Genomic DNA, 576716 nt, shown 5'->3' on the forward strand with positions numbered 1-576716 from the left:
ATTAAAATTGTATGAAGCCTTCAGAGTCTGGCATGTCTCATGGTGCCTTGGGTAACGCAGAGTAGTAGAATGTTTATGAATTTATAAGCAGTTGAAGCCAATAGTATCATGGAGAATATTCATTCAGACAACATACAATTTTTAACTAAGTTAAAAAACAAATCCCAGCTGGATTTAGATTACCTTCAATGGGCACAGTTCCACTTTCATTTGTTTTATGCATCGCTTTGTTTCAAAATTAATCTTTGCCTACCATGCACCACAACTAGATCGATACATGGGTAAGGCACTGTGCGGTTTACATGAGCTTCCCTGTGCTTTTACTGTAATCATAGCATAAATAATGACATAAATCATGTGTAAACAAAATGATTCTGACAGTAGAATGTGTCAGCAAATAATGCTCTTGATGGTTGGCAACTCCAACTGCGTACTGGAAGCTGTATATTGGCAAGCATAATCACAACAATAAAAGTGATTAAATAAAAGATGAAAGCTCAAACAATGAACAAGCCAGGCCTGGAAAGGGGGGGGGACGAAAGATAAATTTGTTGAATGGACTCAATTAACATAATTACATTTTGTATTATGGATACAAAACACTGTGGTGACTAATTATACTTTAAGTGAAAGTCATTAGTAACATTTACAAATACAATGTGTATCTATTCATACCAATACCTGTACAAAAATAAAGTATTTCTCATTTTTTGTTGAATTCTTTCTTTCGTTCTTTTTTTTTTTTTCAGTAAAAAATGCCTACAAAACGCAAAGGCTAATTCAACAAGTATCATGAATAGTGTGAGAATGTTCTTTAAATGGTAGAGTTTTAAAGACTCAGCCACTCGCTTAACTTCTTTTTTTTTTTTCCATCACTTTTTATTGTTTTCTGGATAATTTCTACAATCAAAAAGTTATACAGAATGTGTCAAACAGCCCTTTTATTTGTAAGAATGGTAAATACAGTTGTGTGGTTCATCTGATAATCATTTGTACTCTTAACGTAATGGGTATTGTTAAAGGGTAACTCCACTTTCCTGGGGAAAAAACAATATAGCATATACAATTGTGACACAAATCATATTGTGGTTGAATGTTATTAAAACTGACCTTTCCTTTTCAATCTGCAGCTGTTGTATTTTTCTGTATTTTTCTGAAAATGCAATGCAATATGGCTACCTGGAGTTGTTCTGTATACAGAATGTGTACTGACCACACCCCAGAAACATTATTTCCTGGCTCACCAATTTCCCCAGAAGCCTGCCTAAGATACAAGTCAGATTTCTGGCATCCCCATCCTCGTCCGTATTGGTGATTCATCCAGACTTGATATCATTATCATGTTGATGGGCTTGTGACAATTTGATTTCTGTTGAGTGCAACTCTTAAGGGGAGAGGAATTCACTAGGTGAGGTGACGGCTTCAAATTCAGTTTCAGCTTCCTGCACCTGTGGTTGATTTCACCATTTAGAAACTATTCATCTTCCTCTTTCCTGGCTCATGTTATGGACTTTTCTTACATGGACTTTTTATTTTAATCATTTATTTTTCAGCGCTGCTAATGCTGAGCTTCTTTAAGGGAAATTAGCATCTTTTTATAAGTCAGGCAGACTTTACCTAGGCTCTCTCATTTTCAAAGGCTCATGCAGCAGAAGGTAGCCATGGAGTATGGGTATGACTACCCCTATGCTCGGGGGCAGACTGGTAACTTTTATCCCAGGGGGCTAGCAAAAACCAGAGGCGCATGGTGCAGCGACTCAGCTCCCCTCCCTCTCTCCCTCTTCCCGTCCTCCTCCTGACCCCCATTTCAGGCTGGAGCCTTGCTCCAGGTACTCTCTACTCACCGGCTAAATCCGGGTTACCAACCTGGCCAGCAGGGGCGGTAGGGGGGAGCTGGGACAGCTCGGTTGGGGCTGGCCAGGGGAGGAGAGTTTCAAGTGTGGCATGGAACTGGCCTCTGCTCAGACACAGTTTACACCATCCATGCTGGGGAGGGGGCCCGGCGCTCTGTCCTTGTCTTCATCCTGCACTCAGTAGGTCAGTGGTAGAGACTTTTTACTTCTCTTCACCAGGAATTCTTTAGGCTTGTCTGTGGCAAAAGCGGTGCAGCCTTTTTACAGGACATCAGAGCGGCCCAGGGGGCAATTGTCCCTCTGCCCCCTGGCCCAGTCCTCCCCTGCCTATGCTTCCAGGGAGATCATGAAAGTAATAGAGGCCAAGAGAGTTTCCTGGTGTGAGTGAGCAGTCTGGGACTTCATGTTCATCCCCAAGCCTTACCGCAACAAATCAAATCCCCAGCTTTGGGAGGAGTTCCTATCAGGCAGAGAAAATTGGAATCTGGGGAGATCCATCTATATTGAGTAGTGGTCAAACAGCCTGGGAGGAAGAATCTGGAGTGGTCCAGCAATATCTGGGGCCCAGATTGGAAAATCGTCCAGATACCGCACCCAGATTTCTACTTTTGAGTTATGTCTAAGTTGCTGCTACCCAGTGTAGCTGAATTTTTGCTGTGAGAGAGTTTTGACAAGTTTAAAGGAGGCTACTATGCTGGAAGCCCAAAAAGAAAGAAAAGTAAAGAAGAGTACCAGTTCTTTAATTGCTATGGTGCTGGAATAGCTGTTGAAAAAAAAATCACCTATGTAAAGTTAGCTAAAGTTGTTGCTGGGGGCAATCCCCCATTTCAAAATCCCCTTTCCCTTCTATCCTTGCAAATTAAAGAAGGAGCATCTGGGATTCATGGGAAAGGAGGATGCAAAGTCACTCTTAAACTTATTCTAATAAATAAACACTCCAAACACAAATTTATTTTTTGGCATTGAAATGGCCGCGGCACTTTATTGGTTTCTTTTATTTATTATATATATATTATCATTTTTATTTAAAATCTTTAAATTATTCATTCAACCAACAATCCATTATTAAATCAAACCAAAATGTACAATCTGTATATTAAATATAAATAAATAGATAAATAAATAAATCTCGCTTAGTCACAGAACTCAAGCGGTAAATATTTAACTCAATTATTAACCAAACCAAAAGTCCCCCCTTGATTCAAGGGTGACAATACCAACTAAAGTGCCTGCGATGGGAGAGGGGGAGGGGAGCTCGTCTGGCAGCGTCCTGTCAGGATGTGTGAGACCCCCAAGTGCGGACCCCCTTATATAGAGGGTGACTGAAGCTTCTAGAACGGGCGCGCGGACCCCCGCATTCCCGCCCGAACTGCGCTCCTCTCTTAAAGGGGCAGCGTCCCAATTTCAAAACCCATTTAACCCTTTATGTCCTTATTGAAATTTATCATATATATCCACTGCATTACTAGCCGCATCCCCTTCCCCATGTCTGCGGGCGTTAATTCTTCCGCCCGCTTTTCCTGGGAAAGGAGGATGCAAAGTCACTCTTAAACTTATTCTAATAAATAAACACTCCAAACACAAACTTATTTTTTGGCATAGAAATGGCCGCGGCACTTTATTGGTTTCTTTTATTTATTATATATATATTATCATTTTTATTTAAAATCTTTAAATTATTCATTCAACCAACAATCCAATATTAAATCAAACCAAAATGTACAATCTGTATATTAAATATAAATAAATAGATAAATAAATAAATCTCGCTTAGTCACAGAACTCAAGCGGTAAATATATAACTCAATTATTAACCAAACCAAAAGTCCCCAACTGCCGGGACTAGTTGGAAACTAGCCCCGGCCCACCCAAACCCGCGGCCATTTCTATGCAGGACTGAAGGCCTAAATTAAAAATGTCTAAACCCACTTCAGATAAATGCACCCCATCTTGCCTATATTGACCTGGAAAAAACCCTTTGAGGTCCACATGGCGAAAAGAAAGACCACCTATCGATGGCATGAATTTAGCCATCTCATGGTTAATCCTTCTCCTTGTTTTCTCTAAAGGCTTTAATTCGGGCAAAACCGACCACTTCAGACGTGGCACTATATCAGAAAATATTATAAAAGAATTAGGGAAGGACCACCTAAGCTGACACAAATCATTTCTCATCCTAAATAATAAATCTAAATATTTTAACACTCCAACATCATTCCCACCCAAATGTACAATCAATATGGATGGTGTTGGCCAAGAATCTGATAACCTGTGAATAACATAAGGCAAATTTGACCATCGCAAACCACAAATTCCTTTCCATAAAATATGAAATTGCTCCTCAGGTAACGATAAATTTTCTGTATAACATCTCTGCGACGCTCTCTTACGAGCCCAATAAACAAAAGAATGTCCAACCATCCATACAGTGGCCTTGGAACCTGAAATTAGACAAATAGATTAGGCCTGATGTAAGAGATAAACCTTTAGATTCCCATCTACCTAAACGTTTAATCATGGCTTCTTCAAGACCTAATCTGGCTGCTTCCGAGGCCGCTCCTATCCTGAATGAATGGGTAGTAATGTTTAGATGACTAAGGCCTAGATGATTCAAACAACGGTTTAAAACCGCTGAAAATTGGAATTTCGTCAATGGATGCAAATCTTGATGAACTAACAGTTTTCCTTGACCCATAGGCCTAATAGCTAAATATCTAGAAACCACTATGCATGGGCATATCACAGGATCCCCGCAAGCAGCCAGATGTAACCAACGCCCTTTCCCCAGTTGATCAGTTTTTGAACACCTAATAAAGATAGACACCTTATTAGAATCCAAAATGACTTAATTAATCAGAAGGCCCGTATCACTTGTACTACTGCTGGCTACTAGTTCCGATATCCGTAATGCCCCGAAAAAACATGTAACGAATGCTACAGAAAAAAGAATAGACTCAAAATCTGAAAAACAAACCACTCGTGTGGCCAGGCAAAGTTTCCTTAACAACTCGAATGAAACCGGCCTCCGAGTGTCCTTAGATAAAGTAAGCTTCCTATAACCTTTCAGGGCCTGTCGTATTGTGAAAGAACTATTGCAACTCTGACTGTTATTAATTTTTTGAAAAAATGAAATTCCTGCTAGCATTTTATTAATATGATTATAGGACAACTTAGCTCTCAATAAAGATCCCAGAAATGCCAACACAACTTGTTCAGAAGGAGGCGTGGGGGGTAGACCTAGCCCTTGGCAGAACAGAAACCATTTATGCCATGCAGCTGAGTAATCAGCCCATGTCTGCGGGGCCACCAACCATTTTATTGAAGAAAAAACTGTCTCTAAATCAGGCTCCATAAGTGGTCTGGACAAAGAGATCCCTCCAAATCTGCTGACGGGAGAAGTTCTCTGAATCGGCTGATCTGGAAACGAGATAAAGAATCAGCAATAGTATTTGATGTACCAGGGATATGCTTCACTTTTAACCAAATATTTAGCCTCAGGCACAGAAGGACCAGGTAGCGCAACAGCCGTATGACACATAAAGATTTCTAAGACAAACAATTTACTGCATAAAGAATGCCTTTATTGTCCGAATGCACCAGGATCCTTCTGTCCCTGAAGCTGGAACCCCAAAGTTCCAAAGCGACCAAAATTGGGAATAATTCCAATAAAACTATGTTTTTTGTCAACTTTTTTTCCACCCACGATGCTGGCCAAGAACCACAACACCAGTGAGTATTCCATACTGTACCAAAACCAAAAGCTCCTGCCGAATCTGTAAAAAGCTCTAGGTCAGCTGACGATATCCAGTCCCTTTGAAAAAAGGAATGTCCGTTGTAATCTGCTAAAAAACAATACCACACTAATAAATCTTCTTTTAAATCCGAATTCATCCTAATATGAGAGTGAGGAGACTTCAAACCTGACATGGCCAAGGCTAGACGTCTTGAAAAAACTCTGCCCATAGGCATGATCCGTGAAGCAAAAGCCAATAAGCCAAGCAAGGATTGAAGCTCCTTCAAGAGAACTTTTTTCCTTCTCAAAAAACTACTGATCAAAGCCTGAATCCTAACTATCTTGTCAACTGGAAGCTGAAATTCGTTCAAAACGGTATTAATAGCAATACCTAGAAAAACGATGGAAGTGCAAGGAAAGACTGTCTTGTCATCAGTCAGCGGGATACCAAAATATTTACAGATTAAACAAAATAAATCTAAAACTAACGAACAAAGGTTAGAATCCTGAGGACCGACGAAAAGAAAGTCATCTAAGTAGTGTAGGATGCCCTTGTAGTCTGATTTGTGTATTATGACCCACTGCAAAAAGGTAGCGAAGATCTCAAAATAAGAACACGATAGGGAACATCCCATAGGTAAACAACGATCGAAAAAATAACACCCTTCAAAATAAAAACCTAGGGAATTAAATGACTCAGGAGAAATCGGTAGTAATCTGAAAGCAGATTGGATATCTGCTTTCGCTAGCAGAGCTCCTGGGCCAAAACTCCTGATGAGACGGATTGCATCATCAAAAGTTGTATAAGATACTGATGACAGTGACGGGTCTATTTCGTCGTTCAAGGAATCCCCGTGTGGAAATGACAGATGGTGAATAACACGAAAAGTGTTGGGTTCTTTTTTGGGGACCAAGCCCAATGGAGAAATACAAAAATTCACAAACGGTGGGGAGAAAAAGGGACCAGCTACTCTACTTCAACTTCCTTAAAGATGTTCTCCCTAGCTATTTGTATATGCTGATCTAATGAAGATAGGTTCTTTTCAATCTTACAACCTATACCTTGAAAAACTGGCAGTTTAAAACCTTCGGAGAACCCCTCAATTAAGACCAGAGCTTTCTCCCTGTCTGGATACAACTCCAGCCAATGGAACATTCTTTCCAGCCTCACTGACGTGCAGGCTTTTTGAAAAAATATCCCTTGTTGGCTGAGTTTGTTGATTCACTCTTCTAAAGCATTTTGCTGCTGGATGAGTACCTGCACAAAATGAGCACTCATGCTTGTATTTACAAGCCGCCGCCCATTTACACTGCGTTTCGTTAAAAGCGTAGCATACTCCTTTGCGATAAGCCACATTAACACTATTAGTTGCTATCGGTTGTTTACTAGGGGTATATTTCTGAGGGATGATCAAATTGAGCCATAGGCCCACATCCTTCATTCCCCATCTTAAATTAGGGTAGACAGCTAGCTTCTGACGAAACGATTCGTCGTAATGGTACCATCCTAGGCCTCCAAAGCTTTTGTAAGCCTCTAAAATATGCTCAAGGTGTTGAAAAAGGCCGCTGCATTTTTCTGGGCATTTTTCGCCCATTACTGCTGAAAAAATGCAGTATGCCTGCAGCCAATTATGGAAAGACCTGTAAATCGGACGCCTGCGACTATCATCCCCTGTTTCGTCTGATTTTTTTATCACTTTTAAAAGAAAATTCTTTTGAAGATGGCAATAGGGACAATAGATCAATAAATTCGCCCTTCCAAATTTTTTCTTTTACCGATTGTGCAAGATGATATCCCAAAGGCGAGACATCACAGGGTAAAACCTCTTTTAAACAGGTCTCAGGTATACTGGTTCTATGAGACCCTTCCACATTCAATACACTAGGCATCACAGGAGAGGCATTACTTACCACCGCAGCCGTTTGCGTGTGAATTGGGGACCACACACTCACAGGGGAAGGAGATTGTAAAGGAACACCACTAGAAATAGAATTGTTAGTAATATTCAAAGAATTTGCAATTTTTGACAAAGAATTAATTAAATTAATTAAAATATTACCCTGTTGTAACTCAGCTACATTAGGCGGCAATGAGTCCTGCAAAGGTGTTGCACTTTGGACCTCAGGTTGCACAGGTTCATTCATGACTTGAAATGTAGTATTGGTTACTATTTCAGGTTGTACACCAACCTGAACTTGAGCAGGTTTCCCTGCTCTTCTATTGAGTGGCCGGGACCGTTCCCGCCTTTCGCCACTAGGTGGCGGTGATGGAGACGAGACTCGCCTCCTCTTCGGGCATCTTCGGCTCTGCCTCGGCTTCTCACCTTCTTCCATCGGTTCTTCCCCTAATGTGCGGCTGTGCTGTGAGTGACGCGCCGGCCGCTCCGGAGGCCGGCTCCTCTGTGACTGCCTCACATGTTTCTTCTTCACTTCTTGGGACAGCTGCGGCACTACCTGGCTCTGTGTTTCAGGCGGGACGAAAACCACCTCTTCCGTGGACACCGCACTATGGCCGGCTCCAGCAGGTAGGCACTCACTCTCGCTCAGGTCCTCTATAGGTACTGGAAATTCCCCTTCAAGGCACTTCAGCAGCCATTCCTCTCCCCCTTCTTCCGCCACTTTTTCCAGCATTCTGCGAACCAGGGTCTTCATTTTCAGAGAGCACCTGAGGGGAAGAAGCTGCAGTACAGGGAGCTCGTCTGGCAGCGTCCTGTCAGGATGTGTGAGACCCCCAAGTGCGGACCCCCTTATATAGAGGGTGACTGAAGCTTCTAGAACGGGCGCGCGGACCCCCGCATTCCCGCCCGAACTGCGCTCCTCTCTTAAAGGGGCAGCATCCCAATTTCAAAACCCATTTAACCCTTTATGTCCTTATTGAAATTTATCATATATATCCACTGCATTACTAGCCGCATCCCCTTCCCCATGTCTGCGGGCGTTAATTCTTCCGCCCACTTTTCCTTCTATCATCTGGGAGAAAGAGACTTCTGCTGCAGAGCACTTCTGTTTCATCCAGGGGCTGCTATCTGGAGAGGTAGTGAAGATTCTTTACTGATGGACACTTTGCGAAGATCTTTTGGCCAGTGGGCCACTATCTGTCACAAAGTCAAGTTTGTGTGAGTTACTGCCATCTATAGGAAAGCTTCTCCAGTTGTTCTACAAGTGAAGTGCCGGGGAAAAGGATTTCTATTGAAAGCTTCTCCAGATTCAATTAACTCTTTGTTGATTGTCTGCATGCAGGTGGGTGAGGCATTGCTGTAGGCTCAGGCAATGGCTTGCTCAAAGGAAGATGTGTTGCTCCTGATACTGCAGAGCTGGTACAATGCAGGAATCAGTTGACTGGACTCAACTGATACATTTCTTTATTCTGGTTCCTGGGTTTGACTAGGCAGGGTTCAGAACCCTGGAACTTAAAGGGACTTTTTGCTAAAAGCCTAATGTTTTCTCTAAACATGCTTAGCTAGTTAGATTAGGTAGATTATTGAAGCAACTGCAGCTCTGCTTAGGCTGGGGAGAATTGTCAGGAGTAGCGGAGAACACCGCCAGGGCCCCCATCTATAGGACCTTAGGAGAGCCCCATTCACAGGACCCCAGGAGAGACCCATTCCCCCAAAAGAGGACAAACCATCACCAGGCGCCAGGAGAGAGATCTATCCCTGGAACCCTGCAGTTATAACCAAACTCCAAGGCTTTCATACAGGAAAGTGACAGGTGAGAGGCCAACCACACAGTTAGGATGCCCCCAACTGTCCATCACCTGCACTTTCTTTAGAGATATCTGGTAATGCCTATTTGCATGCTTACCTTGGATAAATAATCATCACCAGCACCCAGCATTCGGCTTAGCACAAATTATTACCAGACATGGGAGTAAAGCCCCGTACACACGTACCGATCGTCGGCCAAACGATCGGCCGTCTTTTGTCCAGGGCTGTCGTTTCTGTTGAAAACTGCAAAAGACTGCACACAAATTTTGTCGGCCAACAACAGCCGACTGCAGAAGTGATGTCATGTGATGGTTAACTTTCCGTGTGTTTTTTCTTTTCTGAGCATGCCCAGTCTTGCAAATCTGCTGTCTGTCGGCCGAAATCTGTACTGACTGGCGAACAATCGGCCGTTCTGGTGTTGGCCAACAAAAATTTTAATGCTTGCACGACAGATTCTGTTCGGCCTAAAATGCGCTGTCGGCTGTCGGAAGCATCATACTAACAAGCCTACAATCGGCCGATCGGTCGTCGGCCGAATATTTACGGCCGACAATCGGTACGTGTGTACGGGGCTTTAGTCACACATGTGCAAGTCACAAGCAAGTCTCAAGTCTTCACCTTCAAGTCTCAAGCAAGTCAAAATACTGATCTACCCCAATTTTCACCTTTAAATCAGTTAAAAGTCAGTGGTCAGGAAAGGTTTTGTTTCATTTTCAACATTAACAAAACTGCTTAGTGCCTTTTTCTTGGCATATTAAAGAAACACTTTGAATGCCCAAACAGCTCAAAATCCTTTGTCCGGTCATCAACACCACAGTCACTAAAAACATGTTAAGTATTTCCATTGTTGAACAGCCAGTGTCCTAAAAATCAGAACACACTGAGCTGTTTTAAGTGACTGTGGTGTCAGAAACATAACAGGCACATTAATTTTGCTTTAATACTTCTTGAGAAAATGCAAATATTTAATAACTTAAAAAAGTAAAGTCATTTCGAGTCATATGTCTCAAGTCAAAGTCAAGTCTCAAGTCATGAATACCAAGTCAAAGTCAAGTTGAGTCTTTTATTTATTATAGTCAAGCAAGTCTCAAGTCCTCAAACTGGTGACTTAAGTCTAACCACCTCTGACTATTACTATCACAGGATCATAAGTGAAGAGATCCATGTTTGTTTTTTTCCATCCCTAAGATCACTCCACCATGCACTTTAGTTAAAATAAGTGACCATATAATATTATTTGTTCTTCACTGAGTCAAGCCATTTTGGCTCCTATCACCTGGGACAATTTACTGTATATTTCTCCACAAGACAAGACATTTTATTTATTTATTTTTCACTGTCAGCACTACTACTTTTTACACCTATATACCAACACAGGTATTGTAGTATGTATTCCAATTAATTGTCTATTATTTATGAATGATCCATCCCTTTGCACTAGGCACCTTTGGCTAAATTAGCATTTGCACAATTCTCTAGCACTTTATTGTTGCACTCTTATTATCTATTTCAGATTTCACAATATTTATTGCATACTAACTAGTATTACATTATGCCAGCCTTTTTTTTATGTATTTATGAGATGATTTACTTGATTTTTTTTCGCATATATCCCTCATAATTAATAGAGATATTTTTTGGTGATTTATATTTACTATTTGGCATACATTTTATATTATGCATTATTTATTAAGAGGTAGCGCAGCACTACCCCACATCTCCATCATTCTCCATCTAGTTTAAGGATATAAATGGTGAAATCAAACTGCGCTAACTTAATGGTCTGTGAAAGCTGCCAGCACTTCAACTTGACATAAGTAGTGATAACCAATCATAAATAGGATAAGTGCAGCGCTAAGGGGCTGGCATGTACATCGGGCAACTGTATGCTGTTTGAAGGGACGTGCTAGCATAATCTGCTCTGAATGACCCATATTCTATATGGAATCTTGGGTCCATTATTTCCGCTGAGCGCATTCATATTACCTTGCTGGTGTTGGAATTTATCACTATCATCACAATTATTATTTACAAAAGTCACCTTTTTACTTGGGACTCTTTGGTTAATATATGGATTTTTTCAACAAAGACTTCATTTCTGCTGTTATTTCAGTAATGAGGATTGTAGTTTTTTGTTTGTGATCATGTTTTGTAAGTTTCACTTTATTCACTTGATGTCTATTATGGTTATAATACAAAAAAGAAAAAAATATTTGCGCTCAAGATATAAATTCAACACAACATAAATGAAAACATATGAACAAGGCAGCAGCTCTATAGGAAGATTACAGTCCCATGGAGTACATTAACCACTTAAGCCCCAGAAGATTTTACCCCCTTCCTGACCAGGGGTTTTTTTGCGATTTTTTACTGCGTGACTTTAACGGACAATTGCGCGGTCGTGCGACACTGTACCTAAACGAATTGGGCGTCCTTTTTTTCCCACAAACAGAGCTTTCTTTTGGTGGTATTTGATCACCTGTGCGATTTTTTGATCATGCGCTATAAACAAAAAAAGAGCGTAAATTTTGCAAAAATAACAATATTTTTCACTTTTTTATATGAAATTCCCCCCAAAAAATATTTAAAAATCAAAATTTTTTAACATTTTCGGCCAATTTGTTTATGCTACATATGTTTGGTAAAAAAAATCGCAAAAAGCGTATTTTGATTGGTTTGCGCAAAAGTTATCGCGTTTACTAACAAAGGGAAAGGTTTTTGTCATTTTTGGTGTTTTTTTTTTTAACGAGTAATGGCGGCGATCTGCGATTTTTTTTTGCGGTACTGCGACATTGCGGCGGACAGATCAGACCCTTGACTGACATTTTTGACACTTTTGGGGTTACCAGTGACATTACTGCAGTAATCAGTGCTATACATATGCACTGTTACTGTAAAAATGACCCTGGCAGGGAAGGGGTTAACTGTATTGGACAGGGAGGGGTTAAGTGTGTCCTAGGGGCGTGATTCTTACTGTAGTGGGACATGGCTACTAGTGTAAAAAGAGAGATCAACGGTCCTACATAGTAGAACCATCTGATCTCCATTTTTACACAGGGGAGAATGACAGACGGCTTGTTTACATAAGCCGTCCGCCTTTCTCCCGCTCTACCGACGATCGTAGTGTGACCGGCGGACATCGGGTCCACCGGTCACATGCCCGGACTCCTCTGTGAACGAGCCGAGGCGGGCGCGTGCCTCAGCGGGAGCGTGCTCGCCCGCTATTGGCTCAAAACCCGGTGACAGGCTTGCGACGTAGATCTACGTCACTCTGCCTGGCCGGGGCTGACTGCCGCAGTAAATATACTGTGCGCAGTCGGCAAGCGGTTAACCACTTGCCGACCGCCGCAAGTATGTCACTAGCCTGTCACTCGCTTGTGAGCCAATAGTGGGCGAGCGCGCGCCCGCCCCAGCTCGTTCCCTAACAAGTCGGTGGGTGTGACTGGTGGACCCGATGTCCGCCGATCACTCGCGGTCGTTCGCCGGGAAGGGAGAAAGGCAGGCGGCTAATGTAAACAAAGCTGCCTGTCATTCTCCCCTGTGTAAAAATAGAGATCAGACGGTTCTACTATGTAGGACCGTTGATCTCTGTTTTTACACTAGTAGCCATGTCCAATCACAGTTAGAAGCACGCCCCTAGGACACACTTAACCCCTCCCTCTCCAATACAGTTAACTCCTTCCCTGCCAGTGTCATTTTTACAGTAACAGTGCATATGTATAGCACTGATTACTGCAGTAATGTCACCGGTAACCCCAAAAGTGTCAAAAATGTCAGTCAAGGGTCCGATTTGTCTGCAGCAATGTCGCAGTCCCGCAAAAAAAATCGCAGATCGCCGCCATTACTCGTTAAAAAAAAAAATGACAAAAATGTTTCCCTTTGTTAGGAAACTCGATAACTTTTGTGCAAACCAATCAAAATACGCTTTTTGCGATTTTTTTTTTTTTTACCAAACATATGTAGCATAAAACAAATTTTCCGAAAATGTTAAAAAATTTTGATTTTTACATTTTGTTTTGGGGAATTTCATATAAAAAAATGTGAAAAATATTGTTATTTTTGCAAAATTGACGCTTTTTTTTGTTTATAGCGCATGATCAAAAAAATCGCACAGGTGATCAAATACCACCAAAAGAAAGCTCTGTTTGTGGGGAAAAAAAGGACGTCAAATTCGTTTAGGTACAGTGTCGCACGACCGTGCAATTGTCCGTTAAATTCACGCAGTGCCGAATCGCAAAATACCCCCTGGTCAGGAAGGGGGTAAAATCTTCCGGGGCTTAAGTGGTTAAATAGATAAGGAGCTGCGCCAAATATTTGTAAAAACGATGATAATGAATAAAATAATCCAAGACAATAAAGTCCAAGAAAACAGTCTTTTTTATCATCCAATGCCTGTTTTGACCGCTCCGTGAAAAGAGGGTCAATCTCTCTGGTAAGAAGCCATGAGTGTCAGCACAGGGTGCAATTAGGATTTCTTGCTACGCACTGGTGATTGGTCGGCTGAGATCTGGTCTCTTTCTCCCTTTCCAGCTCTATTTATAAGACTGTTTTCTTGGACTTTATTGTCTTGGATTATTTTATTCATTATCATGGTTTTTACATATATTTGGCGCAGCTCCTTATCTATTTATTATATGGTTATGCATATATAGCCCATTAGTGCTGCACGTATCCTATTTATGATTAGTTTAAGGATAAACTATCAGTGCTAGCTGCAGCCTCCTACCTTCTATATTCTATTTTCTCATCTCTTATCATTTTCCCATAATGGCACGAGAGTCCCACTTTTGACAGTTTTTCAAGTATCCTGTCTGGTACTACTAATGCCTCGTACACACGCAACGATTATCGGCCGACCGATCAGCCGTCTTTTGTCCAGTGTTGTTGTGTTGGTTGAAATGAGCTCTAGAGCATGCCCAGTCTTGCTCATCAGATTTTTGTCTGCCGAAATCTGTACTGACTGATGAAAAATCGGCCGTTCTGTTGACGACCAACAAAAATTTTATAGCTTGCACACCAGATTTTGTTCGACCGAAAAGTCGGAGTCGGTTGTCGAAAGCATCATACTAACAAGCCGAAAATCAGCCGATCGGACGTTGGCCGAAAATTCACAGCCAACTATCGATGCGTGTGTACGAGGCTTTAGGAAGGCTGCCTTGTGTGTTTCATGGGGTCTTGAGAGTACAGACCTCCATAGATTGGTCATTGAAGATAACGAGCGGAAGAATTTGTGCACCTGGCTGTGCAACAATACCGTGTAACTGGCTGTGGATTAATCAGTGAGATACTGTAGTGTATTAACACAGACAAGCTATACAGGTTGCTTCTTTATTCACTGCACATCAGCATGCAACTAACCTCAGCCACACCCAGCTCCCAGACATATACATAATTGTAACATTTTGCAGACAGCAACTTAACCCGTTGCTTACCATACTACATTCCCTCCTCTCTTTGAATAAAACATAACATGCACAACGTATTAATAAGATTAACAAAATGCATGAATGAACAACTAAAAATGTAAACTATAAACTCCTGACTATACACATAGTCCTTAAGGTAGGCCGGTGGATTTGTTGCTCGTTTTTCTCTTGGCCATTCCGATGTGGATGGTTGTGGATTGAAGTCTGGATCACTGGCAGTATCATCACTACTCTTTGCCTGTTCGCCATCTTCCGATACTTGACCTTCTGACTCAATAAATTTCTTCACAAATGAGGAATTACGCACTTTTGTGTGTCCATCTAAATCCTCTAAAACCACTTGAGTACCTCTTTTCTCCTTTACAACATAAGGCTCAGGTTCAAAGGACGGAGCCAGTTTGTTAAACCGATCACTTTGAAGCAACACCTTATCACCCTGTTGAAGGCCACTAGGTTGACAATGGCGGCGGTGGTTTGCATACTGTTAAGCCCGGATCTTCCTTTCCTCATTAATATGCCGAAAAGGTTTCTGACTTGTAGGAGGCCCCCCAATGTCTGGCAATTTTGTCCTGAATTTGCGACCACAAAGAATTTCCGCAGGACTAACGCCAGTGACAGTATGCGGAGTTGTGCGATAAGCCAAAAGAAAACGCCACAGTTCCTTTTTCCAGTCTCTTCTCTCTAAATGAGCAATCCGCAAAGCTTTCAGCAAGGTTCGATTCTGGCGTTCCACTTCCCCGTTAGCCTGTGGCCAGTATGGAGTTGTACGATGATGTTCAATAGCATTTGATTTCAGATAATCCTGAAATTCCTGAGAAGTAAATTGGGCACCATTATCACTCACAATCCGTTTAGGCAACCCATGAGATGCAAAAATGCTCTCCAACCCCTCAATTACAGTTGATGATGTAGCTTTAGTGAGAACTACCACCTCTTGCCACCTTGAATAATAGTCCACAACAACTAAAAGATGGTGTCCAGATGGAATGTCGCACAGATCAATGGCTAAATCTTCCCATGGTCCCTCAGGTAGAACAGTGTGAGTTGCTGGTTCTGGTTTAGGTTTGCTGCCCACCAACTGACATGCTCGACATGAAGAAACCAAACGTTCCACATCCTTGTCAATTCCTGGCCACCAGACTTTCTCACGTAATCTTTGTTTGGTGCGTACAATGCCTTGATGGCCCTCATGTGCTAAATGTAATGTACGTTTCCGTAAATCTTTAGGCATCACAATACGATTGCCACGTAGAACTAGTTGTCCTGCAATACTCAGCTCTTGTTTGATTCTGTGATAGCTTGGGTCACAATCCACCCAAACCCCTTGTCTTACACATTTTCTCAACCGAGCAATTTCCGGATCCACAGATGACACTTCTTCAACCTCCCGCGGTGTCAATGCCTGAGGCATGGCGTTAGTAGCCACAAAACGAATGTACTCTTCTGCCAGGCTATGAACAGGTGCAGAAGACTGAGGCAATCTGGAAAGTGCATCTGCCGCATTAGTCGGTCCAGGTCTGTACCGCACTGTAAAGCGATATGGTAACAATCTGAGAACCCATCTCTCAATTCTGGCGGATGGTTTTGAGCGTGGCGAATATATCACTTCCAGAGGCTTGTGGTCTGTGATGATTTCAAAATCAAGGCCGTAGAGATAGGTGTGAAACCTTTCACATCCCCAAACAACAGCCAAAGCTTCTTTCTCGGTCTGAGAATAACGTCTCTCTACATCAGTGAGGGATCTGCTTGCATACTGAATAGGCCTGTAATCGCCTGTGCATTGTCTCTGAACCAAGATGGCGCCTAACCCCACAGGGCTAGCATCGACAATAACTTGGGTGTGTGCAGTAGGATTGAAATAAGCCAAAGTTGTGGCGCAAGTCAGCCGTCTCTTAAGTTCATCAAATGCACCTTGTTCCAAAAAGCCCCACTTCCACGGGACTGCTTTGCGAGTCAACACTCTCAAAGGTTCACTGACAGTCGCCATATCTGGAATAAACTTGGCACAGTAATTCACTAGCCCAAGAAAACTGCGTACTTCTGCAGGGTTTTCAGGATTTCTGGCATCAGACACAGCTTTAATTTTACAGTCCTGCGGACCAATGCCCCTGTCAGACAGCACATGGCCCATAAAAGTCATTTTATTCATTTGAAATGTGCATTTCTTCTCATTTAATGTTAACCCTTTCTCCTTCAAGCGATTTAGCACTGCACGGAGACGTTCGTCGTGCTCCTGTGTGTTTGTTCCCCACACAATTATATCATCAGAAATGTTATGCGTGCCTTCACAACCATGTAGCACTTGCTGAATCACATGTTGATAGGCCTCCGGTGCGGACGATACGCCAAACATCAACCTCTTGTATCTAAAAAGACCTTTATGGCTTGCAAATGTAGTGATGACTCTAGATGCTCGGGTCAATTCAATCTGATGATAACCCCATTTCAAATCCAGTTTACTGAAGACACTTGCCCCATTCATTGCATGCAGAACATCTTCAATAGTGGGAATTGGATGTCTCTCTCTCTGCACAGCTTGGTTAGCACATCTCATGTCCACACAAATCCGAATATCTGTGCCCTTTGGTACAACAACTAACGGCGATACCCACGGAGTGGGCCCTTCCACAGGTTCAATAATGTCAAGGTCTATCAGCTCTGCCAGTTTGTGCTCAACAGGTGATCTCAGGCTATAAGGAAGTCTGCGTACTGGCTGTGCAATAGGCTTCACATGTGGATCAATGTGAAGCTCCAACTGAAAATCCTTTAATTTTCCAAACCCAGAGAAGCAATCTTTAAATTCCTCTTTCAATGCAGAAATAGCAGGAGACACCATATTCACTCTTGCGCTGCCTACATCACGGCCAATCTGTAACACCCCTAGTGCCATTGCGGTTTGACGACCAAGCAGAGGCGACCCTGTGCCATCTACAACATAGAATTCGGTCTGCAATGGAGGACCAGTCTCATGTGTTTGAACAGAGGTATAAAATTTGCCTTTAAGTTGCAGTGGTGTACTGGAGCCATAAGTATAAATCTTTTTAGTGGTGTTACACAATTTAAGGTGATTTTCTCTGCCATTAAGACTGTGCCAAGAAGCCAAGTCCATAACATTGCATGTAGCTCCAGAGTCAATCAACACTGACACATCTGTATTTCCAATCTTAATGGTTAATGTCCCAGCTTGCAGAGAACACAGGGAGAATATAAATTCACAGTCAGGAGCACTCTCTTTATCCTCAGCTATAACATTTACTTGTGCATATTGTCCTTTGGTTTTGTTATCTCTGGTTGTACTTCTACACACAGCTGCAAAATGACCTGTCTTTCCACAAGCATAGCACATTTTATTCTGTACCACAGTGCAGTCCTGACTTGTGTGTCCCGCCCTGCCACATTTATTGCAGGTGATATGTAAAGTCCTCTTTGGAAAACTCTCTTTCCTACTCCAGATATTCCTATTATTATAGGTAGGTTTGGAGACTGTATTGACAGATGCAGTGTTCTTGGTTTCAATATGCAGAGCCTGGAGCTCAGACAGTTCAATGGCTCTTGCAATCTCCTGCAGACTAGTAAGTGTGAGACTAGGTTCTCTCAATAATCTCCTCCTGAGGTGCACAGATGTGCATTTCTCTATGACCTGATCTCTGATTATCTCCTCAGTTACAGTCCCAAAATCACAAGACTTTGCCAGATATTTCAGCCTAGTCACATAACTGTCTGTGGTTTCTCCCAGTTCTTGCACAGCCTGTCTAAACTTATATCTTTCATAGGGAATATTTTTCTTTGGCTCAAAGTACTCACTCAGTCTATTCATGGCTGTCTCATAGTCTGAATCTTCCCCTGTTGCTCCCAGGGTTTCAAAAATGTCCTGAACTTGAGGTCCAGCTAGATGCAGCAGCATGGCTCTCTTCTGAGCAGGTGCAGTCACTCCTGTGGCTATAACATAGAGCTGAAATCCCTTCTTCCACTTGTCCCAGCGCTGTGAGAGACTAGTGTGGTCTCCAGACACATCAAACGGTCCGATAGCCGGTAAATCCAGAAAGCTAGCCATCCTCATCGCCAAAATGTAGTGTATTAACACAGACAAGCTGTACAGGTTGCTTCTTTATTCACTGCACATCAGCATGCAACTAACCTCAGCCACACCCAGCTCCCAGACATATACATAATTGTAACATTTTGCAGACAGCAACTTAACCCGTTGCTTACCATACTACAGATACCCGGGCAAAAAAATTCAAGCGGCTCCTGCAAGAGTACCGCTACACTGTTCCCAAGAAGGGAACCCCCTCTCTTCCCCGAAAAAAGAGGGCTATATCAGACATCTCAAGTCTCCCGCAAGTCACGGGAGACTCCCGCTTTCCGCCCTGAGCTCACGGACACCCGCGAGCTCAGGGCAATATCCCGGCTCTGTGTGTGAGTCACAGTGAGTCTGATGAGATGACTCATCGATGCAGGCAGAAGAGTGTGTCAGCTGTCAGCAAGCCTGCACAGAGAAATCATGTTGGAGCCGAAGTAGTGCCAGCTCACAGGCGGAGTGATATGAGTCATGCACTCCGCCTGTGGGAGGAGCTGCAGAGAGCAAGCAGCGGCTTTGCTCTCTACTACAGCCACATCTTCTACTCCAGGAGGCATTTTAACGCGTGCGGGACCGATCACCAACTCTGTGACAGACAGTGAACTAACCTGAGAGCAGCACCAGAGAGCCAGCACCAGTGACCAGTACCAGCAAGTGACCAGTACCAGCAAGTGACCAGCACCAGCAAGTGACCAGTACCAGCAAGTGACCAGCACCTGTGACCAGTACCAGCAAGTGACCAGCACCTGTGACCAGTACCAGCAAGTGAACAGCACCAGTGACCAGCACCAGCAAGTGACCAGCACCAGTGAACCGCACCAGCAAGTGACCAGTACCAGCAAGTGACCAGCACCTGTGACCAGTACCAGCAAGTGACCAGCACCAGTGACCTGTACCAGCAAGTGACCAGCACCTGTGACCAGTACCAGCAAGTGACCAGCACCTGTGACCAGTACCAACAAGTGACCAGCACCTGTGACCAGTACCAGCAAGTGACCAGCACCAGTGACCAGTAACAGCAAGTGACCAGCACCAGTGACCAGTACCAGCAAGTGACCAGCACCAGTGACCAGTACCAGCAAGTGACCAGCACCTGTGACCAGTACCAGCAAGTGACCAGCACCTGTGACCAGTACCAGCAAGTGACCAGTACCAACAAGTGACCAGCACCTGTGACCAGTACCAGCAAGTGACCAGCACCTGTGACCAGTACCAGCAAGTGACGAGCACCAGTGACCAGTACCAGCAAGTGACCAGCACCAGTGACCAGTACCAGCAAGTGACCAGCACCTGTGACCAGTACCAGCAAGTGACCAGTACCATTAAGTGACCAGCACCTGTGACCAGAACCAGCAAGTGACCAGCACCTGTGACCAGTACCAGCAAGTGACCAGAACCAGCAAGTGACCAGCACCAGTGACCAGTACCAGCAATTGACCAGCACCTGTGACCAGTACCAGCAAGTGACCAGCACCTGTGACCAGTACCAACAAGTGACCAGCACCTGTGACCAGTACCAGCAAGTGACCAGAACCTGTGACCAGTACCAGCAAGTGACCAGTACCAGCAAGTGACCAGCACCAGTGACCAGTACCAGCAAGTGACCAGCACCAGTGACCAGTACCAGCAAGTGACCAGCACCTGTGACCAGTACCAGCAAGTGACCAGTACCAGTAAGTGACCAGCACCTGTGACCAGAACCAGCAAGTGACCAGCACCTGTGACCAGTACCAGCAAGTGACCAGTACCAGCAAGAGACCAGCACCAGTGACCAGTACCAGCAAGTGACCAGCACCAGTGACCTGTACCAGCAAGTGACCAGCACCTGTGACCAGTACAAGCAAGTGACCAGCACCAGTGACCTGTACCAGCAAGTGACCAGCACCAGTGACCAGTACCAGCAAGTAACCAGCACCTGTGACCAGTACCAGCAAGTGACCAGCACCAGCAAGTGACCATTACCAGCAAGTGACCAGCACCTGTGACCAGTACCAGCAAGTGACCAGCACCAGTGACCTGTACCAGCAAGTGACCAGCACCTGTGACCAGTACCAGCAAGTGACCAGTACCAGCAAGTGACCAGCACCAGCAAGTGACCAGAACCAGCAAGTGACCAGCACCAGTGACCAGTACCAGCAAGTGACCAGCACCAGTGACCAGTACCAGCACGTGACCAGCACCAGTGACCAGTACCAGCAAGTGACCAGCACCTGTGACCAGTTCCAGCAAGTGACCAGCACCAGTGACCTGTACCAGCAAGTCACCAGTACCAGCAAGTCACCAGCACCAGTGACCTGTACCAGCAAGTGACCAGCACCTGTGACCAGTACCATCAAGTGACCAGCACCAGTGACCAGTACCAGCAAGTGACCAGCACCAGTGACCTGTACCAGCAAGTGACCAGCACCAGTGACCAGTACCAGCAAGTGACCAGCACCAGTGACCTGTACCAGCAAGTGACCAGCACCTGTGACCAGTACCAGCAAGTGACCAGCACCAGTGACCTGTACCAGCAAGTGGCCAGCACCTGTGACCAGTACAAGCAAGTGGCCAGCACCTGTGACCAGTACCAGCAAGTGACCAGCACCTGTGCCCAGTACCAGCAAGTGGCCAGCACCTGTGACCAGTACCAGCAAGTGACCAGCACCAGTGACCTGTACCAGCAAGTGGCCAGCACCTGTGACCAGTACAAGCAAGTGGCCAGCACCTGTGACCAGTACCAGCAAGTGACCAGCACCTGTGACCAGTACCAGCAAGTGGCCAGCACCTGTGACCAGTACCAGCAAGTGGCCAGCACCTGTGACCAGTACCAGCAAGTGACCAGCACCAGTGACCTGTACCAGCAAGTGACCAGCACCTGTGACCAGTACCAGCAAGTGACCAGCACCAGTGACCTGTACCAGCAAGTGACCAGCACCAGTGACCAGTACCAGCAAGTAACCAGCACCTGTGACCAGTACCAGCAAGTGACCAGCACCAGCAAGTGACCAGAACCAGCAAGTGACCAGCACCAGTGACCAGTACCAGCAAGTGACCAGCACCAGTGACCAGTACCAGCAAGTGACCAGCACCTGTGACCAGTACCAGCAAGTGACCAGCACCAGTGACCTGTACCAGCAAGTGACCAGTACCAGCAAGTGACCAGCACCTGTGACCAGTACCAGCAAGTGACCAGCACCAGTGACCAGTACCAGCAAGTGACCAGCACAAGTGACCAGTACCAGCAAGTGACCAGCACCAGTGACCTGTACCAGCAAGTGACCAGCACCAGTGACCAGTACCAGCAAGTGACCAGCACCAGTGACCTGTACCAGCAAGTGACCAGTACCAGCAAGTCACCAGCACCAGTGACCTGTACCAGCAAGTGACCAGCACCTGTGACCAGTACCAGCAAGTGACCAGCACCAGTGACCTGTACCAGCAAGTGGCCAGCACCTGTGACCAGTACAAGCAAGTGGCCAGCACCTGTGACCAGTACCAGCAAGTGACCAGCACCTGTGACCAGTACCAGCAAGTGGCCAGCACCTGTGACCAGTACCAGCAAGTGACCAGCACCAGTGACCTGTACCAGCAAGTGACCAGCACCTGTGACCAGTACCAGCAAGTGACCAGCACCAGTGACCTGTACCAGCAAGTGACCAGCACCAGTGACCAGTACCAGCAAGTAACCAGCACCTGTGACCAGTACCAGCAAGTGACCAGCACCAGCAAGTGACCAGAACCAGCAAGTGACCAGCACCAGTGACCAGTACCAGCAAGTGACCAGCACCAGTGACCAGTACCAGCAAGTGACCAGCACCAGTGACCAGTACCAGCAAGTGACCAGCACCTGTGACCAGTACCAGCAAGTGACCAGCACCAGTGACCTGTACCAGCAAGTGACCAGTACCAGCAAGTGACCAGCACCTGTGACCAGTACCAGCAAGTGACCAGCACCAGTGACCAGTACCAGCAAGTGACCAGCACAAGTGACCAGTACCAGCAAGTGACCAGCACCAGTGACCTGTACCAGCAAGTGACCAGCACCAGTGACCAGTACCAGCAAGTGACCAGCACCAGTGACCTGTACCAGCAAGTGACCAGTACCAGCAAGTCACCAGCACCAGTGACCTGTACCAGCAAGTGACCAGCACCTGTGACCAGTACCAGCAAGTGACCAGCACCAGTGACCTGTACCAGCAAGTGGCCAGCACCTGTGACCAGTACAAGCAAGTGGCCAGCACCTGTGACCAGTACCAGCAAGTGACCAGCACCTGTGACCAGTACCAGCAAGTGGCCAGCACCTGTGACCAGTACCAGCAAGTGACCAGCACCAGTGACCTGTACCAGCAAGTGGCCAGCACCTGTGACCAGTACAAGCAAGTGGCCAGCACCTGTGACCAGTACCAGCAAGTGACCAGCACCTGTAACCAGTACCAGCAAGTGGCCAGCACCTGTGACCAGTACCAGCAAGTGGCCAGCACCTGTGACCAGTACCAGCAAGTGGCCAGCACCTGTGACCAGTACCAGCAAGTGACCAGCACCAGTGACCTGTACCAGCAAGTGACCAGCACCTGTGACCAGTACCAGCAAGTGACCAGCACCAGTGACCTGTACCAACAAGTGACCAGCACCAGTGACCAGTACCAGCAAGTAACCAGCACCTGTGACCAGTACCAGCAAGTGACCAGCACCAGCAAGTGACCAGAACCAGCAAGTGACCAGCACCAGTGACCAGTACCAGCAAGTGACCAGCACCAGTGACCAGTACCAGCAAGTGACCAGCACCTGTGACCAGTACCAGCAAGTGACCAGCACCAGTGACCTGTACCAGCAAGTGACCAGTACCAGCAAGTCACCAGCACCAGTGACCTGTACCAGCAAGTGACCAGCACCTGTGACCAGTACCAGCAAGTGACCAGCACCTGTGACCAGTACCAGCAAGTGACCAGCACCAGTGACCAGTACCAGCAAGTGACCAGCACCAGTGACCTGTACCAGCAAGTGACCAGCACCAGTGACCTGTACCAGCAAGTGACCAGCACCTGTGACCTGTACCAGCAAGTGGCCAGCACCTGTGACCAGTACAAGCAAGTGGCCAGCACCTGTGACCAGTACCAGCAAGTGACCAGCACCTGTGACCAGTACCAGCAAGTGGCCAGCACCTGTGACCAGTACCAGCAAGTGACCAGCACCAGTGACCTGAACCAGCAAGTGGCCAGCACCTGTGACCAGTACCAGCAAGTGGCCAGCACCTGTGACCAGTACCAGCAAGTGACCAGCACCTGTAACCAGTACCAGCAAGTGGCCAGCACCTGTGACCAGTACCAGCAAGTGGCCAGCACCTGTGACCAGTACCAGCAAGTGGCCAGCACCTGTGACCAGTACCAGCAAGTGACCAGCACCAGTGACCTGTACCAGCAAGTGACCAGCACCTGTGACCAGTACCAGCAAGTGACCAGCACCGGTGACCAGTACCAGCAAGTGACCAGCACCGGTGACCAGTACCAGCAAGTGACCAGCACCGGTGACCAGTACCAGCAAGTGGCCAGCACCTGTGACCAGTACCAGCAAGTGACCAGCACCAGTGACCAGTACCAGCAAGTGACCAGCACCTGTGACCAGTACCAGCAAGTGACCAGCACCAGTGACCTGTACCAGCAAGTGACCAGTACCAGCAAGTGACCAGCACCTGTGACCAGTACCAGCAAGTGACCAGCACCAGTGACCAGTACCAGCAAGTGACCAGCACAAGTGACCAGTACCAGCAAGTGACCAGCACCAGTGACCTGTACCAGCAAGTGACCAGCACCAGTGACCAGTACCAGCAAGTGACCAGCACCAGTGACCTGTACCAGCAAGTGACCAGTACCAGCAAGTCACCAGCACCAGTGACCTGTACCAGCAAGTGACCAGCACCTGTGACCAGTACCAGCAAGTGACCAGCACCAGTGACCTGTACCAGCAAGTGGCCAGCACCTGTGACCAGTACAAGCAAGTGGCCAGCACCTGTGACCAGTACCAGCAAGTGACCAGCACCTGTGACCAGTACCAGCAAGTGGCCAGCACCTGTGACCAGTACCAGCAAGTGACCAGCACCAGTGACCTGTACCAGCAAGTGGCCAGCACCTGTGACCAGTACAAGCAAGTGGCCAGCACCTGTGACCAGTACCAGCAAGTGACCAGCACCTGTAACCAGTACCAGCAAGTGGCCAGCACCTGTGACCAGTACCAGCAAGTGGCCAGCACCTGTGACCAGTACCAGCAAGTGGCCAGCACCTGTGACCAGTACCAGCAAGTGACCAGCACCAGTGACCTGTACCAGCAAGTGACCAGCACCTGTGACCAGTACCAGCAAGTGACCAGCACCAGTGACCTGTACCAACAAGTGACCAGCACCAGTGACCAGTACCAGCAAGTAACCAGCACCTGTGACCAGTACCAGCAAGTGACCAGCACCAGCAAGTGACCAGAACCAGCAAGTGACCAGCACCAGTGACCAGTACCAGCAAGTGACCAGCACCAGTGACCAGTACCAGCAAGTGACCAGCACCTGTGACCAGTACCAGCAAGTGACCAGCACCAGTGACCTGTACCAGCAAGTGACCAGTACCAGCAAGTCACCAGCACCAGTGACCTGTACCAGCAAGTGACCAGCACCTGTGACCAGTACCAGCAAGTGACCAGCACCTGTGACCAGTACCAGCAAGTGACCAGCACCAGTGACCAGTACCAGCAAGTGACCAGCACCAGTGACCTGTACCAGCAAGTGACCAGCACCAGTGACCTGTACCAGCAAGTGACCAGCACCTGTGACCTGTACCAGCAAGTGGCCAGCACCTGTGACCAGTACAAGCAAGTGGCCAGCACCTGTGACCAGTACCAGCAAGTGACCAGCACCTGTGACCAGTACCAGCAAGTGGCCAGCACCTGTGACCAGTACCAGCAAGTGACCAGCACCAGTGACCTGTACCAGCAAGTGGCCAGCACCTGTGACCAGTACCAGCAAGTGGCCAGCACCTGTGACCAGTACCAGCAAGTGACCAGCACCTGTAACCAGTACCAGCAAGTGGCCAGCACCTGTGACCAGTACCAGCAAGTGGCCAGCACCTGTGACCAGTACCAGCAAGTGGCCAGCACCTGTGACCAGTACCAGCAAGTGACCAGCACCAGTGACCTGTACCAGCAAGTGACCAGCACCTGTGACCAGTACCAGCAAGTGACCAGCACCGGTGACCAGTACCAGCAAGTGACCAGCACCGGTGACCAGTACCAGCAAGTGACCAGCACCGGTGACCAGTACCAGCAAGTGGCCAGCACCTGTGACCAGTACCAGCAAGTGACCAGCACCAGTGACCTGTACCAGCAAGTGACCAGCACCTGTGACCAGTACCAGCAAGTGACCAGCACCAGTGACCTGTACCAACAAGTGACCAGCACCAGTGACCAGTACCAGCAAGTGACCAGCACCAGTGACCAGTACCAGCAAGTGACCAGCACCTGTGACCAGTACCAGCAAGTGACCAGCACCAGTGACCTGTACCAGCAAGTGACCAGTACCAGCAAGTGACCAGCACCTGTGACCAGTACCAGCAAGTGACCAGCACCAGTGACCAGTACCAGCAAGTGACCAGCACAAGTGACCAGTACCAGCAAGTGACCAGCACCAGTGACCTGTACCAGCAAGTGACCAGCACCAGTGACCAGTACCAGCAAGTGACCAGCACCAGTGACCTGTACCAGCAAGTGACCAGTACCAGCAAGTCACCAGCACCAGTGACCTGTACCAGCAAGTGACCAGCACCTGTGACCAGTACCAGCAAGTGACCAGCACCAGTGACCTGTACCAGCAAGTGGCCAGCACCTGTGACCAGTACAAGCAAGTGGCCAGCACCTGTGACCAGTACCAGCAAGTGACCAGCACCTGTGACCAGTACCAGCAAGTGGCCAGCACCTGTGACCAGTACCAGCAAGTGACCAGCACCAGTGACCTGTACCAGCAAGTGGCCAGCACCTGTGACCAGTACAAGCAAGTGGCCAGCACCTGTGACCAGTACCAGCAAGTGACCAGCACCTGTAACCAGTACCAGCAAGTGGCCAGCACCTGTGACCAGTACCAGCAAGTGGCCAGCACCTGTGACCAGTACCAGCAAGTGGCCAGCACCTGTGACCAGTACCAGCAAGTGACCAGCACCAGTGACCTGTACCAGCAAGTGACCAGCACCTGTGACCAGTACCAGCAAGTGACCAGCACCAGTGACCTGTACCAACAAGTGACCAGCACCAGTGACCAGTACCAGCAAGTAACCAGCACCTGTGACCAGTACCAGCAAGTGACCAGCACCAGCAAGTGACCAGAACCAGCAAGTGACCAGCACCAGTGACCAGTACCAGCAAGTGACCAGCACCAGTGACCAGTACCAGCAAGTGACCAGCACCTGTGACCAGTACCAGCAAGTGACCAGCACCAGTGACCTGTACCAGCAAGTGACCAGTACCAGCAAGTCACCAGCACCAGTGACCTGTACCAGCAAGTGACCAGCACCTGTGACCAGTACCAGCAAGTGACCAGCACCTGTGACCAGTACCAGCAAGTGACCAGCACCAGTGACCAGTACCAGCAAGTGACCAGCACCAGTGACCTGTACCAGCAAGTGACCAGCACCAGTGACCTGTACCAGCAAGTGACCAGCACCTGTGACCTGTACCAGCAAGTGGCCAGCACCTGTGACCAGTACAAGCAAGTGGCCAGCACATGTGACCAGTACCAGCAAGTGACCAGCACCTGTGACCAGTACCAGCAAGTGGCCAGCACCTGTGACCAGTACCAGCAAGTGACCAGCACCAGTGACCTGTACCAGCAAGTGGCCAGCACCTGTGACCAGTACCAGCAAGTGGCCAGCACCTGTGACCAGTACCAGCAAGTGACCAGCACCTGTAACCAGTACCAGCAAGTGGCCAGCACCTGTGACCAGTACCAGCAAGTGGCCAGCACCTGTGACCAGTACCAGCAAGTGGCCAGCACCTGTGACCAGTACCAGCAAGTGACCAGCACCAGTGACCTGTACCAGCAAGTGACCAGCACCTGTGACCAGTACCAGCAAGTGACCAGCACCGGTGACCAGTACCAGCAAGTGACCAGCACCGGTGACCAGTACCAGCAAGTGACCAGCACCGGTGACCAGTACCAGCAAGTGGCCAGCACCTGTGACCAGTACCAGCAAGTGACCAGCACCAGTGACCTGTACCAGCAAGTGACCAGCACCTGTGACCAGTACCAGCAAGTGACCAGCACCAGTGACCTGTACCAACAAGTGACCAGCACCAGTGACCAGTACCAGCAAGTAACCAGCACCTGTGACCAGTACCAGCAAGTGACCAGTACCAGCAAGTGACCAGCACCAGCAAGTGACCAGAACCAGCAAGTGACCAGCACCAGTGACCAGTACCAGCAAGTGACCAGCACCAGTGACCAGAACCAGCAAGTGACCAGCACCTGTGACCAGTACCAGCAAGTGACCAGCACCAGTGACCTGTACCAGCAAGTGACCAGTACCAGCAAGTCACCAGCACCAGTGACCTGTACCAGCAAGTGACCAGCACCTGTGACCAGTACCAGCAAGTGACCAGCACCCGTGACCAGTACCAGCAAGTGACCAGCACCAGTGACCAGTACCAGCAAGTGACCAGCACCAGTGACCAGTACCAGCAAGTGACCAGCACCGATGACCAGTACCAGCAAGTGACCAGCACCGGTGACCAGTACCAGCAAGTGACCAGCACCTGTGACCAGTACCAGCAAGTGACCAGCACCAGTGACCTGTACCAGCAAGTGACCAGCACCAGTGACCAGTACCAGCAAGTAACCAGCACCTGTGACCTGTACCAGCAAGTGGCCAGCACCTGTGACCAGTACAAGCAAGTGGCCAGCACCTGTGACCAGTACCAGCAAGTGACCAGCACCTGTGCCCAGTACCAGCAAGTGGCCAGCACCTGTGACCAGTACCAGCAAGTGACCAGCACCAGTGACCTGTACCAGCAAGTGGCCAGCACCTGTGACCAGTACAAGCAAGTGGCCAGCACCTGTGACCAGTACCAGCAAGTGACCAGCACCTGTGACCAGTACCAGCAAGTGGCCAGCACCTGTGACCAGTACCAGCAAGTGGCCAGCACCTGTGACCAGTACCAGCAAGTGACCAGCACCAGTGACCTGTACCAGCAAGTGACCAGCACCTGTGACCAGTACCAGCAAGTGACCAGCACCAGTGACCTGTACCAGCAAGTGACCAGCACCAGTGACCAGTACCAGCAAGTAACCAGCACCTGTGACCAGTACCAGCAAGTGACCAGCACCAGCAAGTGACCAGAACCAGCAAGTGACCAGCACCAGTGACCAGTACCAGCAAGTGACCAGCACCAGTGACCAGTACCAGCAAGTGACCAGCACCAGTGACCAGTAAAAGCAAGTGACCAGCACCTGTGACCAGTACCAGCAAGTGACCAGCACCAGTGACCTGTACCAGCAAGTGACCAGTACCAGCAAGTGACCAGCACCTGTGACCAGTACCAGCAAGTGACCAGCACCAGTGACCAGTACCAGCAAGTGACCAGCACAAGTGACCAGTACCAGCAAGTGACCAGCACCAGTGACCTGTACCAGCAAGTGACCAGCACCAGTGACCAGTACCAGCAAGTGACCAGCACCAGTGACCTGTACCAGCAAGTGACCAGTACCAGCAAGTCACCAGCACCAGTGACCTGTACCAGCAAGTGACCAGCACCTGTGACCAGTACCAGCAAGTGACCAGCACCAGTGACCTGTACCAGCAAGTGGCCAGCACCTGTGACCAGTACAAGCAAGTGGCCAGCACCTGTGACCAGTACCAGCAAGTGACCAGCACCTGTGACCAGTACCAGCAAGTGGCCAGCACCTGTGACCAGTACCAGCAAGTGACCAGCACCAGTGACCTGTACCAGCAAGTGGCCAGCACCTGTGACCAGTACAAGCAAGTGGCCAGCACCTGTGACCAGTACCAGCAAGTGACCAGCACCTGTAACCAGTACCAGCAAGTGGCCAGCACCTGTGACCAGTACCAGCAAGTGGCCAGCACCTGTGACCAGTACCAGCAAGTGGCCAGCACCTGTGACCAGTACCAGCAAGTGACCAGCACCAGTGACCTGTACCAGCAAGTGACCAGCACCTGTGACCAGTACCAGCAAGTGACCAGCACCAGTGACCTGTACCAACAAGTGACCAGCACCAGTGACCAGTACCAGCAAGTAACCAGCACCTGTGACCAGTACCAGCAAGTGACCAGCACCAGCAAGTGACCAGAACCAGCAAGTGACCAGCACCAGTGACCAGTACCAGCAAGTGACCAGCACCAGTGACCAGTACCAGCAAGTGACCAGCACCTGTGACCAGTACCAGCAAGTGACCAGCACCAGTGACCTGTACCAGCAAGTGACCAGTACCAGCAAGTCACCAGCACCAGTGACCTGTACCAGCAAGTGACCAGCACCTGTGACCAGTACCAGCAAGTGACCAGCACCTGTGACCAGTACCAGCAAGTGACCAGCACCAGTGACCAGTACCAGCAAGTGACCAGCACCAGTGACCTGTACCAGCAAGTGACCAGCACCAGTGACCTGTACCAGCAAGTGACCAGCACCTGTGACCTGTACCAGCAAGTGGCCAGCACCTGTGACCAGTACAAGCAAGTGGCCAGCACCTGTGACCAGTACCAGCAAGTGACCAGCACCTGTGACCAGTACCAGCAAGTGGCCAGCACCTGTGACCAGTACCAGCAAGTGACCAGCACCAGTGACCTGTACCAGCAAGTGGCCAGCACCTGTGACCAGTACCAGCAAGTGGCCAGCACCTGTGACCAGTACCAGCAAGTGACCAGCACCTGTAACCAGTACCAGCAAGTGGCCAGCACCTGTGACCAGTACCAGCAAGTGGCCAGCACCTGTGACCAGTACCAGCAAGTGGCCAGCACCTGTGACCAGTACCAGCAAGTGACCAGCACCAGTGACCTGTACCAGCAAGTGACCAGCACCTGTGACCAGTACCAGCAAGTGACCAGCACCGGTGACCAGTACCAGCAAGTGACCAGCACCGGTGACCAGTACCAGCAAGTGACCAGCACCGGTGACCAGTACCAGCAAGTGGCCAGCACCTGTGACCAGTACCAGCAAGTGACCAGCACCAGTGACCTGTACCAGCAAGTGACCAGCACCTGTGACCAGTACCAGCAAGTGACCAGCACCAGTGACCTGTACCAACAAGTGACCAGCACCAGTGACCAGTACCAGCAAGTAACCAGCACCTGTGACCAGTACCAGCAAGTGACCAGTACCAGCAAGTGACCAGCACCAGCAAGTGACCAGAACCAGCAAGTGACCAGCACCAGTGACCAGTACCAGCAAGTGACCAGCACCAGTGACCAGAACCAGCAAGTGACCAGCACCTGTGACCAGTACCAGCAAGTGACCAGCACCAGTGACCTGTACCAGCAAGTGACCAGTACCAGCAAGTCACCAGCACCAGTGACCTGTACCAGCAAGTGACCAGCACCTGTGACCAGTACCAGCAAGTGACCAGCACCCGTGACCAGTACCAGCAAGTGACCAGCACCAGTGACCAGTACCAGCAAGTGACCAGCACCAGTGACCAGTACCAGCAAGTGACCAGCACCGATGACCAGTACCAGCAAGTGACCAGCACCGGTGACCAGTACCAGCAAGTGACCAGCACCGGTGACCTGTACCAGCAAGTGGCCAGCACCTGTGACCAGTACAAGCAAGTGGCCAGCACCTGTGACCAGTACCAGCAAGTGACCAGCACCTGTGACCAGTACCAGCAAGTGGCCAGCACCAGTGACCAGGACAGCACCAGTGAGCAGGTATACTAATTAAATTTTATTTCATTATTCTCTGGTTGTGTTAAATTGGGAAGGGGGGGGGGGGGCACCTCCCTGAAATGAATTTTTGCAGGTTGGGATGTCTGGCTATATATTTATATATCTCAGACTTCAGCTTTAAGTGACTTCTATACAAGTGTGTCTGACATGCAGCTGACAAACACTGACTTTGTTCTGTGGAGAAAAAAAACCCCAATATAAGCAGCAGTCAGTGTTCTCCGATCCGATACACAGCAATCCTACTGACAATGGACAGTCAGCCTGGGTCACTATGGGGAAAGCTGCAGCTAGGAACCTTAGTGGCCGGGTGTAGTTTCCGGGGGGAACGCTTTGCAGAACGGAGCGATTCTGTGTCAGAGATAGAGAGGGGTGTGATCGGTGTGCAGGTGTCCGGTGTCCCCATCCCCATACCCCACCCATGTGTACACTGTATATGTCAGCTCCTGACACTGACAGAGACGTGGCACACTGACAGGGGACAGTGACAGCACAGAGCCGGCCTGACAGCTATGAGAATCCTCTTCCTGGCCCCTCTGAGAGCACACACCGGGAATTCCACCACAGCCCTCCGGATCAAGTAAGATCACCCACACTGTCCTCACCCCATACACCACTGTCCTCACCCCATACACCACTGTCCTCACCCCATACACCACTGTCCTCACCCCATACACCACTGTCCTGACCCCATACATCACTGTCCTGACCCCATACATCACTGTCCTCACCCCATACACCACTGTCCTCACCCCATACACCACTGTCCTCACCCCATACACCACTGTCCTGACCCCATACATCACTGTCCTCACCCCATACACCACTGTCCTCACCCCATACACCACTGTCCTCACCCCATACACCATTGTCCTCACCCCATACATCACTGTCCTCACCCCATACACCACTGTCCTCACCCCATACACCACTGTCCTCACCCCATACATCACTGTCCTCACCCCATACATCACTGTCCTCACCCCATACATCACTGTCCTCACCCCATACATCACTGTCCTCACCCCATACATCACTGTCCTCACCCCATACACCACTGTCCTCACCCCATACACCACTGTCCTCACCCCATACACCACTGTCCTCACCCCATACACCACTGTCCTCACCCCATACACCACTGTCCTCACCCCATACACCACTGTCCTCACCCCATACACCACTGTCCTCACCCCATACACCACTGTCCTCACCCCATACACCACTGTCCTCACCCCATACATCACTGTCCTCACCCCATACACCACTGTCCTCACCCCATACACCACTGTCCTCACCCCATACATCACTGTCCTCACCCCATACATCACTGTCCTGACCCCATACATCACTGTCCTGACCCCATACACCACTGTCCTGACCCCATACATCACTGTCCTGACCCCATACACCACTGTCCTGACCCCATACACCACTGTCCTGACCCCATACACCACTGTCCTGACCCCATACATCACTGTCCTGACCCCATACACCACTGTCCTGACCCCATACACCACTGTCCTGACCCCATACACCACTGTCCTGACCCCATACATCACTGTCCTGACCCCATACATCACTGTCCTCACCCCATACACCACTGTCCTCACCCCATACACCACTGTCCTCACCCCATACATCACTGTCCTCACCCCATACACCACTGTCCTCACCCCATACACCACTGTCCTCACCCCATACACCACTGTCCTCACCCCATACATCACTGTCCTCACCCCATACACCACTGTCCTCACCCCATACACCACTGTCCTCACCCCATACACCACTGTCCTCACCCCATACACCACTGTCCTCACCCCATACACCACTGTCCTCACCCCATACACCACTGTCCTCACCCCATACACCACTGTCCTCACCCCATACACCCCTCACAGGGGACAGATCAGTGTATTCACCCCATACACCCCTCACAGGGGAAAGATCAGTGTATTCACTCCATGCACCCCTCACAGGGAACATATCACTGTCCTCACCCCATACATCACTGTCCTCACCCCATACACCCCTCACAGGGGACAGATCAGTGTATTCACCCCATACACCCCTCACAGGGGAAAGATCAGTGTATTCACTCCATGCACCCCTCACAGGGAACATATCACTGTCCTCACCCCATACATCACTGTCCTCACCCCATACACCACTGTCCTCACCCCATACACCACTGTCCTCACCCCATACATCACTGTCCTCACCCCATACATCACTGTCCTCACCCCATACATCACTGTCCTCACCCCATACACCACTGTCCTCACCCCATACATCACTGTCCTCACCCCATACATCACTGTCCTCACCCCATACACCACTGTCCTCACCCCATACATCACTGTCCTCACCCCATACACCACTGTCCTCACCCCATACACCACTGTCCTCACCCCATACATCACTGTCCTCACCCCATACATCACTGTCCTCACCCCATACATCACTGTCCTCACCCCATACATCACTGTCCTCACCCCATACACCACTGTCCTCACCCCATACACCACTGTCCTCACCCCATACACCACTGTCCTCACCCCATACACCACTGTCCTCACCCCATACATCACTGTCCTCACCCCATACATCACTGTCCTCACCCCATACATCACTGTCCTCACCCCATACATCACTGTCCTCACCCCATACATCACTGTCCTCACCCCATACACCACTGTCCTCACCCCATACATCACTGTCCTCACCCCATACACCACTGTCCTCACCCCATACACCACTGTCCTCACCCCATACACCACTGTCCTCACCCCATACACCACTGTCCTCACCCCATACACCACTGTCCTCACCCCATACACCACTGTCCTCACCCCATACATCACTGTCCTCACCCCATACACCACTGTCCTCACCCCATACACCACTGTCCTCACCCCATACACCACTGTCCTCACCCCATACACCACTGTCCTCACCCCATACATCACTGTCCTCACCCCATACACCACTGTCCTCACCCCATACACCACTGTCCTCACCCCATACACCACTGTCCTCACCCCATACACCACTGTCCTCACCCCATACACCACTGTCCTCACCCCATACACCACTGTCCTCACCCCATACACCACTGTCCTCACCCCATACACCACTGTCCTCACCCCATACACCACTGTCCTCACCCCATACATCACTGTCCTGACCCCATACATCACTGTCCTGACCCCATACACCACTGTCCTGACCCCATACATCACTGTCCTGACCCCATACACCACTGTCCTGACCCCATACACCACTGTCCTGACCCCATACACCACTGTCCTGACCCCATACACCACTGTCCTGACCCCATACACCACTGTCCTGACCCCATACATCACTGTCCTGACCCCATACATCACTGTCCTGACCCCATACACCACTGTCCTCACCCCATACACCACTGTCCTCACCCCATACATCACTGTCCTCACCCCATACACCACTGTCCTCACCCCATACACCACTGTCCTCACCCCATACACCACTGTCCTCACCCCATACATCACTGTCCTCACCCCATACACCACTGTCCTCACCCCATACACCACTGTCCTCACCCCATACACCACTGTCCTCACCCCATACACCACTGTCCTCACCCCATACACCACTGTCCTCACCCCATACACCCCTCACAGGGGACAGATCAGTGTATTCACCCCATACACCCCTCACAGGGGAAAGATCAGTGTATTCACTCCATGCACCCCTCACAGGGAACATATCACTGTCCTCACCCCATACATCACTGTCCTCACCCCATACATCACTGTCCTCACCCCATACATCACTGTCCTCACCCCATACATCACTGTCCTCACCCCATACACCACTGTCCTCACCCCATACATCACTGTCCTCACCCCATACATCACTGTCCTCACCCCATACACCACTGTCCTCACCCCATACATCACTGTCCTCACCCCATACACCACTGTCCTCACCCCATACACCACTGTCCTCACCCCATACATCACTGTCCTCACCCCATACATCACTGTCCTCACCCCATACATCACTGTCCTCACCCCATACATCACTGTCCTCACCCCATACATCACTGTCCTCACCCCATACACCACTGTCCTCACCCCATACATCACTGTCCTCACCCCATACATCACTGTCCTCACCCCATACATCACTGTCCTCACCCCATACACCACTGTCCTCACCCCATACATCACTGTCCTCACCCCATACACCACTGTCCTCACCCCATACACCACTGTCCTCACCCCATACACCACTGTCCTCACCCCATACACCACTGTCCTCACCCCATACATCACTGTCCTCACCCCATACACCACTGTCCTCACCCCATACACCACTGTCCTCACCCCATACACCACTGTCCTCACCCCATACACCACTGTCCTCACCCCATACACCACTGTCCTCACCCCATACATCACTGTCCTCACCCCATACACCACTGTCCTCACCCCATACACCACTGTCCTCACCCCATACACCACTGTCCTCACCCCATACACCACTGTCCTCACCCCATACACCACTGTCCTCACCCCATACATCACTGTCCTCACCCCATACACCACTGTTCTCACCCCATACACCACTGTTCTCACCCCATACACCACTGTCCTCACCCCATACACCACTGTCCTCACCCCATACATCACTGTCCTCACCCCATACACCACTGTCCTCACCCCATACACCACTGTCCTCACCCCATACATCACTGTCCTCACCCCATACACCACTGTCCTCACCCCATACACCACTGTCCTCACCCCATACACCACTGTCCTCACCCCATACACCACTGTCCTCACCCCATACACCACTGTCCTCACCCCATACACCACTGTCCTCACCCCATACACCACTGTCCTCACCCCATACACCACTGTCCTCACCCCATACACCACTGTCCTCACCCCATACACCACTGTCCTCACCCCATACACCACTGTCCTCACCCCATACATCACTGTCCTCACCCCATACATCACTGTCCTCACCCCATACATCACTGTCCTCACCCCATACATCACTGTCCTCACCCCATACATCACTGTCCTCACCCCATACACCACTGTCCTCACCCCATACACCACTGTCCTCACCCCATACACCACTGTCCTCACCCCATACACCACTGTCCTCACCCCATACACCAATGTCCTCACCCCATACATCACTGTCCTCACCCCATACACCACTGTCCTCACCCCATACATCACTGTCCTCACCCCATACATCACTGTCCTCACCCCATACATCACTGTCCTCACCCCATACATCACTGTCCTCACCCCATACATCACTGTCCTCACCCCATACATCACTGTCCTCACCCCATACACCACTGTCCTCACCCCATACACCACTGTCCTCACCCCATACACCACTGTCCTCACCCCATACACCACTGTCCTCACCCCATACACCACTGTCCTCACCCCATACACCACTGTCCTCACCCCATACACCACTGTCCTCACCCCATACACCACTGTCCTCACCCCATACATCACTGTCCTCACCCCATACATCACTGTCCTCACCCCATACACCACTGTCCTCACCCCATACACCACTGTCCTCACCCCATACACCACTGTCCTCACCCCATACACCACTGTCCTCACCCCATACACCACTGTCCTCACCCCATACACCACTGTCCTCACCCCATACACCACTGTCCTCACCCCATACACCACTGTCCTCACCCCATACACCACTGTCCTCACCCCATACACCACTGTCCTCACCCCATACACCACTGTCCTCACCCCATACACCACTGTCCTCACCCCATACACCCCTCACAGGGGAAAGATCAGTGTATTCACTCCATGCACCCCTCACAGGGAACATATCACTGTCCTCACCCCATACATCACTGTCCTCACCCCATACACCCCTCACAGGGAACATATCACTGTCCTCACCCCATACATCACTGTCCTCACCCCATACACCCCTCACAGGGGACAGATCAGTGTCCTCACTCCATGCATCTTATACAGGGCACTGATCAGTGTTCAAACACCTCACACAGGGTAACATCAGTGTATTCATTTCATACACCCCATACAGGCGAAGAGATCAGTGTTCTTGTCCCATACAAAAGTATAGACCAGTATCTTCACCCCCACATAAGACCAGCCACTGTGTCTTCACCCCCACATAAGACCAGCGACTGTGTCTTCACCCCCACATAAGACCAGCGACTGTGTCTTCACCCCCACATAAGACCAGCGACTGTGTCTTCACCCCCACATAAGACCAGCAACTGTGTCTTCACCCCCACATAAGACCAGCGACTGTGTCTTCACCCCCACATAAGACCAGCGACTGTGTCCTCACCCCCGCATCAGACCAGCGACTGTGTCCTCACCCCCGCATCAGACCAACGACTGTGTCCTCACCCCCGCATCAGACCAGCGACTGTGTCCTCACCCCCGCATCAGACCAGCGACTGTGTCCTCACCCCCGCATCAGACCAGCGACTGTGTCCTCACCCCCGCATCAGACCAGCGACTGTGTCCTCACCCCCGCATCAGACCAGCGACTGTGTCCTCTCCCCCGCATCAGACCAGCGACTGTGTCCTCACCCCCGCATCAGACCAGCGACTGTGTCCTCACCCCCGCATCAGACCAGCGACTGTGTCTTCACCCCCCACATCAGACCAGCGACTGTGTCTTCACCCCCCACATAAGACCAGCGACTGTGTCTTCACCCCCCACATCAGACCAGCGACTGTGTCTTCACCCCCCGCATCAGACCAGCGACTGTGTCCTCACCCCCGCATCAGACCAGCGACCGTGTCCTCACCCCCGCATCAGACCAGCGACCGTGTCCTCACCCCCGCATCAGACCAGCGACCGTGTCCTCACCCCCGCATCAGACCAGCGACCGTGTCCTCTCCCCCGCATCAGACCAGCGACTGTGTCTTCACCCCCCGCATCAGACCAGCGACTGTGTCCTCACCCCCGCATCAGACCAGCGACCGTGTCCTCACCCCCGCATCAGACCAGCGACTGTGTCCTCACCCCCGCATCAGACCAGCGACCGTGTCCTCACCCCCGCATCAGACCAGCGACCGTGTCCTCTCCCCCGCATCAGACCAGCGACTGTGTCCTCTCCCCCGCATCAGACCAGCGACTGTGTCCTCTCCCCCGCATCAGACCAGCGACTGTGTCTTCACCCCCCACATCAGACCAGCGACTTTGTCTTCACCCCCCACATCAGACCAGCGACTGTGTCTTCACCCCCCACATCAGACCAGCGACTGTGTCTTCACCCCCCACATCAGACCAGCGACTGTGTCCTCACCCCCACATAAGACCAGCGACTGTGTCTTCACCCCCCACATAAGACCAGCGACTGTGTCTTCACCCCCCACATCAGACCAGCGACTGTATCTTCACCCCCCACATCAGACCAGCGACTGTGTCATCACTCCCACATAAGACCAGCGACTGTGTCTTCACCCCCCACATAAGACCAGCGACTGTGTCTTCACCCCCCACATAAGACCAGCGACTGTGTCTTCACCCCCCACATAAGACCAGCGACTGTGTCTTCACCCCCCACATAAGACCAGCGACTGTGTCTTCACCCCCCACATAAGACCAGCAACTGTGTCTTCACTCCCACATAAGACCAGCAACTGTGTTTTCACCCCATGCACCCCATATAATATCAGCGACTGTGTCTTCATCCCATATAATATTAGCGACTGTGTCTTCACCCCTCACATAAGACCAGCGACTGTGTCTTCACCCCCCACATAAGACCAGCGACTGTGTCTTCACCCCTTCCCCCCCTATATACAGTGCATTGCGAAAGTATTCGACCCCCTTGAACTTTTCGACCTTTTGACACATTTCAGGCTTCAAACATAAAGATATAAAACCGTAATTTTTTTTTTTTTTTTTTTGAAGAATCAACAACAAGTGGGACACAATCATGAAGTGGAATGAAATTTATTGGATATTTCAAACTTTTTTAACAAAAAACTGAAAAATTGGGTGTGCAAAATTATTCAGCCCCCTTAAGTTAATACTTTGCAGCGCCACCTTTTGCTGCGATTACAGCTTTAAGTTGCTTGGGATAGGTCTCTTATCAGTTTTGCACATTGAGAGATTGATGTGCATTGAAATTGTGATTGAAATTGTTGCCCATTCCTCCTTGCAAAACAGCTCAAGCTCAGTGAGGTTGGATGGAGAGCGTTTGTGAACAGCAGTTTTCAGTTCTTTTCACAGATTCTCCATTGGATTCAGGTCTGGACCTTGACTTGGCCATTCTAACACCTGGATATGTTTATTTGTGAACCATTCCATTGTAGATTTTGCTTTATGTTTTGGATCATTGTCTGGTTGGAAGACAAATCTCCGTCCCAGTCTCAGGTCTTTTGCAGACTCCATCGGGTTTTCTTCCAGAATGGTCCTGTATTTGGCTCCATCTATCTTCCCATCAATTTTAACCATCTTCCCTGTCCCTGCTGAAGAAAAGCAGGCCCAAACCACGATGCTGCCACCACCATGTTTGACAGTGGGGATGGTGTGTTCAGGGTGATGAGCTGTGTTGCTTTTACGCCAAACATAACGTTTTGCATTGTTGCCAAAAAGTTTGATTTTGGTTTCATCTGACCAGAGCACCTTCTTCCACATGTTTGGTGTGTCTCCCAGGTGGCTTGTGGCAAACTTTAAACGACACTTTTTTATGGATATCTTTTATGAAATGGCTTTCTTCTTGCCACTCTTCCATAAAGGCCAGATTTGTGCAGTATACGACTGATTGTTGTCCTATGGACAGAGTCTCCCACCTCAGGTGTAGATCTCTGCAGTTCATCCAGAGTGATCATGGGCCTCTTGGCTGCATCTCTGGTCAGTCTTCTCCTTGTATGAGCTGAAAGTTTTTAGAGGGACGGCCAGGTCTTCGTAGATTTGCAGTGATCTGATACTCCTTCCATTTCAATATTATCGCTTGCACAGTGCTCCTTGGGATGTTTAAAGCTTGGGAAATCTTTTTATATCCAAATCCGGCTTTAAACTTCTCCACAACAGTATCTCGGACCTGCCTGGTGTGTTCCTTGTTCTTCATGATGCTCTCTTCGCTTTAAACGGACCTCTGAGACTATCACAGTGCTGGTGCATTTATACGGAGAATTGATTACACACAGGGGGATTCTATTTATCATCATTAGTCATTTAGGTCAACATTGGATCATTCAGAGATCCTCACTGAACTTCTGGAGAGAGTTTGCTGCACTAAAAGTAAAGTGGCTGAATAATTTTGCACGCCCAATTTTTCAGTTTTTTATTTGTTAAAAAAGTTTGAAATATCCAATAAATTTCGTTCCACTTCATGTATGTGTCCCACTTGTTGTTGATTCTTCAAAAAAAAATTACAGTTTTATATCTTTATGTTTGAAACCTGAAATGTGGCAAAAGGTCAAAAAGTTCAAGGGGGCCGAATACTTTCGCAATGCATTGGAAGATCAGCAACTGTGTCTTCACCCCATGCATCCCATATAATATCAGCGACTGTGCGTTCATCCCATATAATATCAGCGACTGTGTCTTCTTCCCATATAATATCAGCGACTGAGTCTTCAACCCATGCATCCGATATAATATCAATGACTGTGTCTTCACCCTATGCACCCCATATAAGTTCAATGACCGTTTCTTCATCCCATGCACCCCATATAAGATCAGTGACTGTGTCTTCACCCCATGCATCCAATATAATATCAATGACTGTGTCTTCACCCCATGCACCCCATATAAGTTCAATGACCGTTTCTTCATCCCATGCACCCCATATAAGATCAGTGACTGTGTCTTCATCCCATGCACCCCATATAAGATCAATGACTGTGTCTTCATCCCATACACCTCATATAAGATCAATGACTGTGTCTTCATCCCATGCACCTCATAATAAATACAAATGTTATAAATTGAGTTGCAGTTCAGTGAGTAAAAAAAGTATTTGATCCCCTACCAACCAACAATAATTCTAGCTCCCACAGACTGGCTACAGTATGTGCTCACGTGGTACACAGATTAGTCCTGTCAATTTAAGAAGGCGCTCCTAACGACAACTTGTTATGTGTATAAAAGACACCTGTCCACAGAATCTCTTTCTTCCATTCAAACCTCACCATCATCTGCAAGACCAAAGAGCCTCAAAGGACATCATGGTCAAGATTGAAGACCTGCACAAGACTGGAATGGGCTACAAGACCATCAACAAGAAGCTTGGTGAGAAGGAGACAACTGTTGGAGTGATTATTTACAAATAGAAGAAATACAAAATAACCATCAATCTCCCTCGGTCTGGAACTCCATGCAAGATTTTGCCTCATGTGGTAAGGATGATCATGAGAAAAGTGAGGGATCAGCCCAGAACTACACGGGAGGAGCTTGTGAATGATCTCAAGGCAGTTGGGACCACAGTCACCAAACTAACCATTGGTAACACAATATGCTGCCATGGAATGAAATTCCGCAGCACCCGCAAGGTTCCCCTCCTCCAGAAGTCACATGAAAAGGCCTGTCTGAACTTTGCCAATGAGCAGCTAAATGATTCAGAAATGGATTGGGAGAAAGTGCTGTGGTCAGATGAGACAAAAATTAAGCTCTTTGGCATTTACTTGACTTGCCGTGTGTGGAGGAAGAAAAATGATGACTATTGCCCTAAAAATACCATCCCTACAGTCAAGCACGGAGGTGGAAAGCATGCCTGGTCCTCAGTTGAAGTCTATATGGACGAAACGCATCAGGACACAGGCATGCTGTTTCCCTGGTAACCATAAGAGTTTTTGGCTGGCATCCGGTTCTCACCCCAGAGGAGGCTTGGACACCTTCATGCAGCAGTGGTGAGCTGGCCATAACCAATGGGTTACTACTATTTTGCTTGACAAGATCTGTTCATATGTAAGCATATTGGATTTGAGGTTTTTATCTTGGAGTGATTTGTGCAATAAATGTTGAAACGGTATCACACTATTGTGCCCCCATCTTTATTTCCATGACACATCCTAATCCATGATTGGAGCACGTATATGGAGGTCATCCGGTATTGACGGGAATATCCAAGGGTGTCAAGGGTCCAAGCAACCAATGCTTACAGGCGTATATTTATGATATTTCCGGTGAGTGCCCACAACTAGGGGGGTCACGTTTGGTGTGGTGAAGGTTGGAACCTGACTGTGGACATCATTACACCGGGGAATATGATTGTTATATGAACTGTCAGATGACTTTATGAACATTCCACTGAGTCTAAAGACAGTTATTTCCATTTGAGGACTATATGATCTAAGATATATGTTTGATATATTGAGCGCTGCTGGATGCAATTAAGTGCTGGACTATACTTATTTGTGTACTCTTCACAGTATTTTATTACATCATTTTCATAGAGTGTTTTCATTACAGCGGCTGCGATCAGCAAACTTTATGTGTTTTATTACGTTTTATATCTAGTGTGTGGTTTTATCCCTTTTATAAGGAGCGCTGGGCGAGTGTTTGTAGTCCTACATTGGTCTCAACCACTTTTTACCACGGAGGTGGAAATATTATGCTTTGGGCCTGTTTCTCTGCTAAAGGTACAGGCTGACTTTACCGCATTGAGGGGCCAATGGATGGGCCATGTATTGTAAAATCTTGGATGAGAACCTTCTTCTCCTAGCCAGAACACTGAAGATCGGTCTTCCAGCATAACAATTGCCCTAAACATACCGCCAAGGCAGCAAGGAGCGGTTTAAGAAGGAATACATTAAGGTCATGGAGTGGCCTAGCTGGTCTCCAGACCTTAATCCTATAGAAAATTTACAGGGGGAGCTAAAACTTTGGGCTGTCGCTTGGCAACTAAGAAACATTAAAGTGGATGTAAACCCTCACATATTCCCAGTGAAGTGAACAGCCTCAGATGATACACAGAGATAAAACAAATCTCCTTACATACGTTTTATTTGTATATGTGCTGTCTTCAGCTTTCTACACTGTTTAGAAAGTGCACAGCCTGTTAGAATATGTTAAAATGTGTGACAGTTGATTGGAGGAAAGACACCCACCCCCTCTCCACATAGGCAGACACATGAAGAGCTGTGCTGTAAATAGACCAGCTCTCTGCTAATCTACAGTTGTGCTCATAAGTTTACATACCCTGGCAGAATTTATGATTTCTTGGCCATTTTTCAGAGAATATGAATGATAACACAAAAACTTTTCTTTACTCATGGTTAGTGTTTGGCTGAAGCCATTTATTATAAATCCACTAAGTTTACTCTTTTTAAATCATAATGACAACAGAAACTACCCAAGTGAGCCTGATCAAAAGTTTACATACCCCAGTTCTTAATACCGTGTATTGCCCCCTTTAACATCAATGACAGCTTAAATTGTGGATGAGGCTCTATATCTTCTCAATTGGTAAAGCTGCCCATTCTTCCTGGCACAAAGCCTCCAGTTCCCGTAAATTCTTGGGCTGTCTTGCATGAACTGCACGTTTGAGATCTCCCCAGAGTGGCTCAATGATATTGAGGTCAGGAGACTGAGATGGCCACTCCAGAACCTTCACTTTATTCTGCTGTAGCCAATGACAGGTGGACTTGGCCTTGTGTTTAGGATCATTGTCATGTTGGAATGTCCAAGTACGTCCCATGCGCAGCTTCTGGGCTGATGAATGCAAATTTTCCTCCAGTGTTCTTTTGATAACATACTGCATTCATCTTGCCATCAATTCTGACCAAATTTCCTTTGCCTTTTGTAGCTCACACATCCCCAAAACATCAGCGGTCCACCACCGTGTTTCACAGTAGGAATGGTGTACCTTTCATCATAGGCCTTGTTGACTCCTTTCCAAATGTAGCATTTATGGTTGTGGCCATAAAGCTCAATTTTGTCTCATCACTCCAAATAACTTTGTGCCTGAAGGTTTGAGGCTTGTCTCTGCGCTGTTTGGCGTATCATAAGCGGGATACTTTGTGGCATTTGCGTAGTAATGGCTTTCTTCTGGCAACTCGACCATGCAGCCCATCTTTCTTCAAGTGCCTCCTTATTGTGCATCTTGAAACAGCCACACCACATGTTTTCAGAGAGTCCTGTATTTTACCTGAAGTTATCTGTGAGTTTTTCTTTGTATCCCGTACAATTTTCCTGGCAGTTGTGGCTGAAATTTTAGTTGGTCTATCTGACCGTGGTTTGGTTTCAACTGAACCCCACATTTTCCACTTCTAGATTAGAGTTTGAACACTGCTCATTGGCGTTCTCAATTTTTTGGATATCTTTTTATATCCCTTTCATGTTGTATACAGTTTAACTACCTTTTCCCACAGACCCTTTGACAATTCTTTTGCTTTCCCCATGACTCAGAATCCAGAAACGTAAGTGCAGCATTGGGTGAAAGATGCAAGGGTCTGTCAGGAGTCCAGAAACTCATTGACCTTTTATACACACACACACTAATTACAAGCAAACCGATCACAGGTGAGAATGGTTACCTTTAATAGCCATTCAAACCCCATTGTGTCAACTTGTGTGCATGTTATCAGGCCAAAGTCACCAGGGTATGTAAACTTTTGATCAGGGTCATTTGCGTAGTTTCTGTTGTCATTATGATGTAAAAAGAGTAAACACAGTTGATTGATAATACATGGCTTCAGCCAAACACTAACCATGAGTAAAGAAACGTTTTTGTGTTATCATTCATATTCTCTGAAAAATGGCCAAGAAATCATAAATTCTGCCAGGGTATGTAAAGCACAACGGTATTTATAGCACCCACCTTGACACAACATTTAGCCTGGTTTTATCTCAGTTGATGGAGTACCTGTCAGAAGTTATCATGCTGATAACACAAGAATGGAGCAGGAGAAAGCCACAGGACTTTGAAGAGAGATATGTAAACACTACAGATAGATGTGCCCAGGTCAATCTTTTTTTATGAATTTAGGCTTACATCCACAAAGAAGAGTGGTGAGAACCCGGTAACCAAATACAAGAAACGTCTTACCTCTGTGTTTGCCAATAAGGGTTTCTCCATCAAGTACTAAGTCATGTTTTGCTTGGGGATCAAATACGTATTTTACTCACTGACGTGCAACTCCATTTATAACATTTGTATTATGTGTTTTTACTGGATTTTTGGTTTATAATCTGTCTCTATCATTTAAAATATTCCTATGATAACAATTATAGATCCTTAATTTCCTTGTAAGTGGGCAGACTTATAAAATCTGCAGGGGATCAAATTATTATTTTTCCCACTGTATAAGATCAATGACCGTGTCTTCACCCCATATAAGATCAATGATCGTGTCTTCACCCCATATAAGATCAATGATCGTGTCTTCACCCCATATAAGATCAATGATCGTGTCTTCACCCCATATAAGATCAATGACTGTGTCTTCACCCCATATAAGATCAATGATCATGTCTTCACCCCATATAAGATCAATGATCGTGTCTTCACCCCATGTAAGATCAATGACTGAGTTTTCACCCCATGTAAGATCAATGACTGTGTCTTCACCCCATGTAAGATCAATGACTGTGTCTTCACCCCATGTAAGATCAATGACTGTGTCTTCACCCCATGTAAGATCAATGACTGTGTCTTCACCCCATGTAAGATCAATGACTGTGTCTTCACCCCATATAAGATCAAAGACTGTGTCTTCACCCCGTATAAGATCAATGACTGTATCTTCACCCCATAAACGATCAAAGACTGTGTCTTCACCCCGTATAAGATCAGTAATTGTGTCTTCACCCCATATAAGATCAGTGACTGTCTTCACCCCATACATGATCAATGACATTGTCTTCAGTCCATGCACCCTATACACCCAATACAGGATTAGTGACTGTGTCCTCACCCACGTACATCTCATTCAAGATCATTGACTGTATTCTTACCCCATACAAGATCAGTGACCATGTCCTCACCTCATGCAGGGGAACAAATCAGTGTTTTCACCCCATACAAGGGAACATATCACTATCCTTTCCCTATGCACCTTATACAGGGGAAGAGAGATTAGTGACTGTGTCCTCACCCCATATACTCTAGGCTGTGTCCTCACCCCATATACTCTATACAGTGTCCTCACCCCATATTCTCTATACTGTGTCCTCACCCCATATACTCTATACAGTGTCCTCACCCCATATTCTCTATACTGTGTCCTCACCCCATATACTCTATACTATGTCCTCACCCCGCATACTCTATACAGTGTCCTCACCCCATATACTCTATACTGTGTCCTCACCCCATATACTCTATACTGAGTCCTCACCCCACATACTCTATACAGTGTCCTCACCCCATATACTCTATACTGTGTCCTCACCCCACATACTCTATACTGTGTCCTCACCCCATATACTCTATACTGTGTCCTCACCCCATATACTCTATACTGTGTCCTTACCCCATATACTCCTATACTGTGTCCTCACCCCACATACTCTATACTGTGTCCTCACCCCACATACTCTATACTGTGTCCTCACCCCACATACTCTATACTGTGTCCTCACCCCATATACTCTATACTGTGTCCTCACCCCATATACTCTATACTGTGTCCTTACCCCATATACTCCTATACTGTGTCCTCACCCCACATACTCTATACTGTGTCCTCACCCCATATACTCTATACTGTGTCCTCACCCCACATACTCTATACTGTGTCCTCACCCCACATACTCTATACTGTGTCCTTACCCCATATACTCTATACTGTGTCCTCACCCCACATACTCTATACTGTGTCCTCACCCCATATACTCTATACTGTGTCCTCACCCCATATACTCTATACTGTGTCCTCACCCCATATACTCCTATACTGTGTCCTCACCCCACATACTCTATACTGTGTCCTCACCCCACATACTCTATACTGTGTCCTCACCCCATATACTCTATACTGTGTCCTCACCCCACATACTCTATACTGTGTCCTCACCCCACATACTCTATACTGTGTCCTCACCCCATATACTCTATACTGTGTCCTCACCCCATATACTCTATACTGTGTCCTCACCCCATATACTCTATACTGTGTCCTTACCCCATATACTCCTATACTGTGTCCTTACCCCATATACTCTATACTGTGTCCTCACCCCATGTACTCTATACTGTGTCCTCACCCCATATACTCTATACTGTGTCCTCACCCCATATACTCTATACTGTCCCCTCACCCCATATACTCTATACTGTCCCCTCACCCCATATACTCTATACTGTGTCCTCACCCCACATACTCTATATTGTGTCCTCACCCCATATACTCCATACTGTGGTGTAACCCTATACATGGGAATTGATAAGTAATCACGTAATGCTGTTTTCTGTTTTAAGTGTTTTAAGTGTATGTGTTGCCTCAAATGCTGATTGCAGTCTAATGCTGACACATGCACTTAGATGTCCTTGTCCTTACTATCGTGTGAAATGTTCCTTGGTGTTCTTTGTTGTTTGTTTCACAAAGGTTTTATTGAGTTTTCAGATTTTATAATATGGTTGAACAAAACAATCGTGTGCACAATAATACAGCATGCACAAAATAACAGAGGCAAGGATATATCAATGTTCTGTTTTTAATAATTATTGTTCCTGGACATCTGTCTGTGCAAAATGTCCTCTTCTTTTAGGGAATAGATACTGAGGTTTTAAAGATGCAGGCTGGCCATTTTTATAGCACCCCAGTAGGGATGAGCACACCTGTCAAAAGTAATTTTACTCAAAGTCAATAACTCTGATACCCTGGATTAGGCTTATGCTATATTGAACTGAACTCTGTAGATCTGTATACCAAGCAAACACATTTTTAGGTTAAAAAAAAAAATACACAAGTCCATTTACTTCAACCAACAGAAAAATAAAAAGTATGAACACATTGAAACCTCTGCACACAGAACCCTATACCCTCAGCTGATCCAGAGGAAGGCAAAACACCATTTAACCACTGCCTACCAGAAGGCTGTCGTATGACTTCCTGGACTTGAAGTGGTGATATCTGGATAATGCTGCAGGAATAGGGTACTTAACCACTTGTCGACTGCCCTTTAGCAGTTTTACTGCTACAGGGCGGCAGCTGTGCACAGGGTCCTGTGTATATAAACGTGATTCCGCACTTCTGGGTCACGGGCATGATAGCGTGCCACCGGCGCCTCACATCCGCTGTGATTGTGAACTGCGGCAACAGATCATTCTGTACATAGGCAGAATGGCAGTCTGCCTATGTAAACAAGACAGATCACAGTTCTGACAGAAGGAAAGGCATGGGTCATGTGTCTCTGCAAAGCAGGAACAGGGATCTATGCCTTCCCCTAGTAAAAGCACCTCCCACACAGTACACAAATACAGGCTAGGCACACAGGTAACCCTTTTATCGCCCCCTGATCAAAACAGATCAGAAAATACAAGGAAGAGCTCTTGCATCAAGTTGAGGACGACAGTCCGACAGATTTTTGGCTGTCAAAGAGTGACACTATTTATCACCAGCTAAAACCTTTTGCTTTAGACCTGCTGGCTATGCCAGCTTCTCAAGCCTTTGCAGAGAAGGTATTCAGTGTGACAGATGACCTCTCTAGAGGCCGACGGAATAGAGCAAGGGTCATTTTGGCACAAAGTGCTTTCCTTAAAATGAATCGAAACAAATAGAAGTGTTTTATTATTGTTATTTCTATAAGAAGCATAACTAATACTTGTGTTACAACAACAGTTGTAATTGTCAATTCAATTCATTGGAAAAATGCACACAGGCTACAAATGATATTAGTATGTGGAACGATAACAACAACCACCACTTATTAACTCCTCTCTCTCTTAGCATTGACAAATTTTACAATAGAGACAAATATCACACTAATGAAAAAAAAAAATAGATCGGTAACGGTCAAAAAGGGAATCCTTACTTCGGGGTTCTGCTGCAGTAGTCTTTTTAGTGTATTATTTACTTCTATTTTCATTGCGAATGCTAAGATTGAGAAAGAGGAGAGAGGAGTTGATAAAAAGTGGTGAGTTGTTATAATTCAGACCCTAATGGCATTATTGTAGACTGCACATTTTTTTTGAATACATCTGAGAATTAGAACTTTTAAAATAATAAACTGACACTGTAAATGGGTTCTTATTGTAGAAATAAGCATTACCTTCCTCAACTTACAGTATTGGTTTATTATGCTGTGCCAGTGCCAGACTGGCAGTGACAGTGCCTGTGCAGCTGTTCTTGGATGGTTGAGGCTGGAAGTTGTTCTCTCTGAGGATGTTTTTGTACCATTCTTTATTCATGGCTAATTGGCTATGTTCTTAGGCAAAATTGTGAGTGAGCCCACTCCCTTGTTGGCTGAGAACTTAGCAACCCTCACAGTACAGGTGCTGCAATGTCAGCGCTGGAACCTTTGTTGTATTTTCAAAAATCAAAATGTGGAGTTTACTACCACTTTAAATTCTGACTGTAAAAGTTACTAGCAGATAGAGTTTTTGACAGCAGGGACATTTAAAGTCTCTTTTGCCAAAAAGCTATCCCCCCATATTACTAGCATTTTTATTACTTGCTATGTACTGTGTAGTGTACATCCCTGCTCATTCTCAGCATGATGGAGATGAAGTTACTCCAGTGTACATTTGCAGGAGTTAATTCGTCAGTCGTTGTGGTAACTGCAACTGGACCCATCATCGCTGGATAAAGACACACTGAGAGGTGCAAGCATGTTGTGTACCTGCATACAGAGTAATTTAGCTCTGCTTTAGGTTATATAATTCCCAGTGCAGAAGAAACCAGGCCCGGCAGCAGTGGGGGCAATTGGTTACTGCTGCTGTTAATCAACTCCTGTGAGCAGAGAGAGGGGACAGGCTGAGCAACACTGTCTGTCAATAGACATACACAGTAGGGCTCGGGATTGAGCCTGCATGAGTGTCCATATAGCAAGCGGCTTCCTATAGGGGCACTCTGGGAAGAGGAGGAGCCAAGACCACTGGCAGGGGACCCCAGAAGAGGAGAAACGGGTAAGTATGACCTGTATTTCGTTTTAGAAGAAAAAAAAAAACCTTTTAGATTTTTAAAATGAAATCCGGTCACATTTTACATAGTGGTTGAGGTTGAATAAAGACAATAGTCCATCCAGTTCAGCCTGTGTAGGTGTGTGTGGCCGTAATTATTTCTCATACCCCTTAATGTTCTGATCCTTGAGATGTATGTCCAAGAGTCTTTTGAAAGTAGCCATACTTCCCGCAGAAACTACCTCTTATGGTAGAGAATTCCACAGTCTTGTAGCCCTAGCAGTAAAGAACCCCCTGCATTGCCCTAGGTTAAATCTCTTCTCCTCTAATCTCATTGTATGACCTTGCATCCTCATAAAATCCTTACGACTGAATAGTTTTTTTTTCTATGCTGAGATCTTCATTGAGGTATTTGTAAATTGCTATCATGTCCCCTCGCAGGCATCTTGTTTTTTTTTTCTTTTTTTCTTTTACCAATAATGGCGGCAATCAGCGACTTATAGCGGGACTGCGATACTGTGGCAGAAAAATTGGACACTAAGTGACACATTAACACTTTGTGGGAACCAGTGACACTAATACAGTGATCAGTGCTAAAAAATATGCTCTGTCACTGTACTAATGACACTGGCTGGGAAGGGGTTAACATCTAGGGCAATCAAAGGGGTTAAATGTGTGTCCAACAAGTGTTTTCTCACTGTGGGGGAGGTAATTTTACTAACGGAAGGCATGGATCCCTGTCCCTGCTTTGCAGGAACACAGGATTAATGTCTTCCATACTGAAAAAATGGCGATCCGCCCCCTTTTACATAAGCAGACTGCAGTTCTCCCTGTGTACAAAACGATCAGTGTGTATGGGCAGACATCGAATCCGCCAGACTCGCTGATCTGCTTCGATACCCAAAAATGCACGATCCCGTATATTTACATGATCCTGCGCAGCGTGACCACCCTTTAGCAGTAAATCTGCTATGGGGTGGTCGGCAACTGGTTAAGATCATCATCATTATGATGATGATCTGGCAGCCCCATGATGGGATCCACTTCCCCACTGTTCCTGCTGCTGGACACTGTCTGCTGAGCTCAGCTGCCTCTTTCTGGCTGTCGCCATCGTCGCCCGCCTCACAGTCTCTCGCGTCTCACTCTCCGGGCCCCGGCCACTACTGGGTGGGGGGCAAAGCTGAGCAGAGGAAGATCACTCCGCTGGGGAAGGCAAGGAGATAGGCAGGCAGGCAGGCAGGCAGGCGGCTTGCCGGGACTTGAGCCAAGGCAGAAGAATATGCAAGCGGAAGCGGAATGGGCATGAACCTGAAACTGAAGAAATATTCCCTCCGGCATCAGCACATGATCATCAGAGAGGGGCACAGATAATGGAAAAAATACACCCCCTAAGCTAGTAGGATCTGCGGATCGGGGTGTAATTACAAGTTTTTTTTTAAATTATGCACTTTTTGAAATTGCAGGGGCCCCTGTTCAGATCCAATCTGGGGACAGTCCCCGGATTTAGAACACTGGTCACCCTACAGTAAGTGCCTGCTTTCTCCACCACATGATTTTACTATTGTGTACCTATGCGCATACATTTTTCATTGCCCAATGTAGAGGTTTAGTGAACTAAAATGTTCATATGTGAAGTATAAATCCTGGCACTTGGGCTCTAAAATTCTAGCCCCATGCTGATTGGCATTGTAAGGAATTACTAGTTATCTAATTGTTCCACGTAGGTTTTTTACACAGTGCAACTTCCCTGTTCCTGCAATGTCTGGATAGCCCTTATGGTGGGGGTTGTGGCAGAAATGAAAGCACTTTGCCAAGTAGTATTTGCACATGCTTTTAAAGGGACTTTGTCACTGAAAAAAAGATTCAAAAGGCTCATGTAAATGTAGAAATGAATGTTAAAGAGGTTGTAAACCCCAATACCTGTAAGACAAAGGTATAATTAGCTAGTGTACATCGCATACTAGCTCATTATGAAATACTTACCTTAGAACAAAGCCTTCCAGCGGCGCCCGCTCATCGCTAAGACAGCTGACATCTTCCCCGATGTTTCTTCAGGGTTTGCAGGCTCTGCAGCTGTGAGTGGCCGGACCTGCGATGATGCTGCCGTTTACAGCACGGACTCTGAAGGTCTGGCACGGTAAGCCGGACCTTCAGAGTGCATGCACTGATGACATCATCGGCTGCATGCACTCTAAAAATCTCCTAAACTGTGTGAGTTTAGGAGATATTTACAGTACCTACAGGTAAGCCTTATTATAGGTTTACCTGTAGGTACAATTAAAAATGAAGACTTTACTTCCTCTTTAACAGAATCATGAATCGCTTGCTATGTTGTAAGGACTTCACATCTGACATGCTTCTGGATTGGATGCATTCCCCTGTAACGCTCCATGGTTCCGCTTGTTGGTCCCTATAGTGATGTAGACAGGTAAGTATAGCATTGGTTTCTTTTACTGCAGCCTTTGATTTTTCTTTTTTTTTTTTTTATATATCAACAGAAAAACCTTCATTTCTGGCAAACCATACTGATATATCGGTGGCAGTAAAGCAGATGAACTTTAGCCAGATGTTTAAAAAAAAAAAAAAGGCATTTGATGTGGTTATGTTTTCACAGCATCACTCAGACTGAGAGAGGGACATGACTAGGAGCTTATTTTATGGAACATGTAGTCAGGATGAGAGAGCATACTTGCCAACTGTCCCTTTTTTCCTGGGACAGTCCCTGCAAATAGGAGCCTGTCCCAGGTAATTTATATTGTCCCTGGAAGCGCCTGTTAACCACTTGCCGACCGCCGCACGACTATCTACGTCGGCGGTCAGCCCCTCACAGGCAAACTAACGTAGGGCTACGTTGCTTGCTTGTGAGGGTCTAGGGAGCGAGCGCGCGCCCCCCGGGGCGCGCTCCCGCGTGGTCACGGACCCCCCCGCGCGTGTGACCAGCGGACCCGATGTCCGCCGGTCACTCGGCGATCGGCGGGGGAGAGGGAGAATGTCAGGCAGCTTGTGTAAACAAACTGCCTGTCATTCTCTTCGCTGCAAAGACACTGATAAAACGGATCTGGTATGTAGATCCGTTGATCAGTGTCTTTACAGCTAGAGCCACAGCCAATCACAGTAGAAACCACGCCCCTAGGGACACACACAGCCCCTCCCTTCCAAATAAAGTTAACCCCTTCACTACCAGTGTATTTTTACAGTAACAGTGCATATATATAGCACTGATTACTGTAGAAATGTCACTGGTAACCCCAAAAGTGTCAAAAATGTCAGTCAAGGGTCCGATCTGTCCGCCGCAATGTCGCAGTACCGCAAAAAAAATCGCAGATCGCCGCCATTACGCGTTAAAAAAAAAAACAACAAAAATGACAAAAATCTTTCCCTTTGTTAGTTAACGCGATAACTTTTGCGCAAACCAATCAAAATACGCTTTTTGCGATTTTTTTTTACCAAACATAGGTAGCATAAAATAAATTGGCCGAAAATTTTTAAAAATTTTGATTTTTACATTTTTTTTGGGGGGAATTTCATATAAAAAAATGTGAAAAATATTGCTATTTTTGCAAAATTGACGCTCTTTTTTTGTTTATAGCGCGTGATCAAAAAATCGCACAGGTGATCAAATACCACCAAAAGAAAGCTCTGTTTGTGGGAAAAAAAGGACGTCAAATTCGTTTAGGTACAGCGTCGCACGACCGCGCAATTGTGCGTTAAATTCACGCAGTGCCGAATCGCAAAATACCCCCTGGTCGGAATGGGGGTAAAATCTTCCGGGGCTTAAGTGGTTAATCAGGCTGCCCATAAATGTTAGGCAGAAGTAGTGCAGCTGAATGGGAGACTTATTCTAACTCTGCTACTGTGGCCTTAGGTTTGAAATCCCCTTTTTAATTCCCTGTAATTCTCTCTATATTGAGTAGACTCTATAGCAGTGATGGTGAACCTTGGCACCCCAGATGTTTTACAACTACATTTCCCATGATGCTCATGTGCTCTGCAGTGTAGTTGAGCATCATAGGAAATGTAGTTCCAAAACATATGGGGTGCCAATGTTTGCCATCACTGCTCTATAGTCTGATAAGTAGGCGAGATTAATTTTGCAGAGTGGGCGGGGCTTTGGGGAAGTGGGTGTGGAAATTGATAGCTGTGCTACAAAGCGTCCCTGGAATTTTTTTTTAAATGTTGGCAACTATGAGAGAACAGGTGTGAATACCTAAGGCAGAACATTATTCTTTCAGTCAAAATTAACTATTTGTATGTTTTTGCTACGAGCATTAGTAAATAGATAGGGAGGTATATTATTTTTCCTTTTTTTTAACTTTCTGCGGTTGCTTCCTGGTTTCTGGCCTAGGCCAAAATGATGTTGTACATCCCAGGAGTCTTCATGGGATTTTTTTATATGGAGGGGAGGAGGAGTTTTGTCAGCTAAGCACACCTTCCTGCCTGCATGCTATAACTAAGGGTAGATGGATTCAAGGAAGTAAATGTACATGAATCATCTGGCCTTACTCAAGATGACCATGGCTAGTGATACTAGGGGGTGTTCTTCAAAGTGATTTCCCAATAAAATAAAGCATGGAGACATGGATGGATGGGGGAGTTTGTTTTCAATAATAAAAATGAATAAAACCGTGTATTCAGTGCTCATATACAGTTAAAGCGGAACTACACTGCATCTGAGCACCATAAACTAAAACTAAAAACGCTATTCAATTCATTTTGAATAGCTAACCACTTGGCTACCATATAAATAAATATATATATATATATATATGGGATGGAAACCAGGAAATACTGTAACTGAAGAAATGTAAAAAAAGTTTAAAACAAGTAAATATAATATACTTTACTATCTATTTATTATTGCTAGTAGTATAAGGATTACAAATAATCAATGTTGATTGAGAGCGTGAAGTTGCACTTTAACAATATACAAGCGAAAGTGCTAATGGTGTAATATATTTTTATTGAACAAAAAAAAAAACAATAAAAATAAGTATTTAGGTTACATTCCATAGTGCTATCTTTGAACCAGATACGGCACCCAATCTTCACGCTCCCTCGTTCTGACAGTAGAATGTAATAATATCACCGACTCCACCCTACGCATTTTGTCACTTCTTTAATTCCTCAGGATAACCTCAGAAACAGGAGTTCTGAAGAATACTCCAATGAAGAAGAGATTGTCTCCTGAATTCTTCTTTAGAAAATGCCTCTTCTGGAACTGTTGATACCATTGTTTCCCTACAGCTCTTGGTGGTTCCTCCATCTGAACTTCATGTCACTACTGTGGCCTATAGTGACATGGATGTTGGCAGAAGGAACCACTAAGCTTTACAGGTGGCCAAGGAGTTAGTGCCGGTTCACACTCTTGCAGCTGCAGCGATCGCATGTAATATCGGAGCGCCCTGCTCCTTCATTACATGCGATCGGCTGTGCGGTGCAAATTCAGCCATACACTTTGTATGGCTAAGTTCGCACTGCACCCGCACCAAAGTCGCACATGACCCTTTTTTTTCAGCCGAATCAGGATCGGATCGCACAGTGGTTCACACTTGTGTGATCCGATCCTGTGCGAACTGTAAAGATCGCACTGCGATATGCGATCAAACTGGGGGTGTCGTTAACATTTCATTGACACCCCCAGCGTATCGCATATGGCAGTGTGAACTGCCAAGAGTGCGTTTGCGATGCGGGAACAGGCTGCAAATTCGCAGCCTTCCCGCATCGCATAAGTTTGACCCGGGACTCAGACAACCCCAGAAGTGTCAGTTTCTAAATAAAGTCCAACAAAAATAAAGCACTGCTCCAGGTTGGCCCACATAATACCCCTTCCACCAGTTCTTACATTAAGATGCTCGTCCGGCTTGCACACTCTAGTAGGATGCTTCAAAAATCTTTATTATAGCAAATTCAAGATAAAAGACATCACAGCAGCAGAAAATTGAAGATACGATTTTTTTGTGTTTTATAAATAAGCGATTTTCAGCATGAAACACGTCAACAGATCTCCCGTGGATTTTGGTGCTGTGATGTCTTTTATCTACAATTTGCTATGACAAAGATTTGAGAAGCGCCCTACTGGAGTGTGTGGTTATCCACTTCCTAAATTTCAGTTTCTAAAGATTTCAATGAATAACTCCTTTTCGTTATTTCCATGTTAGAGAATTTGTCAATTTAATATTGCAATCTGTGTCCCTTCTGGGGAGATTCCCCCCTTTCCCGTTAATCGAACATCAACCCCATAGTAACACAGAAAAACATTTTTAGTAGAGGGGGACAGGGTTTGAACTTCTGACAGATGTTTTTGTTACTCTCCAAGATTTTCTATCCTGGTGACAACCACTTCTACATTTCTTTTATCAGCATTTCCAGAGTTAGGAAGTTAGAAAAAAATGTCTGTTTCGGTGCTGCAGACTATGGAAGAGTGTTTAGTACATTGGATGCCTCGGTCTACCATCGTGTGGCCATTGTAAGCTGGGGAACAGGTAGCAGGTGCAAAGCTCCCTGGGATGAGTAGTCTTTCAGGCACAGATACCAAATCCACTGAGGGAGTGACAAACAGTGCGGTGTTTATTGGTGCTATATACAAGTTTATAAACAGGTGCTGTACAGTGCTTTAAGGAAAACAAGCAGGAATAATAATAATAAACAAAAGCCTAGCCGTGTCCCGGCGCTTACTACACACAATGCAGTCCCTAACTAACACAGACTGAGCGAGCCTACAGCTTGTCCGCTTCCAAAGACACACACTGACCGTGTTACCAACCTTCTGCTCTCCTAGACAAAGGTTGTCTGTGTTCCCAGGCTGGGAGAGCACTGTTGTCTGTGTCAGGTGAGATTAAATTGGCCTGGTGAAGAGGATGAAGATCCGAACTGGATCATGGCTCAGAGATCCCTAAAGGTATACGAGAGATGCCTGGGTGATGTATAAACCCCGAACAGGACTTTTCCTGGCTCTCTCTGGGACACTCTGCTACACCATGATTCAGTCTCTTTGACCCCTATATCACTACAGGGCACAGAAGTGTCATAGTGGTCTGAGGAATAAACCACTTTGTGCAGCTGGGAACACAGCTATCCGACACTCCTGGGAATGTCGAAGGACAGAGGGATGGTAGGAGACAAGAGCTACTGGAGTATAAAATCTCTTCTACTGCAGGGGACTTTTAGTGGCTGACGTCTCTTTGGAGTTTATGTGTAGCCAAAAAGAGTTTTGGTTATACATACTTTAAAGTGGTTGAAACGGTAATAGGTTTTTCTCTTACGTCCTCCGACAGTCGCCGCCACTTCATATTCATCACTAATGGGTTATTGACCTTTGCTCCGCAGGAGTAGCTAGGCAACAAAATTTGTTAATATCAAAGCTTTTAGCATATCCCACCCCTAGGGGGTGGTCCCCTCAGTCAATACCTCCCTGCTTCCTGCATTCCCAACTCAGTTTCTAATGCCTAGCTTAGGAGTAGCAAGGCTGTTTCTGTGCTGGGGCTCAGCCTCTATTCGCTTTTTGATTTTATTTTGAGTTTTTTTCTCTTTCTTTTACTTAGCTGTTATTTTTCAGCATTAGTTAGCTTCTTCGGATGAAGATGATCATGCGGAGCTGGGTCTCGGACTGGCCACCCTGGATCCCAGGGTTCAGGGCCAGGGGCTTCCCAGCCTGCCATCGAGCGTTCAGCTCAGGTTTCCCTGGCATATTGAACGACCCATCCCTGTTCACTGCAGGGATGCTATCTGTGAGGTGGCTACCTCACTGGACGCCATTGCGGTTTCGCACCGCAGTTCCACTGCGTCCTGGCTGCGACACTCCCTGTCCTCAGTGCAGCGGTTTGGTCGCTGGAGAAGGCTCCCCACGCCATCCGGACTGGTAAGTGTAAATCTATGTGGGGACCTGTCTATTTGGGTGTCAGTCTGGGACTGTGTGACCCTGCATGTCTGTGTAAATGCTGAGCTCCCTGTCAGATTCCTGTGTGGAATAGCTGCCTGTCTGTGGGCTGCGAGGGGGGCTCTCCCGCTCTGCTGTGTGAATGCATGAAGCAGTCTGGGCTTAGACATGCGGTGCGGCGATCGCTACTGCGGCCCGCCATTTTTTTGCGGAGATTTTATGGTGCCCGGTCCTGTGTGGTATGGCGCGGCGTTTTGGCGCCAAACGCCGCCATTTTGGCGGCGATCGATCAGGCCACATATCGTCGCCATTTTCTCTTTGCCTAAGGAATCTTCAGCCGAGCGGCCATGTTTGTGTAGCCTTGCATAGGCTTTATAGGACGGTCAGTCATTGCATCACTTCCTTTTGCTCTGGGACAGCGATCGGTGGCAGCAGCCTGTGTGATCTCTCCAGGTTTTTACCTTTCCTTTTCCTGTATTCCTTGCCCAGTGTTCTTATCCCTGTGGGGGTCGTGTATTCAGTGGGGTGCGGTGGGCTACGCTCGCCGCGGTCTTAAAGGGGCAGTACTCCTTTTTTTCTACTTTTGCTGGGTCATGGATTCTCAGGATTGCAAGTTTCCTCCCACCTTGGTGGGGGGCCAAGGAGCTGCTGCATCCCCCGAGGGGGCTGATCTGGCTACTATTGTGGCGAACTTGGCTGCTCAGGTGCAGATGCTGGTGGCTGATCGATCCACCAAAAGGCCCAGAGTGTCTATTTCCTCTGATTCAAAGGGCGATGGGGCTGCTATGGCTGGAGTGCCCTTCTCAGGGTCTCCCTCATCTCTAGACCTTGTTGGGTCTGAGGGGGAGGCTGAGGTAGAAGGGGTTAATTCTCCCCCTGGCTCGTCTGAAGAGCTTGCACTCATGGATGAGTTGGTTGCTTCTATCAAGCAAACGCTGCATTTGCAGGATGAACCATGTCCTCCTGCTTTGATGTCCTCTTATGGGACGCAAAGGAAACGCAAAACGTCGCAGATTTTTCCTTGCTCTGCGAAATTTCAGCGTGCGGTTGATGAGCAATGGCGCAATTTAAAGAAACCTTTTTGCTGTGCCGAGTAGGTTCAAACTGCGTTATCCATTTACACCCACCACTGATGAGCGTTGGTGTGTGCCGCCTCAGGTGGATCACGCGGTGGCGGTTTTGAATAAATCCACTGCGATCCCTGCTGAGGATACCCCAGTGTTCCGGGACCCTACGGACAGGAGATTGGAGTCTCTGGCCCGTCATGCTTATACGGTTGCTGGTTCTATGCTGAAGCCTATTTTTGCTTCCATTATGGCAGCCCAGGCTATTGCGGATTGGACGCAGGTGCTCAGGCGCACCCTGGTGGCTGACTCTGCCTCGCTGACAACTTTGGCTATGGTGGATCAAATTCATCAGGGTGTCATGTATTTGTGTGATGCGGACTTAGATTTAGTCCCTTTGGCTGCGCGTCTTTCAAGTGTGGCGGTATTGAACCGTCGCCTGATATGGCTGAAATGTTGGTCGGTTGACCAATCTTCTCGCAAGACTTTGGCTAATTTGCCCTACGCGGGATCTCGCCTTTTTGGCGAATCTTTGGATACTCTGATAAAGGGAATTTCTGGGGGTAAGAGCACTCTCTTGCCCCAATCTCACAAGAATAAGTTTGTTCGTGGTAAGAAGAATACCTCGTTTAGGCCCTCTCAAGGGTCCTTTCGTGCCTTTCGGTCGCACTATAAGGGCAAACCCTTCAAAGGCCAAGGCTCCCAGAAGAAGCCGTGGACAGGTAAGCAGAAGTCCGGCCAGTCCGGGTCCGCTGCCCATAACAATACGGCCTGAAGGGACGCCCTCACCCGGTTCTGGGGTGGGGGGACGTTTGCTCGGTTTTCTTCAACCCTGGCTGGACCGCATTCGGGACAGGTGGGTTCAGGAAATCATTCGATCTGGATACAAGATCGAGTTTCTCTCTCGGCCAGCGAGCAGATTTTTCCCCTCAAACCTTCAGCTATCTCCGGAGCGCTTGCAGGATCTGCACCTGGCGGTGCGGGACCTGCGGGCCCAGGGAGTGGTGGTTCCGGTGCCTCATCGGGACAGATTTTGGGGGTTCTATTCCAATCTGTTCACTGTGCCCAGAAAGGAGGGCAAGGTTCGTCCGATTCTGGACTTGAAAGCTCTGAACCACTTTGTGCGGGTTCGCAAGTTCCGCATGGAATCCCTGCGCTCGGTGGTGGCTGCCCTGGTTCCGGGGGAATTCATGGCCTCCATCGATTTGAAGGATGCGTACCTTCACATCCTCTGGTGACCATTTTCGAGGGTCACCAGAGGTACCTTCGATTCGCCATTGCGGAGGATCATTACCAATTCGTGGCGTTACCTTTTGGTCTCGCTTCGGCTCCGTGGGTTTTCACCAAGGTGCTTGCGCCGGTTCTGGCTTTGAGAGCCCAGGGCATTTCTGTCCTGGGGTATCTGGACGATATCCTGATTCGGTCTGCGACCAGTCAGGGCCTGGTGAACGACCTGTCCATCACTATGCAGACTCTACAGGAGTTCGGGTGGACGATAAATTTTCCAAAGTCAACTCTGTGTCCGTCGGTTCGTCTTCCCTACCTGGGGATGATCCTGGACTCTGTTCAAGCGAAGGTCTTCCTGCCGGACGACAGGCTCCGGACGCTTCAGGACGAAGTCAAGTCCCTCAGGGACAATCAGTACTCGTCCCTCCGGACGTGTATGAGGTGTCTGGGATTGATGGTCTCGGCCTTCGAGGTGATCCCTTTTGCCCAGTTTCACACGCGGGGTCTCCAAGCGGAGATTCTGGCCGAGTGGGACGGGCGACCGCAATCTCTGGATCTACGGATCTCCTTGAGTCATCATACCAGAAGGGATCTTCTGTGGTGGCTCCGGTCCCCGGCGGTGTCGGGGGGCAAGTCTTTTCGCCCTTTCTCGTGGACGGTGATCACCACGGATGCCAGCCTGTCGGGCTGGGGTGGTGTTCTGGGCGTTCTGTCCGCCCAGGGAACTTGGTCGGAGGAGGAATCCTCCCTTCCGATCAACATTCTGGAATTGCGAGCGATAGCTCTCTGCATTCTGCGTTGGACAGACAGGCTACAGGGCCGTCCGGTTCGGGTGCAGACGGACAATGCCACAGCGGTGGCCTACATCAACCACCAAGGGGGCACCAGGAGTGCCCGCGCAGCTCGGGAAGTGACCGACATTCTGTCTTGGGCCGAGACACACGTCCCGGCGATAACGGCAGTTCACATTCCGGGGGTGGAGAACTGGCAGGCGGATTATCTGAGTCGCCAGACCCTGGACCAGGGGGAATGGTCCCTTCACCCGGATGTCTTTCAGATGTTGTGCGCGAAGTGGGGTTCACCAGATGTGGACCTGTTCGCGTCTCGTCTAAACAACAAGGTGGAAAGGTTCGTGGCAAGGTCGCGCGATCCTCGGGCAGATGCATTAGTGGCGCCCTGGCATCAGTATCGTCTGATGTATGCCTTTCCACCGATTCAGCTGCTGTCCAGGTTCCTTCGCAGGTTGGCCGCGGAACCGCACACGGTGATTCTGGTGGCGCCAGACTGGCCTCGCCGGTCTTGGTACGCAGACCTCGTGAATCTGGCGGTCGACGCTCCGTGGCGTCTGCCTCTTCGAGAAGATCTCCTGTCTCAAGGGCCGATATTCCATCCTGCTTTACAGTCGCTGGCTTTGACGGCCTGGCTGTTGAAAGCCAGGTGTTGAAGGATAGGGGTCTCTCCCCTGAGGTCATTTCCACTTTGATCAGGGCTAGAAAAGCCTCTTCGGGGAAGATTTACTATCGTACTTGGAAGGCGTATTTTGCCTGGTGTGAGTCCAGGGGGTATTCTCCTCGCTCATATTCGGTATCAAGAGTGTTGGCTTTCCTTCAAACAGGCGTGGACCAGCGTTTGGCGTTGGCCACGATTAAGGGTCAGATTTCTGCGCTGGCCGTTCTCTTTCAACGCCCTGTGGCGTCTAACTCTTTGGTTAGCACCTTTGTTCAAGGGGTGCGACACCTGGCCCCTCCTAGGAGGGAGCCTTTGCCTCCATGGGACTTGAACCTTGTTCTGTCCGTATTGCAACATGCTCCTTTTGAAAAGATCAGGGAGATCTCGTTGCCTCTGTTGTCCAAGAAGGTTGCATTTTTGGTGGCGATCACTTCGGCTCGCAGAGTGTCGGAGCTGGCAGCTTTGTCCTGCAGCTCTCCATATTTAGTGATTCACTTGTATAAGGTGGTCTTGCGACCTAACCCGTCTTTTCTTCCGAAGAGGATCTCGGATTTTCACCTCAATGAGGACATTGTCTTGCCTTCGCTTTGCGCGAGGCCAAAACATCCGAAGGAGGTGGCTTTACATTCCTTGGATGTTGTTAGGGCGATCAGGGTTTACCTGTCGTCGACTAAATCCTTTCGCAAGTCAGATTCCCTATTCGTCCTTCCTGAGGGACCTCGGAAGGGCATGGCGGCGTCGGCTTCTACCATCGCCAAATGGATCAGACAGACCATTGAACAGGCCTATGCTTTGAAGGGAAAGGTTCCTCCCGTACCTGTGAAGGCGCACTCTACCAGATCTCTGAGTACGTCTTGGGCCTGTCATCATCGGGCTTCTGTGGCCCAGGTGTGTAAGGCGGCGGATGCTTCCTTTGGCTGCGGCAGTGCCTTAGGGTCCCTTGTTTTGGGTCCTTGGCTGTTGGGATGTCTTTATCCCTAGGTTACTTGTTTTCCTGGGTTGTTGATCCTGTTGAGCACGTTTTTTTCCTGTTGCCCAGTTGGTTCTCTTACTTTGGTAAGGTTCCTTTCTCTGATGTGGGTACTGCGTTGCTTTAGGCGCGGCTGCGTTTTTTCCCACCCCTCATGTCTACACTGCTATGGGACTTCCCCATTAGTGATGAATATGAAGTGGCGGCGACTGTCGGAGGACGTAAGAGAAAACTGAATTTTTGTAAAATCTTACCTGTAAAATTCCTTTCTCTGAGTCCTCCGACAGTCGCCGCCCCCGCCCCTCTTTTGGGGTTTGTTTGTGTACTCTACTGCTATGCTACTGAAACTGAGTTGGGAATGCAGGAAGCAGGGAGGTATTGACTGAGGGGACCACCCCCTAGGGGTGGGATATGCTAAAAGCTTTGATATTAACAAATTTTGTTGCCTAGCTACTCCTGCGGAGAAAAGGTCAATAACCCATTAGTGATGAATATGAAGTGGCGGCGACTGTCGGAGGACTCAGAGAAAGGAATTTTACAGGTAAGATTTTACAAAAATTCCGTTTTTTTTTAATTTGATGCATTTTCTGCATTAAGGTAAAGTAACCTTTCTATGTCAGCTCCCCTAGCCGCCCCTAAATTCTTACTTGAGTCCGATCTCAATCCGGTGCTGTGCATGTCTGCAGCAATGCTACTATTCTCTCCCCAGTCTCACAGGGGGCTCCTGCTGTCCACCAAACCCTGTGAGAAAAGGAGGGGGTGGGGCTGAGCTACACCTACACTGTGTGTGTCAATAGATGCACACAGTGTGGCTCAGGATCAAGCCCCTATGAGTGCCCCCATAGCCACTTGGGGAAGAGGAGGAGCCAAACTGCCAGCAGGGGACCCCAGAAGAGGAGGATCAGGGCTGATCTATGCAAAACCATTGCACAGAGCGGTAATTATAGCTTTATTATTTTAGAAAAAAAAAAGGTAATCCTTAACATTTACTTTAATATTCATTAAGTTTGGTAAGCTATTTCCTTCTTCAAACATCTTGCATCATTTTTGCTTGGATCCAACCAGTTTTTTTTTACTCATTAGTAGCAAGCCAAGGCCGGAAGCATTAGTGGCAGTTTGTTAGTTACCATGGTAACTAATTACCTTTTAACAGGAAAAATAACATCATCATATCATGTAGTATAGTAAATAGCTTGATCATTATGGCATCTTTTTTTTTTTTTTTTGCAAATCTGTTATTTCACAATAACTTATTTTTATCCATTCTAAACTTTTCTTTTTTATAAGGGGATAGAAAAGTGCGTTCGGTAAGTCTTCTTTTAATAAATACAGCACACCATGTTAGAAGGTTGTAATGGGATCCCGTAGGTATTTGTACATAAAGTAAGTGTTTGTTGTAATTTACTTCTTCCACAAGCATACAACAAAGTACATAACTTAACCACTTAAGCCCCGGACGATTTTACCCCCTTCCTGACCAGGGCCTATTTTGCGATTCGGCACTGCGTAACTTTAACGGACAATTGCTCGGTCGTGCAATGCTGTACCCAAACGATTTTGACGTCCTTTTTCTCCCACAAACAGAGCTTTCTTTTGGTGGTATTTGATCACCTGTGGGATTTTTTGATCATGAGCTATAAACAAAAAAAGAGCGACAATTTTGCAAAAATAACAATATTTTTCACATTTTTTTTTATATGAAATTCCCCCCCCCCCCCAAAATGTAAAAATCTAAAGTTTTTAACATTTTAGGCCAATTTGTTTTCTGCTACCTATGTTTGGTAAAAGAAAATCGCAAAAAGAGTATTTTGATTGGTTTGCGCAAAAGTTATTGCGTTTACTAACTAAGGGAAAGATTTTTGTCATTTTTATTGTTTTTTTTTTTAACGCGTAATGGCGGCGATCTGCGATTTTTTTTTTTTTTTTTTGCGGGACTGCGACATTGCGGCGGACAGATCGGACCCTTGACTAACATTTTTGACACTTCTGGGGGTACCAGTGACATTACTACAGTAATCAGTGCTGTACGGAAAGTATTCAGACCCCCTTAAATTTTTCACTCTTTGTTATATTGCAGCCATTTGCTAAAATCATTTAAGTTCATTCTTCTTCCTCATGAATGTACACATAGAACCCCATACTGACAGAAAAACACAGAATTGTTGACATTGTTGCAGATTTATTAAAAAAGAAAAACTGAAATATCACATGGTCCTAAGTATTCAGACCCTTTGCTCAGTATTTAGTAGAAGCCCCCTTTTGATCTAATACAGCCAGGAGTCTTTTTGGGAAAGATGCAACATGTCTTTCACACCTGGATTTGGGGATCCTCTGCCATTCCTCCTTGCAGATCCTCTCCAGTTCTGTCAGGTTGGATGGTAAACGTTGGTGGACAGCCATTTTTAGGTCTCTCCAGAGATGCTCAATGGGTATAAGTCAGGGCTCTGGCTGGGCCATTCAAGAACAGTCACAGAGTTGTTGTGAAGCCACTCCTTCGTTATTTTAGCTGTGTGCTTAGGGTCATTGTCTTGTTGGAAGGTAAACCTTCGGCCCAGTCTGAGGTCCAGAGCACTCTGGAGAAGGTTTTTGTCCAGGATATCCCTGTACTTGGCCGCATTCATCTTTTCCCTCGTCCTGTCCCTGCAGCTGAAAAACACCCCCACAGCATGATGCTGCCACCACCATGCTTCACTGTTGGGACTGTATTGGACAGGTGATGAGCAGTGCCTGGTTTTCTCCACACATACCGCTTAGAATTAAGGCCAAAAAGTTCTATTTTGGTCTCATCAGACCAGAGAATCTTATTTCTCACCATCTTGGAGTCCTTCAGGTGTTTTTTAGCAAACTCCATGCGGGCTTTCATGTGTCTTACACTGAGGAGAGGCTTCCGTCGGGCCACTCTGCCATAAAGCCCCGACTGGTGGAGGGCTGCAGTGATGGTTGACTTTCTACAACTTTCTCCCATCTCCTGACTGCATCTCTGGAGCTCAGCCACAGTGATCTTTGGGTTCTTCTTTACCTCTCTCACCAAGGCTCTTCTCCCCCGATAGCTCAGTTTTGCCGGACGGCCAGCTCTAGGAAGGGTTCTGGTCGTCCCAAACGTCTTCCATTTGAGGATTATGGAGGCCACTGTGCTCTTAGGAACCTTAAGTGCAGCAGAAATCTTTTTGTAACCTTGGCCAGATCTGTGCCTTGCCACAATTCTGTCTCTGAGCTCTTCAGGCAGTTCCTTTGACCTCATGATTCTCATTTGCTCTGACATGCATTGTGATCTGGAAGGTCTTATATAGACAGGTGTGTGGCTTTCCTAATCAAGTCCAATCAGTATAATCAAACACAGCTGGACTCAAATGAAGGTGTAGAACCATCTCAAGGATGATCAGAAGAAATGGAAAGCACCTGAGTTAAATATATGAGTGTCACAGCAAAGGGTCTGAATACTTAGGACCATGTGATATTTCAGTTTTTCTTTTTTAATAAATCTGCAACAATGTCAACAATTCTGTGTTTTTCTGTCAGTATGGGGTGCTATGTGTACATTCATGAGGAAGAAGAATGAACTTAAATGATTTTAGCAAATGGCTGCAATATAACAAAGAGTGAAAAATTTAAGGGGGTCTGAATACTTTCCGTACCCACTGTACATATGCACTGTTAATTTAAAAATGAAACTGGCAGGGAAGGGGTTAACTTTATTTGAGAAGGAGGGGTTAAGTGTGTCCTTAGGGGCGTGATTATAACTGTGATTGGATGTGGCTGTGTGTGTAACAGCACAGATCTACGGTCCTACATAGCAGGACCGTATGATCTGTGCTGTTACACAGGGGAGAAAGACAGGCGGCTTTGTTTACATTAGCCGCCTGCCTTTCTCCCGCTGTAACGGATGATCGTGAGTGAACGGCAGACATCGGGTCCGCCGGTCACTCGCGCGGGCGGGTCCGTGAGCGAGCAGGAGCGCGCGCCCGCTCCCTAGAGCCTCACAGGCCTGTGAGGGGCTGACTGCCGACGTAGATAGACGTTAGGCAGTCGGCAAGTGGTTAAAGGGGTTGTAAAGTCAGAAGTTTTTTTTTATTATCTTAATGCAGTTTATGCATTAACATAAAAAGCCTGGGGGGGAAAAGCCTCCCTCAGACCCCAAATACTTACCTGAATCCCCTCTCTATCCAATGATTTTCACAAGTGCTTCAGCCATCTGGGACTCTCTCTCCTGATTGGCTGAAACACAACAGCAGCGCCATTGGCTCCCGCTGCTGTCAATCAAACTCAGCCAATTGGGAGAGAGAGGGGCGGGGCCGAAACAGCAGCTCTGTGTCTGAATGAATACACGGAGCAGCAACCCGGCTCGGGTGCCCCCATAGCAAGCTTCTTGCTTTGAGGGCTCTCAACAGGAGGGAGGGGCCAGGAACTCCATCCAGGGACCCGAGAAGAGGAGGATCAAGGCTGCCCTGTGCAAAACCACTGCACAGAGAAGGTAAGTATAAAATGTTTGTTATTTTAATAGAAAAAAACAAAACGAGACTTTAATCTTTATGTATTCATCATATTAAAAAACATGGATAATTTCTATATTATGCCTTTTAAATGTTGAGGCTACCTATTTTTGTTTGGATGTACAGTATGTAGCGATAGCATGGGTCTCTGTTATTAAAGGCCTGTGTTGATTTTTATTAGCCAATGACATTAAAACTGCACTATAAAATTACAGTTGGAGAATAAAACCTTAAGCTTGTTCGCTGTAGGGCAATAGTGAAAATTGATATCTTATCGCTGTAGGGCAATATTGAGAATTGATATCTTATATTTTTTTTTGACTAACAATCCTGAACTTGTGTATGTTAAAATGGAACTTCACTCTATTAGTCAACATTTACTATTTTTAATCTTTTTGCTCCTAGCATTAGTAAATGGATAGAGACGTATATCATATTCATATGTACTTGGACTGTAAGATTTTCCCCTTAATGACCAGGCCATATTTTGCGATTCGGCACTGCGTTATTTTAACAGACAATTGTGTGGTCGTGCGACGCTGTACCCAAATAAAATTGATGTCCTTTTTTTCCCACAAATAGAGCTTTCTTTTGGTGGTATTTGATCACCTGTACGATTTTATATTTTTTGCGCTATAAACAAAAAAATAGCGACAATTCTGAAAAAAAAAAACAATATTTTTCACTTTAAGCTATATAACATTCTAAAAAAAAAAATAAAAAATCAGAATTTTTTAACATTTTAGGCTAATTTGTTTTCTGCTACATATTTTTGGTAAAAAAAAAAATCGCAATAAGCGTATTTTGATTGTTTTAATCAAAAGTTATCGTGTCTACTAACTATGGGAAAGATGTATGTCATTTTTTTGTTTTTTTTTTTTTTACTAGTAATGGCGGCGATCTGCGATTTTTAGCGGACTGCTACTCTTTTGGTGGGTACCAGTGACATTACTATATTAATCAGTGCTAAAAATATGCACTGTTACTGTAATAATGAAACTGGCAGGGAAGGGGTTAACATTGTGGGTGATCAATGGGTTAAATGTGAGCCTAGGGAAGTGATTCCAACTGGGGGGGGGGGAGGCATGTGATCCTATATAGAAGTATCACAGGGGCTCTATGATCATTCCAGGGAGAAGAACGAAGAACAGTCAGCTGTGTTTACAACAGCCGACCGTCCTTCTCTCTCATCGGGGAACGATCACGGGTGTTAGACGGCAATCGGAGCCACCTGCCCCATGCATTGGCTTCCTAGCTGCAGGCGCGCGACCAACGTAGACCTACATCGGTTTGCGCAGGAGGGCCGCACTGCCACAGTAAAAAGGCTGCGGGCGGTCCAGAAGAGGTTACATTAAGTAGAATTTTTGATTTGTGGTGCTTAACCGCTTGCCGACTGCTCACAGTATATTTACTGCGGCAGTCAGCCCCGGCCAGGCAGAGTGACGTAGGTCTACGTCGCTCGCCTGTCACTCCCTTTTAGAGCCAATAGCTCGGCTCGTTCACGGAGGAGTGCGGGAGTGTGACTGGTGGACCCGATGTCCGCCGGTCACACTACGATCGCCGGTACAGCGGGAGAAAGACAGAGCGGCTTATGTAAACAAGCCGCCTGTCAGTTCTCCCTGTGTAAAAATGTAGATCAGACGGTTCTACTATGTAGAACCGTTGATCTTTGTTTTTACACCAATAGGAATGTCCCACTACAGTTAGAAGCACTCCCCTAGGACACACTTAACCCCTCCCTGTCCAATACTGTTAACCCCTTCACTACCAGTGTCATTTTTGCAGTAACAGTGCATATATATAGCACTGATTACTGCAGTAATGTCACTGGTACCCCCAAAAGTGTCAAAAATGTCAGTCAAGGGTCCGATCTGTCTGCCGCAATGTCTCAGTACCGCAAAAAAAATCGCAGATCGCCGCCATTACTCGTTTAAAAAAAAACACCAAAAAATGACAAAAATCTTTCCCTTTGTTAGTAAACGCGATAACTTTTGCGCAAACCAATCAAAATACGCTTTTTGCGATTTATTTTTTTTTTTTACCAAACATATGTAGCATAAAACAAATTGGCCGAAAATGTTAAAAAATTTAGATTTTTACATTTTTTTTGGGGGGAATTTCATATAAAAAAAAAGTGAAAAATATTATTTTTGCAAAAATTACGCTCTTTTTTTGTTTATAGCGCATGATCAAAAAATCGCACAGGTGATCAAATACCACCAAAAGAAAGCTCTGTTTGTGGGAAAAAAAGGACGTGAAATTCGTTTAGGTACAGCGTCGCATGACCGCGCAATTGTCCGTTAAAGTCACGCAGTAAAAAATCGCAAAAAACCCCCTGGTCAGGAAGGGGGTAAAATCTTCCGGGGCTTAAGTGGTTAAATGCAGCGTAGCTCTGCTTTAGAGACATGCCTTTTATTCTGAATATCTGTTTTAAAAGGTTGCATTAAAAATGGACCCACAGTAACCTGTCAAAGGTCAGCTTTTGTATTCTAAGCTGCCATGGAAAGTGTCCATAGGCACATGAATGTTTTCATTAAATAGCAGGTCCTGTATAAAAAAAAAAAAAATGACAACAATATTTTCAAGCAATAAAATGGCAGACGGCCTCCTGTAAAATACATTCCTGTGTATGCCCAATCCATGGTCTTATCAGCATTAATTTTAGACAAGTAGAAAACTCCAATTTTTTTTAATGCTGCAGTTATTCCTGCGGGAGTTGGAGCGTGTCTGAGCCTACTCCTATACCTGTCACTCCTACTGATGCGGAAAATGAAGTCTTTGTCCTCTTGCTGCAATTTCTGTAGTATAAAACAAAGGAAGAATACAAGATAAAAGGAGGAGATGCCTGCTCATTGTTTGTGAGGTGCTGATATCCTGCCACCATGGGGTTCGAAATATATAATGTGCCAGATTCAAACCTCTGGCATCTGCTCAAAACTTCAATATCCATCTTGTGCGGACTAACTCTTTTAAAAGCTAACATAATTCAGTGTTGTAAGGTCGTCTGGTGACAGGTTTTCTTAAAAACAGAGAAGGCTTTAGGGCTCATTTTCATTTACACTAGTCTATGAAAAGCAGTCCATGGTGGGTTGCTTTTTAGAGAGCGGCTAAGCAGTGTGGCTGTCAAGCATTCAGAATGTGACACTGCTTACTCCTGAATGTCTGTCTGTTGAACTGAGGTTTTAAAAGGGAGTGTGCGCCGACCCTATTCCCTTTAATCCGACTTTTTTGGACCCGATACCGATATCTGGCGTTGTGAAATCGCTGATACCGATACCGGAACCGATCCGGAGGTACACACAAAGCAAGCGGCTGCAGTACAGAGCAAAGCCGCTGCTTCATGTGTACGGCTCTTCCATTCACAAGCGGAGTGCATCTGATATCACTCCGCCTGTGAGCCGGACCTATATAGGAAGTAGCGGCTCCCATCCCATACTATTACTTCACCTAGTAAGGGATGGCTGAGCTGTTACCAAGCAAAAACAGGATCGGCCAGTGGATCGGTCAATGTTACCGATCCATCTAAAATGGCCATAACGGCGCAGATATCCAATCCGAATATCGGATCGGTTTTATCCCTACCTTTAATGCCATGGTTCCATGCCAAATGCAACACCGGATATCATTGTCACGACACTGTGACTTGGATCCTGCTTTGAGGTGGTTTGCATATTCTATAGGACCAAAATTATTATGGATTGGCACCAAAATAGGACAGAAGAGTTTTCTAAAAACACACCGAGCTGAGTTGCATTGATGTTAATGGGCACCATAGATAACAATGTGATTTCCATTGTCATGTGATTCTGTGTGACTCAAATTGTAGCCCTATAGCTGTCTAAGTTGTGATATTATCTGTTTTCTTTGCCATTCAGGAGTCATCTTGAAGCTGCAGGACATGAGTGTGATCTACGAGACGCCTCTGGTTTGGAGAGCCCATTAGAAGTGGCAAAACTTATTTCCCAGAAGAAGTTTGATGCTGGACTGATCATCCATTTGTACAAAGCTGGAAAATTATTGCTGGGTAACATATTACAGTTGTATTTACTTGCAAGAAGCAAAGTCATAACTACAGTAGTGTACATTTTTTATGCAGTTAAATCCCAACTGTAGAAAGAGTAAAAATCCTTCTTTGCAGTGGGGCTGCATCTGTGTTGTAAGAGGTAAATGATTGTTTAGTCTAGGGGACAGTAAAAGCAGTTTTACTTACCTGATCCTCCACTGCCCTGGCAATCGGTGCTTCCCTAGCTCCAGGCAGTGGACTGTCAGTCGGGGGGCTCATGTCCAATGCAGGGCTATGACCTCAGAGGCATTCGACTATCGATTGCAGGGAAAAAGAGGCTGCGGGAACCAGTATTGCAGTGTGGAGGATCAAGTAAGCAAATATGCTTTTCCTGGTCTATATGTTCTGCACTGATCACCTTTACATCTGTGTATTTCTCCACTGATCACCACTACATCTGTGTATTTCTCCACTGATCACCACTACATCTGTGTATTTCTCCACTGATCACCACTACATCTGTGTATTTCTCCACTGATCACCACTACATCTGTGTATTTCTCCACTGATCACCACTACATCTGTGTATTTCTCCACTGATCACCACTACATCTGTGTATTTTTCCACTGATCACCACTACATCTGTGAATTTCTCCACTGATCACCACTACATCTGTGTATTCTTCCACTGATCACCACTACATCTGTGTATTTCTCCACTGATCACCACTACATCTGTGTATTTCTCCACTGATCACCACTACATCTGTGTATTTCTCCACTGATCACCACTACATCTGTGTATTTCTCCACTGATCACCACTACATCTGTGTATTTCTCCACTGATCACCACTACATCTGTGTATTTCTCCACTGATCACCACTACATCTGTGTATTTCTCCACTGATCACCACTACATCTGTGTATTTCTCCACTGATCACCACTACATCTGTGTATTTCTCCACTGATCACCACTACATCTGTGTATTTTTCCACTGATCACCACTACATCTGTGCATTTCTCCACTGATCACCACTACATCTGTGTATTCCTCCACTGATCACCACTACATCTGTGTATTTCTCCACTGATCACCACTACATCTGTGTATTTTTCCACTGATCACCACTACATCTGTGCATTTCTCCACTGATCACCACTACATCTGTGTATTTCTCCACTGATCACCACTACATCTGTGTATTCCTCCACTGATCACCACTACATCTGTGTATTTCTCCACTGATCACCACTACATCTGTGTATTTCTCCACTGATCACCAGTACATCTGTGTATTTCTCCACTGATCACCACTACATCTGTGTATTTCTCCACTGATCACCACTACATCTGTGTATTTCTCCACTGATCACCACTACATCTGTGTATTTCTCCACTGATCACCACTACATCTGTGTATTTCTCCACTGATCACCACTACATATGTGTATTTCTCCACTGATCACCACTACATCTGTGTATTTCTCCACTGATCACCACTACATCTGTGTATTTTTCCACTGATCACCACTACATCTGTGCATTTCTCCACTGATCACCACTACATCTGTGTATTTCTCCACTGATCACCACTACATCTGTGTATTTCTCCACTGATCACCACTACATCTGTGTATTTCTCCACTGATCACCACTACATCTGTGTATTTCTCCACTGATCACCACTACATCTGTGTATTTCTCCACTGATCACCACTACATCTGTGTATTTCTCCACTGATCACCACTACGTCTGTGTATTTCTCCACTGATCACCAGTACGTCTGTGTATTTCTCCACTGATCACCAGTACGTCTGTGTATTTCTCCACTGATCACCAGTACATCTGCATATTTCTCCACCGATCACCACTACGTCTGTGTATTTCACCACTGATCACCACTACGTCTGTGTATTTCTCCACTGATCAGCACTGCATTCATGCATTTCTCCACTGATCAGCACTTCATCTTTGCATTGATCACTATTGCACCCGTGCATTTCTCCAGTGACCATCACTACATGCGTGCAATTCTTTACTAATCACCACTGCATCTGTGCACTGATAACCACTGCACCCAGGCATTTCTGCACTGACCACCACTACATCCATGCATTTCTGCACTGAACACCACCTCACCAGGTATTTCTGCACTGACCACCACTACATCCATGCATTTGTGCACTGATCACCACTGCATCCTGTGTATTTTTCCACTAACTGCTTCTTCACCCACACACTACTTTACTGTACCTCACATGTTTCTGTTGACTACCAATACACTGTCACGGTTTTTCACTGACAAAGAGGTTGCTTTCGGACTGATGTGGTGCGGGAGCAGGGCACTGTACTTGCAGGCCGATTTCCCATACAGTTCTGTTAGGTCCTTTGGTTTTGGTGCGCTTTCTGAAAGTACATCAAAACTGCATGCAGTATTTTTTGTTCTCTTTCTAAAAACCACAGGACCTAATGGAACTCTATGGGAAAGTGCAGCTAATTCTGCCTCTTGAAGGATCAGGAAGGGTTTTTTTCCCCAGCTGGAGCAAATTGGATCATACTTTGAGTTTTTTTTTTTTTCACCTTGCTCTGGATCAACTGTGGGTATAGGATTGTGTGTTTGGGGGTTTGTGTGTGTGTGTGTGTGTTTTTTTCCCCTCTGTGGGTTTAACTGGATGGACTTGTGTCTTTTTTCAACCTGACTAGTTATGCACTAAATCCTTGAGTACACTGCGCTGTGGTACGGTCAAACCACACTGCATTAGTCTGAAGGCACTGTAATGGCACAGTACCCCATTGCATCGATGTACTACAAAACCACTCAACAGCTGCACTGTGCTATACATTTTATTGCACAGACTGCTAAACTCTACATTAAATTTTATATTTGTAGCACTAGAAATTTTTTTAGGATTATAGACTCAATTTTGCTGGTAGTCTTATAAAGAAAATGCTAAGCTGCAATTTCCAAATTAACCTAAATAAGCAAGGACAAAAAAAATAAAAAATAGAAATGAACACGAAGGCCTGAATTCGATTTATTCAAATTACTGTTTGCTAAAGAAAGCCTGCACCATTAATTATATTAAGTATGCATAGGATAAAGGCTTTGATGGACAAAGTGGTAAGAGCACACACAGCTAACCAATGCAAAAATGTATTAATGACATTACTGCTCTCCTAATTGTGATTTACAATCTGTTCTCATGTCTATAATCATGTTTTGTCTCTATATTTGCTACACAGTCTCCCTTTAATGTGCTTGACGGTGCTAATAACTTTTAACATTTCTGCATGAGTACCTAAATCAACTTTTGTTTGCCAGTGCTTAGAATCTACTGCCACATATACAACAATCCACTCATAAATAACTCCTTACTGTAAATAAAACCTTGCTGTAGTCTGTCCTGTAAGAACCAGTTCTTCTCAGTGCTCCATCTTGGTTTTACATAGAAAAGGAAAGAAAAAAAAACAATAGTAGCTTTGCTGGTCCAAACTTGCTGCTTTCTTTGTACCTCCAGTTGCCATCAAGTGCTCACCCAGGAACACATCACTGCCTAGATTAAGCCTTTATTGGGGTTAGACACATTGTAGTAGGAAGTGGACAGGCGAGATTTAATGTTGTGAAGACCTTACCTACACATCCTAATCCTAAATCAGCCAATCAGTGCGGTTTGTACACCATGAATACCTGCATTGGTGAAGTTCTGATCAGGCTAAAAGGAGCTGGGGCTGTCCACATCTACAAGCATGTATACGCAAATGCAGTAGTTACCTGCAGTTATGGACAGATGTACAGTCCTGGACGCAGTGCGGTTGATTTACTAAAACTGGAGAGTGGAAAATCTGGTGCATCTTTGCATAGAAACAAATCAGCTTCCAGGATTTTTTTGCAAAGCTAAAAGCTGGTAATAGCTTCTTTCCTGCAACACAGCCATTGTGTTTTCCCTGGGGGGGGGGGGGGTGCGTGGTGAGCCATTCCTGCCAGGAGAACACAGTGATTACTGCTAGCGGCTATAGTAGCCGCTAGCAACAATGGCATGCAACATCCGACAGGCTGGTTGTACCCAAGTTGATCGATCAACTTGGCTACATTCAGTCTGCCCATATATGTTTCAAATCTCCGCCAGTTCCTGCCGACCAGGAATGGAACAGTCTAGACTGGCTTAATTGAACAAGCTGAAGTTGGAAGCTGATTGCCCATCATGCACAACTGCACCAGATTGGGCACTCTCTAGTTTTAGAAAACCCCAATCTGTCTGTGTGCAGGGTTGGACATCCCTCCCTAAACAAAAAAAGGAACACTGCCCTTCAAAAAAATGAACAGGCACCAGCCTGCACTCTAAAACTGATCTTTTTAATGTGCATGTTGGTGTGGACAGTGTTAAGCTGAACTGTTGCCACATGTTGTTTCTGTCTTTTGCAGCAGTGTGCCTTTTTTTTTTTTACAAATGCCTCACTCATACTTCAGCTAACTCTTCCCACTATGTGCCTCGGAAGTGCTGTAGATCACAAAAGTTGTTGCTTTACCGCTGGGTTGTGAGCCAACTGCATTCTCAGTGCCCAAGCTAACATATACCACCTTTTCTTTTTTTTCCTCATCGCACCCCCTGCGACCCACATAAGTGCAAGTAGCAGACCTCATTGTAGAAAAATCCATTATACCTGCTGGATAACCTTGTTCTAAAGTGGTAGCGCTCTGTGTCACTATTGGGTGACATGTAGATGCTGTTTAAATATTTTCACTGACCAACAAGGACTAGGAAGAAGATGGAGTTCTCCTGGTCATATGGTTACTATCTTAACTTGTCAATTTTGGAGGGTAATTGAAGACAAATTTGCCAATTAAAAAATAAAATTAGAAGATAATATGGGTGTTGATGCATGTGTTTGTATAGCTAAGGTTACCAATTAAAATGTTTTATTGTTGTATTAAAGGAAATGGAATTCCTTTTGGGGCGGTATTTGGTGGGACAGACATCAATGAAGATGTGAAAAATGAAGATAAATACAGGGTTATGGGAGCTGTCCTTGAAGATGCCAGGTAATTAAAGTTTTTTGTATTGCTCACTCAGCCCAATGGCTATGCTTCATGTTCAAGTAGAACATGCCATGCAGACTTTCGTTACACGAAGAATAAGCTGTGACAGATAAATTTCCCATTCTATGTGAAATGTCAAGTTCACTGCTGGTGGCGACATTGTTCACCTAGTCACTTGTGTTTGTCCCCATTCTGGTTTGTCAGTGCATTGATTTTACATTTATTATTCTTTAATTAAAAGTTAAAGCTGCTTACAATTCCCCTCTTTGACAGCAGACCAGATTACAATACTGGAGGCAGACTTCACTGAAGATGATGTCTGTGAGGCTATTGCTTCTCTAGCTCCTGGCAAAGCGTCAGGCCCAGATATCCTTCCATTGGAGGTGTACAGCCGCTATGTAGACATTGTGGCACCATTTTTGGTCCAGGTGTATTCAAGGGCCTTTCAGGAGGAGAGACTGCCATTGTCAATGTATTCTGCCACAGTTGTACTTATACCTAAACCAGATAGGGACTTAACTGAATGTGCATCCTATCGCCCCATATCATTACTGTACATAGATTATAAAAAGTTTGGCCAAATGTCTGAATCCAGTGTTCCTTATGCATCATTAACCTTGATCAAATCGGCTTCATGCCGGGGAAATCCACCTCCATCAATCTCCATAGGACCCAAATCATTGCACAACTTAAGGACCACTTACTTGACACATGTGTGCTGACCTCCCTGGACACAGCTAAAGCTTTTGATTCTATTAAATGACCATTCCTACAAGTTGCCCTGCGAGCTTTTGGCTTTGGAGAGAAATTTTGTAAAATATATGCCAACCCTACATCATATCTTTTAGTTAATGGTCTATGGTCTCCCTCCATACAGCTACACAGGGGCAAACGCCGGGGCTGCCCTCTTTCCCCGCTCCTATTTGGGGTGGCAATTGAGGCCTTGGCATTTAGACTTCGGCAGTCTCCCTCTCTCACAGGCATCACATTGGGCAATAGGACTGATCTAGTTGGACTGTATGCAGATGACTTATTTTTTATTTGAATGATGCTCAGACTTCCTTACAAGTGGCCATGCGTATAACTTTTGGATCCTACTCGGGTCTCCAGATCAATTGGCAAAAATCTGCTTTAATGCCTTTAAATGCACACACTCTTCACTCTGGAGTAACGCCAAGTCTCTTCTTTCAAATACCTAGGAATTGTCGTTACTGTTGTGGCTAATGAGGCCTTAAAAGTTAATCTAGACCCACTAATGAAAACAATTTAAACTAAGGTGGCTACATGGGCTAAGCTTCCGCTATCTGTAGCTGGTAGAATTAAACTACTAAAAATTATACTTTTGCCTAAATGCCTTTTTCTCTTACGTCCTCCGACAGTCGCCGCCTCTTCATATTCGTCACATATGGGGTATTAGACTTTGCTCCGAAGGAGTAGCTAGGCAACAGAATATGTTAACATTAAAGCTTTTAACATATCCCACCCTCAAGGGGTGGTCCCCTCAGTCAATACCCTCCTACTTCCTGCAACCATATCTCAGTTTTAATGTCTAGCTTGTCAGGAGTGGCTGGCTTTTTCTGTGCTGGGGCTTTCTGCCCCAGACTCTTTCTTCTTTTTGAAATTTTGTTTGAGTTTTCTCTCTACCTTTACTTAGCTGTTATTTTTGTCAGCGTTAGTTCTTCTGATGAAGAGGATCATGCGGGCTGGGTCTCGGGCTGATCCCCCTGGTCGCAGGTCGTGGGTCAGTGGCTTCCCAGCCTGCCATCGAGCGTTCAGCCAGGTAACGCTCCTGGCACAGTGAACGACCCATCCCTGTTCGGTGCAGGGATGATTGGTGAGGTGGCTACCTCACTGGACGCTGTGCGGTTTCTTAACCCCCATTTTGTGCGTCTTGAATTGCGACTCTCCCTGCCTCATGTGCAGCGGCTTGTTCGCCTGTGCGGGTCCCCCACGCCATTGAGAGGTAAGTGTATCTATGTGGGGACCTGTCTGTCTGGGGGGGTGTCAGTCTGGGACTGTGTAACCTGCCTCTATTCACACTGCTTGTCTCCCTATCTCTCGGCTGCATGCTGTGGGCTGCAAGGGGGGGGGGGGGAGCTGTGTGACACTGTGTGTGTCAGCCTGGTCAGTGTGAGAAGCTGTGTGCTGTGGGGCATGTTTTTTTGGCATGTTTGGGCATATACAGCGATCGCTGCGGCGATCTGACATGTATTCTTATACAGGGATGTCACGTGTGCATTACTGCACTGTGGAGCGGCGGTTTCGGCGCCAAACGGCGCCATTTTGCCTACACTCGCTCCGGCCGCATGTTTTTTAAATCAAAACAACTTTATTGCGTACTGAAACACAACAGGAGATATACAACAAGAAAAGGCTGCGAGATAGCCAACATAGAACAAACCAGTCCATAAATCTTGACAGTCAATGCCAGTTCACGAGAATACAGAGCAATTAGTAGAACAATGTACACAGATATGCGATAATTGAAACACAATGCATTAGGAATTACGATGTACAAGTAGTGGAAGAATTTAGCCATTTATCCCACACTTTATGGTATTTCCCCGGGCAACCCCTATTAACATAAATAAGTTTTTTATAGGGGAGAGTGCTATTGATCTCGCTAATCCACGCCGCCAAGGTAGGCACCGCCTGTTGGATCCAATTTCTGGCCAGCAATTTACGGGCCTGAAACAGGGTCTCCTGCAAGAACTGGGCCACATGCTTGTTAATCTCAACATCTGGAAGGAGTCCCAGTAAACACAATCTAGGGTCGAGTGTCACAGGCGCGCCCATCTGGTCGTGGAGGAACTGGACCACTTGGGCCCAGAACCCGCGCACTCGCGGACACTGCCACAGCAGATGGTCGAATGTGCCAGTCGACAGCAGACACTTGGGGCAATGGGACGCCTGGGTGGGACGAAATTTAGCCATACGTACAGGGGTAAGGTATGTACGGTGAAGGATACATACATGGGTAAAGCGATCCGACATTTTAGGGGAAGCACACTTAGCGCCCATCAGTACATCCTCCCAATCCTCATCCAGTATCTCTCCCAACAAAGGTTCCCATTTGGGTTTCAACGCATACGCGATCTTGGTGGCCGCGGGCGTAAGCAACATCTCGTACAGAAGGGCAATCAGCTTACAGTGGTCCGCGCCCATGAGGACCCTAGTCAAGTCCAAGGGTTCCACCATCGGACAGTCCACCGGGAACTGGGCCCGCAGCGCGTGAGCGAGCTGCATGTATCGGAAATACATATAAGATGGGAGGGCAAACTCCTGCTTAAGTTGGCTGTATGACTTCACTGCTCCCCGGTGCAATACATGGGAGAGCAGGAAGACACCCCTAGAGATCCAGACACTGGGATCAGGTATCTGTAAAAGTTCTGGTAGAAGTTTATTAAACCACAGCGGCGTATCAGCGTGTAAGGCCTCGCAGCCCATCTTCTGCATCGCCAGATCCCAGACACGTCTATAATTATGCAAGAGACTCCCACGTGGGGAGGACCCGTGGGATCCCTTCACCCCCCGAAGGAGGTCACAGAATGGGTGGGGAACCGGGAAACCAGAGTCCGCACAGACCAAGAGACGGCACCTCAGATTGTCCTGTTTGTCCAAGTGGTAGAAATGGGAAAGCTGAGCCGCCAAGTAGTACAGGGGAAGATCGGGGACCGCGAGACCGCCCAACGAGATCGGGAGGCGGATCGTACGCGACGACAATTTGCGCCTCGCCGATCCCCAGATAAACGAGTTCCAGAGGGCCTCGAGGACCTTAAAGTAGCGGAGTGGTATATAGACCGGGCAATGCCACATAACGTACAAAATTTTAGGGAGTAGAATCATCTTGAGGAGACCTATCCGCCCCATCACCCCCAGCGGGAGCTTAGCCCACGCCTGGAGTTTAGCCTTGAACAGGGATATAACCGGTTCAATATTGAGGGAAACGTAGTCCGAAAGATCCCGAGATATATGTATACCCAGGTATTTAATCACGCTGACACGTCGAAGGGGCAAGGAGGCCTGGGCAAAGGTAGGGGGAGAGGCATCCATGGGGAGAATCTGGGACTTGTCCCAATTGATACGTAGACCAGAGAACTTACCAAAGTGCTCGATGACCTGCAGAGCCGAAGCCAGGGAAGGACCAGCATCCGATAAATACAAAAGCATATCGTCAGCATACAGGCTAACCTTCTCCACCAGTGGACCAGCACGAAGCCCCTCAATACCCGGATGGGATCGAAGAGCCGCCGCCAACGGTTCCACCGCCAAGGCATAGAGTAGAGGGGAGATAGGGCACCCCTGACGTGTGCCTCTGGAGAGAGGAAACACGTCCGAGGTCCAGCCATTCGCCAGAACCCGTGCCCGAGGGGCATCGTAGAGGATAGTCAGCCACCTGATGAATCGCGGACCAAAGCCAAAGATACGCAGACAATGCCATAGATAATTCCATTCGACAGAATCAAAGGCCTTGGCCGCGTCAAGTGAGACCACCACCCGAGCTCCCAACTGGGCATGCGAGGCCTGTAGATTCATAAATAGACGTCTAGTGTTATAGGCAGTGTTTTTTGTAGGCATAAAGCCCGTCTGATCAGGGTGTATCAACGTCAGGATAACCTTATTTAGACGAATGGCCAAAACTTTTGCAAGGATTTTCACATCAGTCTGTAATAGGGAAATGGGCCTGTACGACTCAGGTTGGAGAGGGTCCTTCCCAGGCTTCGGGATCAAAACAACGAGGGCCTCACGCATAGAGTCAGGAAGGGCAGCGTCCTTAAAAATAGATCGATAGAGGGTCACCAACCTAGGAACAAGGGTAGACGAAAATTGTGTATAGAATTCCACAGGGAGCCCGTCTACGCCTGGAGCTTTGCAACGAGCGAAACTAGCTATAGCCGCCTGCACCTCCTCGGCGGAGATAGGGGCCTCAAGGGCCTCCACCTGAACCGCCGATAACTGAGGGAGGGACAGGTCAGCCAGCAGCCCATCCAGCTCGGAGGTCTCGTACGCCACCGTAAAGGAATAGGTGTCACGAAAAAACGACGCAAACATGCTGGCAACCTTGGCAGCGTCAGAAACCAGGGATCCATCCGGACCCGCTAGGGAAATGACCACCGGAGGGCGGGCATCCAGGTGCGCCAAGTGTGCCAAAAGCCTACCCGGGCGTTCTCCCTGTTCAAATATCCGCTGCTTGGCGAAAAATAATTTATGCCTAGCCCTCTCGTAACTAAGCTGTTCGGCCACCCGCGTCTGCAATTTAAGGCTCGCGAGCGCATCCGGAGTCGGTGCAAGAGCATACTGATCCTCCATAGAGGCCAAGTCCTCCAACACCTGGGCGTATGAAGCTCTAGAGTGACGTTTAAAATTGGAGATGGCATGGGAAAGTTTCAGCCTCACATGGGACTTGAACGCATCCCACACCGTCAGGACATCCGAGGTACCGTCATTAGTCGCGAAGAACGAGTCCCATTCAGCGTCTAGAGATTCAGTGTCTGGGATTAGGCCAAGCCAGAATGGATTAAGCCGCCAGTTACTGCGCGGTGGCCTGGACAAAACATCCAGGAGCACCCAGTAAGGGGCGTGGTCAGACAGGATACGCGGGCAAAAGCCCGCTGCCTGTAGCTGAGGAGCAAGCTGTGGGGAAATAAAGATGTAATCAATGCGAGACATGGTGGCATGAGCCGCCGAGAAGCAGGAGTAAGCCCTCTTAGTAGGATACAGGTGGCGCCAGGTGTCAATCAGCGAGAACTGGGACATTACCCGACCGAAACGGGTCAGACCATTCGAAGGCCGGGCCGGGAGAGTTGAACTCACCCTATCCAGCTCGGGGTCAATGGTCATATTAAAATCACCCAGCCATACAACAGGCACAGAAGGATGGCGTGCAATAAAGTCTAAACCGGCCCCAAGGACAGCCCCAGAAAATGGGGGAGGCACATAGTAGGCCAGCAACAGAATAGAAGAACCCGCCAGTGTAGCATGTAGAAGAACATAGCGACCCTGAGGGTCGGTCTCCACCGAACAAATAGCAAAAGGGAGGGACTTAGCAACTAATATTGAGACTCCACGGGAGTAGGAACTGTACGTGGCATGATATGTCCACCCCATCCAGGGCTTCCGTAGAGCGCGAACCAAGGAGCCAGTGGCATGGGTTTCAGTTAGAACAACAATATCTGCAGCTTGGGCTTTCAAAAAAGTAAATAGGGCCGTACGTTTGATTTTGTCCCTAATGCCACGAACATTCCAAACTAGCAATTTCAACGGGGCCATGGAGGTAGGTAAAAAAATGGCACCAGGATAGAAAGGTTCAGTGGAGACCGAGCCTGCAGAGAGGTACAGACTGAGACATGGCAAGAAAACATAGAAAAATGGCAGCATCGCAATATCATAAGGAACAGCACACAATAAACATTCTGTAAATAAACAACCCTAACCCACCCAGCTCTACACCAACCCCAACTTGTGCGAGCATACATCCCCGAACAGAAAAACCCAACAGTACCCACATTGAAACAGAGGGAGCACCAGCTGCAGCGGAGACCCGAAAGGGGCCCGCACACACACAGCCAGGACACCAGACATAGTATAGCAATAAACACAATCAAATTTGCAATCTGGGCACAGCGTAACGAGGGGGCAAACATCCTCTGAAGAGCAAAAGAGTTCCTGTAGTAGTGCCAGCAAGCAGCCCCCACAAGACAGGACATCTGGGGGGCCGAGCCGGCGGAGCAAAACAAAGGGAGAGCATACGGCAGTCTGTAAAAATATTTCCACGGTGCACATGGTGAATAAACGGTGTCCAGAACAGGGGGAGAAGGAAGAACAGGGGGGGGGGGGGACAGAGTGTCACAAAAAGGAGGGCAAATCCGCAGCAGTTCCTCACGTCTTGAGTAGGGATGGATGGAGCAGGGGATCAGGGTCAACAGTGACGGAGGGGCAGTATAAAAAATAGGTGGCTCACAGGGCAAATATGGGCAGTAAGGTGGGCACAGCAGGAAAGGTGACTGCGGACAAAAGTGTACTCACGCACTAGGCAGGTCTCAGTCTATCCAACCATGCCACAGCCTCTTCAGGATCCTCGAAAAAATGCACCCGGTCCTCGCCCACCACACGGAGCCTGGCAGGGAACAACATAGCATATTTCAGGTTTTGGGCGCGCAGTCTCCGCTTGATATCTGTAAACTTGCCTCTGCGACGCTGGACCTCTGCAGAAAATTCCGGGAATGCGAGCACCTGGCTGTTGAGGTGGGGAATGTTGCCCTTATCCCGGGCCAAACGTAAGATGGCATCCCGGTCCCGGTAGTTGAGGAATTTAGCTATGAACACCCTGGCGGGCGCTCCCGGAGGTGGCGACTTGGATGGCACCCGATGAGCCCGTTCAACCACGAAGGATTGGGAGAATGCGTCCCGGCCATAGGTGGTCACCAGGAGATCCTCAAGGAACGTGGCAGGGGAGGCCCCCTCAGCACCCTCAGGCAGGCCCACGAAGCGCAAGTTGTTTCGGCGCATCCGATTCTCAAGATCGTCCTGCTTAGAGAGCAACAAGGATATATGGCGTTCTGCCTGGTCAGAGGAGGCCTGCAGGGGGGGGACCGCATCCTCCACGCGGCCTAAGCGGTGCTCGGTTTCGGACACCCGGTCTCGCAGTTTCTGGAAATCCTGACGGAGGAGGGAAACATCAATTTTAACTTCCTCTATGCGAGCCGTCAGGGTCGCCTGGCAGGTGGATATGGCGTCAAGCACTTGTGCCAGATCAGCCGTGGATGCAGCCGGAGCGGTGGATGAGGCCGCGCCATTTTCCAGCGGGGCCTCCTTGTCCTTGTGCCGGAATTTGTCCAGCTTCGCAGCGGCCTCCGACTTCTGCCGGGGGGGAGACATACCACCGCGGGATCCGGGAGCAGGTAGGGGTCAGGAAGAGATGAGTTCTGGACTCAGCGATGAATCAGGATCGATAATTCAGGATAATGCCGGAGGAGCTCTCGTGCAATGCGACCTACTCCATTGCTCTCCAGGCCACGCCCCCCGGCCGCATGTTTTACATGCATGGCGGCCATTTTCTTGTAGCCTCCATAGGCTTTCATAGAGCGCCCTGGCAGCATCACTTCCTCTTTCCAGGAACACCGATCGAGGCAGCAGCAGCGGCGAGGGTCTCCTCAGGTTTTATCCTTCTGTTCTTGCTATCCATTGCCTGTGTTCAGTTTGCATATTCCCTGTGGGGGTCTCATTGTGCTTGAGTGTGGTGCGGTGGGCTGCGCTTGCCGCACTTGCTTAAAGGGGCAGTTAACCCTTTATTGTCCGGCATTACAGGGGCAATGGATTCTCAGGAGGGCAAATTTCCTACCGCCTTGGTGGAAAGCCAGGGGACCGCTGTTTCCCCCCCAGGGGGGGATTTAGCCACTATTGTGGCTGGCCTTGCTGCTCAGGTACAGATGCTGGTGGCTGCTCAATCTACTAAAAGGCCCAGAGTTGCTCTTTCCTCTGATTCTGAGGGTGAAGGTGATGGGGCTGTTATGGCGGGGGCCTCCTTATCGGGGTCCCGCTCCTCCCTAGATCTAGTGGGGTCCGAGGTGGAGGCTGAAGTTGAGGGGGTTGATAATTCTCCCCCTGGCTCGCCTGAAGAGCTTGCAATCATGGATGAGTTGATTGCTTCCATAAAGCAAACGCTGCGTTTGCAGGATGAAGTGTGTCCCCCCGCCGCCTTGGCGGCTTATGGGACGCAGAGAAAACGCAGGACGCCGCAGGTTTTTCCCTGCAATGATGATTTTCAGCGCGCTGTTAAGGAACAATGGCGCAATCTGCGCAAACCTTTTGCTGTACCAAGTAGATTCAAGCTGCGTTATCCTTTCTCGCCTTCCACTGATGAAAGGTGGTGTGTGCCTCCCCCAGTGGATCACGCAATTGCGGTTTTAAACAAAGCCACTGCGATTCCTGCAGAGGATTCCCCTGTGTTCCGTGATGCCACGGATAGGAGATTGGAGTCTCTTGCCCGTCATACTTATTCTGTTACGGGTTCTATGCTTAAGGCTCTGTTTGCTTCTCTCATGGCGGCCCAGGCGATCGCAAGTTGGACGCAGATGCTTAGGCGCGTCCTAGTGGCCGATTCGGCCTCGCCGGCGACCCTGGATATGGTGGATCAAATACACCAAGGTGTCATGTATCTGTGTGATGCGGACCTGGACCTGGTTCCGTTGGCTGCACGTGTGCACAGCGTGGCGGTGTTGTCTCGCCGCCTGGTTTGGTTAAAATGTTTGTCGGTGGACCAATCTTCACGTAAGACCTTAGCCAATCTGCCTTATGATGGGTCTCGCCTTTTTGGGGAGTCCTTGGATGTGTTGATTAAGGGGATCACCGGAGGTAAGAGCACTCTCTTGCCCCATTTCCCCAAGGCTAAGGGGGCTTCTGGGAAGAAGCATGCTAATTTTCGGCCCCCTCAGATGGTCCTTTCGTGCCTTTCGGCCGCACTACAAGGGCAAGCCGTTCAAAGGTCAAGGCTCTCAGAAGAAGCCCTGGTCTGGGAAACAGAAGTCCGGTCAATCCGGATCTGCAGCCCATAACAGTTCGGCCTGAAGGGGCGCCCTCACCCAGTTTTGGGGTGGGGGGGACGCTTGCTCGGTTTTCTTCAGCCCTGGTTGGCCCGTGTGCGGGACAGATGGGTTCAGGAGATCGTTCGATCTGGTTACAAGATCGAGTTTCTCTCTCGGCCGGAGAGCAGATTTTTTCCCTCAAATCTTCAACTGTCTCCAGAGCGTTTGCGGGACCTGCACCTGGCGGTGCGGGACCTGAAGGCTCAGGGAGTGGTGGTTCCGGTGCCTCATCGGGACAGATTTCGGGGGTTTTATTCCAATCTGTTCACCGTGCCCAGAAAGGAGGGCAAGGTTCGTCCAATTCTGGACTTGAAGGCTCTGAACCGCTCTGTGCGGGTTCGCAAGTTCCGCATGGAATCCCTGCGGTCGGTGGTGGCTGCCCTGGTTCCGGGGGAATTCATGGCCTCCATCGATTTGAAGGATGCGTATCTTCACATCCCCATTTTCGAGGGTCTCCAGAGGTTCCTTCGATTTGCCATTGCGGAGGATCACTACCAGTTCGTGGCGTTGCCTTTTGGTCTCGCCTCGGCTCCGCGGGTCTTCACCAAGGTGCTTGCACCAGTTCTGGCATTATTGAGGGCCCAGGGCATTTCTGTCCTGGGGTATCTGGACGACATTCTGGTTCGGTCTGCGACCAGCCAGGGTCTGGAGAAGGACCTGTCTGTCACGATGCAAACTCTGCAGGAGTTTGGTTGGACGATAAATTTTCCAAAGTCGACACTGAGTCCGTCGGTTCGTCTTCCCTACCTGGGAATGATTCTGGACTCGGTGCAGGCGAAGGTCTTCCTGCCGGAAGACAAACTCAGGACTCTCCAGGAGGAAGTCAGGTCCCTCAGAGACGTTCCGCACTCGTCTCTGCGGACGTGCATGAGATGTCTGGGATTGATGGTCTCGGCCTTCGAGGCGATTCCCTTCGCCCAGTTTCACACGCGGGGTCTCCAAGCGGAGATCCTGTCCAGGTGGGACGGGCGACCTCAATCTCTGGATCTTCAAATCTCGTTGAGTCATCGCACCAGAAGAAACCTTCTGTGGTGGCTCCAGTCCCCGTTGGTGTCCGGGGGCAAGTCGTTTCGTCCTGTCTCGTGGACGGTGATCACCACGGATGCCAGCCTGTCGGGCTGGGGTGGTGTTCTGGGCGTTCTGTCCGCCCAGGGAACTTGGTCGAAGGGGGAGTCTTCCCTTCTGATCAACATTCTGGAATTGCGTGCGATAAGTCTCTGTCTTCATCGCTGGACGGACCGGCTGCAGGGCTGCCCGGTTCGGGTGCAGACGGACAATGCCACGGCGGTGGCCTACATCAACCACCAAGGGGGCACCAGGAGTGCCCGAGCGGCTCGAGAAGTGGCCGACATTCTGTCTTGGGCCGAGACTCATGTCCCGGCGATAACGGCGGTTCACATTCCGGGGGTGGAGAACTGGCAGGCGGACTATCTGAGTCGCCAGACCCTGGATCAGGGGGAATGGTCTCTCCACCCGGCTGTCTTCCAGATGTTGTGCGCGAAGTGGGGTCTTCCAGATGTGGACCTGTTCGCGTCTCGTCTCAACAACAAGGTGAAAAGGTTCGTGGCAAGGACGCGCGACCCTCGGGCAGACGCGTCGGACGCGTTAGTGGCCCCGTGGCATCAGTACAGGCTGATGTACGCGTTTCCACCGATTCAGTTGCTGTCCAGGTTCCTTCGCAGGTTACACTCGGAACGCAGCACGGTGATTCTTGTGGCACCGGACTGGCCTCGCCGGTCCTGGTGCGCAGACCTCGTGAATCTGGCGGTCGACGCCCCATGGCGTCTGCCTCTTCGAGACGATCTACTGTCTCAAGGACCGATATACCATCCTGCTTTACAGTCGCTGGCTTTGACGGCCTGGCTGTTGAGACCGAGGTCCTGAAGGAGAAGGGTCTCTCTCCAGAGGTCGTTCATACTTTGATCAACGCGAGGAAGTCTTCCTCGGGGAAAGGTTTATTACCGTACTTGGAAGGCCTATTTTGCCTGGTGTGAGTCCAGGGGGTTTTCACCCCGCACGTACTCGGTTTCCCGTGTGCTGTCTTTCCTTCAAACGGGTGTTGATCAGCGTTTGGCGCTGGCTACGATAAAGGGTCAGGTGTCTGCACTGGCCGTTCTGTTTCAACGTCCCGTGGCTTCCAACTCCTTGGTTGTCACTTTTGTTCAGGGTGTGCGGCATCTGGTTCCTCCTAGGAGGGATCCTTTGCCCCCTTGGGACTTGAATCTCGTTCTGTCTGTGTTGCAACGTGCTCCTTTTGAACAGATCAGGGAGATCTCGTTGTCTATGTTGTCCAAAAAGGTCGCCTTTTTGGTGGCGATCACTTCGGCTCGCAGAGTGTCGGAGCTGGCAGCTTTGTCCTGCAAGTCTCCGTACCTGGTTGTTCATTTGGATAAGGTGGTCTTGCGACCTAATCCTTCTTTTCTTCCGAAACGAGTTTCGGAATTCCATCTTAATGAGGATATTGTCTTACCTTCGCTGTGCGCGAAGCCTAAACATCCAAAGGAGGTGAGATTGCGTTCTCTGGATGTTGTTCGGGCGATAAGGGTTTACCTTAAATCGACTGAGTCTTTTCGAAAGACGGACTCCTTGTTTGTTCTTCCAGAGGGTCCTCGGAAGGGCATGGCGGCTTCGGCCTCTACCATCGCCAAATGGATCAGGCAGACCATTGAACAGGCCTATGCCTTGCAGGGGAAGGTTCCCCCTGTGCCTGTGAAGGCGCACTCTACTAGATCTTTGAGTACGTCTTGGGCCTGTCGTCATGGGGCTTCTGTAGCCCAGGTGTGTAAGGCGGCGACCTGGTCGACCGTACACACGTTCACAAGATTCTACAAAGTAGATGTTCAGGCATCGGCGGATGCTTCCTTTGGCCGCAAGGTTCTTAGTGCGGCAATTCCCTAGGGTCCCTTGTTGGGGACCTCTGGCTGTTGGGATAAGTTTTGTATCCCCTGGTTTTTTTGTCTTTTCCTGGGTTGTTGCTCCTGTTGAGCACTTGTTTTTTCCTGTTGCCCAGCTGGTTTCCTTCCTTTGGTAAGGTTCCTTTCTTTGATGCGGAGACTGCGTTGCCTTTTCGGCGCGGATGCGTTTCCCACCCCTCATATTTGCACTGCTTTGGGACGTCCCCATATGTGACGAATATGAAGATGCGGCGACTGTCGGAGGACGTAAGAGAAAACGGAATTTTTGTAAAATCTTACCTGTAAAATTCCTTTCTCTGAGTCCTCCGACAGTCGCCGCCCCCGCCCCTCTTTTGGGGTTTGGTTGTATACTCTACTGCTATTCCACTAAAACTGAGATATGGTTGCAGGAAGTAGGAGGGTATTGACTGAGGGGACCACCCCTTGAGGGTGGGATATGTTAAAAGCTTTAATGTTAACATATTCTGTTGCCTAGCTACTCCTTCGGAGCAAAGTCTAATACCCCATATGTGACGAATATGAAGAGGCGGCGACTGTCGGAGGACTCAGAGAAAGGGATTTTACAGGTAAGATTTTACAAAAATTCCGTTATATTATGTCGCATATGCCGGGCCCAAAATACCCAAATCCTTCTTAAAAACCCTAGATGCTTTATTAACTACCTTCATCTGGGGCAAGAATAGACATACAGTGGGTACGGAAAGTATTCAGACCCCCTTAAATTTTTCACTCTTTGTTATATTGCAGCCATTTGCTAAAATCATTTAAGTTCATTCTTCTTCCTCATGAATGTACACATAGCACCCCATACTGACAGAAAAACACAGAATTGTTGACATTGTTGCAGATTTATTAAAAAAGAAAAACTGAAATATCACATGGTCCTAAGTATTCAGACCCTTTGCTCAGTATTTAGTAGAAGCCCCCTTTTGATCTAATACAGCCAGGAGTCTTTTTGGGAAAGATGCAACAAGTCTTTCACACCTGGATTTGGGGATCCTCTGCCATTCCTCCTTGCAGATCCTCTCCAGTTCTGTCAGGTTTGATGGTAAACGCTGGTGGACAGCCATTTTTAGGTCTCTCCAGAGATGCTCAATTGGGTATAAGTCAGGGCTCTGGCTGGGCCATTCAAGAACAGTCACAGAGTTGTTGTGAAGCCACTCCTTCGTTATTTTAGCTGTGTGCTTAGGGTCATTGTCTTGTTGGAAGGTAAACCTTCGGCCCAGTCTGAGGTCCAGAGCACTCTGGAGAAGGTTTTTGTCCAGGATATCCCTGTACTTGGCCGCATTCATCTTTCCCTCGATTGCAACCAGTCGTCCTGTCCCTGCAGCTGAAAAACACCCCCACAGCATGATGCTGCCATCACCATGCTTCACTGTTGGGACTGTATTGGACAGGTGATGAGCAGTGCCTGGTTTTCTCCACACATACCGCTTAGAATTAAGGCCAAAAAGTTCTATTTTGGTTTCATCAGACCAGAGAATCTTATTTCTCACCATCTTGGAGTCCTTCAGGTGTTTTTTAGCAAACTCCATGCGGGCTTTCATGTGTCTTACACTGAGGAGAGGCTTCCGTTGGGCCACTCTGCCATAATGCCCCAACTGGTGGAGGGCTGCAGTGATGGTTGACTTTCTAAAACTTTCTCCCATCTCCTGACTGCATCTCTGGAGCTCAGCCACAGTGATCTTTGGGTTCTTCTTTACCTCTCTCACCAAGGCTCTTCTCCCCCGATAGCTCAGTTTGGCCGGACGGCCAGCTCTAGGAAGGGTTCTGGTTGTCCCAAACGTCTTCCATTTGAGGATTATGGAGGCCACTGTGCTCTTAGGAACCTTAAGTGCAGCAGAAATCTTTTTGTAACCTTGGCCAGATCTGTGCCTTGCCACAATTCTGTCTCTGAGCTCTTCAGGCAGTTCCTTTGACCTCATGATTCTCATTTGCTCTGACATGCATTGTGATCTGGAAGGTCTTATATAGACAGGTGTGTGGCTTTCCTAATCAAGTCCAATCAGTATAATCAAACACAGCTGGACTCAAATGAAGGTGTAGAACCATCTCAAGGATGATCAGAAGAAATGGAAAGCACCTGAGTTAAATATATGAGTGTCACAGCAAAGGGTCTGAATACTTAGGACCATGTGATATTTCAGTTTTTCTTTTTAAATAAATCTGCAACAATGTCAACAATTCTGTGTTTTTCTGTCAGTATGGGGTGCTATGTGTACATTCATGAGGAAGAAGAATGAACTTAAAGGATTTTAGCAAATGGCTGCAATATAACAAAGAGTGAAAAATTTAAGGGGGTCTGAATACTTTCCGTACCCACTGTAAGTTAAAACTATCAACCCTGCAAAGACCAAAAGCTGAAGCTTGCATGGCACTTCCTACCTTACGCTTGTATTACCTTGCTGGCCAACTTCGACATCTGTCAGACTGGATAGTTCCCGTCACGCCATTAATGGTAGAATCCCATTTTGCATACATACCAAATGTTAAACACCTTTTGATAGCCTTGGAGATGCCTGTAATACTCCCCTTTATGAGAAACATACCAATTTTGACCTTGGCTCGTACAGTGTGGCGAGAGGCTAAATAAATTAACAAATTTACAGATACTAATGAAGATATCCCGCTGTGGCAAAATCCAATGTTCCCACATTTAGGACAATACTCAGACTATCGCTTTTAGGAAAGCAAAGGGGTAAGAACTCCAGCTGCAGTAAATGACAATAATGTTTTATGTTCGTTTGCAGGTTTACAGGGTCAATTTGAGTTAGAACGCACAGCCTTTTATAGATATCTACAACTTCACCTTGCACTCTTTGCACAATTTGGAAAATCAGGTAGTAGGTTTGCTACCTACCCTGTGATAGGGATCCTAAAATCACAAGGCTCTAAGGGTCCGATCTATTCCCACCTGGTACATGCTACCTTGATGGCTAACCCACTGGTGGTCTGAGATAAGTGGCAGGCACTCATTCCTAACCTTTCGGATGATGTTTGGGAGGAAGCGTGCTCTTCCCACTTGTTTGTGTCACCCGCAATCAATAATAAGCTGACCCAACTGTATATGTTTCATCAATCTTACTTAAAGCTGAAGTAAACCAATCAATTTGATAGTTTCTAAAAAACAGTTAACATTCCCAGCATGCCGGAAATGCTAGCTGTTACATTGGTTGTGTTCTCAACCAAACTGTCAAACCATCCAATGGCAAGTGTCATAACAGATCACATGTGCAGCATTATGGCAGTTGCAGATTAAACAGAGGCCAAGATGGCAGCTTCCTTGGCTGAAAATGATAGGAGGGTTTACTTCCACTTTAACACCAATTAGACTGCACGCTATGCATCGTATACCATCATCAAGTTGTGAAATATGCAAATACCCTAGAGCTGACTTTGTTCATGTAATATGGCAGTGCCCAATTATTGCTAGATTCTAGCAAAAGGTGGTAGAGGTTCTATCTACAGTATTGTCTATACAAGTACCCCTAATACCAGAGGTGTCTCCTGTGTATGCTTGATGAGGAGACCTGGCCCTGATACATGAGAACACTATTAAGAGAAATGCTTTTTCTGGCTAGGAAATCCATAGCTCTTAAATGGATTCAGCCCACCCTCCTTCAGTTCATGAATGGATTTAATCGGTCAATCAAATTCTGCCCTATGAGAAGTTGGTGTTTGAACACAGGGGATATCCAAAAAATACAACAAAATTTGGGACCTATGGACCTCTTTAACTTTGACTATATAGATTTATAGTAAAACCTTGGATTGTGAGTAAAATTTGTTCCGGGAACATGCTTGTAATCCAAAGCACTCGTATATCAAAGTGAATTTCCCCATAAGAAATAATGGAAACTCAGATGATTCGTTTCACAACCATTTATTTATAAGTCCCTCAGTTTATAGTCCATATAAAAGGATTATAGCAATGTGATAGGTTGTGTAACAATAAAATGTCCATCCACAAATGGCGCCTCCACAAGGGGATTAGAAGCAAAATCCAGCAGGAGATACAGAGTATAAAAGAGAAGAGAGGTGCCTCTAAGTGTAGCAATATGGTTACATTTCATGAAGGTTCAGCATTTAGCAACTCACATGGTTGATGATTTTGAATTAAAGTATGCAGGCATCCGGGTAAAGCTGTCCACATAGTCCATCCTCCTCACTGCCGGCTGTCAGTCTGCAATCGTGACCGGGAAGACTACCCTGCAGTAGAGCGATCTGAAAGCGAGGCTTGAAGTGCTCGTGGAGTGCAGTGTGGAAGGGATGATGTTGATGGTGGTGTGGAGGATGGTCTATGTGGACAGCTTTACCCTGGATGCCTGCATACTTAGATGTGCCGGTTTTAATCATCAACTGTGTGAGTTGATAAATGATGAGCCTTCAGTAAATGTAACCATATTGCTACACTTAGAGGCGCCTCTCTACTCTTTTATACTCAGTTGTGAAGCTACTTGTAGATCAAGACATCGCTTGTTTATCAAGTCAAAATGTATTGACCACTTGCCGACCGCCGCAAGTACATATACTGCGGCGGTCAGCCCCGGCCAGGCAAAGGGATGTACCGGTACGTCACTAGCCTGTCACTGGCTTGTGAGCCAATAGCGGGCGAGCGCGCGCCCTGGCTCGTTCCCTAACAAGTCAGTGCGTGTGACCGGCGGACCCGATGTCCGCCGGTCACTCGCGATCGTTCGCCGGGAAGGGAGAAAGGCAGGCAGCTAATGTAAACAAGCCCCCTGTCATCCTCCCCTGTGTAAAAATGGAGATCAGACGGTTCTACTATGTAGGACCGTTGATCTCTGTTTTTACACTAGTAGCCATGTCCAATCACAGTTAGAAACACGCCCCTAGGACACACTTAACCCCTCCCTCTCCAATACAGTTAACCCCTTCCCTGCCATTGTCATTTTTACAGTAACAGTGCATATGTATAGCACTGATTACTGCAGTAATGTCACTGGTAACCCCAAAAGTGTCAAAAATGTCAGTCAAGGGTCCGATCTGTCCGCCGCAATGTTGCAGTCCCGCAAAAAAAATCGCAGATCGCCGCCATTACTCGTTAAAAAAACCCCACCAAAAATGACAAAAATCTTTCCCTTTGTTAGTAAACGCGATAACTTTTGCGCAAACCAATCAAAATACGCTTTTTGGGTTTTTTTTTTTTTTACCAAACATATGTAGCATTAAACAAATTGGCCGAAAATGTTAAAAAATTTAGATTTTTATATTTTTTTTGGGGAATTTCATATAAAAAAATGTGAAAAATATTGTTATTTTTGCAAAATTTACGCTTTTTTTGTTTATAGCGCATGATCAAAAAGTCGCACAGGTGATCAAATACCACCAAAAGAAAGCTCTGTTTGTGGGAAAAAAAGACGTCAAATTCGTTTAGGTACAGCGTCGCACGACAGCGCAATTGTCCGTTAAAGTCACGCAGTAAAAAATCGCAAAAAAAACCCTGGTCAGGAAGGGGGTAAAATCTTCGGGGCTTAAGTGGTTAAAAACATTTTGCTTGTCTTGCAAAACGCTCTCAAACCAAGTTTCTCTCAATCCAAGGTTTTACTCTTACTTGATACAACCTACAATTTTTCTTGTTCAATACTTGCCGTTATACTAGTTCCAACTATACAGTAGTTACTTTATGTCATGTATGCACTTATTGTTGCACCTGACCTATTTTAAGTTTGATTGGTCTCTTTGATTTTTGAGACACAATGTTTTCACTACATTGCCTTGTTATTTTAATACCTTGTATAGAAATAATGCATTGTTTGATTTTGTATACTGAATTGTTTATCTCTTGCAATAAAAGGTTTAAAAAAAAAAGTTAAAGCTGCACTCTAGGCAAATGACTAAATACACAAATGAGGGACATATAGGGGAATTGTTTTACTTACTAGAGGATTTGTATTTCCGTTAATCCAATCCTGAGATTTGCAACACAGCACAGCCAGTCTGGACACCTGACTATTAAAGTGGTTGAAAACCTCATTCATGAAATATGAACAAAGCATATCCCTATATAGTATGTACTTGTCTCAATTAGGAGCTCATTTCTGTCTGCTGCTTCATTACTCTGCTATCAGCATGAATCACTTCCGACAAGTTTTCCTGACACCAAGAGAAAAATGGTGACAGAGTAGGGATCGCCAACTGATTGATAGCCTCAGCTCTGTTCCTGTGTGGAGGGGGTGTGTCTCTTCCCTCCAATCAGGTCTCAGAGCTCTTCTCACTGAGCCCTGAAGTGTGTAATTTCATCAGTCCACCCCCTTTCTTTTTACTCTCAGACAAGCTTTAAATCACTTGAGGCCAGTCACTTCACTGGGCATATGTAAGGGTTTACAACCACTTTAAACTACACAGCTAAGTAACCTCCGAACCCATACTTTGTGATTGGACAGTGCAGCAGCAGCAAAAGACTAATAAGGCCTTCCCTCTGCTCTCCCCTTCTGTCAGCATCATTTTTGTAAGGACATGTGAATGCAGAACACCTGACTGGCCCCAAGTACTGCCTTTTCTCTCCTACAGAGTGCTGTTGATATGGTGATTACAGGAGACTGAATTAAAACAGTATTAAACCCAAAAGCAAACATGTTTTATTGCAGCCTACCAATTGTTAGATGTAATGGCTTCATTCGTTTTCTTTTTTAGAATTTTTCTTTATTTTTATCTGGTGATCCTGCCAATAGGTCTGTTGTTTTTCAGCAGAATGAGCTCTCTTACAGATGTATCAGTTAAGAGTGTTGAGATAAACCAGTTAGCACTGACAGGGGTGCTTACAATGGCCAGCTTTATTCATGCAAAAAACTTTATCCTAAAAGGAAAAAAACTGTTGCTCTAACTGCTTTTGTAACTGCAGTGAGCTGGAGTTTGGCCTCAGTGTGTTAATGTATCTAAATCTGCTAGTACATGTAACACTTCCCCCTGACTGACAATGTCGCTGTCCAAATGTGCCCCCTGTGCGCCTTCATCCAGAGTGGGGACACTCTAATACTGAATGTATGTTACTGGCTAGATAACCAAGAAAACAAATGCAGCCACCAGATCTAAGAATTGGTAGGTTGCAATATATTATATTTTTTGTTTAAGACCCCGTTCACACTGGGGCGACTTGTCTGCCATAGAGTAGCACAGGACCCGTTCTAATAGGAGCGACACAAGTCGCTGCGACTTAGAAAAAGGGTCCTGTACTACTTTGGGGCGACCTGGAGCGACCTGCATTGACTTCAATGATATGAAGTCCATGCAAGTCGCCCGAGGTCGCGGTGCGCGCTGTGTACCGCGACTTCACAGGTTGCCCCGGGAAGTCGGGTCGCCTGTATGTGAACCGGCTCTTAGGGTTTTTTTTCTCAAATATAATTTTATTGAATGAACAATTGAAAAATGATGGCAGCAGTACAGTCTCCAGCTCAGTCAAAATACAATACAACATACAGATTTAAAAGCATAGAAGTATTACATCCATAGAAACATATTAAATCATAACCATTAACAGATACACACCTTGCATGAATATGCCCATAACCTCACACTCCATTACCAAGGGTAACCTTTAAAACCAATTCATAATTACCTTCTACCAATGACCAGCTGGTCCATAGTCAAGTCCACTGGTGCTAGACCAGGTGTGTCTAACCAAGGTGCCCATCGTTTATTGAATTTATTATAGCAGCCTCTGTGCTGAAAAATATATTTTTCTAATCGGAGGGTATCCCACAATTGAAATAACCATTCCTTTGAGGTAGAGTAGTCTGCAGAAATCCAATGGCGAAGTGGTGTTAGGTTTAATACTGTTTTAAGTCAAATGCTGGTCTTTACAGGTAGTAGTTGCATTTAAAAATACGACGATTTATATGAATAAATAACTGTATTCAATTGTGTTGTTTAAATATCTGACTAGGGTTCAGCTTTAACCGGTTCCGGACCGCCCACCGCATATATACTGCGGCAGGCTGGCCCTCCTGTGCGAAACACTGTAGGGCTACATTGGTTGCTCGCCGGCTGCTAGGGGGCGAGCGTGCACCGCCGCCGGCACGCTCTTGCCCCTACTCGGCAGCGGGGACTTCGATGCACGGGGCCGTCTGACACCCTCGATCGCTCCCCGCTGAGAGAGAACGGTCAGCTCTTGTAAACACAGCTGACCGTTCTTCTCTCTGGAATGATCAGAGCTCCTGTGATCCTTCTATATAGGATCGCAGGTCTCTATGGTCATTCCATAAGCCCCCATACAGTTAGAATTACTCCCCTAGGCTCACATTTAACCTATTAAAGAGGAAGTAAACCCTCCTCTGCAACTTGTACCTATAGGTAAGTCTATGAGAAGGCTTACCTATAGGTACTGTAAATATCTCCTAAACATGTACCGTTTAGGAGATATTTACTTTGCATGGAGCCAGTGACATCACTGGCGCATGCACTCTGAAGGAACGGCCCCGTGCCATGGCCGTCAGCTCGCATGCGCGGGAGTGACGTCATCGCTGCTCCAGCCAATCAGATGGCCGGATGCCACAAACCCGGAAGGACGACACAACATGTCACCCGTGAGAGAGTTGAGCGGTTGGCAGTTCGGGGCTTTGTTCTAAGGTAAGTATTTCATAATGAGCTAGTATGCGATTATGTATTTGTCATTATGTGTTTGTCTTTAGGTGTTTGTTTTTTAAAAAAAAAAATTCTGAGGTTTACAACCTCTTTAATCACCCACAGTGTTAACCCCTTCCCTGCCAGTGTCATTATTACAGTAACAGTGCATATTTTTAGCACTGATTACTGTAGTAATGTCACTGGTCCCCCCAAAAGTGTCAAAAATGTCAGTTAGGGGTCCGATCTGTCCGCCGCAATGTCGCAGTCCCACAAAAAATCGCAGATCGGCGCCATTACTAGTAAAAAAAAAAAAAATACATTAAAAAAGACATAAATCTTTCCCCTAGTTTGTAGATGCGATCACTTTTGCGCAAACCTATCAAAATGCGTTTATTGCAATTTTTTTTTTTTTTTTTTACCAAAAATATGTAGTAGAAAACAAATTGGCCTGAAATGTTAAAAACTTGTGATTTTTTAATTTTTTTTCTTGGGAATGTTATAGCAGAATGTGAAAAAGTTTTTTTTTTTCAGAATTGTTGCTCTATTTTTGTTTATAGTCCAAAAAAAATCGCAGAGGTGATCAAATACCACCAAAAGAAAGCTCTATTTGTGGAAAAAAAGGATATAAATTTTATTTGGTTACAGCGTCACACGACCGCGCAATTGTCTGTTAAAGTAAAGAAGTGCCGAATCCCAAAATATGGCCTGGTCGTTAAGGGGGAAAATCTTCCGGTCCAGAAGTGGTTAATACACTGTGTGCATGCCGCCACATATTTTACGTATGTCTTACTGAATGTGAAATGTCTGCTTGCTGTGAGAACATCAAGAGCTCCCTTTTATTCATTTCATTACTCAATTTTCACTATATACAATAACTTCTCCTTTTTTTTAACTTTTTGTCATTTCAAAACAATGTGACTGCTTCTGCTTTCAGGGACAGCGTACGCACTTGAAGTGGGAGGGACTGTATGACAGACTTATTCAGAACCACGGACTGTTTTTCAGTTTTGTTTATTTGTCCCTGGAGACTGCTAGAGGTCAGCATTTGCCTTCTTCTCATTCAGTTTTTTAATCCTTCTCCTTTTAATGATTTCATTGGCTGCCTCAGCAATGTTGGGTATGGTATAGTGAGAGGCAAGTATAAAGGGTGCAGATTCAGTAAAAAGCTAAAAACACTTTTCAAGAGGCCTATTTACCAAGGAGAAAACAAGTTCACAGGTCCCTGTATATGGACTTTTTGTTTGCTATAGAGAATGTAGGCTTTAACCAATTGACCTCCGGAAGGTTTTACCCCCTTTGTGACCAGGGCATGTTTTGCTATTTAGCGGTGTGTTACTTTTACTTGGCAATTGTGCGGTCATGTAACACTTCCCAAATTATATTTATATATTTTTTCACACAAATAGAGCTTTCTTTTAGCCTCGGTTCACACTAGGGCGACCTGTGAGGTGACCTGGTCGCCTCACAGGTCGCCGCAGGTCGCCTCCCATAGGGAAGCTGCGGACCCGTTCTAATAGGAGCGACACAAGTCGCTCCGACCTAGAAAAAGGGTCCGGAGTTTCTTTGGGGCGACCAGGAGGCGACCGCCATAGACTTCAATGTTATGAAGTCCGTGGCGGCCGCTCCGAGGTCGCGGCGCGCGATCTCGGGGGTCGCCCTGGGAAGTAGCGTCGCGGTAGTGTGAACCGGCGCTTAGTGATAATTGATCACTTCTGTTTTTTTTTATTATGTAAACAAAAACACAATATTTGCTAATTTATTTTCTATTATAAGGGCCGGTGTTTTAAAATTTAGTCGGACCCATGAAAATTCCGGACCTCGTCACTTCCGGCTGGTGCGAGCCCCGGTGCGCATGCGCACAAGGTCCGAGGAAATTCTAAGACTTAGCGAACAGCTGATTGAGAGGAGGAGGGGCTGAGGTGGGACGCACACACCGCCATGGGAAAATTACTGTCACGGGCGAACCAAAGCTGCTGGAGACCCCAAAATTGTATCGCAGGTAGCCAAGACGCTCCCTTACAGCTGATAAAAATGTGGGGTCTCGGGGATGAAAGGGCGCGAAGCAGTGACCCCGAGAACCGGGCCTCAGGGTCACTGCTCCGCGCCCTTTCATCCCCGAGACCCAATTTTCTATCAGCTGTAGGGGAGCGTCTTGGCTACCTGCGAAACAATTTTGGGGTCTCCAGCACCTTTGGTTCGCCCGTGACAGCAATTTTCCCACGGCGGTGTGTGCGTCCCACCTCAGCCCCTCCTCCTCTCAATCAGCTGTTTGCTAAGTCTTAGAATTTCATCGGACCTTGTGCGCATGCGCACCGGGGCTCGCACCAGCCGGAAGTGACGAGGTCCGGAATTTTCATGGGTCCGACAAAATTTTAGAACACATATGTGATGCAGGAACCCTGTGAAATCGCTGTGGGTTCCCGCATCGCACTCAACTCGCAGGCAGTTCACACTGTCCTATGCAAATCACTAGGAGTGTCAATACAAATTTAACGACACCCCCAGATCAGTTTGCATATCACAGTGGGAACTGTCAGTTTGGACATGAATCGGATCGCATTCTGGTGCTGACCAAAAAAAGGGTCCTGTGCAACTTTGACAATCTGTATGGCGGAATTCGCAACGCACAGACATCGCATGTGATTTGCAGATGTCTGTGAATCGCATATGTGTGAACCGGGACTTAAACATATCCAATAACAAAAAAATCATATTTCTTAATGAATTTTGGTCAAAATGTATTCTGCTACATGTCTGGTAAAAAAAAAAAATCCCAATAAGTGTATGTTGATTGGTCTGTGTGAAAATTATAGCTTCTGCAAACTATGGTGTGTAGATATACTGGAATTTCCGCAGCTATAAACACTATACTATAAGAGACGGTTCACACTGGGGCGACTCAAAGTCGCCCTGACTTTGAAGCCGCCCTGTGCAGCACGACTTCATCGCGGCTTGCAAACGACTTCTCTAATAGAAGTCAATGCAAGCCGCTCCAAAGTCACCCCCAAGTAGTGCAGGAACCTTTTTCTAAGTCAGAGCGACTTGAGTCGCTCTGATTAGAATGGTTCCATTGCACAGAATGGAGCGCGAATTGTCAGGCGACCAAGTCGCCTGACAAGTCGTGGCAGTGTGAACCGGGACTTATGGTGGATGGTGATCGGTCTGTGTGAAAATGAAAGCATCTGCAAACTATGGTGTATAGATATACTTGAATTTCCGCAGCTATAAACACTATACTATAATGGTGGATGGTGATCAGTGACTTATAGTGTGACTGAGATAGGGTGGCGGGCAATCTGGCACTAATAGACACAGACTGGGAAAGTCATTAACTGACACTGACGTTGCTAGTGACACTAATACAGAGATCAGTGATAATACTGTACCCTGATAAATGTACTAATGACACTGGCTGGGAAGGGGCATTCAAGTGGTTACCTGTCTAACAAGTAGGGATGTAACGATATCAAAATCTCACGGTACGATACAATTTCGATATTGACCTCACGGTACGATATTTATTGCGATATTTCAAAGTGATTTTTTATGTGGCTTACTGGCTTTGCTTTCACATATTTGCAAACTTATTTCTTCATTGAAGAAATAAGTTTGCAAATATGTGAAAGCAAAGCCAGTAAGACACATAAAAAATCACTTTGAAATATATACATTACAGTCACTCCTTCTCTCTAAGATTAGAAGACACCACATTTTGGGCCTCATGCTCTTGTCCACTCCCCCACTAGCACGGCACCTATGATACCTCTTCTCTTCTTAGCACTGTTCTGCTTACTCTGAAAACTATCCTCTCTTACTGTGTAAATCCGACCAATCCAGACCAGTAGTACATGTCATGATGACTTGAGTGGCGTCAGTGTGTTTTTTTTAATTTCTTTCACATTATTTATTACTCACCGGCGGTCCGGTGTCTGTGTCTTGCCGTGGTGCCACTGCCTGCCTGGGAAGCTGGCTCTGCTCTGCCGAATCCGCCGCTCTCATGCGCTGGCTCCGCCCGCCTCCGCCCCACAAGCCCGCCCACCCACACTGCTCTAACCAACTGGCAGCCGCTCGCCTCGGCTCGGCCAGTAAGCAAGCAGCACTACAGCATAGCATTAGAGGTGAGTGAGTGACAGACAGGAGCCGCCGACGAGACAAATAGAAGGCGGCCAGACCGTGCACCCACCACGACGGTATCGGGCCATGTAAAACACCGCGATACCGCGATAGCGGTAATATCGTTACATGCCTACTAACAAGTGTAGTGTGTGCTGCTTTTACTCTTCTGGCTGTTTTTTTCTCCCTGCTTTTCACACTGTACACAGAGTTCTGTGTGTTTGCAAAAACAGAACTCTGCGTGTGATTGGATTGGACACAGCCAATCAGCAAGTTTCAGCTGCAATCATTGGCTGAAATCTGCTGCCAAATTTGTGCTGTGTCCAATCAAGCCCAGAAGCAAGCCAACAACGTACATGTGCGTTGCCGAGCCCGCAACTGCTGTCCACATGCAGTATATTTTCTGTGAATGGTTGGCAGGAGGTTAAAGTGGAAGTTCAGTCAAATGCTAACTATTCTTAAAGTGGAGTTCCACCCTAAAATGATACTTACCTCCATCTTCTCGCTCCGGGTCACCTGAAAAACAAATGCATAATCGCATTTTTTTTTTTTTTTTTACTTACCTCGTAGAGAAGAAAATATACTTACCTTACTTCCTTCTTCCTCCCCTCGGCGGCCACGGCCTGTCGTCACTTCCTGGAATCATTGCGCCTGCACCGGCCCCGACGTCAGTTCCGGGGCGCGCGCGTTATTCCCTTCTAAACAGCTTCTGGGCATGCCGCGCGTGCATCGGAAGTGACGGCGGGGCCGGTGCAGTGCATCGTGGGACCGAAGAAGACGGAAGAGGACGCAGAAGAGGATCGCGCTGGCTTCAAGCTGCCCACACCTGAGATGGCAGCGCTGGACAATGCTTTTTTCAAGGTAAGTGTTTGTCCTAAAAGGTAAGTGCAACCCGGGACAGATCAGAGGCTAGCCATTGTGGAATGCACTAGACCTGACTGTCCCGGGGGTATTTTTATTATTAAGTCTACTCCCACCCCCTTTCTAAGCCTATTTTATTTACCCTGTAAAAGGAAAGATCTGTATACTTACCTATTCTGAGGGTGATCTTGTCATCTGATCAGCACCGTCTTCACTGTAGAGGAGGGACAGCCGACAATGGATGCCCCCCCCCCCCCATAGTAAACCTACGGGTGATGTCACCGCCTAGGTTGTCTGCAATCTCTAGTCACTGAAGCTGGTGCTGGGACTCAATCATGTGACCTGACCGGCGCACCCTCAGAATAGGTAAGTATACAGATCTTTCCTTTCTCAAGGTAGATAGAATAGGCTTAGATAGGGGGTGGGAGTAGATTTAAAGCGTAACTCCACTTTTGTTGAGAAAAAAACATTCCCCTCTGGGTGATCTATGAACATTACAAGGATTTTAACAAACTTTGTTCCTACCTTTAGTTATTCTGAGTAAATCATTGTTTGTTCCTCTGTGCTGAGTGGGTCAAATGGGAGTGGTTTTATAATTATCAATCAGCTGTGGTAGCTGCAGGGCTCTAATGAGGGAAGCTGCTGGGCCTGCATCCCTTTAGACGTGTTCCTATTGGCAGTATCTCACCAAAAATAACACTTTTGTGACAGGGGATGCCAGAAATCTGACTTGTATCTAAGTGCAGACGTTTGGGAAAATGAGTGAGCCAATCACACAAGTAGGAAATGTTTCTGGGGTGTGGTCAGTAGACATTCTGTGTACAGAACAGCTCCAGGTAGCCATATTGCATTGCATTTTCAGAAAATTACAACAGCTGCAGAATGAAAAGGAAAGGTCATTTTTAATAACATTCAATTACAATTTGATTTGTGTCGCAATTGTATACGCTATATTGTTTTTTCTTTATTTGCTGATATTTTCCCCACAAAAGTGAAGTTACCCTTTAAGTATAGCTTGTGTTTGACTGAACTTCCACTTTAACTCTGAAACTGCAAGTTGAAACTGGAAGCCTTGGGCTGCACATGTAAATAGCGGGCATCGATGAGGAACTGAAAGCGATTTAGTACTAAAGGGGACATCCCTCCCCTATTGTGAGATGACAAAGTAGTAAAATGTTTTTAATTTTCTGGTTAAGTCATATCTAAAAATCTGTGTTTGTTTTCTGATGGAGAGGTGTCAGATTGTATTTTTGTACCTTTTTCAAGAATAAATAGCAAAATATATATTTTTTACTTTTATTTTTGTATTTTTTTTTTCTTCTGTCTAGTAAATTAGTGACCACTCTAGCTGCATCTGTCTACAGCAGGGGTCTTCAAACTATGGCCCTCCAATTGTTCAGGAACTACAATTCCCATCATGCGTGGTCATGTCTGTGAATGTCAGAGTTTTACAATGGCTCATGGGATTTGTAGTTCTGCAACAGCTAGAGGGCCGTAGTTTTGAGGATCCCTGGTCTACAGGGATAGTTGTGTTCACTTGTGATTCTGTTTACATATAATGTATTAGATAGAGACATGCTTACCTACTAAGGGTCCATTCACACTAGCGCGACTTGTCAGGCGACTTGGTCGCCTGACAAGTCGCGGTCGGTCTCTCGACATTGAATAGTACAGGACCCGTTCTAATAGGAGCGACACAAGTCGCTCCAAATTCATGCACACCAGTCATACGTGGCTTGCTACTGCTATTACCATATACATTCTTAACAAAAGAAGATGCTATAAAGGGCCTAAGGAATCCTATGATGAGGAAATCTGTTGACTGTCATTGCGTACCGCTTTTAAAAATATTGGTTGCCTGGTTGTCAGACTGATTTACAGGCTGCAAAAATAATGTTTCTGCCTTTGAATATATTTACAGATCACAAGTTTTGGCTTCATCTGCTTCATATTTGTTGCTGGGTAGTAGTTCAAAGTATTGAAGCCAGAGAATCAACATGATAACAAGGCAACATGAATTTTCAGAACATGGTCATTTTTTTTCAGCACAGATTTTCTTCAAGGCCATGTCAGACCACACATCGCAAGTGATACAACAGCAGCACTTCTAATATAGTGGCCCCCTATCTGGGCCAGAAAGCTGCACAATTTAGCTTTTTAGTGAGGGAGCAAAGGGAGAGGGACATCTCTATGATCAGACTAGCCAGGGAGCCATTCCTTAGTAAAACATTATGTGGTGTTTGCAATCCTGTGGCTAATGAGTTGTTGCCATCAAGCAGGATCGCTTGTTCAAAATAGCCCTTAAAGCGGTAGTATACTCCGCCAATAAACTTTTACCTACAGGTAAGTCTATGATAAGACTTACCTGTAGGTAAAATGAATATCTCCTAAACCTGCACGGTTTAGGAGATATTCGCCCTGCATGCAGCCACTGACACCAGCGGCGCATGCGCTCCGAAGGTCCGGCGGACCTTCAGAGCTCTTTGCCGGCTCCTTGCCGGAAAGAAAACTCCCGTGCTCATGAGCGGGAGTGACGTCATCGCGGCTCCGGCCACTCACAGTGCCGGAGCCGCCGAACTCGGAAGAGATGCCGAGGGAAGATGACAGCTCCCTCAGCGGTGTCCAGACGACCGCGTCGGGGCGTAGTTTTAAGGTAAGTATTTCATATTGAGCTAGTATGCTATGCATACTAGCTCATTATGCCTGTCTCCTGCAGGGTATTTTTCTTTTTGTTTAGGAGGATACAACCTCTTTAAGGAGTCCTATTGTCAGAGCATCCACTTTCATTTTATAACAGCATTGTAATAACAATAGAGATAATAGTAATTTTTGAAGGATAAGTTTACTTTAAAAAAATCTCCTTTTCGTGTTGTGCGTTTTGCCTGTCTGCTGGTCATCTCTTTCCACAACATTCTGCATGCCCTGCATGCTTTGTAGCGTCTCCTCTATTGTTTAATTTTTTAAGGACTACATATCCCATGGTACCTTGCTGCCTGCAAGCAGTGCTTCCTGTACTGACTCCACCTCCTGAAACTCCTCCTCTCGGCACCTCTGTAATTCAGAATGCATGCTCTGTGAAATGTGTGACACAGCAGTGCCTATCCACAGGGCATAGTGCATACATGTCACAGAATGCAAAGAAACAAATGTGTGGGGATCTTCACAACGTAAGTTTATAGACTTCAGGATCATTCAAAGTAATAGCAGTAGACTAGAAATATTTGAAATACAATGTAGAAATGAACATAGGAGTTTATACTATGACTACAAATATACTTTATTGTAGTGGACCATGTAGTAAAGAAGGTAGTGGTAGCCTAGTCTGACAGAAATGTACGAAACTGGCAAAACATTAAATTGATGGAAACCTGAAAGTTTATTGATAACTGGTAAATAGGACTACAAGTTTTTAGCACATACAGCTTACCTTTACATTCACCTCTTCAGTGCTGTTTCTGATATTTATATGAGTAATGGCTTTTGAAAAGCAGCAGATTGCTCAAAGTGATTTTAAAGGTTTTTCTTGTTTTTTTTTTAAAAAAAAATGTTACACTTACCTACTTTGTGAAATGGTTTTGCACAGACAAGCCCCTATCCTTTTCTGTTTGTGTCCCCCTCCAACAGTCCTGGCTTCTCCCCCCTGTCGAGTGCCCCCAATAGTAAGCCTCTTGCTATGGGGGCACTCAAGCAGGTTTGCTCCCGGTCCACGCTCCTGTGAATGGGCATTGTCTTAGCTCACTGTCTGTGATTGACAGCAGTAGCAGCCAATGACTCTCGCTTCTGTGTCAGCCAATGAGGGAAGAGAGACCCAAGAGAGCCGATGCTCTCATGCACATCGCTGAATCGATATAGGGCGCGGATAAGTATTTGGGGAGATGTTGCATTCAGAAGGTTTTTTTACCTTAATGCATACAATGCATTAAGGTAAAAAAAAACCTTCTGCCTTTACAACCACTTTAAAGTTGATTTCCAGGGTAAGCCCCCTTATACTTACCTGAGCCTGATCTCGATTCAGCGCTGTGACCAAGAACAGCAGCTCTTTCTGCTCTCTCTCCTCACAGAGCAGATGAGCTCCTTTGTCAATCAAAGTCTGTGACGAAGGAGCAGGGGGTGGGGCCTAGCCGCTCTGTCTGTGTATATAGACGCAGGCAGGGCGGCTTGGGAGCGAGCCCCCATGAATGCCCCATTTGAAAGCAGCTTCCTATGGGAGCACTTGCAGTAAAGGAGGAGCTAAGAGCACTGGAACGGGACACTAGAGGAGGAGTATGGAGACTGCTATGTGCAAATGATTACACAGAGCAGGTTAGTATAACATGTTTATTAAAAAAAAAAAAGCTGTAAAATTACTTTAAATACAGTTTTCTTCTTTAATAAAGACCAATGATTGCTGCTCTCTCCCATTGTGCAGGATGACCGGTCTTGTCTCCACCCCCTCCTGTACTTTTCTGCAGGCAGCCTGTAGTTAGTGGCCTCTGCTGGGCTCCTTGCACAGCTCTGCTGTCTGCACAGGCTATGTGCTGCACAGTGATGATGTCAATGTTACTTTTACAAGGTAATAACTGTGTTTGCAAAGGCATTTGGTGCACATAAAGTAGATTTATATCTTTTGTGTCTATTGATAAATATTTTAAATGAAAATTTTTGTTCCTGAAGTTCAGCTTTAAGTATATGCACACACCTCTGAAGTGTCTAGGCTTAAAGATCAGTGCTTGGGTCCCATACTTTGCACGTGATGGGGCAGAGGATTGCCTGTACTTTACAATCAGGAAGGGAAGAAATTGCAGGGTGCTTTGTGTGGTGCTGGAGGGGGTAATGCGAGGGTATCTGCTGGGAGCTTATGATGTAAGCTAACAGACTCTGCTGCCTGTTGGAATTCGCCCCTTCACAAGTTAGTATTTGGTGAGTTAGAAGTGATAGATAAGTTATTACGCAATTTGATTAAAGCCTTAGAGCCCATTCACATTAGCGCGACTTGTCAGGCGACTTGTCAGCCTGACAAGTCGCGCTCCCTCGCAGTCCATTGACCGTTACAGGACCCGTTCTAATAGGAGCGACACAAGTCGCTCCGACTTAGAAAAAGGGTCCTGTACTACTTCAGGGCGACCTCGGAGCGACTTGCATAGACTTCCATTATGTGAAGTCCCTGCAAGTCGCTCCGAAGTCGTGGTGCAATGTAATGCACAAGTCGCCCCCGAAGTAGTAAGGAGTCATGTTGCGCTAATGTGAACCGTCTCTTAAAGTGATATTAAAGTCTTGCTTATATTTTGTTTAAAAATAACAAACATGTCATACTTACACGCTCTGTGCAGTGGTTTTGCACTGAGCAGCCCGGACCCTCCTCTTTTCGGGTCCCTCGCCGGAACTTCTGGACCCTCCCTCTTGCCGAGTGCCCCCACAACAAGCAGCTTGCTATGGGGGCGCCCAAGCCAAACCACTGCTGCGTGTGTCCATTCAGACATGGGGCCTCAGCTCTGCCCCGCCCCCTCTCTCTCCTTATTGGCTCACTGACTTTAATTGACAGCAGGGGTAGCCAATGGCACCTGCTGCTGTGTTTTAGCCAGTCAGGAGGGAGAGTCCCGGACAGCTGATGCTCTTGTGCTACATCACTAGATCGAGATGGGGCTCAGGTAGGTTTTAGTGGAACTGAGGAAGGCTGCTGCACACAGAAAGTTTTTTATCTTAATGCAAAGAATTCATTAAGCTAAAAAATCTTCTGCCTTTCGAACCCCTTTAACAGTAAGGCTGGGTGCACACTGTTGTGCTGTGGTGACACAGGTGTTACCATAATATGTGAAAACATGTTTTGTGCATTGTGGCACCATTCGTTTTGAGTGGAACCCCAACACACTTTGCTGACGGATGTTAGCACATCACAAAGCACAGTAATGCACTGTGGTGCAATGTTAAGCAACAAATGACATTCCAAATCAGTGGTCTGCCCTAACACAATGCACACTAATAGAGTGTGTGTTAAACGCACCTCAACATTGTGACTGCAACATAAAGAAAGTAGTGACTTGAGTTTTGCTCTATCATTTAACCATTTTTTTGCTTTTTCTTTTCTCCAGATTCGCTGTAGCATTTACCAACGAGATTAAAGAGATTGCAGCAAAACACTGGGTATGGCAAAGTATCCTTTTGATTTTTTTTTTTTCTTTTGTGATAAGTTGTAGGCTCCTAAGGGCTCTTTCACACGGAGCAGACCGCATTGCGATCCACTCCGGTGCTTTTTTTTTTTCTTTTCACGGAGCGGATGACACTTGTGTCATCCGCTTCGTATGTCCGCATATCATCCCATCCGTTTGCGGATGATATACGGACATAATGCATGTCTATGGGGATTGCGGATGTCAGCGGATGACAACGCTGACATCTGATTTTGCTTCCTTTCCGTTTTTTCAACGGAACAAAAATAGGATTCTGTTCTGTTCCAAAAAACGGAACAGAACTGAAAGGAAGAAAATCGGATGTCAATCCCATAGACTTACATTATGTCCGTATATCTCCCGCAAAAAAATAGGATGATTTGCGGACATATGGAGCGCCCGTGTGAAAGGGCCCTAAAGAGAACTGGTTGAAACCATCAGGTGTTATGTTATGCCAATCACTTAGGCCTCATGCACACTGGACATTATCAAAACGTCAGTAGAAAGCTGTAGCTGTAGAAGTTTTTCAGCTCTTTTTCAGTGCTTTTTATATCTTTTTTTAGCTGTAGCGATTGTTAGCTTTTTTTAGCAAAACTATATTCCTACAAAAGCTTATGGCTCACAAACGTTGATAAACACCGAACAGCTGCGTTTTTTAGTGTTTTTTGTGCGTTTTTAAGCTTTTATCAGGGTTACACGTTTTTACAGCTGAAAAACTCCTTCTAACACCCACTAGTTCTGGGTTTTCTTTCCAGCCAGAAAAGGCCCCTGCCAAAAACTGCTGATAACAGCCTATGTGTGCATGGACATATAGGATAACATGCTGGGGAGATTACTGGCTGCAGAAAAAAACGTCTGACACCAAAAACCACAGCTGTAAAAAACGTCCATGTGCGTGAGGCCTTAAGCTCGATTCACACTGCTGCAAGCTCATTGTCCTGAAACTATGCAGTGCGACTTGCTTACAACTTTCATGTGACATTTGAGTCTATGGGACTCTAAGTCGCATCAAAGTAGTGCTGGATCCTTTTCAAAAGTTGCTGCGACTTAGGTAGCATTAAATGGAGCTGCCACTATTGAAATCAATGTTTTTTACTTCAAGGGAGTAGTGTGGTGAGTCCTGCGCTGTCTAGGGAGAACTATTTAAAAGGGTTGGTGTAGGTCCCAGATGCTGCTAGTACCAGAACTGATAACCATACAGTGTCAAAATCATAAACAGGTGGGGGGTACTGCGCTTCTGGGTTGATAGTGTATGAACTGTGCTTAGTATAAATGCCAGTCACAATACAAGAAGGGAACTATAACATGTGTGGGTGATTTAAATGAATAAGATAAATCCGTACTCAAATAAAAAATACCACAGTGCTAAAATATTGACACGGCACTCTAAAAATATATAAATAAATAAGAAAAATAAAAAACCACTTATAGTGCTGATAATGTTATAGTGACAGATAAAGTGCTCAGGTGCATATAAATAAATATATTAGACAAAGTTAAAGTGTCCTCTGTGCTCCACAAAAATGCCTGGGTGAAATATAGTCCAAATGGTTAGGGTAAGTGTTCAAGTGGGGGGAATTATCCACAGGTGCTGCTCCTTCACCTAACACCGTGCTTAGGGTAGTGGGGTGCTTCTCCTCAACCCTTCTAAGTGTTCTAGCAGCTCACCTTAAGGTCTAAGGGTAAAGGCCTTATAGTTAATCCAGGGGGCTCCTCTCCAATCCTATATCGTGCTCCACTAGGGCCAGATATCTGGGCTGCTGCGGGTGGGTTGGCTCCCTCTCCCTCTCCAGGCTCCCAGCGGTCTCAGTGGATCTCAAAACAAAGGCTCGAAATAGTGCAAGTATGTCATGGATAACGGGGTGCTTTATTTTAAATAAGGTTAAAAACACTCACATTTGTTGAATAAAACAAGCGCATAAAGTAGCATCGGAGTGGGATCGCAGTCCTCACTTCCGCAATGTGCGTCACTTCCGGTCCGAACGTCCCTACGCGTTACGCCACTTCCGCGTCACGTGGCTTCTTCAGGGGTTCTGCAAAAAAAACGTCTGACACCAAAAACCGCAGCTGTAAAAACGTCCATGTACGTGAGGGCTTAAGCTCGATTTACACTGCTGCAAGCTCATTGTCCTGAAACTATGCAGTGCGACTTGCTTACAACTTTCATGTGACATTTGAGTCTATGGGACTCTAAGTCGCATCAAAGTAGTGCTGGATCCTTTTCAAAAGTTGCTGCGACTTAGGTAGCATTAAATGGAGCTGCCACTATTGAAATCAATGGTTTTTACTTGTCATGCAACTTTGTGTCGCAAGTCGCATGGCAATGTGCAGCGGTGTAAACCTGGGCTTAGAGTTAATGCCTTGTGCATTCACAAGTATATCCCTCCCCGCCTACAGCGCCAGCTCTGCCAAGTAGCCATTTCTGTTGCTCTTTAGAGAATCAATGATGCTGAAAACAGCATGAAGTTGCTGGACTTTTTCTTGTGAGTTGCAGCTCTACCTACACATGAAGACAATCACTTTTAACGAAAAAAACTTGTATTAGGCCCCTTTCACACTATCTGTCCGTCGGACGGATTCCGTTTTTCTCAGCGTGTGCGGAGACACAGCTGTCAGTTCCCCATGCATCTCTATGGGGGAAATCGGATGGGAACGGACCGTCTCTCCGTTCTCATCCGATCCCATCCGATCCGCTGGACGGATGGAAAATAGGGGTTCCATCCGTCCAGATTTGACGGATCGGGTTGGATGTCAGCGGACATGTCTCCGCTGCCATCCGATGCCCCATAGGAATGCATGGGGGGACCGTTCAGATCCGCCAAAAAAGCGAACAGGCGGATCTGAACGGTCCGCCTGTGTGAAAGGGGCCTTACTCTTGGTGTGATCTTACTGACTTCAATATTCTGCACTTGTGTATGCTCAAGATCTGCAGGAACAAGGGTTTATTACTGTGATTATTATTATTCTACAGGATTAATATAGCGCCAGTAGTTTTCACAGCGGTTTACAACATGAGGGCAAACAGTACAGTTACATTACAGTTTATCACTGGAGGAACCTCAATGTTAAAAATTGTTTCCAGCTTAATGTATGTTTGACTTACAGGTGTTTCACCTCTGCTTACTTTATCCAAAACCAAAAAAAATTTACCTTAGATATGCTTTAAAGCAAAACAGCACCCAGTAATAGACCATTGGACCCTTTGTAAAATGCTGTCATTAAACATACAGATTTACTGTTAGTGCATTGCAAGATCCACCTGCTGTACATCCAGTGCTGTCCTCCTTTTTACTATATATATATATATATATATATATATATATATATATATATATATATAATTACACTATATATAGTATAGACTATAGAATATACTATGTGTGTGTATGTATATATATAGATATATATATATATATATATATATATATATCTATATATATACATACATACATACACTATATTACCAAAAGTATTGAGACCCCTGCCTTTACATGCACATTTTGTTGGCTCCACCTCACTCTTCTGGGAAGGCTGTTCACAAGCTTTAGGAGTGTGTCTATCCATATCTTTATGGGGATTATGGTGTGGGGTTGTTTTTTAGGGACTCTTAGTTCCAGTGAAGGGAACTCCTAAGGCGTCAGCATATCAAGACATTTTGGACAATTTTTTTTTATTACATAGTTACATAGTTAGTGAGGTTGAAAAAAGACATCAGTCCATCCAGTTCAACCTATGATGTGTGTGTGTGTGTTTGCTTTTAACCGTACATCGTATACCCCTGTATGTTGTGGTCTCTAAGGTGCCCATCTACTAGTTTTTTGAAACTATCAATGCTCCCTGCTGATACGACTGCTTGTGGAAGAGAATTCCACATCCTTACTGCTCTTACAGTGAAGAACCCCTTACGCACTTTAAGGTTAAACCGCCTTTCCTCTAGTTTTAGTGAGTGGCCCTGTGTCTTATTGTATCTCCTTTCTCTGAATAGTTTGTTCCTTATGCTAGGGTCGCCAGTACAGTGTTTATACACTGATATCATATCCCCCCTCAATCGTCTCTTCTCCAGAGAGAATAGGTTCAGTGCTTGTAGTCTTTCCTCATAGCTGATGTCCTCCATTCCCCTAATCATTTTTGTTGCCCTTCTGCACTGGACTTTCTCCAGTTCCAGCACATCCTTCCTGAGGACCGGTGCCCAGAACTGGACAGCATACTCCAGATGTGGCCGGACCAGAGTCTTGTAGAGCGGGAGAATAATCTCTTTATTTCTGGAGTGAATCCCCTTTTTTATACATCCCAGTATTCTGTTGTCCCAAAATCCCTTTCCATCCTAGACTCACCCAGAGGTTCCCCCCCTAGTGAGTAGCTTGCTTTCTGGTTTCTGGCCCCCAGGTGCATTACTTTACATTTTTCAACATTAAACCTCATCTGCCATGTAGTTGCCCACCCCGTTATTTTGTTCAGTTCCGCTTGTAAGGTTTCCACATCCTGCATAGAAGATATTGGCAAGCCTAGTTTAGTATCATCCGCAAATACTGAGATTGTACTAGATATCCCCTCCTCTAGATCATTTATGAATAAATTAAACAGGATTGGTCCCAGGACAGAACCCTGGGGGACCCCACTTTCCACACCCGCCCAATCCGAGTACTCCCCATTAATCACCACCCTCTGGACTCTCCTCTGGAGCCAGTTCTCTATCCAGGTACTCACCTTATGGTCCATACCTACCTTCCTTAGTTTGTACAGTAAGCGTTTGTGGGGAACAGTGTCAAAGGCCTTTGCAAAGTCCAGATACACCACATCCACAGGCTTACCTTTATCTAGGTGGCAGCTCACTTCATCGTAGAAAGTTAATAGATTGGTTTGGCAAGAACGATTTTTCATGAATCCATGCTGATTACTACTTATAATACCATTTTCATTACTAAAGTCTTGTATGTGGTCCCTTAACATCCCCTCCAAAATCTTGCAGACTACAGATGTTAGGCTGACCGGCCTATAGTTACCCGGGATACATCTCGGCCCCTTTTTAAATATTGGTAACACGTTGGCTTTTTTCCAATCAGCTGGCACCATACCCATCTGTAAACTATCCTTAAAGATCAAGAATAATGGTCTGGCAATCACCTGGCTGAGCTCATTTAGAACCCTCGGGTGCAAGCCATCCAGTCCCGGGGATTTATTTATGTTAAGTTTCTCTAGCTTAGCTCTAAGTCTATCTTTGTGGGAACATATTGGGGATGGCCCCTTCCTGTTCCAACATAACTGCACACCAGTGCACAAAGCAAGGTCCATAAAGACATAGATGAGTGGGTTTGGGGTGGAGGAACGTGACTGGCCTGCACAGAGTCCTGACCTCAACCTGATAGAACAACTTTAAAATGAATTTTAGTGGAGACTGTGAGCCAGGCCTTCTTGTCCAACATCAGTGCCTAACCTCACAAATGTGCTTCTGAAAGAATGGTAAAACATTCCCATAGGCACACTCCTAAACCTTGTGGACAGCCTTCCCAGAAGAGTTGAAGCTGTTATAGCTGAAAAGACTGGGCCAACTCAATATTGAACCCTACAGACTAAGACTGGATGCCATTAAAGTTCATGTGCGTGTAAAGGCAGGCGTCCTAATACTTTTGGTAATATAATGTGTATATACTGTATAAAAATTTCTAAAACATTTTAAAAATACTTATATTATTATAGTATGTAGTGTAAGGAACTGTACTCAATGCAAGTATTATATACGATCATACCTAAATCCTACAAAATAAGTCTATTGAAAAGAAGTTTAGGGCAAAAGGATTTTTCTTTGTACCAACAAGGACATTACATCAAAAAGAGGGTTAAAAATATATAATCTTTATTACAAATGTCTTTTAATTGTAATAATTATATGTTTTTAACCCTCTATTTGCTGTAACGTTATCCTTGTTTGTACAAAGAAAAATCCTTTTGCCCTAAACCTCTTTTCAATAGATTATAGTACATGGTATTATTAAGGTGGTATTTACATTTTTAGACAATTACATTGTTTCTAATATACTGTAGTCTATTTTTTTTAAATATTACTACTTCCTTTTAAGGTTCATTAATTATTCTAGGGCAGTGATGGCGAACTTTGGCACCTCAGGTGTTTTGGTACTATATTTCCCATGATGCCCATGCACTCTGCAGTCTTGGTGAGCATCATGGGAAATATAGTTCCCAAAGATCTGGGGTGCCAAGGTTTGCCGTCAATGTCCCAGGGTGTACTTACACTTGGGTCAGTTTAACTGAACAATGCCAAGTTAAATTCTCTCCCCTCCCCACACCCTCGCTGGTTTGCACTCACACTGGTTTCCACGGAAGTGTTCCCGGGGAATTTGACCTGCGATCCCTGTATCACTGTATAGTTCTCTATGGAGAGGACTGTGCTCCGGCACAGTTTGTACTCACATTGCAGCCAACCAGCATTGGATCACAAGTGAACCACACCGGGGACCACCTGTTCTAAGTGGTTCTGGGCACTGTGCGGTTAATTGGTCCCAGGGGCAGTTTGGAGCACTCGCAATACACAAACAAACATGTCTTAGGGGTTGAACTATGCCTGGGGCTGGTTGAAAGTGCTATTGTGAGTGCACTTTAAGACCAGAAGGATATGCCCCCTTCCTGACCAGGCCCTGTTTTGCGATTCAGCACTGCGTTGCTTTACCGGACAATTGTGCGGTTCTGCGACGCTGTACCCAAATAAAATTGATGTCCTTTTTTTCCCCACAAATAGAGCTTTCCTTTGGTGGTATTTGATCACCTGTGCAATTTTTATTTTTTGCGCTATAAATTAAAAAAAAAACTACAATTTTGAAAAAAAAAAAAACTATTTTTCACATTCTGCTATATGACATTCTCAAAAAAAATGTAAAAATCTATTTTTTTTTTAACATTTTGGGCCAATTTGTTTTCTGCTACATATTTCTGGTAAAAAAAAAAATCGCAATAAGCGTATTTTGATTGGTTTATGCAAAAGTTATCGCGTCTACTAACTATGGGAAAGATTTATGTAATTTTTATTGTTTTTTTTTTTTTTTTTACTAATAATGGCGGCAATCTGCGATTTATTGCGGGACTGCAACATTGCGGCAGACAGATCGGACCACTGACTGACATTTTTGACATCTTTGGGGGGTACCAGTGACATTACTACAGTAATCAGTGCTAAAAATATGCACTGTTACTGTAATGACACTGGCAGGGAAGGGGTTAACATTGTGAGTGATCAAGGGGTTAAATGTGAGCCTAGGGGAGTGATTCTAACTGTGAGGGGGGCGTGGCTTCTGAAATGACCATATAGACATGTGATCCTATATAGAAGGATTACATGGGCTCTATGATCATTCCAGGGAGAAGAACAGTCAGCTGTGTTTACAACAGCTGACCGTTCTCTCTCAGCGGGGAACGATCGCGGGTGCCTGGCGGCAATCAGAGCTGCCTGCCCACTGCATTGGCTTTTCCGCTGACGAGCCGGGGCGGGAGCGTGCCCCCTAGCCTCCTGTGCGCAAGCAATGTACAGCTACGTCAATTTGCCTGGGAGCGGCTGCCTGCCGCCGTATAACTGCAGCGGGTGGTCGTAAACAGGTTAAAATTTGATAATTTATTATTGGTCCTACCTTTTTTCACTGCTTTTTTATGGTTCTAATACAGTTTTGTAAGATATAAGACGTTTTTGCAGCTGCTCCTAGTGGCTTCAGGCATTTATTTGTCCTGCCTATAAACTCGCCTGCATGTTATCTTATGTGTCCATGTCCCCAAAGGCTTTTAGCAGCATTAAGTGGCAGAAGCTTATAGATACAGGAAAATAATCCAACAGTCAGTGCATCCAGGAGCAGCAGAGTTTTGGCAGAAAACTGCTTGACGCTGCTAAATGCTTTTAAATGCGCCTAAACGATAGGCGCGTTTAGCACTTGAGCGTTTATTCATTTCAGTTGCTGGAATACATTTTTATTCTGGCCAATTAAATATACGCTTAAGCTCTTGACACCTGTAAGGCTCTGTTCACACTTGTATGACTCCAAAGTTTGCGGCTGACTTTGGAGTGTAACTTTGACGCAACTTTGGATGAGTGTAGGTTTAGTGCTGCCCGATAAAGGAGTAGGACACTAGGCAGAAAAAAAGTTCTGGCTACGCCTATGGGCAGTCCCAGGGTGTATACCCTCTCTCCCTGCTATAGGATGCCTGTTTTAATCTGCCTAATCAGGAGTGAGGACCTAGTTCCTTTGCTGGGATCTCTGATCTCTTCTAGATTATTTTTTCTAGATAGTTTTTTTTTCACCAGATATTTTTCCTGTGAGATTTACAAGCAACTAAGCCAGATCTGGGCGACGGGCTGGATATATAGACCCAGTAGTCACCCCAGCCGGCTAGCGAGCATGCGTAGACCCCAGCCGCGACATAGTCCCACCAGACGGGGACTGGCCCTGCGAGTTAAACGTCTCACCTGGTCGCATACGATTGGGTCTAGGCCCGAGTCGCAGCGTTCCTATCGGGCGACAGCCCACCCCACTTCGGCAGACAGGGGTTCTGGCAGGAGATGGCGCCCGCCTGTTCCAGGTATGGTGAGTAAAAGGTTCCCCCCTCTCCCCCTGGCGGGTTTAGGGGTGGACGCGGGCCCCTCCTTAGGACATTCGGACCCTTGCACCCCCGGGTTCTCTGTACTGTCACACACACCCCCCTTACCTATCCCCCCTCTCCCCCCTCACTATTGGTGCTATGGGACGCTTGAAGCTACTCCCTGGGGGCTGGGACCAGGCTTAAGGCCGACGGTGGGGGCAGGGGGCTGCGCCCCTGGCGACCGGATGATCGATCATGCAGGGGGGGATTCACCTGTCACTTCCAGGGCTCCCTTCCTGTCGATCCCATCCAGGAGGCTGGGGGGATCCCCTCGAGGCCCCCAGAAGCTCTGCAGGCTGCGCGGGGCCACCATTTTCATGTAGCCCATGTGCTGCGAAAGATGGGCAGCCATGTTGGTACACCCGGCAGCCATTTTGCGGTGGATTCCCAAATAAAATCTTGGAGCCCCTAGGGGCGTTTTTTTAATGGTGGAGCCCATCCCTATCCCTGGTGCTGATGCTGATCGAGATTGCTGCAGACATGTGCTGTACAGACGTTCTGGGCCTTCCTGGTGCATCTCTGGTGCGGGTGGTGAGTCTGGGGAGTCTCTCTCTCTCTCTGCTGGGGGTCTTCAGTGCATTCTGCCTGACCTCTTGGGGCACTATAGCGCGGTGGGACGTTCTTAAAAAAAAAAAAAACTTTTTTTTTCGCAACTTTTTGCTGAGGGGATGCTCTGGTGCAACATGGATCCTGCGGAACTTTCTTCCTCACCTGACCCCCCTCAAGGAGGCTGCAGGCCCCTCAGGATCCCAGCTATCCATAGATGCACTGTCGGCAGTCTTGGAATCCTTTGTGTCCCGGGTGGGGGTGGCCTGTAAGGGGCGATGTGCCAAAAACGCCCCCCACCTACCCCTTCCTCATCTGATGTATCAGATTCTGAATCTGATTCAGCCACCGCAGACGTAGGTCTCCCTGCCGGGTCTACTACCTTGCGCCCTGTCTCCTCTGATAGTGAGGATGATACCTCTCCCTCTGCCACCACGCAAGAAAAGGCGCTAGTGGACGCACTGGTTGTTTCTGTGTGTGAGACCCTAAAAATGGAGGGCGCAGCTGAGACTGAGGCGCAGGTTACGTTTGGCACTCACAAGCCATCCAGAGCGGCAAAGGTTTTCCCCCTTCCCGCGTATTTTTACAACATGGTCAAAAAAGAATGGGACCGCCCAAAGCATCCCCCTGGGGTGCCTAAGCGGATAGCTAGACGCTACCCCTTTGAGGAGTCCTTTATTAAAAAGTGGACTGTGCCACCTACAGTGGACCCTCCAGTCTCCAGACTGAATAAAGCTGCCATGATCCCAGTGGAGGATTCCCCGTCCTTTAAGGATCCCGCGAATAGAAAGGCGGAGTCTGTGGCCCGCAATATGTACTCCCTGGTGGAGTCTGCACTAAGACCAGTGTTTACTATTGCCCTTGTGTCACAAACCTTGACTGAATGGGCTAAGTTACTACTTCAGCGGAGCTGACGGACCAGTTGGTGCACGGGCTGCATTTAGTTTGCGATGCCTCGCTGGATGCGTCTCCAATATTGGCCGACTGTCGGTTTCGGTGATGATCCTCCGGCGTATACTTTGGCTAAAATGCTGGTCTGCGGATCAGATCTCAAAGAAAGCCTTGACTGATCTACTTTTTCAAGGTGATCGCCTGTTTGGGGCTACCCTTGATGACATTATCAAAGGTCCTACAGGGGGTAAGAGTACCTTTCTCCCACAGGCTAACAAGGGTAAGGACTCTCGTTTTAGACGAGGTCCCTCCTTTTCAGCACACAAAGTTTTTTCATCCCTCAGAGACAAGTGATAAAGGATCGAAGTCCTTCAAGGCCTCCTCTGGTGGCTCCAAGCAACTCCTTGTCTGGCAAACAGAAATCTGGTTTCTCCAGAACTGCAGATAAGACCCCTTCGGCATGAAGGTGCGCCCTCACCCGTGTCTGGGGTTGGGGGACATCTTTGCCAGTTCCTGGACCTGTGGCTATCCCGTATACAAGACAAGTGGGTTCATGAGGTGATACGGTCCGGTTACAAGATCGAGTTTCGATCTGTCCCACCGGTAAGGTTTTTCCCTTCCAATGCACGACTGTCCCCAGAACGCTTACAGGCTCTCTTTGGGGCGGTACAGGACCTGCTACAACAAGGAGTAATAGTTCCGGTTTCGTCTTCAGAACGTTTTCAGGGCTTTTACTCAAACCTGTTTACGGTCACCAGGAAGGCAAGGTGCTTCCAGTCCTGGACTTAAAGGCACTAAATTGCTTCCTGCGAGTTCAGAAATTCAAGATGGAATCCATTCACACAATGGTGGCTTCCCTACATCAGGGGGATTTCCTGGCCTCCAAAGACATCAAAGATGTCTACCTATACATTTCAATATGTGCAGGACATCAACAGTTTCTCCGTTTTGCCGTGGTAGAGGATCACTATCAGTTTGTGGCATGACCCTTTGGTCTTACTTCTGCTACTCATGTCTTCTCAAAGGTGTTGGCTCCGGCCCTGGTGTTGTTACGCCAGCGGGGGATATCGGTTTTGGGTTACCTGGAAGATCTACTTCTCTGTGCAGAGTCTCCCACAGTGCTGGTGACAAACTTAGAGATCACCATGAGAACTCTGGAGGAGTTCCGGTGGATTCTGAACCTTCAGAAGTCGTCCCTGGTTCCTTCCATGAGACTGGACTATCTGGTCCTGACTTTGGATTCGTCCTCAGCCAGGGTATTTCTTCCTCCGGAAAAACTTCCAGACTGCGATTCAGCTATTGCTGTCCAGCAAATGGTCGTCCCTTGGGACTTGTATGAGAGTTATGGGACTGATGGTGTCGTCCTTCGAGGCGGTCCTTTTTGCTCAATTCCACACGAGAATCCTCCAGAAGGAAATCCTTCTCAAATGGAACAAAGATCCAAATTCCCTGAACAACCAGATCCAGCTAGGCCAGGGACCAGGGGATCCCTGATATGGTGGCTTTGGTCCCCAAGGCTCAATCTAGGAAAATCCTTCCTCCCCCTATATTGGACAGTGATCACCACGGATACCAGTCTGTCCGGGTGGGGAGGTGTTCTAGGCAAGCTTTCTGCTCAAGGGGTCTGGTCTCTGGAAGAATCCAGGTTACTGATCAATGTTCTGGAGCTGAGAGCAATCGGGCTTTGCCTAGTTCACTGGACGGACTACCTTCAAGGCTGTCCAGTGCGCTTTCAATCGGTCAATGCCACGACTGCGGCTTATGTCAATCACCATGGGGGCACCAGGAGTGTCCCTGCGGCCTTAGAGGTGGCAAGCATCCTTTGATGGGTGGAACGCTTTATTCCAGCTCTTTCCGCCGATCACATTCCAGGAGTGGAAAATTGGCAGGCGGATTACATCAGTCGGCAGAAGGGGAATGGTCTCTCCATCCGGAGGTGGTCCAGCAGTTGTGCCTTCGTTGGGGCACTCCAGAAGTACAGTATCTTACAAAAGTGGGTACACCCCTCACATTTTTGTAAATGCAGGCGGTCCCCGGGTTACAATCAAGATAGGGACTGTAGGTTTGTTCTTAAGTCGAATTTGTTTGCAAGTTGAAACAGGTACATTTATTAAGTGTAGCCCCAGCCAAAATAAAATGTTTTAAGTTTTTTGGATAGCATAGGGAAGGGTTAACACCCTTGTACCATTTGTTTTGCTGTCTCTACCCTTGTTCAGAAGATTTCACCTCACTTTCTGTCCCTATGACAACTGGATTTTGAAAATTTTGGGTTGTTGTGGAAACAAGGATTGGTGATAAAGCTTCAGCGGAGACACCTTTTTCTCATGAGAACTCTTACAGGAGTGAATTTCCCTTCCTAGGGCTAGAATTCTCCTCACTTCCTGTTGTCTCCCTCCGTTTGTAAGTAGGAGTCGTTTGTAAGTCAGATGTTTGTAACCCGGGGACCGCCTGTATTTTATTATATCTTTTCATGTGACAACACTGAAGAAATGACACTTTGCTACAATGGAAAGTAGTGAGTGTACAGCTTGTATAACAGTTTAAATTTGCTGTGCCCTCAAAATAACTCAACACACAGCCATTACTGTCTAAACTGCTGGCAACAAAAGTAAGTACACCCATAAGTTAAAATGTCCGAATTGGGCCCAATTAGCCATTTTCCCTCCTCGGTGTCATGTCACTCGTTAGTGTTACAAGGTCGCAGGTGTGTTAAATTTGGCATTATCGCTCCCTCTATTTCATACTGGTCACTGGAAGTTCAACATGACACTTCATGGAAAAGGACTCTCTGAGGATCTGAAAAAAAGAATTGTTGCTCTACATAAAGATGGCCCAGGCTATAAGAAGATTGTGAAGACCCTGAAACTGAGCTGCAGCACAGTGGACAAGACCATACAGCCATTTAACAGGACAGTTTCCACTCAGAACAGGCCTCGCCATGGTCGACCAAAGAAGTTGAGTGCATGTGGTCAGCGTCCTATCCAGAGGTTGCCTTTAGGAAATAGACGTATGAAGGCTGCCAGCATTTATGCAGAGGTTGAAGGGGTGGAGGGTCAACCTGTCATTGCTCAGACCATTCGCCGCACACTGCATCAAATTGGTCTGCATGGCTGTCGTCCCAGAAGGAAGCCTCTTCTAAAGATGATGCACAAGAAAGCTCGCAAACTGTTTGCTGAAGACAAGCAGACTAAGGACATGGATTACTGGAACCATGCCCTGTGGTCTGATGAGACCAAGATAAACTTATTTGGTTCAGATAGTCTCAAACGTGTGTGGCAGCAACCAGGTGAGGAGTACAAAGACAAGTGTGTCTTGCCTATGGTCAAGCATGGTGGTGGGAGTGTCATGGTCTGGGGCTGCATGAATGCTGCAGGAGAAGAGCATTGGGGAGCTACATTTTATTGAGGGAACCATGAAGGCAAACATGTACTGTGACATACTGAAGCAGGGCATGATCTCCTCCCTTCACAGACTGGGTCGCAGGGCAGTATTCCAACATAACGACCCCAAACACACCTCCAAGACGCTCACTGCCTTGCTAAAGAAGATGAAGGTAAAGGTGATGGACTGGCCAAGCATGTCTCTAGATCTAAACCCTATTGAGCATCTGGGGGGCATCCTCAAATGGAAGATGGAGGAGCGCAAGGTCTCTAACATGCACCAGCTTCGTTATGTCATCATGGAGGAGTGGAAGAGGACTCCAGTGGCAACTTGTGAAGCTCTGGTGAACTCCATTTACAAGAGGGTTAAGGCAACGCTGGAAAAAAATGGTGGCCACAAAACATATTGACACTTTGGGCCCATTTTGGACAATTTTCACTTAGGGGTGTACTCAGTTTTGTTACCAGCGATTTAGACATTAATGGCTGTGTGTTGAGTTATTTTGAGGGGACAGTAAATTTACACTGGTATACAAGCTGTTCACGCACTACTTTACATTGTAGGAAAGTGTAATTTCTTCAGTGTTGTCACATGAAAAGGTATAATAAGATATTTACAAAAATGTGAGGGGTGTACTCACTTTTGTGAGATACTGTAGATCTGTTGACGTCTCGGATCAACAGGAAAGTGCAAAGGTTTGTGGCCCGATCTCGTGACCTTCTGGCAGATGCCACAGACGCGCTGGTGGCTCCGTGGGCTTAGTATCAGCTGATGTATGCTTTTTCCCCCTCTCAAGTTGCTGCCAAGACTTCTTCGCAGGATTGAGGCGGAAGGGATTCCAGTCATCCTTGTGGCTCTGGACTGGCCTCGCCAAGCTTGGTACACTGACCTGTTCAGGGTATTCGCTTGAAGACTTCATCTCAGGGAGGATCTACTTTCTCAAGGGCCGATCTTCCATCCTTCTTTACAGTCACTGGCTTTGACGGCTTGGCTGCTGAAAGCCAGGTGCTGAAGGACAAGGGATTGTCTGGTGCAATGATTCCCACTCTGCTAAAAGTGAGAAAACCGACTTCTAGAAAGATCTATCATTGTACGTGGAAGTCGTATATTGCTTCTGTGAGTCTATTGAGGTTCCCTCGCGCTCTTACTCCTTGGCTCGGATCTTGGCCTTCCTTCAGTGGGGAGTTGATCAAAAACTGGCCTTGAGTACTATCAAGGGTCAGGTTTCGGCCTTGGCGATTTTTTTCCAAAGGCTACTAGCCACCCATTCCCTGGTGCGTAACTTTTATACAGTTGTGCAGGGTTATTCAGTTAAGGGTCACTTTTCCCTGTTAGGGCGCATTCTACTCGGGCCCTTAGTGCTTCCTGGGCCTTTCGCCATCAGGCATCTGTGGTTCAGATTTGCAAGGCGGCTATCTGGTCGTCTGTTCATACCTTCACAAAGTTTTATAAGGTGGATGTGCTGGCATCTGCAGATGCCTCCTTTCCGCGCAAAGTTTTGCAGGCTGCTGTTTAAGGGTGTTTTTAGTCTCCCTTGAGGGTGTTTAATGTTTTTTTTAGGTGGGTCACATCTTGTTGTTCTGATGAGTCCTATGTTGCCTAGTTGGCTATGTTTCAGCCTTGGGGAATTATTTTCTGCTGTTCCCACCCCTCATCTTTAAGGCACTGCTTTGGGACGTCCCTACTGTTATGAAGAACAGAGACTGCATCCGTCAATGAACGATAGAGGAAATTGGATTTTTGTCTTACCGTAAAATCTCTGAAGTTCATTGACGGACGCAGTAACCGCCCCTTTATTTTCAGTTGGGTTGGTATTGTTTTCTCTGACACTGCTTTGATACAAAACTGTCATCCTTTAGCAGGGAGAGAGGGTATACCCCCTGGGACTGCCCATAGGCGTAGCCAGAACTTTTTTTTTGCCTAGCGTCCTACTCCTTTAGGGGGCAGTATAACCCTACTGTTATGAAAAACAGAGACTGCGTCTGTCAATGAACTTCCGAGAAAAGGATTTCACAGTAAGACAAAAATCCAATTTTTCAAGCCCAATATCTGGTGATTGGATTTTCTGATTTTAGAAGCTTTTATTTCTTAATTTGGCTGCCAATTATAAAATCTTTGCACATGCACCCAGTGCCATACAATCCAAGACCTGAATGTTCTGTTGTCATGGATTGCAATGTTTAATGCCAGGGGAAGCACAAATTACCTTGTAGTTTATTAGGTTATTATGAATTTTCTGCTGTATGATTCAACAGTTAGAGATTGGTCACAAATCTGCAGTTTAATGATGGCTTTTATTGTAAGCACAATAATGAATAATAATATCAATTTGCGGGATGTAATTACAGAATATAAAAGGCAATAATGCTTAGCTTCAGTAAAGATTGTAGTCTAAATCTTCAGCTTTATGTATACAGGTGGGCCTTTACTACATCTAAATTAATAAAATCTGGCATTGTTGCTACTAACACATTTCTTCTGGTCCAGTGTCAGTTACCTATCTGTGAGCAATCTCAGATCTGTTCACAGGGTTACATTGTAGTTTTCTGGTAAATAATAATTTCATCTGTTGCCTTTTCTTAATCCCAGTACACACAATGAGAAAATTGGCTGAAAAATACTGCTTTGAATGTGTACGTGAGATAATGTAATAATCTATTCATAAGTACACAGCTTTCGAGAGCCGATCACAACTGTTAATTTGAAATTATCTGAAGGAACAAACATGAAACTTTTCTCGTACATAACCAGATTGAACATTTTTCGCAGTACAGTATTTGTCCAAAAAAAAAAAAAAACCGCAAGAGCAATACTACGCATGCTCGGAAACCAAAGAATACAATACAACACATTACACATCACTTCTAAAGTCGTGTTCTGTCGTACAGGAATTTTTATAACTTCAGTACCCTAAGTAACCTATTGGTTTTTCGATATGAGACTAGCATGCAAAAAGAAGAACTGACGATCATTTTCCCAATATTTTCATTGTGTGTATAAGGCTTTAGGCAGGACTCTTAGTTTCCCATTTCGAAATCGCTGACGGGTTTGACCCCCAGATGAACTCCCAGTTTAAAACGGCTATATACATTGCTCAAAAAATGAAAAGAACACTTTTTATTCAGAGTATAGCATCAAGTCAGTTCAACTTCTGGGATATTGATCTGGTCATTTAAGTAGCAGAGGGAGTTGTTAATCAGTTTCAGTTGCTTTGGTGTTAGAGAAAGTAGCAACAGGTGCACCCTGACTGCCATTAGGCATTGGGATGAAATCCTTGGACCCATTGTCAGACCCCACACTGGTACAGTGGGTCCTGGGTTCCTCCTGGTGCAAGATTATGCAGCCAGTTTCTGGAGGATGAAGGAATTGATACCATTGAATGGCTCCCACACTCGCCTGACCTAAATCCAATAGAACATCTCTGGGACATTATGTTTCTGTCCATCTTACGCAGCCAGATGGCACCCCAGTCTGTTCAGTAGCTCAATGATACCCTAGTCTAGATCTAGGAGGATATACCCCAGGACACCATACGTCTCATTAAGAGCAAGGCCTGCGCTGCCCACTTATGTGCCTAGCAATTTGTGATTGGGCACTGAGGCTTCCTCTCATTTTGAACGACCGATAGGAATTGGAGAATAAAGAGCGTGTTGGAATAAAAAAGAATAAAGAGCGTATGTAGGCAGTGGTCTGTTTGCAGAGGTCAGACAAGCCCCTTGTTCAGTAAAACCTAAAGCTCACTTCATCTAACTTTCAGAGTGTTCTGAGATCGGTGAATCTTTTGGCATTTATATATACCGACTTATGAAAGAAAAGTCAAGGCCAGGGCTGCTCATTCCTGTGCCTAGGAACTTGCCAATGGACACTGAGGCTTCCCCTCATTTTGAACGACCAATAGGAATTGAAGAATAAAATGTCAAGAATTGCCCTGTCTTGTAGGGTAGGGAGCAGTGGGAGGTGAAGGGGCAGCATTTGACTGCTCATTCTGTGGTTGATATTTTCATGATTTTGAGCCCCAGAATTTAGGGTCCTCAGGACCTCGTGAAAGCTTCTTAGATGATAAATCTCAGGCTGACATTTCATTTAATATGGGGATTGTGAAGGGTCACTTTAACACCTTCTTCTTTAACACCTTCTTGCCTGGCCCACCATCACTTTAAAAAAGTCCTAAACACCCGGGGGGCAGGGAGGATCAGTGATCATGTGACCACTGTGATTGGCTGTGACAGCAGTCACATGACTGGGAGCTAGTCCTGCTGACTGCCAATAGTTAGTCAAAACTGAGAGCTGTCTCTAATAGCTCAGTTTCTGTGCTGAGTGTGCAGTGCGTGCGCTATTAGTACAGGAACATTGGAGGCCTAGTGATGCATATGTGCAGTGTGTGGACGTTAAAGCCCACCCTTTTGCTGACACATGTGTTGCGCAACAACAGGTTAAATATCTTGTTAGTAGGGCCTTTTGCACATGAGCATCTGAGACCATGGAATGTAAATCCCGGTGTATTTCCCCTGCCTGGGAAGCCAGGTGCTACGTACAGCTGCTCTTGGACACGAATGGCTGTGCCGTGGTGTATGCGGATGCCCGTGTAAACATGAGTATAACACTTTTCTTCAAAAGATTTCTAGATAAATAAAAAAAACATCAACATTTTATGAAAATGTGAAAATAAATTGTCACCATCACATTTATTGTTGCAGGTCTCAAACTTTCTGCATGACTGGCTTTCACTACAGTGCTAGTGGGAGAGTACGCTCTCCAATATATAAATTATGATGTTTTATTCTGTAATAAAAAAAGGCTTCTTTCTCTTTTGTCATTATTTCATAGCCGCAAGCAATCTATAAAATACACATCCAACCTCAAGGTAAGAACTTCTATTGTTATTAAATGCGACAGTTTCTATATAATGAAAAGATGCATGTATTTATCCAAGTTTGGAAATACAGTAACATTTGTATTAGCACATTTTGGTGCTTTCATTTTTTATTTGCTAGTTATGAGCATGAGATATTAATAATGCACCTTCAACCTGCCATCTGCTTTACTACTTAACATAACTAATCAGAAAGGATTAAAGAGTAATGTAGAAACCTCTCCAAGTTATGAGTGTTAGAGGAGGAGGTTCTGTCTTTTTAAGTCTTTTTTTTAATTTTTCTAATTCATCTGAAGTGTTCATATTTGTCAGTTTTAGATCTTTTTTTTTGTCTTGGCAGGAATTATGACAATGCCAAATGTATATTTTGATTGGGAAGACTTTCTTCAAAATGCAGGTAAACCAAAAGTAAGTTTATCATTAACCTGTCAGCCATTCAATGTAGTACACTTAATACAGGTTCTGTTTAGCACATGTCCTCCATAATGGCTCCATACCTTATCAGTGTCACCATGTTTCTCTGATGTGCCCCAGGAGCCCAATATAAAACATAGCGGAGTACTTTTCAGATGGTATTTGCCTATGATTTTCAGGGGGCTCACTGGGGAAGCATGGAGGTAATGTTGGCCTGTAAATTTTTCTTTTAACCACAGCAATCTCCCGACCTTGGCTTCAAGTGCATGTCTGGGCAAAATAAAAAGAAATGTGTGTGGTACATCTCTGTAATACATGTACATTTCACCATGTTTTCTTGCATTAAAGGTAATAGTAAATAATACAAAGTAATAGGATAGTAATAAGTAACAGTAACAAAAAACTACCTGTTGCTCTTGCCAGTGATCTCCTTATTTCCTGTTATCCCTGACAATGCTATGTCTGCTAGCTAGAAATCCCAAGCAGTGTTGCTTGTGCTGAACAAAAAAATAGGAGAGGAATGGGTGGCGATGCCTAGGGAGAATGTTTTGATTAGGTCTGGTGAACTACAACCAGCAAAAGTAAATTATAAAAAATAAAAAAGGTATAATTGCTGTTTAAAATGTGTGGGTGTCACACGTGATAAGATGCTAAATGGATAAATAAGGCTAAGTTCACATGTAGGCGTTTTGGGGCGTTTTGGGGCGTTTTTGGGGAGTTTTTCTGCTCTAGGATCAGCTCAAAAAACGCCCAACAAGACAAATCCTATTCATTTCAATGGCCCTGTTCATATCTGAGCATTTTGACGTTTTAAGCAAAACGCCCAATGCTCAAAAAAGTACATGAGCTTCTTTTTGGGCAGATTACAGGTGTTTTTATTTTTTTCAACCTAAAAACGCCTGCACAAAAACGCCTGTAAAACGCCTGAAAAAACGCCCATAAAAACGCCTGAAAAAACGCCTGTAAATAGCAACGCCAAGATGTGAACGTAGCCTTAGTATTCCTCGTATGAAAAGGATAGTAGTAAATAAATAATTAATAAATACATCAAAAACTAATATTTATATTACTAAAATGACATGTGCTAAAGGGTGAAAAAGTGTTAGTGACCACTGCAAAAGACAATAATATACACGGTAGTCATAAGTTAAAGAGTGAAAATGTGGATAAATGTGTACATACTGTATAAATAAATCCTGGATAAATAAATAATTTACATTAAAAGCAATCAATAAAAATCCTCCATTGACACTACTCCAGAATGTGACTTGGTGCTAAAAAGTGGTAAGTGCTGTAGATCACTGCACAAAATAATTTTTGGGTGATATGCCCAAAAATAATAAAGTGCTACAGGCACAGTGTGTGAATAAATAAATATAAATTGAATTAATCCTTAATAAAAATAGTTCATAGAAATGCCAGTCCCAGGCAAAACTTGAAGGTAGGTGGTGAAGTAAATGTGCTCGTGCTCCCCACTCTCCCAGGACCGCACTCACCAGAACGGAAAACCCCTGCAGGGGTGTCATGTCCCAACCACTGGATAGATCTAGTTGGTGCAGATAGGCCTGAGGTCCCTACAGGGATATCCCGTCCCAATCTCTGGATGGGTATGGCTGATGCAGGTATGCCTGAAGTTCTTAAACGTAGCCGCATAGGCCACGGATGCCCGTCCAATTTAGCAGACGCAGATGAATAGAGATGGAAAAGCCACATAGTGTAAATCCGCATGGGTAATTTTATTAAAGAAACCATGTAATATACTCACATACACAGATGTATAACAGGCGTAATAAAAAACGGCAATTCCGTAATGCAAATGCGTTCCACAGACCGAACGCGGAAGTGACGTAATGGCGCTCTACGCGTTTCATCGGTATGACGTCATCAGAGGCATCATCAGTATGCTTCTAAAGACATGGCTGCGGACATGGTACAGGAGATGCAGGGCTTCAGGCATGGTGCAAGAGATGCAGGGGCTGCGGGCATGGTACAGGAGATGCAGGGGCTGCGTGTATGGTGCAGGGGCTGTGGGCATGGTGCAGGGGCTGCGGGCATGGTGCAGGAGATGCAGGGGCTGCGGGCATGGTGCAGGAGATGCAGGGGCTTCGGGCATGGTGCAGAAGATGCAGGGGCTGCGGGCATGGTGCAGGAGATGCAGGGGCTGCGGGCATGGTGCAGGGGCTGCGGCCATGGTGCAGGAGATGCAGGGGCTGCAGGCATGGTGCAGGAGATGCAGAGGCTGCGGAGGGGTCTCACTTACCCTTTGGTGAGGTGCCTTACATTTAAAAATGGCACCGCCTGGTGCCATCTTGTCACCGCACATGTGCCGTCTGCCCGAGAATAGCCGAGTGTGTACAGGCTTTCCCGTGCAGTGGCGCATGCGCAGTGTACATGTCGGGCTTTTTACAGGTGTAATTGATTTTCAGCAAGCCCCAGGGCAAGGGGACTTGCTGGCCTACCTGGAAATTTCCTGGTATCCCGGTGTCCTGCAAAAAACGTTATCTGTGCTTGCGCAAAAAGTGTTTATTTCATTAAACAAAAAAAATGTTAATGAAATGTTTGAAAATGTTTGTTTACATGAGTGTGTGTGTGTGTGTATGTGTGTGTATATACACTGCTAAAAAAATGAAAGGATCACTTTGAAAGCACATCAGACCTTAAGGGGAAAAATATCTTGCTGGATATCTATACTGATATGGACTAGGTGGACTAGATTATGTTAGCAACGAAAGCATGCCACATTATTTGATTAAAATGAAAATGATCAACCTACAGAGGGCTGAATTCAAAGACACCCAAAAAATCTAAGTGAAAAAACCTTCTGGCATTGGCACGTATTGATGTGCCATCCTGAAGGAGTTGGACTGCCTGTGCAACCTCTATAGGATCCAGGTATTGCCTCATGCAAGTGTCATTGACCCTAGCCAAAGGTACAACTAGTGAAAAAACAGAAAAGAGGAGTAGGGAAAAAAAATATCCATGTCCTCCACCTGTAAAACCATTCCTGTTTTGAATATTGTCTAATTGTTGCCCATCTAGTGCACCTGTTGTAAATTTTAAAAACCCCAAAGGAGCTGAAACTGATTAACAACCCTCTCTGCTACCTAACTGACCAGATCAATATCCCAGGAGGTTAATTGACTTAATGCTACACTCTGACTAAAAAGTGTTATTTTAATTTGTTTGAGCAGTGTATTTGTGTGTGTGTGTATATATATATATATATATATATATATATATATATATATATATATATATATATATATATATATATATATATATATATATATATATATATACACAGTATCTCACCCCTCACATTTTTGTAAATATTTTATTTTCTCTTTTCATGTGACAACACTGAATAAATGACACTTTGCTACAATGTAAAGTAGTGAGTGTACAGCTTGTATAACAGTGTAAATTTGCTGTCCCCTCAAAATAACTCAACACACAGCCATAATGTCTAAACCGCTGGCAACTAAGGTGAGTACACCCCTAAGTGAACATGTCTAAATTAGGCCCAAAGTTTCAATATTCTGTGTGGCCATAATTATTTTCCAGCACTGCCTTCTTAACCCTCTTGGGCATGGAGTTCACCAGAGATTCACAGGTTGTCATTGGAGTCCTCCTCCACTCCTCCATGATGACATCAGGGAGCTGGTTGATGTTAGAGACCTTGGGCTCTTCCACCTTCCGTTTGAGAATGCCCTACAGATGCTCAATAGGGTTTAGGTCTGGAGACATGCTTGGCCAGTCCATCACCTTTACCCTCAACTTCTTTAGCAAGGCAGTTGGTTGTCTTGGAGGTGTGTTTGGGATGGTTATCATGTTGGAATACTGCCCTGCGGCCCAGTCTTCGAAGGGAAGGGATCATGTACTGCTTCAGTATGTCATAGTACATGTTTGCATTCATGATTCCCTCAATGAACTGTAACTCCCCAGTGCCGGCAGCACTCATACAGCCCCAGACCATGAGACTCCCACCACCACGCTTAAATGTAGGCAAGACACACTTGTCTTTGTACTCCTCACCTGGTTGCCGCCGCACACGATTGACGCCATCTGTCCATGAAGCCTAGGGATCTCTCCTGTGACCCGGGGAGCCTTGTGGTGTCACCACTTTGCTGTAACCTGTGTATTCCTATGCAGGGCGGCCATGTTTTTGTAGTCTGGTGGCCATTTTGTGGTGGTTTTGTCATCGAAAATAGCGGCGGGCATGACAGTGGAGCCCCGCGGGCTGCGATTTCAGTGGTGGGAGCCCAACTTCATCCCCTGGTGCTGACTCCTTGATCCTTTCACTTACTGATCACCGCACATGGAGTGTAGATTATCCTGCTGGCTGCGGGTGCCTGTTTCTGCTGGGTGGTGAGTCTGGTGAGGTTCTCTCCCTCTCTGCTCAAGGATCGCTTATTGCTTGTGCCTGGCGACTGGGTGGTGCTGCCAATGCAGTGGGGGTTGTGCTTTGCAGTGTTTTGGGGTCCCCCTGGTGGGACTCATGGAGTCTTTGGCACACATCACCCTATCTGACCCCCTCTCTGAGGCTGCAGGGCCCTCTGGGTCCCAACCACCTATCGATGCACTGAAGGCAGTCCTGGAGTCCTTTGTGTCCCAGGTGGAGGTGGTTTTCAGGCAACGGGCTAGCAAAAATCGCCCCCCTGCCTTTCCCTGCCTCATCTGTCTCATCAGATCTTGAATCTGATTCGGCTGCCGCTAACGTGGGTCACTCTGCTGCGTCTGCGACCACGCGCCTGGAATCAACAGATAGTGAGGATGATTCCTCCACATCTGCAACTGCGCCCGAAAAGGTGCTGGTGAAAGCACTGATTGTATCTGTGAGTGAGACCTTGAAGATGCAGGATGCACTTTGGCACTCACAAGCCATCCAGAAGAGCAAAGGCGTGTCCTTTCCTCCTCCTATTTTGACAGAATTGTCGCTAAAGAGTGGGGAAAACCAAAGCGTCCCCTTGGGGTTCCTAAGTGATTTACTAGGCATTACCCCTATGGGGAGTTCCTTTTTAAGAAGTGGACTGTTCCACCGGTGGTGGACCCTCCGGATTCCAGGTTGAACAAGGCAACTATGATTCCGGTTGAAGAGTCCCCGGCCTTTAAGGATCCAGCTAACAGGAAGCCGGAGGCTGTAACCTGCAATATATACACTCTTCTGGAGGATTCAAAGGAACCTGGTCTGGCAAGCCCGAGAGTGGGCTTCTCCAGACCCGTGGACAAAGCTCCTTCAGCATGAAGGTGCGCCCTCACCCGTATCGGAGGTGGGGGGAACGTCTTTGCTGGTGGTTTCTGGGCCTGTGGACAGTCTGGCTACAAGATCGGGTTTCACTCTTGTCCCCCGGCAAGGTTCTTTCCTTCCAATTTGCGCCTGTCCCCACACCGTTTACAGGATCTGTTTGGGGCTGTACAAGACTTGTTGCTTCAAGGGGTGATTGTCCCGGTTCTGACTTCAGAATGTTTTCAGGGTTTTTACTCAAACCAGTTTACAGTTCCCAGAAAGGAAGGCAAAGTGTGTCCAGTCCTGGACCTCAAGGTGCTGAACTGCATTGCAGAAGTTCAGGATGAAGTCCATTCGCACGGTGGTTGCATCCCTGCATCAGGGAGATTTTCTTGCCTCTATTGACATCAAGGATGCTTACCCTTACATTCCAATATGTGCCGGTCACCAGCGCTTCCTCCACTTTGCCGTGGGAGAGGAGCATTATCAGTTTGTTGCGTTACCCTTTGGTCTCGCCTCTGCTCCTCGGGTCTTCAAAAAAGTGTTAGCCCCGGTGCTGGCGTTGTTACGCCAATGGGTGATCGCGGTACTGGGCTACTTGGATGATCTCCTTCTACGAGCCCCCTACTGCTCTGGTGGAAAACCTGGATATCACCATACAAACTCTGAGGGAGTTGCACTGGATTCTGAATTTTTAGAAGTCTGCTCTGGTTCCGTCCACAAAGCTACTGGGTCTGACTCTGGACTCGGCCTTAGCCAGAGTGATCCTTCCTCTGGACAAACTCCAGACATTGCAGGCTGCAATTTGTCTCCTGCTGTCCAGCAGATGGTCATCCCTCCGGACTTGAATGCGGGCGCTGGGCCTGATGGTGTCTACCTTTGAGGCAAGTTCGTTTGCACAGTTCCATACGAGGTCCCTGCAAGGGAGATTCTGGTCAAATGGGACAAGACTACACAGTCTCTGGACAATCTGATCCGGCTGAGCCAGGGAACGAAAGAGTCCCTTATATGGTGGCTTCGTTCTCGGGTGCTTCGGCTGGGCAAATCCTTTCTCCCCTTTGTATTGGACAGTAGTCTCCACGGCTGCCAGCCTGTCCGGCTGGGGGGCATCCTCGGCAAGGATCTGGACACTGGAAGAGTCAAGACTACCGATCAATGTCTTTGAACTCCGAACGATCAGACTTTGCATTGACCATTGGACAAATCGTCTTAAGGGATGTCCAGTGCGCATTCAATCAGACAATGCCATGACCGTGGCTTATGTCAATCACCAAGGGGGCACAAAATGTGTCCGGGCGGCTCAGGAGGTAACCAGCATTCTCTCCGCCGTATACATTCCCGGGGTGGAAAACTGTCAGCAGGCATTGGACGAATGGGAGTGGTCCCTTCATCTGGAGGTGTATCATCAGTTGTGTCTCCGGTGGGGCATCCCCGAGGTGGATCTGTTGGCGTCTCGGCTCAACAGAAAGGTGCACAGGTTTGTCACGGGATCCTCTGGCAGAAGCCACAGACACGCTGGTGGCCCCATGGGGTCAGCATCGTCTGATTTACGCCTTCCCTCCTCTCAAAATTCTGCCATGACTTCTATGCAGGATCAAGGCAGAAGGGATTCCGGTCAGCTTAGTGGCTCCAGACTGGCCTTGCCAGGCTTGGTACGCCAATCTGGTGTGGCCAGTCCCCCACGTTCCTTGGAAGCTTCCTCTTAAGGAGGATCTGCTGTCCCAAAGACCAATCTTCCATCCTGCTTTACAGTCGCTTGGCTGTTGAACGCGAGGTGCTGATGGATAGAGGTTTATCTGAGCTGGTGATTGCAACGCTGTTAAAAGCTAGAAAATCTACTTCTAGGAAGATCTACCATTGTATGTGGAAAACGTACATTGCAAGGTGTGATTCTCTTGGGATTCATCCTCGCTCCTTCTCGGTGGCTCAGATTTTGACATTCCTTCAATTGGGAGTTGAACAGAAATTGACCTTGAGTTCCATCAAGGGTCAGGGGTCGGCTTTGGCAGTCTTCTTCCAACGACTCTTGGCCACACACTCCCTGGTATGTACTTTTCTTCAGGGTGTCCGACATTTGGTTCCTCCAGTGTGGTCCCCGTTGCCACCTCGGGACCTCAGTTTGGTGCTTTTGGTCCTCCAGAAGCCTCCTTTTGAGAATCTTCGGGATAATCTCTTGCTTACGCTGTCTCAGAAAGTGGCTTTTTTAGTGGTTATCGCCTCTGCGCGCAGGGTGTCGGAATTGGTGGCGTTATCCTGTCGTTCACCTTGGAAAGGGTTGTCCGCTTCCTCTGCGACCATTTCCAGATGGATCAGACAGACGGTGATTCAGACCTATTCCATCAAGGGTCAGGTTCCTCCTTTCCCTTTCAAGGTGTACTTTACTCGGGCGCTCAATGCCTCTTGGGCCTTCCATCATCAGGCGTCAGTGACGCAGGTTTGCAAGGCGGCCGCCTGGTCGTTGGTGCACACTTTCACAAAGTTTCACAATGTTTTTTTTTTTTTCAGGTAGGCTCCAGTTGTTTTGGTTGGCTACTGGTTGGCTACTGTTTAGCGTGGGGGGATTTTTTTTTTTTTTTTGCTGTGTCCCACCCCTCATGTTTAACACTGCTTTTGGATGTCCCAATAGTTATGAAGATCAGGAGCTGTGTCCATCAATGAACGAAAGAGAAAATATTTTTTTTTACTTACCGTGAAACCCTTTTCTCTGATGTTCATTGATGAACACAGCACTCACCCCCCTGTTGAGTTGTAAATCTTCTGACACTGCTTGTAACAAAACTGAGTATCTATAGCAGGGAGAGGGAGTATACCCCCTGGAAGTGCCCATAGGCATAGCCAGATTCTTTTCCTGCCTAGTGTCCTACTCCTGTAGGGGGCAGTATAACCCAACGGTTTTGTAAGATCAGGAGCTGTGTCCGTTAATGAACATCGGAGAAATGGATTTTACGGTAAGTCAAAAATCCAATTTTTTGCGACAAACATATCTTTTGGAATTATCGCCAAAAAATTCAACCTTGGTTTCAGCAGACCATAACACATTTTCCCACATGCTTTTGGGAAACTTCAGATGTGTTTTTGCAAAATTTAGCTGGGCTTGGATGTTTTCTTGGTAAGAAAAGGCTTCCGTCTTGCCACTACCCCACAGCCCAGACATATGAAGAATATTGTTGTCACGTGTAACACACAGCCAGTACTTGCCAGATATTCCAGCAGGTCCTTTAATGTTGTTGTAGGCCTGTTGGCAGCCACCCTGACCAGTTTTGTTCTTGTCTTTTCATCAATTTTGGAGGGAGATACAGGTCTTGGTAATGTCACTGTTGTGCCATAATTTCACCACTTGATGATGACTGTTTTCACTGTGTTCCTTGGTATATATAACGCCTTGGAATTCTTTTGTACCCTTCTCCGGACTAATACCTTTTAACTATGAGTTCCCTTTGATGCTATAGAAGCTCTCTGCGGACAATGGATTTTGCTGTAGGATGCGACTAAGAAATTGTCAGAAAAGACTTATGGGAACAGCCAAACTTTATTTGGGGTTAATCAGAGGCACTATAAATTTTTGCATGTGTGTGTATTGACTCCTATTTAACATGAGTTTGAATGTGATTGTTTAAAGAGGAAGTAAACCCTCCTCTGCAACTTTTACCTATAGGTAAGCCTATGATAAGGCTTACCTATAGGTTCTGTAAATATCTCCTAAACATGTACCGTTTAGGAGATATTTACCTTAAATGCAGCTAGTGACATCACTGGCGCATGCGGTCTGAAGGAACGGCCGCTCGTGCCGTTCCTTCAGAGCCCCGTGCCGTGATCGTCGGCGTAATCGCGGGTCCGGGCAATCAGATGGCCGGATGCCGCGATCCCGGAAGACGGGCGACTAAACATGTCGCCCGTCATACAGGTAAGCGGGCGGCACGGCGGGGGCTCGTTCTAAGGTAAGTATTTCATAATGAGCTAGTATGCGATGCATACTAGCTCATTATGTGTTTCTCTTTCAGGTTGGACAAAAAAAAAAAAATTTTTAATGAGTTCACAACCTCTTTAATTCTGAACACATCTACATTCCCAGTTATAAGAGGGGTATGCACACTTTTGCAACCACATTATTTTTTTTTTCTCTCCCCCCTAAAAGATTTCAATTTGTTTTTCAATTGAGTTGTACAGTTTTTAGGTCACAGTAAAGGTGGAAAAAGTTCTGAAATTATTTATCGTGGTCAGTTGACAGAGGGGAGTGAATAGCCAGGCAGGATCAGCCAGGTTTTTCCGGTAGAAGGGACCAAATTACACAGCAAAAGCACTGTGATGTATAAAATGCTTTAAGGGAACTGGATAATTTTTTTTATTTATTTTTTTTAGAGTAACAAACTCTTTAAGGCCTCATTGACATTAGATTTTCTCCGGATTCTGTGCGTCGCATGGGGCGGCCTATTCACTTTAATGGGCTGGCCTATGCACGTTTTTGTCGCTCGGAAAAAGAACCTCCTGCTCAGTGGCGTGACAAGGTCATCTAGAGCCTGGGGGGAACATGCCAAACTGCGCCCCCCCAGAGATGTATGAGCATTGTGTCAGCAAAATTCACCTCACCCCCCCCCCCCACAAAAACATTGAGCACTCTGAATGCTTACTCCCTAAAAATAAATTACCCCTACTCCAAGTACCAATATGCTCCCCTGCTCAAATCCCCCCCCCCTCAAAAAAGAAATTACCCCCTCCTAGCACAAATCCTCTACCCCTAAAATTTCTCACATCTTCTACCCCCACTTCAAATTACTCCCAGCACAACCCCCCCCCCCCCCAATTTCACCTCCTAGAACAATACTTACCCCCCGTTGAACCCAAATTGCCCCAACACAAACCCCCTCCCCCCCAATCTCTTTGTGGCACCCCCCACCTCACATGATACCACAGTGTCCAGGGCAGCCGTTCCTTCTGCCCATCCCTTGTTCTGGCCCTGCTCCTGCTCCTTTTCGGGCGTCTAGCTTTACGCGATTTGTAAAAAATGCGATTGTCACTCGACAATCGCGGCAAAATCACTTCGCTTTGAGGTGCCATTAAAGAATAATGGCACCCAAACATGTACAGTGGTTCTGCCCACTATCTCAGGACTCTTTTATAAGACGAGCAAATGTTTTTTATACATTTTAACTTGATAAATGAGCGATGTCTTGCAATACGAGTAGCAACTGACTAGAAGCATGCGGTCACACAGGGTACTCTTTAACCACTTGCCAACCACCCTGCGCAGATTTACTGCGGCAGGACGGCTCGGCTGTGCATAATCAGGTAGATCTACGTGATTATGTGGCAGCACTGATTGCCGACATTACTAAAAAAAAATAAATAAATAAACAAAAAGTCCAAAAATCTATCCCATAGATTGTAAACGCTATAACTTTGGCGCAACCAATTAATATATGCTTTTTGGGATTTTTTTTTTTTTTACCAAAAATATGTAGCAGAATACAAATTGCCCTAAACTGATAAAATTTGATTTTATCAGAGCAGTCCGCTCTCTCTATGGGGGATCGGATGAGTGCAGACTGCCTGTCCGCTCTCATCCGATCCCATCCGATCCAATCCCCTGGACGGATGGAAAATAGGGTTTCCTTCTGTCCAGATTTCACGGACAGGATCCGATACGGATGGCAGTGGGTGTCAGCGGACATGTCTCCGCTGACGTCCGCTGCCCCATAGGGATTCATGGAGGATCCGATCAGGTCCACCTAAAAAAACTGACAGGCGGATCTGATCGGATCGTTCGTGTGAAAGGGGCCTTTGGAAGACGCAGACATTTATTTGAACTCACATGGAACCCTCACATGGAAGGATATGTTGAGATTAAGGCTTCTTTCACACGGCCGCTCCGGATTTCTCCTCCGCTGCGGGACTTTTTTTTTTTTTCACGGAGCGGATGACATTTGTGTCATCCGCTCCGTATGTCCGCATATCATCCCATCCGTTTGCGGATGATATGCGGACATAATGTAAGTCTATGGCATTGCGGATGTCAGCGGATGACACCGCTGACATCCGATTTTCCTTCCTTTCCGTTTTTTGAACGGATGAAAAAATAGGGTTCTGTTCCGTTCCAAAAAACGGAACAGAACTGAAAGGAAGAAAATCGGATGTCAGCGGATGGTATTCCGCTGACATCCGCAGTGCAATTGACTTACATTATGTCCGCAAATCATCCGCAAAAAAATAGGATGATTTGCGGACACACGGAGTGGCCGTGTGAAAGGACCCTAATTCATAATTCTAGTTTGGTCATTTATTGTAATGCATACATGTGATTTGTACATTCATAGCAAATCTGTATGTCCATTGTGATGGAACACCTCAACCAAAACATATTTACCTATACAGTATGTACTGCAAATAATATATTATTTATATATATATATATATATATATATATATATATATATAAAATTTGTTATATAAAATGTACTGTGTGTACAGATACAATTTAATTTAGCTACATACAAACACTTGCCCAGCTTTTCTTGTGGTATGTAGCTGCCATATTTGATTGCCAGTAAAGCTGTGAGGGGGACAATCTTCTTTTTTCCTTTTTCTGTCTTGTGAGAGAACTGCAAACATAGAGAACCATGCCACAGCTTCTTGCTTGCCCTGGGCTAAGCGGGCTGATATCACATGTCATATGGCCAATATGTTTTGTAACTTCTTCCCTGGTCGGCTGAATCTGTGCTGTCTTAATGTTTTAGAATCCACTGAAGTGATTAGCAGCATTTTGTTCTCCACATTTCAATTACTTTGCAATCATAAGTGTGAAATGGAAATTATACACTTGAAATACAATTACATTTTTTTTTTTTGTGCAGGGTCTGTATTTTGTGTTGGTAATGCTTTTGTATTTAGGCGTGCTTTATCAAGTGCCTTGGTTCGCCCAAGCAGTTGCTACTTACATGAAAGAGTGGGTGTAGCAACAGCAGCAGAATAATGGCGCATCTGAAATTTCCGGAAACCCTACTGTTCTGCTGGTTGAAAAATGTTGTCATGCAAAATAAAGGTGAAGTTTATTGCTAATTCCCAGTCGGTGCTGTAGATTTTAATTTTCTCTACAGAAGGGCTATGCTACTTTTTGGACAGTGAAAGAACAGAATTGCTAACTATCAGGAATGAAGTTGTTAAAGGATGACTGCATAAATTTTCCCGTAATCTGCCTGACTAGCATTCCTGCTGTGTCTAACAAATGAACTGCTGCCACAGAGCAGGTTCATCACATTTTTAAGTACATGTCATTATTCAGTACGTGCATCCCAGTTTTAAACAGAGCAGTGCCAGGTTATAACATCCATCATAAATCACCGCACATGACACTACCGATTTATTCTTGGATTGAAATAATCTTTCCCTATGAGAACATGATTCTGCCAGGCTGACTTGGTTTTAACTATTTATGTACCTGGGTGTATTCATATGAGAGATTTCCCTAGAATCTGCTTTCAGCTGTCACCGACATGTTTTTTGATGGGTTTGTATAGAACAGCACAAACTGTATTTACAACTTGTAGTTGCCTTTTCCTTGGAATCAATGCAGTTAAAGTTAAACTTTAGTCTGAAAGTTAAGTCTTGATAGATCACTTTAGGCTGGCCTCATTGCAGGTATAGCTTTGTAAAAAAAGTTATTTTACTGTTTAGAATCCTGTAATGCGCTGTCTCATCCTGCACATGCTCAGTTGTTCTCTATTCTCAGCAATGTCTAGCCTAAAACTAGAGTCAATAGAGGACAATCAGCTGACATCTTTATGATTTACTGTCGCTGAAGGAAGAAGAAAGCAAGAGGAATAAGACAGACTGCATGGAGGGAACACCTATTAGCCTAGGTTTACACTGAAATTCAGCTGAACTCGCACAATTTCAAACCGGCAATTCAGTCCGAATTCGGGGGTGATTTCACAGACATCTGTGCAGGTTCCTGCACAGATGTCTATGGAAATCGCCCTCCCCCCAAATCGCCACAAAGTCTGCGTTGCACCGATTCGGACGGTGCCATTGCCGGCAATTGGCTCCGATTTGACATTTCAAATTGCATGTCAAAATGGACCAATGTGGACATGGGCTTAAGGGGAGAGAAAAAAAGCAAGAGAGGTGAGAAGACAAACTCTGCTGCCAGGGAGACCCAAAAGAGTTAAACTTTTAAGGATAGTGAGAGTGTGTGAATGTCAGCGCTGCTAAATGTGTAAACTCGGTACAATAAACAAATTATTAAGTTATCAAGTAAAATTACTATAAAGTGCTATAGTGCAATCTGTGCCACATATAGTGCAGAAATATCCTCCAAATAAATGAATAAAGTGTACACCAAAAATCAATATATGCTGTTCATAGGTGCAAATAGTTCTGTGCTCCAATCTCCAAATAGTGCTCATGCTCCCCCTTTGCTTTCCTACTCACCGGAACAACTTCATTATAGAGCCTGTATAACACAATAGACTTTGCGGGGCTGCTGTGCCCTCTCTGGAATGGTCTCTGAGCCAGAGTCTGTGTCCAAATGGTTGTTCACGTATGGGTATGCAAAGGCTGCTTATATGCAAATGCTGGCTGTGTTTTCCTCAGTGACACATAAAAATGAAATTCGCCATAGTGAAATACGTTTGAACAATCTTTATTGAAGAAATAAAAATTCACTTACAATTATACTCTTAAAAACAGCTTGTAATGGCACGGTGGATACTGCTCCTGCAGCATGCGTTCCACCGGCCAGGAAATGCCGTTGTATGCTCTACTTTGTTAGACGCGTTTCGCCCTCCCCTTGGGCGTCATCTGTAGCTCATATGGTGCTGGTTTGCTGCGCAAAGGGGGATTGCGGTCCTCGGTTATCTGGACGACCTCATGTTGAGGGCGAGCTTGTGTGCCACTCTGTCAAGCGATCTGACGGTCACGGTTCAGACGCTCCAGGGGTTCAGGTGGACCATCAATTCCCAGAAGTCGGCACTGACCCCTTTCAGTCCACCTGAGTTACCTGGGCATGGTCTTGAACTCCGCTCAGACAAAGTGTTTCTCCCGGAGGACAAACTTCGGACTATACAGGGCGAAGATCAGGTCCCTCAGAGGCAACGATCTCTCCTCCCTATGGACCTGCATGAGGTCCCTGGGCTGATGTTTTCAGCTTTCGAGGTGGTCCCATTTGCACAGTTTCACACAAGGACCCTGCAAGCAGAGATTCTTGCCAGATGGCACAAGGATCCACAGTCCCTGGACAGGATGATATATTTGAGCCGTCTCACGAGGTCGGAGCTTTCGTGGTGCCTTCTGTCACCTGCTCTGAGCCAGGGCAAGCTTTTTTTGCCCCTGTTGTGGATGGTGATCACCACGGATGCCAGCCTGATGGGCTGGGGTGGTGTACTGAACACCCTGTGTGCCCAGGGGACGTGGTCAACAGTGGAATCCTCCTTGTGATAAATATTCTGGAGCTCAGGGTGATCAAACTCTGCCTGCTTCATTGGGCGACTTGGTTGCATGGACGCCCGGTTCGGGTTCAAACCGACAATGCCACGGCTGTGACTTGCATCAATCACCAAGGGGGCACCTGGAGTGCCCGGGCGGCCAAGGAAGTAGTCGTGATTCTGACTTGGGTCGAGGCACACGTTCCAGCTATCTTCGCTGTTCACATTCTGGGAGTGGAGCACTGGCAGGCGGACTATCTCAGTCATCAGTCCTTGGATCAGGGGGAATGGTCCCTGCATCCGGAGGTGTTTCGTCCCCTGTGTGCCTGGTGGGGGACTCGTCTCCACAAAAAGGTGGGAAGGTTTGTGGCCAGGGCCCAAGATCCTCTGGCGGACGCCAGGGACGCATTGGCGGTGCCCTGGCACCGGTATCGGCTGATTTACGCCTTCCCTCCAATTCAAACTGTTGTCCAGATTCCTCCACAGGTTGGCGTTGGAACAGGTGCAGGTATTTCTGGTAGCTCCAGACTGGCCTCGTCGGTCTTGGTACGCGGACCTTGTGCAAATGGTCATAGAGCCTCCCTGGCGGCTACCTCTGAGTGAAGATCTGCTGTCTCGAGGGGCCGATCTTCCATCCTGCCTTACAGTCTCTGGCTTTAACGGCATGGCTGTTGAAAGCCAGGTGTTGAGAGACAGTGGTCTCTCATTTGCTGTCATTCCTACCTTATTGAAGGCTCGGAAGACCACCTCCAGGAAGATTTACCATTGTACCTGGAAGGTGTATATTGCCTGGTGTGAGTAGCAAGGGTTTCACCCTCGCTCCTTTTCGGTGGTTAGGGTTTTGGCCTTCCTGCAGGAAGGTGTGGACCAGATCAAAGGTCAATTATCAGTCTTGGCTGTTCTTCTTCCAGCGTCCCATGGCGACTAATTCCCTGATTCGCACCTTTATGCAAGGGGTGCGTCATATGGCTACGCCTTGGAGGGCTCCTTTTCATAGTTACATAGTTACATAGTTACATAGTAGGCGAGGTTGAATAAAGACAATAGTCCATCCAGTTCAACCTGTGTAGGTGTGTGTGACTGTAATCATCTAACATAGCCCTCAATCTCCTGATCCTTGAGATGTAAGTCTAAGAGTCTTTTGAAAGTCACCATACTACCCGCAGAAACCACCTCTTGTGGTAGACAATTCCACAATCTTGTAGCCCTAACAGTAAAGAACCCCCCACGTTGCCTGAGGTTAAAACGCTTCTCCTCTAATCGCATTGTATGTCCTCGAGTCCTCATGCAATTCCTTCGAATGAACAGCTTTTCTTCTAAGCTGAGATCCCCATTAAGATATTTATAAATTGCTATCATGTCCCCTCTCAGACGTCTTTTCTCCAGGGAAAATAAATCGAGCGATTGCAGCCGCTCTTCATAGGTAAGGTCCTCCAACCCCCTAATCAGTTTAGTTGCCCTTCTCTGGACTTTCTCCAGAGAAGGGCTGGTATGCAATACCAGTGACTCCCTAAAGGGGGATGTGGGGTGGATAACCCGATTGGAGTGATGAAAGTGTACATGGCAGTGGGAAAGGTGGCTATCACATCTGTTCGCAGAGTGTCTGAACTGGCGGCTCTGTCTTGCCGTTCGCCTGATCTGGTTGTTCATAGGGATGCAGTGTTCCTACAACCAACTCAGTCTTTTCTCCCTAAGGTGGTGTCGGATTCCCACTTCAACTAGGATATTGTGTTGCATTCGCTTTGTGCGAAGCCCAAGCATCCCAAGGTGTTTGCCTTGCATTCATTGGATGTGGTCCAGGCGATCAGGGTTTACCTGTCAGCCACGGAGTCTTTTAGGACATCTGAAGGGTTAGATTGCGTCCGCTGCAACCATTTCCACATGGATCAGACAGACTATTGTTCAGGCCTATTCACTGAAGTGTCAGGTGCCTCCTTTCTCTGTGAGGGCACATTCTACTAGAGCTGTGAGTGCCTCTTGGGCTTTTCGCCATCATGCTTCTGTGGCTCTGGTGTGCAAGCGGCGACCTGGTCGTCTGTGCACACTTTCACAAAAATTCTACAGACTTGGCGTGATGGCATCCTCGGATGCTTCCTTTTGGCCGCAAGTTTTGAGTGCGGCGGTTTTGTTGAAGAGACATGTTTTTTCTCTTCGTGGTGTGATTTTTGTTCTGGGGTTAGCTCCTGTTGAGCTTCTGTTGCCCTGTTGGCTACGTTTTCTCTGGCCTTGTTGACACGTTGCCGTTCTTTTGGTTGCGTCTTTTCCCACCCCTCACACCTGCACTGCTTTGGGACATCTCAATAGTGAAGAACATCTGAACGGGCTGCGACTGTCCAGAGGACGTAAGAGAAAATATAATTTTTGTAAGAACTTACCATAAAATTCTTTTCTCTGAGTCCTCTGAAAGTCGCAGCCCCCGCCCCTCTATTTTGGGGTTCGTTGTCTTTCTATACTGCTTGCTACGAAAATGAAGAGCAGCACTGAATAGCTGAGGGTAATGTCGAGAGGGACAGCCCCCTAGAGGTGTGTCTTTCTTTAACTTTGTTTGTCAAGTTTTTACTACCTAGCCTGCTCCTGCAGAGAGGGTGCATTACCCAATAGTGAAGAACATCTGAACGGGCTGCGACTGTCAGAGGACTCAGAGAAAATAATTTTACGGTAAGTTCTTACAAAAATATTTTTTTATATACCATTATATCTACAAATACATAGAGTATTAAGGACCAGGCCTATTTCTGACACATGTTTACAAGTTAAACATTTTTTTTATATAATGTGAAAGATAATGTTACACCGAGTAAATAGATTCCCAACATGTCATGCTTCAAAATAGCACACGCTCGTGAAATGGCGGCAAACATTGGTACTTAAAAATTTCCATAGGCGAGGATTTATAAGTTTTTACAGGTTACCATTTTAAAATTACAGCGGAGGTCTAGGGCTAGAATTATTGCTCTCGCTCTAACGATCGCAGCGATACCTCACAGGTGTGGTTTGAACACCATTTACATATGTGGGCGCGACTTGCGTATATGTTCGCTTCTGCGCATGGGCTTGGAGGGACGGGCCGCTTTAACCTTAGTATTATGTGTAAACATCCCTTGTAATAGAAAAAAGCAGGACAGGTCCTCTTTAATGTGAGATCTGGGGTCAAAAAGACCTCAGATCTCACATCTAAGCAAAAAGAGAAAAGCAAGTAGGATAATAACTTTGTATCATGTCATTTGGTTTATTTACATATTTTAGGAACAAAGAAAGAGATGTGTTGGGCGCTTGTGCCCACAAGTGGGACCCGTACTGGGATGTGGATAAAATGGAGAGAGGTACATAGACTCCAAATGTAGCAAAGTTCCGATGTTGATTCTGAGGGCAGCACTGTAGGCAGGCAAAAGCCGAAATCCCGCTGGCACATATAAAACCGAAGAGGACAGGCGCCACTCAGTAACAAACAAAGTTTATTGCACAAAAGACATAGCACACTTACATAGAAGTTAGGTTCGGGCTTCTCCTGATAGCTTCTCTATCCCTGTATGGCATGGCGCTTCTTCCTGTCAGCCGGACCAGCAGCCGGGAGATGACGCCGCTAGAATGGAATCCAATAGGGGAGCAGGATCAGACCACAGACGGCGGTGAACCGCTCGTCGGCTTGTGATGACGTAACTCGTTTCAGGGCATGCGTACAGCGCTCCTTCCTCATACAGGGGTAGAGAAGCTATCAGGAGAAGCCCGAACCTAACTTCTATGTAAGTGTGCTATGTCTTTTGTGCAATAAACTTTGTTTGTTACTGAGTGGCGCCTGTCCTCTTCGGTTTTACATTTTTTAAATTGCCGCTGGTTCCACCCCCCCCCCCGCGTCGCAATGCTCACAGGGAAGGGAACCGGAAGACAGGTGCCGGCATCGGCCAAGCACACAGCGGGAGGACAGCAGGAGGACGGCGGGGGATGGCAGGGGAAGGTGAGCTTTATTGTGGGGTAATCCTGAGTGTGGCTAAGGGTTACCGCTTTTGGTACTCTATATTAACCCCGAGCCACACTCTGCAATACCGCTAGGGAGGTTATTATAATTTATGATTTTGTGTTTCAAACTTTATCATACCTGGGATGTCTACTAGACTCTCGTTTGGACAGATTTAAGTGGGATATTCCTAAGAATTACAGGCCTAAAATATATAAAACAACATGTTTCCATGCAAAACAATGTACCGCATTTAGCACGAAAATTCTGGCACAATCAGACCGCCAGGGAGATTAACTCCTTAGTCTCCTTCTCCCTTCATCTATTTTTTTCCTTCTTTTTTTTGTTAATGTTTTTACACATTTAACATATATTAACACATTTTCCATAAATAAATAAATAAAAACCTTTATTTCATTTGTAAATAACATTGCAATGCTTTGTACTAGAATCATAGTTTTGGAATTTTTTGAACTAACATTGCTGCATTGTAGCATTTTATTGTCTTAGCATTGTGAAAGAAAATCATGAAAATAAAAAAGCCTTGTTTTGTCCTTAAAAAAAAAAACATTATATGTATTATTACACTGTTATCTTTAGTAATGACAACGTTATTGCTGAATAAACAGGTCCATAGCAGAAATGTAAAAATTGTTCTGATCCATAGGGAGTGAACAGGTGTGAGAAGTGAAGTGGTTAAAGGAGTACACCCAAAGCTCTTCTGGCTGTACTCCTTCTATGGATCACAGGAGTGCAGTAAGTTTTGCACTCCTATGACCCGTTTTTAGCTGACAGCGGGCTGAAGTCCGGTGTCTGCTGACGTCACACAGAGCCGGCTCGGGGAAGATCGCAACCATATGGTTGGGATCCACCTACATGCCTGGACCGGCACCCGGCTCAGCCTCCCAGTGAGCTGCTGAGAGCCTGAGCCAGCCACTCCCTCCACAGCCCAGCACTACTGGCGCAAGAGGAGGGGGGGCAGAGCAGAGAGCCGCTGACTGTCACCAGCACTTTGCTCACGGAGCTCTGAGAGCCAAGCAAACCGCGGTGTTGGATTGCTCAGTTCTCAGTGTTAGAGCTGGCTGGGGACAGATGCATCATCAGACCTAGGTAAGTATGATTCTACAAAAAAACTAAATTAATAGATATATTATTTGGCATTCTGGAGTTCAGCATTGATAACCTTTTATGGAATTACAAAGTCCTTGTAACATACTAAAGTCTTGAGACAGCTGAACAGCAATACTGTTGAGAGTCTCTTTGCATTGTTTAGCAGATCAATATTTCCAGGCTCTTCATTCAGACTCGGTACACAATTCTATGTAATCATTATTTCCTGTTTATGTTTTACTTTGTTTTTAAGCAATACAGTTTGTTAACTTCAAGTAGTCTTCTGCTGTTCAGGTTTGAAGTTCTCTGGCCTCTCTTACCTCTTCATAAACAATGAAATATTTGCTGATCAAAGTCCTGTGTACATGCCAGAGAAAATGTTCTTCTGTTGCTTACGGAAGTATGCAGGCGCATGGAAGCACGGATCTTTTATTTGAGCGCTCTGTCAGAAAGTAGATATAACAAGGCAGACTGAACTGTTTACAAATGTTCACTCTAAAGGCAAGAGAGCTCAAGGAAGTAATACACTTGTCAGTTTTAATCTCTATTAATGGTTGTGTTCATAAAAGAGCAACTCCATATTAAGCAGCTAAATAAACATTGGCAAAGCAAATGGATTCTAAACTGCACAATTTATGTGGATTCTAATCACAAAGCTCTAACTTTAACCAGCACTTTGTTTTCTCATTTTCTGAAACTGAATTTGCTGCCTATTTGCAAAATAGCTGATCTTTTATGCCAAAAAACTAGGAATAATTTGTGCCCACCACATTGCTCACTGTCCTGGAGACAACCTTTTTTCCTGACATTTTCTCCAGGAAATTTGAAAAATATCCCTAGCAGTGGACCTTCGCCTGCACTGCAAGGGTTAACTGCTTGTTTAATCTAGTGGAGAAGAGAAGCACTTTAAAGGAGTTGTAAAGGCAGAAGATAAAAAGCCTTCTGTGTGTAGCAGCCGCCCAAGCACCCCCTAATACTTACTTGAGCTCCATCTCTATCCAGCGATGTCTATGAGTCCCTAGGCTAGCGATGGCAAACCTTGGCACTCCAGATGTGCATGAGCATCATGGGAAATGTAGTTCCAAAACTTCTGGGGTGCCAAGGTTCTCCATCACTGCCCTAGACCATCCAGGACTCGCCCTCCTGATTGGCTGAGCCACAATGTCGCAGTCCCGCAAAATAAAATCGCAGATCGCCACCATTACTCCAAACACCAAAAATGACAGAAATCTTTCCCTTAGTTAGTAAACGCAATAACTTTTGCGCAAACCAATCAAAATACGCTTATTGTGATTTTTGTTACCAAACATAGGTAGCAGAAAATTGGCCAAAAATGTAAAAAAATTTTGATTTTTACATTTTGGGGGGGAATTTCATATAAAAAAAATGTGAAAAATATTGTTATTTTTTCAAAATTTACGCTCTTTTTTTGTTTATAGCGCAAAAAGTAAAAATCGCACAGGTGATCAAATACCACCAAAAGAAAGCTCTGTTTGTGGGAAAAAAAGGACGTGTATTTCGTTTGGGTGCCTGTGTATTGCGGACGGGTGGCCCATACAGGCAAAGCAATGTACATCGCTGCCTGCTTCTGGGTTTAGTGTGCACGCACGTGCCCCCCCCCCCATCGGCACCCGCTGTGATGTTACACAGAGTGATTCTGTCAGCAGGTCCCAGCCAATGATTCACACCTGGGACCTGCTGTTCAGCTGTGTATAATCACAGACCAGAGCTCTGTACTGAGGGAACGATCTCTCTGTTTCGTGATGAAAAACTAAGATCTTTTAGGAAAAGCAGCACACTTGTACACATTTATACAGTTAGGCACATATTTAACCCCCTTATTGCCCTAGATGTTAAACCCTTCTGAGCCAGTGTCATTAGTACAGTGACAGTGTGTAGTATTATCACTGATCACTGTATTAATGTCAGTGGCAGTTAGTCAGTTCCCCCCAGAGTCCATGTCAGATTGACTATCACGCTTTCACAATACCATTACAAGGCGCTGATCACCTCCATTACTAGTATAAAAAAATAAACAAATACAAATTTTAGAATATTGAAAAACACATAGGCAGCGCTAGCAGGTAAAATATATAAATAAGTGCTACATAATTAAGAAATCTGTATACTGTGAAAAAATGATTAAGATTCTTCTAAAAATTAAGTGCATACAAAATCAATAAATATAAGTTCATAAAGTGCGACAATAAATATGATCCAGTGTCCAAAATATAATCATATATAAAGTGCAAGATGTATTTAAGGTGCAGTCCAAACAAATATTCTTCCCAAGAAGTTGTGGTGCCAGAAAGGTGCTCAAAATCCAAAAAAAAAAGTGCCCAAGTGCTCTTCAAGAAAAATCCCCCTATGGGAATGCACTCACCAAATTTAGGATATGAATGAGCCTTAAGCAAATATGGTATTCCGGTTGAAAGGGTAAATGCAGCCTCACAGATACATAAGATCTCCCTTGCCCGGATGGATGGATGACTGCAATCTCTTACTTATGGCTCCTTATTAGCTCCTCTCCACTCTCTCCCCAATGAAGTAAATTAGAAGAAAGGGAAGAAGCCAAACATCGTGAAGCCCGTAAGGTATTTATTAATATAATCAAGGTTAAAAAATGGTACTCACAAAGGTAATGTGTAAATAGGCATTAGTCAGCATAAAACAGCATAACCCTTCGCCTCCGTGTCCGCTGCCGGCGTGCGGTCTACTGTGGTTCTCAGGAAATGACGCTGTAGCGTACCGCTGCCCGGCAGTGCGTCAACGCGTTTCACCCACCTTGTGGGCGTTATCAAAGACATCACTTCCGGTGAGGCGGCTCGTATTTATACTTATCTCGCTCCGCTCGCAACCAATCGGCCGGAAAGGGGGTGGAACAGTCTGACTATTAACTTCCTGCCAATGTTATCCCGAGCGTGTCCCTACAGGACTCAATTGGCAACTATGTCCCCAATGGTTTCTTTTAAACGAAAATATATAGCTAAACATTTTATTTTTGTCTTCAAATCAATAAAACAATCAGTGTAATGATTAACGCCACCACCTCATTTCCTGTTACCGATTCCATAAAATCTTAACATTTAATAACTAAAAATGTAATATTTAAAATATATTATACTTTTAAAATTGCTTTGTAGTTCAATAGCAATGGAAAATTATTAACACGTATAATAAAAACTAGGATTCTCTAATCCATAATGTATTTCATATCTCTAATCCATAATGTATTTCATATGGCAATTCATCTTCTACATGAACAATTCGCATTAAAACGTACAAATATTGTATAACAATTCCTCCGAATGCACTATTTGTAAAAAATTGTTATATCCTCTGAATATACTATTTTTTGAAAAAATAAAAATAAAAATAGAAATAAGTAATAAAAATAAATATAAAAATAAAAATAAATTAAAATAAAATATAAAATAAAATATAAAAATAAAAAATAAAATTAAAATTAAAAAAAAATAAAATAAAAAATAAAATAATAAAAATAAAATTAAAATAAAAATAGAAAATGAAAATAAAAAAATAAAAAATAAAAATAAGTAAAAAAATAATAATTGAAACAAAAAAAGTAAAAAAATATAAAGTAAAAAAATAAAAATAAAAAATAAAATAAAAAAACGAAAATAAAATAAAGATTAAAAATAAAATAAATACAAAATAATCTATGTTTCTATATTAATATTCAGATTACAAGAAAAGGGAAAAAGGAAAAGAAAAAATTATTATACAAAACCAGAAAAAGGTCACCAATTGGACAAAAAACAATTTAGATCCAGTTCTATATTGAGGCCCCGGGGCTGTAAAGTACCGAGGCGATGGATCCACTGTGTTTCATTTTTAGAGATTGCTCTCTTTAAATTGCCTCTTCGCCAATGTGGTTCAACCCTATCAATGGCACAAAAAGCCAACCCTCTAGGGTCCCTATTGTGGACCAATCTAAAATGGTTGGATACGCTGTGGTGGCGAAATCCCTTTTTTATATTGGTCACGTGTTCACGTAATCTGACTCTGAGTTCCCTCGTTGTTCTATCCACGTATTGCAGCCCACAAGGGCATGACAATAAATATGTCACATGGGTAGATGAACATGTGATAAATTTGTCTATGGTAAACTGTTTCCCATAGGCAAATGATCTAAAGTCAGAAGTTTTTCGCTTCCTATGCCTTGAGGTCTTACATATTGCACATCTCCCACAGCTGAAATAACCAACTTGGTCTAAAAAGGTACATGTTTTTACACGGGGGTTTACCACGTTATGTGCCAATTTTAGTCTTAACCACTTGCCGACCGCTGCACGACTATCTACGTCGGCGGTCGGCCCCTCACAGGCAAAGTGACGTAGGGCTACGTCACTAGCTTGTGAGGGTCTAGGGAGCGAGCGCGTGCCGCCGGAGGCGCGCTCCCGCTCCCGCGTGGTCACGGACCCCCCCGCGCGTGTGACCGGCGGACCCGATGTCCGCCGGCCACTCTGCGATCGGCGGGGGAGAGGGAGAAAGGCAGGCAGCTTGTGTAAACAAGCTGCCTGTCATTCTCCCCTCTGTATGAGAGATGATCATATGGATCTACTATGTAGATCCGTTGATCACTCTGCATACAGTTGAAGCCACAGCCAATCACAGTTAGAATCACGCCCCTAGGGACACACACAGCCCCTCCCTCTCAAATAAAGTTAACCCCTTCACTACCAGTGTATTTTTACAGTAACAGTGTATATATATAGCACTGATTACTGTAGAAATGTCACTGGTAACCCCAAAAGTGTCAAAAATGTCAGTCAAGGGTCCGATCTGTCCGCCGCAATGTCGCAGTACCGCAAAAAAAATCGCAGATTACGCGTTAAAAAAAAAAAAAAACAAAAATGACAAAAATCTTTCCCTTTGTTAGTAAACGCAATAACTTTTGCGCAAACCAATCAAAATACGCTTTTTGCGATTTTTTTTTTTTTACCAAACATAGGTAGCATAAAACAAATTGGCCGAAAATGTTAAAAAATTTTGATTTTTACATTTTTTTGGGGGGGAATTTCATATAAAAAAAAGGGAAAAATATTGCTATTTTTGCAAAATTTACGCTCTTTTTTTGTTTATAGCGCGTGATCAAAAATCGCACAGGTGATCAAATACCGCCAAAAGAAAGCTCTGTTTGTGGGAAAAAAAGGACGGCAAATTAGTTTAGGTACATCGTCGCACGACCGCGCAATTGTCCGTTAAAGTCACGCAGTGCCGAATCGCAAAATACCCCCTGGTCGTTTAGCAGCCAAATCCTCCGGGGCTTAAGTGGTTAAAGTGCTTGGTTTGGTATAAATAAATTTAGGTCTCTGAGGTAGAATGTTTTTTAGAATATCGTCTTTTAAAAGTAATGGCCAGTGTTTTTTTATTATATGTTCAACTTGTTTGAATTGCCTTGTAAAACCTGTCATAAAAGCCAAACTGTAATTGTCGGTATTGTTGGAATCTTTTGATTAGTCCTTCAGTAACTCTTTCCTATCCATCTTCCTGATATTTTCTTTGGTGTTGATAAGATCCTTGGAATTGTAGCCTTTCTCTTCAAATCTTCTTATTAGCATATTGGCTTTTTGGTCGTAGTCTTCTATTCGGTCACAATTCCGTCTTACTCTAAGTAGCTGGCTCTTGGGGACAGAGCTCAGCCACTTTGGATGATGGCAGCTCCCTGTTGGGATGTAACCATTCCTATCAACGTCCTTAAAATATGTACGTGTAAAAAGTTTTCCTTCAGATTTAAAAATTTCAAGGTCTAAAAATTGGATCGATTGATTTCCTATATTTTCTGAGAAGGAGATACCATACTTATTTCTTCCAATAAATTCTAAGAAATTTTTGAATATATATCATAGTTTGTGGACATTCTAAATTTAATGCAAACCAATCTATATACACTTATTGGGATTTTTTTTTTCCATCAAAGATGTAGCAGAATACGTTTTGGGCAAAATTTATGAAGAAATCAGATTTTTTTTTAAAAAAAGTATTGGATAAGTTTTATAGCAGAAAATAAAGATTTATTGTTTTTTTTTTTTTACATTTCCTATCTGATCAAAAACTGCCAAAAGAAGGCTCCATTTGTGGGAAAAAAACTCATATACATTTTGATGACAGCGTTGCATGACCTCGCAATTGTCAGTTAAAATAGCACAGTGCTAAATAGCAAAAATAATCTGGTCATGAAGGGGGTAAAACATTCCAGAGTTCAAGTGGGTAACCGCTTTAAGACCGGGCCTATTTTTGACACATGGTGTTTGCAAGCTATAATCATTTTTTTTTTTTGCTAAAAAACTATTTAGAACCCCAAAACATTATATATATATTTTTAGCAGAGACCCTAGAGAATAAAATGGAGATAGTTGCATTATTTTTTATCACACCGTATTTGCGCAGCGGTGTTCCAAACGCAATTTTTTTCTGAAAAATTTCACTTTTTTGAGTTGAAAAATAAGAAAACAGTAAAGTTAGCCCAATTTTTATTCCATAATGTGAAAGATAATGTTATCCCAAGTAAATACCCAACATGTCATGCTTCAAAATTGCGCACGCTCGCGGAATGGCGACAAACATTGGTACTTAAAAATCCCCATAGGCGACATTTTAAAAATGTTCACAGGTTACCAGCTTAGAGTTACAGAGGAGGTCTAGGGCTCAAATTATTGCTCTTGGTCTAACGATTGCGGTGATAACTCACATGTGTGGTTTGAACACCGTTTACAAATGTGGGCGGGACTTGCGTATGCATTTGCTGAAATTGCTTATAAAAAAAAATCGGCCCTTAAAACCGGTTGCTAGACAATGACGTTTGACGTCGCTCCTGTCCTCCAAGACCATAGAGTCGAGTGGGGGCAATCTTGCCCTCACTCGACTTCCTGTCTGTGAGGACCCGGGACCGGATAGTTTTCCCCGCTGCCGGCGAGTTCGGTAAGCCAGGAAAACGGCGGGACGCGGTGGGAGGGGGGGCACCTCTTCCGCTGCAGCGTGAGGGCAGTGAATCCGCCGCTGGGACCACCCTTATCTGAAAGCCGCCCGCCCGCCGTTTAAACAAATACTGGGTTATGGCAGCAGGTATTTAGCGTTAAAGGACCGACGTATAATGACGGCCGGCGGTTGGTAAGTGGTTAATCTTGATGACATCAGGACACTGCAGAGACTAGTCTAGAAATGTGGGGGATTGAGTAAGGAAAGAATTCCCACAGACTTAAACAAGCATTTACCCCTCACAGTGCAGGAGCAACACCACTTAAGGGGATGATTTATAAGTTTCCTTGAGTTTGGCTTTAGGTAGGGAAATGCTAGAATCTCTGTTAGCTTTTTTATTGTGGTCTGCTTACCTTGTGCAGAGTTTCCCCCAGACCAGAAACCTCTCTAATGGAGCCCCAGATAGCCCCAAAATTTGACAGGGCATACTGACCTTTCCCCATTGTATCCAAAACAACAAAAAAAAGTTGAATTCTAGATGCACTTTCAGTGCCGGTTCACACTTCTGCGATGCGGGAACGCTGCAAATATGCAGCGTGTTCCCGCATCGCATCCGCACATCTGGCAGTTCACACTGCCATATGCGATACGCAGGGGGTGTCAATTAAATGTTAACGACACCCCCAGTTTGATCGCATATTGCAGTGCGATCTGACAGTTCGCACAGAATCAGATCGCACAAGTGTGAACCACTGTGCGATCCGAACCTGATGCGGCTCAAAAAATGCCTCATGTGTGTGTTTGGTGCGGATACAGTGCGAATTCAGCCATACAAAGTGTATGGCTGAACTTGCATCCGCACATGAGATTGCATGTAATGAAGGAGCAGTTACATGCGATCTCGCAAACCGCACTAGTGTGAACCGGCACTAAAATCTAGTTTAACTAGAGTCTGTAGGGATGCAAACACTTGGATGTACAGGCTGCTGCCAGTGACTGCATGGCACATTTATCACTGCGGGTCGCATAAACACACACTTTAATCAGCTTTTATTTAATAAAGTAAGTTTTTAATCTTGAAAAATACATACAAAACACGTCACGCAGGACGTCACAAATAAAAAAAAAAAAAGAAACCTAAAACAACTCCTTAGAGCAAACAAACATATTGGTGGAGAGTTATAATTGCTAAATTGGATCAACTATAGATGACCATCAAAACAAAAAAAAGGATAATTTTCCATATTTATCGAAGTATAACATGTGCTTTTTCCTCCTGAAAATGGAGTGCAAAATGTGTGCATGTTATACACCGATATTTAAAAAAATGAAGCCAATAAGGGGAGGGTGCCAGGCATGGCTGATCCTGGGCGGGTGTGCCACACCCAGAGGTAGAGGGGGGGCACCCAGGGCCGGACTGAGGGGAAGGGAGGGCGAGCAGCACTGGATTACTGCCGCTTACTCGGCGGTCGCTGTCATACAAAGTCCCGCCTCCTATGATAGACTGCACACTGGTCCAATGCTGGGAGTTGTTACATCTCTCATAGTAGCCGGTCCAAGAGGCGGGACTTCAGATGACAGAGACAGACGGGCAAGCGGGATATTCCCGCTCTTTGTAATCTCCCCACACTGATGGGCACTGGTGAGGCTGCATTTATGGACACTGGCGAGGCTGCATTCATGGGCACTACACTGGTGAGGCTGCATTCTTGAGCACTGCACTGGTGAGACTGCATTCATGAGCACAGCACTGGCGAGGCTGCATTCATGGGCACGGCACTGGCGAGGCTGCATTCATGGGCACGGCACTGGCGAGGCTTCATCTATGGGCACGGCACTGGCGAGGCTTCATCCATGGCCATGGCACTGGCGAGGCTTCATCCATGGGCATGGCACTGGCAAGGCTGCATCCGTTGGGTACTTCACTGGCGAGGCTGCATTCATGGGCACTGGCGAGGCTGCATTCATGGGCTCGGCACTGGCGAGGCTGCATCCATGGGCACGGCACTGGCGAGGCTGCATCCATGGGCACGGCACTGGCGAGGCTGCATCCATGGGCACGGCACTGGCGAGGCTGCATCCATGGGCACAGCACTGGCAAGGCGGCATTTATAGGCACTGGTGAGGCTGCATTCATGGGCACTGGCGAGGCTGCATTCATGGGCACGGCACTGGCGAGGCTTCATCTATGGGCACGGCACTGGCGAGGCTTCATCCATGGCCACGGCACTGGCGAGGCTTCATCCATGGGCATGGCACTGGCAAGGCTGCATCCGTTGGGTACTTCACTGGCGAGGCTGCATTCATGGGCACTGGCGAGGCTGCATTCATGGGCTCGGCACTGGCGAGGCTGCATCCATGGGCACGGCACTGGCGAGGCTGCATCCATGGGCACGGCACTGGCGAGGCTGCATCCATGGGCACGGCACTGGCGAGGCTGCATCCATGGGCACAGCACTGGCAAGGCGGCATTTATAGGCACTGGTGAGGCTGCATTCATGGGCACTGGCGAGGCTGCATTTAGGGGCATTGCACTGGTGAGGCTGCATTTATGGGCACTGGTGAGGCTGCATTTGATTAAAAAAAAAAAAGTTCTGCGCTACCCTTATTTTGCTTCAAAGTTCTTCATTTAAAATTTAGGATTTTTTTCCTGGAACTTCCCTCTTAAAATTGAGGTGCGTGTTATATGCCGATAAATAGGGTATGTATAAACAGCAGTACTTGAGATACAAGTTAGCCTTCTCCAATAGTGGGGACATAAACTTAAGTCATTGTGACCAAATAGCATAAACACACACTGTATAGGCCTCTGTACCCCAGGTGAATGTTCCCAAAGTCAAGGAGTTCTTGGATGGCAGCCAAGTCCTTGGCTGCAAAACATGAACTTCTTGCAGCTTTTCTAGAAGGTAAGTGTGCCCTACCAAACATGCAATAATTGACATGAAAAACACCAACATTTCTAGAGGGCAGGAGGCTGACACCAATTAGTTACAGCATAAAATAGGTCTTCTATTCATTTAAAAGTGAAACTGTTACTTTCACTGTGCAAAAAGAAGCCACCACATTCCTCCCCATCGCTCGGCCAAAGAGGAAGCCTCAAGTTGTGATAGCACTGGACAAATCACCAAGCAAAGTTGACACATTGGAGAAAGGGGAAAGAGTCACATGCTCCACAATACCCAGAGATACAGAGTACTACAATATTTTTGCTGGATGAAGCAGCAAGGAAACATAGGTTGGGTGGCTATGTTCTACTGGGGAGGAGAGTAAACCTGTAGTTTTGCCCTATTTTGGAAGAAGACATGCTCACTGTAAGGTGGAGATAGATTATTTTAACGTTTTGTCTCTAAACTTTGCGTGAATGGAGATTTGTACCTTTTGACGTTTAGGAAAATATAATGTAACCCTCTAAGGGTCCATTTATGAATTGCATTGCATTGCGATACAGCATTAACTTGTGTTTCATTAACCACTTAAGCCCCGGAGGATTAGGCTGCTCAAAGACCAGGGCCTATTTTGTGATTCGGCATTGCGTGACTTTAACGGACAATTGCGCGGTCGTGCAATGCTGTACCCAAATGAAATCGATGTCCTTTTTTTTCCCCACAAACAGAGCTTTCTTTTGGTGGTATTTGATTACCTGTGCGATTTTTATTTTTTGTGCTATAAACAAAAAAAGAGCGACAATTTTGAAAAAATAACAATATTTTTCAAAATTTTTTATATGAAATTCCCCCCCAAAAAATGTAAAAATCTAAATTTTTTAACATTTTAGGCCAATTTGTTTTTTGCTACATATTTTTGGTAAAAAAAAATCTCAGTAAGCGGATTTTGATTGGTTTGCGCAAAAGTTATTGCATTTACTAACTAAGGGAAAGATTTATGTCATTTTTATTGTTTTTTTTTTAACTAATAATGGCGGCGATCTGTGACTTTTTTTTTTTTGCAGGACTGCGACATTGCGGCGGACGGATCGGACCCCTGACTGACATTTTTGACACTTTTGGGGGTACCAGTGACATTACTACAGTAATCAGTGCTATAAATATGCACTGTTACTGTAAAAAATACACTGGCAGGGAAGGGGTTAACTTTATTAGAGATCCAGGGGTTATGTGTGTCCCTAGGGGCGTGCTTCTAACTGTCAAAGGGCGTGGCTTTTGATGTAACCACAGAGACATACGATCCTACATAGCAGGATCATATAGTCTCTGCTGTTACACCAGGGAGAATGACAGGCGGCTTTGTTTACATTACCGCCTGCCTTTCTCCCTCTCCAGCGGGAGATCGCGAGTGACCGGCGGACATCGGAGCCGTTGGTCACTCGCACGGGGATGTCAGGGAACGAGCGGGGGCTGGAGTGTGCCTCCGGCGGTGTGCGCTCGCCCCCTATTGGTTTGTGGGCGAGTGACGTACCGGTACGTCACTTTGCCCAGGAGGGGCTGACCGCTGCAGTATATGTACTTGCAGCGGTCGGCAAGTGGTTAAGGAAGCCTATTCATTTTGCAATGTACCACAACACAGACAAAATTCGTCATGTCTAATTATTTCAAAGCACGGCATATATGTTGTGGCTCAATGCATTGGGGGAGCATTGTCTGTTAATGTATTAGTGCCTGAGGATTCCATTGAAAATAAATGAATGAACTTACTAAAAGTGTGGATGTTCAGATAGGAACTTTATAAAAACAATCCTAGAAATGGTGTAGTCTAGCACTGCTCATCTTTATGAATAGGTTCCTTACCATTGGTAATGTGGGGACATATTTATAACGCAGTGAATGTAACATTTACAAAACATTTACATGTGGTTAATCATTCTTAGTAATTTAAAATACAAACGCTTAAAATATCCACCTGCAGAGATTGGGTGAATGTCATATTAACTGCTTTATAAATGTCGTTTTCAGCTACCATCATCTGAAAGCCCAAAATGTGAAAGAAATGTATTTTTTTTTATTACTCTTACTGTATCTGAAGTGTGATAAAACATGATGTCTGGGGAATTGCTATAGGCTTGAAGCAGAGCTGTTCACTAACTCAAAACATATACATTAAGAATCTCTCAAAGAATAAAACCTTTCTTGCTCTCTTCTATTCCTATAATGGTTCATTTCAGTCTATTCCTCCTTTTCATTCACTCATGCTCTTACTGTATTGTAGTATCTTGCTTTATCTTCTGTTCTATACAGTAACTCTCTCCATTTGCTCTTTTATCCGCTTTGCTGCTCTTTCTCACTTTTATCACTTACTTCACTTTTTGCTTTTATTCATTCAATTAGCTGCTCTTCACTATTCGTTCCCCCTACATTACCTCCGTTTTCTTCTCTCCCCTTCAGCTGTGCTTTGCTTTTATACTTTGTTTTGCTACCTTTCTTTTTTTACGCTTTCCAGTCATTTGAATTTTACTAAAAGCACAGCTGTTCTTTAAAACTCCAGCTGTACTTTAAACCCCATTAGCTTTTTTTGTGAAGGAATATCCAAATTTATATCCAAACATAATGTATCATCTTTGTCTTCCCTGTACATTGAGAACCATTATATCGGGGCTCACAATTTCAAGTCCTGAGCTACTAGCCAGGCCTTAAGAGTTTCTTCCTACCAGTTGCCCCACCCAACCCTGCCCTGCTTTTAATTTCACCCCTAAACATGCCCCCGTAAATTATCTCATGAAATGACACTTGAAAGTTTTATGTAGAATTAAAGTGATTGTAAGGTCTAATTTTTTTCTTTAAAAATAACAATCATGTTATAATTACCTGGTTTTGCACAGAGCATCCCGGATGCTCCTCTTCTCAAGTCCCTCTTCGGTTCCCTCCTGTCGTGTGCCCCCACAGCAAGCAGCTTTCTGTGGCGGGATCTGAGCCAAGGTCTAGTTCTGTGTGTCCATTCAGACAAAGCCGTGGTTTGGCCCTGCCCCCCCCCCTCTCTCCTGATTGGCTAACTAACTTTGATTGACAGCTGCAGCAGGAGCCAATGGCGCTGCTGCTGTGTTTCAGCCAATCAGGAGGCCAGGGCACTCATGCACATCGCTGGACCGAGATGGGGCTCACGGAAGTATTAGGGGGCTGCTGCACACAGGTTTTTTATTTGAATGCATAGAATGCATTAAGGTAAAAAACCTTCTGCCTTTACAATCCCTTTAAGTTACAAAAATAAATATTAACAACAAAAACTTTAACAATACTAACATAAAGCATATTTCATTAATCTGACTGTGATAAATAAAATAAGGATAAAATGTTTGGCTACTATTGGCACTGTACACATCATTACTGCCTTGTTAAGTAAATATTTTAATGCTGTATTAAATATAGCATTGTAAAAAATTCAAACTGCTAAAGGACACTTTCTCTGATTTAGGATGCAGAGAGATTTACAATGGAGCACAGCACTGGACAGGGGAACAGGTGCTGCCAAAGTTAAGTTTTCCTATAAACAAGCTGGTGATTGGTTGCTAGGAGGTCCAAGCAACCAATCACCAGCTTATTAATAGGAAAAGTTAAATTTGCCAGCTAGCACTCTGTTCCGCCTCGCCCCTACCTCATCTAGTTCTTTGCTGACTTCTGCTATATGACATAGGTGGATGTGTACACTGCTCAGATGAGTAAACCAAAAACTTTCCAGCGTGGGTGCTGGCCCCGGCTCGCCCCCGTGTAATCGTAGATATAGAAGAAAGGTCGTTACTCACCGATGAATTTAGACTGTTCAAGGGCACTAGGCAAGGTTGTCCCTTGTCCCCGCTGCTTTTCAACCTAGCACTAGAACCCCTTTCCAGATACCTCTTAGAGGTTGCTCCTTTACACGGGATTTTGGTTGGACCACGAGAACTCTGCATCTCCCTTTTTGCGGATGACGTCCTAATTTTCACCCGCAACCCCGCTAAGGACATGCATACCATTATTACTACGTTTGATAGATTTAAACTATGTTCGGGTCTTAGAATCAATTATTCAAAAAGCAAAATTCTCTCCCTGGGCTCCACATCGAAACCACCTTGGGCTTCCTCCTCCCCTTTTACATTGGCCACGTCACACATCACATATTTGGGGATCAAGATAGGTAAACTTCCTTCCTCCATCTATACCTTGAACTACCCCCCTCTCTTTCAAAAGCTATATAAGCAACTAGATAGTTGGATGGATCTACCTCTTTCGCTCTTGGGAAGATTTGCCCGGTTGTTGTACCCACTACAAACTGTTCCGCTACTGATTAAACATTCCGATACAAATCAAATTAATAGTGCCATTTCCCGGTTTATATGGAAGGGCAGGCGACCACGCATCTCCCGTGATAAGCTATGTCTTCCCAGGAGCGAAGGGGGCGCAAATCTTCCTGATATTAGGATGTATAACTTGTCTTGCCTCCTTAGGATAGCATTAGACTGGATTTCCAACTCCTCCCACTACTCGAATAACGACTTGGAGACACAAATGTCTGCTCCTTACTCCTTGGCAGCGCTTCTTCACACTAAATGGAAAACTATGCCTCCCAGGCTACAACATAATATATTATTGAGAGACACGGTGATTGCATGGAGAGAAGCCAGGAAACGCCTGGGACTTCCCCTTTTTATCTCCAAATTCCTGCCTATGAAAGGACATCCTGCTTTTCTCCCGGGATTACAATCTCAGTTTACTGATCTATGGCAACAGAAGGGGCTAAATTACTTTTCGGATCTCTGTGACCCCACAACTGGTCAACCACGCACAATACGCGAAGTTCTAGATGGACACGATCTTCCAGGCTCCCATGTTTTTCATCTAATGCAATGTCGCAGTTTCCTCCGGGACTCGCGTCAATACACGCTCCAGAGATTCCTCGACCCCTTACTCGATCCTCTACTGACTGACGGGAATTACAGCATATCAGCAATTTATAAACCCTTTCAACGACTTGTCTCTTTCCGTCATGCTGGCAACACGACGGCCCACTGGGCTAGAGCCTTTCCGACAGAGGACATTGTGCCCAAACTCTATCTGGGATACCGCAGCGTTCTACGTTTAACTCCCAATGAGACATGGAGAGAAACGCAATTGAAGATCCTACACAGGGCCTATATTCCGTTCCTTCTCCTTAAAGAAGAAAGGTCGGCTGCACACCACCAGAGGCTTTTGTGAAGTGAAATCCTTTATTGTATAAGCCAAGCACAAACAGGATACATACGATACTGGTAGACGCGTTTCACACGTGTCAACATGTTTGTTCACTACAATCAACACTACAGTAGAAACGCGTCTACCTGTATGGTATGTATCCTGTTCGTGTTTGGCTTATACAATAAAGGATTTAACTTCACTAAAGCCTCTGGTGGTGTGCAGCCGACCTTTTTTCTATATCTACAACTCCTGCGGTATGCCAGGCCATGCTAAGAGAATGACAGGGGGCAGAGGCTGGGAGGAAAATCGGCTCCTGTTCAACCCCCTCCGATGCGGTTCCATACTTGCTTTCAGTCTGCCCACACATGCAGCTCAGTGTAGAATTTCGGCAATGCCAAGATGACTCCACTCCTACACGTGTGCAGGAGTGACGTCATCTTGCCTTCTCCAATTAAAATGACTGGGGATCGATACCCAAAAGCCGCTGGAGTGCAGATGTCAGTGACCAGCAGGGAGCTCCAGGACATGGAGAAAAGGTAAGTATAGCTCCACTTTAAATAGTTACAGCAAGAGTTTCTTTTTTCCTTTTTGGGATGACATTTTTACATATATGAACAAAAGATAAATATTGTATGCACCCCAGGCAGTGATAAGTGGTTTAACTCAAGACTTGGGCTCTTTTACAGTACAGCTGTTGGGGGGGGGGGGGGGCACATTAAAAGCACGCAGTTGAGCTTAATGCCTGGTACACACGATAAGATCACCGGACGAATGCTCATGCGGTTTCTTTTTGCATGCTGGTCTCATATCAAAATTGGAGAGTCTACTAAAGTCACGAAAATTCTCATATGACAGAATAAAAATTTGAAAGTGATGTAATGTATTGTACTGTATTTGTATTGTATTTTTGAAGGACAACTGTACTGACTAAACAAAAATCGTACATAAAATTTTCGTGCATGTCCCATCGGATGAACGGTCATGATCGCCTCCCGAAGGCAGTGTACTAACGATCAGATTATCGCACAATTGCTTTGAAAGCAGTATTTTTCGTACGTTTTTCTGGACGTGTATATGGGCCATTAGCTGGAAAGACAGACGCTGTAATGTAGCTTGATTTAATGAAGCTTGATATTTTTTTTATATACACTCACCGGCCACTTTATTAGGTACACCTGTTCAATTGCTTGGTAACACAAATTGCTAATCAGCCAATGACATGGCAGCAACTTAATGCATGTAGACATGGTGAAAACAACTTGCTGAAATTCAAACCGAGCATCAGAATGGTGAAGAATGGGGATTTAAGTGACTTTGAACATGGCATGGTTTTTGGTGTCCAACAGACTGGTCTCATAAAATTCAAAAACTGCTGATCTACTGGGATTTTCACTCATAACCATCTCTAGGGTTTAAAGAGAATGGTCCAGAAAATGGAAAATATCCAGTGGGCGGCAGTTGTGTGGACCAAAATGCCTTGTTGATGTTAGGGGAGAATGGCCAGACTGGTTTGAGATGATAAAAAGGCCAACAGTAACTCAAATAACCACTTGTTACAACCAATGTATGCAGAATACCATCTCTGAATGCACAACGCATAGAACATTGAAGCAGATGAAGACCACACCTGGTGCCACTCCTATCAGCTGAGAACAGGAAACAGTTCACACAGACTAATCAGAATTGGACAATGGAAGATTAGAAAAAACATTGCCTGGTCTAATGAGTCTTGATTTCAGCTGCAACATTCAGATGGTAGGGTCAGAATTTGGAGTAAACGACATGAAAGCATGGATCCACCCTACCTTGTATCAACGGCTGTGGTTTAATGATGTGGGGGATATTTTTTCGGCACTCTTTGGGCCCCTTAGTTCCAATTGAGTGTCATTTAAACACCACGGCCTACCTGAGTATTGTTGCTTACCATGTCCATCCCTTTATGACTACAGTGTACCCATCTTCTAGTGGCTCCTTCCAGCAGGATAATGCACCATGTCACAAAGCTGAAATCATCTTAAACTGGTTTCTTGAACATGACAATGAGGTCACTGTAATCCAATGGCCTCCAGAGTCACCAGATCTCAATCCAAGTCCACCTTTTCGGATGTAGTGGAAGAGGAAATTTGCATCAGGGATGAGCAGCTGACAATTTTGCAACAACTGCTTGATGCTATCGTGTCAATATGGACCAAGATCTCTGAGATATGTTTCCAACACCTTTTTGAATCTATGCCATTAAGAATTAAGGCAGTTCTAAAGGCAAAAGGGGGTCTAACCCGGTACTGTACCTAATAAAGTGGCCAGTGAGTGTATGTCACTTTAGTTCTACACTTTTCTGTTGTATGCATGAAAACCAATTTCTGTTGCATTCCTTTTGGATACACTCTCATTTAAAGGTACCTATACACCTGAGATGATCATTGCCCAGTCTGGCTGAACTCATTAGAATTTGGAGATGCTCCTCATGTATGGGGCCAGTAGAATGCAGTGGCCAAATCGGGACTACTCAGGTGAATGCTCCTCTGTCTGTAGGCATTGGACTGCAGCCGAACCCCCTAGCCAACAGTTCATGGGCTGCTTTTGCTTTCTACGGTTTTAAGCCAGCACCCGGGGTGGTTCTTTCTGGCATCCTGTGTTCATAAGCATGAACATGAATTCCAGGCCAGTCCTGAAAAAAATCAACTACCCATATAAAAAGAATATATAGCATTTTGCAACCCTTTAGTAGTATTTATCTGGCATTTGCCATATGAACTAGGCTAAGTTGGACAAGATTGCCTTGAACTTTTTTTTAGCCACCTGAACTCATTCTGTTAATCTGTTTTTCCGCTGCAAGCCAGAACTCATTATAGAAGCTTATAACCAAAATTGAAATCTGTTTATACAATTCACTGCCTTGGCACTAAAATAAATCCTTTTGTTCTGCAGGAATTCAACAGATTTCAGACAATTTGCATATTTTCCTCTTGATATGTGGCCTCCGCAGAGTTAAAGACCCCCTCTATCTGGTTGATACGTTTGCAGGTAAGCTCCATTCTGTACACAGCCTGTTTTAAGGAGAGGACATGTAAGCAGTTAAGACACATTAAGTATTAGGAACCACACTCTATTATTATTAGACATAAAAATATTCTAAGATTTAAGAATATAGGTTTTGAATTTCACTTAAAAGGCTTTATTTGTTTTCAGTTTAAATAGCAAAGCTGTACTTATTTTTTTATTGCAATTTTTTTAAATCATTTTCAAATGCAGTGAAATGAATTGCTCCACATGGCTTATTATTAAAACCTGTATTGTTCCATTTTAGTACTCACCTGTCACAGGCTAAAAACATAGTTTTTGCTATGAATGACTGGTGCTATTCTCATTATGAAGCCCTCAAACATTAGACAGCACATATTGTCAGGGACCGTAATTCCCATAGACAAAACCTAGGAAATTAGGAACAGTTGGAGAGCAGAGAAGAGGTGTTCATTTGTCATATTAAACTCATGAGTGTCATTTTTTTTATGAGATAGCTGAAGATGACTGTCAGTAAAAATAAGAATTTGTCTGCCACAGTATAGAGCTTGAAGAGTTCTTAAGCTGGCCACACATGTTACTTTGTGGATGTACAATCTGTTCATCTTAGATATAATTGTACAAACCTCCTAATGCAAGTGCTCACATAAGATCCATTGTAGTCATAAAAAACTAGATGAGGTTGATGAAACAGTAATTGATAAGCTAGAATATTCCCATTACTAAGGCCTAACGTAAAGTGGTTGTAAACCCTAGGGCTACAGTCATACTAAGCGTTGCCTTTTCAGGCTTTTTTTTAAGTGTTTTTTTTTTTCAGGCTTTTTTGAATTTTTCTGAATTTTTTTGTGCAGATTTGCAAATATTATATATAACAGAACCTCAACCCACATTGTACTTGTGGTCTTCCGTCAGTATACGGCTTCCTTGCAGTCATGAACATAGATATCAAATCCTAGCCGCCCTCATACAAAGCTAGCCAACAACTTAGCTTGTACAAGTTTTGGAACCTTCTCCTTTATTGAACAATTTCACGCTCAATTTATATACACATGAGCACATCCCCCTCCTGATCAAATGACTACACACAGGTCAGGGGTTACTTGACTACATTATCCTATGCATATGAAATTGTATACAGAAATGGAATAAACATATCTAAAGAACAGCCAACACAAACAGTATATTTCCACTTAGCAACTAATAGATGACAGTGATTCAATCAACCTGAGTCATTTAAGTAGCAGACGGCCGCCCTCGAGCTCCTGCAATTCAATACACAAACAATAGGTGTAAATACAAAACTTATTGTAGATAACAGGTGAGTACATCAGCATATTCAACGATGTCTGGAAGACAGGTGGTTGAGCTGATGATGATATTAGCATATTGACTGTCTTTCATTCCCAGTGACAGTGAGTAATGTCACATTATAGATGTTTTTTTTAGGCGTTTTTCAACTAAAAGGTGTGGAGTGCTGCTCAAAAAGAGGCGAAGAGCTGCTGTCTGAGCAGCAAAACGCTTGAAAAAACGCTCATGTCGGATTTTTTAAGCCGTTTGAACTTAGGTTTGTGGGGACAAAAACACTCTGAAGTATAGCTCATGTACCTTTTTGACACCTGTTTTGCTACAGGCAACAAAACGCTCAAATTTGAACAGGGGCCTTTGAAACGAATGGGATTTTGCTTGTTGAGCATTTCAGAGCGTCGAGCTTCGAGGTGAAAAACGCTCAAGTGTGAACAGGCTTTTACATATACCCAGTCAAGGGACTATGCTCAGGTGATACACAGAGATAAAACAAATCCTCCTACATTAGTTGTATCTGTCTATCTGCAGTCTGAAAAGTGTACTTCATATGTACTTATTACTTGTAGCGTTATAAATTTTTTTGTTTTGTCACCACCACAGCTATATTTATATGCATGTAATTGGTTAGAATAACTGTAATAACTGTAAAAATGTTCAGTTGCTAAGGATGGTATCCAATTCCATATTATTTGCCTGTATGGATTTACATCATCGAAAACATTGCAGCATCGCATTATTGTCCATGTTTTAGGATTTGTTTTTAGTTTTACTATGTCTGAATGTTTATATTTCAGTTGGTGTTGGGTCCAGCTTTGTCCAGGTGAGAGCTGATGAATCCTAAAATTTGGCTGAATTGCCGACTGCAAATTCAATGACTAAAATCAACCCAATCATCGTCAGTACTCTCACTAGTATGATTACTGTACTCTATGCATCATGGATGTGAATGTTGTCCTCAAAGTCACATAAAAAGACCCTCCCCATACTGTTATGTGCATATATATATATATATATATATATATATATATATTTTTTTTTTTTGGCATTTTTAAATGTCCCCTATGGCTGTCAGTCAAAGCCTGGGAGGGATCAGAGCCACTCTGTTTATGTGGGGCTTCCTGCGGTGGTGGAGAAAAGAGCGCTGGTGGGTGACCCCAGAAGAGTAGGTCCAGGGCCGCTCTGTGCAATGACCTTGCATAGAGCAGGTAAGTATAATATGTCCATGTTCAGAGTGTTTATAAGGAAACAAAATAGAACAGAACACTCTAGAGTAGAAACATAACAGGTATGACATGAGTCTACACCAGGAAACGCACAAGGTTGTGCATGGAAATTGTATACAGAATAAATTGACTAATAACAACCATAGCAACAGGTACAACATATGAATGTACCATTAGGGTCAGAATAATTGAATATAACCACAATAACTCTGGAACTAAACAAATACCCAGGGCTTTAAATATCCCTATTTATAGTTTGTAGGAAGAACATAGATCCAGGATTCAGAGAAGTCATTGGTAAACATATTGAGCATTAGGAGCAACATAGACTTGCGGTGGTGTCATGTCATTTAGTAACCGTACTAAGGTTTTATAGGAGTGGATAAAGCGGAGAAATGAAGACTAGAAAATAAATGGGGGTTGAAGAGAGAGGGAACGCAAGGGGGGAGAAGAGGAGGGGAAGAACCAAACCCAGAGTCCTGTCCACCATCTGGCTCTGCGGACAGGCCAAATTGCAGTATTGGGTGAGGGCCCAATTAGTTAATGGGAACAATGGGTTTAATCAGAGTGAGTAGGGAGAAAGTGTTGTTCCCACTGTAGCCACAGTTTGGCATAGTAATCCATTCTATTCAGGACTGCATTTAATTTGGCGTGGATCATGAATAAAACATCTGTTTTTATTTTAGTTAAACAAAAAAAAAAAAATACTTAAAACTGCTTTAACTTGCTTATGGCTGTAACTTGCACGGAGAACTGACAATTTTGCAAGGTGCATCTAGTGTTAACGTATTCTTTGGATATATAAGGCACACAGCCTTGCTATGGCCATTCTAGTAACCAGTCAATTTCAGACAGGTTGGTGGTTCTCCATGCATAATATAGAGCCAAGGGTGCAGTAGTCTGCGAGCACTTGCCAGGGGTAAGGTCATTTTTGAGTAATTTTTATCATGGCCCTGAACAACCTTTCCTCTGAAGAATAGAAATATGGGAGCTGCTATCGTTGACTTAGATTTTTAAGATTTAGGCTTTAGGATTATAATCCTTATCCTTGTTTAACTACTTAATCATTGACTTGAAAAAAGTACATAGTTGAGGATACCTGCTTTTGAATGCAGACCTATTCTGGATAAATTAAGCACAATAATGACTTTTGTTTGTGATTCAATTATATAGTTGGGTAGATTATAACAAATAAGAAGAATAAACAAGCATACCATTTGAGGGACCCCAACCAGCAATTACCTTTAGGCCTCTCGCACACAGATGTAATCATTTACTGATGTTTATACTGAGGATCTTGTTAACAGGAGAATCTTGAGTAAAATGATCAGTAGAGACCTTGCCTATACACATACACTATATTGTCAAAAGTATTGGGACGCCTGCCTTACATGCACATGAACTTTTAATGGCATCCCAGTCTTAGTAAGGTTCGATATTGAGTTTGACCATTTTTCCAGAAGCGCATTTGTGAGGTAAGGCACTGATTTTGGATGAGAAGGTGTGGCTCGCAGTGTCTGCTTTAATCCATCCCAAAGGTGTTCTGTCAGGTTAAGGTCAGGACTCTGTGCAGGCCAGTCAAATTCCTACATCCAAAACTCACTCATCTCTTTATGGACCTTGCTTTGTGCACTGGTCCAAATCTTTTGGTGCAGGGGGGGGGATTGCCCACTGGCAACATACTCCTGCTGTGATTGGAAACAGCGGGATCCAGTCAGCGGGTCCGGCGGACTTAATGTCTGCTGGGGCCCGCGGATCTTACAAGACACAGGCAGAACCCAGTCTGCCTATGTAAACAAGACAGACCGCTGTTCTGTGAGGGGAATTTACTGATCATGTGTTTCTGCTAAGCAGGAACACTGATCTTTACCTTCCTCCATTCAACGCACCTCCTCCACAGTTAGTAAGCACTCACCTAGGAACACATTTAATCCTTTAATTGCCCCTGATGTTAACACCGTCCCAGTTAGTTTCATTAGTACAGTGACTGTGCATATTATTTAGGACCTTCCAGACACGTAATTCTGCATGGGGCGGCCCTTCTGCATGAAATCACATTACTGTACTTGATTTTGTGCACTGGGTCTGGGGCGAGCGCCTCTGGTGACCCGCTCCCACTGTGATTGGACACAACAGGAGCCAATAAGCGGGTCCGGCGGACCCGATGTTCGCTGGCACCCGGCAATCGTTCTCAGGAGAGGCAGAACGGCGGTCTGCCTATGTAACCAAGGCAGACCACTGTTCTGTGAGAGGGAAAGATGTAGATCTTGTGTTCCTGCTAAGCAGGAACACGGATCTCTGTCCTCACCCCGTCAAAGCATCATCCACACAGTTAGAAAGCACTCCCCAGGAGCACATTTTAACCATTTGATCGCCCCTGATATTAACCCCTTCCCTGCCAGTGTCATTAGTACAGTGACAGTGCGTTTTTTCAACACTGATCACTGTGTTTGTGTCACTGGTCCCCAAAAAGTATCACTTAGTGTCAGATTTGTCTGCTGCAATGTCACAGTCCCACTAAAAATCGCTGATCGCCACCATTACTAGTAAAAAATTAAAATTCCATAAATATATCCCAAAGTTTGTAGACATTGTATTTTTTGCTCAAGCAAAATTAATATACACTTATTGGGATTTTTTTTTACCAAAAACATGTAGCAGAATACATATTGGCCTAAATTGATGATGAAATTTATTTCTTTTTTCTTTTTTTTTTTTGGGGGGGGGGGTATGTTTTATAGCATAAAGTAAAAAATATATATATTTTTTTTTTTTTCAAAATTGTCGTTCTTTTTTTTTTTGCTTATAGCGCAAAAAAAAAAAAAAATGCAGAGGTGATCAAATGGCACCAAAAGAAAACTCTATTTGTGGGAAAAAAGGATATTAATTTTATTTAGGTACAGTGTTGCACAACCGCGTAATTGTCAGGTAAAGTAACGTAGTGCCATATTGCAAAAAATGGCCTGGTCATGAAGGGGGGTAAACCTTCCAGGACAGAAGAAGTTAACACTGATCACTGTATTAGTGTCACTGGTCCCCAAAAAGTGGCAATTAGATGTCCGATTTGCCCACAACATTATCCCAGTCCCGCTAGAAGTTGCTGATCGTTGCCATTACTAGTGAAAATAAGAAATAAATCAAAATATCCCATAGTTTGTAGGCGCTATAACTTTTGCGCAAACCAATGAATATACGCCTATTGAGATTTATTTTTTACCCAAAAAAATTGTTGCAGAATACATATTGGGCTAAATTGATGAAGAATTGTTATTTCTTAAATTTTTGGGGGGGTATGTTTTATAGCAAAATGTAAAAACATTTCTTTTTTTTCAAAATTGTCAATCTTTTTTTTGTTTAGAGCACAAAACATAAAAATCCCAGAGGTGATCAAACACCACCAAAAAAAGCTCCATTTGTGGGGGAAAAAAAGACATAAATTTTATTTGGGTACAGCGTCGCACAACTGCGCAATCATCCATTAAAGTAACGTAGTGCCATATTGCAAATAATGGCTTGGTCATGAAGGGGGTAAACCTTCCAGAACTGTATTGGTTAAAACATGCTTGGGAACAAGATAAATCCATACTCAGACAAACACACACATGCGTAAATGTGCTTATGCATATACATGCATAAAATTGTTTATCTTCTTCAATGGTTCTATATTCATCACTGTATTACTAATCTTTATAAAGTTGTATGCATTGTTCCATAGGCAACAATGCCCCTAAATCGCACTGAATCGCATTGTGTTTGCTGTTGCCATTAAATGATAATGGCACCCAAACAGCACACAGCATGTTGTGCTGCTATTGCCATGCGTTTTGGGATGGAAGGCAGAATGACCATTATTTTGCCTGCGATCCCAAATCACCAGATATGAAAGGGGCCTAATGTTGATACTTTGCTACAAGAAAAAACAGATTTTTCTGTGTAAATTTGTTTGGAATAACCCATACAAGGAAAAGTACAAAGTGCACAGGCTAGCCCTGGGAGTGGAAACGTTCTTTGCAATCCAGACGCTGGAGCAGACAGTCTTGCGTTGACCAGTTCACACATGGATTCCCGTGCTTTCCCATGCAGTGCGTTTTGACAGCCCCTTAATATGAATGGGCTGCGAAATGCACTGGACTGTGCAAAAAGTACTACTTTTAAAAACACACTGGGCCACACCATGTGATTTGATGCCTCCGGTGCTGTTAACAATGCATTGGCACTCACATACAGATAGTAAGGGCAGCATGTTCGAACAGGGGGCAGTAACAACGCACAGAACTGGCCTTTCCTGCACCACTTTCTGATGTTAATGGCATTAAGAGACATTGTCTACAGAACACCCTATTTTTGAGATTACAGGGATGCAGCAAGTTAAACTGTAAGGCTACTTTCCCATTAGCGGACCAATTGGATCCGCCTGTCCGTTTTTTAGGTGAACCTTCAGTCTCCTCTATGGAGCGGCGGGTGTCAACCGACATGTGTCGGTTGACACCAGCCAACATCCGATCCTATTCGCTAAAAACCAACGGATGGCGGATCTTTTCCCCATCCGTCTAGAGCAGGGATCCTCAAATTACGGCTCTCCAGCTGTTGTGGAACTACACATCCCATGAGGCATTGTAAAACTCTAACATTCAAAGACATGACTAGGCATGATTGGAATTGTAGTTCCTGAACAACTGGAGGGCCATAGTTTGAAGACCCCTGGTCTAGAGTAACGGATGCCAGTCAGGTGTAAACGGACAGGCGATTTGTTTACATCCGACCGCCTACAGAGAGCGCCCTGTCTCTGATAGTGAGGAGGACATTTCTACCTCCACTGCCGTGCATGAAAAGGCGCTGGTGGACGCACTGGTTGTATCTGTGCATGAGACCCTAAAAATTAAGGACACAGCTTCGACTGAGGCACAGGTTACGTTTGGTACTCACAAGCCATTCAGAGTGTCAAATGTTTTTCCCTTTCCCGTGTATTTTGACAGCATGCTCAAAAAAGAATGGGACCGTCCTAAGCGTTTCCTTGGGGTGCCTAAGCGGATTGCTAGGCGCTACCCCTTTGAGGAGTCCCTGTGCCACCTACGGTGAACCCTCCGGGCTCAAGACTGAATAAAGCTACCATGATCCCAGTGGAGGATTCCCCTTCCTTTAAGGATCCAGCGGATAGAAAGGTGGAGTGTGTGGCCCGCAAAATGTACTCCCTGGCGGGGTCTGCACTTAGACCGGTGTTTACAGTTGCCCTGGTCTCGCAAACATTGACTGAATGGACTAAGTTACTACACCGGGACTTGGAAGGGAAACATCTTCCTCCTGCCTTTGTTGGACAAGTTGCAGGGGCTGCAATTTGTTTGTGATGCCGTGCTGGATACTGCTCCCATATTGGGCCGACTGTCGGTTTCGGCAGTGGTCCTCCGGCGTATACTTTGGCTAAAGTGCTGGTCTGTGGATTAGACCTCAAAGAAGTCCTTGACTGATCTACCTTTTCAAGGAGATCGCCTGTTTGAGGCTACCCTTAATGACATTATCAAAGGTCTCACAGGGATTAAGAGTACCTCTCTCCCGCAGGCTAAAACTGGTAAAGATCCGCGTTGCAGACGGGGTCCCTCTTTTTCAGCTCATAAAAAGTTTTTCTTTCCTCAGGGTCAGTCGATAAGGCAAAGCCCTTCAAGACTCCCTTGGGTGGGTCTAAGCGGCCCTGGTCTGGCAAACACAAATCTAGTTTCTTCAGACCTGAGGACAAGGCCCTTTCGGCCTGAAGGTGCTCCCTCACCCGTATCTGGGCTGGGGGGACGTCTTTGCCAGTTTCTGGACCTGTGGCTCTCCTGGATACAGGACAAATGGGTTCAAGAGGTCAAACGGTCCGGTTACAAGATTGAGTTTCGATCCGTCCCGCCAGTGAGGTTTTTCCCTTCCAATGTGCGACTGTCCCCGGATCGCTTGCAGGCTCTCTTTGGGACAGTTCATGACCTGGTACAACAGGGAGTAATAGTTCCGGTTCCGTGTGCGGAATGTTTTCAGGATTTTTATTCAAACCTGTTTACGGTCCCCAGGAAAGAGGGAAAGGTGCATCCAATCCTGGACCTGAAGGCACTAAATTGCTTTGTGCGAGTTCAAAAATTCTAGATGGAATCAGTTCGCACGGTGGTGGCTTCCCTGCAGCAGGGGGATTTCCTTGCCTCCATAGACATCAAAGATGCCTACCTTCACATCCCAATATGTGCAGGTCACCAACAGTTTCTCCGTTTTGCCATAGAGAGGATCACTATCAGTTTGTGGCGTTACCCTTTGGTCTCGCCTCTGCTCCTCGGGTTGTTCACAAAAGTGTTGGCTCCGGTCCTGGCGATGTTGCGACAGTGGGGGATATCGGTCCTGGTTTACCTGGACGATCTGCTTCTCCGTGCGAAGTCTCCCTCGTGCTGGTGACAAATTTGGAGATCACCATGAGAACTCTAAAGGAGTTCGGGTGGATTCTGAACCTTCAGAAGTCGTCCCTGGTCCCTTCAATGAGACTGGACTATCTGGGCTTGACGTTGGACTCGTCTTTTGCCAGGGTATTTCCTACTCTGGAAAAACTCTAAAAGCTCAAGACCTTGGTTAAGCTGTTGCTGTCCAGCAAATGGTAGTCCCTTCGGACCAGTATCAGAGTTCTGGGACTGATGGTGTCGTCCTTCGAGGCGATCCCCTTCACTCAATTCCACACAAGGATCCTCTAGAAGGAAATCCTTCTCAAATGGAACAAGAATCCAACTTCCCTGGACAATCAGATCCAACTGAGCCAGGTGACCAGGGGGTCCCTGATTTGGTGGCTTCGGTCCCTGATGCTCAAGCAGGGGAAATCCTTCCTCCCTTTATATTGGACAATTGTCACCACGGATACCAGTCTGTCCGGATGGGGAGGGGTTCTCGGCAGATTTTCTGCTCAAGGAGTCTGGTCTCTGTCCAGGTTACCGATCAATGTTCTGGAGCTGAGAGCGACCAGGCTTTGCCTAGTCCACTGGACCGAGCACCTGCAGGGTTGTCCAGTGCGCATTTAATCAGACAATGCCACAGCCGTGGCTTATGTCAATCACCACGGGGGCACCAAAAGTGCCCTTGCTGCCTTGGAGTTGGCAGGCATCCTTCGATGGGCGGAGCGCTTTGTTCCAGCTCTCTCCGCTGTTCACATTCCAGGAGTGGAAAATTGGCAGGTGGATTACCTAAATCGACAGGCCTTGGATGCAGGGGAATGGTCTATCCATCCGAAAGTGTTCCAGCAGTTGTGCCTTTGTTGGGGATACTCCAGATGCAGATCTGTTGGTGTCTCGGATTGACAGGAAAGTGCAGAGGTTTGTGGCCGCTCCCGGGACCCTCTGGTGGACGCTGCAGACGTGCTGGTGGCCCCGTGGGGTCAGTATCAGCTGATGTATGCCTTTCCTCCTTTCAAGTTGCTGCCAAGACTTCTTTGCAGGATCGGGGCGGAAGGGATTCCCGTCTTTCTTGTGACTCTGGACTGGCCTCGCTGAGGTTTCTATGCGGTTCTGGTCAGGCTAGTTGAGGACGCTCTTGGAGACTTCTTCTCAAGGAGGATCTACTGTCTCACGGGCCAATATTCCATCCTGCTTTACAGTCGCTGGCTTTGACAGCTTGGCTGTTGAAAGATAGGTGCTGATATATAGGTTCTCCAGAAACCTCCTTATTCGTGAGATTCCCCTGCTTACCTTATCCCAGAAGGTGGCCTTCCTGGTGGCTATTACTTCTGCGGTCAGGGTGTCGGAACTGGCGGCATTGTCCTGTCGTTCTCCCTATCTGCTGGTTCACGGGGATAAAGTGGTATTTCGTCCGGATCCGTCCTTCCTTCTGAAGGTGGTTTCCAGTTTTGATTTGAATGAGGACATCGTATTACCCTCTTTGTGTCCTAAGCCAAATCATCCTAAGGAATTTGCACTGCATACTCTGGATGTGGTTCAGGCAATCAGGGTGTACTTGGCGACTACTGAGTCTTTTCGGAAGTCAGATTCGCTCTTTGTACTCACCGATGGCCCTAAAAAAGGGCTGCCAGACAGCCGCTGGTGCGGGCTTATTCAATTAAGGGTCAGGTTTCTCCTTTCCCTGTTAAGGCGCATCCTACTCGAGCACTTAGTGCTTCCTGGGCTTTTTGCCATCAGGCATCTGTGCTTCAGGTTTGCAAGGCGGCTACCTGGTCATCTGTGCACACCTTCACAAAATTTTATAAGGTGGATGTGCTGGCATCTGCAGATGCCTCTTTTTGCCGCAAAGTTTTGCAGGCTGCTGTTTAAGGGGGTTCTTAATCTCCCTTGAGGGTGTTTAATGCTTTTTTCAGGTGGGTCTCATCTTGTTGTTCTGATGAGTCCTATGTTGCCTGGTTGGCTATGTTGAGCCTTGGGGACTTATTTTTCTGCTGTTCCCACCCCTCATTTTATGGCACTGCTTTGGGACGTCCATGCTGATGTGAAGATCAGAGACTGCGTCTATCAATGAACGATAGAGAAAATTGGATTTTTGTCTTACTCTTTTTCTCTGAAGTTCATTGATAGACGCAGTACCCGCCCCTCTATTTTGAGTTGGGTTGGTATTATTTTCTCTGACACTGCTTTGATACAAAACTGACATCCTATAGCAGGAAGAGAGAGGGTATACCCCTGGGACTGCCCATAGGCGTAGCCAGAACTGCCTAGTGTCCTACTCCTCTAGGAGGCAGTATAACCCTACTGATATGAAGATCAGAGACTGCGTCCATCAATTAACTTCAGAGAAAAGGTTTTTACGGTAAGACAAAAATCCAATTATTGTAATTGAATTTTATTAAAAATTACATTTTCTTTTCAATCTGCAGCTCTGTACTTTTTTGTAAAATGCAATGCAATATGGCTACCTGTAAGTGTTCTGTACACAGACTGTTTACAGAATGCCCCCCCCCCCCCCCCCAGATATGTAATCTCCTGCTTGTGTGATTTGCTCACTGATTTTCAGAAGTCTGCCCTAAGATACAAGTCAGATTTCACACATCCCCTGCAATAAAATTGTAATTTTTGATATGAAATCATGTCTAAAGGGATGCAGGCCCTGCATGTTCCCTCATTAGATTTTTGCAGGTGCAGCAGCTGGTTGATAAATATGAAACCACTCCCATTAGACTCACTTAGCACATGGATACAGAAGGTAAGTAGGAATCTGCAGCAAATTTTATTAAAATACTTGCAATGTACGTAGATAACCCAGAGAGGAATGTTTTTTTTTTTCTCAACTAAAGTGGAGTTACTATTTAAGCCTACACCTTTAGAAGCCTAAAAAGTAATGGCAGCTCTTTAATTTCTTTTGGGGCAAGTTATCAGCACATCTGCAGTATTTATAACAATACGATCTTTATCAATAAATTCAGACTTCAGTTATGTTATTATTCTTTAATCCATGTACTAGGTTAATTCATGTCAAGGCTTATGAATATTTAAACCTGAATGAAGAATTTGAACTACACTTAGTTTTGCCTAAAAATTCCCAGTGGCTAATATTAAAAATACATTTAGTTACAATTTAAAAAAAAGAAAAAAAAGTTGAAATTAACATAGGGAATGCAACGTCTCTGCCCGGAACCATTTTTTTTTATTCTGGCATTATTTATCAACCCCCCGAATTTCCAAAAATTGAGAAAAAGCAGGAAAGATTCCCCCTGGGTTTTTTTTGGCAGCAGTTCATTGATCAGACGTGTTTATAAAAGTATAAGGTTTTTATTAGAAAATAAATTAAAAACTTGTTCTATATGGGATGAAAATATGAGCTCTGGTTACAGTATTAGGATGACATCCAATAGCGAAGAAAAACAATATGTACATCGTTACATTCACTACCAAGACATAATGTGCCCAGACGCGTTTTGGCATAATGAAGTTACGGTCTTCTTCAGGGGGAATATTTATTGCATCTATATGATACATATGTGTCATTAGTGATACAATATATCATTTTTATTAATTCATTCAAACAAGGTAAGTATATTTACCACTGATGGATGAAAAAGCAGTTTGCAGCCAGAGGTGTCTGTCAGAAGTATTCCCTGGAAGGTCAAGGGAACCTAAAACGACAGTAAACAATTAAAGTAACAAAGACTGTTTTCCAAATATCAACAACAATGTAAAATATTAATCATGCAAAATCAACAATGTAAAATCTTAACGTCGTAATGATACTAAATTAATATTTTACATTGTTGGGGGGACCACAAAGCAGCCACTATTGTGGCTTTGGGCCCTGATAGCGTTATGTGGCGAGGAGACACCTGCAGCCTAATCTCCCCACATGATCCCAATTGTGCAAATTGGGAAACATAAATAACCTTCCTCCTTAGAAAGGCCCCAGTATTCCTTTGAGCCTTGCAGGAGAAGGAGGTTTCCAAGGGTGCTGTGATGGTTATTGTAAGTAAAAACATTCATTTGGCTTTGTTTTGAATTTCTCTTAACCTTTTTTTTTAGATTTTCTCTCCCCCCCCCCCCTCATTTTTCTTTATATACTTGATTGGGGGTTACAATAATCTACTAAATTCTAGGCCGGGTCACTTTGACTCACCTTTACAAATACATTTAATTCTTTTTTTTTTCCACTTTAATATTTACACACTCTCGTATATAGTAATTTTCTTTTTTTTTACAGTGTGCGCCTCATAACGTTCACATGTTTTACATGATATCTAGCTACACAGGTTTATCTGAAAGCATTGTATATAATTATTCACTAAATCATCAATGATTTACATCTCAGGTAATATAGATGTTTTTTAGTTTTTTAATTTATTTTAACCACTCTCACATTTTGCAAACACTATGTTTTTTTAATTTATTTAAACCACTTTTCCAATATGTAAACACTATCTTTTTTAGAGCACTTATTTCACCAGGCCTTTTGATCAATTTTATGGACTCTAACCACCCACAACACACCCTTGGCTCATCCTATATGAGCTATATGATATATTTTTTTTTTCTTGATTACAAAATTGTGATCCCTCGTAAGCCACTATTTTCTCATAGGCGCCCTATGAATTCCAGGGACCTTCCAGGGAATACTTCTGACCGACACCTCTTGCTGCAAACTGCTTTTTCATCCATCAGTGGTAAATATACTTACCTTGTTTAATTATTAAAAATGATATATTGTATCACTAATGACACATATGTATCTTTTAGATGCAATAAATATCCCCCTGAAGAAGACCACGACTTCATTAGGTAGAAATGTGTCAGGGCACATTATGTCTTGGTAGTGAATGTAACGATGTACATATTGTTTGTTTTTCTTCGCTATTGGATGTTATCCTAATGCTGTAACCAGAGCTCATATTTTTATCCCATGTTGAACAAGTTTTTAATGAATTGTCTAGTAAAATCTTTACAAACACATGTCTGATCAATGAACTGCTGCCAAAAAAACCCTGGGAGAATCTTTTCCTGCTTTTTCTCAGTAGAATTTGGGGTGTGCAGCCTCCTTAGCTTGTTTTTTGTTTTGTAATTTCCAAAAATTATCCTGTTGCCAATAGTCTAAAAAAGAGCATACACCTGCCACCCCACGATCTCATAGTGGGCGCTTACCCTGGCTCACCACGGTCACACAGCAAAATAGAGAAGCTTGGCTGCACACCACTGCTGTAGTCCATAATTAGATGAAGAAAGCTCAAAGAACACAGAGTATGCTGTGGTTTGTTGTTCTCATGCGACTTCTGAACCAGACCATTTTTTGCGATACGGCACACTGCGTTACTTTAACTGACAAGTGCGCGGTCGTGCGACGTTGTACCCAAATAAAATGTATGTCCTTTTTTTCCACAAATAGAGCTTACTTGATCACCTCTGCATTTTTTTTTTTTTTTGCACTATGAACAAAAAAAGAGCAACAATTCTGGGGCAAAAAATAATATTTTTTACTTTCTGATATAAAACATTCCCAGTAAAAAAAAATTAAAAAAATCTATTTTTTTTATTAGTTTAGGCCAATGCATTCTGCTACATATTTTTGCTAAAAAAAATCCCAATAAGTGTATATTGATTGGTTTGTGCAGAAGTTATCGCGTCTACAAACTAGGAGTAAGATTTTTATTTTTTTTACTAGTAATTAGGACTGCGACATTGTGGCGGACACCTGACACTTTTGGGGGTACCAGTGACATTACTACAGTAATCAGTGCTAAAAATATGCACTGTTACTGTACTAATGACACTGGCAGGGAAGGGGTTAACACCTGGGGCATTCAAAAGGTTAAAGGGGGGGGGGTGCTTTCTGTGTGGATGATTGGCTTGCTGAATGAACACAGAGAACCTGTGTTCCTAAATATGAGGAACACCGGATCCCTGTGTTCATTACTCACAGAACAGTGGTCTGCCATGTTTACAACCTGTCTCCACAGGCAGCGATCTCAGGTGCCTGGTGGACATCGGGGTCATCGGACCCGCTGATTGGCTCCCCCTGTGGCCAATCGATGCGTGCACACACCCCCAGTAGCTGTCCTACAAAACGACGTACAGGTACATTGTTTCATGGGACAGAGCCGACCTGCCGCCGTATAAAGTATGGCGGTTGGTCGGCTAGAGGTTAAACAGAATAAGAAAAACAAGCCACAGCATACTCTGTTCTTTGCGGTGTCCTCATTTGATTATGGAAAAAGGATTTGGTATCTACAGCAGTGGTGTACGTCCAATCTTCTCTATTTTGTCAATAGTCTGATGGTCTGGGGAGAAGTGACTGTACCCCATTTCTTCTTGCTGCAGTCTCTTTCCTCATTCATTGCTGGAAGATGCGTCGTCATATCCCAAACGGACTGTCCTCACTCCCTAACAGCCCTCCTGGTGCCCTTCACTGGCTGCCTGGCCCAGAAGAAACCCACATTTATAGGCTGCTAAAAACCCATAAACCTTTAAAGTTGTAGTGAATTCTGCCAATAAAAGTTTTCCCCCTTTGCAGTGTTATGCCATATTGTGCTAGTACTCACCGCACACTAGCTCATTATGGCAGACTTACCTGTTAAATGCAGCTCTCAAGCGCTGTGCTGTAACTGCACATCTGGTCCCGGTGCTTCCATATTAGCCCAGTCTTCCTAAGGGATCTGTCTCTTTGGCTGCTTAAATGCGCATGGGAGTCACATTCACTTCACACCAAAGGTGCCGTAATTGTGATGGATGGGGGGGGGTTGTGTCTTGTATAAATGATTTTACATACAACGTGAGCAAAGTAAATATCCTGACCTCAACATAGTTGCAGAGTTTTGGACCACTGTTAGTGATTCAACAAATGAGTTTACTTTTCTGCACTGTTAAAGACTGAATAATAAATTGTACATGTTGCATAATTCATAAAAAATATAAAGGATGCTTCCAATATTGATTTGTTTTACCTATCAGAAATGTACTGTTACCATCTGTAAATCTGGAAAATAAAATATAGTTTATGTAAAATTGAGCACAACAAAATTCACATTCTCTAAAGTTTTAATTGTAATGCTAATTTAATTATCTTTTGCACCTGTTGAGAAGTAATGAGTTTTTTTCTCTGCTCTCGTGACAAGCTGGTAAATAGCTGTAATATGTATGTATAGTATGGAAAATCCTTAACATTGGAATATTTTTGTCCATACATAGAACAGAAACAGATCTAAAAAAAACACTGTGATTTAAAATATATAAGAGCGATGGCATACTACATTTCTTGCATGTACTTTAAAACGTATACTTGAACAGGTGACCTACAGAAACACCAGGACACCTAAGGAGGGTTTTGATCTGTCTTTAAAGAAAGAATGTGTTGTATACTTTCTGAAATAACTATGTGTTGGCCCACTTTACAAGTCCATAATACGATTGATGACCAGTCATGTTATAGCCCTTGTGAATTGGGCCAACACCGTTGTTTCACAAGGTATGTAACACATTTTCTTTTTCATTTATTGAAGGACACATGATTCAAACTGTTGTGTTTATACTGCCACCTAGGGGAGGATGTTGATACTTGCAAACCTAAAAAAACAGACCATCCTGGTATATTTTCCCACTCCCAGCATGCCAATTTTTTTTTTTTTTTTTGCTATTGTCCTAGAACAGTCATGTCCAAAGTCCGGCCCGCGGGCCAGTTGCGGCCCGTCCTTTAGTTACATACGGCCCCCAGAGACACTGCTGACTTTTGTCAATATCTCTCTCTGAGACATCTCACATTTTATATATATATATATATATATATATATATATATATATATATATATATATATATATATATATATATATATATATAAATATGTGTGTGTGTGTATATGTATATATATATATATATATATGTATGGTCGGCCCTCACGCATGTTCACTTCATCAAGTCTGGCCCTCTTTGAAAAAAGTTTGGACACCACTGTCCTAGAAGAATGGACATCTTTTCTCTGTAACCATATTTGCTAGTCTTTTTTTCCTGCTTTCAAGATTTTTTTTGAATCAAGACTTCCCTACATGCTGCTTGTGCAGCTATATAGATTGGCATGTCCTCAGCTATAGCTTTAGAGGCTTTATCCCCCTGGACTGTGCGATTGCAGGCTTGCCTGAAATCAAAGGGCTTCATATTATGGCACTTTCCAAACATGAGTGTACTGTTCTGGTTAGCCAAAGAGCTCTTTTTGGGTCTAGAGCCTTAGAACAGTCTTCTGGGGTAACCATGTCTCTGAAGACTCACTTTGTGAGTAGGCAGAGCACCTTGCAAATCGGACTTTTGGACGTCGTTATTACCATTATTTTTCTGTTGGTTTACGGCAGAAAGGGGTAACAGTGAGGGACTAACCACTTCGTCATTAGGTAGAGTGCCGCATACATATACTCTACACTCTATTCAGCGTGTGGTAGCATCTTTGCGCCATTGCTTCTAATTGCAAGAGGCACACGGTTTTTCCTCAGTTGGACTTTGCTGTCCCCCTACTGGGACCTGGCCACCTCTGACCAGCTGATCCTCTCCTTCTACCAGCGGCCAGTTCGTGAGTATGCAAGACTTAGCCTTGTACCCTAAGCTGCATTGCTTGGCAGTGTGACATGTCTGATCCCAGACTCACGTCGAGCAGCTCTACTTTATCAGGTCCCTGCAATTCATGATCCACTAACAGTTTTGTAATGTCCTGCATTTATAGTTTTAGTGTCCTAATTCTCCTGTAGGCAGCTGTATAAGCCAACAGTCTGTGAATTCTGCGTCCCTCAATGAATTCCAAGAAAAGGAATTGTAGTGAGTACAAAAATACAGTTTAACTGTAGTATAAAATCTAAGGCGATTTTCTGACATGATCTTTAGGAATCTGATTCTCTAAAATGTAGCTGGCAAGCCTATGTTTTGTAATGTTTAATAGTCAACTTCCTTTAGGATTGTAATTATTTTCCATTAGGTGTATTTTGTCTCCTTGCGATATCCAGTTGGCTACAAATTGTAGTAGTCTACAGGTTTTCCAATATTATTCATACCTGCAGGAAACTCTGGGTGGTCCTGGAAGTAGCAGTGATGGCAAACTGGATATATTTGTAAACATCTGATATACAACTTTGAGAGTGACTCTAATGGTTGGGTGGCATTTAATGGATTGTTCTGCAAGGGAGAGGGGGAGAGCCAAGGGAGGAGAGAAAGGGGGACAGAGGAACAATTTTGTTCTATAGGTACCACATTTTTAGGGGTCTCATGAGTATACCACCTAACTATCCTAGCTAAGTGTTGGTCCTTATAATATTTATCAATGTTTGGGAGGCCAGTACCCTCATTTGATTTATGTAGGGTCAGTAGGAAAGACCCTATATGTCTCATATGTAGGACTGTAGCAAAGCATAAAGATGAGTAAAATACGCTCAGGTTATAGTTATAGAAAGTGTCTGAATAAGGTAAAGGAGCCCAGGGATGATGGTCATTTTGAATGCAATTTATCTCCTGAACCAGGTCAGTACAATTGGTGATCGTTGTTTGTCAGTTCACATTTTCCCTAATGAAGGGTGAAAATTGGCATCATAGAGATCAGAGGGGTCAGGTGTAAGTCTGACTTCTACAGTATTTAAGAGCCCACTGGTCACCTTTAAGTGTCTATGATGGAGGTATTCAGGGCTTCAAACTTACTATAGTTCACCTTGAAGTTGGAAAGCTCTCCGTATTGATGGAAAAGATGCAGAAGGGCATGGGCGGCCGAAAATAGGGTTAGAGATAAGAAACAAGAGAACGTCGGCATGGTAGATAACTTTTCAGAGGTATTTGATAGGAGGACTCAGAGGCATGTTGTCACTTTTTGGATGTCTGCTTTAACTGTTGAAAGCCTGCAGCATTGTGCCACAACCGCTTGCATTATACAAGGTTCTAGGGTGGATCACTCAAAGGGGTCATGTTTGCCAAACGTATCCTGCAGCAATGTGTACTAGCATGGCTCATGCTCGCATATTCAGGCTAATTTACTAAGACCTTGCTTACATGGGCAGTGGTAAAAGTAGGTGGTTTAGGCATGGGTTTACTGTCAACCCCAAGAAAGGGGGCGGGGGGGGCGGTTGGGGGTGATCGTAAAATCACAGCTCAACCATCTACTTTTACCACTGCCCATGTAAGCTAAGCTATTACATCACCTTTTATAAATCAGTGCTTCCACAATTTTGATCTCTGTAGCCCACTTTATGACTTATGACTTGTTTTACAGCAAGATCAGTTATAAAAGTTTAAAGGAAAAGCTGGTTAAACAGCAGAGAAAAAGGTAGGATAGAGTAAAAGCAATAGCTTTAGCGTATTCGCAAAAACCAAAATCTACTAGAAGACAGTGTAAAAAAATGTTTTTGCTCCAGCTGCCTGAGGGGACTCTGATGGCTGCACAATAAGTGCAGAAGATCCCAGGAGCCGCACATTAGAACAAGACCTGCTGTGTGTAGACAAGTGGCAGTCTCAGCCAGGACCCCCTCCAGTCCATGCCCCCAACGTGTTTCACTCCGCTTACTGGAGCTTACTCAGTGTACAATAAGTGCCAGAGGACTAAATGTAGCACCGGTCTGCAGGTTTGGCACCAGGGGTTTAAACTATTTATTTCATTGAGGTATGACTGCGTAAAATGCTGTTATATTTTGTTTACGTTTATTTGTTCATTATTATGATTTAGTGAAAGATCAGGTCCCATTTTTAGGAACCATTCATTCAGGAAAAATGCCTTAGGGTTCACATCCGTTTTTTTTTCCCTGTACATGCTGCTAGCGAGATTGTGAAATTTCAGCAGCCGCTACTTCTGTGTTACAAGAGCATAAAATATTAAAAGTGCATGCTGTACTCGCTGCCCCTAAGCAGCAGTAACATGCTTGGCTGCACAAATATTTGCCTAATCTGAATAACAGTTCTCTTGATAATATTCTGCTGTTAATTAAATTGCAATCATAGCAACTCACTGTAAGCTTTACTAATTCTAGATGCTTCCGCTCCATGCACATTATATTAAAATCACATTAAATCATTTAGTACCAATCTAATGCAAATCCTTTATCCTAGAGTGGCATAAAAGGGAGCCAACTGTTCACTTGGCTATTATTGGACCAATGGTAAGTACAGCTTTACATTTTTATAGATGAGTAACAATCTGAAATTTAAGTGCATATATTTTAATATAATACATTTTTCTTTGTATTGATTCTGCACTGGTTTTTCATATGTTTGGCTGTTTGTCTTACCATTTTTTGCTGGGAATTATTAGTAGGTCTGGGTGAGGGACAGACTTATGCTAACACACAACCCCAGTAGTTCCACTTGTGAGTTGTGAGCTCCTCAAAACAGTTGTTATATGAAACATGTTTCCTGAACCAGCATAATAATTTAGACTTGTACAGGTGTTCTATATACTGTATAGCAACAACAAGAGAAGGGCGCACCAACCTCGTGCATTACCACTAAGAGTTTATTAAAATCCAAAAAGGGAGCACACATTGTACTCATAAACGTTGAATGTATACACGCATGTAGAAATTAGAGACCAGTCGCCTTCAGGATACTCCTGAGCTGCTGGATAATTTGATAGTATCCTAAATGGTCTGGCTGACATGTTTTGAGGGAGGACCCTCTTCCTCAGAGCCAAAAGTGCTACTGATCCACCAACAATTCCCAACATGTTATATAGCCGGTCTACACCGCCCACACTCCCCCTGCGCCGCCCCGCCCCACCCCACAAAGGGGTAGAGGTCAGGAGTGTGAGTCTCTGGTGTGGGGTGTATAGTGTGTAAACAAGTGTCCACCCTACTCACATGATGAAGTGCCAGCTGACATCACTGTGCATTAGTACCTGCCAAAAAACAAATGTGAATGGTGGAAATGGCAGCAGCACAAAAATAAAAATGATAAAAACTTTTGGATGACGATGACGGCGATTACCCCTAGAGGCCTGGGAATTAACATAGATATTATACATCTGAACCTGCAGACACACATGATCCCCCCAAAAATAAATGAATGAATAACCTCCAAATGAAGATAGTGCACATAGTGATACATATAGTTGGGCAAAAAAGTATTTAGTCAGCCACCAATTGTGCAAGATCTCCCACTTAAAAAGATGAGAGGCCTGTTTTCATCATAGGTATACTTCAACTATGAGAGACGAAAAGAGAAAAAAAATGCAGAAAATCACATTGTCTGATTTTTTTAAATGATTTATTTGCAAATTATGGTGGAAAAATAAGTATTTGGTCAATAACAAAAGTTCATCTCAATACTTAGTTATATACCCTTTGTTGGCAATGACAGAGGTCAAACGTTTTCTGTAAGTCTTCACAAGGTTTTCACACACTGTTGCTGGTATTTTGGCCCATTCCTCCATGCAGATCTCCTCTAGAGCAGTGATGTTTTGGGGCTGTCGCTGGGCAACACGGACTTTCAACTCCCTCCAAAGGCTTTCTATGGGGTTGAGATCTGGAGACTGGCCAGGCCACTCTAGGGCCTTGAAATGCTTCTTACAAGCCACTCCTTCATTGCTAGGGTGGTGTGTTTGGGATCATTGTCATGCTGAAAGACCCAGCCACGTTTCATCTTCAATGCCCTTGCTGATGGAAGGAGGTTTTCACTCAAAATCTCACGATACATGGCCCCATTCATTCTTTTCTTTACACGGATCAGTCGTCCTGGTCCCTTTGCAGAACAACAGTTGAAGTGTACCTATGGTGAAAATTACAGGCCTCTCTCTCATCTTTTTAAGTGGGAGAACTTGCACAATTAGCGGCTGACTAAATACTTTTTTGCCCAACTGTATACCCTCCTCCCAAGGGTTTGAATAAAGAGATAGAGCTCCACTCTGTTATGTGACTTGGTCGCATTAGATCTGGGGGTCCTCTTCACACCATGCCCTGTCCGATTTGGTCATCAGTGGCTACGTGGTGGACCTGTTGCCACCAGTACATCATTAATTTAGGTAATGTTGCCACCCACTTCAAATCACGCCTACATCCCTGTGCCCATAATAAGATCAAGTGCTTAGTCACTTATCTATGACGTGTATTATGCATGTATGCTATCATGATCCCATGAGGTGGTGTTCCACTAGTACACCTCCACATGTGCATAAATATACGCTATAACACCACTGCACGTGTTCTGTTATATTGATGGGCATGTGTCTGTATGTACCCAGGGGTTGACCCTCAAGGACAGCCCTGCAGTGGTGTCAGGTTTATTGCAGCACTTTGGGCTCTGGTAGCAAAGGTCGGGCGTGCCCCACAGTAATATACATCATTATACCTGAGCCTAGCCAGGGAGGGAGGGTGTGGTCCTGAATTGTGTTCTACATGGTCCCGTATTATACGTTCTTTATACATAATAATCTCCTTTTACATAGTCTGCATGTCACATTAGTGCTCATTATTTGTTTTGTTTTCCTTTCCCCCCCCCCCCTTATTTTCGTGAGATGGGCAGGGGCTGACATCAGCGGCCGTCTGAGACGCCAGCAGGCCGTTGCAGGCGTTCTCGGGCGAAACCGGAAGTGACGTCATGGTACACCCGGAAGTGGCTTGTGGGGCTGTATTGTGCCTGCACTTTCGGGTGTACCTACGTGGAGTTTGTTCCGGGCTCCAATGTACGGCTTGGGACGCTGTTGCTGTGCCCCCCCCCCCCCAGGTCTGCATTATGTTCTCCTTCCCTGTGTGTGGGGGTGCGACATAATATAACCTGTTGCTAATTGTTGGTGGGTAAATAGCACTTTTGTCTCTGAGGAAGAGGGTCCTCCTTCGAAACACGTCAGCCAGACCATTTTGGATACCATCACATTATCCAGCAGTTCAGGAGTATCCTTGAGGCGATTGATTTCTAATTTCTACATGCGTTTCCTACGTTTGTGAGTACAATGTGTGCTACCTTTTTGGATTTAAAAAAAAAAAACTCTTTTAGTGGTAATGCACGAGGTTGGTGCACCCTTCTCTTGTTGTTGTTTTTCAGTATATTTGGATACCCTTGGTCCTGAGAGGGCAGCAAGACCACAAGTTTGTGTACAAAAGGCGTTCAGATCATTCACCTTCCCGCACATCACTTGAGTGCAGGAGAGACACTGTTTTAGTTCTAAATACTGTATATGACTTCTACTACCCCTTTGTTTCATGTGATGGCTTTTGGATGACCTGGTATCTGAGCAGTCTCATGAAATTCAAATTTACCTAAGAACAGAAAAAATCCAACATGGTGCATGGATCATGTGGACAAGTCAGAGGCCAATAAGGATGTAGTAAGAGTAGTTTGAGCAAGTTATGGAATCGCAGCTGCAGCAATAAGTTTAGTTTTGAGACAAAGTTGCAGCTTCCTAGTTTGTTTGTAGTGTATGAGTGTCATTTAATAGACAGAATGCCTCCTCAGACAAATGTGAATGACAAAAAGTTTAACTAAAGTAATTTGTTCTGCATTAAATGCTAAGCCATGGATATCTGTTGGCACAGCTGAAGGGGATAGTGGAGATCATCCAGGACAATTATCTACAAAGGCACCTTCTACCTTAAAAATGTTGGACAGGTCAATTTACGAGAATGACTTGGCAGGAGAGTCCACTGAACCTTTGGTTGCAGGTCATAGAGCGAGGTCTTATTCTAGAAAAGCTTTTTCTTTGCAACAGTAAAAATGATTACTTCAGCAGTTTGCTTGAAACTGTTGTAGGAATTTTTTTTTTTCCTTTTCGCTTTCTTATTATTAAAGCCTGCTGGCAGCTATATTTTTTTCTAGTTTTGGATAGAGTTGAGGTTTAGAATCTCTTTCATAATTTTATTATTTACAGAGTTATTTCTTGTCAGTTCTTGGGTGGTCCCAGGAAGTTAGGGGGACTCTTTCCAACAGGAGTGTTTCCTCTTGCTCCTTAGGTGGCTATAGGACATGATGGGGCCACTTTGCAACAGGAATATTTTCTTAGTCCCTGGGTGGTCGTAAGAAGTTAGGGGGGACTCTTTCTAACAGGTGTGTTTCCTCTTGTTCCCTAGGTGGTTATAGGACATGATGGGGACACTTTTTTTAACAGGAATATTTCTTCTTAGTCCCTGGGTGGTCGCAAGAAGTTAGGGGGGACTCTTTCTAACAGGGGTGCTTCCTCTTGCTCCCTAGGTGGTTTTAGGACATGATGTGGACACTTTTTCCAACAGGAATATATCCTCTTAGTCCCTGGGTGGTCGCAAGTGAGGGGATTTTTTCGCAGAATGGATATTTCCTCTCACTCCCTAGATCCCTGCTGTGGTCAAGAATTTTGTTTCCGTCTAGAGTTTCAGTGCCTTGTGAAATTGCCAGAACTTGGCTGTTTACTGACAGTGTTCATTGACAGCACTCCTGCATATGTTTAAAAGTCACTAACTTCCTAATACAGGAGCGTTGTCAAATCATTTGCGCACCTGCCCCTCCCCACATCTTTCTGCTGTCTATTTACTCCCTTGGCCACCTCCTCCCCAGACTGCTCCTGTTCCAGCAGCAGAAAGATGCAGATGTGGGGTGGGGTAAACATATCCTGCAAAGTCTCGATCTGACAACGCTCCCGTATTAAAGTGATTTTAAAGACAGTTTTTTTTACCTTCATACATTCTATGCATGAAGGTAAAAGAAAACCTGAGTGCAGCTCCCCCCGCAATCCCCGTTATACTCATCTTAGCCCAATCTCCATCCAGCAATGTGCACAAGAGCCAAGACTCCCTTGGCTCTCTTGCAGCTCATTGGTTTAAAGACTGCAGTGGGAGCCTAGTTAGCCCTGATAGCAAGCAGCTTACTATGGTGGATGCTTGGCGGGGAGTGGCCAAAAATGCTTGCGGGGGGACTTGGAAGAGGAGGATCAGGGCTGCTCTGTGCAAAACAATTGCACAGAGTAGGTAAATATGAGATGTTTGTTATATTTATAAAAAAACAAACAAATCACTTTAACAAATTGTTGGTATCTTGGTTATCTCTCCTCAACTACATAGTTACATAGTTACATAGTTACATAGTTAGTGAGGTTGAAAAAAGACACAAGTCCATCCAGTTCAACCCATGATGCGTGTGTGTTTGCTTTTAACCGTACATTGTGTACCCCTGTATGTTGTAGTCTTTAAGGTGTACATCTAATAGTTTTTTGAAACTATCTATGCTCCCCGCTGATACGACTGCTTGTGGAAGAGAATTCCACATCCTTACCGCTCTTACAGTGAAGAACCCCTTACGCACTTTAAGGTTAAACCGCCTTTCCTCAAGTTTTAGTGAGTGGCCACGTGTCTTATTGTATTCCCTTTCTCTGAATAGTTTGTTCCTTATGCTAGGGTCGCCAGTACAGTATTTGTACATTGATATCATATCCCCCCTCAATCGTCTCTTCTCCAGAGAGAATAGGTTCAGTGCTTGTAGTCTTTCCTCATAGCCGATGTCCTCCATTCCCCTAATTATTTTTGTTGCCCTCCTCTGGACTTTCTCCAGTTCCAGCACATCCTTCCTGCGGACCGGTGCCCAGAACTGGACAGCATACTCCAGATGTGGCCGGACCAGAGTCTTGTAGAGCGGGAGAATAATCTCTTTATTTCTGGAGTGAATCCCCCTTTTTATACATCCCAGTATTCTGTTGGCTTTGCTTGCGGCGGCTTGGCATTGCATGCCACTGCCAAGCCTGTTGTCTACCAGTACCCCCAAGTCCTTTTCCATCCTAGACTCACCCAGAGGTTCACCCCCTAGTGAATAGCTTGCTTTCTGGTTTCTGGCACCCAAGTGCATTACTTTACATTTTTCTACATTAAACCTCATCTGCCATGTGGTTGCCCACCCCGTTATTTTGTTCAGGTCTGCTTGCAAGATTTCCACATCCTGCATAGAAGATATTGGCATGCCTAATTTAGTATCATCTGCAAATACTGAGATTGTACTAGATATCCCCTCCTCTAGATCATTTATGAATAAATTAAACAGGATTGGTCCCAGGACAGAACCCTGGGGGACCCCACTTTCCACACCCGCCCAATCCGAGTACTCCCCATTAATCACCACCCTCTGGACTCTCCCCTGGAGCCAGGTCTCTATCCAGGTACTCACCTTATGATCCATACCTACCTTCCTTAGTTTGTACAGTAAGCGTTTGTGAGGAACGGTGTCAAAGGCCTTTGCGAAGTCCAGATACACCACATCCACAGGCTTACCTTTATCTAGGTGGCAGCTCACTTCATCGTAGAAGGTTAACAGATTGGTTTGGCACGAACGATTTTTCATGAATCCATGCTGATTTCTACTTATAATACCATTTTCATTACTAAAGTCTTGTATGTGGTCCCTTATCATCCCCTCCAAAATTTTGCAGACTACTGATGTTAGGCTGACCGGCCTATAGTTACCCGGGATATATCTCGGCCCCTTTTTAAATATTGGTACCACGTTGGCTTTTTTCCAATCAGCTGGCACCATACCCGTCTGTAAACTATCCTTAAAGATCAAGAATAATGGTCTGGCAATCACCTGGCTGAGCTCATTAAGAACCCTCGGGTGCAAGCCATCCGGTCCCGGGGATTTATTTATGTTAAGTTTCTCTAGTTTAGCTCTAAGTCTATCCTCTGTTAGCCATGGCGGCACTTCCTGAGGTGTATTATTTAGTTCGGCCTTACAAGCGGGTTTCGTGTAGCCCCCCGATTCCTTTGTGAAGACTGAAGAAAAGAAATTATTTAACACTTCCGCCTTTTCTCTGTCCTCAGTGGCCATTTTTCCTTTATCATCTTTTATGGGGCCAATGTGCTCTGGCCTGGCTTTCTTACTGTTTATATACTTAAAGAACTTCTTGGGGTTCTTTTTGCTCTCCTCCGCTATATGTCTCTCGTGTTCTATTTTAGCCGCCCTGATTTCATCTTTACATTTCTTATTACACTCTTTGTAGTGCTTAAATGCTGCCAATGACCCCTCAGTCTTGTATTTTTTGAAGGCCTTTTCTTTAGCTCTAATATACATTTTAATGTTGGAGTTTAGCCACCCAGGGTTTAGTTTTGCTCTTTTAAATTTATTTCCCTGTGGAATGCACTGGCCCACTCCCTTGTTAAGTATGCTCTTGAAGCACTCCCATTTTTCCTCCGTGTTCTTTGTTCCCAGGGTTCTATCCCATTTGATATTTTCTAGCAGCGAGCGCAGTTTAGGGAAATTGGCTCTTGTGAAATTCAGCGTCCTTATATTACCCTTGTGTTTCCTATTACTGTAATTAATACTGAAACCAATTGACCTATGGTCACTGTTCCCTAAGTTGTCCCGTATTTCTATATCCGTGAGCAGGTCTGTATTGTTGGTAATCAGTAGGTCAAGTACCGCATTGCTTCTTGTCGGTGCATTCACCATCTGACCCATGAAATTGTCCTGCAAAACATTTAGGAACTGCCGAGCCTTGGCTGAATGCGCGGTTCCTTCTGCCCAGTCTATATCTGGATAATTAAAGTCCCCCATTATAATGACATTTCCCATCCTTGCTGCCAATCCTATCTGTAACATGAGGTCCGCCTCACCCTCCTCCCTCTGGTTGGGGGGCCTATAGCATACGCCCAATATTACCTTCCCCGCCGTGCCTTCCCTTTGAAGCTCTACCCATAGGGATTCTGCCTCGTCCATAGCTCCATTATTAATATCATCCCTCATATTTACCTGTATACTGTTCTTAATATACAAACATACCCCTCCCCCTTTTTTACTTTCTCTATCTCTGCGATAAAGGGAATACCCCTGAATGGACGCCATCCAGTCATGAGAGCTGTCAAACCAAGTCTCAGTTATCCCCACAAAATCTAAGTCCTCCTCAAATATCAGCAGCTCCAGCTCTCCCATCTTGTTGGCCAGGCTTCTGGCATTGGTATACAAACCTCGTAATTTTGATCGGTTATATTTATCCTCTTTTGATGTTTTTAGGCTGCTCTCTTGATTTTTCCCCGTACCCACCCTGGGTATAGGAGCTCCGCACACCCTATCGCTAATGCCCCCATTTCTGCCCTCTGAAACTTGCTTTCCACTGGGTAATTCTACATCTGTACCCTCCCCCCCATTCCCTAGTTTAAAAGCCCCTCTAACTTTTCGGCCATCCTCGCACCCAGTACGGCTGCACCCACCCCATTTAGGTGCAATCCGTCCCTACCAAAGAGCCGGTGACCGACTGAGAAGTCGGCCCAGTTCTCCAGGAACCCGAAACCCTCCTTACTACACCAGCTCCTCAGCCACTCGTTAACTTCCCTAATCTCCCGCTGCCTCTCTGGTGTGGCTCGAGGTACAGGTAGTATTTCGGAAAATATTACCTTGGAGGTCCTAGTCCTCAACTTAGCGCCTAAGTCCCTGAAATCGTTTAGGACTCTCCGTCTTCCTCTGCCTATGTCATTGGTACCCACGTGTACCATGACAGCTGGGTCTTCCCCAGCCCCACCCAATACTCTGTCCACCCGATCCGCTATGTGCCGAACCCGAGCGCCCGGCAAACAACAGACTGTTCGGCGCACACGGTCTTGGTCACAGATTACACTGTCTGCCCTTCTAATAATTGAGTCCCCTACCACCAGCACCTGTCTTTCCTTTCCCTTTCTCCCAGCCTCACTGGAGGAGTTCTTCCCCTGGCAGCTAGGGGCGTCGCTCTGCTCCAGCAATGCTGGTCCCTGACTGGTTTCCCCAACATCACACAACGGGGCGTATCTATTGGGGTGCTCCAGCCCAGGATCAGCCTCCTTGCCTTGTTCCCTTCTACCCCTCCTAACTGTCACCCCTCTACTCTGCTCTGATGCCTGCACCTCCGATACTCCGCCCACCTCTGTGCAGACCCCTGCCTGCACCTGATTGGTACAATCCTGGCTCTCCTCCGGCATGGACACTCGTCTCAGTGTTGCCAGCTGCTTCCCTAGATTCAGGACCTGAGCTTCCAGGGAAGCAACGTGCTCACATTTTGCACATTTGTATTCGCCTTCGATCACATGACCGAGGAACGCATACATATCACAAGATGTACACCGAGTCGCATCTCCACACCCGCCGGGCATTGTACCTACTATCTAATCTAATGGGGATTCAGTAATTTAAGCCTATCCTATGTGGCTATTTCCTGGCTTCCTAACGCTACCTTCTCACCCTCTGGTATTCCGCTCCACTCACTTGACACTCAGTTGCACAACACTCACAATCTCACAGCCAGGTCAGACGCACAACACTGAGTCGCACCGCCCGGTCAGACGCACAACCCTCAGTCGCACAGCCCGGTCAGACGCACAACACTAAGTCGCACAGCCCAGTCAGACGCACAACACTAAGTCGCACAGCCCGGTCAGACGCACAACACTAAGTCGCACAGCCCGGTCAGACGCACAACACTAAGTCGCACAGCCCAGTCAGACGCACAACACTAAGTCGCACAGCCCAGTCAGACGCACAACACTAAGTCGCACAGCCCGGTCAGACGCACAACACTAAGTCGCACAGCCCGGTCAGACGCACAACACTAAGTCGCACAGCCCGGTCAGACGCACAACACCGAGTCGCACAGCCCGGTCAGATGCACAACACCGAGTCGCACAGCCCAGTCTCGGACTGAAACTCCTTCTGTCTTGGCAAGTCTTCCTCCTGTTAGACCGCTTAGCACCAGCCTTTACCATCTACCTTTTTAGACTGCTGGCCATCTACCCTGCCATCGGACCACTCCTCTCTAACCAAAGCTGGGTACACACTATAAGAAAATTGGAAGAAAAATTCCGTACAAGGAACGATCGGTCGATTATCTGATTGATCCTATTGTGCTTTCAACAGCTAATTCCGACTGTTCGGACAGAAAAAAAAAACAGCAAGGTGCAAGCTCTAAGCGCTGTGGTAGTTCATTGAGCCTTCCTGTCAGCGAGTATTGGCTTACCCGTACAGCCCATACACTGACAGTCTGCAGGAGACCTGCATGGCATCAGCAATCTGCTGATCACAGACCTGCATGGCATCAGCAATCTGCTGATCACTGGTCACTGATCACCAGCCTCCTGCAACAAAAATTCAAAAAAGGAAATTTTTTTTTTGTACCCTCAAACAAAATGTGCATTTAATATTTCTTTTTTTTCTAAAAAGTAAACTTATCCTTTAACGTACACAAAGCCATTCATGTTAATGTAAGAAAGTAAAATGAGGATATTTGTATCTCACCACTGTACTCAATTGAGAGATCAGAACTATAAAAATTCCAAGCACAAATTCATTCGTAAATGTAAAAAGAAAGAGATTATTAATACAGAAATATAAAATAACTTATTTGTACATTTTTTGCTTTTTTTGTTGTATTTTATTATTTGAGCTATTTTTTACAGTAAGAAAAAAGTCCAAAATGCAGCTTTAAAAAATAAAGACACTGGGCAGCATAGTATATATCACATGATTGCGGCGTGATAGTATGGTAGTTGTATCACTAAATCAAGCAGTGAGGAGCGGACACATGCAAGCATGGATGGCTTTTCAGAGGGGTGGCCATGTCTGGCGCACTTGTGAACGAGCCCTTAATTGTAGAGATTTATGATTAAGCCTGCAGGGTCAGAAATATTTTTGAGATGGTGACTCCAGGGCGGGTTTTGGCAACATGTATTGTCCATTTGAATAAAGTTTGACGGAAGGAAGTAACATTATTATTTTGTGGCCTCTCTGTTACCTGTACACAGAGAGCGGACAGGCTTCCAGGGTAGCCCATAGTACCTACAGCTGAGGGGATTTATGGAGATCGGAGAAGAAGATATTCTCCAGAACTGTACTAGCAAATCCAATAAAGTTTGAGAAGCAGTTTATTGCATTCTTCTTGCATCTAGAACACGAAGTAGGAGTAAGATTTCCTTATGCGGATACATTATGTATAACTTCATTTACCCACATGTTTTTTGCTATGAGATAAAGGATATCCAATGTTTTATGTGCAATTTATTCTGCTCTGCTGCACAAAAACATTGGTATGTTAAGCAGAGTGGAAGAGAAATGTGCAAACCTTACTGACACAACTTTTTATTTGAATTATATGCTTTCCTTCACAAATAACCATTGTAAATATATTGTATGTTAAATATTGAATATCACAGATAAAAATATGCAGAGTGCATTTTTCATTTAATCTATGGGAGCATATTATTGAAATCAAATATGCTGGTCATTGTAGCGGAATAAACAAAATTCATGCAGAACTTGTATATTTATATGCTGGCTTTGGAGTACAGAAAACATGACCTTTATCATGGCACAGATGTCTTCAGATAGGAGGGCATGCTATGACAGCAATAGTGTTTACTTCAAAATTAGCATGCTCTGAGTTTTCAGGCCTTCCCTTTTCCTTTTCCTACTTTTGTTTTAAGTGAAACTGCAATTTTGTTGAGAAAGAAAATCTCCTGTCCAGGTATGTTATATACACTGCAAGGGGTTTATCAATTTTGCAGTATCTGACCTGCTCCAGTTTCCTCTGAGTGTAAAGGGTATGCAAACTCCAACAATAAGAGCTGGTTCACACTACTCCGACTTGGGACGCGACTTGTGTACCCACAAGTCGCCCCATGTCGCTTGTCATTACAAATTTAATGTAAATGAATGAGAGTCGTCTTAATATGCACTACTGAAGTCGCTCCGCTTTCAGGAAAGGTTCCTGTACTACTTCAAGGAGACCTCTATCTGACTTGTGCACATAGACTTCAATGGGAGTTGCCTCTAAGTCGGATCCTTATCTATTTTCAAGCGACTTGTTATCAGACTTTCCAGGAAGAAGAAAAAGATTACCCAGGCATTCCCCACAGACAAAGTCGCCTATCATTCAAGTCTCTCACAAGTCTCTTCAAAGTCAAGCTAAAAAGTCGCTCCTTCATGGGGCGACTTTCTGGTCGCGGTAGTGTGAACCAGCTCTTAACCTCTCCTCTTAAATCTGTTACATAAACAATTGAAAGTGTTTTAATAAATCTGATCAATAAGTTCAACAATGCTTCTGCTGATCCTGGCAGAAGCCTTCTGAGCTAATAAATGTGTCCTTTGTTGCTGTCTTATCAGTTACATTATTATTTCTGATGACTACAGAACCCTCCCTTTTATGTTATAGATAAGAGCAGTAGATGTTTTGTGAGGAGGAAAAGCCCAATGTTTTTTGGGATGCAAGAACCCACTTTCTCAAGACACCTCATACCTTTCTCTTTTAACCATGCTCAGGCTTAGCTATCCTTTTCTCTAATCTATTCTAGGAACTGTAATCCTGTATATATTTGTGAGCATCAGTTGTTATAGGACTTGGTTCTCATTGTATGCCTACATGTATTTTTTGTTGGTTGCATTTGATAGTGGAGCAAATACCTATGCTGTATTCTGCCTAATGGTATATGGCATGCTTCGATATGTGTACCTATTGTATAATTATATGTACAGGCGGTGCCAGTGTTACAAACATCCGACTTACAAACGACTCCTACTTACAAACAGAGATAGACAACAGGAAGTGAGAGGAAGTCTACCCCTAGGAAGGTAAATTTACTCCTGTAAGAGTTCTCATGGGAAAAAGATGTCTCCACTGAAGCTTTATCACCAATACTTGTTTCCACAACAACCCAAAATTTTCAAAATACAGTTGTCATAGGGACAGAAAGTGAGGGGAAATCTTCTGAACAGGGGTACAGACAGCAAAATAAATGGTACAGGGGTGCTAACCCTTCCCTATGCTGTCCAAAAAACGTAAAAATTATTATTTCTCTTACGTCCTCCGACAGTCACCGCCACTTCATATTCATCACTAATGGGGTTATTGACCTTTGCTCCGCAGGAGTAGCTAGGCAACAAAATTTGTTAATATCAAAGCTTTTAGCATATCCCACCCCCTAGGGGGTGGTCCCCTCAGTCAATACCTCCCTGCTTCCTGCATTCCCAACTCAGTTTTCTAATGCCTAGCTTAGGAGTAGCAAGGCTGTTTCTGTGCTGGGGCTCTCAGTCTCAGCCTCTTTTCTCTTTTTGATTTTATTTTGAGTTTTTTTCTCTTTCTTTTACTTAGCTGTTATTTTTCAGCATTAGTTAGCTTCTTCAGATGAAGATGATCATGCGGAGCTGGGTCTCGGACTGGCCACCCTGGATCCCAGGGTTCAAGGCCAGGGGCTTCCCAGCCTGCCATCGAGCGTTCAGCGCAGGTTTCCCTGGCATATTGAACGACCCATCCCTGTTCGCTGCAGGGATGCTATCTGTGAGGTGGCTACCTCACTGGACGCCATTGCGGTTTCGCACCGCAGTTCCACTGCGTCCTGGCTGCGACACTCCCTGTCCTCAGTGCAGCGGTTTGGTCGCTGGAGAAGGCTCCCCACGCCATCCGGACTGGTAAGTGTACATCTATGTGGGGACCTGTCTATTTGGGTGTCAGTCTGGGACTGTGTGACCCTGCATGTCTGTGTAAATGCTGAGCTCCCTGTCAGATTCCTGTGTGGAATAGCTGCCTGTCTGTGGGCTGTGAGGGGGGGGGGGGGGCTCTCCCGCTCTGCTGTGTGAATGCATGAAGCAGTCTGGGCTAGACATGCGGTGCGTTGATCGCTACTGCGGCCCGCCATTTTTTTGCGCAAATTTTATGGTGCCCGGTCCTGTGTGGTATGGCGCGGCGCTTTGGCGCCAAACGCCGCCATTTTGGCGGCGATCGATCAGGCCACATGTCGGCGCCATTTTCTCTGTGCCTAAGGAATCCTCAGCCGAGCGGCCATGTTTGTGTAGCCTTGCAGAGGCTTTATAGGGCGGTCAGTCATTGCATCACTTCCTTTTGCTCTGGGACAGCGATCGGTGGCAGCAGCCTGTGTGTTCTCTCCAGGTTTTTACCTTTTCTTTTTCCTGTATTCCTTGCCCAGTGTTCTTATCCCTGTGGGGTCGGTGTATTCAGTAGGGTGCGGTGGGCTATGCTCACCGCGGTCTTAAAGGGGCAGTACTCCTTTTTTCTACTTTTACTGGGGCATGGATTCTCAGGATTGCAAGTTTCCTCCCACCTTGGTGGGGGGCCAAGGGGCTGCTGCATCCCCCGAGGGGGCTGATCTGGCTACTATTGTGGCGAACTTGGCTGCTCAGGTGCAGATGCTGGTGGCTGATCGATCCACCAAAAGGCCCAGAGTGTCTATTTCCTCTGATTCAGAGGGCGATGGGGCTGCTATGGCTGGAGTGCCCTTCTCAGGGTCTCACTCATCTCTAGACCTTGTGGGGTCTGAGGGGGAGGCAGAAGGGGTTGATAATTCTCCCCCTGGCTCGTCTGAAGAGCTTGCACTCATGGATGAGTTGGTTGCTTCTATCAAGCAAACGCTGCATTTGCAGGATGAACCATGTCCTCCTGTTTTGATGTCCTCTTATGGGACGCAAAGGAAACGCAAAACGTCGCAGGTTTTTCCTTGCTCTGCGGAATTTCAGCGCGCGGTTGATGAGCAATGGCGCAATTTAAAGAAGCCTTTTGCTGTGCCGAGTAGGTTCAAACTGCGTTATCCATTTACACCCACCACTGATGAGCGTTGGTGTGTGCCGCCTCAGGTGGATCACGCGGTGGCGATTTTGAATAAATCCACTGCGATCCCTGCTGAGGATACCCCAGTGTTCCGGGACCCGACGGACAGGAGATTGGAGTCTCTGGCCCATCATGCTTATACGGTTGCTGGTTCTATGCTGAAGCCTATTTTTGCTTCCATTATGGCAGCCCAGGCTATTGCGGATTGGACGCAGGTGCTCAGGCGCACCCTGGTGGCTGACTCTGCCCCGCCGACAACTTTGGCTATGGTGGATCAAATTCATCAGGGTGTCATGTATTTGTGTGATGCGGACTTAGATATGGTCCCTTTGGCTGCGCGTCTTTCAAGTGTGGCGGTATTGAACCGTCGCCTGATATGGCTGAAATGTTGGTCTGTTGACCAATCTTCTAGCAAGACTTTAGCTAATTTGCCCTACGTGGGATCTCGCCTTTTTGGCGAATCTTTGGATACTCTGATAAAGGGAATTTCTGGGGGTAAGAGCACTCTCTTGCCCCAAACTCACAAGAATAAGTTTGTTCGTGGTAAGAAGAATACCTCGTTTAGGCCCTCTCAGGGGTCCTTTCGTGCCTTTCGGTCGCACTATAAGGGCAAGCCCTTCAAGGGCCAAGGCTCCCAGAAGAAGCCGTGGACGGGTAAGCAGAAGTCCGGCCAGTCCGGGTCCGCTGCCCATAACAATACGGCCTGAAGGGACGCCCTCACCCAGTTCTGGGGTGGGGGGACGTTTGCTCGGTTTTCTCCAACCCTGGCTGGACCGCATTCGGGACAGGTGGGTTCAGGAAATCGTTCGATCTGGATACAAGATCGAGTTTCTCTCTCGGCCGGCGGGCAGATTTTTCCCCTCAAACCTTCAGCTGACTCCGGAGCGCTTGCAGGATCTGCACCTGGCGGTGCGGGACCTGCGGGCCCAGGGAGTGGTAGTTCCGGTGCCTCATCGGGACAGATTTCGGGGGTTCTATTCCAATCTGTTCACTGTGCCGAGAAAGGAGGGCAAGGTACGTCCGATTCTGGACTTGAAAGCTCTGAACCACTTTGTGCGGGTTCGCAAATTCCGCATGGAATCCCTGCGCTCGGTGGTGGCTGCCCTGGTTCCGGGGGAATTCATGGCCTCCATCGATTTGAAGGATGCGTATCTTCACATTCCAATTTTCGAGGGTCACCAGAGGTACCTTCGATTCGCCATTGCGGAGGATCATTTCCAATTCGTGGCGTTACCCTTTGGTCTCCGCGGGTTTTCACCAAGGTGCTTGCGCCGGTCCTGGCTTTATTGAGAGCCCAGGGCATCTCTGTCTTGGGGTATCTGGACGATATCTTGATTCGATCTGCGACCAGTCAGGGCCTGGTGAATGACCTGTCCATCACGATGCAGACTCTGCAGGAGTTCGGTTGGACGATAAATTTACCAAAGTCAACGTTGTGTCCGTCAGTTCGTCTTCCCTACCTGGGGATGATACTGGACTCTGTTCAAGCGAAGGCCTTCCTGCCGGAAGACAAGCTCCGGACACTTCAGAACGAAGTCAGGTCCCTCAGGGACAATCAGTGCTCGTCCCTCCGGACGTGTATGAGGTGTCTGGGTTTGATGGTCTCGGCCTTCGAGGCGATTCCCTTCGCCCAGTTTCACACGGGATCTTCAGGCGGAGATCCTGGCCAAGTGGGACGGGCGTCCGCAATCTCTGGATCTGCGCATTTCGTTGAGCCGCCTCACCCGAAGGGGTCTTTTGTGGTGGCTCCAGTCCCCGGCGGTGTCGGGGGGCAAGTCCTTTCGTCCTTTGTCGTGGACGGTGATCACCACGGATGCCAGCCTGTCGGGCTGGGGTGGTGTCCTGGGCGTTCTGTCCGCCCAGGGAACTTGGTCGGAGGAAGAATCTTCCCTTCCGATCAACATTCTGGAATTGCGAGCGATAAATCTCTGCCTTCTGCGTTGGACGGACAGGCTTCAGGGCCGTCCAGTTCGGGTGCAGACGGACAATGCCACAGCGGTGGCCTACATCAACCACCAAGGGGCACCAGGAGTGCCCGAGCGGCTCGGGAAGTAGCCGACATTCTGTCTTGGGCCGAGACGCACGTCCCGGCGATATCTGCAGTTCACATTCCGGGGGTGGAGAACTGGCAGGCTGATTATCTGAGTCGCCAGACCCTGGACCAGGGAGAATGGTCCCTTCACCCGGATGTCATTCAGATGTTGTGCGCGAAGTGGGGTTCCCCAGATGTGGACCTGTTCGCGTCTCGTCTAAACAACAAGGTGGAAAGGTTCGTGGCAAGGTCGCGCGATCCTCGGGCAGATGCATTAGTGGCGCCCTGGCATCAGTATCGTCTGATGTATGCCTTTCCACCGATTCAGCTGCTGTCGAGGTTCCTTCGCAGGTTGGGCTCGGAACCGCACACGGTGGTTCTGGTGGCGCCAGACTGGCCTCGCCGGTCTTGGTACGCAGACCTCGTGAATCTGGCGGTCGACGCTCCATGGTGTCTGCCTCTTCGAGAAGATCTCCTGTCTCAAGGACCGATCTTCCATCCTGCTTTACAGTCACTGGCTTTAATGGCCTGGCTGTTGAAAGCCAGGTCCTGAAGGATAGGGGTCTCTCCCCTGAGGTCATTCCCACTTTGATCAAGGCTAGAAAAGCCTCTTCGGGGAAGATTTACTACCGTACTTGGAAGGCGTACTTTGCCTGGTGTGAGTCCAGGGGGTATTCCCCTCGCTCGTACTCGGTATCGAGAGTGTTGGCTTTCCTTCAAACGAGCGTGGACAAGCGTTTGGCGTTGGCCACGATTAAGGGTCAGATTTCTGCGCTGGCCATTCTCTTTCAACGCCCTGTGGCGTCTAATTCTTTGGTTAGCACCTTTGTTCAAGGGGTGCGACACTTGGCCCCTCCTCGGAGGGACCCTTTACCTCCATGGGATTTGAACCTTGTTCTGTCTGTGTTGCAACATGCTCCCTTTGAGAAGATCAGGGAGATCTCGTTGTCTCTGTTGTCCAAGAAGGTTGCCTTTTTGGTGGCGATCACTTCGGCTCGCAGGGTATCGGAGCTGGCGGCCTTGTCCTGCAGCTCTCCCTACTTGGTGATTCACTTGGATAAGGTGGTCTTACGACCTAACCCTTCTTTTCTTCCGAAGAGGATCTCGGAATTTCACCTCAATGAGGACATTGTCTTGCCTTCGCTTTGCGCGAAGCCTAAGCATCCACGGGAGGTGGCTTTGCATTCCTTGGATGTTGTTCGGGCGATCATGGTTTACCTGTCATCGACAAAATCCTTTCGCAAGTCGGATTCTCTTTTTGTTCTTCCAGAGGGTCCTCGGAAGGGCATGGCAGCGTCTGCTGCGACCATCGCCAAATGGATCAGACAGACCATTGTGCACGCCTATGCTTTGAAGGGGAGGGTTCCTCCTTTCCCTGTGAAGGCGCGCTCTACCAGATCTCTGAGTACGTCTTGGGCCTATCGTCATCAGGCTTCTGTGGCCCAGGTGTGTAAGGCGGCGACTTGGTTGTCAATTCACACCTTCTCCAAATTCTACAAGGTGGATGTTCAGGCATCGGCGGATGCTTCCTTTGGCCGCAAAGTTCTTAGTGCGGCAGTGCCTTAGGGTCCCTTGTTTTGGGTCCTTGGCTGTTGGGATGTCTTTATCCCTAGGTTACTTGTTTTCCTGGGTTGTTGCTCCTGTTGAGCACGGTTTTTTCCTGTTGCCCAGTTGGTTCTCTTACTTTGGTAAGGTTCCTTTCTCTGATGTGGGTACTGCGTTGCTTTAGGCGCGGCTGCGTTTTTTCCCACCCCTCATGTCTACACTGCTATGGGACGTCCCCATTAGTAATGAATATGAAGTGGCGGCGACTGTCGGAGGACGTAAGAGAAAACTGAATTTTTGTAAAATCTTAGCTGTAAAATTCCTTTCTCTGAGTCCTCCGACAGTCGCCGCCCCCGCCCCTCTTTTGGGGTTTGTTTGTGTACTCTACTGCTATGCTACTGAAACTGAGTTGGGAATGCAGGAAGCAGGGAGGTATTGACTGAGGGGATATGGGATATGCTAAAAGCTTTGATATTAACAAATTTTGTTGCCTAGCTACTCCTGCGGAGCAAAGGTCAATAACCCCATTAGTGATGAATATGAAGTTGCGGCGACTGTCGGAGGACTCAGAGAAAGGAATTTTACAGGTAAGATTTTACAAAAATTCAGTTTTTGGCTGTAGCTAAACTTAACAAATGTACCTGTTCCGACTTACAAATAAATTCGACTTAAGAACAAACCTACAATCCCTATCTTGTTTGTAACCCGGGCACTGCCTGTATATGCCTAATACAAGATTAGCATTAAGTAATGCTGCGGGAGGGATTTCCCCATCAACACTGGTTATGTTGATAAGGGGAATCGAGCAGTTTTCTTTCCTGCAACCCGTGGCATGCCCTAAGCAGTCCATACACGGGTTTTAGGAAAGAAATTTGCTTGAATCCCCCAACAACACAGCCAGTGTTGACAGGGGAATCCCTCCCACCAGGCCATTGTATTCTCCCGACAGGGGGGCAAGGGAAGCAGTTTCCTGCCGAGAGAAGATAGTTATTTTTGCTAGTGGCTATAAAAGCAGCTAGCGATAGTCACTTGTAAAATCTGGCAGGCTGGTTGTACCCAAGTTGATTAATCCATCAACTTGGTATATTCCTGCTGGACCGACTGGGATTCAAAACGCCGATTGCCAGCCTTACTTACTGTCCCCATCCGACATTCTCCTCCCCAACCCTTCACAGTCAACATTGGTGACTTTTCTATTTATTGTTTAAACAACTCCATTCTCACCCAGGCTGTGTGCTGGAGCTCCCGCCCCTGTCATCTTTTTTCTCTTGATGTTAGGAAAACCTCCCAGAAGTGACTCATACAGATAGCAGAGGAATAAGGCAGCAGACAGAAATGACACTTAGCGCTCAGGTTTGAGAAAAGTACACTGTAAAGAGTTATTCTTTGTCAGAGGTTTCAAAAACTTTAGGATTGACCATCTTGGTTTGCTTCCCCACTTTTATTTTTGTAGGTCGACCCACTGTTTACTAATGAAGTCAAAGCCAAGCTCAGCAAGTAAGTATATTATGCCTGGTACACATGATGAGATTATTGTTTTTTTTTTTTTTTTTTATTGCATGCTAGTCTCATATACAAAGAGGTTACTAAAGTTACGAAAATTCTTGTCACGACAGAATAACAATTCTGAAATGATGTATTGCATTGTATTTGTATTGTATTTTCAGACGACAACTGTACTGATTAAATGAAAATCGTACGATCCGGTATCGTACGAGAAAAGTGTTTATACTTGTCCCATCAGATTATTTAGCATGAAGTGTTGTGATTGGCTCTCGAAAGCTGCGTACTAACGATTAAATTATCGCACAAGTGCTTCAAAAGCGGTATTTTTCGTATAATTTTCTGATCGTGTGTATGGACCTTTAAATCTGGCATTTCTTTCCATCTTTATTTAATTAGTCATGTACAGGCCAGATCTGCTTAGCTCTGTAATCATTTGCCTGCTCCTATCAGGATTAGGTCATATACCTGCATATTTGAACATGAGAACTCTGGTTGATGCAGGAATTGTAAACCTACTTCCACCAGTTAGTTAAACAGTTATGGCATAGACTTAATTTACAAAGTATTAACACAAGCATAACGAGGATTAGTTAAGCCACGTGACTGTAATTTTCAAATCTTACTGAACTTAGATAAAAAATTTAAAAAAATTAAAAAAGGATCCTTTTACTGGTGTGTTAGCTTTGTGAATTTAACCTATTAGCTGCTTTTAGTGTCCAATATGCTGTATTTGTTGGCATTTCATTATTAATAGAACTAGGTCATATTCAATATTAGTCATCCTTTTTTACAGTATATACTGTTAATTTAACCAGTTAGATATCTAGTGATGCAGCTTCAACCTAAAATTGCAACCCCTGGGAACGCTTTGACAAATAATCAATAGCTGTACTTGCTTTTTATAAAAATAGGTGTTTCAACTTTAACTGAATGTATTTGAGATATAGTTACGTAGTAGTTGAGGTTAAATAATAACAACTGTCCATCCAGTTCAACCTGTGTAGGTGTGTGTGTGGACGTATTCATTTTCCATACCCCTGAATGTTTTGATCTTGGAGATGTATGTCCAAGAGTCTTTTAAAAGTATACTGATCGCAGTTACTAACATTTGTGGAATAGAGTTCCACAATCTTATTGACCTCACTGTAAAAAAAAACCCTTGCGTAGCCTGAGGTTAAATCGCTTCTCCTCTAGTCGCATTGAATGGCCTTGTGTCCTCTTACATTCCTTGTGACTGAATCGTTTTTTTTTATGCTGAGATCATTGTTGAGGTATTTGTAAATCGCTATCATGTCCCCTCTCAGGCGTCTCTTCTCTAAACGCTCCTCATAATTTAGGTCCTCCAATCCCCTAACTAGCTTAGTTGCCTGTCTTTGGACTACTTCCAGTTCAAGCACATAGTGAAAAGAAAGGTTTGATTTACCATATCAAAAATACTGAATGGTCTCACACAGGGGCCCCCAAACTTTCTAAGGAAAGGGCCAGTTTACTGTCCCTCAGACTTCGGGGGGGGGGGGGGGGACTGTGCCAGTGGGAATAAACAACGCCTGATCTTTGGTATTAGTGGGAGAAATAGTTGGTGTTGTTGGAAGGAATAGAATAGCGCCCCATTTTTGTTGTCAGTGGAAGAAATTCTGTCTCATTGTTGGTGTTAGTGGCAGGAATCATGCCTCAAGTGCTGGATGAAGACAAGCAAAGGGTCACAGTTTAGAGACCACTGGTCTAATAGAACACTGATCATATGATCATGAAGGAAGTTGGAATACAGGTTTTGTTGCTTGTAAATCTTTAAAGCTGAACTCAAGGAATTGTATTTTTTATAAAACTTACATTGCTCCAGTTTCGTTATGGGCCGCTGGGGATTACAGAAATTCACTGTAGTAGCCTGTCCTACATATAGCCAGGACTAGTCTCTTCCAGGTGCTGCTCGAGTAACTTGCCATTTGTATACTTTTCTTGGTTGCTCACTCAGCACCTCAGCCACCAGTCAGAGAACGTCTTGTATTTGTTTTAATAACTATAAGGAGTTCTCTCATTGGATGATGCAAAGAGGAGGGGCAGGTGATGTCACAATCTCTGCCTCATCCAATCAGAGAACGCCTTATATTAATTAAAAATAATACAAGATGTTCTCTAAATGGTGCCAAGCAAGTGACCTGTTTCATCTGTGCCCATCTGTAACTTGTGTTCAGTATACAATGGCAAGTCACTTGAGCAGCACTCGTAAGATGTAGATGTAGCCAAGCTGGGCCAAAAAATAAATAAATAAAATTAGCCCTTTAATCTTGCAAGCATCAACAAACCTTAATGTATATTTGTTCTACTTTTTTTCCCCCTCAGATAGTTTTCTCTTTGCAAATATTACAGTATCACATTTTTTTAAAAATTATTTTATAGCATAAAATCCATATCTCAAATTGTACACTCTACTGGAATCAGTACCATTTAGAAAAACTGCTGCTTGCTGGTGTTTATTTTAATGGCCATATCATTATATTGATTCCAAGGAACAAAGAACTACATGCTTATTAGAATGTTGAGATATTCTGAAATGTTCTTCATTGATCTAACCCACTGTGCTAGAGTCAATGAGGCCTTTGCTGAAAGTCAGCCCTTGTCCTCAAGGTTTTCAAAATTTTGTAAAAAGAATCGTTTTATGTGAATAGATGCCTAATAAATGTTTTTAAACTAATTTTTCACTTAAAATATGTGTCCTGAAGAAACATTTTATAGTTGGTCAATTTAAAAGGTCGATGATCCTCTGAGCGGAACTCTTTTCCTATTTTGTCAGCCTTGATGGAGTTCATCTTATTGAAGAAATTCCACAAACAGATCTGCAGGCTTTAATAAGGAAAAGCTTTGCGGTGGTAAATAGTTCAGTGTCTGAAGGGATGTCGGCAGCAATACTTGAGGTAAGAGGTATCACATTTTATGTCCGAATTAGAAAATGAATATGGAAGACATTTAACCACTTCAGCTGCGGAAGGTTTTACACCCTTAATGACCAGGCCAGTTTGCGGTTCGACACTGCGTTATTTTAACTGACAATTGCGCAGTCATGTGACGCTGTACCCTAATACAATTGATGTCCCTTTTTCCCACAAATAGAGCTTTCTTTTGGTGGTATTTGATGACCTCTGCGGTTTTTAGATTTTGCGCTATAAACAAAAAAGCGCAACAATTTTGAAAAAAAAAAAGAAAACACAATATTATTTTTTACTTTCTGCTATAAAACATTCCCAATAAAAAAACGTAACCTCTTGCCAACCGCTCACTGAGCTGGTACTGCGGCAAAGTGGCTCGTTATCGTCCAGCGATGTAGACCTCCCACTGTATTCAGACACAGCGGGAGTAGGGCCAGGGGAGGAGAGGCTGTGATCACCGCCGCTCTTCCCCGATCGTCGGGGATCGAGTGTGGAGATCCTCCCGCTTGTGTAAACAAAGCGGGCGGATCTCCTATGTGACAGGCAGGGACAGATTACAGGATTCAGCATAGCTGAACCTGCGATCTGTGCCTGTGTCACACAATCCCCTCCCCCCACGCACATCAGTAAGCACCAGGCATACATTTAACCCCTTGATCACCAATAAAGTTAACCCCTTCCCTGCCAGTGTCATTATTACAGTAACAGTGCATATTTATAGCACTGATTACTGTAGTAATGTCACTGGTACCCCCAAAAGTGTCAAAAATGTCAGTTAGGGGTCTGATCTGTCCGCCGCAATGTCGCAGTCCCGCTAAAAAAATCGCAGATCGCCGCCATTACTAGTTTAAAAAAAAACAATAAAAATGACATAAATCTTTCCCGTAGTTAGTAGCTGCGATCTTTTGCGCAAACCAATCAAAATACGCTTATTGCGATTTTTTTTTTACCAAAAATATGTAGCAGAAAACAAATTGGCCTAAAATGTTAAAAAATTTTGATTTTTAAATTTTTTTTTTTGGGGGGGGGGGAAATTTCATAAAAAAATGTGAAAAATATTGTTATTTTTTTCAAAATTGTCGCTCTTTTTTTGTTTATAGCGCAGAAAGTAAAAATTGCACAGGTGATCAAATACCACCAAAAGAAAGCTCTATTTGTGGGGAAAAAAGGACATAAATTGAATTTGGGTACAGCGTCGCACGACCGCGCAATTGTCCGTTAAAGTAACGCAGTGCCGAATCACAAAATATTGCCTGGTCAGGAATGGGGTAAAATCTTCTGGTCTTAAAGCGGTTAAAATACGCTCATTGAGAATTTTTTTGTCAAAGACATGTAGCTAAATACATTTTGGCCTAAATATATGACAAAAATTGAATATATTGGATATTTTTTAACTGTCAAATTTGTTCGCAAAATTTTCACTCTTTTTTTTTTATTAATATCGCAAAAAATGAAAAGCGCAGAGGCGATCAAATACCACCAAAAGGAAGCTCTGTATGTGGGAAAATAAGGACGTAAATTTTGTTTGGGTACGGCATTGCATGACCGCGCAATTGTTAAAGTTGCACAGTGCCAAGTTGCAAAAAGTGGCCTGGACATAAAGCAGGAAAATCCTCCGGTCCTAAAGTGGTTAAAAAATCAATTTTTTTTTATCAGTTTAGGCCAATTTGTATTCTGCTACATATTTTTGATAAAAAAATCCCAAAAAGCGTATAATAATTGGTTTACGCAAAAGTTATAGCGTTTACAAAAGATGGGATAGATGTTTGGACTTTTTTTGTTTTGTTTTTATTAGTAATGGCGGGGATCGGCAATTTTTAGCGGGACTGCGACATTGTGGTGGACAAATCTGGCACTAAGTGAAAAAAATGGGTGAACCAAAAACTGCGCAAATGAATAGGATAAATAATCTAAACGTGATTCAGGTGGAATATCTCCCACAATGCAAGCTGCCACATAAACGTGAAAAAACGTGATAAGTGAAAATGAAGAAAATTTGTAGCGCTCAACAAATATAAATCACAATAATTCTCAATAAATAAAATCAAAATCAATCGTGCAAAAAATAATTAGAAAAGTCTCTAGTGTCCAAATCAATTGGGTCAAACAAACAGCCAATAATCGAAACACAGACTTGATAGAAGTGATTCCTTAGAAAAAGCCTTCACCTTCACACGATCACCCAGTGAGATGTATAGGTACCGCTTACCAGAGCCACTGGACCCCTTAGTTATAGGGGGTCAAACACTCTGTGTGATCCACATTGGAATCTTGTACATCCCATTTTCTCATAGGCATGAGTACAACAGCCAGAACGATGACACATTCAGGAACCAAGCCGTAAATGGGGAAATAATAAACACGCTCTCATGGTGCAGTATTACTCAATAGAAAAGCATTTATTAAGATATATTGCACTTACTACAAGCAGTGTAGATAAAAGCCTTGAAATTAGAATCGGTGCCTGGGAATAGGAGACGCCGCCTTACGCCTGCGCTCCTCAGACCCGGACGTGTATGGTCTCACGTTCCCTGAATGCAGGAGTCAGGTAAGTTTTGGGGAGGGGGCACGCAGTGGAAGGTTTTTTTTTTTTCTACCTTAATGCAGAGAATACATTAGGGTTAAAAACCTTTAGACCTACTTTAACCACTTTTAGGAAGAACGATCTTGTGACTAAAAAAAGAGAAGTCATTGTGGCTGTTCAGGTCATGTGTGTCTTTATTTCACTAAATGCAGTCTTTTTATAATTCTAAACACATTCTGTGATGTAATATGTTGGTTATCCCTGCCAAAAACAGAAGTAAGTAACATGAGCTGGCACCAAGGTTTAAAGTCTTTTTGGGCAAAAACGTAGCTAGAATAACAAGTGCCATGTGAATATGTTATAACCACAAATATATTTTATTATACTTTGTGTTTTTCTATGTCAAATGTCTTGCCAGCTAAATAGCAGAAATGTGACAATGAGTGCAGTTATATATTAAAAACATATATGTATTTTCAAATGTCAATAAGTAAGACTGTATTGGCATCAGCCTCCAAGAATACCATATACAACGACAGACAGAAAATAAGCTCTAGGTGGCAAATTACGGTAGGTTCTGCGACCGTGCACAAAGTGATAGGAAAGAGAATGGTGAGAAAGGAAATCATCTGTGTGCTGCTCCTCCTTCATTCTGTAACCAGCAGGCTGCTGGTGCATCTGCATCCTGGTTTTGTGCTGGAAGTCCCATACCTGGCTATGCAGTCTGGCATGGGTGGCTGCGTCACAAGACTAGTTGCAGAGAATTACAAATTCTTTGGAAGGTAAAACAGTATATATATATATCTATATATATATATATACAGTGCCTTGCGAAAGTATTCGGCCCCTTTGAACTTTGCGACCTTTTGCCACATTTCAGGCTTCAAACATAAAGATATAAAACCAATTTTTTTGTGAAGAATCAACAACAAGTGGGACACAATCATGAAGTTGAACGAAATTTATTGGATATTTCAAACTTTAACAAATAAAAAACTGAAAAATTGGGCGTGCAAAATTATTCAGCCCCCTTAAGTTGAATACTTTGTAGCGCCACCTTTTGCTGCGATTACAGCTGTAAGTCATTTGGGGTATGTCTCTATCAGTTTTGCACATCGAGAGACTGAAATTTTTGCCTATTCCTCCTTACAAAACAGCTCGAGCTCAGTGAGGTTGGATGGAGAGCGTTTGTGAACAGCAGTTTTCAGTTCTTTCCACAGATTCTCGATTGGATTCAGGTCTGGACTTTGACTTGGCCATTCTAACACCTGGATATATTTATTTGTGAACCATTCCATTGTAAATTTTGCTTTATGTTTTGGATCATTGTCTTTTTGGAAGACAATCTCCATCCCAGTCTCAGGTCTTTTGCAGACGCCATCAGGTTTTCTTCCAGAATGGTCCTGTTTTTGGCTCCATCCATCTTCCCATCAATTTTAACCATTTTCCCTGTCCCTGCTGAAGAAAAGCAGGCCCAAACCATGATGCTGCCACCACCATGTTTGACAGTGGGGATGGTGTGTTCAGGGTGATGAGCTGTGTTGCTTTTACGCCAAACATAACGTTTTGCATTGTTGCCAACAGGTTCGATTTTGGTTTCATCTGACCAGAGCACCTTCTTCCACATGTTTGGTGTGTCTCCCAGGTGGCTTGTGGCAAACTTTAAACAACACTTTTTATGGATATCTTTAAGAAATGGCTTTCTTCTTGCCACTCTTCCATAAAGGCCAGATTTGTGCAGTATACGACTGATTGTTGTCCTATGGACAGAGTCTCCCACCTCAGCTGTAGATCTCTGCAGTTCATCCAGAGTGATCATGGGTCTCTTGGCTGCATCTCTGCTCAGTCTTCTCCTTGTATGAGCTGAAAGTTTAGAGGGACGGCCAGGTCTTCGTAGATTTGCAGTGGTCTGATACTCCTTCCATTTCAATATTATCGCTTGCACAGTGCTCCTTGGGATGTTTAAAGCTTGGGAAATCTTTTTGTATCCAAATCCGGCTTTAAACTTCTCCACAACAGTATCTCAGACCTGCCTGGTGTGTTCCTTGTTCTTTATAATGCTCTCTGTGCTTTAAACGGAGCTCTGAGACTATCACAGTGCAGGTGTATTTATACGGAGACTTGATTACACACAGGTGGATTCTATTTATCATCATTAGTCATTTAGGTCAACATTGGATCATTCAGAGATCCTCACTGAACTTCTGGAGAGAGTTTGCTGCACTGAAAGTAAAGGGGCTGAATAATTTTGCAAGCCCAGTTTTTCGGGTTTTTTTTTTTGTTAACAAAGTTTGAAATATCCAATAAATTTCGTTCCACTTCATGATTGTGTCCCACTTGTTGATTCTTCACAAAAAATTAGTTTTATATCTTTATGTTTGAAGCCTGAAATGTGGCAAAAGGTCGCAAAGTTCAAGGGGGCCGAATACTTTCGCAAGGCACTGTATATATATATATATATATATATATATATATATATATATAAATTTTGTATTGTGCTAGATTTTTTTTTTCTACTTTATTCACTTTTAAATATCAAGTATCAATATACAATTTTTCAGGGCAAGCTTTCACGGTATGTCCCCTTCTTCAAAGTCCCAGCAGTACTAATTCACTAAAGTTCAAGGCAAAATGTTAAGAAAACACAATCTCTGAGGGAAAGGGAAAAAAAAAGGAAAAACAAACACGCACAAACAAATGTACATGGCAATGGTAAGGCATCTTACACACGATACTCCTGTTTGAGCATCTCCTTTTGGCCTCTTGCACACAATACTCCTGTTTGAGCATCTACTTTTTCCAGACGTTCTTTTTTTTATGTATTTGCGTGTATTTGCGCTTATTCCTGCGTATTTGCGTGCATTGAGGCTTAAATTTAAAATTACTGACCAAAAATGCAGAATTTTCTATTTTGTTCTTACTGAAGAATACACAGCGCTTGTTTTCACGCCTGTGTGCACAGGCACATTACAATTAATGGGCTGTATTTTAGCTCAGAAAAAAAAAAAAAGCTGTACTGAGCTTAGAGGCCTAATAAAACTAGCATAGGTAACGAGTAAGAAAACCCATATCTAAATTTAGACCATTATTTTTTGTGTCAAATTACCATTCTTAGTTCAAAAGTTTTCCTTTCCTGAATAGTTCTGAAATCCCCCTGGAGAACTAGGACATTGAGGTCTTCTATAGTGTGGTCCGACTGTGCTGGGACCTTGAAGGGGACATACCTCGAAAGCTTGTCCTTAAAAAATTGTATGTTAGTGCAAATAAAAAAAGAATCACAGACAGTACTCAATTGTTTCTATCAATGTTCTGCATAAAGCATGGCGGAAAAAGTTTCAGCATTGCTTCAGTGAGTAAATGGACCCTGTGGTCGTCCCAGCCACTTATAGATCTTTCTATTGGTAAAGTTCGACTTGAATCTTTTTTCACACATAGGTCTATTTCTCAGAATTGTATGATCAGTTTATTTTATGCAATGGCTGAAAAGGATTTGGGAGTACTGGTGGATCGTAGACCTAATAATAGTATGCAGTGCCAAGCTGCAGTTTCTAATGCAAGCAAGAAACATTCTTTCATTACAGGAGGTATGGACTCCAGAGAGAGACATAATTTCTCTATCGTTCATTGATGGACGCAGTTCTCTCTGATTCATATCAGTAGGGTTATACTGCCCCCTACAGGAGTAGGACACTAGGCAGGAAAAGGTCTGGCTACACCTATGGGCAGTCCCGGAGGGTACACCCTCTCTCTTCCTGCATAGGATGTAATTTTTTTTCAGCCTAGTATGGAGTAAGGACCTAGTTCCTTGCTGGGATCTCTGGTCCTGGCATAAAAGTATTTTTTTATGTAGAATTTTTTTTTTTTAGCTAGCCTTTTTTTTCTCCGGAACTTTTATTTCCTGTGAGATCTTCAAGCAATTATGCCGGACTGGGCGACAGACTGGACCCCCATATCCAGTGGTCACCCCAGTATGGCCAGCGAGCACGTGCAGGCCTTATCTCTGCGCTGGGTCGGCCGCGACATAGTCCCACTGGACAGGGACTGGTCCCGCGAGTTAAACGTCTTGCCAGGACGCACACGACAGGGTCTAGGCTGATGTCGCAGCGTTCCTATTTGGCCGTCAGCCCCCCTACTCCGTTGGCATGGGGTCCTGTCAAGAGATGGCACCCACCTGTGTTCCCGGTATGGTGAGTAAATGTCCCTGTCCCCCCCTTCCCTGGCGGATTTTGGGGTGGACGCGGGCCCTCTCCCTGGGACGGTCGGACCCTCACTCTCCTAGGTTTCCCTCTGTCCTATTGTGACCCCCCTCCTCTCCACCCCTCCATCCCCCCACGTTGGGGACTGTTTGGGCCTACCTGAGCCTGAGGCCTAGTGTGTAGGCCGCATGGGGAGCCGGGTGAGTGTGCTCTCCGCGGTACTCAATGATCGTGCAGGGGGGGGGGAGGAGACCTTGCTGGGGTTCTTCTGATGTGGATGGTCGTTTGGGGGGTCCCCCAATGGGCCCCAATTACCGCGATTTTTGCGCGGGCCGCCATTTTGTTGTAGCCTCTGTCTGCTTCTATGGAGGCGGCCATCTTGGTACACCCGTTTTCGGCCATTTTTCTGTAGATTTTTTTGCAGTGAAGGCGAGTGGGAGTGCCTGATGGACAGTGAGTCTTGAGGGTGGTCTCTCCCTCTCTGTGGGGCTCCATTAGCGCATGCCTGACCTCCCGGGGGTGCTGTAGCGCCGTTTAAAAAAAAAAGTAATTTTTTAATTTTTTTTTTTTAAAGTTGCTGGCGGGTTCCTCAGGTTCAGTATGGACCCTGCCGGCCGTTTTTTCCCACCTGTCTCCCTCACAGAGGCCGCAGGGCCTTCCGGATCTCCACTGTCCATCGCTGCCTTTTGGGCAGTTCGGGACGCATTTGGGCCCGGGGGGTGGTGGTAGGTGCGCTAAAACGTTTCTCCACCTACCCCTGCCTCTTCTGATGTCTTGGGGTCTGAGTCTGGCTCAGCCGCCACAGACATGGGCCTGACGTGGGCCTCCCTGCCGGGTCTGTTACCTTGCGCCTTGTCTCCTCGGATGATGAGGATGACGTTTCCACCTCCCCTGCTGCTACTGGCGCTGGTGGACGCACTGGCTGTTTTTCGGTGCGTGGCACTCTGCAATTTCGGGGTCGCAGCGGTGGCTGCGCCTAAGGCGCAAGTGGCATCTGGCACTCACATGCCACCCGGAGCTGCTCATGTAGGATGGGACCGTCTGAGACGTTCCCCTGGGGTGACTAAGCGGCCGTTAGCTGTTGCCCTTTTGGGGGAGTCTCTGGTACAGAGGACTGTTTCCGCCTTTGGTGGACGTAAGGTCTCTAGCTGAATGGGACTATCGTTGTTCCGGTGGAGGAATCCCCTTCCTTAATGACTTGGGGGATAGGATAAAAAAGAGCAAAATAAATATGGTCTGCCACCTTTTCTGTCCAGTTGCCTCCATCCCTAATTACATATGCAAAAAAACCCAAGGAGAAACCAAGGGAAAAAAAATGGGACTTTGAGTGAGGACAACTGGACTGTGTAATAGATAAATATTTAATTTAATTTGTTAAAAAGAGTCACATATACAACCGATGAGGACACATACAGAAAAATGGCATACAAAGGATTATAAAATTCACATTAAATAAGAATAAATACAATTTCACATGGATCAAACTGGGATCTCTAAAAAATATAGCAGATTTAATATGACATCACTCAAAGTCCCATTTTTTTTCCCTTGGTTTCTCCTTGGGGTTTTTTTTGCATTAGGGGATAATATGGCGTGGGCTGGGGCCTGTGCTCTGTGCTCCCTGGCGTAGCTGCACTGGGAACAGTGTTTGTTTGCCCTTGCCACGTAGACTCTGCCTGATGGGCGCAGACCCAACACCGCGATTTTGTATGGGGCATGTCCCTCTTGCCCTGGGGGAGCTGTTGGTCCTGCTGGCGCAGGGGCTGCATTTTGTTTGCACTGCCGCGCTGGTCGAGGCTCCCTTGTATAGCACCTTGTCGTTTTTGGCTGTGGTTGACTGGAGTCTACTTGTGTTGGTCTGCGGATCAAACTTCTAAGAAGGTCTTAATGGATCTCCCTTTTCAGGGGGATTGCCTGTTTGGCGCTGCCCTGGATGACACAGGCTGTCAAGGGTGAGGGCCTACGTCGCAGTCGGGGTTCCTCCCTTTTGGCTCACAAACAGTTTCTTCGTCCCTTGGGACAGTCGATGTGGCGAAGTCCTTCCAGACTTCCGCGTGGGTTCCAGACGACGCTGGTCTGGCGTTCATGGGTTTGTTTTCTTTCCAGACCTGCGGACAAGGCCTACTCGGCCTGAAGGTGCTTCCTCTCCCATCTAGGGGGTCGAGGACCTGCGGCTGGCCCGGATCCCAGGCTGCCTGCGTTCAGGAGGTCATGCGGTCCAGTTGCATGATCGAGTTTCGATACGTTTATTTCTAATTGGGGTTTTTCCCTTCCAATGTACGGCTGTCTCTGGATCACTTACAGACGCTCTGTGGGGCAGTTCAGGCTCTGGTTCAAAAACCTGGATCTACTGGTCCTTTGTTGGTTCCGTGCAGATCACAAATTCAAGTTGGTATTGGTTCGCACGGTGGTGGCTTCTCTACCTCAGGGGGCTTCCTGGCTTCCATAGACATCCAGCTGCCTACCTTCACATCCTGTTATGTTCGTGACAGCTACGGTTTTTCCATTTTTTGCCGTGGGGAAGGATCTCTTGGTTTGTGGCGTTACCCTTTGGTCTCACTTATGCTGCTAGGGTCTTCACGACGGTGTTGACTTCGGTCCTGGCGCTGTTGCGGCAGCGGGGCGTATGGGCCCTGGTTTCTTGGCCGCTCTGCTTCTCCGTTTGGAATCCCCTACGGTGCTGACAACAAAGTTGGCTGTCACTGTGAGAACTCTGGTGGAGTTCAGGTGGGTTCTGAACCTTCAGAAATCATCCCTGGTCCCTTCCATGAGACTGGACTATCTGAGTCTGACTTTGGACTCGTCCTCTGGGTCAAAACTCTTGGCACTTTAAACTGCGGTCGACTTTTGCTGTTCCACACATGGTCTTCCCTTTGGACCTGCATGCGAGTTCTGGGACTGATGGTGTTGTTTTTCAAGACGGTCCCTTTCTCTCAATCCCTCTTGGGGATCCCCCAGGAGGCACTCCTTCTTGAAGGCAACTGAAATCCAAACTCTCAGGACTTGTGGATTCGGCTGGGCCGGGTGCCTGGGGAGTCTTGCTCTGGAATCCTTCCTTCCCGTCTACTGGACAATTGTCACCACGGATGCAAGCTTGTCCAGGTGGGGAGGAGTCCTCGGCAGGTTTTTCTGCTTAGGAAGTATGGTCCCTGGAGGATCCAGGTTACCGCCTATTGTCCTGGGGCTGGGAGTGTTCCAGCTTTGTCTAGTTCACTGGATTGGGCACCTGCAGCTGTCCGGTGCACTTTCAATTAACTACGCCGTGACCGTGGCTTGTGTCATTCACCGTGGGGGCACCATAAGTGTCCTTGCTGCCTTGGAAGTGATGTTTCTTCGTTGGGCAGAGTGCCTTGTTCCGGCTCTATCCGCTGTTCCCTTTCCAGGGGGGAAACGACTTGCTTGGTAGGCAGTTTGCCTCAGTCGACAGGCCCTGGATGCAGGGCAATGGTCCCTTCATCCGGGGGCTTTCCAGAAGTTGTGCCTCCGTTTGGACACACTCTGGACGTGGGCCTGTTGGCATCGCATCTACAGGATAGTGCAGAGGTCGTGGCCCGTTCCCGTGACCCTCTGGCGGGTGCAATGGTGGCCTCATGGGTTCTGTCATGGGCAAGCACATTCGTTAGGTTCAACATGTTTGATGCTGAGATTTTTGGCATGGTCGCCTGTGCAAGGCTGACGCTGGCATGGTCGTGCCAGAGTGCTCGCGGATGGGCCGAAGTCAGTGTCCGCTGCTGTCTGCCTTTCCTCCTCTCCTGTTGCTGCCAAGAATCCTTCGCAGGATGGAGGCGGCAGGGATTTCGGTACGCTGACCTCGTCAGGCTTGCCGCTGACGCTCCATGGGTTTCTTCTATCCGGGGCCGATGTCCCGTTCGGCTTTTTGTTCGCCGGCTTGGCTGTTGTAAGCCAGGTGTCAAAGGACGGGGGTTGTCTGCTTCGGTGATTCCCACCCTGTGTAGCGTGGGCAGCATTTTCTATGATGATTTTTTTCATCATATGAGGAAGTCGCGTATTGCGTGGTGTGAGTCAAATTGGGCTCCCCCTCGCTCTTGCTCAGTAGCCGGATCTTGGCTTCCTTCAACGGGGGGGTTGATCAAAAGTTGGCCTTGAGTACTGCCAAGGGTCAGGTTTCGGCTTCTGATCATTTTTATTCCACAGGCCGTTGGCCACCGTTCCCTGGTGCGTAACTTTTTCTAGGGGGTGCGACACTTGGTTCTTCCGGTGCAACTTCCGTCGCCAACTGGGGACCTTGTTTGGTGCAGTCGGTTCTTTCAGACCCTCCTTTGTGAGTATCATGGGTGTCCCCTGCTTACCTTGTTGCAGAAGGTGGCCTTGGTTGCTGTCACTCTGCACGCAGGGTGTCGGCACTGGCGTCATTGTCCTGTTATTCTCCCTATCTGTTGGTTCATGGGGCCAGGTGGTACTTCGTTTGGATCTGTCCTTCCCTCCCAAGGTGGTTTCTAGTGTTCACTTGCACAGGGCCATTGTGTTGCCACCTTGTGTCCTGAGCCCCCTCATCCTACGGAATGTGCGCTGCATACTCTGGATGGAGTTCGGGCACTCGAGGGGTACTTGGTGACTACTGAGTCTTCCCCTGGTTAGGTTCGCTCTCTGTGCTCACGGATTGCCCAAGGACAGGGCTGCCTGTGTCTGCTGCGACTATTTCCAGGTGAATCGGACAGTCGGTGGTGCAGGCTTCTTCATTTTTGGGTCAGGTCCTACCTTTCCCTGTTTCGGCGCTTTCTACTTGGGCGCCTAGTGCTTCCTGGGCTTTTTGCCATACAGGCATCTGTGCTTCAGGTTGTTAGACTACTACCTGGTCGTTTGTTCACATCTTTTGCTACGTTTTATGAGGTGGATGTACTGGCATCTGCAGATGCCTCTTTTCGGCTGCAAGGTTTTTTTTTTTGCTAGCTGCTATCTGGAGGGCTTTTGGCCTTCCTTGAGGGTGTTTACTGTTTGTTTTCAGGTGGGCCTCATATTTTTTTCTGATGAGTCCTATGTTGCCTGGTTGACTGTGTTTGGCCTTGGGGACTTGTTCTTTTCTGCTGATCCCACCCCTCATTTTATGGCACTGCTTTGGGATGTCCCTACTGATATGAATCAGAGACAACTGCGTCCGTCAATGAACAATAGAGAAAACTGGATTTTTGACTTACCGTAAAATCCTTTTCTCTTAAGTTCATTGACGGACGCAGTACCCACCCTCTATTTTGAGTTGGGTTGATGTTACTTTCTGACACTGCTTTGCTACAAAACTGACATCCTATGCAGGAAGAGAGAGGGTGTACCCTCCGGGACTGCCCATAGGCGTAGCCAGAACTTTTTCCTGCCTAGTGTCCTACTCCTGTAGGGGGCAGTATAACCCTACTGATATGAATCAGAGAGAACTGCGTCCGTCAATGAACTTAAGAGAAAAGGATTTTAGGGTAAGTCAAAAATCAATTTTTTCCCCTCTACTAATCATTCATAAGACCTCATCTGTAATTCGCAGTTCACCTTTGGACCCTAGTTCATTATATATTTTCTAAAAGCAGAGGTCCTGTAAAATAAAAAGATGGTAGTTGCATTTTTTTTTTTTTTTTTATGTTGCACAATATTTGCACAACTGTTTATTTATTCTACACTACTGGGCAAACATTGTAGGCAGGTGTGAAAAAACACTGTAAATATAGAATGCTTTCAGAAAAAGAAGTATTAATAGTTTATTTTTATCAATTAACAAAATGGAAAGTAAATGAACAGAAGAGAAATCCAGATCAAATCAACATTTCGTATGACCACCCTGCGCCTTCAAAACAGCATCAATTCTTCTAGGTAATGAAAAAATACAAAAGTGTTGTGCTGCTCTATCTCTAAGTTAAAACATATACCATACTCAAACCCCCTCATTAACCACTTTAAGACCGGAAGGATTTGCCCCCTTAATGACCAAGCTCTAGTTTGCGATTCGGCACTGCGTTGCTTTAACAGACAATTGCGCGGTCATGCGACGCTGTACCAAAAAAAAAAATTGATGTTCTTTTTTTCCCACAAATAGAGCTTTCTTTTGGTGGTATTTGATCACCTGTGTGATTTTTTTTTTATGCGCTATAAACACAAAAAACGACAATTCTGAAAAAAAAAACTATCTGCGGTGGGCGGTCGTAAAGTGGTTAAATGAATTCAGACTTATCAATAATATCACAACTTATGGTGAAAACCACAATCCCCCACTCATACAATGCTTATACGAAACAAATCAGTAAAATGACGTGTAATATAAACAAAAAATCTCACTTTAATACAATGTTGCTAAACATAAAAATTGTGTTAATTAGTGAGTAAATACCAGTGTCCATTCACATTGATCCGACTTGTCAGGCTGACAAGTCGCGGTCCTCCCGCTCTCACTGTGTAGTACAGGAGCCGTTCTAATAGGAGCGACACAAATCACTCCGACTTAGAAAAAGGGTCCTGTACTATTTTGGGGCGACCTGTAGCCGACTTACATTGACTTCCATTACGTGAAGTCCATGCAAGTCGCGCCGAAGTCGCGCTGCATGGGACTTCACAGGTCGCCCCCTAAGTCGGAGCGACCTAATGTGAACGGAGCCTTAAAACAAAAGTTCTTAGTTTCAAAACAACTACAAAGCAGTGGATCTCAAATCCAAAGTGACACTTGGTGCCGGTTCACACTAGTGTAATGCCAGACATCGCATGTAATTGACACATCATTACAGTGCAGATCAGATGACATTTCTGTGCAATGTGATTTCAGCCATACAAACTGTATGGCTGAAATAACATCGCATTTGCACCAAAATGGAGCAGGACCCATTTTTTGGTTTACACTGGAATTTAATCGCATGGATGTTCACACCTATGCGATCAGATTCCTGCACCATTTCACAATTCGCACTGTGATCTGTTAACCAATCTGGGAGTGTCAATAACTTTATATTGATACCCCCATCGATTCGCAGATCTCAGTGTGAACCACTATGCGATTCTGGTGCGATGCAGGAACCGGCACTGAATCGCAGGGTTTCCCACATTGTACCAGTGTGAACGGGGACTTAGTAAAATATAAATCAATAGTGACTTCCTGTGATGATTCCTCCATCATCGGTAGGATTACCTACTCGCCAGTGATGTTTGCCTGTCTTTCTATAGACCAGGCTTAAAAAGCATGTGTCTCTTCCCTCCTGAGGTTATTATTATTCAGGATTTATATAGCACCAACAGTTTGCGCAGTACAAGATAAAGGGAGACAATACAGCAACAATACGATTTAATACAAGAGTGGCTCTGCTCCTGGCAGCTTACAATCTAATAGGGAGGGGCGAGTGGAACAGGAGGTAATAATTGTGAGGGAGAAATAAAAGATTCAGCTGCTAGCTAAAGGCAGGATAGGCTTCCTTGAACAGCTGAGTTTTCAGGGATCGCCTAAAAGTTGGCAGAGTAGGAGATAGTTGGCTAGATTGTGGTAGAAAGATCCAGAGGATGGGAGAGGCTCTGGAGAAGTCCTGAAGATGAGCATGGGAGGAGCAGACAGGGGAGCTAGAGAGCAGGAGGTCATAAGTAGAGCAGAGAGGATAGTTTGGGTAATATTTTGAGACAAGCTAGGTGATGTTGCTGGGGGCAGAGTTGTGGGTGGCTTTGTATGTTGTACAGTGCCTTGCGAAAGTATTCGCCCCCCTTGAACTTTGCGACCTTTTGCCACATTTCAGGCTTCAAACATAAAGATATAAAACTGTAATTTTTTATGAAGAATCAACAACAAGTGGGACACAATCATGAAGTGGAACGAAATTTATTGGATATTTCAAACTTTTTTAACAAATAAACTGAAAAATTGGGCTTGCAAAATTATTCAGCCCCTTTACTTTTCAGTGCAGCAAACTCTCTCCAGAAGTTCAGTGAGGATCTCTGAATGATCCAATGTAACAGCTGATTGGAGGAAAGGCACACCCCCCCCCCCCAAATGGGCAGAGGAAATAGGGAAAGTGCGTGCTGTAAATAGGAAAAAAAATCTATAAATAGACCAGCGATCTGCTAACCTATTTATAGCACCCCCCCCCCCCCCCCACACACACACACACACACACACAAATTCAGCCTGGTTTTATCTCAGTTGACAGAGAACTTGCCAGAAGTTATCATGCTGATAACAGAACAACAGAGCAGGAGACAGCCACAGGACTTAGGGCTGTCCAGAGAGATAAGAAAACACTGCAGATATATGTGCCTAGGTCAAATTTAATTAATCAGGCAAATTCACTGCTAGATCCACTGCCCTTCTAAACACAGCCAGAAGAGCAATCTGGTTGAAAACATGGCAAGGGGACCCAGCATCAAAAGCAAAACTCTGTAGTCTACCTTTCGCAGGTGAACTCCTATTTAGAGCACAGCTAGAATCTGTCTTAGAAAGGTCAGTGGATGGGAAAAAAGGATTTCCAGTGCCTAAAAAAAACAGGGGAATTTTTTTTTTTTTTTCGGGCTGACAAACTGCAGCAAAAGGATGACAAGAACCAGGACCCAAAGAAAACCTGGATCTACAGAAAGAGGAAAGAGAAGGGAGGATTCCTTTTTAACCCCAAAACACAAACCCCTATTCCAATGTCATTTGGAGCATTTGTGGGAGGAAGACTAGGAACATTGCTTCCACAGTGGCAAACAATCACTAAGAACCAGTTTATCCTGAATATTATCAGAAAAGGGTACAGAATAGAATTCATTGTGAAGCCCCCGTCAACGATTTTCTGCTACTTCCCTCTCGAGGGCTCAAAAGCATTAACGTCTATCTTGCAGGAGATGTTTACACAAGTAGTAATAATCCTCATACCGGAGTACGAAAAAAAAGGATGGGATTTTATTTCCACATCTTATTTAGAAGGAAGCTTTTGGGAAAATTTAGATTAATCTTAAACCCCAAAGAAGTAAACAAGTTTGTAAAATACAAAAGTTTCAGGATAGATTTGATTTATTTGACAAAAGAACTGCTTTCATGATGTAGCAGTATAATGGGCCTTGCGTGTAACTATCCAAGCCAGAAGTAAATTTACAGAAAAATCCTCCTCGGCGATATCCGTCCCAGGATCACAATTGGTGGATATTGCAGTAAAAAATAAATGAAAAATACATAGCGTGATACTGTATAATAAAAATAAAGATACAACTCCCGTGTGCTTCAGGAAAGAAAAGTGCTCATAAAAACCACCACCAGGACGCATACCTTCACATCCCAATAAGGGAATCTTCTAAGAAGTTCCTCATGTTCACGATAAAGGAGCCAGTGGGAATCGTACGCTTCTGGTTCAACATCCTACCATTTAGTTGGTCTTCAGCCACTCACATATTCATGGAAGTGTTGGCAAAGGCACTACAAAGCTTAAGAGCAAAGGGAATAAGGATTATTCCCTATTTAGACCACCCACTGATCTTCTCAAATTCAGAAACAGAATTGAAATAAAACCTGGACATCACAAAGTTATATCTGCAAGGCCTAGGATGGATAATTAACACAGAGAAGCCACAGCTCAACCCGAACCCGGCAAGGAGACTGCTGTTTCCGGGGGTATACAGTAAACTCTGTTGGTGCAAATATCGTCCTCACAGGGAAGAAAATCGAGAAACTACAAGAAGCCTCTTCACCAAATTTTTGATATCTGCAGAATGTTGAATCAGAGAAGCCATGAGCCTTGTGAGATGGATGACCGTGGCCATCACGGGAGTACAATGGTCGCAGCTGCATATGAGGCAGGTACATAATTATGTCTGGTCCCAGCTGGATGTCGACAGGAATCCCTGGACAAACTTGTAAGGATTTCAGATGAGGTAAAGGAAGCCATCAAATGGTGTGTGAACCCTCAATTTGCAGGAGGGCCACCTATGGACAAAACTAAAATCGGGGGTTAACCACAGATCTCAGCTCCTGGGGCTGCTGCGCATATCTAGGTGAACATCTAGCTCAAGGAAAATGAGATCCATATTGGGCTTTCAGCTCTTCGCACCTAAGAGTATTCAATGAATTGGGAGAAGCTTTGTTCGCATTCAAGCCTTTGATTCAGGGGATGCACATTCAGGTTCTGTCAGACAACATACCAGCAGGATCATACATCAACAAGTCACTCCAGCTAATTCAGATGGCAGAAGAAATAATCCTCTCAGGGTAAATGGAACCCACTCTCTATTACAGCAATTATTATTATTATATTACAGGATTTATGCAGTGCCAACAGCTTTCACAGAGCTTTACAGCATGAAAACCGACAGTACAGTTACAATTCCCTACAGGAGGAATCAGAAGGCTCTGCTCCTTAAAGCTTACAATCTAAAAGGGAGGGACAAATGATACAAAAGCTTATAACTGTGGGGGATGACCTGATGGAGAAAATAAAAGTACTTTTAAAAGGTGGGGGCAGGACAGGCTTCTCTAAAGAGAAGGGTTTTCATGGATCGCCTAAAAGTTGGCAGAGTAGGAGATAGACAAATTAGGGTAGGGATTTCCATAGGATGAGAGAGGCTTGGGAGAAGTCCTGGAGGTGAGCATGGGATGAGGTGACAAGGGGGCTAGAGAGCAAGAGGTCTTGGGAAGAATAATGAGAATGATTTGGTTGGTATTTTGAGACAAGGTTAGTGATGTAGTTGGGGGCTGAGTTATGGATGACTTTGTATGTTGTTGTTAGTATTTTGAATTTAATTTGTTGGGTGAGAGTAAGCCAGCGGAGGTTTGGCAGAGAGGAGTTGCAGACAATGAATGGTTGGTAAGGTGAATGAGTCTGGCAGTAGCATTCATGATTGACTGAAGGGGGGATAGCCTATGTAAAGTTAACCCAAAATGAGGAGGGAGTTGCAGTATTAGTGGTGAGAGATGACCAGGGAGTGGATTAGCAGCTTTGTGGTTTCGTTGGTTAGAAAGATGTGGATTTTGGAGATGTTGCGTTGTTTGAGGCAGCAAGCTTTGGACAGTGATTGGATGTAGGACTGAAAGGAGAGTTCGGAGTCCAGGATTACATCTAGCACCCTAACATGCGGAGACAGGTTGATAGTTGTACCATCGATCAGGGGAAGAGACATATGGAGGAGGAAATCATATGAGCTCAGTTTTTGATAGATTTAGTTTAAGGAAGTGGTGTAACATACACACTGATATGCCTGTTAGTATAATTAGTGATGCGTGAGGAGACTGATTGAGTGAACTGAGGGGTAGAGAGATAGATTTGGGTGTCATCAGCGTAGAAATGGTATTGAAAGCCATGGGAGGTTATCAGTTGACCCAGGTAGTGTAACGCTCTGGGGTTTGATTTAGTGAACTGGATTTGCAGCTGCAGAATTTCTACTCAGTAGTCTTGTAGAGATGTGTTGAATCACCTTATCCAACTCTCCTGACTCATCATAGTGTCTCAGCCCGCTTCAGTATGCACATACACAAACACTCAGATAAGATGTTGCTGGAGTGATAGATATCTATGCAATAGTATTGAGGTGATATACTGAAGGAATAGGCTTGAGTAGTGATAGCAATTAATGATAGGCACTCAGGTAGTAATGTTGCAGGAGCGGTAGCAGATGGTGATAGATAGTATGCAGGAGGGTTAGCAATCATGTACAAGTAACAGGTGGTAGGGGATAGCAGATGAAGTGTACAGGAGATGCTAAGTTAATGCAAGGATATAAGTTACAGGTGGTAGTAGGCTCAAGAGCTAGCAATCTAAGTAACGATGCAGGTGATAGATATTGTAGTGCATATATCCTAGAGTTTAGCAACAGTTCTTAATATGCAAGAATAGATAGCATGTGACTTGATAGGAAGGGATCCCCTGCGGGGTACTTATCACTAGCTGGTAAGCGAGGTAAAGGATCAGGTAGCGAGGTAAAGGATCAGGTAGCGAGGCTCCGGTCAATCCAGGTATAGGAAGATAGCTGGAGGATTCGGCAGCGTCAGACAGGGATGTATAACGAGCGGTTGCACAAACACCTTGTGAGTGCACAGCGTCGGTTGAAATAGCCGCTCAGAGCGGCGCCTAGTGATGACGTCATCAGATGTTAAAGAGACATGCAGCTATATGCGTTCCACCTACCTGAATGGTGGAACGCAATGCGGAAGTAAGAGGCTAGAAAGGTACTGAAAGTACCAGGATCTTACAGGTAGGACGTATTGATTGAGAATAGGAGAGGTCCAAAACAGAACCTTGGGGCACCCCGATGGAAAAAGTAGAGAATTCTAAGTGATGCTAAAGGTTCGGTGGGATAGGTAGGATGAAAACCAACAAAGAGTACATTCATGGAGGCTAAGTGAGTAGAGTTTTCTTTCTTTTTTGAGGAGGGAGTGGTCAGCTGTGTCAAAGGCAGCAGAGAGGCTCAGACGTAGGAGGACAGAATAGTGTCTATTGGTTTTAGCCCTTAGTAGCTTGTTTGTGAGTTTTAGGAGAGCAGATTCTGTGGAGTTTTTTTTTGGGGGGGGGGGGGATGAAATCTAGACTGAAGGGAATCAAGAAGGTTTTTGTCAGTGAGTTGGTCGCACGGTTGGTTGTAGACGAGGCGTTCGAGGTGTTTGGAGGAAAAAGAGTGCAAGGAAATGAGGCCTAGTGCATGTTTTAGAGAGTTGGGGAGGATTCCAGAAGAGAGGGAGAGAATAAAGATGTGAGTTATAGAGTGTAGGATAGAGCCAGAAGGTGACTGTAGTACTTGCCAGGGAACAGGGGGCAGAGGTGGTAAGGTGGGCTTTAGAAAAAAGTTTAGTAACCTTGTCTATAGTAGTTGAGTTGAAAGAAGGTAGTAATGTGTGCACCTGTGGACACGAAATGTTAAGTGAGGAAGGTATATATACAGTGGAAATCTCATCACAAATTGTATCAATCTTATTTTTGAAGTGTTTGGCAATCTCCTGGGCAGTGAGTGAGTTAGTGGGTGGAGGCAGTGGAGGATGAAGTAGAGGGGTAAAGGTAGAGAAGAGTAGACAAGAGGTTGCTGTCCAGACCTATTATCAAGGTATAGATAATCTTGCTCTCTCAGCGTGAGAAACAAAAGGGCCTTTCAGATAGTCATAAACACAATTAGGCACAGCAGTTGTATTTACAATCCAATAAATACAGGTGCATCTCATAAAATTAGAATATCTTAAAAAGTAAAATTATTTCAGTAATTCAATTCATAAAGTAAACTGGTATATTTTACATTGATGCGTTACACACCGAGTGATATATTTCAAGCATTTCTTTCTTTGAATTTTGATGAATATGGCTTGCAGCTAGTGAAAACCCAAAATTCAATATATCAGAAAAGTAGAATATTGCATAAGACGAATAAAAAAATTTTTTTAATACAGAAATTTTGGCTTACTGAAAAGTATGTCCATGTACAATATAGTATGCACTCAATACTTGATCGAGGTTCTTTTTGCATGACCAGCACCTGCAGATGATATGACTCCCCATATCATCACAAATTGTGGAAAATTTTGCATTTCATTTGGAAATCAAGGTCCCAGAATCTGGAGGAAGAGTGGAATTGCACAGTATCAAAGTTGCATGAGGTCTAGTGTGAAGTTTCCACAGTCAGTGATGATTTGGGGAGCCATATCATCTGCTGGTGTTGGTCCACTGTTTTTATCAGCTCCAAAGTCAGCGCAGCCCTCTATCAGGAAATTCTAAAGCACTTAAAGCTTCCCTCTGCTGACCAGCTTTTTGGAGGTGCTGATTTCATTTTCCAGCAGTACTTGGCACCTGCCCACACTGCCAAAAGTAACAATACCTAGTTTAATGATCATAGTGCTGTGCTTGAATGGCCAGCAAACTTGCCTGACCTAAACCCCATAGAGAATATGTGGGGTATTATCAAGAGCAAGATGAGAAGCCAAACCCAATAATGCAGATGAGCTGAAAGCCACTATCAAAGAAACTAGGCTTCCATAACACCTCAGCAATGTCACAGGCTGATCGCCTCCATGCCATGCCGCATTGATGCAGTAATTAACGCAAAAGGAGCCTCGACCAACTATTGAGTGCAAACTATAACGTACATAGACATGCTTTTCAGTAAGCCAACATTTCTGTATTAAAAATTATTATTTTTTTTTTTTTTATTGGTCTTATGTAATAATCTAATTTTCTGAGATACTGAATTTTTGAGTTTTCATTAGCTATAAGCCATAATCATCAAAATTCAAAGAAAGAAATGCTTGAAATATATCCCTCTGTGTGAAACGCATCTCTATAAAATATGAGTTTTACTTTTTGATTTGAATTACTGAAATAAATTCACTTTTTGATGATATTCTAATTTTATGGGATACACCTGTAATTCTGTTTTGAAGTTCCTGCAAGATGGAGCAGACCTAAAACTAGCAGCTAGCTCATTCAAGTAGTGGCTCTATCAAATTTCTTGGTGATAAGGTTAGCAGAGGAACCTTTAGTCAAAAGATTTTTAACTGTCATCACTAGACAGATAAAATACTCACAAAGTTTGATTTCCTACAGTCCTGTAAGGATACCAGGGAGTCCTTTTTAACTCCCTAGAGGAATGCTACCTGTAGCTAAATCATACCACACCATTGTCATGGAAAAAGTGGTGCTCACGCTTGACCCAGCTTCCTGGTTAAGGTAGTGTCTAATTTTTTATTGATCACAAGAAATCATAATACCTTCTTTTTGTGGAAACCCCAAAAAATCCAAAAGAAGCAGAATTCAACAAAATTGACATCCAAAGAAGCCTTATTGCATACATTAAGCGGATCAAGGAAAATAGAAATTCCAAATTGTTTATCATTTTTTGGACCCTAAAGGTCCAAAAAAGGCCACAAAAAAAACTTGATGGATGAGAAAGGTAATTGAAGAAGCATACAGAGCCTGGGAGTTAACCCCCTCACCAAAGGATTAAGGTGCATTTTACAAGGGCTTTGGCTACAATTTGACCTGAAAGGGCTGGAGCCTCCCTGAGTCAGATTTGCAAGGTGGCTACATGGTCCAGCTTCCAGACTTTTGTCAGACACTATCGCTTGGACCTACTTTCCAGCCCTTGCAGCTCATTGAGAACTACAAGCTGTCAGCCACAAAGGCTGGTGGTACTTGTAGGAACTCTGTGAATAAATGACTCCACTGTGTTGGCGGAGCCCCACATTGCTGCTTTCTTTTCAAATTATGACAGCAGATGCGGGGAGAAGATCCCTGGCTCACTGTCACAGGAAGAGGGGATTGTGGGGGTCAAGGGGAGAGCTGCAGGAGCTGAAACATGTTACATGTTTCACCCTAAAAACGGGTGGAACATGTAACATGTTCCCAAAAGTGAACTTATCCTTTAAAACCTGTTTTTAATGTTATATTCTCTATCTGTAAGCACCTGCCTTTTTGTGGATTATTAGGATCAACAATTTGTATGATTTTTAAAGTGGTATCAAACCCAAAACCAAAAATGTTATGTGTTTCAGTGTACCAAACGTTAAATTTGGTGGTTTCATTCATTTTACGTTTTTTAGGCCCTCTGTTTTCACCTTGTGATCTGACCAGTAACACACTTATTTTCTTAGAGGGTCTGCATTCTGAATGTTCTAAAAGCAGACACCTTTAAACCACAGCATTGTCATTTGGGGGAGGGTTTGATTTAATAACAGATTTAGATATACTAACAGATTTTAGCTAACCTTCAGCTAACACGGTTTAAGTAGTTACAGCAACAGTTTTTGTTTTACTTTTGGGATAAAAGATTTTACATAAAAGCTGACCACTGTGACCACCCCTGTCAGTGGTAAATGATTTGTGTCAAACCTGTAGCTGCTATATCTGCAGGACGGCTTTTTCTGTTGAAAGACAACAGACTTACTGGCCAGATCACTAAATGAAAACAAAAGAAAGAAAGCCTAAAAAGAAAACAAATTCAATCATCACATCTAAGAATTGGTAAGCTGCAATTTAACCCCTTAGCGCTGACGAAACACAAATATGTGGCTTCGGCTTTAAGGGGTTGTACCGGGGTGATGCCTGCAGCTAGAGGCATCATCCAGGTACTGTTGTTTAGGGCCAACGGTCCAATTTCTTGTAATAACAACTGATGTGGCTGAGCAGCCTCCTGACTGTCATTACAAGGAGCGGGAGGGGACGTCCCCCCGTTAGACCCGAGCCACCAGCCGGCACGTCCACCGACTGGTTGAAGTCCTGAGCAAAGCTGAATTCGGCTCTAAACAGGTCTCCGATGTAAAAACCCAGAAGCAATGTCATGACATCATTTCCAGGTACTGGAACCTTAAAGGCGCCATATTTAAAAAAAAAATGAAAGCATTCAAAACAGCCAAACTTGGGGTTTTGAATGCTTTTAAGTGCAGAGGAGGGGGTTGGGGTCTTTTAGAGCACCTGTTACTGCCTATTACTGTCACAAGGGATGTTTACATTCTTTATGACAGCAATAAAAATGATACTTTTTTTTTTTTAAGCGTAAAAATAAAATAAACTAATTAAGAAAAAAAAAATGTGCCCCATCCCTCCGAGCTTGCGCGTAGAAGCGAATGCATACGCAAGTCACGCCCGCATAAGAAAGGGGTGTTCAAACCACACATGTGAGGTATTGCCGTGATCATCAGAGTGAGACCAATAATTCTAGCACAAGACCTCTTCTGTAACTTTAAACTGGTAATCGTTAAAAATTTTTAAAGCGTCGCCTATAGAGATTTTTAAGTACCAAAGTTTGGCGCTATTCCACAAGTGTGCACAATTTTAAAGCATGACATGTTAGGTATTTATTCGGTGTAACATCATCTTTCACTTTATATAAAAAAATTGGGCTAACTTTACTATTTTTTTTTTTTTTTTAATTCATGAAAGTGCATTTCTTCCCAAAATATTACATTTGAAAGACCTTTGTGCAAATACCGTGTGACATAAAGTATTGAAACGATCGCCATTTTATTCTCTAGGGTCTCTGCTAAAAAAAAAGATATATAATGTTTGGGGGTTCTAAGTAATTTTCTAGCAAACAATACTGATTTTAACTTGTAAGCAACAAATGTCAGAAAAAGGCTTAGGCTCGAAGGGGTTAATAAAGGTTTGCGTTTGGGTTTTATACTACTTTGTGTATTACAGACGGCTGACAATCACAATACATTTGGACTGGAAGTTAAAGCATAAGGCAGTTTAATGTGCAAATATAGCTGAAATTCATAGTCACTTTTCCAGTTTGAAACAATCTACCTAGGAATATGTCAAAGCCATCACATTTCACATGCCATGCCTCCATCCAGAACACAGCAATTGATGCATTGTTTACTGGCGGAGATAAAGGAATGTTTGTCAAGCTTTGTACTGGATTCTGTTTGCTTATATAACAGAATTGTAGGCAGACTTGATGTGAAAATGTCTGCATATGGTATGTTCAGCTTTTGAGCTTGTTTATAATGTAGAATAGGGAACATGCATACTTAAGTAAAGTATGGGTGGGAGTTAAAGTGTTGTGACACCAGCTGCCAGCTTGAAGTACCTTTCCTTGGTCTGCTTGTACAATGCCTGTGTTCATTCTTGGCTTAGCCCATATAAGTTATTTTTGCAGATAACATACAGTAACCCATAACTGCCAAGGTGCATTAATCTTTGGCTGACCAAAGCAATGATCTTTGTTTGCCATGGGTTTCTGCACTTTGCTTATTAACCTAAGTAAATCAGCCTGTTGTTAGCATGGGGCCATTCACTACTATCAGCAGCAATTATTTCATACTCCAAGCTTGAATACTCTTGCTGCTAAATGCAATTTTTATTCTACAATAGCTCTTTTATTGACTGCATTTCAGTATTATTTTTACTTTGAAGGTTATCCATTAAATGTTCCTCTTTTTATTAAAAAAAAAATCTGTCTAAAGGTCATAAAATATTAGTTGCCATGGAGACACTTCCAAAATGCAGTAAGGGACTGTTCAGAAATAGAGATTTGATTGAGCAGTGCCTTCCTGCTGCCAGGTGGAAGTATGCTAGATGATACCACACTAGATGTTAATACCTTCAGTCTCTTCTAAATGCCAGATGCTTTACACTGATACTGAAACATCAATAAGTCCAGCAGCTCTCTCAGCTGCTCAGTCCACTTTACTGTATCCAGCCCGTAAGATCCTTGCCCTGGTATAATTAGCAGTATGTAAGTTTACTGCTGTAGCATCTGCTGGTGATTTTAGAGTCCAGCAGGGATCCTAAATCAGTGTGCAAGGCATCAAAGTATGGTACATTTCCAAAGCTAAACTCTGAGTGGGACATTAGTCATCTCCAGTCTAACAGCTTCTGAACTAAAAGATATCATCTGTTACAGTGGGGACACCAAATATCTGTTCGAAAGCTGTTAATCACATATGAAGAGTTGCTGAGCAAAGCTTTCATCGCACTTTATATCAGCCCGGGTATTTTTTCACATTATAGGCTTAGACTGCCTTTAGAGTAGATTACTGGACTCCATTAGCTTTCTTAAAGCACCATGTACCATAAACACTTGCCATACTTTGTATCACATAAACTGTAACATGATATACTTTTTTTGTTTGTATTTCAGTGCTGCTGATCTCCTCTAGCCGATTTCAACCACTTCCTGTCTATTAGGGATAGACCGATATGGTTTTTATAGGGCCAATACCGATATTTTGGTCACGTATCGGTATCGGCCGATATGGGCCGATATTTTTTTTTTGAAAAAAAGACAATTTTTGACACAAATCTGGTACTGAACATGTTAATTTTTGTTTAATGCTTTGTGGCTGGCTTGCTGCACCCTGTGGTGGGTGGTTGGCTGGCTTGCTTCCTGTGGTGGGTGGCTGGCTGGCTGGTACCCTGTGGTGGGTGGGTGGCTGGCACAGGGGCTGTGGGTGGCTGGCTGGTAGAGGGCCTGTGGGTGGCTGGCTGACTGGTACAGTGCCTGTGGCTGGCTGGTACAAGGCCTGTGGGTGGCTGGCTGGCTCGCTTGTACAGTGCCTGTGGCTGGCTGGTACAGGGCCTGTGGAAGTGGGTGGCTGGCTGGCACCAGGCAGCTGTGGGTGGGTGTATGGCTGTGATAAACTCCTGCGAGACTATTAGTCTCAGACTAGTCCCGACTCCAGACGAGGCTGTCCAAGGCGAGGGAGGCGGCCTAAGAAGGCAGAATGACGTCACAAAAATAGCGGCCAGTTCCTGGGCAGATACCGATATATCGGGGAAAGTGCATATCGGCCCCCGATATATTGGCCTTGCCGATAACTGGTCTATCCCTACTGTCTATATGCACCTTGTTTCCAGAGCATGCACAGTATCAGCATAGCTGTTTGTAGTCTACCCCAGGAGAGCATTTGAAAGTCAGTGGTCATCCACATAACTGAAAGTGCCAAAACAAGGACCTTTACAGTGGGTCACTAGGTATTTTTAAAAAGAGCTACATGTTTAACAATATTCAAAAGCAACTTTAGTGTGTATGCTAACATGTTAAAGCTTGTATGAGATTTAGTGATTGGGTTTAGATCTTCTTTATGCCTGGTACACACACTGAGAATGTCGGACGAATGATCGTCCTTTTTTTTTTATATCGAAAATGAATAGGTTACTAAAGTTACGAAAATTCTCGTAAGGGCTCTTTCACGCGGTCCGCATTCTGTTGCGGACCATGCTCTGCTCAGCGGGGATCGATCCGCCGATCCCCGCTGAGCAGGCGGATGACAGCTCCGTATCCGCACACAGTGCGGAGAGGGAGGTGTCAGAGCCCCGCTGCTCTCTATGGGAAAATGGATGAGAGCGGACCGCTTGTCCGCTCTCATCCGATCCGATCCCCTGGGAGGATGGAAAATAGGGTTTCCATCCGTCCGGATTTCACGGACAGGATCGGATGCGGACGGCAGCGGGTGTCAGCGGACATGTCCCTGCTGACATCCGCTGCTCCATAGGGCTGAATGGGGCATCTGATCAGATCCGCCTAAAAAACTGACAGGCGGATCTGATCGTAACGCCCGTGTGAAAGAGCCCTAAGGCAGAATAGAACTTCTCGCAATGATGTATTGTATTTTATTGTATTATAATGTATTTTTTATTTCAGAGCATGCGTGATCTTGTCCCTTTGAATAATTTTGCATTAACTGTTGTGATCCGCTCTCGAAAGCTATGTACTAATGATCAGATTATCGGACTATCGCTCAGAAAGCTGTATTTTTTTTTTTTTTTTCGATTTTCTCATCTATGTCACTAGATGCATTATTTCATGCTGAGATTTATGGGTCCTTTCACACGGCCGCTCCGTGTGTCCGCAAATCATCCTATTTTTTTGCGGATGATTTGCGGACATAATGTAAGTGAATGGCACTGCGGATGTCAGCAGAATACCATCCGCTGACATCCGATTTTCCTCCTTTCAGTTCTGTTCCGTTTTTTCGAATGGAACAGAACCCTATTTTTTCTTCCGTGTAAAAAAACGGAAAGGAAGGAAAATCGGATGTCAGCGGTGTCATCCGCTGACATCCGCAGTGCCATATACTTACATTATGTCCGCATATCATCCGCAAACGGATGGGATGATATGCGGGCACACGGAGCGGATGACAGAAATGTCATCCGCTCCGTGGAAAAAAAAAAAAAAGTCCCGCAGCGGACCTTTCACACGGAGCGGCCGTGTGAAAGAAGCCTAAATGTAAATTTAAAAAATAGTACATATTTATTAAAATACAGTGCATCCAGAAAGTATTCACAGCGCCTCATTTTCTTTATCATACATCACGGGACACAGAGCCATATTTATTACATATGGGTTATAGGCCACCTTCAGGTGATGGCACACTGGCAACCAATCAGACAGGATGTCCCCCTATGTAACCCCTCCTACACAGGAAGTTTTTTTTGCCAGTGTCTTAAAGGTGATGGTCACGGTGGAGAAGCTCTCCACATTTCAATTTTTTTCCTCAAGAAGAAGAAATAAATTTATGCTACAAACTCCGATCAAAAATCGCTAAATCTAAGGGGTTAGCAATCAGATCCATCCAAAAAAGTCAATGACTAAAAAGATGGTACCTGAGCCTCGGGAAGGCAGATACGGGGTTTTGGCTGTAACGTTGTCCTTTTAGGCACTGGATCCTGGGATCCGGACCCTTGGTAAAACCAATCCCAAAGGCGCTCTGGCATGGTGCTCTACAGGTCCAAGGGAGTGGCCCCTCTAAAACAGAAGGTGGGCAAATGACAGTAACTCACCATGAGGGATGAAGATTGGATTCTTGTTACAAACAGAATCCTGCGGCAGGACTAGTAAGTCCACTTTAAAAATATTTGTATTTTTATGCACTGTTCCCTTTAAGATAACAGCGGTGACAAATCGCATTTGGTTGCTTATGCTGCTCTCACCCCGTGTTGTTTGGCGTGTAGTTTTTCACCGTGGCGCGAAAGTGCCCACGCATCTGTCTTCTCAGAAGCTCCGGATCAAGCAGCGCCTTCAGTAGGGTGTCTGTGGCGAAGGATCGTCCACGCACGTGCATATTCGCCATTAAAAAACAAGCATACGCTTGGAGCAGGAGGAGCGTGTCATGACGCGATTAGCGTGCACGTGGACACCACGTAGCACGCCGTGCATGCGCAGGACAACTGCAAATGGCGCGATTTTAAAAGGAGATACTTCCAACACGCAAGCCTCTATCAGTAGGCTGGAGGGACACAGAGTAGCAGCAGATGGGTCACTGTGGTTGCATGTTTACAGTTACAGTCAGGTTCTGTATCCTTGGGATAATCAGTACTTTGTGTGATAAGCTTTATAACATGGCACAAGCTTTGAATACACTAAAGCTATTACCTCAAGTTTGTCTTGCCTAAGTGCAATGTCCTCCCAAAGAGGAGTTGGAGGGGGGGGGGCACAGCTGAAAGAGGCACTATGGTGGCGTCATCAGACCTTGAAGGTCTTAGCCGTGCTTCCTCTGTGTCTAGTCTCCCTGAAGGGCCAGAGACAACTAGCCAATCTGAGCCATTACGGTTGTCAGGCATAGTAGCTACTCCTAGTGTTTCTGTCGCAACCTACGTCACTAAGGGCGATTTGGCATCGGCTTAGCCGGCCTTGAGGGTAAGATTGCTGGCATGATTGCAGCATCGCAAGAAGGGAGGAAACGTGATAGATCCCCCTCACCTGAGCCACCCCCTGAGTCAGTTCAGGATTGGGCAGAAGATGTGTAAGAAGTAGCTGTAAATGGCCCTATAGAAGAGACATACTCAGCCTCTCAACCCAGAGATTGTTAATTCAGTCTCTCACTGAAATGGTCCGGTTTGGATCAGTGTTAATTTTGGCAGCAAATTTCAATTTAGTTTTAGTCTTAGGACTAAAATGGCATTTTAGTTTTAGTCCCATTTTAGTCTTCTGCAAGTGTTTTAGTTTTAGTCGTATTTAGTCGACTAAAACTCCAGTACATTTTGGTCGACTAAAACGTCCTACATTTTAGTCGACTAAAACGTCCTACATTTTAGTCGACTAAAACGTCCTACATTTTAGTCGACTAAAACTCATTTTAGTCATCTAAATGGTCATGGTCAGGTCAGAGCGGAGGTCTGTAATGCTGCTGCCTGCAGTCAGTGCAGTGAGTGCACACAGTGCTGCTCAAAATGCTGGATGGGGGTCTCAGGTTTAAGGGTGGTCTCTGGTCTGAACTGAAGTTGTTGAACAGGATGGGCCGGGTGGGCCTCAGCGGCCTGTATGCACGCACACAGTCCTGGATGGATGGCCGAATCGGATGCCAGTGGTGACTGGTGAGTGGTCTGAGGGGACTCAGAGAGGCAGTAATAGCTGGCCTGGCTGTTAACTCACAGTGGGTGCTCTGTTCTGGATGTGGTGGTGGCTGGGTGCCAGTGCCGTGTGATGAGCCGGGCCTGGCGCGTCTGGCTGTAGTGCTGCAGCTGCAGTGCTCTGGTGAGGTCAGGTGACTGGTCTCGAGTCGACTCTCTTGTAGTAGTCCACTCCTCACGTCGGACGTCACGGGCACGCCACGCCAGACGCCACACAAGCGGAGCTCCGTGAAAACCGGAAGTTGGGTAAACGTCCCTCCCTCACATTCTCGTTTAGTTTTCGTTCGTTAACGAAAATGGATTTGATTTTCCTCATAGTTGTCATCATTTGACGAAAATGTGCTATACTTTGCGTCTCGTTTTCGTCAGTTGAAAAATGCTGGTGACGAAGACGTTTTCATTGAGAAATTAACACTGCTGTAAACTCCATTGGCTGTAATGTCATTGCACATATTACCTGAATATATTACCAACATTAAATATTAGGGAAAAATATAAGAAAAGCCTTTTTCTTAATTGTTTAGTTTTCAGCAGCTTAGTAGATGCTCCTTACCTATGCGTATGCGGTGGTGCAATACATGTTTAAACTTTAATGTGCTATTATTACATGCTCTGGATGGAATTGTGTTGCCGATATAGAAATGGCCAGCAGAGGAGTGTTAATTTTGATGATGTCAATTTTTTATTTAGTTTTAGTTATAGTCTTATGACTAAAATGCCATTTTAGTTTAAGTAGTATTTTAGTCTTAAGACTAAAATGCCATTTTAGTTTTAGTCGTATTTTAGTCATCTGAATTGTTTTAGTTTTAGTCATATTTTAGTCGACTAAAATTGTGTTAATTTAGTCGACGAAATTAACACTGGTTTGGATACAAATTACCTCCCTTACAGATGTCTGAAGTCTTTTTCCTCTCTAAGCTCATTGTGCCCTCCTCATAGTCCTCAGGCTTTTCCCTTACATCTGCTCTCATGCAGGTAATGTATAAGGGTTGGGATCATCCTGATAGGATTTTTGTTCTTCCCAAAAGGTTTTCACTATTGTATCCTATGGATGAAAAATTCACAAGAAAATGGAGTATGCCTACTGTGGATGTTGCCATTTCTTCAGTTAACAAAAGTTTGACTTGATCTGTGGATAATGCCTAGGTTTTTAAAGATCCAGCTGATAAGAAGTTGGAATCTTTACTAAAAGCCTCCTTTGCTGTTCAAGGGTCTGCGATACAACCAGCAGTAGCAGCTATGGGAGTTTGTCAGTCTTTAAAAGACCGTATTAAGCGATTGTCCAGGATGGTTCCTTCTCAAGGAGAGTCTGTGGAAGATTTGACAGATCTACCTCGCACTTTATGTTTTGTAGTGGATGCCCTTAAAGACTCCATACAACAAATGTCACGGTTTGCTCTTTTGACAATGCATATGTGCAGAATCCTATGGCTAAAAAGCTGGTCTGCGGAATTACCGTGTAAAAGGTTGCTGGCTAGCTCTCCCTTTCATGGAGAACACCTATTTGGTGATGATTTGGATAAATATATCCAAAAGATTTTGGGGGGGAAGAGTGCGTTGCTACCCGTTAAGAAGAAAAGCAAATGTCCTCCTTTTAAGATTCCCAGACTCCCAGTGCTTCTAATCCCAGGCAGTTACGACAGCCCCTGATATCTGGATCTAGAGCCAAGCCTTCAGGGCAAGGGCAGAAGAAACCCTGGGCCCAGAGATCTACCAAGTCTACCTCTAAGCCTTCCTTGTGAAGGGGTGCCCCAACTCAATTGGTTGGGGGGAAGGCTGCCACGGTTCTCGAAGGCCTGGGTAGAATTAATTCAGGACAACTGGATTATTTCCACCATCACACAGGGATACAAACTGGAATTTCGGATGTTCCCACATTCTTGGTTTGTAAAGTCAAACATACCTGCAGATCCCCTAAAAAGAAGATCTCTTTTTCTGGCTCTGGACCATTTAAGAGTGATTACAGAAGTGCCAGAGGTCAAATGATTCAGGGGTTTTTACGCAAACCTTTTTGTAGTCCCCAAGCCAAACGAAGACGTGAGATCTATTCTGGATCTCAAAAGTCTAAACCAGTTCCTGAACATTCATACTTTCCATATGGGGTCAATTCGTTCAGTCATGACCTCCCTGCAGGGAGAGAAATTTCTAGCACCCATAGACATCAAGGATGCATACCTTCATGTGCCAATTTTTCAGGCCCATCAAAGGTTTTTAAGCTTTGCAGTAGGAAATTGTCATTTTCAGTTTGTGGCCTTGCCCTTTAGGGTTGGCCATGGCTCCAAGAGTGTTCATAAGGATCCTAGCTCCAGTATTGGCTGCCCTAAGGTCTGAAGGGATATCAGTGATAGGATATCTAGACGATATATTACTAATAAATCTTTCGGCCTCGGCTCTAAGCTGAAATCTTTTACAGACAGTTTATTTCTTATAACATATGAGTATCTGGGTTTCCTTGTGGACACAATACAGGCAAAGGTATTTTTGCCATCAAGAAAGGTCACAGACCTGAAGGTTCTGGTTTGATCCATAAAAAGGCAAAAGTATCCTTTTGTACATCTTTGCATGAAGATATTAGGGAAGACGGTGTCCTCATTCAGAGCAATTCCCAGTGCTCAATTCCATGCCAGACGCTTGCAGAACAACATTCTGAAAGCATGGTCCAGAAAGGTCCAGTCCCTAGACTGGTGCATGTCTCTGGTACCAAGAGTTCGTCAGAGTCTAAGTTAATGGCTGTTATCCAGAAATTTGGAAAAAGGGAAATCCTTTCTTCCAGTAGTCTGGAAAGTAGTGACTTCAGATGCCAGTCTCTCTGGTTGGGGAGCAGTTCTGGAGGAGGCCACAGTCCAAGGAAAGTGGTCTTGGTTAGAGATACTGTAAGTCTCCCCATCAATGTCTTGGAAATCCCAGCCGTTTGTCGGGCTTTAAATTTCTGGACGCCCAGACTTTGGGGTTACTCTGTCAGGGTACAATCGGACAATGCCACAGATGTGGCTTATATCAACCATCAAGGAGGCACCAAAAGTCGGTCAGCCCAGAAAGAGGTAGATATCATCCTATCCTGGGCAGAAAAATTTGTTCCATGCCTATCTGCGATTTTCATTCCAGGAATAGAAATCTGTCAGGCAGACTTTCTGAGTCGTCAAAAGATGTTTCCGGGGAATGTTCCTTAAACCCCGAGATCTTTGCATTGATCTGCAAACGCAGGGGGGGTCCCAGATGTAGATCTGATGGAATCCAGGTTCAACAAAAAGTTGAAGAGATTGTGTCCAGGACCAGGGATCCACTCGCAGTTGTGGGGGGGAGGGGCAATGCTTTGGTGACTCCTTGGGAGGAATTTTTCCTGATCTATGCCTTTCCTCCGGCTCAGCTGCTGCCATGTCTGTTAAGCGGAATCCAGCTAGAGGGGAAACCAGTAATCCTGGTAGCTCCAGCAGGGCTGAAGAGGTTTTAGTATAAACAAATTCAAAAACTGGCAGTGGCAAGGCCTTGGGTTCTTCAACTGCGTCCAGACCTGCTCTCTCAAGGTCCGATATTTCACCCTGCTTTACAGTCTCTAAATTTGATGGCTTAGCTATTGAATCCTTGATTTTGAAAGAGCAACATATATCTGGCCCTGCAGTTTCTACCCTGATAAAGGCTAGAAAACCAGTCTCTAGAGACCTTCATTACAGAGTCTGGAAAACCTATATTACCTGGTATGAAGCCAGGAAATGTCATCCCTGTAAGAATATCATCAGGAAAATTCTAGCTTTCTTGCAATTGGGGTAGATATGAAATTAGCCTTGAGCACTATCAAGGGTCAAATTTCAGCCTTGCCGATTTCTTTCCAGAGACCGATTGCTTTGCATTCCTTGGTTCAAACCTTCGTTCAAGGAATATTGCGTATGCTTCCACGAGTAAAGCCACCATTGTGTCCTTGAGACCTAAATTTGGTACTGGCAGTTTTTTGGTGCTGGTGGGGCATATCACTCTGGTTCTTTTGACCAGAAAATTGGTCTTTTTGATTGCTATAACTTCAGCCAGAAGAGTATCAGAACTAGCAGCTCTTTCTTGTAAAGAGATATTTTTGATTTTACATCAAGATGGGGTGACTCTACGTCCACATCCAGGTTTCTTGCCCAAGGTTGTGTCCGCGTTTCACCTAAATCAGGACATTGTACTGCCTTCTTTTTTTACAAATCCTCAAACAGAGCAGGAACGGTTACTACATTCTCTTGATGTAGTACATGCTCTTAAGACGTACTTGAATATGTCGGCTCAGATTCATAAGACTGATCTTTTGTTCATACTGCCTGAAGATTTCTCGTTGGATTTGCCAGGTTATTATCCAGGCATATGGTTTAAAAAAAAGGAAGGTTCCACCTTTTTCGATAAAGGCACACTCTACCAGATGAGTAGGTGCCTCTTGGGCAGCTCGTCATCAAGCTTCTATTGCTCAGATTTGCAAAGCCGCGACTTGGTCGTCAGTGCATATGTTCACTAGATTCTATCAAGTGGATGTTAGGACCCAGGAGGAGTCTGCATTTGACCGCAGTGTTCTGCAAGCAGCTATGTAGCCCTTTTGTAGTCTGATGGCGGTATTGATGGTGTCCCCGTCTCCTCTGGTGCATTGCTATTGGACATCACATATGTAATGAATGTGGCTCTATGTCCCGTGATGTACGATAAAGAAATATGGATTTTTTTCGACAGCTTACCTGTAAAATCAGTTTCTTCATCACGGGACACAGAGGTCCCTCCCCTCTTGTATGGGGTATTTTTTGCCTGCTACAAAACTGAGGTACTCTCTGTATAGAAGGGTTATATAGGAGGACTTCCTGTCTGATTGGTTGCCAGTGTCCATTCACCTGAAAGTGGCCTATAACCCATATGTAATGAATGTGGCTCTGTGTCCTGTGATGTACTCCAAGAAATGGATTTTACAGGTAAGCTGTAGAAAAATCCATATTTTCCACATTTTGTTATGTTACAGCCTTATTCCAAAATGAATTAAATTCATAATTTTTCTCAACATTTTACAAACAATAGCCCATAAAAGAAAAGAGAAAGGAGGCGCAAACACCTAGTGCATTACCCGTGGTCACTGTTTGTAAAATTTTAAGTAAAATGCCAAATGCATACTCGGACATGAAGATAATAAAATCGTGTTACAAGAATCCACCATACATGAAGTGGAACATGTCCTTGAAGATAGGACCTCTAAGGCGTTTCGGGAGTCAAGCTCCCTTCCTCAGAGCTCTTCACTTGGAGATAAAAAAGACCTTGGAACTGAAAATAATTATGGGTCAAACAAAAAGATGTAGCATCTAGAATGAATTGAATTGGGGTTTAGGGTTTACGCCTACTTTAATGTCATGGCGATGATTTTGTTTTGACATTTTTATAAGAAATCATGTATACTTGCATTTAGGGAGAATTTGCAATTAGAAAGTGACATGAAAATGTTGCTGCTACAACTGCATTTCACATACACAGAAAAACAATCTGTTCACAAACAATTTTACGTGCATTTCTCAGTGGCTTATCTTCTTCTTTTTCCCCAGGCTATGGATCTTGAAATTCCAGTACTGGCAAGGGATATTCCAGGCAACAGTGCAATAATAAAACATGAAGAGACGGGTTTACTTTTTTCAACCCCCAAGGTAAGGTAGATATTGACTTGATTTGACTTTGTACTCTGCAGCAATACTAAACCCACAAATGACTCCTGATAACCTACCTTCGTAGGACATTTTATTTGATCTTCTATTGTCCCTTTTGTGTGAGTGCAGGAACAGATTTCAGTATGAATATCCTTGGCTCTCTCTGTTGGCTCATAGGTATTGCTTAAAGAGCACTAGTCATGATTGGCATTTGTAAAATTATGAATTTACATTCTTTGGTATAAACATGCTAGTCATGTATAGCTACAGTACACCCCCCATCATTTTTGTATTTTTCATCCACAATAAAAGATTTTCTATTTCCCGCCTTAACTGTTGCAGAAGAGGGCCATTGGGTAAAAGTGTTTTAGTAGCGGGAAAAAGTAAGCTAGCTTGTCACTCTTTTATAGCCTTGCTAATCTTGCAGGGTTGATTCACTCCCTCGTTTATCCTGGTGATCATTGCCACAGGGGTTAAAAGTAAGAAAAAACAAATACACTTGGATTTGTCTTTTGAACAGGAATACAGGGTAAATACTTCTATGGGGGCATTTGTTGTGATGTCAGGGAATTTCCTTCTCTATGGGGCCATTTCCTCTTACCATCTGCTGTATCTATAGAACAGGAGATGGCAAAGAAAAACCTGGGTTTTTACTATTCCCTATCCAGGTTTTTGCTTTACATATAATTTAAGCAAATATAAACTCAAAAGCAAAAGTTTATTGCATTCCAGTTTACCTATTACTGTATGTGGTGGTTGCAATAGTTTCCTTTTTAGTTATTTTTTTTATTTTCAACTGTTGATAAGGCCAATACATCTGTTATTTTTCAACTTCCTTAAGCAGATCAAGCTGTCCAGCAACAGTAGCAGTTAGGGTTGAGACAAAACACTTACCACTGACAGAGGTGCTTACAATGCTCAGCTTTTTTTATTTTATTTACTTCTGTATGTAAAACCTTTAATCTCAAAAAGAAAGAAAAACTTGCTGTGTTTCTCACCCTTTTTTTTAACTTCTAAGATTATGCACAAACTCAAGGCACCCCCTTTGTAAAATGTAAAAAAACCTAAACGAATAGTTTTACATATCGCAGCTGTATCCCCACATGTAGGATACCCAGCATTAGAGGTAGTTTATTTTACAAAACAAATATACCTTTGCCCACTGGTATTGACTAGTATTCCAATGTTTCTCTTTTCCTTCAGTTTCTCTCTCTAATTCAACTAACGTGACCCCAGTGCTGATGGAGAGGGCCAGGGGATATTTAAACAAGAATGTCCTCAGGTGCCTCACATCCTCCTTATTCTTTGTTGTTAGGAAGGCAGCAGCTGTGCCCAAGGCTGTATTAAACACACAATGTGTGGTTTTGTGTAACAAAAAAGGCAGGCTTGAACCCCTGTTGGCTTGTTGACAATTTTCTGGCAAATTTTAGGCATTTTGCTATGGCACCCCTGATGAACCCAGAAGGCACCTATGGGTGCCACAACACCCTGGTTGAAAAAGGCTGGTGTAACTACTTAAAATAGTGTTAGCTAGAGTTTAGCTTTATTTGTTATGTATGTAAAATCCATCTAAATTTGCTAGTCCATCTAACTGTAACCTTTCCACAAGTTGATAAAATTTCTTTCCAAAGGTGATTCTCTTTGCCTCTTCGTAGAGGTGAGCCACCTTAAGACAGGATACTAGGACAGTGCTACTGACTACGTCGCCAGATGGAAATATTGCTTCTCGGCCTTTTGACTAAGATCAAGGGTAGTATCTGTATCTGTTAGGAGGGACTTTTCTTAGGTGCTAATGCTTATCTTGTGAGAGTGAGGCTACATTTGTCTGGCCAGGGGTTGGGAGGTGCAAGGAGCTCCCGATGATGTGCCCCCTGAGAATGGTGTCCCAGGGGTGCTAGAAAAACGCTATGGGTTTAGGACCCCACTGAATTTCACTGGCACTTGGTCACGTCATTTATTGCTTTCTTTTTGCACACACCTGTTGGGTAGGCCTTGTGGCTAGTCCAGGGAAAGTTTTTACATTGGCCAAAAGGCACGCTTTATGTCATAGCACTGACTTTAACCACTTGCCGACCGCCTCACGACTATCTACGTCGGCGGTCAGCCCCTCACAGGCAAACTAACGTAGGGCTACGTTGCTTGCTTGTGAGGGTCTAGGGAGCGAGCGCGCGCCCCCGGCCCCCCCCCCCCCCGCGCGTGTGACCAGCGGACCCGATGTCCGCCGGCCACTCGGCGATCGGCGGGGGAGAGGGAGAATGTCAGGCAGCTTGTGTAAACAAGCTGCCTGTCATTCTCCTCGCTGTAAAGACACTGATCACATGGATCTACTATGTAGATCCGTTGATCAGTGTCCTTACAGCTCAAGCCACAGCCAATCACAGTAGAAAGCACGCCCCTAGGGACACACACAGCCCCTCCCTCCCAAATAAAGTTAACCCCTTCACTACCAGTGTATTTTTACAGTAACAGTGCATATATATAGCACTGATTACTGTAGAAATGTCACTGGTAACCCCAAAAGTGTCAAAAATGTCAGTCAAGGGTCCGATCTGTCCGCCGCAATGTCGCAGTACCGCAAAAAAAATCGCAGATCGCCGCCATTACGCGTTAAAAAAAAAACAACAAAAATGACAAAAATCTTTCCCTTTGTTAGTAAACGCGATAACTTTTGCGCAAACCAATCAAAATACGCTTTTTGCGATTTTTTTTTTACCAAACATAGGTAGCATAAAACAAATTGGCCGAAAATGTTAAAAAATTTTGATTTTTACATTTTTTTGGGGGGGAATTTCATATAAAAAAATTTGAAAAATATTGCTATTTTTGCAAAATTGACGCTCTTTTTTTGTTTATAGCGCGTGATCAAAAAATCGCACAGGTGATCAAATACCACCAAAAGAAAGCTCTGTTTGTGGGAAAAAAAGGACGCCAAATTCGTTTAGGTACAGCGTCGCACGACCGCGCAATTGTCCGTTAAAGTCATGCAGTGCCGAATCGCAAAATACCCCCTGGTCGGAATGGGGGTAAAATCTTCCGGGGCTTAAGTGGTTAATGGAATAGATTCCAAGTGGTATCTTCACATGTATTTCTATAATAAAGGACGTATCTTAGTATCAGATGCTGTGCAGTCTAGTTCAACTATATCCAAGGGAACATGCAGTTGGTGGATCCTTACGGTACCAGGGTTGTAGAAGAAAGTGCAGGTAATATTCAGTGGGGTGCCACCTATCTATGTAGTTGGCCTCTCACCTGACACTTTCTTGTATACAGCTTTAGAAATATACAGATGTCTCCTGTGGTCCTGAATGGATGGGGCCCTCGCGATTTGCCTTGTATCTGTTACTTCTATTTCTCTCTTGGTGGAAGGGTACAACACAGAGGCCTCTCATGGTGTAGTATTTAAGTGAATTTATTAAATAAAAACATGTAGAAACTCACATTTAAAATCATCCCCGGAAGAAATCACGACGAACATGACGTAACGCGTAGGACAGTACAGGGCAGACTCGGAAGTGACATACCCGGAAGAGACGCACACACTGGAGAGACACTGCGCTGTCTAACGTGATTTTAAATGTGAGTTTCTACATGTTTTTATTGAATAAATTCACTTAAATACTACACCATGAGAGGCCTCTGTGTTTGTACCCTTCCCCCAAGAAAGAAATGGGAGTAGCAGATACAAGGCAAACCGCGAGGGCCCCATCCAATCAGGACCCCAGGAGACATCTGTATATTTCTAAGGCTGTATAGAAAGTAATAAGAAAGTGTCAGGTGAGAGGCCAACCACATAGATAGGTGGCACCCCACTGAATATCAACTGCACTTTCTTCTACAGCCCCGGTACTATAAGGATCCACCAGCTGCATGTTCCCTTGGATATAGTTGACGTAGACTGCACAGCATCTGATACTAGGACGTGTCCTTTATTATAGAAATTGACGATACCACTTGGAGTCGAATCACTTTTGCACACTGTTTCTTTAGGTATAAGCAGTTTTGGCTCACACCCACACATCACATGGTATATTTTTTTATTCCACGAGCCACTAATTGATATTACACCATTTGCACCTATGGATTAACTTCCCAGCACTTTTTTTTGCATGTCCACAGTTTTTATTCATCTATTTTATATTTTTTAGGTTTTATGTATTTATTCTATAATTTATAATGAATTGTATTATGGTTGATTATCAGTGATTGTAGCATTTACTATGATACACATACCACGTTTATCTATTTATTAATATTTAGTTTGCTACACTATCACATCTTGATAAGAGGCAGCGCAGCTCTACACCACATTTTATCATTCTTCAATAAAGATTTGAATGTATCTGACGATCTGTGATGTGCTTGTGAATATGTACATTTTGATCTGTGATGATTACAGTCCCAGCTGGTTGTTGCTGCAGCACCTGTTACTCCTAAAGCCTTATCCAGGAAAGTGTGCAATGGGAATATCGATGCTGCCTAGCAGACCTGCTGCACAGAGCTGAGGAGAAGTTTCAGAGCACTCCCATAAGCTCTGTGCTGCAGGTCTGAAAAGTGGAGGTATGGAAAAAATGAGTGGCCGAGTGTGAAGTTGGAGCACGGTGCACCCAACATTAGATGTGGGGCACATGCTCGATGTAAGCTATGTCTCTGATCTCCATTCTCTTCATCCCTAACTGCAGATATAATTCAGGAATATTTTATCAGCTGCTGCATGTTAAAAGTAATGCAATGATACTACTATAAACAAAAGAAATTTCCATGACTCGTAATATTTGCTGAAGGGTCCTTTCACACGGGCAGTCCGTATGTCCGTTTTTCATCCCATTTTTTTGCTGATGAAGAACGGACATAATGCATGTCAATGGGATTGTGGATATCAGAGGATGACCATCCGCTGACATCCGATTTGCGTCCTTTCCTATCAGTTCCATTTTTTGGAATGGAAGAGAACCCTATTTTTCTTCTGTTTAAAAAAACGGAACGGACGCAAAAACGGATGTCAGCGGTTTCATCCGCTGACATCCGCAATCCCATTGACATACATTATCTCCGTTTATCATCCGCAAACGGATGGGATGATAAACGGACATACTAGACTGGATGATACAAGTGTCATCCATGTCCGTAAAAAAAAAAAAGTGTCGGAGCCGATCAAAAAACGGTCCGCCCCGTGTGAAAGGACCCTTACTCTGTGGCCTTGTTTTGCTGAATTCTTTAACCTTTAAATTTTAAGCATAAGCTGGTGTTTGAGGAAGGTCCAGTAACACTTTGCAATAGGAAGAAAATGTTCTTATCAAATACACTTAGTCTTGAGAAAAGTACCAAAAAAGATATAAGTTGTATTGATCTAATGCTCTTGCCAAAGGAAAACTTTGAAATCAAATAAAAAATGCACTTCAAGGCATGTTCAGGAGGAAAGGTCAGAAAGCTGTCTACATATCTACAGTAAATATGTTTTCCATGAGAACTAAGCTATTTCTAGTGGAGAAATTATACCTATTGAGTACATCCAGCTGCCATTATTGAAAATGATTGACTGTTATTGTTCATGGAAACATTTACGACCTGATGGAAATATCCTGTTTTTCTCCATTGTAACAGAAAAATATATTGGAGGGGAAAATGCACCATAGTTTGTCTCTGCAAGGTGCATACTGTGCCTTTGTCACATCAGTGGATGTTCTTGGAGCTTTCACAATAATCACCTTCTTGTTGAACACTTCATATAATTTAAAGCAGTCTAGTCTAGAGTCTAGTTTAAAAAAAAATTCCAAACATGTTTTAAAAAATGCAACTCCTTGATGCAATGCTCGCCTTCTTTCCAGCGCTGACCTCCATAGTCTTATGGTACTTTTCCACTGCAAGTACCGGCTTGGCTCTACTCGGCCCTGCTTGGCCCGGTTAGCTTTTCCACTGCTGGTACCACATGGTACGGTGTTGGAACGGTTCGGTACAGTTTGGTATGGTTTGCTTTTCCACTAAAGTAGTACTAAAGTTAAGTGGGTGGGATAACAACGATTCTCTGACCAATCAGTGGCTAGTAGTGACTGCATGCAAAGGATTGTGGGATATGGTACCGGTATGGTACCTCTTGGAACCACAATCGAGGTGGTACTGTTTTAGAGAGCCGTACCGTTCGGTTCCATGCAGTGGAATAGCGCCGCTGTACCGTACCAAACCATTCCTTCACCGTACCATGTGGTACCAGCAGTGGAAAAGCACAAAAGCGAGCCGAACCGTTCGGTTCCATGCAGTGGAAAAGCGCCATTACTGCTCCAGCCACCCTATGCCTGTCTTCTTCTGGGTTGATATCTACCTCTCTTAGTGTAAGAGCAGAGTATCAAGGAACATCATCAGACAACCCAGGACTTAAAGTGATAAATAAAATAAAAGAATTGGGTCCTCTGCAGCTTTATGCCATATAGTGCCAGAATGAACTGTATAGGTAAGTTATGATAGCAAGTTTACTACCACTTTAAAAGACAATTTGGTAAAGAACAGCACCACATCATGATGTGCTTCTGCTCAGCAACATTTTGGGCCCACTTACAGCAGGAGTAACATGAAGAACATTTGTAATGTAACAAGACTGGGCCAAAGACTGCTGGGAAAAAAGTTATGTATTATGTGCGGGAGTAAAGGCCCGTACACACGATAAGAATATCTGTAGGGAAAATTCGTCCGATGACCGATCTGCTGATTTTCGGATTGTTAGTATGGTGCTTTCGACAGCCAACTCCGACTTTTTGGCTGACAAAATCCTGGTGTGCAGGCTATATAATTTTTGTCGTCCGTAATACAACGTCCGATTTTCGTCTCAATAGTACAGATTTCGACGGAAAAAAAATCTTAAGAGCAAGACTAGGCATGCTCAGAGACGAAAGAACACATACAAAGCAATCAAACACATGACATCACTTCAGAAGTAGAATTCTGTCATACGGGAAAATTCATATGAAAATAACCTCTTCACTTTCCACATCAGACTAGCATGCCACAAAAAGCGGAGCACAGATCGTTCGATAATCTGATCGTGTGCACGGGGCTTTAGAAGGGTTGGCTTGAAACTGTCAGTAGAGGTTGATTTGGGCTTTAGCTATAGAAAATTATACTGATTCATGGACCCAAAACCAGCATGCAGCAATAAAAGTCAGAATCCTAAAACTGCATGCAATCACTGATTTAGAAATTGTTGTAGCAAATGCACCAGCCTGACTTCCAGACAACCATCATTTTTAGAGGGTTAGATATGCAATGGCAATTATTTCTTTCAGTACATATTTCATTTTGTAGAGCCTTGTTAAAATTGTTGGTGCTAAAGAAATCCTTAATATAATAATAATGGAATACAAAGTAATTGAAGGCGATGATACCTCCACTGCAGCCACATTCCTATTGTTTCTACTACTATGGAAGTGAGCCCGGGGCTGGCACCCAGACCACCTAGTCCTTTTGGATATTACATTAGTCAGATTACCAGTAGTACTCTTTCAGCCCGGTGCTCTCTTTTGCATAGATGTCCTGATCCAAATCAAGTGACAGGAAGCAGGTTATAACTGGTGTAAGCACCCTTTATTAAAACTTGGCTAAAATATATACTGCTATAAGGCGGCCCTCCTGTGCAGGATCACGTATATATATATATATATTAATATATATACATGATTCTGCACCTCAGCCTAGGGAGCACGTGCGAGCGCCGCAGCTGGCTGCTTCTGCTGTGAAGCCGATCAGCGGGTGCCAGACACTGGATGTTCGCCCAGCCTCCGCCGATCATCTGTAAAACACACAGAACAGAGATCTGTAAACAATCTATGTAGACAAGACAGATCTTTGTTCTGACGGGGGTAAGGGACGGATTGTGTGTCTCTGCAAAGCAGGGAATAAAATCCATCTCTTCCCCTAGTAAAAGCAGCACATACAGTACACAAAAACACTGGCTAGGAACACAGTTAACCCTTTGATTGCCCTAGATGTTTAACCCCTTCCAAGCCAATGTCATTAGTACGGTGACAGTGCATATTTTTAGCATTTATTACTATATTAGTGTCACTGGCTCCTGCAGTGTCAAAAGTATTTTGTCCGATTGTCTGTTATAATATCACAGTCCCGCTAGTTGCTGATTGCTGCCATTACTAGTATGAAAAAATAAATCTACCCATAGCCGGCGGATCGATCCCTGCTGAACAAAACGGAGTCCATCGGGCGCACTGCGTGGTATGTTCTTTTAATGTCTAAGGCCCCTTTCACATGGACTTTCTGATCCGGTCCACCTGTCAGTTTTTCAGGCGGACCTGATCGGATGCTCAATGCAGCCCTATGGAGCAGCGGATGTCAGCGGACATCTCCACTGACACCCACTGCTATCCAATCCTGACTGTGAAATCCAGACGGATGTCATCCGATCTCTTACAGATGAGAGCGGGGCTCTGACAGTTCAATCTCTGCAAAGTAAGCGGAGACGGTGCTGTCATCCGCCTGCTCAGCGAGGATTGATCAAAACTGAGTCCGTCGGCTGCACTGCCCGTGTGAAAGGGGCCTAATACTCAGCCTCCTTTTGACAATTTAATTCTCTCTTTGCCCTTCCCAAGAGTTTTCACAGGGGGGCTCACTGCTCCTTGCTGCACCATTGCTAGGTGGATTAGACCAGTTATCTTTTGGCTGGTGTTGGCGCTTCAATCATCACGGCATCATGGTTGATACGGCGTAACGATCATTGCAAGCGCATAATTTCTATTATTACATTGTAATATAAAACTAAATAGTTCCACTCATCATAATGAAGAATCAGTGGGAGCCCTGAGCATGTCACTTGCCACTGTTGCCTACCACTAGATGCAGCTTGTCACTTGCCATGTCACCTTTATGATATGCAGCTTTTCACTTGCCACATCGCCTGCCACAAGATGCGGCTTGTCACTTGCCATGTCACCTGCCACTAGATGCAGCTTGTCACCTGCCGCCAGATGCAGCTTGTCACTTGCCACATCGCCTGCCACCAGATGCAGCTTATCAATTGTCACGTCTCCTGCCTTCGGATGCAGCTGGTCATTTGTGACGTCATCTGCCTTCAGATGCAGCTTGTCACTTACCACATCACTTGCCACCAGATGCAGCTTGTCACTTGCCGAGTCACCTACCCTTAGATGCAGCTGGTCACTTGCCACCAGATGCAGCTTGTCATGTCGCCTGCCACCAGATGCAGCTTGTCACTTGCCGCATCGCCTGCCACCAGATGCAGCTTGTCGCTTGACACCAGATGCAGCTTTTCATTTGCCATTTCACCTGCCACCAGATGCAGCTTGTCACTTGCCATTTCACCTGCCACCAGATGCAGCTTGTTACTTGCCACCAGATGCAGCTTGTCACTTGCCACATTGCCTGCAACCAGATGCAACTTGTCACTTGCCACCAGATGCAGCTTGTCACTTGCCATGTATCCTGACAGCAGATGCAGCTTGTCACGTCACCTGCCACCAGATGCCGCTTGTCACTTGCCACATCACCTGCCATCAAATGCAGCTTGTCACTTGCCACGTCAACTGCAACCAGATGCAGCTTGTCACTTGCCATGTCAACTGGCACCAGTTACAGCTTGTCATCTGCCACCATACGTAGCTTGTCACTTGCTACATCACCTGCCACCAGATGCATCTTGTCACTTGTCACATCTCCTGCCTTCGGATGCAGCTGGTCACTTTTCACGTCACCTGCCTTTGAATGCAGCTTGTCACTTACCACGTCACCTGCCACCAGATGCAGCTTGTCACATGCCATGTCCCCTGCCATTAGATGCAGCTGGTCACTTGCCACCAGATGCAGTTGTCACTTGCCATGTCGCCTGCCACCAAATGCAGCTTGTCATTTGCCATGTCACCTGCCACCATATGCAGCCTGTCACTTGTCATGTCGCCTGCCACCAGATGCAGCTTGTCACTTGCCATGTATCCTGACAGCAGATGCAGCTTGTCATGTCAACCTGCCACCAGATGCCGCTTGTAGCTTGCCACATCACCTGCCATCAAATGCAGCTTGTCACTTGCCATTTCAACTGCCACCAGATGCAGCTTGTCACTTGCCATGTCAACTGGCACCAGTTACAGCTTGTCATCTGCCACCATACGCAGCTTGCCACTTGCCACATCACCTGCCACCAGATGCATCTTGTCACTTGTCACTCTCCTGCCTTTGGATGCAGCTGCTCACTTTTTACGTCACCTGCCTTTGAATGCAGCTTGTCACTTACCACGTCACCTGCCACCAGATGCAGCTTGTCACATGCCATGTCACCTGCCATTAGATGCAGCTGGTCACTTGCCACCAGATGCAGCTTGTCACTTGTCACGTCACCTGCCACCAGATGCAGCTTGTCACTTGCCACCTCACCTACCACCAGATGCAGCTTCTCACGTCACCTGCCACCAGATGCAGATTGTCACTTGCCACCAGATGCAGATTGTCACTTGCCATGCCACCTGCCACCAGATGCAGATTGTCACTTGCCACCAGATGCAGATTGTCACTTGCCATGTCACCTGCCACCAGATTAGATTGTCACTTGCCATGTCACCTGCCACCAGATGCTGCACATGTACATTGGCTGGGTCCCAGAGAGATAGCGGGCAGTGAGAGATGATGTAAACTCTCTGCTGCCCGCAGCTGAACAGTGGGGGCGGAACAGTGGTGATGCAGGGCGGGCAGTGAGAGATGATGTCATCTCTCTTGTCTGCCTGCCGCCAGCTCACTGGCTCTCTCATGCTGCCTGGCTCACCTGCTCGCTCATGCTGCCTGGCTCTCTGGCTCTCTCATGCTGCCTGGCTCTCTGGCTCTCTCATGCTGTCTGGCTCACCGTCTCTCAAATGCTGCTCACGGCTCTCTCATGCTGCCCACTGACTCGCCGGCTCTCTCATGCTGCCCACGGCACTCGCGGCCCAGCTGCAGAGAGGCCATGGCCTGGTACTGGGCCATGGCCCTTTGGTTGGGGACCCCTGGTCCAAATTATAGGTTTCCACCTTTCCCTGTTAAGGTGTACTTATATCAAATCCATTACTGCTTTATGGGCTTTTCTGCATCAGGTCACTTGGTCTTCTGTTTACACATTTAAAGCAACATTAAAACCAAAATCAAAAATTTTATTATACTGCAGTTTACAAATTTTTAGCTGTGATGGCTGCATTAGTTTTCTTTTTAATCGTTCTTTTTTTTTTTCACCTGATCTGGAGATCTGGCCAGTAAGTCTGTTGTTTTTTAAGAGAACAAGCTATCCTGCAGATATAGCAGTTAGAGGGTTGAGACAAACCATTTACCACTGACAGGGGTACTTACAATGATCAGCTTTTATTTATTTATGTAAAACCTTTATCCTAAAAGTAATAAAACTGTCGCTGTAAACTGCAGTTTAGTTGGAGTTTGGCTTAAATTGTATTTATTATGTCTAAATCTGCTAGTGCATCTATCTACCCTCCCCCATGACTGACAATGCTGCTGTCTAAATATCTCTATTGCTCCTTTATCCAGAGTGTAGGTATTTTAATACCTCGTACACACGCAACGATTGTTGGCCGTGTATTCTCGGCCAACGTCCGATCGGCCGATTTTCGGCTTGTTAGTATGATTCTTCCGACAACCGACTGCGACTTTTCGGCCGAACAAAATCTGGTGTGCATGCTATAAAATTTTTGTTGGCCGTCAACAGAACGGCCGATTTTCCGTCAGTAAGTACAGATTTCGGCAGACAAAAATCAGACGTGCAAGACTGGGCATGCTCAGAGAAGAAAAAACACACGGAAAGTAAACCAGAACATGCATGACATCACTTCTGAAGTTGGTTGTTGTTGAAAATTTGTGTGCAGTCTAGAGCACATTTCAACCAACACAACAACACTGGACAAAAGACGGCCGATCGGTCGGCCGATAATTGTTGCGTGTGTACGAGGCATAATACAGGTGGTGTGTTACTGGCCAACTCTCAAGGTGAAAAACAGAAAGAAAAAAGCCTAAAAAAAGAAAAGCCCCCCACATCTAAGAATTAATAAGATGCAATATATTACATTTGTGGTTTTGGGATTAATATATAGTTTTAGGTCAATGTTCAGGCCTCCTCTGGTAACGGTTTTCAGGCGTAAGGTGCTTTAAACTGTTGTTTGAGCTCTGGCAAACCTTTCTTTACCCAGTTTTTACCTGGGCCTGTTGGTGTTTTTTTTGCTGTATAGTCAGCCTTCAGTTAGGCTGTTCTGGAACATCCAATGGTTAATACTAAGATCCTACATTCTGTACTGTTACATAGTTAATCAAAGTAAAAACAACACAAATCTATCCAGTTCAACCAACAAAGAAAAATAGAAACCTCCATATACACTATCCAATACCCACAGTTGATCCAGAGTAAGGCAAAAAAAAAAAAAAAAAACAATAAAGCATGATACAATTTGCTTCAGCGGGGTGAAAAAATCCTTCCTGATCCCCCAAGAGGCAATCAGATATTCCCTGGTTTAACTTAACCTATAAATGTTAGTATCCAGTTATATTTCGTGCATTTAATAAAGAGTCCAGGCCTTTCTTAGAACAATATACTGAGTTGGCCAGAACCAGCTCAAGAGGAAGTCTATTCCACATTTTCACAGCTCCTACTGTGAAGAAGCCTTTCTGTATTTGGAGATTAAATATAGACAAACAGAGTGCCCTCTTGTTCTCTGTGATGACCTTAAAGTGATACTAAAGTCTAATTTTTTTTTTTTTTTTTAAATAACAAACATGTTATACTTACCTGCTCTGTGCAGATGGTTTTTCGCAGCCCAGGTCCTTCTTTTCTTGGGTCCCTCACAGGCGTTCCTGGCTCCTCCCTCCTGACGAGTGCCCCCACAGCAAGCAGCTTGCTATGGGGGCACCCCAGCTGATCCACAGCTCTGTGTTTTCATTCAGACATGGAGCCCTGCCCCCCCTCTCGCTCTCTCTCCTGATTGGCTAACTGACTTTGACAACAGCAGGAGCCAATGGCGCTGCTCCTGTGTCTCAGCCAATCAGAAAGGAGAGTCCCGGATGGCCAAGGCACTCGTGCACATCGCTGGAGGAAAATCGGGCTCAGGTAAGAATTAGGGGGGCTGCTGCACACACAAGGTTTTTTTATCTTCATACAAAGAATTTATAATAAAAAACCTTCTGCCTTTGCAACCACTTTAAAGTGAATAACTGAACACAAATTTCACTATATGGACCACTTATGTATTTATACATGTTGATCATATCGCCCCTTAATCTCCTCTTCTCAAAAAGCGAATAAATTAAGTTCCTGTAATCTTTTCTCATAGCTGAGCTCCTCCATGCCTCTCATCAGTTTGGCTGCCATTCTCTGTATTTTCTCTAGTTCCCTGATATCCTTTTTTAAAACTGGTGCCCAAAACTGAACTGCATATTCCAGATGAGGACTTACTATTGATTTGTACATGGGCAAAATTATATCTTTCTCTCTGGCGTTCATACCCCTCTTAATGCAAGAAAGGACTTAACTTGCTTTGGAAACTGCAGCATGGCATTGCATGCCATTTGTAAGCTTATGATCTACCAGAACACCCAGATCCTTCTCCACCATTGACTCCCCAGTTGCACTCCCCCTGGAATTTAAGATGCATGCATATTCTTATCCCCCAAGTGAACAGCATGTGAACTGCACTGTATGATTAAGAAAATTGGATTTTTCACTTACATGTGTCCTATACTGTATTCTGTGAAAAAAAAGGTTCTATCGGTATGAAAAAAAAAAAAAAAAAAAATCATACTTTCCTTTCTCTGGTGTTATACAGTAAGTCAGTTTTTATTTTGTATTTTTTTCAGCAAATTGCATAAAGGTTTGCACTTGTGAATCAGTAAGTACGCATATACCGTACACGTTTTGTCTCTTATTCATCACCTAGTTTCTGATTGTAAAGCATAAAACTGAGTTAGCTTGGGGTCTTCTACAAAAATCAAATTATATTTAGCTGATATTAAAAGAGATGAAGCCTTTTTTGAAGTTTGGATAGAGTTTTCTGGCTAGAGGGCTGTTTTTTTTTTCATTGTCCCTGGTTTTAGAAGACAAGTTCTCTATTGGCATTAAAAGGTATATTCTCCTAAAAATGATTGTAACCCACTGTTTTGATGTAGTACAAGCTGGACAAGGTGATATATGCAGCATAGGTATGTCCTATGTCTTTTTGGTAAGCAAAATTGTATTTTGAAGTGTAAATAAAGCCTTTATATAGGTAGGGCTCACCAACAGTCACAAATGTGAATACACACAGCTTTAAAAATCAAGTTCTTCTTACCTTTTTTTATTTTCTCCTTTGGTCACATGGTTGCTCTTCTTATTTTCACTGCAGCATGACTTGGAACTGGGTTAAGCCACAGGGCGTCACATGTCCTGTGATGTCGTACTCCCTATATCATTCAGAGCAGCGTGTGCTGTCAGTCAAGCATTTGATCCACCTAGGGCACAGAGCACATGGCTGACTGGCAGCTCAGTCTTTCCTGAATGGCCTGGAAGGGATGGCATGTAATAACTAAAGCAAATGTCACATGATATGGGACATGCTGTAGTTTAGATCTGCCCTCAATACGGGCCATAGTGCAGTGATGTAAACAGCCGTCATGTGACCTAGTAAGTAAGTCTTGTATAACAAGAAACGGCTTACTTAGCCAAATGGGGAGCATGCGCACTGCAGGCTCATAGCAGATTTATAATTTGGGTTTAGAGTCACTCTAATAATTAAAAAAAAGTTTAACTCAAATGTTTACATTTGGTGGGCGTTTAAGGGATACCCCTGCTTACAATGGCTACAGAGTCAGACAGCATTAATTGAATAAAAACCAGCCGCCATTCTGCATGTGTGTACTGGAGTCTGTGTGTACCGTCCGGCCAGCTTCTGTCAAAGGCCCAAAGAAAAAGGTCTGCTGCCCGCCTCCTGGTCAGCGCTCTCAGCCAATTGCTGAGAGTGCTGACAAGAGTGTTCTGGCGAAGGGCCGTCCCCCTGTCAGAACACAAAAGTACATCAGGGGAGATCGCTGTACTAACGTTGGACAGTTAATACATTAGCTCCTCCTGAGCTATCACTTTTTTTTTGTTCAGCCCGACTTTAGTGTCCATGCACACTGGGCATAAAAATCGCTGTTTCTACAGGAGTTTTGAATTTTGCCTGTAGGAGCAGCTCAAAGTTATCCTATGTGTCCATGCACTTTAGGATGTTTAGAGGCATAATTTAAGCTCAGCGTTTAGAGGGAGAAAATACTCCTCTGCTAAACGCATGTGCATGGACTCCAAAAGTGTGTGCACACAGTTCATTTTACATGGGAAGATGTTTGTGTGCCCACTATTTTGGCAGAGCATGGCACGTGACTTTGTGTCATATTGGTGTGCGCAAGCACTTGCTTGAAGTGAATATGAATTTGTATGCAAAGTTGAACAAATTGTGTTTTCTATTTTGTTCATCGACAGACAGAGCGCACCATAAATCATAACTGCTGGGTTATATCGCCTCCTCCAGGAGTAGGACTAGGCAGAACAAAAAAAACTTGGATACACCCATGGGCCGACCTCAGCTGGTAAAGAACCCTCTTCTCTGCTCTAGGTATTCAGTTTATTCTGTCTAGTCAGGAGTAAACACCTAGGCTCCCTGCTGGGATCTCTTGGTCCTAGCAATTTTTTCTTCTTCCATGCATCTTTTTTGCTATCTTTTTCTGGGAGAATCTACAGTCAACTGCTGAGCTGGGCAACGGGCATGATAATCTAGATCCAGTGGTTCCCCCCAGTCCAGCCAGCGAGCGCGTGCAGACCACACCTACGCGCTAGGACTTCCTTGACATAGCCTCACGGACAGAGGCTGGCTCACGAGTTAAACATCTTATATGGTCGCATAGGACCAGGCGTTGGTCTGAGTTGCAGCATCCCCTTGGCCAACAGTTCCCCCACTTCGATGGTGAGTTCTTTCTGGAGCACCCACACCATGTAATGGCAAGTACAGTCCCCCCTCTCCCCTTTAGGCGGTTTGGGGTGGACGCGGGTAACCTCCTGGGATGGTCAGGCCTGCCGCAGGTTCCCTCCTCCCAACCTAAAGTCCCTTAGTTGGGCTTCCCACCCCCCCGTTGATGTCCCGCACCTAGAGTCTGGTGGGGGTCCCAGGGCAGGGAGCCGAGACCCCTGGGTGTCTCCCCCGCCATTTCCCTTCTGTAAAGGTCTTGGGGTGGTGTTTGTCCTGCCCTGGTGGATTGGGTGCAGTACCTTGGCCTAGTTGGGGTCTCATTTCAGAGGGTGCAGCGAAGAACCCTAGGTGCCACCCTACTGTGTGCAGTGTGAGATATAGGGCAGTTTGGGGGTCCCAGTGCAGAGGGGGCAGCTGTTCAGAGTGCGCTGCGGAGTCCTCTTAATGTATGCCCTGCCTGGTGGAGTACAGTTCCTTAAAGTGGGTCCCCTTGGAGAGGGCGCAGGGAGGATCCTGGCAGCATGCTTCTCGTTGTGTCCACAGCAGCCAGGAAGCCCGATGACAGCCATTTCCCCTTGGTTTGGCTGGTCTCCGGCTGGCGGCCATGTTTGTGTAGCCCATGACGTAACGGCGGCGATTTTCCCTTAGTCCGCTGAGATGCTGGAGACAGTCAGAGCCGCATGGAGATGCCGGGGCTCCTCTTCTTCCTCTGCCCGGGATATATGAAATGGATGGCTGATAGGTACCCTGAGCATTGTGGGATCCTTAAGTAGTGCCAAAAAACTTTTCGTACAGCAGGGTCTCCTTTTTCCTATGAAGTCTCAGGGTCACATCTCCCTCACTGACCCCCTCATATAGGTGGCAGGTCCCTCGGAACCCCAGCTTCCCATGGTTGTGCTGACGGCAGCCCTACAGTCCTTGGTATTCTGGGTGGAAGTGGCATGTGGGCAAAGGCCCAAGAAAAAGCTTCCCCTGCCTTCCCCTGCTCAGTCTTTCTCATCTGATTCTGAGCCTGATGCTGCTGTGGACACAGGCCGTCTAGGGGGAATTCATATCAAGCCCCTCGATCCGTCTGATAGTGAGGATGATTCCTTCATGGTCATAGCAGAGAATGGACAAAGTGCTGGTAGACACACTTATTACTGCAGTGCGTGAAACCTTAAAAATTGAGGATGTGGCAGTGTCTTGTGGTACACACAAGTCACCTCGCACAGCTATGGTGTTTCCTTATCTTCCTTATTTTGACAGGTTTATCTATAAGGAATGGGAGCAACCAAAGCAACCCTTTGTGGTACCCAAACGTTTCTCAGTACGTTACCCCTTTGTGGAATCAATTTTAAAAAAGTGGACTAGTTCATCAGTGGTGGACAGTTCTGTTTCTAGGTTGAATAAAGCAACCATTATCCCAGTAGAGGAATCCCCGTCCTTTAAAGACCCGGCTGACAGGAAAGTGGAGGCTGTGGCGTGCAACATGTTTACAATGGCTGGTTCGGCATTGCGACCAGTTTTGGCCTCAGCCCTAATTTCTCAGACCCTAACTGAATGGGCCAAGCTTTTGCGCCAGGGCCTGGGGAGTGAGCAGGTTCCTGCTGCTTATGTTGACTTAGCGGACCAGTTTGTCCAGGGGCTGCAGTTTTTCTCTATCGCTCATTGACAGACGTAGTCTTCTTGATTCTCAAGAGCTGGGTTATGTTGTCTCCGCAGGAGTAGGACTAGGCAGAAAGACAAAACGTTCTGGCTCCACCTTAGGGGCAGTCCCTGAGGGTATATCCTCCCTCTCTCTGCTACAGGGAATCAGTTTTTTTCTGTCTAGTCAGGAGTAAGGACCTAAGTTCCTTGCTGGGATCTTTTGGTCCTGGCAAGACTTTTTTCTTTAAGAAAAAGACATTTTTTAGGTAGTTTTTCTCCAGTGTTTTTTTCCTGTGAGATCTTCAAGCAAAAATGCCGGACTGGGCGACACTTGTGGTCACCCCAGCCGGCCTACGAGCGCGCGCAGACCATGGCATTGCGCTTGGTCGGCCGCGACACATTCAAGTAAGTATGCGGGGCCGGGCGACGGGCTGGATGTTGAGATCCAGTGGTCACCCCGGTTTCTGCCTACGAGCGCGTGCAGACCAGAGCTCCGCGCTGGGTCGGCCGCGACGGAGTCCCAGTGGAGGGACTGACCTTGCGAGTTAAAAGTCTCGCTTGGACGCCAGGAACCTGAGAGTCGAGGCGTCCGGAGTGGTCCACAAACCCCCACCCCGGTGGAGAGGGTATTGTGAAGAGAGGGTGCCTGTCAGTTCGGTATGGTGAGTAAACGTTCCCTTTTTTCTTTCCTCGTTATGAGGCAGTATGAATTATGGGCCCCTCCATACATGGTCAGTATATATCTGACACTAAAAGTCCCCCTTGTAAATACAGTATGTGTTTGTGGGAAGTGGACTTGGTTTGAGAGCTAACACTCTACCCAGCAGACTGTAGCATTACAGCAGACATAGGAGGTATAATCCTACCTTATTTGTAGTGTATCTCCTGTAGATCTATCAATCGCCACTCAGCAGAGATGCAGGTGGATGTGCTGGGAATTACGATTTCGGCGGTCCGCCGCCATTTTGCCGTAGACCAGGTGCATGCATGTCCTCAGGTCACGCCGGCCGCCATGTTTTTGGAGTCTAATGTCTCCTGTATGGGGGCGGCCATGTTTCATGAGCCCAGCTACCTCGTGGAGAGCTGGGAATGCCGGAAGGCGTACACAGGGGGCGGAGCCACTTCCTTCTACCCGGGAAAAAGCAACAGCTCCTTCCAGTCTGTAAAACACAGACGCTGACTGCAGTTGGTTGGAAACTTCACTGCATCGGTTGGTGAGCCTTGGGGGTCCCTCTCTCTCTCTGTGGGATCGAGAAGCAGGTACTCTGAGGGGCGCTATTGCGCTAGGGAAGACACATAAAAAAAAAAAAAAAAAATTAAAAAAAAAAAAAAAAAAAGAGGTATTTTTAAAAAAAAAAAAAAAAAAAGTTTTTTTGTGTTTTCTGGCAAAGGTGTCCTGGATTAACATGGACCCTGCCACTCATGTATCTCCTCCGGATCCCCTCGAGGGGTCTGCGGGATCCTCCAGCACCCCACTGACGATTGAATCATTGTCCGCTATTATGGAAACTTTGTGTCCCGGGTGGAAGTGGCTTGTCAGGGACAGGGCGCAAGTAAGCGACCCCCGCCTAACCCCTTATTATCTGAAACCTCGGATTCAGACTCTGAGCCTATTTCTGCAGTTGCAGGTACTTCATCTGGTATTGGTGTCTCGTGTACTGTCTTTTCAGACAGTGAGGAGGATGTTTCGGCATCAGCCATAGCCAGAGAGGAAGCGTTGGTAAACGCACTCATTGTATCTGTTCAAGAAACCTTAAGATTACAGGGTATTCCGTCAGAAATAGCTGAAACTGAAATCCCTTTTGGGACTAAAAAACGCATCAAAGTGGCGAAGGTTTTTCCATTGCCCAAATGTTTTGGCAATCCAATCAAAGAAGAATGGAGTCTGCCAAAACGCATTTCTACTATTTCTAAACGCATTAACAGGCGTTATCCGTTTGAGGAAACCCTCATTAAGAAATGGACAGAACCACCTGTGGTGGATTCACCAATTGCTAGATTGAATAAAGCCACGGTTATTCCTCTAGAAGACGCTCCGTCTTTTAAGATCCAGTGGATCGCAAGATAGAAGCTATGTCTCGCACCATGTTTACCTTGATTGGATCAGCTTTCAGACCAATAATTGCTATTGGTCAGGTTTCGCAGGCTGTAACTGTATGGACCAAGTGGTTACGCCGGGACCTAGAAGAGGTCCCTCAGGCGGTATCAGATTCGTTGGAACTAATGATACAGGGGTTACAGTTTGTGTGTGATGCGGCGTTAGACGCCACTTCATTATTGGCGCGAGCATCTGTCTCAGCGGTGGTTCTCAGGCGTACACTGTGGCTAAAAGGTTGGTTAGCCGACCAAGGTTCCAAAGTAGCATTGGCTAATATCCCCTTTTTAGGAGAGCGTCTTTTTGGAGCCAACTTAGATGAGATCATTAGGATCTCACGGGTGGAAAGAGCACCTTTTTATCGCAAAATTTTAAAGGTAAAGGAACTCGTCAAAGACGAGGGCCTTCTTTTTCTGCTCACAAGAGGTTTTTTCGTCCCGCGGGTGAAAAAATTAAGTCCTCCAAAGCTCCTGCAGGAGGCGTCAGGGGTCGTTGGTCAGACAAGCAAAAGCCCGCCCCCTCCAGACCTGAAGATAAACCGTCCAAAGCCTGAAGGTGCGCCCCCACCCATAACTGGGGTGGGGGGACGTCTTCGCCGGTTCCCGGATCCATGGCTTTCCAGAATCCCGGACAGATGGGTTTGCGAAGTCATAAGGTCAGGGTACAAGATCGAGTTTCGATCTCTCCCACCGGCGCGATTCTTCCCTTCCAATAGCCGACTATCCCCGGATCGTTTAGACGATCTGCGGAGAGCAGTCACAGATTTACCACAACAAGGCGTGGTAGTCCACGTTCCTTGGACAGAATGGTTTTCAAGGGTTTTATTCAAACCTATTTACAATACCCAGGAAAGAGGGCAAAGTGCGTCCAATTCTGGACTTAAGGGCACTCAATTCTTTTGTCAACATAAGAAGATTCAGAATGGAGTCCATTCGCACAGTAGCAGCCTTTCTGCATCCAGGGGATGTCCTAGCGTCCATAGACATCAAGGACGCATATCTTCACATTCCCATTTTCGCAGGACATCAGCGGTTTCTACGCTTTTCCGTAGAAGAGAACCACTATCAGTTTGGTCTCGCCACGGCTCCGCGGGTCTTCACGAAGGTGTTGGCCCCAATGTTGGCACTTCTGCGCCAAAGAGGCATATCGATCCTTGGTTACCTAGACGATCTTCTGCTTCATGCAGAGTCTCCTCAGACCTTGCTACAAAACATAGAAATTACTATGATTTCTTTACAGGAGTTCGGGTGGCTGGTGAACCAGCAAAAGTCATTTCTGGTTCCCACCCAGAGGCTCGAATATCTGGGTCTAATTCTAGACACAGTCAGGACAAGAGTTTTTTTCTTCCGGTAGGGAAACTCCGAAAGATTCAATCAGCAGTCCAGTTGTTACTATCCAACAGCTGGTCTTCCCTTCGGACTTGCATGAGGGTTCTGGGGTTGATGGTGGCTTCCTTCGAAGCAGTCCCATTTGCCCAGTCCCATACCCGAATTCTTCAGCAAGAGATTCTTCTCAGACGGAATCGGAATCCCTGGACAATCAGATCCGATTGAGCAAACAGACCAGAGAGTCTCTGGTCTGGTGGCTTCGGTCTCCGATGCTCAGCCAGGGAAAGTCATTTCTGCCAATATATTGGACGACAGTGACCACGGATGCCAGTCTATCCGGATGGGGAGGAATTCTCGGTCAGTTATCTGTCCAGGGACTTTGGTCCCCGGAAGAATCCAGGTTACCGATAAATGTATTGGAACTGAGAGCGATCAGACTTTGTCTGATTCACTGGACCGAGCAGCTCCAGGGCAGCCCGGTTCGGATCCAGTCGGACAACGCCACGGCCGTGGCTTATGTCAATCACCAGGGGGGCACCAAGAGTGTCCGAGCGGCCAAAGAAGTGGCTTGCATTCTTCGCTGGGCGGAACGATTTGTTCCAGCAATCTCTGCGGTGTTCATTCCGGGGGTGGAGAATTGGCAGGCAGATTATCTCAGCCGTCAAACTCTGGATCAGGGGGAATGGTCCCTCCATCCAGACGTTTTCCACCAGTTGTGCCTACGATGGGGCACCCCGGATATGGATCTGTTGGCATCTCGATTCAACAGGAAAGTTCAGAGATTCGTGGCTCGCTCCCGCGATCCTCTAGCAGAAACCGCAGACGCACTGATCGCCCCGTGGGGGCAATACCAGCTAATGTATGTCTTCCCTCCTCTTGGGTTACTGCCAAGACTTCTTCGCAGGATAGAGGAGGAAGGAATTCCAGTAATCCTGGCAGCTCCGGACTGGCCTCGTCGAGCTTGTTACGCCGACTTGGTCAGACTGATGGCGGACGTCCCGTGGAGACTTCCTCTCAGGGAGGATCTACTGTCTCAGGGACCGATCTTCCATCCTGCTTTACGATCGCTGGTTTTAAACGGCCTGGTTATTGAGACCCAGGTGCTGAAGGACAAGGGATTGTCAGCTTCAGTTATTCCTACTCTAGTTAAAACAAGGAAAGCGACTTCCAGAAAGATTATCATCGTACATGGAAGTCTTATATTGTGTGGTGTGAATCCCTTGGGTTCCATCTACATCTTTATTCGGTAGTCCGAATATTGGCTTTCTGCAACAGGGAGTTGAGCAGAAGCTGGCCTTGAGTGTTATCAAGGGTCTGGTTTCAGCATTTGCTATCTTCTTTCAGAAGCTTTTGTCTACTCATTCCTTGGTGCGGAATTTCATCCAGGGGGTGCGACACCTGGCTCTGCCAGTGCACGCGCCGTTACCATCCTGGGATCTTAATTTGGTGCTGTCGGTTCTTCAGACACCTCCCTTTGAAAATATCAGGGAGATTCCCTTGCTTACTTTATCCCAGAAGGTGGTCTTCTTGGTGGCTATCACTTCTGCACGCAGGGTGTCAGAACTGGCTGCATTATCCTGTTGTTCCCCAGATCTGGTGGTTCATAGGGATAAGGTTGTTCTTCATCCGAATTCATCCTTCCTTCTAAGGTGGTTTCAAAATTTCATTGAATAAGGACAGTGTATTGTCCTTCCTATGTCCTTAGCCCAATCATCCTCGAGAATTTGCATGGCATTCCTTGGATGTAGTTCGGGCGATCAGGATATACTTGAATACCACGGATTCAATTTGTAAGACGGATTCACTGTTTGTGATCACGGATGGCCCTAAGAAGGGGTTGCCTGTTCTGCTGCGACCATCTTTAGATGGATCAGACAGACGGTGGTATAGGCTTATTTTATCTAAGGGTCGGGATCCCCCGTTCCCTGTTAAGGCGCATTTTACTCGGGCGCTTAGAGTTTCCTGGACCTTCCGCCATCAGGCGTCAGTGGTTCAGGTTTTCAAGGCGACTGTTTAGTCGGTTCATACCTTTACAATATTGTATAAGGTTTATGTGATGGCATCGTCAGATGCCTCTTCTGGCTGCAAGGTTCCTGCAGGCCACTGTTTGAGGAGACTGTTGGTCTACCTCGAGGATTTGTGGGGTAGGTCTCATCTGTTTACTCGATGAGTCCTTTGATACTTCTGGTTGGCTCCGGTTGGGCCTTCTAGATTGGATTTTGATTCTGTCAATCCCACCCCTCATTTTGTGGCACTGCTTCTGGATGTCCCAGCTCTTGAGAATCAAGAAGACTACGTCTGTCAATGAGCGATAGAGAAAAATGGATTTTTGTAAGATCTTACCGTAAAATCCTTTTCTCTTAAGCTCATTGACAGACGTAGTACCCGCCCCTCTATCATTGAGTTGGGTTGGGTTAAATTCTCTGTTACTGCTTTAGAACAGAACTGATTCCCTGTAGCAGAGAGAGGGAGGATATACCCTCAGGGACTGCCCCTAAGGTGGAGCCAGAACGTTTTGTCTTTCTGCCTAGTCCTACTCCTGCGGAGACAACATAACCCAGCTCTTGAGAATCAAGAAGACTACGTCTGTCAATGAGCTTAAGAGAAAAGGATTTTACGGTAAGATCTTACAAAAATCCATTTATTTGTGATGCAGCTTTGAATACAGCTCCTGTGCTGTTCAAGCTTTCGGTTTCAGAGGTGGTAATTTGGTGCATGCTGTGGCTTAAGAATTGGTCTGCAGACCAAGCCTCTAAGAAAGCTCTCATTGATTTGCCCTTTCAAGGTGATCGCCTGTTTGGGACTACTCTGGATGACATCATTAAGGATCTCACGGAGGGGAGAGTACCTTCCTTCCACAGTCTAGGAAAGGGAAGGAGCCTCTTCACAGACGAGGGTTTTCCTTCTCAGCCCATTGAAAATAATTTTGTGCTAATTTTTGGACTGCAGATAAGGGAAATAGATCCCTCAAGTCTTCCCTGGGAGGTTTCAAGCAACCTTGGTCTTTTAAGCCTAGGGCTGGCTTCTCCAAATCCGCAAACAAAACCCCTTCAGCATGAAAGTCTAGTCTCACCCATTACTTGGCTGGGGGAACATCTTCGCTGGTTTCCGGCCCCATGGACCTCCTTCGTGAGCAATCCGTTAAATGTACCAAAAAAGGGGGGCAAAGTTTTTCCATTTTGGGTTTTTTAGGCCCTGAGTCTCCTTGAGCAGATATAATTACTGCAAAGGTTCGGGTGACATCCGAACTACCAAAGGTCCCCCTATCCCTGTCCAGGAAACTAAATTACCTAGGTCTAATTTTTTTTATGACCAGGGTGGTCCTTCCTCCAAACTTCGGGAACCACAGGCCATGATTCACCGGCTGCTATCACACATACAGTTCCCTCTCCCGACCTGCATGCAGGTTCTGGGTCTGGTGGTATCCAACTTCAAGACAGTTCTGATTGCACAGTCCTGCATGCAGCTCCTTCAGCAAGTTTGGCTCCACAGAAGGTTCGGGGGGGGAGGTCACTGGTTCCTCTGGCAGACGCAGTAGGCATCCTAGGGGTACAGTAAGGCCAGGATCATCCTTGGCTCAAGATTCTTCCGCGATTCCTGTGAGAAATCAAGGGTGAGGGTCTTCCAATCATTCTGGTGGCCGTAAACGTTCCTTGGGGGCTACCTCTCAGAGAGGACCAGTTATCCCAAGAGCTGATCTACCATCCTGCTTCAGTCACTGATTTTAATGGCTTAGCTATTGAAAGTCAGGTACTGAGGGATAAAGGGGTAGTGGAATGGACACTGAGAATATGGTTTGGATTACTTCAAATTGGACAGTAATATTTGTCCACAATGTATCTCAAGGATCCATGTTGAAGGCCTAGGTGCCTATTGCCAATAAGAGACTGCTTCACACAGTCAGACTCATAGCAGAGGCTAATATCATCAGCTCAACCACCTGTTTAGCACACATGGTTGAATACACTGATTTACTCAACTGTTATCAACTGTGGGGATGTGTTTACACTTATAATAATGAGTATTGTGCTTCAGGAGCTCGATGATGAAAGTCTACTAGTTAATTGGCTCAGTTTGATTGAGTCACATGGGAAATGTTTGCTGGTCCCTTGTTCCCTCCCAGGTCCAGCGGGGAATGCCCCTGGAAAATTAATTAGGAAACCCCTTGCATGGGGAATCATATAAAAGCCAGCTGTGGCTGAATAAAAGTTGTTGTTGACTCCCAGAACTGTGTGTCGTCTTGTTACTGGGGGGGGGGATTTTTCCTTGGATATGTTAGTACTTCCTCAGCTTCAAGGATTATACAGCAGAGATACCTAGGCTGGGTATTGGAGCTCCACTACAAGAGGTTTGTCTGAATCAGTGATTCCTACTATGATGAAGGTGAGGAAGTTGACTTCTAGCAAGATATACCATTGTACGTGGAAAGCGTACATTTATTGGTGTGAGTAGATCGGCGCTCATCCTCGTTCTTTTTCTGTGGCTCAGGTCTTGGTCTTTATTCAATAAGGCATTGGGCAGAAGTTGGCCTTGAGTACCATCAAGGGCCAGGTGTCTGCCTTAGCAATCTTCTTTCAGTGACCCCTAGCCACACACTCTTTAGTTTGTACCTTCATTCAGGGGGTTTGACATGTGGTTCCACCTGTACGGTCTCTTTGGCAGCCATGGGATTTAAACCTAGTGCAGTTCTCCAAAAACCTCCATTTGAGAATATTTGCGAGATTCCCTTGCCTACATTGTCCCAGAAGGTGGCATTCACAGGGTTTTGGAGTTGGTGGCACTATCCTGTCATACTCCCTATTTCGTGGTCCATAGGGATAAAGTGGTTCTTCATCCCTGTCTGTCTTTTCCTTTTTCAGGTGTATCTAACAGCTACGGAGTGCTTTCGGAGGTCAGACTCGCTGTTTGTGGTTACACAAGGACCAATAAAAGGGCTGGCCACTTCTTCGACTACCATTGCCAGACAGACGGGGACTCAGGCCTTTTCTATTAAAGGTCAGGTTCCTTCTTTCCCAGTCACAGCGCATTCTACTTGGGGCACTTAGTACTTCTTGGGGCCTTCCGTCATCAAGCGTTCAAGAGGTTATACAAAGAAAAGTGCAGCGCTAAAATGACTGATACAATCCATATAACTGTGTATTAAAATAGTGATGAAAAGGTGAAAAAAGTTAATAGTGAAAAGTCCCAAATGGTGAAATATAGAGCATAAATGTGGAGCCATCCAAATATGTACAGGTGATCAAAAGGATTTCCACACCAACAGAGTGAATATAGAATGCACTCACCGGAAAGGGGGGGGGGGGGGTTGACAGAGAGCAACGAGAACGGGCGGACATCATATGACGCCCACCCAGAGGGAGGAAGTGTTCCTGCCGGGGTCATTTCCCTATATGCCGGTAGGGAACTGGTTAATCCCTTTTAACAAAATAAATTTATATAGCAGTATTACACTATGTTTGTGTTATCTGCCTTACTTTCAAATATGGATATTACACTGGGAGATTTAGCCACCTACTTCCAAGTGTTTATCGTTATCCTGTGAAAAATATCCTTTGGGACAGCCATACATTGTGAGATCCATGGATTACATCAAGTCTGTTTGACCCATTTGCTATAAGGTACTTGGGTCCATACCTTCCGGTGAGCACATTCTATATTCTCTCTGTTGGTGTGGGAATCCCTGTAATCACCTTTACAAGTTTGGATGGCTCCATATTTATGCTCTAAATTTCACCATTTGGGACTTATCATTATTTATTAACTTATTTCACTTTTTCATCACTGTTTTAATACACAGTTATATGGATTGTATCAGTCATTTTAGCGCTACACTTTTCTTTGTATAACTATTTGGACAACTATGTGTCGGTTGATGTGCTGGCAGCTTATGTTTACATGTCAGTTAGAGCAATAAGAGCTATACGATACATTTGCTGTTTAAGAGGGGCTGTTCCCTCTTGAGGGATGTTTTTCTTTAAAACATTTTTTCAGATGGGGGGGCTCCTGTTTTTCCCCGGTTAGGGCTCTTGTGTGTAGACTCGGGTTATTTTCCCCACCCCTCACTTTCCTTTGGCACTGCTTTTGGACATCCCAGTAGTTCTGATTTATGGAGCACTGTGTCCATCAACGGACAAGGCACCCACCCCTCTAAGGAGTTTTTTATACTTCTAATACTGCTTGCTACTAAACTTAATACCTAGAGCAGAGAGGGGGGTTATATACCAGCTGAGGTCAGCCCATGGGCGTAGCCAAGTTTTTTTGTTCTGCCTAGTCCTACTCCTGGAGGAGGCAATATAACCCAGTAGTTATGATTTATGGAGCGTTGTGTTCGTCGACTCAAACAAATGGATTTTAAGGTGAGTAAAAAATCCCTTTATTTAATCACTCACTGCTGTGCCAGCAAATTGTGCAGTGTCAGGTCTGAAATTTTAAAATACTGGCAATAATTTGGCTCCATTTGATTTACCTGTGTAATCTTAAGGTCATTGTTCATTGCACAGAGCTTGTGAATAGTTTAAACTAGACATCTGTCTATATTATGTTCCATACTGCCATCTCCATCAATATCAGACACACTTCAGTAGCCACTTGTCATTTTTTACACAGTGCTAACTGATTTCCTGCTATCGTCTTTCCAAGCCAAAGTCAATGTTACAGCCCTGTGACCTGACTTTGTCAGGTTAATAAGTCTGAATATTTTTATCTGCACAGATATTGTTTCCAGAAGAGACTTTTCTCCCTTAAGTGCCATCACATGAAGCAAGCCAATAAATCAGCAAAATAATGTACTGGAACAAGTACCCTTATTTGATTAGGAAAAAAGACTTTAGTACTGAAGTGTATGTTTGGGCAATATCCTTTGAATAATTCTAACTCTTTGTCCGAGTAGCAAATTACATTTAGATAATTATCCAACCTGTACTGTATACAAGCTGTTTGAGTTCACACAATATTGTAGGGACTTCTTGATAAATGTGGGAAACACTTTCGATTAGGTAGTTTATAATCCCGTGTGAAGAGTGGTCACATGAGAATGTTTAAAAGCAACAGGTAAAATAATCAACATAATGCATATTATCAGTTGCAGACTGTCTCAGTCTCTTTTGCTTTGCTATCATATGGAGTGCAACATCCCTTCTTCTTATCTGAAATACTGCAAGGCACCTGGAATGGGTGGAGCTGATAATACTGAATAAACAATGAAAGAGAATTAGCACAATGGGGAGGTTATCAATACGCACAATAAAAGCTGAGTTTTAGGCGCTACTAGCTGTAAGTCCCCAACTTTAAAGTGTGTATTCGACAAAAAGCACAATAATAATATGATCACAGCTCAACTGTGATGCTGTCCAGTAGCATGGGATCAAATACTGGGAAGGTGAAAACAACAAAGGCTGACAGCGTTTAGGGGCTAATAGGAACTGGTTGTAAAAACAGCTACAATAATCCACAGTCAATGCTCAATAAAAACACTGACAATTTATTCACAACATACAAAAGGATTGTGTATTCCATGTAACACTAACGCAACGTTACCACTGACACTGGAGCTGACTCGGGCACCAATGGATTACTGTGTCCTGGTAAGGGGAGCCATGGGGGGTGCCAGCCGCCATGGCCGCAGAGATGGAACAGGTTGCAGGAGAATCCAACCCCGGCCCCGCCAGCACAAGTGGATGCCGTCACTGGAGACCTGGGCAGAAGCACATTACCCGGAAGGAGAAAGCCAGTGTAACCAGCATGGAACGCATGCGTCCCGGTAACCGCAAGAACGCGTTTCATGCACATGTGCTTTTTCAAAGGAGTGGTGCGCCAGTGACTGCATCCACTCGCTCTGGCGGGGTCCGGCTTGGATTCTCCTGCAGCCTGTTCCATCTTCGCGGCCATGGCGGTTGTTGCCCCCACATGGCTCCCTTTACTCAGGACACAGTAATCCATCAGTGTTCGAGCCAGCTCCAGTGTCAGCGTGGTAATGTTGTGTTAGTGTTACATGGAATACACACTCCTTTTTAATGTTGTGTATGAATCGCCAGTGTTTTAATTGGGCATTGACTGTGGATTATTGTAGCTGTTTCTACAATCAGCTCCTATTAGCCTCTGAGCGCTGTCAGCCTTTGATGTTTTTATCTATACACACACCCTCCTGACTGTCCTAAATATTTTAAATTATATATTAATTTCCACATTTAATTTCAGTTACGTTTCTATGAATCTGAACGATCTAAACTTACCTTGTGAAGAATCCCCACGCATTTACTTTCTTGAATTCGGAACACATATTCACTATGCCCTGTGAGTAGGCACTGCTGTCACAGAATTTACAGAGCCTGCCTTTTGAGCTACAGAGGTGCTGAGAGGAGGGGTGTCAGGAGGCAGAATCCATACAGGAATCACTGCTTTCAGGCAGCAAGGTACCATGGGATATGTAGTTCATAGAAATTGAAAGTAGACAGCAGAGTCTCGAGAAGCTGCAAAGCATGCAGGGAATCCAGGAATAAGTGAAAAGAGTTGACCAGCAGAGAACCAGAACTCAGAGGCAGGAGGGGGCAGAGCATAGAGCGGCTTACTGACAGTCACCAGCATTTACCAGCTCTCTGCTTGGGGAGCTGTGAAAACTGAGCGATCGGCGGTGTTCAATCGCTCAGTTCTCAGTCTTATAGGTTCCAGGGGACAGATGCAGCATCGGACTCAGCATTGTCCAGAGAACAGGGAGTTTGGGACGAAGTGTGGGCACCACAAATGTTTTAGCTGGAGGAGGCTGTGTGAGCAGAAGCTGAGTAGTGGCTAGAATTCTGTGCGAAGGGATGATGGGGCCAGAATCTAGGTGATTCTCGGAATCATGAATCATTGACATTGAACGACTTGGACAAGGCATCAGCATGAACGTTTTTGTCACCAGGATGAAAAGTAATATTGAAGTTGAACTGGGTGAAAAAGAGAGCCCAGCGAGCTTGTCGTGGGTTCAAGCGTCTTGCAGATTGTAAATATTGCAGATTTTCATGATCTGTAAAGATCGTGATGCAATGGAGGTGGGGCCCTCTAGTAGATGTCGCCATTCTTGAAGAGCTAGTTTAGTAGCCAGTAGCTTGCAGTCCCCAATGGTATAGTTCTTTTCTGCATCCGAAAACTTCTTGGAAAAGAATGCGCAAGGCTGAGACTTGCCTTCCTGAGCTTGCAGTAGGACGGCACCGAAAATTACTGAAGAGGGATCAACCTCCATAGAAAAGGGTTTCGTAATGTCCAGACATATGAGAATAGGAGTGAAGAGGAAGGCTGCCTTGAGTTTGTGGAAAGCATCAATGGCTGCAGGGGACCAAGACCTGGCATGGTCACCCTTATGGGTAAGAGATGTAAAAGGGCCACCACAGTGGAATAGTTATGAATGAATTTAGCGATAATAATTGGTGAAGCCCAAAAATCGTTGGGTGGCTTTAAGACCAGAGGGCTGAGGCCACTCAGAGATGGCCCGAAGTTTGCTGGATCCATGAGGAGACCCTGACATATGATTATGTAGCCCAGGAATGGAACTTGTGTTTGTTCAAATAGGCACTTCTCCAACTTGGCATAGAGACAATTGTCCCGCAGTTGCTGCAGCACAGCTTTCACATGGAGAAGATGGGTGTGTAAGTCTGGAGAGAAAATAAGTATATCATCCAGGTATACAATAACACAGCAATATCTCTCCTGCGCTCAAGTGGTATGCAGGAAGGTGAATCTTCTAGGCGGTTTTATGACACAAATGGAGCGGTCTTCCTGCCCCCCTCAGGACCAAGGGTATCCAAAAGGCACTACAAGAAAACAACAAGAGAAGGGCGCACCGGCCAGTGGCGATTTTGGCTCTGAGGAAGAGGGTCCTCCCTCGAAACGCGTAAGCCACATCGGGTTTTGAGGACGCCATCACGCTATCCAGCAGTAGAGAAGTGTCCTTGAAGCGAGCGGTGCCCATTTCCTATATGCTTGCTCATATGCTACGTTTGTGAGTATATTGTACGCTACCCTTCTTTGATTTTAATAAACTTTTAAGTGGTAATGCACAAGGTCGGTGCGCCCTTCTCTTGTTGTTTTCTGGTAATACAATAACACAGACCTATAAAAGTTCCTGGAAAATCTCATTAACAAAGTTTTGGAAGACAGCTGGAGCATTACAAAGGCCAAAGGGCATCACAAGATTCATAATGTCCATCCCTGGTGTTAAAGGCAGTCTTCCACTCGTCTCCTTCACGGATTCTTATTAAATTTTAGGCCCCTCTAAGATCCAATTTAGTGAAGACATGAGAACCCCACAGTCTGTCAAAGAGTTCAGAAAATAAAGGGAGAGGGTATCGGTTCTTCATGGTGATGAGTGAACCGTCTTTTTTTTTTTTTTCCCACAAAGAAAAACCCAGCTTCGGCAGGAGAGTTGGATTTCCTGATGAAACCCTTTTGCGGGTTTTCTTGAATGTATTCAGACATGGCTTGGGTTTCTGGGATAGAAAGAGGGTAGACATGGCCTCGGGAAGGAGAGGTTCCTGGTAACAGATCAATGGAACAGTTAGAGTCTCTGTGAAGAGGAAGGCGGTCAGCTGACTTTTTGCAAAAAAACATAATGGAAGGACTGATATTGGAAAGGCAAAATGGGAGTTGTGGAAGTTTCAGTCAGAGGGACGGAAAGGGGTGGTAGTACGTTGGACACACATCATTCATGAATACTTGTTCAGAGTTCCATTCCAGATGTGGTGAGTGTTTCTGCAGAATGAGGGGACTGCATGATTTATGCAGAATTAGGAAAGAAGTCTCCTCACCATGCAAAACCCCAATGTGTAACGCAAGAGGATGGGTTTGGAAACAGATGGGGCCAACTGGAAAGAAGGAGCCATCTACTGCAGTAAAGGAGAGGGGTATAGTCAGAGCAACAAAGGGAATACCCAACTCAGAGGCCAAGGACTGCTCAATGAAGTTTCCGGCTGCTCCAGAGTCCACATAAGCATAGTTGATGAGCACTTTGAGCCCAATGGATAGACACAGGTAGAGTGAAAGAGGGAAGCTGACAGATATAGAGGATTGGTCTAGATCACTTCCCTCAGAGAGTGACCTAGACTCTGGAGTTTCCCGGACGAGCTGGACAGGAGTTCAAAAGATGTCCTTTTATGCCCCAGTAAAGGCACAAACCCAAACCAAAGCGACGGTGCATTCCTCAGGAATGAGGCGAGTTCGGCCCCCTTGAACTTTGCGACCTTTTGCCACATTTCAGGCTTCAAACATAAAGATATAAAACTAGAAGACTTCCGGTTCCGGCACCCATGTAGCTGGCAGCGAGGAACGGCGGCTCCGGCGTAATCCACAGCAATCATCAGCTTACCCAGCCCATCCGAGCCCGCTGACCCCCCGGAGACGGCCCCGCTGTTCCCAGGATCCGGTAGGAATGGACAAGTTTGTCCTCCACGGCCCCGCTCAGCCACAATCGGCACCCAAGGCTCCGACCTCGGACCAGGCCTCAGGCGCGGTGGTCCCGCCCGCCGCTTCATCCACTCATCCATGCCAGTCCTCCCCTCTCCCTGAGGCACAGGTAGCCTCGCTGGCTCAGGCCGTGGCATCCCTCCTGTCCCCGACCATCACGGCAGCTGTGGACAAAGCCATCTCGGCTGGGATGGAGCAGCTCCGCAAGGAGCTGGGGGAACACTCCCACAGGCTCACTAATTTAGAGCATAGGCTCTCAGATGTGGAAGATGAAATACAAGGGTCGTTTGCCCTCGACCAGCAGGCCAGGCAAACCCAAAGATACATACTTGATAAACTTGACGATCTCGAGAATCGGTCGAGACGTAATAACTTGCGGGTTATAGGTTTGCCAGAGACATATCAGTCAGATTCCCTAACGGATATTTGCATGAATCACCTGCCTACAGCTCTGGGTATAAACTCCTCATGCGCAGTGGAAAGGGCGCACAGAATTGGACCCCCATCTAATGAGCGGCGGACCCCCCGCCCTGTAATAGTTCGCTTCCTCAATTATGCGGACAGACAACAAGTCCTCAAATCCTTCAGGAATTCTAAAGGTCTGCAACTTGACGGCCATAAGCTTCTACTATTTGCGGATTATTCGCAGGAGGTATCAAAACGCAGGAAAGCCTTTCAACCTCTCTGTCAAGCTCTCTATGGCAGGTCAATCAAGTTTACATTAGCTTACCCGGCAACACTGCGCATCACTGATTCTAAGGGGGAGCTGAAATCTGTTACCCACCCCGAAGAAGCTGACCACTACCTTCAGTCATATCTGCATATCTCTTTGGATTCTCCTTCTGGACATTTCTCCCAACGCTCTCCTAACCAAAGGGATCACCGCAGCCCCAGACGGAGCTCCGCCAAGAAGCAACGGCTCTCGGGAAACAGATCCCGCTCACGCACGCGCTGATGCCCCCACTGCTGTGTACTGTGATTTTCTCCCTTAGGCTCAGCTCAAGAAAGTTCTCACTCCATATCTGACGCTTTCTTCCTTATCTCCTAAATGCCACCTCCATCCCTTTTCAGATGCCTCCAACCATCGGGCAACTCATCGATCACCCTCTCCATCCCACAGTTGTCCTGTCCCCCCCCCCCCTCAAGAACTCGGCTATGGTTGTATCCTTTAATGACTGCTCGGGCAGGGGACATGCTTGTATTTGTACTGTATTTCCCTCATTAATGTAAAAGAGTTTACCTTCAGCTCTGGGGACACAGTCTCACCGGATCTCGCTTCCCGGGCCTGCAGTGACTCCTTCTCTCTCCTCCGTTCTCCGGGGATCACGTGTTGTCGGCTGTCATCCTGGGCTCCGAGCATCGAATCCGGTAACACTGTTCCATACAATGTCTATAGGTACATGTGGAAAAAAGTGAAGCCCAGGCTTCCTGGTTTTTGTCCTACGGGACTCCTGAACTCTGGCCCTGCCGAGGTCTCCCTTGCCCTCTTTCCCTGCCATCCCTTATCCTGCCTATCCTCCCCTCCCAGGTTGGGTATTCTGTACATTTTTACTCTTACATGGTTTAAGTTTCGAAGCTGTGACTGTCTCTTCTATTGGTTGAAGTATCTGCACTCTACTCTAGCCCAGTCCTCGCTCCTCATCTGACAGTTGTTACATGGAACGTCAAGGGCCTCAGATCCCCCCACAAACGGATGGCCGTATTGCGACATCTAAGGCGTTTGAAGGCTGACGTAGCGGTCCTACAAGAATCGCACCTAGTCGCCGCAGACTTTCATAGGATGAAAAAGCTTTGGGTGGGTCAAGTCTTTGGCTCCCCCGCTGTCAAGGGGAAAGCGGGAGTCTTGATCCTTATCCACAAGCGTCACCCCAGCGTGCTTCTCTCCTCTTCGTTTGACGAGCAGGGACGCATTGCTGTTTTGCATCTTGAAACAGAGAAACGTGTGTGGGCTCTAGCGGGGATCTACGCTCTGAACTCCCCCCCGAAATCCTTTTTCCTCTCTGTCACGCCACACCTAGCCCAGTTCCTTCATCTCCCCCTTTTGGTAGTGGGCGATTTTAACCAATGTATGGACCCCTTAGAGGATAAATCAGGTAGTCCCACTACATCACACTCCAGCCCTGCACCTCCCCCCTCTCACCTGGCATACTTCCCCGATAGTCTTCTCCTCACGGACACATGGAGGTTATCACACCCGATTGGAAAAGAATTCACCTTCTTTTCACACCCCGACTCCCTATCCAGAATAGACTACATTTTCGCCAACGACCCTATGCTCCCACTCACTTCCCGCTCCACTATTCACGATATAGTCATTTCAGACCATGCTCCGGTTTCCATTGCCCTCACATCCCACTCCTCCTCCTCTGAGAAGAAGCCATGGCAGTTTCCCTCCTATCTATCTAAGGATAAGGGTATTTCCTCTGTCCTTGCAGAAGCATGGGCAGACTTCCTGGCCACTAACAAATCCCCTGATTGTTCCCCTACCCTGCTCTGGGAAACTGGGAAAGCAGTTCTGTGGGGCCGTGTCATCTCCTATGCCTCGGCGTACAAAAAGAAGGTCAATGCAGCTCATCAAGTGGCTAGCCGGGAACTTAGAACGGCCCAAGCCGCCCTAAATCTCTCTAATACCCCCCAGAACAGGGAAAGGTGGAAACTGGCCAAGCTGCAATTCGAAGAGTGGGCTGAGGCACAGGAGACTCTGCACACCTCCTTCAGAGACTGGCAGTTCCACAAGTTTGGGAATAAGCCGGGTAAACTATTAGCCTCCCTTTGCAAACCCCCATTTACCCAAACCAACATATCAGCCCTGAGAGACGCTCAGGGAAACGATGTTGACTCTCCCAATGACATTGTGAAGGTACTTGAACGTTTCTATAGCGAGCTTTATGGTCCCGATCCCATAGACGAAGCTGCAGCCACCGCTTTTTTGTCCTCTGCCCAACTACCCAAGGTCACGGGTGAACAGTTAGCTTCCCTCAACGCACCCATTGGCCCTGATGAAGTCATGACAGTGATCAAACAGTTGCCTTCGGGCAAAGCCCCTGGGCAGGATGGCTATACATCAGACTTCTACAAGATAATGGCACCTTCGCTGACACCGACCCTTAGTGACGTTTTTAACCATATTCTCGACGGTAACCCGTATCTCCCCACCGGCTTCCAGGCTCAAATAAAACTCATCCCAAAGAAAGGTAAAGACCCCCTGGACCCTGGTTCCTTTCGCCCCATCTCCCTCCTAAATCTTGATTCCAAAATGCTCTCTAAAATCATGGCCAACCGCCTGCCCTTTTTTTCTACCCACCATTATACACCCGGCACAATCCGGCTTCACACAAGGCCGCTCCGCTACCTCTAATATTCGCAAGGTACTAGCTGCGCTGGAGGCTTCCAGGACCATCTCCGACTCGGACTCTGCAATCATCACCCTAGATGCTGAAAAAGCATTTGATAATGTTAGTTTCCGATGGCTGGAGATGGTCCTGAAATCTTTTGGTTTCGCCGGTCCTTTCCTTCATTTGGTCCAGGCGATGTACACCTCTCCCTCGGCTCAAATTATGGCCGCTGGGATGTCCTCCCAGTCCTTTCGACTATTTAAAGGTACCAGACAAGGTTGCCCCCTCTCTCCTGTTCAATTTAGCGATAGAACCCCTCTCCAGGGCCCTGACCTTCCACCCCCTCTTGAGGGGGATCCGAGTAGGTGACACTGAGCTTCGCTCGGCATTGTTTGCAGACGATGTCCTTGTCTTCACATCGGATCCTCCCCACGATCTGCCGCTTATACAATCTCTATTCGAAACCTTTCGGGACTGCTCTGGCCTGCGTATCAATTTCTCTAAGAGCGAAATCCTCCCCCTGAACAACGTCCGTTCCCCTCCGTGGGCCTCCTCCTCCCCACTAAAAGTCTCCACCACTCACATTACTTATCTCTGTATCAAAATAGGTGCCCACCCCTCCTCTATCTACCGCCTTAACATCTCCCCTGCCATAGATAGACTGATCGCTGATCTGCATAATTGGACACCGTTGCCTCTCTCTTTCTTTGGCCGTTGTCACCTGTACAGAATGTCTGGCTTCCCAAAATTGTTATATCCTCTGCAAACCATTCCGCTTCTATTAAAACATACGGACGTCAGAAAATTGCAGAAGGCACTCACCTCCTTTCTGTGGCAGGGGCGCCGCCCACGGATAGCTCTCACCAAACTGTTCCTTTCTAAGAGGGAAGGGGGAATAGGGTTGCCGAATATTAGGGTTTATAATCTGTCATGTATATTACGAGGATACCTGGACTGGGTTAGGCAGGAGTCTAGATACACTAACTACACCCTGGAATCTAGCATGGTAGCTCCGCTCAACCTGGTCTTTCTATTACATTGCAACCAAAAGGACTTGCCTCCCTCTCTGAGACCTAACATCCTGCTCCGTGACACTATTGCCACCTGGAGGTCTGTACGAAAAAGACTAGGAGTTCCACTGCGGTTCTCAGAACACCTCCCTATCAGGGGCCACCCGCTGTTCCCTCAAGCTTCCCAAAACGTTATCTTTACAAGGTGGTCGACCGGGGGACTCACCAAGTTTTCCCAACTCTTCCACCCAACCACAGGCACCCCCCTGCCTCTTTCAGTTTTGTCGGACTTATATGGAGTTACCCCCCACCATCACTTGCTGGTGCAACAATGTCTAAGCTTTGCATCGAGTCTCTGCCCATCTAAAGCTCTGAGGTTCAAGAAATCCCTACTGGACTCGTGGATACTTACAAATAGGCATAAGATATCTCACCTCTACCAACCCTTGAATGCTGATACCCTAAAGGCAGTTGCCATGGGCATAGCCTCACCGTGGAATGTTGTTCTTCATTCACCTGTGGCCCACCACTATGCTCTTCGGGGCTTCCGCTACACTTGCACCTCCATCACAAATGAGTTTTGGCGTGAACAACAGTTCAAGATAATGCACAGAGCATACTTCCCCCACCTCCGCAACTCCAAAGACCCTCATCATCATCGCTGTACGCTATGCCACTTCCTTTACCCATCCTTGCTCCACAAGTTCTGGGAATGCCCTCCCATATCGGCTTTCTGGGACAAGCTTCTAGGTTTTGTATCTCGTCTACTGGGCTACCCACTACCCAAAGATGTTTTTGCTCTACTTTTTGGCTACTTGGATACGCAATTCGCCTCCATCCCCTCGAAACACAAGTTTTCGCTTCAACAGCACAGACCCTGGCACTCCGTTTGCTACATGGTAGCGCGGAGGTCTATTCTCAGGCACTGGATGGACGTCTCCCCTCCAACGCTGGCTGAAATCCGTACAGATCTCATTGCACTATGGAGGAAAGAATGTTTGGCCCTGCCACACCTGCCTATAACACTCTCCCCTGCTATCCGAGCTAAATGGCAGGCCTTTGCCTCTGCTCACTGTCCCCCCCAGGATTTGGGGGACCGTAGCACGGCACCATGCCACACTGTGCCTGATCCCCAACCCCCTTGACGTTTCATTCCGCTGGATAGTTTCCATGGCTGGTCACTTCTACTCTCCTGATTGAATTATGTATTTTACTGTTCACTGGCTCTCACAGCCTCATAAATAATTGTTGTATTACTGCAGAATACCTCAGGTTTTTGACATGTTGGTACCCCCCCCCCGCCCCACCCCTCCCTACCTCCCCTACTCTCCCCCCCCCCACCCGTCCCCTCTGCCAATGTTCCTGGTGGGACATTAATATTCTGACACCTGATCATATCTCAGGGTGACGGCAATAGGTATAAACTGTTTGATACTTGTTATTGTGTTGATTACAGGATTTTAGTGCTTTATAGTGACGGTTTTACTTTTCACTGTGTCTATGTTATTGCACTGTCAGTTGTTCCTATGTATTTTTTTGACAAGAATCAATAAAATATTGTTAAAAAAAAAAAAAAAAGATATAAAACTGTAATTTTTTGTGAAGAATCAACAAGTGGGACACAATCATGAAGTTGAACGAAATTTATTGGATATTTCAAACTTTAACAAATAAAAAACTGAAAAATTGGGCGTGCAAAATTATTCAGCCCCTTTACTTTCAGTGCAGCAAACTCTCTCCAGAAGTTCAGTGAGGATCTCTGAATGATCCAATGTTGACCTAAATGACTAATGATGATAAATAGAATCCACCTGTGTGTAATCAAGTCTCCGTATAAATGCACCTGCACTGTGATAGTCTCAGAGGTCCGTTTAAAGCGCAGAGAGCATCATAAAGAACAAGGAACACACCAGGCAGGTCCGAGATACTGTTGTGGAGAAGTTTAAAGCCGGATTTGGATACAAAAAGATTTCCCAAGCTTTAAACATCCCAAGGAGCACTGTGCAAGCGATAATATTGAAATGGAAGGAGTATCAGACCACTGCAAATCTACGAAGACCTGGCCATCCCTCTAAACGTTCAGCTCATACAAGGAGAAGTCTGATCAGAGTTTCAGCCATGAGGCCCATGATCACTCTGGATGAACTGCAGAGATCTACAGCTGAGGTGGGAGACTCTGTCCATAGGACAACAATCAGTCGTATACTGCACAAATCTGGCCTTTATGGAAGAGTGGCAAGAAGAAAGCCATTTCTTAAAGATATCCATAAAAAGTGTCATTTAAAGTTTGCCACAAGCCACCTGGGAGACACACCAAACATGTGGAAGAAGGTGCTCTGGTCAGATGAAACCAAAATTGAACTTTTTGGCAACAATGCAAAACATTATGTTTGGCGCAAAAGCAACACAGCTCATCACCCTGAACACACCATCCCCACTGTCAAACATGGTGGTGGTAGCATCAGGGTTTGGGCCTGCTTTTCTTCAGCAGGGACAGGGAAGATGGTTAAAATTGACGGGAAGATGGATGGAGCCAAATACATTCTGGAAGAAAACCTGAGTCTGCAAAAGACCTGAGACTGGGACGGAGATTTGTCTTCCAACAAGACAATGATCCAAAACCTAAAGCAAAATCTACAATGGAATGGTTCACAAATAAACATATCTAGGTGTTAGAATGGCCAAGTCAAAGTCCAGACCTGAATCCAATCGAGAATCTGTGGAAAGAACTGAAAACTGCTGTTCACAAACGCTCTCCATCCAACCTCACTGAGCTCGAGCTGTTTTGCAAGGAGGAATGGGCAAAAATTTCAGTCTCTCAATGTGCAAAACTGATAGAGACATACCCCAAGCGACTTACAGCTGTAATCGCAGCAAAAGGTGGTGCTACAAAGTATTAACTTAAGGGGGCTGAATAATTTTGCACGCCAAATTTTTCAGTTTTTTATTTGTTAAAAAAGTTTGAAATATCCAATAAATTGCGTTCCACTTCATGATTGTGTCCCACTTGTTGTTGATTCTTCACAAAAAATTTGTTTTATGTCTTTATGTTTGAAGCCTGAAATGTGGCAAAAGGTCGCAAAGTTCAAGGGGGCCGAATACTTTCGCAAGGCACTGTATATGCAAGCCCAGAAACCAAATGAGAATTTTACCTCTCAAAATGGCCATCAGAACAATAGAGAAATCATAAGATCTTACAACATTGAGTTACAGGGACAGGAAAACTGACAAATCTGTGGACCCAAAACTCCATAGGGAATGTCCAGACATACTGGTCTGACCTGAATAGCGGAGTTCTAATCAATGCAGACTTCAAACTGTCTCAGAGAGAACACCGGTATAAATAATGAACTAGGAAACTGCACTGCTTAGCTAACTAGGGAGCTGTCCAGGAGTTCCATATCTGGCCTGAATCTTTCTGTAGCTGTAGATGACTGAAAAAACTTGCAGAAATGATGGCCTGTATTGGAGAAAACACCAATATAAAACTAGGAAAACATGCTTTCATTGACCAGTTGGAAAGATTTTGTAGATTTACCTATCTGGTATGAATCTACTAGCAGCTGTTGATAATAGAGAAATCTTCCAAATAGAGAACAGCAGAGCTGAAAAAAAAAAAAAAAAAAAACAGTCCCCTCTCCCGAGGAAGCTGTCCAAAAAACTGAGCCATTGCACTTGTGGACAAGCTTACTCTGTGCTGGCTAACAGTTTTTTTGTTGTCAGTGTATTGTAGGCAGCAGTCTAATCCAACAGTCTTAAGAATTCCTGTGTCACTCAAATGGTGCGAAACAAATTATTAAACTATATGTAGTAATGATTTCAGTTGTATTAAACTTAATACAAATGTTAAAAGTACTGAGTTAATGAACAAGTTGTATATATAGTTATTTGGTGTGTTTAAACAGAAAGATGTTGTTCTTCACGATGTACTCTGACAAAGCACTGAGTTCAGCGGGAAGTGCCTTTTATCTTGCATTGTCTGCTAATTTGGAATTTTTTTGTGTACAATGGCACAGCATATAAATGCAAATGGAAAATACAAGAATATGTGAAATTATAGTAACATTAACACACCCAAACAGGTAGAACTGGATGGACTGGTGTCTTTCTTCAACCTTACCAACAATGTAACTATATGGGAAAAAAGGATAAAAAAAAGTGTCTTTATATAAAAAAAATGGCAATTGTTCGATACACAGCACTTTTATCAACAAAATGTAATTCCGTTAATGCTAAGACCTAGTTTAGACACCTTGAGTCTTTAACCTTTAATATAACTGCCATAGTTTAGGACAAATTGTTCAATGTTCTAACTCATTGAAAACACTCATCAGATAACCCTCACTGATTTTATGAATTGTATTTGTGGAACTAACCTTTAGGTTCTTCAAAGTGTTTCTGAATTCCCAAGAGTTATAACAAGACAGGATATAAGTTGCTTTTATATACTGTTTACGTTGTGCTTCTTCTGACACTCGTAATGTACATATAAAGTTATTAATGCTGAAAGTTGCACAAGGACAATTATGCGCAACATGAATGCTTTGTGTTCACTTTTGACATTAAACTTTTAAAGCCATTAGTTGAAAATAAGAGCTGCTTATATATGTGGTATTTGTAGCTTTCCCTTCTTTCATGCTAATTGTAATATGTAACCATTAATGTCTACATTGCCAACAAAAGTAAGAGTAGTTTTACTTTAGTTTTTGGATAGCAAAAGAACATATAGTAAAATCTGGTGTATCCATTCAGGCATTATTCATATACCCTCAAGAAAATATCTTCAAACCTCTCCAAATTCCCTGGATTCCTGAAAAAAATAGCTTTTAAAATATGTTCTGTTCATATTATGCACAGTATGTGTTCTGTTCAACAGACTTCTATTCTGATTACTTGTGTTGATGTTGCTTAAAAAAACATGTTGGGTTTTCATGATTCACACAAGTTAGTTATGTGCAAAGCAGAGACGCCACATACTGTTCTTTTTTGGTATAGCTTCAGTTATTCTGCTGTATTACATGTAAATTCACAGAATGTATTAAATAAAGTTGTTAGGAACTAGAGCATTCTGGGTAGAATATCTTCAGGAAGTGAATCAGCCACCATTTTGAGAAGATACAGCAGGCCAGCAAGGCATATTTTCTTTATCTCTTGCCATCACCCCTGAGAGAGCTTAAATAGTTCTTGTTATCCCATCCTGTATTTTAGAGCGTTGTTTCTTTATTGTATGCAATTTTGTACTGATTGATGTTTGTTTTTGTGTAGGGCTTTTGTGATGGTGTTTAGGTTTCTTCTGAGTTGGAGTGTATACTGTGAATAGTCTGGTAAAATCTGGAGAGATTGCACTTGTTCAGGAAGGCGGTCTTTGCGCCGGAACGTGTCCAGTATCTTTTCCTCCGCTTTGAAGAAATGCATCCGTAACAGTACGTCTATGGGAATTTCCTGCGGGAGAAACGCAGGCTTGGGAATTCTATGTATGCGGTCAATGGTCAAGTCTTCATTAGTAAGGTCTGGGACAGCTTTGTGGAACAGGTCCTTGACAAAGATCAGTAGTTGATTTGGTTGAACCGATTCCGGTATACCACGAATCTTTAGGTTGTTGCGTCTCGACCTATCTTCTAAGTCAGCTAATTTGGCGTGAATACGGTGCAGTTCTTCCTGGTGGGACGAGTGAGCGTCAACTAGTGTATTGTAGGAGACCGTGAATTCCTCCATTTTATTCTCCACTGTATGGACCCTGTCACCCAGCCCGTGCAGTTTTTTCTGACAGTAGGATATGGAAGCCATAATGTAGGCTTGCATAGAGGAATATAACATGGATAACATGTCCTTTAATGTTGTGTCAGAAACTGGTTGCCCTGTAGTGGCTATATTGGCAAATGGGTCTGGCAGTGGGGAGTAGACCCAAGTGGTGCATGGTGCTGGGTTGTTGCTGCTCACCTCCATAGAAGTCATGCTGGTATGCTGCAGCTCTGTCTCCACCTGGGGCGCGATTTTGCTGGGCTCTGTGTAGAGGGAGTGGAGGGAGAAGAGTCCGCAGAGCGTGCAGGCCTGGTTGGAGTCATCCCCTGTGTGTATGTCTTGGGAGATGGCGCCGTGACGTCATCAGCCGGTGACTCGGGCTCTAGAGAACACTGCGGCCGTTGTGGAGCTCCGGTCCCGCCGCCATTTTGGCGGAGACCATGTGCCTGAGGGCTGAAGAAATCGGACAGTTTGCGGACCATAGGAGCGTTCCCCTTCTTCTTTGTCATCTCAGCGGTATGCCCCAGATGTTCCCCCAAAAGGATTCGGGCCTAAGATGCGGGATTGAGCGCTGTGCAGGGTCGTAGAGGTAAGATGAACCGGACACAAGCGGGAGCTAGTCACTCCGACGTCCATCACGCTCGGCGGTCGCCACGCCCCCCCCCCCGGTTGATGTTTGTTTTTATCAATTTGTAGTTTCACCTGGCTTGTTATAATAAATTTGATATCAAAGAAATATGGTATCTGAAGTTTTTGGAGCAGGAAGGTTTAGCTCTCTGTCCTAGAGACAGAACAGTGCGAGCTTAAGTACAGCCTGCTTAAATAGTGATAACTTAAACATGGTGATACTAAACAGTTTTTGTAATCACTTTAAAGAAAATCAGTCTCAGTTGAGAAATACAATTTAATATTGCTATAATTAAATCATTGCTATTTTTTCATTAGTTATATTCATATGCATATTGCCTTTTATCTGATTATGATCCATTAAAGTAGATGTAAACCCAATTCATGAAATTTGACCTGGGCACATATACCTGTAGTGTTTACTTATCTATCTCCAAAGCCCTAAGTCCTGTGTCTTTCTGCTGCTACGTTCTTCTGTTATCAGCATTATAACTTCTGACAAGTTCTCTGAGACGGGTGATAAAAGCAGCTGAAAATTTGTGTCAGGGTGGGTGCTTTAAAAGGATTAGCAGAGAGCTGGTTTATTCACAGCACCTGCTTTTCACATTCTTTCATGCCCTATGTGGAGGGGGTGTGTGCCTTTCCTCCAATCAACTGTCACACAGGGTATGCCAAGACTAAAAAAAAACTAACATGATGTATACTTTCTAAACAGTGAATAAAGCTGAACACAGCAGATATACAAATAAAACTTATATAGGGAGATTTTTTTCATCTCTGCGTATCATCTGTGGTCATCTGTGTATCAGCTATTCATTTCACTAAAAAGTTCCTATTTTTAAGTCTAACGTCACCTTTAAGACCATGTTACATGTTACCATACTTAGGGTGTAGCATGGTGCCAAGTACCTTACCACTTTCAAAACAGCCCCCTCCTGACAACGTGGGGTTTGTTGATATTGCACCTGCGATCCACTGATAGTGGTTGCAATGCTTTGCAGACTCATTTGCAAAAAAAATTAAAAAAAAAAAAGCACATTGTGTTCTGCAAATATATGTTCACTTATTTGTTTTTTTTGCAAAAGGTGGACTTCTACTTTAACTCTAAGCTAACCCCAATTAACCCCCCACCCCACCCCTTTACCCTTAGCAATTTTTCTGCCTTATTTTTCCTATAACAACTTTTTTTTAAACCATTGACCTTTTAAAATATGGTGGGGTTGGGGAGGGGAACTTCACGCTGTTTGTTTTTCCATAATTTTTATTGAGTTAATGAGTCATCTGTTAATAGACCCAGTGGCCGGCTTCCCAGCCTGCTCCTTAGCGACCAACTATTTGTAAAAAAAAAGCAGCGTGGGGTCCCCTTGACCGCCCTGCTGCTTTTTGACAAATACAGCATGTGATACCACCAGCAAAACCCTGGTGGTAAATTTCGCATGTTGTTTTACTCTCTGGTCCTTTTGTGAATTGGACTTAAGAGCTTTTTAATCTATATTTATGGGCACATTTTTCATTTTGCAGTAAAATACCACAAAATCGTTTGGTTCTTTTATGCATTTGACCTAATTTACTGCATGCAATAACTTATGCAAATGAGTCACATGATGTTATCGCATGCGGTAAACCTAATATTCACATTTTTATATTTTTTTCATTCATAATTACACCAACATAAATATCTCATTTTCTGCAGCAGTGAAAACCTGGTGTGGTTTTAACCCCACCCCCTCCCCACTTTATCCAAATCTATAGGACACAAGTCTTCAGTCTTAGCAGATGGGTTATATGCTGCACCTTTAGGTGTTTGGACACTTTAAAAAAAATAGTTTTTGTTTCTAAATGCTAGGTATTTTTTCATTTATATAGCAAAAAATAAAAAACTCCAGTGATTAAATTCCAAAAAAAGAAAGCGTTATCTGTCTAAAAAAAAAAAAAAAAAAAAAAAATGATAAAAATTGAATTTGAGTACAGTGCTGCATGAGTAATTATCAGTAGTTATCAGAGCTGAAATCTGAAAATTGGCCTGGGCAGGAAGAGGGTGAAAGTGTCCAGTTTTGAAGTGTTTAAAATAACATACAGGCACACACACACATATAGTAGGGAAAATACATTTTTATCACAGGTGTATTTTTAATGACAGAGACATAATATCAACCAAAAATACAGAAAAAAAACGCAATACAAATGTTATAAATGTATAAATTGAGGTGCAGTTCAATGAGTAAAACAAGTATTTGATCCCCAAGCAAAACATGACTTCGTACTTGGAGAAACCCTTGTTGGCAAGCACAGAGATAAGATGTTTCTTGAAGTTGATTACCAGGTTTTATCACATCTCAGGCGGAATGTTGGTCCACTCTTCTTTACAGATCTCTAAAACCTTAAGGTTTCTTGACTGTCATTTGGCAACTCAAAATTTCAGCTCCCTCCATTCATTTTCAATAGGATTAAGGTCTGGAGAATGGCTAGGCCACTCCATGACCTAAAGTGATTGTGAAGTCTCCTTTTTAAATAAAAATAACAAACATGTTATACTTACCTGCTCTGTGCAGTGGTTTTGCTCAGGGCAGCCAGGACCCTCCTATTCTTGGTTCCTTCTTCGGCTCTCCTGGCCCCTCCCTCCCTTTGAATGCCCTCACAGCAAGCAGCTTTCTATGGGGGCACCTGAGTCAAGGCACAGCTCCGTGTATTCATTGAGACATGGAGCTGCAGTTCATCCTTGCCCCCTCTCTCTCCTCTTTGGCTAACTGACTTTGATTGACAGAGATTTTACAATACATGGCCCCGTCCATTGGCCCCTTAATGCAGCAAAGTCGGCTTGTACCTTTAGCAGAGAAACAGCCCTAAAGCATAATGTTTCCACCTCTATGCGTGACTGTAAGGATTGTGTTCTTAGGGTCGTAGTCAGCATTTTTCTTCCTCCAAATAAGTCAAGTTAATGCCAGAGGGCCTAATTTTGGTCTCATCTGACCACAGCACTTTTTCCCAATCCTTCTCTGAATCATTTAGATGTTCATTGGCAAACTTCATGCGGGCCTATACATGTGACTTCTTGAGAAGGGGGACATTGCGGGTAATGCAGGATTTCAATCCATGGTAGCGTATTGTGTTACCAATGGTTTGTTTGGTGACTGTGTTCCCAACTGTCTTGAGATCATTCACAAGCTCCTCCAGTGTAGTTCTAGACTTCTCCCTCACTCTTCTCATGAGCATCCTTACCCCATGAGGTGAAATCTTGCATAGAGCTCCAGACTGAGGGCGATTGATGGCTATTTTGTATTTCTTCCATTTGCGAATAATTGCTCTAACAGTTGTCTCCTTCTTACGAAGCTTCTTGCTGATGGTTTTGTAGCCCATTCCAGCCTTGTGCAGATCTACAATCTTGTCCCTGATGTCCTTTGACAGCTCTTTGGTCTTGCCCATGATGCTGGGTTTAAACTGAAGAAAGAGATTCTGTGGATAGTTGTCTTTCATACACAAAATGAGTTGTTGTTAGGGGTTCCTTCCTAAATTGACAGGACTAATCTCTGTACCACGTTAGTACATACTGTAGCCAGTTTGATGCAGTGTTCAGCATATGGTCTGAACACTGACAGGCTGACCCCCCTCCCCTACAACATCTGCAGCAATGCTGGCAGCACTCATATGTCTACTTCCCAAAGACAACCTCTGGAAATGACGCTGAGCATGTGCACTCAACTTCTTTGATCGACCATGGGGAGGCCTGTTCTGAGTGGAACCTGTCTTGTTAAACCGCTGTATGGTCTTGGCCAATGTGCTGCAGCTCATTTTCCAGGTCTTGGCTATCTTCTTATAGCCTAGGCCAATGAAGGCAAACCTTGGCACCCCAGATGTTTCGGAACTATTTTTCCCATGATTCTCAACTACACTGCACAGTCCATGAGCATCATGGGAAATATAGTTCCAAAACATCTGGGGTACCAAGGTTTGCCATCACTGACCTAGGCCATCTTTATGTAGAGTAACAATTCTTTTTTTCAGATCCTCAGAGTTCTTTGCCATGAGGTGTCATGTTGAACTTCCAGTGACCAGTATGAGAGAGCGAGAGCTATAACACTAAATCTTAACACACCTGCTTCCCATTTACACCTGAAACCTTGTACCACTAACAAGTTACATGACACCGGGGAGGGAAAATGACTAATTGGGCCCAATTTGGACATTTTCACTTAGGGGGTACTCACTTTTGTTGCCAGCGGTTTAGACTTTAATGGCTGAGTGTTAAGTTATTTTGAGGGAACAGCAAATTTACACTGTTATACCAGCTGTACACTCACTACTTTACATTGTAGCAAAGTGTCATTTCTTCAGTGTTGTCACATGAAAAGATATAATATTTTCAAAATGTGAGGGGTGTACTCACTTTTGTGAGATACTGTATTTGGGTCGACATGCATAATAGCGGGTGTCTATATCCCCCCGCTTTTTTCATTTGAGGTTCTCAGGACTCTGGCGAGCTTTATGGCACGTTTCCCTGATACTCTGCTACTGGCATTTGGGGACTTCAACAAATACTTAAACATGGGATTGACAAACTGTGTGCCCCTTCCCAGGTTTCCCTCATGGGAGAAGGGCCTACTTCTTTTTCTCGCTTGCTTGAGTAACTCGGATTAACAGATGTGTGGAGGAAGCATCACCCAGATACTAATGTTTTCATGCTACTCTGCTACCCATGGTGGGTTATCTAGGATAAACTTGGGTTTAGGAAATGATGCGATGCTACCATTGGTGGGCACCTCGATTTATGAGAGCAGAAATATTTCTGATCATTCTCAGTGATCAAACAAATCAGTGGCTGCTTACCAGAAACAAGTAATCAAAATGCTTGTGGTTATCCTGTATTTTAGGATTAAATTGGCCCCAGCAGATAATAAAATCTCCTTCAGCAACAGCGATCCATAAATCTAGACATTCCACGGGCAAAACGGGACTTTCCAGGACTCGCATACAAATAAATGGAAAGGCTACAGTGGGGATCGAAAGTTTGGGCACCCCAGGTAAAAATTTGTATTAATGTGCATAAAGAAGCCAAGGAAAGATGGAAAAATCTCCAAAAGGCATCAAATTACAGATTAGACATTCTTATATGTCAACAAAAGTTAGATTTTATTTCCATCATTTACACTTTCAAAATAACAGAAAACAAAAAAATTGTGTCTGCAAAAGTTTGGGCACCCTGCAGAGTTAATATATTGTACTGCCCCTTTGGCAAGTATCACAGCTTGTAAATGCTTTTTGTAGCCAGCCAAGAGTCTTTCAATTCTTGTTTGAGGTATCTTTGCCCATTCTTCCTTACAAAAGTTTTCTAGTTCTTTGAGATTTCTGGGCTGTCTGTCACGCACTGCTGTTTTAAGGTCTATCCATAGATTTTCAATTATGTTGAGGTCAGGAGATTGTGAATGCCATGGCAAAACCTTCAGTTTATGCCTCTTGATGTAATCCCCCGTGGATTTCGAGGTGTGTTTAAGATCATTATCCATTTGTAGAAGCCATCCTCTCTTTAACTTCAGCTTTCTCACAGATGGCATCAAGTTACCATCCAATATTTGCAGAAATGTTATTGAATCCATTTTTCCTTCTACTCGTGAGATGTTCCCTGTGCCACTGGCTGCAATACAACCCCAAATCATGATTGATCCACCCCCATGCTTAACAGTTGGACAGAGGTTCTTTTCATTAAATTCTGTGCCCCTTCTTCTCCAAACGTACCTTTGCTCATTCCGGCCAAAAAGTTCAATTTTAACCTCATCGGTCCACAGAACTTGTTTCCAAAATGCATCCGGCTTGTCTATATGTTCATTTGCAAAGTTCAAATGCTGATTTTTGTGGTGAGAACGTAGAAGAGGTTTTCTTATGATGACTATTCCATGAAGACCATATTTGTACAAGTATCTCTTTATAGTGGAATAGTGTACCACAACTCCAATGTCTGCCAGATCTTTCTGGAGGGATCTTGCAGTCAAACGTGGGTTTTGAATTGTTTTTCTCACAATCCTGCGAGCTGTTCTGTCTGATATTTTTCTTGGTCTTCCAGATCTTGCTTTAACTTCCACTGTTCCTGATGACTGCCATTTCTTAATTACATTCCAAACAGAGGATATTGACATCTGAAAACGCTTTGCTATCTTCTTATAGCCTTCTCCAGCTTTGTGAGCGTCAACTATTTTCAGTTTCAGTTTTCTAGACAACTGCTTAGAAGATCCCATGGTGCTGATTGTTGGGGCAAGGTCAGATGAGTCTGGGCATTTAAAACCTTTGAGATTGACATCACCTGGTCTTCCCAGACGATGATTGAGAACAATCCATGACACTGGCAGGTCTCAGCCTTGCAAAGGGGGGCAGTGCATGGTATAAATTCTGCAGGGTGCCCAAACTTTTGCAGACACCATTTTTTTGTTTTCTGTAATTTTGAAAGTGTCAGTGATGGAAATAAAATCTAACTTTTGTTGACATATTATAAGAATGTCTAATCTGTAATTTGATGCATTTTGGAGATTTTTCCATCTTTCCTTGGCTTCTTTATGCACATTAATACAAATTTTACCTGGGGTGCCTAAACTTTCGAACCCCACTGTAATAGTGCATTATCTTTAAGACCTCTTTAATTAAATAAAAAGTTGCTTTTACATGATAGTAGATACAAAATGGCATTGACAAACGACATGGACGAGTGTACACGGCCGCCTGCAGTGCGGACGGTCCACACTGCAGGCGGGCCGTGAACACTCATCCTTGTAGTTTGTCAATGATCACTTGATGACTTCACTTTGATACCTTTTTTGAACATTATATTGCTCATTAGTGATTTCTTGAGCTATTTGTGCACGTTATTGGTTTACGGCACTAATGATGGTTGTCCATGCACTTTTTTAGTACTTGTTTTACTTTTTCAATGAATATATTTTTTATATAAAATTTTGTTTATAATCTTTCAATGATTCTCATTGTCATCATTTATTATGTCTTTTGATTCATATTTCATTTGAGCGCACTAATCTATTTTCACTTATTTACTTTTTCCATACCTGTGATCCACTGTCCAGCCCTATTCTGACATGCAAATCAGACTTTGCCGCTTGTTTGCTGTGACATCCAATCACTTGTTAACCACTTGCCTTCTGTGCACTTAAACGCCCTTCCCATCCAGGCCAATTTTCAGCTTTCAGCGCTGTCACACTTTGAATGACAATTGCGCGGTCATGCTACACTGTACCCATATGAAATTTTTATCATTTTTTTCACACAAATAGAGCTTTCTTTTGGTGGTATTTAATCACCTCTGGGTTTTTTATTTTTTACAAAAAAAAAGAAAAAAGACAGAAAATTTTGAAAAAAAAAAGTTTTTCTTATTTTCTGCGAGTAAATTTTGAAAATAAATTTTTCTCCTTCACTGATGTGCACTGATGAGGCGGCACTGATGGGCACTGATAGGCTGCACTGATGGGCACTGATGAGGTGGCACTTATGGGCACTGATGAGGTGGCACTTATGGGCACTGATGAGGAGGTACTAATATGCCGCACTGATAGGCGGCACTGAGAGGCGGCACTGATGAGCACTGAGAGGCGGCACTGATGAGCACTGAGAGGTGGCACTGCTGGGCACTGAGAGGTAGCACTGCTGGGCACTGAGAGGTGGCACTGCTGGGCACTGAGAGGCGGCACTGACGGGCGGCACTGATGGGCACTGATAGGCGGCACTGATGGGCACTGGCGGATGGCACTGGACACTGACGGGTGGCACTGATGAGCGGCACTGATGGGCAGCACCATCAGTGCCCACATTCAGTGCCCATAGTGCTGCCAGTCAGTGCTCATCAGTGCTTAGATGAGCAGGCACTGATGGGCACTGACTAGCAGCACTATGGGCACTGATTGTGGGCATTGATGGGGGACACTGATGGCGGGCGTTGTGGGCACTGATGGGGGGGCACTGTGTGTGTGTTTTTACCTTTAGTAATCAGGGCACTGGTGATCAGTGCCCTGATTACATTCTCCTGTGTCCCCGGCGCTGTGAGGCTCCCCCTCCTTCCTCACACTGCAGGCTCTGTGTGAGGAAGGAGCGCCGGCGATGAGAGATGATCTCATATGTTTACATATGAGATCATCGCTCATTGGACAGCCCGATCACGTGGTGAATGGCTGCTGTGATTGGCCATTCACCACGATCTGTGATCGGCCGTGTCCAAGGGACATGGCCGACACAATTTCCCCCGAAGCGCGCTCGTGGGAGCGCGAGGGGGGCGTGTCACTGGGAGGCCGTTTAAAAACGGCCTCCCGAAAATTCGAGTCCGCGCTGCAGCCGTATATAGGCTGTAGCGCGGACGGGGGAAGGTTAAGGAATGGCTTGTACTTTTTTTTTTTATATCTTTTATTTATAAGGGTTAAGAATTAGACATTTCCACCAGTGATGTAAAAAGCACATCATTAAAACATACTCATGTTCAATTTCTCTGGGAGGTATTTACAATGTTCACTTGTACAGACATATGGCCAAAGCAGACATACAGTATGTAATGGTAAAGAAAAACAAATAACAAGAAGCAAAGAAAAAAAAAATAAGTAGACTAAACCATGTAGGAGTAAATAGACTGTCAACTCACGGGTAAAATATCCTGGCATATCAACCAGGATGACTAAAAAAGCAAGCATACTACAACCAATAGCAAATCATAATAAAACCAGATTAACCATGACATTCGTCAAATATATAATATACCCAAGTTGCCCGGATTTTATAAAAAAATATCATATTGGTCTCTGCAGGTATATATCCATGCTCTGCCGCCATAATCTGATCTACGTTTTGGAACCGTTTGCCTACAGTGGATACCATTGAACTTACAGTATCTAATAAAAGGGGATCAGACACTTTTAACGTTAAATGAATGTGGAACTACACACTTTTTATAGCATTCAGGAGATAAGGGCATAGAGTTATGTAAACAGAAAGCTGGATCATCTTGTATTAGAATGGTTGTTATGTCTGAGATCAGGTTTCTGGTTTAATTCCAGAATGGCCTAAGGATGGGATACTATCACCAATTATGGAGCAGGTAACCTTGTGACCCACAGCCTCTATGAACAGCAGTCTGTAGCTGAAGGATGCATCAGTGCTAATGTCTTTGGGACCTTGTACCTCTAGTTATCAGCTTAGAATTATTTTTTTTTTATAGTTCTGAGTTGCTTGTACTTTTTTGGAGAGATATTTTAGCAGAAAAAAAAGAAAAAACACATGCTTTCGCACTTGTTTAGAACTGTTGGCGTTGCATATTGAATTGGATACAGTAAATTAATCCATGATAAACAAAATTAAGATTTTAGGGGCCTTATGTTTGAATTTCATTTGAAAAAAAAAAACATAAAATGGAAAGCATACTATTATGCAGAATTTCAGGGGAAAAGGGTTTAGTATATGGTAAGTTAGGACTTATATATGGGACGTAAAAAAAAACCCCAAAAAAACGAGAATTAGATGTTTGTGGATTAGGTTTGCACTCCTGCTGCAGTCATTATGTGGGGACCCACTGCTGCTGGTGGATCTTTAAATTATTTTACAGTATATACTGTAAACTTCAAAAGTAACTGGACAAGTAACACTCCATGGTGTATGGAAACAAAGCCAGGAAGTATAGCAGGAGAAGCATGCCAATGCAGTCTGTGATTTTAGAAACCAGTTGACTACCTGAAGAGCCCACTTTTGGTTAAACTGAGCCTTTTACCAAATGTCATATAGGGGGTTGATTGATCAAAACTGGAAAGTGCAAAACCTGGCACAGCTCTGCATTAAAACCAATCAGCTTGCAGGTTTTTTGTCAAAGCTTAATTGAACAAGCTGAGGTTAGAAGCTAATTGGCTACCATGCACAACTGTACTAGATTTTGCACTCTCAAGTTTTAGTAAATCAACCCCATAGAGTCTAGTTCTAATAATGAAAGTTCCCAGAAACTGATGAGATATATCTTATCTAATGCTTAGCTTCATTACTGAGGATTGGTCATCCTTAATACCGAAAATCTGAGTTTCTCTATCGCTCATTGACAGACGTAGTCTTCTTGATTCTCAAGAGCTGGGTTATGTTGTCTCCGCAGGAGTAGGACTAGGCAGAATGACAAAACATTCTGGCTCCACCCTAGGGGCAGTCCCTGAGGGTATATCCTCCCTCTCTCTGCTACAGGGAATCAGTTTTTTTCTGTCTAGTCAGGAGTAAGGACCTAAGTTCCTTGCTGGGATCTTTTGGTCCTGGCAAGACTTTTTTTCTTTAAGAAAAAGACATTTTTTAGGTAGTTTTCTCCAGTGTTTTTTTCCTGTGAGATCTTCAAGCAAAAATGCCGGACTGGGCGACACTTGTGGTCACCCCAGCCGGCCTACGAGCGCGTGCAGACCATGGCATTGCGCTTGGTCGGCCGCGACATATTCAAGTAAGTATGCGGGGCCGGGCTGGATGTTGAGATCCAGTGGTCACCCCGGTTTCTGCCTAAGAGCGCGTGCAGACCAGTGCGCTGAGTCGGCCGCGACGGAGTCCCAGTAAAGGGACTGACTTTGCGAGTTAAAAGCTCGCTTGGACGCCAGGTACCAGAGAGTCGAGGCGTCCATAAACCCCCACCCCGGTGGAGAGGGTATTGTGAAGAGAGGGTGCCTGTCGGTTCGGTATGGTGAGTAAACGTTCCCTTTTTTCCTCATTATGAGGCAGTATATATTATGGGCCCCTCCATATATGGTCAGTATATATCTGATACTTACAAGTCCCCCTTGTAATACAGCATGTGTTTGTGGGAAGTGGACTTGGTTCAAGAGCTAACACTCTACCCAGCAGACTGTAACATTACAGCAGACATAGGAGGTATAATCCTACCTTATGTGCAGTGTATCTCTGTAGATCCATATGTCACCTCTTAGCAGAGTGCAGGTGGATGTGCTGGGAAGACGATATCGGCGGTCCGCCGCCATTTTGCTGTAGACCGAATGCATGTATGTCCTCAGGTCACGCCGGCCGCCATGTTTTTGGAGTCTTATGTCTCTTCTATGGGGGCGGCCATGTTTTGTGAGCCCAGCTACCTCGTGGAGGGCTGGGAACGCCGGAAGGCGTACACAGGGGGCGGAGCCACGCCTTCTGCCCGGGAAAAAGCAAACAGCTCCTTCCAGTCTGTGTAAGACAGACGCTGACTGCAGTTTGTTGGAAACTGCACTGCATCGGTTGGTGAGCCTTGGGGGTCCCTCTCTCTCTCTCTGGGATCGAGAAGCAGGTACTCTGAGGGGCGCTATTGCGCTAGGGGGAGACACACAGAAAAAAAAAAAAAAGAAAAAGTTTTTTTGTTTTTGCTGGCAAAGGTGTCCTGTATTAACATGGACCCTGCCACTCATGTATCTCCTCCGGATCCCCTCGAGGGGTCTGCGGGATCCTCCAGCACCCCATTGACAATTGAATCTTTGTCAGCTATTATGGAAACTTTTGTGTCCCGGGTGGAAGTGGCTTGTCAGGGACAGGGCGCAAGAAAGCGACCCCCGCCTAACCCCTTATTATCTGAAACTTCGGATTCAGACTCTGAGCCTATTTCTGCAGTTGCAGGTACTTCATCTGGTATTGGTGTCTCGGGTCCTGTCTCTTCAGACAGTGAGGAGGATGTTTCGGCATCCGCCATAGCCCGAGAGGAAGCGTTGGTAAACGCACTCATTGTATCTGTTCAAGAGACTTTAAGGTTACAGGGTATTCCATCAGAAATAGCTGAAACTGAGATCCCTTTTGGGACTAAAAAGCGCATCAAAGTGGCGAAGGTTTTTCCATTGCCCAAATGTTTTGGCAATCCAATCGAAGAAGAATGGCGTCTGCCAAAACGCACTTTTAATATTTCTAAACGCATTGACAGGCGTTATCCGTTTGAGGAAACCCTTATTAAGAAATGGACAGAACCACCTGTGGTGGATTCACCTATTGCTAGATTGAATAAAGCCACGGTTATTCCTTTAGAAGACGCTCCGTCTTTTAAAGATCCAGTGGATCGCAAGATAGAAGCTATGTCTCGCACCATGTTTTCCTTGATTGGATCAGCTTTCAGACCAATAATTGCTATTGGTCTGGTTTCGCAGGCTGTAACTGAATGGACCAAGTGGTTACGCCGGGACTTAGAAGAAGTCCCTCAGGCGGTATCAGATTTGTTGGAACAAATGATACAGGGGTTACAGTTTGTATGTGATGCGGCGTTAGACGCCACTCCATTAATGGTGCGAGCATCAGTCTCAGCAGTGGTTCTCAGGCGTACACTGTGGCTAAAAGGTTGGTTAGCCGACCAAGGTTCCAAAAAAGCATTGGCTAATATCCCCTTTTCAGGAGAGCGTCTTTTTGGAGCCAACTTAGATGAGATCATTAAGGATCTCACCGGTGGAAAAAGCACCTTTTTACCGCAAAATTTTAAAGGTAGAGGAACTCGTCAAAGACGAGGGCCTTCTTTTTCTGCTCACAAGAGGTTTTTTCGTCCAGCGGGTGAAAAAACTAAGTCCTCCAAAGCTCCTACAGGAGGCGTCAGGGGTCGTTGGTCGGGCAAGCAAAAGCCCGCCCCCTCCAGACCTGAAGATAAACCATCCAAAGCCTGAAGGTGCGCCCCCACCCATAACTGGGGTGGGGGGACGTCTTCGCCGGTTCCCGGATCCATGGCTTTCCAGAATCCCGGACAAATGGGTTTGCAAAGTCATAAGGTCAGGGTACAAGATCGAGTTTCGATCTCTCCCACCGGCGCGATTCTTCCCTTCCAATATCCGTCTATCCGCAGATCGTTTAGAAGATCTGCGGAGAGCAGTCACAGATTTACTACAACAAGGAGTGATAGTCCACGTTCCTTGGACAGAACGGTTTCAAGAGTTTTATTCAAACCTGTTTACAATACCCAGGAAAGAGGGCAAAGTGCGTCCAATTCTGGACTTAAGAGCACTCAATTCTTTCGTCAACATAAGAAGATTCAGAATGGAGTCCATTCGCACGGTAGCAGCCTTCCTGCATCCAGGGGATGTCCTAGCGTCCATAGACATCAAGGACGCCTATCTTCACATTGCCATTTTCGCAGGACATCAGCGTTTTCTACGCTTTTCCGTAGAGGAGAACCACTATCAGTTTGTGGCGTTACCTTTCGGTCTCGCCACGGCTCCGCGGGTCTTCACAAAGGTGTTGGCCCCAATGTTGGCACTTCTGCGCCAAAGAGGTATATCGATTCTAGGTTACCTAGACGATCTTCTGCTTCATGCAGAGTCTCCTCAGACCTTGCTACAAAACATAGAAATTACTATGATTTCTTTACAGGAATTCGGGTGGCTGGTGAACCAGCAAAAGTCATTTCTGGTTCCCACCCAGAGGCTCGAATATCTGGGTCTAATTCTAGACACAGTCAGGACGAGAGTTTTCCTTCCGGTAGGGAAACTTCGAAAGATTCAATCAGCAGTCCAGTTGTTACTGTCCAACAGCTGGTCTTCCCTTCGGACGTGCATGAGGGTTCTGGGGTTGATGGTGGCTTCATTCGAAGCAGTCCCATTTGCCCAGTCCCATACCCGAATTCTTCAGCAAGAGATTCTTCTCAGATGGAATCGGAATCCGGAATCCCTGAACAATCAGATACGATTGAGCAAACAGACCAGAGAGTCTCTGGTTTGGTGGCTTCGGTCTCCAATGCTCAGCCAGGGAAAGTCATTTCTGCCAATATATTGGACGATAGTGACCACGGATGCCAGTCTATCCGGATGGGGAGGAATTCTTGGTCAGTTATCTGTCCAGGGACTTTGGTCCCCGGAAGAATCCAGGTTACCGATAAATGTATTGGAACTGAGAGCGATCAGACTTTGTCTGATTCACTGGACCGAGCAGCTCCAGGGCAGCCCGGTTCGGATCCAGTCGGACAATGCCACGGCCGTGGCTTATGTCAATCATCAGGGGGGCACCAAGAGTGTCCGAGCGGCCAAAGAAGTGGCTTGCATTCTTCGCTGGGCGGAACGATTTGTTCCAGCAATCTCTGCGGTGTTCATTCCGGGGGTGGAGAATTGGCAGGCAGATTATCTCAGCCGTCAGACCCTGGATCAGGGGGAATGGTCCCTCCATCCAGACGTTTTCCACCAGTTGTGCCTACGGTGGGGCACCCCGGATGTGGATCTGTTGGCATCACGATTCAACAGGAAAGTTCAGAGATTCGTGGCTCGCTCCCGCGATCCTCTAGCAGAAACCGCAGACGCACTGATCGCCCCGTGGGGGCAATACCAGCTAATATATGCCTTCCCTCCTCTCGCGTTACTGCCAAGACTTCTTCGCAGGGTAGAGGAGGAAGGAATCCCAGTAATCCTGGTAGCTCCGGACTGGCCTCGTCGAGCTTGGTACGCCGACATGGTCAGACTGGTGGCGGACGTCCCATGGAGACTTCCTCTCAGGGAGGATCTACTGTCTCAGGGACCGATCTTCCATCCTGCTTTACGATCGCTGGCTTTAACGGCCTGGCTATTGAGACCCAGGTGCTGAAGGACAAAGGTTTGTCAGCTTCAGTTATTCCTACTCTAGTTGAAGCAAGGAAAGCGACTTCCAGAAAGATTTATCATCGCACATGGTAGTCCTACATTGCATGGTGTGAACCTTTGGGGTTCCGTCCTCGGTCTTATTCGATTAGTCGAATATTGGCTTTTCTGCAACAAGGGGTTGAGCAGAAACTGGCCTTGAGTACTATCAAGGGTCAGGTCTCAGCATTAGCCATCTTCTTTCAGAAGCCTTTGGCTACTCATTCCTTGGTGCGGAATTTCATCCAGGGGGTGCGACATCTGGCTCCGCCAGTGCACGTGCCGTTACCCCCCTGGGATCTTAATTTAGTGTTGTCGGTTCTTCAGAAACCTCCCTTTGAAGATATTAGGGAGATTCCTCTACCCACGTTGTCCCAGAAGGTGGCCTTCTTGGTGGCTATTACTTCTGCACGCAGGGTGTCAGAGCTGGCCGCATTATCTTGTCGTTCACCATATCTGGTGGTTCATAGAGATAAGGTGGTTCTTCGTCCGAATCCATCCTTCCTACCAAAAGTGGTTTCAGAATTTCATCTGAATGAAGAAATTGTATTACCTACCCTGTGTCCTAAGCCCAGTCATCCTCGGGAATTTGCTTTGCACTCCTTGGATGTGGTCCGGGCGATCAGGGTATACTTGAAAACGACAGACTCGTTTCGCAAGACGGATTCACTTTTTTTGATCCCAGATGGACCCAAAAAGGGGTTGCCTGCATCTGCCGTGACCATTTCCAGATGGATCAGACAGACGGTAGTGCAGGCTTATTCTATTAAGGGTCGGGAGCCCCCGTTCCCTGTTAAGGCGCACTCCACTCGGGCACTTAGTGCGTCATGGGCCTTTCGCCATCAGGCGTCAGTGGTCCAGGTGTGCAAGGCGGCTACCTGGTCGTCGGTGCATACCTTCTCTAAACATTATAAAGTTGATGTAATGGCATCGTCTGATGCCTCATTTGGCCGCAAGGTTTTGCAGGCCGCAATTTGAGGAGACCAGTGGTCTACCTCGAGGGTTTTTTTCCGTTGGAAAATTTTTTCTTTAGCCTCATTCTTTGTTTATAATGAGCCTTTAAAACTTCTAGTTTGGCACCGGTTGGGCCTTCTAGATTGGATTTGATTTTGTCAATCCCACCCCTCATTTGTGGCACTGCTTCTGGATGTCCCAGCTCTTGAGAATCAAGAAGACTACGTCTGTCAATGAGCGATAGAGAAAAATGGATTTTTGTAAGAACTTACCGTAAAATCCTTTTCTCTTAAGCTCATTGACAGACGTAGTACCCGCCCCTCTATCATTGAGTTGGGTTGGGTTAAATTCTCTGTACTGCTTTTAAACAGAACTGATTCCCTGTAGCAGAGAGAGGGAGGATATACCCTCAGGGACTGCCCCTAGGGTGGAGCCAGAACGTTTTGTCATTCTGCCTAGTCCTACTCCTGCGGAGACAACATAACCCAGCTCTTGAGAATCAAGAAGACTACGTCTGTCAATGAGCTTAAGAGAAAAGGATTTTACGGTAAGTTCTTACAAAATCCATTTTTTGTATTCCCTCCTCCAAGAATATATAATGTGGAATATTCATACTTTCAGTTTATCTTGAGTTATACCTTTGATATTCTGTGCTCTCTTTTAGGAATTTGTCCAGATGTCCATAAGACTGATGAAGGAACCGGATTTAAAAAGGAAAATTATTCATAGTGCCAAACAATATGTCTGCACTAACCATTCTTGGGAACTTGAAAGAAAGACATATCAAAAACTTGTCCAAAAACTGACTGGACTGTGATATAAAAGAACATCATTGCAAAAATTAGTCCTGAACTTATTTTATTTTCATTGTGGGATGTTAAAGGGAGTGCTGTAATGTTTTTATTTCGGGAACAATGGACTACTTTAAACGGTTACCTCATTGTGTTCCATCTTAACAGTGAAGTTTTTTTCTCTTTTGGTGTGTTTTTCCTTTTTCTATATTTTATTTCCTGTACTATATTTTAAATTGTAATGGATTCTTACATTTAACTTCTTTAAAATAAGATTAAAGTCATGTATTTTTCTATTGTTGTGTATGAGTGATATTGTAAATAAATGATGCTGTTAATACTGTGATATCAGGCTGTACTGGGAAGAATTTCTATCCCAACATATGCCTGCACTATTTCTTAAATTGGTTGTATACCACTGGATGTTTTTTTTTCCCCTGCAAGGTAAAGTTATAATGTGCTAGTAGGCATTGCATACTAGCACACTATGTGAAATGTACCTTAAAACGAAGCTGTTCCAGCGCCGCAATGTCAGCACTGCAGCCACTTCCATCTTCACTCGTCTTGCTTCTGTGTTCACGGGCTTCGGCTCCGTGACTGGTCGGAGCCGCAATGACGTCACTCCCCCGCATGCGCTTGGCAGCACGGCACAGGGCTCGGAAGGATTAGCAAGGGTGGCTGTTCTTTCAGTTCTTTCAGAGCGCATACGCCATTGATGTCACTGGCTGCATATAATGTAAATATCTCCTAAACTGTGCTGACTTGGGAGATGTTTACACTACCTATAGGTAAGCCTTATTATAGGCTTACCTCTAGGTAAAAGGCAGTAAAGGAAGCTTACTTCCTTTTTAAGATTACATAGGACTTTCCTTACTTCTGTATAGCCATGTGAAAATGAATGCACACCCTATGAACATTTTTGATTTATTATAACATATTTGAACATTCATATATTACATCTTCAAACAAGCAGTTCCTACAGATACAGGTGTATATACTTAAAATTGATAACAGTATATATTTGAAATTGTGTATTCTCAATCCAAAGTAACGAAAATGCAGTTTGCCACATGTGAAAAGTAAGTTAATCCCTACATTCACCACCACTTAAAATCCACACAATTAGAATCTGGTGTTCCAGGTTAGGTACCAAGGGTCAGGACCTCCTTAGAGTGTATAAAGGTGGAACCTGTTTTGTTTAACCATTTTTTGTACCAGACCCATTTTTTTCAGGTGTTGCACACATGTTAAAATGCTCATTTTAGGCCTGAATTGTGGATTTCTGGTAATGGATTTAGAAAAATGTACTACTAATTTACTATCAATAATTCCACTGTAATAAAACTAATAATCAACATGTGATCAAATTGAAATGACTGCTAATTTTCCAAGATCTAATAATTGGCCCAGCAAATTTAGCACAAGAGCTGATTATTTGATGCTAGAAGAAATATCCAAGATCACCAAAATTTCATTACAGGATCTTCAGGTAATTCTTGCAACAGTTGTTAACGAAGCGCATACCCCTATAAATCAGAGATTACATAAATTTGCCCAACATGGGGGGTACAATAAGAAAATAAATAATTGCTGTCCAAATAAAACATTAGACCAAGACTATAGTTTGCTTTTGAACATAGAGTAGGTAAGGATGAGGCCTTCTGGAACAATGTGCTGTGGATTGATGAAAAAAATTCCACTTCCCGTCCCCAGTTGATGAAAAGCCATTTAATGGGTACACAGGAATTGGTTCCCTGGACTATAATAAGAGTAAGGATCTTTTCCAGGATTATGACCTTTCCTTTCACCAGCTCAGGGTGAACAAGCGTAACTACTGCGCTGGTTTGTTGGAAGCCAGTAACTGTTCTGTTACCCACAGCGAAAGGCTGTAGGTTAGTATTGTTGCCCCTTGCTTTTCCATGGACAAACGACAAAGAGGAATAAGAGTTGGCCGGCTAGCCAGGTGATATCAGCTTTTTCTGCTTATGACCATTTCTCTTGAGGTATCCAGGCTTGCTACAATTATAGCTTCTGTGGTTTTCAGGTGATACCGCCTTTTTTTCAGGAGCTCTATTTGCTGGTTGCAGGGAGGCTTGACTCACTGGTGCAGCAGAAGATGCTGCTGGTGATTTCCTTCCTTTCCAGCCATTAGGGGGAGCCCTTTAAACCCATGTGTTAATGTAGGTATCTGCCAACTCTGTTGCCACATTGGCAGGTTCAGACTTGGGCTCAAACACAACTGTCAGTATTCAGCAGAACAGATATGTAGAAATTGATCCTGGAATGTCAGGTTCATATAAATTATTTCTCAATCTGTTAGTTCACTGCTAGAATGTGGTGCGTAAGCAGCTTACCACCTCTGTGTCGGAGTCTGAATTTTTTCTGCAGTGACCTGCATTTCTTGCGCTATACTTCTGGTGTCACTTGATCATTTTAGATTATTCCATCTCTTATGGCCTCATACTCCTCATTCTGCTCAGTTGGCAATCCCATATAGGCCTCCAGGGCTTTGCCTCTCAGCATTGGCATCAGATATTGGGCATATAACACACAGAGAGAGATGCAGCACATCCAGAGTAGTAAAGAAATCTTTGGTTTATTGGTATTCCATACTCACCGGCTTAAAACATGACACACAGGAGAACCACAATGTTCAGCAGACGCGTTTTCACACAAAGTGCTTATTCATTGCAGAATATTGGCCCCCGGTGTCTGCAGCAAGCGGTACTGATGACGCTTATATTTTTTTAAATTAACATATTAGAATATCTCTGTTTTTCTCCATAATTGAATATTTGGTTGCATGGCTCATAGCAATAAGAACTTCCCTGTATCCAGGTGAACTGAGGGTTTGATTCTGTCATTGTTGCTGGAGCTTAAATATGTCCAGTTCTTGCTGACTGGCAACTTCCTTCTCAACCCAGGAGCCTCACTCTTAACTGCAGACTGATGCACAGGTATGCCATAGGTTCCATAGCCATTATCTGTCGATGCTGAGTACAGGGATTCTAGTGCTAACAGACTCATGCTGTGGATCAGAGGTTGCATTCATTGATACATTTTATTCAGTCCTAGTACCCTCACCTGGCTAGGCTGTACCAGATCTACATGTAACCAAGACAGGCAGAACAACTCCTGCTGCAGGTTGCTCCAGGGTCTGCTCTGCCTGGATATCTGTCTCATGTAACTCATGAATCATGCCCTCCCACATGCTATATGTTTCAGTTAGCCTTGTTTGACACACATTTGTCTTATCATCATTCTTTCTGCCAAACCAGGCATGACTACAAAGCAAAAGATAGGATAGAAAAATAAAAAGATAGGGAGAGATCTATTGCCATATTTCTATCTCTGTGTACAGGCACATCCCATAAAATTAGAATATCATCAAAAAGTTAATTTACTTCAGTAATTCAATTCAAAAAGTGAAACTTAAATATTTTATATAGATGCGTTACACACAAAGTGATATATTTCAAGCATTTATTTATTTTATTTTTGATGATTACAGCTAGTAAAAACCCAAAATTCAGTGTATCAGAGAATAAATTACATAAGACCAATACAAAAAAGGGATTTTTTAACATGGAAATATTGGCTTACCGAAAGGTATGTCCATGATGACATGATGATTTACTAAGTCATGTCATCTGCTGGTGTCGGTCCACTGTTTGGTTATCAAGTCCAAAGTCAGCGCAGTCCTCTACCAGGAAATTCTAGGACACGTTATGCTTTCCTCTGCTGATCAGCTTTATGGAGATGCTTATTTCATTTTTTAGCAGGATTTGGCACCTAACCACTCTGCCAAAATTACCCATACCTGGTTAAATGATTATGGTATCACTGTGCTTGATTGGCCAGCAAACTCACCTGACCTAAACCCCAAAGACAATCTATGGGGTATTGTCAAGAGAAAGATGAGACACACCAGATCCAACAATGCAGAAGAGTTGAAGGCCGCTATCAAAACAACCTGTTCTTCCATAAAACCTCAGCAGTGCCAAAGGCTGGTCGCCTCCATGCCACACCACATTGATGCAGTAATTCATTCAAAAGGAGCGCCAACCAAATATTGAGTGCATACTATACTGTACATGTACATACTTTTCAGTAAGCCAACATTTCTATATTAAAAATCCTTTTTTGGTATTGGTCTTATGTAATATTCAAATTTTCTGAGATACTGAATTTTGGATTTTCACTAGCTGTAAGCCATTGTCATCAAAATTAAAAGAAAGAAATGCTTGAAATACATTATATCACACCCACAGTGTAAAGCATCTACAGTGGGGAAAATAATTATTTGATCCCCTGCAGATTTTGTAAGTTTGCCCACTTACAAAGAAATGAAGGGTCTATAATTTTTATCATGGGTTTATTTTAAATGATAGAGAAAGAATATCAACCAAAAATCCAGAAAAAAACACATAAAACAAATTGTTTAAATTGAGTTGCAGTTTAGTGACTAAAATAAGTATTTGATCCCCAAGCAAAACATGACTTAGTACCTGGTGGAGAAACCCTTGTTAGCAAGCACAGAGGTAAGATGCTTCTTACAGTTGGTTACCAGGTTGCACACATCTCAGGAGGGATTTTGGTCCACTCTATAGATATTCTCTAAATCCTTAAAGTTTCTTAGCTGTCGCTTGGCAACTCAAGGTTTCAACCCCCTTCATAAATTTTCTATAGAATTACGGTCTGGAGACTGGCTAAGCCACTCCATTACCTTAATGTGCTTCTTCTTGAGCCACTCCTTTGTTGCCTTAGCGGTATGTTTTGGGTCATTGTCATGCTGAAAGACCCATCCATAACCCATTTTCAGTGTTCTGGCTGAGGGAAGAAAGTTCTCATCCAAGATTTTACAATACATGGCCTGGTCCATTGGCCCCTCAATGTGGCAAAGTCAGTCTGTATCTTTAGCAGAGAAACAGGCCCAAAGCATAATGTTTCCACCTCCATGCTTGATTGTAGGGATGGTATTCTTAGGGTCATAGTTTTTTGCTTTCTCCAAATACGGCGAGTCCCCCTTCTCAAGAAGGCACATGTACAGTCATGTCAATGAACATCTAAATTATTCAGAGAAGGATTTGGAGAAAGTGCTGTGGTCAGATGAGACCAAAATGTAGCTCTTTGGAATTACCACAAATCACTGTGTTTGGAGGAAGAAAAATGCTGACTATGACCATAAGAACACCACCCCTTCAGTCAAGCAGAGAGGTGGAAACATGTTGTTTGGGGCTGTTTCTTTGTTTAAGGTAAAGGCTGACTTTGCGGCAGAGGGGCCAATGGATGACCATGTTTTGTAAAATCATGAGAACCTTCTTCCCCTCAGCCAGAACACTGAAGATGGGTCATGGATGGATCTTCCAAAATGACAATGAACCAAAACATACCGCCAAAGCATCAAAGAAGTGGCCTAGTCAGTCATTGGCCAAGGTCATGGAGTGGTCTAGTCAGTCAATCAGAGTTTCTCCACCAAATACTAAGTCATGTTTTGCTTGGGGATCAAATACTTATTTAACTCACTGAACTGCAACTTAATTTATAATATTTGTATCGTGTTTTTTCTGGATTTTTGGTTGATATTCTGTCACAATCATATAAAATACACCTATGATAAAAATTATAGACCCTTCGTTTCTTTGTATTTTGGCAAACTTAAAAAATCTGCAGGGGACCCAAAAAAATTTTCTCCCACTGTAAATAAAATATTTTTACTTTTTAAATTGAATTACTGAAATAAATTATCTTTTTGATGATATTCTAATTTTATAAGATGCACCTGTATGTGTGACGATGGCCCTCTCAGCCTCACCTTGCCCAGAAATGTTTCAGCTTGTGGGCCAACATTCTAACTGCCAGCAGAGAATGCTCATAACTGGGGTCAGTTACCATTGCAATTGCCCCTCTACGCCAGCCTTTTTCAACTGGGGTGCCGAGGGGGCTCCTCAGGGGCGCCGTGTAAAAAATGCTAAAAAGTTATTTCCCAGTGGATTGCCCTGCAGCAAGTCACATGCTCCCAGTCACTCTTCTCTTCAGTCTAGGCTTTTTTGTTGTTTTTATTTTTTGAGTAACTGGGATTAGGGTGGAGGAAATTATGCGGGATATTCTCAAAAAAGAACTAATACAGATTGAGGACAATAAAACTCCTTTCTGTAAAGCTGAAGTTGTAGCCTATAGCAAACTGTGGCCTTGCTTTGTAGTGGAAACTGTTAAATGCACACTTCCTTCTTAGGAACAAGAGCTGAGTCCTTTCACAAAGAAGGCTGAGCTTTTCAGGACACCAGACAATGTCCCCTTTAGACAAACACACAGCTGACTCTTTTTGGACAGCTAAACACTTGAAACCTCGCCAGGCCAGGTGGGCTCTCTTTTTCTCTAGATTTTCCTTTCATGTCACTTACAGGCCGGGATCAAAGAACAGAAAACCGGATGCATTATCCCGTATGTTTTCTGATGCTGAGAGATCTGTAGTCCCAGATACAATTCTGTTGTCAGGAAACTTCCTGTTACTGCAAGAGAACTTACTGCTACAGCTCAGACAGGCCTCTTAGGATATTTCCCCACTTCCCGGAGTGTCCTTACAAGTTAAGGACGGATTTTTATGGCATAATGACAAAATATTCGTACCTGAAAGATTGCGGGTCCCTGTCCTGGGTCTCTGCCATGACCATTCCCTTGCAGGTCATTTTGGAGTCCATAAGACCTCTGAGTTGCTTCAACGCACCTTTTGGTGGCCTGATCTACAGAAGGACTGTAAAAAATACATTGAAACTTGTGTTACATGTATCCGGAACAAGACCCCCAGGTCTAAGTCTTGGGGCTTGCTCAAACCCTTACCAGTCCCTGACAGAGCATGGAAAATGATTTTGATGGACTTCATCGTTGAACTCCCGCCATCTGAAGGCTACACTACCATCTTCGTGGTGGTAGACCGGCTATCCAAGATGGTGCATTTTATGCCCATGAAGGGCACCCCCTCGGCCATGGATACAGCTAAGTTGTTCATCAAAGAGATTGTGAGACTGCATGGAGTTCCTGCCAACATAGTATCCGACCATGGAGTTCAGTTCACCTCTAGATTTTGGAAATCCCTTTGTGAGAAATTGGAGATTGAACTGTCCTTTTCTTCAGCATACCACCCACAGACCAATGGTCAAACAGAAAGGACCAATCAGACACTGGAACAGTATCTACGCTGTTTCTCGTCCTTTTCCCAGGCTAACCCGTTGATTTTAATACCTCTGCAAGCATTATTCACTCCATTTACACTTACCCATGTAAGTGATTTTTTTTTTTATATAACTAACATGTATCCAACTCTAAACTGTCAAAACTATATATTTTTTGATCTGAATATATCTTGTTCTGATTACGTTCTGTACTAACAGAATACCACTCTAAGCTACCATTGAGGAAGAAGATTAAGTCTTCGAAACGCGTCGAGTTGTTGGTTTCTGTATCATGTGGTTTGTTACTGTAATGGTAGAATGTTTGTTGCTTGCAAATTGTATTTAACTCTTGTATAATTATATTTTTGTATACCTACGTCTCATAAAATATTGAAATCTTAATGATATACCTTTTCAAATGCCTATAAAGTCCCACCCTAGGGAAACCTTCCCATTTATGTATAAAACCTGCCATGGATGGTGCGAATCTCAGCCAGTCCAGCAGAAATGTAAGTTGTAAAAGGCTAGCGCTGAGGATTAAAATTATTAGAAGAATAAAATAGGGTGAGCTGCTGCTCGGTATAAGGAAGGGATGTGCCTTAAAAAGTGTAAAATATAAAACTACCTGCGCTGCTCCCCGAACCAAATAAGTATATATAAATATATATATATATATATATATGTATAAATAAATATTGTGCTTAAGGTGCTAGTGCTTAACTCAATATGCGTAATACCTATATCAAAATTACCAGTCCATATGTATAACAAACGTGAATAAATAAATAAATATGACACAATAAATGTGAAAAATTACCAGTCCATATGTATAACAAACGTGAATAAATAAATAAATATGACACAATAAATGTGAACGGTTGTCTTCTTCTTATGCTCAGAAGATTAAAAACAGTGACAGTCTTTGTGCATAAACATAAGTCCAAAGTGCTGCGTGCTCATATATAAAAAGTGCTGGTGCTCTTTGTACACGAGTAGGTGCTCCCCTCTTGGTCCCCTACTCACCAGAAGCCAAATAATAAAGCGCTTTCAAAATATCCTTTGAAGATAAATGCCTTATTGGACCACCAATTCAACAGCTTTGAAGGTATACTGTAGATCACAACATCCAGGTGATGCTCAAAAAAGAAAGAGATGCTGGCATCGTGAAGTATGTAAAAACTTTATTCGATGCACACAATACAGGTTACACTTACAATTTAGCAGAGGTTCACACGCCTGAAAACCATCCCACGGGTCGCCACTCAGAAGGCTGTCCTCACTCCCCGTGTCTCCGTAATCCGGAAGCTGGATGCAGTCAGGCGTAGTATATATTCGGACGAATAGCTTGACGCGTTTCGCTCCTCGCACAGAGCGTTATCAAAAGCGCTTTTGATAACGCTCTGTGCGAGGAGCGAAACGCGTCAAGCTATTCGTCCGAATATATACTACGCCTGACTGCATCCAGCTTCCGGATTACGGAGACACGGGGAGTGAGGACAGCCTTCTGAGTGGCGACCCGTGGGATGGTTTTCAGGCGTGTGAACCTCTGCTAAATTGTAAGTGTAACCTGTATTGTGTGCATCGAATAAAGTTTTTACATACTTCACGATGCCAGCATCTCTTTCTTTTTTGAGCATCACCTGGATGTTGTGATCTACAGTATACCTTCAAAGCTGTTGAATTGGTGGTCCAATAAGGCATTTATCTTCAAAGGATATTTTGAAAGCGCTTTATTATTTGGCTTCTGGTGAGTAGGGGACCAAGAGGGGAGCACCTACTCGTGTACAAAGAGCACCAGCACTTTTTATATATGAGCACGCAGCACTTTGGACTTATGTTTATGCACAAAGACTGTCACTGTTTTTAATCTTCTGAGCATAAGAAGAAGACAACCGTTCACATTTATTGTGTCATATTTATTTATTTATTCACGTTTGTTATACATATGGACTGGTAATTTTTCACATTTATTGTGTCATATTTATTTATTTATTCACGTTTGTTATACATATGGACTGGTAATTTTGATATAGGTATTACGCATATTGAGTTAAGCACTAGCACCTTAAGCACAATATTTATTTATACATATATATATATATATATATATTTATATATACTTATTTGGTTCGGGGAGCAGCGCAGGTAGTTTTATATTTTACAGTCCAGCAGAAACCGGCTGAAATTTGAACAATCTATGGGCAGGCTGATTGTACCCAAGTCGATCTATCGATCTATTTGGGTACAATCAGCATGTCAGATTTTTACATGAGATTATTGCCAGCATCTAAAGCCGCTAGCAATAATCAATGTGTTCTTCCGGCAGAGACCGCTTCCCTGGACCCCGTTGTAGAACACAACAACTCCACAGAAGAGATTCTCACATCAACACTGACTGTGTTGGGGAAATCAAGTGTTTTGCTCAATACGCAGGATCTGTTCACAGTTGTATATTCAATTGCCCCATGCTTAATACCCTACACTCAAAAGAATACATCTCATATTTGCTTCCAAAGACTACAAGGGAATGCCTGTAAACATGCGATAAGTGTGTTCCTGCACATTTTTATGCCAGAAGAACTCATCTCCTCCTGTAGAACTGCTGTCTTCCCCTTGTCCAGCCAAGAAAAAAAAAAACTTTTGAAGCTGGACACATATGCAAAAACACTTCTAAAATGCTTGAAAATACACTTCAAAGTAGCTAGGAATATACCCTGCTCAGATATGAATGCAGGGGGCTGCCCTTCATGCTGCTCATGGGATAATGGAAGAATGACTATACACACAATTAAAGGCATTAATGCTGGTTCAACTTGAAAATACATTAAATGTTTATTTTAATTACTGGATTGAAATGTATTCAATATACCTAGCTCAGCTGTGGTGCATAGGCATTAATAAAATGTCACCTTGTGATTTTTAAATGAAGTTAACAAGATAAATGCAAGTCGCCCAACCCTCTTCTCTTTCCTTCTTCACCACCCATACACAGCATATCATTTTCAGCAGGTGTGAATGAACCCTTAAGGAATAGCTGATAATTACAATTCAGAGAGATTATCCTTATCATTACATGACTCATATTTATTATATTGTGTATTAAAAACTTTAATCAGCGTGTCTGTGTTCCTGGTTATAGCTACCAATGAAAATGTTATTGTCATTCTTTGACATTTTCTATTTGAATGCTCTATCTTCAGATACAGTTTTGTTTTTATAGTCATTATATTCTATGCTTTAGGCCAGCAAATCACAGTGAAAAATACAATTACCTCTGCAGATGATGGGCTGTTTCAGTTTTTATAATTTTTTTTTCTTCTTTTATCTGAATATGCAAGTTTATGAAACTTAGGATGATAAAATAAGTTATCCTTAAAGAAAGCTGATGTATACAATTCACAACAAGAAAGCTTTTGATCATCCTTTCAATTACATTTGAAGCAGTTTTACACAAACTACAGAAATGGTATGATTATGTTATAATAAAACACACCTCGTTATTCATCTATCAGCATAGATACATTAGCAGCTCACCATGTTGGCTTAAAGCCAAAAATAACTATGCTCCACGTTAATGACAGCCACCAAACACCTGCATTCAGGGATACTCACTGACTTCTTGTGACCAGGTTGGCCATATAGCATGTAAGCTTACTTAACCTTCTTCTCGGCCTTGCATATCAGCACTGTTTTCTTGCTGTTGCTATCCACAGAAAGCTCTCCTTGAGTTGCTGGGGGAGTGACTGGAAGTGAATGACCATCTGCAGCCCAAGAGCTACGTCTGAGATTTAGGCTTGTGCCTACTAGAGTTAGAGTTGCCTTTAACGTGACGTGTCTGCTGGTTGAAGCTGGATAATAATAAAATATTAGCCCCTTGTTACATAGTTACATGGTTACATAGTGAGGTTGAAAAAAGACATCAGTCCATCCAGTTCAACCTATGATGTGTGTGTTTGCTGTTAACCGTACATATACCCCTGTATGTTGTGGTCTTTAAGGTGCCCATCTAATAGTTTTTTGAAACTATCGATGCTCCCTGCTGATACGACTGCTTGTGGAAGAGAATTCCACATCCTTACCGCTCTTACAGTGAAGAACCCCTTACGTACTTTAAGGTTAAACCGCTTTTCCTCTAGTTTTAGTGAGTGGCCACGTGTCTTATTGTATTTCCTTTCTCTGAATAGTTTGTTCCTTATGCTAGGGTCATCACCAGTACAGTATTTGTACATTGATATCATATCCCCCCTCAATCGTCTCTTCTCCAGAGAGAATAAGTTCAGTGCTTGTAGTCTTTCCTCATAGCTGATGTCCTCCATTCCCCTAATTATTTTTGTTGCCCTTCTCTGGACTCTCTCCAGTTCCAGCACATCCTTCCTGAGGACCGGTGCCCAGAACTGGACAGCATACTCCAGATGTGGCCGGACCAGAGTCTTGTAGAGTGGGAGAATAATCTCTTTATTTCTGGAGTGAATCCCCTTTTTATGCATCCCAGTATTCTGTTGGCTTTGCTTGCAGCGGCTTGGCATTGCATGCCACTGCCAAGCCTGTTGTCTACCAGTACCCCTAGGTCCTTTTCCATCCTAGACTCACCCAGAGGTTCCCCCCCCTAGTGAGTAGCTTGCTTTCAAGTTTCTGGCACCCAAGTGCATTACTTTACATTTTTCAACATTAAACCTCATCTGCTATGTAGTTGCCCACCCCATTATTTTGTTCAGGTCCGCTTGTAAGGTTTCCACATCCTGCATAGAAGATATTGGCATGCCTAGTTTAGTATCATCTGCAAATACTGAGATTGTACTCGATATCCCCTCCTCTAGATCATTTATGAATAAATTAAACAGGATTGGTCCCAGGTCCCATGTAAGTCAGGACATTTCTTTCCACTCTTGCTGCTGGTCATCTCTGTATGAATCAACAAAAGAAACGGTTTCTGGAGCAGGCTCATGTGAGGGGTCGTTTTGTTGAGGTGTGGAGCTGCAAGTTTTACCACTTCCCATCCAGAATACCTTTATATACGTCCTGGTTGGAAAGCAGTTATACCAGGATTGACACAGGTACAGGGGCTGCGTTTATTGTTATGGTGCTGCATGTACAGGAAGGACAGGGGACAAGGGATCATCACAGTAACATGTCCCTCCTGCTGTCCCAGGCTGTCCCCAGCAAAATGTCAGGCAGTATGGTGTCCCAGTTGTATGATTTGGTGGAATGAGCAGGACAGTGTCCCATAAAGAACATTGAGGAGAAAACCCCTACCAGAAGAAGTGGTGATCTTTCTTCAAGCATTCATCTACCCCTGCAAAGTGTGTTAGCTGCATATTGTATAGCAGCACATGCTATTTGGTGAGTGTGCAATGCTTGTGGAGAAGGCAATTCAGATCACGAATGTAGTTTGTTTCCTTTATCACAGGTGTCCATTTTCATGATTTTAAACAGTGATCACTAATTACTACACTACAAAAGCATTTTATTGTAAGGTTATCGCCTGTTATCGTTTGATGTAACATCATGTGACTCCGAGAAGGTGACACCACTAGAGAGTGGTTGTTGATGGCTACAGCTATACTCAACTGCATAATGCATGTGTGCTGTTCTCTTGATTGAGACAACACCTGTTTCTGGTGAGTTGCCACTTCTCCAGGTTTTTACACGAGGAAGTTATATCCTTCAACAATTTTGAACACACTAGTGCAGTGGTCCTCAACTCCGGTCCTCAGGACCCACTAACAGGCCAGATTTTAAGTATTACCTTGGGGAGATGCAGACTAGAGTACTGCAATCACTGAGCAGCAAATGATATCACCTGGGATGTATTTCAGTTATCTTGCAAACCTGGCCTGTTAGTGGGCCCTGTAGGCCAGGGTTCTCTGTGAGTGCTGCAACTTGTTATATACCAGGATCATGGCTGCAGCCATCCTAATCCATCTGGCTGCACTGCCCCACATATGCTAGCAGCTGCAATCTCCTCTGCACCTCTGTAGTATCTGCTGCCAACAACACCTTTGAGATCTGTAGCCCCTGCATATATACTGTGCCTTGAAAAATTATTCATACCCCTTACAATTTTCCACATTTTGTCATGTTACAACCAAAAACATAAATGTATTTTATTGGGATTTTATGTGATAGACCAACACAAAGTGTCACATAAATGTGAAGATGAAGATAAATGGTTTTCCAAAATGTTTACAAATATCTGAAAAATGTGGTGTGCATTTGTATTCAGCCCCCTTTACTCTGATACCCCTAACTAAAATCTAGTGTAACGAATTGCCTTCAGAAGTTACTTAATTAGTAATTTGAGTCCACCTGTGTGTAATTTAAACTCAGTATAAATACAGATGTTCTGTGAAGCCCTCAGAGGTATGTTAGAGAACCTTAGTGACCAAACAGCATCATGAAGGCCAGAGAACGCACCAGGTCATTGATAAAGTTATGGAGAATTTTAAAGCAGGTTTGGGTTCTAAAAAAAATATCCCAAACTTTGAACATCTCACAGTGCACTGTTGAATCCATCATCCATAAATGGAAAGAGTGTGGCACAACTGAAAACCTACAAAGACATGGCTGTCCATTTAAACTGACAGGCCGGGCAAGGAGAACATATATCAGAGAAGCAGCCAAGAGGCCCATGGTAACTCTGGAGGAGCTTCAGAGATCCACAGCTCAGGTGGGAGAATCTGTCCACAGGACAACTATTAGTCATGCACTCTGCAAATCTGGCTTTTGTGGAAGAGTGCCAAGAAGAAAGACATTGTTGAAAGAAAGCCATAGTCCTGTTTGTAGTTTGTGAAAAAGCCATGTGGGGAACACAGCAAACATGTGGAAGAAGGTGCTCTGGTCCGTTGAGACCAAAATGTACCTTTTGGGCCTAAAAGTAAAACGCTATGTGTGGCGGAAAACTAACACTGCGCATCACCCTGAACACACCATTCCCACTGTGAAACATGGTGGTGGCAGAATCATGTTGTGGGAATGCTTTTCTTCAGCAGGGACAGGGAAGCTAGTCAGAGTTGATGGGAAGATGGATGGAGCCAAATGCAGGGTAATCTTAGAAGAAAACCTGTTAGAGTCTACAAAAGACTTGAAACTGGGGCAGAGGTTCACCTTCTAGCAGGACAATGTCCCTAAACATACAACAATAGCTACAAAGGAATGGTTTAGATCAAAGCATATTCATGTGTTATAATGGCCCAGTCAAAGTCTAGACCTAAATCCAATTCAGAATCTGTGGCAAGACTTGGATATTCCTGTTCTAAGACGCTCTCCATCCAATCTGACAGAGCTTGGGCTATTTTGCAAAGAAGAATGGGCAAAAAATTCACTCTCTAGATGTGCAAAGCTGGTAGACATACCCAAAAAGACTTGCAGCTGTAATTGCTGCTAAAGGTGGTTCTACAAAGTATTGACTCAGGGGGGCTGAATACAAATTCACGCCATACTTTTCACATATTTATTTGTAAAAAAAATTGAAAACCATTTATCATTTTCCTTCCACTTCACAATTATGTGCCACTTTGTGTCGGTCTATCACATAAAATCCCAATAAAATACATTTACGTTTTAGGTTGTAAGTAACATGAAAAAATATAGAAGATTTCAAGAGGTGATTAATATTTTTCATGGCACTGTACACTGTGTGCACAATTATTAGGCAGGTTGTATTTTTGAGGATTACTTTCAATATTGAACAACTACAGTGCTCCCAGTCAACCCAAAATGTTAATAAACCTTAAACCTGAATATTAAATAAAGTAGAAGTGAGGTTTTCGCTTTCTTAGGAGAATATCTATGTGTGCATAATTATTGGGCAACTATTAGTGTGCAGAATTATTATGCAACTAAATGAAAAACAAAAAATTTCCCATCTCACTTGTTTATTTTCATCTGTTAGACCCCATTCAGACTAGCACGACTTGTCAGGCGACTTGTCAGCCTGACAAGTCGCGCTCGGTCGCTCGCCATTGATTAGCACAGGACCCGTTCTAATAGGAGCTCCGACTTAGAAAAAGGGTCCTGTACTACTTTGGGACGACCTGGGAGCGACTTGCATTGACTTCCATTATGTGGTCGCCCCTAGAAGTCGGATCGCCTCAGTGTTAACCGGCTCTTAAAGTGAGAATAATAAAACAACTCAAAATTTACAAATAAACATTTCTGACATTTCAAAAAAAAATCACTGACCAATGTAGCCACTCTTCCTTTCAATAACCGTTATAAGCTGTCTATTCATGGAGTCTGTTGGTTTCTTTACATCTTGTCAATCAACTTTTTGTGCAGCAGCAACCACAGCCCCCCAGACACTGTTCAGAGAGGTGTACTGTTTCATTTCACCATAAATCTCCCATTTAAGAAGGGCCCACAAGTTCTCAATAGGGTTTAGGTAAGGTGAGGAAGGGGGCCACGTCATTTAATCTTTCATCTTCAAGGCCTTTACTGCCTAACCACACAGTGGGGTACTTCGATGCATGCGATGGAGCACTGTCCTGCATAAATATCATGGTCTTCTGGAAAGATGCAGACTTTTTACTGTACCACTTCTTCAAGAAAGTGTCTTCTAAAAACTGGTAGTAGGTTTTGAAGTTGATTTTGAGTCCATCTTTAATCCGAAATGGTCCAACTAGCTCTGGCGTCTGAGTGGAAATCTCAAATCTATGGCAGTTAATTTTCTTTTTTATTTTCTCAACATGTTTCTTGCGACCTTGTTGAGTATTTGCAACAAAACGTTTGATGTTTCTGTGATCAAGGTCCAATATCTTAGCAATTTCAAGAATGCTGCATCTCTCTGAAAGAATTTACAATTTTTGACTTTTCAGAGTCAGTTAAATCCTTTTTTTGGCCCATTTTACCTGAAGAAAAGAAGCTGCCTAATAATTATGCACACCTTGACAAATAAACATCACGTGATATGCTTAAATCCTATAAGCATTCAAGTTTATACAACCTCGAGTTGGACAATATGCATAAAAATTATGATTTGGGCAAAATACTAATTTGCCTAATCATTGTGCGCACAGTATATAATATACAGTATATTATATATTTAACATATAATGAAAGTCCCACACACCCTGTGTGAAAAAGTGCTCTGTGCTCTCTTCCTTATACTTCTTAGTTAACCACTCCTGTGCTCCATCACTGTGACATATGAATGCACTCAACGCAATGAATGTGCATAAGGTCATTTAGCGCTTAAAAATAGGTCTGGGGTGAGCCTTCATCTGATCTTGTATATAACTGGTTCATCCGCCACGGATTATTCTCAATTTTCTCCCACATAATATTAAATCACAACCAAAAAAGAAATACTATCATTGTGCAATATTTATTGTATAAGAATCATGGACATAAAAGTAAAACCATGTACACTTACATTTATTGGTGCCGGTGTGCATTCCAAAACCCAGAAACTGGATGTGACATCACAACGTACCCATACATATACTTTACAAGCTCAACCCAATGGTACTTCCTTGACACCCAAAAGTCCATTGGATCTTCACTTCTGAGAATGTTCAAATTAGTCCTGTGCCCCATGTAGTCAGCAATCATGTGGATTGTCTTTGACTGCTGCTTGCAGCCAGGCCCGGCTGTTGTAGTTTAAAAAAATTGACATTTGGGTGTCAAGGCAGCACCATTGAGCTGAGCTTGCAAAGTATGTGTTGGAGCTTCTGACTTGCTCTGCAGCCAGTGTGTTATCTAAGGGGGTCTATAGCACCACAGGTATTTTTGTTACAGAGAGGGAAATTCACCAGTCCACTGAGATTATGGATATATGGATATATACACTCGTTTATATAAAGTGATCGGATATGATGATGATGGCCGTTCCCTTACACATCCATAGCTGAAGCCGATGGAGGAGCAATATGCTTTCCGGAGAGGGAGTATAAAGATGGCGGTGACAAATTATCCCCTCTGTTGCTTGGATAGGGGCGGCTATAAATTGACCGGGAGTACGCCTAGTTGACGCCGCTCCAGTAGATGTCCCTCTGACGAAATGCATAGGGCGGAGTCTTGTACGTCATAACGTCACTTCCGGTTAAGGGCCGTGGAACGCGGAAGCATCCGGGCCCGAACGCTCTTTCTGATCCTTATCATCCTAACGAGTGAGTGCACATCGTATTTCCACTTTCTGCATTTACTCTTCATTCACTATGGGGTTTTTTCTCTGTCGGAGCATCTAGAGCAAGAATATCGGCTCGCTGCTCCCCCCGGAACGGAGGAAAGATTCCCTTAAATCGCACAGTCAGTGTGGATAGTGAACAGGTCGTATGATTGATACGCCACCCAGTGGCGATTTTGGATTTTACACATTAGTAATTTCACCTTCACTTCATGATGTTCACTACTTGTTAAATTACACATCTTTTGGCACATATATCAGGCATTTGTGCCCTGGTTAACATCTTTCAATATCCCTTTGCTAGTGGGAATGGAGATTATTTTTTATCATTAATTCACAGTGTATATGTCTTTTGGTTTTTATTCACTATCACATTCCTTTGGTTGTGAGTTTGGATAATTTTATATTGCTTGAATAAACAACCTTACTTTATTCACCACTCATTATTTTCTCACTGAGTCTTTATCCACGCCAGTTTGTGGCACATTGAGATTTAATTTATTTTATATGTTTAATCACATTAAGGTAGCGCCGATACCAATCATCACTTATCATTTTTCTCACATTCACCCTTGCACCTGAGGGTTGATTGGTGGCAGCTTACACCTTTTTCTCACTTCACATTCTCTCTATATTTAACAGTCCATAGCGCTGGTCATTTTTCTTTACTATTGGGACTGATTGCCCACCTGGGGATTAGATATTGTTTAAGCATATCAATATTAAACATAAGGAGGACATAGGATTACCTTATTTCAGAGTACCGTTGTGCAGTCCATGATGATTTGGAGAGTCATGTCATCTGCTGGTGTTGGCCCACTGTGCTTTATCAAGTCCAAAGTCAGCACAGCCCTCTACCAGAAAATTCTGGAGCACTTCGTGCTTCCCTCTGCTGACCAGCTTTATGGAGATGCTAATTTCATTTTCCAGCAGAACTTGGCTCCTGCAATCTTGCCTGACCTAAACCCCATAGAAAATCTGTGGGGTATTGTCCAGAGGAAGATGAGAGACACCAGACCCAACAATGCAGACGAGCTGAAGGCCGATATCAAAGAAACCTGGGCTTCCATAACACCTCAGCAGTGCCAGAGGCTAATCGCCTCTATGCCATGCAGCATTGATGCAGTAATTCATGCTAAAGGAGCCCCAACCAAATATTGTGTGCATGCTATACTGTACATGGACATACTTTTCAGTAAGCCAACATTTCTGTATTAAAAATCCTTTTTTTTTTTTTTTTTTTTTTAATTGGTCTTATGTAATATTCCAATTTTCTGAGATAATGAATTAGGGGTTTTCACTAGCTATAAGCCATATTAATCAAAATCAAAAGAAAGAAATGCCTGAAATATATCACTTTGTGTGTAATGCTTCTATATAAAATATGTGAGTTTCATTTTTTGAATAGAATTACTAAAATTAATTAACTTTTTGATGATTGTTTAATTTTTTAATATGCACCTGTATACACAATTGCACAATTCCACCAGGACTATTGTTGGGCCCTTTGCTGATAACCTGTTTGTACTTTGGATGTATATACTATTGTTAATCTTTTATTATATAAAGTTCAGATTATTTCCATACTGGTGTGCATGTGTCTATTTGTGGTTAATGTCCCTTAATTACTTGATTACATTATTTATTATTTTTCCAGGAAGGGAATCTTCTCTTCCCACACAGGCCCAGATAAAATCCACTATTTCCCTCAGCAAAGGTTCTGGTTCACCTACAGGATTAGTGCAATATCCTGTTTGGGGAGGGCCAATTCTCTTCCCAAAAAAGGGTTATATGTGGAGGCACTGCTGGGAGCAACAGGATAACAGAGGAGCAATATAATCAGAGCAGCATCCTCAACCTGCTCCTAAAGGGTGATGCAATAGAAGGCTTACCCTGTACCTTCTTACCATTTCATGTAACAGAAGAACCCATATCAGCTAGCTGTTCTCACATGGATAATGATGGTGAACACCTTAGTGAGAATGCAAGTAATACTTCAGTGAAACTGACAGAAAAGTTAGCACAGGGTTTACAAGCAGCACATTACAGGAACTTAAATAAGTTTCTCGTAATGTTACTGTGCCACAAGGAGAAGTCATAAAGTGTGGTTCTGTTTAGAAGAAGGCAAGCTACAGCAGGTCACTGAAAGTTTGCAGTCCCCGGCTTTGGAATAATTCTGCCTCTAATGAAACAATAATTTGGGAGTAGGTACCACAGACCACACACAGGTACTGTTTGATCACTTTGAGCCATACTATGAAAACAAACAAATGGTTGCTGACTACTGTATGTCTAGTCAGAAAGAAGGGGAAGATGTTTCCACTTTTATTAATTGATTAAAGTTACTTTTTCCAATTTAATGTATCAAACTGCTATACCTTCTTCTGCAGTGGACTTCGTTAGAACAAACCAGTAAGTAAGAGTCTTACTACCTCATCATTCTATTCCAAAACTTCTCAAAATAATGTTATCTGATAGAATTCTTTCTCTCCATGAGTTAGTCATGAATGTTGTAATAAAGTTAGTGATGAAAGAAGTTTTGTAGTCCTAAGATGGTGAAAAGTGTTCCAAAAGAGGATCACTGTTCTAACCCTCCCCAAAGAGAACATTCCGTGGTTGATTTACTAAAAATGGAGAGTGCAAAATCTGGTGCAGCTCTGCATAGAATCACATGAGCTTGTAGTTTTTTTTTTTTGTCAAAGCTTAGTTTACCAAGCTGAAGTTAGAAGCTGATTGGCTACCATGCACAGCTGCATCAGATTTAACACTCTTCAGTTTCAGTTTTAGTAAATCAACCCCTCTGAGTCTTAGACTGGCCATACACGATACAATTTTCTTACAATTTTATGATCAATTTTCTTGAAATTTACCTTCAACTATGTAGTACAAAGGCCTGCCTAATTAGATACAAGTGAAAGTGTTGTTTAGCTTTGACCTCATATTATGTGGTTTGTGGTAAATCTAACAGAAAGTGTACAACAAAAGTTGAACATGTATGGCCAGCCTTACAGACCCAAATCTTTGGTTGCCAAACTGGTTGCTTCACAGAGGGGGAGGGATCCTCAAAGGTGTTTTAGGTTTGTTCACACTGGCCATTCTGAAAAACAGTGTCATGAGAACTCAGGGGGGACAGTACCTAGTGTGGCATTCCCCATACAGAAGCGAAAACGCGGAGGTGGCATTTCAGGCCAAAGTCACTGTCAACAGGCATACAGCCCCAGCTCTATTTGACACATTTTCCCAAGTTACCCTTATTTACTGTTTATTCTACCAGAAGTATTTGAACATTATACCTTTTCAGTCTACTTGGAGAATGGGATTGTTGGACCTAAACACTGAGTGATATCCTGTTGATGGAAGTTTGCAAGTAATTGTGACTGTTCATGATAGAGAAAACAAAGGTGTTGTTGCTATAGAGATCATGTATCTTGTCTGTTCTAACATAGGTGATTTCTGCAGAGCTCCTGTAATACTGTGCACTAACTGTATAGTATGCCTTCTTGAAGAATGTCAAACTGTTTTTTCTGATCAAGTTGATATTCCATCTGAACATCAAGAGCTCTCTTAGGTATTGGCATGGGGAGTGGTGTATCACATTGAAGAGCGCCCACTAGAAATTCTACCAGAGAGTGCTGAGAGTAAACTCCAGTATTGCCCCTGAGCTGTTTGAAGATGGAAGTTATGTACTCATGAAAACTCCTGAAGCGTTATCTACAGTTGTGACTGAAACGTTTTTCTCCCCATCCTGTCATAATTGGTCCTTTACTAAGTTGTAGCTAACTGATACCCTGTGGTGGATGTTAATCTCTATGCTTAAATGTGCTGAGTCTAAGTCAGAAATACAGCTTCTATCCTCAAATTTGATTTAAATGACCTGAACTTGCCAGAGCTCTAGAACAATAAACTAACACAGTAATTCTAAAATTTTCCACAGATGATAGGGTATGCTAAGAGTGCTTAACATACACCCACAAAATGACCACATTTGCAAGCATGGGCTTTATTCAATGGATTTACACGGTATATCGGCACATACAAATGTTTCTGCTATTTTTATTTTTCGTCTGTGTATGTATCTTTTTATGTCTTGTGTGCTTACCATGATTTTTTTTTCATTTGGAGCAAGTAACACTGGTCTACAAGGAGAAAGCCTCAGAAATGAAAGTAGCTACTGTAAATTTTACCAGAATTGAGTCACTAATAAAGGAGAATTAAGTCCTATATATTGATTGGCTTCAGTTTCCAAGATACAACTCAAAATTGCATCAAAGTAATTCAAAATGACCAGGGGTGTGTGTGCAAAATGTGATATAGCAATGAGAATTGTGCCACACATATCATGAAACATGTATCTTTTTATTGATACCAATAACATAACTTTCCATAAATTTATTGATGCAGATGAGTTGCACATGTAATGCAACAATAATGAGGGGTCCAACTCTTGTCCTGATCCCCTATTTTGCATCCAAAATATGGGTGGTATGTCTTTTTTACTGCATTTTTGTGAAGCAATTATAACCTTGCCACAAATGTAGCAAAAGTTATTTGCATTGTTTACACAGCTTTGAGGCATTTTGGCTTCTGAGGAAAAATATCCCACAACTGTTCCTTGGAAATGTTAGACAATGACACTTTTTAAAAGCCACCAGATGTAACTGTATTATGCATAGCCAAATGTACCTTGCAATAAAAGAATAACAATTACAGTTCGGTAATAATCATTAGTCTAAAATTAAAGATACATTTATACACTTCCATGTGGTACCATTTTCATTGTTCTACCATACTTTGTCAAGAGGTTACGAGGCATCATGATCATCAGACACCTCCCTTGTAGGCAAATATACTCGCCTGTGTATAAATCTTTATTGTAAAATATATATTGAAAACATTAGCCAACCAGCACCTCTTGCTTTCTAATTCATCTAATCAAAATATGTAAGAATTCACAAATTTTATCTCGGATGTCAATAATTTCCCAAAATTTGTAGACCAGTATAATCAAACCCATGTGTTTTTTAATCACACACTTAAATATTGTGCACTATTTAAGGTGTTAATTGCTAGTATGTGTTAGTCATGATTAAGGCCATTATTGGCTAAAACACGTTGACATTTGTGCCTGTTACCGTTGTAGAGAGTCAGCCTGGGACAAGGCTAAGAGAGGGATAATTGTAGAGGACAGGTACATCCACCTCAGACCGATTTATTAAGCAACTGGTCAGAGAGGCTGATTGATGGCAGTTTTTCTGTCTGTAGTGAGGAGACCTGGATGCTGCCTGGAAGTCTCCATAATCTGACTTTGACCTGTTGGGTGAGCTTGCCTTTATCAGAGACTGTAAAATACTGTGTATGCTGTGGCTGGGGCACTGAAAGTTATTCATGTAAGATTGTGTTATACTGATTTGATGATTTACCTGTTGTGTTTAAACTGAATCTGAATACAAAGCCTGTCCCTTTTCTGTTTGCTGATAAATAAAGTAGATTTTAAGTTTAATGAACTGTTTGCAAACCCCTCTGACCCCTCGGATCCCGTCACCATGCATATTCATTGAATAAAGCCCATGCTTGCAGAGGACATACCATAGTGCAGGTACTCTTTGTATACTGATGTGGAGAAGGCATTAGCTGCCTTAGCCTGGACACCGGTATTATAGTGTGGAATATAGCGGGATGTAGTAACACCCTTTGCGTTTGTTGGAAGTTTGTGCTGTTTAATGGTGCTTCCTATAATGTGGATATACTTTCGACTTACTCTGCACATGCAAGCATGAAAAATGGCCGTAGGGATGAATACTGAAAGGAAAGTCCAGGAAGTCCAGAGTCGAGCGAAGCTGGTGATGTCCAGTCCCTTCCTGACAGCAAGACAGTGTATGCAGTACTTAGGTCTCCTGTCCTCCACAATTTCAGTGGTTCCTTGGGCCAGGTGGCAGAGGCGGACGTTTCAGTTTAGCCTCCTAAGTCAATGGGATTGGCATTCGTTGAAACAAAACATTTACATTCCTGCTCCGATAGCCCCTCATTGACCTGCTGGATGTTGTCTCACAACTTAGTGTATGGAATTCTCCTAGTCTCCCTAAACCCTATAGTGGTAACTACAGATGCTAGCCTATTGGGCTGGGGAGCGCATTGCTTTTTTCTTGTGCGTTACACATTTGAGAATATTATTCTGAATGAATATAACGAGTTCTTTTTAATCAATTAATTTATTTTTAACAGCATATACCAATCATAGTGAATACAGACTACATTAGAGAAAATATAAGTATATTTATTCACAAGACATGTATTCACAATAAATAGTTAGACTTGAGGTGACTCAAAAAGATAACTTTCACATAAAATACAAATTTAAGAGATAAATGCAAATGCGATATGTGGCTCAGTAATAAAAGTAAGAAAAGCAGGATTACATTTTTCCCAGGTATAATATAAACAATAGACAAGTGTTCTATATAATCAGACCAAAATTGTCTGCGAATTGCGCATCCAATAGTCACTCCGCTGCAGTTGGAGTGAGAATAGGCTATGCAAAACGGGAGACTAAATCGCTAATAATGCGCTAAATTGGTACTAATAAAAAACGTAGAAAAACAAAAATCAGATTTTGGGAAAAAAATCTACTATGGTTGACATGACTGGGACTGTAATCTAGTTACCCTTTAGCATAAAATACAAAGCATATAAGGAAGGAAATAAACAATAGTAAATAATAATCAGATAAACAGCAATGGATATTTACCACCTTAAAATGGCTGCTGGCTTAAAATGGTAGTTACCAGAGTCCTTAAGATGGCAGCCTTGCCCAAAATAGTGGCTGGTTAGGGAGGAGTTGCATCTGGTGTCCTTCAGAGTTTCAAGTTAGGGATGGAGCAAGATAGAATATATATGAGTGAGTATGAGTATGGATGTTGTAGCGTGTGTGTTGAAGTGTTGTAGTGATGTAGTGTGTCTCATCTCACATCTGGGTTCCTTTTTATTTTGTGTTGAACAAAAGGGCCGTAAAAATTATAATAATCCGAACCCAGAAGGAGGAACTTCTTTCCTATTGGTTGGGATTACTTAACCATTAACTGGTGGGGTTATTGGGCGACACCTCTACTAGTCACCCAGTGTATTGGATATTAATATTATGTGATAAGTTCTTCATTTAGTTATAATCATAAAAACAATATGAGAATTTGTCCATATTCTCATGGTACAGGCATGGCCATCTAATATTTCCGTCATGTATCTATGTAAGAATTAGGTCTGGTAACACCATTTAATAAGGATGCATTATTAATACAGTATATATTGATTAGGAATAACTGATTTACCCAGATACTAGATCTTTTACATTTAGTAGCGTTAAAAACCATGTGGATACATAGATAGTCATACATATATTGCTACTTGACAACTGGTATAAGTAAACTTTTCTATGTCTGGGTTATTTTCAATCAGAATATTATCTATTAGGGGATTCTTATGTTAGCAAACAATAGACTCATGCTTTGGTATATATATTTGACCATTATACACAACTATCTAATAGATATACTGTAATTTTCAAAAAGAAGATTGTCAATATAACCTTAATCTTTACATCCCCTCTTGGTATATAATGGACCATGGGAGTTGTAGGTACTTATGATCATATTCTCAAATATTTTTAAAATATTGTCTGATTAATGTGCATTGGTGACAAGCAAAGAGAAGAAAAGTTGAGGGCTATCTGTTGTAACGCTCCTGCGTTTCTTATATGGTGTGGATTTTCAGCTGCAGAAATAGTTCCACGTCAGCAGTCATGTAAGAGATATGCTGAGATACCATTCCCAACCTCAATGACTCATCATGTGTGGAAGGTCTTATTTCAGCCAGTAAATACACACAATTAGCAAGCTGGTTCCTAGAGTGACTTTATATATGTGATAACACAATGATGAAGGTTGAGGGATAGGTTGAGTGGAGGTGGTAGGTGATAGACACTTGAAGGTGAGACAGTAGCAGATGGATGCAGGAAGGTTTAGCAATGTTGTATGATAGCAGATGATAGAATAGCAGGTGGACATACAAAAGAGATCAACCCAGTGCAGAAAAGTAGCAGTAGTCTCAAGAGCTAGCAATCTAGTTTATGCAGATGTGATAAACAGTCCCTACTATGCAGAGCTAGATAGTGTAAGCTTAGTATAAGTTTATAGAGAATTCCCCTGCGGGGTACTTAGCACTATTAGCGATACAGCCGAAGGGTGGTTCAGGAGAGGCGGATGATCCAGTAGCGGGATACAGGGATCAGCGCAGCGAGGTTCCGTCAGCGAAGTAAGCTTGCAAGCATGGAAGCTTCAAGCAAGGTTAGCATCCAGATAAGGGTGTTTGAACGAACACATGTGAGTGAGAACCGACGCCTTAAATAGCCATCTAGTCCGGCGCTGAGTGATGACAGCTCCAGTCTTAAAGGTGTATGCGCACCTTTCCAAAAGTAAATGGTAGGGCGCATACACTTGTGGAAAGTGTAATTTAGGGTACCAAAGGTACCGGAACATTACAATACCCCCCCCTTAAGGCCTGCTCCTGAAGGCCTCTGGAGCTGGTTTGTCTGGGTATCTCGCATGAAAATTGCGGATTAATCTAGGGGCATGTATGTCAGAGGTGTTTAGCCAGGTGTCGTCTTGGGGCCCATAGTTCTTCCATCTAACCAAGTACTGAAGTCTTCTTCTGTAGATACGAGAATCCAGAATCTCTTTTATCTCGTATTCTTCTCCACCTTCAACTTGTACAGGAGGGGGAGGTGGAATATTAGGCCTTATTCCTTGGTCCGGAACATGGGGTTTTAGTAGTGACACATGGAAAATTGGATGGATTTTTAGGTCCATTGGCAATGTAAGCTGCACTGCAGCTTTTCCAATAAGTTTCTTGATCGGGAAAGGTCCCAAGAACAGAGGTCCAAGCTTTTTGCTAGGGATCTTCAGTCTCAAGTTTTTTGTTGAGAGCCAAACGAGGTCCCCGATAGTATACTGTGGAGAAGGTCTTCTACGAAGATCATAGTACTTCTTTTGTTGACTGTGAGCGTGTGCAATGGTAGTATTTAGTAAACCCAGAGAATCCTTTATTTGGGAAAGATAGTCTGAGGCTACTGGGTTATTTGAAGGAAGGATGCGTGGAGGGAGAATAGAGGGATGGAACCCATAGTTCAAGTAGAACGGACTCTGCTTGGTTGTACTGTGAGTTGCGTTGTTGTAGGCAAATTCTGCCAGGGGGAGAAGATCCAACCAATCATCCTGTTGGTAAGAAGTGTAACAACGTAAATACTGCTCGATGCATTGGTTGACTCTTTCAGTCTGTCCGTTGGTCTGCGGATGGTAAGGAGAAGTGAGCTTCCGCTCAATCCGTAGTATGTGACATAGTTCTTGCCAGAATTTAGAAATAAATTGGGATCCACGGTCAGACAAAAGAGTTTTTGGGATACCATGTAATCTGAAGACATGTTTCATCAGGAGTTCTGCCGTTTGTTTGGACGAAGGTAGTCTGCGAATAGCAATGAAATGTGCCATCTTTGTCAGATGGTCCACTGACACCAAGATGGTATTAAATCCTTTGGAAGGAGGCAATTCTACGATGAAGTCCAATGACAGAACCTCCCATGGAGTTTGGGGTATTGGTAGACTGCATAGTAGACCGGATGGTCTCGTAGTGTCAATTTTGGACCTGGCACAGACATTGCATGAAGAGACGAATTTTTGTATAGATGTTTTCATGTCAGGCCACCAGAATTGCCGAGAAATCAAATTGAAAGTCTTTGTCATACCCATATGTCCTGCCATAGGCACATCATGCGATAATTCCAAGATCTTGGTGCGTAGGGTAGGTGGTATGTAAAGTTTGTCGTTGTAGTAGAGGAAGCCTTCTGCATCGGTATTTAGTTGTGGTGGGGGTGAATCCAACCTTATACCATGCAGAACCTCTTCCTTCAAGGAACGGACAACTCCAATAATGCGTTTGTGAGGTATTATAGGAACGGAAGGAATTTCAAAGTAGTTTTCTTCAGTTAGTCGTGATAGTGCATCCGCCTTTTTGTTCTTATCTGCAGGTGTGTAGGTCACTAGGAAGTTAAACCTTAGAAAGAATAGTGACCATCGTACCTGTCGATGCGAGAGAGTTTTGCTAGTCTGAAGATATTGGAGGTTTTTATGGTCCGTGTATATAATTATTGGTAATTGGGTGCCTTCGAGTAAATGTCGCCAATTCTCCAGAGCCAATTTTATAGCAAGCAGTTCCTTCTCACCCATGGGGTAATTTATCTCGGGACTGCTCAGGGATTTAGAAAAAAAGGCGACTGGATGAAGTGGTGAAGTGGGGGTAGGTCGTTGGGAGAGTATTGCTCCTACTGCCAGGTTTGACGCATCTACCTCCAGAATGTATTGGAGGGATGGGTCTGGATGGCGTAATATGGGAGCGGAAGTAAACCTTGTCTTTAACAAGTGGAAAGCCTTATTTGCTTCTTCTGACCATTTAAATGGTATTTTTATGCTAGTGAGCTGTGTGAGGGGTCTCACAATAGCAGAAAAGTTTTTTATGAACTTCCTGTAGAAATGTGAAAATCCCAGGAATCGCTGTAGCGCCTTGCGTGTAGTTGGTGTAGGCCAATCCTGAATGCAGGATATTTTACTCATGTCCATCTCGATTCCTGTTTTGGATATGATGTAGCCTAGAAAGAGTACCTCATCTTTATGGAACAAGCATTTCTTCAGCTTCACATAAAGATTATGTGCAAGCAATCTCGATAATACAAGTCTTACATGTCTTATGTGTTCAGACAGGGTCCGTGAATATATAAGTATATCGTCCAGATATACCACAACACAGACATCTAGTAAGTCTTTAAAAATATCGTTTATAAATCGTTGGAAAACTGCAGGGGCATTGCATAGGCCGAATGGCATCACAAGATATTCGAACAATCCGTATCTAGTTCTGAACGCAGTCTTCCACTCGTGTCCATCACGGATTCGAATGAGATTGTATGCTCCTTTCAGGTCTAATTTTGAAAAATAGGTAGCTCCACGCACCTGCTCAATGAGCTCAGGGATAAGCGGTAGAGGATAGCGATCTTTTATTGTGATAGCATTCAATTTCCTGTAGTCGATGATAGGTCTGAGACTTGAATCTTTATTGCGAACAAAAAAGAGTCCTGCTGCTGTGGAAGAAGTGGAAGGTCTAATAAAACCTTTTTCCAAGTTCTCATCCAAATAGGTTTTGAGATGGGCAAGTTCATCCTGTGAAAGAGGATAAACATGACCGAACGGCAATTTGCTATTTGGGAGTAGATCAATGCTACAATCATAGTCTCGATGAGGAGGTAATGCTTGAGCATTTTTCTCAAGAAAAACCTCAGAAAGATCCTGATAACATAGTGGTGCAATCTCATCTGTCACCACAGACAGAATCTTCCCGGAAAACGGGAGGTTACACGTTTCCTCGCAATAACAAGAAGGGAAGGTCAAGGACCGTTTCTTCCAATCTATGGTTGGTTGGTGTGTGTGCAACCAGGGAAGTCCCAACACAATGGGAAAGTGGGGTGATGGTATTAAATCGAAGGTAGAAGTCTCCCTATGAGACTCGTTAATAGTGACTAGAAGTGCTTGTGTCTGATCGGTGATCGGACCAGAGGATAACGGAACACCGGTAATAAGACTTACTGAGACAGGTTTGAGTTTAGAAATAATAGGAATTTTATTTAAAGCAGCAAAACATATATCCATATAATTTCCACAAGATCCTGTGTCAATCATGGCCTTAGTAGTAATCCTGTTCTGGTCCCACTGTAATGTCAAAAAAACAGAAATGTAGGGGTTAGTGAATGTAGTTGTCAATCCTCCTAGAGAGACATGTGAACACTCACCCTTCTTTTTGTTGACTAGGGGACAGACGTTTATCTTGTGATCCGGGGATGCACAGTACAAGCAGAGATTTTCATTTCGTCTTTTGGCTTTTTCCATAGTTGATAGCGGTGGGCGTATGGTTCCTACCTCCATAGGACGGCCAGACTCCGAGAGGAAACGGATAATGGCATTCCCATCTTTTCAGCCTTTCTTTCTCGTAGTCTTCTATCTATGGTAATACTGAGTTGTATTAATGCATCCAGGGTTTTTGGCAGATCCGCTCGGGCGAGCTCGTCCTTAATGGCTTCTGATAGGCCAAGCCTAAATTGGGTTTTCAGAGATGCATCATTCCATTCTGAATCAAGGGTCCATCTCTTGAACTCTGCGACAAAGTCTTCCTCAGGCCTCCTTCCTTGTTTCAAGGATCTTAACTGAAGATCAGCAGTACTCTGCCTATTGGGGTCATCATATAGGCTAGTGAGCTCTGCCAGGAACAAGGCATAGGAGTTGAGAAGCTGGTCGTTTTTCTCAAAAAGAGAATCTGCCCAGGCTCGAGGATCGCTTGATAGGTAAGAAATAATAGTACAAACCTTAATGTGATCAGTAAGGTAGGTACGAGGTTTTAGCAAAAAAAGTAACTCACATGCGTTTTTAAATTCGCGAAATTTTTTGCGATCGCCTGTAAATACCAAAGGGGGATTTATCTTGGGTTCAGGGGACTGAGCAGAGGTAAGTTGTGTCAGTCTAATTACCTGCTGCGACAGAGCCTGATTGTCTTCTTTTAATTCAGCAAGTGCGTGTATTAACGCAGATACTTGCTGTTTTAATTGTGTCACCTGAGTGGTTATTTCTGCTGAATCCATTTTTGGGTTCGTTCAATCTGTAACGCTCCTGCGTTTCTTATATGGTGTGGATTTTCAGCTGCAGAAATAGTTCCACGTCAGCAGTCATGTAAGAGATATGCTGAGATACCATTCCCAACCTCAATGACTCATCATGTGTGGAAGGTCTTATTTCAGCCAGTAAATACACACAATTAGCAAGCTGGTTCCTAGAGTGACTTTATATATGTGATAACACAATGATGAAGGTTGAGGGATAGGTTGAGTGGAGGTGGTAGGTGATAGACACTTGAAGGTGAGACAGTAGCAGATGGATGCAGGAAGGTTTAGCAATGTTGTATGATAGCAGATGATAGAATAGCAGGTGGACATACAAAAGAGATCAACCCAGTGCAGAAAAGTAGCAGTAGTCTCAAGAGCTAGCAATCTAGTTTATGCAGATGTGATAAACAGTCCCTACTATGCAGAGCTAGATAGTGTAAGCTTAGTATAAGTTTATAGAGAATTCCCCTGCGGGGTACTTAGCACTATTAGCGATACAGCCGAAGGGTGGTTCAGGAGAGGCGGATGATCCAGTAGCGGGATACAGGGATCAGCGCAGCGAGGTTCCGTCAGCGAAGTAAGCTTGCAAGCATGGAAGCTTCAAGCAAGGTTAGCATCCAGATAAGGGTGTTTGAACGAACACATGTGAGTGAGAACCGACGCCTTAAATAGCCATCTAGTCCGGCGCTGAGTGATGACAGCTCCAGTCTTAAAGGTGTATGCGCACCTTTCCAAAAGTAAATGGTAGGGCGCATACACTTGTGGAAAGTGTAATTTAGGGTACCAAAGGTACCGGAACATTACATCTGTATTTGACTTTCCCACAATTGAGACAATAGTCTGGTAATTGAATAACCCATTTAACTGTTGTCTTGTAGCTCTCCACCTCCCATGATGTCTCACTTGGGATAAACAATGTAGCCGGTTGTCCCTCCCGAGTATTATATTCAAGGTTTTCCAAATACAATCTCCTTTGGTGCCCAGAGGATGTAGCTTTTTATCTCAAAGACGTGTAAATAATGGCTAAACAAGTTCAACAAATAAAGAGATGTGTCCTTGAAACCTAAGGGATTTTGACTAAAATATTGACAAGGTCATTTGAGGCCTCAAAGTTCACAATTCTTGACCTGTAATATGAAAAACGTATGTCTATTTTGTACTTTAAGTCTGACAGCTTAGGCCAACGGATTCAAAGCAGCATAGAGTTTGAACATTTTGGAACTAGAGACCATTCAACATGCTCTTCAGGCATTTCAACCCCTACTGTGGGGTCAAGAAATTGTGGGGTGAAAATTCTCTCAGACAACTGGACAGCAGTAGCTTACATAGTTCATCAGGGTGGTACCAGGAGTCTCCCACTCCTCAGAACAGCTTACCAAATTTTCCTATGGGCGGAGCAGAGTGTGAGCTTGTTGACTGCAGCATATCTTCTGGGATCAGAGGACATCTTAGTGGACTGGCTAAGCAGAAGGTTCATGAACCACAATGAGTGGGCTCTCAACCCCAAATACCTAGGCAGGATCTTCAAGACTTTGGGAACTCGAGCCATAGACCTAATGGTGAGTGCCCCATAATGCACTGTGCGATTGCAGTGCATTAAGTGCTTGTGATTGGCCAAAGCATGCACCTGACCTGTATGCTTTGGCCAATCACCGCACACTGTCCTGTCAGACCCGTGATTGGCCAAAGGCAGGGTGCCTTTAGCCAATCATGGCTCAGGGGCTATGTCCATGCCCCACACTAGATAAGGCTGCTGCTTACATGGTAGCCGTGTATAGTGTGTGACAATAGAGATTAGGCAAGTAGTTAGTGGATAGTGAGTTCAGCCAGTTTAGTGCACTCAGTGTAGTGTACCCAATCCTTTATCCCCTCTCGGTGCTCCTCAAGTTTGGTGTCCCTGTTACTTATGGTTCATGAGCAGTGCCATGTCAAGCTGACCAAAATTTCTCATAGACACCAATGTTAAAGACAGGGAGCAGTCAAGCTGACCATTATATCCCATATATGCCAATAAGCACTGAAAGCTGAAAATTGGTCTGGGCAGGAAGGGGGTGAAAGTGCCCTCTATTTAGGTGGTTAAGTGAACCCTATGACAGAATAAAAAAAAAACGGCACCCCCCCCCCCCCAAATCCATACCAGGCCCTTCGGTTCTGGTACAGATTTTAAGGGAAATCCCACACTAAAATTAAAAAAAAAACAAAAAAAAAACGGCTTGCCCCCCCCCCCAAAATCCATACCAGACCCTTATCTGAGAATGCAGCCTGGCAGGCTAGGAAAGGCCTGAACCATACCAAGCCGCTTGCCCTTAACATGGGGAAGGTGCTTTGGGGTGCCCCTAAAGCACCTTGTCCCCATGTTGATGGGGGCAAGGGCCTCTTCCCAACAACCCTGGCCTTTGGTTGTGGGGGTCTGCAGGTGGGGGGCTTATCAGAATCTGGATCCTGGCCCCCCCCCCTGTGAATGGGTATCGGGTACATGGTGCTCATAGCCATTCACAAAAAAAGTTGAAAAAAGTAAAAATCACAGAACACAGTTTTTGACAAGTTCTTTATTAAAAAGAAAAAAAAATAGTGTCCCTTGATGTAAATCCATCGTCATTTGCGACGCCCGCCAGACCCAAAAAATATAATTTTTTAAAAAAATGCTCCGCCTCAGAAGAAGAAGGAGGCGGTGCCACCGGGTGATATCAGAAGGTGGGCTGTGCCACCGGGTGACGTAGCTGGTGACCCCACCCCTTGCCTATAAAAGAAGTGTCAAAGCTGAAGATCGGGCATACAATGGTCAGCCTCTTAAAAGGCAAAGCTTTTTAATTTTTTTTTTCTATTTTCGGGTCAGGAGGGCAGCGTGATTGATGATGGATTTACATCGAGGGACGCTATATTTTTTATTTTTAATAAAGGACTTGTCAAAAACTGTGTTCTGTGGTTTTTACTTTTTTACTCTTTTTTAGTAAGTCGATAAGGGTACAATGTACCCGTTACCCATTCACATGGGGGGAGCGGGATCTGGGGGTCCCCAGGGTTGTCGGGAAGAGGCCCTGAGCCACCCAAAAGCACTTACCCCTCATGTTGAGGGCATGTGGCCTGGAATGGTTCAGGAGGGGGGCGCCCGCTCGTCCCCCCTTTTCTAGACCTGCCAGACTGCAAGTCCCAGTGGCACCGCCCCTTCTGATGTCACTCGGTTGCACCGCCTCCTTCTAAAGGCAAAGCGTTTTCTAATTTTTTTCTATTTTTTGGGTCCGGCAGGCGTTGTGAATGACGAGGATTTACATCGAGGGACACTCTTTTTTCCTTTTTAATAAAGGACTCATCAAAAACTGTTCTGTGGTTTTTACTTTTTTTACATTTTTGGTGAATAGGTATGGGTACAATGTACCCAATACCTATTCACATAGGGTGGCTGGGATCTGGGTGCCGTGGCTGGGATCTGGGTGCCCCCTTGTTAAAGTGGGATTCCAGATTCCGATAAGCCTCCCACCCGCAGACCCCCACCACCACAACCCAGGGTTGTTGGGAAGAGGCCCTTGTCCCCCCACTATGATTTAAATATTTATATTAATTCATAAATACTTCTTCCTCCTCTTCCTTTATTGTTAAGTGTTGCAGTGTTTACACTTGTGATTGCTATGATTGGCAATCACAAGGCACAGAGGCAATCTGATTGGTTCTGTACATTTTGTCTGAGATCTACAACCTCTGATGATTTTTTTTTATGGGAGTGGTAGGCGGGGTTAGATTAGAAACTCTATGACATTTTTAATTGCTGAAAGTAATAAAAAAAATCCAAAAACGTAGGTTGTGACTAGAATACCGTGTTTACCCGAAAGTAAGCCCTAACCCCAAAAATAAGCCCTAGTGTAGTGTATGTAAAATCCTAGGATGCACTTTATTAGAGTTTTATATAATGTCCAGTGTGTGTTTTTGTATCTAATACTGTTAAATACCTTCCTTACATTGCTGCTTTGCTCTCAGCTGATTCCCCGATCTGTATTTCTCCTATCATAGCTGTCAGAGGGGGATCCCAGCCCCTCCCCTCTGCAGTGTACACAGAAGTGCTGGGTATTCAATTAGAATTGTGGGAAATACCTTCATTACATCATCGCTCGGCCCTTCCATGACCCCCAGCTGTCAGTGGGTGAGAAGAGAAGGACATCAGAGTGTAACGCTCATGCGTTTTTGTTAGTGGATGGATTTGCAGCTGCAGAATTGTCACACTCAGTAGTCGTGTAGAGATTCTGTTGAACAAACATATCCAACTCTCAGGACTTCATCACTAGATAGGTAGTAGTAACAAAGTTCAGTAGTGAGAGGTGATCTAGTAGCGAGATACGGATCGGCAGCGAGGTTCCGGTTCAGTTCAGGCAAAGGGAACAGCCAGCAGCTCCAGCTTCACAAGAGAAGGTGCGGTGAACATGAACGAGCAATGAGTGAGAGAAAGCCGGCGATTGAAATAGCCGCTCATAGCGGCGCTCGGCGATGATGTCATTGCCCTTAAAGGTGTATGCGTCCCATTTGGATAGCAAGATGGGACGCAATATTAAGAGAGAAATGTGGAAATAAGGGTACCAGAGGTACCAGAACATTACAGTACCCCCCCTTAAGGCCGGCTCCGGAAGGCCTCTAGAACTGGTTTTTCCGGGTATTTCGAGTGGAAATTGCGAATCAGTCTAGGGGCATGTATATCGGAGGTATCCAGCCAGGTGTCATCTTGGGGCCCATAGTTCTTCCATCGTACTAGATATTGGAGTCTTCTTCTATGGATACAGGAATCCAGAATCTCCTTTATCTCAAATTCTTCTCCACCTTCAACTTGTACAGGAGGTGGAGGTGATATGGTAGGCCTTATTCCTTGGTTAGGAACATGGGGCTTTAGTAGCGACACATGGAAGATGGGATGTATCTTGAGGTCTGTTGGTAATGTGAGTTGTACTGCAGCTTTTCCAATAAGCTTCTTTATTGGGAAAGGTCCCAAGAATAGAGGTCCAAGTTTTTTACTAGGGATCTTTAATCTCAGATTTTTTGTAGAAAGCCAGACAAGATCCCCAATGGCATATTGGGGAGAGGGTTTCCTACGGAGGTCGTAGTACCTCTTTTGTTGGCTATGAGCATGTGAGATGGTATTGTTGAGTAATCCCAGGGAATCCTTTATCTGGGCAAGATAATCAGATGCCACTGGATTACTTGATGGCAAAATACGTGGTGGAAGGAGTGTGGGATGAAACCCATAATTTAAGTAGAATGGACTTTGCTTAGTAGTGCTGTGGGTGGCGTTGTTATAGGCGAATTCCGCCAGCGGGAGGTGATCCACCCAATCGTCCTGTAGATATGAAGTATAAAACCATAAAGTGTAGCGCTAAAGACAGTAAAAGATCACCACAAAAATGATAAATAGTGTCCAAATGAATGGAAAAAATTATTATTGATCACAATAGTGTAGATTTAAAAAGGGGGAAAAAGTGTCCAATTATTAAAGTCCCAAAGAAAGATTGATCTGAAATCAAATCCTAGATCATGCGAGATAATCCAAAAAGGAGGGTATCTTCCCGTGACACCAAGTGTAAGTGGAGGAAAGGGCACACCTCAGTGATGAAATAAATGCAGCAGCTTACCAGATTTCCATGGCTGATCAACTTAATGACTCAGCCTCTCCCAGCTATTTGATCAGGGCCACTGAAGATCTGATGTTACGTGAATGCTTTATTCAAAGGTGGACCACTTCTCAGGAATCATGGAGGGATCAGAGCAGGGAAGGAGCACTTCTCAAAATTTCTCATCGATCATAAAAATGAAATGTGAAAAGAAAAAGAAAGCGAGGCCCATAGCGTGATCCCGTTTAAAAATAGCAATCTTGTTTAATAAAAAAGGTACTCACAATATGACGTATGTTTCCAAGCATGTATACAATAATAGTACAAGGGATGGACATGCGGCGTCCCACAGGCTGTCCCAGGTACCAAGGTAGTAAAGGCCGGCAAAAGGTTCAAGGGGCGTGTGGACGTTGCGTCTGGAGTCGCCAACGTTTCGTCTCAATAGACTTCGTCTGGGCGTGACCCCAGACGCAACTCACACGCCTAAATACCCCCATATTTTAATTTACTGGCCGTGAGGTCTGCCGCAGAACGTCCGCCATTGGTCATGGCGACGAGCATCTCCCAATCCTCAATAGGTGGAATCGATGCTCGTCAGCCAATCCGACATCGGTAAATCTCTCAATGGTTGTGGCGACGAGCGTCAACCAATCCGCGACGAGCGGATGAGACGCCCGTCTACCAATCCGGTGTCAGCGGAAGTGACGCTCGTCACCCCCGGCGGAAGTGATGCGTCACCCATCAGCCAATCAAAGATCGGCGGAAGTGACGCCTGTCTCCTCCGGCGGGGTGCCATGGTAACGGACATACAACGGAGGCCGAACGACCAGGAAGTAGAGAAAAAATACACCTTATCGCTCCTACATATAAAGAAACAGATTCCATTTAAAAGCCAAAGCATTCCCGCAGCTGTATAACTCTCTTAGCCTGGGGCCACATTAATGCGATAATGGGATTAATGCGATAATGTACAGAACGGAGGGGTCCGCACAATGGTGGTTCATGAGAGGTCACAGCGGCGGGATAGCTAAGTAATACAAAAAAAATATAAGTAACAACAATAAATTAAATTATTCTCATATTAGATCTCATATCCGATAATAATTGATTATAATGAGATAGAGGGATAATGCGTCTATTTACATCTAGCTGTAAAAGATGCCATCTAGTGGCCAAAAAAGAGTGTGACATTTAAACACCCAGACATAGACTAAATACTTGTGATCAAAATAATATAAAATTCACAAAAATATATATAAAGGAGTGAACCTTGTAAAAAATGATTTGAATTAAAAAATAGGTGATAATGAATTAACTAAAGTGAGATATAAAAAAGATCAGTGACAATCACACTATAAAATACAAAAAAGAATTACAATCATTGGTGAATAAAGCACATGAGGAGGGGATTTTGACTAAAAAGGAGAAATTATTTTTGATCCCTTCAGGTCCTCGTTTACCCGTTATTTATTTTTTACCCAAGGTACATAAAAACCCTACTAAGCCTCCAGGACGCCCCATAATCAGCGGGATCGATTCCCTGAGCTCCAGGATTGGCAAATACGCAGACGAGTTTTTACAGCCCTTGGTTAAACAGATTCCATCGTATCTCAAGGACACCACTCACGTTCTAAATATTTTGCAGGAAGTCTCCTGGAAAGAAGGGTATATTATGGCTACAGCCGACGTAACGTCGCTATACACCATAATTGACCACGAACAGGGACTAGAAGCTGTAAAATACTACTTGGATCTTTGGAGCCCTTTGCTTCAGGAACAAAAGAGCTTTGTGATTGACATGATTAAATTCGCTATGTCACATAACCTCTTTTGGTTCAATAACACCTTTTATTTACAGAATAGGGGAGTCGCGATGGGGGCTAGATTTGCCCCCAGCTTGGCCAATCTTTTTATGGCCAAGTGGGAGGAGGATGTCGTCTTTGCTAACCGACCGCCGCAGCTCATTCTGTGGCGGAGGTATATTGACGACATCCTCCTCCTATGGGATGGCAGTGCCCCATCGCTTGACTCTTTTATCTCTTGTCTAAATGTTAATAATAGAGGCATCAAACTGGATCATACCAGTAGCTCTACTAACATCACTTTTCTTGACTTGAATTTAGTGGCACAGGGTGACAAAATTACAACTACCACTCATTTCAAGAAAACAGATCGGAACAGCTTCATTCCACGTGACAGCTGCCATCATCAAGCATGGCTTAACGCCGTCCCGAAAGGCCAGTTTCTGCGGTTACGCAGAAACTGCACCCGACGGGAGGACTTCCTATTACAAGCCAATTCCCTTAAGGCTAAATTTATAGAAAAGGGATATGATGCTAATCAATTGGACACTACCATCAAAGATGTAGTGGCCGTTGATAGGTCATCCTTACTGCGCCCAAAATTGAAGGGAAATGAGAGCGAGAGTTTCAAGAACTCGTTTGTTACTTCCTACTCCACCCAACATTTTCTTATCAAGAAAATTATCAAAAAACATTGGCCGGTTTTAAAAAATGACCGGATCCTGGGCCCTTTACTATCCGAACATCCCAAGATTATTTTCAGGGGTGTACCTTCCTTGAGACATAAAATAGCCCAAAATGTTATCGAAAGACCTATCCAACCTACTTTCTTTGGCGACTTCAAAGGGTTCTATCCGTGCCATAGATGCAAAATTTGTGCTCTCAACTCCTTCAAGGGAAGGAAAATTGAGAAATTCACATCCTCTGCAACAGGACGAGAATATAAGATTGAGTCACTTATTACCTGCTCGTCCACTAATGTTGTATATATGCTTCAATGCAAGTGCGGACAACAGTACGTGGGCCGCACAACGAGGAAATTGCAAGTGAGGCTGGGAGAACATGCAGGCAATATTAGGAAGGGCTTCCCTGGTCATAGTGTATCTAAACACTATGACCAGTGTCACCACAACAACCCTAAAAATACACTATTTATAGGGATAGACAAGTTTCTACCTCATTGGAGAGGATCCAATACTAGGCGAGAGATATCAAAAATGGAGACTCGCTGGATCTATATCCTCAAAACTTATACGCCCTATGGGTTGAATGTGGAATGGGATGTAAATGCTTTTATCAACAATAGCTGACTTTTAACACATTTTATCTTTTTAATTTTTTATTTTTTATGTGTAAATTTCTTCATATTTAAATGTATAAATAGGTTTCTTGTTATTTGATTTTTGTGATCTTACGTCTATATGTCACTAATATAGTGACATACATCTAGCTGTATTTATTTTTTCGGCACATTTGCACTTGATATAAGTAGGCCATCACTGGCCACTCTCCACGTAGCACTTTATAAGGCCTTTTTTGTGTGTGATTGTCACTGATCTTTTTTATATCTCACTTTAGTTAATTCATTATCACCTATTTTTTAATTCAAATCATTTTTTACAAGGTTCACTCCTTTATATATATTTTTGTGAATTTTATATTATTTTGATCACAAGTATTTAGTCTATGTCTGGGTGTTTAAATGTCACACTCTTTTTTGGCCACTAGATGGCATCTTTTACAGCTAGATGTAAATAGACGCATTATCCCTCTATCTCATTATAATCAATTATTATCGGATATGAGATCTAATATGAGAATAATTTAATTTATTGTTGTTACTTATATTTTTTTTGTATTACTTAGCTATCCCGCCGCTGTGACCTCTCATGAACCACCATTGTGCGGACCCCTCCGTTCTGTACATTATCGCATTAATCCCATTATCGCATTAATGTGGCCCCAGGCTAAGAGAGTTATACAGCTGCGGGAATGCTTTGGCTTTTAAATGGAATCTGTTTCTTTATATGTAGGAGCGATAAGGTGTATTTTTTCTCTACTTCCTGGTCGTTCGGCCTCCGTTGTATGTCCGTTACCATGGCACCCCGCCGGAGGAGACAGGCGTCACTTCCGCCGATCTTTGATTGGCTGATGGGTGACGCATCACTTCCGCCGGGGGTGACGAGCGTCACTTCCGCTGACACCGGATTGGTAGACGGGCGTCTCATCCGCTCGTCGCGGATTGGTTGACGCTCGTCGCCACAACCATTGAGAGATTTACCGATGTCGGATTGGCTGACGAGCATCGATTCCACCTATTGAGGATTGGGAGATGCTCGTCGCCATGACCAATGGCGGACGTTCTGCGGCAGACCTCACGGCCAGTAAATTAAAATATGGGGGTATTTAGGCGTGTGAGTTGCGTCTGGGGTCACGCCCAGACGAAGTCTATTGAGACGAAACGTTGGCGACTCCAGACGCAACGTCCACACGCCCCTTGAACCTTTTGCCGGCCTTTACTACCTTGGTACCTGGGACAGCCTGTGGGACGCCGCATGTCCATCCCTTGTACTATTATTGTATACATGCTTGGAAACATACGTCATATTGTGAGTACCTTTTTTATTAAACAAGATTGCTATTTTTAAACGGGATCACGCTATGGGCCTCGCTTTCTTTTTCTTTTCACATTTCATTTTTATGATCGATGAGAAATTTTGAGAAGTGCTCCTTCCCTGCTCTGATCCCTCCATGATTCCTGAGAAGTGGTCCACCTTTGAATAAAGCATTCACGTAACATCAGATCTTCAGTGGCCCTGATCAAATAGCTGGGAGAGGCTGAGTCATTAAGTTGATCAGCCATGGAAATCTGGTAAGCTGCTGCATTTATTTCATCACTGAGGTGTGCCCTTTCCTCCACTTACACTTGGTGTCACGGGAAGATACCCTCCTTTTTGGATTATCTCGCATGATCTAGGATTTGATTTCAGATCAATCTTTCTTTGGGACTTTAATAATTGGACACTTTTTTCCCCCTTTTTAAATCTACACTATTGTGATCAATAATAATTTTTTCCATTCATTTGGACACTATTTATCATTTTTGTGGTGATCTTTTACTGTCTTTAGCGCTACACTTTATGGTTTTATATTTATTTGAGTCATTGTTGGTTGATTTTGTGTTGGCTGCTGATATTTATTATCAATTTTTTTTCACTCCATTAGCGCAGAAATTTTTCCTGCATTTGATTTATATTTAGATATGAAGTATAGCAACGTAGATATTGCTCAATGCACTGGTTAACTCTCTCTGTCTGTCCGTTGGTCTGAGGGTGGTAAGGAGAAGTAAGTTTACGCTCTATTCGTAGTATCTGACATAGAGCTAGCCAAAACTTTGAGATGAATTGTGAACCACGGTCAGACAGCAGTGTTTTTGGAATACCATGTAACTTAAAGACATGTTTCACAAGTAATTCCGCTGTTTGTTTGGATGAAGGTAGTCTTCGGATAGGAGTGAAATGTGCCATCTTGGTCAGATGGTCCACTGACACTAAGATGGTGTTGAATCCTTTGGAAGGTGGTAGTTCCACTATGAAGTCTAAGGATACCACTTCCCACGGAAACTGGGGTATTGGTAAACTACAAAGTAGACCTGATGGTTTCTTATTGTCAATTTTAGACCTTGCACAGATATCGCAAGATGAAACGAACTTTTTTACGGTTGTCTTCATGTCTGGCCACCAAAACTGCCTAGTAAGTAGATTGAAAGTTTTAGTCATACCCATATGTCCTGCCATAGGTACATCATGCGACAATTCCAAGATCTTGGTTCGCATAGTAGGGGGTATGTATAATTTATCGTTGTAGTAAAGGAAGCCTTCTGCGTCAGCATTTAGTTGTGGTGGAGGTGAATCCAGTCCTATGCTGTGCAAAATCTCCTCCTTCAGGGAACGAACGACGCCGACAATACGTTCATGTGGTATTATAGGAACTGAGGGAACCTCGGTGCAATCATTCTCGGCTAATCGTGAAAGCGCATCCGCTTTTTTATTTTTGTCTGCAGGTGTGTAGGTTACTAAAAAATTAAATCTCAAAAAGAATAACGACCACCGTACCTGCCGGTGGGAAAGAGTTCTATTAGTCTGAAGGTATTGAAGGTTTTTGTGATCAGTGTATATAAGGATTGGCAATTGAGTACCCTCAAGTAGATGTCGCCAATTCTCTAGTGCCAGTTTTATGGCTAGCAACTCTTTCTCACCTACTGGGTAATTCACCTCGGGGCTGCTTAATGACTTTGAGAAGAAAGCAACTGGGTGAAGAGGTGAGGTGTTTGTTGGTCGTTGTGAGAGAACTGCTCCTACTGCCATATTTGACGCATCTACCTCCAAGATGTATTGAAGGGATGGGTCTGGATGGCGTAGTATGGGAGCAGAAGTAAAGCTTGATTTCAACAGACAGAAAGCTCCATTTGCTTCTTCTGACCATTTGAATGATTTTTTTGTGCTTGTGAGTTGTGTGAGAGGTTTCACAATCGCAGAGAAGTTCTTAATGAACTTCCTATAGTAGTTAGAGAATCCGAGGAACCTTTGTAATGCTTTGCGAGTGGTTGGCACAGGCCAATCCAGAATGCAGGATATTTTGCTCATGTCCATTTTGATTCCATTTTTAGATATAATGTATCCTAAGAATAGTACTTCCTCTTTATGGAATAAACATTTTTTTGATTTAACATATAAGTTATGTGCAAGTAGTCTTGACAACACAAGTCTTACATGTTTTATGTGCTCAGGTAAGGAATGAGAATAAATAAGTATATCGTCCAAATATACTACAACACAAACATCAAGCAAGTCTCTGAATATCTCATTTATAAAACGTTGGAAGGCTGCGGGAGCATTACACAACCCAAATGGCATCACGAGGTACTCAAACAGTCCGTATCTGGTTCTGAATGCTGTCTTCCATTCATCCCCCACACGGATTCGAATTAAATTGTATGCCCCTTTTAAGTCCAATTTTGAAAAGTAGGAAGCTCCGCGCACCTGTTCGATAAGTTCAGGAATAAGAGGTAAAGGATAACGATCCTTTATTGTAATGGTATTTAATTGTCTGAAATCAATGATAGGCCTAAGACTAGAATCCTTATTGCGGACAAAGAAGAGTCCAGCAGCAGTGGAGGAAGTAGAAGGTCGGATGAATCCTTTTGCCAAGTTTTCATCCAGATATTCCTTGAGATGAGAGAGTTCATCTTGTGAAAGAGGATAGACGTGACCGAAAGGCAACTTACTATTAGGGAGTAGATCGATACAACAATCATAGTCCCTATGGGGAGGCAACACTTGAGCGTTTTTCTCAAGGAAAACCTCCGATAAATCCTGATAACATTTTGGTATAATGTCATCCGACACCACAGACAGGATCCTACCATATGGGGGGAGATTACACGTAGTTTCGCAATAGTGAGAAGAGAAGGCTAGCGTTCTTGTTTTCCAATCGATGACTGGTTGATGTATGTGTAACCAGGGAAGTCCCAAAATAATGGGAAAATGTGGTGAGGTTAATACATCAAAGGTGGTGGTCTCCACATGAGACTTGTCAGCAGTTACAAGGAGTGCCTGTGTCTGATTGGTGATGGGACCGGAGGATAAAGGGGTACCGTTAATAAAACTAACAGAGACAGGTTTGGGTTTTGGAACAATAGGTATTTTATTTAAGGAGACAAAACAAGTATCAATGTAGTTTCCACAAGATCCAGTTTCGATCATAGCCTTGGTGGTGATCCTAGTTTGGTCCCACTGCAATGTCAATTGAACAAAAAGATAAGGATTAGAAAAGGAAGTTGTTAGTCCCCCTAGCAAGACATTTGAACACTCACCCTCTTTTTTGCGGACAAGGGGACAGCCGCTTATCAAATGATCCGAGGATGCGCTGTACATGCAGAGATGTTCGGTTTTCCTCCTGGCACGTTCGGAAAGGGTCAAAGGTGGGCGTATCATTCCTACCTCCATAGGAGTAGGGTCAGCAGGCGACATCCGAGAAGGACTGGAAAATGGTAAGCCCATCTTCTCAGCCTTTCTTTCTCGCAGTCGTCTGTCAATATTGATACTGGTCTGCATCAGGCCATTCAAAGTGCCAGGTAAATCCGCTCGGGCGAGCTCGTCTTTAACGGCCTCTGATAGGCCGAGTCTGAACTGCGTTCGCAAAGATGTGTCGTTCCACCCTGAATCAGGGGACCATCTTTTGAAATTTGCCACGAAATCTTCAACAGGTCTCCTTCCTTGTTTTAAAGCCCTCAATTGGGTATCAGCAGTACTCTGCCTATTGGGGTCTTCATATAAACTAGCGAGTTGCGCTAGGAATAAAGGATAGGAGTTAAGGAGTGGGTCATCTTTCTCAAAGAGAGCGTCTGCCCAGGCCCGGGGTTCACCCGTCAGATAGGAGATAATGGTACAGACTTTAATTTGATCAGTGGTGTAGGTCAGAGGTTTTAACAAGAAAATCAATCGACATGCGTTTCTAAATTCACGAAATTTACTCCGATCACCAGTAAACACTAGAGGAGGGTTTATCTTAGGCTCACGGGGCTGAGCAGCAGAAAGCTGCGTGAGACGGCCAACCTGCTGTCTTAAAGCCTGATTTTCGTTTTTTACCTCTGTAAGAGCAAGGATCAATGCATCTACTTGCTGTTTTAATTGTAGTACCTGAGTGGGTAATTCTGCTGAATCCATAATTTTTTTAAGGCTCGTTCAATCTGTAACGCTCATGCGTTTTTGTTAGTGGATGGATTTGCAGCTGCAGAATTGTCACACTCAGTAGTCGTGTAGAGATTCTGTTGAACAAACATATCCAACTCTCAGGACTTCATCACTAGATAGGTAGTAGTAACAAAGTTCAGTAGTGAGAGGTGATCCAGTAGCGAGATACGGATCGGCAGCGAGGTTCCGGTTCAGTTCAGGCAAAGGTAATAGCCAGCAGCTCCAGCTTCACAAGAGAAGGTGCGGTGAACATGCGGTTTGAACGAGCAATGAGTGAGAGAAAACCGGCGATTGAAATAGCCGCTCATAGCGGCACTCGGCGATGATGTCATTGCCCTTAAAGGTGTATGCGTCCCATTTGGATAGCAAGATGGGACGCAATATTAAGAGAGAAATGTGGAAATAAGGGTACCAGAGGTACCAGAACATTACACAGAGCAGGAGATTAGCTGAGCCCGGAGCAGCGATGTAACAAAGGTATTTTACACTATTCTAATCTAATCTACCCGGTGCTTCTGTGTACACTGCAGAGGGGAGGGGCTGAGATCCCCCTCTGACAGCTACTGTATGAGAGGAGAAAGACAGGAGAGAGTGGGAGAATAGCTGAGCACAGAGCAGCGATGTAATGAAGGTATTTCACACTATTCTATTACAAAAACACACACTGGACATTATTTAAAACACTAATAAAGTGCATCCTAGGATTTTATATACACTAAACTAGGTTCACACGGGATTCCTGGCAGGCAGGGAGGGAAGAGAGGGACAGCACATTATAGCTAAGACCTACTCCGAAAATAAGCCCTACTGTGTCTTTTGGTGCCAAAATTAATATAAGACCCGGGCTTATTTTCGGGGAAATGCGGTAGAAAAACTTCTTTCTCACTTCCTATTGTGTTTATAGGACAGGAAGTGAAGGGAATCTCCCTTATGTGACAGAGATTACAAAAAAGGAGTCTAACCTTTCTCCACTCTATATAAAAAAAGATTACTTGGATTAGATGTACTTTTAAAAAAGATGGCTAATCTTTTCTTATTTTAAAGTACCTTTTAAATCTTAAAATGCACCTCAGCTTTCTACGACACACTGCTAAGACTTTGCAATTGAATGTTATTTTTCTATACACTTTTGCAAAATGTGTTTTTACCTAACCTTTCCTTCCCCAGTTTTTCAAATAAACATTGAAACTTCTCTTTGCATTTTGTATTATCTAGGTCCACAAACTCTATGTTTTGGAAATTGTTTTAATGCAGAGGATTTATTACAATTTTCCTTGTTATTGCCAATATGTAATGGTTGTTTAATGTTATAGTTTTCTGCTATTGTTGTGCAAATTGTATGATTATAGCAGATGCCATATGTTCCATATTATTGTCTGACAGAATCAAACAGGATGACTCAGTTTCTGGAAATCGATAGTAAAGTTCAACTTATTTTATTTGCAATGAAATATATAATTATCCAAAAGAAAACAAACCAATCCAGCCTGAAAGGATTTTTTTTTTTAATAAAATGATCTGCCTACAGTAAACTGAAGTGTAGTTGAACTAAATTACAATACCGCTCCTGTGACTACAACTACCAATTCTAGAGTGAATATGTTATTCTTCCCTGCCCCAGAGATGCAATAGGAAGTAAAAGGAAATAGTGTATCTACAAAGTAAGAGAAATTCCTCCTCTCTTTTGCAGGGACACAGACAACAATAAAAAAATGGACATGGGTTCTATCCCTTCCCTACTCAATCTAAAATTGGAAAAGTATAATCTGTTCCAGGGTTCTATCTTAATTTATTGAGCACAGCATTACAGCACAGTTTTTTTCCTCTAAAATTATACACAGAACATAAGTATAAGTAAACTCTAACAATTACCTTCTATAATTTGCTTAATTTTTATCTCTTAAATACACAGTTGAAAGGGTTAGTTATACCTGTTTATTAAATGCAAAAAAGTTGATCCTGACAGAAATCCAGTGCTGCCCTGTGTTCTGTGCACCACAGAAAATGAACATAATCAGACTAGGGCAAGACATTTGTTATTAGTAGGATCATCAGGTAAAAATAAAGGGAAAGACATGAAAAATAAAAAACAAATTCATCCATTATTTGTTATACATTACATTTTTGTTCTTAAGTTTAGAGACACTTTAAATAGGTTTTTTTTTCTTACCTCTTATTTTTACCCTTAATTCCTGTAGGATTTAAGCTTGTATGGTCAAAGCTCTAACTGTTTTTTTTCTGTACTTTTGTATGTACTCATCATCATTTAGAAATGTGTGTTACATATTTACATTATCTGTGTTGACTACTTCAATACTGGGCACTTTCACCCTCCTCCTGCCCAGGCCAATTTTCAACTTTCAGCGCTGTCGCGCTTTAAATGACAATTGCGCAGTCATTCAGCACTGTACCCATTTTACATTTTTATCATTTTTTTTTTGGACAAATAGAGCTTTCTTATGGTGGTATTTAATCAGTGGTCAGCTCTTTACCCTAATCAGTGATGCGCTGTGTCCAGGGGACACAGCTCACCACTAATCCCCGCGCTGTGCACCTCCGGTGTTGCGCATGAGCGGCATGATGTGAATGACATCATATGGTGTCCAGTCAGGATGGTAAAGCACCCACCCGGCCGTCAATCTGCTATAGGTCGGGCAGGAAGGTGTTAACCCTGAAAATTTTGTTCGCACTAGCAGTTGAGGCGTAGTAATATTCCATGGGTGAGCTTCATTTCTACCGCCACCTCAACCATTCCCCCTTTAGCTGCAGAAGCAGCCGCTAGGGTGTACACATACAAAGCATCCTGGCCACAGCAGGAAATATAATCACTGTTGCTTTCCCATGACCAAACCAAGTGAATGGGACCCCCCTGTAGGCACCCTGTAACTGCATAATGCACAAAGTTGTGGCTTGGCGGTGTGGAGTTTAAGGGGTTAAAGCCTCCTCGCTGCCTGTCAAATGCTCCCTAAAGAGCAATCCGAACGTGGATTGTATCAGAGATCAAAACAAGTGTAACTGAGTTCTGAGTGTACAATATCACATGATGCCATAGCCAAATGTAAATCAGCATTACATAAAAAAGAAACACCTGCAGATAAAAATTCATGATGGGTAAGTTGCTTTATTTTAACTTGGAATTGTGCCAAATCTGGCAGACCCAGTAATCAGATGTATAGAGTCCAGGAAATATACGGGCCAGAATACGATCAGATATTGTATCAAAAGATGGGCTTTAGGTCATCTTTATGTTATGTTGATGCCCTTACTTAAGCCAGCAACACATGGATCAAAATGCGACCAGTTACGCAGGGACTAGCCAAATTTCATTCCATGTATGGGCTAGCTGGTTGTACACAATTGAATTTATTGATCAAGTTATGTACAACCAGCATGTTGAGCTTTTCCCGAACAATCAGTAATGAATAAGCGCACCTGTTAGTGTGTGAAACGCTTCTACCTGTCATTGTTTGCTACACTGGGATGTTCGTTCATTAAATCAGAATTTTGATGTCATTCAGAGTGCGGCCATTTCTTCTATAGCCACCTTCTTAAGACAACAACACTGATCACTGTGGTATGCAGGCTGGGAAGGCTGTCCACCGGCAGAATACAATAGCTCAGTGGGAGTGATTCCACCATCCACATCAAATGTGTGGATGGGGGAATCAGTTCTTTTTTTTTCCTTCAACCTTTGTTCTGTGAATACTTTTTAACAATCTGATCAAAGTTTTGTAGCACAATAGACCAATTTTTTGTTACTTTTTCTGCTGCAATAAGAGAGTAGGAAAAGGAAAAAAAATGGATGGTTTCATGTACATATTTTAATTGCTGTCTGTAAATATTTTATTATATCTCTTCATGTGACAACACTGAAGAAATTACACTTTGCTACAATGTAAAGTAGTGAGTGTACAGCTTGTATAACAGTGTAAATTTGCTGTCCCCTCAAAACAACTCAACACACAGTCATTAATGTCTAAACCACTGAAAACAGAAGTGAGTACACCCCTAAGTGAAAATGTCCTAATTGTGCCCAAAGTTTCAACATTATGTGTGGCCACCATTATTTTCCAGCACTGCCTTAACCCTCTTGGGCATGAAGTGATTACCTGAGTGTGTAAGTGTCTGTGAGTACCTGAGTGTCTGTGAGTACCTGAGTGTCTGTGAGTACTTGAGTGAGAGTAGAGTTAGGAAGCTAGAAAACAGCTACAAAGGACAGACTTAAATGTATAAATCCCCATTAGATTAGATTAGTGGGTACAATGCCCGGCGGGTGTGGAGATGCGACTCTGTGCACATCTTGTGGTAAGCATACGTTCCTCGATCATGCGATCAAGGGCGATTACAGCTGCACAAAATGTATTCACTTTGCTTCCCTGGAAGCTCAGGTCCTGAATCTAGGGAAGCAACTGGCAACACTGAGAAGAATCTCCATACTGAAGGAGAGCTGGGAACGTACCTGTCAGGTGCAGGCAGGTGCCTGCACAGAGGAGGGTGGAGATACAAGGGTGCATGCATCAGAGCAGAGTAGTTGGGTAACAGTTAGGAAGGGTAGAAGAGAACAAGGCAAGGAGGCCTATCATGGGCTGGAGCACCCCAATAAATATGCCCTGTTGCGTGATGTTGGGGAAACCAGTCAAGGGCCAGCATTGCTGGAGCAGAGCAACGCCCCTAGCTGCCAGGAGAAGAACTCCTCCAGTGAGGGCGGGAGCAAGGGAAAGGAAAGACAGGTTCTGGTGGTAAGGGACTCAATTATCAGAAGGACATAGAGGGCAATCTGTCAAAAAGACCGTAAGTGCAGAACTGTCTGTTGTTTACCAGGCGCTCGGGTTCGGCACATCACGGATCTGGTGGACAGATTATTGGGCGGGGCTGAGGAAGACCCAGCTGTCATGGTACATGTGGGTACCAATGACAATGTCAGATGGAGATGGAGAGTCCTTAAAAACGATTTCAGGGACTTAGGAGCTAAATTAAGGAGTAGGACCTCCAAGGTAGTATTTTCTGAAATACTACCTGTACAAGGAGCCACACCAGAGAGGCAGCGGGAGATAAGGGAAGTTAACAAGTGGCTGAGGAACTGGTGTAGTAAGGAGGGTTTTGGGTTCCTGGAGAACTGGGCCGGCTTCTCAGTCAGCTACCGGCTCTATAGTAGGGACGGCTTGCACCTAAATGGGGAGGGTGCAACCGTACTGGGTGAGAAGACGGCCAACAAGTTAGAGGGGCTTTTAAACTAGGTGATGGGGGGTGGGCACAGATGTAGAATTAGCCAGCGGGGAGCAAGGTTCAGCGGGCACAAATGGGGACATTAGCGGTAGGTTGTTAAGAGTTCATAAACCCAAGGTGGGTATGGGGAAAAATCGCATGAGCAGCCTAAAAACATTGAACAAGCGGACAAATATACGAGATTTGTATATCAATGCTAGAAGCCTGGCCAACAAGATGGGAGAGCTGGAGCTGCTGATGTATGAGGAGGACTTAGATTTTGTGGGGATATCAGAGACCTGGTTTGACAGCTCTCATGATTGGTGGGCGACCATTCAGGGGTATTCCCTTTATCGCAGAGATAGAGAAGGTAAAAAAGGGGGAGGGGTATGTCTGTATATTAAGAACAGTGTACAGGTAAATAGGAGGGACGATATTAATAATGGAGCTAAGGGGGAAGGCGCTGATTGGCGCTCTTCTGGGGGTCATCGGGGGGCAGAGCAATGCGCCCCGACACACCCCATTTTTGCCGATGTCCGGGCTGTAATTGGTCCAGAGTCCAGCCTGGACCAATCACAGGAGGACATCAGACCTGGTGACGTGACGCCTGGGGGCGGTGCACCGCCCCGGCGTCACGTTCACCTTCAGTTCCCACCCGCCGGCGCCGGAGAAGAGAGGACACAGGAGAACCGCCGCTGAGACATTCCTCTCTGAGATGCAGAGGAGAGTGAAGATCCTCCCCGCACCACCCACCCGCAGTGCCGCACTTACCGATCAAGCGGTTGGAGCCACGCCGTGATCCGGTCCTATCCCGCCGAAGGAACCTGCTGGGGATGCACAGGGGAGCCCACAAGGAGTGGAGAAGCCACGAATCCTGAGAGGGCGTGTGAGAACCCGGCATGCGGCGTGCAGAGATCCAGAGCCGACAAGCTCCCCTTGTAGCGTGAGATGCAGAGCTCCTCGGGCAAGTAGGAAAGATCTACTGAAAAGGACAACGGACGAGCCCCTTGAGATCTGAACGGCGAGAGGGGAAATATCTCCCCCCCCCTTCTTTTTTCCGTTTCCTTCATGCACAAATATAGAAGCTGTTTTGCTATACAAATGAAAACCTCAGACTTAGCCAATAACCTGTAAGCAGGACGTGATGGGAGTAGAGAGAGGGTACATGTATCAATGCTTTAACAATGGGACTGACTGTATCTCTAAAAGTGCTGGTAGTGCAAAAACCCTAAGGCGGAAGTAATATAGAGTTGTAACAGGTGTGCTTAAAAAGCTCAAAAGAGCGTTTTTTGGCAATTGACTTTGGGACTAATCATATATATAATTCCTGGGGACATGTATGCTGGTCACTGCATTGGAGGCACGCACATTGATCTCTGCATTGGGGACATGTACGCTGGTCACTGCATTGGGGACATGTACACTGGTCACTGCATTGGGGACATGTACGCTGGTCACTGCATTGGGGACATGTGCGCTGGTCACTGATTTGGGGACATGTACACTGGTCACTGCATTGGGGACATGTACGCTGGTCACTGCATTGGGGACATGTACACTGGTCACTGCATTGGGGACATGTACGCTGGTCACTGCATTGGGGACATGTACGCTGGTCACTGCATTGGGGACATGTATGCTGGTCACTGCATTGAAAGGGGGCATGTATACTGGTCACTACATTGAAAGGGGGCGTATATACTGGTCACTACATTGAAGGGGGCATGTACTGTGGGGTTTGTGCTAGGGGGTCTGTACTGTGGGGTTTGTGCTAGGGGGCCTGTACTGTGGGGTTTGTGCTAGGGGGTCTGTACTGTGGGGTTTGTGCTAGGGGGTCTGTACTGTGGGGTTTGTGCTAGGGGGCCTGTACTGTTGGGTTTGTGCTAGGGGGCCTGTACTGTGGGGTTTGTGCTAGGAGGTCTGTACTGTGGGGTTTGCGCTAGGGGGCCTGTACTGTGGGGTTTGTGCTAGGAGGTCTGTACTGTGGGGTTTGTGCTAGGGGGCCTGTACTGTGGGGTTTGTGCTAGGAGGTCTGTACTGTGGGGTTTGTGCTAGGGGGCCTGTACTGTGGGGTTTTGTGCTAGGGGGCCTGTACTGTGGGGTTTGTGCTAGGGGTCTGTACTGTGGGGTTTGTGCTAGGAGGTCTGTACTGTGGGGTTTGTGCTAGGGGGCCTGTACTGTGGGGTTTGTGCTAGGGGGTCTGTAGTGTGGGATTAGTGCTAGGGGGCCTCTACTGTGGGGTTTGTGCTTGAGGGGTTTGTGTGGGGTTTGTGCTTGAGGGGTTTGTACTGGGGGGGTCTGTACTGTGGGGTTTGTGCCACTCTCAGTCAGTGTATCCCATAATAGGGTGTCTCTCACAGTATATCCCATATTAGGGCCCCTGCTCCCTATTATGGGATATACTAGTACTGATGGACCCCTTAATATGTGATATATTGGGAGAATTTGTCCACGCAAGCAAAATACAGGGGACAAAATGGGTGGAGTCTATAAGGGGTGGCGCTTCTGAGAAATGGGAGGGTTCAAAATGGAAGGGCGGGGTCTTGTGTCACCGTCATCTTAAAACTTCACCAGCCGCCACTGCCTATGGGTAGAACTTCAAAGGGAAGGCACTATGGGGAAAGTAATATTGGGCGTATGCTATAGGCCCCCAAACCAGAGGGAGGAGGGGAAGGCGGACCTCCTTTCACAGATTGGGATGGCAGCAAGGATGGGAAATTTAATTATAATGAGGGACTTTAATTATCCGGATTTAGACTGGGCAGAAGGAAACACACATTCATCCAAGACTCGATCGTTCCTAAATGTTTTGCAGGATAATTTCATGGGTCAAATGGTAAACGCACCGACAAGAAACAATGCTGTACTTGACTTACTGATTACCAACAATACAGACCTGATCACGGATATAGAAATACAGGGCAACCTAGGAAACAGGGACCATAGGTCAATTCGATTCAGTATAAATCATAGTAATATGAAATACAGGGGTAATATAAGGACACTGAGCCAATTTTCCAAAACTGCGCTCTTTTCTAGAAAATATCAAATGGGATAGAACCCTGGGAACAAAGAACACGGAGGAAAAATGTTACTGCTTCAAGAGCATACTAAACAAAGGGATTGGCCAGTGCATTCCAAAGGGGAATAAATTTAAAAGAGGAAAAGCAAACCCTGGGTGGCTAAACTCCAACATAAAAAGACATATTAACCGCTTGCCGACCGCTGCATGACTATTTACTTTGGCGGTCAGCCCCTCACAGGCAAAGCGACGTAGGGCTACGTTGCTAGCCTGTGAGGGTCTAGGGAGCGAGTGCCCGCTGCCAGAGGCGCGCTGCCGCTCCCACGCGGTCACAGACCCCCCCCCGCGCGTGTGACCGGCGGACCTGATGTCCGCCGGTCACTCGCGATCTTCCGTTAGAGCAGGAGAAAGGCAGGCGGCTAATGTAAACAAGCCGCCTGTCATTCTCCCCTGTGTAGAAATAGTGATCATACGGTTCTACTATGTAGGACCGTTGATCACTGTTCCTACACCTCAAGCCACAGCCAATCACAGTTAGAATCACGCCCTTAGGGACACACATAACCCCTCCCTCTCAAAAAAAGTTAACCCCTTCACTGCCAGTGTCATTTTACAGTAACAGTGCATATGTATAGCACTGATTACTGTAGTAATGTCACTGGTAACCCCAAAAGTGTCAAAAATGTCAGTCAAGGGTCCGATCTGTCCGCCGCAATTTTGCAGTACCGCAAAAAAAATTGCAGATCGCCGCCATTACGCGTTAAAAAAAAACAACAAAAATGACAAAAATCATTCCCTTTGTTAGTAAACGCGATAACGTTTGCGCAAACCAATCAAAATACGCTTTTTGCGATTTTTTTTACCAAAAATATGTAGCATAAAACAAATTGGTCGAAAATGTTAAAACATTTTGATTTTTACATTTTTGGGGGGGGGGGGGAATTTCATATAAAAAAATTTGAAAAATATTGTTATTTTTGCAAAATTGACGATCTTTTTTTGTTTATAGCGCATGATCAAAAAATCGCACAGGTGATCAAATACCACCAAAAGAAAGCTCTGTTTGTGGGAAAAAAAGGACGTCAAATTCGTTTAGGTACAGCGTGACACGACCACGCAATTGTCCGTTAAAATCACGCAGTGCCGAATCGCAAAATAGGCCCTGGTCAGGAAGGGGGTAAAATCTTCCGGGGCTTATGTGGTTAATACTAAAGAAAGGGCATTCAAAAAATACAAGGCTGAGGGGTCATTGGCAGCATTCCAACATTACAAAGAGTGCAATAAGAAATGTAAAGGCGAAATCAAGGCAGCTAAAATAGAGAATGAGAGACATATAGGGGAAGAGAGTAAAAAAACCCCCAAGAAATTCTTTAAGTATATAAACAGTAAGGAAGCGAGGCCAGAACACATTGGCCCCATAAAAGACGACAAAGGGAATCTGGCCACAGAGGACAGAGAGAAGGCGAAAGTGTTAAATAATTTCTTCTCTTCAGTCTTCACAAAAAAATTGGGGGACTACACTAACCCAGCTTGTAATGATAAATTAAATAATGCACCTCAAGAAGTACCCCCCCATGGTTAACAGAAGATAGACTTAGAACTAAACTAGAGAAACTTAACATAAATAAATCCCCGGGACCGGATGGCTTGCACCCGAGCTTTCTTAAGGAACTCAGCCAGGAGATAGCTAGACCATTATTCTTGATCTTTACGGATAGTCTGGCGCCAGCTGATTGGAAAAAAACCAACGTGGTACTAATATTTAAAAAGGGGCCGAGATATATCCCGGGGAACTATAGGTCGGTCAGCCTAACATCTGTAGTCTGCAAGATTTTGGAGGGGATGTTAAGGAACTATATACAAGACTTTAGTCATGAAAACGGTATTATTAGTAGTAATCAGCATGGTTTCATGAAAAATCGTTCTTGCCAGACCAATCTATTAACCTTCTATGATGAAGTGAGTTGCCATCTAGATAAAGGAAGGCCTGTGGATGTGGTGTATCTGGACTTTGCAAAAGCATTTGACACAGTTCCCCGCAAAGCTTACTGTACAAACTAAGATATATAGGTATGGACCATAGGGTGAGTACCTGGATTGAGAACTGGCTCCAGGGGAGAGTCCAGAGGGTGGTGATAAATGGGGAGTACTCGGATTGGGCGGGTGTGAAAAGTGGGGTCCCCCAAGGTTCTGTCCTGGGACCAATCCTGTTTAATTTATTCATAAATGATCTAGAGGAGGGGATATCCAGCACAATCTGTGGATTTGCGGATGATACTAAACAAAGCAGGGCAATAACTTCTATGCAGGATGTGGAAACCTTACAAGCAGACCTGAACAAAATAATTGGGTGGGCAACTACATGGCAGATGAGGTTTAATGTTGAAAAATGTAAGGTAATGCACTTGTGCATCAGAAATACGAACGCAAGGTACTTACTAGGGGGGGGGGACCTCTGGGTGAATCTAAGATGGAAAAGGACATGGGACAACAGGCTTGGCAGTGGCATGCAGTGCCAAGCCGCTGCAAGCAAAGCCAACAGAATACTGGCATGCATGAAAAAGGGGATTCACTCCAGAGATAAAGAGATTATTCTCCCACTTTACAAGATTCTGGTCCGACTACATCTGGAGTATGCCGTCCAATTCTGGGCACCGGTCCTCAGGAAGGATGTGCTGGAACTGGAGAGAGTCCAGAGAAGAGCGACAAAAATAATTAGGGGAATGGAGGATCTCAGCTATGAGGAAGGACTGCAGGCATTGAACTTGTTCTCTCTGGAGAAAAGACGCTTGAGAGGGGATATGATATCAATGTACAAATACTGTACTGGTGACCCTAGCATAAGGAACAAACTTTTCAGAGAAAGGGAATACAATAAGACACGTGGCCTCTCACTAAAACTAGAGAAGAAACCGTTTAACCTTAAAACACGTAGGAGGTTCTTTACTGCCAGAGCAGTGGGGATGTGGAATTCTCTTCCACAAGCAGCAGTGGTATCAGCGGGGAGCATCGATAGTTTCAAAAAAACTATTAGACGGGCACCTTAAAGACCACAACATACAGGGGTATACAATGTATGGTAAACATCAAACACACACACATCATAGGTTGAACTGGATGGACTGATGTCTTTTTTCGACCTCACTAACTATGTAACTATCTTTAGAAGAGGCTTTCTTCTGGGATGACAGCCATGCAGACCAATTTGATGCAGTGTGTGGCGTATGGTCTGAGCATTGACAGCCTGACCCCCCCTCCCACCCCTCCAACCTCTGCACCACTGCTGGCAGCACTCATATGTCTATTTCCCAAAGACAACCTCTGGATATGACAATGAGCACGTGCACTCAACTTCCTTGGTCGACCATGGCGAGGCCTGTTCTCAGTGGAACCTGTCCTGTTAAACCGCTCTATGGTCTTGACCACCGTGCTGCAGCTCAGTTTCAGGGTCTTGGCGATCTTCTTCTAGCCTAGGCCATGTTGAACTTTCAGTGACCAGTATGAGAGAGTGAAAGCGATAACACCAAATTGAACACACCTGCTACCCATTCACACCTGAGACCTTGTTACACTAATGTCACATCACACTGGGGAGGGAAAATGGCTAATTGGGCCCAATTTGGACATTTTTACTTAGGGGTTTTCTCACTTTTGTTGCCAGCGGCTTAGACATTAATGGCTGTGTGTTGAGTTATTTTGAGGGGACAGCAAATTTACACTGTTATACAAGCAGTACACTCACTACTTTACATTGTAGCAAAGTGTAATTTCTTCACTGTTGCCACATGAAAAGATAGAATAAGGAGGTAGTAGGCAGAGTCTTCAAGCACAGACATGTCTGGCTGATGCTCCACTCCTAGGGGACAGAAAACCACATACAGCAGCGGCTGCCAGCAGCGGCTGCCAGTTTTTACAGCATTAGTACAGGAAACTGTGCTGTACATAAAGGTATGGTTTTCAGCGGGTCTCGGACTAAATTTAAGTCTAAAAGTGGCAAGGAAGTGCTGTCCAGAGGCTCAATTAAAATGGCCTCAGCTCCCTCTCCCTCAGCCACCTCAGAATCACCTCACAGCGCTGACACAGCAGTGAAACTATTCTCTCCTCTCCTCACATATCAAACTGAAACAGTCCGCAGTACCTCAGTTTCACAGGATGAAAAGGACATTGAGTCAGTCTCTCCTAATATATTATCACATATTGAACGTATGTTTCAAAAGGCACTTAAACAGACTTCTGACCATATTACTAATAGCCTGACTAAAGAGATAAGGGAGCTGGGCACACGCATAGCTAATCTTGAAACAAGGATAGAGGATATTGAGAATTTTACACAGGACCAAAATACAGAAATTGAGAATCTTAAAGAGGAAAACTTAGTACTTCAGTCTCGTCTAGAAGATTTTGAAAACCGGGCAAGACGCTCCAATTTGCGCATAAGAGGCATTCCGGAATCCATAACTGACTTACAAGCGACAATGTTAGCCTTGTTTCAGGAATTACAGCCTGCTATTCCAGTCGAACGCCTGGAAATGGACAGAGTCCATCGCGCCTTATCTCCTAAAAAATCAAAGGGTCCACCCAGAGACATCATCATTAAATTCCATTATTACCGTACAAAGGAACAGCTCTTATCAGCTGCTAGAGAAAAGGGATCCTTACATTATCAGGGTCACGAATACCAAATCTTCGCAGATCTGTCTCCTACCACCATAAATAAAAGAAGAGCTCTTAAACCATTATTAGAAATATTACAGCAAAAACATATCCCCTACCAGTGGGGCTTTCCTTTTTCGGTACGTTTTATTTTTCAAGGTACTAAATACAAATGTCATTCATCTGAAGATTTTCAAAACACCCTTCAAGACCTTCACCTAACTGAACACCAGAACTTGCAAGGCTCAGAAAATGCTAGACGCAGATCTGCCTCTGGCTCACTACGCACTTTCTCAAAATCCTCTGGGAAACAAAATCGTCGTGATTCACATAAACGTGGTCGCTTCATTTCTCCTTCTCCATCTGCTAAAGATTCAATGGACTGATGGACCAGATAATTCTTTTATCTCCTCTGTCTTATGCCTATGTGTCCCATGTTGGTCATCCAATTTCTTTTTCCTAGAAAAGACTTCAGTTTTTTTTTTTTTTTATCTTGCCAGTATAATATTTCATGGATCTAATCCCTTTTTGCCACATACTTCTAATTTGTTTTTTGAGCTAAATGCTCAAGCTCATACATGTTATAGCAAACTACACTGTGGCACAGAATTCCATTTAGTTCTACTTATTGTAGATTAATCCCTGTTGCTTGGTTCAAAACAATCTTCCTTTTTTTTTTTTAATATGGTTATTATTCAATTTCACTGTGCTACATCCTTTCCTATCTATAATATGTGTTAGAAGACATGGATAACTTCCTTTAGAGCTCTATAAAGTTCTTTATAGTTGATACTTATTCCTATGAAATGAATTCTTAGATTCGCAGTATTTTGCACAGCTACTACTGGCAGGAGTACTGTGATTTCTGCTCGTTATTATAGCATAAGTCGCTTATACTACTGTATATTTTTTAGTGATTATTATCTTGTGGTTTTCTGTATCTTCCTAGGTTGTTCCGTGCGTCCTCAATTTGTTACCCTCAGTGGCCTCTCCCTTTCAGAGACTACTGACGGTAGCTATTTAGCCTTTGTTGGGGGATTTCCATCTCCCATCAACGGCATACGTTCCTATTGGTTGTGCCTTAACTATTTGTTTTATATATTACCTTCTATGCTAAGCACACAATTGTCCCTTCTGTTTAGTTCTTCCCTTTTCTCTACACATTTCCTCCCCCTTCCCACATCGAGTATGAAACAATCGACAAATTCCACAATGGTAGGGTATGCTAGACATCGTTTATATACAATCTTATGGCCCCCCTAAACATAATGTCCTTGAATGTTCAGGGACTAAATAACCCAAACAAATGTACTAAAGCTTTTCGCAACTTTGCATCATTAAAAGCACACATTGTGTGTCTGCAAGAGACACACTTCACCTTACAATCCACTCCCAAATATTTTAGTCCTAAATATCCTCAAATTTTCACTGCCTCTGCCTCTACAAAACAACGAGGTGTGCTAGTGGCCTTTCATCGGTCTACTCCATTTACTCTTGTACATGAAATCAAGGACCCTGAGGGTAGGTATCTGATTCTCACAGGATACCTTATTGACTCCGCTATCACTATAGTGTCATATTATGCTCCCAACAAAAATCCTATTCCATTTCTTTCGCATCTTTTTCAGGTTGTGGATTCTCATGAATGGGTGCAGTTATGATTTGTGGTGATTCAAATCAAGTTATTTTCCCATTTCTGGATAAATCCCCTATATCTTCTTCGAGCAGCCCTAATAAACTCTCATTCTCACAACTGCTGGCAAAACATAATATGGTAGATTCTTGGAGAGAGGTGAATCCAAACAAGCGTAGATAAACATATTATTCGCACCCTCGTAAAACTTTCTCCCGCATAGACCATATATTTCTCACTATAGGTCTCATACCTGAAACGATTGCATCTATGGTCATACCAATCACATGGTCTGACCATAATGCAGTATGCACAGTTATTGCTTCAACTATTCCTAAAGCACATGACACTACGTGGTGCCTTAATGACTCTTTATTAAAAAATACATCTCACTGTCTGGATATTAAAAATGCTCTCTCTGAATATCTATTACATAATTCAACGCCAGATGTGTCTCCCCTTACTTTATGGGAGGCACACAAACCAGTTATTTGTGGTATTTGTTTGAGACAGGCTGCACTCTTTAGACGTGAACGTAAAACACTTAGCCAGAAATTAGAAACAAACTTTAATACATGCTACACAGTATATAAAAATAATCCTACTTCTTCTAATAAAACCAATCTTGATAAAGCTAGGCTTGAATTTGATCTGTTTCTTACAGAATCTGCAGATAAGACACTTCGGAGATCGCGTCACAATTTTTACATTAAAGCAAGTAAACCAGATTCACCCATGGCCCGCTTGCTCGCTTCACTCCATAAACCAGTTAAGCCCATACGTCTTAAAATCTCGAAAGATACATTTTCCAGCAACCCTATAAAAATTCTTAAGAAATTTAAAACACACCTAGCTACTCTATATTCATCTGAAAACAATTTGAATTTTTCTGTGGCAAATGAATTTTTTGCTCAACTATCACTACCGACTCTTTCTCAGTCTCAGATGGAATTCATGGAAAAATCAATAACACCAGATGAAGTGTCCCAAGTAATAAAATCACTAAAATTAAATAAAAGACCAGGCCCTGATGGTTTTTCGGCATTATACTACCGGGTTTTTTCCGATTCCCTTTCGCCTATCCTAGCTAATGCTTTCAATACACTTCTTAATGGCCAATCCTTTAAACAGGAAACTTTAACAGCAATCATCTGTATGCTCCCGAAGCCTCAAACTGATGACACGATTTGGTCGAACTATCGACCCATTTCCTTATTAAATTTAGATATTAAAATTTTAGCCCAAATTATAGCTTCCAGACTAAATAACTTCATAGGACAACTCATTCATAGGGATCAAGTAGGTTTCATACCTATTCGCCAAGCTACTGAGAACATCAGACGTGCAACTCTGTTATCTCATATAGCTAAAACACACCGCATCCCCTCGTGCTTCCTATCACTAGACATTAAAAAAGCCTTTGATACCATATCCTGGCCATATATGCAATATACTCTTAGTAAATGGGGTTTTGGGCCAAATTTTTTAAAATGGATCTCTTCGCTTTATAACAAACCTAAAGCATATATTAAATACGCAGGCTATAAATCAGACTTCAAAAAGGTGTCCGATAATATTAAGAGGCAAAATAATATATTCAAACACTAGCAGCGCTAAATAAACAAACTGAAGAATAAAATCCAAAGTCCTTAAATGGGTATTTCCAGGTCATGTGGTAGGTTAGTTAGACACAATCCTTTATCCCAGGGAGGGTGTGAGGGGTCCTGGCCGTAGCACCTGATTTCCACCACCACTTTGTGCTCCCCCCCTATTCTTAAAACTCACCAGAGGATGGTGAATCAAGATCCTTCAAGGAATTCCACCACTAGATTCCAGCATTGGACACTGGACCACTTTTCCTCTATTAGCTGTACAATCTCCTCCGTTGCCAACAAACCATGTAAGTGAACAAGAGTGGGGCGACAATAGTGTAATTCCGCCAATAACGTTTATTAAACACTAAAAACAACAAAATGTAGCCCCGCTCCCCTCAGGATGTCTACTTACAGGAGGTAATAAATAGTGAAGGCATTGAGTAGAAATGTAATGTAAATTCCGCTGGATCACTCTGTACCAAACCTTGTGCAATCTGGAGAGAGCTCCGGCGTGTATGTAGATGTCCTTATGCGACCGCGCACGACGGCTCTGACGCGTTTCGTCCTCCGACTTCCACAGAGAGCCCGTGTGCGCGGCGCGGTCATAAGCTATTTATAAAAATTTTTTATAAATAGCTTATGACCGCGCCGCGCACACGGGCTCTCTGTGGAAGTCGGAGGACGAAACGCGTCAGAGCCGTCGTGCGCGGTCGCATAAGGACATCTACATACACGCCGGAGCTCTCTCCAGATTGCACAAGGTTTGGTACAGAGTGATCCAGCGGAATTTACATTACATTTCTACTCAATGCCTTCACTATTTATTACCTCCTGTAAGTAGACATCCTGAGGGGAGCGGGGCTACATTTTGTTGTTTTTAGTGTTTAATAAACGTTATTGGCGGAATTACACTATTGTCGCCCCACTCTTGTTCACTTACATGGTTTGTTGGCAACGGAGGAGATTGTACAGCTAATAGAGGAAAAGTGGTCCAGTGTCCAATGCTGGAATCTAGTGGTGGAATTCCTTGAAGGATCTTGATTCACCATCCTCTGGTGAGTTTTAAGAATAGGGGGGGAGCACAAAGTGGTGGTGGAAATCAGGTGCTACGGCCAGGACCCCTCACACCCTCCCTGGGATAAAGGATTGTGTCTAACTAACCTACCACATGACCTGGAAATACCCATTTAAGGACTTTGGATTTTATTCTTCAGTTTGTTTATTTAGCGCTGCTAGTGTTTGAATATATTATTTTGCCTCTTAATATTATCGGACACCTTTTTGCAGTTGATCATTTCTTTTATAGCAGCTGCTTTGACGTCAAGTCAGTATTATTGTTTTTATTCTTGTGCCTTCTTATTTATTTTAGCGCAGGGTGAGTGTATTTATAGGATTTTAATTTTCATATATATATCACTCCTTATTGTTTATAAATCAGACTTGTTTAACATAGAGAGAGGCACGCGTCAGGGGTGCCCTCTCTCTCTCCTCTCTTATTTGCCCTTCTCATAGTACCTCTACCACACAGTATTGGAAGTAATCCCTCAATTTCTGGTATAGAACTAGGTGGTCACCATCATAAGTTGTGTTTATTTACAGATGACATTCTTATTTTTCTATCATCTCCCCATATATCAGCCCCTAATCTCATTGCTACCGTTAATAAATTCGCTGCTATTTCAGGACTAAACATAAATTTTCAAAAATCCACGGCCCTTAATATCTCATTGAGTGAATCTGAGTTAAATTTAGCGCAGAATGCGTTACCATTTTCATGGTCTTTGAAGCACATTCCATATTTGTGTATAAAATTTACTCCCAACCATTCTGATCTTTATGCAGCTAACTTTACTCCATTATTGAAAAAAATTACTGAACTACTGACGAAATGGGCATCACTTCCATTGTCGTGGTTTGGGAAGATAAATGCAATCAAAATGGTTATTCTACCCAAATTTTTATATTTATTTAGGGTCCTGCCAATTCATATACCTGCACATTTTCTTCGAATCTTACAATGTAAAATAATTAAATCCACCTGGGGTTCAATCAAACCTAGATTGCCCAAATCCACATTGATTCTCCCCAAAACAAGGGGTGGACTGGGTCTCCCCAATTTTGCCACATATTACAAAGCTGCGCAATTGGCACAATTAACTAAGTATCATGCCACTACTGAAATTCCCTTATGGGTTACGATAGAATCTATCGAATGTGACCCCATCTCAATTTCCAATCTCTTATGGTTACAACCATCAGATCGAAAACATATTACTAATCCAATTACCAAGCATTCTTTCTCTTTATGGGATAGACTAAAGACTAATTATAATTTACAGTCTAGACACAATCCACTACAATCTTTTCTGAGAAATCCAGCCTTTTATCTGGCTTGGGAATTCCCAAATTCATTTCGGGCATGGTCTAGGTCAGGCCTGTCAAGGCTATTTAATCTGGTCTCTAGCTCTTCTATCTTAAGTTTTCCTGAACTTTGTGAATCACATCATTTACCACATTCAGAACTTTTTCGATATCTCCAAATTAAAAATTTCTATACCCCATTTATAACAAATGGTACCATTCTGAATCAGCTCTCTCAATTTGAGCGTATCTGTATCAACAACCCACACTCCAGAGGTCCAATTTCTAGCCTATATTCTCAATTGCTAAACAATCCAGACATAGATACACCAAGCTATGTCAGGAAATGGGAAACAGACCTTGGCCGTACACTTAACCAATCAGAATGGTCTAAAATCTGGTCTGTAATGAAATCTTCTTCTTCAAATATTATCGCAATTGAATCATCATACAAGGTTCTTTCACAATGGTACTTGGTGCCAGCTAGAATCGCCAAGTTCACACCAAACTATCCGGCCTTTTGTTTTAGAGGTTGTATGTAAATAGGTACACATGTTCATATATGGTGGAATTGCTCAATTGCTACAGTTTTTTGGAAAGAAACATTCTCTCTAGCATCTAAAATGTTTGAAATAGATATTACTCCAGATCCGGTGATTGCCATTTTAAATTTAAAACCAACAAACCATAGCCAAAGCTTGGAAGACTACAACTTTGAATCTTGTAGAAGTTAAACATAGGATGAATAATGCATTATTACATGCAAAAATGGAAGCCATGGATTGCGATAAATTTAGTACTTTTATAAGCATTTGGGACCCTTGGATTAGACATGGCCTATCACCGGGTTTTGAGGAACAGGTTCTGAATGCTTGGTAGTTAAGACTTATATTTTATTTACTTTGTATTAACCTTTGTGGTACAAGTTCTATTCTCGATGCCCTCTCCTTTACCCACTTTACCCTACCCACACCCTGCTGACTTCTTCCTTTTCCCCTTTTTTTTTTTTTTTCCCCCACAGCCATGTTCTGAATACCTTCTCAAAATCTTAATATCTCAGAATATCATATTAATAATTCTATCTTTTTCTTTTGTTCCTTCCTTTTGTGCAAACTTCACTATACAGTATAACATTTATAATACTTCTGTAACAATAACAGTATTTCTACTTCTGTTTTTTTTGTTTTGTAACTTGCTTTATGGCTGTTTTATAAAACTCAATAAAAGTATTGAACGAGAAAAGATAGAATAAAATATTTACAAAAGTGTGAGGGGTGTACTCACTTTTGTGAGATACTGTGTATATATATATATATATATATATATATATATATATATATATATATATATATATATATATAGTTTGCAAAATGTGTTATTTGATATTGAATGGGGAACAATAAAATATGATGATCTATTGCAGATTTATATCTGCCAATGTTCAACTGTTACATGGATATATAAGCATAGCATTTAAATGTAAGAAAGGCTGAATATTCCTTTCTTTATCAGAATTTCTTTCTCATTTTGCCTGAGTCGCCCACAATCCTTCAGCAGGGTGCATTTGATGTTATTCATATTTCATAATTACAAAGTACATTGCCATATAGCCTTGAAAAAGTACTAGTTGTCCACATCCAGTCTCATAATATTTTATGGTTATTGCTGTTTGTTTTCCTTGTATAAAGGATGTATAAAGTATATGCAGGATACATTTGTGTAAAGGTTGCTGGCTTCTGATTCTGCTAAGATTATAGTATGTTGTTTTGAACACAACAGGCTAATGTCCATTGGATATGTTGGTATAAGTCAGGAGTCAGGAGGACCTTTAGAAAAGCAAGGGCCACTTAAGTGATTTAGTAACCTGTCGCAGGACACAATGAAATTAATTGGTTCCAAAATTCAATTTTTTTTAATTTGAATAGCATAATGAACATTTTCCTCCTGCAGCCGCTAAATTCCAGTGGGAGGGAGAGGAGGAGAAGCCGGCTTTCAACGGTTGCTGGAGGAAAATGGGAAGGATCGGTTCTGGTATATGCTGCCCCTGCCTGTCCATAAAAGAATGTAACAGGAAGGCTGCACAGGCCCCCTGGAGACTGGGGTGGGGTCACCATTGCGACCCCTGATGCTACACCAGTGGTTGGGGGGGAAGGTAAAAACACATCACAACTTTGGGGTTTTACCAAACCACAAATGTAAACAAGCCCTTACTGTCCTGAGTACCCTATAAGGGTGCCTTCACACGGATATGGCTTTCCTGCAGGTTAGCTGTGCTTTGCTATAGACTTCTGTTATATTTTGCAGGTGTGATGCACTTTCTAAAAGAGCACCAAACTCGCAGAATATAATAGAAGTCTATGGCTTAGTGCAGCTAGCCCACAAGAAACTGGCAAGTGCACCACACTGCACCTGTGGATCAGTGTAAAAACAGACTAATAGTTGTTAACCCTTTTTTAAGTGCTAATATGCCCATTGCAAAAGCTCAGTGAATGTGTTGTTTAACCACTTTAGCCCCGGGGGGTTTGGCTGCTCAATGACCAGGCCCTATTTTGCGATTCGGCACTGCGTGACATTAACGGACAATTGCGCGGTCGTGCGACACTATACCCAAATGAAATTGACGTCCTTTTTTTCCCACAAACAGAGCATTCTTTTGGTGGTATTTGATCACCTGTGCGATTTTAATTTTTTGCGCTATGAATAAAAAAAAGCGACAATTTTGAAAAAAACAACAATATTTTTCACATTGCTTTATATGAAATTCTCAAAAAAAAAAAAAAAGAAATGTAAAAATCTAAATTTTTTTACATTTTAGGCTAATTTGTTTTCTGCTACATATTTTTGGTAAAAAAAATCGCAATAAGCGAATTTTGATTGGTTTGCGCAAAAGTTTTTGCATTTACTAACTACTGGAAAGATTTATGTCATTTTTATATCGTCTTTTTTTTACTGTAAAAATTACAGGGAAGGGGTTAACATTACTGGTGATCGAGGGGTTAAGTGTGACCCTAGGGGTGTGATTCTAACTATCAGGGGGCGTGGCTTGTGAGATCATCACAGAGACATGCAATCCTATAAAGCAGATCACATAGCCTCTGTGATAATCTAAGGGAGAATGACAGACGGCTGCTGGAGATCACGAGTGGCCGGCCCCTAAAGTCTCCTGAGCGAGCGACGTAGTACTGCGTCACTTTGCCCAGGAGCGGCTGCCTGCCGCAGTAAAACTGCGGCGGGCGGTGGCTATGTGGTTAATGCACTGACCTTTTTTTTTCTCTTCCAGCTTCTGGTGTCATTGCTCTCCAGGCTTCTAGAAAGGTCCCAGCTGAAGTGCACTTGGTATCTCTACACCTGGGACAGGAGCCAGCGCTACAAAGGAAACATCGGCTTATGCTGCTCTCTCCGTGGCTGTCTGTTTTCCTCATAGCTGCTGGCACCAGTTCAATGCACTGGCACCAGCTCAATGCACTCTTATGCTCTGGGATGCTTGGGTCAGTAAGCCCAGATCACGGTCAACAGGTTGCCAACCGGTCATGTGCTTCCCTGGGTTGAGGTCGATGGCCACATCAGAGGACTGGGGGCCACATATTGCCCACGGGCCACGGGTTGAGCACCTCTGGTATAGGTAACAGTATTTTGAGACCTTTAAGAGGTGTGGCTAAAGCTAGTTAACAGTCGGCTAGCCATGCAGTTTTGACATAAGCATGACTATTGTGTCACAAGCAACACACTTCTAGAGCATATCCCTTATACTCTCATTCTCTCCCCTTGCAGCCACTCTCACACTGCAAACTCCTGCAAATTTCAGCTGCAAAATGACAACCAAGACTTGCTATGTATCCCATAGAAAAAGCACCGCTCAGAATGCAGTCGCACCTGTGTAAAATGACACTTGCAATAGTCTGCATAAGTGTCATTTAGAAAATACATTCTACTTACTATTTTATTTATATGCAGACAAAAGGCATTTGACAACAGTTAAAGCAACCTTACAAGTAAAAAAAATATTGAATATAATGTTTTCTTTTTTAATCTTATTTAAGCACTTAGTTACCAATAATTACCCATAATAATCTTTTTCCTTACCTTCTGTGCTATTGTTTTTCTGTGAACATTTTATCTACCTACTTTTTACTGTAACTCTTTATTTTAAATTTTTCATGAATTTTGTTTATAAGTTTTTTTGTGTCACATAAAAAAAGTAAGCAAAAATAAAAAAAAAATAAATAAATTGTTTTCAATCGCATATATACAGTAACTTTGCCATGCTTTGTGCCAGAAAGGTATTTTTGATGGCAATAAAAATGGGACAAGCTATAGAATAAAATGCGTCTTTTTTTGTATATAAAGGGACCCTAGTTGTATTTTTAATGTTGGTCAAACATACATTGGTCAAAACATGGAAAATAAAATAGTATTGCAAGACAATATTGCCAAAAAAAAAGCTTTGCTTGCCCTGAAAATAAATCAATATATGTATTACTTCAAAATCTTAAATTATGACAAAGGTTTTGCTTAAAAAAGCAGGATCACAGTGAACATTTTAAAATTCTCTGGTCCATTTGAGGTATACCGATATGAGAGCTGAAGGGATTAGGCATATTTAAAACAAAAAACCAACATTAGTCCTCTTTAACATGCGTGTCTGGGAACATTAAAAATAAGTGATTGAGCTACAGTTTTACTGCCCCCTGATTGTCCACCTAAAACATGGCATACAGCAGGACATGACTTTACACATGCTGAAGCAGTGAAGCTCCGTATCGCAGTCACAGTTGCATCAAATTTAACAAGACTTGTTGAGCTGACAAGCAGCACCACCTGTCAAACCCACTCATTCAGGTGAATAGGCCTAGACCACAGCTTCTCGCCAAGTGCTTGGCTTGCGGAAGCAGCATTTTAGTTTCATTCATAACTGCCATATGCCCGAAAAAAAAAACAGGCATTCAGCGGGTGGCGGAATTGCCTCCTGAACTACTGTAAGCCACTGATTATCTCACTCTGAAAAGTAAAGCAAATATGAACGCGCACGTAGGTCTCGCATGCTAATGAATATGGAGATCGCACCACACATGTGAGGTAATGCCCAAAAGTCAGGGCAAGAGCAATAATTCTAGGGCCAGACCTCCTGTGAAACTGGAAACCTGTAAAGGCTTTTAAAGCATCACCTATGAAGATTTTTTAGGTACTGTAGTTTGACATAGACAACAACTCATCCTAGCTCCACCGTACTGTGAGAAGATAAAGAGCAAAGTGTCGGTGCTCAGGCTGAAGGTCCAAACCAAATGTTATATGAATAAAGCCGGCACACGAAAAGGCTTCTTCCAAGTAAAATTATTTATTCCAGCATGGATAGCAGTGACAACATGACAAATGCTGACGTGTTTCGGCTTTACGCCTTCCTCATATGCTATGAGGAAGGCGTAAAGCCGAAACGCATCAGCATTTGTCATATTGTCGCTGCTATCTATGCTGGAAAAAAGAATTTTACTTGGAAGAAGCCTTTTCGTGTGCCAGCTTTATTCATAAAACAAATATAGTTTGACGACACTCCACTAGTGTGTAATTTGACATGTTAGGTATCATTTACTTAGCATAACATTATTTTTTATATTTTACCAGAAAAATTGGGTATTATGTTGTGTTTGTGTTCAGTAAAACTCAAAAAAGTGTGTTTTTTCCTGACAATGTGCATTTGATAAACCGCTGTGCTGCAACTGCTCGGAAGTTCTGAGCAACTTTATAGAAAAAAAAAATTCTGATTTTACATGTCCGAATTGACCCAAACTGTTAATAACTGAACCCAATGGTTTTACACTTTTTAAGCAAACTGTTGGTTTTTTTGCTGAAATTGATTACTTCTGCAGACCCCAGAATGTTCGGTCCCCACCTTACTACACCCACCATGTATCCTGGGCTCCACTGCCCCTCCTACCAGCCTGGGATGGCCATGTCAGGTGTCAATGGTAGACCCCTGATGTCTCCTTAAAGATGGCTTGTCCATAATGCTGTCACAAAGGGGGCTTTATGAAATCAAAATTAAAACAGCGCTAGCATAAATACAGTTGGATACTAAAATTATAATTAGAACATTAAAATGTATATTGTGCAAATGGTGCTATATATCATACAAGTATATATATAAAGTTAAGTATAAAAAAGTCCTTTCATTAAAGTGATCAAATTCCAAAGTGCTCCAGTGCAAAAATAAAATATAAGGTGCTCCAGGTGACGGTGACCCCTCTCGGTTCCCCACTCACCAAAACAGCAGATAGAAATAGCCTGAAATCAATGGGATATTGCACAGGGACTTCTCCTATGGAATGCCACCTAATAACAGATGTTTCCTTAAATAGAGCTGGTCCGAGTCTCCTCCATGGACCCCAAATTAGAAACAAAGGGCCGCATATAGTGAAGTATGTTATAAACAATTTTTTAATAAGCTCCAAGTGGAGAAAAACATGCTCACAAACAGAGATAAAACCGAGCAGTGTATAGGTTACAAGTTGTTGTGGACGCCGCTGCTAGCATGCATTCCACGGCCGATCTAGGAAGTGTAACCGGAAGTGACGATGCGTCAGAGCCGTACCGGAAGTGCGTCAATGCGTTTCGCCCGCCTATTGGGCGTTTTCAAAGACAAAGGGGGCTTGTCAGCAACAAAATTAGGCAGAATAAGAAAAGTTGCAAAATGTAACTTACATACAATCAATAAAAACAAAACACGTCAAAGCCTCCTGTACCCACACACATGCAAAGATGAACATTAATGTACACATCGGGGATGCCTATGTGCAAAACCATTGATTGTACTACACATGTTAGGTGTTGCTGTGCACACTGGAGGGAAAGCAATCATTTTAACTATAAATCTATTGGGCCATCATTTATGATTAACTCTAAATGATGAATTGTAAAAACTTTAAAAGAGAAGCATGGCCAAATCTTTTGTTGACCATATTTTGCTTGTAGGTGACAGGAATGTACTTAGTTCTGCACCCCTGTGACCCAGAATCAACTGACAGTAGTCCAAAGCCTGCTGTCAGCTGATGTCACAGAGCCGGTCCAGGCTCCTAAAGGATCCCAACAAAAATTTTGGGATCCACCCAGATGCCTGACTGGCAGCTGGTTCAGCCTTCAGCGCACTGCTGAGAGCCTGAGCCAGATGTTACATCCCTCCCCTGCCTGGCGCTGCAGTGAGCGCTGGAGTGGCAGAGCAGAGAGTGGTAACTAACAGGCACTGTCTTTCTGCTCACTGAAAACCAAAAACCAAATGATCAACTTTCAGGTGATTGCTCAGTTCTTGGGCTTGAAGTCGCAGCAATGGTGAGTATGGGGGTTAAATAATTTTTTTTTTATTTTCACACCTCCTTTAAAAGCTTTACTTATGGACAATATTGGGTACTGAAGCTTGTTGCTGTTTCACAAGCTTGACGTGTTCAATGTCTATTTCCTTAACACAGTCTTATCTTTTATATTTTGCTGACAAATTCAATAAAATATTTAATATAAAATGATCTGCATGGTCTAGTTGATAGAAAAAAGCCTTTACTGCTCCATTTGCCACAAAGATGCCAGGTTACAATATGCTCAACAACAGCTTGACTTACCCCACTAGACTTTTTGTAGCATTGGTGCAACTTTCTGGCAACTCAGTCATGGAAATTATTTTTGCTCAACTATTGTTGTATAGTGATCCTTAAAAACAACCAAGCCATGTTTTTCCAGAGCAGTCTGTATGTCTCCTGAGGTTATCTGTGGGTTTTTCTTTGTATCACGAACGATTTCTCTGGCAGTTGTGGCTGACCTTTGTTTGGTATCAGGAAGTCCCTGAATTTTTCACTTTCTAATAAGTGATTGAGCAGTACTTACTGGCAAATTTAAGACTGTAGATATCTTTTTAAGTCTTGAAGATCAGAAGGGGGGATTTCAAAATTTTCATTCTTTTTTAATTTTTGTATGAATAAAATATTTCATGACCACGCAAATTTAAGACTGTAAGTCTTGAATATCAGAAAGGGGGGGGGGTGTAGCGGCCGTCCCGATGGAAAGAGGGGTTTCGCCGCCCGAGATGTTTTCGTCCCCCTAGTGGGAGGGATCCAAGCAGAAGAGAGATAGAGCTGGTATAGCCTTCTCCCACAAACATGAGATGACACTCTATGTTGTGAGTCTAAGCAAGAAGTGTGTATTAAATTCCAAGACATACAGTTTTACACACAGTTAGGGACACTCACCTTAGCCTTGCCAAAGGGGGGAAGGGGACAAGGAACAACCAATGGGAACTGAACATTTGTACATTGAAACAGGCTACAGATAACCTAATGAGCTTATGGTAAACAGGCAGTCTCTCAATACACACCCCCTGCGGAGAGATGTCTCCAGTCCAGACCATTGTCTATGTGTCATGAATCCACACAATTAGACACAGAAACAGGAGGGGGGGGGAGAAGGGCTGTAGCATTACATTACATTACCTCAATGCCATGAGTCATGCCATCTTCAGTTGTTCAGAAGATGAATAAAGGGAACATAAAATGCAATAAAAGGCAATGTCCCAAACTCATAGGAAAATGACACGAAGGGGTTTACAATCCAGGAACAGGGTGATCCGTCGCACATAGTGACGGTTAGTACCATCACAGGGGGGATTGCAAAACTTTCATTCTTTTTTAATTTTTGTATGAATAAAATATTTCATGACCACGCAATTGCCACTTGAAGTAGTGCAGTGCCGAATAGAAAAAAACGACCTGGTCATTAAGGGGGTAAAATCTTCCGGAGCTGAAGTAGTTAATGAATCATGAGGCTGATTATACTGTATGCAGGGCATTTGATTTTGCAAGAACTCATTGGTGTGGCAAGTAAGTATAAATAAGGGCAAAACCTTTTAGATTTGGATTAAATGGTGAGGGTATAAAACCACTGTCGGGTTTTTATGGTTGTCTGTGTCCCTGTTTGGGAAAATGTGCTCTTCTAATTATCCTGATTACCAACATCACAGGCAAAAAAGTGAGGGTAAAATATTAAGTTTGCTCTAGAACTAGAATGTGGGAAAATGTTTCATTGGGTATACTTGTTCCCATGACAACTGCTTAAAAGGAGATCACATTTGGATAGATGTCCTCTGACTTCCTGATAGGTCTACAAAATGAAAAAAAAAGAAAAAGTTTTGGCTTTATTTATTCCTCATTTGAAATAGTTACCACTGCTAGTAAACTGTTTGCCTTTGTAAATTCTATGAAAAGCTGATTAGGTTTTCACAGAATTAGCAAAAGAGGATGATACCATTACACGTTATTCAAGAAAAAAAAAAAATATTATGGAGGTTTAAGCAACAAACTCAATGCCACAATGAGACTTTGGGGGTCATTAACTACTTTGCAGCAGGGAGAGCAAGTTGTGATCAAAAGGCCTGTAGGAACCTGGCTGCCAAATTTTGTAACTTCTAAATTACGAGTTCCCTAGATGTTACCAGGTGCAAACTGATGATAGTGTTGTGTAGAGAAAGAAAAGAAAACAGCTCATCAAAACAAAACAAACAGTTCTTTCAGATAGGGTAGATATGGAAAACAGCCTATGTGTATGTGTAGCACCCTCCTAGTCAGGTGCTAGGTAAAGGCATTTCTTTGCTCTTCTACTTATCAAGGAGCAAGATTTCTAGTTTTTCCTGTCACATGTGTCCAGGTGTGATTCACTTGGTCTGAGGGAGTGTCCCAGCTGTATCCAATAGGGGAGCCTGTTGGACAGTGGAGGAAACCCAGCCAGTGACACACAGGCTTTTGTGGCTGTCCCAGTGGGAGGGTACAACCGCAGTGCATCCTGGGATTGGTCATAAAAGCCAGGATCACATGAGACAGGGCATCTTTGGGCGGGAAGCCAGGTCCCAGGAGGAGGGTGACAGCTGTCTCTCCTCCTGTCAGTGTGGAAAGTGGCCACAGGCAGGCAGCCTAGTGGACCAGAACTGGGGTTCTGAGCCAGGAAGTCCAAGATACTGACTGTGGAGCAAGTGGCAGAGCGACCTGAGGAAAAACAGTGTCTGTGAGTACCAGGGAGCTTGCTCTGCCCAGGAAGGGGACCACTCCAGGGAGAGTCAGTGGAGAGGGGCCAGCCCACGCAGCGAGTAAGAATGGGGGTACCAAGTTAGACCCTGAAGAGAAACCTGAAGTAAAGTCCATTCTTTAAATCGTCACCTCAGTGGCAAAGTGAAGCAGCGGCCTTGTTGCACACACCGCAGTTAGATGTCCTCAAGTTTGTGCATGGTTACTAAGTCATCCCTTCTCCCATCCCAGTTCCAAATAAAACAACAAAAACCAACTCCCCTGGACTGTTCATTGACTAAGCAAAGTGTTAAAGTACTAACATTTCATGGACTGTTGCTATGGGTAACCCAGGGGAATCCATTCTCCGCAGCTCCCAAGGGGGCAGTGCTACACATGTATGCAATCCAAAGGTAGCAGCAGATGCACAAGTGGATCCTGAGGGATTAAGACAAAAACATATTACAAAAACAGCAGTGACATTGGAAAAAGGCTTTAAATTGACAAAAGCAGGTTAATCAGATGGATGATTTATATAGTTTATAATATATATACATATATATATATATATATATATATATATATATATATATATATATATAGTGCCTTGCGAAAGTATTTGGCCCCCTTGAACTTTGCGACCTTTTGCCACATTTCAGGCTTCAAACATAAAGATATAGAACTGTAATTTTTTGTGAAGAATCAACAACAAGTGGGACACAATCATGAAGTGGAACGAAATTTATTGGATATTTCAAACTTTTTTAACAAATAAAAAACTGACAAATTGGGCGTGCAAAATGATTCAGCCCCCTTAAGTTAATTCTTTGTAGCGCCACCTTTTGCTGCGATTACAGCTGTAAGTCACTTGGGGTATGTCTCTATCAGTTTTGCACATTGAGAGACTGAAATTTTTGCCCATTCTTCCTTGCAAAACAGCTCGAGCTCAGTGAGGTTGGAGGGAGAGCGTTTGTGAACAGCAGTTTTCAGTTCTTTCCACAGATTCTCGATTGGATTCAGGTCTGGACTTTGACTTGGCCATTCTAACACCTGGATATGTTTATTTGTGAACCATTCCATTGTAGATTTTGCTTTATGTCATATATTTAGGCAAAAAATGTATTTAGCTACATGTCTTTGACAAAAAAAAAAAAAAAGATTTTACCCCATTCCTGACCAGGCTATATTTTGCGATTCGGCACTGCGTTACTTTAATGGACAATTGCGCGGTCGCGCGACGATGTACCCAAATTACATTTATGTCCTTTTTTCCCCATAAATAGAGCTTTCTTTTGGTGGTATTTGATCACCTGTGCGATTTTTAATTTTTGAAAAAAAGAGCGACAATTTTGAAAAAAAAACTATATTTTTTACATTCTGATATATAACATTCCCCCAAAAAATGTAAAAATCTAAATTTTTTATTATTTTAAGCCAATTTGTTTTCTGCTACATATTTTTGGTAAAAAAAAAAAATCACAATAGGCGTATTTTGATTGGTTTGCGCAAAAGATATCGCGTTTACTAACTACGGGAAAGATTTGTCATTTTTATTTTCTTTTTACTAGTAATGGAGGCGATCTTCGATTTTTTTTGCGGGACTGCGACATTGCGGCGGACAGATCGAACCCCTAACTGACTATTTTTGACACTTTTGGGGGTACTGTAATAATGACACTGGCAGGTAAGGGGTTAACTTTACTGGTGATCAAGGGGTTAAATGTATGCCTCATGCTTACTGACGTGTGTGGGGGGAGGGGATTGTGTAAAACAGACACAGATCGCGGGGGGGGCGGGATCCAGCGACATAGGTCTACGTCGCTGGACGATAACGAGCCACTTTGCCGTAGTACCAGCTCAGTGAGCGGTCGGCAAGTGGTTAAGATGCTTGTAATGACCATTTTTAGCCACAAAAACCTTTTCTGTGAGCCTAGTTTACTTTGTAACCTATGGTTAAATTATTTGTAACTAAACCCAACCCGATATAGTTTAGTCTTGCCCATTCATTGTCCTATTATCCAAAGAAAGATGCTCAGAGAACTATTACTGGAAACAAGTGTGATAGGTAGTGTTAGCTTAAGAGGCCAGGTCTTAAACTGACCATAGATGGGTAGAAATTTCAATAAAATTCTTAAGAAAAGAATGTTCTAAGAAAGCTTGTTTTTGTAATCATTAGAGTGTCAAATTGACATTTGTTTTTGACCGCAGCGAAGAGAAATGTTTTTGTTGGTTTTCATTCAGTAAAGTCCATTCATTCCAAAATGAAATGTTAAAAGCAAACAAAATCTTTCAAACCACAAGCAAATGTTCTGAAAATGTTAAGAGAATTTCCGTACAAATTTTCCTAAGGCTTTTCCTAGTAATTTTCATCCAAAATTCTATCCATTTATGACCCAGAATATACTAGAAGTCAGGAAAATCAAGGTTTTAATAATTAACCAGGTTTAAAAGCTTTTACGTCTGATAAATTTAACAGAAGGCACCTTGTGTTGAATTTTAGAAGGGCTTACACTTAAAAATGTAAAAAGACTGACAGGTTCGCTTTAAAGTCCCCTGTGGTCAGTCAAAATCCACATTTATGAAAAGAAACTAGAATGCATTTTAGTGAGTACTATTTCTGAGTTATTATTGCAGTTTCCCTAAAAGCTATTTTTATGTGATTTTCTAGTATGTGTGCTTGCTCTGTTATATTTTCCTAATTTTATTTTGTCTATAGATTACTATATCAACTGTTTTTATTTTATGTAGTGTGACGGTGTTCACCATCACTGGGAGTGATTGACAGATACTTGGGGGATGCTGAGAGAATGGTTTGGATGGCTTCAGATGGGACAGTAATATCTGTCAGGAATATCTCTCAGGAAATGTATGAAGATGAATGGTTTGGCTTTTCAGATTGCTAGAATATTGCAGAAAAGTCTCATAGACCCTTGCTAGATAGTGAGATGGGGTGGGGTTTGTTATTGGAAAGTGCCTGTATTCCATTGTTTCTGTCTGCCTTAAAATAAACTTATTATGGGATGTATATGTGTATGTGGATTGGCTGCTAAGGGGGAGGGGGGATTGTCCCACAATGTATATCTCTTTGTGCATGTGTTTGAAAAAACTGTTTTGAGTTCTTCTTCACCCTCAATCTAGAGTCCTGTCTCTTATTGGGGGAATCTGCTACAAGGAATTGCTATACTCTTCATACTCCCTTGAATCAGAACTAACCTCCCTTTCAACCATTCCCCTCTTTAGTAAGTCTCTTTTTGTGTATTATTTTGCAGATGACGAGATCTGTATTTAGTCTCTGGTTGGTACTCAGGCACACACTGCACCTTTCTTGTAGCTCCCTACTGAATCTCCACACAGCTTCTGTAATGGATACGTTTCTGACCTCTCACAGCAACAAAATCTCTGATGGGCACTGTTTAGCATGTTCACACGTTCACACACTGCAATACAGTCTTAGGAAGGGGCAGTACAGTTTTCTCTCTCTGATGCAGCAATGCTTCTGCACCTAAGCTCCCTCAGTGATTCAAGGCCAATTGGGTCAAAGTGCCCCCCCACAGGTGCAGTACAAATGGTTAGCAAACCCCTCTCTCTATGGCTTTCTCGTAACACTTGCCCCCAACAATGCAACAGTTCATTCCCATAGCCCTTAAACAACTGATATCCCAGTGTGCTTTGTGCATAGTTTTTTCCCTATTCAGAGCCAGGGTCAAGTCCCAGGAAATGGCTGCAACCAATAGGAATCCTGCCCTCCCTGTTGCCAAGGGTGGGTTCACAGTCCAGCTGTGATGCAGGCAACTGCAGTTCTGAACTATCCACACTGTAGAAAAAAGAGGTAATCTGCAACAAGGTTAAACAGTCTTCAGGCATGTTAATGCAGCCACAGACTAGTTCACTCTTTTATCATGGTCACGTGATAGTTTCAGTTCTTTTAGAGTTTTTATTCGATATGTGCAAAGAGAGATCACACAAATACTTAAAAGCATAACATTTATTCAAAAGTAATGACAGATGCAGATAATATTAGAAAATATGACAAGAATACATAACTAAAGATGCTGTGTTCCGCCAGGGGTCCCTCCACTATATGGCAGGGCACACAGTTGTCCGCAGACCCATGCCCCATAGAGGCAGCTCTGATGTGAGACAAGACCTTATAGATTTTGGCTATGGTATATAGGTCTTGTATTTAGGAAATGGTCAAGCTAACCTTCAGAGCAAAATGGCCTTCTAAGGAAAATGGCAAATTCCTGAAGGAAAAGGGACTGGCTTGTCCATAGAGTCAGCTTACAATCACATTATAATGACACGAGTTAGCTATAGAAGCTATTAGATATCTGTGAGGCCAACTTTAATAAGGAATATGAAATATGCAATATCCCTATTATCCACCAGTCATGTCCCTGACAGCTGTTCAATGATTTCCTTACAGTGAATAAACATCATTCGTGAACATGTATGCAACATCAGGAATTATACAAGCTACAATAGGTGTCCCTTTTTGACTTTTCTGTATCAAGGCCTAAAAGTACTAATTAGGCATACAAAGATAAATCAGGTTTCAAACGGAAGGTCTCTACCACATGTTGTGCTGTTCCAACAGGTTGTGCTGCTTTTTTGTGGGTACCAGCAGTGGCGTAGCGTGGGTTGTCAGCGCCCCGGGCAAGGTAAGTAATTTGTGCCCCCTACACAAATCTACTAGACCACTACACAGACCACTACACTGACCTAGCTGACCACTACACAGACCTACCTTAATCCTACACTGACCTACCTGATTACTATACTGACACCTACACAGACCTACCTTACCACTACACAGACCTACCTGACCACTACACAAACCTACCTGACCACTACACAGACACCTACACTGACCTATCTTATTTCTACACTGACCTACCTTATTCCTGTACTAACCAACCTGATCACTACACTGACCTACCTAATTTCTATACTGACACCTACACTGACCTACCTGACCACTACACAGACCTACCTGACCACCACACAAACCTACCTGACCAATACACAAACCTACCTGACCACTACACAAACTTACCTGACCACTACACAGACACCTACACTGACCTATCTTATTCCTACACTGACCTACCTTATTCCTGCACTAAGCAACCTGATCACTACACTGACCTACCTTATTTCTATACTGGCCACTACACTGACCTACCTGACCACTACACAAACCTACCTGACCACTACACAGACACCTACACTGACCTATCTTATTCCTACACTGACCTACCTTATTCCTGCACTAAGCAACCTGATCACTACACTGACCTACCTAATTTCTATACTGGCACCTACACTGACCTACCTGACCACTACACAGACCTACCTGACCACTACACAAACCTACCTGACCACTACACAGACACCTACACTGACCTATCTTATTTCTACACTGACCTACCTTATTCCTGCACTAACCAACCTGATCACTACACTGACCTACCTAATTTCTATACTGACACCGACACTGACCTACCTGACAACTACATAGACCTACCTGACCACCACACAAACCTACCTGACCAATACACAAACCTACCTGACCACTACACAAACTTACCTGACCACTACACAGACATCTACACTGACCTATCTTATTCCTACACTGACCTACCTTATTCCTGCACTAAGCAACCTGATCACTACACTGACCTACCTAATTTCTATACTGACACCTACACTGACCTACCTGACCACTACACAGACCTACCTGACCACTACACAAACCTACCTGACCACTACACAGACACCTACACTTAAGACCTATCTTATTCCTACACTGACCTACCTTATTCCTGCACTAACCAACCTGATCACTACACTGACCTACCTTATTTCTATACTGGCCACTACACTGACCTACCTGACCACTACACAGACCTACCTGACCACTACACAAACCTACCTGACCACTACACAGACACCTACACTGACCTATCTTATTCCTACACTGACCTACCTTATTCCTGCACTAAGCAACCTGATCACTACACTGACCTACCTAATTTCTATACTGGCACCTACACTGACCTACCTGACCACTACACAGACCTACCTGACCACTACACAAACCTACCTGACCACTACACAGACACCTACACTGACCTATCTTATTTCTACACTGACCTACCTTATTCCTGCACTAACCAACCTGATCACTACACTGACCTACCTAATTTCTATACTGACACCGACACTGACCTACCTGACAACTACATAGACCTACCTGACCACCACACAAACCTACCTGACCAATACACAAACCTACCTGACCACTACACAAACTTACCTTACCACTACACAGACATCTACACTGACCTATCTTATTCCTACACTGACCTACCTTATTCCTGCACTAAGCAACCTGATCACTACACTGACCTACCTAATTTCTATACTGACACCTACACTGACCTACCTGACCACTACACAGACCTACCTGACCACCACACAAACCTACCTGACCACCACACAAACCTACCTGACCACCACACAAACCTACCTGACCAATACACAAACCTACCTGACCAATACACAAACCTACCTGAACACTACACAAACCTACCTGACCAATACACAGACACCTACACTGACCTACCTTATTCCTGCACTAACCAACCTGATCACTACACTGACCTACCCAATTACTATACTGACCACTACACAGACCTACCTGACAATTACACTGACCACTACACAGACCTACCTGTTTCCTGCACTAACCTACCTGATCACTATACTGACACCTACAGAGACCTACCTGATTCCTACACTAACATACCTGATTACTATACTGGCTCCTACCTCACCACTGCACAGACCTACCTGACCACTACACTGACCTACCTGATTCCTGCACTAACAAACCTGATCACTACACTGACCTACCTTATTACTATACTGACCCCTATATTGACCCCTACACTGACATTCCTGATTCTTACACTGACCTACCTGATGCCTTCACTGGCCCCTACACTTACACCCCTACACTGACACATACACTGACCCCTTCATTGACACCTACACTGACACCTACACTGACCTCTTCACTGAGCCTCCCTACAGTGACACCTACACTGACACCTACACTGGCCTCCCTTCACTGACCCTTCTTCCCTGCCCCTGTTTCACTGACCCCCCTTCACTGACACCTACACTAACCCCCCTAGACTGAACCCTCTAGACTGAACCCCCTACATTGAACCCCCTACACTGACACCTACACTGACCCCTATTTGCTGACCCCCCTACACTGACCCCTTCACTGACCCCCCTACAGGGACACCTAAACTGACACCTACACTTGCCCCCCTTCACTGACCCTTCTTTCCTGCCCCTCCTTCACTGACCCCCCTTCACTGACACCTACACTTACCCCTACACCAACACCTTCACTGACCTCTAGACTGACCCCCCTAGACTGGCCCCCCTACACTGACTCCTTCTACACTGACACTTTCACTGACCCCTACACTGATACCCCTACACTGATACCCCTACACTGACCTCCCCCCTACACTGACCCCCCCTACACTAACACCTACACTGACCCCCCTTACACTGACCCCTACACTGACCCCCCCACACTGACACCTACGCTGACCCCCCTACACGGACCCCCTACACTGACCTCCCCACACTGACACCTACACTGACCCCCCCCACACTGACCCCCCAACACTGACACCTACACTGATCCCCCTACACTGACACCTATACTGACCCCCCCACACTGACCCCCCCACACTGACACCTACACTGACCCCCCTACACTGACCCCCCTACACAGACCCCCCCTACACTGACACCTACACTGACCCCCCCCACACTGACACATACACTGCCCCCCCCACACTGACACCTACACTGACCCCCCTACACTGACCCCCCACACTGACACCTACACTGACCCCCTACACTGACCCCCCCCCACACTGAAACCTACACTGACCCCCCTACACTGACACCTACACTGATCCCCCCCACTGACACCTACACTGACCCCCCCCACTGACACCTACACTGACACCTACACTGACCCCCCTACACTGACACCTACACTGACCCCTTACAATGACACCTACATTGACACCTACACTGACCCCCCCCAAACTGACACCTACACTGACCCCCCTACACTGACCTACCTCCCCCTCCTCCGACCATGTCTCACCGGTGTTGTCTTGACAGTTTGCTGCGTTGCTGGCTGCCTGCCACAATGATCCGGTCCGGAGCGAGCTGCTGAAGGGAAGTGCTGAGCTGAGGTTGGAGAAGACACAAGGCGGGGCTCATGTTTAGGCATGCGCCACCCACACTACGCCACTGGACAGTCTGACAGGCACAGGCCAGCCCCGCCATGTCTGTCCAATCACAGGGCGCCCGCCAGCCATCGCTGAGCCGGAAGAGCGCCGGAAGATAGTGCAATATATTAAAGTTTAAGTGACACTGGCGCGGCCGCGGGATGCGCCCCCCCCCAGATTTTGCGCCCGGTGCGGCTGGCCTCCCCAGCAACCCCCACGCTACGCCACTGGGTACCAGTATAGCAATAAATATCCCTCTAGTAGCTAAAACCTGACACTATTTCAATCCTGCTTTCATTGCCGTGATTGCTTGTTTATCAACATGAATTGGTCAAAATGGCAGACAAAAGGAGAGGCCGGAAATAATGTACTCATTTTCTCTCAATTTTAGAGTGGCAAGCTAGCTGGAAAGGACTCTAAAGCTTCTAATATACCATGTTGTCAGAAACACAAGCTAAATCTAGCAGAGATTTGTTATTGATATGAAGCAAATTTTATGTTGTCATGAGAGGAAAGATAGAAAAGAGACACATTACAGTATAAGTCAATGTAAAATGTTCTAATCGAGTTCAAATTAGACATGTGCAGAACGAAAAAAATTGTTTTGTTTTGTTTCTTTTTGATTCGTTATTTGCATAAATTAGTTTAGTTAAATTAGTTGAATCTGTTTTATTCATTTTCAAAATTTGTTTCATGGATTCGTATTCGAACCAATTCGAATTTTCCGAATTCGGATAGTTTTCAAATTAATTTTGAATATTTTTTAAAATCGAAAAGTTTTCAAATTGTTTTCCAATTTCCAAATACAACAAAATAGATAAGAAGGTGAAGGAATATAATAGAAAAATATAATAGAACAGAAAAGAACATAACTGAAAATAAAAGAGTAGAATATAATAGCGTAAAACAGAACAAAAAAAGAATAGAAAATAAAAGAACAGAATAGAGTAAAAAAAAGAATAGAATAAAATAGAAAGAATATAACTATCTTCTAAAATTTGAATAGAAAAAAATAGAATACAAAAGAATAGAAGTAAAAAGTCAATAGAATAAAATAGGAAGTATAGAACCATTTCCCAAAATTTAAATAGAATCAATTTGAATTTTAATATATGGGAAAATAATAGATTAGAGTAGAATAGAAAATAACAGAATAGTATAGAAAAAACAACAGAATAGAATAGAAAGAATATATATCTTCATATTGTAATCTATTTATTTCTATTCTATTCAAATTTAAATTGATTCTATTTGAATTTTGGAAAATGTTTATCATATTTATATTCTATTCTATTTATTTGTTTTTTAATTCTATTCTTTTTCTATTTGTTTATTATATTCTATTGTTTTCTGTTATTTTCTATTCAATTCTGATCTTTTCCTTTCTATTCTATTCTATTCTTTTCTATTTAAATTTAAATTTATTCTATTTAAAATTTGAATTTCGGGAGATGGTTATATTCGCTCTATTCTATTCTATTCTAGTCTGTTGGTTCTTTCTTTACTATTCTATTATTTTCTATTCTATTCTAATCTATTCTTTTCTATTCTATTCAAATTTGAATTGATTCTATTTAAGTTTTGGGACGTTTTTATAATATTTCTATTCTATTCTATAATTTCCTTTTCTGTTCTTATCTATTCTATTCTTTTCTATTCAAATTCAAACGTATTCTATTTATAATTCTAATTTGGAAAATTCCCTCTATTCTATTCCATTCTAGTCTGTGTTTTTTTCTATACTAGTCTGTTATTTTCTATTCTATTCTAGTCTATTCTTTTCTATTCTATTCAAATCTAAAATTGATTCTATTTGAGTTTTGGGAAATGGTTATATTCTTTCTATTATATTCAATTTTTTTAATTCTATTCTTTTGTATCCTATTATAGTCTATTCTATTCTTTTTTTCCTATTCTATTATTTTCCTATGTATTCAAATTTATTCTATTTGAAATTAGAATTCCAGAAGATGGTTATATTCTTTCTATTTTATTTTATTTTTTTATTCTATTCCTTTACTCTCCATTCTATTTCATTCTCTTTGGAAATTGGAAAACAAATCAAAAACTATTCGAATTCGAAATTGATTTGAAAACTATTCTAATCGATCCAAATTCGAATTTCGTCCTTATTTTTTTCTGTTATTTTTCAGATTAGTTTAAATTCGGTACTATTGTAATTCCAAAATTTGGATACATCCAAATTTCCAAACACTAAAAATTCACCCGAATTTCAATTCGGAACAAAACTAACTGCACATGTCTAGTTCAAATATCGAAATAGAATAAAATGTAGTGAATGCTAAGAAATCATAATAGATAAACTAAAAATAAAAAAAATGAGTAAAAAATGCAAATTAACTATGTGTTGTAATAAAACGGGACAATAGCCACAATGCTTTTTTCTTTTAATAAATTTACTAACTACCCTATAATAGCATGGGAAAAAAAACAGAAATGAGATAGGAGATAAGCCTATGCAAATTCCTCCAGCCAACACTGAACTACAAAGTTTGCTACAAGAGCTTAAAAATACAAGTAAGAAATATAGAAATAGCTGTTCCTGAGTGGTGAGACTGAATCTTAATATCAACTGTCAAATCATTTCAAGTGCCTATTCTTCATTGGTTATTTTTAATGGGTTATTTTAGGACTAACAGTAAAGATTAACTTTCAGTCTTAGGGGATAGGTTAAGGGTTATGTATAGGGATTTGGAGGTTGTTAAGGCTTGGTTAGAGAAGAGATAAATGTAAGGGTCCGGTTAACAGGAATAGGTTAGATGTCACAGGCAGTTTTGTTTTATTTTACCTTTTTTATGTCTCTGGGAACTCCCATAGTTGCTCTCCATGCACAGCTTTAATATATCAGTTCTCTAGGAACTTCAGTAGTTCCAGCAGATTGATTTTACTACTTCAGTCCCAAAGGTAAAAAGGACTTTAACACATCAGTTTTCTCACAAAACTCATGATGAGTGAAACTGACAGTTTAATTTCTCTAGAATTTGCACAAAAGTCAGGAAATTTAAGTGAAATGTTGCAATTTTGGTGAAATTTGGGTGCCTTTTGGTGGTTTTTAAGGGTGCAATAGGCTTTAAATGACTCCTGGAGATTATGGAATCTCATTTCAGCTATCGTGTAAAAACACCCTGTTGATCTTGTCAGAAATTCAGAGCTGTCCGTTGAATTTTGGATACCTCCTGTGGTATATCAAAAAGCCCTTCTAGTGCCTATCTTGGACTACAGAATGATTAGCTTTTAAGATGTAGAGATCGAGAAGTGGGGGTTGTTGAGTAATTAGCCCTACTAGTTCTTATCCCAGACTACAGAATAGTTAGCATCTATACTGTAGAGATAGTCTGTACATGCAGGGTTTTAACCACTTCTGGACTAGAAGATTTTCCCACTTAATGATCAGGCTATGTTTTGTGATTCGGCACTGCGTTACTTTAACCACTTGTCGACTGCCCCATGCAGATTTCCTGCGGCAGGGCAGCTCGGCTGCGTATAATCATGTAGATCTATGTGATTATGTGCACGCGGTTTCAGCAGTGCCCGTGTAGCACCAGAGCCACGCTCCAGCTGTGGTTAGACACAGCGGGAGGCAGGCGACAGGAGGAGCAAGCTTGATCGCCGCCGGCCTTGCGCAATCTTCAGAGAAAATGACAGGAGAGCCATCTGTAAACAAACAACATTTAAACAATGCAAGATGGCTCTGCTGTCAGAGAGGCTGGGAAAGATTGTGTGATTTAGCTAAGCTAAATCACAGATCTCTCTCTGCCTCTGTTCAATCCATCACCCCCACAGTCAGTAAGCACAAATAGGGAACACATTTAACCCTTTGATCACCCCATTAACCCCTTCCCTTCTAGTGTCATTTCTACATTAACAGTGCATATTATTTAGCACTAATCACTGTATTAGGCCCCTTTCACATAGCTCGGAGACACAGCTGTCATTCGCCTGCTCAGCGAAGGATCGGCGGATCAATCCCCCACTGAGAAAAACGGAGTCCGTCTGACGTGTGTGAAAGGGGCCTTAATGTCACTGGTCCCCACAAAGTGTCACTTAGTATCAGATTCGTCTGCCGCAATGTCACAGTCCCGATACAAATCGCTGATCGCCGCCATTACTAATAAAAAAAATAAAAAGTCCATAAATATATCACGTCGTTTGTAAACGTTATAACTTTTGCACAAACCAAGTATTATACGCTTTTTGGGATTTTTTTTTCATATCAAAAATGTGTATACAAATTGGCCTAAACTGATAAAAAAAATTTGATTTTTAAAATTTTTTTATTGGGAATGTTTTATAGCAGAAAGTACAAAATATTGGTTTTTATTCAAAATTGACGCACTTTTTATGTTTTTAGCGCAAAAACGAAAAACGGCAGAGTTGATCAAATACCACCAAAATAAAGCTCTGTGGGGAAAAAAAGGACATCAATTGTATTTGGGTACAGCGTCACATGACCACGCAATTGTCAGTTAAAGCAATGCAGTGCCAAATCACAAAAAAATGGCCTGGTCATTAAGGGGGTAAATCCTTCCATGGCTTAAGTGGTTAATGGACAATTGAGCGGTCGTGCGATGATGTCCCCTAAAAAAATTGATGTCCATTTTTTCCCACAAATAGAGCTTTCTTTTGGTGGTATTTGATCACCTGTGCAATTTTTATTTTTTGTGCTTTAACCAAAAAAAGCGACAATTCTGAAAAAAAAAAAAAAAAAACAATATTTTTCACTTATATACTGCTATATAACATTCCCCAAAAAAACATAATAATTTCAAAATCTAATTTTTTTTATCATTTTAGGCTAATTTGTATTCTGCCACATATTTTTGGTAAAAAAAATCCCAATAAGTTTATATTGATTGGTTTGTGCAAAAGTAATCACGTCTAAAAACTAGGGGAAAGATTTATGTCTTTCTTTATTTATTTTTTTACTAGTAATGGCGGCGATCTGTGATTTTTAGCAAGTCTGCGACATTGCGGCAGACAGATCGGATCCCTAACTGACATTTTTGACACTTTTGGGGGACCAATGGCATTACTACAGTAACCAGTGCTAAAAATAAGCACTGTTACTGTAATAATGAAACTGGCAGGGAAGGGGTTAACCCAGGGGCGATCAAAGGGTTAAGTGTGAGCCTAGGGGGTGTTTTCTAACTGTCTTCTAACTGTGGAGGGGATGGGCTTATGGAGTCAATACAGAGACCTCTAAATAGGAGGAACACAGGAGCTCTGGATCGATACCAGACAAAACAACGGTCTGCTGTGTTTACAACAGCAGGCCACTGTTCTCTCTTGACGGGGAGTAATCGCGGGTGGCTGGGGGTAATTGCAGCCGACGGCCCCATGGATCGGCATCCCTTCTGGGGAGTGGGCAGACCCCAGGATTGCTCCCGCGTACAGGTACTGCGATTTGTGGGAACCCGGCGACCTGCCTCCGTATAACTGCGGTGGCTAGTCGGCAAGTGGTTAAGGGTATAATAAATGGGGAAAATTGCATGTTTTTTTTTTTTTTTGCCCTGACATACACTTTAACCTACATTGTGTTTATGTTGGCTCAGTCTTTAAAATGTCCCTTGACAGACTTTACAAGCCATTATGACATTTAGAATGCTCCCCATAAGAAGGCTTTTCTATTAAATAGAAGATGTAAGTCAAGAAGTAAGTATAGTTGTAGATAATAAGATTTGTATGTTCCCTATCTTATTGTCAATTGCTCTTCATTACCCTTCAAACTCCTATTGTTCATAGTCTTTTATCAGTATAAATCCTACAGCACCCTGTGCAATTTTGTTCTCTATTCTCCATACTTGATAGATGGGATTTATATTACATTCAACACATAATATACTTGAACTGTTAAGCCCATGTAACCCTCTGCTGGTATCTGAATATTGATGTCAAGCTACAATCCTTCAGCTGGCAACATATTCTTCAGTTGGAGTATCTAAAGTAGACATATTCAATTTTCCTGGCAAAGAACTAGTCATCATCAGACATGCTATTTATTCATTTTAAAATAGAGCTTGTGTGATTGCCATGCTTTCAGAAAAATTATTTTTTAAAACAGAGTCTTCAAGACATTTGAAAAGTGGCTTTTCATTAATACAATAGTTTGTTTAGCATTCTTTTTTGAGGATTGATTATACTATATAAAGGCAGTTAAAATATGACTGTTTAGAATTTCTTGTTAACAAATGTAGAATAAAGTTAGATAAAACATTGAGTATAAGCTATATATTGGTACCTCATCCATAATTAACAACCCAAGAAATAAATATTAGAACCTTGCAGACTTTACTGGTACCAGAGAAGGACAGTGGAGCAACATTTTATAAAAATATATTTTTATTACAAAAAGTTAAGAAATTATATTGACTTATATTCATAAAACCAAGACATAGATGGCCTGTATTATCCAAATAAGCACCTATGTAGGACTTCTTCAATATTTATTTACTGGTAATTCAAGAGATTGACGCATTTCGCAAACATTGTTTCCTCTGGACTTCAATATTGTGACTGCAAAGAAAATTAGCCTATCCAAAATAAAAAAAAATGTTTTCTTGAATTGCAAAGAGATATTGAAGAAGTCTTACATAAATGACCTGTATTATCCAAATAAGCACCTATTTCATGGTTTTATTAATATAAGTCAATATAATCTTTTAATTATTTGGAATAAAAATATATTTTTTATGAAATTTTGCTCCACTGTCCTTCTCTGGTACCAGTAAAGTCCGCAAGGTTCTAATATTTATTTCTTGAAATGTGTAATAAAGTTCATGCAAAAACTAAGATGGAAAAAGAAAGACCCTTCACATTGCACAGCACATGCACCAAAAATATCCAGTCAGTATATGGCTCCATGTTTCGTTTCGGAATATGGTAAATGAAGGGAAGCAATAAAATATCAAATTTTAATTTATGAAAAACAGTGTACAAACAATTATACTACCAAGATTTCTTGTTTTACCCAATTTGTCATAAATGTGAGAATAGGGCAGTCTACCCATTGGAAAAAAGATAACACTATGCTAGTGTATCTCCCCACGCCTCGGAAAAGGTTTTAAATAGATAAAAGATAAAAATATAAAAAAATATATAAAATTGTGTGTATAGTTTGTGAGATATAAATATAAATATAAAAATATAAATTATATGTTGTCTGGCAGCAGCTGTAGATTAAAAATAGATGACAGAAAAATGGCCTAGGCTATATACAGCGCTTGCCGCAAAAGAAAACAATTAACTTAATGTATGTGAACAATATTGAAAACTTATCTTTACAGTATAAGTGAAAATACAAATAAATTAAGCATATGAAGATTAATGAAAAGTTCCAAGAAATTAATAAATAGATAAATAAGTCTTTTCCGATGGTGATCAATATATGTGAATAAAATAAATGTAAAATTCAATAAATAAAGTCTTTTCAGGTGGTGATCGGGTGCAAAGTGCTTCGCACTCAATAAATAAAATTTTGTGACTTTCGTGACTTGGATTCCTCTTTTCCTGTGGCTTGTGGTAGAAATAAATGACTTACCAGAATTATTGGGTCCTATGTGCTGTATAGCACTAGGACCTACAGCGCTTGGAGGCAGTTCAGGCCGGATTAGGGATCCCCTTTTTGGATGGTCCTGGTGGGATACAGGTTAGGTTCCTCCTTACCCGATCTTGATCCTCAGGATATGGGGTTAAAAGAAAAAGCCACCCCCTGTGTCCAACACTAGGTGGAGCTATGACCTTTCACCTCTGAGCAAAAAAACTCCTGATCTTTGGGGTGGGTCCATGACCTGGGGTGGGTCCATGATCAATTTCCTGTGTCAAAACCATCCCCTGTGTCTTTCCCGGCAATAGGCAACCCTAACCCTAACCCTAACCCTAACCCTAACCCTAGCCCTAACCCTAACCCTAACCAAGTTATACTAATTCAAGATAGGAAGTTGTGTACTCCGCATATGTCCTTGCTAAAACAGCTTTTTTTAGCACAACCAGTAAAGTTACAGCAAGAGAAGTTTCAGCAGAAACATGTAAGATCCTCTTGCTGTAATTATCTAGTTGTGCTAATAAAAGCTTTGTTTCAGCATGGGCACATGTCAGGTGCACATCTTCCTATCTTAAAATAGGGATCTAGCACCAGGCACCCAACTATTCCATTTCCCCCAACTTAAGTGCTCCCAAACTTCAAGGCTTGTCCCAGTGGCATGGAAGCAACTTCATAAAAAGTGGTACCTTTCCACAATTAACGTCATTGTGGCCTGCACAAACTCCTTCCTCATGTGCATTTTACTCTAAAAATCTGAATTGTGGAGTTGCTACTGATAAAAATGTATTATTATTATTATTATACAGGATTTATACAGCGTCAACAGTTTGCGCAGCACTTTACGCTAAGGCCGACAGTACATTTACAATACAATTCAATACAGAAGAAATCAGAGGGCCCTGCTCATTAGAGCTTACAATCTAAGAAGGAGGGTCAAGTGGTACAAAAGGTAATAACTGTGGGGATGAGCTAATGGAGAAAATAAAAGTACAGTTGTTTGGGGAGGGCAGGATAGGCTTCTCTGAATAGAAAGTTTTCAAGGATTGCCTAAAAGTGAATAGAGTTAGAGATAGTCAGACAGATTGGTGTAGGGAATTTCAAAGGATGGGAGAGGTTTTGGAGAAGATGAGTTGGAGGTGAGTATCAGAGGAGGTAACGAGAGAGCTAAGGAGCAGGAGGTCATAGGAGGAATGAAGAGGACAATTTAGTTGGTATTTTGAGACTAGGTTAGTGATGTAGCTGAGGGCAGACTTGTGGATGACTTTATACTTTGTAAGTTATTGTTAGTATTTTGAATTTAATTTGTTGGGTGAGTGGAAGCAATGGAAGGATTGGCAGAGAGGAGTAGCAGGCACTGAGCGGTTTGTAAGGTGGATCAATCTGACAGCAGCATTCATGTACTGAACACGGTAGGAGCTATTTACTACAACTGGGTTGCACAAAATCTGCTGCATCTCTGCATAGGAACCAATCAACTTCCAGTTTTGTTTATCAAATTTTAATTGAACAAGCTGCAGTTATAAGCTAATTGGCTACCATGCACAGCTGCACCAGATTCTGAGTGCACCAGATTTAGTAAATCTCCAACAGTGTTTGGGAGATTTTGCTGCTCCGAAGGGATGAACAAAATTGAGATTTTCATAATCCCTTGAAAGTGGCTAAGAAAAGGTTGATTTTTGCAAAATTTCACCATTTTGTGTAAAGCATTGGAATTTAAGGGAAATGTGAAATTAGGGTGGCTTTGGTGGTTCCTAAGATTGCAATGGGCTTTTATGATCCTGATGATTACAGGGGCTTATTTGAACAATCATGGACCTGTTTTTTTTCACAAGAAATGTCCATTCAAAAGCCTCATTATTATTATTTTATTTTTTAAGTAAGTGGAAACAAAGAAAACTAAAACATTCTAAATGGCATTACAGAAATGATGATCAAGTACACAAAAATGAAAAACCCCTAAAAAACCCCCCCAGTAAATGAGTTCTATAAAGTTTCCCTTATATACTCCCCTTCACAACCCCCCCTCCCCCTTCCTCCCAAAAAAAAAAAAAAAAAAAAGCTTTAAAGTTAAAGAGTAGTTTTATTCCAAGAAAATTTTGTCTAAGCACTATAATGGTCAAAATTGGTAAAATGACATCAATATCACAACACTCATCCTGTCTGGCAAGGGTGTTTGATGAAGGTGTCTCCCTGTTCACCGAATAAAAAAGGAAGTCTTCCACAAAAGTATATAGATATTTTTATAATGTCAGCAGATTTTATTCTGTAGTCAACCTGCCGCAGTGCAATTATTGACTAATGATGATGACTAATAATCTTTTTCCTTTGCAAACACTTTTATATGTTGTATGTATGATAATATGTTTTTAGTTTTTGTTTAAGACTGGCTTCACATCAATGCATTATGGTAAGGTATGCACTACAATCAAGTGAAAACTGTGAAGAGGTCTATAAAGGAACACTATGCAATCTACTTTGTATAATAATCATTTCTATTTTGCTTCATCATCATTTAAGTAGATCTGCGGTGTCATATTTCCGTTGTGCAGTTGGTGGAAACATCTGGGCTAGAAATTCATTTTATATCTTGATAAATCATCTTAGTAAGCAGGTCAGACAACCATCTAACAATGTGGCTGCAATAAAAATCAACAACACTACAGGTTTTGTATCACAGTACTCTTTTTTGGGGGGTGTAGCATAGCAATTTACCTAAGAACTGACTGAAGAAATTCAAAGTTTTAATATATAATTTCTCTTGTTTTTCCTCTAATATTGCAGCATTTATAGTTGCTGTTAAGAAGAATGCATTGCCATCTAAAACCTTACAAAAAATGATATTTTATATTTGAAACTTTCCTGGCATTGCTCCTTACGTGTATGTTAAAATGTCAACAGTGCCACCAAAAGGCTTTAAAAGAGATCGTCACACATACAAATGCTAAAATACCTATCCAAACATTTAAGACACAGTATTAACCACTTCTGGACCTGAAGGTTTTACCCCCTTAATGACCAGGCCGTTTGTGCAATTTGGCACTGTGTGACTTTAACAGGTAATTGCGCAGTCATGCAATGCTGTACTCAAACAAAATGTAAGTCCTTTTTTTTTTTACCACAAATAGAGCATTCTTTTGGTGGTATAGCAGCAATATATATTTATATCATCTTTACTCAGGTGACCTTGTTACCTGTATATCCCGAGCGCAGTGGATCACAATATTATCTATTTATTTAGTTTTATTTAGTGATATTTGCAATAAATGTTTATCATACATTTAGGGCAAAATGTATTTAGCTACATGTCTTTGATAAAAAAAAAAAAAAAAATCTTAATAAGCATGTATTTATTGGTTTGGGCAAAAATTATAGTGTCAACAAACTATGCTGTATATACTGGAATTTAGGCAGCTTTTACTTTCTGACTGCCTATCTCATTTCCTGAAGTGCTAAAATGGCACAGCAGTACAAACCCCCCCCCCCCCAAAACACCCCTTTTTGGAAAGTAGACACCCCAAGGAATTGGAGAGGCATGATGAGCCCATTGAATATTTCATTTTTTTGTCACAGGTGTTTGAAAAATGACAAAAAAATCATAGGATGATATATATAAATGATATATTGCTTACGCATGCCATTGGTATATGTAGAATTACGCTCCAAAATACATTCTGCTACTTCTCCTGAGTATGGGGATACCCCATGTGTGAGACTTTTTGGCAGTCTAGTACAGGACCCTGAAAACCAATCACTGCCTGCAGACTTTCTAAGGGCGTAAATTGTTGGTTTCACTCCTCACTACCTATCACAGTTTCGGAGGCCATGAAATGCCAAGATAGCACAAAACCCCCCTAAATTACCCCTTTTCAGAAAGTAGACACCCTAAGCTATTTGCTGAGAGGCATTTTGAGTATTTTGCAGATCTCGCTTTTTGTCACAAAGTTTTGAAAATTGAAAAAAGAATAAAAAATACATTTTGCTTTTCTTTCATCATTTTCCAAAACAAATGAGAGCTGTTAAATACTCATCATGCCTCTTAGCAAATACCCTGGGATGTCTACTTTCCAAAAAGGGGGTAATTTGGGGGGGGGGGGAGTTTGTGCTATCTTGGCATTTCATGGCCTCTGAAACTGTGATAGATAGTGAGGAGTGAAATCAACAATTTACGCCCTTAGAAAGCCTGAAGGCAGTGATTGGTTTTTGGGCTCCTGTAAGCAGCTAAACTGCCAAAAAGTCTAACACATGTGGTATCCCCGTACTCAGGAGAAGCAGCAGAATGTATTTTGGGGTGTAATTTCACATATAGCCATGGCATATTATCTATAAACAGCATATTAATATATCAACAGCAAAAAAACTAGGGCAGAGCATATTGCACACATAATTAACAATGGGAGGATGGTTACAGAGGACACTGAAAAAGCAACCGTGCTGAATGCTTTTTTCTCGTCAGTCTTTACACAGGAAAAGGAGGGGTACACTGACCATGACTGTATGGTTAGTAGTAATACACAGGACTTGCCACTATGGCTTACAGAGTGTGTAATCAGGGAAAGGCTGGATAAAATTAACACAAACAAATCACCAGGCCCGGATGGTGTACATCCGAGGGTACTCAAGGAACTCAGTAAGGTTATATCTAGACCACTGTTCCTGATCTTTGCTGACAGTATTAGGACAGGAGATGTAACAGGGGATTGGAGGAAAGCCAACTTGATTCCGATATTCAAAAAGGGGCAGAGGCATATCCCGGGAAATTATAGGCCTGTCAGTTTGACATCAATAGTATGTAAACTTCTGGAAGGGATGATAAGGGACTATATCGTACAGTTTGCTAAAGACAACAACATCATCAGCAGTAATCAGCACGGGTTTACAAATGGGCGTTCTTGTCAAACCAATCTCTTAACATTCTATGAGGAGGTGAGCTGTGAGCTAGATAGGGGCAGACCAGTGGATGTGGTTTACTTGGATTTTGCAAAGGCATTTGATACAGTTCCCCACAAGCGCTCAATTTATAAATTAAGGTCGGCAGGTATCGACAGCAGGGTTTGCTCTTGGTTACGGAACTGGCTAAAAGGGCGTTTCCAAAGGGTGGTAATAAACAGCGCATACTCAGACTGGTCTGAGGTAGTAAGCGGGGTCCCCCAAGGCTCAGTCCTGGGACCAACCTTGTTCAATTTATTCATAAACAGCATTGAGTTCGGGGTCAGTAGTTCGATATCAGTTTTTGCAGATGACACAAAATTGGCCAGGGCAATAACTTCACAGCATGAAGCAGATATCCTACAGAATGACCTGGACAAAATAACGGAGTGGGCAACGACATGGCAAATGAGGTTTAATGTTGAGAAGTGTAAGGTTTTGCACTTGGGGGCTAAAAACATAAAATCACAATACACATTAGGAGGGGAACCCTTGGGGGAATCAAAAATGGAGAAAGATCTGGGAGTCTTGGTTGATGATAGATTAGGCAATAGCATGCAATGTCAAGTGGCAGCTGCCAAAGCCAGCAGAATATTAGCATGCATAAAGAAAGGGATGTATTCCAGAGATAAGACTATAATCCTTCCACTTTATAAAACTCTGGTCCGACCGCATCTGGAGTATTCTGTCCAGTTCTGGTCGCCAGTCCTCAGGAGGGATGTGTTGGAGCTGGAGAGAGTCCAGAGAAGGGCAACTAAACTGATTAGGGGATTGGAGGACCTTAATTATGAAGTGCGTCTGAAATCGCTTGATTTATTCTCCCTGGAGGAGAGACGCCTGAGGGGGGGACATGATAGCAATTTACAAATATCTCAATGGCGATCTCAGCTTAGAAAAAAAGCTGTTCAATCGAAGGGATTGCATGAGGACTCGAGGGCATACAATGCGATTAGAGGAGAAGCGTTTTAACCTCAGGCAACGTGGGGGGTTCTTTACTGTGAGGGCTACAAGATTGTGGAATTCTCTACCACAAGAGGTGGTTTCTGCGGGAAGTATGGTGGCTTTCAAAAGACTCTTAGACGTACATCTCAAGGATCAGAACATTCAGGGCTATGGGAGATGATTACAGCCACACACACCTACACAGGTTGAACTGGATGGACTATTGTCTTTATTCAACCTCATCTACTATGTAACTATGTAACTATATGTTTGAGCAATATATCATTTAAGTGACAACTTTGTGTAAAAAAACAAAAAAACATTTTTGTCATTGTCCCGATACTTGTGGCAAAATATAAAATATTCAATGGATTCAACATGCCTCTCAGCAAATAGCTCGGAGTGCCTACTTTCCAAAATTGGGTTATTTTGGGGGGGGGGGGGGGTTGTGCTATCTTAACATTTCAGGGCCTCTGAAACTGTGATAGGTAGTGAGGAAGTAAAATAAGCAATTTATACCTTTAGAAATACTGAAGGGGGTAATTGGATTTCGGGGTCCCGTACACAGCTAGGTTCCAAAAAAGTCTCACACATGTGGTAACCCTGTACTAAGGAGAAGCAGCAGAATGTATTTTAGGGTGTCATTCCACATATATCCATGGCATGTGTGAGCAATATACAATTTAGTGAGTGACAACTTTGTGTAAAAAAAAAAAAAGTTGTAATTTTCCCGAAACTTGTGGCAAAATATAAAATATTCCATGGACTCAACGTGCCTCTCAGCAAATAGCTTGGGATGTCTACTTTCCAAAAAGGGGCAATTTGGGGGGGTTGTGCTATCTTGACATTTCAAGGCCTCCGAAACTGTGATAGGTAGTGAGGAAGTAAAATAAGCAGTTTAAGCCCTTAGAAAACCTTGAGGCGATGATTGGTTTTTGGGGTCCCGTACACAGGCTCCCAAAAGGTCTCACACATGTGGTATCCCTGTACTCAGGAGAAGCAGCAGAATGTATTTTGGGGTGGCATTCCACATATAGCCATGGCATGTGGGAGCAATATATCATTAAGTGACAACTTTGTGTAAAAAAACACTGAAAACAATCTTGGACACCTGTGATAATTAGATTGCCAGGTGAGCCCAATTTAAGGAAAAACTACTAAAGGGGGGTGTTCCACATTATAAAGCAGAACACCATTTTCATGCAATATAGGGAAGAAAATGGATCTCTCTGCTGCCGAAAAGAGTGAAATAGTTTAATGCCTTGGACGAGGTATGAAAACATTACATATTTCATGAAAACTTAAGTGTGATCATCACACTATTAAGAAATTTGTGGCTGATTCAGAGCACAGATGGGTTTGTGCAGATAAAGGTACATTGACAAAGATTTCTGCCAGATCCATGCATCGGATCAAGAGAGCAGCTGCTAAAACACCATTACATAGCAGCAAACAGATATTTGAAGCTGCTGGTGCCTAAACCTTCTATTCGGCCACCACTAACCAATGTTCACAAGCAGAAATGGCTGCATTGGGCAGAAAAATACATGAAGACTAATTTTCAAACAGTCCGTTCACTGATGAGTGCCGTGCAACCCTGGATGGTCCAGCTGGATGGAGTAGTGGAGTATCTGTCCATGATCATTAGGCACACATCTGTCCGTGATCATCAGGCGCACATCTGTCCCTGATCATCAGGAGCACATCTATCCGTGATCATCTGACTGAACATTTGGGGCACATCTGTCTGCGCACATCTGGCACACATCTGTCTGTGATCATTAGGCACACATCTGTCCGTGATCATCAGGCGAACATCTGTCCATGATCATCAGGTGAACATCTGTCTGTTATCATCAGACCCATCATCTGTCTGCGTACATCTGGCACACATCTGTCCGTGATCATTAGGCGCACATCTGTCCGTGATCATCAGGCGAACATCTGTCCATGATCATCAGGTGAAAATCTGTGTGTTATCATCAGACGCATCATCTGTCCGCGCACATCTGGCACACGTCTGTCCATGCACATCTGACGCACATCATCTGCCAGCGCACATCTGGCGTACATCATCTGCCAGTGCACATCTGCCACACCTGTCAGTGATCATCAGGTGCACATCTGACTGTGATCTGACGCACATCTGATTGTGAACATCTTGCCCACATCTGTCTGCATACATCTGGCACAAATCATCTGCCAGTGATCATCTGTCACACTTGTCCATGATCATCCAAATCTGTCTGTGATCATCTGGTTCACATCTGTCCACACACATCTGGGGCACATCATCACCTGTCTGTGAACTACCACACCTGCCCGTGATCTGCCACATCTGTCAGTGATCATCGGGTGCACATCTGTCCGTGATCATCCAACGCACATCTGTTCGCACACATCTGGCACACATAACATCGTCTCCTGTCTGTGATCTGCCACACCTGTCTGTGATCTGACACATCTGTCCGTGATCTGCCACACCTGTCCCAGTGAACATCTGCCGCATCTCAGTTCAACATCTGTCACACATCTGTCCCAGAAATCATCTGTGCACATCTGTCCACATGGCTAAAAAATTATATAGCTGCGAGGAGGCTCTCCATATTCTCCAGAGTATGTTGCATGAGAGTAGCGGGGAACTCTCTCTGTTAGACTCAGATAGCGAGTATGAGCCAGTACAAAGCAGTGGCTCTGAAATGGAAACGGAGGATGACAGAATCCTAACAAAGAGGCTCAGGAGATTTGAGCGGGTGCAGGCTTCCACCAACAGGGCAACATATCCTGAGACATCCACCAGCAGCACAACAACTCCTGAGGCATCCACCAGCAGCGCAGCACTCCATATCCACGATTATACGCAGGCCTCCACCAGCAGTTCTGCAAGTCATTGTGCAGTGGCAAGCACAAGCAGGGCATCATTCCTACATGACAGGCCAAAAAGAAAAAGAGTTCCTGCGAGCTACCTCTCACTATTTCGATTTTTAAAATGCCGCAAACACTACATGACAGGCCAGCTGCTGGTAACGGGGCGTCCCACCCACAATGAGGCAGAGTCCATACTAGCCTCCAGGATGTTCTATTATATCCTACATGGCTGCCCGATACTTCAGCAGAACTTGTAATTCCCCCTTTTACAGCACAGCCAGGCCCTCAAATACAATCAGAAAATGTAACCCCCACTTTATTATTTTATTTCTTTTTCATGGATGATCTGCTGAACTACATCATGGAACAGTGTAATCTGTACGCCAGCCAACATATTGCCAGCAATCCTGATTCTTCCTATGCCCGCCCTTTTGTTTGAAAACCCCTCACCGTGGAAGAATTTAAAATTTTCCGTGGACTGACCCTCAACTTGGGTCTGAGAAAAAAAAATGAACTCCATTCCTACTGCTCTGCCCAACCTATCCATCATATGCCAGTCTAATCCTCTTTGATGCCCAGAATCCGTTACGAAATGATAATGCGATTTTTACATTTCAACAATAATGCCCAGTGCCTCCCCCGAAATCATCCAAATTACAATAAATTATTCTAAATTCGGCCCCTAATCAATTTTTTTTGCTCCAGCTTCAAGCAAATGTTTACCCCTGATAAAAATATTTGTGTGGATGAATCCCTAGTCCACTTCACCGGAAGACTTGGAATAAAATAATACCTTCCAGGTAAACGAGCCAAATATGGGGTAAAATTTTACAAGGTATGCGACAGGGCCACGGGCTACATCTATGATTTCCAAATTTGTGAGGGAAAGAACAGTCAGCTAAACCCCCCTGGGTGCCCTACCTATATGGGGACAAGTGGCAAAATCATCTGGCAGCTGATAGAACCACTGTTTGGGAAGGGTTACCACCTATATGTAGACAATTTCTACACAAGTCTCCAACTTTTCCGCCATCTCTACCTGAAAAATACCGTGGCCTGTGGGACAGCAAGGTCCAACCGCAAGGGCTTCCCACAGAGATTGATCACCCAAAAATTAAATTGGGGAGAAAAATCCAGTATGCGTAATGAAGAGGTACTAGCTCTGAAGTGGAGAGATAAAAGGGACATCGACATCCTTTCCACAGTACACGACGACACCCTGGTGGAACTTCAGACAAGACGAGATCCCATCCAGAAGCCAAAAATCATTCATGAATATAACCTATTCATGAGGGGGGGGGTTGGATATGAGCGACCAGCTGATGCAGCCCTACTTGGCCACCAGGAGATCACTGTTCTGGTATAAAAAAGTCGCCATTTATATAATTCAGCTAGCCCTGTTCAATTCTTATGTTATTTTTTCCAAATGTGCCCAAGGATCCCTAACCTATATAAAATTTCAAGAGGACGTTATCACAGCCCTTCTCTATCCCCATAGCCATCCCCCTGAACAAATTTGCTCTGATGCATTAGCCAGACTTCATGAAAGGCACTTCCCGGATATCCTCCCTCCTACCCACACAGGCCGCAAACCCCCCCCAAAAAAAGTCATGTATGTTCAAGTAAAGGAATTCGCCGTGACACCCGATACTACTGTCCCCAATGTCCCTCCCAGCCAGGCCTCTGTATTGTAGGGTGCTATCGTGTTTATCACACTTCAATACACTATTAGTATAGTAAAGACATTTTCCCAGTTTCCACTATCTGCTATTTCTGTGTATGACCCGGACTGTTTATCGACTATGATGTGAAGATATTTTTCCAGTTTCTGCTATTTCTGTGTATGACCCGGATTGTTTATCGACTATGCATCTGCCAACCATGTTTGTGCCTAACACATGAATTGATCTCGGCCTGTTGAATGACCATGCTTTTTGCCTGCCTCCTGGAACTGATTGTTTGCCCTGCCACTGTACTATTCAACACAGGGGTCTCACATAGGTGAGGGGCTCCAGAATAGAATTTCCGAGTGGAGAAACCTTTTTTTCTCCGGGTATTTGTTTTCTCGGATTAGGGTCTGGAGACTCGGAGGCTTCAAAGAGATTTGGGTGGGAGAAGCCTCTACCCCTGACCTCTGGTCTTACCTGACCAAGGCCCCCAAGCCTTATAGTGCTGCCTGCTGCCACCTGAACTGGCCATGCCTCTGCCTGCCACTTTAACTGACCATGCCTCTGCCTGCCACCTAAACTAGTCATGCCTCTGCCTGCCACCTGAACTGGCCATGCCTATGCCTGCCACCTGAACTGGCCATGACTATGCCTGCTAACTGAACTACTGCCAGGACCAATACTTTGGCATATCCCTGCCTGCTGCCTGGAAAATTCCTGAACATCTCCATTGGCTGTCTGGACCAATGCTTTTCCTGTGCTGGGACAGTATTCCTGCCTGCTAAAACCACAGGTAATCATTTTTTTTACCCTTTGCTCCGCAGAATGTATTTTGGGGTGTAATTCTTGATATGTACATGCTATGTGTTAGAAGCCTGAAGGTGCTACTTGGATGTCGGGCCTCTGTATGTGGCCAGACTGTGGAAAAGTCTCACACATGTGGTATTGCCATACTCAGGAGGAGTAGCAGAATGTATTTTAGGGTGTCTTTCTTGGTATGTACAGGCTATGTATGAGAAGTATTTTAGAAATTGACAACTTTGTGTAAAAAAAATAGGTTTTCATATTCTTTCCACATTTTCCAAAAAATTGTGGAAAAAAATGACATGCTCAAAAGACTCATTATATACATTGGGGTGTTTTCTTTTCAAAATGGGGTCATTTTGTGGGTAATTCCATTGTCCTGGTGATCCAGGGCATTCAAATTTTGATAGGTACTCAGGAAATGAAATGTGTAATTTATGCCTTTACAGCGCCTGACGGAGCTACTTGGATGTTGGGCCTTTGTATGTGGCCAGGCTGTGGAAAAGTCTCACACATGTGATATCACCATACTCAGGAGGAGTAGCAGAATGCATTTTGGGGTGTAATTTTTGGTATGTACATGCTATGTATTAGAAATATCTTATAAATTGACAACTTTGTGTAAAAAAAAATAAGTTTTTATTTTTTTTCCACATTTTCCAAAAACTTGTGGAAAAAAATGACATCTTCAAAAGACTTATTATGCCTCATAGAATATACATTGGGGAGTTTTCTTTCCAAAATGGGGTCATTTTGTGGGTAAATCCATTGTCCTGGTGCTCTAGGACCTTCACAAATGTGATAGGTACTCAGGAAATGAAATGTGTAATTTATGGCTTTCGAACGCCTGACGGAGCTACTTGGATGTTGGGCCTTTGTATGTGGCCAGGCTGTGGAAAAGTCTCACACATGTGGTATCGCCATACTCAGGAGGAGTAGCAGAATATATTTTTGGGTGTAATTGTAAGTTTATGTATGCCATGTGTGAGAAATACCTTGTTAATATAACAATTTTGTGAAAAAATAAAAAATAAATAAAAAATCTTCATTACCAAAACTATTGTGGCCAAAAAATTGCAACTTCTAAAAACTCAATATGCCTCTTACTAAATACCTTGGACTCTCCTCTTTACAAAAAGGGCTAATTTAGGGGGTATTTGTACTCCTGACATTTTAAGGCCTGAAGAAATGAGATAGGTAGTCAGTAGTACATCAGGACTGATCAATTTTCAATGATACGTAGCCCAGCTTGTGGGCTCTATAACTTTCACACAAACCAATTTTCATACACTTAGCAGAATACATTCTGGCCTAAATTTATGACAACATTTGATTTTATTGGATTTCTTTTAAAACAGACAATAGAAAATAGTGTTTTTTTTTATTTTTCGCTATTTTTTCGCTTATATCACAAAAAAATAAAAAATCCAGCGGTAAATAAATACCACCAAAAGAAATCTCTATTTGTGTGAATAAAATGATAAAAATTTCACTTGGGTACAGTGTAGCATGACTGAGTAATTGTGATTCAAAGTGCGAGAGCACCGAAAGCTGAAAATTGGTCTGGGAAGGAAGGGGGTTTAAGTGCCCAGTATTGAGGTGGTTAAACAAATACATGCAAACTACTGAATACATTATCAAAGAGATACATTAATCACTTCATGTTTTCTAACTGAATTTTATTTATTTAATGAAAAGAGCAACTGCACTTTCTTTACCAATACCAAAAAAGAATTTAAAATCCAATCATAATGTCCTTATACATATTAAAAATTTTGGAGACAATTTAGGCAGAACTCATATTCAATAGGATGATACTGGACAGTGGCATAAGCCCTGTTGGAAATCCATGCACCCTACATACATATTATACGAGTACATCATTGCAAAGGTTTAAAGTCTTTACCAAGTAACTAGAGACCTGTTAGTTTAACTTCTATAGTAAGGAAGATACTGGAGAGTTTAATAAAAGACCACATAGATGAATTCTTGCTAAAAAAAAAATATTCTAAGCAACAGACAGCATGGATTCATGAAAGACAGAATTTGTCAAACAAATCTGATTTCTTTTTATGAGGAGGTAAATAAATTCTTGGACAGAGGGGTGGCTGTGGACATGGTATACTTAGATTTTGCGAAAGCGTTTTACACAGTTCCCCATACACGGCTAATGCGTAAGGTAAAGTCTACAGGCTTAGAAAAAACAGTTTGTAAAAGGATAGAAAACTGGATAAAAGACCAAATTCAGAGAGTAGTGGTTAATGATCCTTACTCTAAATAGTCTAAGGTTATCAGTGGTGTACCCCAAGGTTCAGTGTTGAGTCTGGGACTAAAAGAACCATTTCAGTGTTTGCGGATGACACCAAGCTATGCAAGCTATGGAATAATGTCCTTACAGGATGTCTCCAACTTACAAGCCACACTATTTAATTGGGCAACTTTGTGGCAAATTAGGTTTAATGATAATAAATGTAAAGTTATGCACATAGGGGCTAAGAATATGCATGCATCATGCATACTAGGGGGATGCATGATGACTGGGATAACTGGGGGAATCCATAGTGGAAAAGGATCTGGGGGTTTTGGTAGATCATAAGCTTAATATTAGCATGCAGTGCCAACCTGGGGTTTCCAAAGCGAGCAACGTCCTTTACTTGTATTAAGAAAGGCATAGGCTCCAGAGAGAAAGATATCATTTTGTCCCTGTTCAAATCATTAATAAGACCTCATCTGAAATATGCAGTTCAGTTTTGGGCACCAGTTCACACAAAGGATATTGGGGAGCTGGAGAAAGTGCAGAGAAGAGTAACTTAACAGATAAAAGGCATGGAGAGGCTCAGCAATGAGGATAGATTAGAGGAACTGAATATATTCTCTCTTGAGATTAAGGAGGGTTATGATCAACATGTATAAATACATAAGTGGTCCATATAGTGAACGTAGTGTTTGGTTTACTTTAAAGTCATCACAGAAGACAAGGGGGCACTCTTTACGACTGGAGGAAATGAGATTTAATCTCCAAATATGGAAAGGTTTCTTCACAGTAAGAGCTGTGAACATGTGGAATAGGCTCCCTCAAGAGTAGGGATGGGTTTGATGTTCGACTCGAACATCAGCTGTTCGTGTGTACGCTGAACACACAAACAAATGGGCCGCTCGGCGGGAAGTTCGCCCGCCGATGAGCGCCCCATAATGCGCTGCGCTGGTGCAGTGAATAAATTACTAATGATTGACCAAAGCATTCACATGACCTGTATGCTTTGGCCAATCACAGCGCAGTGTCCTGTCAGAGCCATGTTTGGCCAAAGGCAGGCTGCCTTTAGCCAATCATGGCTCGGGGGCTAAGTCCACACCCCACACGATATAAGGCTGCTGCTTACACGGCAGCCGTGTATAGTGTATGATAATAAAGGTTAGGCAGGTAGTTAGTGGATAGCGGGTTGAGTTAGTTTAGTGAAGTCAGTCAGTATAGTGAACAGGCATACCCCACTTTTATAATGCATAGATATGTTGTAGTCCTGGGTCCACTCGCAGTGCTCCCAAAGTTTTGTGTCCATGTCACTTATAGTTCGTGAGCAGTGCCATGCCAAGCTGACCGAGATTTCCCATAGACGCCAATGTTATAGATGGGGAGCAGTACCATGTCAAGCTAACTGAGATTTCCCATAGACGCCAATGTTAAAGATAAGGAGCAGTGCCATGTCAAGCAGTCCGAGATTTTCCATAGACGCCAATAAGCACTGAAAGCTGAAAATTCGTCTAAGCAGGAAGGGAGTGAAAGTGCCCAGTATTTAGGTGGTTTAGGGGAACCTTATTCAATGTAAAGTGCCAGCGCTTAGGATTATAAAATCAGGTAACAATTATATAAGCTGCTGCTGATAAAAGGGGTGCCTTTAAAATGATAAAAAAGAGTAATGTATCAGCGCTGCTCGGTATCCTATATACAATATCAAATAATGAGTAGATGTCTCAATCACACTCTTATTATACTGTTCAGTTGAATAAATAAATAAATAGGTGCTAGTGCCAAATTAAACTCATAAATACCTCAAAAAATACATTTCTAAATTCATAATAACAAATTGTGCATTTCAAATACATATAAAACAATCAAGTGTCATATATAAATACTCAAAGTGCTTCAGTGATTGTGGTGAAGTAAGAAGGTAAAATTTTCTCTTATCATAAAAAAGTGTTCATATAAAAGTTCATATATTATCCAAAAAGTGCTGAGTGACAGTCTTTGTGCAAACCAACAAATCCACAACAAAGTGCTCAGTGCTTGCTTCAGATACTCTATTCAAAGTGCCGGTGTTCTTAAAAGTAGGTGCTCCCCTTTCGGTCCCCTACTCACCAGATAATAATCTTATATGAGCCTTAAGGATTAATCCTTATCGATATAGGAGCAGCGGAAATCACCAGCCAGCGATATAAATGCCAGAGCACTCTGCAACTCTCACCATCCAGGATCTATTATCCATGCCCATGTATTATAGAAAAAGAATAACTATCATTGTGCAGTAAATCAAGACTTTTTATTCACATGCTTCAACAGAAATACACTTACAGTGTTGTAGTTAAAAAACAGCCTTCACATTTCCTGTGGGACGCCAAACTATGGCCGTGCGTTCCACCCGCATAAACCGGAATTTATATCGCTGGCTGGTGATTTCCGCTGCTCCTATATCAATAAGGATTAATCCTTAAGGCTCATATAAGATTATTATCTGGTGAGTAGGGGACCAAGAGGGGAGCACCTACTTTTAAGAGCACCGGCACTTTGGATAGAGTATCTGAAGCAAGCACTGAGCACTTTGTTGTGGATTTGTTGGTTTGCACAAAGACTGTCACTCAGCACTTTTTGGATAATATATGAACTTTTATATGAACACTTTTTTATGATAAGAGAAAATTTTACCTTCTTACTTTACCACAATCACTGAAGCACTTTGAGTATTTATATATGACACTTGATTGTTTTACGTATATGTATTTTAAATGCACAATTTGTTATTATGAATTTAGAAATGTATTTTTTGAGGTATTTATGAGTTTAATTTGGCACTAGCACCTATTTATTTATTTATTCAAATGAACAGTATAATAAGAGTGTGATTGAGACATCTACTCATTATTTGATATTGTATATAGGATACTGAGCAGCACTGATACATTACTCTTTTTTAGGGGAACCTTATGACAGAATTAAAAAAAAAAAAAACGGCATGGTCTGGTACAGATTTTAAGGGAAACTCCACGCCAAAATTGAAAAAAAAAGAAAACGAAATCTATACCAGACCCTTATCTGAGCAAGCAGCCTGGCTGGCCAGGATGGGGGGGACGAGTGAGTGCCCCCCCTCCTGAGCCATACCGGGCCACTTGCCCTAGACATGGGGGGGTGCTTTGGGGTGCCCCCCCAAAGCCCCTTGTCCCCATGTTGATGGGGACAAGAGCCTCTTCTGGGCAACCCTGGGCTGTGGTTGTCAGGGTCTGTGGGTGGAGGGCTTATCGGAATCTGGAAGCCACCTTTAATAAGGGGGCCCCCAGAACCCGGCCCCCTCCGTATGAATGGATATTGGGTACATCGTACCCCTAACCATTCACTAAAAAAGTGTACAAAAAAAATAAACACAAAAGCCAGTTTTTGACAAGTCCTTTATTAAAAAATAAAAATAAAATAGTGTTCCCTCATGTAAATCCATTGTCAATCACATCGTCCACAGCACCCGAAAAATAGAAGAAAAAAAAAGACGCTCCTGCCTCTTCACACGCCTCCCACGTATTGAGCTGTTTGAGCTGTGACAGCTCTTTTATAGGAAAGGGGCGGGGAAGTCACAAGCGCCCCATAATGCATTGCGCTGGTGCAGTGAATACATTACTGATGTGACGTCAGAAGGGGCGGTGCCACCAGGTGATGCAATCGGGTGTCCCCGCCCCTTTCCTATAAAAGGGAGGAACATCACAAAGTCCAGAATAAATAAAAAAAAATCAAAAGACAGTGCAGCGCAATAAATAATGTGTCTATAAAACATCAGACACAAATAGCAGTGAGACCCAAAAGTCCCTTGGTAAACAGGTAAAAGTCCAGTAACAAGTGAGAAAGAGGGTGCGAGAAACAGATCTACTTCAGGTGACAACCCTTCACCCATAAGCAATACAATGAGCTCACCTCACTGTAAAACCCCTGTATTGCCAGTAGGTCAAACAAACTTTGATTCCACCAGATGGAAAAGTCGAAGGTAAATGTGGAAGATGATCCTCAGCACTCCACAAGCTCACAGCCTTAGACGTAGTAATTCCCTGAGTATAAGGACCAATTGTGCCTCCCGTTTTTCCAGCGGAATAGTGTATCAACCAGCCATCAAATATAGGTATATGAACATAAAAGCATCTAAGTGCATACTGTATATAAAACTGAACTAGCTATATAAAATTGCACTTACAGAAAGTTTTCTTGGCAACCAGCAGTAGATAACAGTCATATAGCTCTGATCCTCTGTCGGCTCCACGAGAAAGCAGTGGGTGAGGTCAATAACGTGGGGGTGGAGCCAAATCATAACCCTTTCCAATATATACTGAATGCTGCCATATAAACCTCGCCGGCTTAAGAAACAAGCTCTCGCAGCAGATAAGAACCTGATTGCAGCCTATAGAGGAGACCTCTAGTGGCCGAATAGGGATATGACATAACCCAAATCCCCAAAATAAACCTGAATAAAGGCTTGGTATCACTATTGATCAAAAGGACTCCCTGAGCAACCGCTCAGAAGTAACTAAAATATAATAAGGATAAAAATTAATGTAATTCAAAAATCTTTTTTGAAAAGACTTAAATATCTACACTGGTTCCTTACACAAAAAAGGACCAGTCATTAAAAAAACCTTTTTTTTTTCTAGAAAATTTACCCACTGCTATCTCATAATACAATTTCTAAAAATACATCCCAAAATCCCCTCGGGTAAAAAAACAAACCCCTCTGCAAAGGATAAACTATAACTACAGCCCCCCAAGGGGGTCCAACCAGAAGATTAGTCACAGCTATTACAAAGGATAGGGTGACATAACTACACCTTCACCTATCCGATATAAAGCAATTGAGGTCAAACTCAACATTTAATCCCAGGGGCACAAGCACCTTAGTCTCATAAATCCAATGGGACTGTATCTGGATGAGCTGTCGCCAATGTCTATTGACTTTCTCAATACCCCAAAACCTAAGACCCCTAGGATCGTTATTGTGATGATGTCTAAAATGTTTTGAAACATTGTGGGACTTTAGGCCTTTTTTAATGTTGCTAACGTGCTCCCCAATACATATATGGAGTGCTCTGGATATCCTGCCCACATAGTGGAGGCCACAATCGCACTCCAACATGTAGACCACCCCCTGAGTTTGACAGGTAATGAGATCTTTAATCTGATAGTTTTTTCTGGTAACCAGTGCAGTGAATTCCTTAAGTTTTTTTCAGATTGCACTTAGAATGTTTACAGGCTGGGCATCACCCACATGCGCAAAAGCCTGATAAGAAGGAGAATATCTTACTCTCCCTCTGTACAGATGGATCAGCAATAGTGTTGAGCGAACACGGACTGTATTATTCGTGTTCGTACCGAATAATTGGATTTTTGTTACCCGAACACGGACACGGACACTTTACTGTATGTTCGGGTAAAAAATCCGTGTTCGGTCGTTTTATTTCCGGGTTTTGCATGTTTTGGCGCTCTTTTCATGGTGGGCTTTCAACAGCCAATCAACAATCGTTTATCTGGTGTGCCTTAAGCTATCCCAGCCATGCCTGCAAATGTATGAGTAGCTGTGATTGGCCGTCTGAAGAATGTGACCAAGTCTTTATAAGTTCGAGGCAGCCGCAGCGGCGTCATTCTGCTGCTTAGCTCAGGGACAGAGCACACATACGTGCTGGCTGCTGATTAGGGAAAGACAGGCAGGGAAAACAAATTGGTGTCCGGATAGAATTTAGGGTCAGGTCGGAGTGTTTAGGCAGGGCGAGTTGTAGGCATTTTAGGGATAGAGTCTGCTGAATTATAGGGTCAGTGTGTTCTACAAACTACAATCGATATTGCTGTGTGGTGTGGGATAGGAGATAGGCAGGTGTCAGTGATCCACATCCATTTTTCTGTGTGTGGGCTGCAGTGAACACAATCTTTTTGGGGTGCAGTGAACACAATCCTTTTGGGGTGCAGTGAACAAAATCTTTGTGGGGTACAGTGAACACAATCTTTGTGGGGTGCAGTGAAGACAATCCTTGTGGGGTGCAGTGAAGACAATCCTTGTGGGGTACAGTGAACACAATCTTTGTGGGGTGCAGTGAAGACAATCCTTTTGGGGTGCAGTGAACACAATCTTTGTGGGGTGCAGTGAACAAAATCTTTGTGGGGTACAGTGAACACAATCTTTGTGGGGTACAGTGAACAAAATCTTTGTGGGGTACAGTGAACACAATCTTTGTGGGGTGCAGTGAAGACAATCCTTGTGGGGTGCAGTGAAGACAATCCTTGTGGGGTGCAGTGAACAAAATCTTTGGGGGGTACAGTGAGCACAATCTTTGTGGGGTACAGTGAACACAATCTTTGTGGGGTGCAGTGAACAAAATCTTTGGGGGGTACAGTGAACACAATATTTGTGGGGTACAGTGAACACAATCTTTGTGGGGTGCAGTGAAGACAATCCTTTTGGGGTGCAGTGAACACAATCTTTGTGGGGTACAGTGAACACAATCTTTTTGGGGTGCAGTGAAGACAATCCTTGTGGGGTGCAGTGAACACAATCTTTGTGGGGTGCAGTGAAGACAATCCTTGTGGGGTACAGTGAACACAATCTTTGTGGGTGCAGTGAAGACAATCCTTTTGGGGTGCAGTGAACACAATCTTTGTGGGGTGCAGTGAACAAAATCTTTGTGGGGTACAGTGAACACAATCTTTGTGGGGTACAGTGAACACAATCTTTGTGGGGTGCAGTGAAGACAATCCTTGTGGGGTGCAGTGAAGACAATCTTTGTGGGGTGCAGTGAACAAAATCTTTGGGGGGTACAGTGAACACAATCTTTGAGGGGTACAGTGAACACAATCTTTGTGGGGTACAGTGAACACAATCTTTGTGGGGTGCAGTAAAGACAATCCTTGTGGGGTGCAGTGCAGACAATCCTTGTGGGGTACAGTGAACACAATCTTTGTGGGGTGCAGTGAAGACAATCCTTTTGGGGTGCAGTGAACACAATCTTTGTGGGATGCAGTGAACAAAATCTTTGTGGGGTACAATGAACACAATCTTTGTGGGGTACAGTGAACACAATCTTTGTGGGGTGCAGTGAAGACAATCCTTGTGGGGTGCAGTGAAGACAATCCTTGTGGGGTGCAGTGAACAAAATCTTTGGGGGGTACAGTGAACACAATCTTTGTGGGGTACAGTGAACACAATCTTTGTGGGGTGCAGTGAAGACAATCCTTGTGGGGTACAGTGAACACAATCTTTGTGGGGTGCAGTGAAGACAATCCTTTTGGGGTGCAGTGAACACAATCTTTGTGGGGTGCAGTGAACAAAATCTTTGTGGGGTACAGTGAACACAATCTTTGTGGGGTACAGTGAACAAAATCTTTGTGGGGTGCAGTGAAGACAATCCTTGTGGGGTGCAGTGAAGACAATCCTTGTGGGGTGCAGTGAACAAAATCTTTGGGGGGTACAGTGAACACAATCTTTGTGGGGTACAGTGAACACAATCTTTGTGGGGTGGAGTGAAGAAAATCCTTTTGGGGTGCAGTGAACACAATCTTTGTGGGGTACAGTGAACACAATCTTTGTGGGGTGCAGTGAAGACAATCCTTGTGGGGTGCAGTGAAGACAATCCTTGTGGGGTGCAGTGAACAAAATCTTTGTGGGGTACAGTGAACACAATCTTTGTGGATTACAGTGAACACAATCTTTGTGGGGTGCAGTGAAGACAATCATTTTGGGGTGCAGTGAACACAATCTTTGTGGGGTACAGTGAACACAATCTTTGTGGGGTGCAGTGAAGACAATCCTTGTGGGGTGCAGTGAAGACAATCCTTGTGGGGTGCAGTGATCAAAATCTTTGTGGGGTACAGTGAAAACAATCTTTGTGGGGTACAGTGAACACAATCTTTGTGGGGTGCAGTGAAGACAATCCTTGTGGGGTACAGTGAACACAATCTTTGTGGGGTGCAGTGAAGACAATCCTTTTGGGGTGCAGTGAACACAATCTTTGTGGGGTGCAGTGAACAAAATCTTTGTGGGGTACAGTGAGCACAATCTTTGTGGGGTACAGTGAACACAATCTTTGTGGGGTGCAGTGAAGACAATCCTTTTGTGGTGCAGTGAACACAATCTTTGTGGGGTACAGTGAACACAATCTTTGTGGGGTGCAGTGAAGACAATCCTTGTGGGGTGCAGTGAAGACAATCCTTGTGGGGTACAGTGAACACAATCTTTGTGGGGTGCAGTGAAGACAATCCTTTTGGGGTGTAGTGAACACAATCTTTGTGGGGTACAGTGAAGACAATCCTTGTGGGGTGCAGTGAAGACAATCCTTGTGGGGTGCAGTGAACAAAATCTTTGGGGGGTACAGTGAGCACAATCTTTGTGGGGTACAGTGAACACAATCTTTGTGGGGTGCAGTGAAGACAATCCTTTTGGGGTGCAGTGAACACAATCTTTGTGGGGTACAGTGAACACAATCTTTGTGGGGTGCAGTGAAGACAATCCTTGTGGGGTGCAGTGAAGACAATCCTTGTGGGGTGCAGTGAACAAAATCTTTGTGGGGTACAGTGAACACAATCTTTGTGGGGTGCAGTGAACAAAATCTTTGGGGGGTACAGTGAACACAATCTTTGTGGATTACAGTGAACACAATCTTTGTGGGGTGCAGTGAAGACAATCCTTTTGGGGTGCAGTGAACACAATCTTTGTGGGGTACAGTGAACACAATCTCATACTTCTGAAGATTTGAGGGTGCTGCCTGTTTCATCCTCCTCCTCCTCATCCATCCTTTTTAAATGCACAATTTGTTATTATGAATTTAGAAATGTATTTTTTGAGGTATTTATGAGTTTAATTTGGCACTAGCACCTATTTATTTATTTATTCAAATGAACAGTATAATAAGAGTGTGATTGAGACATCTACTCATTATTTGATATTGTATATAGGATACTGAGCAGCACTGATACATTACTCTTTTTTAGGGGAACCTTATGACAGAATTAAAAAAAAAAAAAACGGCATGGTCTGGTACAGATTTTAAGGGAAACTCCACGCCAAAATTGAAAAAAAAAGAAAACGAAATCTATACCAGACCCTTATCTGAGCAAGCAGCCTGGCTGGCCAGGATGGGGGGGACGAGTGAGTGCCCCCCCTCCTGAGCCATACCGGGCCACTTGCCCTAGACATGGGGGGGTGCTTTGGGGTGCCCCCCCAAAGCCCCTTGTCCCCATGTTGATGGGGACAAGAGCCTCTTCTGGGCAACCCTGGGCTGTGGTTGTCAGGGTCTGTGGGTGGAGGGCTTATCGGAATCTGGAAGCCACCTTTAATAAGGGGGCCCCCAGAACCCGGCCCCCTCCGTATGAATGGATATTGGGTACATCGTACCCCTAACCATTCACTAAAAAAGTGTACAAAAAAAATAAACACAAAAGCCAGTTTTTGACAAGTCCTTTATTAAAAAATAAAAATAAAATAGTGTTCCCTCATGTAAATCCATTGTCAATCACATCGTCCACAGCACCCGAAAAATAGAAGAAATAAAAAGACGCTCCTGCCTCTTCACACGCCTCCCACGTATTGAGCTGTTTGAGCTGTGACAGCTCTTTTATAGGAAAGGGGCGGGGAAGTCACAAGCGCCCCATAATGCACTGCGCTGGTGCAGTGAATACATTACTGATGTGACGTCAGAAGGGGCGGTGCCACCAGGTGATGCAATCGGGTGTCCCCGCCCCTTTCCTATAAAAGGGAGGAACATCACAAAGTCCAGAATAAATAAAAAAAAATCAAAAGACAGTGCAGCGCAATAAATAATGTGTCTATAAAACATCAGACACAAATAGCAGTGAGACCCAAAAGTCCCTTGGTAAACAGGTAAAAGTCCAGTAACAAGTGAGAAAGAGGGTGCGAGAAACAGATCTACTTCAGGTGACAACCCTTCACCCATAAGCAATACAATGAGCTCACCTCACTGTAAAACCCCTGTATTGCCAGTAGGTCAAACAAACTTTGATTCCACCAGATGGAAAAGTCGAAGGTAAATGTGGAAGATGATCCTCAGCACTCCACAAGCTCACAGCCTTAGACGTAGTAATTCCCTGAGTATAAGGACCAATTGTGCCTCCCGTTTTTCCAGCGGAATAGTGTATCAACCAGCCATCAAATATAGGTATATGAACATAAAAGCATCTAAGTGCATACTGTATATAAAACTGAACTAACTATATAAAATTGCACTTACAGAAAGTTTTCTTGGCAACCAGCAGTAGATAACAGTCATATAGCTCTGATCCTCTGTCGGCTCCATGAGAAAGCAGTGGGTGAGGTCAATAACGTGGGGGTGGAGCCAAATCATAACCCTTTCCAATATATACTGAATGCTGCCATATAAACCTCGCCGGCTTAAGAAACAAGCTCTCGCAGCAGATAAGAACCTGATTGCAGCCTATAGAGGAGACCTCTAGTGGCCGAATAGGGATATGACATAACCCAAATCCCCAAAATAAACCTGAATAAAGGCTTGGTATCACTATTGATCAAAAGGACTCCCTGAGCAACCGCTCAGAAGTAACTAAAATATAATAAGGATAAAAATTAATGTAATTCAAAAATCTTTTTTGAAAAGACTTAAATATCTACACTGGTTCCTTACACAAAAAAGGACCAGTCATTAAAAAAACCTTTTTTTTTTCTAGAAAATTTACCCACTGCTATCTCATAATACAATTTCTAAAAATACATCCCAAAATCCCCTCGGGTAAAAAAACAAACCCCTCTGCAAAGGATAAACTATAACTACAGCCCCCCAAGGGGGTCCAACCAGAAGATTAGTCACAGCTATTACAAAGGATAGGGTGACATAACTACACCTTCACCTATCCGATATAAAGCAATTGAGGTCAAACTCAACATTTAATCCCAGGGGCACAAGCACCTTAGTCTCATAAATCCAATGGGACTGTATCTGGATGAGCTGTCGCCAATGTCTATTGACTTTCTCAATACCCCAAAACCTAAGACCCCTAGGATCGTTATTGTGATGATGTCTAAAATGTTTTGAAACATTGTGGGACTTTAGGCCTTTTTTAATGTTGCTAACGTGCTCCCCAATACATATATGGAGTGCTCTGGATATCCTGCCCACATAGTGGAGGCCACAATCGCACTCCAACATGTAGACCACCCCCTGAGTTTGACAGGTAATGAGATCTTTAATCTGATAGTTTTTTCTGGTAACCAGTGCAGTGAATTCCTTAAGTTTTTTTCAGATTGCACTTAGAATGTTTACAGGCTGGGCATCACCCACATGCGCAAAAGCCTGATAAGAAGGAGAATATCTTACTCTCCCTCTGTACAGATGGATCAGCAATAGTGTTGAGCGAACACGGACTGTATTATTCGTGTTCGTACCGAATAATTGGATTTTTGTTACCCGAACACGGACACGGACACTTTACTGTATGTTCGGGTAAAAAATCCGTGTTCGGTCGTTTTATTTCCGGGTTTTGCATGTTTTGGCGCTCTTTTCATGGTGGGCTTTCAACAGCCAATCAACAATCGTTTATCTGGTGTGCCTTAAGCTATCCCAGCCATGCCTGCAAATGTATGAGTAGCTGTGATTGGCCGTCTGAAGAATGTGACCAAGTCTTTATAAGTTCGAGGCAGCCGCAGCGGCGTCATTCTGCTGCTTAGCTCAGGGACAGAGCACACATACGTGCTGGCTGCTGATTAGGGAAAGACAGGCAGGGAAAACAAATTGGTGTCCGGATAGAATTTAGGGTCAGGTCGGAGTGTTTAGGCAGGGCGAGTTGTAGGCATTTTAGGGATAGAGTCTGCTGAATTATAGGGTCAGTGTGTTCTACAAACTACAATCGATATTGCTGTGTGGTGTGGGATAGGAGATAGGCAGGTGTCAGTGATCCACATCCATTTTTCTGTGTGTGGGCTGCAGTGAACACAATCTTTTTGGGGTGCAGTGAACACAATCCTTTTGGGGTGCAGTGAACAAAATCTTTGTGGGGTACAGTGAACACAATCTTTGTGGGGTGCAGTGAAGACAATCCTTGTGGGGTGCAGTGAAGACAATCCTTGTGGGGTACAGTGAACACAATCTTTGTGGGGTGCAGTGAAGACAATCCTTTTGGGGTGCAGTGAACACAATCTTTGTGGGGTGCAGTGAACAAAATCTTTGTGGGGTACAGTGAACACAATCTTTGTGGGGTACAGTGAACAAAATCTTTGTGGGGTACAGTGAACACAATCTTTGTGGGGTGCAGTGAAGACAATCCTTGTGGGGTGCAGTGAAGACAATCCTTGTGGGGTGCAGTGAACAAAATCTTTGGGGGGTACAGTGAGCACAATCTTTGTGGGGTACAGTGAACACAATCTTTGTGGGGTGCAGTGAACAAAATCTTTGGGGGGTACAGTGAACACAATATTTGTGGGGTACAGTGAACACAATCTTTGTGGGGTGCAGTGAAGACAATCCTTTTGGGGTGCAGTGAACACAATCTTTGTGGGGTACAGTGAACACAATCTTTTTGGGGTGCAGTGAAGACAATCCTTGTGGGGTGCAGTGAACACAATCTTTGTGGGGTGCAGTGAAGACAATCCTTGTGGGGTACAGTGAACACAATCTTTGTGGGTGCAGTGAAGACAATCCTTTTGGGGTGCAGTGAACACAATCTTTGTGGGGTGCAGTGAACAAAATCTTTGTGGGGTACAGTGAACACAATCTTTGTGGGGTACAGTGAACACAATCTTTGTGGGGTGCAGTGAAGACAATCCTTGTGGGGTGCAGTGAAGACAATCTTTGTGGGGTGCAGTGAACAAAATCTTTGGGGGGTACAGTGAACACAATCTTTGAGGGGTACAGTGAACACAATCTTTGTGGGGTACAGTGAACACAATCTTTGTGGGGTGCAGTAAAGACAATCCTTGTGGGGTGCAGTGCAGACAATCCTTGTGGGGTACAGTGAACACAATCTTTGTGGGGTGCAGTGAAGACAATCCTTTTGGGGTGCAGTGAACACAATCTTTGTGGGATGCAGTGAACAAAATCTTTGTGGGGTGCAATGAACACAATCTTTGTGGGGTACAGTGAACACAATCTTTGTGGGGTGCAGTGAAGACAATCCTTGTGGGGTGCAGTGAAGACAATCCTTGTGGGGTGCAGTGAACAAAATCTTTGGGGGGTACAGTGAACACAATCTTTGTGGGGTACAGTGAACACAATCTTTGTGGGGTGCAGTGAAGACAATCCTTGTGGGGTACAGTGAACACAATCTTTGTGGGGTGCAGTGAAGACAATCCTTTTGGGGTGCAGTGAACACAATCTTTGTGGGGTGCAGTGAACAAAATCTTTGTGGGGTACAGTGAACACAATCTTTGTGGGGTACAGTGAACAAAATCTTTGTGGGGTGCAGTGAAGACAATCCTTGTGGGGTGCAGTGAAGACAATCCTTGTGGGGTGCAGTGAACAAAATCTTTGGGGGGTACAGTGAACACAATCTTTGTGGGGTACAGTGAACACAATCTTTGTGGGGTGCAGTGAAGAAAATCCTTTTGGGGTGCAGTGAACACAATCTTTGTGGGGTACAGTGAACACAATCTTTGTGGGGTGCAGTGAAGACAATCCTTGTGGGGTGCAGTGAAGACAATCCTTGTGGGGTGCAGTGAACAAAATCTTTGTGGGGTACAGTGAACACAATCTTTGTGGATTACAGTGAACACAATCTTTGTGGGGTGCAGTGAAGACAATCATTTTGGGGTGCAGTGAACACAATCTTTGTGGGGTACAGTGAACACAATCTTTGTGGGGTGCAGTGAAGACAATCCTTGTGGGGTGCAGTGAAGACAATCCTTGTGGGGTGCAGTGATCAAAATCTTTGTGGGGTACAGTGAAAACAATCTTTGTGGGGTACAGTGAACACAATCTTTGTGGGGTGCAGTGAAGACAATCCTTGTGGGGTACAGTGAACACAATCTTTGTGGGGTGCAGTGAAGACAATCCTTTTGGGGTGCAGTGAACACAATCTTTGTGGGGTGCAGTGAACAAAATCTTTGTGGGGTACAGTGAGCACAATCTTTGTGGGGTACAGTGAACACAATCTTTGTGGGGTGCAGTGAAGACAATCCTTTTGTGGTGCAGTGAACACAATCTTTGTGGGGTACAGTGAACACAATCTTTGTGGGGTGCAGTGAAGACAATCCTTGTGGGGTGCAGTGAAGACAATCCTTGTGGGGTACAGTGAACACAATCTTTGTGGGGTGCAGTGAAGACAATCCTTTTGGGGTGTAGTGAACACAATCTTTGTGGGGTACAGTGAAGACAATCCTTGTGGGGTGCAGTGAAGACAATCCTTGTGGGGTGCAGTGAACAAAATCTTTGGGGGGTACAGTGAGCACAATCTTTGTGGGGTACAGTGAACACAATCTTTGTGGGGTGCAGTGAAGACAATCCTTTTGGGGTGCAGTGAACACAATCTTTGTGGGGTACAGTGAACACAATCTTTGTGGGGTGCAGTGAAGACAATCCTTGTGGGGTGCAGTGAAGACAATCCTTGTGGGGTGCAGTGAACAAAATCTTTGTGGGGTACAGTGAACACAATCTTTGTGGGGTGCAGTGAACAAAATCTTTGGGGGGTACAGTGAACACAATCTTTGTGGATTACAGTGAACACAATCTTTGTGGGGTGCAGTGAAGACAATCCTTTTGGGGTGCAGTGAACACAATCTTTGTGGGGTACAGTGAACACAATCTCATACTTCTGAAGATTTGAGGGTGCTGCCTGTTTCATCCTCCTCCTCCTCATCCATCCTTTTAGGGGTACAAACAATAGTAATTGGGGCCTAGTGTGCTTCTGTACGTGTGAAAAACATACACTTTTTTTTGATCATATTTCCTATTCCGCTATTCAATAAAAACCTTTGGGGATCAATTAAATTGCGGGATAGTCTGTGTCGGTACGTGTGAGATCCACCTTTCCAAGTTTTTGGGGTTCATCTCATACTTCTGAAGCTTTGAGGGTGCTGCCTGTTCCATACTCCTCCTCCTCCTCCTCCTCCATCCTTTTAGGTGTACAAACAATAGTAATTGGGGCCTAGTGTGCTTCTGTACGTGTGAGATACATACACTTTTTTTGATCATATTTCCTATTCCGCTATTCAATAAAAACCTTTGGGGATCAATTAAATTGCGGAATAGTCTGTGTCGGTACGTGTGAGATCCACCTTTCCAAGTTTTTGGGGTTCATCTCATACTTCTGAAGATTTGAGGGTGCTGCCTGTTCCATACTCCTCTTCCTCATCCTCCCTTTAGGGTAGGAAAAAATTTAATCGGGCCTAGTCTGTGTTTGTACGTGTGAGATACGCAGTTTTTTATCCTATTCCGCTATTCAATACACACCCTTTTGGTGTAAAAAACATTAAATTGCGGCATAGTTTGCATATTTGACTGTGAGATACACCCGTGCGATACTGTTGTTCTTTTGTTCTGCTATTCAATAAAGACCTTTCTAGGGCAAGATCTTAAATTTCAGAAATATGAGGAGAGCGTCAAATAGGGGCCGTGGCCGGGGTCGTGGTGCTGCTGCTAGAGCTCCTGTTGCAAGGAGAGGACGTGGTCGATCTGTGCCAGCTACACGCACGAGTGAAACACCTTCCTCAAGTGTGAGTAGGCGACAGAACCTGCAGCAGTATTTGGTAGGGCATCATACGCCTCTAGAAGTGATGAGGCCAGAACACAGAGAGGCGATAGTAGATTGGTTTGCTGCTGACAGTGCCTCCAGTTCCTTCACATTGTCTCCCACCCAGTCTGGCTGCAGGTGCCAACTCTGACCTTTCTGCAGTAATGTCCAACCGTCTTTCACCTCACCCCCTTGCAAATCAGGCAAGCAGTCTGAGCCCCAAGCCATACAGCAGTCTCTTATTCTTTTTGAGGACTCTGTCAGCAGGGTTTCCCAGGGCCATCCACCTAGCCCTGCCCCAGAAGTGGAAGAGATTGAGTGCAGCAATGCCCAACCACTTATTTCTCAAGATGAGTACATGGAAGGACCATCACAGCACGTCTCCGATGATGACAAAACGCAGGTGCCAACTGCTGCGGTGTTCAGCATTGTGGAGACCGACAGGGAGGGCAGGGGTGAAGACTGGGTGGAAGATGATGTGGAGGACGATGAGGTCCTCGACCCCACATGGAATGAAGGTCATGCAGGTGACCTGAGTATTTTGGAGGAAGAGGCGGTGGTCGCACAGAGCCACCAGCACAGCAGAAGAGGGAGCAGGGTGCAGAAGCGGAGCGGCCGTGCCCTAGACACTACGCCTGCTACTGCCCAACGCAGCAAGGGAACGAGCGCACCAAAGTCAGCTCAAAAGAGTTCTCTAGCGTGGAAGTTCTTTAGAAAATGTGCTGATGACAGGACACGAGTGGTTTGCACCCTGTGCAATCAGAGCCTGAAGCGAAGCATAAACCTTCTCAACCTGAGCACAACCTGCATGATCAGGCATCTAAGTGCAAAGCACGAGCTGCAGTGGAGTACACACCTTCAAAACCAAGAAACGTCTCTGGCTCATCCTGCTTCCTCTTCTGCTGCAGTCTCGGCCGCTCCAGCCACCTCTGTAGTCATACCGGCACCTGCCACCCCGCAAACAGACGATCTGTCAGCAACACCACCACCTGGGTCACCAACAACCATCTCCACAATGTCCCGTGGAAGCGTTCAGCTTTCCATCTCCCAAACACTTGAGAGGAAGAGGAAGTACCCCCCTACCCACCCGCGATCCCTGGCCCTGAATGCCAGCATTTCACAATTATTGGCCTTTGAAATGCTGTCATTCCGTCTGGTGGAGGCGCCCAGTTTTAAAAAGCTTATGTCGGTGGCTGTCCCACAGTACGTCGTGCCCAGCCGCCACTACTTTTCCAGGCAAGCCATCCCTTCCCTGCACAACCAAGTGGGGGAAAAAATCAGGTGTGCACTGCGCAACGCCATCTGTGCCAAGGTCCACCTAACTACCGATACGTGGACCAGTAAGCACGGTCAGGGGCGTTATATCTCCCTAACGGCACACTGGGTAAATGCAGTGGCGGATGGGCCTGAGGCGGATAGCACTTTGGCTCATGTCCTTCCACCACCGAGGATTGCAGGGCGCTTCAGTTTGCCTCCTGTTCCTAACTCATCCTACTCCGCTACCTCATCCTCTACCGCCTCCTCATCCGGACAGCGTAATACCTTCACCACCAACTTCAGCACGGCCAGGGCTAAACGACAGCAGGCAGTTTTACAACTTGCCTGTTTGGGGGACAAAACACACACCGCGCAGGAGTTGTGGAGGAGCATGGAACAGCAGACAAATTAGTGGTTGCTGCCAGCGAGCCTCAAGCCCGGCCTGGTGGTTTGCGATAATGGGCGAAATCTCATAGCAGCTCTGGGCCTAGCCGGTTTGACGCACATCCCTTGCCTGGCGCATGTGCTGAATTTGGTGGTGCAGAGGTTCCTTAAAAACTACCCCGATATGTCAGAGCTGCTGCAGAAAGTGCGGGCCGTCTGTGCGCACTTTCGGCGTTCTCACCCTGCTGCTGCTCGCCTGGCAGCGCTGCAGCGTAACTTCGGCCTTCCCGCTCACCGCCTCATATGTGACGTGCCCACAAGGTGGAACTCCACCTTGCACATGCTGCAAAGACTGTGCGAGCAGCAGCAGGCCATAGTGGAGTTTCAGCTGCAGCACGCACGCGTGAGTCGCTCTGCGGAACAGCACCACTTCACCACCAATAACTGGGCCTCCATGCGAGACCTGTGTGCCTTGTTACGCTGTTTTGAGTACTCCACCAACATGGCCAGTGGCAATGACGCCGTTCTCAGCTTAACTATCCCACTTCTATGCCTCCTTGAAAAAACAATTCGGGCAATGATGGAAGAGGATGTGGCACAGGATGAGGAGGAGGAGGAGGAGGATGAAGAGGTAACGTTTCTAAGGCTTTCAGGGCAGTCATTCGCAAGGGGCTCCGAGGGTGGGTTCCTGCACACACAAATGCCAGGGACACAATTGTCCAGCAGGGGCACAGTTCTGGAGGATGAGGAGGAGGAGGAGCTGGAGGAGGAGCTGGAGGAGGAGATGGAACCATGTTCACAGCAGGGTGGCACCCAGGCCAGCTCATGGCCATCACTGGTGCATGGCTGGGGGGATACAGAGGACACGGACGATACACCTCCCACAGAGGACAGCCTTTCGTCGCCTCTGGGCAGCCTGGCACACATGAGCGATTACATGCTGCAGTGTCTCCACAACGACCGCCGAGTTGCCCACATTCTAACTTGTGCTGATTACTGGGTGGCCACGCTGCTGGATCCCCGTTACAAGGACAACGTACTGTCCTTAATTCACTCACTGGAGCGCGATCGCAAGATGCGCGAGTACAAGCGCACGCTGGTAGATGCGATGCTGCTGGCATTCCCATCTGACAGCAGGGCCACAGTGGAAGCACAAGGCAGAGGAGGAGGAGGAGGAGGAGGAGGTCGCCAACGCAACCAGGGCACCGCCAGCACCTCAGAAGGCAGGGTTAGCATGGCCGAAATGTGGAAAAGCTTTGTCAGCACGCCACAACAAACAGCAGCACCAGCAGCTCAGATGGAACGTCTTAGCAGGAGGCAGCATTTTACCAACATGGTGGAGCAGTATGTGTGCACACGCCTACATGTAGTGAATGAGGGGTCTGCCCCCTTCAACTTCTGGGTCTCCAAATTGGGCACATGGCCTGAGCTTGCCCTTTACGCCTTGGAGGTGCTGGCGTGCCCTGCAGCCAGTGTATTATCTGAACGGGTATTTAGCACGGCTGGGGGCGTTATAACAGACAAGCGCAGCCGCCTGTCCAGAGACAATGTGGACAAGCTCACGTTCATTAAAATGAACCAGGCATGGATCCCACGGGACTTTTCCGTACCTTGTGCAGAATAGCAATGGATACCGACCTTACCCACCCATTGTTCCATTTTTGCTCTTTCTCACTCTTTTGGGGTGTACCCTCATTTAAAATTTGTGAAAAGAAGCAGTGTTGGCTACCTCGTCCTCCTCCTCAGGGCCAGATTAACGTAGGGGCTATTGGAGCTGCAGCTCCAGGCCCCTACCTTTTATATAGGCCCCGGGTTGGCCATATTCACTGTGACCGCTCTTCTGTCACTTGTAAACACAGAAGTCTGGCTTCTATGCTCGCTTCCCCAGGCAGCACCCTCAGAACCTCCCCACACAGCGTGAAGGCCTGACAAGGAGGGACAGTTGCCGATGCATGGATGTGTTTATGGGCTTCAGAGACAGCATCCCTTGTTGAATTAGGCATGCATGGCTGCACCCTTCCTCCTCTGGGTGCATGCCAAGGCACGGCCCTTAAGTCCCTTCAAAATCCTCAGCACCAAGACCATGATGCTCTTAATCCGGCCCTGGTCCTCCTCCACCGCCGCTTCCACCTACACCGCCCATAGGTGTGCGCAGCCTATTGCATTAGGGTGTGCACCCCAAAGTTGAAATACACATGCATGTGTTTGCCTACATGTACATGGCCCCGATACATTACTCTCCCTGCTGGCAAAGAGAAATAGAGCAGAGCAGGTCCGAGGGAGATCTTTCCCATCTCCTCACTGGCAAACAGAGCGATAATGCTATGTGCCCTAGGTGATTAGGGTGTGCCCAGGTACACCCGGCACACCCTGTGCGCACGCCTATGACACCGCCACATCCACCACCACCTCAACCTCCCTCCTACTCCATATGGGCCTCGTCCTTCAGAGATGAAGAACATTGTTTTATTTTTATGTTTTTTTTTTGTTGTTTTAAGTTATTTCCCTATCCACATTTGTTTGCAGAGCACTTGCCATGCTCTTAACTACGTTTTGCTGCCATTTGCAGCACTCTAGCCCTTTCCATTGGTGTTTTAGAGCCATTTTAGTGCCTTAAAGTTCGGGTCCCCATTGACTTCAATGGGGTTCGGTGTCCGGGAAAAGTTCGGTAAAAGTCCGGGACACGGACCCGGACCCGGACTTTTTTTTAAAGTTCGGCCGAACCCGTCGAACACGGACATCTAGGTGTCCGCTCAACCCTAATCAGCAACACCTGGGGCAGTCCTTTCCTTAAAGTAGGGGTCTTCCTATATATAAACCAAGGATGGGCTGGCAGAACAAAGCCTAAAACCCTGTCTCTCAGTAATATTCCCCAATGTTTTGCAATGATCTTTTCTACCTTTTTGTGCTGAACATTGTAATCCAGAATAATCCTAAATTCATGCTTATTCTCTCTTATTTTCTGGGAACCAGAAACAAGAGCCACCCTATCAAGTTGTTTAACCTTCTCAATCTCTTCCTGTAGATTTTCTCTTTGATATCCCTTCTATAAGAATCTATCTGCCAAGGTATGAGACTGCAACATGTAGTTCGCTTCTGAAGAACAATTCCTTCTCAGGCGGACAAACTGTCCCCTTGGTATGTTACATAGCCATGTCCAATGATGACAGCTGTCCAAGGGGATGTAATCATTTTGGTCGGTAGGTTTAAAGTAACTCTTCGTTCTGAAATGGTCACCCTCTTTGAATATCTCCAGGTCCAGAAACACCATCTTATCAGATTCCATGTTCCAAGTCAGGACTATGTTTTTGTAGTTCGAATATAGCTTCTCCATGAAAACTTGGAGACTCACCATATCCCCCCCCCCCACACACACACTATAAACAAATAATCAATATTTCTCCGATAACAACTCAGCTGTTCTGGGTGTTGATGGAATACCGTATCCTCCTCCTAGTGGGCCATAAACAAAATGGCTACACTGGGGGCAAAATGGGCGCCCATTGCAACTCCCCTGGTTTGGTGGTAAAACTGATGATTATACGAGAATTAATTTCTGTTCAAACAGAAATCCAAGCATTGAAGCAAATAGTTTCTGTGTTCAATAAATAAATCTGAATCAAAGCCTTTCCCACTGGCAGAATGCAATGATCAGTGTTGCTGGCTAGTCAGCTGCACTGATTGACATCTTTATAACCAGCCTGCTCATAAATTTGGCTGGTCCCTGTACAACTGGATGAATTTTAATCCATATGTAGCTTTGTGGCCAGCTTTGGGTTAACATATATTAATAGGATTAAAAATATCTAAGCTGCTGAGTAGACTACCTGTCTTAATGACAGTGGACCAGGGCATCTATTGGTACTCACAGGCATAACTATCATCATCAGATCCAAACTTCAACATCAGTTGTTTTTTGCTAGGGGTAACTTATAGTATATCTAAAGCCATATAGTAGAAAACGATTAAAACTCCAGTCATTCTTTCCCCATGTGTATCCCATAATAGCCAGTTTTCTTTATTTCTGTAGACACAACAGGAAATTAGAGGAAATCGCTCCAAAATTAGTGAAAAAATCTCTCAGACAGCTGTACCCAAAACAACTACCTCAATTGGAAGATTTTGCAATTTTGTTCTAGTGACAACACAAATGGTGTATGTTCCCTCACTTTCAGTTCACTTGACAGCGATCACCAGGACAGATACGCAAATCTTCCCAGCGGACATACAGCTATACAATCTGAGGGATTTTAATCCATCTCTACTCTATCCAAAACGAAACCAATGTTTTGTGCTTAGATATGCTTTAAGCAAGTGAGCCCAAACACCTACTGACATGTTGTCCACGAGATATCTAAAATAGCAGCCATGTAATAATTTTCTGTCTAATAGAGAGCCTCTTATCATTCAAATTTATTAGCCTGGCTACAGCCCCTAAACATTAGACCCGCCATGTTGTTGTCCTTGTGCTTTGCCATTAACTGTTAACAAATACAGGAAGAGTGTGGGAAACATTTACCAGCTGGCACCTGACAGCTGGGTACGAGTATTTTTTCAGCACGGATATGTATTGATCTCTTACAGTGCATTAAACTTCTGATGGCTGAATTCCATCCACATGGCGTGTATTATTTCTGACTTACATGTATTAAAATGTTACAGGGTTTTAATCATGTGACAACTGTCATTGCTTACGGTCTTTGTCACAGATGAAAGAAGCAGTTAAGAGGCATGTTAATAAAGAGAGAAATGTAGTGTTCTCAAATGACTAGAAACACAAACCATGAATTGCTTTGTACAGATAGACATACTGCAGGCGGTGCTCCAATATAAGAGTGCTAATTGCTTACTGAATGAGTTCATTAAATGGGTGATGCAGTGACATTCATGGCTAGAAATTCCATCAAAAGGACACAAGTACATGGGGTTTTCTGACTTTTTCAGGATGTAGTAAAATAAATAAAAGTCATCAACTTTAGGTCACTTAAATACATAAATAAAACAAGAAAGCTGCTAGCAAGTATAAAGTGAAAGTGCCTAGAGGTGTATGCACATACTTGCAGCAGCTTTAATTGCTTCTTGCATGCTTGAACCAGCAAAAATGCAGCACTTCTTTGATGTGATAGACTCACTTTCCTGACTCTTTCCTGACTCTCCAACACATTCATATTGGTCAATGAGACAACCTATCATTGTGACTGGCCAATGTGGGGGTGGACAAGGAGGGAACAGGTAAGCCCTGTCTGGAAGTGTCAAAGCTTTGCCTATTTTAAACAAGCAGGTATTCATTAACCACTTGCCACCCAGGTGAATTCTGACACTTACATGTATAAATCTACTTTTTTTTTTTTTGCTAGAAATTACTTAGAACCCCCAAGCATTATACATACAGTATATGTAAATATTTTTTTAGCAGAGGCCATGTAGAATAAAATGATGGGTGTTGCAAGTTTTTATGTCACACTGTATTTGCGCAGTGGTTTTTCAAACGCAATTTGTTTTGGAAAAAATACACTTTGAAGGGTTTTTTTTTTTCACACAAGCACAATATAATACCTAATATTTTTGTAAACTATAGATGATGTTACAATGAGTAAATAGATATCAAACATGCCACTCTTTAAAATTGCGTCCGCCCGTGGAATGGAGCCAAACTATGGTAATTAAAATTCTTTATAAGTCCATTAAATGTCTTTACAGGTTACTAGTTTAGAGATACACAGGCGGTCTGGTGCTAGAATTATTAGTCTCACTCTGATGTTCGCGACACTACCCCACTTGTGTGGTGCGATCACTGTTTACATATGCTTGCGGGAGTACCGTATGCGTTCGCGTTTGCATATGGGCGCTTTTTTATTATTTTTTTTACACTGTCTCTAATTTTTTTTGTATTACCTTTTTTGCTATGACAAGGGATGAACCACATCCCTTGTGACAGCATGGGCCGTAACAGGTGTGACACCTCTTTATGGAGAGATCTGGGGTCTATTACACCCCAGATTTTTCCGCTAGCCTCCAATGCAGCCGATCAGACACAGATCGGTCTGAATGGCTGCTTTCCTGGCCAGGTAAAGAGTGAGGCAGAAGTGACAAAATACTCGTCGCTTGCGATATCCGGGTTCAGAGAGAGGGAGGAACAATGACAGTTCCTCTTTCTCTGTGAAGCCGCTCTAATACCATCTGCAGTACAGGGAATCATCGGCTGACAATTTTCATACTGGGATAATGTCTGCAGGTGCAGGCATCATCCTGGTATAACCACTGCAAACTGAGGACGTCTATCAGTGGTGGGATTCAGCCGGTTCGCACTGGTTCCACAGAACCGGTTAATAAACATTTGGAAGTTCGCCGAACCAAGGTGGCCGGAGCCCACACACTGCACTGGTTGCTAGGCTAGAGCCGCTTAGTGTCTAGCAACCAGTGAAGTCACCCCCTTTCTCGTTCAGGCCGCCGGGCCACCGCCTCCCAGTCCCCACCTATTAGAATTTGGCTCCAGCAAAGGGTGGACCCGGGGGGCGCAGAGCAGTGCGCCCAGGGCCCACACATTGTGTGACAATAGCGAATGAAAATTCGCTATTGTCACACAGATCCTCCTCCTGGCCAATCAGGAAGCGGGTCAGAGACCCACTTCCTGATTGGCTGAAAGGCAAACCCCATGCCATTGGCCGAGAAGGAGGCGGAAAGGACTGAGGACTCGAGGAGGCGCCGGGGGACTGAGGAGAAGCCGCCGCTACAGGTAAGTGCACTGGTCTCGGGGGGGGGGGGCTTGGCACACTGTTCACTCTGCATTGAAGGGGGCACGCTGGTCTCTGCATTGAAGGGGGCACGCTGGTCACTGCATCCCACCACTGATGTCCATGGATGTCCTAAGGTCAGCAATGGGTTAAAGAGTAACTCCACTTTTGTTGTGAAAAAAAATCACCTCTGGATGGTCAATGTGCATGGATTTTACCAAAGTTTGTTCCTACCTGCTTTTGCTCTGTAGCAAACAGGGTTTGTTTTTAGAAGTCTTTTGGATACAGATACTAATGGGGGTGACTTTTTCATTATTGACCAGCTGTTGCAATTTCATGGCTCTAATGAGGAGAGTGACAGGGTCTGCATTCCTTTAGAAGTGATTAACTCTTTGGGAGTATCTCACCAAAAATGAAATTTATGTTGCAAAGGATACCTGAAATGTGACTTGTATCTTACTGCAGACGTCTGAGAAAATCAGTCAGCCTATCATACAAGCAGGAAATTACATTTCTGGAGGCATTCTAGACACCAACTGTGTACAGAACACCTCCAGGTTGCCATGTTACTTTGAAGTTCACTGAAAATTACAGTGCTGCAGAGTGAAAAAAAAAGGTAATTTTTATTAGCATTAAAGTGGTTGTAAACCCTTACATGTACTCACTGAAGTGACTAGCCATGGGTGATACACAAATCCTCCCACATAAGTTGTTTATCTGCAGCCATCTTTCCTCTTTAGCCTTCCAACACATAAATCAAAGGATTTTTTCCCAGCAGCAGTAAGCAGGGGGTGGGGATCTAACATCACACACACTGCAGAGCTAGAGCACAAAGTTCAAAAAATCTGAGCCCTGGTTGGGGGGAATGGACAATCACCCCCCCTTCCCCCACACACACACACACAGCACACAGGAGACAATACACTGCTGAGGATGTCAATCACATGCTGTGTGCTGAAGCTCCCTCCCCCATCTCCCTCAATCTCTTAGAGTTGGAAAAACCTTTCAGCAGAGGGAGGAGGGAGCAGACAGAAATCACACTTGGTGCTTTTTAGATAGAGGCAAGTGCACAATATAGAAGGACAACATTTTTTTCATTTTTCATGTCAGAGGTTTACCACCAGTTTAAAATATAATATGGGTTGTGTTACAATTATATATATGATATATTATTTTTTTTTTCTAATTTGCTATATTCTTTTTCCACAAAACTGCACTTACCCTTTAAGTCATTAAAGCTCCTGCAGGTGGTACCTCTGGTTGCCTGAACTTTATATCCTCTATTTTTTATTTTTTTTTGGTGTGGGGGGGTGATTTGGTCCTCCAAATGTCAGGGACACAGCCGTATTGGCATTTCTGCCAGTACTAGTCATGGACGCTTCTGGCTCAATCGACACAGCCCTCTGCTGGCCCGTCAGGGAAATGGCCGTAGGAGAACTGGCATCATTGCCAGTAATAGCAATGGTCGTTCCTGCCTCAATTGACACTGCCCTCTGCTGGCCTATAAAAGGTAGCCATAGGAGCAGACTCATTGCTGGATTATCTCTCAGCTTCCTGTGTTCCTGTGCTTCCTGTTTCCTGTTTGGACTTCCTGTTGTGACCAGGCTTGTTTCTGAACCATCTGATCTCCTCCTGGTGTTTGACCCTCGGCTTGCCTCTCAGACTTTGCTCTTGCTAACTACCTGCCTGTTTTCCCAGTGTATGACCCCGGCTTGCCTAAGGACTCTGTTTCTGCCTTCTCACCTGTGTATGACCCTGGCTCGTCCCTGTTCTGCTACTTACCTTGCTCTTGGACTGATCCCAGGTGTTTGACCCTCGGCCTGGCTTTTACTACTCCTCTAGTTGCCTGCCTTACCCAGAGTTCCTGAAGTCATCTGGTGCTCACCACAGGCGACTGGTGCTACTTGGGACGCTTCACCTCCTGTACCACTTCCAGGGGTGACTCGCACTGAGCTGCAAGGGAAGCCCTCTCTGCACTTCGTCCTCCATCCAGATTGTGACACAAATGTGCTATTTCAGTCATATCTGTGTTCTCTCGGGCTGAGTAAATGGTTTATCTACAGAAAAACCCAATGCCTTCCTATACTTGGGGATACAAATTGCCAAAGTTCCTGTCCCCTTTCTCAATTTGTTTCCCACCTATTTATGAGCCCCTCAACTCCTTCTTGGACTAAAGTGTGATAAAACCAACAGGAACTGCACCCATATCATCCAAATACTGTACATAGAATGATTTTGAAAACTATATACCAAATATTGTCTTCCTGACAGAAACCTTACTATCAAGTGCAATGAAAATTGTAAATGCAAATACAAACCATACATGCAGCCTATCAATTCATGAAAATGTATGAATAAATAATTAAAAAATTAGCAGTCCAATTAGAGAGATCTGTGATGGGAGTCACTTTGGTTGGGGGGCCTGTGAAACCCAGCATACTTCAGAGAGGTTGGGAAATCCCTGTCTACACTCCGTAAACCCCCCTTATGTGTAAGGCACCCTGTGTCTTTTAGGGACACAGGGTGGCCAAGAAAATGAAGGACTTAATGGACCCTGAGAATATGGTTTGGATAACTTCAAAGGGGAGAGTAATATTTATCAACAATATCTCTCAAGAAATATGAAGATTTAATCCCTCTTTACACCGTGAGACCTATAGCCTGTTGCCATGAAGTCTGTGACTCCTAAATAATCAAAGCAATGCTTAGATGTGTATTTCATGTACTTCAATGTAGGAGACAGACAGACTGCTATTGGGGTCTCTTGCTATTGTCTGTATAATAAGGTGTTCTGTTTTTATACTTAGGATAATGTGTAATTTTGTATTTTGTTTTAGCTTTGTTGCCGGGCAGTCTTGTCATCCCAGCTGGTTTAAGAGTTAATTAGCATGTGAATGATAACCTTGTCTAGCTGGGATTAGCCATGAGTCAGCTGTATCTTGTTATCTAACCATTGTGTGATGTTTTGGGTAGATATTCGGGTCATTGTTCATGTAGTGACTGACATACTTCTCAAGTGTATAAAAGTCTGTTTCTTGTTCAATAAAAGAGTTGTTTTCAGACACATACAAGCTAAGATGTCGGCTAGTTTTGTATGTAGGGCGGCTGGAAAATCTTGTATGTATGTTCAAGAAACATAGAAACATAGAATGCGTCGGCAGATAAGAACCATTTGGCCCATCTAGTCTGCCCAATATATCTGAATCCTATGAATAGTCCCTGGCTCTATCTTATATGAAGGATAGCCTTATGCCTATCCCATGCATGCTTAAACTCCTTCACTGTATTTGCAGCTACCACTTATGCAGGAAGGTTATTCCATGCATCCACTACCCTCTCAGTAAAGTAATACTTCCTCATATTACTTTTAAAGTAGGAAGCCGTATGTATACAGACAGAAGCCTACAAACACAGTGTGGGTCGGCGGTTCCGTTATAAGATCAAACCAGCATGGTTAATTGACACCTCAAGGTGTGCTACAATTCACTGGATCAGATCCCAGCCACATGTATCAACTGGCTCCCAATGTTTTGTAACGGCCATAGAGGAAGAGATACAATGGACATGCATAGCGTGAATACTGCTAGGTGTATTTTTATTAAATATGTAGAAAGGTACTCACAGTTAAAAAATATATGTGATCAAAAACAAGCACCTTGCTGACAGGGGGCATCGGCAGGCGTAATGACACCACAGGTACTATTTTTATTATTATTAGAGAAGGTAAAAATGCCAACATTAGGAGATTGGAACCTCCTTTGTATTGGTTGCAGCAGCTATACAGACCAGGACACGTAACTGCAAAGATCTCACTTTTGGAGCATCAGGGAAATACAAAAATCTGCTGGAAGGCTTAAGATTTCAGTTTCTATTAAACACTGTAAGTTTGGAAAGACAGACTCTTTTTTCATATATATAGTATATTCCTAGCATTTACAGTACCTGTCCAAATTATTATCCATCATGAAAATCACAGCAGTAATATTGGAGCTGCTAGCTCCTTGAAGTAGTTTTCTCAAGGTACTATGAATCAATCATCCATAAACTTTGTATTCTCTTTACTTACTGCAGACATCAAAGTGATTGTTTAAAAACACATACTGTAGCTATCTATGACCTGGAATCAAGACTACTTGCCTCTTTCCATATAAATTGCATTAACCAAATCATCATCATCATCGTGAGCTTATTAGCATCATGCAGAGTTTAATGCTTACTAGTGTTGAGCGAACACGGACTGTATTATTCGTGTTCGTACCGAATAATTGGATTTTTTGTACCCGAACACGGACACGGACACTTTACTGTATGTTCGGGTAAAAATCCGTGTTCGGTCGTTTTATTTCCGGGTTTTGCATGCTTTGGCGCTCTTTTCATGGCGGGCTTTCAACAGCCAATCAACAATCGTTTAACTGGTGTGCCTTAAGCCATCCCAGCCATGCCTGCAAATGTCTCAGTAGCTGTGATTGGCCGTCTGAAGCATGTGACCAAGTCTTTATAAGTTCGAGGCAGCCGCAGCGGCGTCATTATGCTGCTTAGATTCAGGGACAGAGCACACATCAACGTGCTGGCTGCTGATTAGGGAAAGATAGGCAGGAAAAAACCATTTGTGTCCGGATAGAATTGAGGGACAGGTCGGAGTGTTTAGGCAGGGCGAGTTGTAGGCATTTTAGGGATAGAGTCTGCTGAATTATATAGGGTCAGTGTCTTCTACAAACTACAATCGATATTGCTGTGTGGGGGGTGGGGTCTGCACTCAATCCTGATCTACGATCTCTTCTCAATCCTGTTAGGGACAGAGTCTGCTGAATTTTAGGGAAACTGTGTTCTACAAACTACAATCGATATTGCTGTGTGGTGTGGGATTGGAGATAGGCAGGTGTCAGTGATCCACATCCATTTTTCTGTGTGTGAGCTGCAGTGAACACAATCTTTTTGGGCTGCAGTGAACACAATCTTTTTGGGCTGCAGTGAACACAATCTTTTTGGGCTGCAGTGAACACAATCTTTTTGGGCTGCAGTGAACACAATCTTTTTGGGGTGCAGTGAACAAAATCTTTTTGGGGTGCAGTGAACACAATCCTTTTTGGTGTGCAGTGAACACAATCTTTGTGGGGTGCAGTGAACAAAATCCTTTGTGGGGTGCAGTGAACACAATCTTTTTGGGGTGCAGTGAACAAAATCCTTTTTGGGGTGCAGTGAACAACATCCTTTTTGGGGTGCAGTGAACACAATCTTTTTGGGGTGCAGTGAACAAAATCCTTTGTGGGGTGCAGTGAACACAATCTTTTTGGGGTGCAGTGAACACAATCTTTTTGGGGTGGAGTGAACAACATCCTTTTTGGGGTGCAGTGAACAAAATCCTTTTTGGGGTGCAGTGAACAAAATCATTTTTGGGGTGCAGTGAACACAATCTTTTTGGGGTGCAGTGAACACAATCTTTTTGGGGTGCAGTGAACACAATCTTTGTGGGGTGCAGTGAACACAATCTTTTTGGGGTGGAGTGAACAACATCCTTTTTGGGGTGCAGTGAACAACATCCTTTTTGGGGTGCAGTGAACACAATCTTTTTGGGGTGCAGTGAACACAATCTTTGTGGGGTACAGTGAACAGAATCTTTGTGGGGTGCAGTGAACACAATCTTTGGGGGGTACAGTGAACACAATCTTTGTGAGGTGCAGTGAACACAATCTTTGTGGGGTGCAGTGAACACAATCTTTGTGGGGTACAGTGAACACAATCTCATACTGAAGGTTTGAGGGTGCTGCCTGTTCCATACTCCCCCTACTCCTCATCTAGCCTTTTAGGGGTACAAACAATAGTAATTGGGGCCTAGTGTGGTTGTGTACGTGTGATATACATACACTTTTTTGGGATCATATTTTCTATTCCGCTATTTAATCAAAAACCTTTGGGGATCAGTTAAATTGGGGGATAGTCTGTGTTGGTACGTGTGAGAGAGATCCACCTTTCCAAGTTGTTGGGGTTCATCTCATACTTCTGAAGGTTTGAGGGTGCTGCCTGTTCCATACTCCCCCTACTCCTAGCCTTTTAGGGGTACAAACAATAGTAATTGGGGCCTAGTGTGGTTGTGTACGTGTGATATACATACACTTTTTTGGGATCATATTTTCTATTCCGCTATTTAATCAAAAACCTTTGGGGATCAGTTAAATTGGGGGATAGTCTGTGTTGGTACGTGTGAGAGAGATCCACCTTTCCAAGTTGTTGGGGTTCATCTCATACTTCTGAAGGTTTGAGGGTGCTGCCTGTTCCATACTCCCCCTACTCCTAGCCTTTTAGGGGTACAAACAATAGTAATTGGGGCCTAGTGTGGTTGTGTACGTGTGATATACATACACTTTTTTGGGATCATATTTTCTATTCCGCTATTTAATCAAAAACCTTTGGGGATCAGTTAAATTGGGGGATAGTCTGTGTTGGTACGTGTGAGAGAGATCCACCTTTCCAAGTTGTTGGGGTTCATCTCATACTTCTGAAGGTTTGAGGGTGCTGCCTGTTCCATACTCCCCCTACTCCTAGCCTTTTAGGGGTACAAACAATAGTAATTGGGGCCTAGTGTGGTTGTGTACGTGTGATATACATACACTTTTTTGGGATCATATTTTCTATTCCGCTATTTAATCAAAAACCTTTGGGGATCAGTTAAATTGGGGGATAGTCTGTGTTGGTACGTGTGAGAGAGATCCACCTTTCCAAGTTGTTGAGGTTCATCTCATACTTCTGAAGGTTTGAGGGTGCTGCCTGTTCCATACTCCCCCTACTCCTAGCCTTTTAGGGGTACAAACAATAGTAATTGGGGCCTAGTGTGGTTGTGTACGTGTGATATACATACACTTTTTTGGGATCATATTTTCTATTCCGCTATTTAATCAAAAACCTTTGGGGATCAGTTAAATTGGGGGATAGTCTGTGTTGGTACGTGTGAGAGAGATCCACCTTTCCAAGTTGTTGGGGTTCATCTCATACTTCTGAAGGTTTGAGGGTGCTGCCTGTTCCATACTCCCCCTACTCCTAGCCTTTTAGGGGTACAAACAATAGTAATTGGGGCCTAGTGTGGTTGTGTACGTGTGATATACATACACTTTTTTGGGATCATATTTTCTATTCCGCTATTTAATCAAAAACCTTTGGGGATCAGTTAAATTGGGGGATAGTCTGTGTTGGTACGTGTGAGAGAGATCCACCTTTCCAAGTTGTTGGGGTTCATCTCATACTTCTGAAGGTTTGAGGGTGCTGCCTGTTCCATACTCCCCCTACTCCTAGCCTTTTAGGGGTACAAACAATAGTAATTGGGGCCTAGTGTGGTTGTGTACGTGTGATATACATACACTTTTTTGGGATCATATTTTCTATTCCGCTATTTAATCAAAAACCTTTGGGGATCAGTTAAATTGGGGGATAGTCTGTGTTGGTACGTGTGAGAGAGATCCACCTTTCCAAGTTGTTGGGGTTCATCTCATACTTCTGAAGGTTTGAGGGTGCTGCCTGTTCCATACTCCCCCTACTCCTAGCCTTTTAGGGGTACAAACAATAGTAATTGGGGCCTAGTGTGGTTGTGTACGTGTGATATACATACACTTTTTTGGGATCATATTTTCTATTCCGCTATTTAATCAAAAACCTTTGGGGATCAGTTAAATTGGGGGATAGTCTGTGTTGGTACGTGTGAGAGAGATCCACCTTTCCAAGTTGTTGGGGTTCATCTCATACTTCTGAAGGTTTGAGGGTGCTGCCTGTTCCATACTCCCCCTACTCCTAGCCTTTTAGGGGTACAAACAATAGTAATTGGGGCCTAGTGTGGTTGTGTACGTGTGATATACATACACTTTTTTGGGATCATATTTTCTATTCCGCTATTTAATCAAAAACCTTTGGGGATCAGTTAAATTGGGGGATAGTCTGTGTTGGTACGTGTGAGAGAGATCCACCTTTCCAAGTTGTTGGGGTTCATCTCATACTTCTGAAGGTTTGAGGGTGCTGCCTGTTCCATACTCCCCCTACTCCTAGCCTTTTAGGGGTACAAACAATAGTAATTGGGGCCTAGTGTGGTTGTGTACGTGTGATATACATACACTTTTTTGGGATCATATTTTCTATTCCGCTATTTAATCAAAAACCTTTGGGGATCAGTTAAATTGGGGGATAGTCTGTGTTGGTACGTGTGAGAGAGATCCACCTTTCCAAGTTGTTGGGGTTCATCTCATACTTCTGAAGGTTTGAGGGTGCTGCCTGTTCCATACTCCCCCTACTCCTAGCCTTTTAGGGGTACAAACAATAGTAATTGGGGCCTAGTGTGGTTGTGTACGTGTGATATACATACACTTTTTTGGGATCATATTTTCTATTCCGCTATTTAATCAAAAACCTTTGGGGATCAGTTAAATTGGGGGATAGTCTGTGTTGGTACGTGTGAGAGAGATCCACCTTTCCAAGTTGTTGAGGTTCATCTCATACTTCTGAAGGTTTGAGGGTGCTGCCTGTTCCATACTCCCCCTACTCCTAGCCTTTTAGGGGTACAAACAATAGTAATTGGGGCCTAGTGTGGTTGTGTACGTGTGATATACATACACTTTTTTGGGATCATATTTTCTATTCCGCTATTTAATCAAAAACCTTTGGGGATCAGTTAAATTGGGGGATAGTCTGTGTTGGTACGTGTGAGAGAGATCCACCTTTCCAAGTTGTTGGGGTTCATCTCATACTTCTGAAGGTTTGAGGGTGCTGCCTGTTCCATACTCCCCCTACTCCTAGCCTTTTAGGGGTACAAACAATAGTAATTGGGGCCTAGTGTGGTTGTGTACGTGTGATATACATACACTTTTTTGGGATCATATTTTCTATTCCGCTATTTAATCAAAAACCTTTGGGGATCAGTTAAATTGGGGGATAGTCTGTGTTGGTACGTGTGAGAGAGATCCACCTTTCCAGGTTGTTGGGGTTCATCTCATACTTCTGAAGGTTTGAGGGTGCTGCCTGTTCCATACTCCCCCTACTCCTAGCCTTTTAGGGGTACAAACAATAGTAATTGGGGCCTAGTGTGGTTGTGTACGTGTGATATACATACACTTTTTTGGGATCATATTTTCTATTCCGCTATTTAATCAAAAACCTTTGGGGATCAGTTAAATTGGGGGATAGTCTGTGTTGGTACGTGTGAGAGAGATCCACCTTTCCAAGTTGTTGAGGTTCATCTCATACTTCTGAAGGTTTGAGGGTGCTGCCTGTTCCATACTCCCCCTACTCCTAGCCTTTTAGGGGTACAAACAATAGTAATTGGGGCCTAGTGTGGTTGTGTACGTGTGATATACATACACTTTTTTGGGATCATATTTTCTATTCCGCTATTTAATCAAAAACCTTTGGGGATCAGTTAAATTGGGGGATAGTCTGTGTTGGTACGTGTGAGAGAGATCCACCTTTCCAAGTTGTTGGGGTTCATCTCATACTTCTGAAGGTTTGAGGGTGCTGCCTGTTCCATACTCCCCCTACTCCTAGCCTTTTAGGGGTACAAACAATAGTAATTGGGGCCTAGTGTGGTTGTGTACGTGTGATATACATACACTTTTTTGGGATCATATTTTCTATTCCGCTATTTAATCAAAAACCTTTGGGGATCAGTTAAATTGGGGGATAGTCTGTGTTGGTACGTGTGAGAGAGATCCACCTTTCCAAGTTGTTGGGGTTCATCTCATACTTCTGAAGGTTTGAGGGTGCTGCCTGTTCCATACTCCCCCTACTCCTAGCCTTTTAGGGGTACAAACAATAGTAATTGGGGCCTAGTGTGGTTGTGTACGTGTGATATACATACACTTTTTTGGGATCATATTTTCTATTCCGCTATTTAATCAAAAACCTTTGGGGATCAGTTAAATTGGGGGATAGTCTGTGTTGGTACGTGTGAGAGAGATCCACCTTTCCAAGTTGTTGGGGTTCATCTCATACTTCTGAAGGTTTGAGGGTGCTGCCTGTTCCATACTCCCCCTACTCCTAGCCTTTTAGGGGTACAAACAATAGTAATTGGGGCCTAGTGTGGTTGTGTACGTGTGATATACATACACTTTTTTGGGATCATATTTTCTATTCCGCTATTTAATCAAAAACCTTTGGGGATCAGTTAAATTGGGGGATAGTCTGTGTTGGTACGTGTGAGAGAGATCCACCTTTCCAAGTTGTTGGGGTTCATCTCATACTTCTGAAGGTTTGAGGGTGCTGCCTGTTCCATACTCCCCCTACTCCTAGCCTTTTAGGGGTACAAACAATAGTAATTGGGGCCTAGTGTGGTTGTGTACGTGTGATATACATACACTTTTTTGGGATCATATTTTCTATTCCGCTATTTAATCAAAAACCTTTGGGGATCAGTTAAATTGGGGGATAGTCTGTGTTGGTACGTGTGAGAGAGATCCACCTTTCCAAGTTGTTGGGGTTCATCTCATACTTCTGAAGGTTTGAGGGTGCTGCCTGTTCCATACTCCCCCTACTCCTAGCCTTTTAGGGGTACAAACAATAGTAATTGGGGCCTAGTGTGGTTGTGTACGTGTGATATACATACACTTTTTTGGGATCATATTTTCTATTCCGCTATTTAATCAAAAACCTTTGGGGATCAGTTAAATTGGGGGATAGTCTGTGTTGGTACGTGTGAGAGAGATCCACCTTTCCAAGTTGTTGGGGTTCATCTCATACTTCTGAAGGTTTGAGGGTGCTGCCTGTTCCATACTCCCCCTACTCCTAGCCTTTTAGGGGTACAAACAATAGTAATTGGGGCCTAGTGTGGTTGTGTACGTGTGATATACATACACTTTTTTGGGATCATATTTTCTATTCCGCTATTTAATCAAAAACCTTTGGGGATCAGTTAAATTGGGGGATAGTCTGTGTTGGTACGTGTGAGAGAGATCCACCTTTCCAAGTTGTTGGGGTTCATCTCATACTTCTGAAGGTTTGAGGGTGCTGCCTGTTCCATACTCCCCCTACTCCTAGCCTTTTAGGGGTACAAACAATAGTAATTGGGGCCTAGTGTGGTTGTGTACGTGCGAGATACATACACTTTTTTTGATCATATTTCCTATTCCGCTATTCAATAAAAACCTTTGAGGATCAATTGAATTGCGGGATAGTCTGTGTCGGTACGTGTGAGAGAGATCCACCTTTCCAAGTTGTTGGGGTTCATCTCATACTTCTGAAGGTTTGAGGGTGCTGCCTGTTCCATACCCCCCCTACTCCTCATCTAGCCTTTTAGGGGTACAAACAATAGTAATTGGGGCCTAGTGTGGTTGTGTACGTGCGAGATACATACACTTTTTTTGATCATATTTCCTATTCCGCTATTCAATAAAAACCTTTGAGGATCAATTGAATTGCGGGATAGTCTGTGTCGGTACGTGTGAGAGAGATCCACCTTTCCAAGTTGTTGGGGTTCATCTCATACTTCTGAAGGTTTGAGGGTGCTGCCTGTTCCATACCCCCCCTACTCCTCATCTAGCCTTTTAGGGGTACAAACAATAGTAATTGGGGCCTAGTGTGGTTGTGTACGTGCGAGATACATACACTTTTTTTGATCATATTTCCTATTCCGCTATTCAATAAAAACCTTTGAGGATCAATTGAATTGCGGGATAGTCTGTGTCGGTACGTGTGAGAGAGATCCACCTTTCCAAGTTGTTGGGGTTCATCTCATACTTCTGAAGGTTTGAGGGTGCTGCCTGTTCCATACCCCCCCTACTCCTCATCTAGCCTTTTAGGGGTACAAACAATAGTAATTGGGGCCTAGTGTGGTTGTGTACGTGCGAGATACATACACTTTTTTTGATCATATTTCCTATTCCGCTATTCAATAAAAACCTTTGAGGATCAATTGAATTGCGGGATAGTCTGTGTCGGTACGTGTGAGAGAGATCCACCTTTCCAAGTTGTTGGGGTTCATCTCATACTTCTGAAGGTTTGAGGGTGCTGCCTGTTCCATACCCCCCCTACTCCTCATCTAGCCTTTTAGGGGTACAAACAATAGTAATTGGGGCCTAGTGTGGTTGTGTACGTGCGAGATACATACACTTTTTTTGATCATATTTCCTATTCCGCTATTCAATAAAAACCTTTGAGGATCAATTGAATTGCGGGATAGTCTGTGTCGGTACGTGTGAGAGAGATCCACCTTTCCAAGTTGTTGGGGTTCATCTCATACTTCTGAAGGTTTGAGGGTGCTGCCTGTTCCATACCCCCCCTACTCCTCATCTAGCCTTTTAGGGGTACAAACAATAGTAATTGGGGCCTAGTGTGGTTGTGTACGTGCGAGATACATACACTTTTTTTGATCATATTTCCTATTCCGCTATTCAATAAAAACCTTTGAGGATCAATTGAATTGCGGGATAGTCTGTGTCGGTACGTGTGAGAGAGATCCACCTTTCCAAGTTGTTGGGGTTCATCTCATACTTCTGAAGGTTTGAGGGTGCTGCCTGTTCCATACCCCCCCTACTCCTCATCTAGCCTTTTAGGGGTACAAACAATAGTAATTGGGGCCTAGTGTGGTTGTGTACGTGCGAGATACATACACTTTTTTTGATCATATTTCCTATTCCGCTATTCAATAAAAACCTTTGAGGATCAATTGAATTGCGGGATAGTCTGTGTCGGTACGTGTGAGAGAGATCCACCTTTCCAAGTTGTTGGGGTTCATCTCATACTTCTGAAGGTTTGAGGGTGCTGCCTGTTCCATACTCCCCCTACTCCTCATCTAGCCTTTTAGGGGTACAAACAATAGTAATTGGGGCCTAGTGTGGTTGTGTACGTGTGATATACATACACTTTTTTTGGATCATATTTTCTATTCCGCTATTCAATAAAAACCTTTCTAGGGCAAGATCTTAAATTACAGAAATATGAGGAGACCGTCAAATAAGGGCCGTGGCCTGGGTCGTGGTGCTGCTGGTAGAGCTCCTGTTGCAAGGAGAGGACATGGTCGATCTGTGCCAGCTACACGCACAAGTGAAACACCTTCCTCAAGTGTGAGTAGGCGACAGAACCTGCATCAGTATTTGGTAGGGCATCAAACGCCCCTAGAAGTGATGAGGCCAGAACAAGTTGAGGCGATAGTAGATTGGTTTGCTGCTGACAGTGCCTCCAGTTCCTTCACATTGTCTCCCACCCAGTCTACTGCAGAAAGGTCAGAGTTGGCACCTGCAGCCAATGTCCAACCGTCTTTCACCTCACCCCCTTGCAAATCAGGCCAGCAGTCTGAGCCCCAAGCCATACAGCAGTCTCTTATTCTTTTTGAGGACTCTGTCAGCAGGGTTTCCCAGGGCCATCCACCTAGCCCTGCCCCAGAAGTGGAAGAGATTGAGTGCAGCGATGCCCAACCACTTATTTCTCAAGATGAGTACATGCAAGGATCATCGCAGCACGTCTCCGATGATGACGAAACGCAGGTGCCAACTGCTGCGGCGTTCAGCATTGTGGAGACCGACAAGGAGGGCAGGGGTGAAGACTGGGTGGAAGATGATGTGGAGGACGATGAGGTCCTCGACCCCACATGGAATGAACGTCATGCAGGTGAACTGAGTAGTTTGGAGGAAGAGGCGGTGGTCGCACAGAGCCACCAGCACAGCAGAAGAGGGAGCAGGGTGCAGAAGCGGAGCGGCCGTGCCCTAGACACTACGCCCGCTACTGCCCAACGCAGCAAGGGAACGAGCGCACCAAAGTCAGCTCAAAGGAGTTCTCTAGCGTGGAAGTTCTTTAGAAAATGTGCTGATGACAGGACACGAGTGGTTTGCACCCTGTGCAATCAGAGCTTGAAGCGAGGCATGAACCTTCTCAACCTGAGCACAACCTGCATGATCAGGCATCTAAGTGCAAAGCACGAGCTGCAGTGGAGTACACACCTTCAAAACCAAGAAACGTCTCTGGCTCATCCTGCTTCCTCTTCTGCTGCAGTCTCGGCCGCTCCAGCCACATCTGTAGTGATACCGGCACCTGCCACCCCGCAAACAGACGATCTGTCAGCAACACCACCACCTGGGTCACCAACAACCATCTCCACAATGTCCCGTGGAAGCGTTCAGCTTTCCATCTCCCAAACACTTGAGAGGAAGAGGAAGTACCCCCCTACCCACCCGCGATCCCTGGCCCTGAATGCCAGCATTTCAAAATTATTGGCCTTTGAAATGCTGTCATTCCGTCTGGTGGAGACGCACAGTTTTAAAAACCTTATGTCGGTGGCTGTCCCACAGTACGTCGTGCCCAGCCGCCACTACTTTTCCAGGCAAGCCATCCCTTCCCTGCACAACCAAGTGGGGGAAAAAATCAGGTGTGCACTGCGCAACGCCATCTGTGCCAAGGTCCACCTAACTACGGATACGTGGACCAGTAAGCACGGTCAGGGGCGTTATATCTCCCTAACGGCACACTGGGTAAATGCAGTGGCGGATGGGCCTGAGGCGGATAGCAATTTGGCGCATGTCCTTCCACCACCGAGGATTGCAGGGCGCTTCAGTTTGCCTCCTGTTCCTAACTCCTCCTACTCCGCTTCCTCATCCTCTACCGCCTCCTCATCCGGACAGCGTAACACCTTCACCACCAACTTCAGCACGGCCAGGGGTAAACGACAGCAGGCAGTTTTACAACTTGCCTGTTTGGGGGACAAACCACACACCGCGCAGGAGTTGTGGAGGAGCATGGAACAGCAGACAAATGAGTGGTTGCTGCCAGCGAGCCTCAAGCCCGGCCTGGTGGTGTGCGATAACGGGCGAAATCTCATAGCAGCTCTGGGCCTAGCCGGTTTGACGCACATCCCTTGCCTGGCGCATGTGCTGAATTTGGTGGTGCAGAGGTTCCTTAAAAATTACCCCGATATGTCAGAGCTGCTGCAGAAAGTGCGGGCCGTTTGTGCGCACTTTCGGCGTTCTCACCCTGCTGCTGCTCGCCTGGCAGCGCTGCAGCGTAACTTCGGCCTTCCCGCTCACCGCCTCATATGTGACGTGCCCACAAGGTGGAACTCCACCTTGCACATGCTGGAAAGACTGTGCGAGCAGCAGCAGGCCATAGTGGAGTTTCAGCTGCAGCACGCACGCGTGAGTCGCTCTGCGGAACAGCACCACTTCACCACCAATAACTGGGCCTCCATGCGAGACCTGTGTGCCTTGTTGCGCTGTTTTGAGTACTCCACCAACATGGCCAGTGGCAATGACGCCGTTCTCAGCTTAACTATCCCACTTCTATGCCTCCTTGAAAAAACAATTCGGGCGATGATGGAAGAGGATGTGGCACAGGATGAGGAGGAGGAGGAGGATGAAGAGGTAACATTTCCAAGGCTTTCAGGGCAGTCATTCGCAAGGGGCTCCGAGGGTGGGTTCCTGCACACGCAAACGCCAGGGACGCAATTGTCCAGCAGGGGCACAGTTCTGGAGGATGAGGAGGATGAGGAGGAGGAGGAGCTGGAGGAGGAGATGGAACCATGTTCACAGCAGGGTGGCACCCAGGCCAGCTCATGGCCATCACTGGTGCGTGGCTGGGGGGATACAGAGGACACGGACCATACACCTCCCACAGAGGACAGCCTTTCGTTGCCTCTGGGCAGCCTGGCACACATGAGCGATTACATGCTGCAGTGTCTCCACAACGACCGCCGAGTTGCCCACATTCTAACTTGTGCTGATTACTGGGTGGCCACGCTGCTGGATCCCCCTTACAAGGACAACGTACCGTCCTTAATTCACTCACTGGAGCGCGATCGCAAGATGCGCGAGTACAAGCGCACGCTGGTAGACGCCATGCTGCTGGCATTCCCATCTGACAGCGGGGCCACAGTGGAAGCACAAGGCAGAGGAGGAGGAGGAGGAGGTCGCCAACGCAACCAGGGCACCGCCAGCACCTCAGAAGGCAGGGTTAGCATGGCCGAAATGTGGAAAAGCTTTGTCAGCACGCCACAACAAACAGCAGCACCAGCAGCTCAGATGGAACGTCTTAGCAGGAGGCAGCATTTTACCAACATGGTGGAGCAGTATGTGTGCACACGCCTACATGTAGTGAATGACGGGTCTGCCCCCTTCAACTTCTGGGTCTCCAAATTGGGCACATGGCCTGAGCTTGCCCTTTACGCCTTGGAGGTGCTGGCGTGCCCTGCAGCCAGTGTATTATCTGAACGGGTATTTAGCACGGCTGGGGGCGTTATAACAGACAAGCGCAGCCGCCTGTCCAGAGACAATGTGGACAAGCTCACGTTCATTAAAATGAACCAGGCATGGATCCCACGGGACTTTTCCGTACCTTATGCAGAATAGCAATGGATACCGACCTTACCCACCCATTGTTCCATTTTTGCTCTTTCTCACTCTTTTGGGGTGTACCCTCATTTAAAATTTGTGAAAAGAAGCAGTGTTGGCTACCTCGTCCTCCTCCTCAGGGCCAGATTAATGTAGGGGCTATTGGAGCTGCAGCTCCAGGCCCCTACCTTTTATATAGGCCCCGGGTTGGCCATATTCACTGTTACCGCTCTTCTGTCACTTGTAAACACAGAAGTCTGGCTTCTATGCTCGCTTCCCCAGGCAGCACCCTCAGAACCTCCCCACACAGCGTGAAGGCCGGACAAGGAGGGACAGTTGGCGATGCATGGATGTGTTTATGGGCTTCAGAGACAGCATCCCATGTTGAATTAGGCATGCATGGCTGCACCCTTCCTCCTCTGGGTGCATGGCAAGGCACGGCCCTAAGGCCCTTCAAAATCCTCAGCACCAAGCCCATGATGCTGTTAATCCGGCCCTGGTCCTCCTCCACCGCCGCTTCCACCTACACCGCCCATAGGTGTGCGCAGCCTATTGCATTAAGGTGTGCACCCCAAAGTTGAAATACACATGCATGTGTTTGCCAGCAGGGAGAGTAATGTATCGGGGCCATGTACCTGTAGGCAAGGAGAAATAGAGCAGAGCAGGTCCCAGGGAGATCTTTCCCATCTCCTCACTGGCAATGCTATGTGCCCTAGGTGATTAGGGTGTGCCCAGGCACACCCAGCACACCCTGTGCGCACGCCTATGTCACCGCCACATCCACCACCACCTCAACCTCCCTCCTACTCCATATGGGCCTCGTCCTTCAGAGATGAAGAAGAACATTGTTTTATTTTTCTGTTTTTTTTTGTTGTTTTAAGTTATTTCCCTATCCACATTTGTTTGCAGAGCACTTGCCATGCTCTTAATTACGTTTTGCTGCCATTTGCAGCACTCTAGCCCTTTCCTTTGGTGTTTTAGAGCCATTTTAGTGCCTTAAAGTTCGGGTCCCCATTGACTTCAATGGGGTTCGGTGTCCGGGAAAAGTTCGGTAAAAGTCCGGGACACGGACCCGGACTTTTTTTTAAAGTTCGGCCGAACCCGTCGAACACGGACATCTAGGTGTCCGCTCAACCCTAATGCTTACAACTTTTAAGTTTAGGTTTTAAACTTATGGTTGGTAATATATTAGTAATTATGTGAGGCTCAGGTTCACAAAAAATGTCATAGCCTAGGAATGACTAAATTAGTAAAATCTTTCTGAATCTGGCTATGAGCAGAGCCATGTATCTAGGTCTAGGACATCAGACATTAACACTCACCAAGAATCTTCACCGTATTTACTAAGCTGCAATAGCACCTAAAGAATAAGATCACCTTTTAAAAAAAATAACAAATGCACATATTTTTGCAGGTAAAAAATTTGCATTTATAATTTTACGTGGAGCCTGTAAAGCATTGCACCTGGGAAAAGCAGATTGTGGGTGCCATGCAGACTTGTCAGTGTATCTGCCTGCACATACCTTGTACCAGGGCGGGACTGGCCTACTGGGATACCCTGGGGCTGCAGCACCCTTAAAAAATATGGCTGCGGCCGGGTCAAGGCCAACACGTCAACTTGCACACTCGGGAAAGCCCATACACGCTCAGCCATTTTCAGCAGGCAGTGTGCATGCGCAGTAACGTAATGATGCTGATTAGCTCCATTTTCAAATGTAAGGCAGCAGTGGTGTTCCGTCTAGTGGTGGCGTGCACCTCATTACAGCCTGGTAAGTTCCCTCTGCAGCCTCTGACATCTCCTGTACCATGCCCGCAGCCTCTGCATTTTTTTGTACCCTGCCTGCAGCCTCTGCATCTCCTGTACCATGTCCAAAGACTCTGTATCTCCTGTACCATGCCCACAGTCTCTGATATCTCTTCCTGTACCATGTCTGCAGCCTCTGCATCTGCTGTACCATTCCTGCAGTCCCTGCATCTCCTATACCATGCCTGAAGCCTCTGCATCTCCTGTACCGTGCCTGCAGCCCCTGCATCTCCTGTACCATGCCTGCAACCCCTGCATCTCCTGTACCATGCCCGCAGCCCCTGCATTTTCTGTGCCATTCCCGCAGCCTCTGCATCTCCTGTATCATGGCCGCAGCACCTGTATCTCCTGTACCATGTCTGCAGCCTCTGCATCCCCTGTACCATGCCTGCAGCCTCTGCATCTCCTGTACCATGCCTGCAGCCTCTGCATCTCCTGTACCATGTCTGCAGCCTCTGCATCACCTGTACCTCATCCGCAGCCTCTGCATCTCCTGTACCATGCCCGCAGCTTCTGACATCTTCTCCTGTACCATGTCCGCATCCTCTGCATCCCCTGTATCAAGTCCGCAGCCCCTGAATCTCCTGTACAATGTTTGCAGCCCCTGCATCTCCTGTACTATGCCGCAGCCTCTGCATCTCCTGTACCATGTCTGCAGCATCTGACATCTCCTGTATCATGTCCGCAGCCTCTAACATGTTCTCCTGTACCATGTCTGCAGCATCTGATATCTCCTGTACCATGTCCACAGCCTCTGACCATCTCCTTCTGTACCATGTCAGCAGCCTCTGCATCTCCTGTACCATGTCCACATCCTCTAACCATCTCCTCCTGTACCATGTCTGCAGCCTCTGCATATCCTGTACAATGCCTGTAGCCCCTGCATATTCTGTACCGTGTCCACAGCCTCTGCATCTCCTGTACCATGCCCGCAGCCTCTGCATCTCCTGTACCATGCCCACAGCCTCTGCATCTCCTGTATCATGCCTGCAGCATCTGTATCTCCTGTACCATGCCCACTGCCTCTGCATCTCCTGTATCATGCACCAGCCTCTGCATCTCCTGTACCATGTCCGCAGCCTCTGCATCTCCTGTACCACGTCCGCAGCCTCTGCATCTCCTGTACCATGCCCGCAGCTTATGACATCTCCTCATGTACTATGTCCACAGCCTCTGCATTTCCTGTTCCAAGTATGCAGCCCCTGCATCTCCTGTACAATTTTCGCAGCCCCTGCATCTCCTGTACCATGCCACAGCCTCTGCATCTCCTGTACCATGTCAGCAGCATCTGATATCTCCTGTACCATGTCCGCAGCCTCGACATGTTCTCCTGTACCATGTCCGCAGCATCTGACATCTCCTGTATCATGTCCGCAGCCTCGGACCATCTCCTCCTGTACCATGTCAGCAGCCTCTGCATCTCCTGTACCATGTCCACATCCTCTGACCATCTCCTCCTGTACCATGTCCGCAGCCTCTGCGTCTCCAGTACCAAGTCTGCAGCCCCTGCATCTCCTATACTATGTCCACAGCCTCTGCATCTCCTGTACCATGTCCGTAGCCTCTGCATCTCCCTTACTGTGTCTGCAGCCACTGACATCTCCTCCTGTACCATGTCCGCAGCCTTTCTAAAGAATATAGACAGCTGAAGAAAGCAGATATGCATGTAAAATTTATGTAGGAAGATTTGTCTCATCTCTGTGTATCATCTGAGGCTGTTTACTTCACTGGGTATGTGTGAGGGTTTATATCCACTTTACAGTAGTATTAAACTCTCAGTATTGTTTAGCTTAACACACTGATCACAATAAAATAGACATTTCTCTGTAAACTATTTGTTAGATTTTTTACCCTAGCCCTTGCAGTTTACAACTTTCAATGCTGCTGACTTCTGCTCTCTCAGTCCATCCCTGAACTTCTGATATTTACAAGAAAGAGTTAACTGACAGTGCAGTCTGGAGGTACTCTGTTAGTTTAGAAAAGAAAGGTAGGAGGAGAAGGGGAGTGCCTTGTCACATGGCTGTGAGTTTCTATTAATGCACACAGTGTGGGCAAACACAACTTTAGCCCCTGCATGCAAGGGCCACTCCAAGAGAAGGACACTGCAAGAGAAAGGAGTAATCCTGAAAACAGGAAACCTGGGGCAGCAGTAATGGCACAGCAGTGTACAACATGGTAAAATTCTAATGTGTTTCGACCGTAGCCTTACTCATAGCAGTTGTACCGGGGTGATGCCTGCAGCTAAAGGCATCACCCTGGTACTGTTTTTAGAGCCGGCAGTCGGTTTTCTAATGATAACAATCGATGCGGCTCAGCAGCCACTTGGCCTTTATCACAGGGAGCAGGAGGGGATGTTCGCGCCCCCGCTGACTTCCGCAGCCCCTCCCAGGTCTCCTGTCCCATCGGGAGACCCGAGCGACCAGCCGGTCAATCCGTGGGCTGGTCAGAGTCCCGAAATAAGCCGGATTCAGCTTTGATCGGGTCTCTGATGAAGTAACCAGGAAACACAACGTCACTTCCGGGTTTACTCGGCTGCCAATGGCTCTGATTTTAAAGAAATTTCAGTATGCAAACATGCAGATTTTGACGTTTTGAAAACTTTTAAGTGCAAAGGAGGGATTTGGGATCTTTTAGACCCCAGATTTCTCCATAAAGAGTACCTGTCACTGCCTATTACTGTCACAAGGGATGTTTACATTCCTTGTGACAGCAATAAAAGTGATCAGATTTTTTTTTTTAAAGGGACAGTGAAAAAAAAAATAAATAAATAGGAAAAAAACATTTTTTTAAAGCCCACTCCCGTCCCCGTGTGCTCGCGCACCTAAGAAAATGCATATGTAAGTCGCGCCCGCAAATGTAAACTGTGTTCAAATCGCACATCATGTGAGGTATCGCCTCGGTCGTCAGAGCGAAAGCAATAATTCTAGCAAAATACCTCCTCTGTACCTCTAAACTGGTAACTTTTTTTAAGAGTACCCTTTGAAGGCTTTTAAGTACCGTAGTTTGTCGCCATTCCACGAGTGTCCGCAATTTTAAACCATAACATGTTAGGTATCTATTTACTCAGTGTGACATCATCTTTCACAATATACAAAAATATTAGGCTAACTTTTCTGTTTAGTTTTTTAGATTCAGTGAAGTGTATTTTTTCCACAAAAAATTGCGTTTGAAAGAGCGCTGCGCAAATACCGCGTGACATGAAATATTGCAACAACCACCATTTTATTCTCCAGAGTCTTTGCTAAAAAATGTATATATATATATATATATACACACATATATATATATATATATATATATATATATATATATATATAAATATATATATATATATACAATGCTTTGGGGTTCTAAGTAATTTTCTAGCAAAAAATACAGATTTTTAACTTGTAAACAACTTGTGTCAACAATAGGCTTGGTCCTTAAGTGGTTAAACTGGAACATAGGCAAGGATTAAGGCTCAGTTCACACTAGTGCGGCCTGTATGGCCTGCATTTTCTTGGGCACTGTAGTACATTTATCTGAATGTGCTGCTGTGCCACGTGAAATGCACAAAAAAGGTGCATACACCTTTATAAAAAAAAGCGGCAGGGTCTTTTGACTATTCAGTTTCCCTGTAGTTCCCAAACCCGCAATCGGGCTGGGGGCTGAGATGCATGGGGGTGCCATTTAGAATGGATGGCAACCCCGCACATCTCGCAAAAGCAGTTTGATTTGGTTGCCGGTGCAGGAATGGATGCGATTCCCACACCTACAACCTGAATGCATGGGCCACACTAGTATGCACCAAGCCTAAAAGATGAATAAACTACATATTCAGTAAGTGATTTAATCAGCTGCTGCAAGTGCTTAAAAAAAAAAAAAAAAGTTTAATAACACTTTAAAGCAACTTTTGTTTTGTAAATGATTACAGAAACCATTGCCAAATTCAAATATTCAGTTTATACAACTAATTTATACAAAATTGGTGAGCAAAAACTCCAGTGTGTCCCTAGAGACCCAGATTTTCTCCCATTGGGTGTTGCCATGTTTCTTTTCACCCAGCATAAGAAAGGTAAAGCCACTTAAAACCAGGCTGTCAACCACAGTCTCCATGTCAAATACATCTTTGCCATTCCTGTCTCAGTCAGCCCTCAGAATACGATAACAGCCAGGGAAAATGGTTACAGTGGTAGTTTGTGTTCTCTTATAATGTAAGATTGTGGAATCCTTTACAACTGGTAGAACACTACCTTACTACATTAAAGGCATTGTCAAGGAAAAGTGAACAACCTCCTGTGTACAGAAATAAGCAGGGCAGCTGCTTGGCAGGAGACCCAGAAGCTAGTGAGGATCAGGCCCGGATTGGCCAATCGGGAGCACCAGGAGAATTCCCGGTGGGCCGGATTGGTCGAGGGCCGTTGTCTTGGTGAAGAGGAAGTCACTTACTGAACTCACTTCCAGGACATGCTGCGTTCCATGCCTCGTCCCACTCCAAAAACACGCCCCCGGGCCGCCCAGCGATGCCGATAATTGGCTTGCAGGCGATACACTTCTGGTGGGAGGCGTGGAAGAAGAGCTGGCACCCTATCACAGGATGGATCAGAGAGCGATCACGGAGCCGTCAGCCCTGTGGAGATAATAGCAGGGACAGGAGCTCTGGCCACCCCTCCCTCTGGGGAATTCAGCTGAGGGGCGGGGCTACACATCTCTGCCTCGGGTGAGGGAGATGGAGGCTGTAGATTGCAGAGTGGAGCAGAGTCACCTCGGAGCTAAACCAGCCTGACCTGCAGTGTGTGTAGCAGCAGGTCAGTGTGTGATAATGACAGCAGTTTAAGGTGTTCTGTGTGTCCAATCACCAGCAGGAGTGTTCCTTCCTTCTTCCCCAGTATAGTGAGTGCCACTCAGTGTACAGATATCAGTGTTATCTATAGGGAATAGCACCTAATGAGTTATTCCCTATATATATATATATATCTCTGATATGTGTACACTAAGGGCTTTTCCCTAACACTGACATCTGTGCACTTCAGCTGGAAGAATGTCTGTTAGTGGCGGTTCACACATATGCGATGCGGGAACCCTGCAAATGCACTGCAGGTTCCCGCATCGCATTCAAATCGCAGGCAGTTCACACTGCCATATGCGAATCGCTGGGGGTGTCAATACAAAGTTACCGACACCCCCAGATCAGTTTGCATATCGCAGTGTGAACTGTCAGTTCAGACATGAATCGGATCGCATAGGTGTGAACACCCATGCAATCCAATTCTGCTGCGGACCCAAAAAAAGGTATCCTGTGCGAGTTGTGTCCAAATGCGATGAGAATTTAGCCATACAATCGGTATGGCTCAATTCGCATCACACAAACATCACATGATTTTCAGAGCAGTGCCCTGTGAATCACATGCAATGTCTGTCATCGCACGAATGTGAACCGGGACTAACATTGGTGGTCAAGTAGGGTTGTTGAAAATAATTGTATAATCGATGCATTGCGATTCAGCCTTAAACGATTCTCCATCAATGCAGGCAACGGCTGAATCACAATTGCATCAATGACGTCATTCTGGGGCGCCCCTGTCAGAGTGCTCCCCTCCTTCCTCCTCTCCTTGTGTATGTCACACAGAACAGCGATCTCCTGCGGTGTCACGGAACCTGGATCTGAATTGTTCTGCAGCGATGTAACAAAGTCCCGCCTCCTAGACCAGCTCCTATGATAGACAGCACACTGATCCAATTCTAGAAAATTGAATCAGTGTGACGTGTATCATAGGAGCTGGTCTAGGAGGTGGAACTATGGTGACAGCAGCCGCCAGGCAATTTAAATTTAAGCTCTGTGACACAGCGAGAGATCGCTGCTCTGTGTGATCCTGGCACTGGTGAGGTTGAATTAGATGGGCACTGATAAGGCTGCAATTGATGGGTAATGATAAGCCGCATTTGATGGGCACTAATAAGGCTGCATTTGTTGGCACTGCTGATGTTGCATTGATGAGCACTAACATACTGCATTTGATGGGTATTGGTGAGTCTGCATGTGATGGGAACTGATAAGCTGCATTTGATGGCACTGATAAGCTGCATTTGACGGGCACTAATAAGGCAGCATTTGATGGACACTGGTAAGGTTGCATTGATGGGCACTGGTGAGGCTGCATTTGATAGGCACTATTGATGCTGCATTGATTGGCACTAATAAGCTGCATTTGGTGGGCACTGATGGGGCTGCATTTGATGGGCACTGATGGGGCTGCATTTGATGGGCACTGATGGGGCTGCATTTGATGGGTACTGATGAGGCTGCGTTTGGGCACTGATAAGCTGCATTTTATGGGCACTGATAAGCTACATTTGATGGGCACTGGTTAGGCTGCATTTGATGGGCACTGATGGGGCTGCATTTGATGGGTACTGATGGGGCTGCATTTGATAGGTACTGATGGGGCTGCATTTGATGGGCACTGATGGGGCTGCATTTGATGGGCACTGATGGGGCTGCATTTGATGGGTACTGACGAGGCTGCGTTTGGGCACTGATAAGCTGCATTTTATGGGCACTGATAAGCTACATTTGATGGGCACTGGTGAGGCTGCATTTGATAAGCACCGATAAGGCTGCATTCGATGGGCACTGATGAGGCTGCATTTGATGGTTACTGGTAAGGCTGCATTTGATGGGCATTGATAAGCTGCATTTGATGGGTACTGATAAGCTGCTTAAGTGTGGGCTGGGACACATGGATGGGGACACAGGGGTCCCCATGATCCCCTATTGCCCGGGGGCCCCATGAGTTGTCAGTCTGCCCCTGAGCCAAACTGCATGTTTTAGTGAACATGAAAGGATTAGTTCATCTTTTCCAAAAACTGCCAATACAGATAAGGGGGGGGGGGTGGTTAAAATGAAATAGTAAAGCTCTGACTAAAGATGAATAAAGCCCTTGTTATAGGTAAAGGCCATTTATATACCTCCTGAAACCTGACTAAAAACCTCCCAGTGATGGTATCCCACTTCCACCATCACATGAGTGACCTTTTAGCTCACACCTACTGCACTAGGGGAGAAAAAGCGCGGAGACGGAGCTCACCATTATGATGGTGGAGGTGAACAGCTGGGAGTGTTGTAGCAAAGTCTTAGCAACAAGGTAGGATGGGATGATGCCATGTGTGGGGGTTTTTCAGTCAGGTGAACTAAAGTGGGCCGGTCTAAGGCATGAAACTCCAGGGCTGAAAATGAGTCCCACTCCGGCCCTGGTGAGGATCACTGTAGTACTATAGTAGTGGCATCCACTAAAGTGATTTCCAGATTCCACAGCATCTCATTGGTATGATATATATACGTAATTACATTGGTCTAAACTGGACCAACAGATTTATGTAAAAAATGCCATACCTACCTGGAATTCAGCTTTAAAGTTAACATCACTTAGCTTTTGATTTTGTACAACTACAAGCATACTTTTACCTTCAACCTAGAACCTAATTTTAAATGTTGAAAACTATGGTCCCTTCTATTCTCCTTTATAAATTGGTGACAACATACGCACAGATTACATTTCAAACTCTGCTGAAAGTAATCCCTTGCCTCTAAGTGAGCTCAAGTCTCCTGAGCAATACTAACATTCTGTAGATTTGTGATGGTTTTTAACTCACCTAAACTGTACAATAATTTGTGATTTTCTTTTCTAGTTGTGGTCCCCTAAACCAGCTCTGCTGCAGAAGGATGTAGCCCAAACAGCCTAATAATCATGCTGGCCTTTGAGTACACATCAAATTTATGGCCACTGCAATATTTTAGCAAAGGCACTTTTTGAAGGAGGAATGGTCTGCAAAGCAATTAGAATGAAAAAGAGCTTCAGCTGCCTTTGGCCCAGCAAGACTTTAATCTGTCAACTTCCCAAATTTATACTGCTGCAGAAGGCTGTGTACAGGTCTGGGACAGCCACTTTCTGCTTCCATTTTCCTAAACTATTTGTAAGCAATTTGTGCTAATCCAAGGCTACAAATGTCTTTACGTAGTGAAATGCTGTCACTGGCTTAAAAGAGCCCCACAAAACAAATTGCAATGTTTATCAGACTCGTTCAGCTGCATTTTCACATAAATGGCAGCATGAGATTTGGTAAATGAAAGAAACCACATCAGATTGTTTTTTTTTTTTTTTTTCTCTAAAATGTGCTTTAAGACTTTGCTATGAATTGGATTTTATTTGTGCGCAGGATTTGATCTGTTTTCCCTGAGCTCCCTATACCGAGCCTTCTGAACAATGCAATGATTTTAAGAGGTGTTATTAGTGGAAATCTGCAATCCTGGCCACAAGCCAGCATCAGCTAACGATGACCTCCGTGATTGAGGTCACCATCGTGGCCCATTATTAATTAATGGTAAAGCAAAAATGTAAGCTGGAAAGTAAATGAAATGCAAATACATTAGTTGGTTAAGTAAATGATGCACAAGCTGTACAGTATTTGCCCTCATACTTGCTAGGCTGGAACTTGTACGTTGTAACACCCTGGGAAAATTCTCATTGTGAAGAAATGACAGGAATGCCCCAGTTTTAACTTGAAAGATATATGCTACATATCTAAGTAGGGTTGCCACCTCATTCCTTTATTCCAGGACACATATTAGTTGCAAAGGTTCTCAGGCAAATATAATGCACTTAAGGCACTAAGTAAGTTTAATTACCACCTTAATCAGCCACAGAACCTATGTAATTAATATGTGCCCTGGTTTAAAGGGATGAGGTGGTAACCCTATTCCTAAGGGGGTTTGGGTTGACACTAATAAGAACTGAAACCAAATCTGTACTTATGCGTAGCACCTCCTGACCCCAAAGGGCATATGAGATACCACCAGGGACAGGGTGGGTTAGCATTTTCCCAGGGCAGAAACTATGGCTGAAATGTGGGGGATGTATAACAGTCAATTTAGGGTCTTTTAAAAGATTGTCATCTTTGTCTCTTTGGGAGAGAGTGGTAGTTAATTCAAAACACTCTTATCACCTTGCACATCCACAAACTGCATTTTTGCATCAAAGTGCAGGCAAAAGGGGTATTTAAGCTAAAACTAGCAACATAAACCATTTCCAGAAGAAACAGCAACTCCAGTAGCAACATCAGCATCAGTGATCCTCTTGAGGAGTTTCCATTTTCTCTATGAGTTCCTCCTCCTCATGGTCTCCAATGACAGAGTTACATCTGCTTCTCCATCCCATACATCAGTGGTCCTCAACTCCGGTCCTCAGGGCCCACTAACAGGCCAGATTTTAAGTATTACCTTGGGGAGATGCAGACTAGAGTACTGCAATCACTGAACAGCAAATTATATCACCTGGGATGTATTTCAGTTATCTTGCAAACCTGGCCTGTTAGTGGGCCCTGAGGACCAGGGTTGAGGACCACTGCCATATATCACTTCTCCTCCCTCCAGGCTCCTGTCCTCTGCAAGGTTCCTTGAGCCCAGTGCCTCCAGCAGCGGGATTACTCTGGAGAGACAGGCTTCTTCTGCTTCCTGGCTTTCTCAGCAGGCACATGCTAAAGCCTTCTCCACCCCAAATATTTTTGCTCTCCCCTCACATGCACCATTGGCAATAAACTTCCTACTGGTTGGCCAGTGGAACATAAAAATTCATAATTGAATATCACTGTGGCATCTCACTCTATTGCAAGAGGTACCAGGGACACCTAATAGAGCAGAGAGTAACAACCCCAATACTGAGTTTGATGAGGACCAAATGAGAACAGGACTACATTTAGAAGACAGTGCAGATGCATCTAATCACAAAGGAGGAAGTTCCATGTCCACATATGTCCACATCCTATATGTCATAGCCTGAAAAAATTGTGTAGCTAAAGACTTTTTAGGACATGTTAAATATTTCTGGTACCACACAAATACATACTGTATAATTAAAATCAATATTTTATTATGTAAAAGGCAAAGGACAAGTATAAAACCATGTCTGTATGCTCCAACAAGTGGCTTGCGTACTGTATGTTCTACAATAAGTTGATCTAGTTCAGTTAGAACAGTTCAACAAGTTTCAAACGTTCATTGTCTTCTTTAGGAGCACATGTGAACATGATATGTTAACCGTATAGTAGAGCAAGATCCTTAAAATCACTATGTGTAGAAGTCAATGAATGTTCGAAACGTGTTGAGCCTGCATGTGGACTGTTCTAACTGACCTATATTGACTTATGTCTAGAACATATGTGAGCCCCTTGTTGGAACATACAGGCACATGTATGTTGTATATTTGTCTTTTGCCTTTTATATAATAAAATATTGATTTTAATTATATGTATTTGTGGGGTGCCAGCAATATTAAATATGCCCTACAAAAATGCTTTGCTACACAATTGTGGTTCTGTCTAGGGTGGATAAATACAGTATATACTCAGTTTAATGTACGTCAGATTGAAAAAGTGTCGGGCAACACAAAGATAAATCAAATATCAACAACAAGGTATGTATGGATCCGTGAGTTAAAGTGCATCAAAATATGTGACAAATCTATAACTGTAGAGAAAAAGAAACTGCTAGCATTCTTAGCCACTTCAAGACCTGGCCTATGCCTGGCATTTGCTGCTTACAAGTTAAAATAGGTATTTTTTGCTAGAAAATACTTAGAACCCCCAAAAATTTTTCATACTGTATATTTTTTAGCAGAGACCCTAGAAATTAAAATGGCGGCCGTTGCAATATTTTATGTCACACTGTATTTGTGCAGGGGTCTTTTTTTTTAAAAAATACACTTCAATTAATTAAAAAAAAAAACTAAACAGTAAAGTTAGCACAATTTGTTTTCTATAATGTGAAAGGTGATGCTACACTGAGTAAATAGATACCTAACATGACACGCTCTCAAAACTGCGCACACTTGTGGAATGGCGACAAACTACAGTACTTAAAAACCTCCATAGACTAAGCTTTAAACATTTTAATGCTTACCTGTTTAGAGTTACAGAAGAGGTTTTGTGCTAGAATTGTTGCTCTCACTCTCAGTGATAGCTCACATGTAAGATTTGAACATGTAACATTTGTGGGCGCGACTTATGTATGCATTTTCTTTGGCGCACAGGCACAGAGGGAAGGGACGCTTTAAAAAATGTTTTATCTTATTTTTTATTTTTATTTTTACACTGTCTCCTTGTGACAGTAATAGGCAGTGACATGTACTCTTTATGGAGGGATTTGGGGTCTAAAAGACACCAAACCCCTCCACTGCACTTCAAAGTATTCAAAACGCCAAGATCGGCTTTTTTAAATACTTTGGATTTTTTTAAAACTGGCGCAGTTAGCTGCCGAGTAAACCAGAAGTGACATTGTGATTTCGCTTCTGAGTTATTACATCGGAGACCCGATCAAAGCTGATTATGGCTTTGGTTGGGGCCTCTGGCCAGCAGGCTGATGTCCCGGCTGGTTGCTCGGGTCTCCCGTCCCCTCCCACTGCTTGTAAAAACACCCAAGCGGCTGCTTAGGTGCTTCAGCTGTTATTACAAAAAAGCGGATCGTCGGCTCTAAAAAACGGTACTGGGGTGATGCCTGCAGCTGCTTAGAGCATCACCCAGGTACAACCACTTGAGCAAAATGACGTACAAGTACAGGATTTTGCGGCAAGTGGTTATGTGATCAGCATATAAATGAACCGTCACAACATATATATATACATCAAAACCATAAGATGAGTGAAATGACATATAAGTTACTATTAAACAAAAATCTCCAATGATGCAGTCCCTTAAACATGTGAACATCTAGATGCTGTGCCTTGTTCAGTCTTCAAACATCCTTTATAATGAATAAAGTGTAGAGAGGGCCATCACAATTCACACTCCACTATCATCTTACTGTTTGGACATATTTGGTTAAAAATAGGACAGATACGAATTCCCCTTTAAGGAGTTCACTCCAAGGCACCACTGCGCTCCCACGGTCCTCAATGTTTCTTGGATAATTACTTTCTAACTCTACACCAACCTCCATGACTCCTCCACTCAAAAAAGAAAGGCTTGATAGTGTAATACCATAAAAACACTATAAACTTTATTAAAAGCTAAAAAAATTATATCACACTCACAAGTATAGTGCACTCAGAAAGTAGTGCACCACCTTAGATATCAGTTATGTCCCCTTAAGGCTCCCAACTTACATAAACCAGCATGGATTCGGCCTCACTTCCTGGTGGTCAAACAAATGTAACTGGGCCCTGCCCTGATGCATTTCATCCCACTCGTGTGATTTTTTTAAAAGGTTTAAAGCATTTTTAAAGTATGTTTGAAGACTGCACAAAGCACAGCATCTAGCTGTTCACAGGTTTAACCAACAGCCGACCACATAACGTTGTTATACGACAGCAAAGTGGCTCTCCCGTGCTGGATTACGTATCTACATGATCTGCCACTTCTGGGTAGGGGGCATGGGCGCGCGCTGCTTGTGCTGTGATTACTCATAGCACAAGCTGATCAACAGGTGCCAGCCAATGGATGACTGCCGGGACCTACTGTTCAGCAAGGACAGAACAGAGCTCTGCCTGTGTAAACAAGGCAGAGCTCTGTCCTGTCAGTGGGGATGTGCTGGATTTTGTTTCCCTACAAAGCAGGGAATAAAATCCAGCACATCCCTTAGTAAAAGCATCACATAGTTAACACAAAAACACTGGTTAGGCACACATTTAACCCTTTGATCACCCTAGTTGCTCAACCCCATCCCAGCCAGTGTCATTAGTACAGTGACAGTGTAAATTTTTAGCAATGATCCCTGTAATAGTGTCACTGCTTCCCACTAAGTTAGTTAGTGTCAGATTGTCTGCCACAATATTGAAGTCCCGTTAAAGGTGCTAATTGCTGCCATTGCTAGTAAAAAAAAAAAGTACATACAAATTCCAGTATATATCCCATAGTTGTAGACGCTATCACTTTTGCACAAACCAATAAATATTTGCATATTGGGATTGTTTTTTTTTACCAAAAACACGTAGCAGATTATATATTAGCCTAAATTTATAAAGAAATTCGATTTTTTACATTTTTTATTAGATATGTTTTATAGCAGAAAGTAAAAAATATTGGGTTTTTTTCAAACGTGCCAGGTTTTTTTTGTTTATAGCGCAAAAGATAAAAAAAAAAAAAAACAGTTGTGATCAAATACAACCAAAATAAAGCTCTATGTGTGGAAATAAAATGATATAGATTTCATGCACAGCGTTTCATGACAGCGCAATTGTCAAGTAAAACAAAGTAGTGCCGTATCGCAAAAAATGGCCTGTTCATGGGAGGGTAAATGTTTTGGAGGTCAAGTATTTAATAATAGCCACATCCCCTGCAATATTTTCCATCCCACACCATTACAGAAAGCTATATTAGGTCAACTTTATTGGCAAAATCAAAATTATTATTTTTTGGACTTTGCAGGGTGACTAGGAGAAAAATGTAATTGTGTATGTACTTATCATTAAGTGCGGCATCACTTTTTTTTTTATTTGAGGCCATAGTTCTACTTTAAAATAATACCATAGATGTGTGCAGCCTATTGCATTAGGTTGTGCACCCCAAAGCTCAAACATACATGCCTTTCTCTGCAGCCTCAGCTGCACTGGACAGCGAATGAATGAGAAGTGCTCTGTGCTCAGCAGTTTCCTGTCCATTCACAAACTGAAGCATAGGGATCACAGTTTACTATGCTTCAGTTATGAATGAGCACAGTGAGCGAGTGTGGTCACTGTGTTCATTTAGAAAAGGCTGGTAAATTACATGTGTACTAGCCCCTTCCCCTCTTCTCCATCCTGAAACACCCCCCACAGCAGCTGAGGAGAAGAGGGAAGCCAGAAGCACTGCGAGGCGGGGGGGGGGGGGGGAGGCAACACGGGGGGAAACCTGGGCGGTCGAGAAAATCGGCACCCCACGTAGTGATTAAGATTTGCCCTGGCACACCCTCTGCGCATGCCTATAAATAATATGTGGCAATGCTGCCATAAAGAGTCTTATTCATGTACTTCCTCTTATAGAATGAGAACACTCGGTCCATGTCTGCTAGTTGTACTCCTGCATTGTCACCTTGTCACACCACCTTCCCATGGACATTACAAGTGGTGACTGCAACCCACAGACATGGTCCACTTGTTGCCACTATGCTGAGAAATACTATGCAGATAAAAATGGATTGCATGCATATAAACACTGAGATTTCACTCCGGATGAAAAAAAGGTGAAAATAGTGTCTAATGTTTAAAAGACAACTGTTTATGATACATGATGCTTTTGTAAACTTATGTCATTACTTTAACTGACAACTGCGCGGTTGTGCGGCCCTGTACCTAAATAAAATGCATGTTGTTTTTTCCCACAAATAGAGCTTTCTTTTGGTGGTATTTGATCACCTCCGCGGTTTTTATTTTTTGCGCTATAAGCAAAAAAAAAGGTTGACAATTTTGAAAACAAAAACTAATATTTTTTACTTTCTGCTATAAAACGTATCCAATAAAAAAATGGGGAAAAAAATCAAATTTCTTCTTAGATTTAGGCCAATATGTTTTCTGCTATATATTTTTGGCAATAAAATCCCAATAACCATAAATTGATTGGTTTATGCGAATGTTAAAGCGTCTACAAACTATAAGATATATGTACAGAGTCTTTATTCATTTATTTATTTTTTTATACTAGTAATGGCGTAGATCGGCTACTTTTAGCGGGATGGTGATATCGCGGCAGACTATCAGACACTATGACACTTTTGAAACTATGTGGGAACCAGTGACACTTATACAGTGACCAGTGCTAAAATAATGCACTGTCACTGGCTGGGAAGGGGTAAACATCAGCAATCAGAGGGTCAACTGTGTGCCTAGCCAGTGTTTTTGTGTACACAGTGTGCTGCTTTCACTAGGGGAAGAGATCGATTCCAGTCTCTGCTTTGCAGAGACACAGAATACATCCCTTCCCCCCTGTCAGAACTTGTTTACATAGGCATACCTCAATCGTCTGTGTTTTACTGACAATTGGCGAGTGTCGGCAGACATTGAGTCCCTGGGAAAAGACGCTATATGGTAGACAAAAAATGATTGGAAAAGTGATGCTCCAATAAGTTAATTAAATGAATTTCATTAAATCAGTTAGATACAAATTATCTAGATGCCCAGCTGAAGCATAAAGGTATGCTAACATATATAAGAGGTGACAAGACTACGGACAAAAACAAAATTATGGGGGTCTGTGTGTGGGGGGGCTTATCGGAATCTGGAAGCCCCCTTTAACAAGGGGACCCCCCAAATTCCACCCCCCTTCCTATGTGAATGGGTATTGGGTACACCCTACCCATTCACCAAAAAAGTGTAAAAAAGTAAAAACCACAGAACACAGTCTTTGACAAGTCCTTTATTAAAAAAAAAATAGTGTCCTCGATGTAAATCGGTCGTCATTCACGATACCCGCCGGACCTGAAAAATAGAAAAAAAATTCAAAAACGCTACCCGTCATATGCCGCTCTTCAGCTTTGACAGCTTTTTTATAGGCAAGGGATGTGCCACCCAGTTACATCACCCATCACATGATTGACGATTGGTTTACACTATTTTTTTTTCTTTCTAACCACTTCTGGACTTGAAAATTTTCCCCCTTAATGACCAGGCCATTTTTAGCGATTTAGCACTGCATTATTTTAACTGACAATTGCACAGTCGTGCAATGCTATACCTAAATAAAATGAACATCCTTTTTTTCCCCACAAATAGAGCTTTTTTTTTGGTGGTATTTGATCACCTCTGTGATTTTTATTTTTTGTGCTATAAACAAAAAAAAAGAGCTACAATTCTGAAAAAAAATAAAAAAAATATTTTTCACGTTCTGCTATATAACATTCCCAATAAAAAAAAAAATCCCAATAAGCATATATTGATTGGTTTGCACAGAAGTTATCACAACTACAAACTTAGAGAAAGATTTATGTCATTTTTATTTATTTACCTAATTTAAGCGGGACTGCGACATTGTGGTGGACATATCGGACACCTAATTGACATTTTTGACACTTTTGGGGCAACCAGTGACATTACTACAGTAATCAGTGCTAAAAATATGCACTGCTACTTTACTAATGACACTGGTAGGGAAGGGGTTAACTGCAAAGGGTAAATGTATGCCTAGGGGGTGTTTTCTAACTGTAGGGGGGGGTTGCCTTATGGAATCAACACAATAGGAGGAACACAGGAGCCCTGTGTTGATTGCTGACAGGACAACAGTCTGCTGTGTTTACAACAGTAGACCACCGTTCTGTCTCCGCGGGGAGTGATCGCGAGTGCCTGGCGGCATTTCAGCTTCCCCCCTGGCGAATGGGCGCGCGTGTCCCCATGATCGCTCCCGCGAAGCGACGTATGGGTATGGCGTTTCACGGTATCCTTCTGACTAGCTGCCATATATCTGCAGCGGCTGGTCAACAAGTGGTTATTAAAGGACTTGTCAAAAACGGTGTTCTATGGCTTTTACTTTCTTACACTTTTTTGGTGAATGGGTAGGGGTACGATGTACCCGGTACCCATTCACATGGGGGGGGGGGCGGGATCTGAGGGCCCTCTTGTTAAAGGGGCTTCCAGATTCTGATAAGCCCCCCACCTGCAGACCCTGAAACCACAGTCCATGGTTGTTGTGAAGAGGCCCTTGTCCCCTTCAACATAGGGACAAGGTGCTTTGGGGTGGGGGGGGGGGCAGAGCCTTCCTGCCTCAGAGCATCCACCCCCCCATGTTAAGGACATGTGGCCTGGTATGGTTCAGGAGGGGGGGCGCTCGCTCATCCCCTCCCCTTTCCTGACCTGCCAGGCTGCATGCTCGGATAAGGGTCTGATATGGATATTGGGGGGGACCCCAAGCCGTTTTTTTTTTTTAATTTTGGCATGGGGTTCACCTTAAAATCCATACCGGACCCCAAGGGCCTGGTATGGACTGAGTGGGGGACCCTAGGCCTTTCTAAACATTTTTTATTTGTATTGCTGGGAGCCGGCAATACATTACAGCCACAAGCAAGTTTAAATTACATTTCTTCCTTTAGAAATGTCAGTATTGCTACAGCAGGCTCCATACGATGCGTCACTTTACAGGCACATTAAGGGGACTCCCCAGGCACGATATTTAAAGGAATTTTTCATTTTTATTGTTTCATTAAGCATCATTAAAATCACTGCTCCTGTAAAAACGATTGTTTTAAAAGAATGTTTTTGCATAGAATGTGTCGGCAGATAAGAACCATTTGGACAGACTAGATGGGCCAAATGGTTCTTATCTGCCGACACATTCTATGTTTCTATGTTTCTATGCATTGATACATGTCCCCTAGGGCAATACCCAGGTCCCCATACACTTTTTATGGCAATAATTTGCATATAAGCCTTTAAAATGAGGACTTTTGATTTTTCATGTTTGTGTCCCATAGACTTTCATAGAGTTAGCATGTTCTCTAAAACGTTTTCCCTGTTCAAGATGTTCTGGTGCGAACCAAACAGGGAGGTGTTCGGCCCATCACTAGTAAATTGTACATATAGTACTTTGTTCCAACTTCCTAGGTGCCCTATAACATTAGCTGGTATGTTGAAAAGGTTCCTCCCCACCCTCCACAGCCAATCAACACTGTAGCTAGCAAGGAGAAGGCTACTTTGCTAGTGAGTGCTTGTCTATGGCTCTCAATACTTGCTTGAGGTCAATTGGTCTGCATTGTTTGTGTTGGTGCTTGCCCCAGGAGACAGGTGCTCGATAGCAAAACAGCCATCTCCTTGCTAGCTGTCGGGCAGCTATGCACCTACGGTGGGCACCCTATTCGACAACACAGTTGCAGGGCACCTTGGAAGGTGGGACAAAGTACTACATGTACTTTGGTCTATTATATGTCTAAAGGGATGCAGACCATGCCACTTTCCTCATTAGAGCCTTGCAGGTGCAGCAGCTGGTTGATAATTATGAAACCACTCCCATTAGACTTACTTAGCACTGGGGCACAGACAAACACACAGGGATTTCTTCAGAATAACAAAAGGTAGGAATCTGCAACAAAGTTTGTTAAAATCCTTGTAATGTACATAGATCACCCAGAGGGGAATGTTTATTTCTCAAGAAAAGTGGAGTTACTCTTTAAGTTGTGGTTTAATAACAGCTGCAGATTTAAAAATATTAAAAATGACCCTAACAGTAAATTTTACAAGAGATTTTGGGTTTACGCATGTTTTAAATATTTGTTCCTACTGATGTTCCTCCTCTGCCAATTAATAATTGTTAGAAGGGGGGGGGGTAGATACCAATAGTTTAAAATATCTTTGTGAGATAGGGGTACTCCCATGAACCAACTATTTAATTTAATTTAATGTTTAATGTGTACATTTTAAATAATCCATCAGCAATCTAGGATGCTGGGTAATGTGTTTGCTAATACACTAAAAAAAGATTTGATTGACAATTTAGCTGGAAATAAATATGGAGGACTGAAAAAGGTCACTATTATGACCCCCTGTCAGAAAAATAACTGCCAATTTATCCCGCAGAGCACTAGACACTTCTTTCCATTTCATGGTCTCCTAAATACAGCCATGCTTTACACAATAAAAAATTGATTATAATTTCTTCTTTTAATTACATATAGTATACAGTCTGTTTCTGTTTGATTCTAAACAACTCACTAATGATATTGTAAAACTGAAATAAAAAAAAAAATTGCAAAAAAAAGAAAAAAAAAATGAATTGCTTCCGTGGTTCTGCTGCAAAAGCAGTGATTAGGACATTAGGGAAATGTTGCGTGCTGGGGAGGACACTCTTGAAAATTGACTTGGCCTCATCTGAAATATAATGGGGTGTAATGGATCAAGTACATCCATTAACTCTCTCACTGACCACACTTCTTCATATCTTAGATGCTGCAAAAGTGTATGAAACCACTTGCTTACCACCTAATTGGAAAAATACGTCATTATTTTGACGTTAAATACCAGGATCATGGCTGCAACTAGATGTTATGACCCCAGTGTAATTTTTTCCCTCAGGGGCCAGTCTTTCTGATTCGAGCAGCAGATCTGGATCTATTGTGGAAGGAACGACTCCTCCCGCCACCTTCCAATGGTTTTCGGGCTTACCTGGGGGATCGAGAAGCCCAAAACCAATCTGGCGTTGGCAACAGAGATAAGTGAAGGAAAGATGGTCTCCGCTCATCTCTATGCCCTAGGAGGACCGGAGTGGCTTCCCAACGTCACTTCCGGTTCTGGCCACATGTAAACAAGGACATTTTTTTTTTAAACCAAAAGATAACATCTTTTACTTTAAAGGATATAGAAGAGATTGGGGTCTTTGAGACCCCAGATCTCTCCATAAAGAGGACCTGTCATACTGTATTGTTATCACAAGGGATGCTTTCACATTCATTGCGATAGCAGTAAAAACAATCAAATTATTATTTTTTTTTTTAAAGGGACAGTGTAAAAATTAAAAAGGTATAGTAAAATAAACTAAAAAAAAATGAAAATGTTTAAAGGGCCCCCATCTCAGCATGCTCGGGGCAGTAGTGAATGCATACATATGTCATGCCCTCATATGTAAACTGTGTTTGCACCACACTTGTGAGATATCACTACGAAGTCTGAGTGATAGCAATTATTATAGCACTAGACCTCCTCTGTAACTCTAAACTGGTAACCTGTAGAAACTTTTAAAGTGTCACCTATGAAGTTTTCTAAGTACCCTAGTTTGGCGCCATTCCATGAGCGCACTCAATTTTAAAGCATGACTTGTTAGGTATCTAGTTATTCAGTGTAAAATTGCATTTGAAAAACCAATGCACAAAAACCATGTGACATATAAAATTGCAGGGACAACCATTTTATTCGCTAGAGTCTCTGCTAAAATTTTTTACCTGTAAACAACAAGTGTCAGAAAAAGGCCTGGTCCTTAAAGCGGCTCTATAGTCATTTTTTTCATCTTTCCATCTATTAAATCTTCTGCCCTTGTTGTTTTAACTTTGGATAGTAAAACATTTTTTTTTCTGCCACTAAATACCTTATACAGCCAACTTCCTCTTTCTTGTCTGGTAATTAGCCTAGGCTAATGACATCATGCAAAGCTCTCTCTCACTCTCATGAGAATTTGCCAGCAAGGGAGAAGGGATAAGTCATAGGAGAGCCAAGGAGAACTGCAGAGCTGGAGGGGGCTGGATGAGGGTGGAGATAACAGGAGACTGCAGAGATCCATGTGTATTCATCAGGAGAGGAGAAATGTGCAGGCAAGCAGCAGTGTGAGTTTGTCTGTCTATCTGTATTTATATTTATATATATATACTGTGTATATATATATATATATATATATATATATATATATATATATGTGTGTGTGTGTGTGTGTGTGTGTGTGTGTGTGTGTGTGTAGGGGGTGTACCTTGTAGGGGGCCCCTAAGCACAGTATAAATCATTTCTCTGCAAGCATTTACTTTTACTTGGAGAAGAGGTTTCACTTGTACCTATAATTATGTCCTTGGGCATAGCTAAAAAACACTAACTGGTTCTGTAAGAGGTTTTCTTACTCTCCTGTACGTCTATCATGCTGTCATTTGTAGAAATTTTCTTGTGTTTATTGGCAAGCACCAGACTTTTATTTGTCTGATTTAGGGATTGAATTCAAGATAATTATGATTATCATTATACAGGACTTACACTCACCGGCCACATCATTAGGTACACCTGTTCAATTGCTGCCCCCCCCAAATTCTTATTCACCAGCCGCCACTGTCTGCATGGCTGTCGTCCCAGAAGGAAGTCACTTCTAAAGATGATGCACAAGAAAGCCTGCAAACAGTTTTCTAAAGACATGCAAACTAAGGATATGGATTACTGGAACCCTGTCCTGTGTTCTGATGGGACCAAGATAAACGTATTTGGCTCAGATGCTGTCAAGCGTGTGTGGTGACAAACAGGTGAGGAGTACAAAGACAAGTGTGTCTTGCCTACAGTCAAGCATGGTGGTGGGAGTGTCATGGTCTGGGGCTGCATGATTGCTGCTGGCACTGGGGAGTTACAGTCCATTGAGGGAACCATAAATGCCAACATGTACTGTGACATACTGAAGTAAAGCATGATCCTCTCCCTTCAGAGACTGGGCCGCAGGGCAGTATTTCAACATGGTAACGACCCCAAACACACCTCCAAGATGACCACTGCCTTGCTAAAGAAATTGAGGGTAAATATGATGGACTGGCCAAGCATGGCTCCAGACTTAAGACCTATTGAGCATCTGTGGGGCATCCTCAAACGGAAGGTGGAGGAGCTCAAGGTCTCTAACATTCTCCAGCTCCAGTGGCAACCTGGGAAGCTCTGGTGAACTTCATGCCCAAGAGGGTTAAGGCAGTGCTGGAAAATAATGGCGGCCACAAAAAATATTGCCACTGGGCCCAATTTGGACATTTTCACTTAGGGGTGTACTCACTTTTGTTGACCGTATTTAAAATAAAAGATACATACATTTATTATATATAGGTGATTTTTACACTGTTTTATGATATTTATTTATGCACTATAATTTGAATGCACTTTATTGAAGGAGAGCGCTGCACTTTTTTTCTGACTATATATAATTATTGCATTTTGTACATGTATTTGGATGCATGGAGTGCTAACTGCTTCCTATAGTATATAGAGTTGAGTAATAGGTAGTTATTACACAGGGATAGCGTGGAAAGTCTTTTCACATTTATAAAACTTTCTCCAAGTATTACTTCCCTTGTGTGAAATTTGTGGTGTTCCTTCCAGTTCCTCTGCTTTCCTATTAAAAACTGACCACACTAAGCAGAAGAACCCTCTAGCTATGTTCTCCAATGATCAAGACTTGTCCTGACAATCCCCCCCCCCCCCTGCACAGCCATTTACTGTGAAGATTATTGTACTGCTGTTTCTCCTCCACCCAGTTCATATGCAGCTGAAAACAGAGGGAATGTGATCATGTATAAAAAAGGGAGAAAAAGGCATTTGTAATTTTTTTTATATATGCATACACAAATGTTTTGCCTTTTGTTTCTGTTTCAAACTGAATGGGTTGTTTTACAATGTGTGGGTTTTACAATCACTTTCGGCATACTGTATATGGGATTTTAGTGATTGGGTTTTCATATAATTTAATAATGCTTTCAAATGTGCTATTTGTCTGTGTGCAGCAGAACTGTCAGGCATTAAGACACAGAACCTCCAGCCTTCTCTTCCTGTACCACCTGCACTCAGCTAACACTAAAAATAAGCTAAACGGAAGACAAGAACGCAGTAATCATTTATACCATTACAAAGTTTGTCTATCTTCTTGCTCTCAGCTTCCTCTATTGGTGGTCCATTGAAGCTGCTATAGGTAAGGAAGAAGAAAACAGACAGCAGGAGGACCATATCTTATGTGCCTTGTTATCAGAAAAACAGGTACTCGTTGTAATTGGCTTATTTGTGGTGAAAGTAGTCTTATCATTTAAAGGAGATAATGCACTGGGCCACATATTTAAGATCAGGAATGCTGCAATGGCCATGGCCAGGGCTGCTGATAAGACAGTACAGCCAGTTCTTCTGTACTGGGCCCAGACCTCATCAGTTGAAGCAGGAGCGTCGGTAGTACTGCTTTATTGCCGACACTTCTGACTCTTGTGCAGTGCTGCTTTTAGTTTTCTTTTCTCCCTCCAGTTCTAGTAACTGTGCTCCCTTGCTGTCTGGGACCCCTGTGTGCCTCTTTCCCCGCAGTCCTGCCGGTTTCACATAGGGGGGTTACCTCCCAACCTATTAAATGGAAATGAGGGACACCTACTAGCAAAAGTATGCAGGCATTGGGCACGCCCCCTCCCCCCACCATGCCCCCTTAAAGGAGAATGATACCCCCAAAAATATTTGTTAAACCCACAAGGACTTTTTTTTAACCGATACTTTTTCTTTATATTGACTTGTGAAATTTACAAATTCAGCAATTTAGAAAATGGATGAAAGGATTAGCTTTGGAAAACCCTTTTTGAAAGATAAATAGTGCATTTTATATACAACTATATAGATCAGACCAGAATGATGGAGGAAAGAGGGACAGAGGGACATTGCTCCAAATCAGGGACAGGCCCTTGAAATCAAGACAGTTGGGAGCTATGGGGTTATGTCAGGATGGCTCACCATCCTGAACGAACACACCATCCTGAATGAACACAGTGAGCAATCGGTACCAATCGCTTACTGTGGGGGTGCAGGTATTGCCTCTGTGCCACTATTCACTTGAATGGGTCTTTTTTGAGGTATACAGGGCTGTCTTTAACAAAGGGCAAAAGGGGCAGCTGCCCAGGGGCCAGTCATTGGTGTGGGGCCCAAAGAAGCTGCTCCTTGAGCCCCCCACTGCCCACAAATAGTTGATAAGTGGGTTTGGGAGGGCCCAGGAAAATGTTTGCCCAGGGTCCAATCAATATTAAAGACGGCCCTGGAGGTATAATTTCTGCCTTAACTGCAAAGCATGGCATCACGGCCGTTGCATTTTAGAAAAAAATATCATTTGATATTTTCAGAGGAGAGGGGGTCCTGTAAGGTTGGCTGTAGGCTGTAGGCTGTATGGGGCCCCGTGATTTATATTAGCAGTCCTAGCCATGGCAATGACTTCAGTTTATTTACTTTTTTGTGTTGGGATGGTATAAGGTAAATCCTACACCAGCTACTATCCAATTCACGAGAAGCAGTAATATAAATAGGTCTTTTCCTATACGGAACCTCTATGAGGCTGTATTGTTGATTCCAGCCAGCAAAAAACTGTGATTGAGCTGATCCCAGCAAGCTGTACATCATAATATTTTGTGCACCTTCATGGAATACCATATATCGTGCTTACAATATCCATCATCTCAATTTGTCTTGTTAATCTGTCAATGCCGTTTAAGAACGATATGAAGACTAAATAGATTTCTTTGTTGATTTGCCCTTACTATGCCAGACTAGAAAAGTGTGGTTCCACCCTTAACAATGGGGCATAAAATCAACACCTGTATCAGAGTCAAGCTCAGAGGCATGAATGCTATTGAGTATAGCTGCTTTAATTCTCACCAAGATAGCAGAGACAGCCTCAACTGAAAGAAGCTGACTTTATCTTCCCCAGGCAGGCTCTCTGTCTGAAAAATTAAAGAGTGGAGTGAAATACATAATGAAGTGGCTCTAAATACATAATGACAAAACAAACGATACGCATAATGAAAACGCTGATTTCAGGAGCCTGATGTAACAATAACCATAATACATTTACCTACATTGTGCTTGGAAGCAAGTGTGTTAAATCCTTTAAACACATGGAAACAGACTGCAATTCATGTAAAAGTGTATACACAAAAGCATAAAAATGCAAAAGATTGAGGTCAGAACACATTTTGGCTACTTCCTTCAACATTCTTTGACATCCTGGAGGAAAACTAATTTCCAGTGAATGAAGCTTAAAAAAAGAATAAATAAGAAATTAATATAAGTTAGTATTATACAGTCCTAAAAATATAATAAAGATGAAATACAGGACATCAGAGCAATAGCTACCCCCACTTCTTCACAGACATGCGCTACTGACAATTGTCCCTCAATTGGACACATTGGGGTTGATTTACTACTACTATAGGGACTGCACCGAAACCATGCACATTCGCTAATGCACAAATTGACATTACCCGGCATTTATGAAACAGCATATGGCTGTTGCTAATCTGACAGAACTGCGTGGCATAGGAATGCCTGATTTAGGATGGTGGTTTGGAGTGTGCCTGGAGCTTCTAAAGACCCAAGAACTACAGTATCTCACAAAAGTGAGTACACCCCTCACATTTTTGTAAATATTTTATTCTATCTTTTCATGTGACAACACTAAAGACATGACACTTTGCTACAATGTAAAGTAGTGAGTGTACAGCTTGTATAACAGTTTAAATTTGCTGTCCCCTCAAAATAACTCAACACACAGCCATTAATGTCTAAACCGCTGGCAACAAAAGTGAGTACACCCCAAAGTGGGAATGTCCAAATTGGGCCCAAAGTGTCAATATTTTGTGTGGCTACCATTTTCCAGCACTGCTTTTACCCTCTTGGGCATGGAGTTCACCAGAGCTTCACAGGTTGCCACTGGAGTCCTCTGCCACTCCTCCTTGATGACATCATGGAGCTGGTGGATATTAGAGACCTTGCGCTCCTCCACCTTCCATTTGAGAATGCCCCACAGTTGCTCAATAGGATTTAGGTCTGGAGACATGCTTGGCCAGTCCAACACATTTACCCTCAGCTTCTTTAGCAAGGCAGTGGTCGACTTGGAGATGTGTTTGGGGCCGTTATCATGTTGGAATACTGCCCTGCGGCCCAGTCTTCGAAGGGAGGGGATCATGAAATGCTTCAGTATGCCACAGTACATGTTGGCATTCCTGGTTCCCTCAATGAACTGTAGCTCCCCAGTGCCAGCAGTACTCATGCAGCCCCAGACCATGACACTCCCACCATCATGCTTGACTGTAGGCAAGACACACTTGTCTTTTTACTCCTCACCTGGTTGCAGCCACTCATACTTCACATCATCTGAACCAAATAGGTTTATCTTGGTCTCATCAGACCACAGGACATGGTTCCAGTAATCCATGTCCTTAGTCTGCTTGTATTCAGCAAACTGTTTTCGGGCTCTCTTGTGCATCATACTTAGAAGAGACTTCCCCCTGAGACGACAGCCATGCAAACGAATTTGATGCAGTGTGCGGTGTATGGTCTGAGCACTGACAGGCTGATCCCCCATCACTTCAACCTCTGCAGCATTGCTGGCAGCACTCATATGTCTATTTCCCAAAGACAATCTCTGGATATGAAGCTGAGCATGTGCACTCAACTTCTTTGGTTGAGCATTGTGAGGCCTGTTCTGAGTGGAACCTGTCCTGTTAAACCGCTGTATGGTCTTGGCCACCATGCTGCAGCTCAGTTTCAGGGTCTTGGCAATCTTCTTATAATCTAGGCCATCTTTATGTAGAGCAACAATTTTTTTTTCAGATCCTCAGAGAGTTCTTTGCCATGAGGTGCCATGTTGAACTTTCAGTTACCAGTATGAGAGAGTGAGAGCGATAACACCAAATTGAATACACCTGATTCCCATTCACACCTGATACCTTGTAACACGAATAAGTCACTTGACACCGGTAAGGAAAAATGGTTAATTGGGCCCAATTTGGACGTTTTTACTTAGGGGTGTACTCACTTTTGTTTCCAGGGGTTTAGACATTAATGGCTGTATGTTATGTTATGAGTTATTTTGAGGGGACATCACATTTACACTGTTATACAAGCTGTATATTAACTACTTTACATTGTAGCATAGTGTCATTTCTTCAGTGTTGTCACATGAAGAGATATAATAAAATATTAACAAAAATGTGAGGTGTGTACTCACTTTTTATGATATACTGTATGTAGTGGTGAGCCATGTTTTTAAATTAATTTAGCTGGCATATTTGTTTGTTTTCAATTTCAAAACTGAAAACTCTGTAACTGCCGGTTCACACTGATCCGACTTGTCAGGCGACTTGGTCGTCTGACAAGTAGCTTCCAATGCTGTACAATGGAACCGTTCTAATCAGAGCGACTCAAGTCGCTCTGACTAAGAAAAAGGTTCCTGCACTATTTTTTGGCAAAGTCGGAGCAACTTGCATTGACTTCCATTATGAGAAGTCGTTGCAAGCCGCGCCGAAGTCGCGTGGACAGGCGACTTCATTAGTCGCCCGAAGTCGGGCGACTTCGAGTCGGATTAGTGTGAACCGACTCTAATGGTCAAGAGGGTCTTTGTTTCAAAAGGGCACATAATATTATTTTATGTTAAGAATACGTGTTCTATGGAAACAACCATTGCCTCCTAGCAAGTCACACTGGCTAGCCACAATTCAAAATCCAACAAATTAAAATGTTACTATGGCTATAAGATATCAGGAGGAGAAGAATTGGCAGACTTCTATGCCATACGTCTTCTACAAGGATCAGACACCACTAGCTAGAAGGCTGGGCTATATCCTACACCTTTAGGTCTTGAAACTGTGAGATTGATATACTAAAACTGTAGAGTGCAAAATCTGGTACACCTGTGCATGGTAGCCACCCATCTTCTAACTTCAGCTTGTTCAATTAAAGTGGTTGTAAAGGCACAAGGGTTTTTACCTTCATGCATTGGATCCTGCTGCCGTCAATTACAGCCAGTAAGCCAATCAGGTGATGGAGGGGGCAGGGCTGAACCATATGACTCCGTGCGTGAATGGACACACAGAGCAGCAGCTCGGGTGCCACCATAGCAAGCTGCTTGCTGTGGGGGCGCCGGACAGGATCGAGGAGCCAGGAGCGCCGGGGAGGGACTCGAGAAGAGGAGGATCCAGGCTACTCTGCAAAACCAACTGCACAGAGAAGGTAAGTATAACATGTTTATTATTTTAATGGAAAAAAAAATTAAAGCGTTACGATCACTTTAAGCTTTGACAATAAACCTGGAAGTTGATTGGTTTTTATGCAGAGCTGCACCAGGTTTTATTCTCTACAGTTTTAATAAATCATCCTGCAGAGAGAGAGAGAGAGAGAGAGATTAACAATCTCATTTCCCCTACCCAGTTACTATCCTTTGCTTTTCCTTCCCTCTCACCTCCTTTTTTCCTATTCTCCCTACTCCATGTTTGAAACATTCTCTTTAAGTGTAACCAAAAACCCAAAAAGTTTTTTGGAAACAGCAGTCGCTCAACTTAGTGGCGAGTGGTGAAGTTTTAAGATGGTGGGATGCCAGACCCTGCTCTTCTTATAAGCCCAACACCTTATTGACTCTACCCACTCCGTGAATTTCACTTGCTTCCACTCATAGTGTATAGTATAGTGTAATACTATACACTCTATATTATATACACTATACTTTAAATAACATACTATACACACTATACTATACTATACTATACTATACTATACTATACTATACTATACTATACACTATATACACTATACTATATACACTATACTATACACTATTTACACTATACTATACATTATATTATATACACTATACTATATACACTAAACTGTATGAGGTTCTATCGTATTTTCTGTGATGGTTTAAAATACATGATTGATGACACTCACTCATGGAGATGAACTTGACACCAACAGGAATCCCCAGCACTGTGCTCTGCTCAGTCTGCTGCTCTCAGTCTCTGTCTCCTCTCTCTTAGCTGTCCTCCATCTGCTCTGCACACAAGATGGATGGCCAGCGGTGGAGAGTGTAGACTGGAGAGACCAAGTGTCGGAGTGCGACTTGTGAGGGGGGGGGGGGGCATGGCTGGGCAGCAGGCCAGGATGTGCAACTGCAGGCAGGGAAGATCTTGGCACCAAATAGAGGGTGGGTATTTTTGGCTCGCCCTAACTAGCTGCTATTAACTGAATAGAATACTGACAAGCAGCCAGTAAAAGTGGAGAATTCATTTTATAGTGTTCTAGATACAACTTTTTAATGATTTGCCAGATGGACGTCTTGTAGCTCGGCAGATTAGATTTTTTTTTTTAAAATCTACCTAGCAAGTAGTAACAGCAGCACAGGCACAGCTAGAGAAAAGCTCAAAATAATAAAATAATTATAATTTATTTTATTTTTATTTGTTCAATTATTTTTTCTTTTTGCAAAAAAGCAGGTGGAGCACTGCCCCAGGAGCCCCTATGGATGAGCCTCCACTGGCTCAACTGCTACCTGGGATCAAAACTACCTTGATTGGGACCTCCAAGTTATTTTGATGCGTACCTTTGCATTCTTAGCCTCCTTGGCTTTAGAGCCTTGTTGCTTTTGTGTTGTCTATCTGTTTCATGCAATTAGTATTTGTGATAATTCATCTAGCTGCTATTTTTGTACTGCTGCCTTTTCTTAAACATGTTCAACATACCTGAATCAAAGAGCACTTGTTGAAACAAAAGGTGGGAAGCTGGCAACGCACATGCATGGCAGCCAGTACTTGATTTAATGACAGGTTTCGGTTCATCTGGGTTGTGTTAGGTGGATCCTTTATGAAATCTTTGCAGGAACACCAATGTTAAAGCTCGCAGTTCAGCCTCAGATGGGCACTAGCCTGGGGCGACTGCCTGAGGTGCATGCCTGTCATCCTGTCATTCTTCTATTCTTTCAAGTTAAAGCCATAGTTTAAGTAGTATTTTGATGGATTGGCAGTAACGCTCTATAATTAGTGTCCTTTAACATATATCGCGCCAAGATACAGAGACAAGCAATCTCAGTTTTTCCTTTTTCTCTAATCCTATCGTCCCACCTGAAAAATACATTCAGACAAGTCAGATCTTGGACATATTTCATAACCCACAATCTGTAACTGTTCGATGTTGTCCAACAAAATTGCCTTATACTGCAATATTCACTTTCATTACTGTGACAAAGACAAATAGAAATAGATTTTTCCCAATGGGGACACAAACATCAATTTCAATTTCATTAGTGTTTAAAACCAAAAATAAAAATGGTTTAACATGTCTGTGGTGCAGTCCATCTATCATATTGCAACCTACTGTATGTCAACAAAGAAATGTGAGGTGTGAGCACTCAAAAAAAAAAATTTTTTTTCAGAAAGTGTGCACGCACCCATTGTTAGGTGTCATATTAGCATCATTACATCTAAAGCCAATCAACGACCCATTCACAGCCATGTTATATAAATGACTGCAGTGGTTTAAGTTTCCTTTGGGCAAACTATACCAGTTTGCTTTCTGCGTGATTTGCAGGTATGTGCTCACTTCACAATACTAACCGTTAGTTACTGCTCTAAAGTACAACTGTCACATTTTTCTCTTAACATCAGACTTTGTCATTTAAAGAGCATGTACCTTTCGCATATTAATCTCTTTGCAGTTTGTGTTTAAAGCGGAGTTCCGGGCACAGAAATGATTTTTTGCTGAACATACCCCCGGGACAGTCAGGGCTAGCACATTCCACAATGGCTAGCCTCTGATCTGTCCCGGTTCGCACTTACCTTTTAGAAGAAATACTTACTTAGAAAATTTCTTCCACAGCGTTTCCATCTCTGTTGTGGGCAGCTGAAGCCGGCGTGGTCCTCTTCTCTGTCTTCTTCCGCGTCTTCGTGTCCCAGAATGCACTGCACCGGCCCCTCTCGTCACTTCCGGTGCGGCGCCGCATTCCTAAACAGCTTCTGGGCATGCGTCGCCCGGAAATGACGAGCGGGGCCGGTGCCGTCGCATTGATTCCTGGGAGCTATGACGTTTAGCTCCCAGGAATCATCGCGAGGCAGGAAGTGACGGGGTGAGCCGCGGCTCCGAGGGAGGAAGCAGTCAGAGGTGAGTATTACGATCTTCAATAAAAAGGTGAGTAAACAAAAAAAATAAAAATAACTATCCAATTCCTTTTCAGGTGAGCTCTACCTAGCTGAGGGGCAAAAAAAAAAAATAGTTTTTGTGCCCGGAACTCCGCTTTAAATTTTGACCATATAATATTTATTAAACGTTTGAATGCCTTCCTAAGACCTGGTTCACACTAGCGCGACTTGTCAGGCGACTTGGTTCGCCCCAGCAAGTAGCGTCGCCCCTGTGTGAATGGGGTCTCAGGCCCTGTTTACACCTGAGCATTTTTCAGCTCATAAAACGTTCATCTCTGAAGTCTCAAAACGCCCAACAAGCAAAATCCCATTCATTTCAATGGCCCCTGTTAACATCTGAGCGTTTTGTCGCCTGAAGCAAAACGCCTAAAGCTCAAAAAAGCACATGAGCTTCTTTTATGGTAGATTACAAGCGTTTTTGCTAGATGTTAATGCCTGCCTCCAAACACCTGCAAAAAATGCCTGAAAAATGGGCTCGAAAAAACGCCTAAAAAACCGCTCGAAAAAACGCCTGAAAAACATCCAAAAAATGCCTGAAAATGATACTCTCAGGTGTGAATGGAGCCTAATGTTGATCTCTCTCTGTTAGGAAATATTTTAAATATTTCTCAAAGTATTGCTTGCATATGTTGTTTAATAATTTGTTGTGGCGAGAGAGGTTTTCTTGGAAGGTGATGTTCATGTGTTGTTTGTGGCTAGAAACATACATCTCTCTTTTCCCCCACAATTTAGGCTCAGTTACTCTATTTCTTGCAATTCCTTAGTGAAAACTACAACCTGATAATAGAAATACTTAAGACTTGTACAACATATGTATAGATTGACACTTTTGCTTCCAGGGCATGCTTGATTTCTTTAGAACTAACATAACATAACATTTTTTTTAATATTTCTTTTTTTTCTTTTACTTTCAATCCTCGGAAAGGCTGCATACACTATTCATTGGTTTTCTGAGCAATCTGTTGGAAACCTAACAACTTGTTTTCATTGGTTTCTAAGTTCCAAATACAGTGCTCCTGGAAAGTATTCACAGTGTTTCACTTTTTCCACATTTTGTGATGTTACAGCCTTATTCCAAATTGGATCAATTTCCTTATTTTCTTCAAAATTCTACAAACAATACCCCGTAATGACAATGTAAAAGAGGTTTGTTTGAAATCGTTATAAATGTATTAAAAAAAAAAAGCAAAAAAATCCCATGTACATAAGTATTCACAGCCTTTGCTCAATACTTTGTTGAAGCATCTTTGGCCCCAATTACAACCTCAAGTCCTTTTGAGCATGATGCTACAAGCTTGGCACACCTATTTTTTGGTAGTTTTTTTCCATTCTTCTTTGCCGGACCTCTCAAGCTCCATCAGGTTGGATGGGGAGCATCAGAGCATTTTCAGATCTCTCCAGAGATGTTCAATCGGGTTCAAGTCTTGGCTCTGGCTGGGCCGCTCAAGGAGATTCACAGATTTGTCCTGTATCCCCTCTTTGTTATCTTGGCTGTGTGCTAAGGGTCATTGTCCTGTTGGAAGATGAACTTTCGCCCCAGTCTGAGGTTCAGAGTGCTTTGGAGCAGGTTTTCATCAACAATGTCTCTGTACATTGCTGCATTCATCTTTCCCTCAATCCTGACTAGTCTCCTAGTTCCTGCCACTGAGAAACCTCCCCACAGCATGATGCTGCCATCACCATGCTTCACTCTAGGGTTGTATTGGCCACGTGATGAGTGGTGCCTGGTTTCCTTCAGACTGGACGCTTGCTATTTAGGCCAAAGAGTTCAATCTTTATTTCATCAGACCAGAGAGTTTTGTTTCTCATGGTCTAAAAGTCCTTCACGTGCCTTTTGGCAAACTCCAGGTGGGCTGTCATATGCTTTTTACTGAGGAGTGGCTCTCATCTGGCCACTCTACCTCCCACGCCTAAATGGGGGAGTGTTGCAGAGATAGTTGTTCTTCTAGAAGGTTCTACTCTTCTACTCTCTCAACACTGGAGCTCTGTCAGAGTGACCATTGGGTTCTTAGTCACCTCCCTGACTAAGCCCTTCTCCTGATCACTTAGATTTGGCCGGGTGGCCTGCTCTAGGAAGAGTCTTGACGATTCCAAACTTCTTCCATTTACGAATGATGGAGGCCACTGTGCTCATTGGGACCTTCAATGCTGCAGAGATTTTTCTGTACCCTTCCCCAGATCTGTGCCTCGATACAATCCTGTCAATTCTTTGGATTTCAAGGCCTGGTTTATGCTCTGACATGCACTGTTAACTGTGGGACCTTATATAGACAGGGGTGTGCCTTTCCAAATCATGTCCAATCGACTGAATTTACCACAGGTGGACTCCAATCAAGTTGTAGAAACATCTAAAGGATGATCAGTGGAAACAGGATGCACCTGAGCTCAATTTTGAGTGTCATGGCAAAGGTTGTAAATACTTATGTACCTGTGATTTTTTTTCTCTTTTTATTTTTAATAAATTTGCAAAGATTTCAAACAAACTTTTTTCATGTTGTTATTATGCAGTATTGTTTGTAGAATTTTAAGGAAAATAATGAATTCAATCCCTTTTGGGAAAAGGCTGTAACATTACAAAATGTGGAAGAAGTGAAGCGCTGTGAATAATTTCTGGATGCACTGTATCTTTTCTTTGTGTTTTTGGTTTTGGAATCATATGTTTTTACAGTGTTTGTGTGTATGTCTTTTACTATTATATGAATAACATAGAAACATAGAAAAGTGACGGCAGAAAAAAGAATGATTGGTCCATCTAGTCTGCCTGTTTTTTTTTTTCCGTTAAATTTTTGGTCAATAAATAATGTTGTAAATGTTTTGCTGAGTAAAAAAACTACACTGTGTTTTCTCTCTCTCTCTCTGTATACACATGTATATACACTGTTCAAAAGAATTAAAGGAACACTTTTTTAATCAGAGTATAACATCATGTCAATACAACTCCTGGGATATTGATCTGGTCAGTTAAGTAGCAAAGAGGGTTGTTAATCAGTTTTGGCTGCTTTTGTGTTTATGAAATTAACAACCGGTGCACTAGATGGGCAACAATGAGACAACCTCCAAAACAGGACTGGTTTTACAGGCGATGGCCACTGACATTTTTTTCCCTACTCATCTTTTCTGACTGTTTATCACTAGTTCTGCATTGGGCTAGGGTCAGTGTCACTACTGGTAACGTGAGGCAATTCCTGGACCCTTCAGAGGTTGCACAGGCAGTCCAACTCCTCGAGGATGGCACATCAATATGTGACAATGCCAGAAGGTTTGCTGTGCCTCCCAGCACAGTCTCACGAGCATGGAGGAGATTCCAGAAGACAGGCAGTTACTCTAGGAAAGCTAGACATTGCCATAGAAGGTTTCTAACCCATCAGCAGGACCGATATCTGCTTCTTTGTGCAAGGAAGAACAGAATGAGCACTGCTAGAGCCCTACAAAATGACCTCCAACAGGCCACTAGTGTGAATGTCTCTGACCAAACAATCAGAAACAGACTTCATGAGGGTGGCCTGAGGGCCCGACGTCCTTTAGTGGGCCCTGTGCTCACTGCCCATCACTGTGGAGCTCAATTGGCATTTGCCATTGAACACCAGAATTGGCAGGTCTGCCAGTGGCACCCTGTGCTTTTCATAGATGAGAGCAGGTTCACCCTGAGCACATGTGGCAGACGTGAAAGGGTCTGGAGAAGCCGTGGAGAACATTATGCTGCCTATAATTATATACTATATAATATATCATTGAGCATTACTGGTTTGGTGGTGGATCAGTGATGGTCTGGGGATAATGGCATCCTGACTGCCATTAGGCATCGGGATGAAAACATTGGACCCATTGTCAGACCCTACACTGGGGCCGGGGGATCCTTGGTTCCTCCTGGTGCTCGACAATGCCTGACGAAATGTGGCGAAAGTATCCAGCCAGTTCCTGGAGGATGAAGGAATTGATACAATTGAATGGCCCCCACATTTGTCTGGCCTAAATCCAATAGAACACCTCTAGGACATTATGTTTCGGTCCATCCGACGCCGCCAGGTTGCACCTCAGTCTGTACAGGAGCTCAGTGATGTCCCGGTCCAGGTCTGGGAGGAAATACCCCAGGAAACCATCCGTCGTCTCATTAGGAGCATGCCCCAACATTGTCAGGCATGCATACAAGCACATGGGGGACATACAAACTACTGAGGACCATTTTAAGTTGCTGCAATAAAATTTCAGCAAAATGGACTAGCCTGCTTGATCATTTTTTCACTTTGATTTTTGGAGTGACTTTGAATTCAGCCCTTTGTAGGTTGATAATTTTAATTTCCATCAAACAATGTGGCATCCTTTCGTTCCTAACACATTACCCAGTCCATATCAGTGTAGATATCCAGCATGATATTTTTCCCAGTTGAGATCTGATGTATTTTCAAAGTATTCCTTTAATTTTTTTGAGCAGTGTGTGTGTGTGTGTGTATATATATATATATATATATATATATATATATAAAACAAGGCATGCAAGAGATGTACTTTGATTAGCCAACATTCCTTGCAGTAAATGCGGATGATACACACATCCATCATGGTATGATATTTACTACTATTTAGTGCATAATATTGTGACACAGGAGCAGATATTTGTGCTTACTCGTGCACTTTTGACATTTATGAATGCTTTCTGGGTAGTATTGCTGCAGAGAACGAAGTTCAGACACTTTCACATTAATTATTAGCTTGTCAGTTCTACGTGTGCACAACGTATCGTGTCACTCGCAAATTGGTTTTCCAAAATGGCCCTTATATGTCAGTCTTATAGAAAATCAGCTCCATTGTATCCACATCAATATAGAGAAGGGCTTAACCCATTTGCTACTCCACTGACCCCTGCTGTGCCTACGCATTCCTCCACTAACTGCCACTGCACCTCTGACCATGACAGAAGCAAAGCATTTCTCCACTGACTCCCACTGCTTTGATATCCATTGTCACAAGGTACTGCACTGACAACCATTACCACATGGAATGGAATGTCAATATAGGAGAGCATTAAAACTATATCTAGACACATTATATCTTTACATACCATATGCTGCATGCTACAGTTTTTTTTTTTCTATAATACGTCTGCATGAATTATTTTTTTTTAGGAAAATAGTCCGGTCTGTTCTTTGCCTTTCTATAATATTGATCCTTGGCTACCATTCTTTGAGACACAAATTAACAGCAAGTATAGGTATTAGTAGTTCTTACTTTATGTGCAGCTAACTCTTTCATGTAAGCATCCTATAAAGTATTGCAATCCATCAAGTATAGGTATCAGTAGCTCTTACTTTATGTGCTGTTAACCTTTTAATGTATGCATCCTATAAAGTATTGCGATCCAACATATTTTTTGTTTCTTTTTTTTGTGTTCTTGTTTATTTATTTATGGATATGTGTGTATGTGTATGTATATATATATATATATATATATATATATATATATATATATATATTAAACAAGCAAAAAATTGGGGGAGCAGACCCTGAACATGTATATCTAAAGCCGGTGCAGCTATGGACCAAGCAACATGTATATTAAAAAACAATAGCGCAACCATGCAAAAGAAATGACTATCAAATATGGAGACCATCCATAAATAAAAATGGGGATTTAGTTCCACCATATGGCCATATCGTGCTCAAGCCCACCACTGCGTCAAAGTACCCCATTATCGGTGGGTCCTACACTATCCATAAAAAAGGGGTGAATCCAGCCTCTCTTACCCTTGGAGACAACGCTCCTTGCTGGGAAGGTGTGCTAATGCACTGCAGGGGACTCCTCCTATATCTACTTGATAGAGGACACCAATAGAGTACAGGTGTGTGTGGGGGATGGGATGCTCAACCCCATAAGTCTGGTCAGACCGAATACATAATAAACAAGCAAAAAATTGGGGGAGCAGACCCTGAACATGTATATCTAAAGCCGGTGCAGCTATGGACCAAGCAACATGTATATTAAAAAAGAATAGCGCAACCATGCAAAAGAAATGACTATCAAATATGGAGACCATCCATAAATAAAAATGGGGATTTAGTTCCACCATATGGCCATATCGTGCTCAAGCCCACCACTGCGTCAAAGTACCCCATTATCGGTGGGTCCTACACTATCCATAAAAAAGGGGTGAATCCAGCCTCTCTTACCCTTGGAGACAACGCTCCTTGCTGGGAAGGTGTGCTAATGCACTGCAGGGGACTCCTCCTATATCTACTTGATAGAGGACACCAATAGAGTACAGGTGTGTGTGGGGGATGGGATGCTCAACCCCATAAGTCTGGTCAGACCGAATACATAATAAACAAGCAAAAAATTGGGGGAGCAGACCCTGAACATGTATATCTAAAGCCGGTGCAGCTATGGACCAAGCAACATGTATATTAAAAAAGAATAGCGCAACCATGCAAAAGAAATGACTATCAAATATGGAGACCATCCATAAATAAAAATGGGGATTTAGTTCCACCATATGGCCATATCGTGCTCAAGCCCACCACTGCGTCAAAGTACCCCATTATCGGTGGGTCCTACACTATCCATAACAAAGGGGTGAATCCAGCCTCTCTTACCCTTGGAGACAACGCTCCTTGCTGGGAAGGTGTGCTAATGCACTGCAGGGGACTCCTCCTATATCTACTTGATAGAGGACACCAATAGAGTACAGGCTTTAGATATACATGTTCAGGGTCTGCTCCCCCAATTTTTTGCTTGTTTATTATGTATTCGGTCTGACCAGACTTATGGGGTTGAGCATCCCATCCCCCACACACACCTGTACTCTATTGGTGTCCTCTATCAAGTAGATATAGGAGGAGTCCCCTGCAGTGCATTAGCACACCTTCCCAGCAAGGAGCGTTGTCTCCAAGGGTAAGAGAGGCTGGATTCACCCCTTTTTTATGGATAGTGTAGGACCCACCGATAATGGGGTACTTTGACGCAGTGGTGGGCTTGAGCACGATATGGCCATATGGTGGAACTAAATCCCCATTTTTATTTATGGATGGTCTCCATATTTGATAGTCATTTCTTTTGCATGGTTGCGCTATTCTTTTTTAATATACATGTTGCTTGGTCCATAGCTGCACCGGCTTTAGATATACATGTTCAGGGTCTGCTCCCCCAATTTTTTGCTTGTTTATTATGTATTCGGTCTGACCAGACTTATGGGGTTGAGCATCCCATCCCCCACACACACCTGTACTCTATTGGTGTCCTCTATCAAGTAGATATAGGAGGAGTCCCCTGCAGTGCATTAGCACACCTTCCCAGCAAGGAGCGTTGTCTCCAAGGGTAAGAGAGGCTGGATTCACCCCTTTTTTATGGATAGTGTAGGACCCACCGATAATGGGGTACTTTGACGCAGTGGTGGGCTTGAGCACGATATGGCCATATGGTGGAACTAAATCCCCATTTTTATTTATGGATGGTCTCCATATTTGATAGTCATTTCTTTTGCATGGTTGCGCTATTCTTTTTTAATATATATATATATATATATATGTGTGTATGTATGTGTATATATATATGGTTTTTTTTTCTCTTTTTTTTTTTTTTTCTTTTTTTCTTTTTTCCTCTGTTCGGATGAGAGTGTTTTACATCATGTCATTAAGCCAACTAAGACATTTTGACATATTTGTAAATCAGGATTAAGTGATATACTCAGAGGAGTATTTAGTTATGGGATTATAATTATGATATGAGTTGGTCTTACTACAATATATTAAGGTTTTGTAAGATAAAGTACTCTGTGTAGCTAGAATGTTTGATAGATATTAAATGTTTGATATCTATGTTTCTAACATTAATATGAAATACTTGGTATTATGTTATGTAGTATTAAGTAAGATGGTTCTGGAGAGAATTTTTGTCTTCCCTTTTTTTTTTGTGTTTACTTGTATTTTCTAATAAAATAAGATTGAAAACAAAGTATAGGTATCAGTAGCTCTTACTTTATGTGCTGTTAACCTTTTAATGTATGCATCCTATAAAGTATTGCGATCCAACAAGTATAGGTATCAATAGTTCTTACTTTATGTGCTGCTAACTTTTTCATGTAAGCATCCTATAAAGCACAGGTGTCAAACACAAGGCCCGCGGGCCGAATGCGGCCCCCCAGGACATTTCATGTGGCCCTCGCACCTCTCCTGCCGCTGCGGCAACCCCCCTTGTCTCTGTAGTCGAAAGCTGAGAGGACAGAACTCCTTTGCCAGATCCTGCACTCCTCTGCGCAGGTGCAGAAAGGCTCATATGTGCCCACCTCCCCTTCTCAGCAGTCCACAGCAGAGAGGAGGGCAGAACTCCTCTTGCAGATCCTGCACCTCTCTGTGCATCCGAACCACTATGACTTTGCCTCCCCTGGTCTCAGCATTCAGCAGACTCCAGCCCTCCTCTGGTTTTCCTCCAGACCCTGAACTTCCTCCCAGATCCACCCGCATCCTCCTCTTGGCAGCAGCACATGGTAAGGAGGTGCATTGTGATGTAAGGAATGGTGGGTGACTCTTGAATTCTGATGCTGTGGGGGTTTTTGACATCCCATGTAAGGGTGTAAGGGGTCGTGGGGTGCTCTGGATATCTAATCCTACAGGTATAATCGGCCCTTTGAGGGCAACCATAATGCTGATGCGGCCCGTGATGAAATTGAGTTTGACACCCCTGCTAAAAAGTATTGCAATCCAACAAGTATACTTATCAGTAGCTCTTACTTTATGCGCTGCTAACCTTTTAATGTACGCATCCTATAAAGTATTGCGATCCAACAAGTATAGGTATCAGTAGTTCTTACTTTATGTTCTGCTAAATTTTTCATGTAAGCATCCTGTAAAGTATTGCGAACCAACAACAAGCATTTTAAGAACAGGCCATCATAGGCACCTCCTGTATTTCTGTCATGACAGGTTTTCTTTAATGTATAGTAATCCTTGTGTATTAATGAGGCTGGGGTAATTACTTCAGGCAAAATTGCAGTGCTAAGTGGAAATTTACCTATAGATACAATTGACTGGACAATTATGTTGAGTTTGGTCTAAATCCAGGAATGGTTAAAACCCCTGTTAGGTATTATTGCCATTTATGTTCCATTGAAAAGATTTTTCTTCAATGCTTGTCCTATAAACTGAATAGAAAGTGAGAAGAAATCTCTGTAAGGTGAGGGGCATAAATCCCCTCTCAGACAGTTGCCACCAGAACAAGTGTTCCTATAAAATGATTTCCTTTCTTTTCCTGTTCTGGTGACAATTTACGACTTTCCCTTGCTTTGCATTTCAGTGATAGGGGTCACCATGAACATTCAAGAAACGGCAATTAAATTGTTAAAGGCTGTTCACTTTGCTAAATAATTGTTCCTTAGCTTAGTGAATGTGGTGAAAAAATATTTTTGCATAGAATACCCAATAGTGTGCAAGGAAAATAAAGACAAACAAATGTTTTCTCCTTGCCCATAACTAGATGATGGAAGTCAACAGAGCTTCCCCTCATTCACAAAGCTAGGGCAAACATCCCTTGCAAAATGTGACACAAACAGCAAAAGATTGGACCTAGTAAACGTCAACAGCTAAGCCCCTATTGATTTAAGGCTCCTTTAAGAGTAGAGTGTGACGTGATTGGCTGAATGCTCTGTAAAATGTTGTAAAAAAAATGTCATGGTATATGTGTCAACTAAAAATAAAATTTTCACTTTAATGTATTTTTTTTTTTATCTTCTGAGGGAATGGTATGCCGTTCTATGCCTTACATATAAATATAAAAATATACAATAAATTGAAGTTACTACATAGGCAATCAAATTGGCCTAGTCTTTATGTGGATGAAGGCTTTCTTATTAACTTGTCTTCAACAAATTTTGCCATGTGGGACTGACGCTTTGATGTGCTACATCAAAGTGTCATGGATGAAATCTATCTTGCTGCCAATTTGCTAGTAACCCAGTATAATCAATAGAATTATATCACCCAGTCATCACCAGAAATTCATTTTTTCTGCTTGACGTGTTAAGCACCTTAAATCCTCCTCTAAAGCAATAGCAGGAGTTTTTTTATGCAAGCCTTCCTAAAATGTCACTCTTAGCGGGTTCTTTTAATTCACATGCAACTTTCTCTCTTTAAAAGCAGCACAGCTAGTGTGAAAATAAGATTAGCACTGCATAGAGACCCTCAGACGGTGCATGAAATGTAACATTTATTCCGAAATGTGTCATGTTTATCTGCTCATTCCTGACCAACATTTAAACATATAGAAGAAGAAAGAGCAAATCACACTGGTGTAATATTTTTTGTAAGATTTCATTGGTACAATTGCAGTTATATTACCATAAAACAAGCAATAAGAATCAAAATATAACTTGAACTAAGAATCTGTTTCACTACTTTTCTACCAAGACAATTTATATTTTTTTTTTGCACAGAAAAAACACCAAACAAGTATGTATTTTCTGAAAGCAAAGGTACTTTAGAATAAAAGGGTAGCAATAAAAAAGATGACGTTGCATTAAGTAAATGGATACAAAATATGTCAAGACTAAAAATTTTGTGTGCACGTGAAATAGCAAAAACAAAATTGGTACCCAAAATTTTCCAGAGGCGACATTTTAAAAATTTTTTCAAGGTCATCAATTTAGAGTTAATCATAAATTATGGCCCTAGGATTATTGCGCTTACTCATGACATTCATGGCGATTCCTCAATTGTGTAGTGCAGTTGTTGTTTACATACACATGTGTGCATTCAGGTGTGTGCAAAGGGTGGAAGGGTGGTTTTACATTTCTTTAATGATATATATTTATGCCATTATATTTTATTTGTTAACCTTTTTTCTAATTTATTATTATTTAACTTTACTGCTATCACAATGTAGTTAATAAGACTCCATGTGATAGCATGGAAAGATGACAGAGCCTATTCATAGAGACATAAGGGTTTTTTTAGGCCCCAAATGTCTCCCTGCCCTCCACTGTAGCTAATCAAGCACACATTGTGCTTGATTAGCTGCTTCCCTGGCCACAGTAGCCAGAAAACAACAGCTTCAAACTTGAATGTGATGTATTCCTTATTGATTCCAGGTTTAATAATTGCAAATGAGATTGGGAAATGGATGTCCCATTTTACCGTGGTCATAAGCATCATGAAGGGTTGGGAGAACCCAGAAAACACCACGAACGAAACAGGTAAGGCATTTATAAACATACCTTGGTAGACAAGGAGTTATAGCTAAACTCCAGGATAATACACCTGGAAATGGTGCCAACCAGAGACCCGGTTGGCTGGCTTAGATGAGTATAACAGGATTCAAGATGGGTTACAGGGGGTTTGGGAGGGGGTTCATATTGTAGAGTCACTGAAGGGTCCAGATTAAAAGAAATCTTCATTTTGTAGATTTTTAAAGAAAATGTCTACACATGGAATATCCACACATTTCCCACCCTTTACTGTAACTTTTTCATGACATATTACTTTCCAATGTCCCTTCCATACTTCCATAATTTCCGTACACTCTTCCTTTATTTTGTGGATGATGCAATAGGGACCCCATAAAAAACCATACCACACCCCCATAAAGGAGAATGAGGGTCTGGTAAGTCTGTATATTTTTCCCACTAAGAAATGATACTCAACTTTATACCATTTGTTATGAAAATGTGACTTACTGTATTACTAAAGGTGCACATAGGAGCAACACCCTACTATCTGCCCTATCTCCTTATATAAGAGAGGCAACTTTACTGCCTGAAAGGGTGCAGAATGGAAAATTGGTATCATAGGAGATCCCTACACCAGATAAAGAATTCACATGGATTAGACGTGACAACTCTTTAAGTAATGGTGGTTACTTAAAGCAGAACTAAACTCTCTTAATCAATATTAAAGCTGAGTTCTGGCCTATTTTGCAACTTTAGTGATTCCTGGAGTGCTCGCTATACTGATCAACAATTGGGCATTCTAAATTTTTTTCTGGGGTCCCTTACCTTATTTTTAGGGCATTTTTGATTGTACTTCCTCCTTCTCCCCCATCTGTGGCCACGGCCACAGACATCACTTCCACCTTTGCATTGCATCCTGGGAGCTGTTTGTCATCACTCCCAGGAGGCTGGAATCAGGAAGAACTCCCAGAACACTCCCTGGAATCAGGAAGAAGGACACAGCAGATTACACTGCGGCTTCAGATGCCCACATCCAAGATGGCCGTGCTCAGACAGTGTTTTTAAAAGTAAGATTTTGACTAAAATCCAATACTGTACACCTTGTAAGTATGAGAATAGCGGTTCTGTAAAGGGGCGATGGATTAGTATTATAGGGGTATTTTTAGTTAAAAAAGGTATTTGAGGCTGGAACTCCGCTTTAACTATTTTTAATTCTTATGATGCTAGCATGCTATATTTACTTGTATTTTTACATTTTTCCAGCTGCTTCCTGGTTTCTTGTCTAAGCCAAATAGGTGCCATACATCCTATGGCAGTCTTCATGGGCATTTTTTTTTCTTTCAACTGAAGGAGGGGAGGAGGGATTTTCTCAGCTAAGAACACCTTTCTGTCTGCATTCCTGTGCTAAGGGCAGATGGACTCCAAAAAGCAAATGCTATATGAATAATCTGCCCTTACTTAAGATGGCCATGGCTAAAAAATGCTAGGGGTGTTTTTCTAAGGGATTTCTTAACAAATCAAAACATGGAGAAATGAATGAATAGGTGAGTTTGAAAATATAAAAATCAATTGAATAAAGTTTTTGTTTGTGGTGCTCAGATACAGCTTAGTTCTGCTTAAAACGTACTATATGCATCTTTAAATACAGTATTTACATGTCGTCGCATTCAACACAGATCCAAAAAACAAGGAATTTATATTTTCCCTATGATGAGAGGGTAGAGTCATTCAAACAATTCCTTTATGCAACCAGGACCACTTATAAAACGCAGATATAGACTACTAACTTTCAGACTTAAGAAGGCACATTGTACTTTGCAGTGATTCAGAGGAAGGGATTTTCAGTTCCTTTTGACTTGTCTCAGGATAAGCTGACTAGCTACAAAATATCTTTGACACTGAGCCTATGCCAAGTCTTGTACAGTATATTAAGTCATGGTAAATTCTCAATCCTTATTTAACAGATATTTAGTTTGCTTTGAAAAAAAAAAAAAAAACCCTAATTCATATCTGTGCAGTTCATTGGCATGAAATGCTTGATTGGAATTTGTTTTTCGTTTTAAACTTTTTTTTTTTTAAATTCATAGCACAGCATTCCTTTACAACAACCATGAACCATGCATCACCTATTACAAAGTTCCAAGTATGTGAAAGTAAAGCATTTCCAATTATTTCCTCACCCCCTTGAGAGGCAACCAATCAACAAAACATTCACTTTCCTAAAAGAAGAAAGTTTGGGCTGCATCTAGCGCCTACTGCACCTGCAAATTGTTTAATCAACTCATTCCTATCGCTCTTCTGGACTCATGGCAGGCTCCAACAACCCAAAGGTGCACCTCTCCAGCCATATGATAAACGTGAGGAGTAAAAGCTGGATGAAGATGGTCGCCTTTTTTTAAAAGCCTTTGCAACACTCCACAGGGATGCACAAGTGTAAGGCAAGTATTATGGTAGGTGGGTTCTAGTCAAGGGGGTGGGACATTTAAAGGATAAAAGCATAGTTGTCCTTTAACCACTTTAAGACTGGAAAGGATTAACCCCCTTCCTGACCAGGCCCCATTTTGTGATTCAGCACTGCGTTACTTTAGCGGACAATTGCACAGGACAACTGGACCCAAATAAAATTGATTTCCTTTTTTTTCCCACAAATAGAGCTTTCTTTTTGTGGTATTTGATCACCTGTGCGATTTAATTTTTTTGCGCTATAAACAAAAAAAGAGCGACAATTTTGAAGAAAAAAAAACAATATTTTTTACATTCTGCCATGTGACGTTCTAAAAAAAAAATGTAAAAATCCAAATTTTTTAACATTTTAGGCCAATTTGTTTTCTGATACATATTTTTGGTAAAAACAATCGCAATAAGTGTATTTTGATTGGTTTGCACAAAAGTTATCTCGTCTACTAACTACGGGAATGATTTATGTCATTTTTATTGTTTTTTTTTTCTAGTAATGGCGGCAATCTGTGATTTTTTGCGGGACTGCGACATTGTGGCGGACAGATCGGACACCTGACTGACATTTTTGACACTTTTGGGGGGACCAGTGACATTACTACAGTAATCAGTGCTAAAAATATGCACTGTTACTGTAATAATGACACTGGCAGGGAAGGGGTTAACATTATAGGAGAGCAAGGGGTTAAATGTGAGCCTAGGGGAATGATTCTAACTGTGGGGAGGGGGGGGCATGGCTTGTGAAATGACAACTCAAACATGTGATCCTATATAGCAGGATCACAGGAGCTCTGTGATCATTGCAGGGAGAAGGACGGTCAGCTGTGTTTACAACAGCTGACCGTTCTTCTCTCTCAGCGGGGAGCGATCGCGGGCGTCAGGTGGCAATCTGAGTCACCTGCTCGCTGCATTGGCTTCCCCGCTGACGCGCTCGCCCCCTAGCCTCCTGTGAGCAAACGATGTACAGCTACGGTGATTCGCTTGGGAGCGGCTGCCTGCCGCCGTATACGTAAACAGGTTAAAGAAAAACTGTCTTATTTTTGTTTACCTTTTTATGAGTTTTGGCTTTTTTAAATCGGTGTTTTATAATTATTTTTTTTATTACTTATTTACTCTGGTTTGGTTTTACTATGAGTTTTCTAAATACAAAACTCAACAATAGCTGCTCCCTTTGTGACCTTTTGTGCTTGAGCTGAAACTCTCTATGGCTATGTAAACAGAGAGCAAGGAGAGGGGATTGCGTCACTCCTCTGAGTCATTCAGCAGTGTGTATATATTTTGAGCTTCAGCTATCTAGCTTATATAAACTGGCATTTTCATCAAAACAGTTAATGAGGAATTTCACCCTATTTAGGTAAAACTAAACACTATCTCACTAACAACTGCCCCTATGTACAGTCCCTATGTACAGTAATTTTGGAAAAAAGCATGCTTACTAGTGCATTGAGTCCATTGCAGCCAGAGTTTTCCTTGTGTTACTATGTTTCATTGCCATCATCTTGAAACTCTTGACGGTGATAAGGCTGTTTCTTCCTGATCCCTAAAAAAACATGCCTCAGGTTTCTTCCAGGTCCCAAATATCTGGCAGCTATATACAGCATGTCTGCCAATGTGTGGGAAATGCCACAAATCTCTGCCAGGTTCCAGATCCAAATAACGCAATACTTTATCCAGCACTTGGCATGGACAACTAGCTGCTGTCAGAATATTTGAAAGGGGGCTACTTTAGCCCCCCTTTCTCATGGGATGTCGGAAGGGAATAGGAACAGTTAGCTTTGGCCTAGCCATTTTGTTAGTTTTATTAGGGATTTTAGTTTTAATTCAGCCATTTTGTTGTTTTAATCTTGTATATGAGAGTGACCTTTTGACTCCCGTCAGCTCTCCTAGACCCCTTCCCGCTCTGAGGATCCTGCCTTCCCTGTAGCTGGGCAGTTTATGCCAGGTAGCTGGGCAGCTTCTAATCTTCCCTAGTTTTACAGCGAATGAGGCCCCTTCCCGCCTTCCCTTTCCCACCTATGAGCCCACCAGTACCTCAGCTTAAGGCTTATTTAAACAAGGTTCCGTGATTCCAGGGCTCAATCTATTCAAGGAATCTCTTACCAGCGTTCCCCTCCCTCCCTCCCCTTTGGTTTGTCACGGCTACAATATTAACTGGTTGGGTCACCTCTGCTTTGCAGAGGGGGACGGTTTCGTAAGGGTTAAAGAATGGTTTGAATTTTGTGGTTATATTTTGATGGTACAACCTGAGTTGTTCTTGACTAGGTTGTTGTTGTGATGTTTAATTATATATTTGATTACTTATTTATCTTGGTTTTACCAGTTAATAAACAGCCGCGGCCTTTATTTATCCAAAAATTTTGTCTGAGTGCCTTATTTGTTGGTTAAATATGTACTTTTCCTGTTTCACTTATTTCCTATTTTAACGGTATTATATTAAAAAAAAAAAAGGTATGGTTAACATTTTCAATTTAACTCCTTCCTGCCATTCCATACAAGGACATCGTGGGGAGGATTTCCCAATCCCCCTCAAATGTTTTTTTTTTTGGCTGGCTGAACGGGGTCTATTTATAAACAATTTGCTTCGAGAATGTCTCCGCATTTGCACAGCCATTGCGAATAATCCCCATAATGTTTAATATGTTTGTTTGCAGCTCCATCTAGTGACCACAATGTGGTATTTTCCTGGTTGAAATATTTCACGACATTACCACATTATGGCCACTAGTTAGAGCTGACAATCATAGATAAATAAACATATTAGACACATCAAAGAGATCATTTGTGATGGCTACGCAAATGCTGAGACATTCACACAGAATTTTTTCTTATAAATAGACCTCCTATATTTAACTGCAGTATTTCACATTTACTTGACTAAATATCACTTCTATACAAAATGCCTTTTTTTTTTTCAGCCTTGAACATAATAACTAATAAAGAAAAACATTTGTATAACCAATATACATCTCCTTTAAATAATACTAAATGAAATGCTGCCAATGTGTAAAAAATGATTTCTAGCAAGCAGTCATGCTTATTACTGTCCTTTTCAAAATGTCGCAATTTCCCATCACAGGACTGGCTATATTGCTTAAACTCACCCACAAGATTTGCCGACACTTACATTAAAACATAAATCTATTTTCGGTGCCTGACCTGCAGTCTTTTTATTGTCAGGGAGGTCAAAAGCACAATCCAATGCAACAATGGATACAGGAAGATAGGAGAAAAATCACTGACCTTCAGAGTTTGACCAACTAAACAGAGAGAATGCCAAAAACTAAGAGGGGAACTATTGATTTGTTCTGTCTATATGAATGATGACAGAAAGTTGTAAGCGTTTATTAATGGCTGGCAAGCAGACAACGATTTGTTTTTTTGGCATGAAAAGAGCTAAATGAAGAGAACTACTGAAGACATTTATTTCATGAAATCTATAGGACTTTTTAGTTCTTCAAATGGCTGTGAAGAACAATGGTTACTTATACTTATTCATACTAGCCAGATACTACTATATACCTCATTGGCTTTATGCTCTCTTTTTGGTTTTCTGTATGTTAAAGTTTGGTGATCCTGTGCCTGCCTCTATAGCAGGAACCTCCAAACTACGGCCCTCCAGCTGTTTTGGAACTACACGTCCCATGAGGCATTGTAAAGCTCTGACATTCACAGACATGACTAGGCATGATGGGAGTTGTAGTTCCTGAACAACTGGAGGGCCATAGCACTCTATGGCTTTCTCTGTCTGATCCCATACTGCTATGTCTCAGTGACAGTTCAGCTTAATTAACCCTACTTGATCTGCTGTGGATGTTTCTACCTATTACTTTAAGAGGTTAGTACTATATCCTATAAGTGTTGGGTCTGTCTGCATTTCAATATTAGATATTTTACCTGATACTAAGAGCCCTTTCACACTGAGGCGCCTGAAAACTGCCCATAAAAAACTGAGCACTTTTGCAGCGCTTTTCAGGCATTAGGGAAACATATGACTTAATAACTGCTTCAGGAACCATTTTATGGCACTTTTGAAGTGCTTTTTAGGTGCTTTTGAGGCATTTCCCATTCATTTAATGGAGAGGGGCATTATTGAGGCACTTTTTTAGTGCTCTAAACATGCTCCAAAGATGCTGCTTGCAGGATTTTTTTCACCACCCCAATGTGAAAGCATTCATTGATTTTAATGGCAATAGGTTTTCGTGAGCTTTTCAGGTGCTTTTTTTTTTTTTTGTGCCAAAGCACTTGAAAAGCACCTCAGTGTGAAAGGGCTCTAATATTTTATCTCTCTTCCCAGGCAGACTTTGGGTGGTCCATGTTTTTCCCTCCCTATGGCTAGGACCCCTTTTACACTGAGGTGCTTTCCAAGCATTTTGGCAATAAAAAAAGCACCTGAAAAGCTCACGAAAACCTATTCCCATTAAAAACAATGAATGCTTTTATACTGGGTTGTTGCACTTGCGGGGTGGTAGAAAAAAAATCCTGCAAGCAGCATCTTTGGAGCATGTTTGGAGTGCTAAAAAAAGCACCTGAAAAATGCACTTCTCCAAGCGCCTGAAAAACTCTTCAAAGGCGCCTGAAAAACTCTTCAAAGGCACCTGAAAAACTCTTCAAAAAGCATTCAGTGTTTTACTGGCAGTTTAGAAGCACCTCAGTGTGAAAGGGCTCAAACTGATATTTCCTCTATTATCCTCCTGGTGCTTTATTCATAGTGCGGGTTTATATGAACTCCAGTTCTATGACGCAGGTGAGGGAGCCCCCCCCCCCCTTCCGAAATAACCTATTAATAAGTTCATTGTGTTCAATATGTTTTTTTGAAATCTTGTGTCCAGTTAGTGTACATATTTAGTTGCATATGCATTGTGTATGGATAGTAACTAATATAATGTTTTTTTGAATCTGTAGTGATTTTATGCAGCAAAGTCTCCTGAAGAAGACAGCGAAACCTGTAGAGATGAAGGTACTGCATCATCACTGTATGAGCTGTATGGATACTTTATGTTGGTTGTATATGAAAATTTTCATTATTTTAATTGTTTCTAATAAAATACACTATGTTATACATTCAGTTGTGTTTGGCACCTTTAAAATCCCATCTCCTGCTCCTTCCATACATAATGGTTACCAGTGCCTAAATGCTATTATGGTGGACGCAATTTGTGACTGGACAGGATTATTTATTTACATAGTCCAGCCCATGTAATAATTACACATTTGATATTTTCAGTAATGTACTGTAATCGCTATAACTGAACGTTCTGTGGCTTTATGTGTACAGTATATTAAAAGATTCCAAGATCTTTATCCAGAGAAGTTGGCTGCTTACTCACTTTATTGATCTGACTAAAATCTGGACCTTTCAAAAGGGTCATGGCATTGATTATGGAAGTGTAGTAAGTGGACTTGTCTTTAAAAACTTCTGTACCACTGCACTCTTTTCCTTGGTGTGTAAAGGAATAACCAGTGGATAAATGAAAAAGGTGCGCTGATGTGGTATAACAACATAATTGATAAATATGTGATGTGAATTGCTGCTCCCACCCTGTTCAAGTACTCAAAAAATGTAATGATCAGTAGTATGTGAATGGATAGTGGTGCTCTATTCATGTGTGTTCGCTATAAACATAAATTAACTATCCAGGAGACCTCATGTGTTTGTACACAGTGACAATGTATTGACTTTGTGTGGTGTAGTTTTACTCTGAAGTGTGTTCCCGAGTCCTGCAGAGGATACGAGTCCTCCAGAGGGTACAGGTACCACTGACTCTACTCGAGTGCTTGAGAACTGAGGATCAGAGGCTGGGTGAGAACACTCATCCTCATCACAACGTAGGGGACCTATATTTGTGGCTTGTTCGATAATACCACAGTTCCCCCTCCTTTACATAATCGTGGAGCTGGTCCACTTAAATAAGGAAAGGTGTTCATGCAAAGCTAATTAGTCCTTCAGGTGGAGGACTCTGACATCTTATTGCACATATTTGCTGTGCTGCAGGTGAGCGCGCACTTCACTTTAGGCTACGTTTCCACTAGTGCAACTCCAAAGTTGTGCAATTTAGACTGCGACTTTAATGCAATTTTGAGTGCAGCTTTGATCCAACTTTACACTCTCTGGATCAAAGTCGCATCAAAATAGTGCAGGCACCTTTTCAAACTCGCATAGTTGGGAACCGGTGTCATTGAAATCAATGGGCTGTGACTTGTCATGCGACTTTGTGTCCAAAGTCGCATGACAAGTCACACTAGTGGAAATGGAGCCTAAAGGTGCCTTGGTGGAAGTGTTTGGTACAACGGCACCTTGTTTGTATATAAAAGAAGAGGCACTTTGTTACAAAAGTTTTTTGTTTGGTTATAACGAAGAAGCACTGCATGCAAAATCATGGACTCATACTGACCACTATCAATACGTTGTTTGTTAAGGAAAGATTTTAGGTATTTGATTATTGTTTTCTTAATTTGCATAGGCGTAGGCTCTTTACCATGTGACCAGCCGTGTCCAATCACGGCTGGTCACATAGTAAACAGGAAGAGCCGTTGATCGGCTTTCCTCAGTACGTGCCTGACAGGCACGAGTAAAGGAGCGCCGATCGGCGGCTCCCCTGACAGGGGGGGTCGGCACTGGTAATCAGATCATTGATTACCAGTGCAGATCCTTCGGGGGGGGGGGTGCCACTAGCACCACCAGGGATGCCCACCCATGACCCCAGGGATGCCCACTATGGCCACCAGGGATGACAATCACTGCTCAGGGAGCCCCCCATTGCCCTCCCCATCAGTGCTGCCCACCAGTGCCCTCCCTATCAGTGCTGCCCACCAGTGCCCATCATTGCCATCTATCAGTGCCGCCCACCAGTGCCCATTATTGCCCACCAGTGCCGCCCATCAGTGCCCATTAGTGCCCATCAGTGCCATCCGTTAAGTGCCCATCAGTGCCCATCAGTGCCCACCAGTGCCACCTATCAGTGCCCATTAGTGTCCATCAGTGCCACCTATCAGTGCCCATCAGTGCCCATTAATGCCGCCTATCAGTGCCCAGCAGTGCCGCCTATCAGTGCCCACCAATGCTGCATATCAGTGCTACCTATCAGTGCCACATATAAGTGCCGCCTATAAGTGCCGCCTATCAGTGCCACCCCATCAGTGCCTCCTCATCAGTGCCTGTCAGTGCAGTCTCATCAGTGCTCATCAGTGCAGAAAAAAATGTTTTTATTTCCAAAATTGTATAACGTAAACAAAAAACTTTTTTTTTTTCCAAACTTTTCGGTCTTTTATTATTTGTTTAGCAAAAAAGAAAAAACTTTACGGTGATCAAATACCACCAAAAGAAAGCTCTATTTGGGGGGGGGGGGGATGGCATAAATTTGGTTTAGGTACAGTGTTGCATGACCGCGCAATTGTCATTCAAAATGCAACAGCGCTAAAAGGTGAAAATTGGCCTGGGCAGGAAGGGGGTGAAAGTGCCCTGTATTGAAGTGGTTAAGTTAATTTATGTACCACTATCCATTCACATACTAAAGGAATAACCATATTCAGTAAAATTCTGACATTCTTGCTTGCTGCTCTAATGAAAGAGCCACATAAGTCTCTGCTATCCTATGATGCCATTTAATGTATGACATACCAACTTTAGAATGTCTGTTTGTTAATGCCATTCATTCATTTTAACATTGGTGACACAGTGATGTGCATACTGAGGGCATTTAACATCTTTATTATATATCATTAGCAGAGAGGCAGCAGAGACTTGCAGTATGAGTTACTTAGTCGCCAAGAGATGACCTATGCACAGAGATGTATAGTAACTAAGTAGAACTACTTCACTACTGTACTTAAGTACCGAAGGGCGGTATCTGTACTTTCCTGGAGTAGAATTTTTTTTCTCCTACTTCCACTTTTACTTCACTACATTTTTTCAATGATTTCAATACTTCTACTCCGATATTTTTTTTTTTTTGTGCTGCATAGTTACTCGTTACTATTATAAAAATTACAACTGCCAGAACAGTAGATGGCAGGTTTCATGAAGCTCAAAACATGTGTATTATCAGCGCATACGAAAATAAATGCTACTGTTTATATAAATATGCTGCATTTGAAATAATAAAAAACAATATGATGTTCAAACTTTTGACTTCTTTCTTTAATAACTACATAACACAGTACTTGTACTTTTACTTTCAGTACTTGAGTAGCAATTTTTTTTTCAAAACTACTGGTACTTTTACTTTCAGTACTTGAGTAGCAAAATTTTTAAAAAAACTACTTGCAATACTTAAGTACAAAAAATGTTGAATACTTTAGTACTTCTACTCAAGTCACTTTTTGATCGAGCATATAGAAACATAGAAACATAGAATGTGTCGGCAGATAAGAACCATTTGGCCCATCTAGTCTGCCCAATATATCTGAATCCTATGAATAGTCCCTGGCCCTATCTTGTATGAAGGATAGCCTTATGCCTATCCCATGCATGCTTAAACTCCTTCACTGTATTTGCAGCTACCACTTCTGCAGGAAGGTTATTCCATGCATCCACTACTCTCTCAGTAAAGTAATACTTCCTCATATTACTTTTAAACCTTTGCCCCTCTAATTTAAAACTGTGTCCTCTTGTGGTAGTTTTTTTACTCAAGTATTGTTTTTGAGTACTTTATACAACTCTGCCTACGCATACTTTGGCCAGTCCCATCTTGGCTTGTCCAGGCAGCTGTAAGGAGACTTTAAAAAGAGAGCCTTATGTGCCATGACAGCTGCAGAGAGCCCGTTGACAGATGCAGTGCTTTTTTCCTTTTTCATCTAAATGATCGTTATAGCACTACGAGAACAGGAGGAGTATTTTTATCCTCCTCTTTTGTTTTTAAAATCTGTTTATTTGAGTGGACTAAAGAAAAATTTTGAAAAATGTACAACATGATAACTGTATGTGGTTAACGCACGTAGTGATAATGTTCAGTGTACAGATGCCGTTCTTCATTTCTCATGCCTATATTTATATTTTTCTCTACACTTAGATGCAGACCAACCTGATCAGCACAATTGACAGTGACAGGTTGAGACAAACTATAACCCTGCCTGAGGTGCTTGGGATCAAAAAAAGAATTCACATTCTGAATACAATAATAACACGAGGTAACTGCATATCATTAATAAAATACAGTATTTTTTTTATAGTAGCCTTTTAACTACTTGCTGCCCAGGCCATAGACAAATGATGTCCTGGTTGGGAAGTGGATTGCCAGGGTTATGGCTGCAGCAATATGCCATAACCCCAGTATTGTTTTTTCAGCCAGCAATTCTCTACAAGATTAAAGTGGTACAAGTGGCAAATTCACCACTGGATCACTTTATGAAACAGCATGAGGGGTGCTCCCCTCCCACTGCTTCCTGGGCCTACCCGACTGATCGGTGAAGCCCAGGACCCATTTGGCGGTGGATTGACATAGAGATGAGTGAAAGCAAGATGGCCTTCACTCATCTCTGTGGCCTTTGGGGACTAGAGCAATGTCATGATGTTACTCCTGGGTCCTCCGGCATGTAAATGTAGCACAATTCCCAGCTGTTTTGCTGGATATGGGTCCCCCTGGGTTACCGCTAGGAACAACAGCACATTTAAGCAAGTTCTCCAAGTGTGAGCACTGAGACAATGACCAGTCCAGTATCTTTGTTTTTTTTTTATTTATTTGGTAACTTGGATAGAAGAAGGGATGAGTGGGATACTCCTGGAACTAAACTAGGCTCGTTTGGCAGAGACACTTGAATATTGTGATTTGGCGCTGACTTGATACTGGCTGAATGCCTATCAACACTGACTTGACGCTGGTTAACGCTGGCCAGATGCCTGTTAATGCTGAATTGACTTGGGACTGCTTTCTGACTAAAGCCCCGTACACACGTACTGATCGTCGGCCGAACGATCGGCCGTCTTTTGTCCAGGGCTGTCGTGTCTGTTGAAAACTGCAAAAGACTGCACACAAATTTTGTCGGCCAACAACAGCCGACTGCAGAAGTGATGTCATGTGATGGATAACTTTCCTTGTCTTTTTTCTTTTCTGAGCATGCCCAGTCTTGCTAATCTGCTGTCTGTCGGCCGAAATCTGTACTGACTGGCGAACAATCGGCCGTTCTGGTGACGGCCAACAAATATTTTAAAGTCTGCACGACAGATTCTGTTCGGCCGAAAACGCGCTGTCGGAAGCATCATACTAACAAGCCCACAATCGGCCGATCGTTCGGTGGCCGAATATTTACGGCCGACAATCGGTACGTGTGTACGGGGCTTAACAAGCCTACAATCGGCCGATCGGTCGGCGGCCGAATATTTACGGCCGACAATCGGTACGTGTGTACGGGGCTTAAAAGAGTCCTCTTCAAGCTCCCCTAAGCACTCCTGCTGAGGTAGCTACTTGAATACACTGCTGCACTGCTGAACACTTCAGGGCCTGCACCGGCGCCCCCTTTCTCTCTCCAATCTTCAGGACTTAGATACTGGTACCCCCTTTCTAAGCCACCACTACTGGTTAGCTGGCTCCTGGATCCCTTTGACCTTCTGAAGTGGCCCCCCTCTCTCAGGCAGACCCCTGGGCAGTTTCGAGTACTCACAACACTGTTTTTCCAGGAAACGTGTAAAATCCAACTCTCAAAAGCTAATCCGATTCCTTGAGAGTTGGATTTTACACGTTTCCTGTTTTAACCTGCTGATCTTTTTATATCTTTTTTCTGTTTATGGATTATCTACTTGTTCTTTTTTAAACATTGGTACATATTTATGGTGAGGTCCATTTCATCCTATTTCGGGAGGTCTCGCTGTGATTGTGACATTGGTTGGCTCCGTCTGAGCTTTTTCTGAGATTTTCTCCTAGTTTGCGCCGACTCATTGTGAATTTGATATTGATATTGGTATTTTAGTGATAAATACTAGAGCTGGCTGCATGTGGAATCGGATTTGATCCGAATCTCAGAGCTATTTATAATTTGTTACCAGCTGCAATATACTAGAGGAATCCTCCTACTTGGATACACACGTGACAGCGCATTTATCACCCCATACTTTTTTCCTACCATAATTTGGTACCATTCCACAACTGTACACAATTTTAAAGCATGACATGTTTTGTATCTATATACTCAACCTAACATCATCTTCCATATTTTACAAAAAACTGGGTTATATATTGAGTTTTGTTTTTTGTTTTTTTAAACTCATTAAACTGTATTTTAAAAAAAAAATTGTGTTTGAAAAATCGCTAAGCAAATGCTATGTGACATAAATTGCAATGACTGCTATTTTATTCTTTAAGGCCTCTGCTAAAAAAATATATATAATGTTTGGGGGCCCTAAGTAATTTTCTAGCAAAAAACAATGATTTTTACATACAAACCCAAAAAAGTTGGGACACTGTACAAATTGTGAGTAAAAAAGGAATGGACTAATTTACAAATCTCATAAACTTATATTTTATTCACAATATAATATAGATAACATATCAAATGTTGAAAGTGAGACATTTTGAAATATCATGCCAAATATTGGCTCATTTTGGATTTTATTAGAGCTACGCATTCCAAAAAAGTTGGGACAGGTAGCAATAAGAGGCCGGAAAAGTTAAATGTACATATAAGGAACAGCTGGAGGACCAATTTGCAACTTATTAGGTCAATTGGCAACACGAGTGGCAGTGTCTCTCAGAAGTCAAGATGGGCAGAGGATCACCATGATGGTACCTTTTGCAGCACACTAACCCGGAAGTGACGTCATGGACGCCGCCTTCGGGTTACGTCATCGGAGACCCGATCGAAGCCGTTTCCGGGATTGATCGGGACTCCATCCAGCCGGCGGATGTGCCGGCTGGGTGCTCGGGGCTCCCGGTGGGACGGGAGCCCCGAGCAAAGCCACGGAAGGCGGTGGGAGGGGGGGATGTCCCCTCCCGCCCCTCCGGGTAACGATCGAGCGGCTTCCGAGCCGCATCGGTCAGTACCGACGGAAAGCCAACCGTCGGCTCTAAACCACGGTACCGGGATGATGCCTCTAGAGGCATCATCCCGATATACTCCCGCAAAGTTTACGGACGTCATATGACGTCCACCCAGGGAGAAGTGGTTAAAGGTATAAGCACTATTGGAGATTTTATTTCTTGCATATCATGTGGTGACACCCTGTGCTGGAGTAAGAGGATGTGGATGAAGCAGCTCACCTGAGCTTCGTTATAAGGGCTGACTTCAGAGCCACGGACCATAGTATCACTGGGAAGGGCTATCCCTGATTAGGAGCCCCAATTGATGTGCCTGGTTTAATCTTTTCTGAGGTGAGCGCCCACTCACGAGGGGGGTGCACTGCGTTTTTAGGATCAGTGACATCCCAGTCACTCACAAGTCTGGGGAGCACCTGCCACCTACTGGTGGTTTTGAGCACAGCATAGTTTCTGTTATTTGCACAGATTCACTTTGGACTTGATCTTTTATTTCTATCTTTTGGACACTATATTACCATATTTAATTATTTATTGTTTATTGGACACTATATATAAGATTGGTTGCATTTATGGATATTTGCACGTCATAATAGGATTAATTTGCAAAGGTTTTTATTACAATTGGTTTATCACTGTGGTTTTATGTATTGATGAATATTGCACAGCATATGCACTTTACACTTATATGAAAGTTTTTAGAGGATTTATTGAGAGCATCCCATTTATTATATTAATTTTATTCACCAATATTTTTTACATTTGATATTGATTGTTATTTGCACACCAGACTTTTATTTGAGGAAGGACATCATTGGTTGTACCAGCTTATGCAATTATTTTTTACTTTTCTCCTCAGTCCCCAGACGTTTGCAGACTGTTATAAAAAGAAGAGGGGATGCCACACAGTGGTAAACATGGCCTTGTCCCAACTTTTTTGAGATGTGTTGATGCCATGAAATTTAAAATCCTCTTATTTTTCCCTTAAAATGATAAATGTTCTCAATTTAAACATTTTATATGTCATCTATGTTGTATTCTGAATAAAATATTGAAATTTGAAACTTCCACAGCATTGCATTCTGTTTATATTCACAATTTGTATAGTGTCCCAACTTTTTTGGAATTGGGTTTGTATATGAGAGAAATGTCAGTATCGGTCCGGTAGGCAAGTTGATAATTAGTGTTGTTAGCTATGACACAAAGGTAAATCCAGCATATCAGGTGGATCAGGTGATAGCACTTTAGATCAGAAAAGTGATCATCCCTTTGCTGTGGATTGTGTGGTGCGGATGTGGATCTTTACAAAAATTGGCACAGAAATGATCACATACTTCTCTTCTGCAGTTTGGCTGCATTTCTAAAGGCTATCTTTCAAATGTGCTTTGTCTATGTATCATAGCTTAACCACAATGAGAAGTACTTAGAATTTAAGCAGCAGGGTTAATGCATTATTCCAGATTTGTGAAAAGATTGATGGGTTCTGTCAGTAACATGATGCTGACTATCTCCCTTAGCAAGCTGCCAAAACATGTATAATTTAGACCAGTCATTTTAAACCAAGGTTCCAGAGTTTGCTGAGCGGTGACTGATTGACCTCACATTTGACGGTATCTTTATAGTTCTGGAGCCAATGCCACTTGGCAGAGCCAGTTGCATGACACCAATGATCTATTTAGCAGTCTGTATGAGTGGCATTCTGACCACCACTAGAAAGGGAGAAGTCTTCCCATTGCCTACCAAAAGAAGGGGGCATTTTTTCAAGTGAACCCCAATGAATAGGTTTTAGCAGGGTTCTCCTGCACCTGAAATGTATTTTGAAATGGTTCCTCTAGGACAAATAGATTGACAAAGGCTGATTTAGACAGTAACAGAATAACACTAATACCTTTTCTTTGAAGGAATGAAATTCTGTCAACTAAGAAGCTATTCAGGGAATGCTACAACACGCTTAGAAAATACAATAAATAAAATGTTTCACTTTTGCAATTTTTCTTATAGGAATTCACAGTGTGCCTGTTTGTTAAATGCTGTGGAATACTCAAATTCTAAAACATTCCTAGTGGTACACATACTTTTTGTCTGTTAATAACATTACTGCGATGATTAGGAGTATGTCATCTATTATGTGCAGTACAGTATACCAAGTTTTCTGAAATAAAGCATATAACATATAGCACAATGAACAGTGGGCTGTTGTGGAGTATATAAAATACAACAGTACACAGGATACAGCTGTGTAGAGAAGTGGAAATGTCAGTATTTAAGCTACAAACAAGTATCATATGCAATTAGCAATGTGATTTAAATTAAATCTGAAGGCCAAAAACATGTCTTATTTTCATTATAGTAAAGGCGGTTATTATAACCCGTCAATTTTTTGTCACTTATGTTCAACTGGTGAGATGTCCCCTTAATTTCTGTTCCGAGAGAGAGAGACCTCTCCACATTGCCCGCACAAAGGGACCTCTCCACATTGCCCGCACAGAGAGACCACTCTACATTGCCCGCACAGAGGGACCTCTCCACATTGCATACAAAGAGAGATCGCTCTACATTTCCCAGAGAGAGAGAGAGAGAGAGAGAGAGACTGCTCTGCATTTCCCCACACAGACATGACATCAGAGTGACATCGCTCCACATGACAGAGTGACATCGCTCCACACTGCTGCAGAGCAAGAGAGTCCGCTCCACATTGCCCACATAGAGACCTCTCCACAACATTTCCCACACAGAAAGAGAGAGTGCTCCACATTGCCCGCACAAAGAGAGACTCCTTCACATTTCCCTGCACAGAGAGAAAGACCGCTCTACATTTCCCTGCACAGAGAGAGAGAGCGCTCTACATTTCTCTGCACAGAGAGAGAGAGATCACCTCAGATTTCCCTGCACACAAAGAGAGAGACCACCCAACATTTGACTGCACAGAGAGAGAGAGAGAGACCTCTCCACATTTCCCTGCACAGAGTGAGAGAGAGACCACTCCACATTTCCCTGCACAAAGAGAGAGAGAGAGAGAGACAGCTCCACATTTCCCTGCACAGAGTGAGAGAGAGACTGCTCCACATTTCCCTGCACAGAGAGAGAGATGACTCCACATTTCCCTGCACAGAGAGAGAGCGGCCACTCCACATTTCCCTGCGCAGAGAGAGACAGACCACTCCACATTTCCCATGCGGAGAGAGACTGATCTACTATGCCTGCACAGAGAAAGACACTGCATCACATTGCCCGCATGAAGAAATTGCACCACATTGCCTGCAGGGAGAGACCACTCCACACTACCTGCAGGGAGAGACCGCTCCACACTGCCTGCAGGTAGAGACCGCTCCACACTGCCTGCGGGGAGAGACCACTCCACACTGCCTGCAGGGAGAGACCGCTCCATACTGCTTGCAGGGAGAGACCGATCCACACTGCCTGCAGGGAGAGGCCACTCCACACTGCCTGCAGGGAGAGGGAGAGACCATTAATCAAGACAAGTGCTTGATTCTCGCATCAACATAGTAAAGCCTGGTACACCCCACTAGTTTTTTTTCATTCAACCCAGCAAGTTGAATGAAATAAACTGTCAGCTCCAGTCAGGTCCGCAGCCGCTGTACTAACTATCAATTGTTATTACAGTGATCTCCCCTGCTGTTCCTTTGTGTTCTAACAGGGGAACGGCCCCCCTGCCAGTTCACCCCGGTCAACGCTCTCAGCCATTGAAGGAGAATGCTGATCCGAGCTTGTTGGCTGCTGGTTTTGCAGCATGCTCGTCTGACAGAGGCCAGCCAAAAAGCCGGCTTCTGTTGGACCAGCTGCCTTACAAATTCTATGCATTAAGGTGAAAAACCTTCTTTGCTGCAGCTGCCCCCTTTTTCTTACCTGAGCCAATCCAGTGATGTGCACAAGCCCAGCGGCTCCCACTGCTGTCTCTGTCCTCATTAGATAGATTGATAGCAGCGGAACCCATTGGCTCCCTCTGCTGACAATCAAATCCAGTGACATGGGAGCGGGGGGCAGGGCCGAGTCCCACAGAAAGCAGCTCTCCGTGGTGGCACCCGATGAAGGAGAGCTAGTGGGGCACCCATGAAGGGGATGATCTGGGCTGTTCTGTGGAAAAATATTACATGGGGCAGGTAAGTATAACATCTTTGTCATTTTTATTAAAAACAATTCGAACCTTTACAACCCCTTTAACAATATCCTCAAATCTTCTATAATGTGCTCCACTTAGGTGTAGAATTTCACTTTGAACTCCACCTTATATTCATAACTATCTTTATGTATTTTATGTGCAAAAAAATAAGGTGAGAGCACATCTAATACCCACAGACAATTATGGAAATAAGGTGGAGTTGGAAGTGAACCATGTCATTGTCTAGAGAGATTGACATTTAGGAGGTTAAAACAGGCAGTGAGGAAATGTTATATCCCCTCTTCACTGCCTGTCAAATGCCTCTGAAAAGGGACCTGAGCATGGGTCACTTTTCAGTGGAGTGGCAGTGCTTGCTGCAAATGCATACAATCCTTTGGGTTCCCATGGTGTGCTGTAGTTTGGCTGCAGTGCTGGTGTACTCACAGTTTTCCTTAGCTGCAGTTCCATAGACTTATTTTAGGTTGTGCGTTTTTCCTGCTGTTTTTTATAAAGTGCATCAAAGTTCATCTCTTTTTGTTAATTTTAACCACTTAAAGATGGTTTTACCCCCTTAATGACCAGGCCATTTTTTGTGATACGGCACTGCGTTACTTTAACTGACAATTGCACGGTTGTGCTACACTGTACCCAAATAAAATCAATGTCCTTTTTTCCCACAAATAGAGCTTTCTTTTGGTGGTTTTTGATCACCTCTGCATTTTTTTTTTGTGCTATAAACAAAAAAGAGCGACAATTCTGAAAAAAAAAAAAAAAAATGTTTTTACTTTCTGCATGTAAAACATTCCCAATTAAAAAAAAAAATTTAAAATCAAATTTTTTCATCATTTTAAGCCAGTATGTATTCTGCCACATATTTTTGGTAAAAACAATTTAAATAAGTGTATATTGATTGGTTTGCGTTGCGTTGTTATAGCATCTACAAACTAGGGGATAGATTTATGTCATTTTTATTCTTTTTATTTTTTTTTTTCTACTAGCGATCAATGATTTTTAGCGGGACTGCGACATTGCGGTGGACAGATCGGACACCTAACTGACATTTTTGGGGGGGACCAGTGACATTAATTACTACTGTAATCAGTGCTATTATGCACTGTTACTGTATTAATGACACTGGCACGGAAAGGGTTTCCACAAGGGGCGATCAAAGGGTTAAGTGTGTCCATAGGGGGTGCTTTCTAACTGTGTGGGGGATTGACTCACTAGATTAACACAGAGATCTGTGTTCCTAAATAGCAGGAACACAAGATCCTTGTGTTTATCTGTGACAGAATGGCATTCTTCCTTGTTTACATAGGCAGACCGCCGTTCTGTCTCCATTGAGAGCGATCACGGGTTGCCAAAGGACATCGCGTCCGACGTACCTGCTGATTGGCTTCTCCTCTGGCCAATTGGCACACGTCCCTGCTGTCTATTACAATAAACGATGTACAGGTACGTTGTTTCGTGTAATAGAGCCAACCTGCCGCAGTAAAACTGCGGCAGCTGGTAAGCAAGAGGTTAAATGTACAACCTAATAGAGGTCAATGGGACTGGGGGTAACATGCAGGAAGACTGTGAGTACACCAGCACTGCAGCCAAAGCGCACTACATAGGACCAGATACTGCACAGGCTGCTGAAATATAACTCCTTAGCTGCAGATAAGGAAATAGGAAGGGAGAGGAATTTGGGAGAGAGCAGGAAGGTGTAACGCTCCTGCGTTTTACGTATGATGTGGATTTTCAGCTGCAGAAATATTCCACTTCAGTAGTCATGTAGAGAAACGCTGAGACACCAATCCCAACTCTCAATGACTCATCATGTGTGGATAATCTCTATTCAGCAAGTAAATACACACACTCAATAAGATGTTTCCTAGAGTGACTTATGTATATAGTAACACAGTGATGATAGGCTGAAGAGACAGGTTGGGTAGAGATGGTAGATGACAGACACTTGAAAGGAAATGTTCTTGAAAGTAAGATAGTAGCAGATGGGATGCAGATAGGTTTAGCAATCATGTATGGTAGCAGATGACAGAGTAGCAGGTGGACATACAAGAGAGATCAACCCAGTGCAAGAATAGGTGGTAGTAGGCTCAAGAGCTAGCAATCTTAGATAATGCAGATGTAGTAATAGTCCTTAGTATGCAGAGCTAGATAGTGTAAGCTTTAGTATAAAGGTTATAGAGGTTTCCCCTGTGGGGTACTTATCACTAATAGCAATGTAGCAGAGGAGAGGTTCGGCAAGAGCGGATGATCCGGTAGCGGGATACAGGGATCAGCGCAGCGTGGTTCCGACAGCGAGGTATGCTTGCAATCTAAATAGCCATCCAGTCCGGCGCTCAGTGATGACAGCATCAGTCTTAAAGGTGTATGCGCACCCTACCAAAAGAGAATGGTGGGGCGCATACACCAATGAAAGAGTAATTAGGGTACCCAAAGGTACCAGAACATTACAGTACCCCCCCCTTAAGGCCGGCTCCTGAAGGCCTCTGGAGCTGGTTTGTCTGGGTACTTCGCATGAAAATTGCGGATTAATCTAGAGGCATGTATGTCAGAGGTGTTTAGCCAGGTGTCGTCTTGGGGCCCATAGTTCTTCCATCGAACCAAGTACTGAAGTCTTCCTCTGTGGATACGAGAATCCAGAATCTCTTTTATCTCATATTCTTCTCCACCTTCAACTTGTACAGGAGGAGGAGGTGGGATAGTAGGCCTTATTCCTTGGTCAGGAACATGGGGCTTCAGTAGCGACACATGGAAAATGGGATGTATTTTGAGGTCTATTGGCAATGTAAGCTGTACTGCAGCCTTTCCAATAAGTTTCTTGATTGGGAAAGGTCCCAAGAACAGAGGTCCAAGCTTTTTGCTAGGGATTTTCAGTCTTAAATTTTTTGTTGAGAGCCAAACGAGGTCCCCGATAGCGTACTGAGGAGAAGGTCTTCTGCGAAGATCATAGTACTTCTTTTGTTGACTATGAGCGTGTGCAATGGTAGTATTAAGCAAACCTAGAGAGTCCTTTATTTGGGTAAGATAGTCTGAGGCTACTTGGTTATTTGAAGGAAGGATGCGTGGTGGAAGAATAGAGGGATGAAACCCATAGTTCAAGTAGAACGGACTCTGCTTGGTCGTACTGTGGGTTGCGTTGTTGTAGGCAAATTCTGCCAGAGGGAGAAGATCCACCCAATCATCCTGTTGGTAAGAAGTGCAACAACGTAAATATTGCTCGATGCATTGGTTGACTCTTTCAGTCTGTCCGTTGGTCTGCGGATGGTAAGGAGAAGTGAGCTTCCGCTCGATCCGTAGTATGTGACATAGTTCTTGCCAGAACTTGGAAATAAATTGTGATCCACGGTCAGACAGAAGAGTTTTTGGGATACCATGTAACTTAAAGACATGTTTCATCAGGAGTTCTGCCGTTTGTTTGGACGAAGGTAGTCTGCGAATAGCAATGAAATGTGCCATTTTTGTCAGATGGTCCACTGACACTAAGATGGTATTAAATCCTTTGGAAGGAGGCAATTCCACTATAAAGTCCAAGGACACAACTTCCCATGGAGTTTGGGGTATTGGTAGACTGCATAGTAGACCGAATGGTCTCGTAGTGTCAATTTTGGACCTGGCACAGACATTGCATGAGGAGACGAATTTTTGTATAGATGTTTTCATGTCAGGCCACCAGAATTGCCTGGTAATCAGATTAAGAGTCTTTGTCATACCCATATGTCCTGCCATAGGCACATCATGCAATAATTCCAAGATCTTGGTGCGTATGGTAGGTGGTATGTAAAGTTTGTCGTTGTAGTAGAGGAAGCCTTCTGCATCAGTATTTAGTTGTGGTGGGGGTGAATCCAAACTTATACCATGCAAAACCTCTTCCTTCAAGGAACGGACAACTCCAATAATGCGTTTGTGAGGTATTATAGGAACGGAAGGGATTTCGAAGTAGTTTTCTTCAGTTAGTCGTGATAGTGCATCCGCCTTTTTGTTCTTATCTGCAGGTGTGTAGGTCACTAGGAAGTTAAACCTTAGAAAGAATAGTGACCATCGTACCTGTCGGGGTGAGAGAGTTTTGTTAGTCTGAAGATATTGGAGATTTTTATGGTCCGTGTATATAAGTATTGGTAATTGGGTGCCTTCGAGTAGATGTCGCCAATTCTCCAGAGCCAATTTTATAGCAAGCAGTTCCTTTTCACCCACGGGGTAATTTATCTCTGGACTGCTTAGGGATTTAGAAAAAAAGGCGACTGGATGAAGTGGTGAAGTGTGAGTTGGTCGTTGGGAGAGTATTGCTCCTACTGCCATGTTTGACGCATCTACTTCCAGAATGTATTGGAGGGATGGGTCTGGATGGCGTAATATGGGAGCAGAAGTAAACCTTGTCTTTAACAGGTGAAAAGCTTTATTTGCTTCATCTGACCATTTGAATGGTTTTTTTAATGCTTTGTGAGGGGTCTCACAAAGGCAGAGAAGTTTCTGATGAACTTCCTGTAGAAATTCGAAAATCCAAGGAATCGCTGTAGCGCCTTGCGTGTGGTTGGTGTAGGCCAATCCTGAATGCAGGATATCTTACTCATGTCCATCTCGATTCCTGTTTTGGATATGATGTAGCCTAGAAACAAGCATTTTTTCAGTTTCACATAAAGGTTGTGTGCAAGCAATCTCGATAATACTAGTCTTACATGTCTTATGTGTTCAGACAGGGATTGTGAATATATAAGTATATCGTCCAGATATACCACAACACAGACATCTAGTAAGTCTCTGAAAATATCGTTTATAAATCGTTGAAAAACTGCAGGGGCGTTGCATAGCCCGAATGGCATTACAAGATATTCGAACAATCCGTATCTGGTTCTGAATGCAGTCTTCCACTCGTGTCCAGCACGGATTCGAATGAGATTGTATGCTCCTTTGAGATCCAATTTTGAAAAATAGGTAGCTCCACGCACCTGCTCAATGAGCTCAGGGATAAGCGGTAGAGGATAGCGATCTTTTATTGTAATAGCATTCAATTGCCTATAGTCGATGATAGGCCTGAGACTTGAGTCCTTATTGCGGACAAAAAAGAGTCCTGCTGCTGTGGAAGAAGTGGACGGTCTAATAAAACCTTTCTTCAAATTCTCATCCAAATAGTCTTTGAGATGGGAAAGTTCATCCTGTGAAAGAGGATAAACATGACCGAACGGCAATTTGCTATTTGGGAGTAGATCAATGCTACAATCATAGTCTCGATGGGGAGGTAGTGCTTGAGCATTTTTTTCAAGAAAAACCTCAGAGAGATCCTGATAACATAGTGGTGCAATCTCATCTGTCACCACAGACAGGATCTTCCCGAAAGACGGGAGGTTACACGTACCCTCGCAATAGCAAGAGAGGAAGGCCAGGGTCCGTTCCTTCCAATCTATGGTTGGTTGATGTGTGTGCAACCAGGGAAGTCCCAACACAATGGGAAAGTGGGGTGAAGGTATTAGATCGAAGGTAGTGGTCTCCATATGAGACCCGTTAGTAGTGACTAGGAGTGCCTGTGTCTGATCAGTGATTGGACCAGAGGATAAAGGAACACCGTTAATAAGACTTACTGAGACAGGTTTAAGTTTAGAAATAATAGGAACTTTATTTAAAGCAGCAAAACGTATGTCAATATAATTTCCACAAGATCTTGTGTCAATCATGGCATTAGTAGTAATCCTGTTCTGGTCCCACTGTAATGTTAAGCAAACAGAAAGGTAAGGGTTAGTGATTGAAGTTGTTAATCCCCCTAGGAGGACATGTGAACACTCACCCTTCTTTTTGTAGACTAGGGGACAGACGTTTATCTTGTGATCCGGGGATGCACAGTACAAGCAGAGATGACCAGATCGTCTTTTGGCTCTTTCCATAGTTGATAGAGGTGGGCGTATGGTTCCTACCTCCATAGGAACGGGGTCAACGACCGAAATCTGAGAAGAACTGGATAATGGCATTCCCATTTTCTCAGCCTTTCTTTCTCGTAGTCTTCTATCTATGGTGATACTGAGTTGTATCAATGCATCCAGGGTTTTTGGCAGATCCGCTCGGGCGAGCTCGTCTTTAACGGCCTCTGATAGGCCAAGCCTAAATTGGGTTTTCAGAGATGCATCATTCCATTCTGAATCAAGGGTCCATCTCTTGAATTCTGCGACAAAGTCTTCTACAGGTCTCCTACCTTGTTTCAAGGATCTTAATTGAAGATCGGCAGTACTCTGCCTATTGGGATCATCATATAGGCTAGTGAGTTCTGCTAGGAACAAGGCATAGGAGTTGAGAAGCTGGTCGTTTTTCTCAAAAAGAGAGTCTGCCCAGGCCCGAGGATCGCCTGTTAGGTAAGAAATAATAGTACAAACCTTAATGTGATCAGTAAGGTAGGTACGGGGTTTTAGCAAGAAAAGTAACTCACATGCGTTTTTAAATTCGCGAAATTTTTTGCGATCGCCTGTAAATACCAAAGGAGGATTTATTTTGGGTTCAGGGGACTGAGCAGTGGTAAGTTGTGTCAGTCTAATTACCTGCTGCGACAGAGCCTGATTGTCTTCTTTTAATTCAGCAAGTGCGTGTATTAACGCAGTTACTTGCTGTTTTAATTGTGTCATCTGAGTGGTTATTTCTGCTGAATCCATTTGTGGTTCGTTCAATCTGTAACGCTCCTGCGTTTTACGTATGATGTGGATTTTCAGCTGCAGAAATATTCCACTTCAGTAGTCATGTAGAGAAACGCTGAGACACCAATCCCAACTCTCAATGACTCATCATGTGTGGATGATCTCAATTCAGCAAGTAAATACACACACTCAATAAGATGTTTCCTAGAGTGACTTATGTATATAATAACACAGTGATGATAGGCTGAAGAGACAGGTTGGGTAGAGATGGTAGATGACAGACACTTGAAAGGAAATGTTCTTGAAAGTAAGATAGTAGCAGATGGGATGCAGATAGGTTTAGCAATCATGTATGGTAGCAGATGACAGAGTAGCAGGTGGACATACAAGAGAGATCAACCCAGTGCAAGAACAGGTGGTAGTAGGCTCAAGAGCTAGCAATCTTAGATAATGCAGATGTAGTAATAGTCCTTAGTATGCAGAGCTAGATAGTGTAAGCTTTAGTATAAAGGTTATAGAGGTTTCCCCTGTGGGGTACTTATCACTAATAGCAATGTAGCAGAGGACAGGTTCGGCAAGAGTGGATGATCCGGTAGCGGGATACAGGGATCAGCGCAGCGTGGTTCCGACAGCGAGGTATGCTTGCAAGCATGAGAGCTTCAAGACAGGTTAGCATCAAGGCACAAAGCAGTTTGAACGAACACATGTGAGTGAGAGCCGGCGATCTAAATAGCCATCCAGTCCGGCGCTCAGTGATGACAGCATCAGTCTTAAAGGTGTATGCGCACCCTAACAAAAGAGAATGGTGGGGCGCATACACCCATGAAAGAGTAATTAGGGTACCCAAAGGTACCAGAACATTACAGAAGGGAGGAGGAGGAGAGACCAGTCATGGCTCACTTACTTGGAAAGGTTCCAGGAGGCTCACTGGCTCAGGCAATGCAAGGCTTCATGTTTAGGATGTCCTGTGGAGCGGGATGTCCTGTGTATGAAACGTGTGAGGATGTTGGCACCCGGAGGTTATGCAAACAATATTACTACAGCAGCAGATAATATGTGTGTGTATGTGTGTATAGGACACATCACACACCAACAGGAAGAAGGGACCGGGGAAATAGCAAAGCACAGGGGGGATTAAAAGTCCATGTGCATGTCTCTGGGGATGGGGGGCCATAAAAGGACTGTCTGGGAGTCCAGCTGTGGGGTCCAAGATGGTTCCAGGGACAGATGGATGGCACTCAGGGCAGGCTATCCGGAGGAGAAGGGAGAGCGCCTCTGAGTGCAATGAAGGTTTAATACAACAATTAAAATGCTGGGCCCATCCTCCGCCCTGTGGTCTCCACATACCACCTGCCCGCCCGGAAGACAACAGACTATCCCTAGTCTCCCTGGACATCTCGGGCACCGCTGATTGTTGCAGTACCTCCACGAAGCTACAGATATCCCAGATACACGCATCTTTTTATACCTCAATGTGAGTTACTACATTTTAATTGTTGTATTAAACCTTCATTGCACTCAGAGGCGCTCTCCCTTCTTCTTTAATTTTCTGTGTATGAAATGTAGACTCTCAGCCCTGTGACAAGTCCAGCCAACTTCCCTTTCACAGGACACATCGCTGAATTGCAGAACAAGTGTTCCTGCACCCCTACGACACCGCCTGAACATTTGATTCAGCCAGCTCTGGAACTGCACATGCACAGTTCCCAGCTGGCGGCACATCAGCCTTTTTTCGGGAATTAGTGCTGCCTGGGGGGAAAATGCATCCCCCCCCTCCCCGGCCCAGTCCGCCCCTTCAGTGCTGAGTCATCTTATGTCCACACAGAACTGGTTTGGGAGGAGAGAATCCAGGAATGCCCACGGACCCAAGAAGAGGAGGATCGGGCTGCTCTGTGCTAAACCACTACACAGAGCAGGTAAGTATTGTTTATTTAATTTAAAAAATTCATGCCTTTACAATCACTTTAATGTAAAGCACAGTATACAGAGTGGACTGACATGGAATATATAACATACAGTGATGTGCACAAAGTGGATAGGTATGGTTTATATAACATACACATTGTAAAGGGTAGAGCTGTATGGAATCTATAATACACATCACAATGTAGGGAATGCAGAACTGATTAGGACCAAACAAGGCCCTAGGCAGGCCACCTACGCATGCAGTAATAAAGCACAGTAAGAAAAAATAATTCTTCTCAAGGACATCTTTTATATTATTAGTTTATTATTTGATGAATTATAAATTATTTCATCTTCTATATCACCTTAATTGTGACTGAAAGTTTTTCCACCTGCTGTGTGATAGTGTGCACTAACAAACCTAACACTGCTGAATATAAACGTTTGATTCCATTATGCTTATGAATATTTATTTTTTTGTGTTTATTTATTATATTGATGAATGTTTGCACTTAATTTCCATTCATTTTTTATTAGGTGGTGCTTTAATGCATTATTTATATCATGTAGCACTTTAACATGTGATAATTTCACACATTAGGCTTTGCATTGTATAATAGGAAAGTTTACAGGTAGGGTAAATACTTCAACCTAACATTTTCCAGGAAAAAATATTATACAATCAAAAGACTTGGACACTGGGAGTAGGGACAGCTAAAAGCTAGTTTGTTGCTTTAAAACAAATGAAGATGTGCAAGCACACAGTTTTCACAATTCACAGTTACAATATGCCCATTGTAAGTGCAAAATGTACATTTACAACAATTACACTGTGGCATGCTATAACATATAGTGGGAGAGGGGATTCTTATAATTGATCAACAGCTGTATGCATTACATTAGGGTCATGGTAATATGGTGATTCTGCCTCAAGTAACACCTCAGCATTGGGAGGATCACACACTAATGACAAAGTGACAACATGCTTGTTTAGGCAATAAAGGAGCAACACCCTAAAATAAGTGGTTCTGACTGTAAGGGCTTCTAGAAAAATGAAACCAGAAACAAAATAGCTAGTGACACAAGCCCTAATATATATATATATATATTTTTTTTTTTTGTAAGAGTAGCAACCCAGAGGATAGCTAGGATTATTTTTATAAATTTTTAGAAACAAAATGGATGTGGCGAACATGCACAACTGAAAGTACCTTGGTGCTGTAATAAATTATTTGAAAAGATGACAAGTAGGGCAGTGTTTTATCGGAGTGTAGAGTTCTGGGTTGGCTCTTCTATAGCCCCCTTCTCTTACCTCCTCCAACTTTCCACTAACAAACTCCCTAATGAGCGTGACTGGAGACCAGAAGAAAATGCCTAACCCAGCCCCTTCCCAGGTTCACTTCTCTTTAGGCTCAGAATGCCACCCTATCCCATCTCTGTATAGTGAGAGATATCTAGCTAGTCACTTATGTGATCCAGCCCCCCAGATATACACTTAGAAGGGAACTTGCCTTGGCATCGGTACAAAAATGCTAGCAGAGACTAATTGTGATGCATGAATTTGCGTTAAACGTGGAAAGAGCATAAACATGTGATTTGGTGATTATGGTAAAATACAAATCAATATTAAAAACTGTGAATGAAAAGTGCAGCGCTGAGAAAACGTAAAAGTGAATCCATTAATTTAGCTACAAATGTGTCAAGTTTCATGTGTCATCATATTAATGTATTCTAAGAAAGTGCAAAATGATTTGTGCCAACCAAAAGTACAAACAACGTGTAAAAAGTGCATTTAAAATAACTACAAAATACAATCAATATATTGTAAAAAAAAAAAATCTTTATGAAAAAGTGCAATTGCTATGCACAACCAAGACGTAAAGAAAAAAGGTTTAGATAATTTCATGTTCACTTGTGATTAGGGTTGAGCGAACACGGACTGTATTATTTGGGTCCGTACCGGATAATTGGATTTTTGCTATCCGGACACGGACCCGAAAACTTTACTGTATGTTCGGGTTGAAAATCCGTGTTCAGTAATTTTATTTCCTGTTTTGTATGTAATGGTGCGCTTTTAATGGCGGGCTTTCAACAGCCAATCAACAAGCGTTTAACCGGTGTGCCAAAGAAGCCATCACAGCCATGCCTACTAATGGCATGGCTGTGATTGGCCAGCTGAAGCATGTGACCCAGGTCTTTATAAGCTTGAGACACAGCGCGCTGTGCGTCAGTCTGCTGTAGTGTAGGGAGAGAGCACACATAACGGTGCTGGCTGCTGCTGATTAGGGACAGACAGGGTAAAACAACATTGTGCCCGAAAAGAATGCAGGGACAGGTTGGAGTGTAGGCAGGGAGAGATATTTGAGCATTTTAGGGACAGACTGGAGAGATTAGGCAGGGAGAGATTAGGAGACACAGGACAGAACAATCGTCCGTTAGCAATCTACATCGATTTTGCTGTGTGGGGGGTGGTGCAGTGAACAATCTTTTTGCCCTCACTTGAGCCTTGAGGAGGAGGAGGAGGAGGGAGAAAAAAATATATTTTCATCAGTCTGTTGTGTGCAGCGTTCAGCTATATTTTACTACAGATTGCTGTTCTAATCTGCTATTTAAAAATTACAAAGTTAAAGGGGAATTTTTTTTTTCCCTTCATAGCCTGCTGCTGACCGTGACATAAAACATAAGACACTGCTGTGTTCACATGTGCTATTGAAAAATCACCAATTTTATATACTTTTTTCTATTCCACTATTCAATATACACCCTTTTGGGGTAAAAAAAATTAAATTGCGGCATAGTCTGTATCGGTACGTGTGAGATACACCTTTCAAATTTATTTGGCGCATCTTCCACCGCCAAGGATTGCAGGGCGCTTCAGTTTGCCTCCTTTTCCGAACTCCTCCTACTCCTCTTCCTCATCCTCATCCTGCCTTTAGGGTACAAAAAACTGTAATCGGGGGCTAGTCTGTGTTTGTACGTGTGAGATACACCGTTTTATAAAAAATGTTCTATTCTGCTATTCAATATACACCCTTTTGGGGTAAAAACATTTAATTGCAGCATAGTCTGTATCGGTACGTGTGAGATACACCTTTCAAATTTTTTGGGCGCATCTTCCGCCGCCGAGGATTGCAGGGTGCTTCAGTTTGCCTCCTGTTCCGAACTCCTCTTACTCCTCTACCTTATCCTGCCTTTAGGGTACAAAAAATTGTAATCGGGGCCTAGTCTGTGTTTGTACGTGTGAGATACACCGTTTTATAAAAAATGTTCTATTCCGCTATTCAATATACACCCTTTTGGGGTAAAAAAAATTAAATTGCGGCATAGTCTGTATCGGTACGTGTGAGATACACCTTTCAAATTTTTTGGGCGCATCTTCCACCGCTGAGGATTGCAGGGCGCTTCAGTTTGCCTCCTGTTCTGAACTCCTCCTACTCCTCTTCCTCATCCTCATCCTGCCTTTAGGGTACAAAAATTGTAATCGGGGCCTAGTCTGTGTTTGTACATGTGAGATACACCGTTTTATACATTTTTTTCTATTCCGCTATTCAATATACACCCTTTTGGGGTGAAAAAAATTAAATTGCGGCATAGTCTGTATCGGTGAGATACACCTTTCAAATTTTTTGGGCGCATCTTCCACCGCCGAGGATTGTAGGGCGCTTCAGTTTGCGTCCTGTTCTGAACTCCTCCTACTCCTCTTCCTCATCCTCATCCTGCCTTTAGGGTATAAAAAATTGTAATCGGGGCCTAGTCTGTGTTTGTACGTGTGAGATACACCGTTTTATAAAATGTTTTCTATTCCGCTATTCAATATACACCCTTTTGCGGTGAAAAAAATTAAATTGCAGCATAGTCTGTATCGGTACGTGTGAGATACACCTTTTTTATATATACTTTTTTCTATTCCGCTATTCAATATACACCCTTTTGGGGTAAAAAAAAATTAAATTGCGGCATAGTCTGTATCGGTACGTGTGAGATAGACCTTTTTATATACTTTTTTCTATTCCACTATTCAATATACACCCTTTTGGGGTAAAAAAAATTAAATTGCGGCATAGTCTGTTCTGAACTCCTCCTACTCCTCTTCCTCATCCTCATCCTGCCTTTAGGGTACAAAAAATTGTAATCGGGGGCTAGTCTGTGTTTGTACGTGTGAGATACACCGTTTTATAAAAAATTTTCTATTCCGCTATTCAATATACACCCTTTTGGGGTAAAAAAAATTTAATTGCGGAATAGTCTGTATCGGTACGTGTGAGATACACCTTTCAAATTTTTTGGGCGCATTTTCCACCGCCGAGGATTGCAGGGCGCTTCAGTTTGCCTCCTGTTCCTCTTACTCCTCTTCCTCATCCTGCCTTTAGGGTACAAAAAATTGTAATCGGGGCCTAGTCTGTGTTTGTACGTGTGAGATACACCGTTTTATAAAAATTTTTCTATTCCGCTATTCATTATACACCCTTTTGGGGTAAAAAAAAAATTAAATTGCGGCATAGTCTGTATCGGTACGTGTGAGATACACCTTTCAAATTTTTTGGGTGCATCTCCACCGCTGAGGATTGCAGGGCGCTTCAGTTTGCCTCCTGTTCCGAACTCCTCCTACTCCTCTTCCTCATCCTCATCCTGCCTTTAGGGTACAAAAAATTGTAAGCGGGGCCTAGTCTGTGATTGTACATGTGAGATACACCGTTTTATAAAACGTTTTCTATTCCGCTATTCAATATACACCCTTTTGGGGTGAAAAAAATTAAATTGCGGCATAGTCTGTATCGGTACGTGTGAGATACACCTTTTTATATATACTTTTTTCTATTCCGCTATTCAATATACACCCTTTTGGGGTGAAAAAAATTAAATTGCGGCATAGTCTGTATCGGTACGTGTGAGATACACCATTTTATAAAATTTTTTCTATTCCGCTATTCAATATACACCCTTTTGCGGTGAAAAAAATTAAATTGCAGCATAGTCTGTATCGGTACATGTGAGATACACCTTTTTTATATATACTTTTTTCTATTCCGCTATTCAATATACACCCATTCGGGGTGAAAAAAATTAAATTGTGGCATAGTCTGTATCGGTACGTGTGAGATAAACCTTTCACATTTTTTGGGCGCATCTCCTTCCACCGCCGAGGATTGAAGGGCGCTACAGTTTGCCTCCGGTTCCGAACTCCTCCTACTCCTCTTCCTCATCCTCATCCTGCCTTTAGGGTACAAAAAATTGTAATCGGGGCTTAGTCTGTGTTTGTACGTGTGAGATACACCGTTTTATAAAATTTTTTCTATTTCGCTATTCAATATACACCCTTTTGGGGTGAAAAAAATTAAATTGCTGCATAGTCTGTATCGGTACGTGTGAGATACACCTTTTTATATACTTTTTTTCTGTTCCACTATTCAATATACACCCTTTTGGGGTAAAAAAAATTAAATTGCGGCATAGTTTGCATATTTGACTGTGAGATACACCCGTGCGATACTGTTGTTGTTTTGTTCCGCTATTCAATAAACACCTTTCTAGGGCAAGATCATAAATTACAGAAATATGAGGAGAACGTCAAATAGGGGCCGTGGCCTGGGTCGTGGTGCTGCTGGTAGAGCTCCTGTAGCAAGGAGAGGACGTGGTCGATCTGTGCCAGCTACACGCACAAGTGAAACACCTTCCTCAAGTGTGAGTAGGCGACAGACCCTGCAGCAGTATTTGGTAGGGCATCATGTGCCTCTACAAGTGTTGAGGCAAGAACAAGTAGAGGCGATAGTAGATTGGTTTGCTGACAGTGCCTCCAGTTCCTTCACATTGTCTCCCACCCAGTCTACTGCAGAAAGGTCAGAGTTGGCACCTGCAGCCGATGTCCAACCGTCTTTCACCTCATCCCCTTGCAAATCAGGCAAGCAGTCTGAGCCCCAAGTCATGCAGCAGTCTCTTCTTCTTTTTGATGACTCTGTCAGCAGGGTTTCCCAGGGCCATCTACCTAGCCCTGCCCCAGAAGTGGAAGAGATTGAGTGCAGCGATCCCCAACCACTTATTTCTCAAGATGAGTACAATCAAGGACCATCGCAGCACGTCTCTGATGATGACGAAACGCAGGTGCCAACTGCTGCGGCGCTCAGAATTGTGGAAACCGACAAGGAGGGCAGGGGTGAAGACTGGGTGGAAGATGATGTGGAGGACGATAAGGTCCTCGACCCCACATGGAATGAAGGTCATGCAGGTGACCTGAGTAGTTTGGAGGAAGAGGCGGTGGTCGCACAGAGCCACCAGCACAGCAGAAGAGGGAGCAGGGTGCAGAAGCAGAGCGGCCGTGCCCTAGACACTACGCCTGCTACTGCCCAACGCAGCAAGGGACCGAGCGCACCAAAGCCAGCTCAAAGGAGTTCTCTAGCGTGGAAGTTCTTCAGACAATGTGCTGATGACAGGACAAGAGTGGTTTGCACCCTGTGCAATCAGAGCCTGAAGCGAGGCATAAACCTTCTCAACCTGAGCACAACCTGCATGATCAGGCATCTAAGTGCAAAGCACGAGCTGCAGTGGAGTAAACACCTTCAAAACCAAGAAAGGTCTCTGGCTCCTCCTGCTTCCTCTTCTGCTGCAGTCTTGGCCTCTTCATCCACCTCTGTAGTCATATCGGCACCTGCCACCCCGCAAACAGACGATCTGTCAGCAACACCACCACCTGGGTCACCAACCATCTCCACAATGTCCCGTGGAAGCGTTCAGCTTTCCATCTCCCAAACACTTCAGAGGAAGAGGAAGTACCCCCCTACCCACCTGCGATCCCTGGCCCTGAATGCCAGCATTTCAAAATTCTTGGCCTTTGAAATGCTGTCATTCCGTCTGGTGGAGACGCACAGTTTTAAAAGCCTTATGTCGGTGGCTGTCCCACAGTACGTCGTGCCCAGCCACCACTACTTTTCCAGGCAAGCCATCCCTTCCCTGCACAACCAAGTGGGGGAAAAAATCAGGTGTGCACTGCGCAACGCCATCTGTGGCAAGGTCCACCTAACTACCGATACCAGTAAGCACGGTCAGGGGCGTTATATCTCCCTAACGGCACACTGGGTAAATGCAGTGGCGGATGGGCCTGAGGCAGATAGCAATTTGGTGCATGTCCTTCCACCACCGAGGATTGCAGGGCGCTTCAGTTTGCCTCCTGTTCCTAACTCCTCCTACTCCGCTTCCTCATCCTCTACCGCATCCTCATCCGGTCAGTGTAACACCTTCACCACCAACTTCAGCACAGCCAGGGGTAAAAGACAGCAGGCAGTTTTAAAACTTGCCTGTTTGGGGAAAAACCACACACCGTGCAGGAGTTGTGGAGGAGCATGGAACAGCAGACCGATGAGTGGTTGCTGCCAGCGAGCCTCAAGCCCGGCCTGGTGGTGTGCGATAACGGGCGAAATCTCATAGCAGCTCTGGGCCTAGCCGGTTTGACGCACATCCCTTGCCTGGCGCATGTGCTGAATTTGGTGGTGCAGAGGTTCCTTAAAAATTACCCCGATATGTCAGAGCTGCTGCAGAAAGTGCGGGCAGTCTGTGCGCACTTTCAGCGTTCTCACCCTGCTGCTGCTCGCCTGTCAGCGCTGCAGCGTAACTTCGGCCTTCCCGCTCACCGCCTCATATGTGACGTGCCCACAAGGTGGAACTCCACCTTGCACATGGTAGAAAGACTGTGCGAGCAGCAGCAGGCCATAGTGGAGTTTCAGCTGCAGCACGCACGCGTGAGTCGCTCTGCGGAACAGCACCACTTCACTACCAATAACTGGGCCTCCATGCAAAACCTGTGTGCCTTGTTGCGCTGTTTTGAGTACTCCACTAACATGGCCAGTGCCGATGACGCCGTTGTCAGCTTAACTATCCCATTTCTATGCCTCCTTGAAAAAATGATTCGGGTGATGATGGAAGAGGATGTGGCACAGGAGAAGGAGGAGGAGGAGGAGGAAGAGGGATAATTTCCAAAGCTTTCAGGGCAGTCATTCACAAGTGGCTCCGAGGGTGGGTTCCTGCACCCACAAACGCCAGGTACACAATTGTCCAGCAGGGGCACAGTTCTGGAGGATGAGGAGGATGAGGAGGAGGAGCTGGAGGAGGAGATGGAACCATGTTCACAGCAGGGTGGCACCCAGGCCAGCTCATGGCCATCACTGGTGCGTGGCTGGGGGGTGTAACGCTCCTGCGTTTTACGTATGATGTGGATTTTCAGCTCCAGAAATATTCCACTTCAGTAGTCATGTAGAGAAACGCTGAGACACCATTCCCAACTCTCAATGACTCATCATGTGTGGATGATCTCAATTCAGCAAGTAAATACACACACTCAATAAGATGTTTCCTAGAGTGACTTATGTATATAGTAACACAGTGATGATAGGCTGAAGAGACAGGTTGGGTAGAGATGGTAGATGACAGACACTTGAAAAGAAATGTTCTTGAAAGTAAGATAGTAGCAGATGGGATGCAGATAGGTTTAGCAATCATGTATGGTAGTAGATGACAGAGTAGCAGGTGGACATACAAGAGAGATCAACCCAGTGCAAGAACAGGTGGTAGTAGGCTCAAGAGCTAGCAATCTTAGACAATGCAGATGTAGTAATAGTCCTTAGTATGCAGAGCTAGATAGTGTAAGCTTTAGTATAAAGGTTATAGAGGTTTCCCCTGTGGGGTACTTATCACTAATAGCAATGTAGCAGAGGAGAGGTTTGGCAAGAGCGGATGATCCGGTAGCGGGATACAGGGATCAGCGCAGCATGGTTCCGACAGCGAGGTATGCTTGCAAGCATGTGAGCTTCAAGACAGGTTAGCATCAAGGCACAAAGCAGTTTGAACGAACACATGTGAGTGAGAGCCGGCGATCTAAATAGCCATCCAGTCCGGCGCTCAGTGATGACAGCATCAGTCTTAAAGGTGTATGCGCACCTTACCAAAAGAGAATGGTGGGGCGCATACACTTATGAAAGAGTAATTAGGGTACCCAAAGGTAACAGAACATTACAGTACCCCCACCTTAAGGCCGGCTCCTGAAGGCCTCTGGAGCTGGTTTGTCTGGGTACTTCGCATGAAAATTGCGGATTAATCTAGAGGCATGTATGTCAGAGGTGTTTAGCCAGGTGTCGTCTTGGGGCCCATAGTTCTTCCATCGAACCAAGTACTGAAGTCTTCCTCTGTGGATACGAGAATCCAGAATCTCTTTTATCTCGTATTCTTCTCCACCTTCAACTTGTACAGGAGGAGGAGGTGGGATAGTAGGCCTTATTCCTTGGTCAGGAACATGGGGCTTCAGTAGCGACACATGGAAAATGGGATGTATTTTGAGGTCTATTGGCAATGTAAGCTGTACTGCAGCTTTTCCAATAAGTTTCTTGATTGGGAAAGGTCCCAAGAACAGAGGTCCAAGCTTTTTGCTAGGGATTTTCAGTCTTAAATTTTTTGTTGAGAGCCAAACGAGGTCCCCGATAGCGTACTGAGGAGAAGGTCTTCTGCGAAGATCATAGTACTTCTTTTGTTGACTATGAGCGTGTGCAATGGTAGTATTAAGCAAACCCAGAGAGCTTATTTGGGTAAGATAGTCTGAAGCTACTGGGTTATTTGAAGGAAGGATGCGTGGTGGAAGAATAGAGGGATGAAACCCATAGTTCAAGTAGAACGGACTCTGCTTGGTCGTACTGTGGGCTGCGTTGTTGTAGGCAAATTCTGCCAGAGGGAGAAGATCCACCCAATCATCCTGTTGGTAAGAAGTGTAACAACGTAAATATTGCTCGATGCATTGGTTGACTCTTTCAGTCTGTCCGTTGGTCTGCGGATGGTAAGGAGAAGTGAGCTTCCGCTCGATCCGTAGTATGTGACATAGTTCTTGCCAGAACTTGGAAATAAATTGTGATCCACGGTCAGACAGAAGAGTTTTTGGGATACCATGTAACTTAAAGACATGTTTCATCAGGAGTTCTGCCGTTTGTTTGGACGAAGGTAGTCTGCGAATAGCAATGAAATGTGCCATTTTTGTCAGATGGTCCACTGACACTAAGATGGTATTAAATCCTTTGGAAGGAGGCAATTCCACTATAAAGTCCAAGGACACAACTTCCCATGGAGTTTGGGGTATTGGTAGACTGCATAGTAGACCGGATGGTCTCGTAGTGTCAATTTTGGACCTGGCACAGACATTGCATGAAGAGACGAATTTTTGTATAGATGTTTTCATGTCAGGCCACCAGAATTGCCTGGTAATCAGATTAAGAGTCTTTGTCATACCCATATGTCCTGCCATAGGCACATCATGCGATAATTCCAAGATCTTGGTGCGTATGGTAGGTGGTATGTAAAGTTTGTCGTTGTAGTAGAGGAAGCCTTCTGCATCAGTATTTAGTTGTGGTGGGGGTGAATCCAAACTTATACCATGCAAAACCTCTTCCTTCAAGGAACGGACAACTCCAATAATGCGTTTGTGAGGTATTATAGGAACGGAAGGGATTTCGAAGTAGTTTTCTTCAGTTAGTCGTGATAGTGCATCCGCCTTTTTGTTCTTATCTGCAGGTGTGTAGGTCACTAGGAAGTTAAACCTTAAAAAGAATAGTGACCATCGTACCTGTCGGTGCGAGAGAGTTTTGTTAGTCTGAAGATATTGGAGATTTTTATGGTCCGTGTATATAAGTATTGGTAATTGGGTGCCTTCGAGTAGATGTCGCCAATTCTCCAGAGCCAATTTTATAGCAAGCAGTTCCTTTTCACCCACGGGGTAATTTATCTCTGGACTGCTTAGGGATTTAGAAAAAAAGGCGACTGGATGAAGTGGTGAAGTGTGAGTTGGTCGTTGGGAGAGTATTGCTCCTACTGCCATGTTTGACGCATCTACTTCCAGAATGTATTGGAGGGATGGGTCTGGATGGCGTAATATGGGAGCAGAAGTAAACCTTGTCTTTAACAGGTGAAAAGCTTTATTTGCTTCATCTGACCATTTGAATGTTTTTTTAATGCTAGTGAGCTGTGCGAGGGGTCTCACAATGGCAGAGAAGTTTCTAATGAACTTCCTGTAGAAATTCGAAAATCCAAGGAATCGCTGTAGCGCCTTGCGTGTGGTTGGTGTAGGCCAATCCTGAATGCAGGATATCTTACTCATGTCCATCTCGATTCCTGTTTTGGATATGATGTAGCCTAGAAAGAGTACCTCTCCTTTATGAAACAAGCATTTTTTCAGTTTCACATAAAGGTTGTGTGCAAGCAATCTCGATAATACTAGTCTTACATGTCTTATGTGTTCAGACAGGGATCGTGAATATATAAGTATATCGTCCAGATATACCACAACACAGACATCTAGTAAGTCTCTGAAAATATCGTTTATAAATCGTTGAAAAACTGCAGGGGCGTTGCATAGCCCGAATGGCATTACAAGATATTCGAACAATCCGTATCTGGTTCTGAATGCAGTCTTCCACTCGTGTCCATCAAGGATTCAAATGAGATTGTATGCTCCTTTCAGGTCCAATTTTGAAAAATAGGTAGCTCCACGCACCTGCTCAATGAGCTCAGGGATAAGCAGTAGAGGATAGCGATCTTTTATTGTAATAGCATTCAATTGCCTATAGTCGATGATAGGCCTGAGACTTGAGTCCTTATTGCGGACAAAAAAGAGTCCTGCTGCTGTGGAAGAAGTGGACGGTCTAATAAAACCTTTTTCCAAATTCTCATCCAAATAGTCTTTGAGATGGGAAAGTTCATCCTGTGAAAGAGGATAAACATGACCGAACGGCAATTTGCTATTTGGGAGTAGATCAATGCTACAATCATAGTCTCGATGGGGAGGTAGTGCTTGAGCATTTTTCGCAAGAAAAACCTCAGAGAGATCCTGATAACATAGTGGTGCAATCTCATCTGTCACCACAGACAGGATCTTCCCAAAAGACGGGAGGTTATACGTACCCTCGCAATAGCAAGAGAGGAAGGCCAGGGTCCGTTCCTTCCAATCTATGGTTGGTTGATGTGTGTGCAACCAGGGAAGTCCCAACACAATGGGAAAGTGGGGTGAAGGTATTAGATCGAAGGTAGTGGTCTCCATATGAGACCCGTTAGTAGTGACTAGGAGTGCCTGTGTCTGATCAGTGATCGGACCAGAGGATAAAGGAACACCGTTAATAAGACTTACTGAGACAGGTTTAAGTTTAGAAATAATAGGAACTTTATTTAAAGCAGCAAAACGTATGTCAATATAATTTCCACAAGATCCTGTGTCAATCATGGCCTTAGTAGTAATCCTGTTCTGGTCCCACTGTAATGTTAAGCAAACAGAAAGGTAAGGGTTAGTGATTGAAGTTGTCAATCCCCCTAGGAGGACATGTGAACACTCACCCTTCTTTTTGTAGACTAGGGGACAGACATTTATCTTGTGATCCGGGGATGCACAGTACAAGCAGAGATTACCAGTTCGTCTTTTGGCTCTTTCCATAGTTGATAGAGGTGGGCGTATGGTTCCTACCTCCATAGGAACGGGGTCAACGGCCGAAATCCAAGAAGAACTGGATAATGGCATTCCCATTTTCTCAGCCTTTCTTTCTCGTAGTCTTCTATCTATGGTGATACTGAGTTGTATCAATGCATCCAGGGTTTTTGGCAGATCCGCTCGGGCGAGCTCGTCTTTAACGGCCTCTGATAAGCCAAGCCTAAATTGGGTTTTCAGAGATGCATCATTCCATTCTGAATCAAGGGTCCATCTCTTGAATTCTGCGACAAAGTCTTCTACAGGTCTCCTACCTTGTTTCAAGGATCTTAATTGAAGATCGGCAGTACTCTGCCTATTGGGATCATCATATAGGCTAGTGAGTTCTGCTAGGAACAAGGCATAGGAGTTGAGAAGCTGGTCGTTTTTCTCAAAAAGAGAGTCTGCCCAGGCCCGAGGATCGCCTGTTAGGTAAGAAATAATAGTACAAACCTTAATGTGATCAGTAAGGTAGGTACGGGGTTTTAGCAAGAAAAGTAACTCACATGCGTTTTTAAATTCGCGAAATTTTTTGCGATCGCCTGTAAATACCAAAGGAGGATTTATTTTGGGTTCAGGGGACTGAGCAGAGGTAAGTTGTGTCAGTCTAATTACCTGCTGCGACAGAGCCTGATTGTCTTCTTTTAATTCAGCAAGTGCGTGTATTAACGCAGTTACTTGCTGTTTTAATTGTGTCATCTGAGTGGTTATTTCTGCTGAATCCATTTGTGGTTCGTTCAATCTGTAACGCTCCTGCGTTTTACATATGATGTGGATTTTCAGCTGCAGAAATATTCCACTTCAGTAGTCATGTAGAGAAACGCTGAGACACCATTCCCAACTCTCAATGACTCATCATGTGTGGATGATCTCAATTCAGCAAGTAAATACACACACTCAATAAGATGTTTCCTAGAGTGACTTATGTATATAGTAACACAGTGATGATAGGCTGAAGAGACAGGTTGGGTAGAGATGGTAGATGACAGACACTTGAAAGGAAATGTTCTTGAAAGTAAGATAGTAGCAGATGGGATGCAGATAGGTTTAGTAATCATGTATGGTAGTAGATGACAGAGTAGCAGGTGGACATACAAGAGAGATCAACCCAGTGCAAGAACAGGTGGTAGTAGGCTCAAGAGCTAGCAATCTTAATAGATAATGCAGATGTAGTAATAGTCCTTAGTATGCAGAGCTAGATAGTGTAAGCTTTAGTATAAAGGTTATAGAGGTTTCCCCTGTGGGGTACTTATCACTAATAGCAATGTAGCAGAGGAGAGGTTCGGCAAGAGCGGATGATCCGGTAGCGGGATACAGGGATCAGCGCAGCGTGGTTCCGACAGCGAGGTATGCTTGCAAGCATGTGAGCTTCAAGACAGGTTAGCATCAAGGCACAAAGCAGTTTGAACGAACACATGTGAGTGAGAGCCGGCGATCTAAATAGCCATCCAGTCCGGCGCTCAGTGATGACAGCATCAGTCTTAAAGGTGTATGCGCACCTTACCAAAAGAGAATGGTGGGGCGCATACACTTATGAAAGAGTAATTAGGGTACCCAAAGGTACCAGAACATTACAGGGGGATACAGAGGACACAGACGATACACCTCACACAGAGGACAGCCTTTCGTTGCCTCAGGGCAGCCTGGCACACATGAGCGATTACATGCTGCAGTGTCTCCACAAAGACCGCCGAGCTGCCCACATTCTAACTTGTGCTGATTACTGGGTGGCCACGCTGCTGGATCCCCGTTACAAGGACAATGTACCATCCTTAATTCACTCACTGGAGCGTGATCGCAAGATGCGCGAGTACAAGCGCACGCTGGTAGACGCGATGCTGCTGGCATTCCCACCTGACAGCGGGGCCACAGTGGAAGCACAAGGCCAAGGCAGAGGAGGAGGAGGAGGAAGAGGTCGCCAACGCAACCAGGGCACCGCCAGCACCTCAGAAGGCAGGGTTAGCATGGCCAAAATGTGGAAAAGCTTTGTCAGCACGCCACAACAAACAGCAGCACCAGCAGGTCATATGGAACGTCTTAGCAGGAGGCAGCATTTCACCAACATGGTGGAGCAGTATGTGTGCACACGCCTACATGTAGTGAATGACGGGTCTGCCCCCTTCAACTTCTGGGTCTCCAAATTGGGCACATGGCCTGAGCTTGCCCTTTACGCCTCGGAGGTGCTGGCGTGCCCTGCAGCCAGTGTATTATCTGAACGTGTATTTAGCATGGCTGGGGGCGTTATCACAGACAAGCGCAATGTGGAAAAGCTCATGTTCATTAAAATGAACCAGGCATGGATCCCACAGGACTTTTCCGCACCTTGTGCAGAATAGAGATGGATACCGTTCTTACCCAGCCATTGTTATATTTTTGATCTTTCTCACTCTTTTGGGGTGTACCCTAATTTAAAATGACTTAAAAAAAGCAGTGTTGGCTACCTCGTCCCCCTCCACCTCCGCTTCCACCTACACCGCCACATCCACTGCCACCTCAACCTCCCTCCTACTCCATATGGGCCTCGTCCTTCACAGATGAAGAAAATTGTTTTATTTTTCATTTTTTTTGTTGTTTTAAGTTATTTCCCTATCCACATTTGTTTGCAGGGCACTTGCCATGCTCTTAACTACATTTTGCTGCCATTTGCAGCACTCTAGCCCTTTCCATTGATGTTTTAGAGCCATTTTAGTGCCTGAAAGTTCGGGTCCCCATTGACTTCAATGGGGTTCGGTGTCCGGGTAAAGTTCGGAAAAAGTCCGGGACACGGACCCGGACTTTTTTTTCAAGTTCGGCCGAACCCGCCGAACATGGACATCCAGGTGTCCGCTCAACTCTAACCCAGACTCTATATAAGCTGGAGTCACATAGCGCCAGGCGTCACTCTGCTATAACTATACTAGGGAGAGGTTCCTGATACTGCTGCTGAGGGAGAGATAGGAGATTATTGTAGGGTCAGGCTGGAGATTGTGTTCAGGGAAAGAATAGGAAGAATCTTCTTTAATCAGACAGCGATCTACATTGATTGTATTGTGTGGGGGTGCAGTGCACAATCTTTATGCCCTGACCTGAGCCCAGTGAGGAGGAGGAGGGAGGAAAAAAAAAACTTTTATCAGTCTGTTAGGTGGGCGGCGTGCGGTGTGTAGTGGCCATGTAATGCAAGCTCAGTGCATATGTGTCTGCTTAATCTGCATTTAAAAAAGAAAAAAACTTTTTTCCTTCATATTTTACTTTGACATACATTGTTTAGACACTGCTTTGTCTAGCCTGCTCTTCAAAAAGCACCAATGTAAGAGAAAAATAATTATTTTTCAGTAATTAGGGAAAATAAAAAAATATTTTTCAGTTTTTCATTCATACTTTACTGTGACACTGTCATACAGCGTTTAGACACTGCTGTTCAAATCTGCTCTTCAAAAATCACCAATTAAAGGGAAAAATAGAAATTTTTCATTCATACGTTACAGTGAGATACACCCATTGGATACTGCTGTTGTATTCCGCTTATCAATAAAACCCATTTAGGGGAAAAAAATGTAATTGCGGCCTAGTCTGCATATGTTACAGTGAGCTACACCCATTGGATACTGTTGTTGTATTCCGCTTATCAATAAAAACCCATTTAGGGGAAAAAAATAAATTGCGGCCTAGTCTGTATATGTTACAGCGCAACAAGGAACACAGGTCTCGCATGGAGGCCCAGTTATTGGTGGTGAAGTAGTGCTGTTCCGCAGACCGACTCATGCGTGCGTGCTGCAGCTGAGGCTCCACTATGGCCTGCTGCTGCTCGCACAGTCTGTCCAGCATGTGCAAGGTGGAGTTCCACCTTGTGGGCACGTCACATATGAGGCGGTGAGCGGGAAGGCCGAAGTTGCACTGCAGCGCTGACAGGCGAGCAGCAGCAGGGTGAGAACACCTAAAGAGCGCACAGACGGCCGGCACTTTCTGCAGCAGCTCTGACGTATCGGGGTAATTTCTAAGGAACCTCTGCACCACCAAATTCAGCACGTGCGCTAGGCAAGGAATGTGTGTCAAACCGGCTAGGCCCAGAGCTGCTACGAGATTTCGCCCATTATCGCACACCACCAGGCCAGGCTTGAGGCTCACTGGCACCAACCACTCATCAGTCTGCTGTTGAATGCCCCTCCACAACTCCTGCGCGGTGTGTGGTTTTTCCCCCAAACAGGCAAGTTTTAAAACTGCCTGCTGTCGTTTACCCCTGGCTGTGCTGAAGTTGGTGGTGAAGGTATTACGCTGACCGGATGAGGAGGCGATAGAGGATGAGGAAGCAGAGTAGGAGGAGTTAAGAACAGGAGGCAAACTGAAGCGCACTGCAATCCTCGGTGGTGGAAGTACATGTGCCAAACTGCTATCCGCCTCAGGCCCAGCCGCCATTGCATTTACCCAGTGTGCTGTTAGGGAGATATAACGTCCCTGACCGTTCTTACTGGTCCACCACTTATCCGTAGTTAGGTGGACCTTGCCACAGATGGCGTTGCGCAGGGCACACCTGATTTTGTCACCCACTTGATTGTGCAGGGAAGGGATTGCTTGCCTGGAAAAGAAGTGGCGGCTGGGCACGACGCACTGTGGGACAGCCACCACCATAAGGCTTTTAAAACTCTGCGTCTCCACCAGACGGAATGACAGCATTTCAAAGGCCAGGAATTTTGAAATGCTGGCATTCAGGGACAGGGATCGCGGGTGGGTAGGGAGGGGGGTACTTCCTCTTCCGCTCCAGTGTTTCGGAGATAGAAAGCTGAACGCTTCCACGGGATATTGTGGAGATGGTTGTTGGTGACCCAGGTGGTGGTGTTGCTGGCAGATCCTCTGTTTGCGGGGTGGCAGGTGCCGGTCTCACTACAGAGGTGGATGAAGAGTCCGAGACTGCAGCCGAAGAGGAAGCAGGAGGAGCCAGAGACCTTTCTTGGTTTTTGAGGTGTCTACTCCACTGCAGCTCGTGCTTTGCACTTAGATGCCTGGTCATGCAGGTTGTGCTCAGGTTGAGAAGGTTTATGCCTCGCTTCAGGCTCTGATTGCACAGCCTGCAAACCACTCGTGTCCTGGCAGCAGCACATTGTCTGAAGAACTGCCCCGCTAGGGAACTCCTTAGAACTGGCTTTGGTGTTCTCTGTCCCTTGCTGCGTTGGGCAGTAGCAGGTGTAGTGTCTAGGGCACGGCCGCTCCACTTTTTCACCCTACTCCCACTTCTGCTGTGCTGGTGGCTCTGTCCGACCACTGCCTCTTCCTCCAAACTATTCAGGTCACCTGCATGACGTTCATTCCATGTGGGGTCGAGGACCTCATCGTCCTCCACATCATCTTCCACCCAGTCTTCCCCCCTGCCCTCCTTGTCGGTCTCCACAATTCGGAAATTCCACAGCAGTTGGCACCTGTGTTTCATCATCATCCGAGACATGCTGCGATAGTCCTCCCATGTACTCATCTTGAGACATAAGTGGTTGGGCATCGGTGCACTCATTCTCTTCCACTTCTGGGGCAGGGCTAGGTGGATGGCCCTGGGAAACCATGCTAACAGAGTCATCAAAAAGAAGAAGAGACTGCTGCATGACTTGGGGCTCAGACTGCTTGGCTGATTTGCAAGGGGGTGAGGTGAAAAATTGATGGACATCGGCTGCAGGTGACAACTCTGACCTTTCAGCAGAAGAACTGGGTGGGAGACAATGTGAAGGAACTGGAGGCAATGTCAGCAACCCAATCTACTATCGCCTGTACTTGTTCTGGCCTCAACATTTGTAGAGGCTCATTAGGCCCTGACAAATACTGCTGTAAGGTTCTGTCGCCTACTCGCAGCTGAGAAAGGTGTTTCACTTGTGCGTGTAGCTGGCACAGATCGACCACGTCCTTTCCTTACAACAGGAGCTCCACCAGCAGCACCACAACCCAGCACTAACATGGTGGAGATGTATGTGTGCACACGCCTAGATGTACTGAATGATGGGTCTGCCACCTTCATCTTCTGGGTCTCCAAATTGGGCACATGGCCTGAGCTTGCCCTTTACGCCTTGGAGGTGCTGGCCTGCCCTGCAGCCAGTGTATTATCTGAACGTGTATTTAGTACGGCTGGGGGCGTTATCACAGACAAGCGCAGCCGCCTGTCCAGAGCCAATGTGAACAAGCTCACGTTCATTAAAATGAACCAGGCATGGATTTTCACAGGACTTGTCTGTACCTTGTGTAGAATAGACATGTATACCGGCCTTACCCAACCATTGTTGCATTTGATCTTTTGGGGTGTACCCTAATTTAAATAGAAATAAAATTAAAAACAAAAACCAGTGTTGGCTACCTCGTCCTCCTCCACCGCCACTTCCACCTACACCGCCACATCCACCACCACCTCAACCTCCTACTCCATGTGGGCCTCGTCCTCCTCCTCCACCGCCACCGCCGCTTCCACCTACACCGCCATATCCACCGCCACCTCAACCTCCTACTCCATATGGGCCTCGTCCTCCTCCTACATCATTCAAGATTATTATTTTTTATTTTTCTGTTTTTTCTGTTATTTTAAGTTATTTCCCTATCCACATTTGTTTGCAGAGCACTTGCCATGCTCTTAAGAAGATTGTGCTGCCATTTACAGCCCTCTAACCCTTTCCATGTGTGTTTTAGAGCCATTTTAGTGCTCAAAAGTTTGGGACACCCAGACTTCTTTTTCAAGTTCGGCCGGACCCGCCGAACCCAGATATCCAGGTGTTCGATCAACTCTATTTGTTACCCCAGCATTTCATATTCCTGATATGTGCCTGCTGCACTATGTGCTTGTATGAAAAAGTATCCTGTTCTTTTTGAATTGCTTCCTTTCTGTGAAATCTCTGGTGTCCCTCTGATTTCCTATTAGAAATTGACCACATTAAGTAGAAGAACACCGTGGTCAGTTCTCTAGCTGTGCTGGGAAATCAATGTGCTCTCCTCCAATGATCAGATTTGTCCTGACACCCCTCCCCTGCACAGCTATTCACATGGAAAGTTCAGTGTGTTGTTGCTTCTCTTCCCCAGCTCTTATGTAGCTGAGAATAGAGGGCATAGCGGGAAAGTGATAATTTATAAAAAAGGGAAAAAAGATAATTATAATGTTTTTTTTATATCTATACAAAAATATTTTGCTTTTCATTTCAATTTTAAACTGAATAGGTGATTGTTTACAATCATTTTAAGGTCACTTTGTGGTAAAAGCAATAAAGAATAAGAACCTCTGTAGGGTAATAATGTGCTTTACTAAAGAAAAACACTGTGCATACAATTGTAGGAAAAACAATTAAAGACATACAAAGCACAATATGCATGCACACACTACTTAACCTTCCAAGCAAATGAGCATCAAATGGTCTGAATGCAATAGGAATTTGCTAAATGTTCCTTAGCTTAGGTTAAAGCGGCTTCACAATCTTCATAGGCAACCAAGGCTCGAGGCTTACTCTACAAGCAATTGCAGGAAATCAGGCACTTGCATAATTCAGGTGAAGTTGCTTCTTTGGTCCTGTGAAATTCCCTCTGGCATAGATCTTGTTGTTATGTCATTTTGGAGCCCTCCTGTCAGATTATGCTGCTGGTCTTTTATTTGGAAATTTTGGGTAGACAATCCCACATGGGTGTATCCTTTTCTGCCTTAGTTTGTATGAAGAAATATTTCCCTACTCCAGCTCTGGATGGCACTGTTGTTTTATACATGCCATAGGTTAAATATGTCAAAAGGTCAAGCTATTGTTGACCTTGGTTACAGAATTTTTTTTTTTTTGTTTTTATTGGTTGAAGGATGGACTTTTTTCAACCTGACTAAGTATGTAACTATGTAAATTCTCTTAACAATGGGAGCAGCTACCTGCCATTTCCTCAACATACAATAATAGTATCTATTTTCCAAATGCATTGTGCAAACATTTCCAACAGGAAATATGGATGTTTAAAGGGTAACTCCACTTTTGTGGGGAAAAAAGTAGCAAATAAAGAAAAAACAATATAGTGTATACAATTGCAACACAAACCATATTATAATTGAATCTTATTAATAATGACCTTTCCTTTTAATTCTGCAGTCGTTGTAATTTTCTGAAAATGCAATGCAATATAACTACCCGGAGTTGTTCTGTACACAGAATGTGTACCGACAACCCCCAAGAATCATAATTTCCTATTTGTGTGATTGGCTTACTGATTTTCCCAGAAATCTGTTTAAGATATAAGTCAGATTTCAGGCATCCTCTGAAACAATTTTCTTTTTTTTTTAGTGAGATACTCTCAATAGGAACACGTCTAAAGGGATGCAGGCCCAGCAGCTTTTCTCATTAGTGTCCTGCAGCTGCACAGCTGAATGATTATTATGAAACCACTCCCATTAGACCCACTCAGCACAGCTGCACAGAGGAACAAACAGGGAATTCTTCAGAATAACAAAAGGTAGGAATTTGCAACAAAGTTTGTTAAAATCCATGCAATGTACATAGATCACCCAGAGGGGCATGTTGTTTTCTCAACAAAAGTGGAGTTATGCTTTACAACTAAATGACCCCCAGAGAAAGGGTCAACTACAGGCCACAAGTCATGTCAGTTTTTCAAACTAAGACACTCTGTATATACAAAGGAAGTGTATACAGGTCCAATAATAAGACCAATGAGTGTGTACTTTCTCCCCAACCTGGAGCCTAGAAAAAGCTGTTTTTATTGTTTCCAAATAAAACTTGTGGAATAAGCCTTAAAACCAGTAAACATCAACTGACCTTCCAAGGCAAAATACAGTGTCGAAACAGAAAGTAAAGAAAACTATACCCCAATATTTAAGAGAATGAAGGACTCCCTCACATGACTATTTACACGGGTGAAAGAAGAATCAACATCCCTGACCAACCCAAAGCATTCATATACTGTAATATAAGTAATTTCACAAACTCTATACAGCAAATCATCAGGACCCTGTGCGATATATGTAGTATGGTATACAAGCCAATGGATTATAAGCTATTTTACCTGACAAACATCATGGACATATTCATATGATTTCAAATCATAACACAGCATTACACAGTATACATGTTGATAGGGTACAAAAATATGTTATCCTGGCAAAATATTCTATCGTCAGAAAAAGGGTGTTAATTTGACAACAGTTTGTATATTTATAATCAATTTTGGTAGGGAAATGTGTGTTGGGACATAACTATATTCAATTGAGAGTTTAAAGTGTTTTAAGTATTTAATGTATTTCAATTGCAATACTGTATATGGAATTCCAACTCCTGATAATCAAAAATTCTTACTGTTAAATATTGCTGCATCAGAAATGTGTGCTCATTCATTGTCAGTTACCAGATCTACTAAACATTACATATATATATATATATATATATATATATATATATATATATATATATATATATATATATATATATATATATATATATTTTGGAAATATCACCTGGCCACGCTTGTTATCATGAGGAAGTGAACATTCTTATAACAGATTATTTATAACATTAATTTGAACAGACATTCCTTGTCTTAGAATGACACCTGGTGGCTCGGAGAGGCAATGCTTAAACAAACAACGAATCAATGGTTAACCAGATGAAGCAATTCTCAAAATAAATTCCACCTTCTGGGCTAGGCTTTTTAAAATTCATATTGTTCAGAACTGAATTTAGGACAAGTGTAGGAAGCACACACCCATCTGACCACAACATCAGGACATCAACAAAGACATCCATCAGAGATACACCCACAATCACGCCTCATCATCTGACACCTCAGGGACACCAAGACGCAGCTCAAACTTAGCAAGATGGAAACATAGCATTTTGGAAAGGCAGCCATTTTAGGAGACTCTGGTAATGACCATTGTAGGCCAGCAGCCATTTTAAAAAGGTAACTTTTTGTTATTTCTTGCTTAACTTGATAGCCTATTGATATGTCTCCTGTAATACCTAAATTGCTCTCCCCCAACCGAATAAACATTTAAATTGTTCTCTAATTTTATTTTTGTTTTTCCATTTTAATTATTTTTTGTTTTGCGCTATAGTAGCGTACCATTGTATGTAGTTTAACGCTTATTACTTCTGCCTGGGAATACCTGTCGGAGTTTGTAAAACGCAGACTATTGTCTGATAGTTAGTTATATATGGTTAATTTGTCCATGGGGAGAATTCAATCTTTTTGTTTTATTCAATATAAAGCGATATATATATATATATATTAGTAGAAGTCCATATGAACAGCGCTGAGTGAATCTCTATCTCAACACAGTCCAAGATCCATATGTAGCAGAACCCATCACCAAAGATCAAGTAACATAAGTGCACACAACACCCAAATAGGTGGTCTAAAGAGGCTGCTTATCAGACCTCCATAACCATAGAGCATGTAATATAAATCCCAGAGCAGGCAGGAAAACAGATGTTTGAAAGCAGATTCCACTAGACTCTTAAACTCTCAGACACTTTTCACATGAACTCCAGGAGATCGGTGTAAGTTGCTCAAATTCATAAAGTGCATGGAACCTTCATACATAAAACATAAAAGGATTTTAGGAAGTTTTGCCGTTAGTTAAACTTTAAGGATGCATTGAATTGCAGCAGATGTAAATTGCATGGTTACTCCTACAAAAGAACCCATTACAAACACATATACACATGTGGTATAAAGTATATGCCAGCAATATTAAATCCCCATTTAGTTTGGGACTTTATGATTATCCATCTGCAAGTTTATACAGTTGAGCTGTTCCTGTGTTTTTTCAAAAGCATAATTTTATGAAGAAGTGTTGCTATGGTTCCCAGGGGTAGTTTATATGTATTCACTATCTTGGCAGGGGGTGAATGATTTGGTTATTATTGACAGGAGCTGATGCACAGCTTGAAATTCCCCTGACTACGGGGATTAGACTTGCCTCATATGTTGATTAATACTGGGAAAATAATAAAAAGGGAACATTTTCTCTATACTTAGGGGGTTGATAGATCCTTAGTTGATTGGGGAGTGTATCCCCAAGGTTAAGTCTTTAACAATATGCGTTGATGATGGTACACTTTCTACCTTTTATTCATTTGCTTGTTGGCACATGGTTTTTGGTAATAAGATGGGTTCATGGCCATGTCCTAAAATATTTATTTAACCAACTTTTCTGATAAAAAAAAAAAACATTTTTGTTACGTTTTGATATGGATTATTTTTTTGGTAAAATTAATATTAAACCCACGCTAGGTAGAAACTAATGATACAATTATTAAAAAGTGCAGCTGCAGTTCACTGAATAAAACTCAGAAATATATAATAACAATAAAACAAAACAGAAAAACAAAAGCGCTTACAGCTAAAGTAATAAATGGGGTAATAAAGTGTTCATGTGCAAAAAAAAATATTTTCTTACCCACAATAAAGTTCTTAGAGTGGCATATTGTAAAAGTGCAATAGTGCTCTAAGTAATCCACAAAAATTACATAAAGTGCATTAGTGCTCTAAAAATGTCCATAAATATACAAAGGTGCTTGGAAGTGAAAAAAGTGCTGGAGTGCTTCAGCCCAATCAGGCGGTGCGGGGTGTGGAGAGGATCTTTGTTCCACCTGTAGGATCTTGTCCCTGTATCGCTTAGTGGCCTCTAAAGCGGGTCTTTAGGGCTGCTTCAAGAGAATTAACAATTTCAGAGATCCCCTCTAATGTCAATTGTAGCTTTAGAAATAATAACACTGTGCTTTTCTGAAGTACTTTAAATGAGCACTTAAGTGGCGCTAGCTGGTACAGAAATATCATAAAAACACTTCCAAGATGGGTGCGAGATGATATTCAATCAAAAGGCTCTGTCCCCTACACGTGTATCGTCCCTGGGCATGGACTTCCTCATTGGGGCAAGCCAACTTTTCCCTGCTGCTTCAATATATAAAACAAGATTTCTTACACTAGGTCTTGCCAATCTCCCTGTGGTTTGGTTGGATGGCCATAATTAAAAAGAAAATCCTTCATAGATTTTTTTTTTATGCTTCAAACAATGACCATTTTGCTGTCCCAATCAGAATTCCAAGCACGGGTTCAAACTCTCTCTCCTATCCCAACCTCAGTAAGGTCAACTCAGCAGGGGTAGTTGGCCTGCCTACTTTTAGGCTGTGATGCAAGTCTCCTAACTAGATTGGTAGACTGGCACTGTCAATAAGTCTCAAAAGATTGGGAATGCCTAGAGTTAGAAATTTGTGTCTTTCCTTCCTAATGGTATGGATTGCTAAATACCACAGAGCATAACCAAATGGAGAGTTCAAACTTTTAACAGACATACTACTGGTCTTGGACCACTTTGGGAAAAAAGCCCAGCTAACTATGACTCCAGCCTCCCTACCCAGCTGCACAACAACTCTGAATCTCAATTGAGCCTCACAATGCCCTTTCCGCATGCTGAATTCGATTTATACATTGCCATTGGTAAAGACCTTTTCAGCAAAGGAACATTCTGTGAAAAAGAATGACTTGGACCATTCAAATCTCACTAGCCCCATACCTTTCTAGTAATACTTTAAAACCAGAGTTACATCCTCACTGACAGGACATATTACTAAAATTTGATGTTACAGAGAAGATTAGCATGTTGCCTGCGCAAGGATGACACACAAATTTGTGAAGCATTCCATATTTTTCGCTTGTCCCCATATGCTTTCTTGACTTTTTTAATAGTCTTTATGGAGACGCTATGAAAACATTGGTACAAGTCATAAGTGTTATGCATTATATGACATACAAAGTCTTATTATACCTTCTCCACATTTGAAGTACTGCTGAAATACCAAACTACTCTGATGTGGGCACAATACTTTGTTTATTCTCTGTGTTTACTGTTCATACGGACATATTCAATTTAACTCTGTAAGCTTTTATATGTTTACCTTGGAATACTTTTCAATAAACATGTATTGAATTATAAAATCCAGAGTTACATCGTGAACCATAAACAGAAGTACTGTTTTCTCAGACCCCTACCACCCTTGGAAGAAAAGAGAGTGAAAAAAAAGAAAAAAGAGAAAGCTTTCACTCAACTAGAAATTGCAAAGGTGCAGGGAATGTAACTTTTACCCATTTATAATACAGGAAAATGCTACAAGAACTTTCTTTTTCATTTGATAAACAGATACTGGTAAATTTTCCTTAGAAATTAGGCAATTATTACCTAAGGAAAATGTGCCATGTTTGAGGTAAATGTCTTTATAAATCTGCACCTAAGATTGATCTTTTTGTATGGATTTCTACAGCTCTAGCATATTTTTTTCTATTTTTTAAGACAAATATTCTCTTTATTAGGCTGCTTACATACCAACTGCCTTACTCCCCCATATATCAGTATGACAGCAAAATAAAAAAGCAATTCAGAGGGATGTCAACTGTGGATATGGGGCAGGCAAGAAGCCCCTCAGACTGATTTAAATGGCAAGCCATTTTTGTCTGAAAATGCTTGGTAACATGCTGCATAAGACTTGCTCTTGAATCTAATTGTATGCAAACCCTCAAGCAAATTTCCATTTGTGTGACTTGTTTGAGTTTCTTCTGATTTGTTTCTGGTCTTATTTTGACTTGCTTTGACTTTCCTTTCACATTGAGCTATGTAGGGAAATCAGTTCTGAGGCAGATAAACAGAACATGCAGTGTTCACTAACCATACTTTAAACTAATTAATTCCAAACATGTCTCAACTGATTTTAGACTCATCTTAAATGAAAGCTGTTTGACTATATTTGAGTTGTTTTGAAGTTTGTGGCCTATACTGCATCCCTGATACTAACACTGATGATAGAGGTGGTCTTTTATGCTCCTTATAAAAGCCCCCTTTCCATTTGTGATCACGAGTGCCTTATGCCACCAGATATAAACACCTTTTATTACCCTGATGGTGACAGTTTTCCCTAAACTTAAAGAGGCTGTGTGACCATGATAATGCAAGAAATTGTGACAGTGCCTGCTCCTTTCACCGCTGCAACTCTATCATGAGATCAGTGGATCAGGGGATGCCCTTTGCAAGGACACTGTCACTTTTCCCTTGCATGGACAAGGTGACAGTATCTCTTTAAAACTACCTGTATACAATATATTTTGCAAATAAATGCCATTTTGAAATATGTTCAAATTAAAGAAGAGCAAGCAAACGTGATGACATTTCAAGACCCTAAACCAATGAAAATAATGCATTTGAGGTTCAAGAAAAGAGTATATCTATGGTCAAATATTAAAATAATTTTAGCACCCTCCTAGTCAGGTGCTAGATAGCAGGCATATTTTTTTGCTTTCTATGCTTAACAGGAAAGCAGTAGGTAAAGCGTTTGAGCTCTCTGCTTATCAGGGAGCTGGATCTACTAGGTAGGTCTGTTCCATGTGTTCCATGTGTGATTCATATGGGCTGAGGGTGTGTCCCCACTGTATCCAATGGAGAGGTACATTAGACAGTGAAGAAAACCCAGCCAATGACACACAGGGTTTGATACCGTCCCATGGGTTTGGCACAGAGAGTGGTGAATCATGGGATAAGGTACAAAAGCCAGGAGTACATGAGGCAGGGGGTCTTTGGGCAGGAAGCCAGGTCCCAGAAGGAGGGTGATGGCTGTCTCCCCTCTGTAGCTGTGGATGGTGGTCACAGGCAGTAGGCCTGGTGAACCAGAGTGTGTGGCTGAATCCAGAAGTCCTTGAAAAGCTGACTGGTGGAGTTGGAGGCAACAGTGACTCTGGAAAAAAAATGTCCGTTAGTACAGAGGAACTTGCCCGGGGGTCTGCCCAGGAAGCGGGAACACTCCAGTGGATAGAGTCAGTGGACGGGTGTCAGTACACACAGTGAGAGAGAAAGAGGGTGCCAATTATAAAACCCTGAAGAGAATTGCAAGCAGGAACACTTAAAATATCTTCATTTCAGTGGCAGAGTGAAGCAGCGACCTTGCCGCATCCTAAAGTCAGTGTCCTCAATGCTGTGAATAGTTATTAATTGGAGTATCCCACTCATCCCTTCTCCTATCCAAGATCTAAATAAAACTACAAAACAACATCCATTGGACTAATCATTGACTGAGCCGAGTACATAAAGTAATACATTTCTGGAAGCCGTTGCTACAGGTAACCCAGGGTAACCAAGAAAGTGTTATATCGAGCAGTCCTCTAGGGGGCAGTGCTACATAATATATTCTCTTCAACAATGTATTTTCATTGTTTTAGCCTGTTCCTTTTGATCTTGAAGTTTTTAAACTTACTTTGTGAAGATCCCCGCATATTGACTTGTGATATGTGACACATAATCACTATGCCCTGTTGATTGGCACCGCTGTGTCTCACATTTCACAGAGCCTGCCTTCTGAACTGCAGAGGTGTCGAGAGGAGGAATTTCATCAGAAATTGAAGGTAAACAGCAGAGGAGAAGCTGCAAGGCATGCAGGGAACCCAGGGAGTTCTGGAAAAAGATGGACAGTACATTATACAACATTAAAGGAGATTTTTTAAGTAAACTTATATTAAATTATCAAATATTACTACTGTTTGTATAGTTGTTATAATGGTAATTCCATAACATGAAAGTGGGTGATTTGACTATAGATGGCCTTAAAAAAAACCATTCAGTGGGGGAGATTTACTAAAACGGGTGCACACAGAATCTACTGCAGGTGGGCATTTTAACAAATCAGCTTCTAACTTCAGCTTGCTCAATAAAGGTTTAACAATAAAACCTAGATTCTGGGTGCTCCAGTTTTAGTAAATCTCCACCAGTGTTCCATCAGCACCAGAGCTTTGTATTCTTTTTATGAACTTGCAAGTGTGTTTTTTTTAATATGAATTTGTAAAACTATATGAGTGGGACCTAATGCAAACTTGTACCAATGATTTAGTCAATTCTCAATCTGGTAAACCCTTGTTTGAGATAGAGAAGGGTGAACTATTTGTAGAATGTAAAGCTAGATAGGAGGGTATGGCTTTGATTAAAACGTTGACCTGAAGTATGCCCCAATATGCAGAAATTGTATTTTGAGCTCTAGGTAAAAAAGCTTGTTTGTAGTGGTGTAGAATGTCAAAATCAGAACTAAAGTTCCAGACTAGATTCTTACCTTCCCTTAAAATATATTTAAAGTAATACTAAAGTCTTGTTTTCTTTTTTCTTTAAAAATAACAAACATGTTATACTTACCTCCCCTGTGCAGTGGTTTTACACAAATCAGCCCAGATCCTCCACTTCTCAGGTCTCTCTTCCCTGCTCCTGGCCCCTGCCTCCTGTTGAGTGTCCCCACAACAAGCAGCTTGTTATAGGGGCACCAGAGCCGAGCCCCAGCTCTGTGTGTCAATCCAGACCCAGAGCCACAGTTTGGACCCACCCCTCTCTCCTCATTGGCTAACTGCATTTGATTGACAGAAGTGGGAGCCAATGGCACCGCTGCTGTGTCCCAGCCAATCAGGAGGGAGAATCCCAGATGGCCAAGGCACTCATACACATCGCTCGATTGAGATGGGCCTCAGGTAAGTATTAGGGGGGCTGAGGGGGGCTGCTGCACACTGAAGCTTTTTTTATCCTAATGCATTAAATGCATTAAGATAAAAAACCTTCTGCCTTAAGAACCACTTTAAAATCTTCATTGAACCTTAGCTAAGAAGCTACGACTTTGCACACAAAGTATTTACATAATTTGAACAAGCAGCAAAAGCACTGTAAAACAAACCATCTCTTTAGCTACAGGCATTGGGGAGAAGTTAGTTTTCAATGTTCAAAACAGAGGCCTTAAAATCTTAGCTGTTATTCAGCAGAATCTCGACAGCCTGCCAGTCCTCTAATGTAAACACAAAGCAGGTACTGTTAGCTGCTAGAAACTGTCCCATCTTTAAAGTCTTTTCTTGGATCTTTGAAAATAAATTATTTTCCTGATACAAGCAGGTAGAGTGGTCATAAATAGCTTGTTTGCACGCCTTTTTTTTTTCTCTACAAGATAAAGTCAGACACATGTTTTTTTGGTCAGAGCAAACAGAAAAAAAATTAAATTGGTGAAGATTTCTAAGAGCAATGCCAAACTAAAATAGTGGTACATTTTCAGAGATCTCTTTATTAATGATGTTTAGTAGTGAAAACATTCAAGCCCCATTAGTAATGTAGCAATAGTTATCACAAAGATGAAGCTTACAAGCAGAAATATGTGATGCCGTCTGTTAAGATGCATCTTTTGAACAATCTGACTCAAACTTCTGAGTCTGACTGTCTGTAAAATGAATTGTATATTGTGACAATGTGTCATACCATTATTTTTCTATGCTCTGAGGTGTCAAAATGAAATATTACAGAAGGACTTGAAATAGAACAAGTAGCCTTTGAGGTATTTAGGGAAAACATGTGCAAAAATAATTAAAATAATTTGAAATCCACATTTAGCAAACACGCATAAACAGTACATTACATCCTTTCTCTCACTCTCTTACACTGCTACTGTCTACCATAGAAAGATGCATACCTATCAGCATCCATTGCCATCAAGGAAAACTCATTGTGTATAGGTGCTGGCCTTCTCCTTGCAGTTCCCGTCTATCACAGTAAATAGCTATATACTTGAGTATATAACTGATGAGTGTCTTTTTGATAAATGTATCATCTACTCCTCCTGCTTATTTCCTCTCAGAGGCGTGTTGTGACCTCACTGGCAGGCCTTTTCCCTTTAATGGCTTTCTCTCCAGACACTGCTTTTTTCCCTTTACCTTGATATTTAACATGAATGTTTTTGCACTGAACTCACGGGAACCTGTCCATGCTTCTGATCAGTATAGTTAGTCTACAGCTGTCTCCCACTGAGAAAATGTGTCCAAATGACTAAATGGAGCTTTTCTTATTTCTTTAAAAAAAAAAAGAAACTGACTGCTGCTGTCCTCGTAAATCACATTTTGCAATTTTCGAGGCCCCAGTCTTCTTTGTCATTGGCTTCACCCTCCCTTTTACCTAGTTCACAACTCATAACATTTTTCCATAGAGAACAAAGAGCTTCCATACACAATATTCCTGCTCATTGTCTGCTGCAGACTAGTTAAAGGGAATGTTAAGGATTATGCCAATGCCACAACAAATACATGTGGTAGCCAAATGTTGGAAGTGGATTATCCATTATAAGCAGGCATCCAACTCAAGCAAAGCAGCCTGAACTGTTACAAACTATGACTCACACATATTGGTTTGTTCATCTCGAATGAAAAGCCTTTTTAAAGGGAATTTCAATTATTTATTTATTTTTTTCAATAAATGTTTTACACTCATACCTTCTAACTACTTCTCTTCCTGCTCCACAATACTCTAGATATGTTCCCTAACTGTTCTTGCAAGCACAATTCAATTTAGATAACTCATAATGGTGGGGATAAGGTGACAATGTGTTCTGGTCTCATTTAAGCGCCTATGACATTTCATAAATTCTTAGAGGAAAGTTCCAAATGCTCAGTTTTTCTAAAACAATGGAAGGATCAGCATTCTTCGCTGTCATGTATGCTAATTACTTGGTCTGGACATTTATCATCGTCGCCACACTGAACAGTATTGTCACTTCTTATTCCACTTAATATGGCTTTTCTTCTTTGGCAGCAAATAGCTGTGTAAATCATCCTGCCGGAATCCTGTTAATTTAGAATACAGTTAACAGTGATTAGCAGTTATGGCAATTCGTTATTTAATTCATTGAGAGGATTGGCTTTAAAAGAGGATTTATGTATGTTTACATGAGTGGATACATTCGGCAGTTCATACTGGAAGAATGAACCACACCAAAATCAATAATGACACAGACGTATGTCTCAATATGTTTTCAGATCGGCTCACTTAGACACAGATGTAAAAGCTTTATATTACTGTACTTCGCAGCAGTATATTGTGAAATCAGCAGATACAAGCAGAGCCAATTCTAGGGAAGCCAGACAATGTTAACTGTAAAGTCACACTGCATTTTTGTAGCTATCTCAATGTCACATTGTCACTACTAACAACTCTAGGGTTTTGTATTTACTTATGATGTTTGCTTTGTGAAGGGGCCCTGGAGGGCCCATTACTTCAGTATATTTAAACACAGGTCATTTTTAAAATTCTATTTTTTATCTCATTTTTTTGTTCTAGTTATAAGAACTACTTTGATTAATTTTGCTAAAATATGTTTTAACAACATACTCAGGGATGTATTTAAGGTCAGAGTATCCTAAGCACACATGAATAATGACATCCCTTTTGTCACCAGCCTTGTTAACCACTTAACGACCAGCCACGTAGATCTACGTCGGCTGACTTTGAGTGGTTATACCGGGATGATGCCTCTAGCTAGAGGCAACATCCCGGTACCGTTGTTTGAAGCCGACAGTCGGCTTTCCATCGGTAATGATCGATGCGACTCGGGAGCCGCTCGATCGTTACCCGGGGGGGCGGGAGGGGACGCCCCCCCCCCTCCCGCCGTCTCCCGCGGCTTTGCTCGGGGCTCCCGTCCCACCGGGAGCCCCGAGCACCCAGCCGGCGCGTCCGCCGGCTGGATGGAGTCCCGATGAATGCCGGAAATGGCATTGATCGGGTCTCCGATGACGTAACCCGGAGGCGGCGTCCATGACGTCACATCCGGGTTACTGTGCTGCAAAAGGCGGCAGATTTGAAAAACAGCTGTATGCAAAAATGCAGTTTTCGGCGTTTTGCATACAGGGAAGTGTAGTGGAGGGGTCTAGGGTCTTTTAGACCCTCGATCCCTCCATAAAGAGTACCTGTCACTACATATTGGTGTCACAAGGGATGTTTACATTACTTGTGACAGCAATAAAAGTGATCAGATTTATTTTTTTTTAAAAACCTGTAATAAAGTTAAAAAAAAAGAAATAATAAATAGGAAAAAAAAAAAATAAAATTTAGCCGCCCCCGTCACCGTTAGCTCGCGCACAAAAAAAAACGTATACACAAGTTGAGCCGCAAATGAAATCGCTGTTCAAACCACACATGTGAGGTATCGCCGCGATCGCCAGAGCGTGGGCAATAATTAAAAAAAAAGAGCTACACTCTAACTCTAAACTGGTAACCGTTAAATAAATTTAAAGCGTCGCAGATTGAGATCTCTATTGACCGTAGTTTGTCGCCATCCCACGGGGGGGCGCAATTTTAAACCGTAACATGTTTGGTATCTATTTACTCAGCGTGACATTATCTTTCACAATATACAAAAAAATGGGCTAACTTTACTGTTTAGTATTTTTTAAATGCAGTGAAATGTGATTTTTCAAATTTTTTCCAAAAAAATGGCGTTATAAAGACCGCTGCGCAAATACCGCGTGACAAAAAAATTTGCAATGACCGACATTTTATTCTCCAGAGTCTTTGCTAAAAAAATATATATAATGTTTGGGGGTTCTAAGTAGTTTTCTAGGAAAAAATACTGATTTTAACTTGTGAACAAAAAGTGTCCGAAATAGGGCTGGGGGTAAAGTGGTTAAACAATTACAATAAAAAAAAACAAGTTGTGCTATTAGAGGCTGTGTTATTAAAACCTAATTTGTGCATATAAAATATACCGTAGTACAATGCTTTGGATGCTGTTGGATACATTTACCTAGAAAGTGAATAAATACTTTGCAAAGCAAATGTTAATGAATACGATCATATTATGTTCACTTTAAAAATCCAATTATGTACAAAAGAAAATCCTATTTTTTTACAATTTATCTCACACATGATTGAGTGAACACAGCATTACCTTATTTACTAACATTCACTTTGCAAAGTGAATAATCCATATTCCTTTAGTAAATAAACTCTCCTGAATTATGTCTGATGCTGGCAATGAATGAACTTTAAGTTCTGTAGAAAACCTAGAAATTTGATGTATCATTACAAAAATTAGATATAACCAGGAGAGAATGACCGTAATATAACTTAGATGAAAAAACATGATCTGTAAAGAAACAACACTATAGACAACTGGTACCTTATTAAGAAATGGAATACAGCTTCAATAACTATGGTAAAATATGCGATACATAGATGCATTTGTTACTATTTACAGAAATAGAGTCTTTTATCTTCTATGTTGTCACACAGATGCTAATTATGATTGTGTACCAGACTAAAAATATAGGTGGCGCTCATAAAATTAGAATACCAAAAAAAGGTAATTCATTTCAGTAATTCAAAAAGTGAAACTCATATATTTTATATTGATGCGTTGCACACAGAGTGATATATTTCAAGCATTTCTTTCTTTTAATTTTAATGATTATGGTTTACAGCTAGTGAAAACTCAAAATTCAGTATCTCAGAAAATTATAATATTACATTAGACCAATAAAAAAAGGATTTTTAGGGGGGCGTGGCCAGCGCGGGACAGTGATGGACGCTTGAGCTTAACGACCAGCCACGTAGATCTACGTCGGCTGACTTTGAGTGGTTATACCGGGATGATGCCTCTAGCTAGAGGCAACATCCCGGTACCGTTGTTTGAAGCCGACAGTCGGCTTTCCATCGGTAATGATCGATGCGACTCGGGAGCCGCTCGATCGTTACCCGGGGGGGCGGGAGGGGACGTCCCCCCCCCTCCCGCCGTCTCCCGCGGCTTTGCTCGGGGCTCCCGTCCCACCGGGAGCCCCGAGCACCCAGCCGGCGCGTCCGCCGGCTGGATGGAGTCCCGATGAATGCCGGAAATGGCATTGATCGGGTCTCCGATGACATAACCCGGAGGCGGCGTCCATGACGTCACATCCGGGTTACTGTGCTGCAAAAGGCGGCAGATTTGAAAAACGGCTGTATGCAAAAATGCAGTTTTCGGCGTTTTGCATACAGGGAAGTGTAGTGGAGGGGTCTAGGGTCTTTTAGACCCTCGATCCCTCCATAAAGAGTACCTGTCACTACATATTGGTGTCACAAGGGATGTTTACATTACTTGTGACAGCAATAAAAGTGATCAGATTTTTTTTTTTTTAAAAACCTGTAATAAAGTTAAAAAAAAAGAAAAAATAAATAGGAAAAAAAATAAATAAAATTTAGCCGCCCCCGTCACCGTTAGCTCGCGCACAAAAAAAAACGTATACACAAGTTGAGCCGCAAATGAAATCGCTGTTCAAACCACACATGTGAGGTATCGCCGCGATCGCCAGAGCGTGGGCAATAATTAAAAAAAAAGAGCTACACTCTAACTCTAAACTGGTAACCGTTAAATAAATTTAAAGCGTCGCAGATTGAGATCTCTATTGACCGTAGTTTGTCGCCATCCCACGGGGGGGCGCAATTTTAAACCGTAACATGTTTGGTATCTATTTACTCAGCGTGACATTATCTTTCACAATATACAAAAAAATGGGCTAACTTTACTGTTTACTATTTTTTAAATGCAGTGAAATGTGATTTTTCAAATTTTTTCCAAAAAAATGGCGTTTTAAAGACCGCTGCGTGACAAATACCGCGTGACAAAAAAATTTGCAATGACCGACATTTTATTCTCCAGAGTCTTTGCTAAAAAAATATATATAATGTTTGGGGGTTCTAAGTAGTTTTCTAGGAAAAAATACTGATTTTAACTTGTGAACAAAAAGTGTCCGAAATAGGGCTGGGGGTAAAGTGGTTAAACAATTACAATAAAAAAAAACAAGTTGTGCTATTAGAGGCTGTGTTATTAAAACCTAATTTGTGCATATAAAATATACCGTAGTACAATGCTTTGGATGCTGTTGGATACATTTACCTAGAAAGTGAATAAATACTTTGCAAAGCAAATGTTAATGAATACGATCATATTATGTTCACTTTAAAAATCCAATTATGTACAAAAGAAAATCCTATTTTTTTACAATTTATCTCACACATGATTGAGTGAACACAGCATTACCTTATTTACTAACATTCACTTTGCAAAGTGAATAATCCATATTCCTTTAGTAAATAAACTCTCCTGAATTATGTCTGATGCTGGCAATGAATGAACTTTAAGTTCTGTAGAAAACCTAGAAATTTGATGTATCATTACAAAAATTAGATATAACCAGGAGAGAATGACCGTAATATAACTTAGATGAAAAAACATGATCTGTAAAGAAACAACACTATAGACAACTGGTACCTTATTAAGAAATGGAATACAGCTTCAATAACTATGGTAAAATATGCGATACATAGATGCATTTGTTACTATTTACAGAAATAGAGTCTTTTATCTTCTATGTTGTCACACAGATGCTAATTATGATTGTGTACCAGACTAAAAATATAGGTGGCGCTCATAAAATTAGAATACCAAAAAAAGGTAATTCATTTCAGTAATTCAAAAAGTGAAACTCATATATTTTATATTGATGCGTTGCACACAGAGTGATATATTTCAAGCATTTCTTTCTTTTAATTTTAATGATTATGGTTTACAGCTAGGGAAAACTCAAAATTCAGTATCTCAGAAAATTATAATATTACATTAGACCAATAAAAAAAGGATTTTTAGGGGGGCGTGGCCAGCGCGGGACAGTGATGGACGCTTGAGCTCTAGCTCCGCCAGCCGACGACTCCATCCAGCGCCATCCCCAGCGAGGTGAACAGGATTTTCACCCTCATCTGACTCCGGCTGCTTGTGGCTACATACCGCGATGTCCCGCAAGAGGAAGGATGTAAAGGGACCGAAGAAACTGACGGCGTTCTTCCCGATGCCGGGGGAAGCAAAGGGTCCATTATACCGACCTGCCGGAAGATACAGCCCCTTCTGGCACCCAGCAATCAGGTACCCTTTCTCCTTTCGCCTCTGCACCATCCAGCCCTGCATGTACAAGCCCGGCCAAATCTAAAATACGGCTGGATCCCGAAGACAAGGCCTCACAGCCTGGGAGCTCGAGTAACCCACTACTGCCCATCTCCCTGGGGTCCTCTCCCTTCGCTGCCTTCCCCACAGCTGGCCAACCTATCATGGACACGGCATTAAAGAACATGATGTATGCCCTCCATACCTCCCTCCAGGCAGATATAGTCTCCCTTGCTACAAAATTTTCTGCTGAAGTTCTCTCCTTAGGGGAAAGGGTTCACACTGGGGAATCCTCTGTATCTGAGATTGTAACTACAGTAAATGATTTGGTGGAAGCGCATGAAGAAAATTTGGATGAGCAACAATGGCTGAAAGCTAAAATCGCAGATCTGGAGGACCGCTCCAGAAGGAACAATCTTAAGATCCGTGGCATTCCTGAGACTGTACTTCCTGCTGAGCTACACAAATTTGCTACTGATGCGTTTTTAGCGATTTTACCTGGAGCGACTCCCCTGGAGCTGACGATTGACCGTATCCACAGGGTTCCTGAACCCCCTTTTCTCCCGCAACATGTGCCACGCGACACGTTGCTCCGTGTGCACTTCTACCAGACCAAAGAAGCCATCCTGAACAAGGCTAGGTCCTTGGGCAATCTACCTGATCCCTACTCCGCTGTACAAATTTTTGCAGACCTGTCTACGCATACTCTGGACACACGTAGACAACTTTCTACTATCACCAAGGCTCTGCGAAACCACAACCTGCCGTACAAATGGAAACACCCCTCCAAGATTTCGGTGGAGAGGGATGGAGAATCATACATGATCACCACGCTAGATAGGGGCATATCCCTGCTCCACTCATGGCGCATCATCCCCGACCCAGTACCCCCCCGGGAGCGAAAAAATCCCCGAGCAGAGTTCCCCCACAATGGCAATCCATGCCGCAATGCACCTCGAGAGACACTTGATTGACTGGGCTCGCAATCCTGTTTTTTTTTTCTCTCCGGACTTTTTTCTGGAGTCCTATTCCACCTCCAGCTTGTCGTCTAGAGGCGTTTAGCCCGTTTGGCTGTTGAACTGTTCTCACCCCCGACTGGAGACGGCTACCCCAGCCTATGGTTTCCTTCCGCTTTTGTGTTCTATGTCTGTATTGTCTGGTCTTGTGTTGTTCCCTTTCTCCCTCTTCTGCAGGTGTAACAGACTCTGATTTGCCTCGAGAAGATGTGTCTGTCCCCGGAATCGCCGCGAAACCCCTCAAGCTCCGCATATCTGCAAGATCCCTCTACATGACTACAGGAGACTACACTGTCAACTCCCGACTCTCCACTCATCCATCTAACTACACTATGTCTATCGATGGTTCCGTGAGTACTGATCCCTCGCACTCACCTCCACGCACACATGACGGTTAAAATCCTATCTGTCAATGCCAACGGCCTCAATCACCCAGCTAAGCGCACTTCTTTGTGGCGCACTGCCATTAAGAACAGAGCTGCCATTGTTTGTGTACAAGAGACTCACTTCTTAGACCAACATGCTCCCCTTTGCTCCCATAGAGAATACCCCACGGTTTTCACAGCCTCCTGCTCTAAGAAACGTAAGGGTGTACTAATGGCTATACACAAAGACTTGGATTTCAAATTAATCACCTCAGTCACGGACGCCAACGGCAGATACTTGATCATAGTCTGCTCCATTGATGGATTTACAGTAACTTTGGTCTCTATATATGCTCCCAACATTCACCAACTCCGGTTCCTGAACAGAACTATGACTAAAATCCGTTCGGTCCAAAAAGGCCCCTTGGTGCTGTGTGGTGACTTTAACCTCCCCCCAGACAGAACAGTGGACACTTCAGCTGCCACCACCAGATGCCTTCCGTCTTTGCAAAATTTCATCCACAAGCATGACCTATATGACGTCTGGAGGTGCCATCATCCCTCCGATAGGGAATTCTCCCACCACTCTGTGGTGCACAACACGTATTCGCGTATTGATGTCATTTTGTCTGATTTGACTCTACTCCAAAGGGCAGTGGACTCAGAGATAACCCCGATCACATGGTCCGATCACGCCCCAGTGAGTGTTGAACTCTCACTGTCACAAAAACCCACAGCGACAAAACCCTGGAGAGCTAATGCTGCTCTGCTCAAACGCCCGGACAATGTCGATTTTCTAAAAAACTCCCTAATCAAATTTTTTGAGACCAATCAGGGGTCGGTATCTGAGTCCGCGACTCTTTGGAACGCCCACAAGGCATTCAGTAGAGGGGTACTCATTCAATTGCAGCGTAGGACTAATAGGAAACGCTCCCAATTGGTAGATAAACTCACGAAAGACATTGCCGCTCTGGAAACCCAGAACCAGACCAAACCCTCCACAGACTTAAAATCCAGACTCTTGACGCTCAGGCGAGAACTCCGATCTCATCTCCTAGACACGTACGAACGTAACCTCCAAAGAGCCAGGGCGACGTACTACGCCACCAGCAACAAAGCTGGCAAGCTTTTGGCTGCCAAGCTTAAAGGCCAACGTACTAAAACTAAAATCAAATCCATCGTCCACCCCCATACGAACGAACGACTGCACGACCCTAGGGACATAGCTAACGCTTTCAGCAGCTACTATGAATCCCTCTATAACTTGAAGGATTCTGTACCCTCCCCCCCACCTCCGACCATATAAAGCAGTTTCTAGATAGTATTTCGCTACCTTCCCTCTCGCCCGTACAAACCACACAACTTAATGCCCCCTTCACAGTGGAAGAAGTTCAGGCAGCCATAGGGTCCTTGCCAACTGGGAAATCCCCTGGCCCAGATGGTCTAGTAAACGACTACTACAAGAGTATGACAGACATACTGGCGCCCCATCTGTGTGCGGTGTTCAATGCTGCCGCAGATACCTCAGCTTTCCCGACGGAGATGCTTGAAGCTACCATCGTGACCCTACCCAAACCAGGCAAAGACCCGTCAACCCCACAAAATTTCCGACCCATCTCCTTGCTCAATTCTGATATTAAAATTTATGCCAAGTTAGTCGCTAATAGACTGATGCCACTGATGCCAAGCCTAATACACGAAGACCAATCAGGTTTCACGTTAGGTAGACAATCTGCTGACGCGACCAGAAGACTTATAGATGTTATCCACGCTGCACACTCCAATAGAATGCCTTCTCTGCTCCTATCTTTGGATGCAGAGAAGGCATTCGATAGAGTCGACTGGGGATATCTCCAGGAAGTACTCCGCAGATTTGGTATAGATGGCAGAATGCATGCTGCTATCCTGGCGCTATATTCCCACCCTACGGCTCGAGTCCTGGTCGACACATCCCTCTCCTCACCTTTTCATATCACAAATGGTACACGGCAAGGGTGCCCCCTATCGCCCCTGGTTTTTAATTTAGCCATTGAGCCCCTGGCCCAAAAAATGCGTACAGACCCCTGCATCACCGGGATTCATGTGGGACCTCAGGAACACCGCATCAGCTTATTTGCTGATGATGTTATCCTGATGGTATCGAACCCAACATCCTCCCTTCCACGAATCAAATCTATTCTTGCAGAATTCGGGGAAGTCTCGTTGTACAAAGTGAACGAGGCTAAATCGACTATGTTAGACCTAGGTATCGACGGGGTAACTAGAAACCTTCTCACTAGATCGTTTCCATACAAATGGGCGGACGACGGGGTTACTTACCTAGGCATAACCCTCACCAGATCCACCAACCTCCTGTTCCAGGCAAATTTCCTCCCCTTCAAACTCCAACTATCGAAAGAACTTAATAATCTAGCGAAATTTGAGTTGACATGGTCGGGGCGACTAGCCGCCTTTAAGATGTGTACACTACCCAAACTGCTGTACCTTTTCAGGTCAATTCCCATCCCCATCCCCAAATCGTTCCTACTAGCATTGCAGTCGATGGTGTCCCGCCATTTATGGCAGGGAAAGCGTGCCCGTTGTGCGAGGGGGATATTAATGAAGTCTAGGGAAGCAGGGGGAGCCTCTGTGCCCAATCTGGAAGAATACTACCTGGCATCCGTCCTTTCGCAACTTCGCCCATGGTTCCAGAGCTCCCCAGATACTGTCTGGGGGAAACTGGAACAACATCTAGCTCCTCGCGGAGACCTCGTCTCATGGCTCTGTAGTAGGCAAACTAGGGACAAGGTCCCGGCGTACTTGCCTCCGACCGTCAGAGCTTCGATCGCGGCATGGCTGCAACTGACACACTCGCGATGGAAATGCACCCCGCTCACGACTATTTCTCTACCTCTACTTAGCCTCCTCCAGGTAGTCCCAGATATGAATCTGGGTCACTGGACGGATCATGGAATCACCACTCTAGACGCCCTCTATACTGGTGGTATCCTTAAATCTTTCCCACAACTGTCTTCGGAGTTCCATATCCCCAAGACTGAATGGTACAGACATGTCCAAATCAAGTCCTGCCTGAAGCGCAATCCCCAATTCAGGGCCACCATCCCGAAGAAAATTTGGGAGTTCCTCACGTCCTCTTCTCAGAAAGCGAAGGGTATCTCCACTATCTATCCTATTTTAAGCGAAAAAGGCGTTTTCTCCAAGTCTCCTCCCCTGCTCAAATGGGAGCGAGATCTGGGGGAGTCCTTCTCCTCTCAACAGTGGTCCAAGGCCCTATCCTTGAGTAGTAAAGCCTCCTTGAGTGCCTCCATTAGAGAAATGCACCTTAAAATTCCACTAAGATGGTACCTCACACCTGACATAATAGCGAAGTTCCATAATGACACTCCTCCGACATGCTGGCATTCCTGCGGCAAACTAGGCACCATTAAACATCTGTTGTGGGACTGCCCACCAATCCGCGCCCTCTGGTCTGAAGTTTTCCAGCTGCTAACCTCCATTACACAGTTACCCCTGAACCCGACACCGGAACTGGGACTTTTGAACTTGACCATAGAGACTATCCCAAGACCGCACCGTAAACTAGTACTGAACGTCCTATTCGCAACTAGACTGAGTATTACTAGAAAATGGAAGAATAGCCAACCCCCTTCCCTCCAGGACATCGTCCACACCACCCAACTGCACCACACGTACGAGTTGCTTGTAACCCCCAATTGTGAGTCTTACCGAAAGGAAAAGGACTTATGGTCCAACTGGGACCACTGGTATAATCTGAATATTTGTGTGTAATTTAATTGATGGCCGCTAGATGGCGAACTCCCACTGTTATGTGATTTCCAATGGAATAGAGTGAAGTAGTCATGCTCCAACCCCCCATTTGATACCTGTTATGGATGATGTAGGCTTTTCAGTTTAAGGGATCCTGTTTTACGATTATTACTTGATTACTGTTTCACAAAAGCTGTTACACGTACTATACATACCTGCTTATTGCTATACCCTGTTGTTTGAAAAATTTTCAATAAAAAAAGATTTGAAATAAAAAAAAAGGATTTTTAATACGGAAATGTTGGCTTACCGAAAAGTATGTCCATCCACAGTATAGTATGCACACATGCGCATACTTGGTCGGGGCTCCTTTTGCATGAATTACTGCATCAATGCGGCGTGGCATGGAGGTGATCAGCCTGTGGCACTGCTGAGGTGTTATAAAAGCGTAGGTTGCTTTGATAGTGGCTTTCAGCTCGTCTGCATTGTTGAGTCTGGTGACTCTCATCTTCCTCTTGACAATACCCTACAGATTCTCTTTAGGGCTTAGGTCAGGCGAATTTGCTGGCCAATCAAGCACAGTGATACCATGATCATTAAACCAGGTATTTGTACTTTTGGCAGTGTGGGCAGATACCTGCTGGAAAATGAAATCAGCATCTCCATAGAGCTGATCAGCAGAGGGAAGCATGAAGTGCTCTATAATTTCCTGGTAGAGGGTTGCACTGACTTTGGACTTGATAAAACAGAGTGGACCAACAATAGCAGATGATATGGCTCCCAAAATTATCATGGACTGTTATTTTTTTTAGCTCGAAAATTACTTAAAACCCCCAAACATTTTATATATATATATATATATATATATATATATATATATATATAGATATAGATATAGATAAGTATGTATATATATATATATATATATATATATATATATATATTTTTTTTTTTAAGCAGAGACACTAGAGAAAAACATGGTGGGTGTTGCAATTTTTTATGTCTCACGGTATTTGCGCAGCAATTTTTCAAAAGCTATTTTTGGGGAATAAATACACTTTATTGAATTTTAATGCAACAAAACACAATATTTAACCAAATTTTTGGGAAGCTATAAAAGCTGATGTTATGCAGAGTAAACAGATATCTAACATGTCATGCTTTAAAATTTTGCACGCTCGTGGAATGACGCCAAAATACTGTACTTAAAAATCTCTAAAGACGAAGCTTTAACATGTTTTACAGGTTACCAATTTAGTTACAGAGGAGGTCTAGCACTAGAATTATTGCTCTTGCTATAAAGTTGGTGGTGTTGCAAACACCGTTTATATATGCGGGCACAACCTACGTGTGCATTTGCTTATGCGCACAAGCATAGGGGGACAGGGGTGCTTTAAATTTGTTTTAATTATTATTTTATTTATTTTATTATTATTTTTTTTTACATTGCCACATTAATCTATTTTTAAACACTTTTACTCCAAAAGAAATGTATAGAAATGTGATAGAATAAAGCATAACAGGTTTTCTTTATGGACATATTTGGGGTCTGAAAGGCCCCTGATCTCTCCTCTACCCTGGAAAGCATGAGATCAAAAAAGATTGATATTTATTTCCAGAAAAAAATGGCACCATATACATCTGCCAAAACCGGAAGTGGGATCATGATGTTACTTCCGGCCTCCCAGGACCATAGAGATGGCCAGGGACTATCTGATATCCCCAGCCAGCTCTATGGTGACCCGACAGAGCCATCGGATTAAACATTGGGCTTCCCAATCTCACGGGGGAGCCCAGAGAGGCACCGGTGGGTAGCCTGTAAAAGCAATCCAGTGACTATCCAGTTGCTAGGATGGCTTTTACTGAAAAAAAATATACCGGAATCATGCCAGTATCTGCATCATCCCAGTATAAACATTTCAACCTAAGGACGTCCATGAACATCCCAGGGTCGGGAAGCAGTTAAAATTGTTGCTTTATGCTATTTTTAGTGCTTTGGATGAACAAATAAATATATTATGCCTAATATGATTGCAATAACAAGTAGTGGTTACTTTTTTTTTTATAAAAGAGAAAAATGTGATAGCGCTGCTCCACCAACAACTATATAAAATAAAATAAATTATCAACAGTAGTGTATTCACATCAAATCAATAAAGTGCTAGTGCAAGACATCAGAAAAAAGGTGAAGTGCATGCTCACCTCCGTCTTAAACCCACAAGGGGTCAACACAGAATAAATCGGAATACTCTCTGATGCTCAGGTTCCTATGATGGCTCCACGCTGTTCACAAACAGCTCCAAGGCAACATATGGAAAAAAAATTGCTTTCATTACTGCAGTACCTGGGTTAAATGGCTAAATGACCCGCACGCCACCAGCTTCATAAAATGAACTTACATTTATTTAATTATGTATTCACCTTTTTGGGAGCCATTGGTGTAAAGAGGTTCTGCAACCCAGGAGATCCAGAGTTACATCAGGAAGAACTATACTAATACCTAACATATTGCTGATCTTATTATTGAGCTCATCCCTTCTATTTGTCTGGTGAGTGGGGACTCCCCTTGGAAAGAGAGGAATTTTATTGAGCGCCTTAGCCAAAGAGAATCTTTCTGGATCTTTGAGACTAAGGTTCTCCTGCCATCCAGATTGAACGTGGAGTTCGATCAGAATTGCTTTATTTAAGACAGATAGTGATAGTGACAGTGGTCTTTTAAATATATGTTTTAGGTGGTCTTATTGGTGGCACCTGTGTTATTTATTGCCTAATATGTGATTTTGATAAAGGATGTACATTAGGGTTGAGCGAACCCGGACTGTATTGTTCGGGTTCGTACCGGACTTTTGGGTATTCGGTACCCGGGCCTGAACCAGAACATTTCACTGTATGTTCGGGTACTGTCCGTTGTTCGGTAACGTTATTTGATGTTTTGGCGCGGTTTTAAAGGCACGGTTTCAACAGGTTCAAGACAGCCAATCAGCAAGCGTTTAACTAGTGTGCCCTAGAAGCCATCACAGCCATGCCTACTAATGGCATGGCTGTGATGAGCCAGTGCAGCATGTACCCAGAGTCTATATAAGCTGGAGTCACATAGCGCCGCGCTTCACTCTGCTCAAACTATACTAGGGAGAGGTTCCTGATACTTTTGCAGAGGGAGAGATAGGAGATTACTGTGGGGTCAGGCTGGAGATTGCTTTGAGGGAAAGCATAGGAACAATCTTCTTTAATAAGACAGCGATCTACATTGATTTGATTGTGTGGGGGTGCAGTGCACAATCTTTTTGCACGGAGGGAGAGATAGGAGATTACTGTAGGGTCAGGCTGGAGATTGCTTTGAGGGAAAGCATAGATAGGAACTATCTTCTTTAATCAGACATCGATCTACATTGATTGTATTGTGTGGGGGTGCAGTGCACGATCTTTATGCCCTGACCTGAGCCCAGTGAGGAGGAGAAAGGAGAAAAAAAAACTTTTATCAGTCTGTTAGGTGGGCAGCGTGTGGTGCTGCACATTTACTGCAAGCTGAGTGCATATGTGTCTGCTTAATCTGCATTTAAAAAATAAAAAAACATTTTTTCCTTCATATTGTACTGTGACTTACAGCGTTTAGACAGACACTGCATTTCAAATCTGCTTTTCAATAAGCACCAATTAAGGGGACAATTATTTATGAGATTTTCATTCATACGTTACAGTGCGATACACCCATTGCATACTGTTGTATTGCGCTTTGCAATAAAAAAAAAACATTTAGGGGCAAAAAAAGTTGATTGCGGCCCTGTCTGCATATGTTACAGTGACGTACACCCATTGCATACTGTTGTATTGCGCATTGCAATAAAAAAAAAAAAAAACATTTAGGGGCAAAAAAGTTTATTACGGCCCTGTCTGCATATGTTACAGTGAGATGCACCCATTGCATACTGTTGTATTGTGCTTTGCAATGAAAAAAAACTATTTAGGGGCAAAAAAAGTTGATTGTGGCCCTGTCTGCATAAGTTACAGTGACATACACCCATTGCATACTGTTGTATTGCGCTTTGCAATAAAAAAAAACCCATTTAGGGGCAAAAAAAGTTGATTGCGGCCCTGTCTGCATATGTTACAGTGAGATACATCTATTGCATACTGTTGTATTGCGCTTTGCAATAAAAACCCATTTCCGGGAAGATCCAAAATTCAATAAATATGAGGAGAAGGTCAAATAAGGGACATGGCCTGGGACGTGGTGTTGCTGGTGGAGCTCCTGTTGCAAGTAAAGGACGTGGTCGATCTGTGCCAGCTACACGCACAGGTGAAACACCTTTCTCAGCTGCGAGTAGGCGACAGAACCTGCAGCAGTATTTGGCAGGGCCTAATGTGCCTCTACAAATGTTGAGGCCAGAACAAGTACAGGCGATAGTAGATTGGGTTGCTGACAGTGCCTCCAGTTCCTTCACATTGTCTCCCACCCAGTCTTCTGCTGAAAGGTCAGAGTTGGCACCTGCAGCTGATGTCCATCAATCTTTCACCTCACCCCCTTGCAAATCAGCCAACTAGTCTGAGCGCCAAGTCATGCAGCAGTCTCTTATTCTTTTTGATGACTCTGTTAGCATGGTTTTCCAGGGCCATCCACATAGCCCAGCCCCAGAAGTGGAAGAGATTGAATGCACCAATGCCCAACCACTTATGTCTCCAGATGAGTACATGGGAGAACAATCGCAGCACGTCTCGGATGATGACGAAACACAGGTGTCAACTGCTGCGGAATTCTGACTTGTGGAGACCGACAAGGAGGGCAGGGGTGAAGACTGGGTGGAAGACGATGTGGAGGACGATGAGGTCCTCGTCCCCACATGGAATGAACATCATGCAGGTGACCTGAGTAGTTTGGAGGAAGAGGCAATGGTCGCACAGAGCCACCAGCACAGCAGAAGAGGGAGCAGGGTGCAAAAGCCGTGCCCTAGACACTACGCATGCTACTGCCCAACGCAGCAAGGGACCGAGCACACCAAAGCTAGCTCACAGGAGTTCCCTAGCGTGGCAGTTCTTCAGACAATGTGATAATGACAGGACACGAGTGGTTTGCACGCTGTGCAATCAGAGCCTGAAGCGAGGCATAAACGTTCTCAACCTGAGCACAACCTGCATGACCAGGCATCTAAGTGCAAAGCACGAGCTGCAGTGGAGTGCACACCTCAAAAACCAAGAAAGGTCTCTGGCTCCTCCTGCTTCCTCTTCTGCTGCTGCAGTCTTGGCCTCTTCATCCACCTCTGTAGTGACAGTGGCACCTGCCACCCCGCAAACAGAGGATCCACCAGCAACACCACCACCTGGGTCACCAACAACCATCCCCACAATGTCCGTAGAAGCGTTCAGCTTTCTTGGAAAGCTCCCAAACACTGGAGCGGAAGAGGAAGTACCCCCCTACCCACCCGCGATCCCTGGCTCTGAATGCCAGCATTTCAAAATTCCTGGCCTTTGAAATTATGTGATTTCCAGCTGGTGGAGACGCAGAGTTTTAAAAGCCTTATGACGGTGGCTGTGCCACAGTACATCGTGCCAAGCCGCTACTACTTTTCCAGGCAACCCATCCCTTCCCTGTACAACCAAGTGGGTGACAAAATCAGGTGTGCACTGCACAACGCCATCTGTGGCAAGGTCCACCTAACTACGGATACGTGGACCAGTAAGCATGGTAATGGGACGTTATATCTCCCTAACAGCACACTTGGTAAATGCAGTGGCGGCTGGGCCTGAGGTGGATAGCAGTTTGGCGCATGTCCTTCCACCACCGAGGATTGCAGGGCGCTTCAGTTTGCCTCCTGTTCCTAACTCCTCCTACTCCACTTCCTCATCCTCTACCGCCTCCTCATCTGGTCAGCGTAACACCTTCACCACCAACTTCAGCACAGCCAGGGGTAAACGACAGCAGGCAGTTTTAAAACTTGCCTGTTTGGGTGAAAAACCACACACCATGCAGGAGTTGTGGAGGGGCAGTGAACTGCAGACCGATGAGTGGTTGCTGCCAGTGAGCCTCAAGCCCGGCCTGGTGGTGTGCGATAATGGGCGAAATTTCGTAGCAGCTCTGGGCCTAGCCGGTTTGACACACATCTCTTGCCTGGCGCATGTGCTGACTTTGGTGGTGCAGAGGTTCCTTAGAAATTACTCCGATATGTCAGAGCTGCTGCAGAAAGTGCGGGGCGTCTGTGCGCACTTTCGGCGTTCTCACCCTGCTGCTGCTCGCCTGTCAGCACTGCAGCGTAACTTTGGCCTTCCCGCTCACCGCCTCATATGTGACGTGCCCAAAAGGTGGAGCTTCACACTGCACATGCTGGCCAGACTGTACGAGTAGCAAAAGGCAATAGTGGAGTTTCAGCTGCAGCGCGCACGCGTGAGTCGCTCTGCGGAACTGCACCACTTCACCACCAATAAAAGGGCCACCATGCGAGACCTGTGTGCCTTGTTGCGCTGTTTCGAGTACTCCACCAACATGGCCAGTGCCAATGACGCCGTTCTCAGCTTAACTATCCCACTTCTATGCCTTCTTGAAAAAACACTTCGGGCGATGATGGAAGAGGATGTGGCACAGGATGAGGAGGAGGAGGATGAAGAGGTAACATTTCCAAGGCTTTCAGGACAGTCATTCGCAAGTGGTTCCGAGGGTGGGTTCCTGCACCCACCAACGCCAGGGACACAATTGTCCAGCAGGGGCACAGTTCTGGAGGATGACGAGAATGAGGAGGAGGAGATGGAGGAGGATATGGAACCATGTTTACAGCAGGGTGGCACCCAGGCCAGCTCATGACCATCACTGGTTCATGGCTGGGGGGATACAGAGGACACAGAGGATACACCTCCCACAGAGGACAGCTTTTCCTTGCTTCTGGGCAGCCTGGCACACATGAGCGATTACATGCAGTGCCTCCGCAACGACCGCCGAGTTTCCCACATAGTAACTTGTGCTGATTACTGGGTGGCCACCCTGCTGGATCCCCATTACAAGGACAACGTACCGTCCTTAATTCCCTCACTGGAGCGTGATCGGAAGATGCGCGAATACAAGCGCATGCTGGTAGACACACTGCTGGTGGCATTCCTACCTGACAGCGGGGGCACAGTGGAAGCACAAGGCCAAGGCAGGGGAGGAGGAGGAAGAGGTCGTCAACGCTGCCAGGGCACCGCCAGCACCTCAGAAGGCAGGGTTAGCATGGCCGAAATGTGGAAAAGCTTTGTCAGCTCGCCACAACAAGCAGCAGCACCAGGAGCTGATATGGAACGTCTTAGCAGGAGGCAGCATTTCACTAATATGGTGGAGCAGTATGTGTGCACACGCCTAGACGTACTGAATGACGGGTCTGCCCCCTTCAACTTCTGGGTCTCCAAGTTGGGCACATGGCCTGAGCTTGCCCTTTACGCCTTGAAGGTGCTGGCCTGCCCTGCAGCCAGTGTATTATCTGAATGGGTATTTAGCACGGCTGGGGGCGTTATCACAGACAAGCGCAGCCGCCTGTCCAGAGCCAATGTGGACAAGCTCACGTTCATTAAAATGAACCAGGCATGGATCCCACAGGACTTTTCCGTACCTTGTGCAGAATAGACATGTATACCGGCCTTACCCAGCCATTGCTGGATTTGATCTTTCTTACTCTTTTGGGAGTGTACCCGAATTTACATTTTTTTTAATTAAAAACCAAATCCAGTGTTGGCTACCTCGTCCTCCTACTCCACTGTCGCTGCCACTTCCACCTACACCGCCATATCCACCGCCATATCCACCGCCACCTCAACCTCCTACTCCATATGGGCCTCGTCCTCCTCCTACATCATTCAAGATGAATATTTTTTATTTTACTGTTTTTTATGTTATTTTAAGTTATTTCCCTATCCACATTTGTTTGCAGAGCACTTGCCATGCTCTTAAGATGAGTTTGCTGCCATTTGCAGCCCTCTAGCCCTTTCCATGTTTGTTTTAGAGGCATTTTAGTGCTCAAAAATTCGGGTCTCCTTTGACTTCAATGGGGTTCAGGATCAGGGCAAAGTTCGGGTTAAGTCCGGTTCACGAACCCGGACTTTTTTTTCAAGTTCGGTCAAACCCGCCGAACCTCGACATCCAGGTGTTCGCTCAACTCTAATGCACATGTTTTTTCTTATACATTTTCAGTAACGGATAGCCGCGGGTGGTTTTAATGTTTATTAATATATACCGTACTTTATATATAATTATAAATTATTTATAAATTATTTATTATTTTTTAAAAATAAATTATAAATATATATAATTGTGCATAATGGTAGGATATATTAAGGGCACTACATTTCTCCAGATCTCCTTTTTATCTTATTTTATATGTATCGCTATAAGGGCCTTTATTATATTTTTTGGTCCAAATGGCTACCCTTCATATTGATCGCGGTCATAGCAGCTTTTTAGTTTTGTTTGTTTATATGGAATGCAGCAGTGTGCTCAGTATGGCTGGGCAGTGGGTATGAGTCGGCCTGTCCCCATGGCAGCTGATGCTCTATAATAAAATCTGGGTGACACTGTGGCTCCACCCCGCTGACAAAGTCCCGTAGGACGTAACACATACAGGTAGGAGGAGCCATGTTCCATGACCTCACCCACTGCTATCCAAAATCTTTTGAGTGGAACACATAGATGTTTAGAGCTGTATCCATACCTGCCTTTATATGCATCATTACAGGGGATGACTGTGTAAGTGTTCCTATCAATAAAGTGTGCGTTTTAGACATACAGAGAGCACTAAGGTTGTTTTACTTTTTATAATAATGTAAAAAAGTGCACTTTTTGGTAGGTTTTTACATGCTGTATGTATAATTTTCTTAATGCTTTCCAAGAAGAAATAAATATGCATTGGTTAGACAATTGATGCACATGACAGGTACTCTTATATACGTCTATACGTGTTTTGTGATATTACCAAGTGGATAACATTAGATAAGCATCAATGATTTAATAAATAATGTCTGGATCAATGTGAATGTTATCATTTTGGCAGGTTCACTATTTGGTGCTATCAGTAATGGATGTGCTCTTATGTACAAAATAGTAACCAGCAGCTCTACTGATGGATGCAATTACATGTTGAAATTTGTATGATCTACAGTAGCTGTGGATGTTAAAGAATTGATTCTGTGGACAAAATGCATCATCCCATTTGATAAAGTATAATTGCTGTCAACTATATTGATGGATCTGACCGCATGGTTGAACTCATAAAGAGAAGTGGATGTTCGAGGATATGCTATGTGGATATAATTATTTACTATGCCATTTGGAGGCTACTTTAGGAGATCTATAATCTTTGAGTACTGCTCAGTATATGAAAACAACATCAACCATTGTTTGCACATAACCTTTTGTAATTGATAGATGGTTGAATACCTAATATCTGATATATATTATACACGGTATGTATTGCTGTGTTGGGATGTAATCCATTGCTAGAGGGCATTAAAACTAAAGAATAGCAGAGCCTAGCTCAAGAATATATGTGTATACCATATTTGAAGGTTTATAAGAGTGCTGTGCTAAAAGATATTGTTTATTACTGGCACACATACATTTTTTTTAAGTTTATCCTGGCAGATAGAAAAGATGCATATAATGAATCTATTGTATTCATGTATTCATTAATGCATCCCTAAATGTGTGTTTAGGGGAAAAAAAGCACCATATGTTTTTTATGTACCCCCCCCCCCCCCCCCTTACACAGCATTAAAACATTTGCTTAACTTTTCTAGTTGATTTTTTTGGAGTAGGTTATACACATAACTTTATAGACAGCTTATATTGTTCAGATTAGCTTTCAATTTACTTGACTGGGGGAACTTCATAGGCAGACTAGATTAGCAGTGCATCAACATACAATGCAGAACATCTTTAACCTTTTAGTAAGACAGGCAGTGTACACCTAGTTTACAACTGATAATGAACATCTGCCAGCACAGTACAGTTAGTGTTAATTTTGGTAAATATAACTTCCTAGTCCCTCATAAACTTTACATAAAAGAGAACTAAGTAGGATTTCTTTTTTTTTTTTAGTTTTGTGGTTTTCAGGAAAGAACATGTTAAAAGGTAAGTAGCAATTTCTATTTATAACTAAGATATACGGTGAAAATAGAAAAACATAACATATATAAAGAACATTTTATTCCATTTTGGCTGCACAGGTGAAAATGCACTGTAAGAGGTCACTAAAGGTACAGAAATTAGAGGATGATTGTATGCTTAAAGGACCTACTCAATGACTGGTCAGGGTAAATTTTCCAATACTATGGCTAGTTTTCTCCCCAGAAATATGCCGCTATTCTCTGCTTCATAAGCAGAAAATACAAGTTCATGCAACACGTTTGAACAACAATCATTTATAAGAATGAACAAATGACACATGAACATCTGATTGCCATCTAATATCTGTAGGCGCCTTGTCGTTTTGGCCATGTATAGCCAAGAGAGAAAGAGGTGACCGCTCTTCAATATGCACGGAAATTTTTATTGTATAAAATCTTCTGACATAGAGTAATAAAATCATACAAACTTCATGACACACATGGAAGGAGCAAGGTTGATCCGTTTCACTAATCCAATCGCTTAGTCATAACCTATTGTTGCTTAAAAAATGTAACTCTAAAATAGCCTGAAATCAGCTGTGAATAATCAAGTATCAAAAAGTATGCCCCAAAATACAAAATATCAAACAGAATATGCACATAAACACAATAGATGTATTCAAACATTTGTATGCACCACGTATAAACAATTATAAAGTTAAGAGAATTAGATATTTGCACAATAACCACCCATAATATGCATAATGATGTATTGACAGCTGACAGACGGAATTGTCCAATTGGGTTGTCCACAATCCCAGCGCAAAAGTGGGAGAAAAAAATCAGAGAACAGAAAAAAGAACAAAAAACAAAAGCGCAATAAAATAAATAGAAAAAAATATAAAGAAGCGTAAATGTATGCATGACACTAATAATAGGAAGAATTGCGACACAGGGTATATGTGGAAATACCTTAGAATCAAACAGATCCATATTTGCGCACTACAACCTACATCCAGGTATACATATTTATTCCTAAAAAAGAAAAAATAATATAACATATATAGAAGAAAGAAAATATGTGTAAATACCAATATGAATATATATATACATATACATATATATATATATAGATATAAATAAAATATCAATAGTGGGCACTATATCCATATCTATTAAAATTCATCGTCCACGACCATACATACATAGAATGTATCCCATATTTGGTTCCTGTAACGCCATAAAATCTCAAGGATATAAGGCCAGCGATTTATATGAGTAGCCGATATTAATGGCAAAGTATATATATAAATATAAACAATAAGAGAAAGGGCCATAGAGCCCCAGTGACAGGCATGAAAGCCAATAGTGATAGAGAAAAATGTCTCCCCCCCCCCCATGGTGGTGCCTTTACTTTCTCAATCACCTGAACTCGCACTAGAGACAGATCCCCATTATGTAAAGAATTAAATTGGCGAGCAACATAGATTTTTTATATCACTTAAGGCTACGTTCACATCTTGGCGTTGCTATTACAGGCGTTTTTATGGGCGTTTTTTCAGGCGTTTTTATGGGCGTTTTTGCAGGCGTTTTACAAGCGTTTTTACAGGCATTTTTTTGTGCAGGCGTTTTTAGATTGACTAGAGACCAATGGAAAACGCCCACCTGCCCAAAAAGAAGCTCATGTACTTTTTTGAGCGTTGGGCGTTTTGCTCACGGCGTCAAAACGCTCAGATGTGAACAGGGACCATTGAAATGAATAGGATTTGTCTTGTTGGGAGTTTTAAGAGCTGATCCTAGAGCAGAAAAACGCCTCCAAAACGCCTACATGTGAACGTAGCCTAAATGTTTCCAGAATCTGTCTCAAAGTCTACGGGTGGTTCTTCTGATGTATTGCTGGGAAAAGGTAAATATTTCAGTACAGTGTGTTTAATTTGTTTGAACTCTTAACTATGTGTGAGCACCGAAGATAGATTTCTGTTTCTAGTAGAGACCTTTTCGTGTACCTTTTTATTGGATAATAGATCCTGTCGGTTCTTACTAAGGGCTATAGTGTAAGCCCTATCTAAGGATCATTTGGGATCTAGGAATCTATTGTACATCATAGAGTCCTCCCTTTCAAAGTCAGATTGTGTACTGCAGATTCTGCGTAGTCTAATACATTGTCCCACTGGGGTACCTTTGATGGTATGACGTGGATGACTGGATTTAGCAGACAACAGACTATTTCCTGTTAAAGGTTTCCTATATAGCTGAGTGGAAACTCTGTTTAAATTATGGCCAAGCAACACGTCTAAAAAACATACTTTGTCAGAGTCACTGAGTCCCGTAAAATGGAGCTGACCTTCCAACCATTCTCCAAGATGTTCATTCAGAGACCCTATACCCGAAACTATGGGTCTCCCATACAAAGGATCAAGTGGACCTTGGGAAGGTGATGGAAGGTTGGAATCACTGGAAACTCAGGTACCAACACTTGTGCCTCCTTAGGAGTGAAGGCACCCAGACTGTCTCCTTTGTTAATCAACATAATTAAAGCAACCATGTAATCTTTAGTAGGATCTTTCCTGAGTACAGTATATATATTAATGTCTCGGAGTTGTCTGAGAGCTTCCTCCCTATACATACTTGTATCAAGGACCACTACTGACCCTCCCTTATCCGCATTACGGATCATAATGGAATGTTCCATCAAACGTTTCAAAGCAGACCTCTCTCAAATTCGAAAAATGGTCTCCATCAATATGTGTGTGTTAGTGGGTAACTCAAAAAAATCCCTTTATAACAATTTCTGGAATTTGTCCATGTCTAAACTGTGAGTCTGAATCAGATAAAAATCTGATAAAACCTTAAAAGCTACTCACAGAGTGCCATTGCCATCAGTGTCACAGTCAGACAAGGACAACTGTTCTTTCTCTAGATCTTGTAAGTCTACAATCGCACCACTGTTCCCTGAAAGAAAGAGAGTTAATGGGTACTACTACAAATATGTGGAGATGTATTATCATTAATGGACTACTCATTGTCTGCAATGAAGGCTGTTTCTTTCTTTCTGCCCAGTTGCACTGAGATGTCAGTTGAGCTATGTGACTACATCTTGGAAGTACTGGATTTCCTATTGAGATGTGGGGCCATGATGAGGGCCAAATTTTTGCTCTCGCTTGCCAACCCTCTTATGGGTTGGTGGTAGTGGTCCCTCATCTTTGGAGATAGGAACCCCTTTAGAAGTCATATTGTTTTATATTTTAGATACATTGATGATTTGATCTTTATTAGTCACGGGGGCATTTTTCTTCCTTTTTGTCATATCGCAATGACAATGAGTGCAATTCACATTTTATGGCACTCAGTGACTCTAACAAAATATGTTTTTTGAATGTGTTGCTTGGCCATAATTTAAACAGAGTTTCCACTCAGCAATATAGGAAACCTTTAACGGGGAATAGTCTGTTGTCTGCTAAATCCAGTCATCCACGTCATACCATTAAAGGTATCCCAGTGGGACAATTTATCAGAATACGCAGAATCTACAGTACACAATCTGACTTTGAAAGAGAGGACTCTATGATGTACAATAGATTCCTAGACAGAGGTTATCCCAAATGATCCTTAGATATGGCTTGTTTTGACACTTTACCTTTTTTGACTTGTGTGTACAGATTCATGGTCTCTGGTTAGTCTCATAGATCTCTATTGGCCTTTATGCCCGTCTGGCTTCTATTTTTGTTTAAATTTATATACTTTGACATTAATATTGGCTATTCATATGATGCTGGCCTTATACACTTGAGATATTTTGGCATTATAGGAACCAAATATGGGATATATTCTATGCTCCATGCTGGTCGTGGACAATGAATTTGGATAGATATGAATATAGCGCCCACTATTGATATTTTTTTGTGAAAAGGGGTGGGACTATTATTTGTATATTAACTATTATATGGGTATATATATATATATATATTTTTTTTTTTCCTTCTATATATGTTATATTATTTTTTCTTTTTTGGATGAATACGTATACCTGGATGTAGGTTGTAGTCACAATTATGGATTTGTTTGATTCTAAGGTATTTCCACATATACCCATGGTCACAATTCTTCCCATTATTAGTGTCATGCATACATTTTCGTTTATATACAGGGTTGAGCGAACACGGCCTGTATTGTTCGGGATCGTACCAGACTTTTGGGTATTCGGTACACGGACACGGACCTGAACATTTCACTGTATTTTTGGGAGGGAGAAAAAAAAAACTTTTATCAGTCTGTTAGGTGGGCGGTGGGCGGTGTGCGGCATGCAGCGTGTAGCAGGCATGTAATGCAAGCTCAGTGCATATGTGTCTGCTTAATCTGGATTTAAAAAAGAAAAAAAACGTTTTTCCTTCATATTTTACTTTGACATACAGTGTTTAGACACTGCTTTTCTAATCTGCTCTTCAAAAAGCACCAATGTAAGGGGAAAAAAATTATTTTTCAGTTTTTAGGGGAAAAAAATATTTTTCAGTTTTTCATTCAAAGGGGTTTTTTTTTTATTCAATAGTGGAATAGAACAACAACAGTATCCAACCTGTTAGGCGTGCGGCGTGTAGCTGCCATGTAATGCAAGCTCAGTGCATATGTGTCTGTTTAATCTGGATTTAAAAAAAAAACTTTTTTCCTTCATTATTTACTGTGACTTACAGCGTTTAGACACTGTAGTTCAAATCTGCTATTCAACAAGCACCAATTAAGGGGACAATTATTTTTCAGTTTTTCATTCATACATTACAGTGAGATACACCCATTGGATACTGTTGTTGTATTCCGCTTTGCAATAAAAACCCATTTAGGGGAAAAAATTTAATTGCAGACTAGTCTGCATATGTTACAGTGAGATACACCCTTTGCATACTGTTGTATTCCGCTTATCAATGAAAACCCATTTAGGGGGAAAAAAAATAATTGCGGCCTAGTCTGCATATGTTCCAGTGAGATACACCCTGTGAATACTGTTGTTGTATTCCACTTATCAATAAACACCCATTTAGGGGAAGATCCAAAATTAGATAAATATGAGGAGAAGGTCAAATAAGGGACGTGGCCTGGGTGGTGGTGCTGCTGGTGGAGCCCCTGTTGCAAGGAGAGCACGAGGTCGATCTGTGCCAGCTACACGCACAAGTGAAACACCTTTCTCAGCTGCGAGTAGGCGACAGAACCTGCAGCAGTATTTGGCAGGGCCTAATAAGCCTCTACAAATGTTGAGGCCAGAACGCGTACAGGCGATAGTAGATTGGGTTGCTGACAGTGCCTCCAGTTCCTTCACATTGTCTTCCTTCACATTGTCTCCCACCCAGTGCTGAGATGTCAGAGTTGGCACCTGTCCATCAATTTTTCACCTCACCCCTTGCGAATCAGCCAAGCAGTCTGAGCCCCAAGTCATGCAGCAGTCTTATTCTTTTTGTTGACTCTGTTAGCATGGTTTCCCAGGGCCATCCACCTAGCCCTGCCCCAGAAGTGGAAGAGATTGAGTGCACCGATGCCCAACCACTTATGTCTCAAGATGAGTACATGGGAGGACCATCGCAGCACGTCTCGGATAAAGACCAAACACAGGTGCCAACTGCTGCGGAATTCCGAATTGTGGAGACCGACAAGGAGGGCAGGGGTGAAGACTGGGTGGAAGACGATGTGGAGGACGATGAGGTCCTCGACCCCACATGGAATGAACATCATGCAGGTGACCTGAGTAGTTTGGAGGAAGAGGCGGTGGTCGAACAGAGCCACCAGCACAGCAGAAGAAGGAGCAGGGTGCTAAAGCGGAGCGGCCGTGCCCTAGACACTACGCCTGCCACTGCCCAACGCAGCAAGGAACCGAGCACACCAAAGCCAGCTCAAAGGAGTTCCCTAGCGTGGCAGTTCTTCAGACAATGTGATGATGACAGGACACAAGTGGTTTGCACGCTGTGCAATCAGAGCCTGAAGCGAGGCATAAACCTTCTCAACCTGAGTACAACCTGCATGACCAGGAATCTAAGTGCAAAGCACGAGCTGCAGTGGAGTAGACACCTCAAAAACCAAGAAAGGTCTCTGGCTCCTCCTGCTTCCTCTTCTGCTGCAGTCTTGGCTTCTTCATCCACCTCTGTAGTGACAGTGGCACCTGCCACCTCACAAACAGAGGATCTGCCAGCAACACCACCACCTGGGTCACCAACAACCATCTCCACAATGTCCCGTGGAGGCGTTCAGCTTTCTATCTCCCAAACACTGGAGCGGAAGAGGAAGTACCCCCCTACCTACCCGCGATCCCTGGTCCTGAATGCCAGCCTTTTAAAATTCCTGGCCTTTGAAATTATGTCATGCCGTCTGGTGGAGACGCAGAGTTTTAAAAGCCTTATGGCGGTGGCTGTCCCACAGTACATGTCCAGCCGCCTCTACTTTTCCAGGCAAGCCATCCCTTCCCTGCACAACCAAGTGGGTGACAAAATCAGGTGTGCACTGCGCAATGCCATCTGTGGCAAAGTCCACCTAACTACGGATACGTGGACCAGTAAGCACGGTCAGGGCCGTTATATCTCCCTAACAGCACACTGGGTAAATGCATTGGTGGCTTGGTCTGAGGCGGATAGCAGTTTGGCGCATGTCCTTTCACCACCGAGAATTGCAGGGCGCTTCAGTTTGCCTCCTGTTCCTAACTCCTCCTACTCCGCTTCCTCATCCTCTACCGCCTCCTCATCTGGTCAGTGTAACACCTTCACCACCAACTTCAGCACAGCCAGAGGTAAACGACAGCAGGCAGTTTTAAAACTTGCCTGTTTGGGGGAAAAACCACACACCACGCAGGAGTTGTGGAGGGGCATTAAACTGCAGACCGATGAGTGGTTGCTGCCAGTGAGCCTCAAGCCCGGCCTGGTGGTGTGCGATAACGGGCGAAATCTCGTAGCAGCTTTGGGCCTAGTCAGTTTGACACACATCCCTTGCCTGGCGCATGTGCTGAATTTGGTGGTGCAGAGGTTCTTTAGAAATTACCTCGATATGTCATAGCTGCTGTAGAAAGTGCAGCCAGTCTGTGCGCACTTTCGCCATTCTCACCCTGCTGCTGCTCGCCTGTCAGCGCTGCAGCGTAACTTCGGCCTTCCCACTCACCGCCTCATATGTGACGTGCCCACATGGCTCTGAACCTATTCAAGGGGTCACCACTTAGTCTTATATATGTATCCGTATCAGACAATTGCCTGAGAGCTTCCATTTTGTATTCACCTTTGTCTAATATGACTACCGATCCCCCTTTATCCGCATTCCTAATAACAATAGAGTCATCCTCCATCAAAGATATTAAAGCATTCCTTTCCTGTACATTCAGATTGTCATTTCTCACCTGTACCTTATTGGGAACCGTTTGTTTCAGTTCAAAAATGTCCTCTTCGATTCGTTTTTGAAAGGTGTCCATCTGGGGTACCCGTGACTGAACAGGATAAAAATATGAGGGTACTTTGAATGAAACTTTGTTGACATTATCCTCTTTCTCCTGTACAGCATCTCGATTTTCCATCATTAAGTCCTCCAGATCGATGGTCGCTCAATGTTCTCTAAAAGATCTCGGTGATTCTGGGCCATTATCCCCCAATATTGTCACAGGTTGATCCACACCCAAACCATTGTCCACATCCTGAGAAACCTGTAAAGCTGTATCATTTAGGGACTAAGCGGAAGACTCCGTGAAACGCGTCAACCGCCGTGCTCCCCTTTTCCCCCCATGTCTCCGACTGTTTTGGTTTCATCTTGGATGATTTTATCTTTTTGCCTGCAAAATAAATTTGGATTTTAACTTTTTGCATCTTCAACCGGTTGTGCGGCTTTTTGTGCTCTTCCATTTGCTGCTATCAGGACTGCGGATCTGTGCCTGCACCTGGGTTGGATGTGTTTGGAACTATCCCCTCACTTGAGCGGTTCTTTTCCCTCTTGACCGTTTGTTGCTGTTTCCGCTTTTGGATACCGGCTCGGTGAGTTCCCTTTTACATATGTGAGCTACTATAGACTTGACATTTTTGTATCATTATACCACTCAGCCGGAGACATGGATGAGACTGTGAATGGCCGATCACTTAGGAAACATGACGCTAACCCCCTCAGAACAGGAGCAACATCTCTCTTGAGAGAAGACTCAGATAATTCCTCGGCCCCTATGGACGCTTCTTTCAGAAAACTGGAAAAACTAATAATTAAAGAGATTAAAGCCTATTGGGAGAAAACTACGCTTGCGGAGTATGTAGAGGTTCAGCGTATCCCTCGTGGCTTGAGAATTAAGAAATTTCCAGCGTTTGATCTTTTCAACCAGGATCTTAAAAAATTGTGGACAGATACTCTTTCTACTTGTTCTATTGAACTAATGAAAATAATCATAACATCTAGAACCCTGGAATTAAAAAAGCTACAAGAGGATATAACAATGTTACAACAGGAGCTATCCACTTTTAAAGATTTGCCTTCATTTTCGGAGTTTGATCAGAATCTCAGTGCTAGAACTGACAAATTTGAAAAGGAGATCATGAATGGCAAAAAAGAAAAGTTTCAGCGTGATAAAGTGGATTATGAAATGGACAATGTATATGTGTGGAAAAAATCGCAGCGATGGAATCGCCACCAATTTAAGAAAAGACTGAGCTTTTCCGTTTCAGAAACAAGCGTTATAGAGAGTCCCTATGGTACACCTGGCTCGGATAGCTCTCCTGATCATGCTCAACTCCCTAGATCAGGAGGTACACCGTACAATACCCCTTTTTCAAAAAACGGTCAGAGAAGGGAGAAAAAGCCCCAGAAAAAGAAAAAACCGCAAAGAAAACAAGGAGGGGAGGAAAGAAGCACCGGAGGCCAACGGGATCACCACTATTAATTGCGAGCTCAGAGGAAATAAAACATGAGGATGAGACAAGCAACAATGTGATTAATCTATCACAAAAGATCCTAACCGTGGGGGAATTGAGCCTTTTATCGAAAGGATTGAACTTTTGCCCTCATACACATTTTGATCCGTTTTCCACGATCTTGGATATTAATAAATTTGTCCGGAACTTGACCTTACGCAAGCATTTTCTGAAGGATGATACAGCTTTACAGGTTTCTCAGGATGTGGACAATGGTTTGGGTGTGGATCAACCTGTGACAATATTGGGGGATAATGGCCCAGAATCACCGAGATCTTTTAGAGAACATTGTGCGACCATCGATCTGGAGGACTTAATGATGGAAAATCGAGATGCTGTACAGGAGAAAGAGGATAATGTCAACAAAGTTTCATTTAAAATACCCTCATATTTTTATCCTGTTCAGTCACGGGTACCCCAGATGGACACCTTTCAAAAACGAATCGAAGAGGACATTTTTGAACTGAAACAAACGGTTCCCAATAAGGTACAGGTGAGAAATGACAATCTGAATGTACAGGAAAGGAATGCTTTAATATCTTTGATGGAGGATGACTCTATTGTTATTAGGAATGCGGATAAAGGGGGATCGGTAGTCATATTAGACAAAGGTGAATACAAAATGGAAGCTCTCAGGCAATTGTCTGATACGGATACATATATAATACTAAGTGGTGACCCCTTGAATAGGTTCAGAGCCATTTTGCGAGAGCTTATTGATAGAGGTGCCTCTATGGGTATCCTTACCCCTAAGGAGTCTGATAAACTGATACCGGAATATCCCATCACCCCAATTTTTCATCACCTCCCTAAGGTGCACAAGGGGGCACGCCCGGTTCGGGGGAGGCCCATTGTCGCTGGCATCGGGTCTCTCAATGAACGACTGGGAGAGTGGCTTGATGGCCAGCTTCAACCCATTGTGCACACTCTACCCAGTTACCTAAGAGATACTATGCACCTCTTAAATATCACCAGTGAGATTTGTTGGCAGCCAGATTACCAGTGGATGACTTGTGATGTAGTGAGTCTCTACTCTTCGATTCCCCACAATCTAGCTCTAGTAGCTGTACATTTTTCACTTACCCACTATACTGATCTGGCTGAGGTGGCCAAGACATACATTTTGGAGGTCTTG

The 576716-nt window shown here is 43.8% G+C and overlaps 1 protein-coding gene across 2 annotated transcripts; it reads left to right on the top strand.

Annotated features, from left to right (window-relative positions):
* The first annotated feature begins 32038 nt into the window (after positions 1-32038).
* Positions 32039-302847, top strand: GLT1D1 (glycosyltransferase 1 domain containing 1). 2 transcript variants are annotated; one of them, XM_082244140.1, is made up of 12 exons: positions 32039-32282; positions 71720-71868; positions 76790-76895; positions 109017-109068; positions 127377-127413; positions 127763-127819; positions 165514-165609; positions 185619-185668; positions 205056-205099; positions 207900-208020; positions 243008-243106; positions 302420-302847. In XM_082244140.1, the coding sequence occupies exons 1-12, from the start codon at positions 32215-32217 to the stop codon at positions 302570-302572; spliced, it is 1032 nt and encodes a 343-aa protein (XP_082100266.1). In that variant the 5' UTR covers positions 32039-32214; the 3' UTR covers positions 302573-302847. The 2 variants fall into 2 exon arrangements, with proteins under 2 accessions (XP_082100266.1, XP_082100267.1); XM_082244141.1 differs by lacking the exon at positions 243008-243106.
* The last annotated feature ends 273869 nt before the right edge of the window (positions 302848-576716 follow it).

Source organism: Pelophylax lessonae (assembly GCF_965119305.1).
Source record: "Pelophylax lessonae genome assembly, chromosome: 1".
In the NCBI taxonomy this organism is placed as follows: Eukaryota; Metazoa; Chordata; class Amphibia; order Anura; family Ranidae; genus Pelophylax; species Pelophylax lessonae.

Excerpts from the sequence above, each read along its gene's own strand:
- GLT1D1 (XM_082244140.1), top strand. The coding sequence starts at position 32,215 with ATGAGAATCCTCTTCCTGGCCCCTCTGAGAGCACACACCGGGAATTCC. Across the intron at positions 127,414-127,762 it reads AATACACATCCAACCTCAAG|GAATTATGACAATGCCAAAT; the intron begins GTAAGAACTTCT and ends TTGTCTTGGCAG. Across the intron at positions 208,021-243,007 it reads TGTCGGCAGCAATACTTGAG|GCTATGGATCTTGAAATTCC; the intron begins GTAAGAGGTATC and ends CTTTTTCCCCAG.